General features: G+C 47.1%; 14 protein-coding genes, 1 long non-coding RNA gene, 6 other non-coding genes and 2 pseudogenes across 41 annotated transcripts; 11 read left to right on the forward strand and 12 right to left on the reverse strand.

Annotated features, from left to right (window-relative positions):
• Positions 1–3,463: 3,463 nt before the first annotated feature.
• On the reverse strand, positions 3,464–21,697 carry CCDC47 (coiled-coil domain containing 47). Of its 6 annotated transcripts, none has more exons than XM_032616927.1 (13): positions 21,481–21,668; positions 16,985–17,253; positions 16,408–16,515; positions 14,945–15,119; positions 13,412–13,533; positions 12,962–13,031; positions 10,718–10,818; positions 10,406–10,516; positions 9,617–9,702; positions 7,883–7,941; positions 7,261–7,370; positions 6,872–7,039; positions 3,464–4,700 (listed from the first exon to the last, which is right to left on the reverse strand). In XM_032616927.1, the coding sequence occupies exons 2-13, from the start codon at positions 17,246–17,248 to the stop codon at positions 4,620–4,622; spliced, it is 1,455 nt and encodes a 484-aa protein (XP_032472818.1). In that variant the 5' UTR covers positions 17,249–17,253; positions 21,481–21,668; the 3' UTR covers positions 3,464–4,619. The 6 variants fall into 6 exon arrangements, 1 of the variants encoding a protein (XP_032472818.1); XR_004347567.1 differs by lacking the exon at positions 3,464–4,700 and adding an exon at positions 5,076–6,426 and having other exon boundaries at positions 12,966–13,031; positions 21,481–21,689; XR_004347569.1 differs by lacking the exon at positions 3,464–4,700 and adding an exon at positions 5,138–6,426 and having other exon boundaries at positions 12,966–13,031; positions 21,532–21,695.
• TRNAG-UCC lies at positions 13,204–13,276 on the reverse strand. The gene has a single exon. It is a non-coding gene; the product is annotated as a tRNA-Gly (tRNA).
• A 174-nt stretch (positions 21,698–21,871) lies between the features above and the next one.
• On the forward strand, positions 21,872–75,902 carry DDX42 (DEAD-box helicase 42). 4 transcript variants are annotated; one of them, XM_032617145.1, is made up of 18 exons: positions 21,872–22,447; positions 32,677–32,910; positions 34,867–35,017; positions 54,329–54,390; positions 55,707–55,743; positions 56,570–56,719; positions 62,779–62,883; positions 64,315–64,434; positions 65,424–65,600; positions 66,148–66,276; positions 67,196–67,295; positions 67,887–67,934; positions 68,450–68,547; positions 69,494–69,770; positions 70,739–70,965; positions 72,536–72,646; positions 73,719–73,820; positions 74,309–75,902. In XM_032617145.1, the coding sequence occupies exons 2-18, from the start codon at positions 32,693–32,695 to the stop codon at positions 75,017–75,019; spliced, it is 2,823 nt and encodes a 940-aa protein (XP_032473036.1). In that variant the 5' UTR covers positions 21,872–22,447; positions 32,677–32,692; the 3' UTR covers positions 75,020–75,902. The 4 variants fall into 4 exon arrangements, with proteins under 4 accessions (XP_032473036.1, XP_032473037.1, XP_032473038.1 ...); XM_032617146.1 differs by having other exon boundaries at positions 22,249–22,436; XM_032617147.1 differs by lacking the exon at positions 65,424–65,600 and having other exon boundaries at positions 22,249–22,447.
• Positions 75,693–84,170, reverse strand: FTSJ3 (FtsJ RNA 2'-O-methyltransferase 3). The gene is made up of 21 exons (XM_032617149.1): positions 84,031–84,170; positions 83,254–83,616; positions 82,971–83,076; positions 82,134–82,180; positions 81,932–82,011; positions 81,413–81,512; positions 81,126–81,320; positions 80,930–81,045; positions 80,709–80,813; positions 80,525–80,625; positions 80,211–80,291; positions 79,985–80,119; positions 79,713–79,848; positions 78,364–78,542; positions 78,089–78,209; positions 77,742–78,007; positions 77,374–77,465; positions 77,182–77,281; positions 76,906–77,089; positions 76,720–76,814; positions 75,693–76,635 (listed from the first exon to the last, which is right to left on the reverse strand). The coding sequence occupies exons 2-21, from the start codon at positions 83,318–83,320 to the stop codon at positions 76,443–76,445; spliced, it is 2,499 nt and encodes an 832-aa protein (XP_032473040.1). The 5' UTR covers positions 83,321–83,616; positions 84,031–84,170; the 3' UTR covers positions 75,693–76,442.
• Positions 83,741–88,355, forward strand: PSMC5 (proteasome 26S subunit, ATPase 5). Of its 2 annotated transcripts, none has more exons than XM_032617155.1 (12): positions 83,741–83,901; positions 84,437–84,508; positions 85,897–85,966; positions 86,248–86,345; positions 86,518–86,574; positions 86,654–86,884; positions 87,173–87,299; positions 87,385–87,575; positions 87,676–87,774; positions 87,855–87,965; positions 88,058–88,144; positions 88,252–88,355. In XM_032617155.1, the coding sequence occupies exons 1-12, from the start codon at positions 83,878–83,880 to the stop codon at positions 88,303–88,305; spliced, it is 1,221 nt and encodes a 406-aa protein (XP_032473046.1). In that variant the 5' UTR covers positions 83,741–83,877; the 3' UTR covers positions 88,306–88,355. The 2 variants fall into 2 exon arrangements, with proteins under 2 accessions (XP_032473046.1, XP_032473047.1); XM_032617156.1 differs by lacking the exon at positions 83,741–83,901 and adding an exon at positions 84,061–84,271.
• Positions 88,356–88,408: 53 nt separating this feature from the next.
• On the reverse strand, positions 88,409–98,731 carry SMARCD2 (SWI/SNF related, matrix associated, actin dependent regulator of chromatin, subfamily d, member 2). Of its 4 annotated transcripts, XM_032617153.1 has the most exons (14): positions 98,203–98,319; positions 95,165–95,237; positions 93,080–93,264; positions 92,837–92,879; positions 92,558–92,680; positions 91,640–91,795; positions 91,131–91,226; positions 90,887–90,988; positions 90,574–90,735; positions 90,309–90,406; positions 89,998–90,133; positions 89,720–89,842; positions 89,483–89,584; positions 88,419–89,356 (listed from the first exon to the last, which is right to left on the reverse strand). In XM_032617153.1, the coding sequence occupies exons 3-14, from the start codon at positions 93,253–93,255 to the stop codon at positions 89,303–89,305; spliced, it is 1,371 nt and encodes a 456-aa protein (XP_032473044.1). In that variant the 5' UTR covers positions 93,256–93,264; positions 95,165–95,237; positions 98,203–98,319; the 3' UTR covers positions 88,419–89,302. The 4 variants fall into 4 exon arrangements, with proteins under 4 accessions (XP_032473041.1, XP_032473042.1, XP_032473044.1 ...); XM_032617151.1 differs by lacking the exon at positions 95,165–95,237 and having other exon boundaries at positions 88,414–89,356; positions 98,203–98,731; XM_032617152.1 differs by lacking the exons at positions 95,165–95,237; positions 98,203–98,319 and adding an exon at positions 94,091–94,114.
• Positions 98,732–113,142: 14,411 nt separating this feature from the next.
• LOC116745988 (intercellular adhesion molecule 5) lies at positions 113,143–118,657 on the forward strand. The gene is given in 9 exon segments (XM_032617154.1): positions 113,143–113,197; positions 114,534–114,568; positions 114,571–114,814; positions 115,687–116,007; positions 116,261–116,539; positions 117,075–117,107; positions 117,110–117,343; positions 118,011–118,253; positions 118,449–118,657. Coding segments are annotated over 9 exon segments (1,653 nt in total).
• Positions 118,658–131,086: 12,429 nt separating this feature from the next.
• Positions 131,087–132,855, reverse strand: LOC116745532 (somatotropin). Its single transcript, XM_032616296.1, has 5 exons — positions 132,787–132,855; positions 132,373–132,533; positions 132,053–132,169; positions 131,663–131,824; positions 131,087–131,387 (listed from the first exon to the last, which is right to left on the reverse strand). Exons 1-5 carry the CDS (start codon positions 132,794–132,796, stop codon positions 131,187–131,189), a joined length of 651 nt encoding a protein of 216 aa, XP_032472187.1. The 5' UTR covers positions 132,797–132,855; the 3' UTR covers positions 131,087–131,186.
• A 7,591-nt stretch (positions 132,856–140,446) lies between these two features.
• CD79B (CD79b molecule) lies at positions 140,447–143,997 on the reverse strand. 2 transcript variants are annotated; one of them, XM_032615006.1, is made up of 6 exons: positions 143,845–143,988; positions 143,162–143,212; positions 141,830–142,141; positions 141,492–141,610; positions 141,178–141,219; positions 140,447–141,056 (listed from the first exon to the last, which is right to left on the reverse strand). In XM_032615006.1, the coding sequence occupies exons 1-6, from the start codon at positions 143,909–143,911 to the stop codon at positions 140,958–140,960; spliced, it is 690 nt and encodes a 229-aa protein (XP_032470897.1). In that variant the 5' UTR covers positions 143,912–143,988; the 3' UTR covers positions 140,447–140,957. The 2 variants fall into 2 exon arrangements, with proteins under 2 accessions (XP_032470897.1, XP_032470896.1); XM_032615005.1 differs by having other exon boundaries at positions 140,450–141,056; positions 143,162–143,215; positions 143,845–143,997.
• Positions 143,998–149,890: 5,893 nt separating this feature from the next.
• SCN4A (sodium voltage-gated channel alpha subunit 4) lies at positions 149,891–176,948 on the reverse strand. Its single transcript, XM_032616361.1, has 24 exons — positions 176,676–176,948; positions 176,468–176,586; positions 176,251–176,340; positions 175,836–175,964; positions 175,275–175,366; positions 173,034–173,294; positions 172,172–172,235; positions 171,778–171,919; positions 170,771–170,980; positions 169,991–170,144; positions 167,937–168,175; positions 165,965–166,138; positions 164,738–165,094; positions 159,209–159,700; positions 157,414–157,546; positions 156,569–156,723; positions 155,911–156,084; positions 155,692–155,814; positions 154,136–154,414; positions 153,793–153,846; positions 153,448–153,585; positions 152,786–152,890; positions 151,920–152,190; positions 149,891–151,116 (listed from the first exon to the last, which is right to left on the reverse strand). Exons 1-24 carry the CDS (start codon positions 176,946–176,948, stop codon positions 149,891–149,893), a joined length of 5,454 nt encoding a protein of 1,817 aa, XP_032472252.1.
• Positions 176,949–197,911: 20,963 nt separating this feature from the next.
• Positions 197,912–203,590, forward strand: PRR29 (proline rich 29). The gene is made up of 5 exons (XM_032617496.1): positions 197,912–200,974; positions 201,266–201,341; positions 201,523–201,629; positions 202,470–202,521; positions 203,282–203,590. The coding sequence occupies exons 1-5, from the start codon at positions 200,660–200,662 to the stop codon at positions 203,554–203,556; spliced, it is 825 nt and encodes a 274-aa protein (XP_032473387.1). The 5' UTR covers positions 197,912–200,659; the 3' UTR covers positions 203,557–203,590.
• Positions 201,732–235,911, reverse strand: ICAM2 (intercellular adhesion molecule 2). Of its 4 annotated transcripts, none has more exons than XM_032616366.1 (5): positions 235,781–235,911; positions 209,343–209,446; positions 207,347–207,613; positions 205,896–206,216; positions 201,732–205,218 (listed from the first exon to the last, which is right to left on the reverse strand). In XM_032616366.1, the coding sequence occupies exons 2-5, from the start codon at positions 209,401–209,403 to the stop codon at positions 205,040–205,042; spliced, it is 828 nt and encodes a 275-aa protein (XP_032472257.1). In that variant the 5' UTR covers positions 209,404–209,446; positions 235,781–235,911; the 3' UTR covers positions 201,732–205,039. The 4 variants fall into 4 exon arrangements, with proteins under 4 accessions (XP_032472257.1, XP_032472255.1, XP_032472256.1 ...); XM_032616364.1 differs by lacking the exon at positions 235,781–235,911 and adding an exon at positions 218,388–218,516; XM_032616365.1 differs by lacking the exon at positions 235,781–235,911 and adding an exon at positions 217,490–217,838.
• On the reverse strand, positions 219,555–219,626 carry TRNAA-UGC. The gene has a single exon. It is a non-coding gene; the product is annotated as a tRNA-Ala (tRNA).
• TRNAD-GUC lies at positions 226,491–226,563 on the forward strand. Its single transcript has one exon. It is a non-coding gene; the product is annotated as a tRNA-Asp (tRNA).
• On the reverse strand, positions 230,736–314,599 carry ERN1 (endoplasmic reticulum to nucleus signaling 1). 2 transcript variants are annotated; one of them, XM_032616363.1, is made up of 23 exons: positions 314,372–314,599; positions 288,030–288,150; positions 274,692–274,732; positions 268,641–268,674; positions 267,503–267,575; positions 266,174–266,246; positions 263,918–264,040; positions 260,279–260,380; positions 259,222–259,483; positions 257,890–257,968; positions 256,408–256,573; positions 252,259–252,377; positions 249,416–249,607; positions 247,113–247,383; positions 246,267–246,357; positions 245,814–246,003; positions 244,641–244,740; positions 244,209–244,408; positions 240,566–240,713; positions 239,411–239,538; positions 237,683–237,806; positions 237,177–237,244; positions 230,736–236,579 (listed from the first exon to the last, which is right to left on the reverse strand). In XM_032616363.1, the coding sequence occupies exons 2-23, from the start codon at positions 288,044–288,046 to the stop codon at positions 236,370–236,372; spliced, it is 2,811 nt and encodes a 936-aa protein (XP_032472254.1). In that variant the 5' UTR covers positions 288,047–288,150; positions 314,372–314,599; the 3' UTR covers positions 230,736–236,369. The 2 variants fall into 2 exon arrangements, with proteins under 2 accessions (XP_032472254.1, XP_032472253.1); XM_032616362.1 differs by lacking the exon at positions 274,692–274,732.
• LOC116745558 lies at positions 279,099–279,375 on the forward strand (annotated as a pseudogene).
• A 3,851-nt stretch (positions 314,600–318,450) lies between the features above and the next one.
• On the reverse strand, positions 318,451–318,523 carry TRNAE-UUC. The gene has a single exon. It is a non-coding gene; the product is annotated as a tRNA-Glu (tRNA).
• Positions 318,524–329,987: 11,464 nt separating this feature from the next.
• On the forward strand, positions 329,988–330,383 carry LOC116746292. The gene is made up of 2 exons (XR_004347666.1): positions 329,988–330,059; positions 330,293–330,383. It is a non-coding gene; the product is annotated as an uncharacterized LOC116746292 (long non-coding RNA).
• LOC116746491 lies at positions 330,146–330,215 on the forward strand. The gene has a single exon (XR_004347748.1). It is a non-coding gene; the product is annotated as a small nucleolar RNA SNORD104 (small nucleolar RNA).
• A 28-nt stretch (positions 330,384–330,411) lies between the features above and the next one.
• Positions 330,412–330,548, forward strand: LOC116746508. The gene has a single exon (XR_004347764.1). It is a non-coding gene; the product is annotated as a small nucleolar RNA SNORA76 (small nucleolar RNA).
• Positions 330,549–331,804: 1,256 nt separating this feature from the next.
• On the reverse strand, positions 331,805–439,976 carry TEX2 (testis expressed 2). 4 transcript variants are annotated; one of them, XM_032616269.1, is made up of 12 exons: positions 439,860–439,976; positions 390,725–392,387; positions 373,574–373,774; positions 372,259–372,598; positions 370,756–371,003; positions 360,814–360,960; positions 355,994–356,093; positions 346,204–346,336; positions 339,432–339,557; positions 337,586–337,795; positions 335,172–335,292; positions 331,805–333,490 (listed from the first exon to the last, which is right to left on the reverse strand). In XM_032616269.1, exons 2-12 carry the CDS (start codon positions 392,360–392,362, stop codon positions 333,368–333,370), a joined length of 3,387 nt encoding a protein of 1,128 aa, XP_032472160.1. In that variant the 5' UTR covers positions 392,363–392,387; positions 439,860–439,976; the 3' UTR covers positions 331,805–333,367. The 4 variants fall into 4 exon arrangements, with proteins under 4 accessions (XP_032472160.1, XP_032472161.1, XP_032472162.1 ...); XM_032616270.1 differs by lacking the exon at positions 439,860–439,976 and adding an exon at positions 403,328–403,350; XM_032616271.1 differs by lacking the exons at positions 331,805–333,490; positions 335,172–335,292 and having other exon boundaries at positions 337,624–337,795; positions 346,256–346,336; positions 439,860–439,972.
• On the forward strand, positions 401,868–401,992 carry LOC116746538 (annotated as a pseudogene).
• LOC116746203 (basic proline-rich protein-like) lies at positions 438,834–441,940 on the forward strand. Its single transcript, XM_032617497.1, has 3 exons — positions 438,834–438,893; positions 439,445–440,134; positions 441,932–441,940. The coding sequence occupies exons 1-3, from the start codon at positions 438,834–438,836 to the stop codon at positions 441,938–441,940; spliced, it is 759 nt and encodes a 252-aa protein (XP_032473388.1).
• The last annotated feature ends 13,489 nt before the right edge of the window (positions 441,941–455,429 follow it).

Genomic DNA, 455,429 nt, shown 5'->3' on the forward strand with positions numbered 1-455,429 from the left:
ACTGAATTTTACACACATCCCTTTGCTCTTATCTAGTGCTTTAACATTCCAAAACAGTATCACTATTCTGTCATCAAATAAGATACTAGCTGCAAACTCGGTAAATGGACAAAGCAAGATAGTAGCAGAAATTGAAGTAAAATCCCTGCAATGTTTTTTTTTTTAATTACTGAATGTGTTTTTTTAAATAACTTTATTTTTGGCTGCGTTGGGTCTTCGATCCTGTGTGCAGCGAGGGGGGGCTATTCTTCATTGCAGTGCCTGGGCTTCTCACTGCGGTGGCTTCTCTTGTTGCGGAGCACAGGCTCTAGGCAGGTGGGCTCAGTAGTTGTTGCTCGTGGGTTCTAGAGCGCAGGCTCAGTAGTTGTGGCGCACGGGCTTAGTTGCTCCGCAGCATATGGGATCCTCCAGAACCAGGGATTGGACCTGCGTCCCCTGCATTGGCACGTGGATTCTTAACCACTGTGCCACCAGGGACGTCCCCTGCGATGTTCTCTTGAAAAGACCTTCTTCACATGTGGTCTTTGGAATCAAGAGTACTAGAGGAGTCAGTGCCTGAAAGATGCCAGACTTGATGCAGCCACCACAATGGGGAATTTAAACACGTAAGTACTTCTCATTTGTTCTGTCCAGCCCAGTAGCTATGTCATTTTCTAACTGGATGTCAGTTGGTCAAGGGGGCTAAGAGATCTCACCATCTTCAGGACTGCCCACAAAAGATATTTTGAGAAACTTTTGGCCTAGACTCTGTTTCAAGGAGCAAATTTCCTTACAAAAGGGCCTCCAAAATCCAGATAACTTAGAAAACTGGTGTAATGAAAGGTCAATTTTGAGTTTACAAACTCAGTTTCTCCTTGCTTTGCTTTTGACTTGAGTCACAGGATGTACAAACTCCCTATTCCTTTTCACTTCTGTATCATAATGGCTGGGACTCTCCAAGATTTCTGGAGCCTTCTGAAACTTGCTTGAAGCCTAGAGGAATGGAGATGGACTGAGGATCCTGGCTATTTTGTTTTAACTCTGAGTACCTGGAGTGCACTGCCCTCTTTAAGATACCACATAAATTAACTGTGAGAAAGGTAAAACTAATTGCCTAGAATACTCAAGTGAGAGCTAGAAATGCTTACAATGTGTAGTTTAACAAGTTGAGCAGGATTATTTAATTTATAGAGCATTTGATATGTCACAGCACTTTATACATGTTATCTAATATCCTCTGAAAAGGCATTTTAGAAAAGGCAGATGATGCCCACTTATAGATAAGGAAAGAGACTTGTTACAGCACTAGGACAGCACCTGGGTCCCTACCCACAAACCCAGGGCTCTTTCCTGAAGCAGAAAATAGCTTCAATTCTAGCTTTGCTACCACCTTGCTAAGTGATGCAGTTAACATGCAAGAAAAAGAGGCAAAAGAAAGCTATTTAAGCATTTAAGTTGGAAATGTGATAGGAAAGCAAAGTTGATACAACAAACAACCTAGGCGGATATGATATTATCTGATCTCCAAATAACTCCCATGGAACTAAATATTTTAAAAGGCCTGGGTATCTTTTACATAAATAAAAGTTACACTGTTTGGAAAAGCAAAATAGGTGAAATTAAAGAGGACAATTAATTTTAAAAGATGAAAATATAACCTAATAATAGCCATTAAGAGCAGTATAGTAGTAGACACAAAGTTCTCCCTTTCAGGGAAAAAAAAACAAAACAAAAAACTTTCTTCTGAAATTGGTATTATTTCTCAGTTCACAGAGCTGAGAAGATGGCATTCAACCTTGTGCAAAGATAAAAACATTACACTTTCTTTTCCAAATGCAAATAAATCTTTAGCCCATCACCAAACTCCAGAAACTGGGAAAATACTTTTCACTATTGTTTTAGTAGTGTGTAATAGAAGCCACTCTTACGGGTATAACTGTCTTCTCCCTCCTTACATGCGTTCAAATAATCAAAGCATGAATTTGAATTCATGGAGCCAGGAACAGTAAGGAAGAGACTCTGGGGTGATTAAGTACAGTATTTCATCCCTCACACCAAAACTAGATCCTTGTACAACACTGCTCTAAGTAATTTTCATGTTTCCAATTCCTATTGGATGGGTGGAATGAGGAAAGCCAATTAAGGTTTTCTTTGGTCTAAGTTCCATCTAAAGAAAAGAGTTTCACATCTGGTGCCTGACAAGGAAAGTTTCTATTATTAAGGAAACAGAATTGTAAACTATCCCCCCGCCACCCTGCCCCAATAATACCCTGTCAAGTTTTGCAGATAAAGTTAGAGAACTCTGGAAGGATCTGCTTGGTTTTCACTGAGAGAAAGAAAAGCAGAACAGAATAAAGCAAAAATACACCACTTGGAGAATAGGCCTAGATGATACATTTTTTGAAGTGCTACCATTTACAGGAGAATTTTACATATATTACCTCTTAGTGTTGACCTACATGTGAGGTAGGTAGAGAAAATAATTACTTCCCTTACTTTGTAGAAGGAAGATCAGAACAGAGACTCAAAGAGGTTAATGACCTGCCCAAAGTCAAAGGATTGGTAACTGGTTTTGCTGGCACTAAAGGCCAAGTCTTTATCTTCCAGTCCAGCACTTGTTGTGGTATTGCTAAGTGCCCAGGCAATGCAGACAATACTGGAGGACAAGACAGGTTTTCCAACGTGTGACAGTCAACAACATTCTTTCTCCTCTCTTTGTCCTCTCAGTCATAGGAGAGACAATGGTGTCTTAACTCTAGTGGGGGACTTTGGGGAGAAGCCCATCAATGACATAATGGGGCTCTAAAAATATAAAACATTAATTAACTAGTGGGAATTCCCTGGTGGTCCAGTGGTTAGGACTCCACACTTTCACTGCCAAGGGCTCGGGTTTGATCCCTCGTTGGGGAACCAAGATCCCGCAAGCCGTGCAGCACAGCCAAAAACAAAACAAAACACCAAAAACTGGTAACAACTATGGGCTTATACTCTTGTAGGGCAACCCCAGAAAAGTAAAGGCGGCACTCTGAGACTTTTGTCAATTAGTTTAATATATGTCCATAGGTAGTTCATACGAATGCTTAAATTACAAAATTAGCTGCCATGGTCCAAATGTGTGGGACTTTAAGAAAGCTTTTATTAATCAAAAGATAGCTAAGCATACCAACTTTGATTTCTAAAATGCAGGTTAAAGGTTTGTAAAACAAGGTTAATTCTAGAATTATATAGCATTAAGGTAATTTTGTTATTTTAATAACTTAATTTCATGAACTGTTAAAAAAAATATTACAATTGCATCTCCCAGTTTATACATTTCTGCATTAACCTAGAGAAAAACCCATGTGAAAAGTTTCCATGCAGTTACAAAGGCAGCAGCACATGCTGTTTTCACAGCAACTTGTTATTGCCTCAGAACACACCTGCACATAAAGCATCAACAAACAAAACCCACCCACCCCCTCCCACAAAAAACCCAACCCTTTCCCATCCCCAGCAAAAATTACCTGGTACAAGCAGTGACTTAAAAAATGCTTTCTTAGTAGGAAGCATTTATAAAATGCAGAGATCTGAACAAGCTAAATGCTTGTGCAGGTAGATGGGCCTCTCCCCCAAGAGTTCCTTCCTCAAGAGGCAGAAGGAACTCTCAATAGTCTAGGAAAGTTCATTTTTAAAAGTATGTTTATGCATATTCTTGGCTATTTCTTTGAAAGAATATACCCAGCCTCAACTGTGGAAGAGATAAAAGCAGAAGGAGAAGCAAAGGGATATGGCCATAACACAGAGAACAGAGCTTCTCCGTGAACATCCCATACGTTGCAGCGACCAAGAAGGAAAACTTTTGTGACTTCACATAGACCACTGATCTCATCTAGGTGAAGCAGTTAATTTTTCATGCATTTGTTACTCAAGAAAACATACAACCACTCAAAATACAGCATTCACATTGTCATTAGCTCATGGTATCAGGTAAGGAGGAAACCGTGCTCCTGTACTATCTATCCCTAGAATTTTCCACATACATGTAAGTATCCTAAAGCCTACAGATATCCTATCATACTGTCATCAGCACCTCCCACCTATAAACACATACTGAACTAGACTGTTGAGTCCCTGAAATCTCAACACCACATATAGTGTTCTAAATTTTATTTTTTTACAAGTTTAATGTAGACACAGAAGAGAACACCAAGCCATGTTTATTGTGCAATTCCAATAGTTATCTGTGGAATCTTGGTTTAGAGTCAGTCTTCATAGCCATTTCAACTGCCTAGTTTAAACAAAAAGCAACAATCTCATTATATATCTATAAATTTCATGATATTTCTTCAAATATCAAGCACTAAAAGTACTGATTCATGTTATAATTTTTAAGATGTTTTGAAACTACACAGATTTCATATATTATTCCTTTTATAAAATAATCAAAATAATTTGATTATCTGGAAGAAAATTACTGTAACAGAGTCCTTCCAATGTATCTATGACCTTTGTAAAACTCCAAACCAAAAACAGAACACATGATGAAATAAGGATTTCTCAGTCACTGGGAAACTTTAAGATAAGAAATGAACTGGTATTTTTTGTTTCCTGTGAATTAAGAGCTTACAGGTGGCATAAGGACTCAGATCTCTTGGATGACTTTACATGGCTTTCACTTTGATTTGTTTCATTTTCATTTGCTTCTTCTCCAATTTCTTTTGCTCACGCCTCAAGGCAGCTTCCTAGAGAGAAAGAGGGAATGCAAACTAAGATTTCAGTACTTGTTTAAAAAAAAGTCAAAACTAGAATACTGCCTATACTATTTAGGCTAGCACCACAAATAACATTCCAGAAGATAGTTTTAAGAATTGCTGGGGCTTCCCTGGTGGCGCAGTGGTTGAGAGTCCGCCTGCCGATGCAGGGGACGTGGGTTCATGCTCCGGTCCGGGAAGATCCCACATGCCGCAGAGCGGCTGGGCCTGTAAGCCGTGGCCACTGAGCCTGCACGTGCGCGTCCGGAGCCTGTGCTCCGCAACAGGAGAGGCCACAACAGTGAGAGGCCCGCGTACCGCAAAAAAAAAAAAAAAAAAAAAAAGAATATGGAAAGACACTTTCTTGAAAGATTGCTATATTTTTAATATAAAAAGTTTATAAGATGATCTACATTAAGAAATGAAATAAGTACACTGAATATACAGTTGAGGGACTAAATAAACTATATAGTATTAACAGTGGTTGGTTTTAGGGATGGGAACTGAAGGATTATGTTACATTGTTCTTACATGGTAGAATTAAGGTTAATTTTAATGTCTGTGTATATATTTCTCTATACTTTTCAAATTAAATATGTAACAAAACCAAACAAGGCTCTACCAGTAGTGGCAGGAAGGTCCAGATCATTGGTATAAATGAGCCATTCAAGCCAGAAATTCACTATAGGGTTTTTTGTGTTTTGTTTGGCTCCTTTCCCATTTAATTCACTGGATCTTTTTACAAGGTACCTAGGCCTAGATACTATAAAGTGGTGGTTCTAAAAAAAAATACATGGTTTACACCCACAAGCAACTTACAATCTGACTTAAGTTCTGGGCCCCTCTTTTACTTAAACCTACTATAGTTTCAAACTCTAGAAATAACTGGAGAACTTTTTTTTCCATAGAAAAATGAAAGGCATTATCTATTAATGAGTCCATGTAGATTCTTCCTGTATATCTGTTAAAAAGCCATTTATATTTATAAAGAAGATTGCATAAACACAGAGCTCTATTTTCAGGGGAAAAATACCCATCAACTAAACCAAACCAAACCAAACCAAACCAAAGATTGATGAGAAAGGATGAGAGGAGGGCTGTGGTACTCTGGGCACCTCACTCAACAGCATTAATGACTCTACCAGCAACTAAAGTGCCACACAGGGGCTCACTTTTTTTTTTCTTTTTTAAAAATTAATTTATTTATTTTTGGCTGTGTTGGGTCTTCGTTGCTGCGCGCGGACTTTCTCTAGTTGTGGGCACTGGGGGCTACTCTTTGTTGAGGTGCGCGGGCTTCTCATTGCGGTGGCTTCTCTTGTTGCAGAGCACGGGCTCTCGGCGCACAGGCTTCTAGTAGTTGTGGCGCACAGGCTGGGTTGCTCCGGGGCATGTGGGATCTTCCCGGACCAGGGCTCGAACCCATGTCCCCTGCACTGGCAGGCGGATTCTTAACCACTGCGCCACCAGGGAAGTCCAGGGGCTCACTTTTTCTTGGCAGCCTGCCTCCTCCACTTACAAGAATTTTCTTCAATCCTTGAGGTTATTCACATTAAAATTCACATTTCCCAGAACTTTGTTCTCCTCTTTTTTGATCAGCATTTACAAGGTTTAAAATTTTAGAGCTGGACTGCAGCATCTTACTTCACAAAACATGAGAACATGCTGATGTTTGAAACATAACGGACTACAGCCATAAAAAGCTCTTGAGTTTGAGATTCTAGTTATGTACAAAATAGAAAACAAAATACAAAGAAAAAATATTAGAATTCTCTAATTCTATAATCAAAATAAAATTTTTATAAAACAAGTTTATGTGGACCATAGGGCACATGTCCTGGCTTCTATTAAAATTCCAAATTTCTTTCTACCTTAGTATGTGTTTGGCTTGAAAGATGATAGTAGAACTTTCAAAAAGGGCCTACGCTGGGGGAACAGGATAATTCATATCATTCTCCAGGATTGAGGCTCAATCTAACATGGTTTGAACAGGAAGGATTATTCTTTTTTTTACAGTGCTATCAACTGTCCCAAGTGCTGAGAAAATGCTAAGCTTTTAGCCTGTGTACATTCCTACACAGAATTTCCTTAACAGCCAATATGGCACAAATAGGCATCCTTATAAATCTGAGTTCTACCCCAGTGATAAGAAAAGTTTGTCTTACCTCCAGCCTGCGCTGTTTCTCAGGATCTTCCTCATTCATGATTCGCTCCTTCTCTGCTCTTTTCTTCTCCTCACGCCGAGACTGGGCAGCTTCCTGTCTTTGCACATGCGTCAGCTTCAAGAAGTTCTCCTCCACTCGAGCTCGGTTCTTGTCTGCTTTTTGTTTGCCCTTTCCCCAGGAAACAAAGCAATTCATAAGAATTCCATTTCAATCCAAACAGATACAAAATCCCATTTAATATTCTTTCATAAAACCACTCCCATGTAGCACTTTTAAGTCAACTAGCAAAGATAAAATCACTGAAATAATCGAAAGCTGGGCCCCCTCCCCGCCGCCCCCTGGGGGGAAAAACATAATAAAAGGCTCCAACTTAAGGCTGCAGGTCTTACTTCTCTGTTGAGTCGAAACTTTTTGGCTTTATCAATAGAATAAATCACCATGTTCATCAGGGGTAGTAAAGCCTCCATATCCTTTGGGTAAGTGTTACCTGAGCCTGGCACTGGAAAACAAAACCATTTTCCTATTGAGTTAATGGCAGCATTCATACTTCTTGTATTAATTTTTTTTTCTTTTTGTATTAATAGGCTCCTTTCTCCAAATTTCTTAGGCAGCTAAAATACAGCAGAAAATAGAAATTAAAATATATAAAAGGATCTCTTACTGAAGAAACCAAAAAACCAATAAGCTGGCATGAGGTTTTTTTTTTAAAGATTTTCTTTTTGATGTGGACCATTTTTTTTAAGTCTTTACTGAATTAGTCACAATATTGAATCTGTTATTATGTTTTGGGTTTTTTGGCTGCAAGGCATGTGGGATATTAGCTCCCTGAACAGGGATCGAACCAGCACCCCCTGAATTGGAAAGCAAAGTCTTAACCACTGGACCGCCAGGGAAGTCCCTGGGGTTAGTTTTAATGTAGTTTTTTATAGCTATTGTTTAGAAAGAAACAATACTCTCCTTAAGATCATCTCACAGAAAACAAAGAACTCACACAGGACACAGAACACTCACCATTAAATGTAAACAACAGTGTCCTCTTAGTGTCAGGTAGCTTTAAAGGCTGACCTTCCCTGTCATAAAAGAAAGAGCTATTTAGAAGGAACGCAAGAGAGAGATACTTTCCATGCACATAAGTCACCCAATTCACTTAGATGAACAGATAACTGTGCAAATAATCAGCACAGTATTTGGCTTGGCATCCCCAAGTTAAATACAATCTCAGAGCCCGAAGGAGCTTTACAGATCATCTGGTCCACTCGTCTATCTGATGGATGCATTCCCAAGTATCTTTATCCTATCCTTCAACACATCCAGTGATGTCCCCTCCAGGCAGGATAATTCCATCTCACCTGGGGAGCCAGAAATGAGCCTGTATTTAAGTATGAGGCCCATATTTTAAATAACCTTTTTGTTTATTTTGATTTTTTTAGATGTTGGGGGTAGGAGTGTATTAATTAATTAATTTTTGCTGTGTTGGGTCTTCGTTTCTGTGCGAGGGCTTTCTCTAGTTGTGGCAAGTGGGGGCCACTCTTCATCGCGGTGCGCGGGCCTCTCACTATCGCCTATCGCGGCCTCTCTTGTTGCGGAGCACAGGCTCCAGACGCGCAGGCTCAGTAGTTGTGGCTCAGGCGCCTAGTTGCTCCACGGCATGTGGGATCCTCCCAGACCAGGGCTCGAACCCGTGTCCCCTGCATTAGCTGGCAGATTCTCAACCACTGCGCCACAAGGGAAGGCCTATTTTGATGGATTTTTTATGTTTTATTTCTAACTCTTAATCCATCTTCCTATGATGAAGGATCTTATTTTTGAGTCAGGCTCAGAATAAGTTGAGAAATATCTACTATAACATATATAATTTAGTTCTGACTCCTCAAAGAATCCTCTTGCAATCTTTGACTTTCAAAGACTTTCACCTCCCCACACACACAAAATGCTCCATGAATGCCGCAATGTGATACTTTGTCCCAAGTGTTATTACTGAGTTCAGCAAGGCAAGGATGATGCAACACCATCTAGAGGCATAAGTAATTTTGATTACCTTAGTGATTTTGACACAAAATTAAAATTTAAATTGGCTTTTAACTGTATTCAACTCCACAGTCCTTAGCCAAAAATTTAGGTCAGAACCAATTCTACACCAAGGGTAAACTTAAATATGCTCTCCTGCAACAGGATGTGAAATCAAACAGCAAATTCAAACCCTGAATATTTACATTCGAACAATATTACTATAAAGCCAGAAACTTTACGGGCATTAAGGGTGTCTGATAATACACTAGAAAGAATATAATCACTCAACCATTCAAAGTAGAAAGCCGGAAAATGCCATGAATTATAAAATGCATACACCTGCAATCAAACACAAATCAAACGTCACAGATTCACATCATAAATTAAAAAGGAAAAAAATCCCCAAAAAACAACCACCCTAGACTACAAAGGACAGAGACTACCAATTGTATTTTTCTTAGTATTAGCCATTCTGTTAGATTCTCAATTTACCTCACTGAGTGGGTGATGCATACATGCGGTGACACATGCAAACTGGGGAGGCTTATTTGATTGTCCCCCATAGGTTTTCAATTACCTTCACGATGCATGCAGTCAAAGCAAAGGAAAACTTGGATGCTGTCACCAACTTCCCTCACTCATTTGGGAAGGGAAATTGCAGAAGCACCTTGCAGGTGTTTCAACACAGAAAGCTAGTGAAGAAAACTGATTTCAATATTTTTATTTCATACGTACTCTTGCATAATTTTTGGACCAGAGAACTGGTCTGAAAAATGAACGGATTCAATCTTGTCAGCATAGTGTGTAAGAAAGTGAACCATCTGAAATAAGAAAAGAAAATTATTTTTTTAAAGTAGGTTTGATGCACTTCTCTTTTTTCATAGATATTCACTCTTTAATCCTCCTTACTTTTGCACGTCATGAAGGCTAAAGCTTAAAAAAAATTAAATTTAAATAAGGACTCTCCCTATGATGAAACTACTGCCCTTCTTTAGTCACACCAATGATCAAAATTGAGCAGCTGAAAATATATCTCAAAATAGTGTTCAAAATACGAGTGAAAGCATGAACATAAAATGTAAATAATTTTAGGAATTCTTCACAACCACATCACCCAGAACTTACATTTAGAACTGTCTTTGAGCTACCCTATATTTTATGATACTAAGATGTGCTGTTACCATACACAACCAATAGGAAAAAACAGCTCTTTATATACCCGTCTTCTACACAAACTGAAACTTTAACAAACGTACTAAAATGAATGGTGATAAGGATTAAAGTAGTAGTCCTTTTTCAAAAAACCTGAAAGCCATTGGCAATCCTAGGGACAATTTGTTCTTGATTTAGAGAGAATTTCTTGACTAATAAAACTGTCTTTTTGACAAGTGAATCTATTGTTTAAATAAAGTATTTTAATGGTTGTGTGGGAAAGGAAAATAAAATGAAGAATTTGTACAGTGTAACTTTCAGGGAGACTGCCCCGTAAATGGTCTACAAATGTATGTCTTCTATTGTATTTACCTTTGTATCCATCATTCCCTCTGTGACTTCTCCCATCTCTGACAGGATGGCCAAGGAGTCAGGCAGTCCATACTTCGCTCCAGACTTAGGTTTGTCACTACAAAACTCACTCTAGAGGAAGACGTAGTTGAAAGTAAAACATGATATTTTGTTATGCACAAGGATTGTTTTTTCTCAAGAGAATATGTACTGACCTATTTCAAAGTGACACAACTGTTCAAGTGATATAATTACTTTATGCTCTGAAGTCAAACATTTATGTAATAAAGAGGCACAGTTTCGACATATTATCTGAAAAAGAACCTGACATACCAGATCCTGCATCTCTTTCTGTAGTCGTACCAAGGCTTTCCGAGTACCAACAGCAAACACATAGGTATCCATGTCTTCATCATTCATGGTTACTTTTATTGCTTCAAAAAAAAACCAACAAAACTCACCTGTTAGGTTCTGTGATAGGCAGATTTCTAAGACAGCCCCCAATATGCCTGCCTGCTGGTGTATACATCCTCCCCTCGAATGTGAGCAAGACTTATGAATGTGATGGTATAATCATTACCATGATTATGCTGTGTTACATGGCAGATGGTCCCTAATCAGGTGACTTTGAGTTAATCAAAAGGGACACTATCCTGGGTGGACTGACCTAATCAAGTGAGTCCTCAAAAGGGACTGGACCCTACTTGAAGAAAGGGTGAAAGTGTGAAAGGGCTATGGGGTGGAGGGGAACCACGTGGCAAGGACCTGAGAATGGCCTCTAGGAGCTAAGAGCGGTTCCCAGCGACAACTAGCAGGAAAATAGGAACTTGCAACCACAGGGAACTGAATTCTGCCAACAGCCTAAATGACCCTATGAAGAGGGGCCCAAGCTCTAGAGGCATGGAAGCTCTGTGCACCGCCCCACCCCCATGCCTCTCTTCCATTTGGCTGTTCCTGAATTGGTAGCCTTTACAATAAACTGGTAAATGTAAGTAAAGTGTTTTCCTGAGTTCTCTGAGCTATTCTAGAAAATTATTGAATCTGAGGGGAGGGCTGTGGGAACTCTGGATTTATAGCTGGGCAGTCAGAAGTACGGTAGCCTGGGGCCTGCAACTGGCATCTGAAGTGTGGGCAATCTTGTGGGAATGAATGAGACCTTTAACTTGTGGGATCTGGCATTAACTCCAAGTAGATAGTATCAGAATTGAATTGAATTGTTGGACACCGAACTGGTATCTGGAGAATCAGAGAATTGGTTGTTGGTGTTGGAAACACCCCAGAGGCAGGTTAAACAGTTTTTAATACTCGACATTGGGCCAGAGAGATAAAGTTATAGCCTAAAGAGTCTGGTATGATAAAACGTGGCCCTATTTGTCTTATTAACTATATCTTTAAAAGTCTGGGTCAAAATTTACCAGTATATATGTGGAAGAAGGGAAATGTTAATGAAGGGAAATATAGCAAAGATCTGGCAAGATGTCAGCTGCTAAAGAAAAGGTTTTCTGCTCTTTTAAGCAGAACCCACATAAAAAGGCTTAAAAATATAAAAAACCCATATGTTTGTTGAGGCTGCTTTTCATTGCAGGGAAAAAAAACCCAAAACAGCAAAAAAGGTAAAAGGCTGGCTGGCTCAGAGGAAAAGAGAAGATTAAATCTACCTCAGGAAAGAACTGAAAATGATTAACACAACACTCTAAAAAATAATTTCTACAAAAAGATGGCTGAAGATGCAGCAAAACTTCCTCCTTTGAGTTTTAACTGAGGAGGCTCTAAAAATTCGTGGGTTAAATCATCAGTGGCCACATTAGAAAAATTAAAATAAATAAACAGGCTTCCAACTAACAGTAAGACCTTTAAAATAACAATTGAGTTTCAATCCAATAAAAAGTACCTAATTATATTACCAATATAGCACTTATTAACCAAATACTACTTTGTATTTTGATATATATGCATACATTTCTTGTTCTACTAGCTTATATAAAAGACTGTCTCATGTATTTTTGTTTCTTGCAGCAGTGGGAGTCAGCACAATTATTTATTGGAAGAATGAAGGGAGGGGGAATGTGGCATTTCTAATGAAGGACACAATTTTCAGATTAACATGTTAATTTAACAAAGGAAAGAAAGTATACCAAACAATAAGGTCTCCATATTGTGTTATGAACTCATTCAGCCCAAGATGTATTACTTGAGGCAAAAAATATTTGAAAAAAAAACCCCAGCCTACTGCCAAAGATAAAAGCAGATACCAAAAGCAGAGTCAGACGTGAGGGCAAACGGTCTGTGACAACTGTTTTTCCCTCCATCATCCAGGTTGATTCTGTTGATCTACCTGGTGACAGAGTATTACCTCTTTCCCCACAAAAAGCACATATGTCTCCTCACACCCACCTGCACCTCCACCCCCAGTTTCACACTGAGTGGAAGATGATCTGTCTAGATAGAAAAGGTTCCATTTTTTGGGCAAGGGACACAAGTTGTTAGAAAGTCCAAATATAATCCTGGCAAGAAATAGAACAAGCTCTAAGAAGTTAAGAATTCAATCTGTACAGAGAAAACCAGCAGGAAGAATACATACCACTTGATCACTCACTGGCCTCATCATCCGGGCCAGGACATTCAATAAGTCCTGTCTCTTGAGGAACTAAAAAACAAAAAAAAAGCCCAAGAGAACAATTGCAACTTCTGTTTGCTACAAGAGAAGACATTGGAGGGGGACTCAAATGCTTCATCAAATATACTCTACATTTGCCAGTCAGTAAAAAATGATTTTTATTTACTTATTTGGCCGTGCCGCGTGGCTTGCAGGATCTTAGTTCCCTGACCAGGGATCGAACCTGGGCCTCCTGCAGTGGAAGCGCAGAGTCTTAACCACTGGACCACCAGGGAATTCCCAAAAGATGATTTTTAGATCTCATTTTAAGTCAAACATGAAAAAAATGAGACACTGATCTTACAGGACTTGGGATCACACTGGAAAAAATGAAAGGAAGATATACACTGTACCAGAAATTCCCTACTTACCCTCAGCTGGATAAGCATCCCCTCACAGCACACTCGACCAGAACACCATAGGTTGTAAATGTGCTCATTCTCCTGGTTCAGCTTTCCTGTGCTGGTGGCTTCTTTGTTAGTTCCATCATCCCCTAGGGGTAAAACCATTAACATGATTCACTGGAAATGTTGGGGCCTAATCACCACACACTCTTCTACTCTGACCCCAAAATGACGGTACCTTTAGGTTAACAATACTTATCTATCTTATAGAACTCTCCTTTAGACATAGATTACAACAGATGGGCATTATTCTTTTTACTTTTAAAATGCTTTATTGTCGTCATTAAAAAATTATGGACTCTAGCATTACTTGTGTGTCCTTGTTAGTTAACGACATTCAGCTTGGAATATAAGTATCTCAAGAGTAGGTACAAAATGGAGCAAAGTCAGTCTAAATGTCTCTGCCAAAAGTTAAAAAAAAAACAAAACCTATGTAGTGAATTAAAAATACCATTAATACTAACTATTCAACACTCCCTCACTGTGTTTCCTTTCATTTAACTTTATCCAAGTTTGTTTTTCCTGCAGCAAAATGATAACAGTGGTATTAAGAGCTACAAAAAGCTCAAATTCCAATAATTTCCTCTCTTCATTTAATTCATTAATGTATAAAAAAATGTGTCCAACTTTACAAGGTAAAGCAGACTGACACACCAAATGAAAACACGCCAAGGGAAGTAGAAGGCATTAAAGGCTGCTTATTTTTTTCCTAATTTCCAGGTCAAAATACTGAAATAGTATATGGTACAGTGGACAGCATGGACTTTGGAAGCAGGTAGACTAGGTTCTAATATCATGGTTGCAGTTGAACAGCTTAGACAAATTTTAACACTTCTCCGGACTTCAGTTCCCTCCTTAGGAAAACAGAAACTATATCCAACTGACAGTATTGTTCTAAAGATTAAATAAGAAACAATGTATGCAAAGTACCTAGCACAACATAGTTAGTACACAGTCCTGCTAAAGGGCAGAAGAGATGGATACTTGCTTGCTATCAAAGGGAAACAAAGTGTTTAAAGCCAAACTGAAGTGAAGGTGTTTACCCCCTACACTACACCATTACAGGACTTCCTCTAAGGGGTCAGTGTACATCTTGTACATCTCTACAGTGGATCTGACACTAAAGTGCCTAAAACCTGAAGGAATTTTGAAGGACTTCTAATTTCTAAAAGATGAATTGAAAGCATTGATCAAGCTACCTAAAATGTCAAAATTCTTTGCTTTTGGCCAGATTTTTATCAACTTGTTTTGATAACACTGATTGTCTCATTCTATCTGAAGCTGTACAGCAAATGATTGATGAAAGGTGAGAAAATTATTTCATGAATGCAATTCATCCATTATGCAAAACCTAACAAAAAAGGGATCCTTGAGAGAAGGAAAAAAAGCAGCCTCTTCAGCAGTCCATGAAAGTAGTTAGATGCTTACACTGAGCAGAATAAGCAGTTCTTACCAGAAAGTTTTCAAACAGGTGGCTAGACTTGTATTAGCCTAACTTACCTACTAAGGTAAAGTTGCTCTCCAAAAGCTCCCTATGAGTGTTAAACCAGGCCTGAGCAAGGCGACTGTTTTTATTCTTCCCGATGATATAATTCATGATGTAGGCAAGCAGACCAGTCACCATTAAAATCTCTAGATAATAACTCTCCCAACTGTTCTGGAGGTGTGCAGGAACCTAAAGAAGAACAATCGTTCCATTTAATGTTGGCTGAGGCTGAAGGACGAAGTCTAACTCAAGGTATGAAGGAGAATGAGAAAACCCATAAACAGAAGTGGATTACGTTAGATAATTGTCACTGAATATGGTTATACTTTGAAAAATATGCCCATTTTGGTTTTCCAAGTCATCTTTCTTTTTTTTCAGTGTTACTTTTTTTTTTTAATGAAGGTTTTATTATTTATTTATTTATTTGGCTGCGTTGGGTCTTCATTGCTGCACGCGGGCTTTCTCTAGTTGCAGCGAGCAGGGGCTACTCTTTGTTGCAGTGCGCGGGCTTCTCATTGCATTGGCTTCTCTTGTTGCACAGCGTGGGCTCTAGGCATGCGGGCTTCAGTAGTTGTGGCACTTGGGCTCAGCAGTTGTGGCTCGCGGGCTCTAGAGCGCAGGCTCAGTAGTTGTGGCGCACGGGCAAAGTTGCTCCGCAGCACGTGGGATCCTCCTGGACCACGGATTGAACCCGTGTCCCCTGTGTTGGCAGGTGGATTCTTAACCACTGCACCACAAGGGAAGTCCTTCCAGGTCATCTTTGTAAAAGATTCTTTAAGGAAGTATGAGGATAATCAAATGGGATGAAACGCTGGAAAGCCCTCTGTATTCATCTTGATTCTGAGTCCCACCTCCCAAATAAACCCAACGTCTATCCTCCTCATTCCTTGGTAAATAAAACTAGGAAGGCTAAAATAAAAACATATGGGTTGTGGTACTTCCCTGGTGGCACAGTGGTTAAGAATCCGCCTGCCAATGCAGGGGATATGGGTTCAAGCCCTGGTTCGGGAAGATCCCACATGCCAAGGAGCAACTAAGCCCGTGTGCCACAACTACTGAGCCTGCGCTCTAGAGCGTGCGAGCCACAACTACTGAGCCCGTGTGCCGCAACTACTGAAGCCTGTGCGCCTAGAGCCTGTGCTCCATAACAAGGGAAGCCACCACAATGAGAAGTCTGTGCACTGCAATGAAGAGTAGCCCCCGCTCACCGCAACTAGAGAAAGCCTGCGCGCAGCAACAAAGACCCAATGCAGCCAAAAATAAAATAAATAAATAAATAAATTTATATAAAAAGAACCCAACAAAAGATACAGGTTGTTTTTCCGTGTGTCCACTGCATCAGAAGAACTGATGTCAAACTCTTTCATGGCTCCCACATTACAACAACACCAGCTACGTGTCACTAATTATATTTCTGAGATTAATGACAGCAAGATATTTTGTTGGTTAGTTTGGGATTCAAAACCTGTATACCTACATCAACAATTGTTATTGGGTCTTTATTTTTGCTAGAAGAAGTATCTGGTTTGTCTTCATAACCTTCAAATTCTTCATCATCATATGGTTCACTCTCGGTATCTCCCTCCTACGAAAATGAGGCACAATCTGTTTTCCCCCACTAACATCACCAGCAACTTTATCTCATTTTTATAGATAACATTTGTAAGGAAAAAAGAACATGAAAGCAGCAAGCACAGAACACAGAGATCTTACATATTTTAAACAAATGATGACCTCCCCCATGCATTGAACCCGGAGTTCTAAATGATACAACTCCCACCCACCCACATACCAATACATATCCACCCCCACTCCATCATCCTCCATCCAGGCTTTCCATAGAGGAGAAAAATACAATTCATTTTTTGTTGAATGTAAAAGGTGAGAACATACCACAAACATTTAGAAGAGCTCCACCTACTGAATAAAAATGAGCATACCAGAGGATAAAGGTCTCCTTAGACCTGGGCATTACTTTTAATGTCTGGGAAAAGTGCTAGTTACACATTGTCCCATCCTTCCACTTTCCCAAGAAATCAATAAAGAACCTTTACCTGGGTATCTGCATCTTCAAAATCTCCTTCTTGGCTTTCATCCTGCCCTTCCAACTCCACAGTAGTCTCGTCTTCATCATCTTCAGTGGTTATCACTCGTTGAGGAGATTCAGTAACAGAGTCTTCTGTGATATCCTCAAATTCAGCAAAGTCATTATCATCATACTCTACGATGTCTTCCTCATCCTCGAAATCATCAAACTTGGCTTCAGAGACACTCCCAAATATCAAAAGAACAACACAGAAAGCATGGAAGGCTTTCATTGCCCCTTAAAAATGAGTCAAACAAGACAAAAACAAAAACCCTAAGTGGACTGCCATTCTACACATACTGATCACATTTTGTAAACGGTTAAAAATTAAATCTAAGACTCTCCCACTTTTCTCTTATTTAATACTGTTCATTTCAGATAGCATTATATAAAGAATAATAAGTTGAGGTTCAAGAGGCCTGGGTTCTAGTCTGGACTCTCTCACTAGTTATCTGTAAAATCTTGTACTAGTCATTTAATTTCTTTAGGTTGGTTTCCATTTACACTGTGTATTCAGTATGCAGTTTTTGAACGCCTATAAAAAGCTTTATATAGAAACTGGGAGAGGGATAATGAAAGAAGAATGAGATGCAACTATCTGTTGGTTGTAATAAAAATAATACATGAATGGAAAAGCTATTCATTCTTAGATCAACTTTATGTGTGCACATCATCATCATCATCAAAGCACATGTTTAAGACACAAAGTGCTAGGCACTGTCCTAAAGACTTTACAAAAAGCAACTAATTTAATCCTCATGACGACCCTCTGAAGAAAGTGGTTTTATTAACATCCCCATTTCATAGATAAGGAAAATGAGGCACAGAAATGCTAAGTAATACAACCACCAAGTGACAGAGAACTATGTTCTGATGCCAGTTTTGCCTCCAGAATCCCTGCTATCATCCACTTCTCAGGCAGCATCTCCAATGTAAGCCAGTAGCAGTGATTTTGTTACTGATTTAAAGCAGCAATTTTTGCTAACACCACCTACTCAAGAACCACAGTATTATCCTAAATGGTCTCCTCTGCTCAACTCTCTCCCTACTCCCTACTTCTCACTAAAAACTACTGTTATCCTTCTAAAACATGACTTCTGTTACATAAGGATTCAATCACCAATGAAGGCTAACCAATTACCCAAAGAATAATATAAAACTCCTCTGGCTTTCATTGCTTTTCATAAAATGATCCTACCATATCAAATAAAATGTTCCCTCACTAAGCATATCACCATGTCGGATACTATGCCAAGAGAACCTAGCTTCAAGGACGTGAGTTACAGTATGACAGGGAAAATCTGAAACCGGTTAAACCATACATACATACAAAAAACAAACTTATTTTGTTTATTAAAAATTCTTATGAATGAAGTTAGAACCCAAGTTGTTTTAGAAGCAAATACACAACAAAAAGGTTTAGAAGGTCATACATACATCTACATATAAATAGTAGTTATTATGTATGATAGGATTATGGACATTTTGCCTTTATTTTTCTTTATATTGAATACTTTCCTAATTTTTCTATTATGTTCTTATAATAAAATGTTCTTTAAAAAATAAAATAAAAGGATAGTTCCTGCACTCAAGAAGAGGCAGTGCAGACTGAGGAACAGCTATAGCATAGAGGGCTGAAACAGCGCATTTTAGGAGTTTGGTATGATAGAACATTGGGTTTGTAGACCCAAATGGGGGAAATGAGGCTAAAAAGGCCAGCACAGGCCAGATCATGATGATCCTTATTTATTTATTTATTTGATCACCCTTATTTAAATACCACACTAAGAAGTTTGGATGATTAGAATCAACTAAAGGATTTAAGTAAGAGAGTGACACAATCAGATTTGCAATTTAACCCTGACAGCTCATACAGAGGGTGAATTAGAAAAGGGCACCTGAGGTGGGAAAAATAGGAAGTGGCTGAGATAATTAGATAAGAGATAAAACACAACTGAACTGGCAGTGGTATTGGGAATGAACAGGAAAACAGATTTGACAGGTATTAAGAATTATATTTGTCAGCATAAAGTGACTGAATATAAGGAATGTGGGGGAAGGAAGATCTGGGGTGATTCCAAGTTTTGCTTGATTAACAGCTGGACAAAGTCATCCTTGAAATAAAAATCATAAAGGAGCGAAAAAATTGGGGAAGGCAATAAATTAATTTAATACTTGTTGAAAAGTTTTAAGTGTTTTCAGCAGTATGTTAGATGATTAACATTTATCTCTTAATTTTCACAATATCCTAAAAGGTATTATAACCTATTTTACAAAGGGGAGGAAAGGAAGCATTTGAAGTATAAGCCTGGAGTTCAGGATACGTGCCTAAGCTGGAAATAGAGATGGTGTGAGAATGGAAGAGATCCCCAGGGAGTATTAAGAGTTAGGTTTAAAAAAAAAAGCACCAAAAAGTCTTGAAACAAATCATAACAGCTAAGAGTTGTGCATAATAGGGAGAACTGGAATGGGAAACTAAGGAGTGGTTAAAGAAAAAGAGACTTTGGTCACAGTGGTAGCACAGAAGTCAAAGGAGAAGCATATTTCTAAGAAGGAAACAGAGCTCGGTTTCAATTGCTGCAGAAAGTTTAAGTAAGATATGGACCAAAAATTTCCCAATGTTAATAAGGAAGTCATTATTGGCAACTGCAAGGAAGTGGTAAGTATGAAAGCCAGGATGCAGGGAGCTGAGTACTAACAGAGTGAATGGGTGGCAAAAGGAGTATGTATTGGGGTGGCCAAAAAGTTCGTTCGGCTTTAAGTTCAAAAAAGACACATTTTTCACTTTCATGAAGAACTTTATTGAACAACACATTCACTAACTGAAAGAACTTTCTGGCCAACCCAATACTGATCTCTCAAGGTGCTCTGGCATAGTGAATATTCTATATCTCATATTTACAACACCATAAATTCATAAAGGAAATTGGCTCAATATCAAAGGCTATTGCCCAATACCTTGCAACTCACGGCTGCTCAAAAAATGTTCTTAAAATTGGACAAAGCTCATAAATTTTGAAAGGCACCAATGATTTGAGAAATGCCACCAAGGATAGGCCAATATTATATCCTTTCCAATATTTGATCTTTGAGGTTAGCACCAGGGGACATTTTATGGGGAAACATAGCTGCCCTCTTGACAACAACCTCAAAGAGGCTTGCGATGTGTCTCCAAACACCCTTAGCTTCACAGTCAAAAGTGGAAGACATATGAAAAGGAGCACGTATGTTGGTGGAGTTAGGTTTTGGTTCAAAACATCAGCTCTACCATTCGCCAGCCATGTGACCTTGGGCTAATTACTTAAACCCCTGTTCCCCACATACAAAAAAGGGATAGTCATTCACTATTTGCCTCACAGGGCTGTAGTGGATATTACAAGAGATACGTGCTTGGCACATAGAAGGTACTCAATAAATGGCAGTTCCCATTACTTCCTTCCACTGTGCCTTATGAACGCCCTTTAAGGTGTAAAAATACTTCATTTTTAGTGTTTCTCTTTCAGATCTCAGTTTTAAACTTTTTCAAATAGAAGCAAATAAAGGTTAACACTGGCACAGTCAACTTGATTAACTCCCTGACAAAACGTCTGTCATTTCAAAGTGAATTTCCACTTAGAACGTTCACACCACAGAAGCACTTCTAAGTTAACTCAGCCCTGTAACAGAGCTCCTTTAAGGATATTTAGGTTAAAATTATCCAAGCCATCCGTGCCTTGGCCTTCCTTCCCAGAAGTCTGTCTGGTGCACCTGTCAACTCATTTCTCAAACGCACAACTCCCTGCCTGAGAGGCAGTCCTGAGACTCCTGGGGCAGGGCACCCCAGCACTAACAAGTCTGGTCTGATTTCTTCTGCTAGCTCACCTGGCAGTCTCAGCGATTGGGACTGGACTTAAAAACGGAAGAGGAATAAGTGCAGGAATCATTCCTTGTTGGCATTTTAGAGTAGGCCTTTCTGACAATGGCCAGACCCTGAGGCTTCTGGAGATCATGGAGACATTCCCGTCTCCTTACACATGTTGGATAAAAACATGTCATGTTAGAAACCTTCAGAGAAGAAGGACCACAGAGGTTGCTGCTTCTGTTAAGCCTGCGGGGTCTAGTCTTTCCCCAGCAAGGAGAATCAATTCTACGCTCCATTCTTCCTGCTGGCACGCTGTGGGCTTGCTCTAACTTTGCCCTGTGGTTGGCATTTGCTCACAGTTCTGGAAGTTCCCAAAAACCGTTAAAAGTCCACCCCAACCCGATCAGAACTCCCAACAAAAAACGGGCCTTGGGGTGGACAAAGTCTGGTTTGTTTTTAAGAAAGTCGGGAAAGGCGAGAAGGCGCGGGGACCGAGGCATGTCACCATAGGCTGGACTTACGGGATGGGGTGGGAAAAGGGACCTGGTTAGGCCACGCAAATCAGCGTCACCGCTCGGCCCAGCCCGACCCCACCGACTAGCGCGTCACGGCCCGCTCCCTACCTGTACCGAGTGCTAGAACCCGGCCCAGCGCTCCTGCGGCTGCCGCCTTACCCTGCCTGCCTCTCGGGCCGGCCACCGCCTGCCGGGTCACTGCGGTTTCACTGCCCTCAACGCCTCTAGGACAGCCTGACAAGGTAGCTCAGTCACGCCGCACCACTCTTCACGTAGCCTCCGCCAGCCGTTACGTAGAATGCGTGCGGCCCGTCCGCGCCTGCGCACGGCGCGGGGGCGGGACACAGCTCAGGGGGCCGAGCGAGACCTCCTCCTCCCCCGCCCAGCTGAGGCGACGTGTGGAAGCTGGGAGAGTTGCATAAGCCCGGCCCCTGGGCCGGAACTGCCCGCGCCTATCCCTGTGCTCTCCACTAGGGTTCAGTCAAGTTGTCATCACGCTGAACCCGTGCTCCGGATGCTAAAAGTCGCCATGCTCTACGGGACCACGTGGCCAGAGGCACGCGGGGAAATCTTGCCCAGGTCGCATTTGCAAAGGAGCGGACTTTAGAGGATAGACGATTTTATGTACATGTGGTTTCCACTCGAGCCTCTTTCTTGGGAGTTTTTGGCGGCTCCCAGTCAGTGCTACTTTCTTCACTTCCAGGCCCACTTCCTAAACGGGCCATGAACACACTTCATCCAGTAGTAGTGCCTGTTAGGTGTCTGAGGTGTCTGTGAGGCAGTCTGGAGCTTTAGGGCCAGGAGCCCGCGGCGCCTTCCGGGAGCCATAGATCAGGCTCCGCCCTTCGGCCCGCGCTCTGCACTGCGCATGTCCGGTTTTGTTCCCCTTCCTCGCGTCAGCTACGGGCCGAGAGGCGGCGGCGGCGGCGGCGGAGACGAAGAAGAAGAAGGGGGCGGAGAGCGAGGAGCGCGGTGGGACGGGGTCTGGACCGCTCGTACTTCGGGCCGTGGGATTCTCTCCGCGTCGGCGGTAGTAGTAGCTGCCTCTGCAGCCGCAGCAGCAGGTTTGTGCGAGGTGGGTCTGGACGCGGGGCCGTAACCCCTCGGGGGCACCGCAAGGCAACTGTGGGGCCTACCGAGGGCCAGGGAACCGCGGCCTCTCTTAACAAAGAGTCGTTGGAGCCTCGGGGAAGCCGAGGCGCAGGGGGCTGGGGAGTAGTAGGAGTGCGTGACTGAAACCTCGAGGGGCCCTTCCGAGCCTCGCCGTCCTCCCACGGCTCCCGCTTCTCCCGCAGCTCTTAACGAGGCCCAGTTGGCGGCGTTCCGGAGGCGGCGCTCTCCCGGCCGCCCGCCCTGCAAGGGAAGGGATTTGCAGGGTGCTGGGCTCCGGGTGAGGGATACCCGCGGGGAGGATTCTGACCCAAGCCAGCAGCAGTCAGCAGATGCTAGTCTCCAAGTCGGGGGACCTGATAGGGAAAAGTTGCCAAATCTGAGGACAGTAAAAGACATAGTCGGTAATCTTGGTGTAGCTTTGAGTACATCCGTGATTAGCATCACCATCGTAACACAAACTTTTTTGCGGCCTACTTAGGAGCCTATCTGATGTGGGTAAATAATTTATATGGACTTGCAAGCATACGCGCCAATAATATAAGGAAGAACAGTCGTACTAGTCGAGAGTTTGGGGGAATCATAGCTTCCTTATCACCTTAGTGGAAGCTTTGCCCCTCACTCCTTTGGTCAGTCATTCACATTCCTCTGGCTTCCCATACATATTGCTTTTTGTAAATGATCTTTGTATATCTATTGTCCCCTGTATACACACCCCCGAACTCCTAAAGAGCAGAGATTCTGCTTTAATTCACTTTAACTTTCCAGACCCAAGCCCAGTGGAAGGTGGGCTATAAGTCTTTCATACCAAAATTAATTTTTAGACTTTAAGCGGTGGAGGGAAAAAAATGTATGTTGTATTTTCCTGTACCCAGAAGTGGCATTATATGGCCTAATCTGCAATTTATTCACTCAAGAAATATTTTTGTTGATACCTTTTGTGTGCCTGTTCCCTACCACTGTTCGAGGTGTGTGACCCCGGCTTTCATGAAACTTACTTTCTAGTGAGGGAAAGAGAGACAGAAAACACATATATAAATTATACTGCATGTTAGAAGATAATTAATGCCTTAGGTAAAAAAATAAAGCTGCAAAGAGGGAAGGGGAGGTGTTGCATTTTGAAATAGCATGGTCAGGGAAGTATTTACATACAAGCTGATATTTAAACAGCTAGAAGGAGGTGAGGGAGTGACCCCAGCTAGTTTCTGGAGGAATGATCATTCCAGGCAGAGGGAACAGCAAGTATAAAGACCTTGCAAAGGACAATGCTGGCCTGTTAGAGGAACAGTTAGAAGACCAGCATGCTTGGAACACTGTGAGCAAAGGAGGGGGTGGTAGGAGATAAGGTCAGGGAAGAACTGGGGGGACGGGGGTGCGGGTGGGGGGAAGCACAGAACAACCAGGACCTTTTAGGCTGTTGTGAAGATTTCATTTTTCTTCTGCCTGAGATGGGAACTGTCTGAGGGTTTTGAGCAGAGAAGTGGTAAGAACTGACTTACATTGTAATAATTTAGTGTAATTTGTGGAAGAGTACAGTTCTTTATATTTTAGTTTTATCAAATCTTTACGTAATCAGCTCTTAGTTTCTTTAAGCCAGCAGAGAGAAGAGAGATGCTTTTAAAATAAGTGTAATCCAGCATTTACTTGTATTTGGCTTTAGAAGAATGTGTTGAAATTCTTGGGTTTTGAACAGATTCTTGTTAAAAGAACCGACAAATTTATAGTGTGAGTTGTTCTCAAGGCAGATTATTAGAGTGGATGGTGATCAGCTGTCACTAGAAATCTTTCTTCTCCCAAAACACAAGTGATAATGTAGTTTTATAATCAGTTGTTTTTAGTCCACTATTTTTTTTTTTTTTTTTGCGGTACGCGGGCCTCTCACTGTTGTGGCCTCTCCCATTGCGGGGCACAGGCTCCAGACGCACAGACTCAGCGGCCATGGCTCACGGGCCCAGCCGCTCCGCGGCATGTGGGATCTTCCCGGACCGGGGCACGAACCTGCGTCCCCTGCATTGGCAGGTAGACGCTCAACCACTGCGCCACCAGGGAAGCCCTAGTCCACTATTTTTAAAGTCATTTAGATCGTATCTTATTTGATTGTCCAAAACATAAACTCTCGCCAAATTATCTTCCTTATGTTCCAACTTTTTCTAACTCCCTAGACTGCTATTTCTAGCTTTCCTCCCTAGAATGTCTTCTTCCTTCACACTTCTCTACTCAGCTTACATCTTTCTGTATAAAAAACCCCATTTTCTGGGTTCTAGCTCTCTTATGAAGCCTGTCCCCATTTGTCAGCTCGTAGTGATCTCTGACATCTTCAGTGTCATGTGGCACTGATGTATGGAATCCCTGAGTTGAAAGAAACCTGAGAAGTCTAGCTTGATATTCTCCATTTACCAATGGAGAGATTGATTTTTGGAGAAAAAATAATGATCATAAACACGACAGCTAATACATATTGTGCACTATTTGGCAAGCTTTGTTCTAAGTGTATTTCTGTGTATGAATTCAGTTTTTCACACCAACCTTGTGAAGTAGGTGATAGTCTCACCATCTTACAGATGAAGAAGCTAAGGCCAAAGAATCTGAGTAACTTCCATGAGGTTCACATCAAGTTAGTGGCAAAGCCAGTGTTTAAACATAGTCAGCTTGGCTCCATAGTCTATAGTACTTTACCATGCTGTTATGATTTTCTGCTAAATCACAACATTTCAGAGCCTAAAACAGTACCAAGCAGGTATTTCAGCTGTCTTTAATTTTTCTCTTTAGCCAAGTTGTAAATTGCCTTGGGTCTCCTATATATTGAATAAACCTGAATAATGAGTGTATTCTCTGGAAAACAAAAGAGAAGAAAGTGAATAAGCCTGCTATTTTAGCCATAGAACTTGTAACATGGAGTTGGAGAGATAAAACAAGAACACAAATAGTTATGAATAGATGTTGGGTGTTTTAAGACTAGAAAGGGAGTTTGAGGAAGGAGATACCATTTCTCTTGGGGAATCATCTTCATGTCATAGTTCTAGAGTTGGTATTTGAGATAGGCTTTGAAGGATAGGACTATGGTAGGTATAGGATTTGGTGGGGAGGGAATACAGGTAGAGGGAAGAGCATTCACCAATGTGCATGTAAAGTAGTTCTTGCCACAATGGAGAGCCTCATTCCTGCCTGATTGAGCAACTGTGGAGAGCTGTTGAATTGAAGGGAGCGACAGGGTCAGAAATGTACGGCCGCGAGGTTTGGGGCCAGGGTCTGGAGGTACCTGGGAGAAGGTTTTGCGGAGCATCTGAGTGCTCATCTCCCTTGAGCGTGACTTTCCCTAGTTCCACTGTATTAACAAACACCTGCCGAAAAAAGATGGAAATTCATTTTCTCTTTTCACTATTTGTTTCTGACCCACTACACTTCATTTAATACTTTACCACATAGAGTCGCCTTTTATAGATTATGGGAAAGGAGAGGTGTTATCCCTCAGTACTGGGCACATAGCAAAAAGTGGCTATTGATCTATATAAAACAATGTTTGTTATTTCTAAGACCCGACTCAGGTGGTTCTCTTTAAAGCAAATGCTTATACATTTTGTTTATGGTTCTATCATACAGCTAATTCTTTTCAGGTTGGATGTCTTATTTTAAAAAGCACTATTTTTTAAAGAGAAAAAATGTAACTGAAATTTCACAAGTATGTTTGCATTTCAGATTAGAAACTGAGGTCTAGACAGCATCATTTTCTCATAAACTGGATAAAATAACAATCTAAAATACATCTGCAAGTGGAATTCTGATTCTTTGATTTTCAAGGTTTTTTTTAACTGGTAAAATACAAGTAAAAAAACTGAACCATTTTTTTTTTTTTTTTTTTTTTTTTTTGCGGTACGCGGGCCTCTCACTGTTGCGGCCTCTCCCGCTGCGGAGCACAGGCTCCGGACGCGCACGCTCAGCGGCCATGGCTCACGGGCCCAGCCGCTCCGCGGCATGTGGGATGTGGGATCTTCCCGGACCGGGGCACGAACCCGCGTCCCCTGCATCGGCAGGTGGACTCTCAACCTCTGCGCCACCAGGGAAGCCCAACTGAACCATTTTTAAGTGGGCAATTCACGGGCATTAAGTACATCCACATTGTTTTGCTACCATCACCACCATAGTGTCCACAGAACACTTTTCATCTTGTAAAACTGAAACCATCTCCCCATTAAGCAGTAACTCCCAATCCCCGGCAACCACCCTTCTATTTTCTGTCTCTGAATTTGCTACTTTAGGTACCTCATATAAGTGGAATCATACAGTATTTGTCCTTTTGTGACTGGCTTATTTCCTTAACATGTTGTCCTCAAGGCTCATCCATGTTGTAGCATGTGTCAGAATTGTCTCCCTTTTCAAGGCTGAATACTATTGCTATATATTTATCTCACCACATTTAGTTTACCCATCCATGGACACTTGGGTTGCTTCCACCTTTTGGCTGTGGTGAATAATGCTACTATGAACATGGGTGTACAAATGTCTGTCCCTGCTTTCAGTTCTTTTGGGTCTATACTCATAAGAGGAAATGCTGTATCATATGGTAGTTCTGTGGTTAATTTTTTGAGGAGCCACTGTACTGTTTTCCACAGCAGCTGAACCATTTTACATTCCTACCAGCAGTGTGCAAGGGTTCTGGTTTCTCCACATCCTTGCCAAGACTTGTTATTTTCTGTTGTGTAGGTTTCTTTTTTTAAAAAATTTATTTATTTATGGTTGCATTGGGTCTTCTTTGCTGCACGCGGACTTTCTCTAATTGTGGCGAGCGGGGGCTACTCTTCATTGTAGTGCACGGGTTTCTCATTGCAGTGGCTTCTCTTTGTTGCAGAGCACAGGCTCTAGGTGGCACGCGGGCTTCAGTAGTTGTGGTGCACGGGCTCAGTAATTGTGACTCACGGGCTCTAGAGCGCAGGCTCAATAGTTGTGGCGCATGGGCTTGGTTGCTCCGAGGCATGCGTGATCTTCCTGGACCAGGGCTTGAGCCTGTGTGCCCTGCATTGGCAGGTGGGTTCTTAACCACTGCGCCACCAGGGAAGCCCTTTTTTTTTTTTAATAGTAGCTATCCTAATGAGTATGAAGTGATACAGTTTTGATATGCATTTCCCAAATGATTAGTGATGTTGAGCATCTTTTCATATACTTATTGGCCATTTGTATATCTTTGGAGAAATGTCAAGTCCTTTGCCCATTTTTAAAATTGGATTGCTTTTGTTGCTGGTGGTTTTTTTTTTTTTTTTTTTTTTTGCGGTACGCGGGCCTCTCACTGTTGTGGCCTCTCCCGTTGCGGAGCAACAGGCTCCGGACGCGCAGGCTCAGTGGCCATGGCTCACGGGCCCAGCCGCTCCGCGGCATGTGGGATCCTCCCACACCGGGGCACGAACCCGTGTCCCCTGCATCGGCAGGCGGACTCTCAACCACTGCGCCACCAGGGAAGCCCTGGTGGTTGTTTTTAATGAAGTCTGTGAGCTTTACCTGGGTGTCAGAAGCCATGTGGTGATTTTTCACCTTTTCTGTCATCAATTTGAGAAGTGTTTATGGAGGCAGAGGTGAAGTTTCAGAGCTATTTGATATGAGTTTGCCAGCTTGTGGGAAGGATGTACCAGGCATATTGTAACCTGAGAGAAGGCCCAGGGTGTGTGTGTGTGTGTGTGTGTGTGTGTGTGTGTGAAGACCAAATAAAGGGAGCTTTGAGGAGACCCACGAATAGCAGGACTACAGTTAATTTTTTAATATCCTCACTATGTTTTGACTTTCTTATTAACTGTTTAATGGATGTCTCTTCTCCAAACAATGTTTGCTTAGAGATTGAAAATTAATTTTAATAGCCTCAATAGTTTAAGCAGAGGAGGGTTCATTTTTTTTTCTTTTTCTTTGAACATCATAAAACCAAATAGAGATTAGGTTGGCCATCTTGTGCTTCTTATATCAGCTACAGCCCCTCAAACCTCTGTTTGTCAAGGATCTGTAGCCATATACATGGACTAATAGTAGGAAAAACTGTTGTCAAGAAATTAAGAATTAGTGGTGCACTGAGGATGATCTGGCTTAGATTTAATCAGGACTGGTTGGCTGGATAGCAAGGTTTGTAATAACGGGAGATGATGGTTTTCACAAATACTGGGATGAATTCTGAAGAGCCTGAATGCATGATAGTTATTCATTCATCATAAAATTTTTTGAGTACTATATACACTAGGCACTAAGGATACTATGTTGGACAAAACAGGCAAAGTCTCTGCCCTCGTGGAGCTGACATTCTAGCCAGTGGGGTATAGATAGCACAGTTGTTTGGCCTTGCTAGAGGCAATTAATTAGGGAGCATGGGCAGTGTGACCTAGCTCACACTAGTGTAAGGCTTGGGGGCATTTAAGTGTTCTCAGTCTTTTGGCTGACCCAAATCTCCAAAGAGTTAAAGAAACACATATTTCTTCACGCATATTCTAAACGCATATTTTGCGTCTTATGTCTCTAAACCATTAAGCAACTCTCACTCCCCTAAAGTCACATTGCTTGCCTGTTTGTGGCAGAAGCTGAATTTTTAAAACGAAGTATTTGATTTATTTCGTTTGTAATTTGAACCCTTTATTATTTAGTAGGATTAATTTATGCCCATCCTTTTCTTCTATCCTCAGTCTAGGGGGAAGAGTTACTTACTCCTTATTAAAGGTTTTGATCTTGTCTCTTCAGGTCTCTGCAACACCTTGTTCCTATGATTTTTCCTGTCATCCTAAATCTTTAGTTTTTCTTTTTGTTGGCTTTTCCTCTTTAGCATATAAACATGCTTACATTTCTTCCTTAAACGAAATTCCTCTAGTTAACACCTCAGGCTCTCCTTCCTGTCATTGGTAAACAGCCTAGGAAGTAATCTGCATTCCTTGTGGCCTAGTCTTCATCCTCTACCACTTACCAATCATTCCTTAACCCTGCCCCCACTCCTTCAACGGAGGCTTCTTAGTTCTTATCTCACCTGTCGTTTTTTTAGTTTTTAACATTGGACATTTCTTTCTGCCTGTAAAACTTGTCTCACCATCTGTGTCACTTTCTCTGCTATCCTCCCTTCCTCTTCGTTCGTCCTCAAGTTTCCACGTGAGTTTCTCTTCCCCTGCCCATTCCTAAATCTTGACGTACACTATGATTGTCTCACCCCTTTTCTCACTCTCTGCTAGCTTATCTACATCAGTAACCTCAGATGCAAATGTCTCATATCAAATCTATAGCCCCATCACAGATCTCTCTCTGCAGTTACAGACCTTTCTAGCCAGCTGTCCTTAGCTCTCCCATAGGTACTGAACTGATCTCACTTTCTACCTGCTTCTCCATGCCTGGCTTTTCTAGGTTTCCATCTCTATTAATGGCACCACCATTCACCCAATCTGTAAAAGCCAGAAACTTCCAGAGTTATTCTAGACTCTCCCTTCCTCCTTAGCTCCTACGTCTAATTTGGTTACCCCAGTTGATTCTTCCTCATAGATACCTAAGTAAATAACTCAGATCTACAACCCCCCCTTCTCCTTCCTTATAGCCACTTCCTTAGTTGTTCAGTACCTTGTCACTTTGTATTTTTATAATAATGTCCCAACTGCTTTCCTTGTGTCCAACTTTTCCTGCTGTCTCTCATCTAATCATTCTAAAATACTGATCTGAAACATGTCCTTTTTTTTGCTTAAAATTATAACTGGCGGACTATAGTTTTGTATGGTGTGTTCTTAGCGTAGTATACTAAACTGTTCCCCTGGGCCCTGCTTGTCTTTCTGAACATGTGCCCTGCAATTTTCCCAAATGTCCTACAGAACTCTAGCTGCACTGCAATATTTCTAGTTCTCTGTGGTAGCACTTAACAGTGCCTTCTATCTAAAATTCTCTCTCCTGACACTTCTTCCCTGATATAATGCCTCTTCAGATTTAAAAAGTTAACGCCAGTGTCATCTCCAGAAAAACTGTGCCTTGTCCCCAATTCATCATAGGTTGGGTACCCTCCTCCTGGGCCGTCAATAAATGCACTTTGTGTAGTACCTCTATTAGAACACATCATTTTTTTTGTTTTAAGCTGGCTGAAACTACACTGTGAATTCCTTGAGAATGGGACTGTATCTTTCATCTATAAACGCCCAGCACCCAATGCATTGCCTGACCTTCCTCAGCAAGCTTTCGATAAACCATTGAAAGTCTTCCTGCTAGGAGATTGTTAATGTAATTCTTTCTTTTTTAAAATAAATTTATTTATTTTTGGCTGCGTTGAGTCTTCGTTGCTGCACACGGGCTTTCTCTAGTTGCGGTGAGCGGGGGCTACTCTTCGCTGCAGTGCACAGGCTTCTCATTGCGGTGGCTTCTCTTTGTTGCGGAGCACGGGCTCTAGGCACACGGGCTTCAGTTGTTGTGGCGCGTGGGCTTCAGTAGTTGTGGCTCACAGGCTTAGTTGCTCTGTGGTATGTGGGATCTTCCTGGACCAGGGCTCGAACCCGTGTCCCCTGCATTGGCAGGTGGATTCTTAACCGCTGCACCACCAGGGAAGTCCCTGTTAATGTAATTCTTAAAATCTACCAAGGGTGGTTTTTTTCCATCCTTCCTTTGCCTATGTTCTGATTTCAGTGGCTTATTTATTACTAGCCTCTTATTATGCATTATATACACTAGGAAAAAGGTTAAAATTCAGAATCCGTCGTTTTTGTTGCTTAGGAACAGCCCTTGGAAAGCCAGGCTCACAGATTGGTTAAACAATACTATCAAATGCTAAAATTTTCTGGCTTGTAAATACTCTTACCAAATCTCATCTCACTAGAATTATGTTGATTCCCCTTAAGGGATTCCTGAAGAAGGCAGGAGATGGTCTAAATTAAGTGTAAGTAAACTATTACTTATAAAGTGCTTATTCTAGCCATGAATAACTTTTATGCAAAGTCCAAAATGGGTAAAGACAGTCCCTACCTGGAATTAAGGGCAGAGGTTGACATGGCATAAATCAACTTTAATACGAAACAGACTGAACTAAGTGCTGTATAATAGTTAAAACAAAACCTATAGGTTATATATGGGGGAGGGGCATAGAACCAGAAAAGTAGAGCGTGTTGTTGCTGTTCCTGGTCCCTTTAACAATGCCACTGTAAAAAGCAGTTTTTGGAACTCTGTTCACATTGGCTTCAGAGTCTATTATAAACATTTAAAGTTTTCTTATTAATGGTGAACTTTAATACAAAGAAAAAAGTAAAAATCAAATAACTGCTATTAACATTTTGATAAGCAGCCCTCCAGCTATCTCTGTACATGTAAGACATGCTTTTACATTGAATCATACCACCCACCTTGTTTTATGCCCTTCTCATATTACTCGGTATATAATGGACACTTTTCTGTAAATGTAAAACTTCGAATGCACATTCCCGTTTGCTAAGCAATTGCATTTAAAAAAATTGATCCTAAGGAAATAAGAGTATGCACAAAGATATATGATATGTTTCACAACTTTAAAAAAACAGAAGAAGAGCAATGTATTTATTGACATTTAAAGATGTTCATGTATATCATACTGTGAAGAAATCAGTAACTAAAACAATTTGTACAGTATGGTTTCAGTTTTGATTTTAAATGGGGTGTGTTTGTGTATACACATATGCATAGAAAAAAAAGCAAAAGATATCAACGAAATTGCGTATCTGGGAGAGGAATTTCAGGTAATTTTATTTTGTTCCTTTTTGCGTTCTGAGTTTTCTGCTATTCTATAAAACGTAGGTAACTTGTGTCATTAAAAAAAGGTTTTTTGGAAGCAAGACTTATAAGAGATAAGGTGTTTTTAAACCCATTTGACCGGTGCTTAGGAAATTTCTTTGTAATCCTTAACAATAGGCAAACTGAATGAGATGTTAAACGAGCAGTCAAATCCTTTTGAAGGGTATGGTATTAAATACTGCATTCCTGTTCCGATTGAGATCCCAACAAAAGAAATAACAATTTCTTCGGTGTTTCAGAAAATGTGACCGTTTCATTGAGGTTAGCATATTGCATATCTGAAGTACAGAGTTAAATTTTTTAAATTGAAATATAGTTGATTAATAGTGTTGTGCCAATCTGTGCTGTACTGAAGTTAAAATTTTAATTGAGAGGCAAAGGTTGGAACTGACGTAAAAATCAGTGGGCTGTTTATAAAGTTAAACTTATGTAAGTGTCTCTTGTTCCTAACAGATCAGTCATTGACACCATGAACTGGAATAAAGGTGGCCCTGGCACTAAGAGGGGATTTGGCTTTGGAGGTTTCGCTATTAGTGCGGGAAAGAAGGAGGAACCAAAACTCCCACAGCAGTCCCATAGTGCCTTTGGGGCAACCAGCTCTTCTGGATTTGGAAAGTCGGCTCCACCACAGCTCCCTTCCTTCTACAAAATTGGTTCTAAACGGGCCAACTTTGATGAAGAAAACGCGTAAGTGGTAGTACCTGGCAATTTAGCAAAAGTTAGGCTTTGAGGTATTCATTCCATCAACAGAAATTGAAGCAAAGAAACCATTTGTTTCTCAAATAATAATATGACTTGTTAAAGTGGTTACCTCACTGGATTGCATTGTTCCTAACAAGTTAAATTGTTAAGTTTACTCATTCATAAGGAGTATACTTTTGTGGTCGTTCACTTTTGTTTGTTCCAAAAAGGATTTGAGGCCATTTAAACCTAAATGTGACTGAAGAGTTTTAAATAATTCACGTGGCTTTTGATGGTCTTTACTGAAGTTTTTTTTTTTTTTTTTTTTTTGCGGTACGCGGGCCTCTCACTGTTGTGGCCTCTCCCGTTGCGGAGCACAGGCTCCAGACGCGCAGGCTCAGCGGCCATGGCTCACGCGCCCAGCCGCTCCCCGGCATGTGGGATCTTCCCGGACCGGGGCACGAACCCGTGTCCCCTGCATCGGCAGGCGGACTCTCAACCACTGCGCCACCAGGGAAGCCCTGAAGTTTTTTGTTTACACCATACAAGTTGTTTTGGAAACACAGGCAGTTGTCAGAACGGGCAGAGGCATAGTTTGGCTCAACACCCAAGTCCTTAAAACTGTTACGTTTAATATCTTATAGTGGTAGGAAGATATCAGATTTTTGCCCACAGTTCTCAGGAAACATATTTACCAGTTACCTTTTTTAACTTGATGTCTAAGAAGGTGATTGTTAAAAAGCTGGGGCTTGAAAGTTTGAGCTGTAATTCCTTATAGATTATAACTTCTCTCTTTGCCAAGTCTGAAGAAATCTTGTATTGCTATTATTCCCAACCTGGTTGTGACACTGCTTGAGGGTTTTTTTTAGTTAAAAAAACCCTCAAGATCAGAGTTTTAAAGTACACAGCAGCATTTTAAAAAGTTGGTATGTTATTTAGCAATTAAATACAGAAGTAAGTGTTTAAGATTCAGCAAAGTCAAGGATCATTATTCTAGAGAACAGTTTACTGGCTCAGAGATAATTTTAAATGATACATTAATGAAACTACTATATAAATGAATATGCATTTATGTGTGTGTGCAGCACATAACAGTGGTTAGAGCTTTTAAAATGAAGACTTGAAAGGCTATAAAATTTTAGGCTGTAGTAGTGATTTCTTTAAACTAATATTTGGTTGTATTACTATTTCATTCTGAGGTAAGATCTAAACAATGTTTTTGTTTTGTTTTAGTTGATAGCTACATAGATATTCTTTTCTGGGATATTTGTTAAGAGAGAAAGTGATACTTTTTCCAGATGTTGAAATTCTTTTCTGAATTCTTACATAGTATGGTGAGGATTTTGGATTGAACATTTTTTTTTTAAGTATAGTTGATGTACAATGTTATATAAGTTTCAGGTGTACAACATAGTGATTCACAAATTTTAAAGTTTACACTCCATTTATAGTTATTATAAAGTATTGGCTATATTCCTGAACATTTATTTTTAATTTTAGAAGTTTTCTGTTGGTTCTCAGGAAACAGCCCAGAACTTCTGAAGAAAGTCTCTAGCCTTATGAATACATCTCAAAATATTTTTAAGGATTATGAAGAATAAACTAGCTTTACACTATTTCATACAAAGTAATTTTTTCCATGGCATACACTTTAATATTTGCTATATCTATTCAACAATGATACACTAAATTTGTACTGAAAACTTATCCCTTTTGAGAGAACTGGAAATGTGATTTTTAACAGACACTATTGAAATGGAGAATCTGCTGTGATTTTTTTTTTTTTTTGCAGTATTAGAATTTGGCATGTATTAAGTGATAATTTAATAATTAGGTCCTAAGCCAAAGGACCAAAATCTCTTAATTGTGACATATACTTTAATAAAAATTTGTGTTAAATGAAAGATTCACCTGACCCCAAATTAAACATTCACTCTACCAATCATGCATCTTAATTTTCAGATATTTTGAAGATGAGGAAGAAGATTCTAGCAATGTTGATTTACCTTACATTCCTGCTGAAAACTCACCTACCCGCCAGCAATTCCATTCCAAGCCAGTAGATTCTGACAGCGATGATGATCCCTTAGAGGCATTCATGGCTGAAGTGGAGGCAAGTATCAACTCTGTTATGTTAACATTTTCAGTGATTAGAAATAGATCAGATTAACCTAGTGCTTTAGTCCTCAGTCAGTTTGTTTCTTGGCCCTTTATTGGGAGAATTTTGCTTTTGTATTCTATAGTTTCTTAAATATGCTTCCACTGGCCCTGTAGCATTTTCAGAGATGATTCGTGCCTAGGAATTTGAACTGTAACCCTTGAACATAGTAGCTCAAGATTTGTGTGTTTGTTGTGTGTGTTTTGTTTTAATAATTCTTGGTATATTCTTGAATGAATAATATCTCATTCAATCTAGCATTTATTAAATAAATATGTAAGGTAATTAAACTTGCTAAAATTACAAATTCTGTACTTTTAATGTTTATTTCTTATTATCAACATTATCATCAACATTCATGACCTTGCTGTGGAAATTGAAACTTGTGACCTCTTCCTTCCTAAAACTCTTCTCACTAGGCTTTTGTGATTTTGTATTTTGTTCTTTTCTCCCATCTCCCTGACTTTGTTTATTTGCTATTTATTTATTTGCTATTTATTATGAAAAATTTCAAACACATACAAAAGTAGAGTAATAAAATGAGCCCCCTTCACCCTGCTTAACCAGTTAACAACTTGGCCAGTCTTTTGTTATCTAACAACTCCCACCCCTCTTTCAGATTATTTTAAAGTAAATCTCAGACATATCATTTCATCCATCAGTATTTCTGTATTTCTATAACTCTTAAAAAACATAGCTACCATATCATTGTACCAAAAAAATTCTTACATAGCCATCTGTTATCTGTCATTCTGTGATTCTCTTCATTTCTCAAATATGATTCTCCTACAGTTCGCTATATTGATTTGCTATTGTCACTCTTTATACATTCCTTAGTGACCTCATCCTCTTCTAAAACATAACTTCTATGTGAATAATTAATATCTTTAGTTCCATAGTCTCTCTTTGGTTTCAGCTCTGCTTTTCTAGAATCATATTGACCATTTTTACATGGGTGTAAAAATGGCACCTTAAACCCAATTCATCATATTTTCCTCCTCAGCCAGGTATTTCATCTTCTCTTAATGGCACCAAAATTCACACAATCACATTGGCTTTTTTTTTTTTCCCTTGGCCACGCCACTCAGCTTGCAGGATTTTAGTTCCCCGACCAGGGGTATCGAGCCCCGGCCTTCAGCAGTGAAAGTGCAGAGTCCTAATCACTGGACCGGCAGAGAATTGCCACATTGGTTTTAATTTCTTCCTTTAATTTGTCCCTCTTCTTTTCTTTTTTTTAAATTTTATTGAAGTATAGTTGATTTACAATGCTGTGTTAACTTCTTCTGTACAGCAAAGTGACTCAGTTACACGTATATATATTCTTTTTTTTATTCTTTTCCATTATGGTTTGTCATAGAATATTGAATATAGTTCCCTCTGCGATACAGTATGACCTTGTTGTTTATCCATCCTATATATAATAGTTTATCTCTGCTAATCCCAAACTCCCATTCCTTCCCTCCTTTCCTCCCCTCCCCCTTGACAACCACAAGTCTGTTCTCTATATCTGTGAGTCTATTTTCGTTTCGTACATATGTTGATTATTTGTGTCATAATTTATCAATAGATTCCATATGTAAGTAATATCATATTGTATTTGTCTTTCTCTTTCTGACTTACTTCACTTAGTATGATCATCTCTAGATCCATCCGTGTTGCTGCAAATGGCATTATTTCATTCCTTTTCATGGCCGAGTAATAATCCAGTGTGTGTGTGTGTGTGTGTGTGTGTGTGTGTGTGCGCTCTTACACACACACGCACACCACATCTTCTTTATCCATTCATCTGTCAATGGACATTTAGGTTGTTTCCATGTCTTGGCTATTGTAAATAGTGCTGCTATGAGCATAGGGGTGCATGTATCTTTTGAATTACGGTTTTGTCTGGATATATGCCCAGGAGTGGGATTGCTAGATCATATGGCAGCTCTATTTTTAATTTTCTGAGGAAACTGCATACTGTTTTTCCTAGTGGCTGCAACGATTTACATTCCCACCAACAACGTAAGAGGGTTCCCTTTTCTCCATACCCTCTCTAGCATTTATTATTTGTAGACTTTTTAATGATGTCCATTCTGACTGGTGTGAGGTGATACTTCATGGTAGTTTTGATTTGGATTTCTATAATGATTAGCGATGTTGAGCATGTTTTTATGTGCCTGTTGGCCATCTATATGTCTTCTTTGGAGAAATGTCTATTTAGGTCTTCCGCCCATTTTTCAATTGGGTTATTTGTTTTTTTCTTGTTGAGTTGTATGAGCTGTTTGTATATTTTGGAAATTAAGCCCTTGTCAGTCGCATCATTTGCAAATATTTTCTCCCAGTCCATAGGATGTCTTTTCGTTTTGTTTATGGTTTCCTTTGCTGTGCAAAAGCTTGTAAGTTTGATTAGGTCCCATTTGTTTGTTTTTGGTTTTATTTCTATTGCCTTGAAAGACTGACCTAAGAAAACATTGGTACCGTTTATGTCAGAATGTTTTGCCTGTGATCTTTTCTGGGAGTTTTATGGTGTCATATCTTATATTTAAGTCCTTAAGCCATTTTGAGTTTATTTTTGTGCATGGTGTGTTCTAACTTAATTGATTTACATGCAGCTGTCTAACTTTCCTCCCACCACTAGCTGAAGAGACTGTCTTTTTCCCATTTTATATTCTTGCCTCCTTTGTTGAAGATTAATGGACGGTAGGTAATGTGGAGTTTTCTCCTGGGTTCTCTATTCTGTTCCATTGATCTGTATGTCTGTTTTTGTGCCAGTACCACACTGTTTTGATTACTGTAGCTTTGTAGTGTTGTCTGAAGTCTGGGAGGGTTATGCCTTCTGCTTTGTTCTTTTTCCCCAGGATCGCTTTGGCAATTTTGAGTCTTTTATGGTTCTGTATTAATTTTAGCATTATTTTAGTTCTGTGAAAAATGTCATGGGTAATTTGACAGGGATCACATTAAATCTGTAGATTGCTTTGGGTAGTATTGCCTTTTTTTTTTTTTTTTTTTGCGGTACGCAGGCCTCTCACTGTTGTGGCCTCTCCCATAGCAGAGCACAGGCTCCGGACGCGCAGGCTCAGTGGCCATGGCTCACAGGCTCAGCCACTCCGTGGCATGTGGGATCTTCCCGGACCGGGGCACGAACCTATGTCCCCTGCATCAACAGGCAGACTCTCGACCACTGCGCCACCAGGGAAACCCTAGTATTGCCATTTTTAACATTATTAATTCTTCCAGTCCAAGAGCATGGGATATCTTTCCATTTCTTTGAATTATCTTTAATTTCCTTTATTCATTTTTGTAGTTTTCAGCATATAAGTCTTTCACCTCCTTGGTGAGGTTTATTCCTAAGTATTTTATTTTTTTTGCTGCCATTTTATTTTATTTATTTAAAAATATGTATATATTTTTTGGCCGCACTGCACAGTTTGCGGGATCTCAGTTCCCTGACCTGGGAGGATTGAACCCAGCCCACAGCAGTGAAAGCACTGAATCCTAACCACTAGACCACCCCTGGTGCAATTTGAAAAGGGATTGTTTGTTTACATTCCCTTTCTGTTATTTCCTTGTTGGTATAAAGAAATACAACCACTTCTTGTATGTTAATGTTGTATCCTGCTACCTTGCTTAATTCGTTTATCAGTTCTAGTAGTTTTTGTGTGGAGTCTTTCAGTTTTCTATATACAATATCATGTCATCTACGTATAATGACAATTTTACCTCTTCTCTACCAATTTGAATACCTTTTATTTTGTTTTCTTGTCTGATTGCAGTGGCTAGGACTTCCAATACTATGTTGAGGAGAAGTGGTGAGCATGGGCATTCTTGTTCCAGATTTTGGGGGGAAGGCTTTCATCTTTTCACCATTGAGTATTATATTGGCTGTGGGTTTGTCGTAAATAGCTTTTATTATGTTGAGATATGTTCCCTGTATACCCATTTTTGTAAGGGTTTTTATCATCAGTGGATGTTGAATTTTATCAAATCCATCTGTTGAGATGGTCATGTGGTTTTTGTCCTTCCTTTTGTTTTTGTGTGTTTGTTTTTCTTTCTCCAACACCGTAAGTTTATTTCTTGCTCATGTAAAAGCCAAACTGGGTGTTTCTAACCCGTGGGTGGTGCTCCTTCAAGCAACATTCAGGGCTCCTCCATCTTGTGGCTCTACTCTCTTCAACATATGATTCCAAGTGGCAGAAGGGGACTGAGCATCTGTCATTTCTTTTGTTGATGTGGTGTATCACATTGATTGGTTTGTGTATGTTGAACCATCCTTTTGATCCTGGGGTAAATCCAGCTTCGTTGTGGTATATGTCTTTTTTTACGTGTTGTTGGATTTGGTTTGCTAATATTTTGTTGAGAATTTTTTTGTATCTATATTCATCAAAGATATTGGCCTATAATTTTCTTTTTTGGTAGTGTCTTTGACTGGTTTTGGTATCAGGGTGATGGTTTCTTCATAGAATCTCTTTGGGAGTGTTCCTGCCTCTTCAGTCTTTTGGAAGAGTTTGAGAAGGATCGGTATAAGTTCTTCTTGGTATGTTTGATAGAATTCCCCAGTGAAGCCACCTGCTCCTGGACTTTTCTTTGTAGGGAGTTTTTTGATTACACATTCTATTTCATTTCTAGTGATTGGTCTGGTCAAGTTATATATTTCTTCTTGATTCAGTTTTGGTAGCCTGTATGTTTCTAGAAAGTTGTCCATTTCTTCTAGGTTATTGAATTTGTTGCCGTATAATATTCATAGTATTCTCTTATGGTTTTTTGTTATTTCTGTGGTATCAATTGTGATTTCTTCTCTTTCATTTCTTATTTTGTTTATCTGGGGTTTTCCCGTGTTTTGGGTTTTTTTTTTCTTTTCTTGGCTGCGCCACGCAGCTTGTGGAATCTTAGTTCCCTGACCAGGGATTGAACCCATGCCCTCGGCAGTGAAAGTGTGGAGTCCTAACTACTGGACCACTGGGGAATTCCCAAGGTTTGTCATTCTTGTTTACCCTTTCAAAGAACCAGCTCTTGGTTTTATTGATTTTTTTCTATTTTATTTTTAATCCCTATTTTATTTCCTCTCTTTTCCTGATCTTTATTATCTCCTTCCTTCTGCTGACTTTCTAGTTCATTGACATTTAAGGTAATTATTGATAAATATGTATTTATTGCCATTTTAAACCTTGTTTGCCCATTGATTTTATATATATTTTTTGTCCCTTTTTGTTTTGTTTTTCCTTTTGTGGTTTGATGATTTTCTTTTGTAGTATGCTTAATTATATTCTCTTCTTTTTGGTTTTTGTGAATTAGTTGTGTTTTTGATTTGTGGTTGCCCTGTTTTTCAAGTATGTTAACCCCTTCTTATATCTACTTGCTTTACACTGGTAGTCATATAGACCTAAACATACTCTAGAAAAAAAAAAGTCTACATTTTTATACTCTCCTCCCTCACATTTTATGATTTTGACGTCCTCTTTTGCATCTTCATGTTCATCCTTTTGCTGTTCATTGTGGTTATCATTCTCTGACAGAAATGTTTTGATTTTTTTTTTTAATCTTACTTAAGTGATTACTGGCTTAGTTAAGTGATTTACTTTACAATTTTGATTTTCTCTTTTCCTGTATATTCTTTTGTGTGTGTTTGATTTTTTTTTAACATCTTTATTGGAGTATAATTGCTTTACAATGTTGTGTTAGTTTCTGCTGTATAACAAAGTGAATCACCTATACATATATCCCCATATCCCCTCCCTCTTGCTACTCTATCCCACCCCTCTAGGTAGTCACAAAGCACCGAGCTGATCTCCCTGTGCTATGCGGCTGCTTCCCACTATCTGTTTTACATTTGGTATGGTATATATGTCCATGCCACTCTCTAACTTCGTTCCAGCTACCCTTCCCTCTCCCCTTCTCCTCGAGTCCATTCTTTTTTTTTTTTTTCTTTTTTTTTTGCTACACGGGCCTCTCCCATTGTGAAGCACAGGCTCAGCGGCCATGGCCCACAGGACTAGCCACTCTGCGGCATGTGGGATCTTCCCGGACTGGGGCATGAACCCGTGTCCCCTGCATCGGCAGGCGGACTCTCAACCACTGCGCCACCAGGGAAGCCCTCAAGTCCATTCTTTATGTCTGCATCTTTATTCCAGTCCTGTCCCTAGGTTGTTCAGAACCATTTTTTTTTAGATTCCATATATATGTGTTAGCATACGGTATTTGTTTTTCTCTTTCTGACTTACTTCACTCTGTATGACAGACCCTAGGTCCATCCACCTCACTACAAATAACGCAATTTCGTTTCTTTTTATGGCTAAGTAATATTACGTTGTATACATGTGCCACATCTTCTTTATCCATTCATCTGTCGATGGACACTTAGGTTGCTTCCATGTCCTGGCTATTGTAAATAGTGCTGCAGTGAACATTATGGTGCATGACTCTTTCTGAATTATGGTTTTCTCAGGGTACATGCCCAGTAGTGGGATTGGTAATTCTATTTTTAGTTTTTCAAGGAACCTCCATACTGTTCTCCACATCCTCTCCAGCATTTATTGTTTGTGGATTTTTTGATGATGGCCATTCTGACTGGTATGAGGAGATACGTCATTGTAGTTTTGATTTGCATTTCTCTAATGATTAGTGATGTTGAGCGTCCTTTCATGTGTTTGTTGGCAATCTGTATATCTTTGGAGAAATGTCTATTTAGGTCTTCTGCCCATTTTTGGATTGGATTGTTTGTTTTTTTGATGCTAAGCTGCATGAGCTGCTTGTATATTTTGGAGATTAATCCTTTGTCAGTTGCTTCGTTTGCAAATATTTTCTCCCATTCTGAGGGTTGTCTTTTCATCTTTTTTATGGTTTCCTTTGCTGTGCAAAAGCTTTTAAGTTTCATGAGGTCCCATTTGTTTATTTTTGTTTTTATTTCCCTTTCTCTAGGAGGTGGGTAAAAAGGATCTTGCTGTGATTTATATCACAGAGTGTTCTCCTTATGTTTTCCTCTAAGAGTTTTATAGGGTCTGGCCTTACATTTAGGTCCTTAATTCATTTTGAGTTTAATTTTGTGTATGGTGTTAGGGAGTGTTCTAATTTCATTCTGTTACATGTAGCTGTCCAGTTTTCCCTCTACCACTTATTGAAGAGGCTGTCTTTTCTCCATTGTATATTCTTGCCTCCTTTATCAAAGATAAGGTGACAGTATGTGTGTGGGTTTATCTCTGTGCTTTCTATCCTGTTCCATTGATCTGTATTTCTGTTTTTGTGCCAGTACCATACTTTCTTGATTACTGTAGCTTTGTAGTATAGTCGGAAGTCAGGGAGCCTGATTGCTCCAGCTCCATTTTTCTTTTTTAAGATTGCTTTGAGTATTTGGGGTCTTTTGTGTTCCCATACAAATTGTGCAATTTTTTGTTCTAATTCTGTGAAAAATGCCATTGGTAGTTTGATAGGGATTGCATTGAATCTGTAGATTGCTTTGGGTAGTATAGTCGTTTTCACAATGTTGATTCTTCCAGTCCAAGAACATGGTATATCTCTCCATCTGTTTGTATCATCTTTAATTTCTTTCATCAATGCCTTATAGTTTTCTGCATACAGGTCTTTTGTCTCTTTCGGTAGATTTATTCCTAGGTATTTTATTCTTTTTGTTGCAAAGGTAAATGGGAGTGTTTCCTTAATTTCTCTCTCAGATTTTTCATCACTAGTATATAGGAATACAACAGATTTCTGTGCATTAATTTTGTATCCTGCTACTTTACCAGATTCATTGATTAGCTTTAGTAGTTTTCTGGTAGCATTGTTAGGATTCTCTATGTGTAGTGTCATGTCATCTGTAAACAGTGACAGTTTTACTTCTTTTCTGATTTGGACTCCTTTTCTTTTTCTTCTCTGATTGCTGTGGCTAAAACTTCCAAAACTATGTTGAATAATAGTGGTGAGTGTGGGCAACCTTGTCTTCTTCCTGATCTTAGTGGAAATGATTTCAGTTTTTCACCATTGAGAACGATGTTGGCTGTGGGTTTGTCATATATGGCCTTTATTATGTTGAGGTATGTTCTCTCTATGCCTACTTTCTGGAGAGGTTTTATCGTAAATGGGTGTTGAATTTTGTCACAAGTTTTTTCTGCATCTATTGAGATGATCATACAGTTTTTGTCCTTCAGTTTGTTAATATGGTGTATCACATTGATTTGCATATATTGAAGAATCCTTTCATTCCTGGGATAAACCCCACTTGATCATGGTGTGTGATCCTTTTAATGTGCTGTTGGATTCTGTTTGCTAGTAGTTTGTTGAGGATTTTTGCATCTGTGTTCATCAGTGATATTGGCCTGTAGATTTTTTTGTGACATCTTTGTGTGGTTTTGGTATCAGTGATGTTGGCCTCGAAGAATGAGTTTGGGAGTGTTCCTCCCTCTGCTGTATTTTGGAAGAATTTGAGAAGGATAGGTGTTAGCTCTTCTCTAAATGTTTGATAGAATTCGCCTGTGAAGCCATCTGGTCCTGGGCTTTTGTTTGTTGGAAGATTTTTAATCACAGTTTCAATTTCAGTGCTTGTGATTGGTCTGTTTATATTTTCTGTTTCTTCCTGGTTCAGTCTTGGAAGGTTGTGCTTTTCTAAGAATTTGTCCATTTCTTCTAGGTTGTCCATTTTATTGGCATACAGTTGCTTGTAGTAATCTCTCATGATCCTCTGTATTTCTGCAGTGTCAGTTGTTACTTATGCTTTCTCTTTTCTAATTCTGTTGATTTGAGTCTTCTCTCTTTTTTTCTTGAGGAGTCTGGCTAATTAATGGTTTATCAATTTTGTTTTTCTTCTCAAAGAACCAGCTTTTAGTTTTATTGATTTTGCTACTGTTTCCTTCATTTCTTCTTCATTTATTTTTGATCTGATCTTTATGATTTCTTTCCTTCTGATAACTTTGGGGTCTTTTTTGTCTAATTGCTTTAGGTGTAATTAGGTTATTTGAGATTTTTTTTGTTTCTTGAGGTAGGACTGTATTGCTCTAAACTTCCCTCTTAGAACTGCTTTTGCTGCATCCCATAGGTTCTGGGTTGTTGTGTTTTCATTGTCATTTGTTTCTAGGTATTTTTTGATTTCCTCTTTGATTTCTTCAGTGATCTCTTGGTTATTTAGTAGTGTATTGTTTAGCCTCTATGTGTTTGTATTTTTTTACAGTTTTTTTTTCCTGTAATTGATATGTAGTCTCATAGCATTGTGGTTGGAAAAGATACTTGATACGATTTCAGTTTTCTTAAATTTACCAAGGCTTGATATATGACCCAAGATATGATCTATCCTGGAGAATGTTCCATGAGCACTTGAGAAGAAAGTGTATTCTGTTGTTTTTGGATGGAATGTCCTATAAATGTCAATTAAGTCCATCTTGTTTAATGTGTCATTTAAAGCTTGTGTTTCCTTATTTATTTTCATTTAGGATGATCTGTCCATTGGTGAAAGTGGGGTATTAAAGTCCCCTACTATTATTGTGTTACTGACAATTTCCCCTTTTATGGCTGTTTGCATTTGCCTTATTTATTGAGGTGCTCCTATGTTGGGTGCATAAATATTTACAATTGTTATATCTTCTTTTTGGATTGATCCCTTGATCGTTATGTAGTGTCTTTCTTTGTCTCTTGTAATAGTTTTTATTTTAAAGTCTATTTTGTCTGATATGAGAATTGCTACTCCAGCTGTCTTTTGATTTCCATTTGCATGGCATATCTTTTTCCATCCTCTCACTTTCAGTCTGTATGTGCCCCTAGGTCTGAAGTGGGTCTCTTATAGACAGCATGTATACGGGTCTTGTTTCTGTATCCATTCAACCAGTCTGTGTCTTTTGTTTGGAGCATTTAATCCATTTACATTTAAGGTAGTTATCGACATGTATGTTCCTATTACCATTTTCTTAGTTGTTTTGGGTATGTTGTTGTAGGCCTTTTCCTTCTCTTGTGTTTTCTGCCTAGAGAAGTTCATTTAGCATTTGTTGTAAAGCTGTTTTGGTGGTGCTGAATTCTCTTAGTTTTTGCTTGTCTGTAAAGGTTTTAATTTCTCTGTCGAATTTGAATGAGATCCTTGCCCGGTAGAGCAATCTTGGTTGTAGGTTTTTCCCTTTCATCACTTTAAATATATTTATTTTTATTTTTGGCTGCGTTGGGTCTTCGTTGCTGCACACAGGCTTTCTCTAGTTGCAGCGAGCAGGGGCTACTCTTCATTGCGGTGTGTGGGCTTCTCGTTGCGGTGGCTTCTCTTGCTGCGGAGCATGGGCTCTAGAGTGCAGGCTCAGTAGTTGTCGCTCATGGGCTTAGTTGCTCCGCGGCATGTGGGATCTTCCCAGACCAGGGCTTGAACCCGGGTCCCCTGCATTGGCAGGTGGATTCTTAACCACTGTGCCACCAGGGAAGCCCGTTTTCATCACTTTAAATATGTCCTGCCACTCCCTTCTGGCTTGCAGAGTTTCTGCTGAAAGGTCACCTGTTAACCTTATGGGGATTCTCTTGTATGTTATTTGTTGCTTTTCCCTTGCTGCTTTTAATGATTTTTCTTTGTATTTAATTTTTGATAGTTTGGTTAATATGTGTCTTGGCATGTTTCTCCTTGGATTTATCCTGTATGGGACTCCCTGCACTTCCTGGACTTGACTATTTCCTTTCCCGTATTAGGGAAGTTTTCACTATAGTCTCTTCAAATATTTTCTCAATCCTCTTCTTTTTCTCTTCTTCTTCTGGGACCCCTATAATTCAAATGTTGGTGAGTTTAATGTTGTCGCAGAAGTCTCTGAGACATAGACTGTCCTCAATTCTTTTTGTTCTTTTTTCTTTGTTCTGCTCTGTGATACTTTTTTCCACTATTTTATCCTCCAGGTCACTTATCTGTTCTTCTGCCTCAGTTATTCTGCTATTGATTCCTTCTAGAGAATTTTTAATTTCATTTATTGTGTTGTTGATCATTGTTTGTTTGCTCTTTAGTTCTTCTAGGTCCCTGTTAAACGTTTCTTGTATTTTCTCCATTCTGTTTCCAAGATTTTGGATCATCTTTACTATCATTACTCTGAATTCTTTTTCAGGTAGCCTGCCTATTTGTTTCCTCTTCATTTGTTTGGTCTGGTGGGTTTTTACTTTGCTCCTTCATCTGCTGCGTATTTCTCTGTCTTCTTATTTTGCTTAACTTTATGTGTTTGGGGTCTCCTTTTTGCGGGCTGCAGGTTCGTAGTTCTGTTGTTTTTGGTGTCTGCCCACAGTGGGTAAGGTTGGTTCAGTGGGTTGTGTAGACTTCCTGATGGAGGGGACTGATGCCTGTGTTCTGGTGGATGAGGCTGGATCTTGTCTTTATGGTGGGCAGGATCACGTCTGGTGGTTTGTTTTGGAGTATCTGTGAACTTATTATGATTTTAGGCAGCCTCTCTGTCAATGGGTGGGGTTGTGTTCCTGTCTTGCTAGTTGTTTGGCATAGGGTGTCCAGCACTGTAGCTTGCTGGTCGTTGAGTGAAGCTGGGTGTTGGTGTTGAGACGGAGATCTCTGGGAGAGCTCTCGCTGATTGATACTACGTGGGGCCAGGAGGTCTCTGGTGGTCCAATGTCCTGAACTCGGCTCTCCCACCTCAGAGGCTCAGGCCTGACATCCAGCCAGAGCACCAAGACCCTGTCAGCCACACAGCTCAGAAGAAAAGGGAGATTAAAAAAGAAAGAAAGATAAATAAAATAATATAAAGTTATTAAAATAAAAAATATTATTAAAATTTAAAAGTAATAAAAAAGAGAGCAACCAAACCAGTAAACAAGTCCACCAATTATAACAATCGCTAAAAACTATACTAAGATAAATATAAAAATCAGAAAGTGGTCAGTTTCATACAGCAAACCCCAAATCTACAGTTGCTCCCAAAATCCACCGCCTTAATTTTGGGATGATTCTTTGTTCAGGTATTCCAGAGATGCAGGGTATCTCAAGTTGATTGTGGGGTTTAATCTGCTGCTCCTGAGGCTGCACGAAGAAATTTCCCTTTCTCTCCTTTGTTCTCACAGCTTCTGGGGTTCAGCTGTGGATTTGGCCCTGCTTCTGCATGTAGGGTGCTCTCTGGCATCTGTTCTTTGCCCAGACAGGAGGGGGTTAAAGGAGTGGCTGATTAGGGGTCTCTGGCTCACTCGGGCCAAGGAGAGGGAGGGGTACGGATGCGGGGCGAGCCTGCGGTGTCAGAGGCCAGCGTGACGTTGCACCAGCCTGAGGCGCGCCGTGCGTTCTCCTGGGGAAGTTGTCCCTGGATCACGGGACCCTGGCAGTGGCGGGCTGCACAGGACCCTGGGAGGGGAGGTGTGGAGAGTGACCTGTGCTTGCACACAGGATTCTTGGTGGCTGCAGTAGCAGCCTTAGCGTCTCATGCCTGTCTCTGGTGTCCACGCTGATTGCCACGGCTCATGCCCATCTCTGGAGGTCATTTAGGCGGTGCTCTGAATCCTCTCTTCTCGCACACCCAGAAACAATTGCCTCTTGACTCTTAGGCAGGTCCAGACTTTTTCTCGGACTCTCTCCCGGTTAGCTGTGGCACACTAGCCCCCCTTCAGGCTGTGTTCACGCAGCCAATCCCAGTCCTCTCCCTGGGATCTGATGCCCCCACCTGCCCCGGCGGGTGAGCAGACAAGCCTCAGCTTGGTGAGTGCTGGTCGGCACCGATCCTCTGTGCAGGAATCTCTCTGCTTTGTCCTCTGCACCCCTGTTGCTGCAATCCCCTCTGTGGCTCCGAAGCTTCCCCGCCGTCACCCCCCCCCCCATCTCCACCAGTGAAGGGGCTTCCTAGTGTGTGGAAACTCTTCCTCCTTCACAGCTCCCTCCCAGAGGTGCAGGTCCTGTCCCTATTCTTTTGTCTCTGTTTTTTCTTTTTTCTTTTGCCCTACCCAGGTATGTGGGGAGTTTCTTGTTTTGGGGGAAGTCTGAGGTCTTCTGCCAGCATTCAGTAGGTGTTCTGTAGGAGTTGTTCCACATGTAGATGTATTTTTGATATATTTATGGGGAGGAAGGTGATCTCCACTTCTTACTCCTCCGCCATCTTGAAGGTCCTCCTCTTTTCTATAGATTCTTACTTTTCTATTAGGGAAGACCTTTCAATATTTCCATTAGTATAGGTTTAGTATTGCTGTATTCTTTCAGGTTTTGCTTGTCTGAGAAATTCTTTATCTCTCCTTCTATTCTAAATGATAACTTTGCTGGGTAGAGTGTCCTAGGTTGCAGATTTTTCCCTTGCAGGATGTTGAATGTAGCTTGCCTCTCCCTTCTGGCCTGAAACACTTCTGTAGAGAAATCAGCCAATAGCCTTATTGGGGTTCCCTTGTAATTAACTTTTTGTTTTTCTCTTGCTGCCTTTAGAATCCTCTCTTTAACTTTTGCCATTTTTATTATAACACATCTTGGTGTAGGTCTGTTTGGGTTTATCTTGTTTGCCACCCTCTGTGCTTCCTGTATCTGGATATGTTTCCTTCTTAAGGTTTGGGAATTTTTCAGCCATAATTTCTTCAAATAAATTTTCAATCCCCTTTTCTCTTTCTTCTCTTTCTAGGATCCCTGTTATGCATAGATTGGCACTCTGTATTATCCCATAGGTCTCTTATATTTCCTTCATTTTTTTTCGATTGGGTTTCTGTCTGCTCTTCTTACTGGGTGATTTCCATTATTCTATCTTCCAGATCACTTATTTGTTCTTCTGCATTATTCATTCTGCTGTTCAGAGCCTTTAGTTCAGCTTTCATCTCTTCTAATGAATTCTCTAATTTTTCTTGTCTCCTCATAGTTTTTAGTTCCTTTTTATAGTAATCTGCATTTCTGTCGATAGCCTTTCTTAGTTCCTTCAGTATTTTCATTATCTCCTTTTTGAACTTGGTGTCTGTTAGACTGAAGAAGTCTGTTGCATTGTTTGTTCTTTCATGGGAATTCTCTCGATCTTTTAATTGGAGTAGTTCCTCTGCTTCTTCACTTTAGTTATATTGCTTTTGCTGTATGAGTTTAGGAGAAACAATTATTTACTGTTGTCTTGGAGGGCTATTTTTATGTGGTATTGTCCCTGTGTAGCCTGTATGGGTTTAATAATTTTGGGTGTGAGGGCTGTTTTTAGTATGGATGTCTGCCATCTCTTTCCTCAGTGTATGCCGGCCGTTATCCCCTTGATAGGAGGTGTGACTGGTGGTGTGACCAGAGCCTGCATTGAGCGAGACTTCCTCTTTGCTCTCTGGTTGTCACCGTCCTGTCAGGGGCAGGGTCTGCTCCCTAGCTGTTGGAGTGGAAGCCCCCAGATCTGTTTCTGAGCTGCATTTCTGATCTGCAGTGTGAGGTAGGTGTGATTGGAGGGCTCCCACTGGGAGCGGAGCCACTGAGTATTCCTCCGCTGGAGCTGTTCATTTGTGAGTACCCTCTGCTGTGTCACCTTTCACCCATTGTGCGGGTTCACAGAGTACAGTGTTGTTGGTGTGGCCCCCGGCCCCACCTCAACCTTGGGTACACCAGCAGCAGGCCCTGGTATCTCTCCGGCGTTGTTTTTGCACGGTCAGCAGCGCAGATCCGCTGAAGTCAGGTCCCAGGACTGCAGTAGGTGTGCACCTGGACCTGCTGAGGGAGCTGTGGAGACAGTTCAGACCCTGGCCGGGCCCAGCCCCCACGTATACTGGTCCACAAAGCCCACAGCTGCTAAAGCCAGACCCATCACAGCCGCGGGAGCACCTGTGGTCTGTTTGGTTGTTCCACAGGCACTAAATTTACAAAGTTGGCAGCAGAGGTCTAAATCCGTGGTTCACGCAGCTGCTGGGAGATATTTCAGCTCTGCTCGTGAATCGCACAGCCCCTGGGGCTCATCTGTGGTTTCACCCACACCTCTGCATGTGGGCAACCCACTGGCGTTGCTCCTGGGGATGCCGAGGTGGCTGGGGCACACAAGCCTGTCCAGGTGGGAGGGGGCTAGGATGGCAGCTGTGGCTCGCAAGCCTGCCCAAGCAGTGGCCAGTGCCTGGGGAAGGAGGCCGCAATGGCAGCCCCACCCCTCCCTTCACATACCACTTAAGATTGGTGCTTTGGTTCTGTGGTGGCCCAGGCTTCTTCTGAAAACGCTACTACTGCTGTGCGCCCCGCTCCAGCCCCTTCAGGCTGTCTCCATACAGCCAGCAGCAGTCCTCCCGCCGGGTCTGTTCTCTAAACCCTGCATTCTAGCACCCTCCCCCCACCCCCATACCAGCAGACGAGCTTCTCATGCTCAGGCTCCCAGGGCGGTGGCACAGACCTACCGTGTAGGTCTCTCTCTGTCCTGCCTGCCACAAACTGGTTGTTGCACTCTCCTCTGAGCCTCTGAAGCTCCTTTTCTGTCCCAGCTAATCTCCCTGCTGGGGATGGGACTTCCCAGGGTATGGGAACTTCTCTCCTTCAGCTCCTTCCCAAGGGCGGGGATCCCGTACCACTTCCCCTTTTTTTTAATTTTTTTAAACTTTTCATTTATTTATTTATAAAATTAATTTTATTTATTTTGGCTGCGTTGGGTCTTCGTTGCTGCGCGCAGGCTTTCTCTAGTTGCGGTGAGCAGGGGCTACTCTTTGTTGTGGTGCTCAGGCTTCTCATTGCGGTGGCTTCTCTTGATACAGAGCACGGGCTCTAGGGCACATGGGCTTCAGTAGTTGTGGCACGTGGGCTCAGTAGTTGTGGCTCACAGGCTCTAGAGTGCAGGCTCAGTAGTTGTGGCTCACAGGCTTAGTTGCTCCGCAGCATGTGGCATCTTCCTGGACTAGGGATCCAACCCGTGTCCCCTGCATTGGCAGGCAGATTCTTAACCACTGCACCATCAAGGAAGTCCCTGTAGATATATTCTTGGTATATTTGTGGGAAGAGGTGAGTTCCATGTCCTGTTACTCCACGACCTTGATTCTTCCTTCTCTTCTTTTCTTTTCTTTTTTTTAACATTTATTGAAGTATAATTGCTTTACAATGATGTGTTAGTTTCTGCTGTATACCAAAGTGAATCAGCTATACATATACATATATTCCCGTATACCCTCCCTCTTGCGTCTCCCTCCCACTCTCCCTATCCCACCCCTCTAGGTGGTCACAAAGCATCGAGCTGATCTCCCTGTGCTATGCAACTGCTTCCCACTAGCTATCTGTTTTTCATTTGGTAGTGTATATATGTCCATGCCACTCTCTCTTTGTCCCAGTTTACCCTTCCCCCTCCCCATGTCCTCAAGTCAGTTCTTTACATCTGCGTCTTTATTCCTGTCCTGCCCCTAGGTTCTTCATAACCTGTTTTTTTTTTTTAGGTTCCATGTATATGTGTTAGCATACAATGTTTGTTTTTCTCTTTCTGACGTACTTCACTCTGTATGACAGACTCTGGGTCCATCCACCTCACTACAAATAACTCAGTTTCATTTCTTTTTATGGCTGAGTAATATTCCATTGTATATATGTGCCACATCTCCCTCTCTTCTAGCAGATGATCAGGCATGTTCATGACTTGCTTCATTTAATCCTCAGAATAACAAAGGAGAATAGGCAGGAAAACTATATATAAATATAATTTTTTAACTAATAAGAAAACTGAACCCTAAGATAATTCAGATTCATTCTCCAAATCACATTGGTACTGTGTGGCAGAGCTGGGACTCAAATCTAATTTGTCTTGCTTAGTAGTCCTGAGAGCTAGCTCTTGTCCAGTACGTAATGCTGCCTTCCTCTTGTCATATGCCAGGTTCTGTCAGTCTTTACAGTATCTCTTGCATCTGTTTCTTTCTATGTCCCCTATAGTCATCTTACCTTATACCTTCGTTAACTCTTGCCTGATCTAAATTCTCTCCCTGCTTTAGGCTCCCTGCTCTCCCGTCCATGTGGTGTTTACAGCTACAGAGTGATTTCCTGTCATGTGACTCCTCTTGCTCAAAAACTGTCACTTCATTGCTTATGAAGTGAAGTCCTTCTAGATTCCTCAGTTACTTGTTACCTAAAGTCTTCAGCCAGAATTCATCTCTCCTCTAAGGAAGTAGGGGAAAAAAAGAATCCAATATGGATGTGTTTTTGTTCGGCCTAAACATTGCTTTTCTAAAATATGAGCCAACATTTTTAAGATCAGGAGATTTTGTTGAAAAGATCAGACTCTTGAAAAGTGGAAAATCTGGCAAGACTAGGCCTGCATTCTTGTGTGGCAAAAAATAGGCTGTTGTTGAGGAAATAGCTGCCTGCTTTAGACAAGGCAGCCTTTTCCTACTTCACCCTCAGTCCCTATTGTCTTCTTGACACTGAGGCCATCGTTTAGAACCATTTACCATCACACTTGTGCTGTAATTTTCTTATAGTGGAGAAATATTTTTCTCAAGCTTGGGTCTCTTATCAAATATTAGAAAGTAAGACTCAGAGCTATGCGTTACAAGAAAAATTAGGGCATGCTTCTTTAGAATATTCCTACTTACTAAAGTGCAAGCAAAGCATGTCTGTGTCAAAAGAACAGAACTTTTCTTATCCTGGCTTACTTCATTCATTGTCACATTGGTACCCATTGAGTATTTTGAGTTTCCCACCTTTGATTTAGAACATCTTGAATTACTTTCCAAAGAATATATACATAAAAGGTAGCAGAGCCAGGATTCAGCTCCAAAGCCCATATTCTTTTTGCTATATCATTCAGTATCTGAGTTCTTGTAGCTTTGTGTATTTCTGTCATAATGATTAACCAAAACTACTCAGAACATACATGTGCTTTGCAACATGGTAGCAATTTAGTAAATAGAGTATGTTAAATGATTCTATCTAGAACTAAAGGCAATAAATAAATGGTTTGTCTTGTTTGAGATGTCTTATACATGTCTTTTTTTTCCCCCCCATCTTTTTGAGATATGGGCATTTCCCAAAGGGCTATGTGTCTCATTTCTTCAGATCCCTAGTGATGAATTAGAATAAAAATCAACTTTTGATTTTCTCTGTTTAAATTTAGATTTAATGTTTGGTAATGCAAGCTGGCATAGCCCTTTTTGAGTAGGAGTATCCAAGAATGGCCCAAGTTCACTTGCTTGGAATTTCAAGTAGTTGAAGCTGTTTGGAGGTTAAATCTTTCTGATATAGTATCATTCTTCTGGGTATTTTTTTGGTATAGTATCCAGAGGGATTTTGCTGATTTTAGGACAGAGATTGGATATTATCTGATCTTGGGGAGAGTGTTGTTGCCAAGGTATTGCATTAATCCGTGATCTCAGGTGTAAACAACTTTTCTAGTGTTTGAACTAGACGAAGATTGATTTTTAGCTAGTGTTTCAAAACAGATTTATGTAGGCTAAAAAATACGTTCTGTCAGTGTTTGTGGCCCTTTTCTTACGTTACATTGCATAGTCATCTTCACCCGTAGGCTTCACTATATCTTATGTGTAGCTCAGTCCCTTGAAAAATAGCGTTTATGTGTAATATTTCTTTTTAAAATAATTCTCCTTTATCAGGAACTTTTGATTAGATAGAACATCTGACTATGCCAGGTTATATATAGTGGCATTTTTTTACATCAGAGGAGTCAGAAAAACTCACGTTACTTTGTAACAAGAAACAGTTATGCAGAATGTGTTTTAACCTTGGGGAAAATTACTTAATTCTTCTGACCTTGATTTTCACATGTATAAAACAAAGAATTAATTTAGATCAATAATTATCAATTTGAGGTGTATAAGAATTGCCTATGGAAAATGGAAAAACTACATGCATTTAAGTCTAACCCAAAGGGTTCTGATGTAGTAGGTTTATTTAGATTAAAGTTTTTCAACCTCAGGATTATTGACATTTAGGGCTGGATAATTCTATGTTTTGTGGACTGTCCTGTGCATTGTAGGATGTTTAGCAGTATCTATGGCCTTTACTCACTAGATGTTAGTAACAATCCCCCACCCCAAGTTATGACAACCAGAAGTGTCTCCTGACATGGCCAGATGTCCATGGGGGACAAAATTACCCCAGGCTGAGAACCACCTTCCCAGAGCCAGATCTAGAAATCTGCACTTTTTACTAGCTCCATTGGTAATTATATCATTAACTCTTAAAAGTGATCAATCAAGAATTTTTGCTGATTTTTCCATGCATGGTATATTTGCAGATAAAAATTAAGCAATCCATGTACAGTCAAGTTTTTAGAACATGTGGGTATTTCTCTTTAAAAAATAATTGTCAAACAATTTGATTGCATCGAAATGCAGTTGTTAAAATGCATAGCTAAAACTGTGGTGGTGCTTGTTTGAATCTAAAAATTCTTTATAAAGAAATTTCCCTTTCAGTGTTTTTAGTTGGTGATTCCTTGCGGCCTTTTGTTTCATTAGGATCAAGCGGCTAGAGACATGAAGAGACTTGAAGAAAAGGACAAGGAAAGAAAAAACGTAAAGTAAGTTGTTTTCTTCTCCCTCAAAAAAGTTACATAAAAATTGCTACAGTATTGCAAAGCCTATACCCCCAAAGTTTATAGAGAAAAATTAAAATACACAAATGACTTAAAGTTATTTCTGTATCTTGAATAATATTTCTTATAGTAATTAAAAAGCATTCTTTTTGGTATTCAACTATAAATAGTTTTTAGTAAACACAAGAATGAGTTACAGAGAGAATCGAGAGAGCATCATTACTAAAGTTTGGGTTCATTTTTCAGTCTTGTCCCGTAACTGATATAAAATAGACTTATGAAAAAAAATAGACTTATGCCTGTGTGATTGATTTTAAGAAGTAATGGTGATTGTATACAAAAAACTATATTTTTAATAATAAAACCTAATTTATTTAAGGGGTGACATGCTTTAGCCACTAGTCAGAACTTGAAATACTTTATTTTCTAGGAAAGAGAATTCTCCTCGTCCCCTTGCTGAATATACTCTTCTTAAGGCTTTTTTACCAAGTACAGGGAGGCATGGTTGGACTTTTACCTCTACTTGGCAGTCAGTGCTCAGGCCCTCCCCAAGGTTCCTGTGCCATATGGAGGTTCAGCCCTCTCTTTGGCGTTTACTGTGTGCTGCATCCTCTTCCAGCTGCCCTTCACTGGCGGTGCTGCTTGCCTTAGGGATAGCAAGTGCTCTAGGTTAGGCAGAAAGTCTGATTAAAAAGAGATGCTTATGGGAACTAAGCAGCCATACTGTCCACAGCTCCTGAGAGATGCAAGTGGCGATGGTCCACTTCTCCATGTGAACTGTTTGGGAGTTTTAGTCCCAAATTTTAAAAAGAGTTGATGTAGTTTTTCTCTCTGTCCCCAAGGATTTTGGCTAAATGCAGTTACTCCAGGGCTAGAAACTCTGGGGCACATTAAGAAAGTTGTGACAGTCTTTTTAGCATGTACCAAATGCAGGGTTTTTTTTTTTTAATATAAAATGCTTTATATTAAACACTGTACTGTGTTTGTTGTATGGGGTTGACAAGGCTGGGGTCCTTGGGTATCTCTCTTCAAAAGTTTTTACTCCCTATGTTCTTGTTAGTATTTGATGTTTCTAGGGGTACCATATCATCCCATTCAAAAGAAATGCAAACTGTGGCTTATAGAGTGAAACCAGACGTGTATGATGGATGGATAGTTTACAGTGTGCTTATTGCTGCTTTGTTATTGTTAGTGTTGAGAGTTCCTGTGCTATATGGAATTCAACACTAATGTGCTATAAGTATGGAGCTGGGTATGTGGAACATTTGCAGGGAAGTTTGTTTCTCCGCTTGTTTTTCCAGGGGTATTCGAGATGACATTGAAGAGGAAGATGACCAAGTGAGTTCCTATGCAGTATTTCTTTTACTTTTACCCCACAAAGTCTGTACTGGGGACAAGCTAGAGCTTGCCTTCACTGAAATAGCCATTCCTGACGTTCAGCAGGGAATGTCATTTGACTTGCTGCTTTTCTGCGTGTGTGACCAGTTGGTAATATAAAGATTCATGTGACTTTCCCCCATGTTGAAGATGGAACTTTTGATCAACTATGATATCAAAAGCAAATATGAGCTTTATTCAGCTTTTTTTAATCCAAAATTAATGTTTCTTCTGATAAATCAAGGAGTAGAGTAGAGTGGGATCTACGGATGGACTCTAGCAACATCTAACCTCTACCTGTTTCTAAGAGTTCTGTTTGTGATTCTTGTGTTTCAAGATGGAACATTAATTAAATGACTGTCCTTTAGGGTTTTTATTCGTTAGTATTTTTTTTCCCCCATTCAGTTGTGGGATGGTGAGAAGGGAACCAGAGTGAGCCTTTCCCAGGTTTGTGACCCCTCTAATCAGTGTCACCTTCCAAACTTGGATTGTTAAAGCCACAGCATGTGTTCCACAGCTCTGGGCACCCCACCTGAGGAAGGCTGTGGAACAGACAGATATATGTCTTCTTTTAAGCAAGCTAAATCATTTTATGGTAGTAACCGTCTCATTCATTTCCTCTGATTGTCCCTCTGAATACTGCTATTGTTAATGGAATCATTGCTAGTAAGAGTCTTGGTAGGTATTTAAACTGTGCAGTTATCTGTACACTGTATGCACTAATTACAAGAGCAGAAATGTTCTCATTTATACTTGGGTATGATTATGTTCTTGTGCTTTCCTGCAGGAAGCTTATTTTCGGTACATGGCAGAGAATCCAACTGCTGGCGTGGTTCAGGAGGAAGAGGAAGATAATTTGGAATATGATAGTGATGGAAATCCAATTGCACCTTCCAAAAAAATCATTGATCCTCTTCCTCCCATTGATCATTCAGAGGTATGGTGTTTCTTGCTGAATTTGACTCTTCTTTCAAGCTGATACAGTTTTCTTTAGCTTTAATATTTAGGTTTTCCCAATCTCCTGATTCGTACTCCTTATTATGTCATGAGACTATTTCTTTGGACTCTTGTCATCTTTACCAAATGGTTGAGTCAGAAGGTGACTGAGTGGTTGAGACTTCGTAGCCTATACTGTTGAAGGTACAGCTGAGTCACTTGCTCACATTCAGTTTTTTTCAAACAATTGTACTTGTTTTCTGCACCATCACTTACCATCTTCATCTCACAGTGGGTCCGTGGGCCTGCATTTGCTTTTTTAAAAATTAATGAATTAATTATTTTTAAAAATTTATTATTTATTTTTAAAATAAATTTATTTTTGGCTGTGTTGGGTCTTTGTTGCTGTTTGCGGGCTTTCTCTAGTTGTGGACAGCGGGGGCTACTCTTCGTTGTGGTGCATGGGCTTCCCATTGCTGTAGCTTCTCTTGTTGCAGAGCATGGGCTCTAGGCGCGTGGGCTTCAGTAGTTGTGGCACACGGGCTCAGTAGTTATGGCTCACGAGCTCTAGGGCACAGGCTCAGTAGTTGTGGCGCACGGGCTTAGTTACTCTGCGGCATGTGGGATCTTCCCGGACCAGGGCTCGAACGTGTGTCCCCTGCATTGGCAGGTGGATTCTCAACCACTGCACGACCAGGGAAGCCCCTGCATTTGCTTTTTAATTGCTGCAAATCTTTAGTATTTTTCCTAGATCTGGAGCAGATGAGGAGTTGTTCCTTCAAAGTGGAACCAGGAATTACATGGCCCTTAAATCAGGAAAAGGAAATGAGGATATCAGTGTACTCACTTGTGGTGGGGGGGAAATCAGTATTTCATCCAGGTTAAATATCCGACTAGACCTTGCATAGATCTGGAGCAGTGGTTCTCAAAGTGTGGTCCAAGGAGTCCTAGAAGGATCTTTTCACGGAGTCTACAAAGTCAAAAGAATTTTCATAGTAATGCTGAGATCATTTACCTTTTTCACTGTGTCAGCATTTGCACCAGTGACTAAAAGCAATGCTGATTCATTAACATGAATCAAGATAGTAGCACCAGTTGCTTCTCCCTGCCAGATCATCACAGTCACACACCGCTCCCCCCAAAAAAACCCAAAACAGATACAAGCCAGTTTCACTTAACAGTATCCTTGATGAAACAGTAAAAAATATTTATTAAATCTTGACCTTTATGTTAACATGTCTTTTTATCCTGTGACAAAATGGGAAGGGCAAATCATTTCTATTGCATGCCAAAATATGACAGTTGTCTCAAGGAAAGGCACTTAGGTGTTCGAGTTGTGAGCTAAGCTAGATGCTCTTTTTTCATGGAACACCATTTTCACTTGAGAAAATGAATGAGACTTCAAGGAAAACAAAAGTGTCTATTGCCAATGATAGAAAATCAAGCTTTCAAGCAAAAATTAGAATTTGGGAAACATATTCACCATGGTGAGCTTGATAGCTTTCTAATACTTAAAGTCTGTTGATAATCAACCATGATATATATAGTTTTTAAATTATATAATGAAATGTTTTGGATGATCTGCAGACCATTTCAGTGAACCATTGTTTTCAAATGGCCAATACACGATGTTACAAAATCATGCGTGAGTAAAGGCTCCATTCAAAGTGCATGATAGACGGATGAATTGTAATGTAACAGAATGTAAAAGTTAGTTGATACAGTTTCAGATTACACAATGAAAATAATCTTTGAGAAATGTCAACTTGTCGAGGTTTAGTATAGTATTGAAGAAGAGTTAAAGTCCACAAGCATCTGAAAAGATTATTAATAAATACTCCTGTCCCTTTTCCAACTACATATCTTTGTGAGGACAGATTTCCTTGGCTTTAATCAAAACAACATTGCAACAGTTTGCAGTAGGAAATATTTTCTTAGTCAGACATTAGAATGATTTGCAAAAATGTAACGGAATGTTATAAAAAAATTACTTTTATTAAAGCATTTATGTTAAAGTGTGATGGGTTTGTTGTGGGTTTTTTTTAACATCTTAATTGGAGTATAATTGCTTTACAGTATTGTGTTAGTTTCTGCTGTATAACAAAGTGAATCAGCTATATGCATACATATATCCCCATATCCCCCTCCCTCTTGCATCTCCCTCCCACCCTCCTTATCCCAGCCCTCTAGTTGGTCGCAGAGCACCGAGCTGATCTCCCTGTGCTATGTGGCTGCTTCCCACTAGCTATCTATTTTACATTTGGTAGTGTATATATGTCAGTGCTACTCTCTCACTTCGTTCCAGCTTACCCTTCCCCCTCCCCTTGTCTTCAGGTCCATTCTCTGTGTCTGTGTCTTTATTCCTGTCCTGCCCCTAGGTTCATTAGAACCATTTTTTTTTTTTAGATTCCATATATATGTGTTAGCATATGGTATTTGTTTTTCTCTTTCTGACTTACTTCACTCTGTATGACAGACCCTAGGTCCATCCACCTCACTACAAATAACTCAATTTCGTTCCTTTTTATGGCTGAGTAATATTCCATTGTATATATATGCCACATCTTCTTTATCCATTCATCTGTTGATGGACACTTAGGTTGCTTCCATGTCCTGGCTATTGTAAATAGAGCTGCAGTGAACATTGTGGTACATGACTCTTTTTGAATTATGGTTATCTCAGGGTATATGCCCAGTAGTGGGATTGCTGGGTCATATGGTAGTTCTATATTTAGTTTTGTAAGGAACCTCCATACTGTTCTCCATAGTGGCTGCATCAATTTACATTCCCAACAGTGCAAGAGGGTTCCCTTTTTTCCACACCCTCTCCAGCATATATTGTTTGTAGATTTTTTCATGGTGGCCATTCTGACTGGTGTGAGGAGATATACCTCATTGTAGTTTTGATTTGCATTTCTCTAATGATTAGTGATGCTGAGCATCTTTTCATGTGTTTGTTGGCAATCTGTATATCTTCTTTGGAGAGATGTCTGTTTAGGTCTTCTGCCCATTTTTGGATTGGGTTGTTTGGTTTTTTTGATATTGAGCTGCTTGTAAATTTTGGAGATTAATCCTTTGTCCGTTGCTTCATTTGCAAATATTTTCTCCCATTCTGGGGTTGTCTTTTCATCTTTTTAAAATAAATTTATTTAATTATTTATTATTTTTGGCTGTGTTGGGTCTTCATTGCTGTGCGCGGGCTTTCTCTAGTTGTGGCCAGTGGGGGCTACTCTTCTTTGCTGTGTGCGGCTTCTCATTGTGGCTTCTCTTAGTTGCGGAACATGGGCTCTAGGCACGCGGGCTTCAGTAGTTGTGGCTTGCGGGCTCTAGAGCGCAGGCTCATTTGCAGTGCACCGTGTTGCTCCGCGGCGTGTGGGAATCTTCCTGGACCAGGGCTCGAACCCGTGTCCTGTGCATTGGCAGGCAGATTCTTAACCACTGTGCCACCAGGGAAGTCCCTTTTCATTTTCCTTTGCTGTGCAAAAGCTTTTAAGTTTCTTTAGGTCCCATTTGTTTTTGTTTTTATTTCCCTTTCTCTAGGAGGTGGGTCAAAAAAGGATCTTACTGTGATTTATGTCATAGAGTGTTCTCCCTGTGTTTTCCTCTAAGAGTTTTATAGTGTCTGCCCTTACATTTAAGTCTTTAATCCATTTTGAGTTTATTTTTGTGTATGGTGTTAAGAAGTGTTCTAATTTCATTCTTTTACGTGTAGCTGTCCAGTTTTCCCTGCACCACTTATTGAAGAGGCTGTCTTTTCTCCATTGTATCCTCTTGCCTCCTTTATCAAAGATAAGGTGACCTTATGTGCATGGGTTTATCTCTGGGCTTAATCGTGTACCATTGATCTATATTTCTGTTTTTGTGCCAGTACCATACTGTCTTGATAACTGTAGGTTTGTAGTGTAGTCTGAAGTCAGCCTGATTCCTCCAGCTCCGTTTTTCTTTCTCAAGATTGTTTTGGCTACTCGGGGTCTTTTGTGTTCCCATACAAATAGTGCACTTTTTTGTTCTAATTCTGTGAAAAATGCCATTGGTAGTTTGATAGGGATTGCATTGAATCTGTAGATTGCTTTGGGTAGTATAGTCATTTTCACAATGTTGATTCTTCCAATCCAGGAACATAGTATATCTCTCCATCTGTTTGTGTCATCATTAATTTCTTTCATCAGTGTCTTAGCTTTCTGCATACAGGTCTTTTGTCTTCCTAGGTAGGTTTATTCGTAGGTATTTTATTCTTTTTGTTGCAAAGGTAAATGGGAGTGTTTCCTTAATTTCTCTTTCAGATTTTTCATCGTTAGTGTATAGGACTGCAAGAGATTTTTGTGCATTAAATTTTGTATCCTGCTACTCAACCAAATTCATTGATTAGCTCTAGTAGTTATCTGGTGGCATCTTTAGGATTCTCTATGTATAGTATCATGTCATCTGCAAACAGTGGCAGTTTTACTTCTTCTTTTTCAATTTGGATTCCTTTTATTTCTTTTTCTTCTCTGATTGCTGTGGCTAAAACTTCCAAGACTATGTTGAATAATAGTGGTGAGTGTGGGCAACCTTGTCTTGTTCCTGATCTTAGAGGAAATGGTTTCCGTTTTTCACCATTGAGAACAATGTTGGCTGTGGGTTTGTCATATATGGCCTTTATTATGTTGAGGTAGGTTCCCAGGTTTGTTGTTACTTTAACATGAATTTTAAAATTTGTTTTAAGTTTAATACAGTAAATATCAGTAGATTTAACCTACATAAACAAAAGCTCATTGTGTTTCTGTTAAGTGTAAAGGGTACATGAGACTAAAAAGTTTGAGAACTACTGGTCTAGACTGGAGTATGGGTTATATTCAGCTTTTTAAATGTTTCCTTTGGCACAGCTGTTACCACATAAGGAGTTGGCATTTTTACATGTGGCAAGTTAAATATCTGAAACTGATCTAGGAGGATGCATGCATGATAAAGAGTGAAAAGCTAATAAGGAAAAGCTCAAATATTTGAAATATTCATTTAATAAAATATTTGAGATATTTGACAAAGTGGTCAAACTTCATTATCCTGCCTGGGATATCCCACAGTTGTCTTAATATAATGAGAAGTCTGCCAGGAGAGACCAGATATGAAGAAAGGATACCCCTTTCTTCACATTCTTCTTTTTTTTTCCTCTCTTCTGGGTTAAAAAAAAAAATGTGTGTGTGTAAAAAATTTACATATTTGTAAATTTTTGTGAACAAAGACAAAAATTCTTGCCCTCATGGACCTTCTGTTCTGGTAAGAGAAGAGAACTGAAGAAAAGGGCTTAGTGCAGCATTGTGGGGAGCATAACCAAAGGTCCTGTTAATAATAAAACTAAATTCTTTCTTTTTGTTGATAGTACCATAGAAAGATAATAAATTTTAGGCTGTATCTCGAGTTATGAAATTTTTGACCACCTATGAAAGGCTTAAGTTCTCCTTAAAGAATAAGTTTATTGTAGACATATCATGTCAGAAAGAGAATCATTTAGCCAGATTCACATGTGGTAATATGCTAGTGTTTTGTATTCTTAGTACAGTAAGCTATGAAAGATTAGCAGAAATGACTTCTTCCCTCTTTGGAACTGGAAATGCTTGGCCATACATTTCTTAAAAGTTATGTAAACAGTTCCATGTTTTTAAAAAGAATGGAACTCCCTCTAAAGGTAGAGCTTTCCCCAAAGGAAATATTAGAAATGTTTTTAAATGCCGAGATCTAGGTGAACAGCTTACTGCAAAACATATTTAAATGTTATATGATGGAATATCTGAGTCCTTTTTGGCATTAGAGATTCCCTAGTTTGCATCAAGGCTGTTCAAACCTGAGGTGTCCTAAAGAGTCTCTTTAGGAAATAGGTTGGTGTTTATTGAAAACAGGAACAAGAAAAAGTACTGGCTGTACTTTCGGGATTTGTGTCATGAATAAATGAATTCCTTTGTTCTCTCTAGCTGGTTATGGCTTTACTTGTATAATATTTGTGAAAGGTTATTTTGTATTAAAATCAAACTTACAGGATTGACTCTTGAATTCTAGACTAACTTTGAATAATTGGACCTGCAGATTGACTATCCACCATTTGAAAAAAATTTTTACAATGAACATGAAGAGATAACCAACCTCACCCCACAGCAGCTAATAGATCTCCGGCATAAGCTCAATCTTCGGGTAAGTCAGCCATTAAGGCAAATATTCATATTAATGTTAATTAGTGCAGGGTTAGTATTACTGCTTATCCAAACTGAAGTAATCTTGAATTTCTTTTCTAATAGTCCCTGAACTATCTTTGATAAAGTAATAATTAGATCCCTTGGGCTCTTGTGTCTTGATTTTGTTGTTTTAGTCTTATAGCTGTTTTAGGATAGGATTATTCATTCTTTCATGTGATACACATGAATACTATATGTATGTGTTCAGTCAACTTTGTGTGTTGTGTTGGAACAATAGGTCATGTGACCTGAAAACTAATCAGCAAGTATTTCTGCAGTGAGAACAGTATGCTAAGAACTGCGTTGGGTGGGCTAGAGATGAAGGCAAGGGGTTCCCATCTTCAGGAAGAGGAGACAAGATTAATAGATGTGGACAATATTGGAAGTTTTAGACTATTTCGAAATTAAGATACACTTGCTTCTCAAACTATATACAGCACGCATTTTTAATTAGAAGAAGAAATTAACAACTTTAAAAAATATGCATGTACTAATATCAGAATAGTAGTTTAAATTGTCCACTAAAAAGCTTTGGGTTGCACACTGACCACATTGTTTAGGGTGCTGCTAGATGTTAAGTGAAACACACAGATAATACAGTGATGTATGCTCTTGTGTGGACAACTTTCTGGCCTTACCAGTTGCTACATGATGTTTGAACTTGTGTTTTCTGAGGGTAGGTGGGTGGGAGGGTGTGTGTGTGTGTGTGTGTGTGTGTATACGTATGTACTTGTCTGTTTTCTAAGAAGTACCCCTTCAAAAAAACTTCTAAGTGAAATCCTGGTTGGAAATATCAGCATCACCTGAGAAACCTTGATGGAGGTGGAGCCCAGTTCTTCACCTGGGTGCAGTTCAAACAACGTTTGGCAGTGTCTGGATCATCACTAAGCGGGATGTTAGCTCTTCAGGCATCACTGAAATTGGAGACAGTAGACAATATCTTTGTAACTAGTGGGTATAGACGTGTCTGAATTTGGAGCTCATTTGCACTGTTTATTTCAAGAGTAAATTTTATTTTTTCTACCACCTGGTTAATAGTTATGCAAATGGAAGAAGTATATTAATGGCTTTTTCCAATTTACTGAACATCTTTTTATTTCTTATGAGAAAATTGATTTTGATTTAAGAGATTTCTAGGCCCTTAATCATTTAAAATGATATGACTATTATCTCAGGAACATTTATCTTGGAGTTTTTTATATGAGGTTTTAGACCTGTTATTATTTGAATTTTACCTTTTCAAACAGTGTAGGCTATTAGCTACAGACTTATATTTTCACTTCTTCATACTCCCAACTAAATGCTAGGTAGATACAGGCAAATATTCTTGAACTTCTAATGCTGTTTGTTTTGAAGTACAGTCATTCCTGCAAGTTGTCTTTATCTCTAGGTTTCTGGTGCTGCACCTCCTAGACCAGGAAGTAGTTTTGCTCATTTTGGGTTTGATGAGCAACTTATGCACCAGATTCGGAAATCTGAGTACACACAGCCCACTCCAATACAGTGCCAGGTAAGTAAAACATATTGAAAGAAAAATGAAGTAGAATGACATTGTGACTTTTTTTTTTAACAAGTTAAAGCAATGAAAGTTTAGTATAGAACTGTATTGACGTGGATAGAATTTTTGAAACGTTTAAAAATTAAAGAGCAAAAGTGAATTTTTTACCACTCTTAAGAAGTTGCTGGCTGTTCTCACCTTCTCAGGTGGACTGCATTCTGTCTATGGAATGTGTGTCTTTCTAAATAAACTGCTTTCACTTTACTATGGCTGGCTCTTGAATTCTTTCCTGTGCAAAGCCAAGGAAGGACCCTCACTTGGCAGCCTGTCCTAGGAACTTGCCTGCGACCTAGGACATGAGGTGGTCTTCTCCCCTCCGCACTTTTCCTTTGATTATAAAAATGTAGTCTGCTTAGTTCTTGGGGCAGAGCCCTCTTGCCTGCCCACTTGTGTCTTTCACAAGCATCCTATATTAATAAATCTACTTAACCTATTTTTTAAAAAAGTTGCTAAGGGGCTGGGAAATGTTCTTTTGTGTCTGATAAATGTCTTGAAAATATGATCTGAAGAAAATAGTTCATTAGGCCTAGACTGAACAAAATAAAATTTGTGCATAGAGAAGTTTAGCACTGTCGATTATGAGGATTCCTTTGTCCATGGCCTGAAAATTCTCATAACTGAAAGGAATAGCTTCTGTTTCTCATTAATATATGGATTTTATTCATTTCTATGCAGTTCAGTATGTGGATGAGACAGTCTCGACCTTCACAAGGGGGACAAATTTTTAAAAATTTTAGCAATGATAATATTTTCTACAGATCAAAAAGTTAATGGGAATTCCAGGTATTTCTTGTTATTCCATAGCCAGTATGCATAGCCCAGGACATTTTTGTTCCATTGGAAATAAATGTCATTAATAGTCATTTACCCTTCCACAGAATTTCCTTCAGCACATCTTTAAAATCGAAAGTTTGGAGTGGATTTTTTTTTTTTTTCTTTAGGGTGTACCTGTGGCATTAAGTGGTAGAGACATGATTGGTATTGCCAAAACAGGCAGTGGGAAAACTGCGGCCTTTATCTGGCCCATGTTGATTCATATAATGGACCAGAAAGAATTGGAACCAGGTGATGGACCAATTGCAGTGATTGTGTGTCCTACTAGGGAGCTTTGTCAGCAGGTATGTGCTTTGTGTAGAAGCCCCCCCTCCATATGTTAACTGGTAAGGGACTAGCCAGTCAAATGGGTAGAATTACCAGGAAACTTTTTTTTAATTGTAGTGAAATACACAAAATTTACTATTATAGCCATTTTTAAATGTACCGTTAAGTGGCATTAAGTACATTCACATTGTTGTGCTACCAGGAAACTTCTGGAAAATATTATGTGTTATAGATTTTCTGTATAACCAAATTAATGTGGGAACTGTATTATAAAGTTTTCCTCCTGGGTTAATTCATTCTGTTTGGTAGAAGGGCAGTACCAGGGTCGGGAAGAGAGGTGAAACAGAATAATCACAGCAAGATTTTAGATAGCCTGTTAAGATACGATAATGGCGCTCTGTTCATTTACTTTATAAGTAAAATTGTGTTTTTAAAGCATTTTCTAGCTTTTGATTTTCTATTGATACCGCATTCTGTGCGTTTTTCATAGCTCCCTTTTGGGTTATGACAGAGGTATCTGTTGTCACAGTTTGTTAATAATATGTCATTATGTCAACTTTGTAGATCCACGCAGAATGCAAGCGGTTTGGGAAAGCGTATAATCTCCGATCAGTGGCCGTGTATGGAGGAGGGAGCATGTGGGAGCAGGCCAAGGCCCTTCAGGAAGGGGCAGAGATTGTTGTCTGTACACCAGTAAGTATGTCTTGTGTTTAAATAGCTTATCAGCCTCTCTTGGTATGAAAAAAAATGGTTAGTTGTTGGAGGGCATTTCCCCTAAAATGTGGTAAAGCAGGGTTAAGAATACTCTGATGCAATGACAGCTGGTGGCTTTGGTTTAATTTTGATTGCTAGCCTAAAACAGCAGTCCAGTAAGATTCTCTCTGCTGTGAATTGCCCTCTGTAGCAAACAGTTTTTCTTATGCTCTCCTAGAAAAGGGATCCATGCTTACTGAGAGCACCAAGAATCAGAAAGTTGTTCAGGGTATGGTCAGAACTGCCTAGAAGATTGTAGTTTAAACATTAAAACCCATTAATAAGGCTTTAACTTAGGTAATTTCAGAATGCCTCACAAAAAATAGTTCTGACCATCTTTCCACAATTTAAATCAAAATTAACGTAAAGGAAGAATCCCGTTGCGTTTTCAGATTTTCTGTTCTTTTGGGCTCTGCAGTGCGTAAAGTCTGAGGCTGTCAGAGCAGTATCTATTACGGTCTAAGACTGGAGTATTAGCACTTTTGCCAGGAGTGGAACTCTAGAAAGTTCTTGTAAATGCCTTTAATTATACAATCGGCCCTCCACATCGGCAGGTTTCCCTGTGAGTTTCACCAACTAAGGATTGAAAATATTCGGGAAAAAAATTCCAAAAAGCAAAACTTGAATTTGCTGCGTGCTGGCAACTATTTACGTAGCATTTACGTTGCATTAGGTATTATAAGTAGAGATGGTTTAAAGGATACAGGAGGGTGTGTGTGGGTTGCATGTGCAAACACTCCTTCATTTTGTTTAAGGGACTTGAGCGTCCTCATGGGGGGTGAGTGTGGGTGATCCTGGAACCAGTGTCCAGCAGACACTGGGATGACTATGCTTACTATTCATTTTCTGGATCTCATAGGGTCGACTTATTGATCATGTGAAGAAGAAAGCTACCAACCTTCAAAGAGTCTCTTACCTTGTATTTGATGAAGCAGATCGAATGTTTGACATGGGATTTGGTATGCCTTGAATACCAGTTTCTTCTGTCCCCGTCCTCATGATACTAGTTTTTTCCATATCTTTCTAGACTTAATTTTTTCTCTGCACGAGAGAAGCTAAAAATACTCCTGGATAGGATTAGACCATAGAGATATTGCTAAGACATTAACTATTTTTAGGACCTTTTTCAGGAAAAGTATATAGGCTTAACTGGGTTGAGGACATTTGAAAGTACCTGTGAATATAAGGGGAATATCGTCTCTAGGCTTTATTTTTATTCATATGCCTTTGTGGAGGTCAAGGTCTGTGTTCTTAGGTAGGTGGATATCATATCATTCAAGGCCTTTTGCTTTCCTGTCCTCCTTGACTTAACCAGCTGTGTGAAAATTCTAAATAGCTATCTTTATGGATTGGATCATCCCTGGGCCCAGCCAATGGTGCTGGGGTAATTGTTTCTGAGTTTCATACTGAGTGATAGGTCTAGGAGTTCCAGAATTTCCTTAATTCTTATAATGTCTCATGTGAAGATTTTTACTAAAATGACTTTTCCCAGGCATCCCAAACTGTCATACAGAGGTATGATACTAATTTTACTGTTCTGCTTCTTCCAGAGTACCAGGTGCGATCCATAGCAAGTCATGTCCGTCCTGACAGACAGAGTACGTATGAAGCAGTTTCATTAAGCCATGTTTGTACTCAGAATAAACACTTGTTTATTTTATAAGCACTCACAGCTATGGCAGCAAAAATGATCACGTGTGTTCTAGTGAGGAACCATAAAGGGGAAGATAATGATGGGGACAGGACCTTAGAGATCATTAGATAGAACTTGCTCATTTTTATAGATGATGAAACCAAGGCTGAGGATTTAATTACTTGCCCCAATTCATAAAGTTTTATCACTGGCTAGAGGCAATACACAGTGCAGATATGCTGATTTGAAGTCAAGAGCCTTTTTCTGAACCATGCTGACAACCCCTGTCTTAACTGAAAATGCATAAAGTTAGAATAAGGGCAAGTTTTTTTTTTTCCTTAGTGAATTAATTTTTAAACTAAATTTAAAGTTCAGGTGGGTTTATTTTTTTAAAAACTGAGCAGTGTCAGTGGGAAGCTTAGTGGGTATTCAGAAAAGAAGTCATATTGTTTCTTTAACAGAATTTACTTTACCTTTTAGCTCTCTTATTCAGTGCAACTTTTCGGAAAAAGATTGAAAAACTGGCCAGAGACATCCTGATTGATCCTATTCGTGTGGTGCAGGGGGATATTGGAGAGGTAACCCTAAGCAGGGCTGGACAGGATCCCAGTGGGTTATTTCTCTTACTATGGTGACATGGAATTAATTTCTCACTATTGAGAAAAAAATGTTACGCATTTACAGATGAGGCAACATGTTTCAAATTTGCTTTAAAAACACCAGGGTTGGGGGAACAGGTGAATCGTGATTGGCAAAATGTTAATAATTGTTGAAGCTTGGTGATGGATACATGGGAGTTGATTTTGTTCATTTTACTCTTTTTGAATGTTAAAGTTTTTTCCGGAATAAAAGGTTTTTTTAAAAAAATATTTTTTGAGGGAAAAAACAGGTTTTGCCTGAAAGACTACTGGTCAGTTAGGATGGAACTGACATCATAAGTGATTGTGGGAGTAGGCCTGCACAGCATGGAGTGGGGAGATTTGAAAGGCCTGTTGAAAATGAGTTAAAGGTTTTTTTTCCTTACCTATAAATATGTCCTATGTGGAAAATTTCTCTGAATTGTGATTTGAAAATCAATTAAGGCTGCTTTGAGAATTCCTTAGTTTGCTTGGTGTATTTATTAAAGTTCTGTGCAGTTAGCTTTTTGACATTGTCTGCTTTTCATCACTGAGTGCCTTCTGTGTGCATGTATGAATTGTACTAGGAACAGTAAGTGGGAAGGACAGAAGAGGAGCTTACTCTATTAGGAATAATCTGAATAGGCATATTAGAGAAGTATTGAGCAAAGCACTGGGGCTTACAGATTATTAGGTATATGTACACGTCAGGGGAGGTGGAGAACACTGTGATTTGCTAAGGGATGTAAAATTTGAGCTACACTTGACTTGCTGAAGAAAGGCCCAAGGAGAAGAGGGATTATTCAAGGTTCTTCCAGGTGCAGGTAGAAAATGTGATGGCTGGTCCTAATTCACGTGCCCTGTGGCACAAATGTCGCAATTATCTTTTTCATTTATTTCTTTTCAGGCAAATGAAGATGTGACTCAGATTGTGGAGATTCTGCATTCTGGGCCTAGTAAATGGAACTGGCTCACCCGGCGTCTAGTGGAGTTCACCTCTTCAGGAAGTGTCCTCCTGTTTGTTACTAAAAAAGCCAATGCTGAAGAGCTAGCCAATAACCTTAAACAGGAGGGCCATAGTCTTGGCCTGCTCCATGGTGACATGGATCAGAGTGAAAGAAACAAGGTTATTTCAGACTTTAAGAAAAAGGACATCCCAGTCCTCGTGGCCACAGATGTTGCAGGTAGGGTATGAATTTCCCCAGTAACCATGCTATAAGGGTGCTCTGTCTTGCTATATAAGACCTTTAATATCTGAGGAGGCTGATTGAAGGCACTCTGCTGGCCTGACTGGCCACATCCTGTGGTGCAGCAGTTCAGAGCACAGTGATTACAGTCTGGAGCTCTGGGTACCACTTTTTTTTTTTTTTTTTGCGGTACATGGGCCCCTCACTGCTATGGCCCCTCCCGCCGCGGAGCACAGGCTCTGGACACGCAGGCTCAGCGGCCATGGCTCATGGGCCCAGCCGCTCTGCGGCACGTGGGATCCTCCCAGACCGGGGCACGAACCCGCGTCCCCTGCGTCGGCAGGCAGACCCTCAACCACTGCGCCACCAGGGAAGCCCATCACTTTTCATTTAATGTTCCTCTGAAAAAAAGAATCTCTGCAGTTGGAAGACACTTGGGGAAGAAATTGTTCACACAGTCACATCGTGGGCTATGCCCCTGTTGTGTGTCTGAATATAGTACGTATCTTACATTGATTATTTAGTTTGGCATACTTCACTCAAGATCAGAAAAAGTTTTGAAGTGTGATTTTTGAGTTTGTTCTGCTGAATTTTAATAGCTGCCCTTAAAAACTGGTATTTTCTCGCAGGAAGGAGATCACTTCTCAGCTTCAGGACACATTTGATGTTGGTTTTACTTTTTTTTTTTTTTTTTTTTTTACATATCTCTGGTTCAAGAGTGAGGCCACGGCAGGTTATTGATAGTAGAAGATAGATGTCCCTTACACACTAAGTTGACCCAGCATCATAGAATCTACGATAGTGGCATTTGTTCTAGAAGGGCAGCTTACATGCCTGTATCTCAGCACACCAAATCATGTACTTTGCTTAGATAAGAGGAATGTGGGTTCTTAGGTTAGCATTTGGGGACACTTTGGTGTTTTAGCTCCTGATAAAGAATAAAAGAATTTTGTTTTTTATATCAGCCCGTGGTCTGGACATTCCTTCAATTAAGACTGTCATTAACTATGATGTGGCCCGAGATATTGATACCCATACGCATAGGATTGGCCGAACAGGACGAGCGGGTGAGAAAGGCGTGGCCTATACCTTGCTGACACCCAAGGACAGCAATTTTGCCGGTGACCTTGTCCGGAACTTGGAAGGAGCCAATCAACATGTTTCCAAGGAACTCCTAGATCTGGCCATGCAGGTGAGGGGCTGGACACAACTTCAGGTTGCTCCAGGGTGTAAAACTAAGCGAAAAAATTTCAATATGCCAGAGGCAGATAACACAGAAACATGACAGTAAAGTTGGGCAGGCAGCACTTATGAAGTATAGATTGGTATTGTAGGACATTAAAACTCATCTGGTCTGTCCTGTCATCCTCTCCTTTCAGCAGCATTTATGTTGAAAAGCTATTCCTTTGTGCTAAAATCTGTCCCTGTGACATTTCTTTCTGCTTGCCCCATGTCACACTTGTGAGCAAATTTAATATCAGAGAAAGCTACTAGTCTCCTCACTGCCCTTTTCCCCAAACAGTTTTTTCTTTGGGGAGCTAAAAATGTATGATGTCTTTAAAAAAAAAATGTATTTCACTACTTCTCAGACCTAGATCTCAGACCTTTGACTACACTGCTTACCCATTTAAAACTGAGTGAGGCATTCTACTGATTAATTCAACCTTGAGTTGTCTTAATACACACAGTCCCCAAATTACAAATGGATTTGTAGAGACTGATAGTAGAGACTTACGTGTTTTTCAGATTCATAGGCCAGCCTACAGAACTGTTCACCCATAATGCAGTTGTACTGTGGTACTGCCTGTGCTTCCAGACCTGGGAGTAAAGGACCTGCATTGCAGGGGAGAGTAGAATCATCTTTCCTTTCCTTTCCCGGAGAGCCAGTCCTGAATTAAATACAAGATGTATTTTGTCTGTGGCGTTTTCCTACATCTCATTGTGCCTCAGGCTTTCTCTGCTCTCAGACTGATCAGCTTCCCTGATTAGCACCTTGCCCAGCCTGCCCTACCTTTCAAGTACTTTTTAATACATTTATTTTATTTTTGGCTGTGTTTGGTCTTCGTTGCTGTGCACGAGCTTTCTCTAGTTGCAGTGAACAGGGGCTACTCCTCGTTGTGGTGCGTGGGCTTCTCATTGCGGTGGCTTCTCTGTTGTGGAGCACGGGCTCTAGGCGCGCGGGCCTCAGTAGTTGTGGCTCGCGGGCTCTAGGGCGCAGGCTCAGTAGTTGTGGCACTTGGACTTAGTTGCTCTGCAGCATGTGGGATCTTCCTGGACCTAGGGCTCGAACCTGTGTCCCCTGCATTGGCAGGTGGATTCTTAACCACTGCGCCACCAGGGAAGCCCTCAGGTACTTTTTGAGTGTAACGTGATTGTCAGATAAAGCTCTAACCACCCCCAGAGATGTTATATATAGATTGTCTGAGAAATAGAGAATAAATTCACTTTCCTCAAGGAAGTTAGAAATGGCCAGAGTAACTACTCTGCATTTGAGGTGTATCTTAATCACTTCCTGGAGCCCCTGAAGGAAGGAAGGAGCAGTAAAAGGAAGCCTTAGATAAGGCTCCTGACAAATATGACGGATGAAGCTACCAAAAAGAAGCTAATCCGTGGTACCTATGAACAGTTCCTCCTTTGCTATAGATACCTTCGCAAAAGATGAAACACAAAGTTCTTCCCATTTAGTTTCCTTTTTGATCTCGTCCCGTTCCTCTGGGCGCCTCTTCCTCCCATGTCTTAACCTTGAATTGTGTTCAATGCAGAATGCCTGGTTTCGGAAATCCCGCTTCAAAGGAGGGAAAGGGAAAAAGCTGAACATTGGTGGAGGAGGCCTAGGCTACAGGGAGCGGCCTGGCCTCGGCTCTGAGAACACGGTGAGTCCTGGATGTTAGGATTATTCTTGTCTGAGAGCCTCTTAACGTGACTTTCTATTGAAGAAGCACCTGTGTGTCCTTGACTGACTCGGCGTGCTCAGGATACCAGTTTAGATTAGCAGTGGTTCTTAAACTGTGGTCCCTGGACCAGTAGCAAATGCAAACTCGTGCCCCACCCTAGACCTGGTGAATCCAGCTCCGGAGGTGGGGCCCAGCAGTCTGTCCACCAGCCCTCCAGCACTGGCCTAGAGCAGAGGGTCACTCTGTAAACTCCAGCTACAGCTTGTAACTAAACTCAGGAATGATTCCTACATTCTGGGAAATCGAACCAGAGATATGAGAGCTAGCTTTTCTCACAAAACAGTAACAGAAGCTCCCCCTGACTGGCTTTCTTAACTTTGTTTCCTGTCACTTTCTTAAGCCAAGGAAGAAAGCTGCCAGTCTCCATTTCTGCATCATCATAGTTAACTTGGTGTCTTTGTTACATAAAAAATCTGTCCCCATGTTACAGTGATGATGATGATGTGGATCAGGCAGATGATAGTGAGAACTGAACGTGTGCCAGGGCCAGCCCAGGCAGCCACACGTTAGCTCAGTCTCCACAGCCACTCAGAGTAAGTACAGAGGATAAAACTGAGGCACCCAAGCTTACACTGTGGTGAGTACTGAAGCTGAGATTTCAGACTCTTTAGGGTCTGGACTTGGAGCCTGAGCAGTCATGTATGTGCTGTACTGCCTTGTGGCCTTTTCAGCCTTAACATAATTTTTATATAATTACATAAACATGTTTATATTTGTGTCTGTAAATAATACCGAGTGATCAGCTTTGGGCATAATCTGACCTCATTTCTGACTATTAGGGTTAGTTCCCAGAAATAGAATTACTGGGTTGAAAGGCATAAGCATTTTTAAATGATTCATTACCGTGCCTTTTCTCACAAAGCCTAACTTTCTAAAACTTTCCCATTCCCATTTCAGCTCCCACTTCAGTTTTCAGTATATTGAGGCCCAGTCTGTGGCAGTGGGCTTTCCTACTTACTCTTCCATCCTCATGAGTGTGTTTATTTTTTAGGACCGAGGAAGTAACAACAATGTAATGAGCAATTATGAGGCCTACAAGCCCTCCACAGGAGCCATGGGAGATCGGCTGACGGCAATGAAAGCAGCTTTCCAGGTCAGTCTGAAATTAAGCATTTAGTTAAGAGCTTTCACTGGTAACTCTTGGGCAGTGATGAGGGGCCCTAGTCTTCCTGAGATGGTAGCTGGCCTCGTAGATTTGATGTTTGCTGGCTTTAGGTAGGGCCTTCTCCTGTTTTCAGTTTCGAATATCACCGTAACTGCAGCTTACCTAGAGCTGCAGGTGTAGCGGCTAGAGAAACCCCTCTTGCTGGTCATCTACTTCAGTCATGCTCAGGGCCCTCATCCTACAGCAGGATTGGTGTTCCCTCCCTGCCTTAACAGCCTTCAAGGCTCCAAGGCTCTTGTAATCTGGTTGAGAGTAATTGCCATTTTTTAGCTAAGACAAGTTTGATTCTGTGTCTCTTGTGAACTCTGAACCCATCATCCTTCTATACCTCCAGTTAGCTAGCTGGCATCCAGTTAACTAGCTGGGCCATCAAGTTTAACTTACTGTCTTACCCACTGTTGTTGTCTCTCTTTTAGTCACAGTACAAGAGTCACTTTGTTGCTGCCAGTTTAAGCAACCAGAAGGCTGGAAGCTCTGCTGCTGGGGCGAGTGGATGGACTAGTGCAGGGAGCTTGAATTCAGTTCCAACTAATTCAGCCCAACAGGGCCATAACAGTCCTGACAGCCCCATTGCCAGTGCCACCAAGGGCATCCCAGGCTTTGGCAGTACTGGGAACCTCAGCAGTGCCCCAGTGACCTATCCTTCTGCCGGAGCCCAGGGAGTCAACAACGCAGCTTCAGGGAATAACAGCCGAGAAGGGATTGGGGGTGGCAATGGGAAAAGAGAGAGATATACTGAGAACCGGGGTGGAAGCCGTCATAGTCACGGAGAGAGTGGGAATCGGCATGGCGATAGCCCACGTCATGGAGACGGTGGTCGCCATGGAGAGGGATACCGCTACCCAGAAAGCAGCAGCCGTCATGCTGATGGGCGCCGTCATGCTGATGGCCATCCTCATGGAGAGAACAGGCATGGAGGAGGTGGAGGCAGACATGGAGAGAGCCGAGGTGCAAGTGATGGTCGGAATGGTGAAAGCAGGAAAGAAATTTGTAATCGTGAAAGCAAGATGGACCCCAAGGTGGACAGCACCAAGATGGACAAGATGGACAGCAAGACAGATAAGACTACTGATGGCTTTGCTGTCCCCGAGCCACCCAAGCGCAAGAAAAGTCGATGGGACAGTTAGAGGGTATGTGCTGAAAGCGTGAAATCAATTGTCTTTTAATTTTATTTTTAGAAAGACTTTTGGTAACTAGGTGTCTCAGGGCTGGGTTGGGGCACAAGGTGTAAGGACCCCCTGCCCTTAGTGGATAGCTGGAGCTTGGAGACATTACCCCTTCATCTGGATAATTTCCCAGATGTTTTCTTGGGAAGCTGCTTTGGTCCTTAGAAGCAGTCAGAGTTGGGCAGCTTCTTTTGGCTCTGGGTGAGTGTCACGAAGGTCAGTTGAGGATACCTTGGAAGGAAGGGCCTTATAGGGCACAAAACTCACTCTAGGTTTATATGTAGTACATATTTTTTACTAAATGTCACCTTAAAAGCACCTACAAATAAAATTCTTTTTCTGTGGCTAGTCAGGCCCCATTTGAGACAGGCTTCTGCAGCCTAGTCCATGGAGGTGTTAGGGACGTGCAGCAAAGCGCTTCCCAAACATCTGCAGGTTAGGGGAGGGGTCTGATTCTAAGTGAGAGTTGATGCTCAGGTTTCCCAGCCAGGTTTGTGTCCAGTCCTGAGACATGAAGCAGCAGCCTGCCAGATCCAGAGTCCCTACAGCTGAGGGGGGAGAGAGGGTCCTGGAAACAGGACTGCTCTGGGTCTGAAGTGTTGCTAAATTTAAAAAACAAAAACCTGACAACAGCTTTTAAATTGTCTTCTCCTATTTCATTGTATTTTTTTTAACTTGCCATAATGGTAGGAAACTCTTTTGCTGAAATGATTTTGATGATTTTTGTTCTATCTTGTTTATAAAAGGAAAAGAATACACATATATCAATTTTGTGACTTTGTGAAGGTTTCTTTAAGATGTGCATTCCTTTCTGCTTGCTCTAGTAAATGTTTTACTACTGGGACCTGTGGATTGCTTGTCATTTCTACTTCACCATGAGTCGGGACATATTAAATATGATTTAGAACAGTGTACATGGTGTGAACACCCAGATGTTTTTTGAGTTATCAAGTTACCAGGAACTAAACTGTTGTCAGACATCTATCAATCACTCATCCTGGTTTTATTCAGATGATAATGGGGGAAGACTTGAAAGGCCCACTTGCCCAAGAATAGACTACAGTGAATGCCACTGCACCACTGAACTTCGCCTTAGGATCTAAAAATGGTGTGACTTCTCGCCCAGCACCACAGAAGGGTTGTGGGCTCTGACAGCACCGACAAGACATTTTAGCGGGGCTTTAACGGGAGCCCTTTCTTCCAGCCAGGAAGATGTCCCCCTCACTGCCCAGGGCCACCACGAGTTCAGGTACCTCAAATCTGTCTCTTCAGACGACTGCCGTGCAGACAAGGGTGGGTAGGGCTGGTACGAAGGAGGCCAGAAGCCGCACGGAATCGCTCCTCGTCCTTACAGTCAGTCCCTCAGAGGTTTTGGGGGCTCCGCTCACTTCCGCTTGTGCTTTTTCTTCTGCTCCTTCCGTTGCTGTGCTCTTTGGTCCTTCTTCATTCTTGAGTCCACCACCTTGAAGTGACCTCTGACCCCAGCTGGCCGGCCCACTTTGCGGCCCACACCTTTTTTGGCTACAACATAGGTGACTTGGCGTTTCTCCTTTCCAAGCCCAGCTTTCTTATAGAGACTGTAAATGGAAGACACAGGTTAGAGACTTTCCGCCACTCCTTCACCCCCGTGTACCTTTGTGGGTGACCCCCCTGCCCCTCACCTCCGAAGCTGTGCCGCTTTCTCCCGTTCTGAGATGTCCACTGTGTTGACCACAGCTTCTGCCTTCTTCTTGGTTTGCTCCAGCTTCCTCAGCATCTGTGTGTGGGCGGGGGAACCTCGGTCAGGTTGACTTCTTTTCCTACCCCTGCCCCACCCACCCAGAATCTCAGGCAGCCCCACTGCTTACCCTCCGTTTCTTCCTGGCCTTGGCCTCAGCCACTTTCTTGATGGGACGTGCATTGATTTCCCGCCAGCGTTTCCGGTAATGCTCCACCTCCTTCTTATCAATAGGCAGTTGTCGTATCCTGTGCTGCTTTTCCTCCTGCACAAACCAGTCTGGAAGCTCATCCTCATCCTCGTTAAATGTGTACCTTGGTGGAGAGGACACCAATCTAGGCTTTCAAAGAAATCATTCCTCCCCTCTTCCTCACCCCATCCCTTCTCGGGACTTTCTGCCCCCTACCGGCTGAAGGAGTCATCTATGAGGTCCCTCTTGGCTTTTTTGGAAGAAGCAATAATAGCACCTAGAGCAAGGCCTTCAGGGTCCAGTATCCGATGTTTCACTAGAGAGGGGAGAAGGAAGGAAGTCAAAGCTCAGTCCCCAACACTGACCCCTCCATGTTGCCTCCCATTCTAGTAGGTGCAGAGTTCTCGCCTGGGTCCTTGATAGGCACGACCTCAAACCCAACATCATCGTCATCTGACTTAGGCCCACGGCTTCGCTTCTTCCTGCCGCGTGGTTTCCAGCTGTGGGAGGGAGGAGGACCGTGCACGCATGTCCCACCGTTAGCCACACCACTCGGGCCCACTCCTACTCACCTCACCCCTGGTTCTTAGTTAAAAATGCTTGGGGAACTTCCAGAAATCTTGCCACCCAGGCTGTACTGCAGACCACTCAAGTTAGAATCATCAGCGTTTAAAGTTCTCTATCTGCAGTCAGAGCTGCAAACTGCCAATTACAGAGTACTGGTCACAATCACTGCTTCCTCTTCAGCTCTTCTCCCATCAGCTGCAACCACTCACCTCTCTTCACCCTCACTGCTACTGCTGTCACTGTCAGAACTGTCATCTCTCTCTTCCCCGCCAGGGCCAGTGGCAGCCTCTGTCCCTGAAGGAGCCTCTGCCCTCTCAGGGGCCTCATCCTGGCACGGGGGAGGTTTGTTCTCCATCTTCACACCGGAAGGCGGCGGTGGCAGCTGCTGCCCCTTGTGACGGCTCTCATACAACAGCTGGGCCTGGCTGATCTCCAGGGCCTCGTCGGCATCATCCCCAATCCCGCTGAAGCCATCCTGTGATGGGGAAATCGTCAGGCACCCTTTGCCCAGGGAATGCCAGTCCCTGTCTGTCTTGGGCCACCAGCCTCTGCTTACCTTTGAGAACCACAGGCTGGCCTGTTCTTCCTGCAGTAGTGCCTTTTCCTCCAATGGTACCAGCAATGGATTCTCTTCTTCTTCCTCCTCTTTACCATCTTGCACTTCAGCAAACCGTACACTGTAGACCCAAGGAAAGTGGGTGGAGGGTCAGTGCCCTGGAGGGCTTGCTGCTGCCCACACTCCAACTGGCAAGCCCTGCCACCAGCTCTGCTTCAGACTTGAGCTGAGGGTGCCCTGCAGACACCTCCCCACACCCCTCCCCCACTCCTTACCACTTTTGGTCCTTTAGACTCTGAGGTTCTCTGACTCCTGCCAGCTCCTCTGGATCCAGGTCACTATCCAGAGATGTATCATCCTCCTCAACATCTGATATGTAGATGTCATCTCTTGGCAGATCAGACAAAAACGTGTCTGCAGCACTCATGTCCCCCTGTGTTACCTCCTCTAACAACTGAGGTTTGACAGAGAAACAGAGGTCAGGCCGGGCACTAACAAGGTACATACTGCTATTTTCCTCCATATTCATCACCTTAGTTTATCCGCAGCAACACTAGAAAACACACTGTGTCAAGTACATAATATCTTCTTTTACAGACAGGGAAGTGATAGGATTAACCATTTAAAACATCCCACTCTAGGCCAGATCATTCAGCTGTGTCTTCTTCAGTGGTAGCAGAAACAGGTTTATGGAAAAGTACCCCACGGTCTAATTAGCGTCTGATTTTTAAATGTTCTAAAACACTGCTTTTTAAAAAATTACTTTCAGAAGGCACCTTATCACCAGCGAATAACATCTACAACTCTTGTTTCCACTGAATAAAGGAGCCCATGCCATATACATCTAACAGGAAGCACTGTTTCACTGATAAACCAGCTGTCAACTCCAAGATCTGTTTTCCTCGTGGCAACTATAGCTGCTATTTCTTGAATCACATACCAGGAATTACACCATCTTTTTTTTATTCCTTCCAAAAACGCTAGTAGGTAGGTCTATCATTTTCTTTTACAGGTGAGGAAACTGAGGGAGAGAGCACGTAAGTGGTAGTCTGCTCCAGGACCACTGTGCTCTACTGCCCCCTAAACAATACGAGCTGGTTACTACCTTCCCACATGAGAGCCACGAAAGCTCATTTTGTTTGTGATGCTGCTTTTACCAGGAAAAGCAGACTCCAGTATTCGGCAGAAAGCACCATCCAGCAGCCTGGTGCAGCAAGGTGCTAACTTGATCTCAGTGAACTGAAGAACGCTGTTCCCCTCTTGAGGGAAAGTTTCCTCCATCACACGTGCTCGTAACCCAGGCACCCTGGCTGCATCGCCTGTAACCTGAGCTTCCTGCAACGAGGGCCGCTTGGTTCTGATATTCTAGTTCTATAAGGATAAATCTACGCCACACTCACAAATCTCCCTACTTTCATTATTTTAGGGGTGTGTTCTTTCCTGGCCTTTGAGACACAAGGCTCTTGTTTTTTCCCAAGTCTCCCATATCACGTCATTTACGGGTGAAGACAGCAACCATGAGCCATGATCTTTCAGCACACTTACCAAAAAGACATCCAATGCCCCAACTCCAAATACCCAAACATCCTCCTGTCCCCTCAGCGGGCCCCAGACCCCGCCTCACCTGGTGACCCCGGATGGTGCGCAGGGAGAACATGCCAGTCTCCCCCTCGTCTGCGATGGAAACCCCGGGAAGATCCATCTTCAGCTCCACACGTTCCCGCTGCTTCCTCTGCTCACGCAGCAGCTTCTTTTTCTTCCTGAGGGTGTGGTTTGAGGAATTAAAGCTGCCCAGCTCTGAAGATATCCATCCGTGCCTTCACCCTCTCTCCCCATCTTCACCCACCGAGGGACTCTGCCTTGCGGTTCCCCAAGCTCCTCCCCAGCTCCCCTCACCTCTTTAACTCTGCCACCTCCTGGGCCTTCATCTCTGCCAGGGTCCGGTCCAGCTCCTCCTCCTCCGAGGGCTGCGGCCCCATCCCAGCTGCGGACTCCTCCTCTTCACCTTCCTCTTCCTCCCCTGAGCTGAGGCTGACAGAGTAGTTGCAGGAGTCGGTTATTTTCCCAGATGCTTCCCCTCAACACCCAGTCAACAACTGCCCTGGTTTAGCTCCCTCCTCACCTGATGTCCAGTGCCTTTGCTTGTTCTTTCAGCTTCTTGGCCACATACCGCCGAAGCTTCGTTCTCCAGTTCAGTAGGGCCCTGCCCCAGAAATACCATTCCTGACCTTGCTGTCTCCCTTTGGTCCTCACCTCCTCGTTTTGGGCCCATACCCCGAATTTCACGTTTGAGCCACAGAAGTCCTAAGGTTCAGGCCCCCGCCCCAAACCTCTAACACAGCAGCATCCTGTTCCCAGAGATCCAGCGTCACGTCCTTCAAGGGCTGTCCCCTGCCTTCGGGGCTCACGGCACCTATGCCCACCCCCAGTGCAAACCTGAGCTCCTTACGCCCCAGCACCCTGATATCCTGACAGCACGCCCGGATGTCCTCAGTGGTAGCTGGATGCCGTGCCAACTCTTCATCGTCTAGCGAGATCTGTTTGGGAGGAGGGAAAAGAGGGGAGATGTTCAGGCCATGTTTCTGGGGCTCCCTCGTACCCCTCGAGTCTGGGGACTCACTTCACTGGCTTTGGAAAGGAAGTCAACAGGGTTGGCAGCTCGGAGGAAGTCGGTGACTGAAGTTCGGTGATAGAGTGTGAGGTCACCCTCAGCATAGCCTTCAGCCTTAGGAAGGGAAATAATGAATGTTGAGCAGTCCCTTCTGGGGTGTCTGTAGGACTGAGCAGGCCCAACCTCCCGAGTCCCAGGACCTGAGGGTGGCCCCCACTCGCCAAACGCACCTTTGGCTTCTTCTTAGTCACCAATTCAGTAACAGTCTTGGCCTGAACTTCAACCTCCTTGAAGGCAAATTTGGGGTCAAAGAATTTACTGTCGACTTTGTCGGGAGCCAGGAATCCTAAGGTAATAGGATATATAAGAAAGTGTGCTTTGGTAGGTGGGAGACTAAATCAACAGAACAAGGGAAGTTATGCCCACCCTGGCAGACTACAAAGATCTCTGCAGATTCATGACGAGAGGCTTGGGGCTTGGTGGCCTGGACACGGCGGAAGAGCTGCTGGAAGATCCATAGTAAGGGCTGATAGTCACGGGAACGGAAGACCTTTGTGATGAAGCAGCCACCACGGCTCAGAAAATCACAAGCCAAACGCAGAGCCATCAGTGTCAAATGGGCTGTGGGGGGGAGACAGTTAGCTGAGGACCTCTGCAGCCGGAGAGAGCATGCCCACCTCCACCCTCAGCTCCATGCCCCCTGATCCCGGCACCTTGTGAGTAAGCATCATGGACCCAGCTAGCCCCGACATTGGGGGCCCCGTCATTGAGCACAACATCAACTTTCCAGGTTTTCAGCTCCTTCCTCAGGGCCTACAGAGAAGGAGAGAAACCACAGCAACAGAAATACAGAAATGGCTACGAATGGAGCCCTTCATTCAGCCCTCTGTTGAGTGCCCACCACGGCCAAATCCTGTGCCATGGACGGGGGGATACAACAATAGCAAAAATAACACGTTTGTTTTCGTGGAGCTTAGAGTCTACTAGTGAATTCGCTGGAAAGGATTTCACTGAAATCTCTGCACTTCCTCCAACTCCAAAGGCCTCTTTCCTGAATAAATAAAGGCTGGGCGGACACACAATATTATGGGCCTTGTTATATAGACAACATGCAGGCACTGCTCAAGGCATGGTTAACAGGAAAAACGTGCCTTTAGGGGATCAGGGTGGGAAGAGGAATGAATGTGGATGTCTACATATAAAGGGAACAGGAAAAGAGAAATTCCTATTACCTGCCTACAGCGTTCTGTTGTGATGTCCTCCTGGAGTGTCACCACATTGGGAAGAGGCTTGATTGGAACCAGATCCACTCCTAGAAGAAATTAGGGCAGAGTATTCCAAAAGGTTGTCTCAAGCAGGGAGAAAGGAAATGCAGAACACAGGGTCTCACACTCCCACCCCCTGGAACATCCAGGAGCACCACCTGTCACTCACCCACAATAAGGCTGGATACAGGCATAAACTTGGTGGCCACCTGCAGCCTATAAAAGAGAAGTAAAGATTAAAACACCTGGACTGTCCCTTCCCCTCCCTCGGCAATGTGATCTCTCATCCCCGGTGTTAGGGGTCCCTGCTAAGTGCAGTGGAAATGAGACAGGCTGTGACCTCGGACCCTTTGCTGCAATGCTTGCACCTGGACAAAACTCCTCGAGCAACAGAATACAAAGAAACTATAAGGGACTAAACACTGCATGCATACCCAGTTGGGGTGAATTATGGACAAGAAGACAAAAATTATGGACGCACACACAAAAAACACCACCCACTGTCACTTCTGAAGAGCTGGGAGCAAAAACAGGGTGTAGGCAGCAGGGCACTGCACATGCCCCCCAGCACTCAGCTCCACCAAAGGGGTGGGCAAACCCCCTAAGCTGCCCCTCAGGCCGGACCCCCGACACACCCCCACCTTCATGCTATATAAGGAACCAGCCAGCCCCCTCCTTGGGGAGCTGGCTAGCAAGGGAACCTGCTACTTGTTTTCGCTCCTCCCTGCTGCAGCAGGGTCCCCAAGAAAACCTTGCCTGAATTTCTTGTCTGGCCTCTAGTCAATTCCTATTGATTGGGGAAAACCAAGAACCCTGGTCGGTATCAGCCAATCATATCATAAGTACACGGTCCAAGTCTTTCCCCCTGCAGTTTACGTTCTGGGGAGTAGAGAAATCTGAGGTTGGTATTACTGTTTCCCTCCCACCCCAAATGCAACTCTCAATCATCCAGGGCTGGAATCCAGAACGCTTCCATAAGGAGCGTCAGGTGCCGGGTGTTACACACCATCCACCTGGTGCAGCGCACAGGTCCAGCAAGGCTCGGGCTTTCTGCAGAAATTGAAAGCGTCGATTCAGCTGGATCAGCTTGAAAGCAGAGCGGGAACGGTAACCTGGAGGCGGCGACAAAGTACTGTAGTAAGGCCCGTGAAGCGCTTTCCCAGCGGGATTTCTGCGGCCTTACGACCCACCACCCTTTCTACGGAAGAAAAACTCAATATTCGGAAAGGGGGCGAACCGACCAAGGTTGGTGGCACGCCCGCTCGCAGACGGCGCGAACCCTGACTCACCCGTCTCCTTTGCCAAGTGATAGAACTTGTCTCGCCGGCTCTTCCCGACTTTGCCCTTTTTGCCCATGGTGGAACGTGGGAGCGCCACTCAATACGGAGAGAAAGCAGAAATTGGGACGCCTCTTCCCGGAGCACTAGATTCCGCTCTTCGTTTCCCACTCGCCGTCGCACACACACTCGGAGCCTCAGCCCACACTACTCACCGCGACCCAGCACCATTTCTACCACCCGTGAAGCGGCACGTGTGGGTAGCAAACGTATTTCCGCTTCCGCTTGCGTCGCTCGCGTCCCCGGCTCCAAGTTTTCCGCCATTTTGAGCGTGGCCACAAAAATTTTCTGTCCCCAGGTTTTATACGTTGGAAGCTGGCACCAGGAGAAATGGTTACTTTAACCAAAACCGAATTTCTGGAGAGTAATATTTAGGAGTTCTGCTAACCCTTTTCAAAGCTCCTGATCTCGCGTACCGCCGCCCCTCCCCTCATGGCCCCTGCTTAAGTTACCGTGTGTCCTCACACCCCGCCCATTGACCCGGAACTGTTCTCTGCCTTGGTTTTCGGTCCCCAAGCCCCTGCTTCTGCGCCTGCGCGCCAAGGCGGCTCTGATGCCGGCCGCGGAAGAGGGAAGATGGCGCTTGACGGACCAGAGCAGGTATGGCGGCGGTGGTCGGGCGGGGACTGGGGCTGGATGCGAAACAGGTGTGATCCGAGGTGGGCAGCCGGTCGGGGCAAGAGGGTGGGGGGAGTGGGGGTGGGTGGGCCAGTCTAGACTGGGCCCTACCTGGGACCGGATCTGCTGTGTCAGCGCCGCCCCCGGCGGGTCAAGGCAGGGCCGGGAGTGGAAGACCCGGTGGAAGCCGAGTAAGTGAGAGGAGCGGTGGGAGCGGGAACCCATCCTTCTGCGAGTCGAGGGAGTCGGAGGACACGTCCTTCCTACTGGCTCCTCCTGTAGTAATAACACCTGGGGTTTGTGTAGCGTTCCCGGGTGTGTCGTCTCTTGATCCTCCTGAAAGTCTTAAGAGGTAGGCACCGTTCTCATTCTGTTTTAGTTTAGTCACGGGAAATGGTTCCGAAGAGATGAAGTGAGGGCTTAGAACCCAAATCTTAAATCTCCGAAATCCAAGCTGGAAGTAGCTTTATCCCTTGGATGTTTAACCTGCTGGTAACTAATTACACTGTGTCTTCAGATGGAGCTGGAAGAGGGGAAGGCAGGCAGTGGACTCCGCCAGTATTATCTGTCCAAGATTGAAGAACTCCAGGTGAGAACGGACTCCAAAGGTCCAGAGGGAGCTAGAAGGGGGATGAGGGATTGATGGAACGGATTTCTGCAAATCCATATAATTCCACTGGGGGCGCAGTGGAAGAAGTAACAAGCCAACGGTATAAAGTATATGAAGTTAACAGCCTCTTGTTCCTCTCAAGTCCCATCATTTTGAAGGTAGTATTCACAGTTCATTAAACATCTTTAAAAGTCAAATTTTAACGTAAAAGGTACCCCCAGCCAAAAGTCATTCTTCTTAGAAGAAGCCTGAATGAGAGGGTTTCTTATAAAAGAGAAGACATAGGATCAGAAGATGAGATTTATCAGAGGAAGGGTTGGGGCAGAGTGAGGGAAGACAGAATTGAGGAGTCTGGACAATGCTGATTCCGTAGGACTGAATGAAAAGGAACTGGACAACCCAGTGCTCTAGCCTAAACAGGGAGCAGGGACTACAGAAATAAGGAAAATAATGTCAGTTGGATGGAGGAGAGCCACAAGGAAAAATTCTGAACTCCAGGTACATTTGTAGGTATCATATTTGGTTTGTCACTTTTTTTTTAGAAGAGACTATGATATATATATATATTTTTTTAATTTATTTTTATTTTTGTCTGTGTTGGGTCTTCGTTGCTGCACGCGGGCTCTCTCGTTGCGGCGAGTGGGGCTACTCTTCGTTACGGTGCGCGGGCTTCTCATTGCGGTGGCTTCTCGTTGCGGAGCACGGGCTTCAGTAGTTGTGGCTCGCAGGCCGTTGAGCGCAGGCTCAGTAGTTGTGGCGCACAGGCTTAGCTGCTCCGTGGCATGTGGGATCCTCCCAGAGCAGGGCTCGAACCTGTGTCCCCTGCATTGGCAGGCGGATTCTTAACCACTGCGCCACCAAGGAAGTCCGGTTTGTCATTTTTGAAATGCATTACGTGTGCTTTCATTTGTTCCTCACGTTAGTCCTGAAAAGAGGCAGGATAGGTGATGCTTGCAGTTGGGTAACAGATCTAGACCTTTTACATAGCTTTCATTGGCTTTACCCAACTGTTATTGCCAGCAATGGGGCTAGAACTTAGGCTTCTGACTCAGAGGTCTTCCCACTCTACCATGTTACCAGTCTGCAGGAAACTGACTATGTGAGCCAGCTGTTAATTCTTCTCCACTATGGTTTGTTATTCCTGGACCAGTATTAGACAAGCAACCTTTTTTTCCTGTGGTTGTCCTACACTCCAGAGGGACTCTTGGAGGACAGGATAGGGTCGTTAGAATCATATTGGAGAATCTGAATGGAGAATGCAGGTGCCTTGTGCTCCTTCCTCGCTTAGCTCATATCAGCCTATGAGGGTTTCGGCCAAGATCTTAACCGCCTACCGTTTTCCACCCTTTGCTTCTTGTCCTCCACAGCTGATTGTGAATGATAAGAGCCAAAATCTCCGGAGGCTGCAGGCACAGAGGAATGAGCTTAATGCAAAAGGTGAGGGGGAAGGATGGGAAGGCTGTGTGTGGGCAGTTTGAAGTGAGTCTTTACATTGGTGGCTGTTGCTTTTCCCAGTCCAAGGTGATGCTCTGTTTACATGCACATCTCTCTCCTGAGCCCCATCGTAATCTCCTTAAAGACATGAACTTTGACTTTTTTTTTTTTGAGGCCTTCCCTTCAAAATTTTACAGCGGTGCTTAGTTCATGCATGTTGAATCAAGTCATAGGTGGGGGACACCAAAGAATCTGGGTGGCCATTGTGTCTGTTTCGCATCTAGTTCGCCTGTTGCGGGAAGAGCTACAGCTGCTGCAGGAACAGGGCTCCTATGTGGGGGAAGTAGTCCGGGCCATGGATAAGAAGAAAGTGTTGGTTAAGGTAAAGGCAACATGACCCCAGGGACCAGCCTGTTGCCCACTGCATTCCCATACCTTTGTGTGTAGTGAGGACACTGTTCTCACGTTACTGTAAGACTCATGTGTCTTCCTGGGCGAGGTCGGTGATTTGGTGGCTGTCGGGGGAGGAAGGTCATGAGCCGTTGTTTCTCTAGGTACATCCTGAGGGCAAGTTTGTCGTAGACGTAGATAAGAACATCGACATCAATGATGTGAGTGCAGCTGGGGAGGTGGGAGGTGGGGGGTCAGCTCTCACCACACCACTTCCTGAACCTCTCTCTCCTCACTCAGGTGACACCCAATTGCCGGGTGGCCCTCAGAAATGACAGCTACACTCTGCACAAGATCCTGCCCAACAAGGTAGACCCATTGGTGTCACTGATGATGGTGGAGAAGGTGCCAGATTCAACTTACGAGATGATTGGTGGCCTGGACAAGCAGATCAAGGAGATCAAAGAAGTGATTGAGCTGCCCGTTAAGCATCCTGAGCTCTTTGAAGCGCTGGGCATCGCACAGCCCAAGGTGAGCAGGGCTTCTGTGGGAGGACCGTGCTGCTACTGCACATGTCCTGCCCCCGGCTGCATAGACGGGAGCCTGCTCACGCTGGCCCTCCCCATGCCGAGGGGCTGGGGGAGAGATGCCACCAGGCCACCCAAGTGGTTTGGTTATAAGCTCCAGAAGGGGCCTTGACATTCACTTTTTTACCTCTAGCATCTAATACGGGATCTAGCACAGTGCACACACTCGATAAATGTTCATTGAATGAAACGTGGAGGCCAGCTTTTTGCCCTGAGTCCTGTTGTTCTCTAGGGAGTGCTGCTGTACGGACCCCCAGGCACTGGGAAGACACTGTTGGCCCGGGCTGTGGCTCATCATACAGACTGTACTTTCATTCGTGTCTCTGGCTCTGAATTGGTGCAGAAATTCATCGGGGAAGGTAACTGTGGCCAGAAACAAGAAAACTATAAGGCGGCGGGGGCTGGGGGGCCCATCAGCTTAACGCCAGCTTGGCCTCTGTGCAGGGGCAAGAATGGTGAGGGAACTGTTTGTCATGGCCCGAGAACACGCTCCATCTATCATTTTCATGGACGAAATCGACTCCATCGGCTCCTCCCGGCTGGAGGGAGGCTCCGGAGGGGACAGTGAAGTCCAGCGCACGATGCTGGAGCTGCTCAACCAGCTGGATGGCTTCGAGGCCACCAAGAACATCAAGGTGCAGTGGGGTCGGCTGTGGGAGGAGCTACGGGAAGGCCCCGGGTGAGGCTGCAGCCTCAGGAAGGGCTTAGCTGACGCCACCTGCTTTGTCTACTCAGGTCATCATGGCCACCAACAGGATTGACATCCTGGACTCAGCACTGCTCCGCCCAGGGCGCATTGACAGAAAAATTGAATTCCCACCCCCCAATGAGGAGGTTTGTGATGGGCAGCGCTGGCAGTGGCTCCGGCTGTGAGGGCAGGCCGTGGGCTCAGCCTTTTCCTCTCCCATCGCTAGGCCCGGCTGGACATTTTGAAGATCCATTCTCGGAAAATGAACCTGACCCGGGGGATCAACCTGAGAAAAATTGCTGAGCTCATGCCAGGAGCATCAGGGGCTGAAGTGAAGGTAATTGGAGGGCCCAAGGAAATGGGGGCAGCGGCAGGAAGCTCCAGGTTCCAGGGCACAGCCCCAGCGCCTGTCTTCCTTTCCCTGCTCAGGGCGTGTGCACTGAAGCCGGCATGTACGCACTGCGGGAGCGGCGAGTCCACGTCACCCAGGAGGACTTTGAGATGGCAGTAGCCAAGGTACGGGCCTCCGTCTTTCCGCCTTTGCTGATGGTGGCTCTGGAGCAGTGGGGATGGGGCACGTGTTCACCCAGTCTCTAACTTAAATGCTCGCTCTGTCTCTCCAGGTCATGCAAAAGGACAGTGAGAAAAACATGTCCATCAAGAAGCTGTGGAAGTGAGGCGGATGTCCTTTGTGTGGGTCCCTCAAATAAAGCTCTGCAGGACAAGACCTTGAGGATTTGAGTCTGTTAATGAGTGGCCGCACTGTTCAGTCACCAGGTCTGGGCACCACCAATAAACAAAGATTTATTTGGAAATTTCCAAACCTGCCAGAAGTGGCACTTGCCAAGCCCTAGGCCCACCCTCCTTAACAAGCTCCAAAGGACAATAGTCCTCGCCATCTCGCCCCTGCACCTACCCCTGCCCACACACACCCATGCCTCAGGCCACGCCAGAGAACTAGTGTGCCCTCCCTCTAGGAGGCATTACCCCCCGGGCCCAAGAGCTGGGGTGGCAGCCCTCTGGCCTCTCAGGAGATGATGGCGGCCAGAGCCGCTTGCATAGATTGAGAAAAGAAAATAAGGAAGGAGACACCAAGTAGGGCTCCCTGAAAAACCCCAGCTTACCCCTGTACAAAAAAAAGTGGCTCCCGCATAGAAAAACCTGCTCCACGAATAGTGCAAATACCCAAGAAAGGAAAAAAAACCAGCAGCAAGGCTGGGCTGGTAGGAATGGCAAAGAACTTTGGTTTGGAAAGGCTAGGAAGAGTGTGAGCTGTGCCCCTCTTCCTCGCCCAGCTCCCCAGAGCCAGCGCTGACACTCGCCCCAAGGGGGTCTGTAAACAAGCAAAGCCAGGGGCCTTTGGTTCTGAAAGGTCTCGGTTACCATGTCAAAGCACAGCCTCCAGGTCCTACTTGGGCCTGCCTGCAGGGGGCAGAGGAGGCCTCTGCTGTGAATTCAATTAAAGCCAACGTGTAAGTAATAAGGCTTTGGGACCAAGCAACAAGGAATCCTATCACTACACTTACGAAACTAAAGCTGGGGAGCAGAGGGTGACAGGAGACACCCCTCCCCCCCTCCTTATCCTACATGTCTGTGCCCCAGAGGGCGGTCCCCTTCCAGGCTGAGGAGGGGGTGGCTCCAGGGCTGGGAAGAAAGTAAGGGATCCCTGAGCAGTTAGGTCAGGCGGATTCCCAGCACCTGTTCCAGTTCCTGCCTTCGCTGCTGCACCTGGAGGAGGGAGAGACGGGTGGCTCAGGCCTGTCTGACCGCCCGCGCTTGTGAGCGGCTCGCCCTCCCCTCTGGTGTGCAGTCCCGCTCAACCACAGGCGGGCAGATGGGGCGCAGCCGCCTCACCTTGGCAAAGATGTGCCTCCCCACTGCTTCCTGGGCCCAGGGCTGGTGGTAGAAAGCAGCTCGTCTCTCCTCCTCAGGGTTCCCAATCACATCAGTGATGATCTGCAGAGAGCCAGGAGGAAAGCTGAAATTGATTCCCACCCCTGATCTACCTGCCCCCAGAACCGGAAGAATAGTGACGGGGGCACAACCACCCAGAGCTTAACATAGGATCAACCTCAGGAAAGAGGAGCATACCTTGAGGTCCCGGCGCTGGGAACGGAGCCATTCCTGGATGAAGTCCTGGGGGTCAGTGCTAAAACTGAGCATGAAGTCCCTCTGGGTCTTCAGCTGGTTGATGGACTCAATGGTCTCATGGATCTGGGAAAAGGGGTACATGTGTCAGACTGGCTGTTTCCAGCCCTAACCCCAGAGGACTCGGATCCCATCCCAAAGTGCCACATGTATGGAAATGCCTGAGAGCCTGCCTGGCCTCACTGTGGGCCCCAGAGGAGGCTGTGAGGGTAGGGGCCCACCTTGACATCAAGAGAGGCGATCTCCTGCTGATTGGTGGTGGAGGCCAGAAAATTGCTCATCTGGGCCTTAAGCGGGTCATCCACCTCCACATCAATGTCGTAACAGGCTGTCTTCTTCTGGTCGTTAGGGTCCACGCTACACACAGCACAGGGGAGGGAAAGCGTGAGCACACAGCTCCACCCCACCCACCTGGGCCAAACTGCACACGCTCGGGGAGCAGGAAACCAAACCTGCTGCTTCTCTCTGGCTTTAATTCAAGCCAAAGGTAAACTGCTCTTAGAGGAGCCTTCCTCCCCCTCTTCCCATTTACCTAATGACATGGTTGATAACAATGGGGTCTGGATGCTGCAGCAACCCGGCTAGCTTCATGGGAATCTCAGAGAAACGGAGTCGGCCACAACTGAAGATCTAGAGAGAGCACCAGAGGGTTGGTGATGCCTTTGTGGGCACACGGCGAAGTGGACCATCCCAGGGGCAGTGTGAAGAACGTGGTTGAGAACTAGCCCAGTGGGGCTCTGGAGCCGCAGGCAAGACAGGGACTGCGAGACTAGAGGGGGGACGGTGTCCCAGCTAACCTGGCGGAAGTACCGGTTGCAGTTGATGTACTCCCGCTCGTGGCCGTCCTGCAGCTGGTTGTGTTTGATGTAGAGCCACAGGGCCTGCATGATGGCAGCCCTCGTCTGTGTGTGCACCCCCAGCAGCCTCGCCAGTCGGGGGTCCAACTTGTACTGGGGAGGCTGGGATGGGCAGAGGGGAGTCAGAGAAGGGGTTCTTGTGAAAAAAAAAGAATAGGACAGGGACAGGGACAGGCTTTACAATAGGGACCTGCCCCAATGCCCCAGACGAGAGTCCCTGTGACCCCAAACATGGCCCGAGGGCACTTGTCACCTGATGATCCAGCATGAGCAGGAGGGTGCACTTGACGTTGAGGTCTCCGGGCCGTTTCACCTGGAAGCCATCTGTCTCCTGGGTGGTGGGCATCCGGTGCCACTGGCAGCGGGGAGGGGAGCAGAGCTCATCACCAAGGGGGTGGGCATGAACATACACACCTGGCCCTGCAAGGGGACTAAGGCCATTTCTCTGGCCACCTGGCACGTCACCCTGTGTTCCTGAACCCCAGGCCCACTCTCACCTCCACCAGGTGGTTGTCAGGCCCGTACAGTTCCTTGTCCAGCTCAATGACGAGGCTCTTAAAGAATGAAGAAAACTTCCTCTTCTGTTTACTAGGCTGGGGATGCAAAGGGGTGTGACATAGGGGTGCTGATGAGCGCTCAAGCCTAAGCTATACTAAGCCCCAAACAGAGGAATATTGTTTCAGCCCTGAAGCTCAGGGTACTGAAGATTCTTGGGCCCTGAAGGAAGCCGGGAAAAGTGAGAGACTTGAGACAGGGAAGGGGCTCTATGCAGCCCCACTGTCAGCCAATTAGAAAGGGGCACCCCTTCCTCAGGACACTTTACTGCCATCTGCAGGAAAACTGTTGTAATAACCACACAAATCTCCCACCTCGTACTGGCTCAGAGCTGTGCAAAGCATGAACTGTGAGCAGTGCCCTCTCCCTCATGCAGGACGTCCCCGGAAGTGCCCAAGTGTCTGGCCCACACAGGCCACCTCCCTTCCAGACACCTCCTTCCCCAACTCACATCATCCAGCAGTTTTCCCTCTACTCGGAGTTCCCAGGAAGCCACCTTGTCCCCTGCGGGGTTTCCCCCAGGGGTCCCTGCGGTTCCTGCACTATCACCTTCTGCCTTGCTGGGACTGAACGTATTAGAAATATAGATCCGCAGCTTTCGTTTTTGCTAAAGAGAGAAAAAAGACCGGTTAGCTAGAGGGGGACCAGTGTGTTGGAAAACACTGCTACCCAATCTTCCCATCTGAACTCATTCAACATCAATACAGAGCAGTGACTGTGGGCCAGGCCCCTGGTTAGGCACTGGGAATCAGGGGAGGAAATTTCAGTCCTGGCCTTCAAAGGACTCACAATTTCATAGGGGAGACAGATGCACTACCAAAAATTCCAACACAGGGGGATCAGTGGTGTGACAGGGGTACATAGGGGGTGCTATCAGGCAAACCAGAAGCCTCTGGCTCCTACTTTAAATGAAACTCAAACACCCATTATGGTCCCAGAATATCATCTCCTGGAAAGCCTTCACCATTCAAGAGGCTGTTCTAGATAAAGCTTCTCTAGGGATGGGGAAGAAGACAGGAACTACCCTCATCTACCCTGTAGTTTTGCCTTTCAAACTTCTGACCACGATCTACAATATTTACATTTTAAATCATGATCCAGGATCTACACACATAAATACATGAGATAAAAATGTCGTTAAGTCCTTTACTACTGTGAAGAATTATTATAATTTCTGCTATGTTATATTTCATTGAGAACGTGCTGGCCCCACCACACTAAATTGAGTTCATGCTCAATGGGCTGTATCCTACAATGTGAAAAATCCTGCTCTAGCCCATCACAGACCCTCGCTTGGCCCCTGGAAAACAAGGCCAGGGAGAGGCAGAGAAGCCTGGCAAGGCCCAGAAGTAGCCGGGGCTGCACACACCGTCAGAGGCTTTTTGATGGCCTCCTGGATCTCCATCCGCTTTCGAGCAATGGTCTGGTCCAGCTTCCGCTCAAAAGCCAAGAGATCCATGTACGCCTGAGACTCTGGGACAAGCTCCCGAATCTGGAGTAAGGGAGAAGGGGTTCATCAGCTTGTTTCAGCTGCAGCTCTGGTTCCTTCCTCCATTTCTCCCTCACCCCAGGGTTAGGGGAGACTCACTCCACCCTCAGCCAACCAGCCCTTGGGTGAGCCTCCTAGGCCTCCCCCCAACATACTCACTCGCTGAGGTAGAACTTTATCTGCCATCTTCCTCCTCTTTAACCTGGGAGGACAGAAACCCACTTAAGAGGTCAATGGTCCAACGTACCTCCCCCACTCGCCATCTACCTCTCCAGTCCCCAGGACCTTCCCCCAGGAGACCTGGGAGTCTTCCTCAATCATCGAAGCTCTTAGGACAGAAGGAAACCGTCTGTTACCACTAGAGCTGCACTAGATGGGGCGGGAGAAACAGGATGGTCTTACCCCCGGCGCTGGGCAGGCATCGGGGGCTGGGCCTGGGGCACAAGCAGGCGTTTTCGGAATGGGTCCATCATGGTGGGTGGCATGCCAGGTCGAAGTGGAGCAGCTGAGCCAAATGGGGAGCCGGCAGGGGGTCCCACCTGCAAGCCAGCCATGGGCATCCGGCTCCCTGGTGACATGCCAGGCCTCTGGGGGAAGTGAGCCAACGGAGATGCACAGGTCAGCGGTGGGGACCTATGGGGCCCGTAACCCATTCCCTCCATCCCTCTGCTCAGCCAGGTCCAGCCCTGAGCAGCACACGGCAGAGCCCGCAGAGCGCGGGCAGGAGTGCCAAGAACAAAGGGGAGCAAGCGCCTGAGAGCAGAAGTGTAAACCACACCTGCCCCGCCCCCTTCAACCGCCCTGGCAGCCGTGCCAGCGAATGAGGCCTGCAGAGCCCAGGGGTGGGAGGAGAATCCTGCCTGCAGAGAGAAGGGCCTGGGGGAGTTCTTCAGGGCCCATCGCCACTTCCAGCCACCTTCCAGCCCTAGCACACTATGCCCCTGCTCCCTGGGACCAGCCAGCTTCAAGGCACTCCTGAGGCTCTCAGATGGTCCCAGCAAGCACTCCCATCTGCTCCTTCCCCCAACTTGAGGGAGAAGCCTGGGGGCAGTATCGTGGCCAGGTGGCTGGGTGCAGTGTGAGAGGAGCAGGCTGACGGTCACAGCCGCAACACCCATCCCATCGCCAGCCTGGTGGTGTGACTAAGAGGAGAAAGGCAGTCCAACAGGCTGGCGAGCCCATCAGGCAGTGGAAGCCCAGGTGCGCAAGCCGCAGCGGGATGGCGTGGAGCCTGTCCCAGCCGGTGGGGGGCCTCAGGCGGAGTACAGAGACCATCTGGCTGCCATATGGCCCCTACTCACCACCCACAACTGGACCCTTCTCTCACCTCCCCACTGCCCAGCCCCCAACCCCTACGTCAGAAGACCCCGAAGGGGAAGCCGTGGCTCCTGTGGGAGAGAGAGCAGCTGGCACCTGGCCTCTGCGCGTGGTCCACGCACCGCCTGGAGGCTAGGGCTGGCTTGGCAATCCCAAACTGGAGAAGGGAGATAAGATTATCAGGGGATGCAAGGATCGAAGTCTTAGAATCAGCAGAGGAATCTGAATGAGAGGTGGCTTCTTTAGAAGCCTGCAGAAGGATTTCCCACCGAGGTCAGGCTCCCCAGCATCTCTGTGGAGCCCCTCAGGGAGTAACCCCCGCCCCTTCCCAGAGGCTGCTGCCTGCAAGGCCTGTTTGGCAGCTCTGCCTCGTACACACTGTCCCTGGCAGCTTCACAGGGCTGGCCCCAGGGCCCAGATTATGCAACCGCCAGGACCAGCCAACCAAGCCAGGCTGGGTGGGGAGTCACACCAAATCAAAGGACCCCCGCCCACCCCCCCAGCACCGGGAGATTCCTGCTCCACCTCTTCAGCCAGCACTCAACCCATGTTCTCTCCAAGGAGGGTCAGATTCTTGACCAGATGCAGAGACGGACAGAAACATGACCCAGAGTGTGTGTGTGTGGGGGGGGGGGGGGGGGAGGGGAAAGGAGTGAGGCGCGAAAGGAAGCGTTTGGGAGGGTGGAGTTCAACGTGGGGGGCTCTGTCTGGGACCTCTGGAGTCCTGCCACAAGTCTCTCCTCATCAGTAAGGGAGTCATCGGAGCTGTTGAGAGGCAGACAGCCTGCTTCTCTGCCTTAATAAGCCACAGCTAGAGATGACAGAAAAAACTCAGGGTGGCCACAGCTGAGAGCCCAGCCCCACGCACCCTAGATTCGAGTTTTCCCACCAGTGCCCGAGCTGAAGGGGAGGAACAAGTGAGGCGGGGGCCTGCAGAGTGGGAGCCAGGGCCTCTTCACTAGGGCGCCCACAAAACCTCCTGAGCAACACCCACCCCGCTGAGGCAGGTGCTCCCGGAACAGGAAGTCCCCAGACCAGGCGGCACAGGCAGGGCCTGGAAGAGGCCCCTCCCAGACGCTGCTCCAGACTCTTCCCGGGTGAGAGCCCCCAGCTCGCCCAGGGCCCCAGGCTTCTCCCGAGGGGGAAGGGGCCCAGGGAAAGGCTGCTTACAGTTCATGAAGTCCCAGCTCGGCCTGGCCAAGCTCCACACCTGGGCTCTGAAGCACCAGTAACTCCTTCTCTTCTAAAAAAACAACCCAAGAGTTAAAGAAAAGAACAGAGCCCCGAACGCTTGGGCTCCCTGAGCCCCTTCCTGCAGCAGGGCTAGCTAGGGAGGCCTGGCTCAGTGCCCTGAGCCTCAGGAGCGGGCAGTAACCTCCTCTCCCTCAGCCCGGCAGCAGCCCACGTCCTCAGCTGGACTCTGGCTCCACCACTGGGGACAGCAGGGGTGGGAGGCCAGGCCTGATGCTGCGCCTCCAGAGAGCACGCTCGCCCGGCTCGGCGCCTGGGGCCCTGGGGCTCCTGGTGGCTGGGCCTAAGGACCGAGGAGAAGAGCGTATACCCCTGCATACATGGAAAATATCCTGAACTCTCCGGCATGGAACCCAGCACTCTGTGCTTTTTGGGTTTTTTTTTTCATTTTTTGTTTTCTTTAAGCTCCTTAGTACACTGTGACACTATAAGAAGGTGGGTCGGCACTTCCCTTGTATCAATAGGCTCCCCTGGGCTTCCCTGGTGGCGCAGTGGTTGGGAGTCTGCCTGCCGATGCAGGGGACACGGGTTTGTGCCCTGGTCTGGGAGGATCCCGCGTGCCGCGGAGTGGCTGGGCCCGTGAGCCATGGCCACAGAGCCTGTGCTCTGCAACGGGAGAGGCCACAGCAGTGAGAGGCCCGCGTACGGCAAAAAAAAAAAAAAAAAGGCTCCCCTATTCGCCCCACTTGGGCCTGAGAGCCTTGCCCCTCCAGCTCACCGCAGGCACCCCAATAGAGAGGCACCCCCGCTCCTCAGATCTCAGATCCCTTCTCCCGGAAGTCACATAACTGGACTTGGAAAGAGGCCAAGCAGGATCCTCCTCAAACTCAGCCAAAGTGAACCGCCCCCGGCACCTACCTCTACTGCCGGCCCCCCCAACCCCGGCCCTGGGGAGAGGAGGAGGAGACCCTGAGCAGCTGGATGGCAAGCAGAGGCTCAGTGCCTTCCCCAAGGTCCCCACTCCTAGAAGCCTGGGCTACCCAGCCAGCCAGCTCAGCCTTGCCACCGGCCCAAGGCCACTCCCTACAAATCACTGTGGAATCCATCCTCTCAGGGGCTTTCCCAGGCCACATTTCCCATGGTCTGCAAGCTGAGGAAACTAGAGAGGCTCCTATCAGGTCCTTAGATCCTTCCCAGGCCAATGGTCCACAGGGAGGCTCCTCAGCTAACTCGCCCAAGAGCCAGAATGACAGATGCAGGGATCCCTCAGTGACACCCTGGCCCATGAATCCCCAAGGGGGAGAGCAAGATGGGAAAGATGAATCCCAGCTGGAGCCTTTGGGACCAGATCTGTCCCTGTCAATACTCAGACCTTAGTTTTCTTTACAGGGAGGATGGAGAATGAGGGGTAAGGAGGGAAAAATCACTGCCCCCAAATGAAGCATCTCTTTACAAAGTGAGGGCCCAGGGCTCCTGGGGGGATATGTGTACCCTACTCTATGAGGATCCATTTGGGGGACCTCTACCTGGGCAAGTGAGGTAGAGGAGACATGAAAATCTCCCAGCTGCCCTGAGAGATTAGCAAGAAGCCAGTGTCAAATGCTGGGGCACATGGATTGGGATATGGCATTGTTAGAACCTAAAGACTAATTAAAAATGGGGGGGGGGACTTCCCTGGTGGCGCAGTGGTTGGGAATCCGCCTGCCAATGCAAGGGACACGGGTTCAAGCCCTGGTCCGGGAGGATCCCACATGCCGCGGAGCAACTAAGCCCGTGCACCACAACTACTGAGCCCGCGTGCCACAACTACTGAAGCCTGCACTAGAGCCCATGCTCCGCAACAAGAGAAGCCAACGCAGTGAGAAGCCCGCGCACCGCAACGAAGAGTAGACCTCTCTCGCCACAACTAGAGAAAGCCTGCAAACAGCAATGAAGATGCAACACAGCCAAAAAAAAAAAAAAAAGTGATAGAGGGTGGCGGGAAAAAGGATTGGGCGCAATTCCCAAGCAGTTCTGGGGGCGACCAGAAACAATGAACTTGGGGACTGATAAGCCCCGCCCCCCCAGTGTCAGGCTGAGTTCCTCACACACTGACCCCAAGAACGAGTCTCTGCCTCTCAATGGCCTTTGAAGCTGCAACCCGAGAAGCCCCTCTGCAAAGCCAAAAAAGACAGAACCCTTTGAAACAACTCTCTGCAGGCTCCTCCAGCCGCAGACCAGCGGTGCTCAGTGGAGACTGAGACTCTCTGCTCCTCCAGACTGATCAACTCCTGGACACTATGACACCAGGCAGAAAGCCATAAATAAAGTCTGTCCAGAATGGGCTGGGCTTTCCTCCTTCCTCAGGCTTGTCCACCACCCTCTCTGGTCTAACCCAGAGTCATCCCTGTGTGAAGGCCCCTTGGCCTGACCCAGGAGTAGACTACCCCTGCACAGGCTGGAATCCCTTATCTTCTGCCTCCGGTGGCCGTGGGAAGCCAGGCCCTTCTTCCTCCTCCTTAGCAGCTGGGAGCCATCTCAGACACGCTAGAACTCTGCCAGTTCCCAAGTAGAAAAAAAAACAGAACAGACTTGGAGTAGGACCAAGACCAATGCAGGGTAACCTGCTTTCTCAGTGAGGGTCCTTTTCCAAAACTTTCTCATCACTTCCCAGGACCCCTTACCCGATAATCTACACTTACACTTCTCATCCCACCCGCCCACAACTCACTAGCTCCAACAACGCCTCCATCTCTCAGTTGCTCAGAATCCCTGTTCTAAGGAAGAACCCCGACCCTCCTAACTGCTTCAAACCCTACACCCCAGAGTAGCTCTTACCTTCTCCCCCAACTCCTCCACCACCACCTAGCCGAGCCTGAGGGTCCCTGGCCTTGCCCCCCACCGTGCCCCGTGAAATCCGCATGCAGAGCCCCTGTACCATCTGTCCAGGAGGCTGCCCCAGGGCCCTCACTCGAGGCCCCCTTCGCCCCCTGCCCCGGGCGTGCTAGCGGCGCCACCCGCCCATCCGCCCTCCTCACCTGGAACTGCGCCGCAGGGCCCGCGGGGCCCATGGGGCGGAAGGCGGCGGCCCCAGGGCCCCCCACGCCTCCAGCCGGCCCGGGCCCCCTGAGCGCCGGTCCGGGCAGCATGCCGGGTCCTGCTGGCGGAGGCGGAGCTCCCAGGGCCGCGGCAACGGCGCCGCCGCCAGGGCTCAGCGGAGGCAGCGGGAACCCGCCCGCGCCACGGCCCGACATCGCTCCGTCCCGTCCGGCGGTGTCTCGATCCGGACTCCGGGCTTCGCGCTGAGTTCGCTCCGCGCTCCGCGCTCCGCGCTCCGGGACTTTCCGCTCTAAATTCCGGGTTCTAGGGTTTGTTGATCCGGATTCCGGGATTTCCTAATCCAAGTCCGCGAGTTCCTCACAAACCCAGTTTGGGGCAGGGCCGATCCTGATTCTGGTCCTGCCCGGGAAATTCCGGATCCGGGATGTGCTACGGGCCCGCTTGCCTCCCCCGGCCTCCGGTTTGGCCGCCAGTGTCCAGTTACGCAGAGGCGGCAACTAACCCCCTGCCCCGCCTAATCCAGCCCACCACTAAGCCCCGCCTATACCCAGCCGCCCAGTGCGAGGATGCCTCCTCAAATCCCGCCCCTCGCGAGACCCGCCCCCAACAGGCACCACCCCTAACCGCCGGCCCCCCAGGAGCCCCGCCCACACCCCTTGGGCCGGCCCTCCATCGGAGGGGCGGGGGCGGAAGCTGCGCACGGAAAAGCGGGGCGGGGTCAGAGGTCAAAGGTCAGGAGGGCTTCTACAGTGAAAGAGTAGTTGCTGTTTTCTCCTTCGTGCAGCCGACTCACTGGGGTACACGGCCACGCTCCCTGAAAATACTTCTGAAAATACTTCTATCAGACATCCTTTCTACGTTTTCAGCATTAAAGACAACTTACAGCTGCCCTATCCAGCAGAACAGCTGCCAACTTGACTTTCTTTAAAAGCCCATCCTGGGGACTTCCCTGGGGGCGCAGTGATTAAGAATCTGCCCGCCAATGCAGGGGACACGGGTTCGAGCCCTGATCCGGGAAGATCCCACATGCCGCGAAGCAACTAAGCCCGTGCACCACAACTACTGAGCCTGCGCTGTAGAGCCCTCGTGCCACAAGTTCTGAGCCCATGTGCCACAACTACTGAAGCCTGTGCACCTGGAGCCCATGCTCCGCAACAAGAGAAGCCACCGCAATGAGAAGCCCGTGCACCGCAACAAAGAACAGCTCCTGCTCGCTGCAATTAGAGAAAGCCTGCGCGCAGCAACGAAGACCCAACACAGCCAAAAAAAAAAAAAAAAGCCCATCCGGGTGGCGCAGAGCTGCCAAGGGACTTGGCTGCCCCAGACCGGATCCAGCTGTGTGAAGGGCTGAATTGGCCAAGCGCCGAGTTCTTATCGCATATTTTGAATGTGCCTCTGCCTCACTTTAAGGAAGCCTAGTACTTTTACTCCACAGGAAATGTTTCTAGGCAAAGGAATTTTGCATTATGAGAAGCCTCCCTGAGTTAAATAAGATCCTTCTCCAGGATTTATAGCACTTTTCAAAAATTCAGTACCTTTTCAGAAATCAGCCCTGTGTCAGAGGTACTCAGAATAAAGTGCTTTAGCTGTGCCAGGTGTTCTGTGATTTTTCTCCCCATGATAGACCAGTGCTTCTTCAACTCTAAGGAGCATAAGAAACACCTGGGGCTTTTGTTTAAAATGCAGATTATGATCCAGTAGGCCTGGGTTCTGCGGTAGGGATCAAGATTCTGCATTCCTAACGAGCTCCCAAGCAATGCTCTTGTTACTCAGACTACACTTTTGACTATCCAAGATTGACTTCTTCATTATACAAATTCTCTGCTTTATGTTTTCATCCCCAACCAAGTCTTGCACCATAGCACCCCAGATCCTGTTTACAGTGCAACCCTTTTTAGTTAGTTCTGCTCATCTGTACTTCCTGGTATCTTTATCCTCCAGTGATAAACCCTGCTATTGCTGCTGCTGCTGCTGCTTTCCTGCCTCTTGGTCTTCTCAGAGATCCCTCTCCCCTTTCTCCCTAAAAGTGGGTTACCTGCCAGTCTGAAAACAGACCACTGGAGTTGTTCCAGTCATTGAATCAAGGCCCCTCCCCACCACTGCAAAGTGGGTAAAGAATTCTTGACAATGCAGTTAATGTCCATTTCAGGACTTTCAAGCTGCTAGAGCAACAGTAGTTCCAGAGGAAGTAGTAAGTGTGAATCTCCTGGGGAGCTATTCCAAAGTATCCCTGCCAAACCACCCCCCTACATACACACACACACACACACACAAACCATTGGCTCTCAGTGTTGCATTTAAAAAAAGACCTCCCAGGTAATTCTGACACAACCCTCCTTGTATGTGTAAACGAATGATCTTTAAGTGTAGTGAGATAAAATGATAAACAATGTCAGCAATGAGCTAATTGCAATGAAATAATATCCTCAAGGTGTTAGGGGGAAAACAGATACCTAAGACATGGTAGAGGTTAAAGAAGATTTCCTAGACAGCAGGCAGAGAAGAGCTAACATTTATTAAGCATTTACTACACATATTATCTCATTTAATCCTCACAATGCATATAAGGTAAATACTACTTTTACCTCTATCTTAGAAATCAAGGCAGAGAGATTCAGTTACTTGCCTGCTCTTACTATGATGGTGCTGGGATTCAAACCTGGTTCTGATCTGGCTTGAGAATCCACAATCCAGGCACTTACCCACTATATATGACTTCTTGTTGGTAACTGTTATTTCTCTATTACCTCTGGTCTGTTATTACTTGCAAAGAAACTGTTCAAACTGAAAAGCAAGTGCCACAGGGACTCAGAGGGAGGTTGATTGGTAGGGCCTGATTAATCAGAAAATGTTTCCTGGAGCACTCTGATCTGAAGAAGGAGATACAATTGGTGGTCACCCAGTAGACAAATGGATCTCTCACTTTGAGACAATTCAGAACCTTGTGAAAAGAGAGCACTAAGTTAACACTGAAGAAACGATAGAGATGTGGGGAGGGGAGGCCATTTCCACTGCCACCCTCGTAGGACCTAATGGTACAGCCAATTTACATGACTTGCAGTCATGGAGGCAGCATTCCCATGCCTTTGTTATTTCAACTTGTAATGCCTTTTTCTCTTCCTCCCTTCTTCCCTTGATACTTATTCTGCTCAGTGACCACTTTTCAGAATTTCATTCTGAGACCTTCTATGGTCTCAGAAGAGGGACTTTCCAATAACCTCTGGACCCTGTTGTATCTACAGATGCCCAGAGACTGAATGGAACTAAAGTATTTAATGTATTAAAGTGTTTAATAGTAAAGTATTTAATACAACCAGAGCCAAAGGGATAATCCCCAGCATGGGCTCTAATGTTCCTTGCCCAGCTGTCTGGTGGGCAAAATAGCCCCAAAAGAGTTCACAAGAGAAAGGCCCTTGGAGCAAGATGGCCCTAGAGCAAGCAGGCAAAGGATCACTCCTCAGTGTGGTGGCCCTCAGGAGGTTGGAATTACAGGAGAAACAATGTGGTAGTCAGGTCATGGTGGGAAAAATTTATCATGATGGCAGCATTCTGGGGCTGTACGAGGAGTCTGTCCCCGCTGGAGCGTCCAGGCAGCTGACGCATCCATCTCCCATGTGGATGTGGTGGGGAGGCAGGCCTGGGGCACTGCCCAGTCAGAGCAGCAAAAGGGCTGCATAGTAAAGCAGCAGATGCTGTATTTGCCATTTGAGAAGACTTTATTGAATACCTTCCATGTGCCAGTCCCTGACATATTCTAGCAAAGAAGATAAATGCATAAATAGATCATTTCTCCATGTGACAACTGCTAAGATAAAGGTATTCATAAGGTACCCTGGGAAAACAGAGGAGGCCTTTAGTGGGGGAAAGGGATTAGTAAAGACTTCTTGGAGGAGGTTATGCAAAAGAGGTTATGAATGAGTTAGCTAAAGAAAACAGTGTAAGACTCAAGGGCATGAAGCAGTACAGGGTGAAGAGAATCAGAATCAATTTTGCTGGATTATCAAGTGTAAGTCAGAAAGCTCCTCTTCTGTGTGCCCAATTGAGGTCATGGTTCTCAGTACACATATTTTCACAGTCAACACAGTCTAGCAGGTAAAACTCCTGAAGCACAGACTTCCAATAGTGGGAGCAGATACCAGGATTCAAGAAGTGGGCTTTAGGCCTACAGCCCAGGTGACACTCCTGTACTCTCTGGAGCCAAGGTCTGGGGCTTGATTCTACCATTTGTTCTCTCCCCATGCAAGGTAGAGGGTTATGATGCATTCAGAGACCTATGTGGCATTGTGGTCTCAGAGTCCTCTTCCTGGTCACTTCTCAGACCCTCCCAGAGGTGACCTCCTAGCTCTGGAATTTGGCCCCAAAGCTGCTGGTAGAATGGAAAAACAGACCACTAAAACAGAGGAAAGATAAGGGTCTCTCCTGGGATCTCTGACTTATCCTCACTCTTCTTCTGGTCCCTAAATGTGCTTGTCCTCTGACATTCTACCTTTAGCTCTTTTATACATGACCTACCCAGACATACTCATCTACTCCCATCCCTTCAATTACTGTCTATTTTCTGATGACCCTAAATCTCTAACTCCAACTCCCACCTCTCTCCTGACCTTCAGATCCATATCTCCAACTCCCTGCTAGATGCTCCCTAGGTCATTTAAACCCATCTGTCCAAAATCAGTATCTCATTGTCCTCCCTCTCGGTATCCTCCCCTGTATCTATCTTGATTAAGGGCATGAAAACATGGCGAAGGGCCAACGCTGCCTTGCTGAGACATTCAAACTGGTCTTGTAGGCAGTTGAGAGCCAAAGAAGGTGGAGTGACCCAAACAGATGCCCAGGGTGCCTGCAACCAAAAGCAAAGAGAATAGAGGAAGCCTTAAGGATCTTCATTCTTGAAATCATCTTCTCCTCTTCCCTCTTACTCCTGCTCAGTCTTAGTCACCAAGTTCTATTGGTTTTACCTCCTAAATCTCTCTTGGATCCACCCTACCCATCTTAGGTCAGGACCTCAGCACCTCTTCCATAACCTCCCTCTGCCATGGTTTCTCTGCTAATAGGCCATTCTACCCCATTCCCCCTGCCAATTTTATCTCAAGATAGCAAATCTGATCACATCTCTCCATTTTCTCATATTCGTGTGCCCTCCATCACCTTCACCAGTGGGCTTTAAACCCACTGTGGTCCTTTGGGTTTCTCAGAGCTCTTTGTGGAGAGCTGAGAATGAGGTGAGAGGGCAGAACTAGGAGTTCCTCCCTTGCTTGACCTCCCCGCACCCCACCTTCCATATCCCTGCTTCAGACAAGGAGCTCTACTGTTTTTTGCTTTTTATGTTGAGTGACCTTGCATGATTTCTTTGGCAGAAAGGGTTCCTAAAGGGTTTCTAAAATGTTAAAAGCCAATGGCTTCCAGAAGAGTCTATATCTAAACATGGCATAATTGGCTCTTTATTCTCTGTCCTCCTCCTACCTCTCTAGCTTTATTTTCCACCACCATCCCATGTATTCTACTATCAAGCCACACTGAACTTGCCCTTCCCTGAACATACCTTTCATGCTGTGGTTCTTCTGCCTATGCTGTCACTAGAATGTAAGCTCCTTTAAGGCTGGGACTTTGTTCGCTGCTGTGTCCCCACTGCCTGGAACTACACCTGGCACAAAGTTAAGTACTCAATACATATTTATTAAATGAGTAAGTGTTCTTCCCCAGTTCTCTGCTATGCAAAAGTCTGTTTATTCTTCAAGGCCAACTCAAATACCACTGCCTCTGGAATTTTCCGTGATTTCCTATCCCCACCCTCCAACTGCCATTGTCAATTTGTTGTTCTCTTTTCTGTTTTCCATAGCACCCAGTCTAAATCTGTGTAAGAGTACTCATCATATTGTGCTATGGCTTTTGTTTGGGGCTCTCCAACCACGCACCCCTGCAGTGTGAACTCCAGGACAGTGCACAAAAAAATGCCTGCACAGGAAATAACTCTGATAAAAGTTACCTCTGCTTCCTCACCCTAGAACTCTGTTCCAAGTTGGTCCCAATCAGGAGTTAACCCATCAGGGCAGAAGGTTAAAACCAGTTTAATCATAGTAGTTAACTTTGACTCCCAAATCTTTCTTGAGCTTTACACTCTCACTCTCTTGAACATGCTGACTTGTGACCTTCCACCTGGATTCCTGGATTTTTCTTTGTTTACTCCCTAGCTCAGATCTTATCCTCACCTTGACTCTGATGGGCTACCAAGGTTGATTCCCTTAGTACTAACTCCTGATGTTTAACCCATAATCTATACTCCCTTCTGATTCTGGTTAAGACTATACTGATCCTAACTAGCCATTTAGCCTCTATAAACAAGTTGCCCTGAGTTAGGCATTGCCAGCCCCACGAATAAAGAGCAGGTAAAGGAGAAAGAGAGTCTTGAGGGATCAGGGAGGCAGCAGATTTGGGGAGCCAAGAAACCAAGTATAAAAAGCAGTCAAATGAGAGATGCACCTTCAGAAGAGGACAGCTCTCCAGTTGGGGTTTCTCCGGCTTTTGTCAGGTTCAAACCTGCTGCCTCTATAAGCCAGTCCCACAATCATGAACCACCTGGGCCAAAGCAATTATCCATTTGAAGGAATGCCTTCTCCACTTCTCTAGGAAAGCACCATTCACATAAAGAAATGGGACAGCTGGAGCAAGCTTTATTTGCTAAAATTTCCATTCACTAAGTGACCATTTTATAAAATTACCAGAACTTTTAAAAAACTATTTTTACATGATATAGCTATTTTTATTACATGGAATTATATTAACAGCCTTAAAGATTTGAAGGTTAAAATTTTAATTGAAGAAATGAAATTAAGGCCTGATATGCCATTGAGGAACTGGAAAAAGGATAATAAAAATGTAAGCATATGACAAAATAGAAAATGACATAACAGTACCTGAAAAACAAATAAGCAGCTGAAAAAATCCTGCCAAGTATAAGTGCAGAAATTTTGATTTCTAACAAGGAGTGATTAGGATGTTGATCTGGTAGCACTTTACAGAAAGAGTTAACATAAATGAGCAAAACCATTCAAAGCCACAAAAGAGAAAGGAAGGCAGCTTAAAGGGGTTACTATGATAGAGCTTATGAACTAGCCTCAGATTTGATATGCATTAACCAGGAACATGAATTTGTAAAGGACCAAAAAGAAAAAAACAAACAAAAAACAGTGAACATGCTAAAAATCACGTAAAGCAACAGAAGCAACCACATCACAAATACATTTTGCTAGAAATAACATACTAAAGTGATATGCAAAGTTAGAAATTGGCAAAACAATTCCTGAAAATGGTAACATTCTATCATGAAACTGAAATTTGGTTACTGATACTGAAAAAAAAAATACTAAATATGAATGTTTAATATTTAATATTATTAAATATGAATATTTCTATGATTAAATATTTCTATAGACTTAAAAAACAGCTTTATTGAAATATGACTGACAGTCAACTACATGCTTGATAAATTTTGATATATACGCTATTTCCATAAAGTCTTTAAATTACTCTGACTTCAAATTAAATATTCCTGAAAATATTACCATGAAAATAAAATAAAAACCTGTCAATTAGAACTTCCCAGAAATCTCTGAAACCTTTTAAAACTAGCCCATAAAATAGTAATTGCTGGGAACTTTATGACGAGGTATGAGAAACATTTTTTTTGAAAAATGGTATTAGGGATCATCTCCATTTTGGCCTTTTGAGTTGTCTGGGGCTGGGATAAGTTGAGGGCATGTCTCTGACAAGCATAGTTCCTCCACTCTCTCCCACTGATAGAGGTTTTCAGGGGTGGGGTTGAGCTTGTTGCCTGGAAGCTTGTTGCCTGGAAGAGGGTAGTGGTAATGTCTTCTCTAGACAGATCCAAATTCTCATCCTCACCACTACCTTTGGGGACAAGGGATGGAGAAGCAGAAGGAAAATGAAAAGCAGTCAAAGGAGGTTGGTGTCACAAAGCTAAGAGTCCTCTGAGGGAGTTATGCCATGCCTCCCCTAAAGAAAATTAAGGTGTGAAATCACCACTCTTCACAGACTCTCAGCTCACTCAATTACTAAATATTTATTGAGTGCATACTATATGAGCCATTGTTCTAGGTGTTAAGGTGACAGCAATAAATAAGACACATGAAAATCATGCCCTCGTGACACTTAGATTCTAGAGAGAAAACAATAAACATAAACAAATAGAAATATACAGTGCTGTACCGGTAAATATTTACCAACCAGTTCTCAGAAAAACAAAATCAAACCCTGATTTGTAATCTCTGACAATTTCAGTGATATAAATACTTCCACCACTGTAGTAAACAATAATGGAAAAGAACATGAAAAAGAATATACATATATATATATGACTGAATCACTTTGCTGTATACCAGAAACTAACACAACATTGTAAATCAACTACACTTCAGCTAAATTTTTTTTAAAACTTCTACCATGGTCTTCAGGTAACCAACCTACATCATTAAATGCAGAGCTGGGAAGAGAACGGCTTGCCCATTCGAGTTGCTCCAGAACACCACTGGATATTTACCTTAAAGTCAGGTAGTGATAAGTGCTATAAAGAAAAACAAAGCCTGGCAGTTTTACAGAGTAGTCAGAAAAGGCCCTTCTGAGATTGGAAGAGGAAAATACAGATGCCCATTTACTGCACACTTATTTTTAGTGTCAGAAAACAATGGTAGGCACTTTCATATAAATAAACTAAATGCCATTCCTGTTGACAGATAAGAAAACTGTAAGTTACGTAAATTTCCCATAGTCTTAAAGCTAGTAGGACATTTTCGAGGGATTCATTGGCTTGCTTAGCCCCCAAGCTTCTATTCTATCCAACACTCTCCCTCAAACTGTCAGTATGGAAGGAGAGGAGGCAGTGGTACTAGGACACAAGACAGGCAGCTGGAAAAAAAAAAAAAAAAGGTTCTTAAGACTTATACTGGTCAGGACTTCCCTGGTGGTGCAGTGGTTAGGAAGCTGCCTGCCAATGCAGGGGACACGGGTTTGAGCCCTGATCCAGGAAGATCCCACATACCGCAGAGCAACTAAGCCCCTGCGCCATAACTGCTCAGCCCGCGTGCCTAGAGCCCATGTTTCGCAAGAAGAGAGGCCACCGCGATGAGAAGCCCACGCACCGAAACGAAGAGTGGCCCCTGGTCGCCGCAACTAGAGAAAGCCCACAGGCAGCAACTAAGACCAAACGCAGCCAAAAATAAATTAAAAAAAAAAAAAAAGACTTATACTGGTCACCAAAACTGTCAACATTAATAATTTCCCGGCCTGCCTCCCCCATACAAAGATTAGTGAGGCCTCTCCAAGTCTGTTTCCTCATTCACGAAATCGGGTTAAAAGGACTGCCTCCTCGCTGGAAAGGAGTTCTATTAAACGAGATAGTGGATGCACCTAATAACTGCCCTCCTAAAAAAAACCTCCCAAATCTTCAAATTTCACTTCACCAAGAAACTCAGCCCATGCCTCACGGTCAGACCAACGATTACGGGAGATCCAAAGCCGCAAAAAGGTGCCGATGTGAACGGCCCTATCTGGGCTCAGGGAAAGGTTTCTGAGACACGACCCTCGGGAGACGTTAGACGTGGAAGCTAAGGAAAAGGGACCCGGGGTGAAGAGAGGCAACAAAGGAGGATTTACAAGCTCACCTTAATTTTTATAGCTTATTGATAAGCCCTGGGCGGGAGCAAGGGCGCAGACACCTTTGGTAGGAAGTGAGGCCCGAACCGCTAGTTCCCTCAAGCGTGTTACTTCTATGTGGAGAGCGGGGTATAGAAACGGGGGGCGCGGCGCCGAAAAGACTTTTCAGACAGTGGCAAGGCGTGCCTCCGAACCCCTTTCCCAGCCCACCCAGGAAGAGCTTGGTGGAGTCCCAGCAGGATTTTGTGCGAGGGCCTAGCCGAAGTCCACAAACGAGCCTGCTCAGAGGGCCAAGGCGCGAAGGAGGCTGCGCGCGCAGCCCACTCCCGCGCGGGAGCCTCACGTGTTCAGGACGCACCACCAGACGAACAGGCAGGGGGGTGCCGACAACCCCTTGTTTTCCTTACAGAGCCATTATTTGCTACAACCACCATTTCCATTTTGTTTTCCCGTTTTTTTTTATGTAGTAGCCATTACCTTGAGTCAAATATGTGCTCTCTGCCAAGCAGGATACAGGCTTCCCTACTCTCATCTTCCCCGTTACCCCCTCCTGTCGTCCTAGCTTCCGGCCCGCCCCGCCTGTCTCAGCCAACTCTCGCTAAGCTCCTGCGTAGACGTCACGAGTTTCTAGGCAGATCAGGCAAATCCTCCGGCCAGGAGCGTCTTCGTGCGCCCCCGCCCGGCTGTGCCTACCAAACGGTCGGAGCGCGTGGCGGGCGCTTGAGAGCGAAGCGGGCGAGGCGAGGAGCGGCTGGGGCAGCAAGGAGCGGCCCTCAGTGAGAACTTGGGTCTTGTTTTCTTTGCTTAGATTCATGCTGGGGTCTTCTCCCAGCTTTCCTGTCAAATCTGTGGGGGTCTGGCCTCCTGGTGGGCTTCACCTCCTCACACTCTGGAATTTTTGAGGATCACTCATTGAAGTATTTCTCCCACATAGTTAAAAAATGTAAAATACCATCCACCTTTAAAAGGCTTCATGGCCTGTTGGGCTCAGAGCCACGTTGTGTACACACTGCACGGGAAACTCCTTCCGAGCCACAACTGACTGGGCTCTGTATCCGAGGGGTGGGCGCAGCCCCTCACTCAAATATTTGCAAATAATTTATCTAGTTCATTAATTCATTCGTTTATAGTCGTTGAACACCTACAGCCATTTTGGGTGCTTGGGATCCATCAGTGAAAAAGGCCCTGCCCTCACGCGGCTTACAGTCCAGGCCGGAAGTAGACCAGACTCCCAGGCCTGAGGGGTCAGGGGGAGTGTGGTAGAAGGTGGTGCTGCCGGGGGAAAAGAAAGCAGCAGCATCGACCGAGGGTGTGCTGGGATGCGGCCTGGGCACCCCGGGTTGAAAAGTGCTGCTTACAGTGGGCTTCGTTGAAAAGACACATTGAACTGGGTGAAAGAGTGTTCAGGAAGGAGGAAGCAAATTCCAGGCATAGCGAAGAGACAGTGTTCAAAGGGTGGGATGTGACTCAGGTCTGTGTAAGAAACTGCAAGAACCCCTGGGATGTAAATGGATGGTGAGCATCCCAAACTCTGACAGGAAGTCCAGTTTGGCTACACAGCCAAAGCCATCCAACAGCACATGCATGTTTGCCACCCTCCCCTCATTGCCCACCACTCTCCCTGCAACCCTTTAGTGGCTGGAGTACAGGCCTAGAATAGCCGACAGTTTAAACCTTTAATTTAGGGTATAGTCTACAGAGTGAGCAAAAGGGATTTCAAGATTTAAAAACTTTCCCATTAGGGATGCCGCTTTCTTTTTCATTAAGAAAATGAATATAAAATTTCATGTTTCAGGGCTTCCCTGGTGGCGCAGTGGTTGAGAGTCCGCCTGCCGATGCAGGGGACACGGGTTCGTGCCCCGGTCCGGGAAGATCCCACATGCCGCAGAGCGGCTGGGCCTGTGAGCCATGGCCGCTGAGCCTGCGCGTCCGGAGCCTGTGCTCCACAACGGGAGAGGCCACAGCTGTGAGAGGCCCGCGTACCGCAAAAAAAAAAAAAAAAATTTCATGTTTCAGTACCTGATCGTAACATGCCACAGGGAAAACGAGGATGAACTTCTCTAATTTTCTCAAATAAGCCTGGCCTGACCTCTTCTCCATATCACTTCATGCTTTAACAGACTTCTGCACATAATAGAAAATGCAGCTCAAAGGGGACCTTTCTGAGAGACCGTCTCAACTCCTTCAGAGAGAAGTAATGATTCCCTCCTCAATGCTCCCTGATCAATTTGCTTATCATTATCAGCAGCATCAAAGAACAGCACCATCACCATCATCACATTTATTGAAGACTTAGGTGCCAATAGTTGGACTGAACACTTGAATTAACTCATTTAATTCTCATTTTACTCCCTCTCAATATTTATGATAACATTCGGCACAGTATATTGTTATTTGTATTTACATTTGTCTTTCCCTCCAACTACCAGGAATTCCTATGTCATAGGATAAATCTTGGTAACTTCAACACCTTACTACAAGCCTGGCTCGATAATTGTTTGCTGAAAGAATGTATGAATATAAGTAGTCCCAATTGGGACTTTTGTACTCTTTTCAGCAGAGCTGTTGTTACTCAAAACACTTGTTTTGAAATGCCCTTCAGAGTCTGAGGTTACATTATTTAGAATCTCTTCACTGTTAGGAGGTCTTCCTTTGAAAGAGATGTAAGTTACTCAGAGCTAAGTTTGGGGAATAAGGTGACTGAGTAATATCACTTTTGTCCAAAGAATAATATTGGGTTGGCCAAAAGGTTCGTTGGTTTTTTTACCGTAAGATGGCTCTAGTAGCACTTAGTTGTCTTTAACTTCATTGGAAACAATTATGTTAGATTGTATGTGACAGCTGTCATATCAGTGTGCATTTAAAAAAAGACTTATCAAAGTTGGTGAATTTTTGTGTAGCCTTTTAGTATTGAAGATGGAAGAAAAAAGCAACATTTTTGGCATATTATGCTTTATTATTTCAAGAAAAGTAAAAACGCAACCGAAATGCAAGAAAAGATTTGTGCAGTGTATGGAGAACGTACTGAGACCGATTGAAAGTGTCAAAAGTGGTTTCCAAAGTGTCGTGCTGGAGATTTCTCGCTGGACGCTGCTCCATGGTCAGGTAGACCAGATGAAGTTGATAGCGATCAAATCGAGACATTAATTGAGAACAATCAACGTTAAACCATGCAGGAGATAGCCCACATACTCAAAATATCCAAATCAGGGTTGAAAATCATTTGCACCAGCTTGGTTATGTGAATCGCTTTGATGTTTGGGTTCCACATAAGTGAAAAAAACCTTCTTGACCATATTTATGCATGCAATTCTCTACTTAAACGTAATGAAAATGTTCTGTTTTTAAAACAAGTTGTGAGAGGAGATGAAAAGTGGATACTGTACGATAATGTGGAACAGAAGAGATCGTGGGGCAGGCGAAATGAACCACCACCAACCACACCAAAGTCCGGTCTTCATCTAAAGAAGGTGATGTTGTGTATACGGTGGGATTGGGAGGGAGTCCTCTATTATGAGCTCCTTCTGGAAAACCAAATGATTAATTCCATCCCAGTTAGACCAACTGAAAGCCGCACTCGACGAAAAGCGTCCAGAATTAGTCAACAGAAAATGCATAATCTTCCATCAGGATAAGGCAAGACTGCATGTTTCTTTGATGACCAGGCAAAAACCGTTACAGCTTGGCTGGGAAGTTCTGATTCATCTGCCATATTCACCAGACATTGCACCTTCGGATTTCTATTTATTTTGGTCTTTACAAAATTCTCTTAATTGAAGAAAATTCAATTCCCTGGAAGACTGTAAAAGGCACCTGGAACAGTTCTTTGCTCAAAAAGATAAAAAGTTTTGGGGAGATGGAATTATGAAGTTGCCTGAAAAATGGCAGAAAGTATTGGAACAAAAGGGTGAATACATTGTTCAACAAGGTTCTTGGTAAAAATGAAAAATGTGTCTTTTATTTTTACTTAAAAACCAAAGGTACTTTTTGGCCAATCCAACAGAATAGCTTAATAAAGAGACTGATATTTCTTATGTAGCTTAAAAGCCAGTTCTAAATCACTTCCCAAAAATGTTTTGAATAATAGTGTCATCACTGGATTAAATTTATAGCCTCCCAAAGTGATTGTTTTGAATGGTAGCATTTACTTGGGAGTGTAAATTTTGATATGCCTATTGTTTTATGCGTATATAAAAAAGACCAAAAAAAAAAAACAACCCTCTTTCAGACCAGCATACAAGTAAAGGTAGACTTGTACACAACCCAGTGTATGAAAATTAAAATGGAGAATTAGAGGATAGTCACTCATTTATGGAATATCCATAATATGCTAGGCACTGTGCTAGGTGCTGGAGATGCAAGATGATGAAAGTATTATCTCTTGTTCTTAAAGAATTCCTAGTACAGTAATGATTACATCATTAAAATAATGCACTGAGGTGAATTACATTTTAATATACATAGCTTCAGAAATCGTGTTTGGCATAAAGTGAGGTACAGATAATGTGTAATAAGTGAGGGATTATGAAGTGGGATAGGATTAGTCAAGAAAGTCCTTTCTTAGAAGAAATTTGCTTGAATGGGGTTTTGAAAGAAAAACTTGGTATGGATTGGCAGAGAAAAGAAGTGGACACTTAAGATTTAACTAAGCCAAAGTAGTAATCCAAATGTTGCTTGGTGAACCTGGAGGCAGATCAGAAAGAGATGGATTATCTTGAGGGATATTTCATAGAGGTCATGAAGAGAGAGTCCTGAAGAAATATTTCTCCCATAAGAGAACAGGACTTGAGTGAACATGTTTTCTAGATTCAGGGTCACTTTCCACTGGACTGCCAGATAAACACTGCCAAATTTCATCTCTCTAAACCTCACTTTTCATATGTCTATGCTAACAGCCATCTTCTATTGACTCAAACAGAGGCAAACATGTAAACAGGTAAGTGCAATACAAGCTTATATAGGAATCTCACTTACTTTCATAGCCCCTTCATTATTTCTCATATTTTCCTATGTCTTTTTGCTATGCACATAAACCAAACTGAAATAGATGCAAGAATTTCTTTTCGTACCTCCATACCACTGATACTCTTGCTACAATTTCTCCAGACCATGCAAGCTTTTAGGGAAGGAGCTAACTTTGAACAGTATCAAAGAAAGAATTTCCTATATCCTTTTTCTCTTTTTTTGTCACTTTCTCCAGCATTGCTGTCTCCTTTCTTCCTCTCCAGCTTTTGGCCCTTCTCATAAGGATGGAAATGCTACTGTTTGGTGTCTGGGCCCTGCTGGCCCTGATTCCTTGCCCAGGTGACGCTTTTTGGGAAAGTTTCTTTAGCTAGTATGTGCCAGGGCACAGGTCAATGAGAAAGAGGATAGAAAATCCTGAGTGGGGTGACACTTTTGTATTCACTCATCTGGACCCTTGGGAGAGAGTCCTATTTCTTGGATCTAGGACACAGAATCCTAGGTGTTTCTGGCTTGTAACTGGGAAAACCCACATTAAGGGACAGGATAATAGACCATCAGAAAAAACCCTCTCTAAGAAATATACCTTCTCTGCTTGGCTCCCTGCTGCCCCTGGACTGTCCTGTTCTGCTTTCGGGAATATTTTTACTTCTTTGTTGCCATCTTTTATGTCACGATGAGCTACAATAGGATCTCGATAGGACAGGGCCCATAGTGCAGTTGTGAAGAGCGAGTTCTCCAGATGGCAAGAAAGGAACTGGAGCCTTAGTGGGTAACATTGATGCAAGAGTTGTGTATTCCCAGAAAGGACTAGTATTTGGGAGATGAAGTAGATGGTAGACATGGAATAGCTAAAGGGGACCGGTAAGGGAAGTTTTCAGGACACTGTGCCCCTCATCTGTATCAGACATTTAAAACTTACCTGATGTCTCTCTCACTGTTCCTGAGAAGAGTTCCCTAACAGAGTAAACTCTTAAGCATCCAAAAACATCTATTGCCTTAGCACCAAAGCAAAATGGAATAGTCTCACTTTGAGAAGAAGAGGTGAAAAGTTCCATGGAAATGAGTGACCCTGGGAGTCACGTTTATACCAGTGGTTCCCATAATTTGGTGTGCACAAAGGTCACCAGGAGTGCTTGTTTTGTTCCCTTGAGTATTTCCAGGTCCTGCCTTCACAAATTCTTAATCATTCAGTCTGAGGTGGAGCTGGAATCTGCAATCTACAAGCATCCCAGCATAATTCTGGTGAAGGCAATTCTTAGACCAGAATTTGAGAAACACTGCTTTGAGGTATAAGTAACAAAGCTCTTTTTTTTCAGGGGTCTACTTACCCCATGAGGGCCCTCAGCAGCCAATTCTGGAAGTTTCCAAGATTTCTGGAAGTTTAGGAAGAGAATGGTTTCCTGGGCATGATTTTTAGCAACGCCATAGTTTCCATGGTGACACTATTAGAGAAATCGAGATCCCAAGAAAGATGATGAGAGGAGGGAATGGTGGTAGAGTCAGGATTCTAACTTGTTCCTTAAGGGTCTTTTTCTTGTCTGTCCCCTGTACCTTTTTATTCAGGGTAGGTTTCCTATTCTCTAACCTGTAACTAGATAGAATAGGCTCTGTATTTTCTTTCTTGGGTCTTGTGGTCCTCACCAGAGTCTTTGGCATATGTGGTTGACCTTTTCAGGGGCTGCAGAAGACCTATTTGAGGTTTCTGTTTGGCCACATCAGGCCCGCCACATCAGGCCCTTGTAAAGTATGGGCAGTCCCTAATGGTCAACTGCAGCACCACCTGTCCAGACCCGGGACCCAGTGGAATTGAGACCTTATTAAAGAAAACCCAGGTGGGCAAAGGGCCTCAGTGGAAGGAGTTTCTCCTGGAATATGTCACACAGAATTCCATCCTGCAGTGCTTCTTCTCTTGTGCAGGGATCCAAAAGGACATAAGCCTTGGCATCACTGTGTACCGTGAGTGGGGCTGAGGGCTGGGGAGGAAGGGAAGAGTGGGGGAACATGACTGTGCCTTCTTTAGGGAATAATTAGAAAGAGACTTATTTTAGGGGAGAGAATTGTGGCCCTTAATAAAGATTTCTGTCCTCCTGTAGGGATTCCAGAGCCAATTATTTCTCTTTCCCTTTGGTGTAGGCCTTTAAATTAGGAGCAGACCATAGAGCGCATCCAGACATCTGTGCTTTTGAGAATATGCTCAAATACAGGAGGCATTTGCTAATGATGCTAATTTATAAATTATCAAAAAAGTATAAAATCATTGTTGAATTATTTGTCACAAGTTTTTAGAATAAACAGGGATTAGGGAAAGCGGGGTCTTTGTAGGCTGGGGTAGCTGGAGAAGTCTCCACGGAAAAGGAGGCTCCTGAGCTTCATTCCTGCAAGTGGCTAAGTTTTGAAGTGATGGGAATGGGCGAGGAGCCTCTTTCAGGTAGGCAAATAGCATTGGCAAAGATGTAGCCATAAGAATAAGTGTGATCTCTGGGGTGTCAGAGCTTGGTTAGCTAGGGTGTCGTTTTCGTGTGACAGTAAGAAGCTCCTCAGAAGTTGCTCATGCCTCTGAAGCACCTCTGGTAAGAGAGAAAAGCTCTCCAGAATGGCAGCAACTATCAAAGCAGGGGGCCCCTCAACAGTTAACATTTCTTGGCTTTAGCCACCTTTGATGGGACGAAGAAGGCTAACTCATCTCATCTAGGGCAGAAAGCTGACACTGTTCATCAGATGGCTTAAGAGTAGTGGTCACCTTCTGTCACAGGCTTCCTGTCCTATACCATTTCTTTCTGGAGAGTTGAGTATCTTTCTCTCATCAAGCCCACCTTTTTGTCTTAAAGAGCCAGCAGAGCAAGTGATCATGGAGCTGCAGCCTGAATGGGTGGCTGTGGATGACGCCTTTACAGTGACATGCCACGTGCCCAGTGTCACACCCCTGGAAAACCCCACCCTTACCCTTCTCCAGGATAACCAAGAACTACATAGAAAGAATTTTAGGAGCTTGGCTGTGGCCTCCCAAAGAGCTGAGGTCACCATCAGTGTCAAAGCCCAAAGGGAGGATGACAGGTGCAATTTCTCTTGCCATGCAGAACTGGACCTGAGTTCACATGGTGGAGGGCTCTTTTGCAGCAGCTCAGCCATCAAGGCGCTCCGAATCTTTGGTGAGTCAGAGCCCAGGTGTGGAGGGAATCCTGGGGCTCAGTTTCCTCAGCTTACCTTGGCCTTTGGCCCTCATTTCCCATAGTGTTTAGGATGAGGGTGTAAGGGTAATTGAGCTCCACCTTTACTTGAGTTTTAAACTCACTGTGGGGGACAGAGAGCTTCTAGCCCCACTCCCTACATTGTGGGGTCCTATATGACATGTGATTTATCATGGCTTTTCTCCTTTCTTTCCTTTTCCTCATTTCTTGGCAGAATTCTCTCAGAGCCCCCAAATCTGGGTCTCTTCACTTCTGGAAGTTGGGATGGCAGAGACCATGAGCTGTGAGGTGGCTAGGGTGTTCCCAGCTGAAGAGGTAATGATCCACATGTTCCGGGGAGACCAGGAGCTTAGGTCCTTCCTCTCCTGGGAGGGAGACACAGTATGGGCCAATGCCAGTGTTCGGGCCATGGAGACTGGTGATCAGGAGCTGTCTTGCCTTGTATCTCTGGGTCCAATGGAACACAAAACAAGAGAGCCAGTGCATGTCTGTAGTAAGTGACCTGCCTCTTCCCTTCCCTTGACAGTTCTCTGCCATTGAAAATGTCCATAGTAAAGGCTTGGTGATTCAACTGCAAATTTCCCTACTAATCTTTGCTAGGTATACTCCAAAGTGAACATTAGTTTTCATCTTTCTCTAAGCGCAGGGATGCGCTGAGGCAGTAGTTCTATCTAGCCTTCACCCTGTTTCCTTAGGCCATAATACTTACAGAGTGATTCTGAATGCTTGAACTTATTCCTAGGAACAATGATTTGAAGTGAGGAGGAAATGTGTAAGATGGAAAGACATCTCGCTATCCTTGCAGCAGAGGCATAGCCAGACGTGTGCATGCGGCACTTGTTACAGGAGAAGCTCGCAAATTTCCACAGCATCTCGTCGCTCCCGCCAGTCAGCACAGAAGCAGTAATGGTATCCAGAGTCTTTCCCCTGCTCTCCGCCTGCCCGAGGGGTGCCACCAGCAGCAAGAGTACAGAGGTGGCTGTCAGTTTTGAGAAATATGTTTCATTCTCTTTTTCCTTTCTTTATAGGCTTCCCTCTGCCAATCCTGGAGGTAGAAGAATTATACCATTGGCAGGGACAGAAATTAACGTGACCTGCTCAGGGCATGTATTAACATCACCCAGCCCTACTTGTCGGCTTCAGGGAGCCCCAGATCTCCCTGCCCCTGGGGAGCCTGCCTGGCTTTTACTTACCGCCAGGGAGGAGGATGATGGCCGAAATTTCTCCTGTGAGGCCTCTTTGGAGGTCCAGGGTCCGTGGCTGAGCAAAACCACTGTGATCCAACTCCATGTCTTATGTGAGTAGAAGCCTGATCTTTCTTGTCAAAACAAGGATTATTAGTGTTCCATTTCCAGAGATCTTGGCCAGCAGCTTCATTATTAGAGTTGCCACATTTTTCTCATTTAAAAAAAAAAAGGAGAAAATAAAATTAAAGCTCTTCAAGCTTACCTTACCCCTAGGAAAGTGAGTAGGGAGAACCCTAGGGGGAAACCAGGAAGAGAAAAGAAAAAGTGGTCAAAGTGATCAGGCAGTATTAGTTGAGGGCCAAAGGCTGAGAACATAGGAGGTGATAGTTGGAGCCTATGCTGAGGAGGGAAATTTCCTCATAAAAACTTGTATTTTGAAAAGTAGAAAAATCGTTGTCTCTGGGTTCACCCCTACCCATGTTCTCACTCACTGAGAAGCAAAGATGGGAAGCAGGGACCCCAGGGCCATCATTGACAAAGCAGTTCAGATCATTTAGTCTCAATCCATTAAAATGCCCTGTGCTGCATCTCAGTCTCGTCCAAGGAGGAAAAAGAGTAGCTCAAAGCAGGGAACTGATGGTCCTCCCCTTGGGAAAGAAAGCTATTGGGTGGAGGAGACACAGCGTCTGGATTAGGGGAGGGACAGGGAGCCTAGCGTGATGGAGACAAGGGAATGTGGTGCCCTGAGCTGGCCCCTCTGGGGACCTGTTTTTCCAGACAAGCCACAATTAGAGGAATCTGGTTGCCCTGGCAACCAGACCTGGTTGGAAGGGATGGAGCAGATGCTTGCCTGTGTCCCAAAGGGAAACCCGACACCAATCTTGTTGTGTACCTGGAATGGAACGATCTTTGACCTTGAAGTGCCACAGAAGGCAACCCAGGACCACTCTAGAACCTACTGCTGCACAGCCACTAACCAGCTGGGCTCTGTCAGCAAAGACATTGCTGTCATTGTTCAAGGTGACTGCAGCTCCCCTGCTGCCAGACCCAGAATGGAAATCCCCCAGGGGTTGGGATTCTTAAACAAACATGGAAAGAAGAAAGATTTCGGTGGGCTGGGGAGGGTGAGACTGACAAATGGGCCTTGTGGGCTGGGGTGGGGCGATTCTCCTGCCCTCTATCACTCCCAATTCTCTGTCTTCTGTGCTTGGGCAGGACTGGATGAAGGAGTCAGTTCCACCATCTTTGTCATTATTATTGTCATCCTTGGAGTGGGCGTAATCATCATAGCACTGTATTTGAACTATCGGCCCCGCAAGATAGAGAGGAGGAACTTGCCCTATAGGCAGAAGGAGAAGAACAAAGAGGAGGAAAGCCAGTTTGCTGTTCAACAAGCAGAAAAGCACAATGCACAGAACTGTTAGTTAGAAACAGCTATTTGGTTGAAGGCACCCTCTACTACTGGGGTTTCCTGAGGGAGGGAGGAGGGAGTAGAAGAGAAAGGAAGAGACATTATCCTTTGTGTTCTATGGTCCCATAAAACAGTGTTTCAGGCCCTCATGTCCTGTGGATCCAATCCACCCACAAGCTCAACTCCTCTGAGTAGGAATTCAGTCTCAGTGTTAACTGGTGAGAGGGCCTCTTGCTCCTTGCTGTGTGATTTATCCGTCCACTCTCAGATTCAGAAAAGAAGATCCTGCCTGTGCCTTGTCACCCCCATTCCCACTGCCCTTTGCTCCCAAACATCAGACTGAAGAGATAGCCAGAAATATCTCTGAAATACAACTCATTTCTCATGGTTTCCTCATGACTAAGTGGGAACCAATTTCTTAGTCTGGGGACTGGAGTTTGAAGGGAGTCAATACCAAACAAAGGGCTAGGAGTCAGAACCCGAATCCCGCCTACACATTCCTGTGCTCCCCTAGCCTGGGGTTCTGGAATGCTGGCTCCCAGAGCTGAGCTTGATGACATCATTAAGGCTCAGTGTCTGGTTAGGCTTCAACTCACTAACCATCTATTGTGTGCCATAGAGGAGTATACAAATCATAAGAAATTCCACGCTGGGTCAGACAAGCAGCTTTTCTAGCCCAGTGTTCTGTCCCTGCAATGGAAGGTAGAGTTCTTCCATGAAATTGAGCTCCAAACATCTCTGAATTCCTTTTCATAATCCATTATAGAGTAAATCATCTGTGAGTTCACATTAAACATATTAATTTTTTTTTACCTGTACAAGCTCTTAGGTTAGAGTTCCAATGTTTATTCTCCTTTTACATAAAGAAGTATATATTTTTATATGTCTGCAAACTTCCCTTTAAGCTTCAGGAGGACTCCTCTTGTGACAATGTTCACTATATGATTGAGCTTCCTTCTCTGTTCTTTGGAAAGATTATATTCACCCCCTAGAGAAGACATGAAGAATTGTAAAACCAGGTCTCTTCTCCAAAATCAGTCATGTATGGGTCACTGAAATGTTGGAAATGATAAAAAGTAAAAGTGATTTTATGACCTCTGAAAGTATTTCTCTTCTGTGTCACTGCTGAAAGTTTTTATTAAGTCACATAGTTGCACTTTGAGAACAATCTCTATGAAAAGAATATCAAGTTGGTAGCATAACCAAACAGCCCAGGGCAGGTGGTGCGTTAGTTCAGGAAGCAGCCTTTCTGACTTGCCTTCAAAACTAAAGTCCAGACTTCCAGATACAGGTCCACAGCCTTCCAAATTGAAGACACCAGATAGAAAGGACACAGCATCAGGCATCAAAGTGAAAAAACTGTCTCATTCTTGCCAGACCTTTCCTGAGTCTGGGTTATGGATTAGCTATAAAATAATCCTTTGGTTTCAACACATACAAAGCAGCAGGGATACAATGGTGAACAAAATACTGTCCCTGCTGCTACAAGCTAGAGCATGTCAACAGGAAAGCACAACTGCACCTTAAATGCTATGAATGGGGAAGCACAGGCCCTTAGGAGAACACCTAACTCAGGATCAAGGAAGGCTTCCCGGCGGGAGCTTGGAAATACCCCGTTTGATTTTGCAAAACAGCAGCCCTCCAAAATGACCTTCTCTGCTTCAATTTTTCTACTAAATATACTAGCCACTGCTCTCTCATCATGTGAGTAATAGAAATTATTCACTTTTCTGAATTGAGCACTTGGGGAAATAAGTTAGAAAGAAGAGTATGGAGTTGCCTCATCTGGGAATCTTCAGTCATTTCAGTGTCTTGGGATCAGGTCTGTAGCTGTCTCATATCTGCAAACCCCACCTCATGGCCCCAGTGCTCTGTGGAACAGTGAATCCTAAACAGGAGGGAGGAAGGGGGTCATTCGGACTTCTTGGTCCACCGTGGAGACCCTGGAGGCTTAGCCTGATCCTGCCTTTGCTTCTCACTGCCACATGGTGTCACTGTTGACAGCATCCTACACAGTCCATCAAACCTTGCAGTACTACAAATCCAGGTTCCCGGGTGGGCTGCAAAGGATCTTCCAGGGAGGACAATCGGCTTCCCAGGGCTTGGTCCGGCTTCGGTGATGCCTTGCATGGATTTCCAGGGTTACAGTTCTTAGAGCTGGATACTTTGGATTAGCTGTCCTCCAAGGCTTCTCAGATTTGGGTAGGCTCTTGCCCTCGTAGATTTGGAACCTCTGCTTCCTTTCTCTCCCCAGGGATCCACACAACCAGGGGTCAGGTGGCCCCTCCTAGTCAATTCTTAAAGCACAAAGGATCTCATTACATCTTTTTTCCAGAATAATACAGCTGGCCACTGCTCACCCTTCTAAGGGTAGCTGCCTTCAGTGTCTCCTGGGGGCCCCACCCCCTAAAAGGTTTTGATCACACTCCTTTTCTGAAAATAGAGTAACCAGCTCACACTTAACAGCAGCTACCCTGATTATCTCCAGGTGAAGAGAGCAACGTTTAATACTCCAAAATTTAACCTCTTAGGAAAGTCAAGGTGACTTTCTTTTAGACCTGAGAAAACAAGAATCTTCAGTGAAGCTTCTTACTATAGGGATGATAATAACAGCATTTATCTATTACATAATTATATTTGAAAAGAAATGACATAGTACTGGTAAAAACACTAGCATAGTGTCATATACATGTATTTACAAGTATTAGTTTTTACTATATAATGCTGGTGGTAATCACACCCATAATAAACTGAAAGCAAGAGACAGAAATCTGAGCTCTACCCACCACCAGTCCCTCCCATCAGGAAACTTACACAAGCCTCTTAGATAGCCTCATCCACGAGAGGGCAGACAGCAGAAGCAAGAAGAACAACAATCCTGCAGCCTGTGGAACAAAAACCACATTCACAGAGACAGACAAGATGAAAAGGCAGAGGGCTCTGTACCAGATGAAGGAACAAGATAAAACCCCAGAAAAACAACTAAAGTGGAGATAGGCAACCTTCCAGAAAAAGAATTCAGAATAATGATAGTGAAGATGATTCAGGACCTCAGAAAAAGAATGGAGGCAAAGATTGAGAAGATGCAAGAAATGTTTAACAAAGACCTAGAAAGAAACAGAGATGAACAATACAAAAACTGAAATGAAAACTACATTAGAAGGAGTCAATAGCAGAATAACTGAGGCAGAAGAACAGATAAGTGACCTGGAAGACAGAATGGTGGAATTCAGTGCTGTGGAACAGAATAAAGAAAAAAGAATGAAAAGAAATGAAGACAGCCCAAGAGACCTCTGGAACAACATTAAACGCAACAACATTTGCATTATAGGGGTCCCAGAAGGAGAAGAGAGAGAGAAAGAACCAGAGAAAACATTTGAAGAGATTATAGTCGAAAACTTCCCTAACATGGGAAAGGAAATAGCCACCCAAGTCCAGGAAGCACAGAGAGTCCCATACAGGATAAACCCAAGGAGAAACACACCGAGACACACAGTAATCAAATTGGCAAAAATTAAAACCAAAGAAAAATTATTGAAAGCAGCAAGGGAAAAACGACAAATAACATACAAGGGAACTCCCATAAGGTTAACAGCTGATTTCTCAGCAGAAACTCTACAAGCCAAAAGCATGATATACTTAAAGTGATGAAAGGGGAGAACCTACAACCAAGATAACTTTACCCGGCAAGGATCTCATTCAGATTCAACGGAGAAATCAAAAGCTTAACAGACACTCAAAAGCTAAGAGAATTCAGCACCACCAAACCAGCTCTACAACAAATGCTAAAGGAACTTCTCTAAGTGCGAAACACAAGAGAAGAAAAGGGCCTACAAAAACAAACCCAAAACAATTAAGAAAATGGTCATAGGAACATACATATCAATAATTACCTTAAACGTGAATGGATTAAATGCTCCAACCAAAAGACACAGGCTTGCTGAATGGATACAAAAACATGACCCATCCATATGCTGTCTACAAGAGACCCACTTCAGACCTAGGGACACATACAGACTGAAAGTGAGGGGATGGAAAAAGATATTCCATGCAAATGGAAATCAAAAGAAAGATGGAGTAGCAATACTCATATCAGATAAAATAGACTTCAAAATAAAGAATGTTACAAGAGACAAGGAAGGACACTACATAATGATCAAGGGATCAATCCAAGAAGAAGATATAACAATTATAAATATATATGCACCCAACATAGGAGCACCTCAATACATAAGGCAACTGCTAACAGCTATAAAAGAGGAAATCGACAGTAACACAATAACAGTGGGGGACTTTAACACCTCACTTACACCAATGGACAGATCATCCAAAATGAAAATAAATAAGGAAACAGAAGCTTTAAATGACACAATAGACCAGATAGATTTAATTGATATTTATAGGACATTCCATCCAAAAATAGCAGATTACACTTTCTTCTCAAGTGCACATGGAACATTCTCCAGGATAGATCACAAATCAAGCCTCAGTAAATTTAAGAAAATTGAAATCATATCAAGCATCTTTTCTTTTCTTTTTTTAAAATAAATTTATTTATTTTATTTATTTACTTTTGGCTGCCTTGGGTCTTTGTTGCTGCACACAGCCCTTCTCTAGTTGCGGCAAGTGGGGACTACTCTTTGTTGTGGTGTGTGGGCTTCTCATTGCAGTGGCTTCTCTTGTTGCAGAGCACGGGCTCTAGGCACATGGGCTTCAGTAGTTGCGGCACGAGGGCTCAGTAGTTGTGGCTCTCAGGCTCTAGATCGCAGGCTCAGTAGTTGTGGTGCAAGGGCTTAGTTGCTCCGCGGCATGTGGGATCTTCCCGGACTAGGGCTCAAACCCGTGTCCCCTGCATTGGCAGGAGGATTCTTAACCACTGCGTCACCAGGGAAGCCCATCAAGCATCTTTTCTGACTACAATGCTATGAGATTAGAAATGAACTACAGGGAAAAAAACATAAAAAGCACAAACACATGGAGGCTAAGCAATACGTTACTAAATAACCAAGAGATCACTGAAGAAATCAAAGAGGAAATCAAAAAATACCTAGAGACAAATGACAATAAAAACACGATGATCCAAAACCTATGGCATGCAGCAAAAGCAGTTCTAAGAGGGAAGTTTATAGCTATACAAGCCTACCTCAAGAAACAAGAAAAATCTCAAATAAACAATCTAACCTTACACCTAAAGGAGCTAGAGAGAGAAGAACAAACAAAACCCAAAGTTAGCAGAAGGAAAGAAATCATAAAGATCAGAGCAGAAATAAATGAAATAGAAACAAAGAAAACAATAGCAAAGATCAATAAAACTAAAAGCTGGTTCTTTGAGAAGATAAACAAAATTGATAAACCATTAGCCAGACTCATCAAGAAAAAGAGGGAGAGGACTCAGATCAATAAAATTAGAAATGAAAAAGGAGAAGTTACAACAGATACAGCAGAAATACAAAGCATCCTAAGAGACTACTACAAGCAACTCTATGCCAACAAAATGGATAACCTGGAAGAAATGGACAAATTCTTAGAAAGGTATAACCTTCCAAGACTGAACCAGGAAGAAATAGAAAATATGAACAGACCAATCACAAGTAATGAAATTGAAACTGTGATTAAAAATCTTCCAACAAACAAAAGTCCAGGACCAGATGGCTTCACGGGTGAATTCTATCAAACATTTAGAGAAGAGCTAACACCCATCCTTCTCAAACTCTTCCAAAAAATTTCAGAGGAAGGAACACTCCCAAACTCTTTCTATGAGGCCACCATCACCCTGCTACCAAAACCAGACAAAGATACTACAAAAAAAGAAAATTACAGACCAATATCACTGATAAATATAGATGCAAAAATCCTCAACAAAATACTAGCAAACAGAGTCCAACAACACTTTAAAAGGATCATACACCATGATCAAGTGGGCTTTATCCCAAGGGTGCAAGGATTCTTCAATATGTGCAAATCAACCAATGTGATACACCATATTAACAAACTGAAGAATAAAAACCATATGATCATCTCAATAGATGCAGAAAAAGCTTTTGAAAAAATTCAACACCGATTTATGATAAAAACTCTCCAGAAAGTGAGCACAGAGGGAAACTACCTCAACATAATAAAGGCCATATATGACAAACCCACAGCAAACATCATCCTCAATGGTAAAAAACTGAATGCACTTCCTCGAAGATCAAGAACAAGACAAGGATGTCCACTCTCACCACTATTATTCAACATAGTTTTGGAGGTCCTAGCCACAGCAATCAGAGAAGAAAAAGAAATAAAAGGAATACAAATTGGAAAAGAAGAAGTAAAACTGTCACTGTTTGCAGGTGACATGATACTATACATAGAGAATCCTAAAGATGCCACCAGAAAACTACTAGAGCTAATCAATGAATTTGGTAAAGTTGCAGGATACAAAATTAACACACAGAAATCTCTTGCATTCCTATACACTAATGGTGAAAAATCTGAAAGAGAAATTAATGAAACACTCCCATTTACCACTGCAACAAAACGAATAAAATACCTAGGAATAAACCTACCTAGGGAGACGAAAGACCTGTATGCAGAAAACTATAAGACACTGATGAAAGAAATTAAAGATGATACCAACAGATGGAGAGATATACCATGTTCTTGGATTGGAAGACTCAATATTGTGAAAATGTCTATACTACCCAAAGCAATATACAGATTCAATGCAATCCCTGTCAAATTACCAATGGCATTTTTTATGGAACTAGAACAAAAAATCTTAAAATTTGTATGGAGACACAAAAGACCCTGAATAGCCAAAGCAGTCTTGAGGGAAAAAAACGGAGCTGGAGGAATCAGACTCCCTGACTTCAGACTATACTACAAAGCTACAGTAATCAAGACAATATGATACTGGCACAAAAACAGAAACATAGATCAATGGAACAAGATAGAAAGCCCAGAGATAAACCCATGCACCTATGGTCAACTAATCTATGAAAAGGAGGCAAGGATATGCAATGGAGGAAAGACAATCTCTTCAATAAGTGGTGCTGGGGAAACTGGACAGCTACATGTAAAAGAATGAAATTAGAACATTCCCTAACACCATACACAAAAATAAACTCAAAATGGATTCGAGACCTAAATGTAAGACCAGACAGTATAAAACTCTTAGAGGAAAACATAGGAAGAACACTCTTTGACATAAATCACAGCAAGATCTTTTTTGATCCACCTCCTAGAGGAATGGAAATAAAAACAAAAATAAACAAATGGGACCTAATGAGACTTCAAAGCTTTTGCACAGCAAAGGAAACCATAAACAAGACAAAAAGACAACCCTCAGAATGGGAGAAAATATTTGCAAACGAATCACCAGACAAAGGATTAATCTCCAAAATATATAAACAGCTCATGCAGCTCAATATTAAAGAAACAAACAACCCAATCCAAAAATGGGCAGAAGACCTAAACAGACATTTCTCCAAATAAGACATACAGATGGCCAAGAAGCACATGAAAAGCTGCTCAACATCACTAATTATTAGAGAAATGCAAATCAAAACTACAGTGAGGTATCGCCTCACACCCGTTAGAATGGGCATCATCAGAAAATCTACAAACAACAAATGCTGGAGAGGGTGTGGAGAAAAGGGAACCCTCTTGCACTGTTGGTGAGAATGTAAATTGATACAGCCACTATGGAGAACAGTATGGAGGGTCCTTAAAAAACTAAAAATAGAATTACCATATGATACAGCAATCCCACTACTGGACATATACCCAGAGAAAACCATAATTCAAAAAGACACATGCACCCCAATGTTCATTGCAGCACTATTTACAATAGCCAGGTCATGGAAGCAACCTAAATGCCCAACAACAGACGAATGGATAAAGAAGATGTGGTACATATATACAATGGAATATTACTCAGCCATAAAAAGGAACGAAAATGAGTCATTTGTTGAGACGTGGATGGATCTAGAGACTGTCATACAGAGTGAAGTAAGTCAGAAAGAGAAAAATGAATATCATATATTAACACATGTATGTGGAACCTAGAAAAATGGTACAGATGAACCGGTTTGCAGGGCAGAAGTTGAGACACAGATGTAGAGAACAAACGTATGGACACCAAGGGGAGAAAGCCGCAGGGGTGGAGTGGGGGGTATGGTGGTGTGCTGAATTGGGCAATTGGGATTGACATGTATACAATGATGTGTATAAAATTCAAAAAAAAACCCTAAAAAACAAACAAACAAACAAACAAACAAAAAAACCCCTAATACTAAAAAAAAAAAAAGAGTCAGAAATCCATGGCAACGACCGAGGGCCATCAAAAGTCATATACACCACTGATACTTCCTTTCTCTTTTTCCATTGTGTTCTTTCTTCCTCTTTTTCTATTCCATTTCCTTTTCCTTCCTCTACTTTCCCGTTTGTTTTTTTGTTGTTGTTGTTGTTCCCTAAGATTTGGGACTACTAGTAGGAGGACCAATTGTCCCAGTTTGCATTGAGCAGAGAGGTTCCTAAAACATGGGACTTTTGGCACTAAAATTGAGAAAGTCTCATGCAAACTGGCACGAACTGGTCACCCTAATACTGGTATCACTCCGAGTGTTTCTCAGCTTTGCCGGGGCCCGAATTAAAGAAGTCACAAAGCAGTATCATTTTTGCTTATCCCAGAAGCCCAGGTCCTGTAATTCTGAGGACTTGTGAAGCAAGGGCAAAGTGTAAGTCCTCTCAAATGTGTATAAAAGGACAAAACTCACTATATGTGTTTCAGCAATAATGATGGGAGGAATTCAGATTGATCATTTCAGGTTAAATTTAAAAGATTACATGGCATCAGAAAAACATTATTCCAAGGTGTCTAGGATTACTGGATCTCTGCCTGTTGAGCCCTTTCTTCTGCAAATCTCACTAATCTTAACCTTGGGGAAGATTTTTTCACTAGAAAATAATTTTTAAACATTTGAAATTATGCATTCAGATGTAATATACAACATGGTGACTATAGTTAACACTGTACTGCATATTTGAAAGTTGCTAAGAGAATAGATCTTAAAAGTTCTCATCACAAGAAAAAAATTTTTATAACTATGTATGCCGATGGATATTAACTAGACTTACTGAGATGCTCATTTCGCAATATATACAAATATCAAATCATTATGTTGTATACCTGAAACTAATGTTTTATGCCAATTATACCTCAATTTAAAAATTTAAATTGCAGTAAAATATTCGTAACAAAATTTACCACTTTAAACGCACAGTTCAATAATAACTACATTCACATTGTTGTGGGGCTTCCCTGGTGGCACAGTGGTTGAGAGTCTGCCTGCCGATGCAGGGGACACGGGTTCGTGCCCCGTTCCGGAAAGATCCCACATGCCGCGGAGTGGCTGGGCCTGTGAGCCATGGCCGCTGGGCCTGCGTGTCCGGAGCCTGTGCTCTGCAACGGGAGAGGCCACAACAGTGAGAGGCCCACGTACAGCAAAAAAAAACAAAAAACAAAAAAAAAGCCTACATTCACATTGTTGTGAATTACACAACAATTGTGTAATTCACAACAGAAACTCATTTTCATTTTGCAAAACTAAAAGTCTACCCGTTAAACAACTCCCCATTCCCCTTCCCCCCAGCCCCTGGTAACCAGCATTCTACTTTCTGTCTCTATGAATTTGACTACTCAAAGTACTTCACATGGGAGGAATCATCCAGTATTTGTCTTTTTGCTACTGGCTTATTAGAATTTTTTAAATTGACTGGTTAGAACTGGAAACAGAAAGTGTCGAAACTGGCCCAGGTCTCTCATCTCCTTTTGCCCCCTTTTACCAGTACAATACCTGTGGACACGTGCATTTCATCTTTGTGGTCCCAACTCAGTGATTCTCAGCCTTCTCACCTGGGGAGTTTTTTAAATTCTCTTGTCCGGATCCCATCCCAGATCCATTAAAGTCAGAATCTCAGGGCGTGAAGGCTACGGCAAACATCCCCGGCATTTCTAATTTACAGCCGAGTTTGCCATCCAACGCCTAACTGGAGAGCTGAAAGGGAGATTAACAGTTGGCAAATCAAAGAGTTTAGGGTAGATGGTCTTTAAGGTCTTTTTAAATTCAAAAATTTTGCAAAATCCACTAGCGTCTTCGTAATTCTCAACCAGCAGTGGTTGAGTTGATTCAGCTGCGCCCGCCCGGAAGGAGCTGAGTGGAAGCTCTCTGGAGTGTGGCTCCCTCTGCAGTCTACTGCTGGCATGACAACCCCACTTTAGAACCCTCTTATTAGTGGCTATAACACCCCTCTCTGCAGGCACCCCTCTCCTGCCACATTCATTCAACACGTACTTCTTAAGATGGCTCACTTTTCTTTCTTTTTTGCCACACCACACGCATGTGGAATCTTAGTTCCCCGACCAGGGATTGAACCCTTGTCCCCTGCAGTGGAAGCATGGAATCTTAACCGCTGGACCGCCAGGGAAGTCCCCTCACTTTCCTTTTAAAACACTTATTCAAGCCAATAGATAATAATATTTGTGCTTAATACATCAACTTCTAAAAGACCATGAGGTATGCAAATAATTCTAAGGTCAAATGAGGGATATTACAGGGACATTGATTTCAGCTGAATGTAAGAAATACTTTGCTGAAATCAAAGGGGTTTAATTACCTTGGGAAATAGTAATTCCCTTGACACCAGTGCTACACAAGTGAGTACCATCTGTGAGGGAGGCTATAGGGTAAGAATCCTAAATTAGAAGGAATTAGGATGACCTGTGAGGCCCTTCTAACTCCAAAACTCCATGATTTAAAAGTCAGACAAAAATGACCTAAGGCAGAGGAATGGTTTCTGAGTTAAGAAATGGAGCTCCAGGGTTCTGATTATTCCAACTTTCAACCACTCCCCAAGTTTACATTTACATTAGTTACTTGACGTAAAATATCCAAAATGAATACACGTGAGTCCCATTTTGAAGAAAATTCATTATGGCCTGTAAAACTTTGGGCTTTTCAGGAAGATTTATTGATTATTTGCATTGTGAAAGAATTATTGACTTTGTAAAATCATGTTTGGATGATAGAGTTACTTTGAGCTTCTAACTATTAATTTACAGATCACTAGTTACTTAGCCAAGGTGCTTGGGTGACTAAAAACTTAACTCTAAAGCTGCCCTTTTAAGTTCACTTGGAAATAAAACAGAAAGAAACATCTGAGGTGCCATTAGGAAAACAGAATGTGATTCGATAACAAGTACTTAAACATTCCCTTGGAAAACACAGACCACCCCACAATTCACTGCAAAACCAGCTGCAACTTCTCGAGTGCTGTACTGTGTCAATCGCTTCAGAAGCCTCACTTCGTCTAATCCTCACATACGCCTTGTAAGGCGACACACTATTATCTCCATTTTATCGGTGAGGAAGCTGGGTCTCAGGGAGGTTAAGTAATTTCTTCCCGAACATAAGTTTAAGTCCAAGTCTTTCTGATTCTTTCCCTTATACCAAGTTATCCCAATCCACTCCTCTAAGAACAAATTGTCCACTGACAGCTTGAAGACCACATGTGTTTGGGTTAACTTTTGCCCTTAAAGTGTTTTCAATAAGAACTAGTTGCCAATGTTTAAACGTTAGATTTTACATGAAAGGCTGGATGTCCTGTTTGTCTTGAAGAATCAGAAGGTCTGGCAGCACTGCTCCTGCAGTCTTGACAAGGCCGATGGGCCCCATCCTTAGCTGGGGCCTGAGTTCTTTAGGTTGCTCTGGCCCTCACCCCTCTGCGCTGTATCCCTCACAAGCAGGCTGAGAGCTAGTTGCTATTTCTACCTTTACATGCAGCCCTTATTACTTATGTATGTACCTACCTGGCACCTGTTGGCGCTGAATTTGCAACCCTCAATTTAGAATCTCTCTTCCACATCCCTTGCCCCAATTCAGATCCCAAATGTTCTGGTTCTGTTTGTCCCAAAGCCATTTTTGCATTGTTCCCATTTCCCAAGGGTAGTTGGGCTGAACGTGTATTCACCTTAAAATTTCTGCACACAGGTAGTTCTATGATTTCCTCACATGTGGGAGGCGTTTTCTGGACTTCCGTACTTAATAGCCTGTCTTGCTTTTATTTCTTCCCACCCTTGGGGGCTAGGTTTGGTCTTGTGGTTCTGGTGGGGGAGAGAGAAACGTCTCCAGGTACTTTGGGGGTGGGGTGAGGGGAGTGGTCCTGACCTATGAGTCCCCAGCAAACTGGGACTACGGACCTGGGGAATGGACTAGGTGTGTCACAGAGAGAAGGGGATGTGTCTGCTTCTTTCTAGCCCAGGAAGAACTGGGTCAATTATCGTTCAGCATCTGGGTTCCCATAGGGCCCAGAGGATCCCTGCAGTTTGTCTTCCCAACCCTCCCCTTGCTGTACTGCCCTGCTCCACCCCATAACAGAATGACACCTACTCAGACAATGTGATGCAACCTCGTTTTATTAGGAAAGGACGGTGGGCACTGGAGTGGCACTTTCCAGGGTCCGGGGAGGCACTGGGGAGGGGTAACAGAGATGCCTGGCAACTAGAAGGCACAGCTGCTCTCCACGAAGCGGCGACACTTCATGACCCGCAGGTACGTCTCAGCCTTGTGCAGGTCCTTCTTGAAGCAGGAGAGCAGCCCGTAGTTCTTGAGCAGGGCATCATCACTGCGCATGTTTGTGTCAAATTTGTCGTAGGTCTGCTTGAGGATCTGCCCAGCCCGGGGGCTGCCATCTTCCAGCTCCTGCAAAAGGGAGGGAGAGACAGACAGGGAGCCCTTGGGAGCGGCTGCCTCCCGTCCCCTCCATTTGCCACCCTCCCCTCCAGGCTTGGAGAAGGGTGTGGAGGGAGGACTCACAAGGGGAAACGGGGAGAAGATTTCTCCTGGGTCAAGGCTGGACTGCCACAGAGAGAGCAGGCACCTCTCTCCCCCAGCCCACGGGAGCCCCCCATCCCTCGGCTAAGCCAGGAGAGGGCGGGCATGGGCCCAGCCTGGGAGACCCACTACGCCATCCCCACCTGCATCAGGGCCTGGATGCCCTCCTCCAGGTCCTTCAGCTTCTCATAGACGCGGTCCGAGGTGCCAAACACCAGGCTGTTGGTGAAGACCCTGCTGAGGAACTGCACGGGCCCGAGCCACGACTGGATGAGCAGCAGCGAGAAGCGGAGCAGCTCCACGTCCTGCGGGCAGATGGGTGGGTGGTGGGCGGTGGGCGCCGTGAGGTAGGTGGCGGGGGCGGGGGAGGGGGGCAGCCGCGGGCCTCCCTCCGCCATCCGTCACCTTCCGCCACCAGCCACCACCCTGCACCTCCTCGGGGAGAAGACAGCCCAAGGCCCGATGCCGAGAGATGGAGCAGCCTTCTTAGGATGAGGGAGGCCCCTGCTCCTCGGTCCGCGATGGCCACTCACCGATCTCTGCTGGGCCTCGTCCTTGCCTGTGGGGGCCGGGATGGTCTCCGAGAAGCAGAAGGCAGCCTGGGTGTTCTGGATGGAGTATCTCTGTCCCTCCGGGATGTAGGCGCGCTCCTGGGAGAAGGAACACACGCTCGGGTCTAGGCTGCTGCGCGGTTCTCCTCACTGCTTTATTAGGAACCCCCCTCCGTTTATGACAGCATCTTCACTCTGATAAAATACCTCTGAACTCCTTAGTTTCCTCCCACTACGTGGAGGGGGCACGGATTCTGCCCTTCCTGCCTCCCGCCACTAGTACGCGTCCCTGGGGAGCTTACAAACTCTTTGTAGGTGTCAGCCGCCAGTTGGTGCAGGTGCTGGGCCCGGAGCACAGCGTTGGCAAACAGGCTGGACAAGGGCATGGCTGGGAAGGCGCCCACCTCCTGAGTCCAGGGCAGGCAGAGCAGGGCGAAAGCCAGGAGCATGGAGGTCCGAGGGCCTAGAGAGAGACAAGGAGGGCCGGAGAGGGAGGGGTCCAGAGAACTCGAGGCCTGGTTCCCCTGCCAGTCCTCCACCTTCCCTCCCCCCCGGGAAATGAGAACATTTCAAACCTGGTCACTTGTCTGGGGGTAGATATCTGTGCTCACATCCAGAAGCCCCAAAGCCTGAGGATAGTGCCCCCGTCCATCTGCAGGGCCCTCCCATCACCCTTCAGTACACACCGAGCCCGAGGGGATTTTAGGGGTGCTTACCTGCAGCCATCACAGCTGGTGAGCTGTCCACAGGACCCTGAGCTGTCTGGGGAGATGGGTCCTGGGGTCCTGGAATTGGTCCCTTGTGGGCCGTTTTTATACGCTGGCCTCTTCTCTCTCTCCCTCTGCCCCCACCTATTTTCTTTATACATTTATGCACAGGCCACCGGCGGGCCTGGGCTAATGGATAATTTAGAACCCCCACCCACTCATCCTGTTACCGCTCCTCCTCTGGGGTCATGTCCCCCAGGCTTGTCATCTTCCCCTCTCCACTGTCACCTGTCCCGAGGGCTGTACGCACAGAGTCTCAGCTTGAGAGACCACCCAATCCGTCCTCTTTTTAAGGGGGAGGTAGCAGAAGGGAGTAGCCCGAGTCCAGGCACACTGTGGCAGGGTGTCATTGTGGGGTTGTCCCCCAGGGTGAGGAGGGCCCAAGCTGGTCCCCTAAAGGGGGGCTATGTCAGGATGGATGTACCCTGAGAGCTATGTGGATGCTTCCTCACTCTCTACCTCTTTCCTCCTCCCTGAACAGCTCCCCTCCATCCACCAGAGAGAATGTGTGTTTGGGAGAAGGGGGCCAAGGATAGCAATAGATTCTGGGGTTCCTGGGCACAGGTTCCACCTTTGCCCCATCACCATCCTCCTGCCGCCTGATCCAGCCTGAGGTAGCTGGATGCAGGGCTAACCCTGACCGCTAGAGGGCTCCAGCCCCACACATTGCCCTCCCCTTTGCCGGAGCATAGGGACTCCCCCAGGTGGATAGGGCAAAGGACCAAAACTTGAGGCATTTTCCCTGCTCCTTGGATGTGCCACAGAGATCCCGGGAACAGACACTGCTTACAACTGCTTCCTCCCATAGCCCTGTCACCGTCAGTGAATCTCAAATTTGGAAGAGCCCTTGAGGACTTGAGTCCCACCCCCAGCACTGGAGCTCTGGGCACAGCACACAGAAAGATGCCCTCTCCAGTCATTGCAGTCTCCTCCCCGTCTTTCTTCTCCTCCTTTTAATATTTGTATAGAGCTTATCAGGTTGTGAAGAGCAAGCCCATGCAACCTCACATTAGACCCTCAGGACCATCTTGTGAAGGAAGTATTATCACCCCATTTTACAGAGGAGGAGACCAAGGCTCAGAGAGGCTTACTTACATGAGCTACCTCAGCCAAGGCAACAGATCTCCAAATCCTTGCTCTTCCCACGTTGCAGCATCCCAAGCCCTTTCTTCAAAGCGGACTGGGTGGACGCCACTCTGTTTTTTAACTTTTAAATCCCTCTGATCACAAGCGTCCTGCCCCTAATCACAAGAGTCCCTTTGCCTCACTTTGTCTTCCCTTAAGAGTCAGCTTGTTGTCCGTCATTTTCCAGGTGAGACTGGCCCAGAGACATGGGGTGCGTGGCGGAGACCACATAGCAGGGCAAGGCCAGGGTCAGGAAGGCTAGGGCTGCAGGCTTGCCCCCTCCTGGTGCCCAGAGTTGGGGCTATTTCAGCATCTGGAGGTCACCAGCGTCAAATAGTCCCCCAAGATAAGAGCAGGAAAGAACATATTGCCCTCCGTTTAAACCTTCCATCCCTTGAGTCTAAAAACATTTAGCACTTGACCCTGTGGGGAAACAAACGAACGAATGAGCAAAACTTTCTAGAGGTGGTTGCTTATAGTGTTGCCAACCAATGCTGAAAAGTCACACCCCCATGGTCCAGAACCTGAGTGCTTGTGCCTTGCCATCTCCCCCTTTAAGACCAGAAGATAGAGCTCTCTTCTCTCTCATCGCTCCTGAACCATCGCCCGACCATGCCCCTGATTCTTTATCTGCTACGGAGGGCACTGGGACCTGTGGGAATTGTCCCCAGGCATGACCATAGGAGGACTAGAAGGGAGTGTCATTAAAGAAACAGTCTCTGAGGAAGATGGGGACACAGGAAAGGTGAGGACACCCCTTTCCTCTCCTTCCAGAGCCACCAAAGGGGAGGAGCTGGGCAGGAAGTGGAGGAGGGTCTCTAAGCCCCACACAGCCGCCTGTGTCCTCCGCCACTTCTTCCTTCTAGGTCACCTGGGGGAAGGGACACTGAAGTGGAACCTCTCGTGACAGACTTCTAGCTAATACTGGGGGGACTAGTATGTGAACTGTGGACCACAGGAGAAGCTCAGGCCTCCCCTAGGACTGAGGGTACAGGAGCCCGACTTGGGGACCACTCGAGAGCCACACAAGGTGGGCACAGGTGAGGTGTGGCTGAGGCTCCCTGCCAGGCAGGTTACTGCCAAGAACAGGTGGGACCAGCCAGAGCAGGGGAGAGTCTCCTCTCAGCAACCCACTTCCGGTTGGCCCACAGGATTCTGGGGACCCCCGGGATACACCTTTATTAAAGGTGACCACGGTGGCAGCCATCGGACCCAAAGAGGGAAGAACTGGAGGATGGGGGGTGGATACTGGTGACCCTTCTCTCTAGTCTAGAAAAGGTCTTTTTCAGGGTCTTTAGTGATGGAGACACATACATAATTCATTGCTAGTAAAAGATAAACTTTGAATTAGACTTGGGATTTTTGTGCTCTTGCTAGGGAGTCACTCACCCCTCCTTGGGACACGACCTGGGGCCAGACCCTTGGCTTCTCCAGATTCAGAGGCTGCCCCACAATGGCCTCTGCATGGTGGCCAGTGAGGAGAGGCTGTGATCAGCATCTCCGGGGTCATCCTCAAAGGGTTCGGGATGAATCCCCCATTATCTTGGAATCCATGAATTTCAGTGTGTTTGGAAGCCCTTCGTATTTTCAGATTTGACCGTCTCTGGGGTTCTCTGTACCTATTGTGGAAATTCAAAGATCTACTCTTGATCCGAAAGTGGCCTCTTTCAGGCTTCAGGAGCACTTCTGAGGTTCAAGTCCACGCGTCTCGGGGCCATCTCATTGTTTAGAGTCGTGATTGCCCTGGTCTTAGGGAGAGCCACAGAGGGACTGGGGGCAGCCCTTTCCATTCTCCCCTGGTCACTTGAGGTCCATGCTTCCCACCTCTAGCTCTGTCCTGCTTTCCTTGAGGCCAGAGGTTGGGATTGCCCCCAGGATATGCTCCACTTTGTCTTTGATTCCAGCATGAGTCTGATGACCGCGTTGATCACAGCTCATTGGGTCAATGTTTTTAGAGAATATTATGTGGGGATTCCCAAGGGCTTCTCCAGGGGGAGGTGGAAAAGGAGACCAACATTTCTGAGTGCCTTCCATGTGCCAGGCACTGTATTGAGTGATGCGGAGAGGGTGAGGTGCATTCATACAAGGACATTCAGGCTCAAAGAGATAAGTAGTTTGCCAGGTGTCTCTCAGCTCCTAAAAGATGGCAGCCCAAGGCCCCAGTCTTCCCACCACAACGAGCTCTTTAGAATCCTCACGTAGGAAAGACAGTGGCGCCGCTGGGCGTGGAAGCGCTATCCTTACTGCAAAGCTAGCAGGGCCGGATCAAGTCCCCACTCAGAAGATGTTCAATGAAGCTTGGGGGGAATTGAATGCAAGGAGCTTCAGCCCAGAGTGAGGTCCACAGACACCAAGAAAAGAGGCAGTAAAAAAACAACTCGATGGAGCCCGATTTAATGAACCAAGTCGCATCATCCTTCCCATTTGTGTTGCACATTTCAGTGTACATCACGTTTTCACTTCCTTTATCTCATCGGACCCTTGAGTTTGCCAGAGGGCTCAAGCATGGAGGAAGGGCCTTGGAGGGCTCTGGGGTGGGGGGGCAGGATGGGGGCAGGCACTCCTGTGGGTTGATGGGGATGTTGTTTACAGTAGGTGAGGATCTCTGAACAATCTAGAAGAGCAAAACAACCTACATCATGGGACCTACTAAGCAATTTCCACGTGGGGGCTTATTCCCCAGGGAGACAAGCCCATTGATAAAGAAATATAATAATACCGGGGTGTGTCCAGCAGCTGTGGGAAGTCTGAGGTGCTTTCCTGATTGGTGCTGTCAGCTGGAAATAACTTCTGCCTCCTCCTACCTTATTCTGCGGTTGTTTGTGAACATCTTATTCCCCTTAAGGGAATGTAAGCTCTTTGAGGCTGGGTTCACGCCTTTCGTCTCTTCACTCATTCTCTTTTTCCTGCATTAACTGATTCAATAAGCAGTTGTTGTACCTTCCATGTGCCAGGTATTGTACCAGTTCATTATACCTACATGAACAAAGGACACAATCTTTTCTCTGCTGGAGTTTACAGTCTACAGGAGAGACAACAGCAAACAAATAAATACAGAATGATAAAATTTATACAGAAATTTCACATTGTGAAAACTACCATGAAAGAAATAGCTAAGGTATAGAGGTGAGAGCGTAGCTCTGGGGAGTGGGGGGACCTGGCAGCTGGCACCATCCCAGGCCTAGCAACTCACCAAGCATCTGCTAAGTGGGTTGAATGGATGCAAGGACAGTGCCAAGGAAAGAACTCAAATATTCCCCGCCCCCCGGCCAGAAATGGCAAGGCACCCCATCACTTGTCTCGATGTTCTCCTCGTAGTAGAATGAATTTAACATAACAAGTACAGAAAAAATGATAATACGGGCTCTTGCCACGAACAGCAATACATACCTGAACAAATTTAAATGCAAAAAGGAGACAGGGCGGCATGCATATGCTGAGGGTGAGCACACACAGATGTTCACACAGACCCACAACTTGCAGAACCTGAGCCCCAAACAGGACCTCACGAGGCATCTGGCCCGCCCACTCCTGCCATGTGAGAAAGTGGTCTTAGGGCCGAGAGAACGATGTCTTTTTTTTTTTTTTTAATTAATTTGATCTGTGCATTAGGATCTGTCTAAATGTGTTTAAACAAACTACACTCTGAATTCAGGGTTTCAGTTTTGTTAATTTTTGTTTTCTGTGGAGTCACCTAAGTTTCCAAGTAAAGGCTTTGGGGTGGGAGATGGCCGCTGAGGTGTCCCCAAGTGGCAGGTTTGTTGGTTTTGGGTTTTGTTTGTTCCTGAGTCAAGAGCAGTTCCCGGGGACACCGTAACTAGGTGCAGCCTGGAGAGCAGATACAAATCCAGAAATTTCACAGATGTGGGCTCTGAATCCAGCTGCTGAGGCTGCCTGCAGAGAGCAGAGCATGTGCAGACCAGAGTCCCTGGTCCCCCGGCTGGATGGCCTTTGAGGCCCTTTGCAGAAGATCCGGCCAGGCTGCACACCTGCTGGGGGTCCAGTGACACCCAAACAGCAGCAGCTTTCCGAGTTTTGTTTTGTTTTTCTCTAATCTCCAATTCTGCTGGAAAAACACCCAAACCCTTGGGTCAGAGCACCCCCGGCCTAGCAACACCTGCAGCCAGGGGGCCGGAAGTCAAGCTAGAACGGAGGAGGAACAAGCCTGTGCTTACCCCAGGCCCCGGGGGACAGGGCTGGATTCCCCCAGTGGGCAGCAGGGCATGTGCCCACCGAGGGCCCTCGGGGCTGCATTCTAAAGGAAGAGGGGCCCAGAGCTGGACTCCTGGAAGGATGGCCCAGTGACTCAATATCCTGGCCTGTCAGGAAGGAGTGGGGCCTTCAGGGCTTTGCGACTTGTGAACAAGGGAGATGGCAGAGCCGTCCCAGGATTTTCTCCCTATGGCTCTCCTCCTGCTCTGGCTCAGGGTCCTTCGAGGGAGGCAGCTGTGATGTAGTAGAAAGAATGCTGAGTTTGGAGTCAGAAGATCTGTGTGTGGCTTTGGGCCAATGATGGTAATCACCTCCCTGGGCCTCGATTTCCACATTTTTAAAGTTGGGATGCAGCTGTCCCCCTTCCAGGGTCACGGTGGGACAAGCTCATGTAAATGAATATGGAGGTGTTCAAGAAAATCTTACTGGCAGTTAAGAGATTCTCAATATATAAATATTTGGGGGACCCAGCAAAAGAGTCTGATTCACATTCTGTAACTTGGTTGTGGTGGTGGTTATACAAAGCTGTAAATCTAAAATTCATGCAAAGAAAACGAAGTCAATTTTACTGTAGGGTAATTTTCTAAAAACCAGCATCTGGTTCAGCTCCTTTGGATAAGATTTATGATTCCCGTTTTGTAGATAAAGCAACCGAGATCTGAGACGTTCATCGCCCCCCACCAGCATCACCCAGCTTTGTTTCCGCTGCCTGTCAGTTCTGGGGGCCAGGGACCCATAAGTTGGACATGGGGACACCGGTAGTGTAAGCCTCTAAGACAGAAGAACGGACCAGGGAGTGCTTCTACATCGTAACCATGAAGGCAGTGCCCTTGCGGGGTGAGTGTCTGGTGGTCGAGGCAGGCCTCCCTGCTCAGATGATTCTCTGCCAACAGTACTTCAAAGCATTAGAGAAGCTCAGTTATTCAAGGATATTAAGTTGTCTTTCAAAAAAGCCAAGGCCTCCCCACATTCAGGGCAGCCCCAAGCAGGGGGAAGACCCTGCTGTGCGGGGGGAGAAGTGAAGGCTCCGTCCCACCCCCAGCCGGCTGCCCAGGGTCCCTGGTGGAGGTCGAGGCCAGAATTAGCGCCACTATGCAAAGCAGCAGGAGAGGAAGGGCTGCAGCTCAGTGGAGACAGATGCCAAAACAAGCCAGTTTCCTCTGGCAGCCCGGACACCAGGGAGGGAGGAGGCCCGCCCCGGCTTGGCCCTGCCTGGCTCTGAGTGGGCACCGCTGAGCGACGCAGAGATGGACCTGAAACCCCAGGCTTGGGGGCCTTGGCCACCTGCCCCACCTGGAATGCCAGGGGGAGCTGCTCTCATTGGTCCCCCCATGCTGGCCTTGGTTCTCCAGTTAAACTGGCAGCTCCCTGAGGGCAGGGATTTCTCCCATCTGAATCCAGAGCATGCATGGCAAAGAGGTGTTCTGGGGTCCCCCCAAGGTCAACAGGAAGTGGAGCTCAGCCTGGCTCTGCACACAGAGGTTAATTTCACTTCAGCTCCCAGCCCTGAGCTGCTCTCTGTCGCTCCCGCAGCTGGCAGGTTGGGGACCATTTTGCCTCTGATTTTGTGCTGGGAAAGCCTGAAGGGGTTACCTAAGGATGCCCAGATTTCACCACCACAGAGCTTCCCACTTTAGGAATCTCTCTTGCATAGCTCTGGGTCAAATTTTTAAAAATATCCAGGCTTGGTAGGGGACAAGGGTGTGTGTGATGGAATCAGGGGAAACCCTGCCCTCAGGGAGCTTCTAATTTAACGAGAACAAGGCCGGTATGGGCAGCACAAGGTAGTAGCTACGCCAGAGCTGGAGAGGCCAGGGTCCAAACAGAGATTAGGCAGGGACTGGGCACTCTGGGAGGGCTTCCTGTAGGTGGAGGGCCTTAAAGGACAAGAGGATTGGGGCGGGTGGGGGAGGGCAAACTCTTCTAGGGCTAAGACCTCTGCCCTACAGAGCAGGACTCAAGTGCTGCTTGTCGGCTGAAGGGAATGCGGGGTGAGGGTATCCCCGCCGAGAAGAAGGGCCAGTCCATTCAGCCCTTCTCCACTGCTCGGGGCCCCACTAGGGTCAGAGAGCAGGGGAAGAACGGGAGACATGGCCACAGGTCCCAACTGGGCCGTCAGAGAGAAGCAGTGAGTGAGACCTGGAGAGGGCTCTGAGCCCCATGGCAGCCGTCCCTCCTCACACCCCATGGGTCCATGGGTGCCCAAAGATTTGCGCCCAAACAGGTACTCTCATCCACCCCATAACCATAGATGTCACAAGCCTGTGTGTCATTTCTCAAGACACATTGTTTATTCCGTGGGAGAAAGGGCTCAAGGCCAGCAGCCCCCTGGCGTGGGGGAGGGCAGGAGAGAGCAGGAGAGGATGGGAGAGGGATGAAGCTCTCGGTGGCCCAGCGGCAGCCACATGCGGGTGGGCCAGGGCCCTTCCCGGGCTCTACAGGAAGCCGGGCTGTTCTGAGTCCATTTGCAGGTTCCAGACAAGTCTCTGCCTTCCCCGTCCTGAATAGGGGATGGATCCCCGCATAGCACCCCCAGAAGGCTGGGTCCAGTCTAGCCCCAGAGAACTCCCTGCTCCAAATCACTGCCCTGTGGCCCTTCCGCTCCAGTCCCTTTGGCAAGAGATGGGGACCAAGGGCTGGAGGGGCAGGCGGACCTGGTGGGCCAGCTTTGGAGGCGGACAGGGGGTTCAGGGTAAAGGGGATGGGCTGGGAGCCGGGTGGCTCTGAAGCAGTCAGTGAGGGCCCAGCGGGCTATGCCCAGGGGCTTGGGGAGGGCCGGCCTCTCACTCCTGGCCTGGGTGTTCACCCACCGACCACTTCACCTCTCCTGTCCGCAGCGTCACTATATCCTCGTAAGTGGCTGTCTGGTCAATGTCCAGGCCCTGGGGACACAGAGCGGAGCTCAGGCCTTGGCCACTCCCTGAGCGCACACAGATGGGGCCTCTGAGCGCCCCCTCTGCCCCCCACGGCCCCGGGAGCTGCGGGGTCCACCCCACTCCTTACCTCATAGGTGTGATCTTCCTCCATCCCGGCCTTGCTGTCATCCTGGCGGGTGAGGGACGGAGAGCAGAGTGTTAGCTTCCCCCACCCCATCCACTGCTGGGCCAGGCTGGGGAGGGCCAGGGAGATTGGCCCGGGGTGAGGGGTCAGGGGCTAGGGGTCAGGGGTCAGGGGTGAGGCGCACTCTGCGAGAACAGCTGATGAATAAAGGAGTGATTGAATCGGTCAATCGACGGGCAGGCTCTGGGGCTGGGGAGATGGAGACCCTGCCCGTGTCCGGCCTGCCCCGTGGCTGCGTCCCCGGCCCCCAGGGTCACCTTGTCCAGCAGCAGGAAGACGGGCACGATGATGAACAGGATGATAAGCAGGGTCTGGATCATGATGATGCCATCTTTCAGCGTGTTCCGCCGCTTCAGCTGCGCCAAGGTGCTGAACCCTGGGGGGAGGTGGGGCGGGGGCGGTGAGGCTGGGGCCCCCCCTTTGGGCCTGCGCCCCTCAGGACCTGCTTCTCAGCGGCTCTCCCAGGTGCTCGAGGGCCACAGTCGCCGCCACGCTGTGGCCCCCCTACTGGTCCGGGCTGGGGTGGGGTGGGTGTGGACCGCTCCACGAGCACACCCGCTCTCCTCCCTGGCTGGGGGGCGGGCCCCACACGCACCCATGACCCGAAGCTCGGTGCCACAGCCGCGCTCTGTCCTCGGGGGACTCTGCGAGCACTCCTGCTTGCAGAAGTAGATGCCGTTGTCCGGAAACTGGATGTCTTGGATGATGAGTGTGGCCTCGGTGCTGTTGTGGGTCTGGAGGATGCGGCCCTTTTCGGGGAGAAATAACTTGGCCTCCGAGTCCGTCTCCTGCTTCCGGAGCCAGCTCACGTTGCCAGAGTCCCCCAGGTGGCACTTGATTTCCACCATGGAGCCCCGTTTCTTGGCCACGAAACGTGGGTGCTGCCAGATCCGGGAACACGAGCTTCCTGTGGGCGCCAAGGCTGGGATTAAAATCCCGCTCCTTCTTCTTGACCGTCGGCCCGAACTCAGGCCCTCAGCCGTGGGCCCCCGTCCTGGGCAGCACTGACCCCCGGCTCAGCCCCCTTGTCTGTCCTTGCTTCTCGGGATGTGGGTCAGACATGAGGCAGAGGTGTGAGAGAGCCAGAGCCACGTGAGAAGCCGCAGGCCAAGCCGCCGGACCCCGCCCCTTCCTGATGGCCCACCCTTCCCGCCTGATTTTCCTTTAGAAGGGCCTGGAACCTTCTGATTCCTTTCCACATCCATTACAGTAGCCCGATGCCGGCCTCACCCCATGAGGCCAGAAGGCCCATAGCACAGCCTCCGGCCTGGCCTGGTGCTCTCACCTCTCCCTGCCCTGGGCTACCCACACCAGCCCGAAATCCTCAGGGGCACCCCGCAAATCCTTAGCCTGGCAGTCAAGGCCTCCCACATCAATCCCCTGGCCATCTCTCCTCCTTCACCTCCCTCCCCCCTTCCGTGTGGACCTGCTCCTCTTTTTATTCCTAAGCCTTCTTTCTTCAGTTTGCCATGATGTCCCCGCCCACCTGCTCCAAGAAGCCTCCCTCCTGCCTGGCTCCCAGTCAGTGGTCCCCTAGGAACCCCTGCGACCTGTCGGGGTCCCTGAGGTTACGGTCTCCTGCCGGGGCTAAGCCCAACTCCCCAGCCAGGGAGAACGGGCCTGAGTCCTCAGTGGGGTTCCCACTAGCCCCCACTCCAGCCCTGGGCTTGGCGCTGCCCCAGATCACTGGGACTGGAGCACTGATGTTTAATGAGGATGACAGCGGAGGAGCGGGGACTGGAGGTACTTCAGAGCCAGGTCTTACAGAGGGAGGCCAACCCTAAGGAGGCCTGGGGATGGGAGTCCTGGGTGGGGAGACCCATGGGGCACAAGGGCACAAGGACAACCATGAGACAGCACACAGGACAGTGACCGGCTTTGGACACAGACATACTTGTCCCCAGAATGGGCGGGGGAAGTTGCTGACCTTTGGGATCCCGGTAGAGCGCATCTGTTTTGACCTCCAGCACCGTCTCACCTGCTGGGTGGGAGGAAGTGGGCGGGCCGGTCACTGGGACTTGGTTGTCCCACCCCTGCGTTCCCAGACCCACTTCCTCCCTGCCCAGGACATCAGCATCAAGACCCCTCAACTCTCCCCCAGCCCTGCTCTGGAGAGACTAGAGCAGGGTGGGGTCACCAGAAGATCCGGCTCCCAGCCCCCCTTCTGCCCTTGACCTTGAGCTGTGCCTGGATGAGACGGGAGGGAAGTTACAGCTGGAGGGCTCCACCGCCTTCCAGACCAGGGCACCACTTCTGGGACATGCTTGTCCCAGGTCTGCTTGGGGGCAGCTCTCCACTGCCCGCCCCCCACGCAGTGCCCTCCACGGCCTGGGGGTGAACCACACTCTTCTTTCTCTCTCCTGGGCCTAGGTCTTCTGCCGTCAGAGCCTCAGGCCCAGCTCAGCCTGACACCCTCCGGGCGGGAGAGGGGCTGGGGCCGCGGAGCCCTGAGCCATCAGCATGGCTGATACCCACAGACCTGGTCCCCAGGGCTGTCAGAGGGAGACAGGAGGCAGAAAAGTGTGAGAGACAGAAGGAGGAGGATGAGAGAGCAGGAGACAGAACCAGTGGAAACAGCGGAACCAGCAGGCCTCTCGGCTCAGGCCGTACCTGAAAGGAGCAGCAGCAGAGGCACCAACCAGCTGCTGAGCCCGGGACACAGCGCCGGCCCCGCCATGCTCACCCCTCCGTCTCCTGCCCCAAGCCCGTGACAGCGGAGGCTCCTGGGGGGAAAACGTGTAACTGCCCAGGCTGCAGCCTGTCTCCTCCCCGCCTCTTCCCCACCAGGCCCCTTCCTGCCATGCAAATTGGGACCCAGGGGAGGCACCAGCTCTCCGGGGACCCTGGGGGAGGGCAGGCTCTTTTGTCAGCTGTGCTGCTAAGGCTCAAGGGTCAGCCCAGCTCGGGCACTACAGCGGGGTCCGCGGTGGACGCCCCGGGTGGCGGCGGCCTCTGTGTCCCCACCCCATCCCCGTGCCCTGGGGCCCCCTAGCCTCCCACCTCACACTTAGCTGAATACACATGGGTCCTGTGGATGAACGCGAGTGTGGCCTCTCCACCCTGGACCAGCCTACACCCTGTGGGAAGAGGGGCACCCAGAAAGGATGAGGCAGGGGTGCTGGCGGGCAGCTATGGGCCCAGAGCACAGCCTCTTGGCTGGAGTGCAGGTGGCCATGTTGGGGGCTGATGGAGATTTGACCCTGGGGAGGAAAGGAACCACAGTTGTTCTTGAGCAAAAACAGGCCAAGAGTAACAGCCGCTTGGGAGATTTGGTCCAGGACCTGGCGAGAGGGCCCCTCCCTCACTTGGTGGGAGAGTTTTCTGGGAGCTGCCAGAGAAGGTGGACTTAGATGTTGACAGCTTAGAGAAAACCCACCACTCAGCAGTCAGGGGACTCTCAGGGCACTGAAGTGTTATCCACAGCTCCAGGGGTCTCGGGCAGAGGACAGGAGGCTAGTATGGGGGAGTCTTCAGGTTCTGAAACAAAAAGGATCTCTGGCTTTGTCTCACCAGTCAGCAGAGTGGTGGATGGAACCATAAGTCTAGGAGCTTGTCTAAGTTCAACTTTGTGCCCCTGCCCCTGGATCAGACACAACCTTCATCCCTTGGGGGCTCGGGGTGGGGGAGGTGCCCTTGTGCAGTGCACAACCTGCACAGCTGCACATGGCAGGCTTGCATCCCTCAGCCCCACAGCTGAGTCCACTCTTGAATTTTATGTTTTATGGAAGCTTCTTTACTCTCTCTTGGCCCCTCACTCTCTGTCTTCTTCCAACTGCCAGGAGGGGAAGGAAGATGCAAATCCTGTGTCCTCTGCCTACATATTCTCCTTACCACCTGCCAGTTTTCAAGCGGCCTGTGCTGCTGGCAGGTCTGTTTGGGTTCAGGGAGACATGGACCCACCTCCTAGGCCAGGGTTGGTGGTGAGGAAGACAGAGGTCTGGGTGCTGCCCCCTCAGTCCTGAGCATAAGCCTCACCTGGGATGGTGGGGTCCACCCCCCCACCCCCACCCCCAAGGAGTACGGGCCAGGACTGGAGCTATGGAAAGCGGGGACAGGAGGGTTAAGTTTCCCTCCAAGGAACAGCTCGTTCCTGGCAGTCCCAGATGTTCTTGTTGTTTCCAGATGTTCCAAATGAAAAAAAAAAAACAACACATTTCTCTGAAAAGGTGTCAGATGTTCAGTTCACAGAACAAACAGCCCAGGAATATAAACATCACCTGAGGTCAGCTTGGGGACCATGGGCCCCTGGTGGGGGAGGTTCGAGACTCCCCCAGAGGAATGGGGGAAAATCCAGGGGTCTCTTCCTTTAGCAAAGTACCCCCTGGTGATGGAAGCCTTGGTTAGCTTTGGGGCTAGCGTCCCCCAAAGTTGGGAGGAAGATGGAGAAGGCTTGGGATACACACGTGTGTGTGTGTGCATGTAGCTGCTGACACGGGTGTGCTCCCGGGCTGTGTGGTGTGGGGCTGCTCAGGAGCTGGTCCTGCGGCCCAGGGTGACTCTAGGGGGCATGGAGGTTGGGGACGCAGTAGGTGTCCTCCAAGCACACACCCATCTGCGTCTCCCGTGGGCAGGGATGCAGATGTGTCCTTTGGACTTCATTCCCATTCATGCCAGGAGTGGGTGGGGGCAATGGGGGCCCCACCGCCTGCAGGGTTATTTGTCACAGTTGGGGCCATGCTGTTCCCTCCCCAGTGACAACAGTACTGAGCTCTGTTCGGGGCTTGTGACGCCTTTTCTTTCCTGGAACAGGAGGCCTCGTAAGCCCACTCCTGCCTCTGCCCCCGGCTGCCCTGGGCTGTGCACCCCGACATCAGGCAGCCCTCACCCCACCTTTCCAGGAAGGCAGCATCAAAATAAGAGATGGGGTGTAGGGAGAAGGGACATGGAGCTTGAGGGTTTGGGGAACAAGAGGACAGGGACCCCCAGTAACCCTGGGAGGGTGGTGGGAGAGGACAGAACCTCAGTTTGGAAAGAAGGGCTCTGACCTCTGCCCCTCCCCCCAGCCCTCGCCTACTGACTCTACTTGGCTTGTTGTTACCAGGGGAGACCTGCAGGCTCAGAAGGATTCGGGTGTGGATCCTGACCCTGCAGGAGACCGGGAAGCCGCCTCAAGTCACCTGGGGCTTCTCAATGAAGGGTGGTCCTGCCCCACAAATGCTCCAGGACCATTGCCAAGGTCAAATGACCAATGGACACCTCTGGCATTCATGGGCCAGGGGGCAGTGAAGACCCTGCCGTGGGAGGGGCAGCCTCCCACACAGCAGAATTTCCTTGTCTCACATGTCAACTGCACCCCTGTTAAGCAACACCCGTGCTTAACCTTTCAGAGACCAAGTTTCCTCATTTGGGTAAAACAGAAATAATTGTAATAATATCTTCTTCGTAGGGCGGTCGTGAGCCTTGAAGGGACTCAGGTTCACCCTCAGGCAGGTGGTACGTATGACTGATAACTGGGGGAGGGTCTTGATTCTGAAATAGGAACTTTGGTTATCTATGTTTCTCACCCAGGATTTTGTCTTTTTTCTTTTACCATTCAAGGCTCAGGGGAAGGGTGGGTCAGGGCACCCTCAAGCTCTCCTGTCCTTGGGGCCAGAGAGGGACCCCGGGCGAGGTTTGGAGAACTTTCATGTGAGAAGGAGCCCCTCTCCGACCTCTGGGAGGGAGGTCAGCACCCTGGTGGGGGGCTCAGGGAGCCCTGCGGGGATGTCAGACCCCTCCCCTGCAGGCAAAGACAACCACACTGTGGGAAGGGGCTCAAGGACATGGCTGAGGGATGTCGGGGTGGCCTGGGGGTTCCCCTCCCCAGCCCCCAAGGGTGCCATGTAACCTCAGGACCCAGGAAAAGGGGATACAGAAATCCTGAAAGGGACGAATACTCACTAGTTTGGAGGAATACAGTCTTGGCTGTCAGAAAACAAAATTAAATCTGAAATTACATTTCATCCACTGGGATTGTGGCCTGAGCTCACTACATAACATTACTCTTTGTCGTAGGTCCATGGGACCCTGGGTTTTCTGGGGTCAGGGGTCAGAGGCAGCATCCTGGGGGAATTGTACCTCTGGGGAGAGGGAGGGGCCACACTGTGTACCCATAAGCACCTTAGGGCCTCTGAGGGGCAGGGAAGTTATGGGGGCTTCTGGAGAGGAGGCGCTGGGGACACGGGTCCCAACACCCGTTTCCTGGGTGCTGTCGTGGGCAGGGAGACGCAGTGTGGTGCTGTCTGTTAGGGGAGTGAAGGGAGCGGGGCACGACTCGACCTCATCTGGCCTCTGGGACTCCAGCTGTGAGGCTGGAGTCCCAGTCTCCTTCTGGAGGGGGCAGGAGACACGGCCAGACGGAGCCAGAGGAGGGAGCTGGGGCTTCCCCAATCCCTGGCAGCTCCCCAAGTCTTCCCCACTTGGCTCAATCCCCACCAGCCCTTCTTGCTGCCCTCAGCTCCCATCGATGTCCGCACGCAGAAGCACAGAAGGAGAGAGCCCACACGTCAGAGGCACCGGGGAGGTTTATTATAAGAACTGTACAAAGGGGCCTGTCTACTGGCCTGGCTTGGGCCTGTTCCCACCCGGACAAGGTGCAATGGGTGTGGGTCTGCAGGGGAGGAGGCTGCAGGCAGGGGGAGGCCTGGACCCCGCTCAGCCACGCTGGCTCTGCAATCTGCACACGGTCCCGTGGAGAGTTCAGTCCAGCAGGGGCCGAGGCTCTTGGGGCCTCACTAGTCAGAGCCCCAAGGAGGAGGGAAAGGCAGTGGGCGGAGTGCTGGTCAGAGAGGAGGCTGACCCCTACAGGATGAACTTCTGAAGAAAGAGCCAGAACTGCTGCAGGAAGAGATGGAAGGAGCAGGGGCCTCATTCCAGAGAGGACCCAGGCGGGGGCCGGGGAGCAGGGCTGGGCAGTGGGTGTGAGGAAGAGAAGTGGAGGAGGGCAGAAGAGTGGACTCATGGGGCTGAGAGAGAGGGATGCCCAGGCAGGGTGGTGAGGGGGCCGGCGAGCGCGGCAGACGGAAGGGAAGGCTCCGGCCTCCGGGCGAGCACAGACGTAAACACACACGCACACATGGACACACGCACACGCGTGCACGCACACTCACACACGCACACTCACACAGAGGTTGTTTTGGAGGCTTTGCTGCTTCCTGAGTTTTAATCAAACTGTTCACGAGAAACAAGAAAAAGAAGAGGAACTAAGGGCAACGGGGGACTCGATGTGCAAACCTTACCACCTGTGTTCACACTCACATACCCACAGCACAGGGACACTCACACAGACAGACCTACAGAGAAGACACACATACACACACACACACACACCCCAGCCAGACACTGCGGGGCACACTGACACACATGTACACAAATATACCCATACACACATGCGTATACAGGCTCTGAGGGACACGGTGGTTCACACACACACACACAAACAGAGCTATACACAGAGGTATAACGCTGGCACACAGGCACACACACACCGATGAGTAAATCCAGTGACCCCTAAGCCTGCGTCTCACCCCCTCCTCCGAGCTCAGCCTCTGTCTGTTCTTGGCAGCCGGCGGAGGACCGGCACCGCCATGCCCAGGCCAGCGGTGCCAGCAGAAGTGCCGCCTGGCTTTCCGGGCGGCAGGAAGTTGCAAGGTTGGGTCTGAGCCAGGTGAGCAGTGCCTGCCCCAGTGTGGAAATCTCGAACGTGGGCTCAGCTAGAACATTCTTAGGATCACTTTGAGGCGGGGAAAAGGATGAGGTGTGGTGGAGGATGGGGAGGAAACCTCTGGGGTTGGGGCGGCTGCCAGGAGCCCCAGGGGTGCTGATGCAGGAGGGAGGGAAGGAGGGAGGGAAGGGAACCTTCTTCCTGAGCACCAGGGTCCCCGACACCACCTGAGATCTGGGTGCTCCGGCCAAGAAAGCCCCCAGTGCAGCGATATGCTGGTGGGATCCAACCTGTGCTACCCATCCGTGCTTTCTAGAAAAAGACGATTCCCAAATGGAATCCTCCCTTCTGCTCTTCTCCCAGGGGCCAGCCAGGGAGCCAGGGGCCTGGGCAATGGACAAATCTGGAAAGGGTGTCAGGGGTCACACCGGCCCAATGAGTCAGGATCCAGTGGTCCATCAGGTTTGTGGAGCCATTTCTGGACCAGTGATGCTTTCCTTTTCCAGAGAATTCCTAAGCTGGCAGGTGATGCTGCACCCAGAGTCAGGGGAGGGCTGGCGGGCCCTGGGGTCAGGCGTCTGCTCTCACTGAAGTTAAGACTTCCTTGTCCTGGAGGGAGCTGGGGGGGCCTGAGCCACTTCCTGGGGAGAGGTCAGTGGCCCTTAAGACTCTGGTGGCAGGAGGGCGGCCAATCCTTCCATCACAGGCCGGCTCCTCCCCAAGTGGGGAGCAGAGATTCTGATGTTCCAACCTCCCCCGGGGCCATGGGGAGGGCAGCAGGGCCCCCGAGGAGGTGAGAGCAACTTGAAGGTGAAATCACGGAGGCAGCAGCCTCGGGCTCAGAGTGGAGACTTCAGGTACAATTCCCGCTTGCCATGGCCTGGCTGACAGCCCAGCACGGCCAAATCCTGTCCCCGACAGGGAGCTGGATCAGTCCCAGACGCAAAGCCCTAGCTCCCTCAGGGGCAGGCGCCACGGGGGAGCTTTGGGGCTGTGCCACCTCACCGCCACCTGCTAGACAAGAGACTCTTTGACCCCTGGGCGCACCGTCTGCCCCGGGGGTGGGGCGGGAGGGAGGGCTGTGTCTGTGGGTCTGATGGACAGGAGCCCCAGGGCAGGTCTGGGGTCCCATGTCGAGCCCCTCCACTCCCCCTTGCTCTGCAAACCGCTGTTCCCATTCTCAGGGCCATACATCTTGCTCATGGTGTCAGCAATCAGCCCCTCCTTCTCGGGTGCTGCGTCCCCGCTGCTGTCCCGATGGTGGCGGTACATGTAGGAAGCCTGCTTCACGGAGCGCTGCAGCAGGTGCCGGCGGTAGGCCCTCTGGATCTTGACAGCGCACACTTCCTCGTGCTTCCTCTTGAGGGTGGTTGTGATGGGCTCGTAGGAGACCTTGGATGGGTTGGCAGCCATGAACTTCTCCTCCATGGTCTCCTTGAGGGCATCCATCTCCCCAGAGTCTCCCAGGACCTCTTTGGTCAGGGCAAAGAGGATGTCCAGGCAGTGGATCTTGTCCCCTGGCACCATGGGCAGGTCCAGTGTGATGAGCTTGATCTTGTTGGGCTTGGCGAGCCTCAGCGGCTCCTGCAGGGTGTCCACGAAGTCGGAGAGGCGGCTGTAGTCGATGAACTGCGTGGCGTCGGGGTCAAACTTCTCCCACGTCTCGTAGAACATCTCGAAGTCATCCTCCCCGAGAGGCTCGCTGCTCTCCTCCGTGGCCACGTTGAAGTTCTCCAGGATGATGGCGATGTACATGTTGACCACGATGAGGAAGGAGATGATGATGTAGCTGCAGAAGAAGCAGATGCCGATGGAGGGGTTGCCGCAGTCGCCCCTGACGCTGGTGCCCGGGTTCTCCAGCGCGGGGTCACAGTCGGGGGGCCCGCTGTTGAGGATGGGGCTGAGAAGCCCGTCCCAGCCGGCTGACGTGGTGATCTCAAAGAGGCAGATGATACTGTTGCCGAAGGTCTCGAAGTTAAACATGTCGTCGATGCCCGACTCCTTCTTGACGTAAGCGAAGTTGGACATGCCGAAGATGGAGTAGATGAACATGACCAGGAAGAGGAGGAGGCCGATGTTGAAGAGGGCGGGCAGTGACATCATGAGAGCAAAGAGCAGCGTCCTGATGCCCTTGGCCCCTCGGATCAGCCGTAGGACGCGCCCGATCCGTGCCAGGCGGATGACACGGAACAGCGTGGGTGACACGAAGTATTTCTGGATCAGGTCAGAGAGTGCGAGGCCTGCAGGGAGGAAGCGGTGAGGACTGCTGCCCTCAGGGTGGGCGGCTGGGTCGGGGAGCAGGGGGCATGCGCGGCTCAGGGGGGCCCAGCCCGCTGGGCTCTTCCCCAGAAAGGAGCAGTAGAAGCTCACCGCTCAGAGAGCAGCCCGAATGGCCTGACCCATTAGGCTCTCCCAGGGGTCTTGGGGCCTGGGCTCCATCTTTGCCCTGACACAGCTGCATGGAGGTGGGACGTGTCAAAGCAAACGATGGTAGGCCTATCGCTAAGGCTGTTTGCAGATGCCATGGATGAGAGGGCGGGGGAGGACAGCTCTGGGTGTGTGACTTCAGGCATGTCACCTAATTGGTTTGTGACTCAGTTTCCTCGCCTGTAAAATGGAGGTGACAACAGTACCAGCCTCAGGCCATTTGTTGGGAACAATCAGTGAGCTAATGCCTGTGACGTGCGTAGCACAGTGTCAGGCAAATAGTATATGATTGATAAACGATAGCTAGTTACTATCACAATGACACACAGCTCTCCTGTGTGAAGGACACTGGAACCCTCTTATGTTTTTCTCGAAGCACACGGGCACCACTGGACAAGTAAATGTTTCCCAGGTGTGGTCATGCATGTGAAGGTGACAGGTTGCCTGGGAGCCCACTGTACGTGCTTTTGCGCATTAAGTGTAGACACCAGGTGCACACGCGTGTGTGTATGTGTGAGTGTGAGCACGGCAGGTGCGTGAGCAGGTCTGTGTGTGCACACGAGGATGGGAGCGCCGGGCCTCCCTGAATGACTCAGCCCAGCCCGGCCCTGCTCACCCACAATGGACAGGATGACGACCACAAAGTCGAAGATGTTCCAGCCGATGGTGAAGTAGTACTGGCGCAGGGCCAACATCTTGAGCGTGCACTCGCCCGTGAAGATGATGATGAAGACCATGTTGACGTTGTAGAGGATGTCCACTTTGAGCTGGCTCTGGTCATCCGTCTCCACCATCATGGTGACCATGTTGAGGCAGATGAGGATCATAATCGTGATGTCGAACGCCTGCTGCGTCACCAAGTCGTACACCATGCCCTGGATCTTGTTCTGCAGCAGGGATGCGAGCGCGGGGATGCACGCCGAGGGGTGTGGGGGGCAGTGGTCAGGGCAGGACGTGGACCGGCAGAAGATGCAGGAGGACACGACAGCATGACAGGGAGAGAGACAGAGAGAGAGGAGGTGTCAGGTCTTGTGGCAGAGTCGGCCAGGGCAGGGGCGGCGAGACCCCCCCATCAGAACAGGCCAATCTGTGGGGTCCGCGGGCATCCTTCCTCACTCTGGGACCCTTCCTCCCGTCAAGGTCCCCCAGCAGCCCCTCATCCTTCTCCTGAAGTCAGTGCTCACTGGGGGGCTTTCTGGACATCCTCTTCCTCCCCGTTCCAGGGGCCCTTGCCCCAGAGGCCACCAGCTGAAGAGCTGACTGGACACTGGGGAGCTGTGCAGGCCCAGGCAAAGGGTAAACCAATGACCGGAGTTCATCAGGCAGCTGCTGGCGCCCCTCCCGGCAGGTGGACCCAGCCTCATGCCAGGGACATAGCCTGGTGGGCAGAGCGCAGGCTGCATTTTGCCCCCTGCCTGCCGTGGCCCCCTTAGGCAGGAGCCTCATACAGGCTGCAGGGGGAGGGGCCCCGAAGGCTGGTACCTGGGGCCGGGGAATTGGCTTCTGAGGCTTCTTGGAGCCAAGCTTCTTCATGGCGTTATAGTATTTCTTCTGTTCCTCCGTCATGAAGAGGTCTTTCCCTCCAAAGTATAGTGGGATGGGGCCCGTAAGGTTGCGGTGGGGGGTGTCCTCCTTCTCACTTTCCAGGACCTCCCCCTTCTCACCTTCTCAGGCACCACCCTTAAAGCCACCCGCACCCCAGCAGGGGAGCCGGTGGGACCTGCCTGGAGCAGCCAGAGATGGGGGTCGAGGGAGGCAGGGGAAGGGGGACTCAGGGGCCCAGAGAAGGGAGGGGAGGGGACTGGGTGACCGACAGAGGCAAGGGGTCAGCGCAGCCTCACTGCCCGCTTTGGGCCACCTTCCATCAATGTCTCGTTGGGTCCTCAGAATGAGCCGGCATGGCAGGCGGCACAAACCTCACTCTGTACATAAGGAAACCAAGGTTCGAGGTGGCCACATCTCACTCGTCCAAGGTCGTCTGGTGGGATGTGAACCCAGCCTTGCTGAATCATGCCGCCAGCCAGCGAGAGCACAGCAGGTGCAGAGGCAGCATTTGTGAACATATGAAGGAAGGAGTGGACGGACGGAGGGAGGAGGGAGCCCGGGGAGGGGAGGGCCCGGGGAAGGTCGGGCTGGATACTTATCTTCTTCTTCTGCTGGTTGAAGTTGTCGATGATGACGCCAATGAAGAGGTTGAGGGTGAAGAAGGAGCCGAAGATGATGAAGATGACGAAATAGAGGTACATGTAGATGTTCACCTCGTACTGGGGCTGTTCCTCCTTCTGCAGGGGCCACAGGATGGGCTGGGCTGGGCTGGGTGGGCTGGGGGCACATGCTGCCTGCTCCCTGTTCCCCATCTCACCGTGGGCCCATCCACCCCCAGGCTGTGGGGTCTCGGGGGCTCCTGAGGAGGCAGCATGGGGTGGGGATGGATCTGAGTCCTCTCCCCTGGCTCACTCACCAGCCACATCTCGAGGACCCCCACTCACCTCCCGGGAGTCCACGGCTGCATACATGATGTCCATCCAGCCCTTGAAGGTGGCCTGAGAGAGTGTGGTTGGGTGTGAGGGGAGGGGGCTGCCCCCTGCTTCCATCATCCTTGAGTTTCCCTCCCTGCCCCTGCCTGGTCCTCCCCAGAGGCTGCCTGCCCTGAGCTCCCCTGGGGAGGCATCCAATGGAGACCGGAGAGGTATAGACACTACCTCTGGGTCCCACAGCCCTAGAAGCAGGGTGGGCGGCCCCCTAACAAGGGGCGGCAGGGCACTCAGGTACAATGAGAATGCGGGGGCACCTCCATCCCAGCCTCGGGCAGGGGCAGCGGGTCACACTCACCACCTGCAGGAGGGAGAGGTAGCCCAGACCCACGTTGTCGTAGTTGACCTTGACGTTGAGCCAGCGGACCTGGCCCGTGTGCATCAGGCTCTCGCACTCGGACTTGTTGTTGACCTCGGAGATGGCGAACCTCCCGGCGGTGGTGGTGTTCACGCAGTAGTAGAACTTGCCGGCAAACAGGTTGACGCCCATGATGCTGAAGATGAGCCAGAAGATCAGGCAGACAAGCAGCACGTTCATGATGGAGGGGATGGCGCCCAGGAGGGCATTCACCACCACCTGGGGGCCAGGGAGGGGGTCACGTCCAGATCCTCTCCCAGGCAGGCGGGGACACCCAGTCTCCTCTGGGAGAGGGTTCCCACCCACAGTAACCAGGGGACCAGGCACAGTTGGGCCTTGTTGCGCAGGGAAGGCTTCCTGGAGGAGGGCCCATCTGAGCCAGGCCTGGGGGAGAAGTCTGCTGGGCTTTACTTGGGGGCGGGGGGATGGTAAGCAAGGAGTAGGGGTAGTGGGTTGCCGGCCTGGTGGCTGAAGAGGGCTCTCCGCTTGGCTGGAGCCATCAGCCCAGAGTGGAGGCTGGGCTTCTCTGGAAGCAGCCCGGCCACGGGTCACCGGGTAGGAGACAAACACTCTTTCCTTGGCCCCCATAGGAAACTCAGTCCCCGTGACCTGTTCCCCTGCTCATCTTCTCACAGGATTAGAGACACAGACCCAGAAAAGAAGCCAACAGAGTCTTTGAAGCAGCAGGACCCTTGGGACTGGACTCCTGTGTACTGCCAGCGGTGGCCACCCAGGCCGACCCCATGATTTCAGGCTGAACTGAAGCTGAGAATTATCTGTTTTCAAGGAGAAACCGTTCCATGACCTCCAGACAAAGTGGGTGGCGCAAGCCCGGTGATGCCCAGGGGAGCTCCACTCCTGGCTGGGGCACCAACCAGCTGCCTGGTCACTTTCACTCTGGTGGGGAGGGGCCCCAGCTCCAGGGGTAGGACGGCCCGGTGCTGGCTGGCCTCCTGCATGACCAGGAGGGAGCCCCAGGCTCTGTGCACCGCTGACCTGCAATCAGCTGCTTCATGGAAGTTCGTCCCTCTAGCGTGGGTTTTGCTCCTAACAGACACCCCAACCCCCCACCCCCGCCCCTTGCCTGGGGAAGTCCCATTGGTCTTGCCCAAACCCTGTATTTACCTGTCACTTCCGCCCTCAAGGGCCTGAGGGAAGGGTGGGCAGGCTTGGAGTCCTGGGGGGCCCCAGTCTGAGGCTGGGGAGGGACACCTATAAACCCACAGACCTGCTTTCCTTCCTCTCCTCCTGCCTCGGTGCCCTCAGGCCCCTCCTGGGAGCTGCTACAGCCTCTGCTGCCCCCAGTGGTGGAAGAGATGAGCGAAGGAGGGGGCTGAGGGCGGGAATGGGCACTTGGGCTGGTGTGGGAGAATGCCTGGGGACCTCCAGACCTGGACCCCTGGTGGTGGCCGGAGTACAGACACCCCCAGCCCCCTTCCAAGCTGCGGCTGCTCCCCCAGTCCTTAGCCCTACTCAGAGTCCCCCTCGGCACCCACCCTCATGCCCTCGAATCGAGACAGTGCCCTCAGGGGACGCAGAGCCCTGAGTGTCCGCAGGGATTTGATGGGTCCCAGCTCCGAGTAGCCCAGCCAGTTGGCCACCAGGCTGATGATGGAGACCTGTAATGGGAGGGGAGGGTGGTCAGGGAGAGCAGGGCCTCAGCCACAAGGACCACCTGGGATCTGACTGCGGGGCCGGGGGTGGGGCAGACTCACATCCACGATGAGGAAGTCGAGCCAGCACCAGGCGTTGGTGAAGTACACCTTGAAGCCATAGGCCACCCACTTGAGCAGCATCTCCATGATGAAGATGTAGGTGAAGACCTTGTCTGCGTATTCCAGGATGGTCCGGATGACTCTCCGCTGCTCGATGTAGATGTCCTCGAAGGCCTGGGGGCACCAGCAGGGCGGGGTGGTCAGGGCCCAAAGGAGGCCAGGGCAGCAGCCACGTCCTGCTACCTACCTGCCTAAGGCTGCTGGTTCCCAGGGTTCTGGCACCGGGGCCAGGCGGGGGCAGACTCCCCGTGCCCATCATGCGGGTGAGCCAGTGAGTTCCCGGTGGGGAGAAGCCCCTCAGCTCCCCTTCCCCAGGCCTAATAACAGTAACCCTCACTGGTCTGTCGAGGGGTTCACCTTGACACATCCTGCCCTCCCAACCCCCAATTCCCAAGGCCTTCCCCACCTGATCCCCGGCTGGGACCTGTCAGCTAAGGATGCACAGGGATTCAGAGCCCATCTGTCTCTTTAAGAAAATTAACACAGTCCACAACACATCTGGAAGCACTGGTGAGTTCTTTAGGATTCTCTGGGTTCGGGGCTGCCCAGGTCTGGCCCCTGCCTCTGCCCAGTGCCCGGTCCCCAGGGCAGCGCCTACCAAGGCTCCACTGCTGAGCAGGATCATGAAGACGATGAAGGTCTCAAACCAGTTGTGCTCAACGATCTTGAAGCAGGCCCTGCGCAGGGTCCACCACATCTTCCCTCGGCCCTGGGAGATGTCCACGTAGAGGCAGGGAAAGCGCTGCACACAGGCTGGGGAGGGACGGCGGCAGGGGCACCGGTCACGGGCCTGGGGGCCACCTTAGGAGGCACAGTCCTGCCACCTTCCCAGGATCCGCCCCCACCCCCTACACACACACAACCGCATGCAGAGACATTCCAGAGCACAGGGGTGCAGGCAGCCAGCACAGGTTGTACAGCCGTCAGGCTGTCCCCATCCTCCCCCACCTCGCCCAGGCAGCCTTCACTCTGCCACAGCCCAGGCCCTCCGGGCAAAAATGTTCCCCAGGGGCGAGGCAGGCCTCTCTCTGGCGGCCGAAGCTGAGGAGGAGGACAGTCTTAGAGCAGCCACAGCTGAGCGCCTGCTTCGTGCGGTGCCGGCCACACTCGGGGCTCTGTGGGGATTCTGCACAGCAGCCCTCGGGCTGATGCTACTGTCACCTACCGTCGACACTGCAGGGGTCAGAGGCTCAGGGACTGGGAGGCATCCCCAGCTCTGACACCCCTTCCCAGCATTCTATTCTCCTGGGGTGCCTCAGGGCAGGGCAGGAGAGCATCAGAGGAAGAAGGCCCTGCCTGCTTTTGGTGATGCGTGTGTCCCCGAGATGTCCCCAAGGGGGCAATGGGCTGGGGCTACTGCCGGCCTCGGGCCCCTTACGGGGTCTGCCGGGCTGGGGGAGGCACCCAGGAGAGATGGGGTCACACACGCGGGCTGGCCCTCACCCTCGGTGAAGCACTCCTCAGGCTGCTCCCCCTCAGGGCTCTCCTCGGCCTGTTCCTCGGGGTCCTCCTCGGGGGGCTTGTAGTCGGCAGTGCTGCAGACGGAGGAGTTTCCGTCGAGGGGCTGCAGCGGCTTCTGCAGAGGCCACAGGGTCACGTGACCCCGGGCCCTCCCACAAGGTGGGGCGGGGGAGGTCAAGATGGGAGACCAGAAGGGAGAAGGGAAAGAGAGGGAGGAGCAGACTCATTCATTCATTCATTCAGCCCTGGATTATGCAGCCACCCCTGGGGCCTATGCAGAAGAACGACAGGCCTTGGTCCTGCCCTTGGAGTGGGACAGGGATGAGGCCCGGGGAAGGAAGGGGATGAGCATGGAGCAAAGTCCGAGCCTTCCTATCCTCGGGGTCTGTTTGGCTGAGAAATCCAAAAAGGATGGAAATTTTTCTGCAGCCAAAGCTCCAGCCTGGGGCCAAGGGAACCTAACTGGGAGTGGGTCGGGTGGGACGGCTGGTGCTCCAGCCTGGCCAGGCCTCTCCCACCTCCTCCCGGTGCTGCATCTAGGCCGGCCTCCTGCCCCCAGCCTCCACTCCTCAAGGGGCCCCCTTCATGGCTGGGGGTGAGGCCCTTGAAGAGGAAGATGGAGAGGGTAACCTGGAGGGGCAGGGGGCGGCTGTCAGGACAGTGGCCAGAAAACCAGGGAGGGCCTTGTGCCCAGTCGACAGAAAGGGAAACCGAGGCACCGGGCGTTAGGTTGGGCACGACACCCAATGAGCCACTTGCCCTGCCCGTGCACCCCAACTCTCACAGCCCCCCAGGAGCCGTACTTGTTTCCCCGTGAGAGTCCCCAGAGCCTTGGCCCCGGCTGCTGTCCAGCCCTCCTCCACCCGCTCTCCTCATAGCGAAGTTACTGCCACATTTCCCTGGGTATTTATAGCTTGGCAGGCGCTCAGCTCCCTGGTAAGTCAGTGTGCCACGTATTTGGGGGAAACAAGGAGTCAAGAGCTTTCAGGGCAAAGTTTATTCAGGCTCCGGTGCCAGCAGGGCCCTCGCCGATAGGGTTGGGACGGGCAGGGGGCCCCGCCCGAGCTGCAGGGTGGGCGAGGGGGCTCAGCCTGAGCTTCTGGGGGCGACCACCAGGGCCTCCCCCACCCTCGCAGGGGAGGGGAACCTCAACCCAGCAGCAGGGCCCCTGCATGGGGGAGAGGGGGTGTAGCGGCTCCAGCTCCCGGCTCTCCGTTCCCCTTGAACCCAACCCTACTGGGCCCCTGACCCCTCTCCTCAGCCCAGACCTGGCACTTTGGCCCACACTTGGAGGTTGGGACCAGCCCTCCAGGTGGGGTCTAAACAGAAACAGATGATAATGGCAAGGACTTGGCAGGAGCTTCAAACCCAGAGGGGGTTTAAGAGAGGCCTCTTGGATTCCGGCCCTGGAGCTAGGGTGCCTCAGGTGAGAACATGCTGTCTCAGAGCGCCACCTGCTGGGGAGAGGGGACCCAGGTGGAGTTGTGGGGCAGGGGTGAAGGGAATGGCCTAGGGTATTAGGACAGGCAGGGCATGCCATAATAATTGTATTAATAGTAATAACAGTCACCGTTCACAGAGAGCTGACTGTGCTTTGCACACAGCATCTCATCTAATGCTCACAGTAATACCACAAGGTAGGTACCATTACCCCATTTTATAGATGGAGAAACTGAGGCTTGGAGAGGATTTGTGCCATGTTCAAGGTCACACAAAAATGTAGAGTCATGTCTGTCTGACTCCCGATCCCTCGATCCAGGCTCTGCGACAGGCTCACCTTGCCGTCCTCAGGCTCCGAGAAGGTGTCCGTTTCCTCCTCTGTGGGCATCTCCAGGTCAGACTCCTCGGAGGCGATGGGCACGTGGATGGTCAGGTAGGGGTTGTTGATGAAGTTGAGGTGGTCCAGCTCAATGCTGCGGGGAGGGCCGTCAGCCAGGCCCATGTGGTTCAGGATATGATTGTCCTTCTTGAGGTCCTTGTTTTCATCCTCCTCGGGCGGTAGCTCCTTCTTCTCATCTTCTGAGACACTTTCCCCAGCCTCGCCGGCCTCGCCAGCCTCCCCAGTCCCCCCGAGGCTGAGCATGATAACCTTGGGGCTCAGGATCTTGCCATGCAGCAGCCCCACGAGGAAGGCTTTGGCGAAGCCGACACCCCACTTGATGCGCGTGACGGCGATCTGCAGGTTGTTCATCTCGCCATCCTCGTCCGAGGCCGCCAGGCTGTCGGCGCTGAAGGAGCTGAGCAGCAGGGCCAAGAAGAGGTTCAGGACCTGGGAAGCAGGGAGTGGGGGAGCCTGAGCTCAGCCTCTAGGCCCCTGAGGGTGCCACCTTCAGCCAGCACGAGGGGCCTCGGGTCTCCAGATCAGACCCACCTCATGGTGGGCTGTTAAGAGGACGCCACCTTACGGAACCCTCACAACTGCTTGTGAAGGTGAGAAGTGCTACTGTCACGCCCACTTTACAGATAGGGAAACTGAGTCTTACGCACATGATAGGACTCTGCTGACCAAGGCAGAGGCAGGGTTCGGGGAGGCCCACTGAGTGACAGGGACTCTTTCTATGACTCTGTCCTCCACCTCCACTGCCAGGGGATGTGGAACAAAAAACAGGACTCATGTCGCCAAGCTTCCAGGACTTCTTGGTAGGCTGAATCTTTTGAGCCTTCTTCTCTTGTCTGGTAAATGGGACTTTTTTTTTTTTGCGGTACGCGGGCCTCTCACTGTTGTGGCCTCTCCCGTTGCGGAGCACAGGCTCCGGACGCGCAGGCTCAGCGGCCATGGCTCACGGGCCCAGCCGCTCCACGGCATGTGGGATCTTCCTGGACCAGGGCACGAACCTGTGTCCCCTGCATCAGCAGGCAGACTCTCAACCACTGCGCCACCAGGGAAGCCCTAAATGGGACTTTTAATAGACCCTGTGCTCCCGATACCCAGATGCATGTCCCCTGTTGCTGTAGAAGGGGCATCTCACCTACCACTGTTCACTGCCTTTTCTTCCTTTGGGGTTCCCTGCTCCACCTGGTTCTCTTCTCTTAGCCCCACTGAAAGGGACTTCAGAGGCTACTGGTCTATCCCCGTCAATTTTATTTTCCAGTGGACAGACATTTACTGAGCCCCTCCCACTGTGTGTAGAATCAAGAGGTCTCAGTTTGCCCTCCGCCTAGAGACAGACACTTGATCAGACAAATACAATGCAGTGGGTATGCACAAGCAGAGACTGGGGGGCACGGGTTTTGAAACCACGCTGCTTGGCTTTGAACCCCAGTTTACTAGCTGTGTGTCCTGAGGCAAGTCCTATCACTGCTCTGTGCCTCAGTTTCCTCATCTGTACAATGGCGATGGTTCCAACACCTACCTCCTCACGTTGTTGTGAGGATTAAAAGGTCAATACAAGTAGAGCACACAGTAGGCACTCAAAACTTGTTGGCTGTTACGTGTGTGATAATAGAAGACTCTGCAAGGTACAGGGAGGAGTGTGATTAACTCTGAGGCCAGCTAAGCATTTTATGACTGAGGAAACTGAGTCCCAGAGAGGTGGAGTGACTTGCCTGAGGACAAACAGCACGGTCAGAATTAGAACCCGGTTTCCAATCATTGTACAACTTCAGAGGACATCCTTTATTTGGACTACAGTGTTCATGGACACCCCAGAGGCTACACAATGCAGTGGCCCTGACTTCCACCAGCTTACTCCCACCCCAGGGCAGTGAGGAGGAAGGTACAGCCTGGCTGGGGTGGGGGTCCTGTCTCCTGTCAGCCAGAGGCAGGTATTACTCTGGGGGTCTCAGGGTGGGGCTGTATGAGTGGACATGAGGAAGTAGGGCCAACTGTACCACACCATTTTCTACAGGACTTGAGTAGCCTCAGATTTTGGAATCTGCAGGGTGTCCTGGAACCGAGCCCCTGAGATACCAAGGGAGGACTGTAATGTGAATCTCCCACCCTTGGCCATCTTCTCCATGCATCTCACTGTCTGGCCTTCACCAGTGTCCTCCAAAGTCTTTTTGTCATTGTCTTAACTATCATGTTGACATAATATCTTTCAAATCTAGGGGCTTCCCTGGCGGCGCAGTGGTTGGGAGTCCGCCTGCCGATGCAGGGGCGCGGGTTCGTGCCCCGGTCCGGGAAGATCCCACATGCCGCGGAGCGGCTGGGCCCGTGGGCCGTGGCTGCTGGGCCTGCGTGTCTGGAGCCTGTGCTCTGCAACGGGAGAGGCCACAGCGGTGAGATGCCTGCGTAGGGCAAAAAAAAAAAAAAAATATATATATATATATATATATATATATATATATATATGCACATCCCTGGTGACGCAGTGGTTAAGAATCCGCCTGTCAATGCAGGGGACACAGTTTCGAGCCCTGGCCTGGGAAGATCCCACATGCCGTGGAGCAACTAAGCCCGTGCGCCACAACTACCGAGCCTGCGCTCTAGAGCCCACGAGTCACAACTACCAAAGCCCACATGCCTAGAGCCCGTGCTCCACAACAAGAGAAGTCACTGCAATGAGAAGCCCATACACCGCAATGAAGAGTATCTCCCGCTCGGCGCAACCAGAGAAAGCCTGCACACAGCAACCAAGACCCAACGCAGCCAAAAATAAAAATAAATAAAATTTTTTTTAAAATGTGGTCTTAAAAAATATATATATAGTATATTGTATATCTTCTCTCTGGGAGAATGTGCTGGGGGTATTTGTCTCCACTGCCATGCCTTCTAGCTACTTTTCTGCCTTTGCCCCCCCACCCAAATTTACTGGTTTTTCTTTCCCTCTTTGGCGGGAGGTGTCCAGTTGCCAGAAGCACATCTGAGATGGGAATTAGCTGCTCTCTGGGTCAGCAGGGTTTGCACACGGCTCCTGCCTGGGACAGAAATAGCTACCTCAGGCAAGGCATGGGGGGTGGGTTGGAGGGAAGGGGGACTGACAGCAAGTTCCCCTGGGGGGCTCTGAGGGGGGGGTTCCCCATGTCCTGGTCATTTCCTCTTCTTCACAGTAGCCCCGAGGAAGTGCCTGAGTGCCATGGACGCAGGGGACCTGGGTCCCCACACACCCTGGTGGGGTGCTCCGGTGCCCTCTGGCAGACACTTGCTTCCATGAGGCCTGGGAGGGTGGTGGGCAGGGACAGTGCCCAAGGAGCTGGCAGTGCCCCCCCCCTTGGTCACTCCGCTTCCTCTGAGCAAAGTGGGAGAGCCACAGAGCTGGGCCGGAGAAGGGCATCAGGGTGGGTAGGTGTGTGTGTCTGTGTGTGTGTGCACGCGTGTGCATGTGTGTGTGATGGGAGGGTGCGGGTGGCACACACCCAGAGGCAGTGCATTGCAGTGGTTCCAGACTCTGGGGCAAGACTGCTTGGGTTCAAATCCCGCACAGGTTACTAATCAACCTCCCTGAGACTTTGCTCGATAAAACGGCACGGCCCTCATAGGGGGTGGTGAGCATTAAGAGATCAATACCAGGAAAGTGCTCAGAATGCTGAAGAAACATGAGTAGCCATCAAGCTGCCATCGCTGGTACTGCTGATGCTAACCTCATCATTGGTACCATTGCTGCTGGTATCGACGCTATTGCTATTGGAGTTACACAGACCCAGGTTCTAGTCCAGGCTCCGTTTCACACTAGCTGTGTGGTTCTGGGCTGTGCCTCCTGGATGCACAGAGCCAACATTACCTGCCGTGCAGGGTCGTCAAGAGCATTAGGGATAATACACGTAAAGCCCCTGGCACAGGAACTGGCACGTGGCAGAGCCCAACCAGGAGTGTGATGCTGGTTGGTGATAGGTACTGTATCCGCCACTGCTCCCCCGACGCCTGTAACATTTGGACTCCCCTGGCCTCTTGGGCCAAGTGCTTTGCTAAGCACTTGACATGTGTCATGTAATCCTTACGACCACCCAGTGGAGTAGGTCACCACTCCCATCATCCCCATTTTCCAGTTGAGAAAAACTGAGGCCAGAGAGAAATAACTTGCTCAAGGTTTCCCAGTCATCAGGTGGCAAAGTAGGGGCCTGAAATGTTTTTGAGTTTACACACACACAGACAGAAACCCCCTGCAGACCCTTTTAGTCACCTCCAGGTCCTTAAACTTGCCCTCACAAACTTCTACTGAGAGCCTGCTCCCACGCACCCATCCCGAATCCTGCCCCAAAGTTCTGCTGGGACATCTGCCCTCACTCTCCATCTTCCCTCACTCTCCCCACTCCCTAAGACCCCCCTCCCAGGAGCCAACAGCCTGGGTTCTGCTGTCTGGCTGTCCCTAGGGGCTTGGGACCCCCTCCCACGGTCCCCTCCTCAGTCAAGGTGACATCCCCCACCGCCAGTCCGTCCCTGCCCCCCACAGGCCTTTGCGGAACATGGGGACGTGCGTCTTCCCACCCCCTGTTGCCCGGGGCAGAGTTGGCCACCACAGGGGGCAGCTGGGCACAGCTCTCCTCACAGGAGTGACCCCACCTCAAGAAGGGGAGGAGCAGAGTCGGCAGGGTGAGAGCAGATGCCTCCCCCGCCCCAGCCACAGAAATTCTGGTTAGCTGGCCATGGCCTCACACCCCGTTTCTCATGGGCCCCTGCACCTCCTTCCCTGCACCAGCCCCGCATACAGAAAGTGGCAGGATGGATGCAGCCCATGCCATCTCCAGATCCTCCCAATGTCCATGGCCTAGTTCCTGGGAACAGAGGGTGAGAGGGTAGGAGGACAAAAGGGCCAGGAGTTCCTGGTACCAACCCCACACTGTGCCTTCTTCGGTCACAGTCAATCCACCCGGCCACCCCCTGAGGGGCCTACCATTTTTCTTCCACGTGAAGTTAGAGAACTCAGCCAACCAGAGAGCAGTGATTCGTTCAAGGTCACATAGACAACGGAGGAGCCGGGACTGCAACATGGGTCAGTCTGACTCCAGTTATCATGTTACTTTACCCAAAACACTAGGTCTCAACAGTACTACTCGCAGTGTGGTCCCTGTACCAGAGGCAGTGACATCACCCAGAGCTCATTAGAAATGCCGGTTCCTGGGCCACGGCTCAGAGCTGCTGCATCTGACTCTGGGGCATGGGGCCAGGAATCTACGTTTTGAGAAACTCCCAGGTGATTCCTAAGCAGGTTAAAATTTGAGAGCCACTGAGTTAAACCATCTAAAACTGCCATTTGGGGCTGGGGTTAGGTAGAAAACAAGCATCGGCGGTGTCACACAGTGTAACCTCATGGGAAGAGGGCCCTTCAGCGACAGCCTGATTTAAAGGAAATAAAGGCATGGACCTTGTTGGACACTTGGATGTCCTGGGCGAGCGTGGGGGAGCCACCCAGCCGACCTCACTCACCACCAGGTTGCCGATGACCATGACCATGAGGAAGACGGTGAGGCACATGGCCTGGCCGGCCACCTCCATGCAGTCCCACATGGTCTCGATCCACTCCCCGCACAGGATGCGGAAGACGATGAGGAAGGAGTGGAAGAAGTCGTGCATGTGCCACCGGGGCAGGCTGCAGTCCGCGGCGATCTTGCACACGCACTCCTTGTAGCTCTTGCCGAACAGCTGCATGCCCACCACGGCGAAGATGAACACGATGATGGCCAGCACCAGCGTCAGGTTGCCCAGCGCCCCCACCGAGTTGCCAATGATCTTGATGAGCATGTTCAACGTTGGCCACGACTTGGCCAGCTTGAAGACCCGCAGCTGCCGGCCAGGGGGAGGGCAGGGGCCGGTGAGGCCTGGGGACCCCTGGCCCAGCCCCAAGAGAGCCCCATCCTTATAGGAGAAAGAGTAGTTCCCTGACCAGGGATTGAACCCAGGCCCTCCGCAGCGAGAGTGTAGAGTCCTAACCACTGGACCACCAGGGAATTCCCAGAAAGAACTCTTTTGAGCAGCTCAACTCCCACCCACTGAGGGATGCAAGGCCTCAGTTTACCTCTCTATGAAATGGGAATGCTCACATCCTACCACCTAATCCTCTTCGAGTGATCAAAAGAAAGAGTCCTTATCTCTTAAATATACAGGCTAAAGTATCTGCAAGTGAAATGAAATCTCGGGATTTGCTTTAAGATACTCCCCACAGAAAAATTGGGGGGACAGATAAAACAAGAACTATAGAATGTTGACAGCTGTTGGAGCTGGGTGAAAGGTACACAGAGGTGTGGCTCACCTTCTCTATACTTCTGTGGATGCATGAGAGGTCCCTATGGGGTAGTGGAAAGGATGCTAAGTCGGAGTCCCAATTCCACTACTGATGTACTTCCTGAGCCTCAGCTTCCAGCTCTGCAATATGGGTTGAAATCCCCACCCCACTGCCACCCAAGGTCACTTAGGAGTCAAGCCCAAATGTCAGCTCCTGGGCTGTCATTTTGGTCCCCCAGCAGCTCTGTGTGATAAGGGGGAGGGCACCTTTCTCCTTTTTTCCAGTAAGAAGGGTTCTAAGAGGCAGAGTGGTGACCAAAGGGCAGAGGGGGCCTTACTTCCAGCCCTCTGGCTTCCTGGCAGCTTCTCCTCCTTTCCCCCAGCCATCCTCACCACACCCTTCCCCAGCCCGGGTGCCAGGGCCTCACGCACCAGACGGAAGGAGCGGAGCACCGACAGCCCCTGCACGTTGGCCAGGCCCAGTTCCACCAGGCTGAGGGTGACGATGATACTGTCGAAGATGTTCCAGCCCTGCTGGAAGTACTCATAGGGGTCCATGGCGATGAGCTTCAGCACCATCTCTGCTGTGAAGATGCCCGTGAAGACCTGCAGGGTGGGGTGCAGCCCCCGTCACAGAGCCTCAGGGGCACAGGACCTCGGGAGTCTCCAACCCCACTCCCACCTCCAGGGCTCGAGGGGAGGGTGACAGAGTCCTGGGGGCGCAGGCAGAGGTACCCACGGCCCACAGGTGTGTGTACGTGAGTGAGCGAGGAGCGGAACGACCGTGCCACAGGGCAGCGTGGGAACCACTCAGACACCGGGGCCCGTCCATTCCTGGCCTTGTGACTGTTGGCCTGTCACGTGACTTCCTGGGGCCTCAGCCCATCATAATAATATTCAACACTCACAGAGCACGCTGTCGCTCACGTTATGACCTTATCGGTATCCCAGCCTCTGTGAGGTTCTGAGGAATACCGCGCTCATCCCAGAAATGAGAAATTGAGGCTCAGAGAGGTCAGCAGTAGGCTGCCGGTCACACTGCCCACATAGAAGCATGTCTCAAACCAGGTCTCGGGGCGCTTAGTCCGGTCTCCTATCCCTACACCCTACAGCCTCTCTACCCTGGTTGGCTGGGGTCCCAGGACCCAGAAAATCTTGGTGGCTTTGGAAGTCTAAGGCAGGGCCCCAAAGAGGATGAAGCAGAGGATCAGTGAGAAGCCAGAGCTGAGCCCCCAGAGCCCTGGACTTGTCTGAGAGCTGCAGAACCTCTAAAAGCTCCCTGGGCACGGTCCCCCTCCTGCCGGGCACCAGCTGCCCCAGGTCCACAGCCTGCCCGGGGAACACGCTGAGCCCCGCCCAGGAGCTGTCCCTGCCCGTAGCAGGTGCCCAGACAGCAGCAGAGCGTGGGCAGGGGGTGGGCAGGTGGCGGGCCGGGCCCATCACACACACCCCAGCAGCTGCACCGCGGGTCCAGAGCACACCCTTGCTCCTCCAGCCCGGCCTGGCCACGGCCGCCTCGGGCATCTCCGTGGGGTGGACGTGCCTGCCTCGCGGGCTGGGGAGTCCAGGGTCTGATTCCTGTGCCGCCCACCCAGTCCTCGTCCTGCCCCAGGCCCCAAATCTGACTCTTCCTGGGCTCCCCACGTCTCAGGAGAGGGGGAGCATCTTGCCTATTCGCCATCCTGGGAAGGTTGCAAAGGCAATTGGGAAGGGTGGGGCTGGACTGGAGAAGGAGGCAGCTTTTTCCCTTTGTCAGGCTCCACAGGGGCTGGCAACGAGGTGATAATGCTTCTAATGGGCAGGGATAAGCAGGGGGATCAGTGTGTGTCAACAATAGCAGGGCAGAAAGGGCTGGAGAGGGGAGCCGGCCTGGCCATGCCGGGGAAATGGCAGCCAGCGGGCAGCGGGGCTCAGGGCTGGGGGACTATGCCCTGGGGCCTCCAGGGTGAGCTGGGGCCTCTTGAGCCTGGGTGCCCATGGCCCTATACCCCCACTTCCAGGTCCCTTGGTCCCTCTTAGGCCCACAACAACCTCCGAAATTGGAGAGACTTGCCATCCAGCCACTCCCATACCTCTGTGCTCTCACTCCCCCATCTCTGCCTCCAGGGCATGGCCTGGACCCCAAAGCCCCTGAAATCCTGATCATAAGAGGTCAAGCACCTCATCCCCGTTCTATCTGCCCCCAAGTACCCTAAAACCCAAATTCCACGTCCCATGGATCACCACATGTACATCCCTGGTACATCAACTCATGCCCCCATATACCCATATGCTGGGAAAATAACCCCAGCCTGTCCCCTGATGCCCCCTAATCGTGCCCCATATTTCCACACAGCCCGTCGGGCCCTGTGGCCCCTCTCCTGTCCTGCACAGAAGGACAGCCTCTCCCTCGTTTGCTCCCTACCAGGTTGCCCACGTTGAGCACCCTGTCAAATTGCTCCGTCATGGGGTAATGCTCCATGGCCATGAAGAGGGTGTTGAGCACAATGCAGATGGTGATGCCCAGGTCCACGAAGGGGTCCATGACGATCAAGTGGACGATGTTCTTGAACCTCATCCACGGGGTGCAGCAGTTCCATATGAGCACTTTCTGGGAACACTTGTACCACCATGGTGGGCACTTCTGGTGGGCCTCTTCCAGCTCTGGGAGTAGGGTGGAAACAGATACCCGATGAGGATCCCCCCTCACGTGCTCCTTCCTCCACCTAGGTCTTTGGTCCCACCTTCCAAGCCCCGCCCCCTGGAGCATCACACCTCAAGCCCCGCCCCCTCAGGGAGGCCTACTCCAAGCCCCGCCTCTCAGTGGGTCACCCTCAAGATCCATCCCTCTAGACGCCGCCCACATGGCCCCACCCCTCAGTGCCCCGCCCCCCAACACGCTGTCTCTTAGCTGACCCTCAAAAAGCCACAGCCTCAGCAGCCTTACCCCTAGCTCCTCTCTCCCAGTGTTCTACTTCAGCTCTGCCTTCCTGGAGCTCCCCACCCCCCAACGCGATGGGGTGACTCCCATCCTCTGCCTATGGCCCAGGGCTGCGATCTCGGCTGGGGAGGGGCCCGAGGGCCCCCAGGGAGAGGCGGGAGGCCACTGCAGGGGGTTGGGTCCCAGTTCCACCTGCTGCTGGCCAGCACCACTCAGGAGCAAACCATGGTTCCCCCCAAGGGCTCTCCCTCTCACTGCCAGTATGCCGGCCCCTCCAGACTGTCCCCAGCCAGTCCTTCCTTTCCCACCAGGGTAGCTTTCTGGAAACATCCCCTGTTCTTGCCACTCCAGCTCTAAACCCCTGGAGCTCCATAAGGCCCATGGGTGACGCTGCTTCTCCTCCTGGTCTTCCAGGCCTCTGCTGCCCATGGGGGTTCTCAGCCTGGGCGTGCTCTCATTTAATTACCACCGGAAATGGATGAGGTAAGTATATTAGTGCCCCCACGTCATAGATGAGGAAAGAGGACTCCCAGGGCAACCCCATAGACACCTGGGTTTGAGTGCGTGATTGGGACACCCCAGAGTTTGGGGGCTGCTGAGCCGCACCCCCACCCAAGAATTAGTAAACCAGGCTGCAGATTCTGCTCTGGCAGCAACACCCCTACCCCCAACCCGGGTGCTACTGCAGGTGCCCCAAACTGTGTCTGAGGCCCCAAACTTCCCACCACAGTCCCAGCAAGGACGGCGTTGAGTGACCTCCTCGGCCAGCCCTGCCCAGCGTTCCCTGGGGCATTCTCTGGCAGGGCACACAGACACCTGGATGCCCATCACACAAGGTCAGCTGGGATGGGGCCCTCTAGAGGTTTGCAAAGTCCTCCAAGTCCTTCCTGGCACAAGGCGAGACACCTGGGGAGGGGCCCGATCCCTTCTATGTCAGATTTCCTTGCATCTCCCTCCCTTGCTTCCCTCTTTCCTCCTCCTCCCTCCCTCCCTCTCATCCATCCACACACCTATGTCTTTTCCCATTCATTAATCTTTCAGCCCACCCACCCAACCATCCATCCATCCATCCATCCGTCTGTATGTCTATCCACCCTCTCCTCGTTACCTAATCCTTGTGTCCCACTGAGGCCTGGGGGGCAGCACAGGGATTTGGGGGAGTCTGTGACTCTATCTGGGCAGAGGGACCTTTGATGTTTAACTTTTACCCAGAAGATATTTGAGGAACAGGATCTCCAGTTTCCGGAACATTGGGCCTTCCTGGTTCGTATTATTATCCTGTCCTTCCCCATTGCCTTGGCAGCCCCCAAGGCCTCCCGGAAGCCCCCAGTTCCCGCCACAGCCTGGCCTTGCAGCCAGAATTGGGCCAGGGTAAGCCAGGACTATATTTATCACAGCCATTTCTTCGATGCCAATATTAAGTTACTGTCCTGAAGCTGGGCCCAGCCAGGCCCTCCCGGCCCCCACCCCGGGAGCCCAAGTGGCCTGATGGACAGGACAGGTAGAGTAGGGTGGGTATGGGGATGCCAGGCACTCACCTTCCATAGCATCTGAGATGCCGCTGTCTGCGCTGCAGCTGGGTCTTGGGGGCCCCTTCTCCCCCGCCGATGTGTCCAGGCTGCCGTTGCAGTCTTTGCCGTGGGCTGGGTCCTCGTCTGCCTCCCTGCCTTCCAGCGCCTGAGCGGCCTTGGCCTGTGGACCAGCAAGGGTGATGGACATAAAGTCCATTGCTGAGCCATGGGGATGGACTAATGGACGCTCAGAGCTTCTTCCTGAGTCTTTCAGGCTGGGGGCCCCTCTTTTTGGCCTGCACCCAGCTTACTGTGGGCAGGGGCGGCAATCTCGGTGGTGGTGGGGTGACAGGGTAGGGACCAAAGTGACTGAGGACACACATCCTGAAGACCCTTCACTCTCTGAAGCCTTGACTGACCCTGCACTTCATGAGATGATGGGTAAATGTACAGCTGCTCCCTGGGGCCTCATCAGGACCCACCTCTCCCTCAGCCTGGACCTGTACGCTGCCCATAAAGAATCATAAAACCGTAGGAATTTGAGCTGGAAGGCTACGTCAGGTTTAACTACTCCAGATTCCTTGTTATATATGGGGAAACTGAGGCGCTGAGCTGAGAAATACTCTTTCTACTGCTTGCATGCCTCCCACCCCACCAAAGCTCCAGCCTGGGCCTTCTGTTCCCCGTCCTCTGCCTCGCAGGCCCTACCCCATGCCTCCCCCGACCCCCCTCAGCCTGCCCAGGAGCACCCAGGCTGAGGGGCAGGGAGATCCCTGGGTCCTTGGCCTCCTCTCCCTGAGTCCAGACCTTCCCCAGCTCTTCCTGCTGCTTTTTGAATTTCTCCAGCATCTGCTGAAACTCTTCTTCTTTCTCCTGATTCTCGGCCAAGGTGGCCTCGTTCTGCTCAGCGTATGCCATGGCCACCACCGCCAGGATCAGGTTGATGAGGTAGAAGGAGCCCAGGAAAATGATGACCACGAAGAAGATCATGTAGGTCTTGCCCGCTGCTCGAAGGGTCTGGGAGTGGGGGAGGGAGAGAAAGCGTCACATGGCACCCGCCTGCTTTCACCCACACCCATCTCCATACATCCATCGCCCAGATAGGTAAACAGAGAGGGTCCTTCACAGAGCCAGGCAGTTTGAGGGCTTTTGAGGCAAGGTATAGCCACCCTTGGCAGGCTAAGCCACATCCTGGGGTGCTTCAAAATATATACTCAGGACCCAGACCTTCCTGGTCTCCTGGCTCAGAAAGCCCAGAGGACCTCAGCCAGACATCTTGAGATCAGAGAACCAGGCTAAAAATTGGTGAACGTGGGCTTTGGGATCAGCTTGAGTCCTGGCTTTCCCATAGTGCCTGGCATCTAGTAAGAGCTCAGCAAATAGTAGCTATTATTATTATTATTATTATTACTAAATATTATTATTAACATCATCATGTTAGAAACATCACCAGGAACCAGCAGGCACTGTTGCTCCAGACCCAACCTGCCCACCTGCAAACAGTGGAAGGTAAATAATTGTGTATGGGCAGAGTTGGAGTCTAAGCTGCCCTACTGGTTACTGTGAGGCCTGGGAGTCTGTGCCCGGCTCAGATCTCAGCTCTTAAGGCAAATGAGGAAAAGGAAGAAGGGGCTGAGGCTCAGATCTGGGCACGTACCTAGCGTCAGAGGGCTCTGAGAACCCGTATGTAGGGGCATTTAGGGGGTACCATGGAGGGGACAGCCTTGTTAGGGGCCCCACCAAGCCTGGAGGAGGCCGTGGAGATGGAGGGAGGCAGCCATGGGGCTGAGGGGCAGGGCGGGGGGCCGCTGTACCAGCTGGAAGAGGTTCTCCCAATAGTCCTGTGTCATGAGGCGGAAGAGAGCCAGGAAGGCCCAGCTGAAGGTGTCATAGCTGGTGTAGCCATAGTTGGGGTTCCGTCCGGCCTTGATGCACTCATAACCCTCAGGGCAGCGCCTGGGGATAGGATGGGGGCTGGCTTTAGGGAGAAAGGAGAGCTCCAGCTGGGAGATAGATGGGGGATCCCAAGAGAAAACTATCCTTCTGTCTTGTCTGCATCCCCCAAAATGGAAAGTGTTCCCCCCATGCCCATGAATTTTCTTTAGGTTTCCATCCACCCCAGGTTCTCATCCCTAATCATCCCCCATCTTCTGACAACCCTGGAACATCTGCCCTCCACCCCCCCACCCCCCCACCAGTGTCACTCACCCAGCGTCGCTGCTGTTCCCACAGAGCAGGGCGTCATTGGAGCCTTCCAGGAAATAGAAGTTCCCTTTGGGAGTCAGAGGCCACAAAGGAAACATGTCACCACATGGACACTGTGGGCACAGTACCCACTGTGCACCTGTGGACACATCTGTGTGGACCACACGCACCAAATGGATGCTCTCTGGGTGCCCCTTCTCTCTCCTTTAAGGGCAGCTCCAAGTTCCAAGGTCTCTGGGTAGATACATTTTGCTGTCAGCTCAGTGCCTAGTGTGGGGTGCCGCAGGGGCACAGAGGGATACGGGGTGGGGGACATGCATGTGTGTAGATGGGGCTACCATGTGCCTGTGCAGGACCCTCAACTGAAGGGGGGGATGCGGCTAGAATCCAGGATGCCAGGTTGAAGAAGGGGTACCACTTTCTCAGCTGCCAGGAGGCACAGTGTGAAGTAATAGTGGCTTTGTGAGAATGTTGCCTGGTGCGTGTGAGGCTATGAAGTCTGGGGATGTGAATAGGATGCGGGGGCCTGGTGGTGGCCCTGCCAGGGTGCGAGTATGTGGTGTGATGGAGAACAAGGAGTACGTAGGTTAGGGACTATGCACTGCTGTTTTTTATAGCCAAAGTTTTAGGATTTTCAAAGCAATTTGGCATTTGTTGTCACACAAACCCTTTGAGAAAGGTATTGTTGTCTCCATCTTATAGGTAAAGATTCTGAGGGAGGAGGAGATGAAGTGACTTGTCAGAGGTTACCCCAGCTGGTAAGTGATGGATTGACACTCAGGTCTTCTCCATGCTCTTTGTCTCACAAGAGGCTGCCATCGGGGCTGGGAAAGACCCCACTGGCCTCCCGACCCTCCGTTCTTACCTTCGTCATTGATGTAGGCATCCCAGTCAAAGGTAGAGTTGCTGGCCCAGCTCTCCTGGCCATCCCAGGTGTCGTTGCCGTACCACGTGGTGTTGGTGTCATTGAAGGGCGGGGGCCAGCGCACACACTTCTGCCGCAGGTTTCCCATGAAGAGCTGCAGCCCCACCAGGGCAAAGACACTCAGGCAGAAGACGGTGAGTATCATCACATCTGACAGCTTTTTCACCGACTGGATCAGGGCTCCCACAATGGTCTTCAGCCCTGATCACAGGGAGGGTGAGAGTTGGGGCAGGGCAGGGGGTAACTCACCCACTCAGCCCCTCCAGGCCTCTGCCTACTCCACCTCCTTCAAGCCCTGACTTACTTGGGGCACTGCTTGCCCGAAGCCTTCCCAAATTAGCCCCATCCTTCTCTGGTTACAATCTCCATCTGGAGCCTTGAATGGCCACCGAATCTCAGCCACTAGACAAGGGACTACGAAGACTTCACAGTGTGTTGCCCCAACTCGGGGAGCGACACCCAGTCACACAGTGGAGCTTAATACATGTCGCTAAGTCAGCACTCCTGAAGTGTGTTCCTTAGAACGCTCATCTCGCAAGCTGTGCCCTTAACAAAAGGGGTTCAATCACGTTTGGGGAAGGCTGAGCTCTGGAGCGCCCTCTTGGAGGGTCCTTGTGTAGATTAGCCTATCAAAGGCTCAGAAAAGTCCTACAGGAACAAAAACTTTAATGCCACGTTTCACCTTATTTGACACAGAACCCTTTCTCTCTCTCTTTTTTTTTCTTTAATAAATTTATTTATTTTTGGCTCCATTGGGTCTTCGCTGCTACGCGCGGGCTTGCGGCCTTCTCACGGCGGCAGCTTCTCTTGTTGCGGAGCACGGGCTCTAGGTGCGCGGGCTTCAGTAGTTGTGGCTCGCAGACTGTAGAGCTCAGGCTCAGTAGTTGTGGCGCACGGGCTTCGTTGCTCCGTGGCATGTGGGATCTTCCCGGACCAGGGCACGAACTCGTGTCCCCTGCATTGGCAGGTGGATTCTCAACCACTGCGCCACCAGGGAAGCCCCCTTTCTCTTTTAGTGACTGTTAACACCCAAGGAACAGCAGGGTTCACTCTGAGAAGCTCTAGGCTGACTTTGCAATATCGCATTCCACTCCTCTGGACTGTCAAAGGCATAGCCAAATCGTATGGAATTCCAGGCTCAGATTCCATCGTTTATAGAAGAACCATAACTTCTTCTTTGGGCCTAATCAGTGTGTCTCTTGCTTCAGTATGAGTTTATTTCTTTTTCTTATCCTGGTATGAAAACAGATGCTCAGCAGCCTCCTTATAAAAGCCCTCTGAGCTCTGAGGATGCTGGAAGCATGGCACCGAGGGAAGGTATTGTGGCCTTGACTCAGGGGCCAACGTGCCGTGTGGCCTTCAGTAAGCTCTTCCCTCCCGGGGTCCCTCCTTCCTCAACTGCAATTCACGAGGGCTTTGGACTAGAGGAGAACTAACGTATTTTCTAGCACTATGACTTCACAATTTCCCCTCCTCCCAGAGTCTGTTCTCCATGCCTTTTCAGATCATCTTTCTCTCCTTTAATGAACCTTCTCCAGTTTCTCCACATGCTTTTTTGAGGGTCCGGATGATCCAGATTCTAGTTATTTCATGCTTCTTGATGCATTACTTTGGAATTGCCCTGGCCTGATTGCTCAGTGGGTATGTGGGGTGTTCATTATTGAGCCCACAGGGCTGGGACTTTCTATCACTGATTCTCTGTGTCTCTCTCAGGGGGAGGTCTCTGCTCTGCCCAGTCTGTTTATTTTATTGAATACACATACCCTGTGTCAGGCATTGTTCTAAGCACCTTATTGCTATCAAGGCTTTGAATTCTCATAACAACCGGATGAGTGGTACTGTTATTATCCACATTTCACAGATACGGAAATTGAGGCAGACAGGGAAGCCACTTACCCAAGGTCAAAATTAGGAAGTGGTGGAGGTGGGAATTGAACCCAGGCTCCAGAATCTGTGCTCTAACCACCTTGCTATGCTGCCTCTTAAAACTCATCCTCCCACCCGGGGCCCCTTCTCCTCTCTGGCCACAGGGGCCCCTCTGTGTCCAGGCTTTGGTGTGGGTCCTACACCACCTGGGAGGGCTATGACCCTGAGTCACAGAACTTGAGTGCCTGGTTCCAGGCCTGGGTGAGGGGGGAGGCCTGATGGCCTGGGCAGAGGGTCCCCGCTCCTCCCCAGTACCTGGGATGACTGTGATGGTTTTCAGGGCCCGCAGCACCCGGAAGGTTCTCAGGGCCGAGATGTTGCCCAAGTCCACAAACTCCGTCAGGTACCTGGGTGGGGAGGTTGGGGCGAGGGCTGTGTCAGAGCCGGGGGTGGGCGGTAGGGCAGAAGTCACAGGTTCTCCAGGCCCAGAAGGAGGATTCCCAAGGAATCCTTGTAGTTGGGGTTACCGTGGAGTTGCGGGGGGACAGGTCAGGCACAGCAAGTTTCCTTTCGGGGCCTGAGAGGTGGGGAAGACAGCGCAGCAGCTTTGCTGAGGAGTGGGGTTAGCAAGGGTAGCCCAGCTGTCCCGGGTGGGGACCCGTGGGACTAGGGCTCAGGGCTTCTGTGTGTGGTCATATGTGCTATGTGTAGGGGCACCGGGACAGACTCCCAGCCAGACCCCGGGAATGGCAGCTCCTAGAACTGTGCAGCCCGCTATCTGCAAGCTGGACCCACAGCCCTGCGGTCCACCCTCTGAGGCCTGGCCCCCTCCCCTCCCCCTCATCAGCCTCAGGACGCCCTCGGGGCCCTGCTCACGCCATCATGATGACGCTGAAGTCCAGCCAGTTCCAGGGGTCCCGGAGGAATGTGAAGTCTTCGATGCAAAAGCCTCGGGCCAGGATCTTGATGAGGGACTCAAAGGTGTAGATCCCCGTGAAGGTGTACCTGGCAGGGAGAGGGCCGGCCAGGGCCAGCCATGTCACGCCGGGGCCGGGGTGTGGGTGGCAGTGATGGACCTCCTGGGAAGGAGGGCACAGAAGTGACATATGCCACCCAGGGGCTGAGGACATTGGTGAGAGTGACAGTGTGTGCCATTCCGGGGACTTAAGGTGTTTGTGGATGGGGGGGGCAGTGACAGTGTTTGTCTCCCTGGAAGACAAGAGCAGCTTCACTCTGGGCATCCTCGGAGTGCACACCCAGGACCGGGGGGCCGGGGGAGGGGGAGACTTACTCCACATGCTTAGACCAGGAAGGCGGGTCGCTCATGGTCATGAACACGCAGTTGGTCAAGATGGTGACCATGATGAACATGCTGAACAGCGTTGGGGGGAGAGTCAAGGAAAGTGAGGGAGCAGGTGGGAGGGGAGGTGGAAAGAGGGCCTCCCGCCCACCCCCGAGCCCTCCCTGCCTTTCCCCGCCCCTGCGCCCGCCCCACTCGGGCAGGATATGAGTGGATGAGCACCTTGATGGCGCAGCGTCTGAGGGTGCTAAAGGGGCTCAGCACGTAGAGAGCAGGTGTGGCAGAGAAGCGGAAGATGGCCTTGCCCTTGTTGAGCACGATGAAGGTCTGCGGCGGGGAGAGAGCTGTGAGGCCTGGGACAGGCAGACAGCTTGACAGTGGACAGACGGGTGGAGGGAAGCCTCCCAGGCCCGGACCTTCTTGTCACTGTAGTAGGGATCCAGTTCCTCCAGGGGGATGCCAATGACCTCCGGTGGGGGGTCCCCATAGATAAGGGGCAGGCTCTTGCCAGCCTCCAGGTCACTGCACGGCTTCTGCTCGGGCTCCTCAATCTCCATCTGCTTGTTCCGCTGCTGCCGGGCCTCCTCCTCCATCACCCGCCGTTCTATGGCTGCCTGGGACTCCCGGGTGAAGGGGCGCAGGCTCTCAGGGCCCAGAGGCACCACCGTGGGCAGAGATGAGGTGGCCATCCTCGCATCCTGGGCTCAGGGGCCAGCAGGGCGGCAGGCAGCTGGGACGGCTGCAGCGTGCAGCCCCCGGGGTGCTGGGCGGCCACCCCGCCCTGGGCCTGCTGTCCGCTACTCACCTCCGGCCTGACCAGGGGCCGGGGCGGGGAGGTCGGCGTGCAGGCCCTTTGGGGGCTGGGGGATGTGCCTGCCGGGCCCAGGTGCTGCTGCACAGGTGCTGGACACAAGAGCATCACCCCCAAGCCCCGCACCACACTCTCCCCAGCAAGGGCTCGGCTGCACTCTGGACTGACAGCAAGCCAACCAGATCCTCTTCCGCCTTCGAGACTTGGGGCCAATGCCCCAGTGCCTTCAACCGCCTCCTGGTCCCAAGTTCTGGGGACTGTGTGGCTTCAGCCTATGGGGACAGAGAAAACCACAGCTGGCTATGCCCATGTGACCTCTATCCAGCAGTGAGGCAGAAAGGAATCAGATGTGAAATGTGAGGGTGGATTGAGGATGGGCCGAGGTGAGAGGCCTGATGGGGTCAGCCTAAAGCAGGAATGGCAAATGGATTACATCTTGAGGGCTGACTTGGATCAGCTGCTATTGGCTGCATTGGAGATGTGGGCAGACTATCAAGATTGCAGCCTGAAAAAAAAAAAAAAAAAAAAGATTGCAGCCAGACTCAGTGCAAAAAGACTGCTGTGATTGATTAGTGATGTCTGCCAGGGGCATGAGAAAGGAGAATGTGGTACACCTGCCTGTACTCACCGTATCTGGCCTGGAGGGAAGAGAAAAGGAAGATGTGGGAATGTGGAGTGCCCTGTCCTGAGCTTTGGGGAGGTGTGATGTTGGTCGGGGAGAGGGAAGAAGGAAGGTTCCCGGGCACTGCCAAGGATCCCACCAGCTCCCTCCCCCAGGACCCATGGGACCTAACCCATGGGCAGGCAGGGGGAGCTGGAGTGGGAAAATGCAGGGTGTGTGTGGGGGGGTCATGTCAGGAGAGCCTGAGGATGCTAACGTGGAAGAGAAGGACACACAGGAAAGCTCCTGGAGACAAGGAGACGGACAGTTTCAATGGTGGGGGCAGGGCTAGAGCTCCCAGGGACTGCTTTTGGCTGGTGGTCCCTGTATGAACTGGGCTGATAGAGGGGTCCCCACCAGGAGCTGCAGAGGCCTGTGAGAGCTGCGCAGCCCTCCTGAGCCTGTTCCCTGTGGAAGCAAGGTGGTAGGTCACTTATGGCAAAGGCCCTGGGGAACGACCCGCATCAGCAGGCGGGCACAGGGACACCACAGCAGCCTGGTCACACACACAGCCATCACTAGGCCCGCACGGACAGATGCCCCGGAACCACCCCTCCACCAAAGGGCCTCAGACAGAGCCCCCAGAGACACCCCGGGCTACACCGGAGGGTAGCCCTGTCACAGCGGGCCCAGAAGCCTGAGCAGTGCCCCTGCCCTGGCCAGTGCAGGCACTTCCTCAGACTTGGTCAACAGGTGGGGAGGGCGGCCCAGGGAGTGGCCGGAGCCATTGGGCAGAGCTGGCCACGCCCCCTGCCTGGCTGCCCAGCTGCTCCCTCCCGGGGAGTCGTGTTTCCACGGGGATGACTCTGCTCATTCCTGCTGACCCCGTCCCTCAGCTGCTCGTTGGCCCCACTGTGTGCGTGGGAGTGTGTGTGCACGAACACACACGTGTACACACGAGCGCAGACACACGAGAGCACACGCCCAGCCTGAAACCACCCCTCACGCTGACCTCACAGTTGCACCTACCACTTGCCACATACCTTTGCTGCTTCTTCCCCACCACTGGCCTCACGTACATGCCCAAACAGAAGACACTGACGTGCCAGGCGGCCCTGGCGGGACCACGGCCACTCGGCGGCCTCCCAGTTCACTTGCCCCGCTTGGCAACAATCCTCTGGCCTGATGCTGCCCCCTCTCTCCCTCGCAGGCGCCCAAGTGGCACCACAGATCACCAGAGATGAACAGTCTGGCTCGGGCCCCAGCACCCATGGAAACTGCGCTCACCAGAGGCACCAGAGGCCCCGATCAGTCAGACCCAGTGGTTTCTGTGCAGCCGACCCTCCCTCGCACATCTCACGGCCACGGCCTCTCTTCTCAGGAGGAGAGCGTGGCCTCCCCGTCTGGCCACTCTCTCTACATCTGCTCTGTGAGCCCCCTCCTTCCTGCCCCTGGAAGACGCTGCTTCTCCAGGGCCTGGTCTGCAGCCCTGTTTGCCTTTCACGGCAGGCACCTCTCCCGTGCCCTCCTCTGCCACGGGAATAACCACCATCCGCCTCCTTTCCGTGGTTTCTGTTCCCACTTCCCTGACGGCCCCAGACCCGTCAAGTCACGGCTCCCCTTCACGTGCAGCCACAACATTGGCAGCTCTCAGGTCAATGGTGATTCACGCCCTCCTTGTGCGATTATCTGTGGTCTGTCTCCCCCCACCAGACTCCTCACAGGCCTGGGCTTGGGGTCACCCCTGAACCAGTGCCTGGCACATTGGCATGGGAGCACCAGATGGCACAGCCAGCCTGGCACCTCCTCCTGCTGGCCCCCAGCGGGCCTCCAATGGACTCCTCATCTCTCCCTTTGAAATCTGCACTTCACTGTAAATTCCTCTCCTCCTACCCTCTTCACCAGCCCTGAAGCGACTTCACATCTGGATGTCTTGTTATGTGAGTGGGTAAATGCCCTCCTTGGCTAGGCCAGTTGAGGCAATGGTTTTGGTTGCTGGTGGCTGAAAGCACCCTGGTGGCACATCTGGTCAGTTCCCAAGCCATGCTGAGGCTCCTTCCCAGCACCCACATGTCTCTCCATCCTCCAGGCTACTGCTGCTTCGTCACCCCTCACCTGCTCTATTCAAATAGCCTCCCACCTGCATCCCTACCTCCTGCCTGGTTCCCCTCCAAGCCACCATCCCCATTTCTAAAATCACAAATCTGATCATGTCACCTTCTGCTTAATCCTTCGGTGGCTTCCCACTGCTTAATAATGTGTCCACACTCCTCCACGTGGGTCCCAAGGCCCTGCACGATCCGATCCCTGCCTCATGGCCCATCACTTCACCACATACACCCACCCTCTGGCCATGCTACCTCCATTTCCACAAAAGGGCCAAACTGTTTTCCACCGAAGCCCATGCCTTTGCTTATGGTCTGCTTGCCTCTTGGAGCACTCCTTCTTTTTGGCATCCCGGAGAGCTTTAATTCGTCCTTCCAGACTCAACCTACACAAGAACCACCACCTCCAGGAAGCCCTCCCTGGGCACCCTGGCTGAGCGGATTGCTCCTTTGTACCACCAGTGTGCCTAACAGTGGATAAAAGGTTATCAGATGAATGAATGGATGAGAGGACCCTTCCACCTTAGCCCGTTTCTCCTTTGAGCCCACCCTGAACTTAAATCATAACCAGAAACTGGATCTCTGATATCGCCACTCACACATTCCCCTCCCCCACCTCCTACTGCTTAGCTCAAGGGCCCTGTTGTGTAATCCTTGGGCTTCTTCTTACACTCAGTCCTTGACCCTGAGATTTCTCCCTCTCCGTCAGCCCCTCAGACTTCACCTCCCTCCTCTTCCAGCCTCCGTTACCAGATCCATCATCATAATCCCTCCCTCGAAAATACGCTTAACTGCAGCCTTCTCTCTCCTTCCACCCCCCTCACCTGGGGAAACCTCAGCCTGCCTGGCCTGGCTGTGCTCTTCCTGAGGCAGCCCTGAGCTGCTGGATGCTGTTGCAGCCAAGGCAGGACTTCGCTGGGTTCACGCTGTCTCTGTGGTTATAAACTCCGGGTTTGCCCTCAGTGCCACCCTCTAAGTGTAGGTTTCTCTGTGAGTCTCGCTTTTCCACTTTTTGAGAACAACTATTTCGTGCCTTCTCTTCTTTCCTCAACACCCCCATAGTCTTCCCCATGATGCTCCCAGCTGGTGACTCTGTCTCAGTCTTCACTGAGAAAACAGGATCCGTCACACACAAACCAACAGAACTATCCCCACTGCCCGCCCCTTCCTCCTCTGTCCTGATAACAAAAGAAGACTCAAGACCAGGACTTCCACTTGGTCTCAGGCCCCTGACCCCGCCTGCCTTCCTGAGGACCTCCTTCTCTACTTACCTTCTCTCTCTCCCACCACCAGCCCCTCCCCTTCTATGACCAGGTGCTGCCATCTTCAGAATTATGGCAGTGGTGACAAAAACCACCCTCCCGGCCCCATGCCTCCCTTCACGCTTACTCTAATTTTCTGTTCCTCTTCATGGACACACTTCTTGGAAAGTGTCTACACCAGCTGTTTTTCCTTACCTTTGCTCCCTCTCCAACCCATTCCAACCTGGCGTACATTCCCCCCACTCCATGGAAGTGGCTTTTGTCAAGTCACTAGCACCCTCCCTGCTGCCAAGTCTGCTGAACACGTTTCTGTCTTCACTTCCCTCAACCTCATAGAAACATTCAATCCAGTTGGCTGCAGTCCCCTTCTGGACAGGCTCTCTCCTCTCAGCCTCCACGACAGCTCACCCATAGTTTACCTCCTGCCTCTCCGGCTGTTCCTTCTCAATCTCAGGGCTCTGTCTGGGTCTGGGTGGCATCATTCCTATGACTGTAAGTAGTGTTATAGGAGTATGTTAAACCCCTCCTCTGAACTCCAGACCGATATATTTAACTGGCTACTGGACCCCACCATGTGGATAGCTAACAGGCATCCAATCGACAGCATCTGGAATGAAACATTTGTCAAGGACCTATCATATAGCACAGGAAACTGTGCTCAATATTATGTAACAACCTAAATAGGAAAAGAATTTGAAAAAGAATAGATGCATGTATATGTATAACTGAATCACTTTGCTGTACACCTGAAACTAACACAACATTGTTAATCAACTATACTCCAATATAAAATAAAAAGTAAAAAATAAAAGAAATATATTCTCAAAAAGCAAACAACCCAATCAAAAAATGGGCAGAAGATCTAAACAGACATTTCTCCAAAGAAGACACACAGATGGCCAACAGGTACATGAAAAAGTGCACCACATCGCTAATTATTAGAGAAATGCAAATCAAAATGACAAAGAAGTCTCACCTTACTCTGGTCAGAATGGCCATCATCAAAAAGTCTACAGATAATAAATGCTGGAGAGAGTGTGAGGAAAAAGGAACCCTCCTACACTGTTGGTGGGAATGTAAATTGGTACAACTATTATGGAGAACAGGCTCTGCTCCCATAAAGGGTTACAGCCAACTATGAAGCTTGAGGACACAGTCCACCCAAGACCGCTCTCATTTCTGATATCAGTTGCAAGGTCAGGGGTCCTCAATACCACTGTCTTACCCACCGTCTTCCTCAATCCAGGAAATGGTACCACCATCCAGCCAAGTCCAAATTTGCTCAAGTCAAAAACGGAGGTGTCGGGCTTCCCTGGTAGCCCAGTGGTTAAGAATCCGCCTGCCCGTGCAGGGGACACGGGTTCGAGCCCTGATCCAGGAAGATCCCACAGGCCACGGAGCAACTACGCCAGTGCGCCACAACTACTGAGTCTGCGCTCTGGAGGCCGCGAGCCACAACTGCTGAGCCCACGTGCCACAACTACTGAAGCCCGCATGCCTAGAGCCTGTGCTCTGCAACAAGAGAAGCCATCATAATGAGAAGCCTGTGCACCGCAATGAAGAGTAGCCCCTGCTCGCCACAACTAGAGAAAGCCCGCTCGCAGCAACGAAGACCCAACGCAGTGAAAAATAAAATAAATAAAATAAATTTATTTTCAAAAAGGAGGTGTCTTTGTGAATTCTCCTTTCCCCTCACCTCTACATTCAGCCTGTCCAAAGTTCTGTTAATACCATCTCCAAAACATACCTAACCTCTCCTTTTTCCCCTGGTCCATTTCACAACAATTTCTTACAATAGCTACCAGCTTTTGCCCCTGGCCTCTCCAAACCAGTTCGAGGAAGCAGCAGGTGCTGTTTTAAAAACAAGAAACTAGGGACTTCCCTGGTGGCACACTGGTTAAGAATCCACCTGCCAATGCAGGAGACACGGGTTCCAGCCCTGATCAGGGAAGATCCCACATTCCGTGGAGCAACTAAGCCCGTGTGCCACAACTACTGAAGCCTGTGCGCTTAGAGCCTGTGCTCCGCAGCAAGAAAAGCCCTCGTTTGACATAACTAGAGAAAACCCACGCACAGCAATGAAGACCCAATGCAGCCATAAGTAAATAAAATAAAAATAAAAACAAGAAACTCATCATGTTGTTTCTCCTGCTTAAATTTCTCTAGTCACATCCTGTTGCACTTAGAATAAAACCTAAGGCCCTGGTGATCCAGTCCCGATCTACCTCTTCGCCTCTGTCTGCTGATCTGGCCTCCTGGCCTCCTTCCAGCTCCTTGACCACCAGAATCATGCCTGCCTTTGGGCCTTTGCTCTCCCTGGAGCTCTTGTCTCCCCGCTCTTCACATGGTCTAGGCTCTAATGTCCTAGACATTACTCCCCGGTCTAGGCTCTAATGTCCCTTCTCCAAGAGGATTTCTCCTCCTCAACTCTCTATTACAGTCCCTTGTATTTTCCTTGACATCATTTATCATAGTTTGTAATCGCTTGTCTATTGGCCTAATTCATTCTTCTGTCTCCTCCACCAGACGGAAATGCCAAGAGAGCAGGAACCATGTCTTGTCTAGGTCACCATGGCCAATCCCAGTGCTGAGCACACAGCAGACACTCAGTGAGTGGATGAGGCCTTGGATACAGATCTTTCTGGGAATAGAATGGGTTCTGATACATTTCACCCATTCATTCATTCATCCACCCATCCACCCATCCATTCATTCTGTTCATAAGTCAGAACCTGAGCTAGCCCTGAGTAGGTAACAAAGATGCATCTGCTGGGCATCCTGCCTTCCAACAGCTGATAGCTGGGGAGAGGGTGGACATGGGCACACGAAGCTATGGTACAAGGAAAAAGAATTGCCCTCCCTAAAGAAGGGAGTTGATTGTGCTGTGGGAGTTCAGGTGGATGAGTGGTGACTTCCAGGCTGGGGGCAGGAAAGATGTGTCTTTTCAGTTGGGTCTCAAAGGATCAGTAAGTTGTGAGCACAGGGAAATGGAGAGGAAGGACACTCCAGGGAAAGGGAACAGCCCGAGCAAAGGCAGATTCAGGACACAGGGAACTACACTGTGTCAGTCTTTGGGGGGCATGGAATCTGTTTAGGGTTTTGGGGGAGGTGGGTTGGGCAGCTAGGACAGAGTCTTGAAGACCATGTCTGGGGGTCTGGATTTCATCCTGCAGCTTTGGAGAGCCCCACCCAGGGGTGGTGGGCCTGGGTGGGGCCACATTGGCCAGCATGTATATGCTTCCTGCTCACCCTTACAATGTGTCTAGAATAGAGGGACAAACTGTGTTGTTTGCAGTGGCACCAGTGGAAAATGAAAGGACATCTGGGGTGTATGCATGGTGACTTTCTGGCAGAGACAAGCACTGATAATGCCCCATGTAACTGGCTGGGTGACTTGCTGGCAGATCTCCACGTGGCCCCTCAAGTTACAACCCAGAGTAAAGAGAGCCACGTGACAGCTTGACCCCTCCTTCCACCAGCCACAGGTCAGTCTCTGGCCTCCACCCCAGCCTGTTCCTGAGATGTGGTGGCTGAGGGCCTGAGGGAACCTCTTCCCACTGAATTTAAGAATGTTAGATACAAATAACAAATGCTGGAGAGGGTGTGGAGAAAAGAGAACCCTCCTACACTGTTGGTGGGAATGTAAGTTGGTGTAGTCACTATGGAAAACAGTATGGAGGTTCCTCAGAAAACTAAAAATAGAACTACCATATGATCCAGCAATCCCACTCCTGGGCATATACCCAGACAAAACTATAATTCAAAAAGATATTGATACATGCACCCTTACGTTCATAGCAGCACTATTCACAATAGCCAAGACATGGAAACAACTTAAATGTCCATCAACAGATGAATGGATAAAGAAGATGTGGTATATATATATAATGGAATACTATTCAGCCATAAAAAAGAATGAAATGATGCCATTTGCAGCAACATGGATGCAACTAGAGATTATCACACTAATTGAAGTACGTCAGAAAGAGAAAGACAAATACGATATGATATCACTTATATGTGGACTCTAAAGTATGGCACAAATGAACCTATCTACAAAATAAAAAAAGACTCACAGTCATAGAGAACAGACTTGTGGTTGCCAAGAGGGAGGGGAGGAGGGAGAGGGATGGACTGGGAGTCTGGGGTTAGTAGATGCAAACTATTACATTTATTTTTATTTTATTTTATTTTATTTATTTAGGCTGCACCGGGTCTTTGTTGCTGCATGCAGGATCTTTAGTTGTGGCACGCAGTCTTCTTAGTTGCGGCATGTGGGCTTCTTAGTTGCAGCACGTTTGCGGGATCTAGTTCCCCGACCAGGGATCGAACCTGGGCCTCCTGCATTGGGAGCGTGGAGTCCTACTCACTGGACCACCAGGGAAGTCCCCAAACTACTACATTTAGGATGGATAAACAACAAGGTCCTACTGTATTAGCACAGGGAACTATGTCCAGTCTCCTGGGATAAACCGGAAAAGAACATAAAAAAAGAATGTCTATATGTGTATAACTGAGTCACTTTGCTGTACAGCAGAGATTGCCACAACATTGTAAATCAACTACACTTCAATAAAAAAACAGAGAATAGGGCTTCCCTGGTGGCGCGGTGGTTGAGAGTCTGCCTGCTGATGCAGGGGATACGGGTTCGTGTCCCGGTCCGGGAGGATCCCGCGTGCCGCGGAGCGGCTGGGCTTGTGAGCCGTGGCCGCTGAGCCTGCGCGTCCGGAGCCTGTGCTCCGCAACGGGAGAGGCCACAACAGTGAGAGGCCCGCGTACAGCAAAAAAACAAACAAACAGAGAATAAAAGAATGTTAGCGTTGCAAGGACCCAAGAGATCGAGTCCAACACCCTCATTTTATAGATGAGGAAACTAAGGCCCAGAGAAGAGTAGTGACTCCCCCAGATCACACATTTATTCATTCAACAAACATCTCCTGAGCATCTGTTCTATGCCGGGCTCTGTTTTGGGAGCCAGGGATACAGGAGTAGCAAAGTCCCTGTCCTCACTGAGCTTGCATTCCCGAGAGAGGAGGCAGATAATAAATAGGGAAGCAAATAAGATAATTTTAGAGAATGATAAATGAAAAGTTGAGCCAGGACTAAAACACTGCTCCCTGGGTGCCAGGGCCCATTTAGTAAGTGAGAAGCTCCATCGGAAACTGCGTCAAAACGGAAGTTTGGGCAGAAGTGGTGGGTAAAGTCTTGGGGGCCTAGAGGCAAGGGGTGGGAAAGGAAGCGTCTGGAGTCAGGGAGCCAGGCTGGGGCCAGCTGTCCACAGGCAGGGAGCCGAGGGGGAGGACACTGGAGGGTGAGGCGGCTCTTCTCTGGAGCAGGTCCAGCCCTGCATTGTCTCCCTCTGTGAGGCTGCCAGATCGGAACACCCAATTCCAGATATAGTCTGACCACAGAGACAGGCCTTTTTTCCTTGGCCTAGACGCCCATTGAATTCATTGATCCCAAGATGGCATTTACTTTTTCAGCAGCCCACTTACAAGGTGACTCTACAGTCACCCCTGGAGCTTTTCGTCATGAGCTATGGCCATATTAGATCTTCCCTGTCCTATAATTGTGCAGTTGATTTTTCTCTCTTAAATACAGGTGGACCTCAACAAAATATTAGCAAATCAAACCCAAGAGTATATGAAAAGAACTATACAACCAAATGGGATTTATCCCAGGTATGCAAGGCAGGTTCAATATTAGAAATCACTTAATGTTAATCTGTCACATCAACAGGCTGAAGAAAAATCATCTGATCATATCAATGAATGCAGAAAAAGGATTTGACAAAATCCAACCCATTCATGATAAAAACTCTCAGCAAACTAGGAATAGAGGGGAACTTCCTCAACCTGATAGAGAACATTTAAAAAGATCCTATAGCTAACATAGTACCTGACGGTGAGAAACTAGAAGTTTTCCCACTAAGTTCAGAAAAAAGGCAAGGATGTTGCCTCTCTCCACTCCTTTTCAATATCATACTGGAAGTCCTAGCTAATGCAATAAGACAATAAAAGAAAAGAAAACGTATACAGATTGGGAAGGAAGAAACGAAATTGTCTTCGTTCACAGATGACATGATTGCCTTTGTACAAAGTCCAAAAGAGTCAACCAAAAAATCCCCTCCTGGAACTAGTAACGATCATAGCTAGGAGGCAAGGTTAATATAAATCCAGGTGTAGGATTTTCCATCTACTTCTACTTAAATTCCCCTCATTCATTGCACCTCTTCACCTGCAGTCTTTTGTGAAGGTTTGTTGAATCTTGATTCTGCCTCTCCGTTCAAGGCCAGTCCCTCACAGCTGAGTGTCTGTGATCCAGATTGTCCCAAATTATTGGCCAAACAAGGCTCAGGACAGACGCCCCACCACCACCACCTCTTGCCACTATATGCTTCTAGAACCTTCTCTCCCTGGGACACCAAGCTTTCAGGGAAGGTCCTTCAACCCACCTAGCTGCACTTCATTGGCTTGAAACCCTCCCCTGCCTTCCCCTCCCACTACCCCCCAACCCCAGGAGCCTCAGCCATGCCCCGCCAGCCTGAGATATAAAAGCTGCTGTGAGAAACTCCCAGAAGATTGAGAATGGATGTGACCTTCCCCTCACAGCCTTCCCGTTCACTCTAGGGCACATGCCCCAGGATGCAGAGATGGTGGATAGCTTGCTGGCCTTGCTCAGGCTCCAGTCACCATCCCTCTTGCCAACCAAGCATACCCTTCCTCTCCGGTAAAGCTGCAGTCCAGGCTCAGGCTGTTTTTCTCTGTGGATTAGGAGCAAAATTACCCAGAGCTGCAGCCAGCCAGTGGCGGCCCCTCCTCAAGCTTCACCTGCAGTGAGGGCTCAGACTCAGAACTTTCTGAGAGACGGAAACAGATCAAACTTTTTCTGTCCTGGCCAAGGATAGCACCGTACATCCTGGTGGCCTACTTCCCAGCTTCCTGCATTTCCACTGTGGCCCAGCTCCAAGAATGCAAAATGGAGCCCTATGTCTCCCTAGTTGTAAATCTCAAGTCACAGCTTTTTCTAAGCTGGGACAGGCTGAAGGGTAGGCATGGGAAGGGGGTAGCTGTGTTGTTTCTCTCCCAGTACTTAGGACCCCGGCCTTGGCAGGCCAGGGGCCTGGAGGAGGTCACCCCAGGTGGCCCTCCCCTCCTGGTCTAACACTCTCTGCAGAGGAAATCTGCTCCAAGAGGTCTTGGAGGGCAGCCTGGAGCCCAGTGCAGAAACCTCCGGGCACTCAGGAACTCTGAGAGTTCTGGAGACCATCAGGGTCACACGGCGGGGGTGGGGGTGGGGTACCCTGCGCAAGGGCTGGGCTGGTGCTGACTGCATTTTCCAGGTGGGGTTCACTGGGTCAAAACAAGCCTCCTTTTTTCAGGCACCTGATTCAACCAGCCTGATGATCTGTCCTCCCTATGGGGAAAGAATGCGTGATTGTAGAGGCCACATTTATTTTGCCCTTACTGTATGGCAAGGTTAGCTTCCTGTTCAGGGTATTTTGTCTGCCCCTCTCCCCTCAATCATCTCTGGCTCTGCCAATCCCCAAAGGCTCTCTAAGAACATCCTCTAGTTTTTCCACAGCCTGCCTCCTCCGCCCAAAGCTGACTCTTTTCCTCCACCCAGAGCGCTTCTGGTCAGCTAGGGGCCTGATGAAATAAAAACCCACAAATGGGCTGTGTTGGGTTTTGTGAACCGCGCCCCTTCCCGCTAAACCCTCCCAGCTCATCAGTCGGCCCTGGAAGCCTTTTCTCCCCAGAAGCAAAGGCCAGAGAGTGGGTTTCTCCTCCCAAGACTGAGCCTTAAATCAAAGGAGTTTATCTCATCTCAAGATGTAGAATTCCAGGCCTCGGTCAGCGTCAGCTCAGGAAAGAGTCTATTTGGAGCGGGGGGGTGTTGGTTCCTCTGTTCCCCAAACCTCAGTGCATTCGCCTGTCATCCCGATGTGTGTGGGCCCGAGAGGTGAAGGCGTAAGAATTATTTCTTGATGCCGCAGTCGTCTGTATGTTCATTGGATGTTTACCGCGTGCCAGGCACCACTCCAACTGCTTTGCATTCATCATCCCAGCTAACAAGTGGCAGAGCCAGGATTCGAATGCAGCTCTCTGATGCCAAATCCACATGCCTCTTACTACGGCCTCCCTCTCGCCCGCCCAGTGGGGAATAGGGCTGGGCATGGCTGCCCTCCCCCAGCACGGGACACGCCCAGGTTGAGGTCCCATCCAGTTGCCCGCTGGGCTGGCCTGATCCTCACCTGTCTGTCCTCTTCAAAGGACAGACCAGAGTCCTTGGGCCAAGTCCCTGAAAGGCATGGGCTGTGGTGGGCGTCTGGCAGGCCTTGGCAGGCCCAGGGCTCAGGCTTCCTGGGGCCTCGTGTTGGGAGTTGTGAGTGGTGGGGACTAGAGGTCCCCACCTGCAGTTTGGTAAAGAGCCTTTGTTGAGGTTTGGTTTTTCACTTGCACCAATCGACCCTCATATACCCCCCAACCCCTCTGCAGCTCACTCCTACACACACACACACACACACACACACACACACACACACACACACACACACACTCTCTCCCTCACTCTTGCTTCTATGAGTCATTTCCCAGCTGCTCCAAGGGGTGGGGAGGCTGATTAGTTCCACCCAGGCCTGGGGCTTCCTGCCCTCCGCTGGCTTGGCTCTTTCGAAGGTACCTCAAACATGGTGACCAGGGCTCTATGGATGCTCCCCTCCAACTTGTGTACACACCCCCTCGTATACACACATTTCTAGGCCCACTTCACCCACCCTCAGGCAGACCCACCCCCTGCCCGCAGGGCTGCTTCCCCTCACCCTGCCTGCTTCTACGTAAGATCTCCCCCTGGAGCTGCCGGCCTCTGTTGGCTTCTCTCTACCACGCACCCTCCCCACTCCCAGACCATGGCTGACAGGCCTTTTTCCTGCCTGAGGTCCACCCAGAGGGCAAGAAGAGGACCGTTCAAAACTGATCCTGAGCCTGGAGAATTCCAAGGCCGACTTCGCTCCCCATTCCCTCCATCAATCTCTAACCATTTGGGTAGGGTGAGTTTTGAGCCCTTCCCACTCGGGCCTCAGGCCCCTGTCGGGCCCTGGGAGTTGCACAAGGCGGTAGGATGAGCGGACTGCAGGACCCAAGCCTATAACCTGAAACCCCCAAAGGGGGTTGATGAAAGGCTGATGGACTCTCCCGCCCCGCAGCCAGCTTGGCTTTGCCACTCGCTCCGAGAACTTTGTTCAACCCCAGAAACTGCTCCAGTGATGTTTTCTCACCAACTACCCTGGTGGAAGATCCTTCTCCAAAATTAGGCCAATCAAGAACTTAAAAAGCCTCAAAAAAGACGAGTCACTTGCAGCTCTTACTAAAATGTGAGCCCGGGGTGGGGGGCTCTGCTTAGTGCTTTCACAGCCCTTAAGGCAACATTTGCAAACCACAGACCCTTATAAAATGGGCTCTGCTGTCCATATGATAAAAGGATCTCCCAATAGGAAATCCGCGCCCCCCTCCCAGCTATGCAGGGTACCCAGAGCTGGATAGGGTTTTCCTACCTTCTGTCCTGCTTCCCCACCTTATAGCTCCTTCTCCCCTTCTGTCACCGCCCCCGCCCCCGCCAAGGAGACATTTATTTCAGAGGCACAGCCTGCTAACAAGCATAAAAATGAATTACTAGTTAACACTTAAGTGCTTGCCAAGCACTGTCCTGGGCACCTCACATGTCAAGAGCTCATGTAATCCTTACCGTGATCCTATTGTTATCACTCCATTTGACAGATGAGGAAACGGAGGCACAGAGAAGGTAAGGAAGTTGCCAAGTGTTATTTATGTAGTAAACTGAGGCTGGAAGCCCTGCTCTCGAAAGAGACCTTGGCTTTTAACCACTAAGGTATCATCACCCCAGTCTAAACTGGACGGTGACCTTGTAGCACCTGTGGGGCAGGGGAGGTGTAGACAGGCACCTGGTTTCACAAACCAGTTCAGAAGCAGTGGGGTCTGGTAACTCTTGTGGTTTTGCACTGTCCGTTTATGCTAGGGCTCCTGGCAGAGGACAGGGAGGCCTTGGTGGGGGGCAGCCCGTCCTTTGAGGGGCACAGCAGCTTCCCTGCCACCCCCGCTTCCTGTGGGCTCCTCGAGCCCCTCCCATTCCTCCTGCTGCCTCATCCCCCCCCCCCCACACACACACAAGGGCTGTTGACTGAAAACTGCAGGGACTAAAAATAGCCACTGCTGATGGGGCAGAATGGGGGCCAGAGCACACGGAAGGCCCGGGTAGGGGTGGTGGAGGTGGACGGACCCTGCGATTCCCCAGCCCCATGAGCACCTTCTGATGGAGCCCTGGGGAGCCCAGGCCTGTTTCTGCCACTGCAGAGCTGGAGACCCCTAGGGCTGCCCGCGGGAACCCACTGCTCCCTGTGTCCCAGGAGCGAACTCTGCCCCATGACCCAGCCCTGCACCGGCGTGAGTTCCTTCCCAGTGAGCGGGGGCCTTGGCCGCTGTGGACAGAGCCCTGGCCCCTCATCAGCCGTGTGACCTGGGTGACAGGACCTGCTGAGCCTGAGCCTTCCCTGTAAAAGGAGTCAAGGGACAGAAGGTTTGTGTAACCTGGACTGGGGTTGTTGACCTCCTTCCCCTTCCCTGCTCTCTGAGGCCCCTGGGCTCAGATATTTTATTTCTCTTCCATGCATCTCTCTTCTGTCACCTGGAGAGAGAGAGCCTTCCCACTCCTCTCTGTAAGGTCCAATCCCTTCTCTCCTCTCTAGCTCTGCCTCTCCCAGGAGCCTTCTCTAAACCCCACCCGTCCCTGCCATTACACTTTTCTCTGTTCTGGTGGCCAGAGTTGCCCCCAAAGGCAGGGACTTCGTCAGGACTACCCCCAACATCTGGCCAGGAGTTCAATGCCTTTGGCTTCAACCTCAGGGCTTCCCCGTGGTCTGGGTCTGGGGTCGGGGCAGGGAAGCCGGCTGGGCAGACCTTGACACTCAGGCCAGCTTAGAGCTGGAGGTGACCTTGAGTCCTGAGCTCCCACCCTGTACAGGTGCCCAACCAGAAATGTCAAGGAAGGCCAGGCTGGGATGGGACCACCTAGGAAGGACCCCTAAGCACCTTTCCCAAACCCTGTGAAAATCCCAGCCAATCCGTTGAGAGATGCCTGGGATGGAGATGCGGGTGGACCCTTGGGTTATGTCTGGGCCCCTGCGTCGTCCTGCACAGGTGACAAGCCTCCAAATACTAGTGCAATGGCCACAGCTGTCCACACCGCTGGCCACGGGCAGGGCACTGGGGATGACCCTGGGAAAATCTGGAGGGTCCTGAGAGAACCAGCCCTCTGTGCCCCCAACCCCAGCCCCGGGTTGGGTTCAGTCAATGCCACCCGTGGGGTCACAGCTGAGTGACAACAGTGCTCACCCGTGGCTCCGCCCCACTTCTCTGTCAGCCCCCTCCCCTCTCCAGACTAGCCAGACACCCAAACTTGTCTCTAGCTACTCTCCCCCAGCTGGTTCATGCTCAGGGGCTGAATTAAACAGCCTTCAAGGATCCCTTGGGCTCTAACCTTCGGGGCTCTGGGGTGACTGATTTCTGGGCAGGCCCCCGCGGCAGGCGGTGTGGATGGGAGGGGGACCTGTCTAGTCTCTACTTGGAGGGCTGCCTCCCCACAGTGGGGTGCCACGAGCTCTCATCATGACCTGGCCCCCTGCCCTGACCCCATGCACTGAGCAGGGTGAGGGGCAGCAGGACACAGTACTTAACTGGGTGGAGTGGGAAGGGGCTCAGGCCCTCCCTCCCCCATCAGTGCATTCTTGGAAAGCCTTGAGCAGACCCCCCGGCCCCCGTCCGAGCCTTCTAGACGGGGCATCCCAAATCTTTTGAACAAATTCCCCTGACACACACACACACACACACCCCTGAAAGCACACCTCCCTCCAGCCCCACACGCCGCCAAAATACCTTCTCTGTCTCTGCTGGGCCCATTTGGCCTTCTCCGCTAGCCACTGCCCGCCCTCCCTCCCAGTGTCTGGGCTCCCTGCTCTGCCTGCAGGGAGCGGGCAGGGGGCTGCACTCTGCCCTGGCACCGTACCCCTGCCCCCTCACCCCGGCCCTGAGGCTCCTTCTGAGTCCCCCAGAGCCCCCTCGGTGCGGTGGCCCCCCTCACACCAGACTGTCTGGCTCCCTGTTCCCACACCCCCTCCACCACGAGGGGCTTCTCCAGGAAACGAGCCCGAGGGCGCCCCGGGCGGGGAGAGGCCGGGGCGGGGGGCGGAGGGCAGAGTCCGGCTGGCCTCGTAGCCTGAGATGTGTCCTCTGCTGGCATCTCGCAGATTCCTGTCTCAGCAGAGCAAAGGAGCCGCCCGCCCCCCCCCCCCCCGCCCCCGCCGCCCCGGCATCCTGCTCCCCTCCCCCCGCACCCCTGCCTTCTAGGCCACCGCACCCGGGCCCAGCAAGTCGCTGTTCTGGCTCTTTCACCCTCCTCTCCTGAAGACACCAGCCCAGTCTCTGTCCCTCGGGTCACTCCAAGGAGTCGAGCCTTAACCCCTGGGCCACTGGTGACCAGGGTGAGGACCCCTGCTGAGGGCAGGGACGGCACCCGGGCAGGGGCACAGGGAGCAGGTGACCGGGCAGCGAGAGGCAAGCGTGGGGACTGAGGGTCACGGCCCGAGGAGCTTGGGCAGGGACAGCCTCGGAGCAGGGCCCGGTGTGGGCAGGAGGACAGCGGTGCCCGGAGCAAAGTGGTGACTTCCTCGGAGCCAGGCCGGGCTGGGGGCCAGGGTGCCCGGCCCCTACGGGTGGCCTGCCCTCGGGGCGCCCGGCCCGGGCGGGGCGTGGAGGGGCGCAGTACTCACTGTTGGACGGGAGCGGAGTGCTCGCTGCCGAGCGCGGAGCGGCGTGCCCACCTCGGGCTGGGGCTGGGACTCTGGGGGACTTGGCCGGGGGGCCGGGCCGGCGGGGACAGCTGCTGCCGCTGATGTCACAGGGTCATGAGTGAAACCTGAGGACTGGGCCAATCTTCAGGTGGGAGCCTGGGCCGCGCTTCCCTCACGGGGGTGTGCTAGGCCCGGCCGGGACCGCCTGGGCCGGGGGCCCCGCTGACCCGGAGTGGGACGCACGCGGCACGCTCGCCCACCCACACGCACACGCACGCGCACGCTCACTGGGGCACGCGTCTGAGCCCGCACACGCGGTTCTCTCCCTCCCTTGACGTACTAACGCAGGCTCATTCTCACACGTGAATCTCCTTTCACGCTCGTTCCCAGAAGCACTCCCGGGAGACAGGCTGGCTAGCACACTCACACACTCTGCACACTCATGGCTGCGCTCCCCCGTCACACTCACACACGCTCAGCCATACATGTAAACCACCACCACCCTTCATACAGTCACACAAACGCTTCCACTGCGTGTCACACCCATTCACACACAGGCCTGCGGCTCACACGTACAGACTCGCTCCCACGCTCACGTCAGGCTCGTGCACGTGTGTATTATTACACGCATATAGCCATACGCGCTCTCCTGCCCAGATGAGCACAGATGCCGCGTATCACAGACATTATACTTGTATCAAGTGTGTACACACACCAGTCACGCCCATGCATTCTTGCATTTCATGCTTGTTACTTGCATCCATGCGGTTGTCTGTGCCCATGTAACATGCTTCCATTCACACGTACACAGGGCCACCTATATGTACCTATGGTCACTAGATTTTTATCAAGTAGATGCCTACCTATATACCCACACCCACATCTCACACACACACTCCCATCCCCCCACACACACAGCTGTTCAGCTGTACCACACAGCAGTCTTGAGGGTCATTTCTCCACCACCACTCCCCCACCCCTCTGGCTAGACATCTGTCCCTCAGAGGCTGGGGAAGGGGGTGTGGTAGGGGGAGAGATGAGGTTATTTAGTCCCCCTCCCCCACCTTCCACTCTGGGACTGGGGTGACCCCTAGTGGAGGTGTTGAGAAATGACCCATCTCTGCTCGCTCACCAGCGCCTGCCCCTGCCCGGCAGACGAGAGAATCCCTGGGTGAATCCAGAGTAACTGTCCCCCAAAGATTCCCCCAGTCTCCCATACCCATCACTGCCACCATCTTTTCTGGCAGCCAGAGCTCTGTCTGAGCCGAGCCCAGCCCGGAGTGACCTCTGAGAGGGGCACAGGGAAGCCCTGGGGAGTGGTCACCCTCCATCCTGGGAGTGGGCCCGATGGCGCCTCTCCTGCCAGTAGCTCTCTGTGGATCCAGCCTCAGCATTGTCGAGCCCTTCCTTGTGGGCCAGGCCTGGCTGTGGTCTGAGAAGTTCCTGCTGTGCCCGGACTTCGCCCATCTCCACCCAGTGAATCACTTACACCCTCAGAGGCATGTCTTCTAGACCAAAGTGGGAGCCTTGGTGTTTTCTCTGCAAGGTTCTTTATCCTGCTTTGCTCACTGACCTGACAGACATTTTCCACATAGTTGTATTGCTAATGTAATCCAGTGTCTGCTGGCCCCTGTCTCTTCTTTGCTTCTTCTGGCATTCAGAGAAAAGCAAGCCTTTTATCTCATATCCTTCCCAAGTTGTCTCCCTAAAGCTGTTCCCCAGGGTCCCTCTCATCACTCCCAGCCCTGCTGCAGCTCCAGTTTGCTTTGCTGCTGGCTGTAAGGTCGGATCTTAACAAACGGCACCGCGAAACAGAGGAAAGCTTCAAGTGAGCTTTATTAGGGAGCGCTCCCGGGCGAGGTTCACTGGTCCGAGAGAAAGGGGCCAGAGAAGTCGCACCCGGGCGAGGGTTGGGCAAGATTTTATAGGGGAAGAAGGGAAAGGGGTGTGGTGAATCTGGGACGGCGCAGGGTATTCCTTATTTGGTGGTCTTCTCGGGTATCCTGGGGGACCGTTAGTCCCGCCCCTCGAAAGGCGGGAAGGCTGGACTGGGTTCAAAGTCCCCAGGTCAGTTCCTGGAACTGGGTGGTCCGGAGAATTTCGGTCTGATGCAACCTGTGAATCTGATTGTGTTCCCCTGCCTCGGGCCAGTTGGCCTTACACTGGCCACTGTCTGGAATTCCTGGTCAGTGTTCCCTGGATAGCACACGGCTCCCTGTCTGTGGGCACTGGAGGGGAGACGGTGGGATGCAGCTGTCATTCCCAATTATGGCTCTGCCCTTTCAGTCACTGCCTTGCCCCTGCCCAAAGCTCTATGGAGTAAGACTTTCTTTAATGAGGAATTGAAGTTATTGAAGGGAATTATAGTATATGAGGGGGCAGGGCTGCTGCATTTGGTTGTATGAGTTGTGCACTGCACAATTCTGGGCACCAATCCCATTTGCAGTCATTGTAGATTAGTATATTTAAGATGATAATTTTCTAGCAGAGGGTAGCAAATTATCTAGAGGAAGGGGCTAATTTTTCTAATTTGCACAAGGTGCCATTTGGATTAAGGATGGGGATGATGGGAAAACAAAAGCTGTGTGTTAAATACGACTTTTAACCACAACCCGAGTGGAATGAATATCTCTCTCTTGATAATGATATTCCTCCTTGCTTTGGGGAACTGCTTCCCTACTCCAAATCTGTGATTCTGGTGGGGCTCCTGATTACAGGACAGCCACCTTGCCCCAGCCATGGAGATGGCCATTGTCACCTAGGTCTGGCCAATCCTCTTGGCCACAGTGGTTGGTCCAAAAGCTGGATATGTGACTCAAGTGGGGCCAATCATTGTCCTTCCTGGGGATTTCTATGTATTGATTCAAAAGAAAGATCATCTCTCTCTCTGTGGGATTCTCTAAGTTTGTCTAGAGTAACTGAAGTACATCTGAAGGTGCCTGCTGTGTGTCTCCCATGAGTGGAAAAGTCTGTCTGTAGGAAGAGGGAACACCATGCAGAGAGGGGGAGATGAAGGAGAGGGAGAGAAGGATGGAGAGAGAGAGACCTGAAGACACCTGAGTCAGTTAAACTATAAACCAACTCCATCACTGTCCTCCCTTCCCCCAAAAGTCCCTTTTCTTTAAGCTGGTTTAGGTTGAATATTGGTCACCCACAAGCCAAAGAATCCTGCAAAATAAAATCACATTTCAGAAAATCTCATCCTGACCCACAGGAATTGGCCTGTCCCAGCCCCACCCGCTGGCCTGAGCAGTCAGTTTCTTCCCTGAGTCATTCAGTCCAGGGTGACTTTCTGGGAGCTTCAGCCAGGAGGGGAGGGTTCTGGACTCCATCCCATAGCTCCATTCTGATGGGGTGGGACCTTGAAACTGGGTCCCCACCACAGGGCATCCCATTGGTGTGATCTATGTGTTTATAAGTCCCCAAAGTACCACCAGGGGCCTTTTGGATAAAACTCCACACACACATCTCACAAGGATAACCATGATTTGTAGAAACAGTATAGTCAGAGCCTCCAAGCAGAAAAATGGAATTTCTTTATTGTTATAATTTCAAGGATTCTCCCCACAAATCCAGTTAGTCATGAAATTCTGCAAAGCAGTATTTAGCGCCTCTCTTTCAACCCTCATATTCTAACTCCTTCCAATTTGTGCCTTTTTAGGAAATGGGTCAAAAAAAAGAGACTGCTACTGGGTCAGTCTCTCTCTGCTCAGCACTTCCTCATCTGTACCACACAGACATTTCCCCTGAATTCTTTTTTTTTTTTTTTTTAACTACTTATTTATTTGGCTGTGCTGGCTCTTAGTTGCAGCAAGCAGGATCTTTCGTTGTGTCATGTGGGATCTTTTAGTTGAATCTTTAGTTGTGGCATGCAGGTTCTTAGTTGTGGCATGCGGGCTCTAGTTCCCTGACCAGGGATCGAACCCAGGCTCCCTGCACTGGGAGCGTGGAGTCTTAACCGCTGGACCACCAGGGAAGTCCCTCCCCTTGAATTCTTAGAAGGACACTTTTCTCTGCATTTCCATCTAAGGAGGAGAGGAGGGAGCCCTTTTTCCCCTTCCATGGTTTTTAATGCCTGCAAACTCTTCCTTGGAGTGAATTACTTCCATTTACATAACCATTTCCCTATTATGGGACATTGGGTAACGTTCAGCTTTCAACTCTTAAAAGTAACACTGGAACGAACACATACGAGTAGAAATCTTTTCCCATGTCTAGTTTATTTCCAGGAATAGATTTACCAAGGCAACAGGGAGGATTTTCGGTACATATTGTTTTGGGACACTAAAACAAACAAAAAACCCAAAACAAAAAATTGAAGATGCAAATGAGTCCCCACTGAGAAGAATGGAAAGAGATTAGGTGGAGTGTTCAACACCCCAAAGAAAATAATAGTAGGCAGGACAAGTAGCCAGAAAGGCACCTCCTCCACTGTTGGACTGAAGCTAGATCTGTAAGCAAAATAGCGCTGCCAGATAAGTGTGTGGTTTTCCCATTATTCAAAGGACAAATGCTTCAATTTCCTTTGACACCTCTAATTGGGTACCAGGTAGTTTTTATCTCAACCCTGCCTTCCAAAATACAAGTAAGTCTCATGTAAGATTAACATGCAATCTTATATCTGAGTTATTGAAATGATCACCTCTTCCTGCCTCTTTTCTACAGCCACCTCCAGCCTGCTCTGAGCTTCCTTTACAGGGAAGGAAGGTGGCCTCTTTGCTGGCCTCCCTGCCTCCAGCTTTGCCTCAGTTCAATCCATGGACCATTATACTCCCAGGCGAATGTACTTCAATGTCGACTTTGGTATTTCATGTCATTGAACACAAATTTATCAGAGAGCTGCTAGAATAGCTTTTCCCAGGAGTTAGCAGCAGCCTGGGCAGCAGAAATGGTGAAAGTGGGAGACTGGTGTCTTAAGTTTGGATTCCCCCAAAAGTAGAGCCTGAGACAAGGATTTGGCAGCAAGAAGTTTATTTGGCAGGAGATCCCAGGAAGCACTGTGAAGGTGTGGAGAAGAAGTGGGGAGGCTGGCGGGTATGGGCAGCCCTGACAGCTTCTCTATAATTGCCCCTCTCTCTCCCTCCCTCCTTCCCTCCTTCCCTCTCTTTCTCCCCCGCCCCCCAGAGATGCATATAAATACATATAATTTTTAAGACAAAAATAAGATGTTACTATGCTTTCTGATTGTTTTGCTTGGCTCTCTTGGACATCATTCCACATCAGCAGATTTGTTCTATACCAAAATTGTCAATGGTGGAATAGTATTCCATTGGGAGGACACATCCCATCAGACATTTGTTCTTTCTAATTCTGGTTGACATAAACAAAGATATGACAACCAAGATAAATCTTTCCAAAATGTGGCTGTGCACACATCGTCCCCTTATTTCTCTCCTGCTCAAAACCCACCAAGAGCTTCCCAGTACCCACATGGCAAAGCCTCACTTCTATAACTTGGCCTTTGAGTCTGTCCTGTGTCTGCCTGGAACTTCCCTCGGCCCAGATCCCCTACCCTAGCCAGGCAGTTTGAGCCACTGGATCTCTACAGGCCCTGTCCATTCCCGCATCTGCACCTTTGCTCTGGCTGTGTTCCCAGCCTGGGCTGCCCTCTCCCTCTCACACTGCTTGGCCCCATCCCAAGGATCTCTACCTCCTTCAGAACTCCACCCTTCAGTGACCGAGTTTTCTCTTTCTCATGATCCCTTCTTGTATGGTTCACTCAGAGGGCACTTTGCACAGTCTTGCATCTTTGCTCTCCTTTCAGGGGAGTTTTTCACTTCCCCAACAACGCTGGAACCAGCGAGGATACACTATTGTGTCTACAGTGCTCAGAAGGGCACCTCGCACACACAGGCACCTCCTGGGTCAAAGTTTGCTGATGGTGAGCATAAGGGTTGGTTTCATCTTTCTCCCTGGAATGAGGGTGGAGATGGAAAGACGTGCCTCTGTGTCCTTCCCGCTCACTGCGGGCCTGTGACCATGGTGCCCGATCTCAGCTTGATGACGGCTGTCAAGGCCATAAGACCCACGGGGACAGCTAATGCCCACAGTCCCCATCTCCTGGAGACAGGGGTGAAGGTACAAAGGAGGAGGTGGGAATCGTCTTTCTGGCTCTAGACACCAGGACTTCTGGGAAGGGGAGCTGAACAGGAGTGGAGGGTGGGGGAAGGCAACTCTGGGGTGCTAATCCCAGCTTCCTGTCTGGATTTTCTTCGACGGCTGCTCAGGGCCTATCTTAGGATGGTCACAGCTGCCGAAATAGATCTCTCCCTTCACCTGTTCTTAAGCAAAGAAGACCTCGATAACTTCCTGTTGAAAGAACGCAAGCGTTGGTAATTTTTCCGGGATGAAGGGCACTGATGTTAAACTCCCCAGACTTTGCCACCTCTTTGGAGCAGTGGCTCCCCTTGACCAGGAACCAGGGAGCAAACAGGGGCCAGCCTTTTCCGTGAACTTGGTTGGCGTTTCCTTCCTTGGTGGCCTCCAGAAACCACTCTTGGCCCGCAGGACAGCCCTCTGATTCAGAGCGACAGGGAGCAAATCCTTTGCCCTCCTCACTCACCAGCCCCTTGCCCCCAAGCCTGCTCCAACAGAATTCTCTACTCCTAACTCATCACCCTAGTCCGTTGGGCACTGGGCCCCAAAAACCAAGTGTCCGAGTTGGGGCGGGCCTCCCCAGCCACTCACGCATTCACTCAACAAACTCGGCCCCCCAGGCTCCGTGCCGGGGATGCCCAAGGGTGCGAGGTACAGCGAGGGATGAGCCGCGATGCCCAGGCAGCCACGGCGCGGGGGTTTGGATGCGGACATCTGGGAGAGAGTTGGGCCTCCGGGGGTGGGGGTGAGGGTCCTCGGGACCCGTCGTCCCTAGAGGTGGAGAGAGAAGAGCAGGAGGCGGCGACAAAGGGCGAACGCCCCAGGCACCGGAACGCTGGCGGGACCTGCGCATGCGTAGGAGGAGACTTTGGCGTCGCCCAGTGTCGTCAAGGTAACCCTGATCCGCAGCAGCTGGCCATGGCCTCGGGGACTGGAGGGAGCTGGGGTCATCACCCAGCACAGACTGCAGCCCCGACGGTGAAGGCTGAGTCGGGGACCAGAGCCTGCCTTTACCTGGAAGGCCTTGGGGGCAGGGTGGAGCGGTGGGCTGACTTGGGGAGCTGTCCCTGGAGGGTCCGAACCCTGGAGGAGTGGGGGTGGGTGAGGAGAGCGACCCCAGCCAGAGAGGAAGAGACTTGACAGGGAGGCCATGGGGACGCGGAGGGGAGAAGCTCCTGCGAGGTTAGGGAAGCGACTCAACGGCGTGGGGAGCGAGGGGGTCCCCATCCCTTCCCCACCTAGTCTGACTGAGTCTCCCCCTCCCCCCAGCCCTGGGTGACCATTCCGCAGCCCCTCCTGTGGGCCATCCCACCTCCGTCCCCACGGCCGGGCCGCGTGAAGGAAGGTGAGACTCCGGGATCTCCCCACTTTGTACCCCACTCTGCCCGGCACATTCTCTGGGCGTCCCTGCTGCACCCCTCCTTCCCCCGCCCTCCCCCGCGAAGCTGGAGTTGGGGAAAAGGCCCTGGGGTCGGGGCAAGAGCAGGGGGGTTCCGGCGCGGGCCTGCTGAACTCCCGTCCCCCAGGCCTGCTGGAGCTGATGCTGCTGCAGAACGCGCAGGCGCACCAGCTGCTTCTGAGCGGCCAGGTGGCCGCGGCGCTCAACCAGGGGCTTGCCTGCTCCGGCCCGCAGGTGCGTGGGCTGGAGGTGGCGGAGTGGGGGTGGGCTACCAGGGCTGCCCACCTGCAGGGCCAGAGGCGGGCATCCATTTAGGGTTCCCCCCGCCTTGAGAAAAAGGATCAGGCAACAGGGGAGCCAGAAGCCAGCCCTCATCTATCTGGCTAGGTCTGTTTGGCATCCGTTATGTGCCGGGGCCCCGTGTCAGCCTCCATGGAGTGGAGGTAGCGGGCCCCCAAATCCAGACCACTCAGGTCTTGTTTTCCAGGTTTCCCTGCAGTGACTCCCCCATTGGACTGCAGACCCAGGAGGGCAGGCACCATCGTACCCTGGGCCTGCAGTGTGCCTGATACTTATTAGGGGTTCAGTGGCTATTTGTTGAACAAGTGAATGAATAAATGAATGACTATGAATACAAGGCAACTTTGGCTGTGACTGCCACAGAGTGTGAGGGCCACCTGGTTGGGGCATGGGGAGCATCTCCTTGGAGGGGCAAGTGGCCTTAGAACCAGCCCTTGAAAGCCAGGCAGGATTCTGATGTTTGGAGGAGGTGAGGGGTGTGTCCACCATCTAGGTGGGCAGGGGCAGAATCAGGAGACAGAATGGAGGAAACCCTGTGTATATGTGGGGGGGGGGAGGGGGGAGGGGATGGGTGCATGGGAGGGGAGGAGCTCTAAGGCTGAGCCTTATTCAGCCAGCAGTGGGCAGCCTGAGAGGTCTGGAGGGGTGACAGCCGGGTGGTGAGAGGATGCCTGTCAGCTTGGAGGGAGCGGACAGAGATTCACGGAGGGGCCGGTCAGAGGAGTCGAGGCAGAGGGAGACCCTGAGGAGCTGCTGCCACCCCTTCACCCCCAGGCCCTCAGGGGGCCCTTGGGAGGAGCGCCCTACCTCAACAAGTGGGGCACAAGTGGGTCCAGGGACTGGGGCTTGAGACAGGCTGGGACCTGGGACCCTTGGCTGCAGTGCTGCAGTGCTTGCACCTGGACAAACGTCTCTTCGAGCCGCAGAATACAAAGGAAATGAGACTAAAAATAATGGCACGCATGCGCAGGTGGGGCAATTATGAACAATAAGATACAAAAAGGCCACCAATCAGCTGCCATTTCTGAGGTGCAGAAGTAGGGTACTGAGCATGATTCCTGCACACAGCACCACCAAGAGGGTGGGCGGGCCACCTAAGCCTCCCCTCCCGCCCAGCCCACCGATCAGTCCCGCCCCTCTCCCCATTTAAGGAACCAGCCCACTCTCCTTGGGGAGCGAGCGGGGGCACCTCTCTTGTTCTCACTGCCTCCTGCAGCGTGAGTCCCAGTGAATTCCCAGCCTGAATTCCTTGGCTGGCTTCTTATCAATTTCTATTGATGAAAGAGTCCAAGAACCCTGTCCGTAACCCTGTATCCTAGGCAAGGGGCAGCTTGCTGGACTCCTGGCCCCAGCTCTGGAGTCATACCTGGATTCCTCCAGTCCCTGCTTGGCCTTATTAGCTGGGTGACCTTAGAAAAGTTACTTAACCTCCAAGCCTCAGTTTTTCCCATCCGCAAAATAAGGAATAAATGTCTCCAAAGAGCCTTGCTTGTGTGTAGTAAATGCCCAAAAAACAGTAGCTATTTTGTGCTGGGTATCTGGAGAAATAATTTAGAGGAATGGAGGAGTGGTGGCAGGGAGAGCGTGATCCTGTATCATCTCCCCTCCCCTCTTGTACAATCCCCAGGTCTACCTGGAGGGTCAACAGGAGGCAGCGTATGAAGAGGAGGAGGAGACCGAAGCCCAGGAGGAGGGGCCTTTGGTGTTCCACCACCACTACCTGCCCTGCCTGATGCCTGCTCTGGGCCCCCTGCTCTCCTGGCCGGCCCCTCTCCTTTCCCCTCCCCTACCTCAGCCCTGCTTGCAGCACTTGGCCAGGGTTCAGCACTACCCTTCTACCTCTGGGAAAAGGGGGACGTAAGTGAGGCCAGGGGGCTGGGTGCTGCCTGGGCCCTGCCCTGGGGCTGGGCTGGAAGAGCTGGCCAGGGGTCAGGCTGGAGTGGGGAAACTTGTGGGTGAAATTCCAGAGGCTAGCCTGGGGCCTCTGACGGGGCTCTTTCTTTTCTCTCCCTGTCCCAGGAGAGCCGTGCCCCCGCCTCCACCCCCCAGCGCCACAGGGACTGTGGGTGTGGATGTACCCCCAGCTTCAGGTAGGGACCAGGTGGGTGGGCAGTGGGGCCCAGGCCTGGCGGTGGATCAGAAGGCCAGGAAGGCCATGCGCCCTGTGGGGCTGAGGGCCCCTACTGTCATGGCCGCAGACAACCGGCCTATCCTGTTCCAGTTTCCTCCTTGGGCTCCACTGAGGCAGGAGGGAGTCACGATGAGGGTGCTGTCTCCCCCCAGACTACTATGATGCCGAGAGCCTACCGTGAGGACAGACATCAGCCCCAGGACCCATGCCAGCTTCATCGCAGAGCTGGAAATAGCCCTGGAGCCCCTGTGTGCCCCACTAGTGCTTTTCTAACCCTGAACCTATGCCTGGCAGCCCTTCTTACCCCCTCAGCCCCAACTAGGCCCTCTCCCCGAGGTCAGTCAGTCCCCTCTCTACCCCACGGAGACCTTGCACCAGCCTGATCTCTGCTTCAGGGTGAGAGCCCCTTAGAGCAGTGTCCAGGCCCTGGCGGTCACATAACAGCCCAACCCTGTCCCAGTGATTGCTGCCTGGGCTGGCAGAGGCCTGGGAACCAGAGCCCTCCCTCGACCTCCACTCCCTCACCCCCCACCCGAGGGATGGCCAGCGCTGCGGCGTCTCGGGTTGGCCCAACCACCGAGCAGGAGGTAAGAGGCGAGGACAGCTTTTGTTGTCCGTGGCTCTCTGCAGGCCCAGAGTGATGGGGGAGGCCTGGCTGAGGAGATCCTGAAGCTGAGCCCTTGGGGCCCCCATGCTTACCCCTGGAAGCTGGCTCTGTTGACAGAAAGTAAAGGTCAGAGCCATGCCCTGTTCTGACACAGAGGGCCTGCGGTCCCAGAGGGCCACGTGGGAACAGAGTGTCTCTCTGCCCCTCTGGGCCATGGTGCATCTCCCCACCCACCCTCAGTAGGAATGAGTCGCTCAGTGTCCGATGAGGGTGGGCGTCTGGTGCCTGGGCTGGTCAGCATGGAGGTGCCCCAGGGCCTGGGCTCCCCGGGGCTCTGGAAGTCCCCCGTGAAGGAGAGGGTGGAGGGAGGCTGAGGGGACATTTGGAGACCGAAGTCCAGCCGGGCCTGGTGGCTCCCCTTCCTGACCATTCCCAGGAGGAGGCACAGGGTTAAGTCCAGGTGTTTGTATTCAGACTAGGAAAGGGAGGGTCCCTGACATCCTCTGCTGCTTGTCATGGTCCTTCAGCCAGGGCTGAACCACAGCCCTAAGGAGCCATGCTGAGTCCCAGTGGCCGCCGTGCTGGTGGCCACGCCACTCGCGTAGGCTATGCCCGGTAGGCCCACCTCAGCCTCCTCCAGGCAGCTTGCACCCCGTAGGTACCTGTCCGCCTCTGATGCCACTGCTGCCCAAAGACAAAGCACAGCAGGACAGATGTCACAAACAAGAAGAGTAGCACTGACACGACCGTGATGATGGCCACCACCTGGCTGTCTTGTGCGGGCTCTGGGGAGGGAGAGGGCAGTGGTCTTAGAAGTCCTCTGGCCCCAGGTACCAGGGCCAGAGGGGGAGTAGAGGTCCATCCATCACCCACCCACCCACCCCTCGTCATTCTGCAGTCACCCTGTGTTGCAGAGGTGAGTGGCAACTGGTATATCAACTAGAGGGAAGGGGGGCCGGGGTCCAGGCCACCAGCTGGGCCTCTGTGAGACCGTAAGGGCGGATGTCCCCCTGCCGCCAGCTCCTGGCACCAGCGCGTGGTTGCTGGACACCACAGCCTGGACAGTGGCGTGGTCCAGGCCGAGCCCCTCCTTGGGCAGAGCTGAGGGAGCTTCTACCAAACTCTCAGAAGACGGAGAACATCTAGGTCATCTAGAGCCACAGAACAGCAGGGCTCCAGGGGATCTTAAGGGTCAGTCAGGCTACATTTGTCATTGCAGAGAGGGGCCAAGGCCAGAGAGAGGAGCTTGACTTGGTTAAGGTCACCCAGCTTGTTAATGGCCAAGCAGCTAGCTGGGGTCCAAGCTGGCAACTTGGAGAGAGCTCCAGGGAACTCCTGGGATCAAGCTCCTGGGTGCCTCCCCATGAGCTGGCAGAGAGTGGGGCCAGAGGCGTTTTCCTCCCACGAGGGGCTGAAAGTGAATGCCCTCTCCTTCCCTCCTCCTCCGGGGGCTCCCCCTCACCATAGACGTCGAGCGCCTGGGGATCTGAGACGCTGTGAACGAGGTCCCCGCCGCGAGAGCGCAGGTCCATCTCGGCCCGGCAGGAGAAGTTGCGGCGGTCGTCTTCCCTGTGAGCCGTGGTGTTGTGGGTGACCATGGCCTCTTGGGGGGAAAGTGTTGTCCCCACAAAGGTCTGGCTGTATACGATCTCACTGCCATGGAGCAGGGTGACAGTGAGACCTTCGAGGGGTGCCACAGAGGGCACCCTGCACTGGATGGTGAATGATCTCCCTACAGCCACTAAAGTGGGCCATAACTTCAGCAGCACTTGCTTTGGAGGGTCTGAAGGAAAGAAGGAAGCAAGGTCTGGTCAGGATGGGGGTGCAGTTCCAGCAGGCTCCACCCAGCCAGGACCATCCCCATCACCACAGTGTTCTCAGGAAGTGGGCTGGGGCCTGGCTGCTCTAAAGTGTAAAAAGAGGAAGGAGGAAGCAGTTCAGGGTGAAGGATGTACTGGGTGCTTGTTTTATGGACATGAATTCTGGAATGGACAAGAATGGAGGTAGCCTGGTGTCTACAAAGAAAAGGTCCAGAATCTGTATAGTCAACTAGAAAGATATAAAAGTTTTAGACCTGTCTCCTTCCTCTCCAAAAATTAAATACAAATTTCAAAAATTAAATGGTTGGATAATTATGCTGAGAGAGACTTAGAAGGGAGTACTCATTGGAACTGGATCATGAGTTGTGAGATTCTTCACTTCAGAGGTGGAGGCCGGAGTCAGACCTGCCTTGGTTCTTCAGGATCGGGTTCTGAGCTACCTCTAGCCCTTAGCTATTAAACTCGGTGGTACCCTGGGTTCCTTTTTGAACCAGAATGCCTTGCCCCCATTACCCCAGGATAATATGTTAGATACAGGACATCTTTCTATTCATCTGATCCACTGATGACAGTTTCGAGCGATACCCTTGGTGCCAAGCTGTTGAGAGAATCCCAGTCTATCCAAGGTCTCCATGGCCTCTGGGCAGGTATGTGTGTGATGGTCACACATTTGCCAAGGGCCCTCAGGGGGAGATAAAACCACGCCTCAGCCTTCTCTCCGGGAGGCCAGTGGGCTACTGCAGAGTGTACCAGCCCACCTGATGGGGCCCCCACTGCTTGTCATGGGGTGCAGGGTGTTCGGGTGATGGGGTGCTACCAAGCTAGGAGGAGACTGTAGCACGGCATGGGAAACAGCTTTTAGATTTGTCTAAACCTTGCTTGAATTGTCCTCCTCTGAGCAAACCTCAAAACCAGGGTTGCCAACAGGCTCAAGGAGGCCAGGAGAGGGTGTGAGAAGATTCTGAGCCCAGGAGCCCAGGGAAGTGGGGGCCATAACGAGAGCACCCAGCAGCAGTAACAGAGCAGCTCTGCGTGCGTTCGGTAGACACAGGCCCTGGCCTAGGGGAGCAGGGCCCCGCGGTGCCGCACTCACGGAACACACTGATGTTCAGACTCGTGGACTCCTGCTTCCCGGAGCAGGTGAAATGGCAAATGACATCTGTGTCCTGGGAGATGTTGAAGACCTCATACAGCTTCCACTGACCCTGTTCCTCCAGGAGAGTCTTGTGTAGGGTGGTCTCCAGACCACCGGTGTTGGGCTGGGTACAGGTGGTACTACAGTTAATCACCCGAGACTCCCCGGACTCCACCATCAGCTGCTCTGGCCACATGCGTACCTCGAACGCCTCCTCGCCAGACCCTGGAAGACCAGAAACACTAGGCAGGAGAAGTCCCTGCTGCCCTGCCCAGTGGAGCTGCCCGCAGCGGGCAGTCTGATAAGGGGTAGAGGTCCCCTCTGCTCCTCTCCCCTTGTTCAGACCTTATCGCCTTGGGTCTAGACCACAGAGACTGTGACCCCCCTGCAGCTGTCTCCCTGCCTCTGGTTGCTGTTCCTCCCGCTCGTTGCCTCCAGGTTAGTCTTTCTCATGCACGTCTTCTATCTCCATGGAGAGGGATCTTATTTGACTTACGAGGCCCAGCCCAAATGTCCCCTCCTTCACGAAGGCCTCTCTGAAATGGAGGTGGACTGTGTCCTCTGAGCCCCCATGGCCATGGGTTCGACTCTTCCCTCCCTCCTTTCCTCTCTTCTTTGCAAATCCTTTTTGAACACCGGCTGTGTGCCAGGCACTGTTCTAGGCTCTGGGGATCCAGCAGGGACCAAAGCAGACCAAACCCTGCCCTTGCGGCACTCACATTGCAGCGAAGGAGACAGACAATAATAAAAAGTGAACTAGCCAGCTTGTCAGTTGGTGGTAAATGCCTAGGAAAGGAAATAGGGAGTGGGGTGGGGTTGCCGTGTTAAACAGTGCAGTCAGCACAGGCCTCACAGAAACACCGACATTTGAGCAAAGAATGAAGGAGGTCGGGGTGGTGGTGGTGGGGAGCCCGGCAGGCAGGTATCTGGGGGGAGGGAACCACCATCGCAGAGACCCTGGGTGGGGAGGAGACCAGATGGCTGGAGCTCAGCGAGGAGGAAGGAGGGGGAGGCGAGGTCAGGAAGGTAATGGGACCACCTTGCAAATGACTCATATTCATGCTGACTCTCCCTTGGACATTCTGGAGCTTCTAGGAGGCAAGGCCCAGATTTCGCATGTTTCCCTTTGTACTCAGCACAATACCCTGTGTGTGGCGCAGAGCCAAGAAGTGTTTCAGGCAGGAAGCATTTCAGGCCTTCCGCGCTCACCTCCCACTCGGTGAAGACCAGAAGGTCCTTGATCCCAGCCAGCTGGGCCCGTCCTGTGTCCTGTGCTCCTGCCACACCCATAGACCCCCCCACTTAGCCCTCAGCTAGTGGCATATAATGAAGGGGCAAAAGAGGGGCTTTGCAGGGAGAGAGAGCTGGATTTGAAACCTGAGTTTGCCAGGTACCAGCTGTGTGGCCTTGGGCAAAGTGCTTTCTCTCTCTGAGCCCCAGTTTCTCCATCTGTCAAATGGGCTAGTAATCCCTTTCCTGCAGGGTTGTCGTGAAAGCACCTGGCAGGTTGTCCAAAACAGAGTGCTCAGCACACGGAGGCATTTTCCTTCATGGTCCCCTGGACCTCCTGGAAGGGGCTTCGTTTTCACTTTCATGGTCGCCACAAGGTGATGCCCTCTGCTGCCCTCTGCTGACCCCTGGGCCACCTCTGAAGACTAGCTGGGGCGTGCCCTCACCTGCCCTTGAACCCCAGCCTCCCTTCACCTCTCCATCTAGTCTCCACAGCCTGCCACATCCATACACCATGAAGTTATGGGGTCTGGTTCCCAAAAGGCCAGGACCCCTAACCGCTGCCCAGGGTCATGGGGAAGCCAGGCTGGCACGGCATCCTGTACCCGTGGCGGACGGCCTCTGTGTTCAAAGCCTCAGCGACTTCAGGACCGGGACCCCCTTCCCTGCCTGAAGGGGAGGGGGTCCTGGCTGGCACGCGCCCCGTCAGGAACCCCAGGCTCACCTGTACAGCAGAGCAGGGCGAGGAAGGCCGAGAGCAGTCCCCAGCCATCAAAAGGGGACATCTCGAGTGGCGTCCACGGCTCACAGGGAACAGCCGAGAGCCGCCTGGAGAGAGAGGGAGGGAGGAGGTCAGGGAGTGGGGGCCTGGAGCCGCAGCCGGAACCCCCAGCCTTCTGTGAGCTGATGACCACATTTCCTCTCGTTATCTGAGTGGTCTTGGGGAGGCCACGTGGAAGGCCGGCTCCCAGGGTCCCAGGTCTGTAAGAAGTCAAGCAGAGGAAGCTGGGAAGCAGCTGATAAGCCAGGCAGATGGGGGGAGCGCCGGGGGCACACGTGTGTGTGAGTGACGTGTGTGCACACGGGATTCCCGTGCGCCGTGTGTACACATAGGACAGCGCTGCCTACAAGCCTCAGATCTGGGGAGCCCCAAATCCCACAGGACACACTGTGGGAGTCCCCTCTGTGTAGGGATTTTCCATGTTGGAAATAGGGTTTGGGAGGCAATAGATGGATGTTCACCTCCTTCCTCTGCCCCCTACCCTCCCCTGTCCCTGGGCACTTTCTTCTCTTTTTTTTCTCAGCTAAACGTGATTTCAGATTACTAAGAGAAGGAGGAAGGAAAAGGAAACTAGCATTTAACTGACACCTATTCTTTTCTAGGGACTAAGTTAAGGTTTTAAGACACTATCTCATTTAATTATCACACCAAATCTACAAATTTTGATTGTGCATCTGAGGAAATTGGGGCTCAGGTGAATTAGGTGATAGAACTGAGGTGAGAATTTAGGAATGATGAGTAGTTGGTTGGATGATCAGTGGTTGTCAGGGATTGAAGGGAGGGAGGGATGAACAGGCAGAGCACAGAGGACCTTTAGGACAGGGAAACTGCTCTGTATGATACTACAGTGGTACATGTGTGTCATTATACATCTGTCCAAACCCATAGAGTGTACAACACCAAGCGTGAACCCTAATGTAAACTATGGACTGTGGGCGATAATGACGTGTCCAGTCATGACAAATGTCCCACTCTGGTCGGGGGGTGGGGGGGCGTTGGTCATGGGGGAGGCTGTGTGTGCGTGGGGACAGGAGGTTTGTGGGAAATCTCTACCTTCCCCTAAGTTTTGCTGTGAACCTAAAACTGCTCTTAGGAAAAAAAAAAGTCTAAAAAAAAAAAAAAAAAAAAAAAAAGCAGCTCAAACACACTACCTTGAAGGCAACCTTCTGGGTTAGAGTTCTTACCGACTATGCATTGTTGTTGAAAATGCAGGCTCTTAAACTCAGTTCTTAGCAGGGTTTAGTGGAAGTCATATACTCAGTCATTCCTAAATTCTCATCTCAGATTCAATTTTAAAACTATTTAAACAGAAAACCCAGTTCCACATTGTTTACAAGACACATGTAATGATTAAGAGTATGGAATGGTTGAAAGTCAAAGAATGGAAAAAGATATACCAGGCAAAAGCTAACCAAAAGAAAGCCAGAAAAGGTCTATTCATATCAGACAAAGAGGACTTTTAAGACAAAAATATTGATATTTATTAGGGATAGAGTGAGTACCTAGATTAAAGGGTCAATTCATCAGGAAATTATAATAGTTCTAAACTTGTAAGCACTTAGTTTGAAGGAATTACAAAGAGATAAAACCATCATCATAGCAAGAAATTTTAATACAATGTCTCTCAATTATGAATAATGAAGCAGACAAAAAAATCAATAAATGAATGGAAGAGCTGAAACATACAATGTAAAAGCCTGATCTGCACCTATAGAGAATACAAATTCATCAAAAAGATAAGTTTTAAGACCCCTATATATTTGGTAATTTAAAAACATACTCATCCATGGGTCAAAGAAAAAATCATAAATGACACATTTTAAAATTCTTAGATTTGAGTGATAATGAAAATATCATAGATTGCAATTTGTTGGATGCATCAAAAGTGGTACTTAAAGGGAAATTTACAGTCTTGAATGCTTGTATTAGAAAAGTGTATGAAATAAGTATCCAATTTAAGTAAGAAGTCAAGAAGCTGTAAAAAGAACAACAAAGTAAACCCAAAAGTAAACTCAGAAGAGAATAATAAAGAACAGAAATCAATAAAATAGAAAACAAAGATATAGTAGACAGGATCAATAAAACCAAAAGTTAGTTCCTTGAAAAAACCAGTAGAACAGGCAAATCTCTGCTGAAATTTACTTATAAACAAAGGAAAGCACAAATAAACATTATTAGGAATAAAAATAACTACATAACTACAAGATTAAAAAGAAGACTGTACAAATGAACAATCTAACCTTACAGCTAAAGGAACTAGAAAAAGAAGAACAAAACCCAAAGTTAATAGAAGGTAAGAAATAATAAAGATCAGAGTAGAAATAAATGAAATAGAGACTAAAAGCAAACAAACAAACAAAAAACAATAGGAAAGATCAGTGAAACTAAGAGCTTGTTCTTCAAAAAGATAAACAAAATTGATAAACCTTTAGCCAAACTCATCAGAACCAAAACAGAAGTTACAAAAACACCACAGACATAAAAAGGGTCATAAAAGATTACTGTGAACAATTATAAACCAATACAATGGACAACCTAGAAGAAATGGATAAATTCCTAGAAACGTTCAATCTCCCAAGACTGAATCAGGAAGAAATAGAAAATATGAACAGACTTATTACCAGTAATGTAACTGAACCAGTAATAATAATTTTTAAAATCCCAATAAAAAAAGCCATAAAATTCCTAGAAGAAAACATAGGCGGCATGCTCTTTGGCATTGGTCTTAGCAATAATTTTTGGATATGTCTCCTCAGGCAAGGGAAGCAAAAATAAACAAATACATCAGACTAAAAAGCTTTTTGCACAATGAAGGAAACTATCAACAAAACAAAAAGGCAGCCTGCTAAATGGGAGAAGATACTTGCAGATGTTATATCCAATTAGGGGTTAATAGCCAAAATATACAAAGAATCATACAACTCAACATAAAAAAAAAAAACCCTATTAAAAAATGGGCAGAGGGGACTTCCCTGGTGGTCCAGTGGTTGAGACTCCACACTCCCAATGCAGGGGGCCCAGGTTCAATCCCTGATCAGGGAACTAGATCCCACATGCCACAACTAAAGATCCTGCATGCCGCAACTGTGACCTGGCGCAACCAAATAAATTAATTAATTAAAAAAAAATGGGCAGAGAACCTGAAGAGACATTTTTCCAAAGAAGATATACAGATGGCCAACAGACATGAAAAGATGCTCAACATCACTAATCATCAGGGAAATGCAAATCAAAAACACAATGAGATATCACCTCACACCTGTCAGAATGGCTGTCATCAAAAAGACAACAAATAGGGCTTCCCTGGTGGCGCAGTGGTTAGGAATCTGCCTGCCAACATAGGGGACACGGGTTCAAGCCCTGGTCTGGGAAGATCCCACATGCCACAGAGCAACTAAGCCTGTGCGCCACAACTACTGAGCCCACGTGCCACCACTACCGCAGCCCGCGCGCCTAGAGCCCATGCTTGGCAACGAGAAGCCACCGCAATGAGAAGCCCACACACCGCGACAAAAAGTAGCCCCCGTTCGTTGCAACTAGAGAAAGCCTGTGCGCAGCAATGAAGACCCAACGCAGCCAAAAATAATAAAATAAAATTGTTTAAAAAAAAAAAAAAAAGACAACAAATAAAAAGCACTGGCAAGGATATGGAGAAAAGGGAACTCTTGTGTACTGTTGGTGGTGTTCACTGATAGATGCGTGGATAAAGATGTGGTTGGTATATCTATACAATGGAGTATTATTCAGCCATAAAAAATGAAATCTTGCCATTAGCAACAACATGGATGGATCTGGAGGGTATTATGCTAAATGAAGTGAGTCAGACAGAGAAAGACAAATACTGTATGATCTCACTTATACGTGGAATCTAAAAAAAAACCAAATGGAAACTCCCTGGCAGTCCAGTGGTTAGGGTTCTGAGCTTTCACTGCCGAGGGTGTGGGTTCAGTCCCTGGTCGGGGAACTAAGATCCTGCAAGCTGCGTGGCATGGCAAATAAAAAACAAAAATTACATCAACATAATAAAGGCCATATATGACAAACCCACAGCAAGCATCGTACTCAATGGTGAGAAACTGAAAGCATTTCCACTAGGATCAGGAACAAGACAAGGACGTCCACTCTTGCAACTCTTATTCAACATAGTTTTGGAAGTCCTAGCCACAGCAATCAGAGAAGAAAAGAAATAAAGGGAATACAAATTGGAAAAGAAGAAGTAAAACTGTCACTCTTTGCAGATGACATGATACTATACATAGAAAATCCTAAAGATGCCACCAGAAAACTACTAGAACTAATCAATGAGTTTGGTAAGGTTGCAGGATACAAAATTAATGAACAGAAATCTCTGGCATTCCTATACACCAACAAAGAAATATCAGAAAGAGAAATTAAGGAAACACTCCCATTTACCACTGCAACAAAAAGAATAAAATACCTAGGAATAAACTTGCCTAAGGAGGCGAAACACTTATACTCAGAAAACTATAAAACACTGATGAAAGAAATCAAAGATGACATAAACAGATGGAGAAATATACCATGTTCTTGGATTGGAAGAATCAATATTGTGAAAATGACTATACTACACAAAGCAATCTACAGATTCAATGCAATCCCTTTCAAACTACCAATGGCATTCTTCACAGAATTAGAACAAAAAATCTTAAAATTTGTATGGAAACACAAAAGACCCCGAATAGCCAAAACAATCTTGAGAAAGAAAAACGGAGTTGGAGGAATCAGACTCCCTGACTCCAAACTATACCACAAAGCTACAGGAATCAAGACAGTATGGTACTGGCACAAAAACAGAAATATAGATCAATGGTACAGGATAGAATGCGCAGAGATAAACCCACACACCTATGGGCACCTAATTTACGACAAAGGAGGCAAGAACATACAATGGAGAAAAAACAGCCTCTTCAATAAGTGGTGCTGGGAAAACTGGACAGCTACATGTAAAAGAATGAAATTAGAACACTACTTAACACTCTACATAAAAATAAACTCCAAATGGATTAAAGACTTAAATGTAAGACCAGACACTGTAAAACTTTTAAAGGAAAACATAGGAAAGACACTCTTTGACATAAACCACAAGATCTTTTTTGACCCACCTCCTAGAGGAACAGAAATAAAAACAAAAATAAACAAATGGGACTTAATTAAACTTAAAAAGTTTTGCTTTTAAGCAAAAAGCAAAGGAAACCATAAACAAGACAAAAAGACAACTCTCAGAATGGGAGAAAATATTTGCAAATGAAACAACAGACAAAGGATTAATCTCCAAAATATACAAACAGCTCATAGAGCTCAATATCAAAAGCACAAACAATCCAGTTAAAAAATGGGCAGAAGACCTAAATAGACATTTCACTGAGGAAGACATACAGATGGCCAAGAGGCACATGAAAAGATGCTCTACATCACTAATTATTAGAGCAATGCAAATCAAAACTACAATGAGGTATCACCTCACGCCGGTCAGAACGGCCATTATCAAAAAAGCTAAAAACAATAAATACTGGAAAGGGTGGGGTGAAAAGGGAACCCTCCTACACTGTTGGTGGGAATGTAAATTGATACAACCACTATGCAAAACAGTATGGAGGTTCCTTAAAAAACTTAAAATAGAACTACCATATGACCCAGCAATCCCACTACTGGGCATATACCCTGAGAAAACCATAATTCAGAAAGAGACATGCACCACAGTGTTCATTGCAGCATTATTTACAATAGCCAGGACATGGATCCAACCTAGATGTCCATCAACAGATGAATGGATGAAGAAGATGTGGCACATATATACAATGGAATATTACTCAGCCATACAAAGAAACGAAACTGAGTTATTTGTAGTGAGGTGGATGGACCTAGAGTCTGTCATACAGAGTGAAGTAAGTCAGAAGGAGAAAAACAAATACTGTATGGTAATGCATATATATGGAATCTAAAAAAATGGTACTGATGAACCTAGTTGCAGGGCAGGAATAAAGAGGTAGACATAGAGAATGGACTTGATGACATGGGGTGGGAGGGCGAAGCTGGGGTGAAGTGAGAGTAGCATCGACATATATACGCTACCGAATATAAAATAGTTGGCTGGTGGGAAGCAGCAGCATAGCACAAGGAGATCAGCTTGGTGCTCTGCGACCACCTGGAGGGGTGGGATAGGGAGGATGGGAGGGAGGCTCAAAAGGGAGGGGATATGGGGACATGTGTGTGCATATGGCTGATTCACTTCGTTGTGCAACAGAAACTAACATGGTATTGTGAAGCAATTATACTCCAATAAAGATCTATTAAAAAATTTAAAAATAAAATAAAAAACAAAACAAATAAAACCAGACAAAAAACAGGCTCATAGATACAGAGAACAAATGGGTGGTTACCAGAGAGAAAGGGGTGGAGAGGGGTACAAAATAGGTGAATGGGATTAAGAGGTACAAAACTCCAGTTATAAAATGAGCCACAGGGATATAACACACACTACAAGGAATATGGCCAATAATATTGTAATAACTCCATATGGGGACAGATGATTAACAGACTTATCGTGATTATTTCATAATGTATGCAAATGCCAAACCACTACGTAGAACACCTGAAGCTTACATAATATTGTACATTATACTTCAATTTAAAAAATTAAAATAATGTTATCTTATAATTCAAAAAAGAAGAAGCCTATACAAATTCATAGAAACAGGGCTTCCCTGGTGGCACAGCGGTTGAGAGTCCGCCTGCCGATGCAGGGGACACGTTCGTGCCCTGGTCCGGGAAGATCCCACATGCCGTGGAGCGGCTGGGCCCGTGAGCCATGGCCGCTGAGCCTGCGCGTCCAGAGCCTGTGCTCCGTACCACAAAAAAAAAAGAAAAAAAAAAAATTCATAGAAACAAAGTAGGACTGTGGTTGCCAGGGCCTGGGGGCAGGGGGAAATGGTGAGTTGTTTGTTTAATGGGTATAGAGTTTCAGTTTTGCAAGATAAAAAGTTTTTGAGATTTGTTGCAAAACACTGTAAATGTAACACAACCATCTTTAAAACAGTACATTTAAAACCAGTTAAATGGTGAATTTTATGTTATGTGTATTTTACCATAATTGAAAATTTTATTAATACAACATTATAAATCAACTATACTTCAATAAAGTTAAAATTAAAAAGACTATAAATCATTTATGTCAAGAAATATGAAACAAAGTAGACCAAATCTTAGAAAAAATAGAACTTACCTAACTTGATTTAAGAAGAAATAAAAAGCCTGAATGGTTCTACAGCTATTAAAGAAATTAAATCCATGCCACAGCTAGAGGAAGCCCGCACACCACAAAGTAGAGCCCACGAGCCACAACGAAAGATCCCACGTGCCGCAACGCATGCCGCAACGCATGCTGCAACTAAGCCCCGATGCAGCCAAATAAATAAATAAATAAATATATTTTTTTAAAAAGATGTAATCTTGCCATTTTTGACAACATGGATGGACCTTGGGGGCATTACGCTAAGTGAAATAAGTCAGATGGAAAAAGACAAATACCATATGATTTAATTCATATGTAGAATATTAAAAACAAACTAAAAACAAAATTAAATCCATAATTTGAAATCTTCCCACAAAGGAAATACCAAGTCTAGATAGTGTTCCAGAAGTTTAAGTAGAGATAATTCTAATTTTATAAAAACTCTTTCTGAGAATGCAAGTCGCAGGAACACACTCTTAACTCTTTCTATGAGGCCAGTGTAACCTTAATACCAAAATGAGACAAGAATAGGATGAAAAAGGAAAATTAGAAGCCAGTCTCACTCATGAATATAAATGCAACAGTAAAAAAATACAAACAAACCAAATCTAGCAGTATATTAAAAATACTAGACATCATATCCAAGTTGGGCTTATCTCAGCTATGCAAAGGTAGTCTAACAACAGAAGAGAAATCTACATATGTCATTTATTATTGTTGGTAATAGTAAACTTCGGTGCTCTATGTCACATTACTTTTGGCCTCCTCTGACATCCACTGTATTTACAGCACATAATTTCCTGCAAGCTTAGACTCACCTTATGCTCTAGTGTCTCACCTCAAGCTTATATCATGTCGCTTTTTGCGTTTTGCCTCAGGGTCTTCTTCAACGGCTTTAGGAGTCACTTATTTGCCTGCTAGTGTTTCCCAGAAGCATAGAAGAGTTAAGTTCTCTAAGATGAAACCCTTTCATCCCTAAGATGAAACAGGAGCTGGTGGATACATGCTCCAGTCTCCTTCTTTTGGGGAAGGCAATTCTGGGCAGCATCCTGTAGACTTATCAGAGGTCCCCACAGATTTGAACTTCCTTTGCCTACAGCTGCAACAGCAACTATGCATCGTTAATTGGCTTTTTCTCCTTCCCTGTTTCAGTCTCTTTGCTCCTTCACTCCCTGCTTCCTGGCATCACCTCTCAAATAATCTACCCGAACTGAGGTCCTTGTTCCAGGCTGTATTTTTGAAGGAGCCCAAACTAAAAACTTACATTAATAGATTTAAGAAGAAAAAAAAACTATGATCATCTTAGTAGATCTAGAAAAAAAAATGATATTCAACATCTTTCATGACAAAAGCTCTTAGCAAACTAGAAGGAAACTTCCTGGATGGCCGGGCCCACGTGGCCCATGGCAGGGAGGCAGCCCCACAACTCTAAGTTGGTTGTGTGGTTGACAGAGCAGGGGAGGGAAGAGAAAGGACAAAAACAGGAAACAACCGCGAAAACCATAGGCCCACAATGGACCGAGAGAGACGCAGACGTGAGCTCCGCAGAGCAGGGACCGTCTGACTGCAGGGAGCTCTGTGTGTCTCCAGCCTCTGGGCTTGAGGGAGGCCGAGGAGGGGTGGGGAGGCCCAGGGAGGGGAAAGGACAAGAACTCAAGTCTTGATTGACAATCCATCCCAAGCCCTTTCCACTCTGCCACGAGGGAAACGAGGAGGAGCAAGGAATGTGAACTTACCTGTCATCTGCTAAAGGGCGTGGCTGCGACGGGGAAGGAGGGTGGCCAGGGGTCCAGCTTCCAGATGCCGCTTGTGGCAGGGCTGCCACCCGTTCAGCAAGTATAATCAGGCTTTGGCCCAAACTCCCCTCTCAGGAGTCACGTGCTTCCTGTCCCAGCTGTGACTCCAGACTAACCTCGCTTTCAGTCCGTTACCTCTTGTTTTAAACTGTTAAAATATACACCCTGTAAAATTGACCATTTTAACCATCTTTAGTGTCCAGCTCTGTGGCATTAAGTCCACTCACACTGCTGTGTAGCTATCACCACCACCACCCCTCTCCAGAACCACCGTCCCTCACCTTCATCCCAAACTGAAACCCCTCTCTTTTCAGCACTGACTCCCCCTCCCCCCAGCCCCTGGCAGCCACTGTTCTACTTTCTGTTTCTCAGCTGGACTGCTCTAGGGACCTCACACGAGTGGAATCACACGGTATTTGTCTTTTTGTGACTGGCTTATTTCACTGGGCATGATGTCCTCAAGGCTCATCCATGTCATAGCATGTGTTAGAATTCCCTTCCTCGGGGCTTCCCTGGTGGCGCAGTGGTTAAGAATCTGCCTGCCAGCGCAGGGGACACGGGTTCGAGCCCTGGTCCGGGAAGATCCCACATGCCGCGGAGCAGCTAAGCCCGTGCACCACAACTACTGAGCTTGTGCTCTAGAGCCCGCGAGCCACAACTAATGACGCCTGTGTGCCTAGAGCCCGTGCTCCGCAACAAGAGAAGCCACTGCAATGAGAAGCCCGCACACCGCAACGAACAGTAGCCCCCACTCATCGCAACTAGAGAAAGCCCGCGTGCAGCAACGAAGACCCAACGCAGCCAAAAATAAATAAATAAATTTATGAAAAACAATTTCCTTCCTTTTAAAGGCTGAATAACACCACCTTGTACGAATACACTCCATTTTGTTTATCCAGTTATCAGTCAACAGACACGTGGGATGCTTCCTCCTTTTGGCTCTTGTGAATAATTCTGCTGTGATCATGGGTCTACAAACATGCCTTTGAGTCCCTGCTTTGAGGCAACTCAAACTCTTGGAGGCAAATATCCAGAATTGGAATTGCTGGATCATATGGTAGTTCTACGTTGAATTTTTTTTTTTTCTTTTGGCTTGCAGGATCTTAGTTCCCCGACCAGGGATTGAACCTGGGCCACGGCAGTGCAAGTGCCAAGTCCTAACCACGGGACCACCAGGGAAGTCCCTCTCCAGTCTCTCTTCTGATGTGTGGTTTCTGCACTCCTGGGAGCCTTTGATGAATGAGACAGTTCCAGGATGAGTTGCCCTCTGAACCCCTGCAGGAGGCTTGTCAACATCACAGAGCTGGGTCTTCCTTGTATTTGACGTGCCCTGCCACCAAAAACATCTTCTTAACAACCAAGAACTATCGTGTTCTCAGATCTTTTCACACCGGCCACCTCGCCTAGCAATTTACAAACTTACCCTGGCAGAGTAGCTTCATACCAATAGGCAAAAAGTATCAAAGCTGGGAGCACAGGTGGGTGCTGGGCTCACCCACAAGCAGAGGTCTTGCTCCCACAGCTCCACCCCTCATAACTACCACTGAAACTCCCGGCTCAGCAAAAACACAAATTAGATCACGTCAGAGACCAACAGGACAGTCGAGGCCACGAACGCTGAAGGTCTGCTGGCTTTGAAGCGACCCCTCTTGGTACGTTTGTGCCTTGATTTCTTCATGGAAGTTCTTTTGAAATATTCCTGTCATACTGCTGGTCAAACAAAGCCAACGTAGAACGCTGGGTGGGGACGTCATGGCAAGGCTTTGAGGGGCCCTTGTGACTTTACAGTTTGGATAGCATCTGTCGTAGACACAAATTAGGGTGCGTGTCTCATTCATCTTTTCCCCAGGAGTTATGTCTGGACTTATCTTTTTTTCAGGGGAAGCCCTCCTTTCTCTATTTTTGACAGGTTTTCTGGGGCACTTCTGTCTTCCTACTTCATCCCACCTTCCTGGTCAAATGATTTCCGAGGTTGGCATAATGGTACCCAACCTTCAGGTCTTCCCTTGATTTTGTTTTGTTTTTTTGCGGTACACGGGCCTCTCACTGTTGTGGCCTCTCCCGTTGCGGAGCACAGGCTCCGGACGCGCAGACTCAGCGGCCATGGCTCGCAGGCCCAGCCTCTCCGCGGCACGTGGGATCTTCCCGGACCGGGGCACGAACCCGCGTCCCCTGCATCGGCAGGGGGACTCTAAACCACTGCGCCACCAGGGAAGCCCTGACAACAGCATTTTAATTCTTAGTTGTTGAAAGCCAAACTGCAGAGCAATGAGGAAAATATGAATACAAATGTGTACGTAGTTCACCGCAGATTGCTGTGCCTGACGCACTGCTCCTTCACAATTCAGACTTCGGGGTTTTTTAAATAAAGAAATGAATACATTTTATTAGAACTTGTTATAAATATTTTTATTCTCAGAGCTGAAATGCTAAGCCATTATTTAAATTTTATCTCCATTTTTAAATAAGTTATCTATTCTATACGTATTAGTGTATATATGTCAATCCCAATCTCAGACTTTGTTTTGTCAGAGATAGCATCTCGCTGCACTTGGGCACTCCTCGGTCCAGGGGAGTAGAGAGATAACCGCCTGGAAAGAGATTGTGGGTGCTTGAGGCCACGTGGCAGGAGCCCCGACAGAGCCCCCCAGCAGCTCACTTGGCATCAGGTCCCATAACCACTAATCAGAGCTGGGTCTGTAATAACCTGGAGCGGGGGGTTGGGGGGAGGCCCGTGAGACCTCCCTGCTGGCTAAGCACATCCTGCCTTTGGAGATGGGGGCACAAAGAGTGAAAGGGCCCAGGAAGTGGGCTTGAGCCTGGACTCCCAGTGGATCTCACTGACCAGTCCCCTGTCCGAGGGCTGTAGACCCAGTAGTCACCATCACCATTTCTGACTCTGCTAAAATACAGGGCACCCAGTTAAATAAAAAATTTCAGATAAGTAATTTTTAGTATGTCTCAAATATTGTACATTGCAAGGGTTACATACTGCGTGTGTACAGACGTACACATGTATACGTATGTATGTGTATATGTTGGTTTCCTAAGCTCTCCAGGTGATTCCAATGTGCACAGTGCTGGGAACCAGCAGTTAGGGTGGAAGAGCAGACAGCTGGGTGAGATCTCACACAGGAACCTGGGGGCGGCACGGAGGTGTGGACCGCTTTGGTGTTGGGGATGACAGGGGTTAGAGGGCAGGGGGCACAGAGGGCACACGAGGGGCAGTAGACACCAGCAAACCCCCGACACTCAGTGTGCGGGAGGGAAACACTGGCGGGGGGGGGGGTCCATCTTCAGAAGGGAAGGTGTTGTCTTTCATGTTACAAACAGTGTTATACTCCCCCTGGACGCCGAAGCCTGATAGAAGCCGGGCTGTGAAGCCCCCGAAGCTCTTTCCACTAGGGCAGGGTTCCCATTCTTGACAGCAGAGCAGAACCACCTATGCAGCTTTTCGCAGTGCAGCTTCTGGGTCCACCCCAGAACCGTCCAACTATAACCCCATGTGCCCGCTTTAAAAGCTATACAGGGACTTCCCTCTTGGTCCAGTGGTTAAGGCTCTGCGTTTCCAATGCAGGGGGCGTGGGTTCGATCCCTGGTCGGGGAACTGAGATCCCACATGCTGCGTGGTGTAGCAAAAGAAAAAAAAAAAGCTACAGATAGTTCTGCTGCATCATTTGGGCCAGTACCCCCTCCTCAACTCCCCTCTCCTCCTCTACCCATTTTGTGGCTTCTGAGCAAATCACTTTTCACGTCTGTTTATATCCTTCCCTTCTCTGCTAAGTTTCTGGTGCCTTCCCCTTTGAACCACCAAGAACAGGTACAAAAAATGTTAATTAGACTTAAGCTAGTGGCTTGGTTTTATGAGAGACATGTTTCACAGCAAATGTCCTCAAACTTTAGCTTATATCAGCATCACTGCAGGGCCCCAGCCCCAGAGATTTTCTTCAGGGTGAGGCTTGAGAATTTGCATTCCTGACAAGTTCCCAGGTGATGCTGCTGGTTCTGGTCCTGGGACCACACTGTTTTTGTAAGAATGAAAAGGTGTTCTCAATTTAAATAAAGTCAAGGTAATCACAACTACAAGTAGAAACTAGAGATTTGGAGTAGAAATGCTGGCCAGGGCCACGGAAGGCCAGTGCTTCCTAGAGCAGGCCGTAGGCTCACTGGCCTGTAGACTGAATGACGGAGATTGCGGGGTCAGTCTAGCAGAGTGGAGTTACAAGGAACCGTGCATGAATCTCTGCTCAGCCCATGCTGGCTGTGTGACCTTGGGCAAGTTGCTTAACTTCTCTGAGCTTCAGTTTGCTCATCTGTAAAATGGGGTCGTTTTTCTTATGTATGCATACTACGCATGGTAATTGAGTAGGCATTCAGCAGCAAGAGATTCAAGTCCAGGCCATTGGGATCTCACAACCAAGCTCTAAGGCCCTCTCGCCCACCTCACAGCCCCCTTCAAAGGCTTTTATAATGATTTACAAAACATTGGGTCAGAGCCTGGCACACGGTGAGCACTCAACCAAGATTGTGGTGGTTGTTACAGCTGGTGCCTGGACACGTACTTTTCTCTGTCCTTATAGGCTATGCTCAAGGACAGCCTAGTACGTGGCTTGACTACTGCATGGGTCTACAGAGTGTCAGATCCCAAGATCACCCCCATACAGGGAGGGGCCCGACATATGATGTTATGTTATACAGGTTACGTTTAGTCCTCGAGTGAGAAAAGCTTGTGAATATGTATTACTTAGAAACCTACTGGCTCATGAAGGACTTGAGTTGTTTATAAAGCCAGGCCCTCTGGTCTTCTTTTTGGAGCCCAGCCCCCCCGTCATGGGAAGCCACCCTGCAGAGTGGGAAGGAGGAGCCAGTAGCCGTGGCAGGTGACCTGCTGAACTAAGATGCTGGGGTGCCAGGAGGAACAGTGACTGCATATGACGCCATCTAGTGCCCACAGTGAGCAAGTGTCCTGCCACCCAGTCTAAAATGTCTGACCATTAGATCAGCTGTAAGTGATATTCCTCTACAATCACAGGGAGGTCTGAAATGAGCTGGGATCCTGAGAGAATATTTTTAAAGGGGGTGATCTATGTAGATGCAGCAAGTTTACCCATAAACATCAAACAGCCAAAGAGCTGAGGGAGGGCAAGCCTGAGAGGGTCTCTCATAGTAGGGAGAGAACCTTCTCTCTGGAAAGCATGGATGTCAGGGTAGCCAGCTGCCCTTTTCTTCCTTTAACCGTAACTACAAGGGGGAGAATAAACTGAGATGCTTTACTAGGAACTCAGATGGGAAACTGAACGCTTTCCTTAGGAAATATGCCAAAGACAGGTCCTTGGCTTGTTAGAGAGAGCAAAGGCAAAAATCCAAGAGACATACTCTTGTTTTTTTACTGTGAGGCTGTTTTCTTTTGGGGACTGAGTATTAGCTTAAAAAATATTTGAGTATAGTCAAAGATCACTTTTAAAAAATCAATTACAGGGCTTCCCTGGTGGCGCAGTGGTTGAGAGTCTGCCTGCCCATGCAGGGCACACAGGTTCGCGCCCTGGTCCGGGAAGATCCCACATGACGCGGAGCGGCTGGGCCCGTGAGCCATGGCTGCTGAGCCTGCGCGTCCGGAGCCTGTGCTCCGCAACGGGAGAGGCCACAGCAGTGAGAGGCCCACGTACCGCAAAAAAAACAAAAAAAAAAAGAAAGAAAAATCAATTAGAGCACAGGGAACTATATTCAATATTTTGTAATAACCTATTAGGGAAAAGAATCTGATAAAGAATATATATGTATATATACATAAATATGTATATATACAAATATATACATATATATATAAAACTGAATCACTGATGTACACCTGAAACAAAAAAGATATTGTAAATCAACTATACTTCAATTAAAAAATTTTTAGTTAAAAAAATCAATTAGATATTACCAGGTGTTTATGGTTTTTAACCATTAGAGTATGTGTCCAGGGTCAGGGGTGACAGCCATGGGGTCTGGGCCCAGTGGCAGCAATGGGACCTTGTTGGGCTAGTTCAGGGGCTTGAACCTGGCCTCCCTTTCCCCCAGCTCTGGGTAAGCTCTGCAGCTGTAATGAGGCCATCCAGCCACAGTCAGGTGCTGTCACAACAGAGAACCACCTCGGTTCCTCTTGTAAATAAAAGGGCTTCAGGCATTGGTGGGGTCAAGGGCCCAGCAACCTCGTGGGGCTTCTGAGCCACTTCCCATAATGATCCAATCAGAACCAGAGGGTGAGTTAATCCACCCACGTGCAGAGTCCTGGGCCTCCTCAGGTATAAGCTGCTGGGTTCCCACCAGCTCCTGAACTTTCACCCATTTCCAGATCAGTGCTCCCCTTCCCTCAAAGTCTCCCCATTTGGCCCCTGAAATGTGTTTTACTGGAGAGAAATTTGCCCACATCCCACCCTTGCACAGACCCTCCCTTTGTTTTCTTGCCCTGACTGGAGCCGGGCCCCCTGTAAGGATGCCTCTTCCCCCATTCCTCGTATCTCGGGGCTGGGCGGGCATTGGGTACTGGCTGGCCCCACATGGCTTCAGCGTTCTGGAAGCAAGCCCTCCCTCATGTGCCAGTTCTGCATCTCAAGGCCATTTCCCCTACCTGGAGTTCATAGCCGTTCCTCCTACCTGGGGTTCATGGAGGACGTTGGCTCTTCCTGTTTCCCCCTACCTCCCCCACCCCTGACTCCTGCTGTCACCCTGGGCAACCACTGTGTCTACCAGAAGGCCCACCTGAGCACCAACATCTGCTTCATTCCTCAACTGCAAGTCTTTACCTCCATCCTACCACCCACCCCTTCAGTCACATCTTACTTTGTCACCATGCAATACTGCTTCCCTCCATATTCTTCACCTCCAGAATCTTCTCCGACCACATCCCTGTCTTCCTCCATCAGTCTGGACCCCAAGGCCAACCACTCTCCCATCCACGCCCTCAGTGTCCCCTCTTTGCTCCTGCTGTGCCCATATGGTATCCCCCATCCCCAAACAGACAAGGTTTCCTCTGCAGGCTGCAGCTCTAGCCAAGGTTGCCTCCACCTACAGTTATGCATGAGTGAGATGTAGCTAAGGAGGGCAGATTTACCCAATGGAACCAGAGAGAGGCTTCAACTTGGAGACTCAGGGAAGGAGGGTGGAGGTTGGGAGTGACATGTGGGAACTGGATTTAACCAGAAGTTGGTTCATAGAACATTTGACCCTTCCTCCCTACCCCTGATGTAGAGGGGCAGACAGCAGTAGCCAATCCTGAGGCCAACGATGAGAAGATTCTTCTCCAAAGACACTTAAGAACCCCAGAGCAAAGACCTCTGCAAGCTGGCATTTAAGGGTGCCCATATGGTTACCTAAAAACAGAGCTCATCAGTTGACAAGGTCTACCCACCAACATGGGGCCTCAATCACCTTTTCATGGCCTCATTTTTAAGTGTGTGTAACCTATCAAGGATCACCAGACCTTTAAGAAAGTCTGCAACTTGGGAAAGATCAAGATAAACAAAAATGATCTCAAAGGATACACAGATAATACAGGGAACTGAAAAACACACACAAAAAGTCTATTTGTTTTACTCAAATACTAATTTCCCCGTAAGAAAGGGACAGGGATCAAGAACCCTTGGAGATTAAAAATGATTGCTGAGGGACTTCCCTGGTGGTTAAGAATCCACCTGCCAACGCAGGGGACACGGGTTCGAGCCCTGGTCGGGGAAGATCCCACATGCCGCAGAGCACCTAAGCCCGCATGCCACAACTACTGAGCCCGCATGCCACAACTACTGAGCCCGTGCTCTAGAGCCCACGAGCCACAACTACTGAGCCTGCGTGCCACAACTACTGAAGCCCGTGTGCCTAGATCCCGTGCTCTGTAACGAGAAGCCACTGCAATGAGAAGCCCTTGCACTGCAACAAAGAGTAGCCCCCGCTTGCCGCAACTAGAGAAAGCCCGCACACAGCAACAAAGACCCAACGCAGCCAAAAATAAATAAATAAATAGATTAAAACTCTTATTAAAAAAAAAAAGATGGCTGAGGGATTTCCCTGGTGGTCCAGTGGTTAGGACTCGGTGCTGTCACTGCCGTGGCCCTGGGTTCAATCCCTGGTCGGGGAATGAAGATCCCGCAATCTGGGGGGTCGTTAAAAAAAAAAAAAAAAGGATTGTTGAAACTAACAAAAGCGTCACAGAAAACTTGGAAAATTTCCAAGAGGCACAAAAATCAACAAATGGAATATAAGAAATAAAAGATAAGTGACATGGAGGGTTAAACCCAGAGTCCCAACATTCTACTGTTAAAAGTTCCAGAAAATAAAAACAGAGAAAATGGAGGGGAGACGACTGTTTAAAAAATACAGAAGCACGTTTTTCTTAGGGGAAGCACACAAGCCTTTAGGTTAAAAGGGCTCCCCCCGTACCCCGCACCCAGACTTCAGTGCAAACAAGCATCAGGAGACCGTTGCAAAGGTTTCCATGGATCACACCCTGCTGACACGGCAGGGGGCTGGGGGTGGGTCCTGGGGGGTCCCTGACTGAGGCCTCGGCCTCATTCTTTCAAACCAGGTGAGCCGGCACTCCGCCCCTGCTTCAGTAAGACAACTCACCCCGCCGTGGAACTGGATGACCAGCTACCTCTCAGTCCCCGGCACTGGCTTGTGGAAACCAGGATTTTTTAAAAAAGTATATCCAATATCATTCAAATTGGAACCTTAAAACTGATATATATTCATTTTTAACAGGTGAAAGTCACACCACAGCATTAAAGATGATCATCTTGTGAAACTTCTTTCTATAATAAGCATCACCGGGAGGTTAAAGAATGCAGAGACCCTGGCTTGTTGAAGCAGGATAGGGCCTGGGCATGTGTATGTTTACCAAGTTCCTCAGACCATGGCTCTGATACCGTCCAAGTTTGAAAACCACCGGCTTACCTAAAAACGTTTGAACAGTTGAAAAACGACACTGGGCTTTGTCAAGATCTGGTTACAGCAAATCCAACATAAGAGGGCTTCCTTTTCAACCAACACTTTCTCCACTCTCTGCCTGCCCTCCCAGCCCCTGTGACAGCCACCAGCCACCTGGAGTGACACACCATGGCTCACAGGCTGCCAGGGGAAGAGCAGCTTTGCTAAGCAACAGCTGTGGTTTTATTGTGTTTTTCAGCATTGTGGTTTTATTGTGCTTTTCCTGTTTCTTCCTTCTGCAGCACGAGAGAAAGAAGGTGGGCTTCTGAGCCTCCCAGAACGGAAGTCAGACCTCAACTCCACACTTCGTGGGGCCGAGGGTAAGTTACCCACCTTCTGACCCTTTGTCCCCCCTTTGCTCCCCCTAAAATTGTTCTGGGTGCTGAGGAGAAGGTATCTCCTCTCCATCTTTACCCTCCACCCCCTCCCTTCCAACCTGGCCATCCCAGCCCCTGGGAAAAGACCACAACAAACCCTGCAGCCTTGTGCCAAGGAAGGGCAGTGGGGGATGCGCTCTTCCCTGCCCCACCCACCTCCCCTAGTTGCGTTCAGCCTACATCGCATCAGGTGTTGCCCCAGCACGGTAACCATCCAGGTAAGCCAGTCCAGGTAACCATCAGGGCCAAACATGTTATTTGTTGGTGGGGAAAGTCAGAGCAGCAGGTAGAGAATCCCTCTTCTCCGCGCCCTTGCGTCATCTGAGAGCACCAGCTTTCGATCCTGCTAAAGGCAGACAGTCCAGCATCGGCCTCACATTTCCTGGGCATATGTAGTGGCCTTTTCCCTGGACCTGTACCTACTGTCTGAGTCAGGAGGGCTCAGCTCAGCCGCGGTGATGAACCCAGACATTTCTGTGGCCGAGTGCAAGGGTTTCTTGTTTCGCTGATGAGAAGTCTGTTCTGAGTCAGGTGACTCTGTGATTCATGTGGCTTCCGTTTTGTGCCTCCATGATGGCCCATCACTGAGTCGAACGGAGAGCACTGGAGTGTCGTGCTGGCTCTTAAATGGACCAGTGGCCGGAATTAGTCACATGTCCTAAGCTAACTTCAAGGGGAGTCTGGGACTGCTGTCTTCCTGGGTATCCGGAAAGAGGAAAATAAGATCTGATGAAAATATAGCATTATTTCTGTCACTCCAAACACCCCTCCTTTTCTTTTCTTTTTTTTTTTTTTAATTAAAGGTAAAAATTGGAGATAAGGGTATCTTCCCTCTAGGAGAATATCCCGTTAGCGTGTAAAAGGCCTCTGAATGGTATTACAGAGAATAGGGAATCTATTTAATTCAGCATTTCCTGAACTTATTTGGTCATTGAGCCCTTTTTTTCTAAGTTTAATCTCCGTTGGAACTAGTATTCTAAGCTACAAGCTTTGGGAAATTGTCCTCGATGCGTCAGCTGTGGCCCTTGGTTCTCTCACCTGGTACCAGCCACCTCTCGGTGCACCTCGTCTGGAGCAGGGGACGCCCCTGGAGAATCCTGGAGCATGGCTACCCCACCCCACCCCACCCCATCGTGAACAGTTCTTTCTGGGCGCTTCCCCTCCCCACTTCCTGTGATTCACATCCACTGTGCAGCCCTTTTCCAGGAACTCATAAAAGGGAGGGGTGGGCCTCAGGCACAGATGCTTATTTGGAAGAGACCCGAGTTCAACCTCTGACCCAAAGAAGAAATCCCCTCGTCTGTTCAGGGTGAGGCCCTTCCCCTCTGTCGGATTCCTCCACTCGCTCACTTGCAATCCTCCTTTGGCCCTGCTGGGCGGCTCAAGCTGTTAGGCAGCTCTCTCTCCGGGAGCCGGGATCTGCTGTCGGGGACCCTGCTCCCCCTCTTCCAGCTCAGACTCCCTGGAGCAAGACAACAAAGCCTGCTCATCACACGACAGACATCCGAGCGCCCACCAGCTGCCCCCACGTCTCTCTCGGCCAAACTCCTGTGTCTTCAAATGTCTGTGACAGGGACTTCCCTGTCGGTCCAGAGGTTAAGACTTCGCCTTCCAATGCAGGGGGTGCGGGTTCGATTACTGGTAGGGGAACTAAGCTCCCACATGCCTCGGGGCCAAAAAACGAAAACATTTAAAAAAACAAAAAACAAACAGAAGCAATACTCTTAACAAATTCAATAAAGACTTGAAAATGGTCCACGTCAAAAAAATCTTTAAAAAAAAAAAAGTCCGCAACAGTTTCCAGGCCCCTCACGGCCTGCCCTCCACCCCCAGCCCCATCATCAATGGCAAGGTCTGACGCATTTCCCATCACCTTTCTTTGGGCTCAGCATTCCGGTTTCCCGATATCTTCTGGACTCCTAACTGGGTCATGTATCGTCTTGGTGATTAGTTACTCTTTCTAGCTGTGCGTTGCCTGCTAGCAAACTTGCTGTGGCTTCTGTGGCTCTGAGGCGGGCTGGGCAGGGGAAGGTGGATTTGGAGAGGCTCAGGGAGGAGGGGGCAGGGAAGAGTACTTATTGGGCTCACCTGCCAGCCCTCTCAGAGGCCAAGTTTATTTACACAGTTGCTCTCTTGCCCGCCCTGCCCCTCCTGTTTCAGGAAACTTCCCCCGGGAACCTCTGCTGTCTTCCAACATGGTTTCCCAGGGGCTGCTATGGTCTCACCAGCCCTGCTCCTCTGCCCACAATTCATTGGCCCAGACACGGGCTCATGACCTGATTTATGGCCTTGGCGAAGGGTCTAGGCAGCCTCTCACCAAAGTGAAGGATGTTAAATGTTCTTTGTTTTGATGATATTAAACCGCATGAGCCGTTTGTAAATTTTGGAGACTAATCCCTTGTTGGTCGCATCATTTTCAAGTATTTTCTCCCAATCTGTGGGTTGTCGTTTCGTTTTGTTTATGGTTTCCTTTGCTGTGCAAAAGCTTTTCAGTTTCATTAGGTCCCATCTGTTTATTTTTGTTTTTATCTAGTATCTCCCAGAGTAATGGACTGAAAAAGATCTTGCTGTGATTTATGTCAGGGAGTGTTCTGCCCATGTTTTCCTCTGTGAGTTTTACAGTATCTGGCCTTACATTTAGGTCTTCAATCCATTTTGAGCTTGTTTTTTGTGTATGGTGTTAAAGAATGCTCTAATTTCATTTAAATGTTCTTGATCTTGGGGAAATACTGGTCTGCAGGGAGAAGAGAGTGAGGCCCACCAGCCACTGGGGCACAGACGCCCCAGTGCAGTGCCCAGCCCTGCGGGAAGGGCAAGCAGGCTGGGCTGTGATGTTGGCTCTTACGGTCTCGTGAAGCTATGGCATGGGTCTAGCACACACGAGAGAGATGGGACAAACATAGAAAGATAGTCAAACAGGTGCATTCACTGATGGAATACAGTTGGGTATATCTGCACATATATTTAATAACAAAAACACTCAGAAAAAAAAATCCTCTTCCCAGCCCTACCCTGACTCAGCATGAAAGCGACACACCCTACCTCAGTGCCCTGAGACTGTGGCCCTGGCCTGACCACCTGCTGGCCTCCCTCCTGAGGGCCCACACCTCTCCCTGTTCTCAGCGGCAGCTGAGGGTGCTACCAGCCAGTCCAGGACACGATCCCAGCCCTGGCTTAACAGCTCTGCGGGGAACCCAAGCAACAGGAAGCAGCCAGCAGGTGCCAACAGGGTCTTGAAGCCCCGCGTGCTCCCTTGGATTTGGCTGCATCCAAGGACCAGTGCTTTGGACAGAGGGTGTGTCCATGGCTCTCAGGTGCACTCCTGGTGCCCACTGGGTGGGGGTGGGGAATGGGGGGATGGGACGCTGGTTGGCAGACCAGAGGGAGCCAGCCTCCACGCAGAGCCTCTGCTACGCTGTCCTGGGGCTGGTGGGCCCTCGGGGTCCTCCTGTGAGCAGCTCCTTCCTGGTGGTGCAAGAGAAAGCAGAGCCTCCTCTGATTTCACCAGAGCGGATGGGGTAAGAGAAGGTGAAAGCATGTTGCCAGGATCCTAAAATCCAACAGACGGGCTGCTGAGCTCATTCCTTGGCGTCTGGGCAGATGTCTTATGTGCTTCTGACACGCACAGGTCGTGGCTTTCCCGTAGCTGTGCTGGCTGAGTTACCTTCCTGGTGTTTTTCCCCTTGTGGATTTCCTGGTCCTATAACCTATTTACACCTGCCCCAAACCCTGCCTCATCAGGAGGCATGTCTGTCCCAACATGGCCACCTTCCGGGAATTCAGCCCAAATCAATACTTTGGGGGACTTCCTGCAGTGTTTCAAGGAAGCTTTGCCCACAGAAACTAAGGAGGACTCTCCAGCCCCCAGACCCTGCCATGAACACCAGCAAGTAAACAAACACACCTCTCCCGTCCATCCTCCCACCCGCTAAGCCCACTGCTCCAGCTCCACCAGCCAGACTCCTACCCAGGAAGACAGCCAAGAACGACCCCTGGTCTGAGAGTGGTGGTCAAGTCTCTAAGAAGATGGAGCTGGCTTCCAAATCTAAAACTACTTTTATTTGTGGTTGGTTCAACATAAGGTGCCATTATCAATCAGCAGAATTATAAAACTGTACGGGAGGTACAAAAATAGGCCGTTTAACTTAGATACCCTCACGTCATCCAGCTTTAAAAATACACATAAAAACTGTACAACCTGGCAGTTTATAAAATACAAAGCTAAAAAGAGGATTTTAGGTTCCACAGAGGATTGTATCACACAATTAACACAGACCCATCCAACAATTAACTGTCCACAGAGAAGACACAATGGCACAGAATTAAAAAAAAAAAAAAAATCACTTAAAAATTAACATTTTTACCCCAACCAAATTATTTATCCTTTAATGACAAAACTACTATAAGGCGTCCATCCTGTGGAAGGATACAGTATAACTTTTCTGTTTCCAGTTTTAAAATGGTCAGGGGTGTTGTCCAAAGCAAATCTGATGTGCTTTAAGCAAGTGCAATTGTCACTGGATACACTTCAGAGTAAAAATTAAATAAATATAAATAGGTTAAATAAATAGGTCATTGCAAAAAGAACACTACCTAAGGTTTGCATCTGAGAATGCTGCAGAGTTGACCGGTAATGCTTTCTAGGTAAGCGGGGACTCCCCCGTCACAGCTTCTGGGACACTGAAAAGGAATACTGTACCCGCCAGACACTCAACAGCACGGGGTGAGGCGGGTGGGGTGGGGACTTTGGCTGGAAGTGTTGGTTAAGGCTGCTCTAGGGGGGAGGCTCATCGCAGATGCTGTCTTTGTGGTTTTCCAATGAATACAGAGAGGATTTAAGTGTCGATAAAAAAATCAGAACCTGTTACTCGTGGAAATCACTGTTTCATAAAGAAAACCAAGTACAAGGAAGAGTAGACACTTTGGTTTAAAGGATACTGGGTCCAACACTGGAAGGCGGAATTCTGGCTCATCTGTACAGGACACCTGGCAACTTTCTTCCAGGCAAGGCCAACGCGCCAGAGCAGTTAACTGAAACAACTACTCCGGGATGGTGAAGGGTGGCCAAGGAAAAGAAACACTGGAAAATACGAGGAAGAGGGATTTCAGAAGCTAAATGAGCAGAGAGAAAGCTAAAGAGAATTTAAAGAGGCTCCTTACAGGTGTGCTGTGCTCTGTCTTCCAGCACAGAAGGCTGTGAAAACGGAACCAGCCCACCTTCCTGGAGGACTTCAAGGCTGAGGATCCGATGAACAGAGATGCACAATGAGAACAGTCCCGGGAAATCCAAGCCTGGCCACAGTCTAACTTCAGAGAAGAAAGTGGCCAAGAGGACAAAGCCCTGCAACCCAAAGGCCCCCCCACACCTTCGAGGTCAGATCAACCACCAGTTCATCTCTTTCACCGCGGTGATAAATGAATCGCGTTCACACAAAACCTCCCCCAAAGCATCAGGGCGAGCTCTGATAAGGACCCTTCTTCTCCAGTTGGTGGGAAGGAAGCACTTTGCTGGACCCACTAACCTGTGGCTCTTCCACTGAAATACACGTAATGGGTCGGAATAACGTCTCCCTGGGAAGAGCCTATGACGACTCTTGCACTGAGTGAGGGGGAGATGGGAGGGGACCTTTGCATCTGGGATTTTATACATCAGCCACCAGGTGGTTTAGTGACTTATCATGTAACACCAATGATTCCCAAGAGTGCAGACGCTCTGGTGCCCAGTGACAGGTGGAGCTCTCTAAAAATTGAAGTTAAAAGGACTCAATAAGCAACATGAGAATTCTGGCAGGTGTGCCAAAGACAGATTCGATACAAAGGTCAACACAAGATTTAAATAGATTATGGTGTCCTTGGGATCCCTAACAGATGCAAATAAATTCTGTCTTAAAGATGAAGATGGTGTACTTGTAAAAAGTCAAACAGCCTTCAAAGAATCGTACTAAAGATCAAACAGCTCAGCAGTGACAGGACACGCGGCAGGTGCAGAACCCTCTTTTCGAGAAAGGAAGACACCTTCCCGCTGCGCCGAGCACAACAGGAAACCAGAATTCTAGGGACCAGGATGGGATAAACCAGATGGTGCCCACAAGAGACCTTTTCAAGCGGCCTGGAGGACTGACGGGTGACTGGGTTCCCAAAGGTGATGGAGAGAAGATGGACAGAAGGCAATCTGACCCCGGATCTGATGGGTGAAAACCCCAAACACACGCCCTTCCCCACGCCCGCATCTTCTTTGCAGCACTGATATTTACTCACTGCCGTCTATCACTGGCTCATATGAAAGCCAAGGTTTTGCCTATTTTGTTCACCTGTGTCCCTAGCATGCGATATCCTGCCCAGCTCATACAGTAAGTGCTCAAATAAAATACACTGAATAAATGAGTTTGAGAAAGTTGGGTAGTTAAAAACTAGTATTGCAAGCAGAAAAGGAATTTTAAAAAAAGCTGTCCTGGAGGCAAGCTGGGCCAAAATAGAGAGATGACATAAACCCTGGGCTGCTGTGAATGACCTGGCTACTCCCCAGAGAGAACATTCAGCAGCGACCACGAGGCAAGGCAGCTGCCTCGCCAACAGCCCCCCCCGCCACTGCCCCCAACACAGGAAGCTGACGGTCCTTAAAATCGCTCATGGCACCTTCTCCACTTCGTACTGTCTCACCATCAGGCCCGGCGGCAAAGCGACCTGCAGAGCTGCCACAGGACAGCGCGGGAGGGCGCTGGCTCAGGAGCATCAGAGCGGGGAGAAGAAAACCGTCCGGCTGTGTTCCTGAAAAACGGATGGCGTGGTACAAGACACCACGATGCTGACCAAGGATGCCGGGGTCCCCAGGTCTAAATGAGGTAACTGATGAGGTTTAAAGATGTAGGATAATATTAAAAGGAGAAAAGAAAAAAAGTGACATTAGGCATTAGGAAAGGAAGGGAACTGAATTCTCTAAAGGCAGAATGAGCGCTTTTGATGAGTGGCCCTCATTCAAATTCACCACCAGAAAACGTCTTACAAGGAGAAGAAACAGCGATTTCTCTGTTAGTTAGTAAAACTAGACAGTAACATTCTTCCTCCTGAGAGGAGTCTCTGGGTTCACTAGGACCGAACTGCAACGATCCATTCCCCTGGCTGGAGAAAGCACACGCAAAACGCTTCCTTACGTGGTACCCTGACTGCATTTAACCTCTAAGGCTCTCGGTAGAGAAAAGACAGAGAAGTTTTTGACTAAAACTAAAGTTAAAAATTATATTAATTTTAGGGGGAAAAAACCCCATGGTATTGACATAATTTAGAGAATATTACTTTCATACATGTATATAGTGTTGCTATAACGTTTTACTCTTCAGCATTAGAGAATGTTCAACATATGAACACTCTTTCTGGAAGGGATGGGACTTTGGGTACCTTACAAAATAGAAGATGTATTCTATATCTTGCATTACTTCCTCACAAGCTTCAAGTTAAGTTCAGCTCACGCTAACGTAGCATTCTACAGTATGATCAAAATATAAAGCTATTAAAATCTGCCAAGAGAAACATAAAAGCCTGCCCGAAAGTGTGTGGTGACCCTGGCCTTGGCCCTCTAACCCCTGGCCCGTCCTGCCAGCCCCAGGGACAGAGCAGCCTCATCACCTACCTGCTGGCCAGGGCTCTCCCCGGGTGGCCATGAGTGTCCCATTTGGCCTGCTCCCCTCTGGTCCCAAAGGCCTGTCCCTGCCTGGGTTGGAGCTGCTTTCCTTCATAGCCAGGGGACTTATCACCTCCTGCCCCCAAATGCTCCTAAACATCCCCAAGCACCCCAGGGCACGACTCCACCAAAGCCCACCATTCAGGTCACCGGTGCCCTGGGCCACAGCTGTCTCAGAACGCAGCATCCTCTTTGTTTCTGAGAGACCCGCAGACACAGACTCACCTTCCAGAGTTCCAGGCTGGCTTCTCCCCACACCGTGTCCCCACCCTCAAGGCTCTCGCCACCCCCGAGGAAACACTGGTTACAGTGACCTGGGAACCTGTGGGCGCGTCTGTGATCAGTGAGGCATCTCCGATCCCTGGGGATGGCGCCCTCTGAAGGTCCTCCTCCTCCTGGGCACCCTCTCCTCCGGAGCCCTGCTTCTAGGGGAGGCTGCACTTAGTGCACCTCGGCCCGGCTGGTCCAAGAGAGAGATGCTCCCGGTCCCAGCACGTAGGCACCACTGAGGGTTCCCTCAGCTCTCTTCCTTAAGGGCCCACACAGTGGCATCTCACAGGAAGTTTTAAAAGAAACGGAAGTCTGAAGCGAGTTCATCCAGGAGAAGGCAGAGGGTGCTGCTCCCCTCTGCCTCTGGGAATGGCCCTCCTTCGCAGCCGTCCCCCGACGGTCAAGCTTTCACGGCCAATGTCTTCCCAGCTCCCTCGTGGGTCGGGAGGGGGGGCGGGGTCACGCCTCCCACTTCCCGGGGTCAGCATCCTCCCCTGCCGGCTGCAGAGCAGGCAGCTCGAGGCACTTGGCTTTGCAGCCTGGTCTCCCTGCTCGGCAGGAGACGCCAGGCTGTGGCTTGTAGAGACCAGGCCCTTGGTCCCAGCGGGGCCGCCGGCACGGAGGCCGCCTTGCTCAGAGGGCGTCTGGAGTCACTGGGGGCCGGGGCTCGGGGGGCTCGTGGTAGTAGGGCTGGAAGGGCCTCTCGCGGCGGCACAGCTCCATGGCACGGTAGGTGTGGGAGAGGAGGTGGGGGAAGCGCGAGGTGAAGTAGCGCACGAAGCCGTCGGGAAGGGGGCCTAGCGTCTCCCGCACCTCCTCAGGCAGCTCCCGGTAGTGGTGCTTCTGTAGACGGGAGGGGGCGACACAGACCCACGGTCAGCAGAGAGGAGCCCGCGGGACCCGGCAAGACCCCCGCTCAAGAAACACCGACCGTTAGGCCGCGTAAAGGAACCACCCACCAGCTGCTGGCGCCGCTTCCCCTCCTTCCGGGGAGGCCTCGGAGCCGAGCGAGGCCTGCGCGGGGAGGGCGGGGCGAGGCCTGCGCGGGGAGGGCGGGGAGGGCGGGGAGGGCGGGGAGGGCGGGGAGGGCGGGGAGGGCGGGGAGGGCGGGGCCCGCCCCGGGGCGGGAAGGGCCCGCGTCAGAAGGAGTTTATCTGTGCACATCCAGGCACCGAACAAGTCAGCAAAGGATGCAGCACCCGGGAGCCCGCTTCTAGCAGAGGCTGCACTGTGACCTGTATCCCCGCCTCAACATCCCTGGAGAGAAAGTTCATTCAGGGGAAGAAGCAGCCTCTAGTGTTTCCTGTGCAGCCAAGGCCTCCCAGCCTCTGTGAGGTCCTCATCCAGAGGGGCTGGAGGACCTCCAGAGAAGGGATATGAATGAGCAGGGGGGGCTGCGCTGCGGCCCCGCCCGGACCGCCGTGTGCTCATAGCCCTCACCTTATTTCTCATGGCCCGGAGGAGATCTCGGACAGAGCCGCCTTTATAGGTTCTGAATTTACGCAGATCTAGGAAAAAAACAAGGAAGGCAATGTAACAGACAAACAGATATCGAAAGAAAACAATTCCTGGGGCTCCTGGGGATCAAGCAATCGGACCAAATCATGACCTAACTCCATTCTTGTCACTGACAGGCGCACTTCCCCAGACTGAACCCCAGGGCGGCAGTGTTAGTCTGAATTCCACCTCCCTTTCTCACCTGCGATCAGAAATGACCGCCGAGGGCATGACACCTGTCACTGACCTGTCACTCTGAGAGACAACTGGGACACACGTCAGAGCAATGGTGTGACCTGTATCCAAACCACAGGAAACCTCAATCCCAGAAGCAGTATTTGGAGCCCCAAACGGCCTGGAGTTGCCGTTTCCACGTCTGCTTCACAGAAACAGCTGCTGTTTTTGCACCGCTTCCACCAACACTGACCCCGGGGGCACCGTGAGGTCACCTGTCTGGAGGGGGACAGTGATGTTCTCCCTCCAGTCCATCTTCACCACAGCCCGCCCGCCGCGCTCCAGCTGCTTCACTATCGGGCCGTCTAGGGACTCCTTCTCTATCCGGTCACTCACGTCCTGGGAGGGAGACAGGGCAACAGGTAACAGTGTGCAGAGGCTCTGAGAGCCAGAGGACGGACACTCTGAGTGCCGGGACGGCCACCCCTGCCTGAGCCTCAGCCCAGAGCCGGGCAGCAAGCGTCCTGCCTTCTCCCCTGTCCATCACCTCTTCCCCAGGAGCAGCCCCGTCTGCCACTCGCTGTGGAGAGGCCGACACGGACCATCTCCACCTCAGACCTGCAGTGCCTCGCCCGTGTTTCACACATACATGCCACACAGGGCCACGTGTGCAATCCGTATTCATCGATGAACCAAAAAAAAAAAAAAAGGTCCATTTTGATTCTCAACCTGTGACTTTTGTGTACCCACTGGAACAGGACATGCTCAGAGCCATGACTGATGCAGGCTTGTCACTCCTCATTCAAACACTTAGGAAAGACAGACGAAGCCAAGACTTCTTTCAGAGGAAAAAAGCTGGTGACAAGAGTGTGGGCTCTGGAGGCCCCGGCCCTGCATCTAAATCCTGCTCGAGGTCCGAGGTATGCACCTGAGCACGGGCCTCTCTGAGCCCCGGCCAGTGAGACAGGTCCACCAAGCAGCCTCATGGGGCTCACGGGCCCAGCCACTCTGCAGCACGTGGGATCTTCCCGGACCAGGGCACGAACCCGCATCCCCCGCATTGGCAGGCGGACTCTCAACCACTGCGCCACCAGGGAAGCCCTGGCTTTTCTTTCTTTGATGAAGATGAAGTCAGACTGGCTGACCGTCTAACTTGCAGTTGCAGGAAGAAAGCCTTGGTGGGGGGGGATTGATGGTCAACTCGGGTACACGGGGGGCACATGGTGCTGAGCTGCAAAGTTGGTACAGCTAGTGACGCGGACGGAAGCTGGGGGTATTCGCAAGACACGTGACTTGGAGATACTGAGAGTTTACATCCTAACCCTGGTGGGGTGAAGGTCCCTTTGTGTGAGCTTCATTCCTGCTCTATATCTTGTGATCATCAAAGTGACCTGGATAGGGACCTCCCTGGTGGTCCAGTGGCTAAGACTCTGCGCTCCCAATGCAGGAGGCCCGGGTTCGATCCCTGGTCGGGGAACTAGATCCCACATGCATGCCGGAACTAAGAGTTCACATGCCGCAACTAAAGAACCCACATGCTAAGACTAGGGAACCCGCGTGCCAAACTAAGCCCTGGTGCAGCCAAATAAATAAATAAATAAAAAGGACATTAATCAAAAAATGTTAATAATATTTAAAAAAAACACACATACAACAAAGTGACCTGGCTAGTGTGAAGGTCCCTGGAAGACACCTGACCTCAGACGTAATGTTATCGCACACTTAGAGTACAGTATAGTGTAAACATGAATTCTTATATGCACCGGGAAACCAAAACGTTCATGTGGCTCACGTTATTGCGATATCTGCTTTATCAGGGTGGTCTGGAGCCAAACCCGGTCTGCCCGTATGGAGAAAATATATTAAAATGTCAACTGTGGTTATCTCTCGGTTATGGAATTACGGGGTCATTTGTTTTATTCTTTGTCCTTTGCTGTAGTTTCTGGAAAAAAAACTGGAAAGGTTACATGAAAATTTTTGATAAAGGAAACAAATGTCTCCACCTGGAAGAACTGGAGCTGCTTTTCTAGGCTCCAGAAGAACGGGTGTTTCAGCACATGCTTCGCTGACGGGCGCTTCTGAGGATCCATTGCAATCATCTTCTCTATTAACTCCCGGGCAATAACGTCTTCTACAAAGGAGGAAAATAAACATGTGACTCGTTATTACCAAAAACCCTGACAGTCTGCATGCCCTGTGACTCAAGGTTCTACGGACAGGAACTCAATCCAATAACATAAGAGCTTGCACAAGACTTCAGCTAAGGAGTCCTCACTGCGCGGTTAGTGAAAAAGAGTGATTGGAAATGCTTGATATCAGAGGCTCGGGTGACACCATTGTGCCTCCATGCGCTGGACTGCGGGCCACCAGGATGACGTGCTGGCTGAATGCGGACGGACGCAGAGAGAGTCAAGATGAAGTTTAAAAACGAGCGTGCTGCAAAATACTATGCACTATTTAACCCCATTTTTATAAAAATATGCATACATGTCTAGATAGATGATCAGAATAATAGATACAAAGGTATTAGTAGCAGTCATTCATCACTGTATAATGGGATTCTAGCCTTTATGCTAATCTGTTTTGTCTCCAGGGAATAAGGAAAATTAATCCATGGGCAAAACAGTGAGATGGTTTAAATTCTTTCAAAAGGCAACAGTGGGGTGTCACGGGCCAATTATAATGCGGGAAACCCTGAAGTCAGGCAGGAAGACTTGTCACCTGCGTGCCTGGAGAGCGAGGACCCAGCCCGTCTGTCCTCAGCCCAGGCCGCACGCGCTGACCACTGGCCCACACACGAGAGCCCAGTGTATGCAGCATGGCCTTTCCGTCTCCCCAGACGTCAGGGCAGGAAGGGACCTCAGATTATTTAACCCTCAAGAGTCACAAGCTGGAAAACAGAGGTCCCCCAAGGGGGCCTTACCCAGGTCACACAGGTCATCGGGTGACCTGAAGGAACCTGGGAGCTGCTTGGCTTTAGAAGGTGGCGCTTCGAGGACACCCTACCCAGCCCTCCACCAGCTCTGGACCCAGTCGTCAGTTCACTGAGGCCCACAGGGCGAGCAGCTGGAAAGAAGGGCCTCTGGGGAGTCAGAGCCGGCCCCACCCCCACCTGCAGGGGCCGCTCCCGAGGGCCCCCAGCTCTGCCACCCGCTCACCGTGCTTCTCAGGGTGCAGGCAGTCCAGGCTGCAGGCGCCCAGGAGGATGTTGGCCTGCCGCTGCAGGGACTTGCCAAAAGGGTGGCTGCCCTCAGATATCACGTAGTAAAAGACGCAGCCCGCAGAGAAGATGTCCACCGTGTAGGTCTGAAAAGAAACTCGGGGCATCAGAGGGCTTCAGGGGAGAATTCTCATTCTAAGTCAGCAGCAGAGGAGGGGGTGTTGCTGCTGATTCTTCCACCTAGAAGGTGCCTTAGGAGAGCCGGCTGAAAGTTCTGATGGCCTCAGAGCGGTGCTGGGTGCCCCGCAGGTCCCACACGAGTGCTGGAGGTCCCAGTGGAGAACTGGGCTCTGGACCCAATGCCTGTGATGCCTGCTGGCTCTGCCACTGGCCCTCGGAAGCCCCTTGGCCACTCTGCGCCTCAGCATCCATGACCATGAAACGAGGATGACCCCATGGGGCTGTTGTGAAGATTAGACGCACACGTTAAGTGTGGAAACGGTGGCTCAAACCAGTGTTCGGCCCACAGGACGCTCTCTCCCTGCGGGTAGTTATTCCTCACCCAACCAGCATGCAACTCCTCGTGGGCAGGAATTTCTGTGCGTTTGCTTCCCTGTTGTACCCCCAGGGACTTCCAAGGTGCCCACATATGACAGGTCTTAACACTGGGTTAATAAATGAAATAAAACCAGTTTTTGGTGGGAATACCTTGGTGGTCCAGTGGTTAGGACTTCGCACTTTCACTGCCGAGGGCGCGGGTTTGATCCCTGGTCAGGGAACTAAGATCCCGCAAGCCACGTGGCGTGGCCAAAAAAAAAAAAAAGAGTTTTTGGTTCAAAAACAGTCCCAGAGAACATATGTATATGTATAACTGATTCACTTTGTTATACAGCAGAAACTAACACACCATTGTAAAGCAATTATACCCCAATAGAGATGTTAAAAAATAAATAAATAAAATAAAATAGACAAAAAAAAACCCCAAAACAGTCCCAGAAAAAGATTAGTTAACAAATTTCCAGTGAGCTCACTTTGATGTTATCTAATAACACGTCTCACTTATCCCGTGAAACCATTCCATGCCTACAGATGAAATGTGTGTGTATGACGCCTAGCATGTCTACATGGGGTGTTACACTGGGATGGCTCCCAAGCACGGCGTGTGTCCCTCACGTCAGACCCCACCACTCGGATTCTCCACCAGACAACGTGAGGCTCTAGCGAGAGAAAGCCAGGAGCTCGTCACCTTCCTCACGGGAGAAAACATACCCTTCACAAGAGCCCTGTGAGGTGAGCAGAGCGAATGTCACCATCCCCAGATGAAGACACGGACAGAAAGGCTCAATGACAAGCCCAGGGTCACTGCTGGATAGCGACAAACCAGGACAAGATGCAGGTCTTATTCCTGAGCCCAGTCATCTTTGTTCTACTTCACCAGAATGTTCCTTAGGTGGGTGACAGATTCAGGACAGGAGGAACAAGTCCACCACCACTGAAGCGCTCACCTACTGACTGTGTCGTTAATGCTCTCCGTGTTCTGTTTTCTGCAGCCCAGGCTGCCTGACTCCCCAGCATCCTTACCACTCATGCTGCCCCCTGGGGGCTTGCGTCCCACATGCTGGGCCCCTCTGCCCCCAACTCTATGGGCTCATCTCTAGGCTCAGTTATGTTCTTTCCCAAACTCATTTCTGCCACTTGTCCTTGTAGTTTAAATACTCCATAAGCTGATAGAATACACGGGCCGCCAAGTTTGAGGTAAGCTGAATCTTTGGAAAGACTCAATGCGAGGGAGTTGCTACAAAAACTGCTGTGGAATTAGATGTGGGAGACTCAACTGTAAGCGACAGGACATAAATAGCTGAAAGCTGGGATTCTGCTTCCAAATCGCTTAGGAGGCGTCTGAAATGTCTGAGTCTCGATCGAGAAGTCACCGAAGGCATGTGAATGTGCTGCCCGCAAGCGAGGAAACGAACAAGTCCATTCAGTTGGACCCAAGTCAAAAAAAAGATCTCGTCTTACATCAAAGACTTCCTTAAAGAGTCACATTACTTACTTTAAGTTAAAATAAAATGTTTAAGGTGTGTATGTATTTCCTTATGCTTTTTCATCGTAACTGACCTTTTTGATTAACTGACCAGCTGCGGTCCCCAGTGAGTAGGATAAGAGGCTCCACTGAATCTAATCTATTTTAGGATGGCTGATCCCATCCAGGTCTGGTCGGGGAGCGCCAGATAATCCTCCAATGTCTTGCTGGGCTAGAAAGCAAGGTGCTCAGACACGACTGGGCTCTCAGCAAAAGGATGCAGGAGCCAGCGCGAAGGGGCTCCTGTTGGCCAAACTGGAACAATTTGAGTACCAAAAGGAATAGGAACAAAAACAAACAAAAATGAATAAGGACTACAATGGACTATACTGCTATTTTTTAAAAATCCATGAGTCCACAGAGAGAGAGAGAGAAAAGGAATATAAATAAAGTTCTTCTTTACAGAAAAATGTCAGCTAATAAATGTAGACTTTCTACTGAATGCAGTGATTCAGGCAAGGATTGCCCATGGATGCTGAACCATCAGGTGAGTGACTGTTGGTAATGCGATATTCACGCTCTGCCAGAGCATCGCCCCACACAAAGGGGAGATGCCAGTGTCACCGCCTGCACCAGCTGCTTCAACTTGGCATCACCATTAGGGATGCAGTAATGGTACAACCCGACTGGGACTGTTCTTACCAAAAACACTTAACTTGAATCTAGTCAAGCCCTTAGACCTATGTCTAGTTCACAGGAATACAAGGAACAGGCAAGTTAAATACCACCAAGAGGAAATGAGTGAGCGAATCCCGAGTGAGGCATTCCACAGAGAAGTGCCCCGGCTCTGCAAAGAGCCACCGTCGTGGGACAAGAAAGCTGGGAGAACTGTGTAGAGGAAAGGAGATAGTTGAAGCGCCATGTAACATACACACCTAACTGGGTCCTGCTTTACAGAAACCAGCTCTATAAGAGACATTTGGTGAACAACTGGGGAAACTTGGATATGCATTGAACACTAGGTATCAGTGGAAACAGTATTAACGGCTGAGGCGTGAGCACGGGTAGGTGGCCAGAAGGTAGAATGTACCTGTCCTTGGGAGACGTGTGCTGAGTTGTTTAAGGTAAAGGGCTGGGAGGCCTGCCACTCGTATTCGAATGGTTGCAGGAACAGACAGAAAGTGAAAAATACGGACGAATGTTGAATCTGGGTAGAGGTACAGAGGTATTCACTGCTCTCAATTTTCTGTATGTCTAAAAATTCTCAAAATAGAAAGCTGGAAAAACAAAAACAAATTAAAAACAGAATGAAAACTGGAAGTTTGCTCACCTTACGCAAGTCCTGATTTTCCAGTTGCCCAAAATAGGGGGGGAAAGGATTGGAAGAGTACGGGGGAAAAAAACAGACAACTGCCTACATTCACCCCTTTCATTCCTCTGGACAGGAGACAGTGTTAGAGTGCCGGCAGAGTGCTGCTGGGGGAGAAGCTCTCCGCTACAGAAATGTCCCTCTCTGGCAGTGAGCGCTCCAGCCCACCCCCCTGGGCCTGGAGGCTCTGAATCCCCCGGGAACAAGAGGCTGCTTCCGCAGTTTTCACAGAGCCACGCCTACACTCACGGGGTTCTCCTTGCAGTCTTCGCTCAGCATCTCCGGGGCGATCCAGCCTTCTGTGCCGGGCACCCCTGAGCGGCGGCTGAAGCTGTGTCTGCCCACCGCCAGCTTCTTACAGAGGCCGAAGTCGGAGATCATGGCCTTGATCCTGCCGTGTGCGCTGGGCATGGAGAGGAGGATGTTGTGTGGCTTCAGGTCTCTGTGAACTAACACAAAACTCCAGGTTAGTCCCGTGCTTGGACTCCTTCTGCGATGGGGATGGGCCCTCCTCAGATTCTCAACAGACCCGCTGCTGCCTGTAAAGGTTCTGGCTCTCAAATGTGTTAAGTCTTCTCTTTCTTCAACAACAGGGTCCCGGTGAGGCAGCAAAGAGCTTCGACAGAGGCAAGGCCCACCTGAGCAAGTTGTCCCCCCGCCTGATAAGGGGAGGCTTCTCACCGATGTTGAGGGAGTGCAGGTGGGCCAGGCCCGAGGTGGTCTGCTGCAGCAAGGTGATGGGCTCCAGGCCGAGGTGGGCAAAGTCTTTCTGCTCCACGTACTGCAAGAGACACGAAGGCTGGGTCACGGCACAGCACCCTCAGGACTTCGCTCCTCAGCATACCTTCTCTCTCTCTCTTTTTTTTTTTTTTTTTTTTTTTTTTGCGGTACGCGGGCCTCTCACTGTTGTGGCCTCTCCCGTTGCAGAGCACAGGCTCCGGACACTCAGGCCCAGTGGCGATGGCCCACGGGCCTAGCCACTGCGCAGCATGTGGGATCCTCCTGGACCGGGGCACGAACCCGTGTCCCCTACATCGGCAGGCGGACTCTCAACCACTGCGCCAGCAGGGAAGCCCTCTCTCTCTTTTTTTAAGTGATTCAATTTTATTTAGAAAAATTCGGCCCGAAGGTTTTTGCTTTAATAAACATTTGGTATTGGGTCAGCTCGTTTTCTTTGATCATATTTTAACAAACAAATGGGAAGTTTTACTGACAATATTCTCCGTTCAAATCCGTATTTTCCAGCAGACTTTCTTTTCCCCTGAAAGACTGACTTAAAACAAGCAAACAAACAAAGCTCCAGCTTACTAGTTTATAATGAGATGACAAGAGGGTAAGAAACCCAAGTTCATTGCCTCCTACAGGTAAGCCTGCAATGAAGCCAAATGATACTGAAATATCACAGTTGCACAGCCTGGAAACTGCGCAAAAGGGGTTCAATGGATTATCTTAATGACTCAAGTCATCAACTAGCATCCCCCTAGCCCACACCAGCCCTGACCGGCGATGGGAGGAAGGATCGACCAGGTTTCCTGGAGGCCAAGAGGGAGAGAGGTACCAACTGCAAAAGCACAGACTGCCCCGGGCAGCCAAGGGGACCACACAACTAAATCTGGGGAGAGGGAAGTGCTCTACATTTCCACTGTTGGCGGTTAAAATGGGTACATACCCTTGTCAGCATGCATCAAGCCATACATTGAAAACGAATACGTTGTATTGTAACCTCAATAAAGTTACTAAAAAGAAATTTAAAAAATAAGTAAACTGGCAGTCCCTAAAACTGCACCCGAGCTGCCGGGAGAAGGGAGCCGACCGTGGCGCTGGCAGAGCCGTCGGTGACCTGGGGCCACCCACCTCCTGCAGGGTGGCCGCGCACAGCTCGATGGCGATGTACTGGAACTGCCGGTCCCTCTCGGTGCAGAAGTAACGGATCACGTTTGGGTGCTCGTCTGACTCTCGCAGCAGCTGGACCTCACGGTCTGCGAAACTAAAACACTCGGGGAGGATCCTCTTGACGGCCACGTCGCGGTTGTCAAACATGCCACTGCAGGACGAGGAGCGGGGTTGGCTGTGGAAACGCCAGGAGAACCCTGGGCCTGCGGGACTCCTTCCACCTGATGCAGCGTCTGCCTCGAAGGCCTCACAGCCTGGGGGGCCCTGACCAACTGCCCGGGGGCCCCGCGGCCATCACTTCCCTCTGTGGGGAACTCTTCCATCTGGTCACTGTGATGACCCCACTGTGCCCCTGGAGCCGATGGGAGCTTGCACGTGAGGTGGTGAAGGCTCAGGGCTCTCCAGGCCACTCACCGGTACACAATTGTGCCCTCGGCTCCGTGGCCCAGGACGTCCTTCGGACAGAATGAGATTTTCCCAACTATCACCATGCTGGTTTCCTCATCTGGGACAGAACAGAAAAAAGGACAAACATAACCTAACAACCTTGAGGCTACAGGGGCTACAAGCTTCCTGAGCTCAGACTGAGGGGCCCTGGAGAGCAGGAGCTGCTGGGCCCCCTCCCCAGTCACGCCCAGGGCCGACTCCTCGCCTGCCCCTGCCCCTGCTCTCTGTTCCAGCTTTTACTTTCACTACTGTGAGGACAGAAGCCTGAAGACAGGACTTCTCTACAGATCCACCCAAAGGTCTGCACCGGAAACATGCAGGTAGTGCCGGGGGATGCGTGAGATGGAGAGACCAGTAGCAGAGTGTCCAGCCTGAGACTCAGGACTCTGAGGTCTTCTGCACTGGTTCCACATCAATCCCCTCAGACTATCGGCCCTGACCACCGGCCTGAGCCCCCCTCCCGCATGAAAGCAGACCAACAGCTGCACCTTTGCACGTGGCCACCGGCCGGCCTCAGGGGTGCTCTCGAACCAGAGGGCCAGTGCACCTCTGGTCAGCAGCGACTCTCAGCCCTCTGTGCAGCAAGATGGAGGGAGGGCCACGGTGGCTCCCTCTGCGGGGCAGAGGCCTCGGGATGGGTCAGAAGCCCCGCCCCCGGAGTGGGGGGGGGAGGGGAGGTGAGACCTCGGTGAACCCTTGGGAACAGCACTTCGTAATCCCGTGGAGACCCCCAGGAAGGGCATGGGGCTTTACGGTCCTCAGGTCGTGCTCCCGCGAGAGAGAAGGCGGCACCAAAATGGCAACTCGCTTTACCCTCGTCATCCTGCTCCGGGAAGGGGCCGGTGGCGGCCCTGGAGGTGGAGCCGCTGGAGTAGAGCGAGTGGTTGGAGACTCTGGGGGACGTGCTGGGGCTGCTGGTGGCCGAGCTCTCCGAGTACTGTCCGCACGAGTCCAGGAGGTCGGTGTCCTGGGCTGCGACGTCTCCAGGTGGGTGGAAGGGCAGTTGCTGCTGTTGCAGGAGCTGGATCTTCTCCAGTTCCTTCTGAAACCGCTGGTGCTGGAGCTGCCGCTGCTGACGTCTGCTCTGGGAAGAGAAACCCACACCCCGGCCAGTGCAGCCCGGCGCCCAGCGCGCAAGCGGGCGGGACGGGGCAGGCTCCTGCGGCGGAGGAAGAGGGGACGTTTGAGGTGACCCCACGGGGCAGGATGAGACCAGTGAGAAGGCCGCGGGGGGGGCAGAGCGATCGGAGCTCTTCCTGCCAGTTAGACTTCCCAGTACAGCCCATCCCCCAGCTGGAGGGGCCCTTCAGGGGCAGCAGAGGAGGGATTCCACTGGAGGTGGAGGGCTGGGCCAGATGGAGGGGGTTCCAGTCAACTCTACAATTCTGGGACTTTTATGAAAGTGTGGGGGACTTCCCTGGCGGTCAAGTGGTTAGGACTCCACACTTTCACTGCCGAGGGTGCGGGTTCAACCCCTGGTCGGGGAGCTAAGACCCTGCATGCCCCAAGGTGTGGCCAAAAAAAAAAAAAATCCACAAAAGTCTGGGAGTTGTTGGAAGAGTGAAACCAAACAGGAAGAATGGGTACCAGGTGGCTGAGAGTGTGGTGGACACAGGGAAGACCCAGGCCTGCTGTCTACCATGGCCGTGCACATGACAGAGGTTGGTGCACAGATCACCAGCAGTGCAGAGGCGGGGACGCCACTGGGGCTCGGGGTCACCTGGCCATCTGCCCACAGCTGCACAGCCAGGATGTGGCAGAGCGGGGCTGAAACACAGGGAGCCTGGCCGAGGTCCCACTCCCATTTCATCATGCTGCCTTCCCCACACCCCACACTCTTCTCATTTAGTCTGTACAATTCATTCCATCATACTTTGAAGTGGCAGCGACCTGTGATTATTAATTACTACCCCATGCGTGGGAAGGTGGCTGCAGGGATGGGTGTATAGCCAACACCCGCCTGGGAGTTTTCTAGAGATCTCCCTCTCTTTCTTTCAACTTGGGTTGTAATCCTGGAAATTCCATCTACTAGCTGAGTTACCTTGGGAAAGTTATTTAACTTCCCAGAGTCAAGTTTCTTTATTTGTGGGTAGGGGATAGATAAGAATAAGAACTGGGTGAGGCTAAAAAAAAAAAAAACAATGCAGGTGGACACATTTTGACAAATGGAAAATGCCACAAAGGGCTTGTCATCCTCATTCCTCCACGGGGATGTGAGCTTTTGGAGCACTTGTGTTCTGAGGTGGTAAGGTTTCAATGCTCCAAGCATCTTGATGAAAGAATGTTTCTCCAGGGAATTCCCTGGTGGTGCGGTGGCTAGGACTCTGTGCTCTCACTGCCGAGGACCCAGGTTCAATCCCTGGTCGGGGAACTAAGATACTGTTAGCTTTAGCTGTGTGGTGAGGCAAAAAAAGAAAGAAAGAAAGAAAGACTATTCCTCCAGAATATTTTATCCAACCCACAACCTACTCAACTATGTAATTTTAGCCACTTATTTCCAACTAGAAAGTTGAAGGAATAACCGTGCTGCCTTTCTCACTCTATCTGATGTCTCTAACAGGCAGGTTTCTTTTTTTTTTTTAAGATTTTTAAAATTTTTAATGTGGACCATTTTTAAAGTCTTTATTGAATTTGTTACTATATTGCTTTTGTTTTATGTTTCGGTTTTTTTGGCTGTGAGGCATATGGGATCTTAGCTCCCTGACCATGGATCAAACCCTCACCCCCTGCACTGGAAGGCAAAGTCTTAACCACTGGACCGCCAGGGAAGTCCCTAAACAGACGGTTTTTAAGGGAGGAAAGTTTAATAACAGATTTTCATGTATTATGCATAGTCTTAAAAAAAGAAAATACAGTTTTTAAAATGATTTGCAAGCAAGGTTTCCAAATCAGTTTTTACAGTCAAACTATAAGATGTAGGTACAAAACTGTCCTTTCCTGAGAAGTGAGTGTCTCTTTAATTACAATGTTTTTGAAGATAAGCCAATATTGACTTTTAAGTGGGAAAAGAAATGTATTTGCTTCTTTGCCGCCTTTGTCTGGACCTCACTAACATCGGGTGATGGGCAAAGGTTCAGAAACACGTGGGAGGGGAAAGGGAAGGAGTGGAGCTTTACCAGGGGGTAGGTGATGATGAAGGCCACCCAGCCGATGAGCAGGAAGGTGCTCAGGATGATGGTGGCCATGTCCTTGAGCATGGAGTCCACGGGGGCCTCGGGCCTGGGTGGGACATGAGCGAACTTCTCTTCCACATCTGAAGAAACTGTGGTGGGTGCGTTTTCTGAAGTCTGGTCAACCAGGTCGATAACCTGGCAAGGGAGAGAGTGGCGACATCACTGCAAAATTTCTAGTCAGATACAAATGAGCCAAACAACAAAGAGAGGCAATGACTATTTACGAGTCATTTACCATGACTATTTACGAGGGATGACTATGCTGTGAAACATGCTGGACTTTTTTAAAGCCCACCCAAAGACCACAAAACCAGATAATTGTTGCCTTTTTCAAAGCAACTGCCTTGGGAGGCTATGCACTCTTGCAGTGATAGTATCATTACTCAAAAACGGTTTTTAGAGAAACACTTCTGAAAGTGCCTTCAGATACTATATTCTTTTGAAAATCCTTATTAAAGGCAAAAACATCCTTTCATGGTAGATCTGATGTTTGGGGGAACTCTGAAATCATAGGTAACAAGTCTGGCGGAAGGTTGGTAGTCAATTTGGTAACAGCATTTCACATTAAAAAGGAAAACCGCACACACACACACACACACACACACACATGCGCGCACACACAGCTATAAAGTAATAAAGCAACTTTCTTATGTTGTTTGTAAACTTTCAGTGCAACTCCAAACACAAAATCACATATTCAAACAGTCCACTATTTTTCAAAGTTTTTAAAAAGCATCAGAACCCTCTGTTAGAGCCCAAAATTAACTCAGGTAAAGTGGAGCTTCTGCCGAAGCGCCTCAGAATCTCTAGGGCTTCAAGAAAAATGCATTGATTTGTTCTCAAACATCTACTGTTCCAGGTGTGCCATTATCACTTGCCTGGTGAAATGGACACACAGCCTCCTTGGCATCCCACACGCTCACAAATTCTCACCGCCCAGACTAACGCAGTGCCCTGCCTCCCTCTCCTGCAGCCCCTCCCACAGGGCGTGGCGGGGGGGGGGGGGCTCCCGTGGCTGGTGGCAGCTGAGGAATGTTTGCTGAGCACGTGACCAGAGACAACACTCATTTAGTTACATTTGCTCACGTGTGTTTGTTTTAAAAAGTTAGTCTTATTACCAGATAAATGCACCTCAGAGTATTTTCACGGACTTTTAAAGGATTAAACGATTAAACAGGAAAATCTCAACTACAGCCATCTCTGGGTGTTCGGTTACGGGTATTGTTTAATTTTCTTCTTTAAACTTTTATTATCTTCTAAGTGTTCAATAACAAATATGCTTGGCTTTAATCAGATCAAAATCAGATCAAGATTTTAGGGCGCCAGTGCTATCTCCAACCTGGCTCCCTCCAGAGATGAGGGACAACTCAGCGCACCCGGGAATCTTAAACATCCATGTGATTTTCTTCTCCTTTCTCTCTGGATAAAATCTAAATCTCTAATGCGAATCTGACGCCATCACAGCCCTCACATCAGCCAGCCGCTCCCCTGCTCCTCTGACCCTGCCCACGGCCCCTTCTCAGGCCGGGACCACACAGCAGGGCTGCAGGAGCCGCCAAGCCCGAATGGCCGGACCCCCAGCCCGGCTCCCACAGCCACCCTCCAGCCTCCCCACCTGCTCCGTGCCCCAGAAGGCTGCCCACCTGGGCAAAGCGATGGGCTCCCTGCCCCCAGTTTCCGGCAAGGACACCAGCAGATGAAACAGAGCTGGAGTTCTGTGGGGCTGCCGCGCGTCTCATCTGAAGCTCCAGGTTCCTGGTCTGGGGCCCGATCCACTCCCTCCCCACACGCTTCAGGCCCAAGTACGCTCCGAGAACCCCAGAACTGCCCACAGTGTGAACGAAAACTCCCCTCGAATCATGCTAGCCTGGCTGGCCGTCTGCCTCCAGCTGAGACCCTGACAGCAGGCTGTCTCCCGGGGCTCAGGAGGGCGGCCTGGGCCAGGGCCTCCCCGCTACTCCACACCCATTCTGTGGGTGCCCTGGGTCCCCGCCAAGCAGGCCACTTTCAACAGGCCATGCCTGGCTTCAGAAAACCTCAGTCTCCCCACCTGCTCTCTTTGTCAGCTCTTCGCTTGCTGCCTGGCTTGGAATACGGTTCCTCTGTAGCTGTGTGATCCCATCCCCTGCCCCCCATTCCCCACTGGACATCCTTGGATGCAGTCAGGCTGTCTCCTCAGCCCCAGAGCTGGACATGCAGGGTTAGCCCCACTCCAGGCCTTTACCTCTCTCTGCATGCTCCCCTCCAGTGCCCCCTGCCTCTCCCACAGCCTCCCGGAAGCCCCCTTCCTCCCTATCAGTCCTCAGCACTTTGTTTGCTGTGGATTCCCGTGTACCACTCTCCCCTCCTGAGTGGACTGCAGGCTCTAAAGGCAGGACAGGGCTTCCCTGGTGGTCAGTGGTTAAGAATCCATCTGCCAATGCAGGGGACACAGGTTCGAGCCCTGGTCCGGGAAGATCCCACGTGCCATGGAGCAACGAAGCCCGTGCGCCACAACTACTGAGCCTGCGCTCTAGAGCCCGCGAGCCACAACTACTGAAGCCTGCATGCCTAGAGCCCGTGCTCCACAACAAGAGAAGCCACCGCAATGAGAAGCCCGCACACCGCAACGAAGAGTAGCCCCCGCTCGCCGCAACTAGAGAAAGCCCGCGCGCAGCAACAAAGACCCAACGCAGCCAAAAATAAATAAATAAATAATAAATAAATTTATAAAGGCAGGACAAATGCCTTATCCCCCAGCACCTGACACGAGGGGCCACCAATTGACTGTCCACTTCCCCACTCACCTCCTCAAAGCTCTTTTTCTCTGAGTCAGCAGGAATCACATTTTCCCGGTGTTTGGGCAGATTGTTGGGGAATCGCTCCAGCATCTTGGTAGATGCAGACAGTGGGGTCTCGTGGTGTCCTGTGAGAGGAAGCACAACCTCTCATGAGAACGGTTTCTCCACACAGTGGTTACGCTTGACCCACTAAGCTTAAGCAACCTTCATTCCCCAGTGAGGGGCCCACGATGCAGACGCTCACATTTGTAAAGTGAGAGAGAGCGGGAGGCAGTGACAAGAGAAATTCCGTCAAGACAGAACTTTTATTCCTCAATGGCATTAGTGCAGTATTCTGAATCTCACAACAAGGAGCAAAGAAGTGTCCTTGTCACGAGAGGGATCGGGATGTCCAGGACACGTTCAGAGCAAGGCTCGTGTGGATAATCCCTAATCAAGGCCGTACACTGTGAGGCACTATGAAGCTTCATCAAAAGCTCAAGGAGGGGCTTCCCTGGTGGCACAGTGGTTAAGAATCTGCCTGCCAATGCCGGGGACACGGGTTCAAGCCCTGGTCCGGGAAGATCCCACGTGCCGCGGGGAAACTAAGCCTGTGTGCCACAACGACTGAGTCCTCATGCCACAACTACTGAAGTCCATGTGCCTAGAGCCCGTGCTCCACAAGAGAAGCCACCGCAGTGAGAAACCCGTGCACCGCAACGAAGAGTAGCCCATGCTCACTGCAACTAGAGAAAGCCTGCATGCAGCAACAAAGACCCAACGCAGCCAAAAATAAATAAATAAAATAAATTTATCAAAAAAGATATTGCCCCCCCCCAAAAAAAAGCTCAAGGAGTTGTCCCTTCAACGCTGACCCCTGTCACATCACTCCACTAAGGGTACCAAGTCCCCATCTTGGTGTTTAAATCGCACAGGTGGAGTTCTATTCCCACTACCTAAACACGAGCTTCCCTCCTGGGAAGTGAATTATTCAGAAGACAGCACGTTTGCTGGATGGATTGGGGATCCCGGGTCCCTGTTTGTTCCTTCACCGTTCCCCACACAACTATTTCAAGGCTGCCTAGCAGTCATTCATTACACGTTTATTGAGCATCTGCTGTGTGCGAGGGACAGAGCTAAATAAAATAAAAGCAACGATATTTGATACGGCTGGACGATCTCTTTAGTTCTGAAGTTAAACGACTCCACACACCGCCCAGAAGAGCCAGTCACTCTCTCAAGCTGGGCTCTCGGCACCCTGACTGCTTTCTTCTCTGTTCTCTCACAGCAATCAGATCTCCCCTCAATTCCAGTCTCACCTCTGTCCTCTGTTCTCCCAAACCTATCAAAGATCGTATGGTATGTATTTCCAAGACAAAAACAAACAAGAACTAGTCCGAGCTACATACATTTCTCATCTGGAGAAAGCCCCCTGAACTCTCTCTCTCTGGGTCAGTTCTCTATCTGTACCATAACACTGTTCGCTAACGGAAGCCTAAATTTGTTTTGAGCCACCACCAAGTTCCCCTTGTCTTCCAAGGAATGCTGAGACGGCGGGATATCCTGAACTGGTTGCCCGCTTCACACCTCTGAATCGCACTTGCTGGTGGGGCCCAGGGATCTGACCAGGAGTCTCTCCAGGTACCTCTGAAGCTCACTAACAGGAGACTATCTCGCTAAGAGCAATGAGGGGTCCCCTCCACACACCACCTTGCACTGCAGCGCCTGCTGCTCTAAGAGCTCCAAGTCCCACCCCTTGGCAGGGCACCTCCCAACACACTGCACCAGAAGGGGTTAGCCCGAATCCCCTCTTCGTCCTGTAGTCTTTGTAAGCAGGCCTCCCCTGTAGTGGGGCCTTTAGCAATATCTTGGAGCGCACCCTGAACCGGCTGTGCTATAAATGTAATCATGAGCTCCTGAAACACTTCTGTACAAACAGAACCTGGTCTTAGTGATGTATCTATCACCATCCAATAATGTCCAGGCTCCAGAGCTGAAAGCACAGGCCCTGCCGTGAACCTCCTGGATCAGGAGCTCCAGGGGTCATGCCTGTCTATCTGACGTAGGTCCCAGGTGGAGCCAAGAGCACCCCAGGTTAGGGCCACTGCTCTGGGGTAACCCACAGATCACACCACTCAAGCCTGGAGAACTCGTCTTATTTTCAAGATTAAGGCGAATGTGAGGATATCCTTAATGTCGTCCACAATCACCAAATCAGAGGACATATCCTTTTACCCGTGGCCCTCAGTCTACACAAAATTATCACTCAGTCCCACTACCTTACTTAGAAATGACCAGCTTTGAAGTTTCTCAAAAGGGCTTTCCGAACTGTGGGGTACATCCCTAATTACTTCTTTATACCTTGTCGGGTTTCTCAGTTTTCTTACTTGGAAAACCTTTCCATTTTAAAAGGATTTCATTTCGGGACTTCCCTGGCAAATGAGTGGTTAAGACTCTGCGCTTCCACTGCAGGGGGCACAGGTTCAGTTCCTGGTTGGGGAACGAAAGATCCTGCATGCCGCAAGGTGCAGCCAAAATAAATAAATAAAATAAAAGGATATCATTTTGCAACTGAGCCATGAAGCTTTTTTCTGGATTTTTTTTGGTCTCACACATTTCCTTAGTTTCCAAAATTTTTTCACTTCTTAATCACTGGTAGACAATGTATCCCTTAACTGCTTTGTAAAACTAAGCGGCCCTGTGATTTTAATGGCCTCTGCCCATCAGTTCTTTTTTTCCTCCACTTTGGGCCCATTCACCCACACTTTCCGAACTAATTCTGTTCAAAAAAGGGTAGAAGTATTTTGTTACCTCCTCTGCCCATTATTTGGTAAAAATAATAACCAGAAGAAAAACAGCTGTAAGGAGTCAGGATGAACAAAAGACAACAAGGCCTGGACGACTACAAAGCAATCGATCGGGGCTCCAGGACATCCAGTTTCCTTCCTCCCTGTGATGCCCAGTTACACACCCCCATCCAGATGCCACCGCCTGGCTGCCTCCTGGCCCTAGTCTCCCAGGCGGCTCCACACCCCTTTCCCGGCGCCCCCAGGCCTGACCTCTCTCTGCCCTGGTCCTAGTCGACACGAGCGCCGAGCAACCACCAAGCACCATGGAACACCACCGAGCACCACCGCACCGGGAGAGAATGGGGAGGACAAAGCTCATTAGCGCCTGCGTGCTCCAGCAGCACCTCGGGGCTGCATCCCCACCTCTCCCCACCTCTGGCGCTGGGAGACGGCAGAATTGGGGAGGGGGCTGCCGCACTGGAAAGGCAAATCCGGTCAAGAAAACTCCGTCCTGCTCTAATTACTGGGGACACTTGCCAGACACACAGCTCCTGTCACCTCTGCCTGCATCGGTCACACTCGCTGCCTTCCGGTGTCGTCTCAACTTCTTATCACTGATGGTGGCAGAAACGGAAGAGAAGGAAAAAGGGACCACCCCAGGGGACTTCCCTGCTGGTCCAGTGGATAAGACTCCACACACCCAACGCAGGGGGCACAGGTTCAATCCCTGGTCAGGGAACCAGATCCCACATGCATGCCGCAACTAAGAGTTCACATGCCACAACTAAGATCCCACGTGCCGAAAGTAAGACCCAGCACAGCCAAATAAATAAATAAATATTTAAAAAAAAAAAGGGACCACCCCACACACCCGGGACTTCTGCACCCAAGTCCAGCCTCCAACCCTTCACCACCCTCAATCCGTCCTGGGTCTTCCACCCTTTCCTTCCCCAGCCCCTCCTGCCCACGCCCACACCAACTCCCAAGTGACTCCTTCCACAGAAACTGCCTGTTTTCTTAACTCTACGTGGATATACCAAGGGTGCTGACCTTGCACAGGGTCACTGTGAGAAATAAGGAAATATGCTAGAATGCTGACTGCTAGTGCCCGGCACGCCCCAGACATCCAACATGTGTCAGGTCACTGCACAAAGTTTACACTATTTAGTACTGGAGTTTTGGTACATTAGACAAATGATTTTTGAGAACTGACTTGGTAACACAGCTAGCCTGTTTATTTTCCTTGGGGGTGAAATATTCCAAGGTCTGAAAGACCAACTTGGACATGAACTGAGCACAGAGCTGAGGACTGTTAACTAGCAATGTCGGCTCTTGGCCACCAGGAGGCAGCACGGCGGCACCACGGCCACGAGGAGCCAGCTCTTACCGATGAGCAGCCAGTAGTTGTGCAGGTAGTTGAGCTTGCTCTTCCCCTTGAGCCCAGGGTCGAACTTCAGGTCCGTGCTGGGTGTGATCACACACTCCCCTTTGTCCCCGATGGTGACACCGTCGGTCTGGGGTCCTTCCAGCAAAGGAAGGGTGCTGCCTCGGGGCTGGGAAGACAGACTGGAGTGAGGCTGGGGGCGCCCATGTGGACAGCAGTGTGCCTGCAACTGTCCTAAGCACGCGGTCCTACTGTGGGGCTGGTCAGGAAGGCAGAGCAGGACTCCAAGGCCCCAAGACTGGGCAGGAGCAGCCCCTCCCTCAGGACGTGACAACGCTGAACTGAAAATTCGGGGTACTTCCCTGGTGGTCCAGTGGTTAACACTCTGAGCTCCCAATGCAGGGGGCTTAGGTTCGATCCCTGGTCAGGGAACTAGATCTCGCATGCTGAAACTAAGACCTGGCACAGCCAAATAAATAAATAAATATTTTAAAAAATAAATACATAAATAAAATAAAATTCCGATGTCTCTTATTTATGTATTTATTTTGGCCACACCGCGCAGCACGCAGGATCTTAGTTTCCCGACCAGGGATTGAACCTGTGCCCCTTGCAGTGGAAGTGCGGAGTCCTAACCACTGGACCACCAGGGAAGTCCCTCGGACGTCTTTTTAAACGTGGACATCTCTTTAAATGTGGGAACTGGGAATCAGGAAGGGTGTGTGTGGAATTCCAAGAGGCTACTGTGAGAAGCAGATATAAGTGAAGGAGTTACACATGATCCAAGTGACCAGGGTGGGAAAGCTCCAGCCATGAGCCCGGTGCTGGCTCGGGCACCGCTGGACCCAGGCAGGCGCTGCCCTTACACGGGAGCAGAGGACTGACTCACTGTGAAGACAGGAGATGCCAACCAATCAGTTCAAACGTCATAAGGACCAAAATGGCGGCCGGGACTGTGATGCCTCAGACACTCAGAGACTGAGCGCCTGAGGCAACCTGGCGAGGTCCCAGGAGGCTGGACCGGTCATGAAAGGATGGACAGGATTTGAAGAGGAAAAAAGGAACACGGGAGAGCATCTGAGGTGTGAGGCGCAGCCTGAACAAGGGAACTCTCGGAACTCAGGGAGAGGATGGACAGTGCAGCCCCACAGGGACACTAGCCGTGTGGCAGTGGATGGGTGTTGCGGGGCTGGCTGAGGGGAGCGTGAACCCCAGCTGGGGAGTCTAGACTTGAACCTGAAAGCCAAGGGGAGTAACCGGGGCTTCCTAGGCTTAGGAGGCTGCTTTAGTCAGGTGCATCTCTTCTCATGAGGTACTGACAGACGTGGTACACGTAGGAACTGTTTCTGAGGGTGTTAAGATCTGCATCCTGCATCCTCAGCTCACAGGATGTTCATATGTAATTCATTCGTTCGTTGCTAAAATGGCACAGGACTGTTTCGGAGGCTGCATTTATGAGCCCCCCGCCCCACACAGTGGACTCACCACAACGGCGACCCCCTCGTGTACCATTGAGGGGGAAGCGTAGAGGCTGGTAGAGTATTTCCCCACATACAGGGTGGGCCTAGGAGACAAACAGATACATGCATTCCACTGTCATTGAATTTCTGGACCCCACAAAAGGGGGCTCTTTGGAGAGAAGAATCACAGCCCCGAATCCCACTCCTAGGAGGAAGCACATTAACCCCTGAGGCTCTCTGGGCCATGGGGGTGTAAAGACAGGGTACTGCCCTGGGAACCAGGATAGCGGGACTGCGGGGCCCGCTGTCACTGATGCCTTCGAAGCGTGCACAGGCCACCTGCCTGCCAGCCGGGGTTTCCTCATCTGCAAATGGCGGGGCTGCGCTAGCTCACTCCCGCGACAGCCTGAGGAAAGGACCATGAGCAACGATCACCCGGGAGAGACTGGAGGCTTGTAACCATGGCACAGCCTCCAAGACGGCCCGACCAGGGTGCTTTGATAACTGAGCTGCCACCAGAATCCCCACTGTAGTGTCTTGTGGTTCCTAAAGATTCTAGAGGTTTTACAGAAGCCCTGAGAGCGTCAACTGCTCTTAACCAGGGGACGCACAGGAAATCCCAAACCCGGCGAGACTTCCAGCGGGTTCCTGGTAGGGGCTTCGAGGAGGGGAGGGGATCTGGCTTTGTCCGTGGTTGTCAACGCGAGGCTGCACATCCAGACCCTGCTGGTTACTATCAGTAGCCAGTCTGGGCTGGGTCACCTGCTGAATTCTCTAAACCTCTCTCTGCAAACCACCTTACATTTGAACGGTGCCGTAAATTCAGAGAACATTTCACACTCACCCGATCTCCTCCACGGCTCGGCAAAGTGGGCAGCTGAGGCCCAGCAAGGCTAAGTGACCGAGTTACAGGCTATTCACAGGTGGGGATGGAGAACACGAGCCTGCTGAGTCTTAGACACACCCCCTAACACTTTGGTCTTGATTTTTAAAGCAAACACGACTTACAGTAAATTTTTAGAAAATAACAGAGAGTTAAAAAATAAATACGTCTCTCATATTCCCACCACCTGAGATAGATCCAGATTGTACTACAGGTAGACAAGGCAGTCTCTCTCCTATTCCCACCCATAATTTTAATTTATTTACTATTGGAGAATCTGAAGCATCCAGGGGTGTCCAGTTCTTAGATTCTGAGGTTTCAGAACAAGCCGTTCTTGCCTCTTTATGTTCCTCACGGCTTCAGGGACGCCGGCCCCGAGCCCCGGTCCTCAGGTCACGGTACGGCTCACCGCTGCTACAGCACCAGAACACCAGGGCCACAGCCGCCCCCTTCTGCCCTGAGTCCCCGACTCACATCAGCTTGCTCTTGGCCTCCGTCTCCTTGGGGAACGGGTACTTCCACTTGGTGATGCGCCCCACCTCCCCCGACATGAAGGTCAGGTAGCGCAGGGTCTCCACGGCGACGTTGATGTGCACCACCTTCCGCAGGCCCTCCCGCTGCCAGATGTAAAAAGCCACCACGGGGGAAGCGTAGTTTTGGATCCACAGGACGTCCCCAGATTCGCTGTCCACGGTCACCACCAGCCCATCGCCATTGGACACAAAGTGGGACATTTCTGTACAGATCAGATAAACATAGCGTGTCGAGTCTCACCAGCTTGTGACCACATCCTCCACTCCCCTGGCAAGCTGCAGCCACTCAGCTAGAGGAAACAAGCCTTCTGGAGTGTTCTCAGATCGCCTCCAGACAGCTCCGCTGGCTTCCAGCGAACTCTCTCAGGCCCTACGATAGCAAGACACTGAGAGCTGCCGGGTTTATAAATATAAGACAGGGTCACTCTCTCACGTGGTAATGTTCTTTCTTCACTTGGTAATAGCATTCGATTCAATTAGTGGGATTCAACTGCTGAGAAGAAAGGAAGCAATGGAGAGCCTATGAATCTGGCATCTGACAGCAATCATTTCAAACTACCGAGCAAGCTGAAAGTCCGGGCTGACCACTGCCACGGCCCACGTGTGACCGCAGAGGAGGTCTGTCAGATTTTCGGGTACCAGTGTTAAGATGGGAAAACTGGCTTTTATGTCACAAGCTGATGTTTAATTCTGCTTCTGCTGCCCATGGGCTTGTAGTTACTTCCTTCTGGGACACGGAGGGACTCAACAAAGTGTGCCCTCCCTCCTCTCGGGCTAAACTCGCCACCATTTTATCTGGGTTCCCTCCACACTTCTCGCCCAGGCCCCTGCCTTCAACACTGACTACTGAAGTATTTACTACGAGTTCATGGAAGTCCAGAACCTGGTGACCAAGAGTGTCTAAAAAGAAAATGCAGCTTTCTGGAGCCCTCGTTTCCCCACAGGTCACAAATACCCGCCCGACCTCACCAAGCCACCGAGGTGCTGGGGGAACTTACTATATTCCACGTCGTCCTCGGGCAGCGCAGCTGCGTAGTCGAAGTAGGTGGCGTTCCACCGGAGCTCGCGGGTTTTGGTGTCGTACATGGTGATGGTGTACTCTGGGGAACACACACCAGCCCGTTACCTGGAGGGGCCACGGCACCTGCGGGGGTGCTGACCTCATCTAAATTATAACAGACGAATCCTCCCTAAATGGTGTGTAAGAAAACCCAGGCCATCCATGTGGAGAGAGACGGGCCACGTGGAGGAAGACTGGAGTCCCAGACGCAGGAGCGAACCTGGCTGACAGCAGGTGGAGCACAGGCAGGCCGCCCACGCTGTGCCCTTGAACTCGAGACTCACAGGATCACGAGCGATGTCTTGGTGTTGTTTTAAGCCACTTAAGTTTTCGGGTGGTTTATTATACAGTATAGCAATAGACAGCTGAGATTAGAAATTGTTACCCAGATGTGGGATGGTGCCGTAACAAAAACCTATAACGTGTAGCATTGACCTTGGGACCGGGTGGCAGATGGAGGCTAGAAGAGCAGTAAGGAAACTGCTGCTGGAAGCTGAAAACGATGGTCCAGGTTAGGTAGTGGCGACACAATTAGTAGAAGTACTTCTTGCAGTAACTTGGAAAACAGAAGGAAAGTACCTAATAAACTCGTGGATCTGTCTAAGGAGATTTCCAGGCGGAATGCAGAACCCACCAAGTGGTTTCTCTTAACTGCGTATGGGACGATGCAAGGCAGATAAGCTAAAGAAGAAACCATTCAGTTCTCAAGCTGAATCTAGAGGAACTATACAGGGTCCAGGACTGATGCCCTAGCTGGAAAAGATTCTCAATGTGAAAAATGGCCTTAGGGCAAAGATCAGGTTCAGGTGCTACCAATAAAAAATGGCTCTGGGGTCAAGATCAAATCAAAGATGAGGCTGTAAGGCCCTCCTTTGAGGCCTCAGAAAGATTTAAGGTGGTCCTACATAGACCCTCTGCTAGGTAAGAGGGTTCTAAGAACCGTGAGAGTGCTGTCCCATACCTCAAAGTAGAGAGATTTGTGGGTATGGCTTTATATCTAATGGAGTAGACTATAATTTGACACATGGGAAGCCCACGAAGATTTTTAAGGGAGTGATACCAGCATGGACCCAAAAAAACAGAGACAGTCAAAAATGGGGGAAAAAAAAAAGTCCTCTTTATCCCCAACTTTCAATGGACAAGGAACAGATTGAGAAAGCTACAAAACCCTCACTGTTTCTTAAGGAAAAGAAAGGACTTCTCAGAGGGAAGGACCAGGCTGCTGAGAACAATGTATTGGGGAACCAATTCCAGAGGGCAAGAGTGGGCCCTAATCAAGGAATCTTCCCTGCCTTCAGAGTAGGGGAACCTGAAAACATGTGCCCGGCTGGATTCCAGAGTCACTAAGCACCAGTGACGGCTGTGTGTCTATCCTTCCCTCCCTTGTTGAAGGGGAGTATCCAGTGCAACTCTCCTATCTGTGTCTATGTGGGAGGGGAGATAATGTGTCTCCTTTGATTCACAGGTCTCCAGATCAGAAGCCTTGCCCACTTCCAAACCAGATACAGATCACAAGCTGCTGGATTTTGAGCCCCATGCTGTGGCTGGACTTGGGGAGTCTTGGGAAGGGGTGAGTATATTCTGCATGTAGGAGGGTTGTGAATTATTGCAACCAGAGGGAAGCCTGTGGTGGAAGGTCTGAAAAGATCACCACCATCAATGCTCCCCCATCCCTGTACTTTACGTGACAGTCTTCCCACTGTGAGGCTGAGTCTGTTTCCCTACCTCTTGGTTCTGGGCTGGCCCCGTGACTTGCTTTGACCAACAGGCTGCAGTGGAAGTGAAATTCCAGGACTTCTGAGCCCAGACCTTAGAGGTATTGTAACGTCCACTTTTTTTTTTTGGCCGTGCCTCACCGCTTATGAGATCTTAGTTCCCAGACCAGGGATTGAACCCAGGCCCTCAGCAGTGAAAGCGCAGAGTCCTAACCACTGGACCGCCAGGGAATTCCTGCAACGTCCACTTTTACTCAAGAGGAGAACCCAGCTGCCATGTAAAGAAGTCCAGGCTATCTGCATGGAGCTGAACCAAGGTCCCAGACATCTGAGTGAGCCCAGCCAATAGCCTGTGGAGTGGAGGCCATCCATCCCTGCTGAGCCCATGGACTTGTGAGCAGTAAAATGTTGGTGTTGGAAGCCGCTAAGTTAGGGTGGTCTGTTATGCAGAGACAGATAATGGAAACAACAGATAGCATTACACGCACACACACACACACACACACACACACACACACACACGCCACCGGACGCCAGAGAATAGCCCGATTCCCTCAGACACCGCAATTCTACCTGAGAACCAAGCAATGTTTATTCCTGGGTGAAGGTGGGACCACTGTAAGGCTTTACTTGATGGACACAGTAAACCAACCAACAAACCCTAAGTGGCCACTACAGTTGGAATACTTGATAGTTATGGGGGTTGGGGGTGAGTGGAGAGTCCTGCAGTTTCACAGAGACCCTCCCCTGTGATTACAGGAGAGCTCAGCCAGCCTCTAGGGCCCAAGATTATTAGTCTCACTCATTTTTAGAAAAGCACTGTTTTCCACAGCACCTGAAGGAAGGTTCTCTCTTTTTTTTAAGGCCTTGGCTACCTGAATGCTTAGACCTAAGTTTAGTGCTCAGTTGTAATGACTGCATCTTAGGTTTTGGGTATAATCTTTCCATTCTAAATGTTTTCTTGCTTGCTTCCCCTTTTAGCTCTATTTTAGCCGTCCATGCCACAGTTTTTATGGAGTAGTGGTATAGGTCAGGGGCTGCACACGTGAAATGAGTAAGGCAGATCCCTGGAGGAAAAGGCCCCCACCCATTCACTCGCTGCAGCCTCTGAACACCTGCTACGTGCCAGCAACACGCCAGGTGTGGAGACTCGGCAGGCGAACAAAACCAAGTCCTGCCCTCAGGAAGCCGACAGTCTAGCAGGGGAGGCAGGAAATACGCACATATGATTTAGAAACATGTAGTGATGAGTGTTGAGAAGGAAGGGGCTCTGGAGGGAGGAGGTGGGAAGTGGTGCCAAGGAGGAGGGCGCTGCCGATGCCTGGAAAGGGCCACCGATGGGCGGTGTGAACGGCTGTGCGTGCCGAGCACGGAGAGCCGTGGTCCCCGGGCAGTGGGGGAGCTGCGAGGCGGGGAAAGGCTTCACGGAGAGGGAGCCTTCTGAGCAGCGCTGGGAAGGAAGAATGGACGCCGGCCACACAGGCAAGAACGTGTGTACCTGGTAGAGACGGACCCCACTACTCCAAGTTTAAAAAAATAGCACCGCTTATTCTGGGACCTGCTTGGAAATGTTTAAGTGAGGGAAATGCGGCGGGGGAAGAGGCAAAAGAGGTAGCGGAGGCATCAAGGGGGCTTTGCGGGCTACAGTGCAGTTTAGACTGGAACCCTCAGGCACCGGGGAGCCAGCGGGCTGGGGGGCGGCTCTTATAAAGGGGAATGACATGGTAAATCTGTGTGTGGACTAGACAGTTCTGGCCAGCTTCTAGAGAATGAAGCCCGGAGGCAGAGACCCACGGGGAGGCTACTTCAGGTCCTTTTTTTGCAGACAGGCAGGTTGTACATGACAAAAGGTTCCTTCTTACCTGTTCGCCCAAGATACAGAAGAGAGGTTGATGGGCAGAGACTATCCGCAAAGGCCGATGACAAAGTCTGCTGTTTCTCCCCGGTCAGGAGGTCAATGACGTACCAGATGTCCTGCTTTTTACCTGCAAGGTCACAAGGATACACTGCGATTTACACTCGCCCAGTGTGGAAAAAAAAACATCCTTGCCAAACTAGCAGCCCACGATGTTCTCTGCACTGACGGACAGGCCTGAAATTCTTATGATGTCAAACACATTTCTCTGTTGCTCCAAGGGTGGCAAGGTTAGTGGTAATGTGGAGATAATAAAACTTCTTGGACCACTGGGTCTTATAACAACTTAATAACCTAGTCATGGTATAAAAGTTTCTCCAGGCCTAATAATGTAATAACTCACAGATTTTATTGCTCTGATGAGTGGCTTTAAATATGAAAAATCTGGCCTGGAAAGGCAATCCTTTTCCCATAGACTAGGATCTATATAAATCCAGAAATGTACCCAGGGGTTTGTCTCCCTGGTAACCATCATTCATATATCTCAATGTCCCTACTAATGAGCCCTCATGTAAAGAGGATCTACAGTTACTGTTTGTAACTCTAATTAGCTGGTACCTGTGACTGGGCAGTAGAGTTGGTGGCAACCTGGTGCTAATGAGGCCAAAGTTATCTCGACCGTGACCCCAGCCAGTAAGTGACTCCCCAGCCACACGCTATACTCCTCCCCTCATTCAGCTGATTAAAAGTTATAAACAGGTGGACAGCATAGCCAAACAACACGATGAGGAAAGCTCAAAGCATATGTATCAATACCTATGGTTATATACACCAGACCATCCTAGTAAGTTCCTGAGAAAGCTGCTTTATAAATACAGGATATTATTACCACGGCGATTTCAAGATAAATACAGCTCCCACCTGAAGGTCAATGCCTTCACCGTGATGCGCACGTCTCTGTTTTGTAAGGCTTGCTTTGTAAGACAAGCCTTGTCTCTTGCGTCTTCCTACCTTATTAGCCAAGTTTCCTATTTCAAGGGACTCTTGGAAGCACAGTACCAAGATGCCAGGAAGATCACAGGGCATCAGAAATTGCTAAAGCTACACTTAGTTCTAACAGAGGTAGCACACGTCCGAAACTTGTCTGTGGATCGCAACTTCCCGTTCTCAAAGACAAATCTTAATATGAAAAAGATCTGAAGACAGAGAGAAAACATCACCAAACAGCTGTGACCAGGATCCCTTTCCATCTGGCTTGGCACCCTTCGGGTTACTTCAAGGACCATCACAGCCTGCATAACTCAGCTACCACTTTAGTGGATGGATCGGCCAACTGCCACAACTTTAAATGCACCCTAAGTGATGAACTGCTGGTCAGAGCTGGAAGACCAGGCAGAAAACAGTGACACAGAGGGTGAGAAGATGTTCAGAGGGGCCCGGGGCATGGCCCAGAAGACAGAGGAAGCCTGTGCCGATCACTTCCTCTGAATCCCCAGGCTGGGGGCTTCCTCATTCTGAAGGTGTGCAAGGAAGCAAGAGCCCCGGTCTCCTTAGACAAAAACTTAAAATCCAGCTTGGGCCTGCGCTCGAGGCCCACAAACACACATAAAGCTCCCGAGGCATGAATAGGCAATAAGCACTCTAAGTTCCTCAGAGAGAAAGCTGCTTTATAAATACAGGATATTATTACTACTACGCTTTCAAGACAAACACAGCTCTCATTTGTGTTACAAATGCATTTTTATTGACATTTTGGCAGTAACATGGTAAAAGAAAAGTAGCTGATCTGATGCTTTGAAGATGTGACCCCTGTAGGTATGAAGGCAGCTTATCTAAGCAAGCTGTTATGTGCTGTTTTTAATCCAATATTCTGATAGCAGGAAATACTAAGAAAGCCCTATAATTAATAGGCAGAGCCTGGCTTCCCTTTCTTGGCTCAGAGGATGGTATTCACTTTAAATTTCATCCAGTTGCTTCTGGGTACGTTGCAAGTTGCAATCTGTAAATCGCAAGGGTAGGTCAACACAGCAGCTAAAAGCTTGTTAAATGAGTAACCTAATGGTGTCAAGTCTGCTCCCAAGTGGGGGGAACCCTTTCTTAATAGGTCAGCTGATCCTGGCGTGAACCAGCACAACAGAGGCAAGAAAGACCTTTCCCAGAAGGGCCAGTGGGGGAGTGACTCTACACCTCTCTCTCAGACACGCCACTTTCCCAGATTCTGGGGTTCATTTCCAAAAGGGATCAAAGTTTCAGGAACCCTTACCCATGTAGAGAATTCCATCCGAACTCCGGCACGGGGATGCCTGCACCAACTCTGGGATCGTAAAGGGAAGTTTCTTAAAAAAAAAAAAAAGGAAAAGAGAAAAAAAAAGTTAACCAAGTCTTGTGCAATTATTACAATTTCACTGCACAGTTTCTGTTACCCAATTCTGCTAAAAGGGAGGAGCACTGTTGATGGTAGATGGGAGTTTTCCTAACTGGAAACCAGGGAGAAGGGGCACCCCAGGCTCCCCTATCCACTTTGGACAAGCCCTCAGCTCCCAGGTTCTGGGCATTATGAACAAGAATTCTTTTACTTGACAAGCCCCTCAAAGTCTCTTGTCCAGAGCGCTCCTGGGGATGACACCAATCTTTGAAATTCTAAGGGGGGCGGGCAGGAAGAATTGTCCTGTCTTGGAAAATTGTCCCAGAGCTGGCTTGACTGACTAGAAAATGCTCCTCAGAGAGGGAGTGAGCCATGAGACTATTCTGAAGAGAAGCAGCCTCGGTGCCCAGCTGAAGCCTCGAGGGAAAGGAGAAGTCATCACTCATGGGCAACACAGGAGTTTGAGGCAGGAAAAGAAGTTCTGGTGTTTTCTCTAGCAAATAATTCTCTACTGAAAAACAGAAGAGAATTGGGTCTTTTGGTATTAAAAGGAAGTTATGGTAGGTGCCAGGAAAAGAAACTCAGAGCAATCCACATGTTTCAACTGCATTTCATCATAAAACCGATTCTTCTGAGTCTACAGCTGACATCTGACAAGTTCTTTTGGTTAACGTTTGTTTCAGAATACTTTATTTTTGGAACATTCTGTGTTCTTGAAACCGTTCCACAGATACCTGCTTCTACGATGCTGTCACCTTTCTCTCCAAGAAAGCAAAGATTTCTCTTGAGCTTTAGTAAACAGAACTTTAAATAACCAATAATGTGGATTTCCCCATCATCCCGATGTTTAAACTAAGCCTTAGCAAAGGAAAAATGCCACGGAGAGGCAGTAATGACTGGGTTTCCCCCAGATGTTTCTGAGGGTCAGAAAGTCGTTGCAAGGTTTCCAGTCTGGAGCCTGGTGGTGTCTGCTGAGTACCTCCTGAGTGCTGGCTGAGCCATGAGAACCTGCTGGTCCAGATCAACGTTTCTGAACTCTGAGCTGTACATTTAAAAGCTCACTGAGGAAGCTGTGAAAAGATACTGATGCCCAGGCCCCAATCCAGACCACCTGATTCAGAATCCCCAGAAATTTTTTTTTAAGCTCTCAGGTGATCTCAACGCACAGCTAAATTGAAGGTCAGTGGTCTAGAGCCTTCGGAGTAGAAAGCAGCTAAATACACTCACCGTCAGGCCTTCATTATTCTTGCCCCCAAGCGTATACAGGCTGCCATCGTTGGGATCTGGGAGGAATGCAGGCCTAGAAGTTAAGCAATAAGTATCCGTGAAAGATTATAGACCAGGGCACAGAGTAAAATACCAAAGCCATGCAAAGCCATGATTGGTGAGGTGGGGGGAGTGGGGTGTGTGTGTGTGTGTGTGTGTGTGTGTGTAAAACAATTCCATCCACTGCTCTTTCATTTTACCCGCAGATAATAAAATATCCTTCTGGTGCTCTATACTATACTAGAGTGAAAGAAAAGCAACCTACAAAGGAAAACCAGTACAAAACCACAGAAGACTAAATCATCATTCCGTCAAAGCGTCCTGGATGAAGGTAAAGTAAGTGAAAAGGACCCAGCAAGTCTGCTTTTCAGTTTCCCAGTCAGCTGCATATAGAACTTCAACAATTAATATTTAACAGCATGGCATGGTACGTAAACAGGGAGAACAAATCTGCCTTTGGTGTTCCACAAACATTCATTTTTTGGAGGCAGTAAAAGCAGACTCTGAAAGCTTGACATGAGAAAGAACCTGCCAAGGGGATGGGTCAAGGTTTCATCAGTAGCTTCCCAGGAAGCAGGTTCAAGGTGCTCTTTTGTAAAGTTAACCTGCTAACGACAGAACTACGATGCAGTCACTCAGAAACCCCTTGCTGAATCTTTCCTCTAATGCGTTTATAGCATCATTTGAGGCTCTTGGAGGTGCTATCCAACTTTTACTCCAAAACACACACTCTAGTAGCAGGTCACGTTCCTGTCTCCTCTCCACGGTTAAGCACAGTGAAGAGGGAGAGATCTAAAGACCCCTGGGCCCTCCTGAGGACTTGGGAAGCTTAAGATCAAAACTCGACTTAAGTTACATCTCAAATAAGCCTTTTTAATACCATTGCCTTCCCACCCCGCCTCCCAGGGAACTGACCATCCTCTCCCCAACACAAGCTTCTTTCTTTCAAAGCACCTGTAAGACTTCCTATGTCTCAGTCACTCTCATTCTACCTTAAATTTATGCATACGTGTACTCCAGCAACTAGCTTCGTAAACACTGATTGAATAAAATAGAAAATGAATTAAAGGGAAGTGCTGCAGCAAATCAGAAAACTTACTCTTCCACGTGTGTTGGAACCTGCAGGACTGGATCTGTGCAAAAGAACAACAACAAAGGCATCGTCAGACAGACTCTAAAATATCAAGATTCCTAGAGTTCCCAGGACTAGCTCACAAGACGGACCGATAGATTTATCTACATAACGTACGTGAAGGCACTTTAGAAAACTCACACACAGAAACACAAATGTAAGCTCTTACAACTGTCGCCGAGATTAGAGAGAGGCCTGAGAGCAGAAGGGAACTGCTGTCAGGAAACGTGCCTCTAACTTGGGGGACGGGCGTAGAAGGAAACACTGGTGACAACCCGCAGTGGACAGTGGGTCACAATGTCACTATCTGACACGTCAAGGACTTCTAAAACCTAAATCATCCCTTGGTCAGATGCCTGTCCTGCTGCTAGATACTCCCACTGGGAAAAGCAAAACTGTGACTTAAGAAGCAATTTGGCTGTTGATGAGAATTTGACTGGATGGTAAATGGTAAGTACACGCCTTTGGGGCAGGAATATGACAATTATAGAGCCGTGAGTGTTCATTCTTCTTGATTCCCTTCGATCCATTAATTCCATTTCTAGAAAATCTAGTTTTAAAACAACACAAAACGTGGAAAATGCTTTCAGTACAAAGATCCTCACAGCAGCATCACAAATGACCTAACTATTTAGTGATATGGTTAAATTATGGACTGTCCACTTGGTAGAAAATTAAGACTTCTGAAAGGGCTTATAAAGTTTAAAAAACTGTATAAATCTTTATACTGTTATGTTCAGGAGAAAAGATAACACTGTACCTAGAGTATTAATGCAGCTGAGGAGAAAAACCTTCAATATGCATTAAAAAAAAAAAAACTACATGGAAAGGCCAAAAAAAAGAGTGGGAACTGTAAGTTATCTTTGTTGGAAATAGAAATGACTCCCCCACCTTTTCTATATTGCCCCAAATTTCTAATAAAGTAGGCATTCCTTTTGAAATCAGAAAAAAAGTTTTTTCTCCAAGTCAGTTTTAATATTTGCAATAGTCTAAGTGGCAGAATTTCTCCCTCCCTAGATTCTCCTGGGCACAAATCAAGAGGATGCTCCCGGTTCCATGGGGTGGATGGAGGTGGGAGAGAGAGGCCACTGACACTGCTGTAACAGAGCTAAATCCCCAGGCACAAGACCGCACAGCAATGAGGCATTTCCAGCCATCAAGACCCCACAGGCTATAGGCCACGCTGCCCACAAGTTCAAAGCTGGGGGCGAGGACGGCAAATACTGTGATATGATTTTGGACACCGGCTCTGCCGATGGTGACAGGCAGCTGTCTAATTCCCTGGGTCAGCCTGGATTCTCAGATGAAGGAAAACTCTTTCAAGCCTTATCAGCTGTTGATTTTGCTTTACAAGCCCGGCTCTGACACAAAGGCATATGGGTGTTCACAACAACAGAAGCGCAGGCACCACGTGTGGTCTGTGGGCAGCGAACAAACAATTCATTAAAACCAAAAGCATTTCGGGAAACAGGAGGAACTTTCAGTCAGAAAGCACATGTTTATTGTTCCCACTAATCACCTCTCGGTATACTCTCACAAACAGACTGATGCAAGAGACAGGAAACGAGGGCACACAGCACTCACCCTACTGAAACAGTCAGGGAGCAATTATAACCCAGCTCCTCCAGCGCAGCCCAGAAGCCGTGCACGCCAGGGACAGCAAGAAGGCATATTCCAAAGCAAACACAGCAGGCAAGAGGGCGTCGGTTTTGCTCACTTCAGCCACTTAAAGGTATCGCAGATCAACCCAGATGAGGAGGACACTACCGAATCCCAGCCATTCACCAGAAACAAGCCGTGGAGACCAACGGGATTTCGACTCCTGTTCCTGAGCTTATCTTTGCTGGACAGTGTTTGCTCACTCTCAGGGTCTCGTCCTCTGGCGCAGACTTTCCTGGTTTTCTAGAGCTTATTCACTGCTCACCTGACACGGAGGCCTCAGGTCCCAAAGTGTGCCCTGCACCAGAAAGGTTCCAGTTAAGACACAGGCCACCAGTGGAAGCCAGAGAAGGATGGGTAGACACCTACATGGGTGTTGAAGAGCCATGCTTCCTCCTAGGCTTAAGGGGACATGAACTCCAGCAGGGGTACCTTCTCATCCATTCATAATATAGGGCCCCTGGAATAAACATCAGCCGAGCTGCAGGCCACGTCACAGCATGACTGTTAACACAGCTCCGATACAGGCCAGCAAATGCGTAACTGTGACCTATTCCACTCATGTCTTTCCCTTAAAGAATCATTTGAACCTGAACTTTGCTTTAAAATACTACAGGAAAAAAGAAACATCATATGGGAAGGGGGCAGATAAGACAAAAAACGGCAGCCTGTTGACAAATGTTCAACGATAGAATTGACAACACTGGCCTGTCCTTTTACTCTTCTCTCTACATATGCTTGAAATTTTCCATAACAGAAAAGGTTAAAAGATAAAAATATTTGAAAAGCCAGCAAAAGGCACCATCTGAAAACGTGCACTGAAAGCCTAACACGAAAAAGGAGTTGTTTTGGATTTAATAATGAGAACTGGTATCAGGCAAGATTCTTGCTCTTAAAAAAAAAAAAAAAAATCACCCATGTGAAAAGGAACAGTGGCCTAACCCTAAGGCTATAAACAAACACTGGTACAAAATAAGCCTCTCTACCTATAGGGGACTGATAAGGATAAAAGCCATCTCACAAAGCTGCTTTACTTTCAGAAGGAATAAAAAAAAAGGGTTACTTTACAAGTATAAAAATGGGTGTTATTCAAGGTAAAGGTAAAGATATCAGAAGAGGAAAATAAAGCTGAAATCAGTATTTGGTCTCCAAGATTAAGACAGAAACAGATCTGCCCACTGCTCCCCTGGGAGCAGCTATTGTACTCGGTTCCCCTCCAGGGTCCATCCAGCTCAGACCTGAAACGGCACAACCTTTACTCTTGGAGAAACCTGGGTGAGGTCAGGTGACACTCAGGGCTCCTGTTTTGTGCGGATCGAATCCTCCTTTTCAATCTGAGGCAGAAATGACTTAAAATAAATGTAAACATCCTGTATCTACAAAAGAAGTGAGTTTTCGTCTTTCCAAGAATACCTTTCTCGCCTTCATCCTCGATCCCATCCTCTCTCAAACCTCACACCTTCTCCCTCTGCGCTGGACCCCAACCGCACTCTTCACTCTGCTCCCTTCTTGAGCTCTCAGTCCATCAGCAACAACAGCTCTACCCTTCACCCCGCGGGCTATCCCACGTGCCTGCTGCCCCAGCCCACGGGCTTCATCCCTCCCCTCCTTGAGACTCTCCACCTCCTGGCCTCTGTGGCCCTTGCACTGCACTGATTTTTCACTCACCTCTCCCTCTCTCTCTCTCCCACCCACTCCTCTCCCCTCTCCTCCCCACTCCCTACTCCAACAGGGAGGAACTTTTCTAGGTTCTCCCCTCAGTTCTCTCCGAGAGAACATCCACCTCTGTAGCTTCAACCATAACCACAGTGGGGAAATTCTAGGTCTCCATCTCTCGAGCTCTTCTTTCTGGACTGACTGGACATTTCCACTATCTCCTGCCAGCACCTTGACCACCACTTGTCCAAATCACACCCTCCATCTTTCTCTCCAGACTGGTCTGACTACCCGATTTTGTTAACGCCATTCTCCTAGAAGGCGGGCAAGCCTCAAACCGTTCTGTTGACGCTCATTTCTCCGCCAGCACCTGCCATCAGAAGCCAAACTCCGTGGTCTATTCCATTATCCTGTTTCCTACTCACAGCATCCCTTCAGCATCATTGGAACCCCTTGTCTTTCAAGCGCTCCCTTTTCTCCTAGTCTGTGTGCCCTTTGGGATCAGAAAGACCTATGCTTAAATCTTACTCTGCCAAATCTCTCTGAGCCTCAACTTCCTCATCAGTGAAGAGAAAAAAAGAAAGAGAGATAATAACACCAAACCCATGCAGCATCTCCGTGTGGACTAAAGAAGGTTAAATATGTGTTAAGACTGTAAGTCAGTGCCTTGAGAGAGAAGAGTGATCCTTCTAAAGACGCAAATCAGATTATGCTTCCCTGCCACTCACAATCCTTTGATGGGTCCCATCTCACTCAGTAGAGGCCAATGTTCACACAGTGGCCTACAAATCCCACACAATCCCACCCTCCCACACCCACCCTGGCACTCTCCGATTATCTCCTCCTCACTCTATTCTGGTGAGGAGGAATGCTGGAATGCCATGCTGGAATACAGGGTATTCCTCGAGTACTGCCAAGCCTGCCCCTGCCTCGGGGCCTTTGCATTTACTGTTCCCTGTGCCGAGGTCTTCGATCAGATGTCACCATCTCAGAGAGGTCTTCCACGACCATCTCCTACCCCCCAGGATTTCCTACCCCTCTTCCCTGCTTAATTTTTCTCCATGACACTGACCACCTCCAAAGTACTGTGTATTTTGCTTATTTTTTTAACGTCTGACTCGGGCCACTGGAAGATCCAAGGGGGCTGGGATTTATCTTTCGCTGCCTGCTATACCCTCAACATCTAAAACAGTGCCTGGCGCACAGGAGCTGCTCGGTATATTTACTGAATGGGGCAATCGATAAATGTTAGTTTCCTTCCCACTTCCACTCCGGCCCTGCCTGGATATCCATTGCTGATCACTTCTGCAATCCAGCAGCTATGCTCCATCAACCCTCAACCCAGAATCCACCTAGCAATCCCCTTTCTTCTGCCCAGGCTTCTGGGCACTGCCGAAGAAAACACTATAATCACGTGTGTGATACCAAACTACATGTATGGCCAGCTGGGCCCCATGTCATAGGAGATATGTTTATCTATTTCCTGGTTGGCCTCTGTTCCCCGTTCCTCACAGCTGGTGTTTCAGACCTTCACCCCTTGCCTCAAGGCTCTTTCCTCTCCGCACATGACTCCCCTCTGTGGCACAGGGGAAGTGAGGGGGGCAGAGCGGGTTCTCAGAAACTCCCTACCCCTCACCCTCCAGGTTTGCCCAACCCCACCCTTCCCTTCACATCTCTATAAAGGGACGTTTTCACCTTCATGTTCACAGATATTTCACACTCACACATCTAAAGCCCCCAGACGGTATCCTGTCTCCAAGGATCTTCAAATCCTTCTGGCTAACTCCTTCCCCTCTGCCTACAAACACGCCAAACCTCTGGGGTCCCCTTGCCTCCTTTGTACGTGCTCCCCGTGCTCTCCTAAAGGCATCCACTTTAAGTGTACAGTTTGATGAGTCTTTTTTTGGCCATGCTGCACGGCTTGTGGGATTTTAGTTCCCCGACCAGTAATCGAACCTGGGCCCTCGGCAGTGAGGGCACAGAGTCCTAACTACTGGACCACCAGGGAATTCCCTCGATGAGTCTTGAAAAACATGCACATCCACGTAGCTACCCTCACGATCAAGATACAGGATATTTCCATCACCCTGAAACATCTTCCCTAATTCCCTTAGATTCAATACCCTAACCCCCACCCCAGACACCACTGACAGATCCGTTATGTTTGTTCTAAAATTTCACAAATGGAATTCATACAGGAGGTTCTCTTTTCTGTCTGGCTTCTTTCTCTCTGCATCATGTTTCTAAAATTCACCCAGAATGCTGAGTGTATCAGTTTGTTCTTTTTTTGGTGCTGAATAGTACTCCACTGTATGGGCGTACCATCAGTTGTTTATCTGTGGATGGATGTTTGGGTTATTTCCAATTTGGGGCTGGAAAAACGTGAATAAAGCTGCTAGGAACATTTGTGTACACGTCTTTGGACCTGTATTTTCATCTCTCTTGGGAAAATACCTGGGAGTAGAATGACTGAGCCATACTGTTTACATCTGACTTGACGAGACCTCCAAAGGGGCCGTACGATTTTGCATTCCCGCCAGCAATGTGTACGTTGTCTAGAGTTTTTTATCTTTAAAAAAAATTTTTTAACACACAAACATCAATTGATAAACACGTTGACATCAAAATTAAAAACACATGATCATATACAGTTCTTAAAAAAATACTTAGATGTAAATCAAACAAAAGAGAGACAAGACTTACATGTTGAAAACTTCAAAATGCTGATGAGAGAAATAAAAGATCTAAAATGCAGAGACATACCATGTTCAGAGTATAGAAGATTCAACATAGAAAAGATACCAAACTGATATACAAGTATAATACAATTCCTACCAAAATTCCAGAAAGATTTTTTTTCAAACATCTTTATTGGAGTATGATCGCTTTACAATGGTGTATTAGTTTCTGCTGTATAACAAAGTGAATCAGCTATACATATACATATATCCCCATATCTCCTCCCTCTTACCCTCCCTAACCCACCCCTCTAGGTGGTCACAAAGCACCGAGCTGATCTCCCTGTGCTATGCGGCTGCTTCCCACTACCTATCTGTTTTACATTTGGTAGTGTATATGTGTCCATGACACTCTCTTCGTCCATCCCAGTTTACCCTTCCCAGTCCCCGTGTCCTCAAGTCCATTCTCTACGTCTGCGTCTTTATTTCCGTCCTGCCCCTAGGTTCTTCAGAACCACTTTTTTTTTTTGCCTATAGTTTTAAAAATGTTGATTCCTAGGTCTTTCTCCCAGGAAGTTGATTCTGTAGGTAGAGCCAGGGAATGTGAATTTTTAACACATGTGAGGTAATTCTGACGCTGAGCCATACTGGGAAACTAATGCTCCGGATCCTCTGTTTCACCCTCTCACTTTCCATACCTTTCTCAAGGCACTGCTCTCTGGCCCCTACCCTCAGGATAAGGTCAAAACTGCCAGTGTCAAGTTCCAGTGGCTGAGTCTAATAAACACTGACAAATCCTTCTCCCACGTGACATCTGGCAACATTCTCCAGTAGAGCCCCTGACCCAGTCCCACTTCCAACTGCTTACGGAGTCTCTCAGCCCCAGAACCCGTCATCCATCCTGAACCTGCTCCTCCTTTTGCATACCCCAGATCGGTTCGTTGACCCCACTTCCACCCGGTCACACAATCTGGAACCTCTGAGTTCTCCTGACTCCCCCCACCTTCTCTTAATTCTAACCCTCTCCCATTCAATTAGATCCTGAGTTTTATAAGATTAGACCCACCAAACGTTTCTCAAAAATCTATGTCCTCATTTTCCTCTCCTTCACCAAAATGTGGCAGTCACCACTTCCCACTGGCTCTACAGCAGCTTCCTAACCAAGCTCCCTGTCTCGGATCTCTGCCCTTCAGACATGCACTCCACCCACCGCCCGAGGGCTGACAAAGGCAAATCTTTTCTTGTCTTTCCTCCACATAAAATCCTACAACGGCTCCCCTCTGCCGACTGAATACCTTCCATCTCTGTGGCTCAGGTCAGAGGTTCCCAAACTTTCTGGGTTCACAGCACCCTTAGTGTCTCGGTAATTTCTTCACAAGGCCCGAGGCCAAAAGAAATATCTAACGGTTCCATTTATTCAGTGGTTAGGTCCAAACGACTTAAGTATTTAGGGCCTCGCAACTTAGAGGCCACGTGGAAAAAAATAATACTACACATAAACTGAAAGAGAAATGTTTATTTCATTCTTAACTATAATTACTCACTAGTGGGGTGTGTGTACCTGTTGGGCGCTGCACATATTCCAAATCTTATACTCTTGTTAGACACAGCCACTCTCATTACCATGCCATGTTGATTTTCATGTGGTATTTGAGTTGTATCACAGTGACAGCCCAAAACTCAGCTGTGCAAAGACACATCCTTGAAAGGCAAGTAGCGCGATCTAATACTGAAAGTACTAACTACCTCAGGCGTGGTGTTTGACACTGTGGAGCGCTGCTGTATTTCTCTTAAAAGTTTAAAACTAGCTGCAGTGCCTCGAGAGCTTGCTGGGGCTCCCAGGGCCCCTCAGCACACAAAGGAACCACAGGCCTTAGGCATTCAAGGCTCTGTAAAACCTGGGCCCAATTCTTCTTCATCACATCTCTTCCCCAAACTCAGCCCATGCTGTCATGTCAGTCTCTGTGCTCACCATGACCTGCCGCAACTCCATCCATCTACCTCTGCTTGTCCTTCAAGTGCCCCTTTCTCCAGGAAATCAGAAACTGAACGCCTACTGCACTTGGTATGTTCTCTTTTTCTTTTGGCTGCCAAGCCGCTTTGTGGGATCTCAGTTCCCCGACCAGGGATCAAACCTGGGCCTCCTGCAGGGGAAGTGTGGAGTCCTAACTACTGGACCGCCAGGGAATTAATTCCCTTGGTAAGTTCTTATGATGCACTTACCACATTTCTCAGGTGACAGGCACTTAATTGCATGTGGCCTCTCTGGTTCTCAAAAATCTGGGGGCTGGATTGAATTTTAAGCACTTTGTAGGGCAGGGACTATCTATTTTGTTTCTTGTGAAATACACACAGGCAAGTGCCTGGGGCTTATGACAGTTCAGTGAATAATCACAGCGTGAACTCCTGTGTAACTGCTGCCCGGGTCTTTGCTCCCCTCATACTTAGCAGGTAATCCTGTCTGCAGAATGAAAGGAAGTCGATAATTTAAGATATCCAATACTGCACGTGGGATACAATCATTCTGATAAGTTTATCCTAACGAGAAGGACTTTTCCACACAGAAACCTACATGATAAAAGCTAAAAAGAACTGCCCAGGTGTAGCTCTGTTTGTTCACTCACATTTAAAAATTACTTAAATTTATGGGAAAAAAAGATACGGCATTTGCTTCAAAATGATGGAGGAGGGGGAGGGGGACGTCATGTGTGGACCATCACTGAAGCTGGGTGGCTGGGTGCATGCGGCTTTCTTCCTATTCTCTTTACTTTTGTGTGTGTTGAAGTTTTTCTAAAATGAAAAAAAAATTTTAAGAAGAGAAGCTAAAAAAAAAAAAAGAAGCTATTTAAGGAATACCTTTGCAGGGGGTTGAAAAGAGAGGCCTGTTCTTCCTGCCCGCCCTCAGCTGTAGTATAAATCTTGAGAGCCTGATCCTACAATGTCACAGGGTTGGAAGAGAGAAGAGAAACCCAGGGGACGAGCAAGAAGGACCCGGTCAGCACTGTTTCAGGCTTCCCTAAACACAGAAAAATGCCTCTGATGAAGTCAACCACAATTTAAATAATTGTCTCAAAGCGCAATTTGGGACCGACAGCCCCTCTCTGGAGGAGACTGGGCAGACTTACTTTCACGTAGGAAGGGGTAAGATCGCTTTGATTACAGAAGCTGCCAGAACAGGCTGCCCATCTGACTGGAGCTCAAGGAGCCCTACGAGGTCATTCTCTGCCCTTCCCTAGATGAGCATCGATATTTCTGGAACACACTGCTCCTCCGGAGGAATCTAGATGGGCACTGGCTTTACCGCTCTGCTCCTCCTAACCTCTTCTTTCTAAAGCACAACCGCCCAGCTGGCCCCGACACACCTGGCATTTAAAACCAGCTCCCTCCCTGACTGGGAGGCCTCTCCAGGTACGAGTAAGATGTCGTGACACAGCTAGAAACTCTGCAAACCAGATCCTTCTAAGTGCACCTCCAGCAGCGACCAGAAATGTTTTGGGTTGGCCCTCCTGAAAGGTATTTAAGGACCAAAAGACCACAAATGAAGTCCCAACTGCTTTTATGCTCCCTTTAAGCATCCCCGTACGCCAAATATTTGAGAGGCTCGTTCCTTCTGCGAGCAAAACAAGAAAGGTGGTTGCATGGTAGGGGGTGAGACCTTGGAGAAGAAAGGGGTGGAAACTTTGGGAGGTGGTGTGGTGGGCACTAAGGAGGGAGCAGCTGGAGGCTTCTGAGAAGAAGAGAAACGTGGTACAAGTCTCTGAAGGAAGGTGAGACAGGCAGGCACCAGGGGACACAGTAGATGAGACAGAGAAGAAGAAGCAATCACAAGGGTAGTGAGGAAAGCAATGCCATAACCCCAGTAAGAAGGTCTGAGCCAGTGGGGGCAGGGGAGGGTGGGCAGGGAGGGTGGTGGTCAGGAACCAAACAGGAGGGGAAGAAGAATGTCAACAGGACTTTGTCCTGATCAGAAAAATGAAGTGCAGGAAAGGAATGAGTTAAAGAGGACATGGAGATTTTGACCCTAGCTGATGGTGAAACTAGATCGGTTAGTCTGAAGGCAAAAGCTGCCACTTCCTCAAGAAAATGCTTAAGGGTCGAATACTGTTTTCTTATAAAATTTATTGGTAGAAACAAGGCCATTCACACGCACACACACACACACACACACACACACACACACACACCCTTAACTCAAAACTTAAGTCTCCCCAATATGGTTCATGCACTCAAGTGAACCAATCAGGGAATCCTCATTTCCTCCCTCCAGAGGGAAGGAACTTTGGTTACCTGCGCCTTGAACTCCCCTTAAAGTTGTTAGGTCCAAGTTGAAAGGTGGCAAGTCTCAAATGTTCCTCGAAGTTCAGCTTTCTTGAGGACAGCATTTTAAAATAAGACATCTAGCTCTCTGGGCTTGGACCTAGGTTATGGCGACATGGCTAAAAGCACCAAGAAGGTCAGAATCGTGGGTAAATATGGGACCCCTTACGGGGCCTCCCCCAGGAAAATGGTAAAGAAAATTGAAATCAGCCAGCACGCCAAGTACACTTGTTCCTTCCGTGGCAAAACCAAGATGAAGAGACGAGCTGTGGGCATTTGGCACTGTGGTTCCTGCATGAAAACGGTAGCTGGCGGTGCCTGGACCTACAATACCACCTGCCATCACAGTAAGGTCTGTCATCAGAAGACTGAAGGAATTGAAGGACCAGTAGAAGCGCCACCATTTGAAATGTTGCTAGCCTATGATGCATAGGTTAATTTATGTAACAAAAATAAATAAAATAAAATGGACATCTAATCAGAAGTTCCTAAAATCCCATCAGAACTGGGGGAAGATACTATGAGTTTTCTTGCAGGGTAATCTCTGTAAGTCACCAAATGTCATGTGTGACAAAGACGATCCTGTGGAAATACCAACGTCATCTGAAAAACCACCCTAACCAAAGGCTGTCGAACTCTATGGTCTTACTCATCCTCACCTCAGCAGAAGTAACTCAGACCTAAAAAAGCACACTGCATGCTATAACCAGCTGTGAAGGAATTAAAACTCTAACCAAGCGTGAAGGAGGATAAGACCATTTAATGCTTGGGACTAGGCCCCAGTGCCTCTCAGGATGTCACTAACTTCACAGAATTCATTCTTGAGCCATGGGAGTGTTCATCCAAAGATGAGCAAGAGAACAGTAACTAAGTCCCAGCCCAAACTGGCCTTTTATTGTGTGCTTCAACATTCACAACCGTATTCCGATGCATTGCAAGCAATGCTGCAGAGAACACCCGCTGGAGCTGAAACCTTGCTACTGTGTGTGATGACTGCTATCTATAAGGCCCTCCGGGCGGTGAGACGTATTATTCTGAAGCAAATCCCAGGTGTGTGGGAGGGACGTGAATGGGGGTACAGAGAGACGAGACTGGGTACCAGCTGGAGCTTACTGAAGCTGAGTAATGGGCACAAGAGGTTTCATTATATAATTATCTCGATGTTTGTATATGTTTAGAATCGTTTGTGATAAAATATGAAACACAAAAAAGAGAAAGAGAGAAAATACTTTTTCAAGAGACTCAAACGCAGAGACAGGCCTCCCTCACAGCCCCTCTCGAAAACTTAATTTTCAGTCCTCTGAAACAATGGAGAACAAATAAACACCTTTTTTGTGCTTAAGCAATGAGGGAGAAAGGTAGTGATGCATATCTTAAGCCTAGAAAATTCCTTAAGAGAAAACAGAACTACTAATGAAAAGTCATCCCTTTCACAACCTCCCCTTCTCATGTTTCCCTCACACCTCTGAGGGCACATCTTGGACTCTTCAGGGGAACGTGCGCATCGCCTGAAGGACAGGACAGAAAACCAACTGCAGAAAGTCACAACAAGCCATGTGCAACTCAAGATCAGGAACTGGAACCTTCCATGGCAGTACATCCTGAGGAGGCAAAGCCCAGCTTCACCTGTTTCTCCGGGTTACCTGGGACCTGAGTCAGTGCTGGGTGTCTCAGAAGTTTACTAGAGCATCCCTCGCTGTCCAGAGACCCCACCCTCAAGGAATCAGAAGTCCAGTAGGAAGACAAATGTAAAAAAAATTCACAGCAAACAGCAAGTGTCATAAGAGAGGCTTCAGTGAAGTGCCCCCGGAGCTCGATGAGGGAGGCTCTCACCCCGCAGGAGTCCAGGAGGTAAGATGTGAAGGGGGTCTTAATGGATAAACAGCGGCCTTCCCAACACTGCAGGCTGCTGGCAGGGAAGGGACATAAGCAAAGGCCCGATGTCTCCGAGACCTGGAGAGGATATCGTGGCTGCAACAAGCAGCTGAGGCTGGAGAGGGGGGTGAGAGCCCGGCTGGGAAGGGCCTTGCACATGTGCTAAGGAGCTCAGACTCCACCCCGGGGTCCAGTGCTTCGCAAACTAACTGTGGTGAAGGGCCAGCTGTTGAAAATTCCAACCCACCATGGATGAGGCTAACGCTCCCTTTTTGTACTTCTCGTGGACAAGGAACAGGGGTGGGAAGACCACACACGGAGTAGCACTGCTCCAGACAACACCAAGCGCATTTCAGCAGGGGGTGCAGCACGGTCCAAGTAATCTTTCTAGAGGGTATGTCCAAGGGCTGCGTGCTGGGTGAATGGGAGCATAAGGCAGGCAGCAGGGATGGCGGTCAGGAAACTGTTACGTGGATCCAGGAGGTGGATGTCGAGAGCGGGGCTGAGACACTGGCAAGGGGGACAGGGAGAAGTAGTCAGATCTGGGAGACCCTTCCTGAGTCCAGGGGACAGGACATGGTGACCAAGGGACAGAGCATCACTCTTTTCTAGCCTGGGTGCACCATGACTGTCAGCACAAGTAGGAATTATGAAAAGAGGCACATGGTTTTAGAAAGTCATGTGGGAAGATTTTCTTCAAGTTTCAAATAACTAATTTTGTTTTAATCCTTCCCTCATAAGAAATCTCCAATATTAACCATTCAGGGGACATCTCAGGAGTCTAGACCTGTCTGGTTGGGAGAGCAGCATATTTTTATAGTTAGCAAAGAATGGTTCTAAATTAGACCCAGTCCGGGACTTCCCTGGCCGTCCAGTGGTTAAGATTCCGCGTTTCCAATGCAGGGGTCGCGGGTTTGATCCCTGGTCAGGGAACTAAGATCCCACATGCCACGCGACGCAGCCAAAAAAATAAGTAAGTAAATAACTAACTAAACAAATTAGGCCCAGTCCTCCATACCTACTATTACTGGAAAGGAGATTGAAGGAAATGGGAGTGGGGTTGCTACAGAATAAGCCGCAATTTGATGAAGATTTGAGAGTCAAACTTAGCATTAACTAGTATTCCAAGGGGAGTGTAAGAAGCCCTAAACTGGCCGCGGCAATACCGAAGAAAGTCCTTTAACTCCACCAAGCCAAGGCAAGCTTTGTAAAATGAATCTAACACAAAACATGACAGCAACATTCTCAGTTTGTATTTGGGCTGGGAGTGCAGCAATGAAACACACTCAGCCATGTTCACTGGTGACATTTCAGAGACAGACAGTTACAAAATCACAGCTTACAAGGATCACACCTAAGGTAAAATGCCAGGACTCAAATTAGTTTCTGAAAACAAATAAAACTCATTTTCTGTACTAAGTGTAGTCTGCTGCTGTGGTGTGAGAAATCTCCATTTCTGGGAACAGCGACACATGTTTGGTTGAGGAACAAAAGCACCTGCCAAAACCACTCTGTAGAAAGAAAAAAAACACTCCCAGTCTGTTGGCCCCTGAAAAAAGTAAACAGTTAGGAAACCATGAAGTGGAATAACAGGTATATATTCTACAGAACCCTAGTTTGATGACTTAAAGGGGTCTGTTAGCATCGGCAAGTTTCTTCCATTTGAGTTTGACTCCCCACTGCCACTCAGGGCCAAGCCCATGTCCTCCCTTGCCTGGACCAGTGCAGTAGCCTCCACCTGGCCCTGTCAGTTCAGCCTCAACACAGCACCTGCTGATCCTGTAAAGTAGAGGCCAGGTGTCTTAGCCCAGGCTGCCATAACAAAATACCATGGCCTGGGTGGCTTCAACAACAGACATTTATTTCTCACAGCTCTGGAGGCTACAAGTCCAAGATCAGGGTGTCGGCATGGCTGAGTTATGGTGAGAGCCCTCTTCCTGGCTTGCAGACAGCTGTCTTCTCACTGTGTCCTCATGTGGTGGAGGGAGAGTGAGCTCTGGTCTCTTCTTCTTCTTATAAGGGCACTGATCTCATTATGGGGGCACCACCCTCATGACCTCATCTAAACTCAATCACCTCCCAAAGGCTCCACCTCCAAATACCATCACATTGAGGGGGGTTAAGGCTTCAACATATGAATGTGAGGAGGACACAAACATTCAGTCCATAACACCAGGGTATATCACTCTTCTGCTCAGATTCCTCCAATGGCTTTGAAAAAAACAACATCCTTAACACCCGCTACCAGGCCCTATAGCTGTGGTCTCCTTGGGGAGGGCACTGCTCGACAGGCAGTGCTCAGGACATCTGTGAGGGCATTTCTTGGTGGTCTCAGAGACTGGGCCCTCCTGGTGGAGACCAGGAATCCTAGGTAGCCCTGCAGAGCTGAAAACTGCCCCATATCTGCAGGCTGTTCTTATGTCCTGCCAGACACTCACGTGGGCCAAAAACCTTTAATAATTACCTGGGTGTACAACCTACACGGCTTTATATAGGAGCACAAAAGCACTTTTTGCACAAGTTTACACAATGAATCTTCTCAAAATGTGACTACTGTATAAATCAAGTAGGGATGTACTTCTTTTGTTTGGAATATTATGAGAATCGTTCACCATCTTGGTAATCCGGCCACCATCCTAGTCTGCATTTTTCTTAGTCGGTGTTAACAGGCACAACATTCAATCACAGGGGGAGTGTCGGTATGTATCAGTATGTGTCTGAGCCTTTACATGTTAAATTACATACATGTAATTAAAAACTACTTTCTTATTATTTCAGATTACCAGTTGGGTAATATATTTCTTTTTAAAACTGTGTGCATATGTAGGTTATTGTCTATAAATTGTGGTCCAGGCAGTGGTGGGGACAATAAATATTCTGAGGGGACAGGTAGGCCGGGGGAGGGACAAATTAGGAGTATGGGATTAATAGATACAAACTACTATACATAAAATAGATAAGCAACAAGGATATACTGTATAGCACAGGGAATTATACCCAGTATCTTATAATAACCTATAGTGGAATATAATCTGCAAATACACCTGAAACTAACACAACACTGTAAGTCAACTGTACTTCATATACACACACACACACACACACACACACACACACACACATTGAGGGAGCACTGCACCCCTAACATGACTGGCCTCCCAGTTCCTCCCTTACTTCTCTCCTTCCTCTCCTCACTGTATTCCAGCCACTCCTACTTCTCTGCCCTTCTTCTCCCTGCCAACCGCACCCACCTTTGCCCCCCAAAACCCATGCCTTCTGCCTAAAGACTCCCCTGCCCCCTAGGGTTCTTGCTCAATGGCACCTTCTCAGTGGGGGTCCCAGTTTTAAACTGCATCCCCGCCCACCCCACCTCAGCCCAGCTACCTGGCACTCCCTGTTCCACTTCCCTGCTTTCCTTTCCTCCATAGCTCTTATCACCACTATGTACTTTTGTTTTAAAACATCTTTATTGGAGTATAACTGCTTTACAATGGTGTGTTAGCTTCTGCTGCATAACAAAATGAACCAGCTGTACGTATACATATATCCCCATATCTCCTCCCTCTTGCTTTGTCTCCCTCCCACCCTCTCTCCCTATCCTACCCCTCTAGGTGGTCACAAAGCACCAAGCTGATCTCCCTGTGCTATGCGGCTGCTTCCCACTAGCTATCTGACATTTGGTAGTGTATATATGTCCATGCCACTCTCTCACTTCGTCCCAGCTTACCCTTCCCCCTCCCCTTGTCCTCAAGTCCATTCTCTGTCTACGTCTTTACTCCTGTCTTGCCCCTAGGTTCTTCAGAACCTTTTTTTTTAAGATTCCATACATATGTGTTAGCATACAGTATCTGTTTTTCTCTTTCTGACTTACTTCACTCTGTATGACAGACTCTAGGTCCATCCACCTCACTACAAATAACTCAATTTTGTTCCTTTTTACAGCTGAGTAATATTCCATTGTATATATGGGCCACATCTTCTTTCTCCATTCACCTGTAGATGGACACTTAGGTTGCTTCCATGTCCTGGCTATTGTAAATAGTGCAGCAGTGAACATTGTGGTACATGACTTTTTGAATTATGATTTTCTCGGGGTATATGCCCAGCAGTGGGATTGCTGGGTCATATGGTAGTTCTATATTTAGTTTTATAAGGAACCTCCATACTGTTCTCCATAGTGGCTGCATCAATTTACATTCCCACCAACAGTGCAAGAAGGTTCCCTTTTTTCCACACCCTCCCTAGCATTTATTTGTAGATCTCTTGATGATGGCCATTCTGACCAGTGTGAGGTGATACCTCATTGTAGTTTTGATTTGCATTTCTCTAATGATCAGTGATGTTGAGCATCCTTTCATGTGTTTATTGGCAATCTGTGTATCTTCTTTGGAAAAATGTCTATTTAGGTCTTCTGCCCATTTTTGGATTGGGTCGTTTGTTTTCTTTATATTGAGCTGCATGAGCTGCTTGTATATTTTGGAGATTAATCCTTTGTCAGTTACCACTATGTACTTTATCTCTGTATCTGTTCGCCCCATAGAATGAAGGCTCTATGAGGGCAAGTATTTTGCTGTATCCTCAGGGTCTACAACAGTATCTGGATATCTTTATAATCTACTTACGTATTAATGGTTTAGAAATACCAATTTTGAAATCTTCAGTTATAATTGCAAGATTAAAATTAAATTGAACACTCAGGGTCTCTATATATGTTACCATCTTTAATCTTTGTATAGAAATAGAGACAGAGTGGCTACCCGGGGCTGAATTTAGCTAAAATAAGCCAATTTATTCTCAGAAAAACAGTGAGACTTAGAACATATTGAAATTTCACTGAATTGAATTTCATTACTTGAAATTACTAGGCCTTAATCGGCTTTCTCTAATTCTGCCTTTAAGTGTCTTTTATCTCCTCCTTGCTCTGCCTACCTAACCAGTTGCTGGATTCTCCTGATTCTATTGCTGGCACGCCTCTCATCCTCCCCACCTCTTCCCTTCCCGCTGCCCCTCTTTCTCAGGTCTGTCTCACGTCTCTAGTCACCCCATGCACTGCTGCTGGATTAATCTGGAAGCAGAGCACCTGCTGAGTCACTCCCCTGCTCAGCCGCGTCAATGGCTCCCAACTTCCTGTTCACTCAAGTACAAATGGCTCAGAGCTACCACAGGGCTCAGTATTCCCCCTGCCTCCCTCCCTCCACCTCCATCCCTAAGCTCCTCCCAAACCGGACCAGTGCCCACACCCCAGACCTGGTGCCTCCTTTGCTCCTTGCCAGGCCTCACTCCTGACTGAAAGTCAATGTATCCACCAAGGCTCAGCTCCAATGCTTGGAGCCTTTCCTGCCCCCGCAGCTGGACACGGGCTCACAGCAGTTCCTAGCACTCTCTTTGGCGGTTACAAGGCTGCTCCCGGTTGAAATTCTATGTACTTGTCATTTCTCCCTCCCGACTATGGGCTCCCTGAGGGCAGGGGCTGTCTTTCTTTTTTGTGCCCCATACAGTATCTTTCACAGACTAAGTTCTCTAAACATGTGTTAAATTTAAAAGGAGGCAAATTCTTTAAGCTCTAAGTTACAGAACAGAACAGATTGATTTTTAAAAACAATTTCTAAAATTTATTTGGTTGCATTAGGTCTTAGCTGAGGCAGGAGGGCTCCTTAGTTGTGGCAGGTGAACTCTTAGTTGTGGCATGCATGTGGGATCTAGTTCCCAGACCAGGAATCGAACCCGGGCTCCCTGCACTGGGAGCAAGCAGTCTTAACCACTACGCCACCAGGGAAGTCCCCAGATTAATTCTTATGTTTGGCTAAGTAACAAACGAGGCAGGACACAGTTTTGTTGGACAGAGCAGAGGCTACTTGCAGAAATTAAGACCTGGAGATCAATTTAAAACAATACATGTAGGGGAAAGCAAAACAGAAGAATGAAGTGGCTTGGGGGCAAAAATGCCCTGCCTGGGAATACTGAAACTGACGGAACAGCCCTACCATTTAACAGTGAAAATGTTTATCTCAATCCTTTTGTGACTTGTTGATTTTCATCTCTGGACAAAGTCAGAAATTCTGAAATATAAAGAACTCTGCATAAACACGAGGAGAAAGAGCACAGATAATATTCTGGGAGACTGTAAGGCACTGCCAAAACTGGGCTCTCCCATTTTCTTGTGGCCCCTCACTTCTGAGAGACCTGGTCCTTTCCGTCACTTAAAGTCCTTGCTGATCCAAGCAGGCCCAGCAGGTGAGGGAGGGCAGTCTGTGGTACCCCAGCTGCCAGCATCTATGGATGGTAACGTTTGCTGCTGAATTGACAAGATGATGTGTGACCTTCTGATATACACCAATATTTTTCCATGTAAAATACTGTTTTGGAACATTTTATTAATGAAGGGAAAACACTTGTTGTGCTCATGAGAATAATGAGTCACAGATTAGTGACGAAAGAGAACATACCGGTCAGACCTGAATTTAGGGACAAAGGAGAATTACGACAGGACTGAATAATAGAGATGGCTCTGAAGCCCCCAATCCTGGGATTTGCCTGGCTTTTATCAGGGAGGATTAGTTTGGGAATTGAATACAATTTCCCAGCTGTTGGGACTCCACGCTGCCAACCATCACCAGGAAGACAAGATCATAAAATGGAAGCACGGTAGATTAAATGAGAGACAAGCTTAGTCCTCTACTTCCCCTGATGTAAAGAGCCAATAAAGTGACTAACTTGGATGAATGTCAAATCTCACAGCCCTCAGTTATTTCAGCCTCTATAAAAACAAATCAGTAATTTGAGGTTAGAGAAGATACCTTCTTGTAGTTATGATTACAAGATTCTAATCAGTAGAACTCAAAAAAAATTTAAAGCAGCATGTCTTCCTAAAGACCAACTAGCCAGAACTATTAATAGAAAAGCCTAGAGCCATTTAGACATGAAATCCAGATAGAAGCAAAATAAGAAGAAGAAGAAGAAAGATATAGCTTGTCTCAACGGATACACTTAGCGGATAGTCACAACTCAAGCTGTAAACACACCCTTTGAGTGCAACCCCTCCCTTCTCCTTGACTCCATTAACCTTTTTAATTTTATTAAATAATGTATAACTGTTTTTCTTTTTCTGGAATGTTTCCTTGGAAGCAGCTGAGCAAATGTCCATGTTACCCAAGGACTAAATCTAAATTACCTTCTTTCAAAGTCCATTTGATTGAGCCTGTCCTCTTGCTGACAGCATGCAAACTTCCGTCCAGGGTTGATACAAACAACAAGGTTTCAGGAAGTGTCACAGTGCTGGGACTTCCAAAAATCTGCAATGAGAGGTAGAAGAATCTACGTGGTCAATATGAGTCCTCACCTTGGGCATGTACAATCACAGACAGGCCCCTCCCTTACCCCAAAAGTTATCCTTCTAAAATCCACCACCTTACAGATGAAGAAACCGAGGCTGGCGAGCCTAAGTTCCCATCAAGGTTTGCTGCTGAACTGACAAGACGGACAACATCTTGGACAACAGCTGGGTCAGAACTAGAACCAGGGTGCCTTATTCTATCTGAACAGCAATCCTTCCTGCACACGGGCTTATGACCTAACACGTCAGGGATGGGGATTCTGAAAGAATCCAAGGCCAGCCTCCATTGAAACAGAGAAAGTATGCTCAGCTTTCAAACTGACTTCCTTCTCTTGGTTATACTTTACCTTCTAAAACCTGGTTATCTTGCAAGACTCCATCTTGCAAGAACGCCAGCACACCTACACACACCCACACGCACTTAACGAAATTTTAAAAGGCAGGGAATTGGGGGGAAATATTTAAAGCAAAATAGGAAAAACAGTTCTCATAAACTCATAAAGAGTTTATATAATAATAAAACATCAAGATTTTGAGAGAGACATGTTATAAAAGACAATGTATAAAAAACATAATCCAAATTATTCTTTACTTATAATCAAAATATAATTTAAATCAAAATGTTCTTATGCTTAATGAATTAAAAAATATATTTTACAGAAAACGGCCAAAGGTAGTGAAATTCACTTTCTCATCCATCGTTGACTGGCAATGAAAATGATAAGTTAGCGCAACCTTCTGGAAAGCATAAAAGTACTCATATTTCTCATCCTGTAGTTCCACTTCTACATCCTAAAGAAATAACTCTGGATGTGGAAAAAGCTCTTTGCACAACGTTACTCATTACAGCCCATTTAAAAACACAAAAAACAGGAAAGACCTCAATTTTTTTTTTTTAAGACCTGAACTTCTAAATGGTTGAAACAAATTATGACAAAGTCAATGGAATATTATGTAATTATTAAAATAGCACTTGAAGGAATCTATAATATAGAAAAATGCCTGCATATGTTATCATGTGAAAAATATAGAATCCAAAATTTAATGTGCACTGTGGTTATAATTATACTGGACAGATTTTTTTTTTTTGCCTGCCCGTCCTCTAGCTTTGCTAGGAATAGTACACTCATCCACATGGTTTCCATGGGAGCAGCTGTGCGTGTGTGTGTGTGTGTGCGTGTACACACACATGAGCAGGTGATAGCTGGTACGGTTTCCTAGGACAACACCCTTTTGAGGTCTGGGCCCACTCAGCAATGCTACATTGTAATGAGATTTTCTCTTTCTTTGTCACTATACTGTCCCACCAATCAGCTGGTTCCTGTAGGTCTTGAATTAAAAATAGGTCAAGGTGGGGCTTCCCTGGTGGCGCAGTGGTTGGGAGTCCGCCTGCTGATGCAGGGGACACGGGTTCATGCCCCGGTCCGGGAAGATCCCACATGCCGCGCAGCGGCTGGGCCCGTGAGCCATGGCCGCTGAGCCTGTGCGTCCGGAGCCTGTGCTCCTCAACGGGAGAGGCCACAGCAGTGAGAGGCCCGCTTACCGCAAAAAAAAAAAAAAAAAAAAAAAATAGGTCAATGCAACTTGCTTACACTGCGACAGTTTGAATTTTGTTACAAATGCTATTTTTAAAATATAGGACTATGGCTGGCTTTTAGCACAGAACATAGAGACTGGAGGGTTACTTCTGCATGGAAGCCTGATCCCAAAATACCTGGTCACTCTTGGTAAAAGCCAGGATGACACTAGTTAATCCTTCAAAAGGGAAAGTTCAATTAATGGCTCTCTCCAGGGCAGCCTGAGGTGGCAGGACAAACACTCCAGTCCTTGCATTCCTTTTGCAAAGTGGAAACCCCCTGACAAGGGGGCAAAGCCGCTGCCAGAACTTCCTCTCACCTCTTGCACGTGTCTGGCCTAGAGGGGAAGAAGCTCCGCCCTCCACTTTGCCCAGGGCCAGGGCTCCTCACCTGGAATGAGGGAAACAACAGCAAGCCTTACCCCTACCCGCTGAGTCTACTCTCCATGTAAAGCCTTAAGGATGAAGAAGAAGAGTCTGCTTTTAACGTCACCTTTGCAACGAGGAAATCAGTCTCAGTACAACCTGGCTAGGAAAACGGAAGCCCCAAGGGTAGCATCTGCCCTAGGCAGAATCCAAAGGTCTTATACACCAACTATTTCGGGGGTTTTAAAAGTATTTTCGTTCACAGGGTCTTGATGGTGACAAGCCTCATCTGGACCTGCTCATACCTGAACCAGAGGAACACACATCACCCGGAGCACCTGGCCTGGAGAACAGTGACCCTATGACGATCACTGAGGACTGGAGCCAAAGGGGACTTGGAGCGGTGGGCAGGCTGCCTCTCACTGAGAAAGGGGAATGGTCTGCAGCTTGATGTGGGGCACCGCATGAAGTCAGGTGGGGGCAGTGGAAGACTGAATAAATGAAAAGGGAAGATGTATGCATATCTGGGTGCCAACAGGTGGAAATCCCCTCCACCTGTCACATAGTTAGCCTAGGAACAACCATTTTTAAGGTCTTGGGAATCACACCAGAATTGGGTTGAACAATCTGGGTGGCTGAAGCACTAAGCGATTAAACTTGGGAGATTTCTGCGGATACGTTTTCCGCCATGTGGAAAAAGCTGGATGAGAGGGAGGAAGGGAGGAAGAAAGGGAAAGAAAGGGGGGAGGGAGGGGAGAAAGAGAGAGAAAGAAAGGAAGGAAGGAAGAAAGAAAGAGAGAGAGAGAGAGAGAGAGAAGGAGGGAGGGAGGGAGGGAGGAAGGAAGAGGCCTGAGAAGAAACATGGCTCAAAGGCTGGGAGAGGGGCCCTGGCCTCCACTGCTCCTCAGGCCTGGCCAAGCTCCTGTCCTTGGGCCCATGGACACCTAATCCTTGCAATCAATTCCCCTCTTAAACTCATTGGAACTAGGTTTCTGTCCCTTGAGACTGAAACAGTCCTAACCACCCCCACCACCACACACACACACAGCTATTTTTTAATATATCGACAGAAAAAAAAAGATGAAAATATTGTAAAATTAAAGCCATAGTTTTTCTCCTCTATTTTCTAAATTTTCTATAATATGATCATGTAATATGCAATGAAGTTTTCATAAAATATAAAGGAGATGGACAAGTTAGCAGGTGGAAGACAAGCTGGGATTTAAAGGAGCTTCAGCGAGCCCCTAAGTTCCAGAAGCACTTTCCACCTCAGGATATTAGGCAACCTGATCACCTTTGATCATTGTTATCCACCAAACAAGGGACGAAAGTTTAGAAACACAGAGGTCTCCCAGTCAGAGAGTGTGTGTCCAGAATAGAAAAGTTCTGCTGTTATTAAAGCCTACAGTACAACTATAATTAACTAAATGCCTCCAATACATCTTATCACAGTACTGATATTATTAAAAGGGGCCAATAGTTACTAAAACATATCAGCGCTGCTCCACTACCAGTGTGGAAACAAAAGCCACCTGCCTTGTTTGAGCATCTTGGAAACCACAGGAAGAGCAATTGTCTATGGTTGGTTGGTGACTCGAAATAAAACACTAATCACATAACTAATACAGTCTTCTAAAAAATCTCAAAAAGACCAGGTTTGGCTAGGAGTTGAATTTAGCAACTGAGAGCGCTGAATGAATCACAATGTCCGCAGTCACGTCACAAACCCTATCAACCCGACAGATTTTTCTCTTCTTTGAAGGTCTTGACATTTTCAAATTAGAACGAGCCACTCTGAACAGCGTTATTCTCTCATCAGGCAAATTAATATTACAAAATTTCTGCCTTTTTCCCCCAGCGTTTTTTAAAGCATGAAAATGTTTGCTTTCAGATATAGCTGCTATAACTCACGTGACTTCAATAAGCTTCTAGATGCAATGTGCGATATTGAGCACAGCTGAGAACTATTTGTACCTAAACATCTAAAAACACTGCTTCACAATAATGACCTTGCATATCACCTTCACCCTGTCGGTGCTCCCTTTCCCCTGCAATGGATGAATTAGCAGCAGGCCCTAGAGTTAGGCAAACTAGTTTCCAGAGAGCCTGAAAGCAGAAAGAAAAGGCTGATCCTGCAGATCTGTTTCAAGTTGATTACCTGGAATCTGACTCATTTTTCAAACAAGTGGGTTATACACTCCTGGCTTCGACAGTGACTTCTAAAAAAGTAATTGCAGTGACATTGTAGAGGTAAGTGGCAGGGAATCTAGTCCAGCCTAAAACGAGACATCCATTAGCTAACTGGTCCTCATGGAAGTCTGGCCACATACGTCCTCTCACACGAGGTGACCCTGACATAACAATTCTGGAAATGCCCCGTCTGAGGACCATGGAGCCTGGCAATTCGGACCAGATGATGCCAGGGAAGTGGGTGTCTGTAAAACCAGCTTATTTCACTTATGTTGATTCCGTGGTAAAAACAGTCCTCACTGCTGCCCTGCTCAGCCAGAACTCCCTCCCGTGAAAACATAATTCCGGGGCTGGATCCTCAGGTTCAATGTTCTGATTATGAAGCAAGATTTCCCAAAGTCCAGCAGATACACCACTGCATAAAATGCACCACTTGCTCTGCATTTCCCACAAAGACATGAAAGCAGCTACCAACTGCTCATACAGAGACGATTAAAAGGTAGTAGTCGCCGACAATTTCATTCTCTAATATTCTAAACTCAGCTAATTGTCAGTTGCTCCTGCATTAATGACCTCAACTGCTTGTATTTCAGGTAAGAAAAAAAGTCTTCTAAAACAAGTTCTGAGATAACTTTGTTTAGAAAAAAGTCTTCAGTAAAGAGCACTATGGACACAAGGGACAGATATGTGTTTAGGTAGCACAAAAACAAATGAAACAAGCCTCTAACACAAACCCACCAATTTCTGAACTAGTACTTGGGGTGGGTCAGGCCAGAGGTGGCTCACCACCAGCAGCTGCAGGAGAAGAGTCAGCAAGGCCGGGGCTCGGTTCCAGCTGCCAGGCTATCACTGAAGCGGCTGCTCCCTTGCACCCACCCTCTGGCACCTGAGGAAGAACAGCAGGAAGCAGGCTGCATGCTGCTCTAAGAGTCAGAACACAGGGCAGCCCTGTGCTCCCCATCAAGGTTTCCCAAAAGGCTGCATTTTCCAAAGAAACATTGGAATTCTTAAATTTCAGATAGGTATTTCAAGAACCAGCCCACAGGTTAACGGACTACCTAATAACAAGGGTCAGAAATAAGATTAATAAACTTTGCACAGACCTTTCATCTCAGAGTCAGGGGGAAAAAGTGGGCCACGCACACACATGTCTCATATCCAGCTTTCCAAAGTGATCTACACTTGATGAGTACCGCAGTATCGTTTCTATTTCCCAAACTAGTGTGTTCTACCCCCACACAAAAGCTGTGCACACACAGAGAAGACCCACACTGTGAACAAGAGAGCCATGCACTTCTCAGGTGGTGTGCAAACTGATCGGGTCTAACCCAAGTGTCCATCTCCAAAAGCTCAATTTATATGGCAGCACTAGCAGAGTAGACGTAAAAACAGTAAACATGATTAGAATAAAAATCTTTCCCGGGAAATTTCTCCCTTTCTTACCTCCATTCCAACAGACCAAAACATTTATAATAATACTAGAATACGAAAATCTGGCTAATAACAAAATGACATATGTATTTTTTCTTTTAGGAGTACCACACTGATTTCCAGGATTAGCTGAGAGGCTGGGGGTTTTGGGGTTGTTGGTGTTTTGTTTTATTTTTTTTAACTAATCTTTCTTCAGTGTTCATTGGATTATGCAATGTTATATTGCATAAGCCTCACTTCAGTTTTATTTACTTAAGCTTAAGAAAACCATTCCTCCAAACTATAAATGCCATACTCGTGTAAGTCTAGCATGGATATTAGCATGTTTCCAATAGAAGATCCTTACACAACGTAGTGTGCACCTAAATCCCTGGAACCTACAACCTGCCACCAACAACCAGCCTGCCTTGTGCAGTGCGGGGCTCCCTGCCCCAGCTCAAAGCCACCGGACAGCGGGTCACAGAGGTAAAGCGAAAGTAAGGGGACTTCTGGTTGGTTGATGAATACACATGATGGTATCATAGGTAAGACTTAAAACAGGTACGCAAGTGAGGGAAGGATTACATCAGAAAGATTTCCAAGCTATTTTGTTTTGCTACTTAGGACACGCAAAATCTTGAAAACAATTAAAATTGCATGTCACGAAATGTAGAGTAATAAATTGCAAGTGGATTAGAATGTGCTAGGGAATCAGAGCTTATAATTATTAACCTTAGCAATAATGCTCAGAGGTGAGAAGGGCATTCACTGCCGGGGGACGTACCAATGGCAAAGGACCTTAAAGGGGGAGAGAAAGTAAGACTGCACATGTGCGTGTGTGCACGTGGTGAGGGAGGTTTCTGATGGATACGAAAGCAGAGGTGAGGGCTAATGGCAAATAGACTGGATCCTTCTGCTGGCTATAATCAGCTCAAAGCCGCAGGATGGGTGAGCTGATTTTGAGAGGTATGGGTAAGACACTTCCTGGCGTGCCATAACGGATGCCAGTCCTAAAGGGCTTCTCTCCAAAAATAAAAAAAAGGAAACCTCTGCAATTCAGCACGAAGTTCCTCAAAATAGTATTACGTAACACAGTCCCTCGGGAGGCACTAAACGACATTCAGAAAAAGGACATCTGTGTCTACAATTCTATTTGCAGCCATATCATCTACTTCAGGCTATAAACTCCAGCAAAACCTGGCCATTTGCAATTCTGGTTGCATCACAAAACTACCAAGCATTCTAACGTCATGTGGCCACATGGTAGAAGACTGCGCTCAATGATGGCCAAAAAACTACCAAGAATTCACCAAAGCAGGGTCAGATTGAAACCCGTACCCAGTAAATGCCAGCACACACCCATTACATAATGGGCCCTTGTTGAAAAATACAGCCTACATGAGTATACGCCTCTTCATGACCAGGACAGCGGGCTAAACTAGCAGCTCCCAAAGGCCTTCCTTTGAAGGTATCTTAGGTAAAGGCCTGATTAGACAAAGATTTTTATTCTAATCAAACCCTGCTCCCCACTCCCCGTCTCATTTACACGCCTGATCCAAGAGTAAAGCACTCCGCTCCAAACGTGGAGATTTCTGTATAGTCATCTGTACAGAGTGACACAGAAACCTCATTGGGTTTATCCCAATTCAGTAGACTAAAGATTAAGAACAGAATTAAAACACTGGTGATATTAAGAGACTTAATTGTGTCTACGTCTTAACGATTTCAATCTATTACAAAATCATTCCAAATCCTGTTACACTTTGTTTACCTGTGTGTAGGTCAGCAATAATCTATCAACCATATAGTTCCTTTTAATCAGCCCATCGGCTGCTGTGTTTCCTGATACTAGGTCAATAAAGGTAACCATGACATTTGCTTTGGATGGGAGTCAGGTATCTGGTTGGGATGCAGTAAAGGTCAGGGCCTAACTGAACAGCACTGTGTGGTTTCCAAACTAAGCAACTGAGAGAGTTAAACTAGTATTTGTGGCAATTCTTGCATGTGGTGTAATCCACCACCACCCAAGACAGCTAACAATTCTTCAGTGGTTCAGGCTACTCCTTTAATGGGTCTGATAAAAGGTTCCTCAAACAGTCCACTTTATTCCTGAGAGCAAAGGTATGCTAATTTCACAACAGGTGAAGATACCTTCCCCAACTGGTTCTGGGGCCCCAGGCTAAGAGTCTAAGTTCAAGCAGCTGGCAGTTCCATTTGTCTTCACAGTCTCTCTGCCATCAACTTGTATCGACACCAAGGGAGGAGGAAATACACTTGGGCATGAAAGGCGCTACAGGAGACCTTTCACCACAAGGAACCAAGCCCTCGTTCTTAGGGTGGCATCAAATCCCTAAGGTCCTCAAGCATTTTATTTTATTATTATTATTTTTTTAATTTTTAAATTTATTTATTTATTTATTTATGGCTGTGTTGGGTCTTCGTTTCTGCGCAAGGGCTTTCTCCATTTGCGGCAAGTGGGGGCCACTCTTCATTGCGGTGCGCGGGCCTCTCACTATCGCGGCCTCTCTTGTCGCGGAGCACAGGCTCCAGACACACAGGCTCAGTAATCGTGGCTCACGGGCCTAGTTGCTCCGTGGCATGTGGGATCTTCCCGGACCAGGGCTCGAACCCGTGTCCCCTGCATTGGCAGGCAGACTCTCAACCACTGCGCCACCAGGGAAGCCCCCTCAAGCATTTTATAATATTAAAACTAAAACCCAGGGACTTCCCTGGTGGCACAGTGGTTAAGAATCCGCCTGCCAATGCAGGGGACACGGGTTCGAGCCCTGGTCCGGGAAGATCCCACATGCTGCGGAGCAGCTAAGCCTGTGAGTCACAACTACTGAGCCTGCGCTCTAGAACCCATGAGCCACAACTACTGAGCCTGTATGTCACAACTACTGAAGCCCATGGGTCTAGAGCCCGTGCTCCACAACAAGAGAAGCCACCACAATAAGAAGCCCGTGCACAGCAACGAGGGGTAGCCCCTGCTCACCACAACTAGAGAAAGCCTGTGTGCAGCAATGAAGATCCAACACAGCCAAAAATAAAATAAATAAATTAATTAATAATAATTAAAAAAAACTAAACCCCAAGGTTTCACCATCATTTAGTGGTTGAATTTTTTTTTTTTTTTGGGCCATGCCATGCAGCAAGTGGGATCTTAGTTCCCTGACCAGGGATTGAACCTGTGACCCCTGCAGTAGAGGCATGGAGTCTTAACCACTGGACCATCAGGGAAGCCCTGAGGTTGCGATTTAGAATGCACGTCTTGCCACTATTATTTTGTTGTCTTCATTGCAGGGAAACAGCAGCAATTCAGGCCTTGTAAAAACTGAGAAACCTATTAGGCTCACTTACCTTAATGGAGTAGCATCATAAACAAACTAAACTAATAAAGGTCTAACTTAGACGTAAATTCATAAAGGGACTACCTGCCTTACAAAAAGCCAGATTTGATCCATTTGAGCATGTATATTCAACTGCAGTTAAACCTATTATTAGGAAGTCTTCATACAAAAACCCCAAGGGGGAGAAAAAAAGACTCAATTAGATACCAAATTTTTCAGTCCTGATAATAGCAACTAATCTGAAACTGTCAATTTTGCTCTTTACACTTGGTGAGAGATTTCTTTTGGGGGGATGGGGAATGGAAGGGGTTGAGTAGAAAGTGGATAAATGCTCTAGTTAAATAAAAATTATCTACAAACAACTGTATTTGTGACATAATTGCCACCTATGCTTGCCAGATGCTGCCGAGCTTTATAATGGGAGTCAAACACTATGAAATACGGTTGAAGTTGAGCTACCTGGCCAGACTGACTCACCCTAGCCAGAATCCCCACTGTCTGAAGCACATCTGAAGATTACCCACTGCCCTGCTGGCCCAGTCCACCACGCCACCTGCCCCAGATCAAACAGGAAGGGCTGTTTACAGCTTCTGGGATACGTAACTTCAGAGATGAAAATAACTGAAGATCACCTTACCCAAACCTCTCAGTTCACAGAGGAGGAAGTCAAGGTCCAGAGAGGTGAAGTGACTATCCCAAGGCACCACGGACACTTAACTTTAGACACAGGACTGGAGCCACGGTCTCCGCTTCCCCTTCTGGACCTCTGCCCACTACACCACACTATAATTTCACTGCTTTAAATCATGGTTCTCTGAGAAACATAAGCTTCAATTACTTGAGGCCTGGAGCTCAACCCTGCTGAGCTATCCTGCGGGGGCAGATGGAGATCACACTCTCCTCTGATATGGGGGTAGGATCTTTTGGATGAGACACCAAATTGGTAATTTGTAGATTCTACATAGACACCCAATATGCCAAAAGGCACTGCGAATTATACAGGGTGGGGTCTTTAAAAAAATGCTCTGGATAAAAATTCCTGAGATCTCACTGTAGATCTAAGTGGGCGGGGATAACATCACAGAAAGTCAAAGGTCACAGACTTAGCCACCATAAAAAAAAATTCCTGCAATACATTTATCCAGCCCAGTTCTAGAGGCTTAAAAAAAGTGCTCTTTGATGATGATGATGATACAGTGGCCACTGCCCACTCCTTTGATGAAGCGAGTCATTCTTTTCATGCCAGTGCCAAGGAAACGCACATTACTGATTAGCATGGGACAACTCCTTTGAACAGCAAGGACCATTTTAATGACATACATACACCAATGAGCCTCACGCAGTGAGCTGTGACTGCTTCACTTAGCAGGAATAAGATGCTCGAAAAAAAAGAAGGAAATATGGGTCTGATTATTGACTTTTTCATGGGAAAGAAAATCTTATAAACAACAAGATCCTACTGTATAGCACAGGGAACTATACTCAATATCCTGTGATAAACCATAATGGAAAAGAATATGAAAAAAGTATATATATAACTGAATCACTCTGCTGTACAGTAGAAACTAACATAATATCGTAAATCAACTATACTTCAATAAAATAAATTTTGAATAAATAAATAATAAAAAATAAAATCTCATGCCACAGGATTTCCATAATCTCAGCATAGGTTTCCTTATTTTTTTAATAAATTTATTTATTTTTGGCTGCATTGGGTCTTCACTGCTGCACACAGGCTTTCTCTAGTTGCAGCGAGCAGGGTCTACTCTTTGCTGCAGTCTTCTCATTGCGGTGGCTTCTCTCGTTGCGGAGCACAGGCTCCAGACACGCAGGCTTCAGCAGTTGTGACGCACGTGCTTAGTTGCTCTGCGGCATGTGGGATCTTCCCGGACCAGGGCTCGAACCCGTGTCCCCCGCATTGGCAGGCGGATTCTTAACCACTGCACCACCAGGGAAGTCCCTCAGCATAGGTTTCTATTTTCCAAGCTCCTCTGAGAGGCAAATGTAAACATCTCAATGCAACTTTCACACACTTGGACAGAGACAGGAAAGCGTCAGAAACTGCTTGGAAGACTGTTGGCACAACCAAACCTATGGAGTTGTGGTGTGAAAACTGAGGACTGAGAAAGTGGCTGAGATGGAAGGATGCTGCTTCCTCCAGCTCATCAAGGGTAGGAGGGAAACAGGAGCAGGAAAGAATTACCAGCAAGGAGATACCACGCCTTTGGGTTCAAGGAAGAATCCCTTCCAGACACCAAGGAGGACAGAACTCCCTCTGGAGAAAGGAAAAACGGCTGTCCAGGGCCAGGAGAGGGGAGGGGACAGGCTTCAACAGGACATGCCCTACCGCCAACAGGCTCCATTCTCTCAGGGACCTCTCTTCATAAAGTCGCCGTCCCTGTCAGTCTTCTGCCTCATCTGGAGGTCACCCAATCTCAATGCCAACTTCTCCAGGCCAGAAGACTGGCTTCCGTGGGTATCTGAACTGTGGGGCAAGATGGCTAAGCTTCCATTTTTTTTTTTTTGAAAACTAAGGAACAGCAATATCCCTTTGAATGCTTGGAAAGAAAAATAAATATTAAGAATGTCAAAGACAAGAGTTATGTAAATATTAGGGAAGATCATTTCATTAAAAAAATTGGTGCTGGCCAAAGATACCATCAGAAAGTAAACAAAACTCAAAACCTGATTATCCACTCTGCCCCAGACCTCAACTGTTCCCCATCTCTGACTCTGGTGGGCAGACAGGGGCCATGTAAGAGCTGGTGCTGACCATCTAGAATAATTAACACAAGGTTAAAATAGGTTTGGCTTGTGGTGCTTAAGAAGGAAGAAGAGTATAACTGCTGAAAGGGTTTTCACCAAATGGTACTACGTTACAAGTTCTAGGACTGTATTTGAATTACCTGGAAACTCACTTACGTAGTAGCCCTCATTTTCTGAAGATGCTGAACAATTCAACATATATTTGTTAAGCTTCATTTTTAGTGCCTGGGCAATGCAATGTGGCTGCTAGAAGGGCAGTCACGTACCTCCCTGTGCCTTGGTTTTCTCACCTGTAAAATGGGGGACAACAACAATACCGACTTCAAAAGAGTGCTGAGTTAATATGCGTAATGAGTTAATATATGTAAAGCTCTTAGTGTACAGTGAGCATCACGTAAGTGTCCGTTCTTGTGATGCTGATTAATCGAGGGCTGTGTAAGACCCTAGGATCTAATCACAACAGTGATCTGATTCTTGCCCTCTTGGAGCTTATACTCTAATAAGGGATCACAGCAGTAAAAATGTCACACAAACAGAATAGCAAATTGCAGTAAGTGCTATGAAAGAGACCATAAGAGAATAAAAGGAGAAGCCAATCTGGTCTCATGTGAGGGGGTGTGGATCACAGTGTCAACGGTTTTTCTGAAGGAGTAACATCTGAGTTAAGATCTACAGGAATGGGAGAAGGAAGGGAAGAATTTCCTGGGCAGAGGAAACAGCCTATGTGAAAGCCCTGAGACTGAAAATAATTTGCTGTGTTCGAGGACCTATCAGACCAGTGCTGCTGGAGAGAGAAAGCAGAGCGGGGAATGGGACAAGGAGGGGCTGGGGAAGCAGACAGAAGGCCGAGTGTGTGTGGAATTCCCTGGCGGTCCAGTGGTTAGGACTTCGTGCTTCCACTACAGGGGACACAGGTTCGCTCCCCGGTCAGGGAACTAAGATACTGAAAGCCGCACCATGTGGCAAAAAAAAAAAAAAAAAAAGAAGGCCGAGTGTGTACTTGTATGGAGTGGGCCACAAAATCCATGTTTTATTTGTTTCCCATGCAGCTCACAGAAAGAGCAGGAGGGCATGCTGTTCATACAGGTGTAAAAGCAGATCCAGAGGGAAAAACGCTCCTCGAAGCCGAGGCGTTAGATATACCAGTCTGTGTTCACACCCCAGGTGAGTCTTTTCTGGTGTTTTCATTGATACTAACGTCAGACTAGTGTTGCTTAGCCGGTTTACAGCTGAACAGGAGCATAACACGCTGACACTTCGTGGGGGAGTTTAACAATGCTGGGTTGTTTTTTTTTTTGCGGTACACGGGCCTCTCACTGTTGTGGCCTCTCCCGTCACGGAGCACAGGCTCCGGACGCACAGGCTCAGTGGCCATGGCTCACGGGCCTAACCGCTCCACGGCATGTGGGATCTTCCTGGACCGGGGCACGAACCCGTGTCCCCTGCGTCTCAACCACTGTGCCACCAGGGAGGCCCAACAATGCTGGTTTTGTGGTGAAATGTGGCCTACAGAACAACCTCCAACGCAAGGTCTCTTGCTTTCGAGACCCCTACTCTGAGCGACTTCTCTGTCCAGACACCACGCACGGGATCACAAAGTCCCCTCGGAAGGAGTGAAGCAGGCCCCCTCCTCTCTTTTTCCTCTCTGGGGGGCTCCCTCTCTGCAGTACCTGCAGTCACTTCCAGGGCTAGTTTTGCTACAGGCGGCAGAAATCCAGTGGGCACTAACCTCAGGGATCAACGTTTAGTCCCGGATCACAGGCTCACGTTCCTCAGGCAGGTTGGCAAGGACATGCAGTATTTATCAGTCTCTTCCAGGCACTCCCTGGTTCACACTTCTTCCTGTTGACTGACTCTTCTACATCCAACTAACTTGCTGGTTCACCTATTTCAACCCCACCCCACACTGGACTCTTTTCTCCTACAGATACACAGAAAGAAGGGTCCTGTTTTGCATGAGGTGCTGGAGCCTCAAGGCCTATAAGACTCCTGCCTTCAAGGAGTTTACCATCTAGCAGAGAAACAGCGTAATACCAGGGGAAAGACGGCAGGTTCCATGACTGTGCCTTCCAGAAGCTGACCTGGCAGCAAGCCCGGGCCGTGCCCAGAGAAGTTCCTTAAGATTCTGAGCCCGCACTTCCCTGCTCAGGCCTTCTGCTCACTCCTTGGCCTATCCTATGTTCATGCAACCCCAAAACCTGCTAATCATCCTTTAAACTCCAAGTTAAGGGAATTCTCTGGAGGTCCAGTGGTTAGGACTCTGTGCTTTCACCGTTGAGGGCGCGGGTTTGTTCCCTGGTTGGTGAACTAAAAATCCCACATGCTGCGTGGCACTGCCAAAAAAAAAAACAAACAAACTTAGACTCCAAGTAAAAAAACCCCAAGGTATCCCCACGAGCCTGGCACATGCTCAACAGATGTTTTTTGGACCAGGGAAGCTGAAAGACAATGAGACAGGCCACAGGAATATGTGTCCTGGTTTGGGCTCTGAGCAAGTCATTAAACTTCTCTGGGCATCAGCTTCTGATTCTATAAAGTAAGAAGACTGGGTTAGGGACTTCCCTGGTGGCACAGTGGTGAAGAATCCGCCTGCCAGTGCAGGGGACATGGGTTCGAGCCCTGGTCCAGGAAGATGCCACATGCCGCGGAGCAGCTAAGCCCGTGCGCCACAACTACTGAGCCTGCGCTCTAGAGCCCGTGAGCCACGACTACTGAGCCCACGTGCCACAGCTACTGAAGCCCGTGCGCCTAGAAGCCCGTGCTCTACAACAAGAGAAGCCACTGCGATGAGAAGCCCGGGCACCGCAACAAAGAGTAGCCCACGCTCGCCGCAACTAGAGAACGCTGGTGCGTAGCAATGAAGACCCAATGCAGCCAAAAATATATAAATAAATAAATTTATTAAAAAAAAAAAAGAAGACTGGGTTGGATGTGCCCTGTAGCTCAGAGGCATGACGATCCATGGCTTAGCAGGCCCTCACCTCTCCTCACGCTTTACTGTTGATTCTTCCGGCCCCCAACCAATCAAAGCATGCTCAAAACCCACATGAGAATGAGAGTTTAGAAGTCTTGATGCCTTTGAACACAGTCATGCCTGATCCTGGTCTTTCAACATCCCAGTGTTCCCACTTATCTTTAACTATTGCAACACTGGAAATTAGTAATAATCTGATTCACTTTAAGGTTCAGGGTGGGGGAAAAGAAACACCATAGAAATCGACTAATGTTATTCAGGAGGACGTGGGTGACTCTCAAGTACATGTACTTGCCATAGACTCTAAAGCCAACCACCTCCTAAACCAAAAGGGAGATCTCTGTTCTTCTCCAAACCACAAATTGGGTAAGTGATTGAACTCCTCCCACCCCACCCCCCTCACCAAAAGCCCCAGAGACTTCCAAATACTGAACCGTCAGATAAGGATGACATAGGGTTGGTTTTAGAAGCAGCTGTGGTTTGGTCCCCCGTTCGAGTACCAAAACTACAGATAAACTTGTTCTTAACCTCTCTGTGTAAAGAAAACCGTTTTCTTCTTCGCAAAACCAGACCACAGCAAGTGGAAAATGAACTCTAACAGAATGACTGGATGGGGTCACTGGATTGTTCAGAGGGAGGTGGTGCCTTCGAGGTCAGATTCCCTAAACCTGGCTTTATGCCTTTCTTGCAGTATTTGAATTTATCTGGAGATCTTATAAATACTTCCACAATAGAAAAAAACTATTTAATTTTGTTTGTAAAAATTATATATATATATATATATATATATATATATATATATATGTATATAAGTACTTCCCTGGTAGTCCAGTGGTTAAGAATCTGCCTTGCAATACAGGGGACGCGGGTTTGATACCTGGTCGGGGAACTAAGATCCCACAAGCCGTGTGGGGCGGCCAAAGAAAGAGGCTGACTTCAAAGGGTGACCTTCCAATTCTACGGACCTTTGTCAACATGGTTCCAGCGGAGTTTAGATCTGGTCCAGTCCAGTACACATGAGTTTTAGAAGTGAGTTTCCTCTTTTTTGTAAACCAGCTCTTAGGATTCTTTGAGTCATAACCGAGGTGCAGCGGCTGAGACGGGGACCGGCCGTCTCCTGCAGGGCTTTCTGCGGTGCGGCCTTCCAACGGTGCACCTGCAGTAAAAACCCTTCAGGCTGTGAGGCCAGGGACCGTCCAGATACCCAGGTCTCACACAGAAAGGGGAAGGAGAGCATCACAAGCTGGACCCTCCGGCGACCTGCTTCCAACGTACATATTCTCATCCTGATAAGAAATCCCCTTTTTGTTTATATGCTTCGTTCTTGTACTTTAACTGTCCAACTTACTCCTTCCACAAATTTCTCCCATACCCACTCCCCTTAGCTACTTCACTCTGGCTAGAGAAGGCTCTTTGCAAACTTGAAGGATGATTTGACCCACCAGGGTATGTGAAGGAACCTGGAAAAAGTATTGTTTGGATTCCTTAGGCCTCCTAATGCATGGAGAAGGCAAAAATAATAAATAAGCATAAGTGGAACTTTAAATAATTCCAAACATCTTATAATTCAGTAACTAAGTGTATTTGAATTTAAGGTCAGTTATCAGTTAAGGCTGATTTTTTTAAAAAGCAAATTCAGTAGTTAGTACTCAAAAACACATATATATCCATCTGTCTGGAATTACTTGTTCTTTAAAAGTTGGGCAACATAGTATACTAGAAGACACATAATGCTAGGTTCTCTATTTCTAGTTCTGCCACTAACTAGAAGAATGTATCCGTCCTAACTTCTCCAGAAAAAAAGCCAAAGGCTGGCTCTGGTTTCGTCCAGGGCTCTGTGACATCACAGGGCACAAGTGGACACAATGGCTGTGTCCAGGACAAAGGAATAGGACTTACTTGATGGCCTCAACCTGGCTGCATGTTAGAAACACCTGGGGTTTAAAAAAATTTTTTTCTCTTTTAAAGAAAGGATGCCGACCTCCACTCCTAGAGATTCTGATTTCATTCAGCTGAGGTGGGACCTTGGCATAGGGTATTTTAAAAGGTCCCCAGGTGACTCAGTCAGCCGGGGTGGAGAAGCACCGCCTCAAGTAACACATTCCCGGTTGCAGCTGTGGCCTCCCAGACAGGTGTTTCTCTCTCTACTGGAGGCCCCTCAGGAATCACGGGTCATTTGCTTTAAGAGGAAGGAGATCTGACTTAGTTTGGTCAACAAAGTCCTCTGACCCAACCGGAGATCAATGACAATGTCAGGTTCGAGGGATCTGACGGCACTATTTGTTCAGATAATGTACGAAAAAAATCCGGTTTCCATGACAAACATTCCCGCAGCCTGGACAAACAATGATTCCCTCATCTGAAATAGAGAGGGAAAATAATCCACTGAGGGAAGGGGTGGTTTTGAATGATAATTATAAATTAGTCTACTAACTAGGGAAATCATGTTGAATACAGAAGAGGACAACCCTGGATCAAGGTTCATTTTCTAATAGTGAAACATCAGGCTGAGTACAAAATGAAGCTGACTCGGAATAATCACAGACCATTTCTCTCCTGGGGTTTGGCGGTGGGAAAATTAATCTCATGATTGATATGAGGAGCCTATCAAGAGAGCACCACACACTGGGGGTCATGTCCACCCAAGCAAGTATCCTGGAAACCCTCTCATTGTGTAGAAAGAAACGCTGTTGATAAGATCTCACTAAAGAATACAGATTACAGCTAAAGCAACATTTTCCTTATCCTCCCGCAAATCCACAGCCCACGTCGCCTGATGATAAAAGAGCTCCTTGTCTTATTGGTCTTCAAGAGCCTCAAAGAGAAATTCAATCAATACTAGCTGAGTGCCCACTACAGGGGGTACGACCGACTCACCCGTGCTAAATGCCAGAGAGGATGCAAAGGTAAGCAAAACACAGTCCCTGCCCTCTAGGACAAACCAGCAAGAAAAGTGCATCATCCCCATGCAGGGCACTTTCCTGGCCTCCTTCTCTCTCCCTCACTACCCTCTCCTGAGACCCACCTGAGCTAACTGAGGTCCCTCTATTGTGGCCCAAGGGCCAAGGCTACTCTCTCTCCTGTCATCATATACCCACTTCCTGGTGCCAGCACTTGGTGGGAGGTGGGGCCTCTGCAAAGGCGAACACCCCAGACCCGGCCTGATCATTAAAGAGTTCTACCTTTTCAGGATCCCTTGCCGAAGGCTGTTGACTGCAGTATGGAAAAGAAACTTTGGTTAAAGGCTTCGAAGACATGAACTTTCGGTTTTACTATTCCAGAAACATTTCGGGGCAAGATCTTACTGAAAAACATGCACCTGCTTGGATATTATTAGACCTCAAGCAAAGAAAAGAGCTTAAACTGAGAACTTGGTGTAAGGGCCTCTTAACCTGCATTCTCCCCTTGACTGCCGGATTCAGTTGATATCCCTGATGGAGATGCTCAGGGTAAAGCAGTATTTCCATCCCAAATCTGCATCTTTCTCTGACTGAAACAAAGGGTAAGAGGCTGCGACTCTCCTGGAAGGAACAATGCTCGTCTGAGCATTTCCCCAAGCTTACAGGAAAGCCTACTTCCTTCTCTTCTGGTCCTTCTCTAGATCCCATCTCTCCCTGTAACATGGCTTGGCCACCGCCTCAGGTGTGACTCGGGTATCTGGACTTATTCGTTCTAACAGATGTACCAGGACATAAGCACTGCAGGGGCTGCTCTTCAAAGGGAAGCGGAAGGATCAGATTCAGGGCTCAGTTCTGCCACTGGTGCATGACCATGGACAGGTCACCGGCCCTGTCTGGCCTCAGCTTCCTCATGTGTGTGCTCTGGGAACACAGCAGAGCAGTGACTGTTCAACTTGGGAGGGCAGGGTGATGCCTGAGTGAGGGTGGTACGTGCCCCAAAATACCACCTTTGAAGGTTCTAACCTGCTCGCACTGTGGTCATGCATCCCATTCCTTACGTGGGGGTGGGGTGGGGCAAATATTAAGACTTATTGGTCTAAACTAGCAAGATCCCTTCTAAAAGTCTAACGTACTCTGACGGGAAGCTAAACATTTATCCATACATGTTCCCACTGCTCACAATACATCTGGAATGTTTTGGAAATTACCTTCAAAGAACATACTTTTGAATCCTCTAAGTGGTAGAAAGTCTCTCACTGGTTTTTAGAAGCAACCAAGAATCCAAGTGTCCTCGATAAATTGTGCAATCAAGCTGGGTAATAACAGTATTGATGAAGACTTCAGTGTGGACCACGTCAAAGTTATATTCAAGCAGAGACCAGAAGGAATTGTGTAAGGATAATAGGCTTAATAGTAAATATTTGCCTTTTTAGGGCTCTTTTTTTCATTTTAAAGTTGAATTATTAAGTGAAGTTTAAAAAAAAGTTAAAAAAAAAAAAGACTAATTTGTCTGACATGAACATTGACCCTGAAGGGGTTATTATTTTGAAAGAGACAACATTCTTTTGGATGAGTAAGTCCAGGTACGTTTGTGGGAAAAACAAAACAAGACGCCAACAAATATTTTACTTTATTGTCAAGTGGTATGTTCATTTTGCTAGGAAAAACAGCTTTATGGACAAGCTATATGTTTTAAGAACTATGGCTTCCAAAAGAGACAAACAATGCATCAACTTTTGATTTATGAACAGTCTTGAGTCAAAATTTTAAATGGCCTCATAACCAACTATCAAAAGAATCTTGGGAATTCCCTGGCAGTCCAGTGGTCAGGACTCAGTGCTTTCACTGCCGTGGTCCAGGTTCAGCCCCTGGTCAGGGAACTAAGATCCTGCAACCTGCGTGGCACGGCCAAAATAATAATAATAATAATAATCTTTTCTGCAGGGGGTGGGCTACCCTTAAAACCAAACACAGAATTATCCCAAGGTATTTCAGAGTGCTCATGGGAGCCACATCTGCTAGAAAGCTGATCTGAAACCACTGCAGACCAAAGGACCCTGCATGCAAACAAGCTATTAACAAATCAGAATAAAACATTTTCTCAATAGCTTTTAGGTACATAGGGTGTCATAAAGAAACTGTTGTGGTTTTTCAGGTCTTCAAAATATAAGCAAAATAAAACCTAAACATTCCATTTTCAGACTTAAAATCCACCCTGCTAAAAGAAAACAGCTTACTTTAAAGTGGCTATCATGAAACCAATTTAAGGTTAGTTCTGTGCTTTTTAAAACATCTAATATTGCTTGGGGGCTGGAGGAGGGGACTGTAAAAGAGTACATATGACAAGCAAATTCCAGTTCTAGGAATTTATCCCAAGGAAATAATTAAGCAGTTAAGATGGGCTCAAGAGTTTAGCAGTAAGGTTTATCACAATTGTTTATAGTAATGAAAATTAAAAACAGCCTCAATATTTAAATGGTTGAATGGTCAAATTACAGTATACTCTTTCACGGAAGTATCACACAACCAGTGAGAATAATGTTGTAGAATTAAATTTACTGACACAGAAAGATCCATGTTATAGTCCAGTCTGGGGAAGAAAAACATTATCTCTGCAAATATGTGCACATAAAAATTGTCTAGAAGGACATATATCAAGATATGAGGGCTTCCCTGGTGGCTCAGCGGTTAAGAATCCACCTGCCAATGCAGGGGACACGGGTTTGAGCCCTGGTCGGGGAAGATCCCACATGCCGCGGAGCAACTAAGCCCTTGTGCCACAACTACTGAGCCTGTGCTCTAGCGCCCGTGTTCTGCAACAAGAGAAGCCACCGCAATAAGAAGCCCGCTCGCCGCAATGAAGAGTAGCCCCCCATCGCCACAACTAGAGAAAGCCCGCGCGCAGCAACGAAGACCCAACGCAGCCAAGAATAAAAAAAAAAAAAAAAAAAAGATATGAGTAGACTAGTCATCAGAGAAATGCAAACCAAAACTAAGGAGTTACAACTTCACCACCACTAGGATAACTATAATAAAAAAGACAGATAATATCAAGTGTTGGGCATCTTTATGTCAGAGCTAAGATTTATATGTTAGACTGTTACAAGACAATAAAACTAACTTGACTTTAAAAATATATATATCAAGTGTTGGGGAGGATGCAGAGAAATTGGAACCCTCCTACACTGCAGGTGGGAATGTAAAATAGTGCAGCTGCTTTGGAAAACAGTTTGCTAGTTCCTCAGAAGGTTAGACAGAGGGTTACCGCATGACCCAGAAATCCCACTCTTGGGTATATACCCAAGAAAAATGAAAATCCATGGCCATTCAAAAATCTGTACCCAAATGTTCACAGCAGCATTATTCATAACAGCCAAAAAGGGGAAACTCTAATGTCCATCAAATGAAGAACGGATGAACAAAATGTGGTATATCCACATAATGGAATATTTATTCATCAATAAAAAGGAACAAAGCACCGATACAGGCTACAACATGGATGAACCTTGAAAACATTACGCTAAGTGAAAGAAGCCAGACACGGAAGACCACATGTAGCATGATTCCATTTATATGTAATGTCCAGAACAGGCAAATCTACAGAGACAAATGTAGATCAGTGGTTACCAGGGGCTGGGAGGTTTGTGGGAAATGGGGAGTGACAGCTAATGGGTATGGAGCTTCTTTTGGGGATGACGAAAATATCATAAAATTGATAGTGGTGGTGGTTGCACAATTCTGTGAATATACTAAAAGTCATTGAACTGTATATTTTAAATGGGTGAATTGTATGCTATGTGAATTATAGCTCAATAAAGCTGTTAAAATGTTAATAGAGGTAATGTTTGGGTAATAGAATTATAGATATGTTGTGCGTTTTAAAAAAATTTAGACCATCTATGCTTTCTTTTTTCTTTATTACGACAAATATGATAATACTCTGAGAGATTTATTTTCAAATCTTCCCATGTTATCATACAGAAAGCACCAAACACACAAAAGATTTGAAGAAAAAGAAATCACCTTTCTTATAATAGTGGAAAAATTGGAAAGAACCCATATGACCCCAGTAGGGTGATCACCAGGCAAAGCATGGCTTATTACCACATCAACCCTGCTCAGCTAGGACCCCAGTCCCTAACCTGGGGCTGGGCACAGAAGGCTCAAATGCTTTCTGAGTGGATGATGGTTTACTAAGGTGCTACTGAAAGTGACAAATGCAATGGTGCACTCAGAACATTTCCTAACAGGTCACAGGAGACATTCTGTGAAAAAAAAAAAAAACGGAACGAAAATACAGAACACAGGGACTTCCCTAGTGGCGCAGTGGTTAAGAATCCGCCTGCCAATGCAGGGGACATGGGTTCGAGCCCTAGCCCGGGAAGATCCCATGTGCCGCGCAGCAACTAAGCCCCCGTGCACCACAACTACTGAGCCCGTGAGCCACAGCTACTGAGCCCACGTACCACAACTACTGAAGCCTGCGTGCCACAACTACTGAAGCCCACCGCGCCTAGAGCCCGGGCTCCACAACAAGAGAAGCCACCGCAGTGAGAAGCCTGCGTGCAGCAACAAAGAGTAGCCCCCGCTCCCCGCAACTGGAGAAAGCCCGCACACAGCAACGAGGACCCAACACAGACAAAAAATTTTTTTAAATAAATAATTAAATAAATAAAATATATACAGAACACATTTTTACACTGTTCGACTTGCTGTGCCTTTGTGCATGAAGATCATAAGATAATCAGAAGTGATGCAGAGACTGTGTAAAAGGAACTTAAAATTTTTAAAAGTCATGTAAGCAAGGACCTTGGGATTTTTTGTTTGTTTTTGTATGGTATCTAGTGGGGGGGGCGCATTTTAAGTTCTACTTTTCCCAGTCTGTATGTGGTCTGGTGCACTCACTCATTTAAATATCTCTGAGCATGTGTTGCTCTGAGGCAGCAAAGTCTGAAACCAAACATGGGAAATAGGTAAAGATAAAGATAGGGAAAAAAAAATCCCCAGCCCCTGGGAAATATAGCCAACCAGCATGTTTATTATTCACAGACTATGATTCACTGTCCCTATTTTTTAAGCCAGCCTCATACTCTAATCATAGTGCTAGGTTACAGGCCCCGAGTTATGCGTGCATAATAAAAACAGAATCCATCAAAATGATACATTAGGCTTTTCTCCCCTATATCATCTCTTTAGGGAGAACATCTGATCATTATAAAACATACACAATATTAAGCCTAAGGATTACTGTGGATTCCCCAAACCAAAGAGGTTTCCAATGAAAATGAAATAGTTATCCAATGATTCTTCAACCTGAAGAATGGAGACGCCACCGGAGGCATGCAAATAACTATAACCCCCAGGCCCATGCAGATGGCACTGTTCTGTTCAGACATGAAGAAACCTTTACATAGCTCACTGGTTTTATATTCGGGAATATGGTCTTTACATAGCTCACTGGTTTTATATTCGGGAATACCGTCGAACGTTCTCAAGAATCACTCTCATACACGTTTTCTCTTGTGCTCTTAGAAGCCACATGACTGCGGAGAGCCTCCTGGGCAGGCAAGTTAATGAAACAAAACAAACTCACGTGCACAACTACAGTCTAATTTCAGGATCAGCAGTCCTGAGAACACGAGCTTCATGAAACACCCTCCTCACTCTCCTCGTGGCAGCAGTATTAATACTCGATACCTCCTATGAGGATAATTCATGCAGGTGATAACTATCAGAATAAATGATAAGCAAGGCCATTTCTAGTTAAGACTCATGTCTCCGTGTGTTTTTGTGCACACGTGATCTACAATTCTCCGTGAAGTTGTTTATCCCCCTCTAAAACCAAAACATCGGCCGAATAAAAGAAATCACATATCCTCTCGCTGAAGAAAGTACCCTGCCTCACCTGCCACAGATCTCTTTGGTACTTGAGAGAAGTGACACCCAAACACTGTACAATGAGGACCACAGGCCAGCAATGATGCAACACAAACCAACATCAGGCACAAGATCCAGGTCTAGGAAGGAGGCGAAAAACTCACTGACTGAAAAAGCACCTTCTGGATTAAAAAAAGACACAGCCCTGAGTGCTTAGTAACACCGATATAACTGCATTTTGGATCCGGTAGCCTGGAGTCTCAGCTTGCAGGTGAGTCAATGTCTGGCTCAGACACACACTGAGGGAAAATCACAATACTGCCTCCTCTGCACTAGTTACTTCATCAGTCAAAAAGAAACAGCATCAAAAAACATTCCTTGCTCAGGCATAGTATAACATTGAAAAATGATGACTTAGAGTAAAAAACACCTTTGGGGGGTGGCAAGGAGAATTTACATTACCTATGATGAGCCAGATCCCTTCACACCTGTTAGTGTGTTAGCTGTCCCCATTTCACAGATCAGGAAACAGAGTCTCTAAGACTCTGAGGGCACAGCTACCAAGGGACCAGAAAGAACTCAGGTTTGTCTGATTTTACAGCCAGTACATTCTGCACAACATCACTGCTGACTAGTTTAACTGCAAACTCGGCAATGCATTTCATTTAGAATTTTAAAATAATACTTCCCACTATGTTTGGGGATCGAAGTTTCTACTGGTAGGTAATTCTGGGAATGAAATTCTGACCTTTGCCCTTAAAAGCAGTTACACTAAAACATAACCTTTTGATAAAGGTTGGACTCTTTTACCATGAACTCTGAAAAGTTTGGATTTCTAAACACAATTTGGAAATATTTACATGAACCGAAACTATAGTCCCAACTAAGGCTAAATAGTTATTTTTGGTTCTTTAGCCAAAGTTGTTCAATAACTAAAACACTAGACTCCAGTGACAGAATAGCACACGAAGAGATGTGGCAAAGAAAACAATATGCACAAGGCTCTGATGATATGAAATGACTGATTTCCATTTCATACATTTTGGTCACTCTCTTTACACTCTTATTTGTGGACAGATGCCAGGCAGCAGTTAACCAATCCAAGATGAAATGTTCAAGTTCAAAACCTGACCCCAGTTTTGAAAGTGGATTTTTAAAAAATTCAATCAGAAGGAAAACTTAACTGACATGAGTTTTACTGTGAAGTGTGTACAAATTTTCCTTTGAAAAAAACCCCAGGATTTCCCTGGTGGCACAGTGGTTAAGAATCCGCCTGCCAATGGAGGGGACACAGGTTTGAGCCCTGGTCCAGGAAAATCCCACATGCCGCGGAGTAACTAAGCCCATGCGCCACAACTACTGAGCTTGCACTCTAGAGCCCACGAGCCAGAACTACTGAGCCCACGTGCCACAACTACTGAAGCCCAGGCGCCTAGAGCCCGTGCTCTGCAATAAAGAGAAGCCACCCCAATGAGAAGCCTGTGCACTGCAACAAGGAGTAGCCCCCGATCGCTGCAACTAGAGAGAGCCCGGGCGCAGGAGCAAAGACCCAAAGCAGCCAAAAATAAATTAATAAATTAATTTAAATAAATAACTAAATAACCCTGAATTTGAAAAAGGTGGCCTCGTATTACTTCAGCTGTTTCCAAATTCTTGTTACCCCAAGAGCACGGACTATTATTTACCTAAAATGCATAACCTCCAAAGAGTTCATGCTGTGGCACTCAGGTATACACATGTCAATTCTCCACCTGGACACCTGGTACCTGATACACCATATTAAAAAGTACACAGTGGAGGTCATTAAACAGAACCTGCTCCAATGCACCATACCCACATCCCGAACAATTCGTTTTCTTTCTTTCTTTTTTTTTTTTTTTTTTAAAAAAACCACTCACTAATTTAGGTTCTTCCAACCAGAAGGGGAAAAAAAGCCAAGTCTGTCCACAAAATGTCCTCCCAGCCACGGTGCCCGAATCCACAGTCTGAGTGAAGGCCTGAAAGTTAAATAAATGTAAACCAGTCTCTTCTCTCCAGAAAAAGATGAAAAGACTTTTTGGACAGCCCCACGGTGTTCTCCCGTGAGGAGACAGTCTTTCGTTTAAAGTTTCGAAGCGGCTTCACTGCCGTCCCATATGGGGTCTTGAAAACAAGAGTACCATTCCCACCGCTTAACCTGCTTAACGATGTCTTGCTGCCCGAAAGGAAGCCCGCTGTCTCCAATGCCAAGAAACCTGCAAGGCAGGTAAGCGGAATCAAGCTCTAGGGTAAGAACGCTTACCCACTTCCAGTGGCATTCGTTTCCCAAAGTTCTCGCATTTTGAAAAGTTCAAGCTAAGATTACAAACGCAAGACATTCCCTTCCCCTTGGTTACAGGGCCCTTTCTGCCCTTCCTCCGCGGCCACCGCCAGGCCGAGTTGGCGCCCACCGGCGGGAAGGGTCCGGCAGGTGGGGCGGCCTCCCAAGGGCCCGGGGCCTTCTGGAGACCTCAAGGTGCCTCTAGAACGACACAAAGTTGCGCCGGACAGCACACGGCCGGGTAGGCGCTGCTCGTGACAGCCGCGCTGGCCCGCGAGGCCCCTGGGTGGCGGACGCCTCGGCGGGGCCGGCCGTGGCCGCCACTCCGGCCGGTCAGGAGGCCGCCACTCCCCGCCAGGCGCCGTCTCCGCCCGGGCGCACGGAGCCTGGGGCCGCCGCCGCCGCGCTCCCGGCTCGGACCCCGGCCCGTCCCGCGCCGTTCCCCACCCCAACCTTCCCGGTCACTCACCCGGGGGCTGGGCAGCAGCAACGCCAGCAGCAGCAGCTGCAGTCGGGCAGGCATGGCGAGGACTCGGCCCTGGCTCTTGACCGGTCCGGCCGGCTCCAGGGGGGCGGTGCGGGCGTGCAGAGGACGGGGCGGGGGCGCCGCGACAACAGTGCGGCGTCGGCCGGGACTCCGCAGACGCAGAGCTATCTAGGCGGTGGTGGCACCCCCATTCCCGGCCCTATAAGTGCCGGGCGCCGGCGCTTCTTCCGGTCGGGGCGGGGCAGGAGGCGGGGCCGGCCTAGGGGCGGGTCTGGGATTGGGCGGGGCCCAGGCTTGGGGGCGGGCTGGGGTTGGCCTGGGCGGGGCTGTCGCTGGAGGGGCGGGGTTATAGGCGGTGGCAAAGGCAGCTTGGGCCTCCGGCTGGCCTTGAGTGCCCCGGCCGCGGCGGCAGGAGAAGAGCACCAGGCTTCTGCGTCGGGCATCTAGGGACGCTGAGTGATCGAGGCAAAGAGCTTGCCTGAGGGCAAGGGGAGACCGGCAACCCCGCCACACGGGCGCATTCCCTGCCCCAGGCGGTCCCAGTGATCCCGCTGAGAGATCCGCTGCGTCAGACTTGATCAGGAAAGGCCAGGAGACAGCCGGTGCCGAGTGTCCAGAGTCCCCGCTCCGTCTTCCCGCCGTGGTGGGATCGTCAGCGACCTCCGGAATGAGGGTCGGCAGCTGGCAGGGGATTCCTGAAACCCGGCGCTTCTGCCCTGCGCGCGGCTATTGCCGAGTTCGCAGCCCTGGGGTCCTCCAGCTGCGCCTCAGTTAGTCCAAACGTCCCTTTCTTTGTCCTCAGGAATTCCCCTCAAATCATGTCCACAGCCAACAGTTCCCTTTGGAATAACCACGGCCAAATCATTCGCCAAAAATTACAAGCAAAGAAGGAAACCATTTCAGCTGCTGGTGTCATGTGTATTTACGTGGCATTTGTAGATGTGACCTCGTGAAGCTTGACATGTGTCCCAACTCACTGGAGGGAGTGGGTTTGTTGAGGACTCATACAAGGTCCTTTTGAAGGTTGTGGGCTATTAACCTGATGTAAAGAGCCCCGCAGCTCTTTGGTCACTGTCTCATGCTGCCCTCCACTTTGATGGAAGCCTCTCTCCAGAGGACATTTGTAACAAGACAGAATAAACTAAGGTTCAGAGCACAACATTTCCATATTCTAGGAGAAAAGGAAAAGAAGGATGGCAGCTTCTCTAATTTTTTTTAAATTAATTAATTTTATTTTTGGCTGCCTTGGGTCTTTGTCGCAGCCCGCACGCTTTCTCTAGTTGTGGTGAGCAGGGGCTACTCTTCGTTGCAGTGCGCGGGCTTCTCATTGCAGTGGCTTCTCTTGCTGCGGGAGCACGGACTCTAGGCACATGGGCTTCAGTAGTTGTGGCTCGCAGGCTCTAAAGCACAGGCTCAGTGGTTGTGGCCCACGGGCTTAGTTGCTCCACGGCATGTAGGATCTTCCTGGCCCAGGGCTCCAACCCGGGTGCCCTGCATTGACAGGTGGATTCTTAACCACTGCACCACCAGGGAAGCCCTCTAATTTTTCTTGACTTGCTCGTATGACAGCCTAAGATTTTTCAGGGTTTGGGGGAAAGGAGTAAGCAATGCTAGAGAAATAAAGAAGTAGGGACTGTATTCAATATCTTGTAATCACCTATAAGGGAAAAGAATCTGAAAAAGTATATATATATATATGAATCACTTTCTGTACACCTGAAACTAACACAACATTGTAAAATCAACTATACTTCAATAAAAAATAATATAATTAAAAAAAAAAAAGTAGTGGGAGACTGACCAGATGTCTGACCTGGGTGCATGTGAGTCAATCCTATCCCACTAGAGCAGACAGAAATGCTCATGGTAAACCAAATCCCATCAACAAAGTTCCCCATTCCCAACCTCATATGCCTGAATCACAGTCAAGGGACTAAACCCTTGCTGGAGAATCCAACACACCAGTTTAAGAGTAGGACAAATCTTGGCAACTGTGAAAGCAGTAGACACATTTTGAAAAGTGTTATCTGCATGTATAAATGCAAACGGAGAGGTCTGAGATTGGCGAGGGATGTGCAGAAACACAAGCTCCATCACTCCTGACCAGTGTGGCCAGGTGTCCAGGGAGGCGCCCACAGAAAGTGGGAGGAGCTCTTTAATGATTATCTGTCCGGCATGCAAGCTGACAACAGGATCTATAAGACCACAGGGTTGAATTAAAAGAGAAGCCTGATCAGAAAATGCTTTCACATGCCTTCTCTGGTGCTTTTTCTCCGACAGAGTGACTCTAGGAGGGGAACTTTCTGTGCTGGAACTCTGGCAGCCCTTTTACAATTCAAAATGTCACTGTGACCCTGTAAGCACAGCAGATAAAACACAAAGGGGAATGCTTACCTCAATCTGACTCATAAATCAATTTTAAAGATCCAATAAAGAAAAAAAAATCCGTTCCAAGGAGACTGGACCAGGTAGGTATATTTATCTTGTACTCATCTGGACCAAATCTCCAGGCCATAACTGCACTGTTACAGGTTCTCAGAATTTCTTATGCACCAGTTAGGTTACTCTTATGCTTAATCAGACAGGCACATGTCTTGTGCCTGTCTCCATTTGATTAGCAACTCACACAAGGGTTTTATTTACGGCAGCATTGCCCACAATCTTGTTCCATAGTCAAGTATTGTTTTAGACAGCTTTTTGCTTTTGATAAAGCAAAAGCTGGCATTGCTGATAAATACAGACAGAAATGGAAATATTTTTGCCGGGTGCCTTTGAAGTGGACCTGCCCATAGAAAAGGACTGAAAATGACCTTTCTGGAAGTTGTTTTAAATAACATCCACTAAACAAGGCAAAGGTCATGGTTTTAGTGTAAAGATAAGCCCTCTTTTTCCACCAAGGTTAAAATATATGTTCAGCAAAGACTGGCCCAGGCAGGACCTGACTATGTCAATAGAGGGGAGGGAGTGGTGGGAGAAAGTAAGCTAAAATCTTATCTTCACTTCTCTAAATCAGTGGCTCCCAAACTTGAAGAGTTTTTTTTTTAAAATAGATTCCCAACACCTTTTTCTGCCCTCTTCCCCCTACTGATTCTGAATCTCCTGGGGGTGGAGACTGTGTTTTCCAGTTTCCGCAGGTGATAGGGGCAGCCAAGGTCCTGGAATCCGGCTCACTCATAACGTCCAGTGTAATCCCTGTGGCCCTTAATCCCTTTTCTTTATTTTAGCAAATGTCGCCCTCTAGTGGAAGTTATGATCCAGCCTTCAAATGTTTGTGCCTGTCTCAATTCTGTTTGAAACCCTTCAAAATTTCACTTAGAAATGATTATGAAGTTGGTTTGCAGATAGCTATTTAGCGAGAGAGTAGTTTCCTTTGAAGGAGACTTGAAAGGAAAAGCTGGTAAAACCAGAAAGGGAGGTCATGGTTGAAAACTTCAGTACCATCTCAAAGGAACAGTGTCTTTACCAGGCTAAATCCACTTTGACTATTTTGAGTGATCTCCACGCTGCCGCTGCTCCCAAACAGACTTGAACTTACAGCACATGTTGAGGGGTAGTTAAGGGATAAATAAAACAATGAAGCAAGAGTTTCTGGTAGCAAGCTAAATGTTTATCTCTTTCATGTCCTAATTTTTTAAGGGAAATTCTTTAAAAGCCACTGTCACTGTGAGCAGTTTGGTTCTTAGGTAAATAGAACCTTGGTTCTTCCTGTTCCAGGATGACTGGATTTGAAGAGATTGTGCCACTCACTCCGGAGAACTTCTCTTTACCACAGAATCCAATCTACTGTACACTTTTTTGCTACCGCAAAGATGATTCTCATCACAGTTAACATTGGTTGGCTGTGGGCTATTGTTTGGAAATGGGCAAACACATGTTTTATAGGACCAGCTCATGCTATCTGCACAGCAGTTCAATGAGGTAGTGTTCTTAGCCCCATTTTACAGATGATACATTGGAATCTTAAAAGATTAACAGCCAGGTGGGTAACACATAGCTAGTAAGCAGCACAACATGGATTTTTTTTTTTTTTTGGCTGTACCGCACATCACATGGGATCTTAGTTCCCCGAGCAGGGATTGAACCTGGGTCCACAGCAGTGAAAGTGCTGAGTCCTAACCACTGGACCACCAGGGAATTCCCAGCACAACCTGGATTAGAACTCAGCTGTCAAAAAAAAAAAAAAAAAAAAAAGAACTCAGCTGTCTACATAACCTCGGAGTTCACTGAGACAACCACAGATGCTGCAGCCTGTTCCACCATCGCTGGTTGTTATCCTTGCCCCACCCCCAGCGTAGTGACAAGGTACCATTCTGTGGCCCGTAAATGTGGTTAGGCAGGAGCCCAGACTGCCTTGTCCCTGGAATACTATTAACAAACAGAAGTTTGTACAAATATTTGGTGATAAGGGGCATTGCCTCAAATAACATGTAAGTCTCCTGATCTCACCTGGGGGTTGATTGTGCAAAAGCACAACTCACAAAAGGCACCGACCAGCCACCTGGGAGAGAAGAGTGAGCTTTCCCCTGGGGTTTCTGCCCTGGGAGGGAGCTCAGTCTGATGCTGATTATTTGTTCACTTGCCTCTGAGCTGTTGTATTTTACACCCATTTGTGCTGAGTCTATATGCCACCATGGTGAAGTGTCCATAGTGGTACCAGTGTATCGTATATTAATATTCTCAAAGGGCCAGCTCAGTGCCAATGTGGAAACGGCCATCCTCTCAGAGTACCTCTTCTTCCTCACTGGTCAGTCCCTCCTAATCCCCTGGGATCCAGCTTATTTCAACAGAACTCTCTGGAAACTTCTCTCAAGCAGCTCATGTTCTTCCTCCTGCAAAATCCCAGTGGTCTTGCTTTATCTTTTTTACCCTGGGCCTCTCTTCAGTTCACGTATGTTTTTGTTTGGTTGGTTTTTGGGTTGTTTTGGCCGTGCCGTCTGACGTGTGGGATCTTAGTTCCCGGACCAGGAATTGAACCCGAGGCCTCGGCAGTGAGAGTGCAGAGTCCTAACCACTGGACTGCCAGGGAATTCCCTCAGGTATGTTAACAGTTCTTTTTTCTTGAACTTTTCCTCCTTGGATAGTACCATTTTCTGGCTTTCCTCCTGTCTCTCTGCTCTTTTTCCTCCTTGCAGACTGTGTTTCTTAAGGTTCAAGATATATACCTTACCTGTTCTCTCTCTCTCCTTTCTACAAGAGCTCATTCACAGACATAACCAAATTTTATTTTTTTAAATTTTTTAAAAAATATTTTTTCGTTTTAAAAAAATTTTATTTGTTTATTTTTTGGCTGTGTTGGGTCTTCATTGCTGAGCGCCGGCTTTCTCTAGTTGCGGTGAGCAGGGGCTACTCTTCGTTGTGGTGCGCGGGCTTCTCATTGCGGTGGCTTCTCTTGTTGTGGAGCACAGGCTCTAGGCGTGCGGGCTTCAGTAGTTGCGGCTTGCAGGCTCAGTAGTTGTAGTGCACGGGCTTAGTTGCTCCATGGCATGTGGGATCTTCCCAGGGATCGAACCTGTGTCCCCTGCATTGGCAGGCAGATTCTTAACCACTGCGTCACCAGGGAAGTCCATAACCAAATTTTACAGTAGAAAGAAACTTTAGCTATAATTTTGTCACCTTCATTTTGCAGATGACCTCATCTTTGTCCTCGGACGGTTACCACTCATTCATTCATTTATTCATTCACTCTTTTAACAAATACCATCAAGGGCTTCTAAGTTCAAAGGATTGGTACCATGAAGGAATATCACAGTTTGCAAGTTGGTAAAGGTGATAGGACTTGCACAACGTACAAGGCCAACTGTGAAAAGTGCAAGAAGGTGAGAATAAACTCAGAAACAGAACTATGTTCTGTGTTCAAGAGAGAGATGGGTCTGGTAGAAGGAAGGAGGTGGGATGGACAGAGCAGGGAGGGCTTCATGGAAGAAGTGGTATCTGGGCTAGGCCTTTTGTCAGATTTGATACGGGAAAGGAACAGTCTAGGGGGACAGGAGGACCCGAACAAAAGCCTGGAGAAGGGAAAGGACTGTGTGGCTTCATGGAAGCCCCAGCTGCCTCATTAGTGAGCTCGTGTGCTTGCTTCGACAGCACATACACTAAAAACAAGTGAGCTCGTGCTCGACTTCTACCCAGAGGAGCAGTGGGAGATGAGGCAGGGCAGGCAGGATGGGCCGGTGGGTGGGGGCGTTAATGTCAGGCTGGGCTTTCTTAGCAAGCCAGCAGAGTGAGATGGGACTGAAGGTACGCTTCGGGGGGAGAGTTCGGGCAAAAGACAGACATTTGAGAGACATCAGGAGCCGGTTAACAAGGGTTATTTGGGCCTTAATCTAGAGCAAGAAAAGGAAGGGGGGGACCAGGGCTGATACAAGAGACCTTGCCAAAGCAGGATGGAAAATATTTGACTGGTGCAGTTAAACAAACAAGAAGACTCAGAAGAAGGAATTCAACGTTATCAAGTGTTTACCATGTTCAAGGGACCGTATTACCAAACTGAACTTGGGTCCACTTGCCTGCCTCAAAGCAAAGCCAATTCACTGACACCAGGTTGTGATGAAGGAAAGCATAGTGTTTATTTGCAGCTCGCCAAACAAGGAGTATGGGAGTGGCTCATGCTCAAAACTCCCTGTTATTGGCTTTCAGGGATGGGTTTTTAAGGCAACACTTGGGGTGAGGGCTTCAGGGTGCATGACTTTCTTCTGATTGGTTGGTGGTGAGGTAATAGGGTGATGTTTCAGGAATCTTAATCATCAACCTTCTGATTTCAACCAGTTTGGGGTCTACCTGCTTTTGCTCAGCTTATAGTCACCATCCTCCACTTGGGTGGGCGGTCTAATTTCCTGCAGAACTCAAAGATATGTGTGTCAGATCATTACATACCTCCCCTGAGGAGGAACTAGGACTCTGTTTTACTGCTGAACTGTTGTCATTACTTTTCCTGTTTAACTGATTTTCCTTTGTTTCTGCATTCCTTCACTTCCCTAATTCCCAGGTCCTGCTCAGTTTCAGCTGTTCTCACCATGGAGGGAGCAAGTGAACAGGAATTAGGGCCCGCCTTGGAAAAAGGGCAGATATGCTAGGTGGTACTGGCTCTGCCCTAGTGGGCACCTACCCTGGTGAGGCCAATCATTCTACTCTACTGTGGTAGCTAAGTTTCCAAAGATGGCCCCAAACAATACTTTCCCTCCTTATAAGCCATGCTGCTCTTCCCATCAAAAGTAAGAGCTATTTCCCTTCCCTTTGAATCTGGACTGTCCCCGTGACTGGTTTTGACCGTAAGTGACATTCTGAGACCTCCCAGCCCAAGTTTAAAAGGGAAGGCAACTTCCATTTCCTTCCTCTTGGAATCTAGCTGCCATCTTGGGAGATGCCCAAGCCACACTCAGGCCACATGGAGGAGAATGGAGTTGCTTTAATCAACAGCTCCCAGCTGCCAGCCATCTAGGTGAGCCATTTTGGATGTTTCAGCCCAATCAGGCCCCAGGGTGACCACATGGAACAGAAGTCCCTCTCGGCTGAGACCGTAAGCAGAGAGGGGAGGGGGTCTCCAGAGAAAGAGAACCAGGCATGGCCTTCTTTTTTTTTTTTTTTTAAACATCTTTATTGGGGTATAATTGCTTTACAATGGTGTGTTAGTTTCTGCTTTATAACAAAGTGAATCAGCTATACATATACATATGTTCCCATGTCTTCCCTCTTGCGTCTCCCTCCCTCCCACTCTCCCCATCCCACCCTTCCAGGCTGTCACAAAGCACCGAGCTAATATCCCTGTGCCTCAGGCATGGCCTTCTTGACATAAGAGAAGCCATTACTGGCCTAAGCTATTTTGTGATCTTCTAAGCCTGGCCACAATGCTTGTCCTTGAACAGGTCTCAGTAATTAAAGATCTTAAGGCAAGTGAGGGAACGCAGGAGCAAAGGAAACACAGTCAAGAAAAAATAGTTCAGTGATAAAACAGCGTCCTAGTTCCTCCTCAATGGATATACGTAACAATCTGGTATGGTCTTTTGAGTTGTTCTACAGGAATTTAGGCCCCCACCCAGGTGGAGGATGGCTAAGACCCCAGACTGGTCTGAACCTAAGGAATGATATTAACTTTTTCTGACCTTTGTGCCTTCAGTCAACTAAAGCTTGGACTCTGTTTAACTTTGCCCCAATTCTGTGCTTAATTCTCCTCTACTCAAGGCCCTTCATGAATATGCACACACTGCCCCAGCCTCTTCATGAATATGCATATACCCTTAGCTTAAAATCTCCCCAGTTTTGCTGCTTGGGGAGACACTGCTTTGCGAAATTTCCCCGGCGTTCTCCTTACTTGCTGCAAGTAATAAATCCTTCCTTCTCCCAGTCTTTGGCTTGGTTGTGTCTTTTGGCTTGACACCTACCAAGAGGCAAACCCTGTTTTCAGTTAACAAGGCTAGTTAACTCACAGATCTGTGAGAGATAATAAAAATGGCTGTTGTTTTAAACCACTAAGTTATGTAGTGGTTTGTTGTGCAGTAGTAGTTAACCAAAACAGCTGCCCGTCTGACCAACTTTACTTAACCCATGGGTAGGCTTGTATCCAATCTGGCCCCAACTAGAGGCACGAAAAGAGACTCGTTTCCTTTTTACTGGCAAGGCCGGGAGGTGTGAGGCCCAGGAGCTGCCTCCATCGTGTAAAGAAAGCCAACACAAAAGAAAAAAGTTGACAAGTAAAGAGAAGCACAGATGCAGTCAAGGAGCCCTGGACAAGCTTAAGTTCTGATTCTAGTTGGCTTGACATCAGCCTGCACAGCTCTTCTTCCCCTATTTAAACAAACCTTCCCCTATTTATCCCAGCTAGTTTGAGTTGGGTTTCCATCACTTACAACCAATAATCCCTGATTAAAGTGCTAGCTCAACATTTCTAAGAGGACTAAATCAACAATATACATGACTACACCTGGCCCATGACCTACACTAAAGACATCATTTCACACTCACCATATTGGCAAACATAAAAGGTGTGACAATATCAAGAGCTGGTGAGGGTGGAGGCCAATGTGGTAGTGCAGATTAGAGCCTCCACTTTGGAAAATAAGTTGCTATTACCTGCAAAGTCGGAAACATGGGCTTACCTAGCAGTTGTGCTTCTATGTGCATACCCCAAAGGATCTTTTGCACACACACGAGAATATTCAGAGCAGCTTTGTTTGTCATACTAAAAACTGGAAGATATTTTAAACATCTAACCCAAAGAGGAGAGATGTATAAACTGCAGTGTAACTGTGTACTGGGATGCTACACAGTAGTGAAACGGGTCGCATTCCTACAATTCCTGGTTGCATTACATACAACATGAAGGTCACCAATATTAAGCAATAAAAAGAGCAAGTCACAGAAGAATATATACAGTATATTCTATTTCTATAAAGCTCAAAGTCAGGCAAAACTAAATAATAAACAAATATATGAAGCGGGGCTTCCCTGCTGGCACAGTGGTTGAGAGTCCGCCTGCCGATGCAGGGGACACGGGTTCGTGCCCCGGTCTGGGAAGATCCCACATGCTGCAGAGTGGCTGGGACTGTGAGCCATGGTCGCTAAGCCTGCGCGTCCGAAGCCTGTGCTCCACAACGGAAGAGGCCACGACAGTGAGAGGCCCACATACTGAAAAAAAAAAATAAATAAAATATATATATATATATATATATATATATATATGAAGCAAAAGTCTAAAAAAACCAAAAACCAGACAAACTCAAAATTCAGGACAGTGGTTTTCTCTGAGAGGGAGAAGTAGTCAGAAGGGGCCGAAAGTGAGCTTCAAAGTTACTGATGATGTCATTTCTCTTAAACTAAGTGGTAACTGAATGTTCAATTTATTAATATCTCCAAATCACACATATACTTTTATGTACTCTCTGTATTCAGAGATACTTCAAAATCAAAATTTAAATGAATTTTTAAAAATTGAAGTATAGTTGATTGATGATGTTGTGTTGGCTTCAGGTATACAGCATAATGATTTGGGATTTTTTTTGCAGATTATATTCCATTATGGGTTATTACAAGATACTAAGTATAATTCCTTGTGATAGGCAGTAAATTCTTTTTTTTTTTAAGCACCCTTCTTTACATTCATGTATTCATTTTTTTAAATTTTGGATATAATTTTATAGCAGTAAACTCAGTAAAGACATTTTCAGAGGTCAGTGAAAAAAGGTAAAATCGTTCATATATGAGGCATAAAATCACGTGTTAATGTAAATTGACACAATGTGTGGTACTGTGACAATAGACAGGACTGTGAAATAGAATAAAATTAAAAGTACAGCCCGGGGCTTCCCTGGCGGCGCAGTGGTTGAGAGTCCGCCTGCCATTGCAGGGGACGCGGGTTCGTGACCCGGTCCGCGAGTATCCCACATGCCGTGGAGCGTCTGGGCCCGTGAGCCATGGCCGCTGAGCCTGCGCGTCCGGAGCCTGTGCTCCGCAACGGGAGAGGCCACGACAGTGAGAGGCCCGCATACTGGAAAAAAAAAAAAAAAAAAAGTAGAGCCCGAATAATGTGGAACCCTAGTACATGATAAAAGTGGCATCTCAAACCACTGTTTCAAAAATGGGCTTTTAAAAAATTAATTAAATTAATTAATTTTTGGATGTGTTGCTGCACCTGGGCTTGCTTTAGTTGAGGCGAGCAGGGGCTGCTCTTCATTGTAGTGTGCTGGCTTCTCTTGTTGCAGAGCACGGGCTGTAGGTGCGCAGGCTTCAGTAGTTGTGGCACGCAGGCTCAGTAGTTGTGGCTCACTGGCTCTAGAGCACAGGCTCAGCAGTTGTGGCGTACAGGTTTAGTTGCTCCGCGGCATGTGGGATCTTCCCGGACCAGGGCTTGAACTCGTGTCCCCTGCATTGGCAGGCTCGTGTCCCCTGCATTGGCAGGCAGATTCTCAGCCACTCCAAACTCCGGAACTCCACACTCCGGAGGCCCTCCTTTCCACATGCTGCCTCTCCCCTTCCCTCATTCATTTATTTTTATTTATTTATTTTTTGGCTGTGTTGGGTCTTCATTGCTGCACACAGGCTCTTCTCTACTTGTGGCGAGCAGGGGCTACTCTGTTGTGGTTTGCGGGCTTCTCATTGTGATGGCTTCTCTTGTCCCCAAGCACAGGTTCTAGGTGCACGGGCTTCAGTAGTTGCAGCACGCGGGCTCAGTAGCTGTGGCGCAGGGGCTTGGTTGCTCCACACCGTGTGGGATCTTCCTGGATCAGGGATCAAACCCATGTCCCCTGCATTGGCAGGTGGATTCTTAACCACTGTGCCACCAGGGAAGTCCCTAGGCAGTAAATTCTTGTTGCTTTTCTATTTTATGTATACTAAGTTTGTATCTGTTAATTCCATACTCCTAATTTGTCTCTCTCCCCTTTGATAACCATAAATTTATCTTCTGTGTCTTTGAGTCTGTTTCTGTATATACATTCATTTGTATTATTTTTTAGAGTCCACATATAAGTGATATCATTTTGTCTTTCTCTGACTTATTTCACTAAGCATAATATTCCTTAGTTCCATCCACACTGCCACAAATGGCAATTTCATTCCTTTTTATGGCTGAGTAATATTCCACTGTGTGTATGTATATATGTATGTATGTATGTGTATATATATATATATATATATGTATATATATACCACAGCTTCCTAAACCATTTGTCTGTTGATGGGCACTTGGGTTGTTTCCATGTCTTGGCTATTGTAAATTGTGCTGCTATGAACAATGGGGTGCATGTATCTTTAAATAAGTTTTTTAAAGGCAAATATTGTCACATTGGGATAAACACTATCATCCAACCATATGCCTCATACAAAGGACACAGTAAGAATAAAATAACATGGAAAGGTTAGAAATAAACGGATGGGCAAACTTATATTAGAAAAACGAAAAAAAGACAAGTAATAATGCTAATGTGAGATAAATTAGAACTCAAGGCAAAAGACATAAATAACCTAGTTATTTTATACAGATATGTGTAATCCACAATGGAAATATTAGCCACAAACCATAATGAGAATAAATAGCATAGCCTCAAAATGTACAAACAAATAACAATAGAAATAATCATGGAAAATGATGGAAGCATATTTTTTATTTTAATTTTTTGTTTAAAATTTTTATACAATAAAATTAAATCTTTTGGGTGAACAGTTCTGAGTTTTTGTTTTTTTTAAAAAATTTTATTTTATTTATTTATTTTTGGCTGTGTTGGGTCTTCGTTGCTGTGCTTGGGCTTTCTCTAGTTGTGGCGAGTGGGGGTTACTCTTCGTTGCAGTGTGTGGGCTTCTCATTGTAGTGGCTTCTCTTGTTGTGGAGCATGGGCTCTAGGCGTGCGGGCTTCAGTAGTTGTGACACGGGGGCTCAGTACTTGTGGCTCGCGGGCTCTAGAGCGCAGGCTCAGTACTTGTGGCGCACAGGCTTAGTTGCTCCGCGGCATGTGGGATCTTCCCGGACCAGGGCTCGAACACGTGTCCTCTGCATTGGCAGGCGGATTCTTAACCACTGAGCCACCAGGGAAGCCCCAGTTCTGAGTTTTGACAAACGCATAAAGTCCTGTAACCACCAACACAATCAAGATACAGAAAAAATCTATCACCCTCAAAAATGCCTTTGTGCTGCCTTTGTAGCCAAATGCTCCACACATCCCCAATCTCTTGGGAGTTCTTTGATCTGTTCTCCATCTTTATCGTTTTGTCTTTTCTATAATGTCATATAAATGGAATTATAGCATCTTTTGAGTCTGGCTCCTTTCCCACCGCATAACACCTCTGAGATTCTTCCATGTGTGACATGTGTTGATAGTTCATTCTATTTTTGGCAATATTTTATGGCCAAGTAGCATTTAGTTGTAAGGATGTACCTCAGTTGCTTACCACTTACCCACTGAAGTGCTTTTGAGTGACTGCAGTTTTAGGGGATTATGAAAATGGTTGTACTATTTTGCATTCCCACACAGTAATGAAGAAAAGTTCTTGCTGCTTTGCAGCCCTGCCTGCATTTGGTATTTGAAGCATGATCTTAACACTTCACTATTAATCAATGAGAATACATACACTCCCAATCAAGTATAAAATACAGAGAGATTTGGACAACATAATTACAGCTAAGATTGAATTAATAATTTTAAAAAATTAATTAATTAATTTTTGGCTGCATTGGGTCTTTGTTGCTGTGCGTGGGCTTTCTTTTTTCTAGTTGCGGCGAGCAGGGGCTACTCTTCATTGTGGTGCGCAGGCCTCTCATTGCGGTGGCTTCTCTTGTTGCGGAGCACAGGCTCTAGGCGCGCAGGCTTCATTAGTTGTGGCACGTGGGCTCAGTAGTTGTGGCTCACGGATTCTAGAGCGCAGGCTCAGTAGTTGTGGCGCACGGGCTTAGTTGCTCTGCGGCATGTGGGAACTTCCTGGGCTAGGGCTCGAACCCATGTCCCCTGCATTGGCAGGCAGATTCTTAACCACTGCGCCACCAGGGAAGCCCCAAATTAATCGATATTTCATGTCATTATCTGTACATGATAGTGAAAACATCTCTACTTCAAGAATCTGTGGAACATTTATAAAAGGAGATCATATTCTAGGCTACAAAGAACACTTTAATTCATTTCCCAATGTAGAAACCGTATGACAGTATAATAAATGTTGACTTAAAAACAAATGTTTGGGACTTCCCTGGTGGCCCAGTGGTTAAGAATCCACCTTCCAATGCAGGGGTGACAGGATTGATCCCTGGTCGGGGAAGTAAGATCCCACATGCCGTGGGGCAACTGAACCCGGGTGCGCCACGACTAGAGAGAAGCACTCGTGCTGCAACGAAGATCCGGCATGCCGCAACTAAGACCCAACGCAGCCAAATAAATAAATAAACATTTTAAGAAAATGTTTCAGCAGCAATAGAAATAATCATTGTAGGTACTTCACTGGTGGTCCAGTGGTTAAGACTCTGTGCTCCCAATGCAGGGGGCCCGGGTTCAATCCCTGGCCAGGGAACTAGATCCCACGTGCCACAGCTAAAAGAGCCTGCATGCTACAACTGAAAGATCCCACGTGCTGCAACTAAGACCCGGTGCAGCCAAATAAATAAATAAATATTTTTTAAAAAATGTTGTCTGCCACTCCAGTTCTACAAGGAAATCAAGCCATTAGTCACTAAAGTCACCCACTGAGAGTGGGCCTATGGGGATTTCAGGATGGAGAAAAACAGGAAGCATTCTGTACTTTGGACACTGCCCCTAGATAGTTAAGATACATATCTAAGGAAAATTTTCCACATCTCCTAGATTCTTGCATCTTCCCATACGTAGAAAAGCACTAAAATCGTTAACTTGAGATGTCTGTTCTTTGTGATTAGCAGTAATCTTTGATGTTCGACTAGATGTTTTTTCCCCAGCAAAAAAATTCATATATGGCCTGGCTCCTCCCTTACCTCTTGGGAACACTTTCTCATAGCTCTCCTACTGTCTCCTGGGCTACAGTCCTCAGTAAGACGCTGAATAAACTCAACTCACAGCTCTTACATTGTGTGTTTTGGTTTTTCTTAAAGTCAACATCACATAGACGTTACAAAACACTTGCCAAAATAACTACTGTTTTGGATCAAAGAGGAATTTTAAAATTTAACTAAAGACTATGTAGCAAATAATGAAAATAAGAGTCCTATTCAACTACAAACTCAGGCTGAAATGCTTTCATTATTACCAAAAAACAATAAACTTTCCTTATTAAGTTAGGAGGAAAAAAGGAAAAGAATTCCCAAGGAAAACATATAAAGGAAGTAAAGATAACCAGATATTGTGCCCGTGTGTCTTCTGTTCCCTCTTCCAGTAAATCAAACCCAGAGAGAAGGGACATATTGACCACTTGTGAATACGCCTGGCTCACAGTTTGAGCTCAATACCTAGAAGTACTCTCAGCTTTCCCAATGTTAGATCTTCTCTCTTTTGGGCTTCCAGTGTAGGCTGTTTATAGCTCTATTTTAGCATTTATTAAAGTATTGCAATCCATAAGTCTTCCACGTCACACCAGTCCTTTAAAAACATATTTGTTTACCACACAGAATGTGCCAGGTGACTGACATTAACTTATTTAAGCCTCGTACAACACTTTTTTTTTTCCTATTTTTCAGAAACTGAGGCTCAGAAAAGCTAAGTGATCAAGGTCACAGGGCTAATTCATCACAAAGTCAGGATTTGGTTGCACATCAGTCTACTTTCAAACACAAGGTCTTTCTACCGGAACAGGTTACTTTAAATTCAGGGACAAGACTAGTTTGTCACCTCAGCTCCTAGCCTAGCTCCTGGCACAGAATATTAAACAGGTTAGGCATTACTTGCGCCCTGCCGTTTGTAAGGTTTCGTTTTGTGTAGTATGGAGAAACGCACACTACTCACAGGCCGACGACCTACGCCGCGCAAAAAATCAGAAGAATTTAGGACACCGCGCGACTCTTTGTCTTTCCTTGACGCCCATCTTTACGGCTGGCGTGTAACCGCTCTATACTCTGGATGACTCAGTGAGCAGGGCCAATCATTAGGCCACTTTACAGGCACGTGGCTGGATGTTTGACTTGCTATTGGTTAATGGCGGTAAAGCCCGCCCAACCACCTCCGGTCTGCTTCTTTAAGTAGAAGCCCGGGTAGTTCTCCTTCCTTTCAACGACTGTGAAGTGGTGAAGGTGAGGTGGGGTGGGGTGTGTCCTGGGCTGGGGCAGGTCTGTTCCCTCTTTCGGGGCCTGGGAACTGGGTGGAGGGTGGGCGGCTGGCGGTGATGACATGCGAATCAAAGCACGTGTTAGACTGCTGACGCGGGTGATGCGAACTGGAGTCTGAGCCGGGCCGCTGAGGCGTGAGGGTGGGAAACGGGTTTGCGGGTATACCACCTCCTCACCCACCGCTCTCGTTCTTGCAGGTCTCGGCTAGGAGAAGGACGTCGGATCTCATTGTCCTCTCTGCTTTTCGACCCTCCCCCGAAGCCCCTCAATAAAATGGCTTGATGTCAGCGACGGTGTCCATTTTGTTTGTCGCGATGCGCTGCCTTTGAGCCCCCGCCGCGCCTGCGCGTGGCGCCGGGGGTCAGGCTGCGGCGCCAGAGCAGCATGCGCTTGCGCATAACTGGGGCCGTCTTGCCCCCGCGGCGGCGGCCCTTTTAACCGCGAGCTACACTGCGGCACTGGGCTGCCGGGGTGGGGGGCTGGGGAAGGCGTCGGAGGTCCTGCAGTCTCTGCTTATTCGTGTGCCTGTCCTGTGAGTCCGAGTGGTCTCTCCGTGGAAATCAGTGAGACGGGCAGGTTCATGTAACCGCGGCGGGGAGGGTGTCTGCAGGGAGGGGAGATGAGAATCCGGATGTGGCCTTGAACCGCTTGAGTGAAGGCTGTAGTGCACTTGACACGAACTGGTTACCGGTCCTGAGTTGCATAGGCTGAACTCGTCTGGCTGAGGTGTGTTCGCGGACCACGTAGAAAAACCGCCGTTTAGGGTCAACTGCTTATGCCCCAGATAGCTTGAACAGCTCACAATAACGGTTTTGTGCATTGCGGGGCACAACATAGGCACCTAAATAAATGCACAATCACTCCTTCGTAATCCACATCCTAGGTGATAACGATCCCTCCTGGATTTAGGTGTAACGTGCATTATTTCTGAGTACAAAGCAGCACGTGTTGAAGGGCAGGTATGCACAAGTGCCATGTCTAGCCCCTCTGGTACTTAATGGAGGGGGCCCCAAGTTAGCAGGGTTAGTAAGCAGTTGGTGTAAACTCTAGCTCGGAAGCAGAGTTTTTTTTTTTTTTTGCGGTACATGGGCCTCTCACTGTATTGGCCTCTCCCGTCGCGGAGCGCAGGTTCAGCGGCCATGGCTCACGGGCCTAACCGTTCCTCGGCATGTGGGATCCTCCCGGGCCGGGGCACGAACCTGTGTCCCCTGCATTGGCAGGTGGACTCTCAACCACTGCGCCATCAGGGAAGCCCCAGAAGCAGGACTTTAAAAAATACGAATTGAGGGCTTCCCTGGTGGCGCAGTGGTTGAGAGTCCGCCTGCCGATGCAGGGGACGCGGGTTCGTGCCCCGGTCCGGGAGGATCCCATATGCCGCGGAACGGCTGGGCCCGTGAGCCATGGCCGCTGAGCCTGCGCGTCCGGAGCCTGTGCTCCACAACGGGAGAGGCCACAGCAGTGAGAGGCCCGCGTAACGCTAAAAAAGAAAAAAAAAAAAAAAAAAAAAAAATACGAATTGAGGATAATTAGCGCCTTCCTTGTATCAGGGTGTGGTCTACTTTGGATCCTCCAACAGGACGGGTCCAGTGATGGACCAAGAAACAAGCTGCTACTGGCAGCTGAGGGCCCAGGTTTATTCTGTACCACAGTTTATTCTGTTCCTATTATCTAAGCAGGATCAAGTAGAAATGACTTAGATGCTTATCTAGTATTTGACATGAGACATTTATTTTGTGAAACAATGCAAGCGATTGTAAATCCCCACATACTATTTGATTAAGTGCAATAGGGTACAGTCATGTGTAATCTCTACACAATAGTGCATCTAGTCCTTTGCCTTTAATTATTGCACAAAAATTATAAGACCAGCGAACAAGACATGCGCACTGACAGGCAAATTGGCCTACACAATGAGAAATCAGAACAGTACACTGACTGGAATGGTCCGATAATTTAAGTCAAATGTTTTAATGGTACAATTAAAGTAATCAAATAAGGGTTCAAATATGTTTTTTTCAATATATTAATTTCTTTAAAGTCCCGTTCAGGCAAGGTGCTGTTGCTGTTTAAAAAACCACTATTAGCTTTGTCCACAGATGTAAGTTGTCAAAAGTTAACCCAAGGTAAGTTTGATGTTGAATGCAGCTTTAAACAATTAAAAAATTGTACTGAGTGTACTTCTCAAAGCAAATTACACAGTTTGAGAGAGCCCCGAAACCTGTAAACTAAATGTTCTGACACAAACGCACAAAATAAAGTTGGCAACGTTAAATGTCACGGTAATTTTGAGATCTGTAGTGTTTGTAGTGTTTGATGCTGAGCAAACATCAGCATCGTCTTGACTCAGATGATAGAGAGCAGTCTCCGGTTTTGGCCGTCAGAAAAGGAAACTGCCCACAAAACATCCCAAACCAATCAGGTTAACAAAGCATTTAAGATCCCTATTTAAAGCTTCCCAGAGCTCACAGCAAGTGCCAGGTGGAAGGACGGTGGCTCTGGCTTTCTGGCCCCACCCGAGTCCAGTCATTAGGTTTGTTTGATATTTCCACATATGCTCAAGTCTCAGGAAAACATTTGGGATTAGTCAGAAACCAGGTGATTGTACCTCCTTGGTAAAAGGTGTGGGATGGTTTGATCTCATGGCTTTGCCTAATGGTCACATAAATCCCACAGTTCCCGCCCCAGTTGATAGTGTGTTAAGAGTGTATGTTCTATGGCTACTTGCTTCCAAAACGCACAATTGATAAGAAGAGTAAGTTGCTATGCATATCTTTTTATCACCAAAGAAATAGTTGACAAAATTCCACTCCCCACCCTCCACATGTGTAACCACACTGACGTTCTCTTGGTGTGGAGGGCTGCGTCACACAAACTGTAAAAGTGAGAAAACATTCCACTGCACTGGCTGCCTGAGAAAAAGCTTTGGAGGCATCGAGGAGGCAAGGGGAAGCCTTCCAGCTGTGCAGCTTCGCTCTTAACGTGCTCTTTTGCTGCCACAAAAACTGGTAGACTTAGAAAAGCCATGGTGGGGGTCACCTGTAATCTCTGGATCCACCGTGACAATCCTTCCAGTTTTCCTTTGCTGAGTCAAAGCTTTGCAGGAGGCAATCTGGACCCCATTCACTGGACACCTCCCAGTGGGATGGGCATCGGCAGGCAGAGGGCAGAAGCTGTGACACGAGGAAAGGCCAGTGCTACAGCCCAGATGGCAGCCGAGAACCCCACACCTTGAGCTTCATCTCATAATACTGGGAACACCAGGTCTGCACCCATCACAATTGATCAGCAGCCTCCACCAGTGGGTCTTTCAGGAGGCTGGAAGTGGAGCGAGGATCCATGGCTGAGTGCATGATAGGGATATAAACGTCGTCCATGTTTGGCATGACAAAAACTTTCTGTAGAAAGAAGGAACAGGCATGTGGAAGAATGCTCTTTTCTCAGAGTTGCCCTAGTGTGTTCCGATAATTTTAGGCTTTAGACTAGTTTTTAAAATACATATGAAACAACTTTTCCTACACATTCCAAACTAATTCCTCTATGATATTGAGAAAGCGTTGAGGTATCACACCAGTGCACGAACACGAGAACCCAGTAAGTTCTGAGGAAGAAGCAGCCTTTGATTTCATGCACATATAATAAAATGACTCATGAATTGATAAATAACATTAAGAGAATTAAGAGCATAAGCTGCTCATAGTATTTCCAAATTACTATATCCAGAACACATATTCCAACACACATAAGCCAACTTATCCATTTAAATCCTAGCAACAAAAATGTAAGCTAATTTTTTGTTTTTTCAAACCAGAACTAGTTAAAGCTACGTATGAAAGAAATCCTACTATAGTGAACACCCAAAGGATAATGAGTGATTGACAGTAATGGTGCTTTGCCTATCTGTTTATAAACTTACTTTATGTAAGTGAATTTTGGCAATGTATCCAACTTCAACAATGCTTTCTTCCAAAGCAAAACCAAAAACAGGTGGCCATGGGAGAATGCAAGCAGTTACCCTTCAACTTCCCAACTTGCCTCAAAAATACCATGCACCAAAGTTTGCCCCCTAAAAGAGATGACCCTAATATCCCAATACCCCTAAAAGAGATGACCCACCCAAATTCCTAATGCAGGATCTAGGGAGATAAGAAAAAGGAAAAGAACTGAAGGCATGAGATTGTCTTTCCCCTAATTAGGTTCAAAGTACTTTTCCTTTTGGAGATAAGATTAAGCTTTCCATAGACTGGTTTTTAGTTATATTTAACCTATAGCTTTTAAATAATAAAAAATATATAATTTTAAAGGCAATAACTCAAAATATACTACTGCAAAAATAATACCGGTATTCTTCAAAAGCTGAAATTTACTATAAAGTAAATAGTCTGTTAATCCGTAAAACCTTAATAGACAACTATGCCTCAAAAACCTGATAAAAATTTGATAGAAACAGCTCATTCCAGGGCCTCAGCTACACTGCTATTTCCCTTGGTGGCAGAATGCAGAAGACAGGCTTAGAGAATGAGCTCTGGCTTAGTCAACTCCAGAAGATCTCTAGACTACCCTAGAAGATCCACAGGGGAGGGACAGGCCTGAATCATCTTTGGACTTCCAGGGTAGGTGGTAGCTACACGCGGAATGTTTGTTGCAACAAACAAACAATTTTTTTGTTGAAAACAAACCAAGCAAGATGGGTACCACACAAGGGCAGGAACCACCACAGCCCGGGTGCTACTAGCTGGCCAATTCCAGGCCCCACCTGGGGAAAAGTCCAAAGATAGCCCCAGCAGATGGACGGCTCGCCAGGCCTACTGGTACAAGACAGTCATTTTGCTCTTTGACCCCTACCTTTTGAGTTTCCTCTAAAGACTACTTCATAGGCTTCTGTGGATGAGTTTCAGAGTTTTTGAAACTGAACCTGAAACTTTATGCCTATTTGATCATATGTGTACTTTCCTGGGGTCCATAGCTTTCACCAGATTTTCCAAGGAGGATCCTGACCCACATGAAGTTCAGAACCTCTGTTCTACCCAGAGCTTTTAGAGCCTCAGCATGAAACACTAGATGACACTGCAGGTGTACCTGAAACTCTTGCTCCAGTTTCTTCTCTATCCAGTCTGTCACATGAACTAAAGTCACTTCTCTCTCTCCAAGTTTTGGCCGAGCTTTCAGCTCGATATGTGGTGGCTTCCGGAAACCATACCTTTTAAAGACGAGTAATAACCACATTTAGAATCAAAGAAAAGAAGCGGACAGTACCAAGAACAAACATTCCTCATTTACACAAGGCTTTATCACTACTTAAATGTTCTCTTCTTCCGAAAATCCCTTCTAAAAAACACTTCAGTGTAGCAAGTATGAATTGTGAACTCCCTGTGTCCCTGGACCCAGGGCCGTGATGATCTGAGAACAGTTGTGACAAACTAAGAAAGCCAGGAAATGCCACTGGAAAAGTCCATGACCTGGGCATTGTTTCTTGTTTTTGTTTTTCCTAAAATGGAAAGGATCTTCTTTGTTTCCATTTTTATGAAAGTAGGATATGTCTGTTACAAAATCCAAAATATACAAGTGTATAAAGCAGAAAATAAAAGACATTCTCTCTCTGAGTCTCATAACCAAGATAGGACCACTGAGAGAAGTGGGATCAATTTTCCCCACACTCCTAACATGCATACGTAAATAGAAACGTTCTATAACCTGCTTTTTCATTCCACACTCCACACCATAATTATGGCTTCTCAGTGGAGCAGACTGGCACTCAGAATTGTTGGTAAGGTATCCAGTCAAGAGACTGTGTGCTATCAAACTAAAAACTTCAACCCATCATGGACCAATGTTTTAAAGAATCCAGGCACACCTCGGAGATACCGTGGGCTCAGTTCCAGATTACCACAATAAAGCTAATTACTGCAATAAGGTGAGTCACGTGAATTTCTGGTTTCCCGGTGCATATAAAAGTTATATTTACACTATTCTGTAGTCAATTAGGTGTGCAAAACAATGTACGTATCTCAATTGAAAAACACTTTATTGCTAAAAAAATGCTAACCATCATCTGACAATGCAGGGTTGCCACTAACCTCCAATTTGGAAAAAACACAGTATCAGCAAGTACAAGAAAGCAAAGCATAGTAAGATGAGGTCTGCCTGTACAATAAAAATAGCAAATTGCTATAAATGTTTCTAAACACTCTCAATATCTATACGTATCTTTGTGGATTAATAACAGTTCAGCACTCGAGCATGCACTGCGTGGCACTAGCCTAGAGGTCTCTAATTGTAACTCCCATTGAGCAGTGGCATTTGTAACTCCTAAGTCAAAGCTTGGAAGAGGAAGAAACGTATCAACTCTTACTATTTTAAAAAAATTTGTTATTAGGCTTGGAAAAATGTACAGTAAGTTACTTATTAACTGGTTATTTTTGGATGGTAAGGTTACAGGCTTTTTTTTTTCTGTTTTCTTCATGTTCTTCCAGTGAAAACATTACTTTTTAAAAATAAAATCTAAAATGGTATTTTAAAGCTTTTACTGGGAAACACCAATATCATCATTAAATGATCAGTCAATTAAAAAATCCTTTTGTGATCATTCCTACAAGCCCTTCTGAACACTAAGGCTGTGTACCAGCATGCTGGTTTCACTCTATAACAGAACAGAGCTATCTTTTTCACACAACTGTAGTGTATGGTACAAAGAGGTCTTTTATGCAATCCCTGTATACCCTTATGCACATTTGAATGTCAATTTAAAATTGAGATTTATAGATAGTGATTTTCTTCAGCTGGGCCCTTGAAAAATTTATTTCAGTGATTCTCAATCCTAGCTTAGTCCCCCCAACCGCTGAATCCTGGGGGCTGGGCTGGGCATAGCTTTAACAAGTCACCCAGGTGACTGTGATATGCAGGTGGAGTTAAGACCCACTGGTTCAGTCAAATGACAACTCTCTGGGTAGACCTTCTACCACAGTTACCAAGCACACGTGCTCCTGCCTCCTTAACATCCAAATCTGACCTGGGGAAGTCTTCCCTAACCGCCCAGGACTCTGCTGGATGTGTGATCCCCATCTGTAAGGTGGGCATAATGATGGCCCTGTCTCCGCCGGATGCTGTGAGGACTGGCCAGGTGAAGCAGTTACACCCCAGGCTAGGCAGAGAATAAGAGGTCTACAAATGATAGCTGTTCTCACTGGTGGAAAGGGTTGGCTTGAGAGAGGAGGAAGACCAAGAATAGAAACAGCTCATCCCATAAACTTCACCAATAACCTTAACTCTTCCTACCGTGTGAAGATGAGTCTTTATATGTGAATTAACCACTCACAGTAGAAGACAGAATCAGATTTACAACTAATGTTAAGGTTCCATGAAAAACGTTTGAAAGTGCTTCTTCCCAGGAGAAGGTACCTTCCATAATTTCAAGGATCAGCAATTTTTATGGGATTTTTATGGTCATGCAAGAAGGGGAATCACTGGCTGGCCCCGAGGGGCCCTCTACGCACCATATTCGGTCAGTCGGGGGAGGTGGAATGTTGACCGCCAAGGTTCCTCTACATTCTTGTACTTCTACAGTTAGCAGCAGTGGTGTATTGGAGACTTCTTCAATCTTCTTTTTAATGAACTCTGTCTCCGTTGCTTTTTGGAAATATTTTGACTTGGTAATTTTATCAACAAACCTCATAATCTTACTTGTTCGGTGACCTCCAACATACCTTTAAATGAGGGACACAGACGGGTGTTAGTATAGATTTTGTTCCTTCACAAACAACTTGGTGGCTCTGTGTTCACCTGACTTTAGACCTGAGTTTCTCAACTGCAGCACCACTGACACGGTGGACTGGGCGATTCTTTGTTGTGGATGTTGCCAGACGTTTAACAGCATCCCTGGCCTCAGCCTACTGGATGTCAATAGCACGTTCCCCCACATATATGACAATAAAAAATGTCTTTGGACATGGCTAAATGTCCCTGGCGGGGGGAACAAAATAACCCCCAGGTGAGAACTACTACTTTATTTATTTTTAAATTTAATTTAATTTATTTATTTTTGGCTGCGCTGCATGGCATGCAGGATCTTAGTTCCCCGACCAGGGATCGAACCTGTGCCCCTGCAGTGGAAGCGCAGGGTCCTAACCCCTGGACCACCAGGGAAGTCCAGAGAACTACAACTTTAGACAAGGTGCAGACATCAGATAGAGCCTGAGTCTTAACAATGGCGAGTCAGACCAAGTTCTCACAGTGCAACCAGGGAAGGCATCTCACCTGCTCTCCTTTATAACCTTCAAATACTGAATATAAATCCAGTGTCCTCTGAGCAAAATATCACCATCTCTACATAGCAAATAAGAAATCAGGCTGCATTAACAGGGCCACAAAACACAGTAAAACATCTGCCTTTTAGATGGTGTCACAGCAACTCTGAGCAGCAACGACTTGTCAAAGGGCTCAGGAGCATCTAAAGAAAAAAGCTGCATCCAGCTGATACGCTAGCAGCCCAGGAAAGCAAGCTTTCCTGTATCAGGTCATATCTACCTAAGACTGCCCTAAGAAGAGAGGATATTTGCTCTTAAAATCCTCCACAGTTCCAGAGTGTCAAGAATACTATGGGTATATGTGTAGGCAAAAGCAATTATTCTTAAGAAGGTCAGGTGGGGAGAGTTTAAATAATGCACACAAACTTTAGTCCCAATTCCTCAAACATCTAGATTCCCTTTTCATCTCCTGTAGGATTTCAAAAGTGAACAGGTTGATATTTTCTTACAAATGCTTCTGAATCACCTGGTTTCTTTATCATTTTAGTTTCTTCACTCACTTTAAATAATTAAAAGATCCTTACAGAGAGGCAGCCTAGGCACTTTCATCATTCAGCAGTCCAAGTAACAGGCAAAGGGAGCCACCAAAATGTAGTTCATGATCCAAAAGATCAGCTAAGTGACCCACGTTTTCAAAATTCACCGAAGAAATCACCTGAATGTTTCAACATTGTAGAAACTAAAAGCTCAACAGCAAGTGTGACCCGTCAGAAGGGAAGTAATGTTCCCTATCCACACCAGGGGGAGCTGTTGTGTAATCTGTGCCCCTTGTGATAAACACGCCCTTCAATTCTCTGTTATTTATTCCAACGGCCCAAGAAAATCATTTTCTTCTGGACCCTCTTAATTAGGGAAAGCTATTCAGGTCTTTTGCTTTGGGGCATGAAATTTTATCCCACTGGCTTTTAGTTATTAATGCAAAAATCATTCACTCAAAGTGAAGGAGGAAGTAAGATCAGAGAGGAAAAGACAATAAAAGCTCACTGCCAACTTGCAGCCCTGACCCCTGAAGACCCCAGAAGCTGGATCCACTCACCCTTCAGCCCCTGGGAGAAGCGGTTTGTCTCCTGCGCCAGGCTCTGGTGCGTCATCTTCGTCAGAGGAGCCAGCACTGGAGGACTCCTCGTCGCTGTCGGCCAGACAGAAGGCCCTGGGCCTGCAACTGATCAGGGCAGAGTCACCACGGCAGCTGGCCCAGCGCCAGGCTCCACCGCCACCACTGCTACCGCGTCATCACTCTCCCCCACCCAGCCCAGACAGAAGAGGCCCAATCCAAGAGTCCTCGGATTGGCCTGGTGCCCCTGGAGACCCTTCAGTGCCAAGTCCCCGGCAGGACCGCAGAGGACTTGGGCCTGAAGGGCTGGATTCTGCGCATGCGTCAGAAAGACAGGTGATGGGAGTGTGATGCAGTCCACACAAAATGCAGTGATCTTGTCAACAGTGCAGCGCAGCCAATGGGAGGGTGAGTGGAAAGAACGATGGTTGCACGGGGGAGGGGACAGCTCATGTTGGTGCCATGACCACCTCACAGATGACGGGGATGTTCAGGCAAGTCCCCTGACTCTGGCTGAGTTCAACAACTATGCTTTTTGGCTTAGTTTCCTCCTGTTAGTTTTGGCTCAAGACTCCTTCCTAGTGAAATTACGTATCCTAGCCCACACCTGCCCCAGCTCCTGAAGGTCACAGAAAAAGCCAACAACCAACAAATCTCAAGGGACTCTAGGAAGCAACTGACATGAGAACCCAGGAACTTTTCAAGAAAAGTACTAATTTAAAACCGTATTTTAGGGCTTCCCTGGTGACGCAGTGGTTAAGAATCCACCTGCCAATGCAGAGGACACAGATTTGAGCCCTGGTCTGGGAAGATCCCACATGCCGCAGAGCAGCTAAGCCCGTACGCCACAACTACTGAGCCTGTGCTCTAGAGCCTGCAAGCCACAACTACTGAAGCCTGCCCACCTAGAGCCTATGCTCCGCAACAAGAGAAGCCACCGCAATGAGAAGCCCGCGCCCCGCAAAGAAGAGTAGCCCCTGCTTGCCACAACTAGGGAAAGTCCATGCACAGCAACAAAGACCCAGTGCAGCCAAAGATAAATAAATTTATATTTAAAAAAACCACATTTTTTAAATGAAGTAATAAAAAACTTCACCAAAGAGCAATGTCCCTCGTTAATCTTTCCAGGGTAGAGCCTCAGTTTCCACTGGGTCACTGGCAGCAGCCAGTGATCAAGGTTCCCCTGTGAGGGCCCTGGGGGTTCCTGGCCAAGCTTGGGCCCCAAAGAAGGCAGCTCCCTCCCTGGATGGTGGCTTTGCTTCAGAGAGGCAGAAAGCAGGGCCCATCCCGGAGGCTCAGAGACTTAATGGGGACAGAATGAACATAATTAAGCTACCAAATGGTCACTAAGCAGAGCGTAGGCCTCGTATTTTTTTTTTTTTTTGGTTGCATTGGGTCTCAGTTGCGGCTCACAGGCTTCTTAGTTGTGGCACGTGGGGGCCTTGTATTTTTGATAAGGAGAAAAATCACCAGGACAGGGGAAGGCAGCGCAGCTTAGGTCCCATCTTCCTGCGGGTGTAACCCTTTGGGGTTTTCCTTGGGCCACCAGAAGCCCACGGGGGCAGTCATCTCCTGGCCAACAAGGGCCAAGGGCACCCAAGGGCAGAGCACACCCACCAGTGTGGACTTGAAGGCCCAGCAGAGGCCCCAGCACTGGGAAGAGGGCACTGAAATCTCCGCCCTGAAACAGGAGCCCGGCTGTAAGAGGACCGAGCACAAATGTCCTCCCTGGCAGGACACCCGGATCCTCCTTGATCCTGGCCCTGAAACATTAGAGCCAGCGCTCTAGCCAACAGGCTTGAGTACAGCGTTAAAGGGAAACTCCCTCTGCAGACACAAAGGCCTCTTGTCCCTGGCCACGGGGACAGCACCCGACTCCTCCTCCTTCTGTCAGAAGCCGGGCTAGTCCAGGAAATGCTCACATGTGTGTGCTGGTCACAAAAACATCTCAGTGCTTTCCAGGGTTAGGCAGCCCTCACAGAGCTCTGCTTTTATACAGAAGTAAAGTAAGATTCCCAAGAAAGCCTGCACTGGGTCTTGGGATGAAGAAAGTCAGGGAGCTAAGTCCCCAAAGATAACACGACCATCTCAGAAACCTATCTTACTTCTCCATCAGTAAAACGACTGTGCCCCCTGGCTCAGACCCCGTGCTGCCAGGTAAGGAAGGTACAGAGCACAAAAGGCTGCCTCAGCATCCTGGACCACAGTGAGACCTGCAGAACCACTGTCCCCTTCTGTCCCCACTGGTATTTGTCATCTGGCAGCCTCCAGACCTGGGGCAGAAGATGCCAAAGGCTGAGCACTGCAGTGAGCTCTCGGGTTCCTGAATTAATCCTCCACAGGACAGAGAACAGGACAAATTTTGTGGCTTGAAGTTAATCATTTAGACAATGCTCTGTCAGTTAAAACAGATCAGATGACATGAAATTCTGACTGTGACCAAATGGTACCTCTCCTCTCAGCATAGGGGGCTGTACTATGCAGCACCTAATACTTACTAATTAAAAGTGTAAATATTTGGCAGATATTCAAGTTTTATAACCGAACATGCATTTTGTGATCTCAACCCTATGATGAATTTCAGAGAAAGACACCCTGCACATTCTTATATAAGATGTGCTAGAATGCAATAAGCCTACTTTTTTAAACACACCTTAGAATTTGAGATAAGTGTAATATCCTTTCAAGAGTCACCTTAAAGGGCCTTCCCTTTAATAAATAAAGGGCTTATTCCAGTTTTGCTGTCTCTGCTAAAAATCTTTTTGGAAATGCGCTTGCAGTCGGACACATAAGAAAAAGTGCGATATTTTATCACTGATACTCTCTGTCTTGAACCAAACATTTAATTTCTTAGTCTCATAATCACCATCACCTCTGAACAACGTCTAGCAATTTCTCAAAGATCCAATCCATCTAGAAAGTAGGAAGATTTGCTGTCACTCAGAATACTTAAAGGAATGTCACAGACTCCGAAGGCAACTCTAAAAAGCAGCTCCAAAAAATGCTTTAAGTGAAGGGTGCATAATTAGATTAAACAGTCCAGTGAGGACCGCTTGGAGGGGGACCACGCTCACGAGAGTGCATTCGTTTCCTTTAACAGAAGTCGGGCCCATGTATCTGCCACACACACGTGCACGTACACCCACAGAGCTAGACTGAGTCACGGCGTGGGTGACAAGCACTGGGCTCCCAGAATATCAGGGCCTCGGGGCGGGGTGGTGGACCCGGGTACACGGGGACTAGCGGCCCAATACCGGGGTCGGGGTGGGAGGCCCACGCGGGGTGGTGGACCCGGGTACACGGGGACTAGCGGCCCAATACAGGGGTCCGGGTGGGGGGCCCACGCGGGGTGGTGGACCCGGGTACACCGGGGACTAGCGGCCCAATACAGGGGTCCGGGTGGGGGGCCCACGCGGGGTGGTGGACCCGGGTACACCGGGGACTAGCGGCCCAATACAGGGGTCCGGGTGGGGGGCCCACGCGGGGTGGTGGACCCGGGTACACCGGGGACTAGCGGCCCAATACAGGGGTCCGGGTGGGGGGCCCACGCGGGGTGGTGGACCCGGGTACACCGGGGACTAGCGGCCCAATACAGGGGTCCGGGTGGGGGGCCCACGCGGGGTGGTGGACCCGGGTACACCGGGGACTAGCGGCCCAATACAGCGGTCGGGGTGGGGGGCCCACGCGGGGTGGTGGACCCGGGTACACCGGGGACTAGCGGCCCAATACAGGGGTCGGGGTGGGGGGCCCACGCGGGGTGGTGGACCCGGGTACACAGGGACTAGCGGCCCAATACAGGGGTCCGGGTGGGGGGGCCCACGCAGGGACTTGCACGCCAGCCCAGGCTGCCGTGGTAGAGCACGCACGGGCCAAGGGCCTTCCAGGAAACGCCCGCCCCGATGTGCATTTAAAGAGCAGCCAACGAGCAGCACATTCCCCTTCCTGACTCGCTTAGGTCCCCTTCAGGCCAATTCCTAAAGTTCAGACTGCCCAGCTCACTACCTGAATTCCATTTTGAGTGTCTATCGCCCCAAAGTCACTGTAACTACAAGGTGTAACAAGAAGACTATTCGGGAAATACAAAGACTCAAGGAAAAATGTCTGCAAATATAAAGGGTACCCACATTTCAAAGGGAAAGGCCTTCACTAGAGTGAAGCGACACAGACTTCAGTTTCTTACCACCAGCCTCAGGGTCCTTATAAACTTTCTACAGTAAGCAGGACTTCCCACAGGCTGAGCAGCACCTCCTCAGGTACTCCCCACGGCACAGTCATTTGCACACTTGAAGGGGGACAGACAAAAGCAGCGAGACAAAGCAGAGACCCTGCCAGAGCAAGGGGACAAGCCCTTGCCCAGAAGTGAGGCCCTGGACAGGCAGCCACGGGCTAAAGGGAGGGCCTGGAGGAGAGGGCTGCTGTGGACCCACCACTCACACATGCTGCTCTAGGAGAGGCTTCCTCAAGGAAACCAAAGATCACACGCTCAGTAACAGCCACAGGTGCAGGGACTCTGCCTCTCCTCTGGCATTCAGCCTCAGGGCGATTCCATAGCTCCTGACTGAGGAGGAGAAGTGATGCTAGAATCACTTCTGGGATCAGGCTCTTAGCTATGGATGGGCTTTTGAGAGGCTCTCGAAGGTCCCAGAAATTGTGAGCCAAATGGTGCATGTGTAGGCATTCTCTGGGGGAAGGATCCAGAGCTCTCAGATTCCCAAGGGGGTCCTTTATGCAAAAAAGGGTTAAGGGTTCATTTATCCAGGCGTTTTCCTCCCAAGTGCTTTGAGATTGTATTTTTCCTTGCTTTTAAAATTAAATGACAGCCAATTACACATCAACATAAAATTTAACACCCTCACAGGAAGCAGCAAAACATTTTATACCAGACTCTACTGGAAAAAAATGGTGCTTTAGATATATATTATAAATTAAATATAATACCATTATATTCCTAACACAGAGGACTTTTTTCATGCAGTCTAGAGAAGCACTGCTTGCTCAGAAACGTGTCTGTCCTCCAATCAGCTGAGTTTATGAACTTGAAATTGTGCCAAGAGAGCTGCATGAATAACAGTGAACATGGAATGCCTCAGTGGCAACGACCTCAGGGACCTGGCTGTGGTGGGGCCCTACCTGCTCCCAAGACCCCTCTTTCCAATGGAGTCCCAGCAGCCCTGGGCCAGCACAGGGCTGTTTCCAGAAAGGGCTCCCTGCACAGATGCTCCTGACCGAAGTCTGCTCTGTCCCGCTCCCGGTTAGTTAGAGCTCATTTTCAAGACTGCTTCTGCCTAAGGTGCTTGGTTTTACTGGCAGCTGGTTCTGCAACTTTGCCGTCCCAAGGCTGGCCTGATGGCGCTCAGCTGGCCATGGCGTCGGGGTCGGGGCAGCTGGGGACAGAAGCTGAGTCTGACTAGAGGGCTAGATCAGGACCCCGGCAATACGAATCAAGGAAGTCTGTACGGCTCTCCCCCCAGGAAAGCCTCTTAAATGCTCCTGATCTCAATCCACTCAGGTCTACAAACGGTGCCTTTATGTTGGGGAACATGATGAAAGGACAAGCTTCCTCGCGGTGTCACATGGGTCCGAATGAGACTCAGCACTGATGGGGTATGAAATGCTACACGGAGGGCTGATCAACACCACTCACCAGAAAACACAATCCACAGATTGCCGAATCCAAACACATTTTAACAAAACAGTAGAAAAGTGAAAGGAAAATAGCACAGATACAGGTTAGACTGCATACAGCAGGTGAAATTCTCCAAAAATTAAAATATGAACATTTTCATTAAGTCACCTGGACAACTCGGAATCACCTTAGTGAAAGAACGTTCTCAAATGTATGATCCAACTCCCCCATCTACTGTGCTTTCACCACAAGTATGAATACAAGCATCAGGTCAGCATCATAATAAAGCAAACATCTAAGAGCCTGTGTCTTATATTTATATTTAGATGCTGAGAAGGTGCTCCTTGTGGCATTTTCCGATCATTATACTGCTAATTCCATGCAAAGGGGCTGGAGATGTGAGAAGCAGACTCCAATCAGCATTTTTAGTTTGGTAAAAACAATAATATCATTTAAATATGTAGTCTGAAGCAGTCATTTTTAAGGTGTGTGGGAATGTGAAAGTTCCAGCTTATCCATTCTAGGCATCTAAGAAAAAGAATCAGCTTCATTAACTATCTCACAAATTGGAAATATTTACTAAATTAGACAAACTCGGCAACAGATGCAGTATCCTCTACAAAGAGAGGAGTTTACTTAGAAAATAGATATTGTATTATTTAGGGGAAAGGCGTCTCCAAACACTTTAGGAGCACCCTCTTGGCTACAAGATCAATCGTCTAATTATAAATAACTCTGACGCTGTGATTAAAGCAGGCAGCCGCCTGAAGCGCCTCAGCCTGGCCCACACAGTGCTGTGTGTGGCTGCAAAGCTGAAGGAGGAACCTGCCGGGTGATGCTTCTCTTCACAAAGCATCTCATTGTGCAGCCTGCCTGGCTGGTCTGAGTCAGGGATGCTTTCCAGGTAATCGACACTGTACGCTCCGCTGGCAACACCAAGGCCTACGGCACTGAGTCTGCAGGGGGTGAAACCAGGAAACTATTCCCTGAAATCCTCCGGGGCCAGGAAGCACTTACATGAAGCTCGCGCTCAACATTGGGGCTATACACATTAAAGCTGCTTCTCAAGGGCTTGAGGAAGGAGGTGGTTCCCCAGGGTTGGGTTAGTAAATTCATATAGCCCCTTACCCTTCTTTGCCAATTTCTCCAACCTTCAGGGCTTCAACAAGAGGCTCTTTACCTAGTTTGGTCAAATTCATTTTGGTCTCAAGAGTCATCAGAAAGGACCCGTTGTAGGACATTTCCAAATCGATCCAGAGTCCTGGAGAAATGGTGAAAGAACAGAAGGTTTTTTCACCGCCCCGGAAAAACATGACTATAAGTGACAGATTAAAATTTTAAATTTATATTTTAAAGTATCTAAGTAGGTATCACATTGAAAGTCTATATATATTGCCTGTACTACCAATGCATGCAAGAAGAGACTGTGAAAAGAAAAGTTTCTGGAAACAGTTCAAGCATCTGGCAAATTGCCAGTATTTCAACATCCGTTAAAATGGTCACAGTGAGCTCAGGGTCCCGTCCTCTGGGTTCTTCTCACTTTGGGTAAGAAACACTCCCAGCAGGAGGACATGGCTTGTGCCAGGGCAAAGCCAGGACGAGGTCTGCGTTGTCCCAGCTGGTTAGAGGCAGAAGAGAGGTGCAGAGACTTCACAGCAAGCTGGGCTCTTTAAAGACACAAGTGAGAACCACTGTCTTTCTTAAAATTATCTATTGTTTGGGGGTGGGGGAGGGGAGGGGCACAGAAAATGGTTCAGGTGTAGCTTGGTATGATAAGGATGGTGACAAAACCTTTTAGAACCCTCTTCTTTCTGGAAATTGCGTAGGAATGGAATCAAAAGAATTCGTGTTCAAGCCCCAGGATTATCTAGATAAAGCTGGGTAACCACTTTGTACCTTAGTTGAAAAACCTGTTCCTTAATGACGCAGATGTAGAGAATGGACTTGAGGACACGGGGAGGGGGAAGGGTAAGCTGGGGCGAAGTGAGAGAGTGGCATGGACATATACACGTGACCAAATGTAAAACAGATAGCTAGTGGGAAGCAGCCGCATAGCACAGGGAGATCAGCTCGGTGCTTTGTGACCCCCTAGATGGGTGGGATAGGGAGGGAGGGAGGGAGATGCAAGAGGGAGGAGATATGGGGATATATGTATATGTATAGCTGATTCACTTTTTTATAAAGCAGAAACTAACACACCATTGTAAAGCAATTATACTCCAATAAAGACGTTAAAAAAGAAAACAAAAAACCACCTGTTCCTTAGAAAAGACACTCATGTCAACGAGAGCATAGAGCATATCTTAGAGGCTTTTGGCTTTGCGGAATTTCACTGGGAAGGTCCACCAAGCAGAAGTGGCCACTGACCATAAGTCTAAAATGCAAATAGGGGTCAGTCATCTCACAACCTTTTCTACCCCAGGGTCCTATGATTCAGCAGGTGGGACAGACTATGCTGTGACTTTACCGAGTCCAAGCTCTGTAACACCTCATGGACTTCCCATCAAAACATGGTCCTCACATGCACCCCAGTGTTCATTGCAGCACTATTTACAATAGCCAGGTCATGGAAGCAACCTAAATGCCCATCAACAGACGAATGGATAAAGAAGATGTGGTACATATATACAATGGAATATTACTCAGCCATAAAAAGGAACGAAATTGGGTCATTTGTTGAGATGTGGATGGATCTAGAGACTGTCATGGAGTGAAGTAAGTCAGAAAGAGAAAAACGAGTATTGTATATTAACACATGTATGTGGAACCTAGAAAAATGGTACAGATGAACCGGTTTGCAGGGCAGAAGTTGAGACACAGATGTAGAGAACAAACGTACGGACACCAAGGGGGGAAAGCGTGGGTGTGTATGTGTGATGAATTGGGAGATTGGGATTGACATGTATAGACTGATGTGTATAAAATTGATGACTAATAAGAATCTGCTATATAAAAAAAATTAATTAAAAAAAAAAACAGATCTGCTAGCTGGCTTGTGGGTACTAACAGTATATTCAACAAGTGTAACTTTTTTAAAATGCAAAAAGAATAAATCAATAATACAGTAAAAAAAAACACACATGGTCCTTCAAGTGGGTGTTTAAATGTAAATAAAGTTTTATAGATCCTCATAAGACAAATGACAATATCTAAAAGGAAGCAGGAAATTAATCTAAAACCACTGTTCACACACAGCCGCATTTTCAAACAATTACTGTAAATAACTTATCCCCTGTTTGGCCACCACCTCAGATAATTGCTTTAACTTCAGTAAGCGCTATTGGTGTAACTCCTCACTAAAGGCAGAATAATTTCCATTTTGCTTTCACCAAATTCTTTTTATCATAATTGAAGATAACTATTTTCTGTGAATGACCTGGTTTAATTAAGTGATATGCAGATCAGTTGTGAATGTCTTCTTTGCAGCAACACACAAAACTGCTTTATTTCTTGCTTACATTAAACATTTAAAAATCATTAATTAGCTTGCTCTTCACAGGCAGTGTTACTGGAAATAAAGGGCACATCTGCTTTAATAAAGACATTTAGTCATTAATCACTTCCAGTAGAAAGGGAATTAGGGCAAAAGGCTTGATATTAGTAGATTTTAAACTCAGTATAAATGGAACATCAATAAAGAAGATATTTCTTCTTGTATATCGCCAGCTTTATTTAACTTGAGAATCAATAGACTCAAACTACCTGGTTGCGGTATGTATTCAGACATAATCATTTCCTTTGAAAATCCCAGTCAGGTTTCCAATAAATATTACTAGTAAGTATTTGCCTTCGAAGGTTGTCATATTAAAGGCACCAGAATTTTACTTGTTATAATAAAGTGGAAGGTTCTGTTTGTCTGTTTTTTAAATGAGGGGATATGGACACAGGTTTGGTAAACAGCTGGCCCACACCCCAGTCATCGGGACATTCTACTCAATGACGTGTGGTCCAGCCCCCCTGTTGGGAGCTGAGGCTGGGAAGAGGGAAAAGCACTGGAGTCCAGTCACGTGGACCGGGGCTTGAATTCCCCTGGAAGTTTCTCAATGTCTAGGCACCGGCCTCCTCATCTGTACAGGGGAGGCCACACGGCTTGTACAGCCTGGCTCTTGGTGCATCCTGGCAGGGCTCTCCCCTTTCACATCCATCACCAGCCACTTCCTTCTTCTAACCACTCTGGGCTACAGCCTAGCTTGCTGCTGTTGCCATAGCAGATGGGGACCAGACCAGAGGAGGACACGGGGCCAGAGGGAAGAGGCTGCACTGGGCAGCCAGAGAGCCCTGTCCAGACTGGGGAGCGGGCAAGGCGAGGACATCTGACCAAGCTCCTGCGTAGGGGATGAAGCCTGTTTCTTGTTTCATTGTAGATGTTCCATGAGGCCCACACACAGGGCCTTGCTCAGCCCCCGTTCTCAGTGTAGATATGAAGGAGTCAAGAATGGCTTGAGAATCTTTAAATACAGATATAAACTGCAAACATTCAAACAAGATATCTTAATATGACGTGCTTGCATTCAGATGAGGGTAAGATGACAATTTTAACATTAGGTGCAAAGAAAAACACGCTTCTGTGACAATGATTCAGTGGCAAAAAGCTCCCTGAAAACCTTGGAGTGCACGTAACGAGAGCCGAAACCACGTGGTTACATAAAGGGTGAGTCAGGAGCTCCCACCTTGCAGGACTGAAAGACGAAATCAGCAGTTACTAGAAAGGCTGTCTTCTCAATGAGGACAAATGTAGCAACACTGTGAAGTGGGGACAGACACTGTGCTCTGAGTGGCACCCTAACCCTAACGAGCTGCATGTCCCTCACCTGGGTGAGTGCGGGAACAGAGCTTTTTCTTCTGGGCTCTTGACAAAGGTTAAGACTTGCTTGTGAGGCATTTCATTTAAAATGTTGCTTCCTGTAACCATCTGGTCTTGGTAGTGATCAAGGACAAAAACCAGAAGTTAAGGAGCAAGGCAATTTTTTAAATCTTTAAATACACGTAAGGCAGCCAGTCCTGAGAGGTTCTCTGGAAAGGGCATGAACACAAAGGGTCTTGTCTTAGTCTTCTTAGGCTGCTGTAACAAAATACCACAAACTGCGTGGTTGAAACACGGACATTTATTTGGCACAGTTCTGGAGGTTGCAAGTCCAAGATCAAGGTGCTGGCCGATTCATTCTTGGTGAGGGCTCTGTTCCTGGCCTGCAGACAACCGCCTCCTCCCGTGTCCTCATGTGGCACAGCGAGCGAGCTATCTCTCTGGTCTCTCTTCTCATGAGGGCACTAATCCCACCATGACCTCATCTAAACTTAATCACCCCAAAGGCCCCGTCTCTAAATACCATCACACTGCAGGTTAGTGACTCAACATATGAATTTGGGGGGAACACATTCAGTCCGTTAACAATCTCCACCACATGAGGGGTCTTCACATTGTGAGGCTGTCCAGTGGCGAAGGGTGGCACCTGATTACCAACAAGTCCCTAAAAAACCGGCCCTTCACTGGCTACAAGGGAAACACAACTAACAATGAACATGACAAACTTCAGTCAGTCTTCACACAAGGACTTGAGGAGCTCGGAGGGCTGTTTTTCTGTTTCTCTTCAGCCTCGTGAGGGAAGGATCAGTTACCACCACCGCTACTCAGACTGTGGCAAAAGCTACTGCTCGCTCTACCTCAAAATGTTTATTTAGTTCTTAACGCAAGCTATCAGAGCTCAAGACACTGAAGTGAATCCCTGTCCTTGGGAAGTTTATGCCTGAAGAAGAGTAACGATGGCCTGGACCACCTGGTGCAGAGCAGACCTAGATGCCAGCAGAGATAGTACACATGCCCTGGTATGTGTCACCAGAGATGAGTAGAACAGAGGTTCTTCCGCCTTCTCCCTGGTAGTTGATTTAATAGACTCCATGGCCTCAGGAGCAGTCCTACCGTGCTCGAATAAATCTAGTACTTTCACTCAGCAGTTCACTGTCGTATTTACTATTAAAATAGCTAAAAAGCCTCAGTCTCACTGGAACAGGTTTAATGGGGCAGGGGTTGCTCAGGAGGAGGTAAGAGGCCCTAAAGCCTTGCTCACAGGGTCTGGCTCATGTTACCTGCTCCTCCACTATCCCTGTATCCATAACTGATGGCTGATTTTCACTCTGAAAGCCAACATTTGGCATCCAAAAAACAAAAGCTCTTAAAATGGAAGATTTAATAATATAGTGATTTTACCAAGAACAGATGTTTGAGTTATTCAGCTCTTAGACGACCACATTAGTGACCGTTTCGTTCCTGGCAAACAGACTGGTGCCATATTGCTCACTCAGATACTGCAGAAAACTAGTATTCCTTGTAATTGGATGTGTCCTTTAGGACAGATGTCATTTTTGGTTTTGTCTACCTGTAACCGTTCTTGGAAACAGCTCCGCCTTTCAAGGTCAACACAGTCCCAAATCAGAGTCTCTCCTCCCCACCCCAACCCAAGTTCCACAAATGAGTATTTTTTTTCCCTTTCCCACAAAAGGCATATTTTCCTTATGCAACACAGATCTGGTCAGAGAGTATATGTGCCATTCTTCTCAGTGCTGAGCCCCACAGTCTGGCCCTGTCACCGTGACCGACCTCAGGCAGCTGCCCTCTTGATGAGGGTGTAGCCAGAGGAACAGGCAGCTCGCAGGCTGCCCCTGGTTCCACTTTTCTGCAATACTCCGCTGGCAGAGTAGCTTCGGTCCCAGCACTGAACAAAGGCACCAGGCACCACAGATCAAGGTCTGGAAGACAAATGTAGATGATGGACCTGCCAGACACAACTACAGGCATCTCTGAAGACAGACCAGCTTCCTCTTCCTGTGGGACATGGTCATCTTTCCACAGAATCCAAGCCCTTTGGTGGAAACGCGGGTTGTTAATCGGGTATCTTGAAACAGGGCAAAAACGGTGCCACGCTGCACTCTGTCCACGTGGATGCTCAATGACGATCTGCAGACAAACTCCGCGTAGCAAAAGCCCTGAAGACTAAATTAACTAACCTGAACCTGAGAGGTCCCAGTCCACAGCCTTGGCTCATTCTGACACTGCTGACACCCCTGCAGGCACTGCTCTGAGGTCACTGGTCCCAGGCATGGAAGAGAAAAACCTGGCTGACAGACGAGGGTTCCCACCAAACCCCTTCGGGAAGATTTGACTAATCAAGCTTGGCAGCAGCAGCAGCAGCAACGAAGACCGATGGCTTCCCGCGTGTCACGTGTGCTCTCTGAGTGCTGACATGAAGCGTTTAGTCTCCTCCACAAGCACAGGGGAGAGGCTACTGCCATCATCACTCCGTGGATGAGAAGCTCAAGGTGTTGAGTGCTTAGAAACCTCCCCAAGGCCTTGCTGCTGCATAATAAAGGAGCAGGGGCCAGACGCGGGTGGCCTGGCCCAGAGCTGGTACGCACGGCAAGCCTCTGGCTCTGGCCTAGAAGCTGCAGAGCAGCATGGAAAAGCGAGGCTGCTGAGTGATCTCTGGCACATCACGCCCTGTCTGGGCTTTGGCTTATGCATCTAAACACAGCAGGGTCCTGCTAGGGAACCTCTGATTGCCTTCCCAAGTCTAAACAGTCAATCTGCCCAATTCTTTAAGGGTTTGAAAAAGGAGCTATACATTTTTAATTAATTTTTTTAAATTAATTTTTATCCATAAGAAAAACGATTAGGAGAGAATGTACCAAGAATGTACCAAATGTAGCAGAATGGTCATCCTGGCTATCTCTGAATGGTGGAACGATGGGTAATGTTTCTCTTTTTTCCTTTTCTAAATATTCGAGTTTGCCCCACAATGAGTAGTTGTTGAATGAACGAAGGAGCAAACATTACCCTAACAGAGTTAATAAAACAACTGGAAAGGGCTTGGCCTGGTGGCCCCCCGAGGACAGGCCCCGGGGACAGCAGCCTGGGGTGGGGATGAGGAGTTGGGGGGAGGCCCCGCTCTGTAGGGAAGGAAGGAGACCACCCCCCACCCCACGGTGAGGTGTGTGTGGAGCGGGCAGGGGTCAGAGACAGGAGGTGCACAGCCAGTTTCTGAGGTTCAGATCCTCTCCACCTTCTGGCCACGGTTCTGGTCCCGGGAACGGTGGTCCTTTCCCCTTATCCACTGCACTAGAACCTGGCTGTGTGTCTGGAAGCAGGAATGGCCTTTTCCCTTCATCTGTTCTGGGAGGACCTGCCGGCCTCAAGCTGTAGGATGGGTCAACTGAACACCTCAGCCACTCACATTCTAAACTCTCCAAGAGCGGCAGCAGCGAAGGCAGCGATAATGTTGGTGAAAATAACAACAGTAACACTTAGAGCTTGTTTGGCACCTGATGTTTTCCGAGTGCCTTTCATGTATTAACTCACTTAAGCCACCAAGTGGGTGCCATCAGTCTCCCCCCGCCGAGAGAGGAGTGAGTTAGGTGACGAGGTTAAGGATTTGCCCAAGGACAAGGAGCTGTGAGCCCGGCGGTGCGGCCTCAGAGCTGGAGCTCAGAACCGCCGCTCTGGGCTGCCTCAAGAAGAGCATCCTGGGGCTGGAGCGATCCAGCAGCTCTGGCCCAAATATCCCTCCCAAGCCATGTGCCTTCAACAAACAAGCACAAGTTAGGAAATATTACCAAAAATAAGGGTGTGGGGTGTGTAGGGGGATCCCCTGGGAGGCGCCCCCTCCTGAAAGCAGTCAAAGCCCCCTTCACCCTAGGGGGCAGTTCCCTGAAAGGTGAACTCTGCTTTTCAGAGTCAGTTTTAACACGTCACTCCTGATTTTCATTCCCCCCAAAGGAAAGGTTTCTCTTAGAGCAATGGAATCCAAGATGCATTGTCCCTTCATGTTCATTTCTGTTATACCATCACATGTAGCCTTGGCAGACTTGGAAAAACCTAATTTGATCAAACTTTTAAAACCCACAGGCTTTATGTCTTTATCATTCCTTTCTTTAGTAACATTTCTTCCCTTGTTACATAAAGCAGGCAGATCTCTAGAACTTGCCCTGAAAGGAGTTAAGTAAGCCTCAAATGGATTAAAAACTGGCAAAAGCTTTGATCTATATAATAAAACGTCTTGATGCAGCTCTGGCTCCAGAGGAATGGGAAAGAGACTTGAGACTTAGGCATTTAGTGAATTTCACTCAAAGCCTTACAAAGCTGCCCTGGGAGGCTGCAGAGTTCACAGCCACAGGGACACTTCTTAGATGCTGCAAAGCCCAGCTATGGCCCTGCTCCCCTCTCATTGGAAATTTCTACTAGTTCAACAAAGGACAGTTCTGAGATAAGAGGCTGCTAATGCATTAGAAAAAAAGCATGCACACGTATTATTACCTTCTTTAAGCCTGACTCTCAGGAGGCTTATGTTACCTGATCATTTACCAGCTCGTTACAAGTCAGTTCCTAAAGAGGCAAAGAGCAAAGGGCAACCTAGAGCCCCCCAGAGCCAGAGGGAGCCAGGCAGCCCTGGAATGCCGTCGGGGCGAAGATCCTAGCTCTGCACCTTACACATAGATAATGCAGCTGTTTAAATTTCACATGTGGTTGAAAGAACTCTAGCTAGACCATTCGCAAAGAATCTTTTCTAGTTTTACTCTTAGTGAACCAGAAATTCACTAAACCTAGGAGCACTCAGATTCATCAAAGTGTAGACACAATTGAGTGGTCACAGGTGATTTCGACGTGCTATTAGGTGGACTTCTGGGTTTGCAAATAATTCTCTGGTCTATCTTTCTCTGAAATCGATGGGATGCTAAAGACCTGGAAATATGGACTTCACTGTTAGCTGAAATAGTGCTAGAGAGATTTGTTAGAGCCGCTAGTTGTAGCGCTAAAAAAAAACAAAACTCTCTGTATTTACATCAAATGTATACAACACAGAACTTGATTTCACTAAATATGTTCAAGAGCCACCTGATATAGCCATACAGAGACAAAAGTAGATGCTATAGTCTATCAATCTTACAAAATATTTACTTCAAAACAAATACCACTCTCTTGAAAAGTTGTAATTATTTTCTCCCTTACTTTGTTCCTGAGCCTTTTGGGGAAGAATGTAAATCCAGTTTAAGTGGAAAGAGGCTCACTTGGAGAGGGATATTCTAGAAAAAAAGTTGAATGCTTCCATGACAGGGAGGTTTTTCCCTTTCTGCTCATGGAGTATTCTTGCCTACCTAATTCATTCTTCTTTTCACCAGACTCCTGGGTACTAAATTTTCTGTCAAGGTGCCACAAAATACACATAGATCTTTACATCATAATTGTATTTAAACTCTCCACACATTTTAATCACCTTCTCACATGCACACATACACAAGTAGGCATAAATAATGTGTCTGTAACATGTCTTAAAAACCAAATCAGAGAACTTCCCTCCAGCAGAGAGCCTTTACTCTCAAAATACTGCCCAACAATATAAGTCTTCATTTTTCAAACACTTACTGAGTGCCTACTTGGAGTGGAAAGGAACAGAAAGAATAAAACATGAAGCTCAAAGAATCTGCATCCTAGAGGTTAAGGCAAGGCAAAGATGTCACTACTTATGAGGAGGGGCGGCTCCCAGTAAGAATCCAGGGAGGGGCACATGCAGACGAGAAGCCACGAGGGGTAAGTGGGCCTGAAATGCAGCCACTGCCTCTCACCGTGGCAAGGGCTGTGACCATGCGGGGCCAGGCCCCCCATTAACTGGCATGTGGGCATCTTTGGGCTGGAGGAGGACCTGTAAGGATCCAGAAGACCAGAAGGGCTTGGAGCGGGAGTCCTGATCTACTCCCCACCGGTTTCAGGCTGTGGACCGTTAAGCAACAGGAGACACACAACATCAAATATGGTTAAAATGCCCCCCAACTCCCTCCAAACACAAAGCCTTGGTATTCAATCTGCAGTGACGGCAACATTCTAACGCTCATATAAATGCTCCACTCCTTTCTGGAGTCGGTTAAGAGTTACCTTGGTGATCAACGTAAGGCTTGAAGGCCTGGAGGATTTTTGGCACGGCTACTCCCATGTCGAGCTCCGTCAGAGTTAGCTCATTCATGAAGTAGGGGAGCTGGAGGACAGAAGGAAACAACCAAGGAGACTCGTTAGGAACCTGGTAAATGCCAGAAGTCAACATACTCTCAAAGAGAACAATGGTCAAGGTTTTGGGGACACATTTATTCAACCAAATTTATCGAGCATGACACCACATACTAGGCAGCATACTACAGACAGAGCCGCGGACAAGAGAGGCAAGGTCCTTGCTCTCGCGGGGCTTATGATGAAGAGGCAGGAACAGACAGATAAGCAGACAAATAACCTGTAACTGCAGAGCGTGACCGGGTGCTACAGAGAAGATGAGGTGGGTAACGGGGCAGAGGGAGGCTGAACCGTCTTGGATAAGGAGGTCAGCGAAGGCTTCCCTTAGGGTGGCGTGTGGTCAGAGACCAGACTGTGGAGAAGGAACAAGCCATGCTGGTCAGGTTAATAATGCCCAGAGTTGGCTGAAGGCTGGGAAAATTGGCCTCTTTTAGACTACTAGTGAGGAGTTAGGAAATCACTACAACATTTCCTGTAGGCCAACTCACAACATGTACTAAAATCCTTGGGAAAAAAAAAAATCACATCCCTTGACCCTGTGCTGGATATTTTCCCTTTGCCCCTCTGGGATCGAATTCCTCACTACATCCCAAGAGGCTGGTCTGCGGGAAACCGCATCGATGGACTCTTGCCCTCTCCTCTGGCTTCTGGTCGGGCTTGGCCAGTGGAACACACCAGTGGGCAGGGGGCGGGGAGGTACACGGAGAGGAGAACTGTCAGGCATTTGTCCCCTCCCTCTACTGAAGGCCACAGCTCCTGTCAGACAGGCAGCCCCCTCCACCTAGACACCCTGCCCGAGTCTGGGTTAACCGCTCCCCAGCGCTCCAGCCCTGGGGTGCGGCACTATGCCTTGCGGTTTCTCTACATCGGCCCACACCTTCATAAATCCTTTCCCAGCTTGCTGCACTGAATGTGCCATATGTTTTCCGCTGGGACCCCCAACTAACACAGCTGTCAGTAGGAATTTACTCTAAATGAATTAACGTAAGAGTGCTGGTATCATGCTTAGAAATTCCTACTTCACCTCAAGAGCAGAGAATTAATTGACCTATGTTTCCTTGACCTGGATTTATGTATATACATTAAAAACAATCTTTAGTCCAGTCCTAATTTTAATGTAAGATGTAAACTAGGAATCCACCTTAATTTTTTTCCCAGTGGCTAGTCAGGTGTCTTAACCTATTTTTTTTTAAAAAACCAAATCTTTCCCTACTGACCTGCAAAGCCACCTTTCATTATGGGATTCCCATTGCACTGGAATCTGTACTGAGCACTGTTTCCTACTGGTATCAAAGTGGTTTTGTTACTGTAGCTTTAAAATACATTTTTAAATCTGGCAAGTCCCTCTCTTTTCTTTTCCCCCAGAATTTTCTTATTCTCATAAGGACTGCTCCAGTTGAACATTAGAATAATTTTGTAAAATTTAGAATGTAAAAGTTAAAAAAATTGAACATATGCTGAACATTTCCCATAAAATGAGAAGCATCTATAGCCAGACATGAATTTAGTGCCTATTTTGGCTGGACCTCTTCAGCTGTCTCTCTGCGGAGAAACTTAGACACTTTTAGGATTCACCAGTCAGGGAATTTCATCTCTGATTTTCTGTGGGGAATGGAGGTGTTAATTTAAAGAGGATATGATGTCTGAGATGGACAAAATGTGACTAGAGACAGTATTCAAATGTGCCTTTTGAATTGGTGGTTGCTTTATTTGGAAAACCTTTTCCAAAGCATTAATGTTACGTGGTGGTTGGCCTCCCAATCAGCCTACAGAATGATACTTGGTCAAAAATGTAGCCAAAATCTTGCACCCTTGCCCCTGTCCCTTTTTGTCTATTGTTGTCATCCTAATGCCCAGTGCTTCTGAGGCACGCCAGGTTTCTGTGGGAACAGGAGTGGACACTGAGCCAGGGAAGTGCACGCAGAGAACATGGGGCCCCTCCTGGCGCCCCGTCCAGCCTCCCTCCCCACCCCATCCTGCTCCCTGGAGTCCCCAAGAGGGCAGAGGCAGGGCCTGAGATGGAGGAGGGAACTGAAGGAAGCGGGGATGAGAAACACTTGGCAGGGGTGGGATGGGCACTAATCACCAGGAAGCAGGATGGGGAGGGGAGGTCAGCAGGGCATTTCCTACTTATTCACCTGAGCACCCAACTCCAAGATTCCGCAACATTTCTAACCAACCCCCTCACTCCCTCCTTGCTCAGATTTCTGATGTGAATCAAAACTCAGGACCAGGCCCTAGAGCTGCTTCCTTCCTGCCCTGTCGGGTTGGGGGGAGGCAAGGAAAGGTCACGCCCCCTCCTGCTCTTTTCAACCAGAGACTCTCTTCTTCCCACCCTAAGGGCACCACAGTGAGATAGGAACCCACTGAGTGTTCTTTACCCTCCTGGGTAAACCCAGCTGGGGACTGGGCGTTCTCCAGGTTGGTGGGGGTTGAGTTAGAAGCCGTTGCAATAAGAGCAGCATTTGCTGACATGGGCAGAGGCCATAACTACTGAGGGCTCCAAGGTGGTGCCGGAGCAGCCGGCCAAGGCCCAGGGTGTACTTGCTGTGGAGGCAGAAACTCAGCTTATTTTAAACCTATCACCGGGCACCAGATACACACATGGGGCTGCTCTTCCACAATGTGAGCTATTTATCACAGGTGAGGGTGACAATCACTGCAGCCAGCAAAGCACCCTCCATATGTCAGGCCCTCAAGGAGACCAGGAGACGGGGGGACCTTTGTCACAGGGGCAGCTCAGGCTCCTCCAGCCATTCTGGTTCTTGACTGGCCGTTAACCAATACTCACTACTATATTTCTACTGTATTTAAGGAACAGCCCTTCCAGGGATACCTGGATATTTGGTGATAGTACGTGTTCTCTTGGCAGGGGTGATGGCAGGTTCAGAATGGGGGTAATCTCCCACTGCCCTCCCGTTTATTCCATCACCAGGGTCCCCTCTGGTCTGCAGGGCACCTCCCAGGACAGCAGCTCAGGTCGGGGTGGAGGGTGGGAGGCCCTGAGGCTGCCAGTGGGGGGAGTACAGCCCCCGCCTCTGAACTGCTGGCATTGCTGGATGGGGACCACTTTCCCCACCCTAACCCCCTAGCACTTCTGACCTCAAAGCACAGACGAGAGTTTATATCTGTACCCTGCAGAAGTCCACAGGGTCAGCGAAGGGAGAAGATGAAAAGGAAAGACCTTCGTCAACCTCCTCTGGGTTGAGGGAGCCCACGGTTCTCAATCCGGGATGGAGGTTGGCCCCGAGGACTCCCAGCGCCAGAGAGAAGCCCTCCGACACCCACTCTGAGAGTCAGTACTGGAACGTGTGTAGCGGCGAGAGCGGTGTCCCTCTGCAGCTCAGGCGTGCCCTGTTTTGTCGCCAGGACCCAGAGCCCTCCTGCTCAGGGAAGCACCCATAACAGTCTCTGGGAAGACAGCAGCACCAGCCCTACCCGTGCGCCCTCAACCCCGGGAGCTGGAGCCCTCCGTCATTTCCCAAAAAGAGGAGGAGGTTGAGCGAGCTCCAGGGTGGCTGCTGGCCTCTCCTCTCCAAACACTGCTTCCTGCTCCCGCTGCAGAGCGCTCAACCCTCACTCGCCTGAAGAACACAAACACGCTGACCCTTGTCAACAGAGCCCTCCCAACACCTGCCGTTCCAGCTGAGGAGGCCCCGCCTCTTCATCAGGGCCTGGGGAAGGGGTGACAGCGGCCTGACTGTGCCAGGAAAGGCTCTGCTCATGACCCAAAGGCACGACAGGAATCAAATCGAAGCTCCTCCATGCCCACATTTTCTTCCAACATAATTTTATCGTGACTCACCGTCTCCTAACCTGGAGTCCTTAAACTCTCTGAAATCATGGGCAAAATTTTGTGTCACAGGGCATTTTTCTAAGGAAAGGGTCCATATGTTTCTGCTTCTCAAAGGTATCTATGACCCAAAAGATCCACTGACTTAAGCTGCTGACTGTGTAAGCTCTCCGTGAAGATCTGGGGACCAAAGTGACTCTTCCTTGGTTGGGTCTTCAATGGATCAAAAACTTACTTCTAAGTAACCTAAATAAGGTCTCTTAGCTGGCAAAGGTGGTACTAAATGAGTCACTTAGTGGCAATTGTGAAGAATACTTAGGCAAGTTTAAACTCACTTCCAAGTGGGCCTACATCAGCACCGGGACTGTTTCTTCAGCAAAGAGAGAGCCCAAAATAAAATACCATCTGGCCAGAAGTAAAGGTCAAATGCAGACACATTTAGAGTGCAATGGTAGCTTTCCCAGCTTTGAGAGGGAGCTGGGAAAGAGGTCTTAAGTAGTCTGGCATTTTCCTCAGAGCACATGCTGTGTGGCCAAGATTGTGGGCTGTCGGCCATACAATTTAAGTTTATTACTAACTTAAAGATAACACAATTCTATATAACCAACCAGCTGCAACAGCTCCCACTTTCCCAAACCAAATTCTGGATTCTCACCCAGAGTGAATGACAATGAGGGCAACAGAAGGGGAAAAAATAAACAGGAACATTCACTACATCCCCAGAGGCAGTTAGTCGTATGGTCAAGGTCAGAGCCCAGATGTGTTATTTGATAAGAACTTACTACTCCCATTTGTTATACGTTTTAAACCAAATGATTTTTCACTTAGGATATAATGTACAAAACTTCTAGAAATTAAGACGTGATGAATCGGAAGCCTCTTGGGTGGAAAACAATACCTTTATTTTGCTGAGTTTCATTTGGATTTTCTTAGACACCAGATCAGACCAGTACTTCTCTCCTAAGAAGTCCCAAAACATTCTTCCAAGCAAGGCATTCACCCAGGCTTCCTGTTCTTCCTCCTCAGAGGGTGGAACCTCTGGCAACTGGTAAAAGAAAAAGGACCAGAATTAACTAGAAAGCAACTGGAGAGCAAGCCAGGGGCTTATTTTTATAATGTCACTGAAGGTCCCTCCCTCTAGAGAAGGGGGACCGGCCACGTGAGTTGTATTTCTTCCCTATAAATGACAAGTCCCACGTTGTATCAGTGAAAGAAAAGGAGAAACAAAAGCCACCATCACAGATAAAAACTCTTTGTCTATATTCTTCTTCTACCAGTCTCTTGTGAACCAGCTAATATTTCATACAATTAGCTCAGCCGTATTACTCTACCCCTCCCTCCCCTCAAATTAGCTTGGTACCATCATTCTAAGTCAATGACACATCTGATCAAACGTCTGCCTCTCTTTCTTCTAGCTAAGGCTCCCAGGACATGTAACCGTCGAGCTGGTCTCACCAGGCAGCCCCAGAGTTTCTCAGTGCCCAGGACTCTCACATTTCAGCCTGACTCTTGGGAGGTCATGATTCTCCTGGGCGAGGGGCAGAGAGTGCTTAGAAATACTGGTGTCTGGGTCTTGTATCCAGCAATACTGATTTAAGTGGGTATGAGGATTTTTGGAAACTCTCTCACTGATGTAATGAACAGGTGAGGTTGAGACCCACAGCCCTGGATTAGAGAGAGGAATTCTGTGAAACTCCTACAGCTGTTCTCACCCATCTCAGCCCCGTGAAACACCTGGGCTTCAGCTCCACTTGATACAATCCACCTGAAACATCTGTTTGTGGCCAGTGTGCAAGGTGGGAAAAGAGCAAACCCTGTTAGCCTCCAATTTCCAAGGCTAAGAACTGGACCATGGATTCTTGCCTGGAGAGGGCCAGGGTCGGGGTAAAGCAGAAGGGAGAAGCAGCCGTGACACCCACGGACGGTGTGGTAGTGCAGGCAACGCTTGGTGGTGTCCACTGACCCCACGCCAGGCTCTATGATAAGGTTCCTTCTCAGGTTCCCTCATTTACATCTCACAATACCCCGGAAAGACAGAACTTTTACTTCTATTTTAGGCAGGAGCAAACAGACTGGGAACTGTTCAGCACCCTGCCCAAGGCCCCTGATTCATCAGCACAAGCCTGACTCACAGCCTCCTCCCTGTCTCCCACCTGCTGTGTCCGGTGGGAGGAAGGGGCGTGACGGCCCGGGGGTGACAGACATATCCTTGTGCCGAGGTCTCTAATTAGGTGATAGCCTTATAGAAACAATTCACCTTGGAAAGCAAAGACTAAAAGAACGAGAAATGCAGGAATCTGTGGATTGCTCACCCTTTCTCTTCCCTCTACGGTTTGTACAAATGCATCTGCCCTGCCCTCATGGCTGCCTGCAGCCATCACCTACACCAGACGCCTCACGTCTCCGTGCTCCAGCGTGGGCTCACACCGGTGATGTCTGTCTTGCGCAGCCGTGACCACGCCCCCACAGAGCTGTGTCCTAAGCCGGGGACAGAGTACACGGGTGGCCTGGTGCTTGTGGATTTGACACTTAGAGATCTGATGACCTGTGAGTGTCCTAAAGGCCTGTGGCAGGGACCTATGTGTGATTTTTCTGAAGCCTGGAGTCCTTGGGGTCTGACTCAGTTGAACTGGTCACTGAGCTTGTGCAGGGCCTGGAGGGCTGCCCAGCACCCACCTGTCCTCCACTCTCATCAGGGCTTGTGCCGTCTCTCGCTTTGGGGGCCTGGGGGTTCACCTGCATTTCTCAGTCTAATGTTATTGCATATAAGCAGGGATATCCTATGTTCTAGGAGTCCTTCAAATTGGGGTATTTTCAAAGTTCTCCCTTATAAATGTCGGCGAGTCTCATTAAAAAAAAAAAAGTTAAACTCTGGTTTAAAAAATAATACATGTTGGTCACTGCATTTCAGAAGACATGGCTCTAGCTGCCTTGTGTGAATGGCTGTAGGGTCCCCTCTCTGTGCTCTTCTGGTGCTGTAAAGGCTTCTGATATTAACCGAGGCATCTCTACCACCAGGTTCTGGATGGTCGAGTGGAAGCCTGTGCCCAGCGAGCACTTAGTCATGCCTCAGGCTGTACGTGGTTTTTGGAATCGCTTTTCTCTCTGCCTGAACATCTGCACCCCACCCCAAGGGGATCTGGTCTAGCTTTTCTGAGGTTACAGTCTTTGAGTCACATCAGATTATCTATGCAGACTTCTGAGTAAACACTCACCCAAGGACAATACCCTCCTCCCCCAGGGATCCGGGCAGTGCCAAGAGGCTGCCCACGCAGGGCAGTGCACGTCTCACTCAGATCTGTAGGCTGCACAAGAGAAGAGATTACTTTTTCCCTTCTCATGTGGGAGAGTTGACTCTACTAACCTTTCCTTACAAACCTAGTTATTCACAGGAAACAGGTTTAACAACACAAAATAGCATGAAACAAAGGCTATTTCACAACTTTTGTCCAAGCCAAAGGCATATGATGTGGAAACAAATTTCTGAAATAACTGACAAGGAGGTTGTTTTTTCTTTTCAACTGTTCCTTTTTCTAATGCAGGCTTCTCTCCACAGACTCACTGGGAACAAAGAAAAATCCATGAGCAGCAGAACACTGACAATGCATCAAAGCAGCTTTATGAACAAAATCTGGATTCAACAGGCTGCTAGGAAGAACTCATTTCCAATGGAAGTCATACAAATTTAAGACCATCAACAATAAATGTGCACACATTTCCTAATGCTGCTGTTTGGCTGCAGGAAGGAATGTGAGAAGCAGATTCACTTTACCATTTCAATTAAAGATGTACATTTAGAAAGGGTACGTTTCTAAAAATGGCTTCCAAAATAAAGTTTAGAGAGTTCAATGGCCTGAAGCTAAAGCAAGACTATTGTAACTGTCTGAGTAGCTCTTGGGAGATATTTTATTAAAAACCAACCTGTAAAAAGAAAATAGTACAGATTTACTTTTTGTGGTGTAACTTTTCCTATTACAAATAGCCAGGCAATCAGCCCAGCTTTTTAAGGGCAAAGGCAGCTTGGTGGCTTTGCTGCTAAGGTCTGGTCGCACACTATCTGATGTCATGAGGGCTTCACAAAGGGCTGCCTGGCCCAGGAGAGGGCACAGCGGAAGACCCTCCTGGTTAGCTGTTTCCCCAATTACAAAAAACAAGCATGTTTACTAGAGAAAACACCCATAATCTCATTATCCAGATATACTTATTTAAAACATTTTAACTATATTTCAGTCTGTTTTCAATGTGTGTATATATATATATATATATATAGTTTAAGAATACATAACTTTAAAAAATAAGCATAACTAACATGGTTTTGTATCCTTTTTAAAAAACAGATTTATTGAGATATAATTCACATACCATACAATTCACCCATTTAAAAAGCATCATCAGTGGTATTGGTATATTCAGAGTGTGAGGGCATCACCACAATCAATTTTAGAATATCTTCATCACCCCCAAAGAAACCCTGTATCCACGAGTGGTCATTCCCCATTCCTCCCAGCTCCATCCCCACCAGCCCAAGGCAACTAACGACATATCTGTCGCAGTGAATCTGCCTATTCTGGACATTTCACATAAATGGAATCACATAATATGTGTTCCTTTGTGGCTGACTTCTTGCATAATGTTTTCAAGGTCATCCATGCTGTAGCATGTATCAGTACATCATTCCTTTTTATTATGGAATAATATTCTATTACGTGTATGTACCACACTTTGTCCATTCTTCAACTGAGGGATATTTGAGTTGTTTTCCACTTCTTGCTATTGTGAATAACACTGCTATGAACAGTTGTGTACAAGTTTTTGTGTGGACCTAGATTTTCATTCATTTCTCTTGGATATACACATAGGAGTGGAACTCCTGGATCATAAACCTCTATGTTTAACTTTCTGAGGAACCACCAACTGCTTTCCACAGCAGCTGCATCATTTTACATTCTCACTGTTACAAGGGTTCCGGTTTCTCCACATCCTCACGAATCATTGTTATTATCTGTCTTTTTTATTCTAGCCATCCTAGTGGTTTGGACGTGGCATTGCATTATAGTTTTGATTTGCATTTCCCTGATGGCTAATGACTGAATATCTTTTCATACTCTTACTGGCCAGTTGTATATCTTCTTTGCAGAAATATCTATCCAGATCCTTTGCCCATTTCTTAATTGGGTTATTTACCTTTTATTATTGAATTACAGGAGTCCTTTATATATTCTGGGTACAAAACCCTTAGACATATGATTTGCAAGCTCTGTGGGTTGTCTTTTCATGTTCTTGATAGTACTGTTTGCACACAAAAGTTTGTAATTTTGATGAAGTCCAATTTACCTATTTTTTCTTTGGTTGTGTGTATTTTTGGTATCTTATCTTAGAAGTCTTTACACCTAGCCCCAATTCACAGAGATTTACTCCTATATTTTATTTGAAGAGTTTCATAGTTTTAGCTCTTGCCTTAAGGTCCATGATCCATTTTGAGTTAATTTTTGTATACGGTGTGAGGGAGGGGTCTGACCTCATTCTTTTGCATGTGGATGTCCAGTTGCCCCAGCACTATTTGTTGAAAAGACTATTCTTTCCCCCACTGAACTGTCTTGGCACTCTTGTCTGTAATCTTCCTAAAATTTATTTTTAAATTGGATATATGGCTTTATATTTTTTACTTATTGTATGATAAACACTTTGCAATTCTACTTTTAAATGTTTAAAAAGCTGACTCTGAACTTGGAAAGGGGAAGCCTTGGGAAACCATTCTGCCAATTAAGATTTCCTGGTTTCTGTTTGATTCCTGTTTGCTTTGTTGAGTTCTTATCTCCTGATAACACCAAACAGGATGTAGTATCTTATGATCCAGTTTGTAGGTAACAAGATAATTAGTGGAACTAGCAATAATGGAGACAGGACTCTCCAAACCTGGGGCAACCTACATGACCTTTAAGTATTCCTGAAAACCTTGCATTGAAAAGGAGCGTGGCAGTGCCTGATGTGATCTGAACACCAGAGCCTCACACTTGGTGAACAAGCACAGCACTGCCTCACCAATGGTCCTCCCTCCCAGGCAGGCTGCTTCAGGGCATAAGGAACTAGTAGCCTCCCTGGCCTCACACCTTTGAGTAAATCCACAGGCTGCCGGTGGGGTCTCCCTTCCTGAGGTACCAACACTAGGGGTAATACTATCCCACCTTTAGACATTTCTTAAAAGAGTTTCTTCATTTTCTTAATTGCTGTTTATATCTTCTCCACCTCAGCAAGATGATCAAGCTCTGGGTCTCCTCAGCCAGCCTCATGGTCTCACTATTCTAGAGGTGAAGCTGCCTGAGAAGAGAGAAAATGGCGCCAAGATCACAGGGGTTTGGAGACTTCAGAGGCTGGTACAGTCTGTGTTTGTGAGATAAAGCGGAGTCACAGGGCTCAGCGACCGATCACTAAACATCGGGAGAACCAGGCCCTTCCTCCAAAAGAGCAGTATTTTATAATTCAAATGTTGAGCTCCAAAGTGATTTCAGAATCCCCCAAACTTGTTTTTAATTATTATGGGTAAGAATAACTACCAGAAGTGTTCTAGCATTGTTTAATACAAACCTAGTCTATGTCTACTAATTATCACCGGCTGTTTTTAACATTGGTTTGGCTCCTAAGCACCAGTGGCCCTACTCACCTCCTGACCCAGTTTAGCACTGGGCCATGTGTGAGAAAGGAGGCTGAGTGTGTGGAAGGCGCCGTTAGACCTGGAGCCCTCAGGGTGAGAGATGCTTTGAACGTGGCCTGTAAGAAGCAGCAGCAGGGTGGGGCAAAGGCTGGTGCTGTGTCCTAAGCTCCTTGTATAGAAGAGGAGGGGGCATGCTACCCTGGGTAAGCGTCTGGGTGGTGCCGACACTGATGAAGTGACAGTGTAACTTGAAGAGGTGTCAAAGGTTCCTTTGTGTCTCTGAGCCCTTTCAGTTCCTCTTGGATTCGTGACAGCAGAGGCAATATGAACCCAAAGAAATAACCTGGTCGTCTTTGGCAGGAAGGATGAGCACTAATGACCACGTCCAAAAGGTTCACATTTGGCAAAATTGTGGGGAAACAGGCATTCTTATTACCAGTGGGAATGAACACTGATGCAACCCTTATGGAGAGGCATTTGGCAATATCTAACAAAACTACATGTGAGTTTACATTCTGACATTCTCGTAAGACATCACCTTGAAGATATACCCGCAACAACACAAAAATACACATATACAAGGTTGTTCATTGCAGCACTGTTTGTAATTGCAAAATATTACAAACCACACATACGCCCATATAAGAGAATGAATATACTATGGAACATTCACACAATGGAGTCAGTCTTTGCAGTTGCTGAAAAACAAGAGGAAGGGGAGATAGCTAAGAACTGATGTGGAGTGATTTCCAGAATGTACTGGTAAGTGAAAAAAGCGTGCAAAAGAGTATCCATGGTGTGCCACCCTTTGAGTAAGACAGGAGGGGAAATGAACCCAGAGAGGATGAGCCAGAGACTAATGAGACCGGTTCACTACTGGGGTGGGGGTGGGGGGATGGCATGGATGAATAGAAGGAAAAGGGCAGGGGAGACGGCACTTTTCTGAATATGTCTTTGTACAGTTTTGGTTTTTGGAACCATGTTAATGCTTCACAGGAACAGAAAAGAAAAGAAAATTAAAGAGGGGGTGGGGGAAGGTCCTCATTTGCTCAAATTACAGAATTAAAGAGAAATAAAACTAGTAAAGAACTATCTCCACTGAAAAGGAAAGCATGAAAAGTAATAAAAAGAGCATAGGAATAAATACTGTAGCAGACCTTATTTCTCAAAAATGGTGCAATGATACTTCCCATCCCAGATGCTCTTCTAAGAATTTGCTACTCCCTCAGCTCAGCAGAGGTGGAATCTATGCCCCTCTCCTTGAAGCTGGGAGGGCTTTTTGACTACTTTGACTAATGGAGCAGGAAGGAAGTGACATTACTTTACTTCTGAGATTAGGTCATAAAAAGCCCACCTGGCTCTTTCTCTAGGGACACTTGTGCTTGAAACCCAGTCACCACACTGAAGGAAGCCCAGGCCACATGGGGAAGAACCAAGGCCCACAGCCCCCAGCCCTAGCTGAGCTCCCAGCCACCACCCAGCAACTACTTGCCAGCCATGCAAGTGCCATCTTGGAAGCAGGTCCTCCAGCCCCCCGTCCAGCCTCCCCAGCTGACACTGCGTGGAACAGAGAGAAGGTTTTACTGCTAGGCCCAGTCAAATTACAAATCTGTGAGCAAAATAAATCACTGTTATTGTTTTAAGCCATCCCATTTGGGGCTATTTGTTACACAGCAATAGATAACTAAAACATACACCTATACCTTATTCATGACTGTCTCTACTACCAGACCACTCCTGAGAGCCAGGACGCGGCCCACACATGCTTCAGGCAGGCCAAGTGGACATGGGAGCCCAGCGCTAAAGCTCACGCACTTGCTTCAAAAGCCCCTCTTTCAAAGACAGTTGCCTGTGTTCACACAATTCTGGCTCTCTGGTTACCTAGCCCATGCAGATTAGAACCATTAGATTAGGGGTAGGGGTGGGAGATGAGGATAAGCACTCAAGGAAAGGCAACTAGAAGGACACACACTAACACCAGCCAACAGACAAGTGACAGAAAATGCTGCAGTCTGTGGTCTGGGATGGTTCAGACGGGGGTGAAAGGCCTGACCTCGATAGCCCTGCAGGACAACAGGCCTGAATTTCCATGTGTTGTATTAAGTCTTTAAATCACCAGGAAAAAGATTAAATCATCCCTGCCTGCTCTGCCTAAGGGGGACAGGAAGCGCAATGTGGTTTTTAAAGACTTTAATCAGACTTAACTTAGAAGATGAAAAGAAGGTTCTGGTGTTTAAAGGGGTTAAGTGCTAAGTACCTGGAAAAAAGGTTTGTACCAGAGACACCCCCACCCCACCCCAGCGACAGCAGCGCAAGGTTGAGGGGTCAGGCTCTGTGCCAGCAGGACCTCCCAGGCCCTCCTGGGGCTTCCACAGACCCCAGTGATTACACGATACAACAGGCACATGTAACACATACTGAGGAAGCGATGTTCTAAAACTTTTGTTTTTTTAATTTACAGAACTCTTTTTTAAAAAGCAAGCATTTATTTATTAGATCCTTTTCTTACATCACACAATTCTCCTCCTGATTTTCTTGAGTCTAATGAGAATCCAGACAGCTGACAGGCCAGGCAGAAAGGGAATTAGGGGGAGTGGGACTCACTGTTGGTAAACAGGACATTTCCAGAGCAGTTTTCTATTACCCCGCTCTAGCTTAGAGGGAAGTCTACTTCCCACGCTAGCTGGTAACTTAGGTCAGAGGGGGAGGCGGTGGGTCAGAGGCCAGCAAAGGCATATGGTCTTTTTTGGCCCTGACAAAGTAGGCTGGGTGAAGGTTCTGGGGCCTCTTCCACACTGAAGAGGGTCAACAGAATGACTAAAGCCTGAAAGCACAAAGAGGATGGTACCAAATGCTTCCCGTTAACAGAAATACAGTCACTATAAGAGGTTAAACACTTTAGTAACTGAACATGGAAGAAACAGGCTTCGTGCTCCACGGGCGGGAGGCTGTGCCTCAGAACCTGAGGGGGCGTAGCGGCTGGAGGCCTCAGGTCAAGCACAGTCTGAGAATGACCCACCAAGACGGCAGTCCTGGCAGCCAAAGGGCCTCGGAGTCTCAGAGCAGGTTTTGTGCACTCCATCAATTAGCAACTGTGACATTAAGCTACTTCTGTGAAGTTTGGTTTCTCCATCTATAATATGGAGAGAATACCACCTGGTTTGCAAGACTGTTCAAGGGATCAGAGTAATTCTATTACAGTGTCTTACAGACTCTGACATATGGCAGCTTATATTAGTCATCTTATCACAAATGATCTTGAGTCAATGTCCAGCTTGTTACATTTTGCAAATAATGCATATGGTAAACCTTCAAAAGCCCTAGACAGAGCTGAGGAGTCTGAGAATTTGAGTATACAATGGTTGTTAAGGAATTAGATCTCTATTGCTAATGATTCTGTGAATTTCCCTACTGATGGCCCAGTTGCTCAGGTCAAAAGCTAGGGGTAATCTCTGACTCCTTTGGTTCTCCCCATCCCACATGGAACTCATCTGCAAATCCAGCCAGCTCCCCTCCAACAGTATCCCCAAGGCCGCCGCTTCTCACCACCTGCTATCAGCCTAGCCCCTTCCTCCTGCTGCCCCTTCTCCAGTCTCCACGGAGAGCCACATGACTTTTTACACTCAAGTCAGATCAACATCAGCCCCTGCTCAAAACCCTCCCAGGGCCTCCCATGACCTCATCGGATGAGGAATTGATCCGACGAGGCCCTGCCTCTGTCCCTTGCTCACTGTCACCTACACTGACCTCACCACAGTTCCTTGAATACTCCAACCACAGGCCTGCTTCAGGGCCTTTGTACTTTCTGGTCCCTGCACCTGGAATGCTCCTCTCACACAGATCGCCAGGGCTCACTCTCTCACTTTGGTCAGGTCTCTGCCCAAATGTCACGTCCTCAAAGAGGCTGTCCTCGACCCCAATCTAAAACAGCAGTTCTGGCCACTTTCCATCCTCCCTTATTTGTCTTTATTTTCATGCTTATTGGCACCTGATGTTTGCTGTTTGCTGCTTGCTGTCTCCGTGACTAGAGTCCAAGCTCCCTAAAGAGCACAGCCCTCATCTGTCTGGTTCAGCACTGTGTCCTCAATGCCTAGAACAGGGCCTGGTACAAAAGAGGCGCTCAAAGGGCTTATGTATGAGGAAACAAATCTAAGAGCAAAAAAGCTACCCCCAGGCAGCCAGCTTTACCTTCTTCCCAGCTGTGGGGCTGCTCTCCGCACTCTGCGCTGGGCTCCTTTGGGGGCTTCGGTTTTCTTGGGGGACACACCTGGCCATGTACACCCTGTAGTCCAGAAGCATCTTCTGCCGTACACTGCCCGCTAGCTCCTTCTGCTTCGGCTGGGGCATGATCTCCTCCACGCTGCCCTTGCTGCTGCTGCGGCTGTGGGTCAGATGCCCCGAGGGACTGTTGTGTCTGCTGTGTGATGGCAAAACCCCTGGAGCAAAGAAGTGATGGCTGTTAACACAGATGAGGAAAACGACGGCAAAGGAAATGGAACACAGAGCAAACTCCACTGGGTACAGTTGAAAAGCAGCTAAAATGCTATAAATGACTATTTAAAATATACATATTTATTTCCCACCCTGAAAGACACCTTCCATTGTAATGATAGATAACTTTTTAGAACAGTTTTTATTCTTCTTGAAGACAATTCAGAGGAATGGGAGCCATGATACATATCTGGTAGGTACCTTTTTCTTTTTTTCTGGTGCTCTCTTGGGGTCAGATGAAGGACTGACACAGCCCAAGGGGCACACAGAAAGTGGGCAGAAAGCTAACTGGAATTGCCATAAGCTGTGGATGGACAAACATCTTTCATTCATTCATTCAACACATTTTTCATCGAGCACTTTCTCTGGGCCAACTCCACATTAAAAAGAAAGATAAGACATACACAGTCCCTGCCCTTGAACTCGGGCACCTAGGCAAATAAAGCACAATTTTCTGTAATAAGCACCGTGCTGAAAAGGACTTTCAGGGCAGAAGGGACAGGGTGAGTCCCTCTGCCCAAGAGCTGAGAGGCGCTTCCTCCAGCAGTGACTTTCACAGACAGTGACCTCTGGACTGCCCCTTGAAGAAACAGTTGGCATTTTCCCGGCCTAGGTGGGGGAAGAGCATTCCAGGTAGAGGGAACAGCATACGCAAAAAGCAATGACAGGGCACAGTATGTCTGGAGGACGGTGAGAGATTCAGTGCTGTTCCAAGCAAAGTACATGGGACAGAGGGACAGGAAATGAGCAGAGGGGCGGGGTAATCGATGGCAGAAGCAGTGAGTCAGGAGGCCAAGGATTCTGTGCTTCGATGGCAATCTCAGGCGTGGAGGCCATGTTGAAGGCCAGGAGCTTGAGAGCATAAGCTGCCTTCTCACTGGCCTTCTTATTATAACTAGGGTTCTCCTTCTGCTGCTTCTCTCAGAGGAGCCACAGTACATAAACATAAATATTGATATAATCTCTAAGGAACCAGCAAAGGCAAAAACAATACATCTGCAAATGGTTCCATCACTGGTTAAATGATTCAGTACAAAGTATTGCAGTGAGCAGCCTAGAAGGCAAATAATCCATGAATACACCTTAGGTGGCAGACAGTCATCAATTCACGGTGGTCTTCCTCTCTTCCTACCCGGGACTCTCTCTTGATTCTCCCACGGGCCCTTTAAAAATACATAAGCATTTAGCACACGTCATTACCTGGTTTACTTCCAGAGACACCAGGTGGCTTCCTGGTTTCCAACTTCAGCTTAGATGCCAGAATAAATCTCCTAAACCACTCCTCTTTTTCTCGGCCAGTTCTCCCAAAGAGATAGAGTATCTGATCTCGCTGGCCAGATCGTGTTCCCTCCTGAGGGTGGGTTGGCTTCTTAGGGTCCTCGCCTCCCAACTCCCTCTCAGCTGGTGGCTTTTCTTCAGAAGTCTCTTTATCAGTCTGGGCCTTAGACATAAAGTCATCTTGTCGACCAAGCTCGATACAAATGGGGTACTTTTTATTCCAGATTCGCTTTCGAGCCAAACTTTTAGGCACAAGATAAATCTACAGAGAAAGGGAAAGGATTTACACTCTAAATTAAGAATTGGCTACATGGTGCATTACTACTATGCAGAGCACAGATGCAAACTTCATAGTATTTTTGACTAAAATGATGAACGTGAAAGAATTACCACCTGTCCATAACGTGACTTCAGAAACTAGAATTTTTAGAAATGACTTATCTTTCAAAATAATTCCAGAAAGTAGATATTCAAGAATTTCGCATGAGTTACAAATATCTACGATTTTCAGGTAACAGTAGCAGAATAATTATTTAATGGATTATCATCAACTAAGTTTGGATATCGACTGAGTTTAATGACCCTGGGCCAAACCTAAGCTGGGGGGAAAAAGAAGAATTTATTAAATTAGATCTTGATGGGAAGCTCAAGTTTATCAACCACAAGTTAAGAATAAATTCGTCAAAAAACTATTTTAAATAATTCTGCCATTTTGGAGAAACTCAAAGATCACTCACAAGATTTACAAGAAAAGAGAACCTATAGCTTTTTGGAATAACAAATAATTTACATTTCTCAAAAGCAGAAGGATACTTTATCAAAATGTGGTTATTTTGCATAATTTTCCATAATTTTCACATTTACAGAGCTTGCGTTAGTTATTAGCCTAGCACCACCACACGTGGCTTTTGTTTGACCAAAAAAACTAACTCTCAGCGTCAGAAGAGTGTATGATGCCTTTGCTTCTCAGAGTGTGGGCTGTGGACCAGCAGCATGGATATCACCTGGGAGCTCATAAACATGCAGACTCCCAGGCCCTGCTCATAGCTGCTGAATCAGATTCTGTACTTTGAAAGACGCTCAGGTGATTCATATTCACGTTAATGTTTGAGAGGCACTGCTCTAAATTACACTAATACTTTAAACACACAACCTGTTAAGGGGAAAAATTACAGTAAAGCGTCCAAGATTCCAAATGCTTTTCATTCATCTAAGCTTCCAAATTAGTTGGGCTCACCTTGCTGTCGGACAGGTCGTAGATTTTCTGGCTGACGTAGGTCACCTCTGGCTTTGTTTCATTGTAGCTTGCCCTCCTGGATATATTTTTATTGGGCTTTGAAAGCCTTACGGTCCCACCCTCAAGTCGAACAAAGACTGAATGTGTCAAAGTCGCATGGTAAGTTTCTGGATCATAGTTGTAAATCTCATTCATCCATCCCTGATGGAGAAAAACTTCCTTTAGTAAAATCAGAATAAACAGACACCTGATTCAGTATGAAAATGATGACCACTCTGGTATTCAGGGCACTGAAACCAAACTTGACTACGATGCCAGTATTAACTTACTGATGACAAGAGGTTGCTGAGACAAGTCTCTGAGCTTGAAGGATAATTGTGCTGAGGGGTGATTTGGTATGTTTTTGTTAACTAAAAACCTGGATTTAGGGGGAGAATGACAATGTCCATTTTCCTAAATAATTAAAGCTTTTGTTTCTTTTCTTTAAAGCTGAAAGGCAAATCAGGAAACTCAAAAGTTTAGTTCATGTAAATAGAAGAAGTTGTCTCAGCCTGACCTCCTCTGGGGACTAGTAATCCCACCCAGTCTGGCCTTCTTAATTAATCAGACACAGCCCACCTGCAAACAATCTTTGACATTTCACAGACCATATTAACTCATGTTACCATACCACTCCCCATTTCTATCTCAGTGAAATCACATAGTAAAGCAGATGATCGAGACTCAGGCATTAAATAAATCACAGATATGATCAATGGTATGTCAAAATTCAAAGATATATAGTAACTTAAATGTTTAAGAATTATATGTTAATTAATATGTTTAAGAATCAACGTATGAGTACAGAGAGCAAACATGTTGAAGGTATGAACAACACACAACCCTTACACACAACAGAACAGTGCTAAAGCTAGTCTCATAGCTGTAATCAGTATTCATCATTTAACACTCTGCCAGCCCCACGGTACTTTTTCAGATGACATGGGTGGTCCAGATCTCTTTAAAAGAAGTTCTCTAGGGAATTTTAATTACTGTGTTCCCACTCCCCTCACTTTATGTCTTTGAAATGAGCAGAGAAATGCTGAAGATCACTACAGTAGAGTTGGGATTGTCATTCTTCTCAAAGAATAGCCATTTCCATGGTGAGTATTTGAGCCTCACACTAAAATCTTGAATTAAGAGCCTCGGCAAGTGAGGGATGCTCAAAATTCTCTTTTATTCATTCATCCATTCAGCCAAACATGCAGTGAATCTTTCTATGTGCCAAGCAGTGTGTCAGGAGTTGATACAAAGATTTTAAAAAGAATAGCATTTTCTCCACACCCTCTCCAGCATTCATTGTTTGTAGATTTTTTTGATGATGGCCATTCAGACCGGTGTGAGGTGATACCTCACTGTAGTTTTGATTTGCGTTTCTCTAATGATTACTGATGTTGAGTATGGAGGTTCCTTAAAAAACTAAAAATAGAACTACCATATGACCCAGCAATCCCACTACTGGGCATATATCCGGAGAAAACCATAATTCAAAAAGAGACATGTACCACAACGTTCACTGCAGCACTATTAACAATAGCCAGGACATGGAAGTAACCTAAGTGTCCATCAACAGATGAATGGATAAAGATGTGGCACATATATACAATGGAATATTACTCAACCATAAAAAGAAACGAAATTGAGTTATTTGTAGTGTGGTGGATGGACCTTGAGTCTGTCATATAGAGTGAAGTAAGTCAGAAAGAGAAAAACAAATACCGTATGCTAACACATATATATGGAACCTAAAAAAAAAAAAAAAAGGTTCTGATGAACCTAGGGACAGGACAGGAATAAAGACGCAGATGTAGAGGATGGACCTGAGGTCATGGGGAGGGGGAAGGATAAGCTGGGATGAAGTGAGAGAGTGGCATGGACATATATACACTATCAAATGTAAAACAGGTAGCTAGTGGGAAGCAGCTGCATAGCACAGGGAGATCAGCTCGGTGCTCTGTGACCACCTAGAGGGGTGGGATAGGGAGGGTGGGAGGGAGATGCAAGAGGGAGGGAATATGTATACATATAGCTGATACACTTTGTTATATAGCAGAAACTAACACAACATTGTGAAGCAATTATACTCCAGTAAAGACGTTTAAAAACAACAACAACAACAACATTCTTGACCCAAGGGTACTCCCAGAACAGTAGAGAAGAACTGGTCTTCATTTCACCATCCTATGACCCCACTAGAGTAACTATTTTTAAAAAGTCCTCACAAAGAATATCCTGAGTGTGTTATTGGAAATAAAAACAGACAAACATGCTTCTTTATCATTGGGGGTATGTGTGTGTGTGTGTGTGTGTGTGTGTGAAATTTATGAGCCAATTATATGGATTTATACACCTCAGTAGATCTTTTGCATGAGCTAGGAATATCTCACCCTCTTCCCAATGAGTCATTGCATCTATTAAAAAATGTTGGGGCTTCCCTGGTGGCGCAGTGGTTGAGAGTCCGCCTGCCGATGCAGGGGACGCGGGTTCGTGCCCCGGTCTGGGAGGATCCCACATGCCGCGGAGCGGCTGGGCCCATGAGCAAAAAAAAAAAAAAAAAAAAATGTTGGATGAGTGAGCAGTGGCCATGGGAAGAGAGTGTAATCTAGGTGTTTGTAAAGAAACAGCAATGATCAAAGCAATGAAGCAAAAAAGGGGACAAGCGATACAGAGCACAGTGAGGCCTGAAGTGGACTGAACTGTTGGAGCATCAGTTTGGGTGGGCTTATTTTGCTAAGTATAGAACTAAGCATGATTTTTGGTTCACAATTTTTGTCTTTTTCTTTAGTCTGTTATTATGGTGAAGTACGTTCATTGATTTTTGAATGTTGAACAGTTCGCATTCTTGGGAAGATTATGCATGGGTCATGACATGCTGAAGCTGGACTATACCAGCTCATGAGAGCTGATTCTACACATCTTTTCCCAACTCCACATTCAGTGACCTTATGTTGGTAACTTGCAACTGGCCACGGTGGGAGATTTACACCATGGAAATCAGTACAAAGAGGGCTCCCCCCACCAACCGGAGAGCCAGTTTACCAGCACAACACTATTATTATCCTTTATATACACTGCTGAATTTGGTTCGCTAGTGCTTTGTTCATTTGTCCAAGTGCATGAAGGAAGTTGGTCTATAGTCTTTTTGCAGTATCTTTTGGTATTATTATCTAGCCTCATAAAATGAGCTGGGAAGTGTTCCTTCTATTTTCTGGAGGAGTTTGTGTAGAATTAATATTTCTTCCTTAAAGGTTTGGTAAATTCGCCATGGAAGCCATGTGGGTCCGGAGTTTTCTTTGTAGAAAGGTTTTAAACTATGAATTCAATTTCTTTAGTTACTATTGGACTATTCAGGTTATCTAGTTCTTCTTGAGTGGGCTTTGATAGTTTATCTTATAAGGAAATTTGTCTGTTTCATCTAAGTTATCCAGCTTCTGGGCATAATGTTTTTTGTAATATTTCCCTATTATTCTTTTAATGTCTGTAGAGTCTGTAGTGATGTCCTTTCTTTCAGTCCTGATATTGGTAACATTTCTTCTTTTCTAATATAATCATTTATTGCTATTAATTTATCTCTAAGCACCGCATCAGCTGCAATTTTTGATTTGCTGTATTTTCAATTTTATTCAATTGAAAATATTTTCTACTTTCCCTTGTGACTATCTTTGGACCCATGGCTAATCAGAAGTATGTTTAATTTCCAAATATTTGCGAATTTTCCAGACATCTTTTGGTTATTGTTTTCTAGTTTACTTCCATTATAGTCAGAGAACTTGCTTTGTATAATTTCAGTTCTTTTCAACTTGTTAAGGTTTGTTTTATGGCCCAGAATATCGTCTATCTGGGGAATGTTCCATGTACACTAAAAAAAAATATGCATTCTGCTGTTGTTGGGTAGAGTTTTCTATAAATGTATTTATTTGTCTTTTTAAACACAAGCATTTTTCGCTAAACATCTCCTGACATATAATCCACAGTTCTCTTTTTATCCAATTTGGTTGCAGAAAATACTTTCTTACATATAACAGGTTTACTAGGCTTAAAGTTCTAAAGGCAACTAGATTAATAGAGAACTTGCAGCAGATCTGATTTTTCTAGGCTGCTTCAGAGCCATGCTCAAGGCCAGGTTGAGTTTACATGCAGTGCTACTAAAACCAAGAAGAATCCATGGAGGGAGGGAAGGAGGGACTGGTGCTTAAGAAGTTCTAACGGTCAAGGAATAACTATGAAATTAAAATAGCAACTTGCTATCAGTGTCCTTTATAAGCCATTTGGCCATATGGTCCCCACCTGGGATTGCTCTTTTGAGTCATTTCACTCTGAATGTATACCTCCTGGCTAAAGCAGAGGCTACTTGAGGATACAGAATATGTGTGATACATTTGTGGGTCCATCACAACATCTTAGCTGAGATGCTCACCCTTTATTTAAAGACTTTTGAATTATGACAATCATAATTTGATATGACAAACATTTCTGCAATAATATCTCCATATAAAATATTTTTCATTAGTTCCCAGCTATGTTAGATTATAGTAGACATATAAAAAAGGCAATAGAACTAACACGGTTCTGGAATTTTCGACAAAATTCCCAACATTACAGTTATCATCCAGTCACCATCAGACTAGAAAGGCTGAAGGGAAAAAAAGACAAGCTTTATACTATGAAGTTACTCTTAAATAATAAGACAGCCTCTGAGAAACAGAGTAATTTTTAGAGAATTCCCCCTTTTCGAAACTCCTGCGACTGGACAGATTATTTGATTTATGAATTAAGAGAAATTTAGGAATAAAAGATTGTTTCTACCCAATTGCTTTCATTTTTTCTTTCCTAAGTCAGAAAACGCAGAATTATTCAGGGAAGCACTCACTATCCAATGGAAATACAACATGAGCCATAAATGTGCATCATGAAAATATGTAGTTTTAAATTGTCTAGTAGCCACACTAAAAAAGAAAAAAGCAGGTGAAATTAATTTTAACAATGTATTTTATTTAACCCAATATATCCAAATTATCATTTCAACATGTAATAAATATTAAAAATTATTAATAAGATTTTACATTCTTTGTTTTGTACTGTCTTCAAAATCCATTATGTATTTTACACTTAGAGCACATCTCAGTTCAAACTAGCTACACTTCCCTGCTCAACGGCCAAATGTGGCTGGTGTCTACTCTACTAGACAGCCCATGCCCAATTCTTGGGTTCCAGCTTTTCAGACCTAGACACTGGGCTCAACCAGGATGGTCAAAACCCTCCTCTTTCCTTACTGACACTTCCATACATGCAGGTTTATGCAGTGTTAGTAGGTGCTTTACCTAATTGAATGAGAAGATAATCTAAACCTGTCTCCAGGTGAAACATTCTATTTTAGAAATTCAAAACCCCTTTAAAAAGCTAACATCAAATATTAAAAACTCAGGAATAAGAACAAAAGTAATCTAGGTAAAAGGCTAAAGTTTTTAAAACTCTTATAGTTCTATAAGATCATTAAAAGATACTCAACTTGTGAACAAACTTACATAACACTTTTAGCTTATTCCTTTGATTTTTAGTAGAAAAAAGACAAGACACAGGCACGCGTGTTGGGACACAAGCCCTGCATCAGCTCATCCGTTTACAGGCTTGCTCAGGTGAAGAGCCATCACTCTGCACTAGTCTAAGAAACAGCTGCTCAGTTTTTGTTCCTCATCAAATTCTCACATCTGGTTAACAAGAGCAACTGTTTCCAAGTGCTTCAGGGACTGGTTTTTAGCCACAAAGCCAGGCTCTTGACCCAGCAGCCTGAGCTACCACCTGAGCCCTCTACAGAGTTCTCACTGGGCCACAGCCTGTGTCCGCCCACGTGGCCACAGTTCTGAGATGAGATGTGGCTGTCCTTCTTTGCTGACAGCTCTGACAGGGACAGGTCACCCTCTACCACGGACCAAGCTGCAAGAACACTAGAACACTAGCCTGATTCCCAGGAATATGGAGAAGAGTTTCAAGTCCTCCACAGCTCAAAACCACAGGACCCTGCCTGCCCCACTGGAGGAGACAGTGGTGAGAGGCAGGGGTAGGCCTAGGAAGAGAATCCAGGAGCTGCTTTTCCTTGGGAAAGCCCGAGCAGGCAAACTCCCTTCTTCAAGCTGGGATTGGAGCTGGCTTGACCCTCCTCCTCCCAACCCCCATCCTTTCACAATCACCTGTGGCTGAGCTCTAAACACAAAGGCACCTGTGGGTTCTCCTTCCCTTTTATCTTCACATTTCCTCCTTCCTGCGGTACCGTGTGAAAAATCTATCAGAGGCTAAAGTCCACAGCTGCCAAAACCAAATAAATACAACTCACAAATCAGGATTTGAACTGCACATCTATTGTGAACAATCATTTGTTAGCTTCAGTGAGACTGGATCCTTGATCTTACTTGATTACATGAAGGGCTGCTGGTCCAAACACAGGCACTGAAGCCAACCCACATCCATTAGCAGAACAGCAAAGAGTCTGAAACAATTGGGTTCCAATCCTGGCTTGACTACTTACCGCCTAGTTGGATGATGCTTAGCCTGAGACCCTTGGTTTTCTCACCTGTAAAAGGGTCCTGCACACCTTACTTCCCAACTTCATGCATCCCTGGTCCCCACCTCCCACTCTGCTCAAGCCATAATGACTTTCTCCACGATAACAGCACCTTGTTGAGGTACAGTCTGCATATAGAAAAGGAACAAATCTTATGCATATGATTTTTTAAATACCGATATTAATATTCGTTATAATAGCTGGCATTTAAGCTCACATTATGATCCTGGCTCTCACATGCATTATCTCCTTTACTTCTGCCAATTCCCTAAGAATTTGCAGGTGAGGAAAGCGGTGAGCGAGGTTAAGAGATTTGCTTAGACAGGGGTTAAAAAAGTGGTCTGTGGAGTGGCAAATCTGGGACTTAAACCAAGTCTGCCTGACTACGAGGTCCAGGCTCCTACCCCACTTCCACAGCACAGCCCCACCTTTAGTCTGGCTAACTCCTGGTCATCCCTCAGGTCATGGCAAAGATGACGCTTCTCCTCGGAAGCTTCCCTGATTACCTAGGCTCAGTTCTCTGTTACCTTCCTCCTATCACTGTATTCATTAACTGCCTGGTTTGCTTAACTACAAACTCAAGACAATCACAGTTGTAACAAATGTTTGTCAACTGAATACATAAATGTAGCCTAATTCAGAGGGTGGCTGTGAGGATTAAATAAAATCTGTAAAGCACAAGTAAGTAGGACAGACTGGTGTGCTCATCACAGCCTGTAGGGATAGTTGTGGCTGCACAGGTGGAGAGAAGGAATGAGTTGAGATCCTACTAAGCACAGGGAACTGTAGGGCTTATTTGAAATAGAAGACGTGGTCCCTGTTCCTGAAGAGAAACACCAAATTATTATCGCACCAAAGAGCACAGAACAGGGACTGCCCTGGTGGTGCAGCCGTTAAGAATCTGCCTGCCAACACAGGGGACACAGGTTCGAGCCCTGGTCCCGGAAGATCCCACATGCCGCGGAGCAACTAAGCCCATGTGCCACAACTACTGAGCATGCGCTCTAGAGCTCGCGAGCCACAATGACTGAGACTGTGCTCTAGAGCCCCCAAGCCACAACTACTGCGCCTGCATGCTACAACTACTGAGCCTGTGCACCACAACTACTGAAGCCTGCACGCCTAGAGCCCGTGCTCTGCAACAAAGAGAAGCCACTGCAATGAGAAACCCGCGCACCGCAACGAAGAGTAGCCCCTGCTCGCCGCAACTAGAGAAAGCCCTAACACAGCCAAAAATAAATAAAATTAAAAAAAAAGGAGCACAGAACAAGAAAGGAAGTAACCTCAGAAAGACAACGAAGAGTAAAAATTGTTAAAGCTTTTCAGGACAGAAACTGAATTAGCCACTTCTTATCTATAGAGGAGAGGGCAGTGTTGTGACTAGAGCCCAGGTGTCCTGACTCCCACGTAGGGTTCTTTCTGGAACATTACAAGCTTTGATAGGAAACCCGGAGAGAATCACGAGAGCTGCTGCTTAACCCACATTGTCAGGCATCCAGGATGCAGACTGGCCACTGGGAGGCTCAGGCCAACAGGTGGCCAGGCACGACTGCTTTCCGAGTTCCCTGTTCTGCCCCCTAATGCACCCCTACTGACTCAAATCCAGGTTGCCCTTGCAGGAAGCAATTACCCAGTGCAAACCCTGATTGCCTTTTTTTTTTTTGTGGCCCATGCAGCGTGTGGGATCATAGTCCCCCGACCAGGGATCCAACCTGCAGCTCCTGTAGCAGAAGCATGGAATCTTAACCACTGGATCACCAGGGAAGTCCCCTGACTGCCTTTGGATACTACCAATCAGCTAAATTTTACCTGGGGCTTGACCTACTCCCTGGGTTAAGCTGCACATGGAATTTCCACACCTAAGCGACCAAATATCCAATCCTGTGAGCAGTGCAGCAACTCCAAGGTCTTCATCGTGTTCCCCAAATAGTGACCAACTGTCCACTGCGCAGCTGTTCTAAAAGTCTTCACCCTGAATTCCTTACCAAGTAAGATCTTTCTCCAACTTTGTTTCGTTATGTGGGTGGGTCTAAAGAGGTACAGATACAGTTAGCAACTCATTCCATTTCAACAACTCAACTAAAGAACTCAGAGATGCTCTCAACCCACACTAGAGCGTCTCAGACAAGCCTTGTTTCTTTCTGACGCTGGAACTGTCAAAACAGAGACAGTGCCCGCCGCTGGGGGACAATGACCGCAGTCAGCTGGGCTGCAGCTGTCTGGCCCACAGACTGGTCCTGTGATCCCAGTTGTAAAAGGTCAGGGGTTTCTCTTCAATTCTCCGCTGGATTTAGAAGCCATGTCTGGCTGAAAGTACAAACCACAATCTATAAAGGGACTCGTTTAATACTTGGAAAGATTAAAAGCTACAATTAACCTTTTGCAAAATAATAAAGTCTGGAAGAATTATTATTGTGCTCACTTTCAGTTACAGTGCCAGTCAGGAGGTCAAGGCCAATGCTCTCTTCGTCAGCTTGATGCTGAGGTGACCAAAGAAATGTGCCATCCCTCTGGCCTGAGGACGCAATGGGGATTTCTCTATCTTCAGTGTGTGGGGTGCCTGGGCTGACACCCTCCTGTCACGTGGTTGTGCTGGCCTCAAGGCCCCTGCCACTCAGATCCCCTGCATCATTCCTTCATCTACTCTATCAGGGAAGGAGCAAATCCTAAACATAAGAACAGAGCCAGGACCCAAGGTCCCTTGCCGCTGAAAAACATCTCTGAAAAATCACACAAAAGTGTGATTATTTTTCGTTTGTCTCCCAAACTAAAACATAAGCAGGGCTTTCTCTTTGCCAGGCTCAAACCCTTTTTGATGTGTTAATGGTTTAGAACTGGAGTCATCAGTCAAAACATAATATCACAGATCATGGACTTAGAGAATACGGCAGGAACAGTCTACTAAACTTTACAGAACTTTAGATGCTAATTTGACTTTACCCATGAAAGACAGACCTACAGACAGAACTCACACTATGAATGATAGCCTCAAGCAAATAGTCAACATTCAAAATAAATGCTGATTGAAGACAGTATCTTAAAAAAAAAAGTACATTAAAGGAGGGAAGCGCCAGCATCAATACTATCCACATCCTCCAACTGCCTGCTTCAAGGTCACCTTCACAGTAGTGTCACCAGACACACTGGAGTCAGGGCTTAAGCCACAGTCTCTGCCTGGGAAAATGGCCTTTATCCTAGTTTTTCCTATCCTTTAGGGCAGCACCTTGTAAATTCAGGTATGTGACTTGGCAGACAGTGGTAGAGGTAGGAGATAACAAGCATGTAAATTAGACAGAAAAACAACATCATATCAGATGAACCAATAAAATAATCAAGGTCTGAGTTATGTGAATACACGATAAACATTAAATCACATTAACAAGTGTTGAAATTATAAAATAGATCAGCAAGCAAATAAATTAGTAGATCAGCTTTAGATCACATATCCTGTCAGTTAAATTTTTTTGAGTATATACTCAGAATGTAGACATTTACTTATAAATTATATACATGTTCTAATATAATACAGCTTTTATAAAAATTAAAAATAGAAATAAAGAGCAAAAAATGAAATAATTAGCCTTTTCACTATTAGTTTTGGCTTTCTGACAGCTTTGTACTATCTTCAGCTGACACATCAAGGCTCAATATATATACTTAGGGTGAGGCTCACTGTTAATGATAATGGATGTAAATCCGTATTTCAAACAGTCTTCTTGATAATTTCCAAGGATTTTGACCAAAGGTCAACATATGGTCATCTGTATGTTAAATATTAGCAAGGCTTTTTTACGTTCTTATAGATAAAAAGAGTAAAAATATATACAAAAAGAAACTTTAATATTTTCTTCTTGGATCGTGCCTTCAGCAACCCATTTTGGAGACCACTGAAAGGAGAAACAGAATGAATCAGAGTTCACAAGAGCCTCTGGGGCATCAACATGACAACATGCTCATGCCCTGGGGCCATCCTGCTTACAATCTCCTTGTCTTTGGGGGATGGCAAAGGAAAGGCTAATTATTGCACAATAAGAACAATCTTCGATGGATTTTGTATCTTCTTTATATATTACATATAAAATTTAGAAGTGAAATGGTATATAGCATTGATATTTTTTCATGATTAATACTTTACTTTTCAAAAAAAACATGATTTGAGAAATCTCAGACCCACAATGCTCACAGCCTCTCTCTTCACTCCACAGATGACACCTGGAACAAAGCCAGAAAGGATGGTCCTCCAATAGCTAGCTGGAATTCAGGATGCATTTTCCCAAGGAAATGATGCTACAAAACTGCAGTTAGCTATAGGTGGACCAGAATTACGGTTCAGCCATGCCATAAGTTAATAGGTTAAGAGGAAAACTGGCAAAATGTTGATAATTGTTGAAGCTGAGTATTGGATACATGGGGATTCATTATACTCTTCTCTCTACTTTTGTATATACTTGAAATCCCCTACAATAAAACATTAAAAAATAAAAGATGAAAAAAATCATGCTGGGGCCACCTGACATCCTTACCATTGCTCCTGTGTAATTCAGGAAGCATTTTCCCCACAGTTGCTTCTCCAACCAACTCAAAACATGGGGTACCTGCTTGCAAGTGAGAGTGTCTGCAATGAAACACTGCACCCGACAAACTCCCCTAAGCAACAAGGGGCACTGGGAAATAGCCATGATTATAAATGCCAAACACAGAAACTTAAGTGACCCATTAGAGGGGCAGGATATTTTCAGTTAAGTACAGCATGGAAAGAAATACTTTTTTTTATTTCTTGTACTCATTGTATTAAGGATTATAAGACACCAAAAAAGAGCAACCTTTTTTGGCTGTATGCAGTGAGTCTCTTTTGGCTGTATATAATGAGGCTGTTTTTGCCTTAAAGTTTGCTCACTCTAATTTCTGAAAAGAAAGAATTGCATGAAATTGAGATTAAACTTACAATTTAGAATTTCTTCTCAAAACTGATAATGTTCTCCCTAAAAAGTATTCTTTTATATGTCAAAACCACAGCCTGTATTTAGGGAATGCAATTATTATAAAAACCTATCCCTCTTATTAAATATGTAAATATGACATGACCTAAGGAAAAAAGGTTCTCCAAAATTAATTTGTTAGTTTTGCAATGGTGTAAATGTAATATTAGTCAACCTTCTAGGCCATATCTTTCAAAAAGAGACACATCATCACTCCTGAAACCAACACCCTACTGCTGTGTTCTGCAGGTGGTTTATAAGTCTGAGATAAAGAATTTACTCATGAATGTAATTCACAACTACATGTCATACACTCAAACATAAACCCAAGAACCTTTTGAAATCTTCAGGAAGTTTCTCATTATAGACATGTGGAAACTTAGTGTGCAAGAACGGCACTGAATTAAATACAATCGTGCCTCAGCATCCAAGGGGGCCTGGTTCCAAGACCCCCGCAGATACCAAAATCCACAGATGCTCAAGTCCCTCATATAAAATGGTGTAGTATTTGCATAAAAACTACGCACAGCCCTCCCCCATATACTTTATTATTTTTTGAATATTTACTTATTTAGGCTGCGCCAGGCCTTAGTTGCAGCACATGGGATCTTCGTTGCAGTATGCAGGCTCTTACTTTAGGCATGCGTGCGGGATCTAGTTCCCCAACTAGGGAGCAAACCCGGGCCCCCTGCATTGACAGCATGCAGTCTGCCCACTGGACCAGTGAAGTGCCCCCACCCCATATACTTTAAATCATCTCTAGATTACTTATAACACCTAAGACAGGGTAAATGCTATGTAAATGGTTGTAAATACAATGTAAACGCTATGCAAATAGTTGCCAGCATGCAGCAAATTCAAGTTGTGCTTTTTGAAACTTCCTGGAATTTTTTTCCAAATATTTTTGATCCCCAGTTGGTTGAGTATGGGGACAGGGAACCTGAGGATATGGAGACTGACTGTATGTATACTCCTGGTCATGCGACAAGTACATTCTTGGAAAAGAAAGAGCATCCAACTTGCTTAAGAACACTCAGCAAGGCAAACATCCCAAGTGCAACATGCTGACTCTAAATGCCTCATTCTCCCATTCTTTCCCAGGGCCCCTAGTTCAGGGTATCTAGCTAGTCACCCAAAGTAAAACCCCGGAAGGTTACCACCTAGGGGTGTTGCTCACAATGCCGCCCCTGGACTCAGTGGCACAAACAAGGCCCCGCCAGGAGCTAACTTACCCAGACCCCCATGCTGTAAGTCCCATTAGCTTCTCCTAACATTTTGGTCTTCCCCCGGCTTTCATGCATTCACATGTCACTTTATTATGAATGCAGGTGGTGACATCTTTCTCCTAACTGCTGCTTCGTATTAGCTATGAATTCCCATCATTAAGAACAAGCAGGCTTTGGAGAAGGTTCTGAGAGTTATTCTGTGGACTTTGTGACAGCTCTTTGGCCTCACAGAGGCTTCGACAGCTTCTATTCCAGACAGTAGAGCTGCTGATTGGTGGGGTTACTGGGGAGGTGGTAGGGTACCATGAGGCCTAACCAACCCCACAGCAGTCTTTGAGAAGAGTTACTACTTGGCTGCAAAGCAGTCTTTTTGGCTCACCAGCCCACACACTCATCACTGCTGCAGTGTCATTTGTAAACACAAATGTCTGCAGTATGGATGGAATAATAAAATCACCTGGATAAAGTACAGAAAAGCTTTACTTTTCTCCTCCCGTTTCCTTGTCATGTGAAGGCACATCAAAAAAAACAAAACAAAACTGCAATGCTCCTTGAATTGTTTATGAAGCCAATAAAGGAACCAGACTCTCAGTCCAGGCTGCAAGGACTGCCGAGGCCCACCGATGAGAACTTACATTGTTCAGAGGTTTAAAATCACATGGTCTCCTAAAACAGTCCCGAGCACCAAGCTCCCCGCCTGACTGGTTCATGGGCTTCCAGATGTAGTCTACTTAGGGCAGGAAGTATGCAGGATCAAGGGGCTAGGCCTCTGTACTAGAGAGTTTTATCACAGAGTGAGGTTTTATAGCCTCCTATATCAGTGAATGTTTAAAAATTTTTCCATACCTGCCCTCAAGAATTGCATCATATCCTTTATAAAAAAACAACTAAATAGCATCAGATGCACAGAAAATAACTCAAACCAGCTGACGAATCCCTGGAATCAAGCCATATTCAAAAAATGACTCTTTCAACTCCCCCCAGAAACAGGTTCACAGAACCGTTTTATAAAGAAACCAAGGCCCGGGACTTCCCTGGTGGTGCAGTGGTTTAAGAATCCGCCTGCCAATGCAGGAGACATAGGTTCGAGCCCTGGTCTGGGAAGATCCCACATGCCGTGGAGCAACAAAGCCCGTGTGCCACAACTACTGAATCTGTGCTCTAGAGCCCGTGAGCCACAACTACTGAGCCCGCATGCCACAACTACTGAAGCCCATGCGCCTAGACCCCATGCTCCACAATAAGAGAAGCCACTGCAATGAGAAGCCTGCGTACCACAATAAAGAGCAGCCCCCTGCTCGCCGTGACTAGAGAAAAGCCCACGTGCAGCAACGAAGACCCAATGCAGCCAAAGATAAATAAATTTATTTAAAAAAGAAACAAAAAACCACATTTATCCCAGGCATCAAGGGTGAAACACCTTCCTTAAAAAAAAAAAGAAAGAAAGAAAGAAAGGAAAGAGTCAGTCCTGCATGGCTCCCCTACTCACTAGCTACGTGACCCTGGGCAAGTAACTTCCCTCTCTGTGCCTTCATGTCCTCATGAGCACACAACTTAACTGAAAAGGGTTGTGATGAGGATTAAATGAGATAATATACCCAACACTCAGCCCTCTGTCGGTGCTCAGCATCGTAGTGCTGCCTTTACTGTTTCAATGATCAAATCAAAACAACCACACTGTGCTATAACTTTGTCATCCTCTGTGTAGGTAGTAAGTTCCTGATTAATCAGTAGACTACTTAGTAAATTGGACTCAGCATTAAAGATTGACTGGATTAAAAGTAAAATCTTCCCAAGACAATTATGAGCTCAAACCAGTTTAAACTGAATACTGCAGTCAGTCATTAGGCACTGGAGTTAATGTAAGTACCATTTTTCTTTGCTAAAGTTAGCGCTAACTTCCTTAGAGGGCATGTAATTCAGGTAGTCACTGCACCACCCTATCAAAAAAGTTTAGCAACCATGCATAATGAGTCACTTTTGCTCCACTTCTTATATTAATGCTAAGCTTAAGTGTGCCATAGCCTCAAGATTCAGCACCAGCTTCTCTTAAAAAAGAAACAGTCTCATAACGTATTGCCATGTGAAAGGGAAAAAAAAAAAGACTAAACTGCAAAACACAGGCATATCTCATTTTATTGCGTTTCCCTTTACTAAGCTTCATTGATGTTGTATTTCTTGCAAATTGAACGTTTGTGGCAACCCGGAATTGTCAGGTGATGGTTAACATTTTTTAGCAATAACTTTAAAAAAAAATTTATTTTACTGAAGTATAGTTTATTTACAATATTGTGTAGCAATGAAGTATTTTTAAATTAAGATATATACACTGTTTTTTTTAGACTGAATGCTATTGCACATTTAACAGAGGACAGTATAGTGTAAACATAACTTTTATATGCACTGGGAAACCAAAAATTCGTGTGACTCCCTTACTGCAATATTTTGCTTTATTGTGGTGCTCTGGAACCAAACCTGCAATATCTCTGAGATATGCCTGTATATATGATCCTATTAAATCAAAACAAAAAGAGTGCATGAGTGTGAATGTGTGTGATATATGTACTCATACATGCAGAAATGTAGGAAAAAACAAGGATATATACCAAATATATATTTACATATATGTATATATTATATATTAACTATAATTCCTTCCCACTAGTGTGATAAAGAATATCTTTTTCCTTTGGGTTTTCTGTGGTTTTTTAAACATTGATAGTGCATTTTTTTTTAAATAAGGAAAAAAGGTTATGAAATTAAAAAAAAAAATAAGACAAACAGTATTTTGGACCCTGAGAGTTCTTCCCCTTGTTTTGTTGCGGGGTTTTTGTTTTCGTTTTTGTGTTGTAATAAATAGAGATCATGGTGCCATTTTTTGAGCACTCATTTGAACAGAGAGGAGGACAAACCTATTAACAGAGAAACCAAACAAGCTTTGAATTATAAAAAAATTATCAAAATAACAAGTGTTGGCAAAGATGTGGAGAAACTGGAATCCTTGTACACTATTGGTGGGAATGTAAAATGGTACAGCCACTGTGGAAAATAGTACGGCAGTTCCTCAAAATATCAAAATTAGAATTACCATATGATCCAGCAATTTCACTTTTGGGTACATACCCCAAAGAATTGAAAGCAGGGTCTTGAAAACCTGTTTATACACCCACGTTCATAGCAGCATTACTCACAATAGCAAAAATGTGGAAACAACCCAGTGTCCACCAACAGATGAATGGATAAGCAAAATGTAGTAAGTATAGACATACAATGGAATATTATTCAGCCTTAAAAAAGGAACAAAATTCTGCAATATGCTACAACAGGTAAGAACCTTGTGGACATTATTCCAAGTGAAACAAGCCAGTCACAAAAAGACAAATACTGTGTGATTCCACTAATATGACACACTTAGAGTATTCAAAATAAAAAAAACAGAAAGTAAAACGGTGGTTACCAGGAGCCAGGCAGAACGGAAAATAGGGAGTTATTGTTTAGTGGGTTTAGAGTTTCAGTTTTACAAGCTGGATGGTAGTGATGACTGTACAACAATGTGAATGAATATTAAATATAAAACCGCTGAACTGTACACTTAAAAATGGTTAAGATGGTAAATTCTGTTAGGTGTATTTTACCAAAATTAAAATATATATATACAAAGAAGTGTGTATGTGCCTATGACTTATGACCTATACAAGCTACAGCTGTACTTCTATATGGTGTATACTGTGAAACACACAACAACCAGAAACTTTTTAAATATGCAGAAATAAACACAAATGGAAGTTCTAGTAGTTTCTTTCTGCACCCTAGTGGTTTGCCTCGGCCGCCCCTCAGGAGGCCCAAATCCTGAGATCTGATATGCACGGGAAAGTGATGCCTCCTTCTAGAGCCCAGACCCCACTGTGTGCAGGGCAAAGAGTAGTGCCAGCAGTGGCCCACCCCTGACGTTAGTCTGCTTTCTCTTCCTCTGTCCCTTCTCTTGCATTCCAGGAGTATTTAACCCTGCTCCGAGATCTCAAGAATATTTAATCCTAACAGACTTAGCTATAATGAATCCTGAGCAAGTAGCAAATCCCTGGCAAATTTAGAGAGAGACTGGAATGGAAACTGGATGGAAATGCTACTCTCCAGAGCCATGGAGAGCCTTGAAAAACCACATGGTGAACTGGCAAAACCTGAACTAGAATGAGGTTTACCAAACAAGTCTCTTGGGTGCCTGGAGAATGAACAGATCCCAAAGTCTTAAAAACACTGCTTGGGCAAAAACCTGTGACAATGAACTAAAAGAATAAAGTCAGATCTAAAATGAGGCTGGATGCCAGCCAGCTACTGCGGAGAGGCTTACCTTCAGTATCTCAGGTTCTTTGATATCCAGAGACCTTGGGTTCCAGTGTTGTAGATTTTTATGTAATCTGTGATATTTATGAGCACTTGGTGGTGTAAAAAACCAAATCATGCAAACTGCAGTCATGAATCCAAGGCCAATGCCCAGAAAGAGTCCACTCACGTACTGGGGGAGGGGGAGGATGAGGTACGCATAGACACACATGACAAAGAAGCCCAGAGTCTTCACGGGCAATTCGGGGTGCTGCATGGCCGAGTCCACCTCGTGGTCACGGTCCAGAGCCGTGCCATCGTCCGCCAGCACCTCTGGCTTGAGAGGGACTTCTGAGAGCCTCTCAGCTTTACTCTCTCCCTCCGTTTCCAAATCAAAGTCCTCAGTGTACAGTTCGCAAAACTCTTCATCCTCTTTGCTCACCAAGGCAGACAGAGAGCACCTCTCAAGAACCAGAGAGCCGGTCTTCAGGCCTACCTCCTTCAGACTGCTCCCCTGAGAACTCTTCGGTTCTGCCTCTCTCACAGGGTCCTCGGAGGACTGGGGATGGTCACTCCTGGGGACGCCAGGGTCGCTCCCCAAGCCCTCGCCCTCGGAGTCACACTCCTCCTCCTTGATGCTGTAGTTGTTATTGCTTTCCAAGTGACCGTTCAGGCTGGACAGATTGGAGAGCTCTGAAGCACTTGAAGATAAGGCTTTGGGCCTATGGCTGCCACTTTCTTCCCCTATAATTTTACTAAAAAGCTGAAAAGGGTCATATATGACTTCGGAAAGGCGTCGCTTAGTGTCTTCGATTTTCGCCTCCATTTCGGGCACTTTAAAAAAGGAGCGTGTATCGGAAGGCGACGTCAGAGGGGAAGAGGGTGCAGTTTTGGAATCTCCACCTGTGTTTCGTGGCTGCGTGAACTGCTTGAACAGGTGTAAATTCAGCTTGGAGTCGGGTGGCTTGTACGACACGTTATCTGACTCTTGCCTGGAGGTGTCGGTGGACAGAGACTTGACTAACGTCTTCATCAAGTGCCGGTGCCGTGGCGGGTGGGGGGATTCTTTTGGCTCCACCTCGGTCGACAGGGACTTCACGAGGCTCATGAAGGGCTTTGCGCTGGAAAGGGTGGAGGACGAGGCACTGGAAGGGAGGATGGGAGACCTGGAAGGCGAGGAGAGCGGGGAGGAAGAACTGGTTTTCTGCTCAGAAAGGGACGACACGCTGGGAGAGCTAGCTAAGGGCCCCGACGAAGACAAGCCCGGGGACAGAGCCAATGGCACCGTGCTTAATACTTGTGCTGCTGCAGGAGGGGGCTCCAGCAGCTTTGCAGTGTTCTCGGAGACGGGCAAGATGGCAGGGGACACGGACAGTCCGTCTGCCAGGATGAGCTGGGCGCCAGGGCCAGCGGGGTCATGGCCACCCTGGGGTTCAAGATACAGGTCTTCCTTGGCTTCGAGCCCCGTTACAATGCTTTGGTCGTCCAGCCCCTCCTCCAGGTACTCCCTGAACTCCTCCTCCTCTTCCTCCTCCTCCTCCCCGGATGCCGAGAAGTGGATGGCGATAGTGTCTCGGGACACGGACCTCTGCACGTGCACTCTGGGGGTTGACGGTTTTGGCATGTCAATGGTTTTTTCGGCATGGCGACCATTCAGACTTGTCATCGCCGGCTTCACAAGGGCTCAGGCTCTGTGAAAACAGCGAGAAAACCAGGAGTCAGAAAGCGGTTTCTCCACGGGACACGCTGGTGTGTGTGGACAGGAATGCACGTGAAGCTCACTTCTAAATGGTGATTATGCTTTTACTTGGCAGATGGCCACTGTTTTTACTTGAGCAGGTTTAATGGTTTGATTTTCATCAGATAAATTCCAGTTAGGCATTCTCTTTTATGAGCAAACTACAAACCAGTGTTATAAACCCCGTACAATCTGTTTTCCTTCACAACATCTAACTCATCATTTCCTCCCTCTTAACTGGCTCATTTCTATCAGTAATTCTATATTGCAAGGCCTCAAAGACCTGCACAACAGTTGCTACCAGTATTACTTCAGAAGTCCAACAGGCTAAAATGCAGCATCCTGGCGATTTTGAGGATCTTGGAATAAAAATTTCACCAGTGGTTTTCCAGCTATAAAAAGCTAATCCTGGAGGGTTACTGCTTTCATTGCAATTTTCACAGCAATCCTAACAATTCTTTTGCGTCTCCCACCAGTGCTCATATATCTTGCCACTGCATATAAGGAGCAAAGTATCCAAGGGTGGTAAGGGAAATCTGTAAACTAACTGCTGTGATCTGTCAGCTTCTTTATTCCCCAAATGGTAGGTACCCTAAGGCCAGAGTATTTAGGCATCCATGAAGACATGGCCATTTTCTGAGGCTTCAAGATAAAGCAAACTTGTATTTTAAACTGAATCCAAGAATCAAAGGGCAGGAAAATGAAGTCTCAATGCTGCAACCCACCACCAACTGAGAACTCTGCTAAGAGCTAGGGCAAGAGACATGCAGGCTCTGCTTTCTGCCCTTCAGGAGCTTAGTTGCTGTAGCGAAAACAGACACCTGAAAAGCTGGGCAGAAAAACAAAAGAAGCCAAGCGCACCCTGTGACACCCAGTGCATTACATCTCCCCCTATTCACTTACGGCCCATTTATTGGGAACAAGGCATCATGACAGGTCCTACAAGAGGGAAATGAACACAATCTGGAAAGAAACCCCGTCAAAGGAGCTAAAACGCACTTGAGGAGTGACCTTCAGGCGTTCTGAGGAGGGTGAGAGCAGCGTGGACGGTAGGACACCCGCTCGCTCTTTTAAACTGAGGGGTAGGTTGTGGTTAAATGGGTGTGATTAGAAAGAAGGGACAAAGCCATGAAGATGAGCACAGGCATGGTGTGTCCTGACACATGGGTCTATTCTCCATGTCCAGGATGGAGGGTGGGTGTTGGGGAGCCGGGGGAGACCACCAGTACGAGAGAGGCATCATGCGAGAGAGGAAAGAGCAGCCTTGGGACCAGGAAATAGGGCTTCTGATACTTGCTCCTTTTCCAGCTGATTCTGTGGGACCTTGAACAAGCCAAGACCTCTACGGGTCTCAGAATCTTCATCTGTTAAATGAGGCACCAAGAGTCCTTTCCAAATCTAAAACCCTACGTTTATGTTTACAGGTGATAGTACACAACCCAATATGATATACGCACACAAGTAATCTGCCATAGACAATCAACATTATGTTGCTTGCTTCTTTTTTTTCTTTTCTTTTTAAAAATACTTATTTATTTATTTATTTATTTGGCTGTGCTGGGTCTTAGTTGCGGCACGCAGGATCTTCGTAGCAGCATGCGGGATCTTTAGTTGCAGCATGTGGGACCTAGTTCCCTGACCAGGGCTCGAACCCGGGGCCCCTGCATTGGGAGTGCAGAGTCTTAGCCACTGGACCACCAGCGAAGTCCCTTGCTTGTTTCTTTAATTTGAAAAACTCCTATAGTTAAAGTCTTCCACCAAATACTCATGTTCAAAATGCTAGCAACTGATACTACCAACAAGAGAAAAGGTAAACCTGTGTGTGTGTTGAGGGGATTGGTGGAGGGGCGGAACCTGGGGCAGGTGGGCAAGAAAAACTATTTCCTAGAAACAGGAAATAACCCAGTGATGACAAGAATTACAGTTCAAGGGCCCAGTCACAACAAGGACACACAAAAGGACACATCTGAAACAACACATTTCAGTATCAATACTTGAGAGAAATTACTTTCATAAAAATTTTTCAACAGAGTTTTGCCCAAGCTCATTCATGACCCTCAGGCTCTCCTATCCCCATTGGATCCAAGAAAAGGGAGTGATCTCTATCAATCAGACAAAGCAATTTAAATCCAGGAGCTGGCAGCAAGCTAGAAAGACACAGCCTTGGGTCCAGGACAATCCTTCCCTGTTATCTCAAAGCCAACAGGTTTGTTGGCTTAGTGAGAAGAAAAATACCAAATGCAACACACATTTTTCATTTAACTGTCACCTACTTTTATAAGGGTAATTTAAAAAGAAAATTACAGAGGTAATTTTAAAAGTTTGGTACCTGATAATTCTCAACAGGCTGAAAAATCAGCTTTATTTAAATTGCTTTAATAACATAAAGGATGATCTGAAAGGCTCTGCTGCTCTGAGGCTGCTTCACTGGTAGCAAAAGTGATTGTAGGCACAGGTGCACATACAGGGAGCATGACTGGGGGGCCGAACAGTGTGAGTCGTCCTCTGAGGAGCAAGGCAAGAGTGCAGAGGCTCTTTTATAGTTGAGGGTGGGATGGCCTGGGAGTCCACAGGCAAAGTCAGGCCCAGTCCAGGGCCACAGGGCCAAACAGCAGTGTGTCCAGGAGCCTGTGGTCTCAGCACCTGCCCAGGAAGGGCCATCAGGGGCCCATCTGCCCAAACCTCCAACACATAGTCGGGCCCCCTTGGCTTGCCGGTTAAAGGGACCTCTGCTGATCTCTGACTAGACTGTCTTAAGGTCTTGTTGGGCTGCACCCTGCAGGCCTACAGCCCTGTGCTCGCCCCGCTTCAAGACAGAAGAAAGACCCTGGAGGCAGCTACGGAGACATCAACGGTTTAACGGATGGGGAAGCTTATATATCTGAAGCAAGGTTCTGAAGGAACACCCCACCTGGGTGGTGGACGGTGGGCAGGACATGGCAGCAGCCTTCACTCACAGGGGCAACGGAAGACGGCCAGTTATAGGGGGAACTTACATCAGGTTTGCTCATTGGTTACCAGGGAAACTAGCAGTGGAGCATGCCCCTCACCGCCCTTTTCATAAGAACAATGACTAACTGAGGCCTGGGGCAAGCATGCAGGAAGGTCAGTCATGTAAGTAGAGTGTGGGTGAAGCAGGCACAGGTCGGGCTGGGGACCTACGGAGAGCAAGAGAACAGCCATCTTGAGTGGCCTGACCGCAGAGGTCTGTGTCAGCCAACTGGGCCTGAGCTGGGCCCCATAGAGAGCTAGGTGCCAGGCAGCCAGCCAGAGTAGGTAGTCTGGCTCACCATGGCTAATGTCTTTCTCCAGGGCTCAGGCAGTGCCTTCAGAGGTTTAGAGTAACCTCCCTCAAATCCATGCTGACCGAAGTCTAGCTCCACCTCACTAGTTTTACACTAAAACATGCCATGTGAGGCTAGAGCAGCACTACTACTTTTTAAATATAAGAAAATCTTAGGGCCCTGTTTGCTTATCTGCAAATGAGGGGGTTAGACCAGATAAACAAAGACTGCTTCTAGGACTCAAACTGCTGGATAACTGTGTGTCCTGGAACTCGAGTCCCTGGTTTGGGTTCTAGACAAACCATCAAGTGGCCACTCCTTCCTCCTCCTGGGGAGTCCTCCAAGCATCCTCCTCTCCATCCTTCAATAGCTGGCGGCTGGGGCCAGTAAAACCGACCCTCCCACAGTCACAGCACTGCAGGACAGCCAAGGTCAAGAGGAAAAGTACCTGACTGTCGCCCAGGAACTTTACGTGGTTGGTCCAAGAACACAGCACTGAATGAGGAGGGGACGGGGAGACGGTTAGACACGGGCTTTTTTTTTTTTTTTTTGCAGTACGCAGGCCTCTCACTGTTGTGGCCTCTCCCGTTGCGGAGCACAGGCTCCGGATGCGCAGGCTCAGCGGCCATGGCTCACAGGCCCAGCCGCTCCACAGCATGTGGGATCTTCCCGGACCAGGGCACGAACCCGTGTCCCCTGCATCAGCAGGCGGACTCTCAACCACTGCGCCACCAGGGAAGCCCTAGACACAGGCTTTTGACACTCATGTCCTGATGCCTTTGCCACCACAGCAATCTGCCTCCTCAAGCATGTCATGGACACTCATTATGATTGCTTGTCCTGGCCTTGGTACCTGCCTTCCGTGCTCTGGCATGAACAGCTCTACCAGGAACTAAAAGCTGAGTTCTCAACAGCTGGCATGTGATTAGCAGGATTAGGAAATAAGAATTCGTTATCCACCTGTCAAGCTAGCATCATAAAAAGGTAGCCTCCTGCCCTCTGCTATCTCAATTCAATTATAAACAGGCTCAAAAAAAAAGGGACAATCTTATCTCAAGCCCTCAGGAATTGAAATGTCAAAAAAGGTCATTTCTCACCCAGCAGGTCTCCTTCCAAAGCCACCAGCACAAGACCGTGGGTTTTAACACTGATTTTGAGTCTTGTGAGGGGAGGGCCTATAGCTCACATTGTCATATAGGATGATTTTCCGCCAGAGATATGTTTAAACAAAAGTCTGATTTGGTCATGAGCAAATAGGTGCTAAAGATTAACCCCGTCCAGCCCCATAATGGATGGGGTGGCAGAGGCAACATTGACAAACTGAAGCCAGAGGTCTGGTGTCTGGGAAAACAGGCTCCATCATCAGGTCCACCACTCTACTGAAAACAACTAACAATGAAATCCATATTTTTTAAAAAATCTGAAAAGCACTGAGGCTTCAACAACTGAGTAAGGAACCACCAGGCCAAAAGGAATTAAGAACCCCAGAGGGATGAGCCCTACAGAAGGCGCTCTTGCCCTCAAAACATTGGATGATTCTGGCAAATTGGAACCTTCATTTTATCGATCTCCTGAGCAGAAATCAAAGTTAAGGGCTGGCTGAGATGGAGCCGTAATTGGAGGCTGTTCCACAATGAGCTGGAATGCCAAAGGGCTACATCTATCTACCTGGTAGTAGATGAATCAGAAGCAAAACAGCCCTCACTTAGATCTGAGAGCTTCGAGGACATTAAGCTAAGTGAAGTAAGCCAGTTACAAAAAAAATGAATACTGTATGATTCCACTTATGTGAGCTAGCTAAAGTAGTCAAATTCAAATAAACAGAAAGTAGGATGGCAGTTACCAGGGGCTGGGGGTAGTAGGAAATAGGGAGTTGTTTTTTAATGGAGATACAGTTAGGGTTTTGTATGATGAAAAAGGTCTGTAGACTGGTTGCAGAACAATGTGAACATACTTAACACTACTGAGTTGCACACTTAAAAACAGAATGGTAAATTTTATGTTATGTATAATTTACCTTAATTAAAAAATTAAAAAAAATTTTCACCATTCAAAACTTTAGAATGAAATAACGTAATATTTTGAACTACTTATCATGCTCACTAAAACAATTTCTATTCAAAAAGCTCATACTGTTCTTTAGTGTTTATAGCACCATGTGGTTATGTTCTAAGACAATACTGTAAATGCAAATGTATTCATTTATGCTCCCATACTTTTGGGGGGTGGGGGGAAGCTATTTGGAGCCAAACGCTCTCCAAACCTTAGCCTTAGTCAGGTATGTTTCAAGGAAGCAGCATATCTCAAACAGTTCTGGTGATGGGTCTTGATGAAAGTCTTCACTATAACTCTCCATTAAAGTTACTATGCCTTGTAAAAATGTTCGTAGCTCTCATTAAGATTGAGAAAGCCTCTAATAAGGAAGAAGAAATCAAAAAATAGCTAGAAACAAATGACAACGAAAACACAACAACCCAAAACCTATGGGACACAGCAAAAGCAGCTCTAAGGGGGAAGTTTATAGCAATTCAATCTCACCTCAAGAAACAAGAAAAATCTCAAATAAACAATCTAACCTTACACCTAAAGCAACCAGAGAAAGAAGAACAAATAAAACCCAAAGTCAGTAGAAGGGAAAAAAATCATAAAGATCGGAGCAGAAATAAATGAAATAGAAACAAAGAAAACAGTAGCAAAGATCAATAAAATTAAAAGTTGGTTCTTTGAGAAGATAAACAAAATTGATAAACCTTTAGCCACTCATCAAGAAAAAAAGGGAGAAATGAAAAAGGAGAAATCACAACTGACACCGCAGAAATATAAAGGATTATAAGAGACTACTACAAATAACAATATGCCAATAAAATGGACAACCACGAAGAAATGGACAAATTCTTGGAAAGGTACAATTTTCCAAGACTCAACCAGGAAGAATTAGAAAATATAAACAGATCTATCACAAGTAATGAAATTGAAACTAATTAAAAATTTTCCAGCAAACAAAAGTCCAAGACCCGATGGCTTCACAGGGTGAATTCTATCAAACATTTAGAGAAGAGCTAACACCTATCCTTCTCAAACTATTCCAAAAAAATTGCAGAGGGAGGAACATTCCCAAATTCGTTCTATGAGGCCACCATCACTCTGATACCAAAACCAGACAAAGATATCACAAAAAAAGAAAATTACAGACCAACATCACTGATGAACATAGATGCAAAAATCCTCAACAAAATACTAGCAAACAGAATCCAACAACACATTAAAAAGATCATACATGATCAACAAGTGGGATTTATCCCAGGAATGCAAGGATTCTTCAATATACACAAATCAATCAACATAATACACCATATTAACAAATTAAGGAATGAAAACCATATGATCATCTCAGTAGATGCAGAAAAAGCTTTTGACAAAACTCAACACCCATTTATGATAAAAACTCCCCAGTAAATGGGCACAGAGTGAACCTACCTCAACATAATAAAGGCCATATATGACAAACCCACACCAAACATCACTCTCAATGGTGAACAACTGAAAGTACTCCCACTAAGATCAGGAACAAGACACAGATGTCCACTCTCACCACTATTGTTCAATATAGTTTTGGAAGTCCTAGCCATGGCAATCAGAGAAGAAAAAGAAATAAAAGGAATACAAATTGGAAAAGAAGAAGTAAAACTGTCACTGTTTGCAGAAAAACCTAAAGATGCCACCAGAAAACTACTAGAACTAATCAATGAATTTGGTAAGGTTGCAAGATACAAAATTAATGCACAGAAATCTCTGGCATTCCTATACACTAACAATGAAAAATCAGAAAGAGAAATTAAGGAAACAATCAGATTTACTGTCACAACAAAAAGAATAAAATATCTAGGAATAACCCTACCTAAGGAGGCAAAAGGCTTGTACTCAGAAAACTATAAAACACCGATGAAAGAAATCAAAGATGACATAAACAGATGGAGAAATATACCATGTTCTTGGATTGGAAGAATCAACACTGTGCAAATGACTCTACTACCCAAAGCAATCTACAGATTCAATGCAATCTCTATCAAACTACCAATGGCGTTCTTCACAGAATTAGAACAAAAAATGTTACAATTTGTATGGAAACACAAAAGACCCCGAATAGCCAAAGAAGTCTTGAGAAAGAAAAATGGAGCTGGAGGAATCAGGCTCCCCGACTTCAAACTATACTACAAATCTACAGTAATCAAGACAGTATGGTACTGGCACAGTAACAGAAATATAGATCAATGGTACAGGACAGAAAGCCCAGAGATAAACCCACGCACATATGGTCACCTAATTTATGACAAAGGAGGCAAGGATATACAATGGAGAAAGACAGCCTCTTCAATAAGTTGCCTGCTGGGAAAACTGGACAGCTACATGTAAAAGAATGAAGTTAGAACACTATCTAACACCATACACAAAAATAAACTCCAAATGGATTAAAGACCTAAATGTAAGACTGGACACTATAAAACTCTTAGAGGAAAACATAGGAAAAACACTCTTTGACATAAACCACAGCAAGATCTTTTTTGACCCACCTCATCAGAGTAATGAAAATAAAAACAAACAACTGGGACCTAATTAAACTTAAAAGCTTTTGCACAGCAAAGGAAACCATAAAGACAAAAAGACAACCCTCAGAATGGGACAAAATTTTTGTAAACGAAGCAACAAAGGATTAATCTCCAAAATACATGAACAGCTCATGGAGCTCAACATCAAAAAAACAAACAACCCAATTAAAAAACAGGCAGAAGACCTAAACAGACATTTCACCAACAAAGACATACAGATGGCCAAGAGGCACATGAAAAGATGCTCAACATCACTATTAGAGAAATGCAAATCAAAACTATAGTGAGGTATCACCTCACACCAGTCAGAATGGCCATCATCAATAATAATAAATGCTGGAGAGGGTGTGGAGAAAAGGGAACACTCTTGCACTATTGGTGGGAATGTAAACTGATACAGCCACTATGGAGAACAGTATGAGGTTCCTTAAAGAACTAAAAATAGAGCTACCATACAACCCAGCAGTCCCACTACTGGGCATATATCCTGAGAAAACCATAATTCAAAAAGAGTCATGTAACACAATCTTCATTGCAGCACTATTTATAACAGCCAGGACATGGACTAAGTATCCATCGACAGATGAATGGATAAAGAAGATGTGGCACATATATACAATGGAATACTACTCAGCCATAAAAAGAAATGAAACTGAGTTATTTGTAGTGAAGTGGATGGACCTAGAGTCTGTCATACAGAGTGAAGTAAGTCAGAAAGAGAAAAACAACTATTGTATATTAATGCATATGTGTGTAATCTAGAAAAACGGTACAGAAGAACCTATTTGCAGGGCAGGAATAGAGACACAGACGTAGAGAACGGACATGTGGACACAGGAGGGGAAGGTGGGACGAACTGGGAGATTAGGTTTGAGATAAATACCCTCCATGTGTAAAATAGATAGCTAGTGGGAACTTGCTGTACAGCACAGGGAGCTCAGCTCGGTGCTCTGTGATGACCTAGATGGGTGGGATGGAGGGGGGGTCCAAGAGAGAGGGGATATATGTATACATATAGCTGATTCACTTCATTGTACAGCAGAAACTAACACAACATTGTAAAGCAATTACACTCCAATTAAAAAAAATTTTTTAAGTAACAAAATAAATAAACAAAACTCAATCACAGAATATTCCAACAGAAAGGGAAGCTCAGATATCGCCTAGTCCTAAGTGAATAAATCAAATAATTTGAAAGTGGAAAAAAAAAAGAGAGAAAGTCTCTAATAAGGGTTCCTCTCCCCAGCATTGATGCAGGATTCTATTCTATCCAGTCTAAAAATAAGGAACAAATCAATGGCTCCCATCTAATCTGAACTCATAAAAAACAAAAGGCCTCAACAGGAAGCCAGTAGCCAGCTTCCCTCCCTATCATGAACTCCAGGAACCTATCAACCTCAGTGGAGTCAGGGTTAGAATACCAAACATCCATGAAATTTATTTTATTTCTAGTCACTCAAAAAGGTTATCATCATTAATTAGTCCATGAAAAACCAATCAACAATAAATCAGACTGTACAATGAAAAATGAAGAGCTATCCATACTCGTGCTTCTCTTCATAATCGAATGAATATTTTGCCTTTTACTAAAGATTCATGTAGGGAGGGAAAAAAAATTAAGAGCTATTTCAAGACTCAATGTTGGCATTTATTAGCTCAGATATAATAACCTCTCTGAATCTGATAGGTTTGTTTTTTGTGAGTTTTTTGGACTAATTTTCTAATAATAACTGCCCTTCCTACCTCTAGCTGTATTTGAAATAATTCAATCTCAGGGTCCTACAGAGACATAAAAAGAGAAAAGAGTTCCTTTCAGGCCACTCATTTATCAGCAACTCCTCTTCTTGGTCCTTCTACATTAGAACAAATAGTAATGTGGCCCTTATCATTATTATTATCAACATTATTATTATTAATTTCTAACTCATATACTAGATTAGAGGAAGTGCTGAAGGAAGGAGAAAGAGGAGGGAAGCAAGCAACTTTGACTGAAAATTAAACGTGTCTCCAGATGTAAAGCACAGTAATACTGCATCTTAAGAGGCAAGCCTGGTTTGGAAGGAACATGTCTCATTTCTCAGGAGCACCCCTACTCCTTCAAAATCAATGTGAAAATTCTTCATCTTTGTAAAATTTGGCCTGTTAGATATTTGCTGTCTCTGAACAAGCTTGCACTTGGACATCTGATGTATGGGCACCATCTGCTAGCATGGGCTGTGTCGGTCAATAGTCTTAATTCAAAAACATCTCTTGGCAGCGGAAAAGAGTCAAGCTGCATTGTATTGCAGAGGATATCTTAACATCTCTTATCTGTGCAGTTTTTAATAGCATTTGGCTTCATGAAAAGTAGAGAAGGGCCTCAAGGCTCATTTTTTCCACCTTGATGCTGCAGAGGAAATGGTGAATCTGGTCGGAAACAACCATAGTAGGAAGTTCTGATTTAGCCTAAAAATCTCAAGTACATCTTAATAGCCATCCCTTGATTCATTTAAAGTCAATGAAGCATATGAGAATTGCCAGCAGCCATTCTAATCTGTTAATACTCCACCTCACAAATAAAAATCAATATTGACATTGTAGATAATGAGCTAGTGCTAGGCTTAGTTTCATTTAAAAAGAGAAAAGGAGAAGAAAGTACTCTACTACCAGCACAGGCAAGCCTCCCAAGGCACTTAGACCTTGACTGGTAGAAACTCAGAACTCCTTTCCCATTAGTTATTAGGTTCCCAGACCCCCATTCAAAGTCTCTTCCAGCGCAGCAAAACAACACAAGGTTTATACTACTAGTACACAAGAGCTTCACCCTCTGCAGCCACTGCATGGACTTTTACCTGCCATGAGGAGGGCCCACCTGGGAAGAGGGCCACATCCCTGAAGGAAAAAGGTGTTCAAAAGCATCAATATGATTAGAATTTTGCTTTATAGATTGCTATAATAATCGATGGTTCCAGTAATGAAATCCAAATACAGTTCACAGTAACTCATTCAAAACCAGGTCATACCTTCAGCACAACCACACGAGGCCTATGGAGGTTTATAAAAGATAACGCTGATGCCATCCACGAGGGGCCAGGGTGGGTCTCAAGGAGACAGCAGATGGATGTCGCATGATGACATCTATATGAAAGTTCAAAACAAAACAAGACAACCCTAAAGTAATGAAAACTCAGGATAGGTATGCCCAAATCAGGTGGTGCTAATAGAGTAAAGAGGTCTGGGAAATTTTTTTTAAGCAGAAAAGCCATGTATGTGACTTAACGAGGAAGAAACGTGAACAAAATAATATGGCGGACATGAAATATCAGCACAAGGAAAGGCACCGAGATGGAAACGAGTCAATCAAGACAGAACAAGAGTCACTAAAGATTAGGTTAGCTGCAGCTGAAGGGCTGTACTGGGGGGGCATGGGAGAAAGATTAATATTGGAGTTTGGAGGCATGGAATCAATTGTTCAAAGACTCTGAAGGCTAAGTGTCTGGATTTATATTTAAATCTTAGGAAACAGAACCACTGTAGGTTCTTGAGAAGTTTGAAACCTGGGTGTAAACAGTTTTGTTCAGGTGAGTGAGTACTTGGAACCTGGGAGACTGTCATGCTGAAAATCCAGAAGGAGGATGAGCAGAGGGTAGTGGCTGGGGTCACAAAATAGCACATTTCAAAAGCTCGTGGGGTCAAAGGTTAACAAGGGGTGAATCTGAGAAAGAGTAAATGCTGTTCCTTATTCAGTTTTCATTTTTGCAACCATTGATTGACTGATTGATTGACTGATTGCCATGCTGCTCGGCTTGCAGGATTTTACTTCCCTAACCAGGCACTGAACTGAGGCCCTAGTGAAAGCGTGGAGTCCTAACCACTGGACTGCCAGGGGATTCCCATAACCATTTTAAAGTTTGAGATTATTTCCAAATTAAAAACACCATCAACAACAAAGCAGTTTCCTAACCACTATTTGGCTTTGGGTCTGTTGTCATATATTGCCCCCTCCCACCTCCCACCTACCCTTCCAGTCAGAGTTGTCAAATTCAGTTACGGGAGGAAGCCAAAGTTTTACTACTCCTTGAATTAAACTTTATTTTGAAATAATTATAGACTCTCAGGAAGTTGCATAAGAGAGGTCCTGTGTACATTTCACCAATCACTCCTTAAATTTTAAAGTCAAACTTCCTTTTTTTTTTTTTTTTATGTTTTTTTGGCCATGCCGTGAGGCATTCAGGATGTTAGTTCCCCGACTAGGCATCGGACCCAAGCCCCCTGCAGTGGAAATGCAGAGTCTTAACCACTGGACTGCCAGGGAAGTCCCTTAAAGCCAAACTTTAAAGTCAAATTCCAAATGGTTAGGAAGTCAAGTTTTAACCACAGACCACCAATTCATCCCTGTAAGAAAAACGTATTCCAATAGGCAGACTGAAACTTCCACTTATAAGGACTTTCTAATAGTCTTGCTTAAGGTCTTCAATGGTCAACTTTAGGAAGACATCTTCTATAGATACTTCCCAAGTACATGAACAGGCAATTCATCCAAAAGTTCAAATGGCCAATAACAAACAAAAGAGCTCAACTGACTAAATACAACAAAGAATTATGAAACACATCAATGAGACAATATTGGTCATCAAATTCCATCATTAAAATATAACATATGATGCTGTCAAGGGCATGTGGAGACAAACCCTCTATTGCAGACAAACCCTCTATTATGTTGGCACATAATTAGCAAAAACTTTTCTGAAACCAATTCTGCAGTAACTATTAAGTACCTCAATAATGTTCATACCTATACACACACCAGGCAAAAAGGGCTGGGGGGCATTAATGCTAGTTTTCTCCATATAACAGGCTTATCAGTCATTTTTACTTTCTACTTTTTAGGTATTTCCAAATTCTACGAATTAGGTATTTCCAAATACTTCTGTAATCTGGGGGAAATAATTATATGTAAGTGTATGTCAATTTTAAAAATAAAATAATTATCTTCAGAATATCAAATTGTACCCACACCTTACCCATGAGAAAACTAAGACACAGAAAGATTCATTTTTATAAAATGAGTCACACCGTATGTATGTTGTAATCTGTTTTTATACTCAAGATAACACAGTGAAGTAATCCAGCATCTGGGTATCAGCAAGGCCTTTGGCTTCAGTTCTACCAACTTGGTGGGAGTCTGACCCTCAGGCAAATTATTTACCCTAACCAAGCCTCCCTTTCTCCATCTGTAAAATGGGAATGGCAAAAGACGGTTCAGAAGATTAAATAAAACAATTTAGGTAAAGCACTGAGCATGGTCCCTGGTACAGAGCAAGCATTTACTAAATGTTAACTGTACTTGTAAGTACTTCCTCAAGTCAGCAAAGATTCTTTCACGCATGAATTTAAATAGCTTTATAAAATGAATATTCTATAATGTAACCATTTCAACACAGGATACTAGGAATTTTTTGCTATTACAAACAATGCTGTAATACATTATGATGCTATACATAACCTTTGACTGTCTCTCTTATTATTTCCTTAATAATTATTTTTAGAAGTGGAATTACAGGGTTGAATAAGCATATATAAATTTTCACTTCAATTTAAAAAAAAACACACTTTCAAGCTCATTGTAAAAAACTTCAAAAACAGATGTATGGAGAGGAAAAGTGAAAATTTCTCCTGCTATACCCAAAATCAACTGTTTAGGATGTATCCTCTGTCCTTCTGTATGCATTTATATACACACAAACACACAAAGCTGTTTTTGTTTTTAGTCTTAAATGTAACCATACTATGCATATTGCTTTGTTGTTTGTTTTTCACTTATTATTTCCTGGACCCCTTCCTATGCCAATACATACAAATCTACAGGCATACACACTTCTTCTACCTAGTACAGATATACCATCATCCACTTAACCATTCTTTTACTGATAGAAATTTGAGTTTTTTCCAGTTTTCACACTAGAAAAATGCTGCCTTGAAAAGCTCTCTATATAGATCTTGTGTACAGAGCAAGTCTTTTATAAAGTGCCCACCCTGAACCCTTGTCAAGAATAAACATTATTTTTAATTATTGTCCATCTGATGGGTGGGGAAAAGGCATCTCAATGCTTTGATATCATTTCATGTTTTTTTCCACCATCTGTTTCTCTTCTATTCACTGGCCATTCATGTTTCTTGCCCAAGGGTTTTTCTTATTCACTTTATGTATCATGAACACTTCGTCTACTGAATGTGCTGAAAATATTTTTCCCCATCTCCGACTTTTTACCATTATGGGTTTTTTTTTTTAAACATACAAAGTTTTATATTTTTAGGTGTTGAATCTCTCAATCTTTTTCTTTATAGTTGCTGGGTTTTTACTTCCTGAGGAAGCCTTCCTCATTCTATCAGCCTAAAAGCATTACTCTCTGAAATCATTTTAGAAAACACTGACAGTAACATATGTAACACACATAATGTTCTCTGTTCCCTATACAAGAATCAAACATTTAACTTTGGAAAAACTGACTTGATATGGACAATCATATTTTCTAGCTATAATAAATAGTAAAGTATTTGAACTTTTCCCCCTCCAAATCATACTAGTAAACTAGAAAACCTAGTTTACATATCTGAATCCACTCTTATCTATTAACCATTCAGCTTCTCCATGTGCAAAAAGTATTTTGGATTAATTCTTCATAAATTGAAAAAATTCTCTGAGAACTTAAAGAAAAAAGTAGGCTTTCTTTTTCAGTGAGAAACAATACTTTTCATACATGCATCAGTAGACTTAACCTTGATATAGGGCAGTGAAATCTGATTAAATGTATACTTAATGTCAGAATTTTATTTACAGGTAAGGAATCTGAGGCCCAAAGAAGACAATTTTTAAAAAATCAAGTTGGAGAAGTCTATGTGTATAAGTGTGTGTAGGGCAGAACAGTGGGAGTGAGAGAAAGGAAGTGATGGGGAAGAGGTGAGAGAAGGGGCATGAAGGAGGGCTTCCCAGAGGCGGTGTGTGCGCTGGCCCTTGGAGATTTGACAAGCTGACTGCAGAGACCCAGGGTGGAGAGTACATTCCAAGTGAAGGACAGAGCATGAGTAAAGGGAAGGAGGCAAGAAACCCAAGGCCACATTCAATACCTGCAAGAAGGCCTAGAGATACCAGGTTCCTGGCAGAGGTCCCAGATGGCCATCTGTCCACACTGTGGTTCCCTCTGAAGAGAACCACTTGCCCACAGGTCCCATGGGTGAGATTTCCCCCATCCCACTCCACCACCACTGAGGATTGTGACAGGGAAGGACCTGGAGAGCAGCCCCGTGATATGACCCAGCCCCAAAGTCCCACCCAAGTGTGAGATTTTGACAACTGTTCAGTTGGTAGTGGAATCAGTCACTAAAACACAAACCAAGGGAAGCCATGAGGCAGCAGGGGCAGGAGCTCCAAGGAGGACCAAGACCCTCAAATGACAGTGACAGGGCTCACCCACTTCACCTCTCCTAACCTTGGGTTCTTTCATTGTAAAGGGGGAGGAGGTCCTCCATTGTCTTCAAGGAATTTTCCAGAAAGCTCTAAATTCTATAATTCTGTGAGTCCTACTTAGAGTCCTACTTTTCCATTCTGCACCAGAGATATTCTTGGCAAGTGCTCAAGTCAAGCAAAGGAAACAGAGTACACTTGAACTAATGTGCCTAAGGCAATTAAGTCAAAATATTTTTCTGATAATATTGTAACAGTTCATCCCACATTAACAAACACTTCTAGACCTTCTGGACTTGTCTTGCTTAGCCCAGCTGTAGAAACATCCTTTACCTCTAGTTAAAGGTGGAGAGTGGGCTGAGTCAGCTAAGAATGAGATGCAAATTATCAGCACTTGCAAGTGACATGGCAACAGATGACATTTGTCCATCCGACTTCCGCCAGACTCTACAAGAGGGCTGCCTCTGCCCTGGCTGTGATAAGGACAGGCTCTCTACCCCAACGCTTCCTTCGTTCTTACTCTGCACAAACATCCCTCCAAGCACAACCTCTTGGCTTCACCCTCTCGTGGATTCACACCACACCTGCTCCACATTCCCACCGCCCTCACTGCTACAGCACCCTGCAGAGCCCCCCAGGGACAGAACTCCCTGCCCTCTCACAAAAAAACATCTGCCTCCTACTCTGCCTGGCTTTTTTTTTTTTTTTTTTTTTTTTTTTTTAATGGAGAGGAGATCATGGTAAGAGAAGGGCTGGCCTGTTTTCAAGACCAAACCATCATCTGTACCACCCTCTCTAAGTCATTAGCACTGCTATCTACTGCCTGCGAGATATCCGAGACATCCGAGATATCCGTACACGGGCGTGAGCCACTCCCACTGCCAGGGATCTTCGTCCCAGCCAGGGAGGGTATGGGGGGAGAGGGTTGGGTACAGGTTGCTGTAGACCCCAGCCAGGAGGTGGCTGTAGCATGCAGACCTGGTCCATGTCCTTGCTGTTTCCAGGAAATTCCTGAATTAGCATACTGACTTCCTAGTCAGATTCCCCACTGGTGTGATTCTAGGCCTTGTCTCTTATCTAGGCCTCCAATTTTGTCTCCCTCCTTTCTCCCTCTAAGCACATGGCCTTGCCTCTATTCACCAGGAAGGTGGTATGAGTTGCTATCTTGTCTCCCATATCCATCTATATATACCAATCACTATTCTCATTCTTTGGCTAGAAATTCTTCTACCCATTCCTCTCTATTCTCCACCCACACACAGACTCTATCCAGGTCCAAAGAGGTCCACTTCTAAACCCAAGAGACCCATCTCATTCCTGCCCACCCCATCCTGACCCCACTCACTCCCTCTCATCCATCAAGGGACCTCTGCTCTCCCAACCACCAAGGCCCCAACCAAAAGAGTCTTCTGACACTCTCTTCTTGATCCTCCAAACCTCTTTAGTTGTCCAAGCCCTGTTGACTCACACCTCACACCTCAGCATTTCTTTCTGACTTTACCCCTTGCCCTCGTCTCCAGCCCACATGGCATTCTGCTGCCAGACGAGCCTTCTTTAAATACTACTCTCATCATGTCACCATTTTGCTCAAAAACCTACCATGTTCTTGTGTCTCATCTAATCTCCTCGGCCTTCAGGGCCCAATACAACCCAGCCCCTCTATCTACTCACCCTCATTTTCAGTTACGCTAAAGTGTTCCCAATATTCTGGCTGGGTGTGATGAGCTACTGGCTCATGTGAAAACCATCCTCCTTCCCACCTCCCTGTACTGAAAATGCCTTACCTGCTCTCCTCTGCCTTTGTCAAATCCTAGCATCCTCCATGAAGGCAGTGACGCTTGAACTGAACCCCAGGCCTTCCTTCTAGACAACTCCAGCCCCTCGGGTGACCTACAATATTTACACCACACAAATAACCAAAGGAAGTAAATCCTCAACCAAGAGTAGACTGAGTTCCCAAAGTTCATCAGTAAGTCAACTGTCTGAAATTCAAACTCCATTTATCCTGAAGGAAAATAAATGGGAAATAGGTTCCTAGGCTCACAAAACTTATGCAATCCACAATGTAACAGCTATGGTACAAGTGTACTTTTCCAACTACACAGAACCACTCTTTATAACACACTCAAAAGAAAAACATTCTGATTTCAGTTAATGTCAGGACCCTAGAATGAGGGCCACACTCCAGAAAAAGACAATTCTAGAGACTAGGAAGCCAAAGGCCCAGGGGGTAAATCCAGACACTTTTCACCCATCTGCCCCAATCAGACTTCTAGAGTCTGAACTCCAGTTTCCAATCCAGCCCATGGACGTGAGTCTGCTTTAATTCACGTGTAAAATTTTCTCATTCAACAGAAGCAAGCCCCTGGAAAAGTGCGGAGGAATTGGGTCTGCCTGTTCCCAGACTCACAGGAGCCCAGGTAGCAGTCACAGGAAACACCCCTTCTCGGGACAGTTCCAGGCTGCAGAGAGAATGCTGCAATGACTTCCAAGCATTGCCACAGAGAAAGGCATCAGGGAGAACATGGGAAATTCTTTACTGTGCCCAGAGAATGGAGCAGGTCACACAGGTCTAATTTTAGCACACATAGGATTTGGTGCCCACTCTCCAGTGGGGACTAGGTTCTAGGGTCAGGGGAAAAAGCTATCTATAGCCAAAATGACCCTTGAGAATCTCCTGAGTCTCCCACAAAGTACTGTACACATGCTTCAGGCGACCTCATGTAGTCATTGTTGTACCCATTCAAGTTTCAGAAACTTCAAGGCTGACTAAAGGATGGAACTAAAGGAAAGGCTGAACGTGGGCTGGCCTTTCACATCACTCTGCCCCCACGAAGACTAGCAAATCCCTAATGTGGACGGGACCTTCTCCGGGGCTCCTGCTTGCTTGCAGCCTTTGCTTTATCTTGTTTTAATATTAAGCCTCTGTGACTCTAGTACACATTAACAAATGTATCTGTTGTGAGGATTAAGGTGGAAGGTGGTTAGTTTTCTGAAGTGAGCTGAGAACTGGACGGGCCCCATGGTGCACAGAAAAACCTGGTTGAGAACTCTGGCACTGAAGAGACCCAGCTTCGGATCACAGGTCCACTGCTTACTGGCGTGTGACTGTGGACAAGTCACTGCAAAAAGCCTCTTTTTTCCTCATATATAAGTAAAATGGAGATAATAGTGCCTACCTCACAGGGGCTGCTGGGAAGGTTAAGAAAGAACATTCAGTATATGTAAGTTATTATTCCCAGCATCCACAGCAGGCATGAGCATATCTTTTGTACCCATGCAGACTTGGCCAGAGCTGACCCCACCAGCCATGTTACCAAGGATCAAACAGATAGCGTGTCTCTACCTTCTCGAATCGCTTGAACTAGACTGTCCCGTCTGATCTCAGGTTTAGTTCAGGCAGCTGTGACCATTAAGAATGACAAACATAGGGGCAAAGTAGAAAAATGGGAAGGCCTATACGTTTTAATACAAAATGAAAAAGCAGACTTTGGGATTATGTGCATACGTCAAACACAACTACGCAAAAAGTACATACAATCAACAGGATCCCAGGAGGCTACAGAGACTAATAGTTGGTGCTTCACTGTAAATTATCTTTGCTTTTAGTGCAAAGCTTTTAAAAGGATCATTTTTAAAATGAGGGCACTGAATGAGATCTGCAGTTTTACTAGCCTTTGTTTCTGTCTCTTCCCCAGGCTGGCAAGAGTCTAACAAACGATGTTTAACAGTAGTTGATTGACTCTGTGTACTATTTTTCCATTCCAATGCTGATCCAAATTTTAGCCAACAATCCACATTTACAAAGGGTTCATAATAACATTATGAAAACAAATCACTGCCACAGGTGTGATAATGATAAGCACAGCTAAGTAAACAAGAAACAATTAGTTGCTCAATTTATCAAAAATATGAGGCACTCATATTCAAGGTCAATCTCATTCTAAAGGAATTAAGCATGCTCAGCTTGGGGAGTGAGACCTGATACCAGCTCTAGTAACAATGTCTAGAGTTAGACCAATCCTGTCTCAGAAATTCCTATTATGTCATCCACAGCCAATCAGAACTTGGAATCCGCAGGCAACCATACAGACTTGCAATTCCCAACAAAAGCAAGGAAACTTGATGTTTTGGGTAGCTTTGGTGTCCTTATCCTGGGTTAAGGTATAGTTTCTGTTAAGCCTTTTGAAATGCCGGAAACAGTCCCCTGGCTCCCGTGGGTTCCTTTGCAGATGCGGTTGGAACCATCAGGCTCAGTCAGCTCCAGGCAGCAGACTGTGGTGGGACAACTGATCGGCCAGCCCTAAGTGCCTGCTTAATCCTAGCTCTCAAAGGGCAGATGCATCTTGGGATTGGGCAGAGGGGAGCTATGCCAGAAAACCCTAAGAAACATCTGCACACAGATGACTCAGCCACCCCTCCCCATCTCGGGGCTCATCATGACTGAGGAGGGATTGGAAGACATATATTGATAATTTGAAAACACTGCCCTATGTATGTGCACGCACCCCCCACACACACACACCCCAATGCCTACCACAGAATTGAGACTCACGGGTCTAAATCAACTTGCAATATCAGGAATGCATTACACTTATTTAAATACACACACACACACACACACACACAGAAAAAGGTGATGGATTCACCAGGAGCTCAGTAGGAGACACAGTACCAGCTATTCCCGGGCACCAGTAACTAGTTATTAACTAGAAGGCATCACCTGAGAGGCAAATTGCTTTGTAAGAGGCTACTGCTCTGTACCTACAGGAAAAAAAAGGCCCATCTCCATCAAGGCTAATCAGTCAACGACTTCAGATATTTTAAATGAGGAATCAGAGGTGGGCCACCGCTTCCACAGGCACAGGACACAATCGGACTGAGTTCTGCTCCTGATCTTTGATACGCCTGCCTTCACTGTTTGCCCCTTGAGCTGCGGCCTCATCTCCTGCGGCTGGTCCTAACCACCCCCACCCCCACCGCTCTGCCAGCCCAGACCCTGTAGCCAGGGCCTCCAGAGCTGCCCATTCCCGAAAGTCTGTTTCATTGCTGTCTCAAGGCCCAAAACAGAATAGAAGGCAGAAATGAAAGGCAAGTAGAATAAAAAAGAAACTTGGATGCACAAAGTAACAAGAGAAAAAGCTGTTTCTCGGACAATCAAGGAAAATAAGCACAAGTAGCATTTCATAACCAGAAATACGTACGAGTGCACAGCATGAAACCAAACTGTCTAATCTCCAAACTGTCTAATCTAATTCTGGAGGCACTATAAACTTGATGGCCGTACGGGGGTTCCATTTGACGTTTCAAAGAATCAAAGGTTGTAAAGTTGTGATCTTGATATTTTTCTATTCACAGGTCCAATAACTGCCTAACAGCAGTGTCCTGCCCTTTCCCAGATGATTAGTGCTGAGTTTGTTGTTGGGTTTTCTTCTTCCAGCTTATGTGGGTCCTCAGAGAGTACTCTCTGCTAAAGCAAAATGCCAAAACAGGAGCAGAACTTTCTGGCCATCTGTGTGCAATTAGGATCCCATAAAAATCCCACTCAGATAACTCAACACCTAAAAGTGCACTACCTGGGCCAGGTGAGGCTCACCGGAAAGAGCGCCAGTTCAGAAGAAGCCTCGCCGGGTCTGGATTTTCTGATCTGTCAAATGAGGGTCATGATGGTGAAACAACAGCCCTCAGGTTGTTGGGAGGAAGAATAAATAGCATAGCACTTCATAAACTGTAAAGTTTGGGCACCTGACAGCATAGCAGTGTTGTTATAATTAACCACATTGCTCTCTCCCCCTGGATACAATGGAGTAAAGTATACCAAGGTACTATCACTACTTGTTCTCAAAAGAACCTATCTGTTTGGCCGATATTCTATGTAAATAAAGATGTATCATGGTTATTCTTTTCTTGAGAAAATATAGGGTTTTTTTTTTTCCTCCAAAAACTTTATGATAGCCATTTAAATTTCCGTGGCAAAGAACACCATTTATGTACTGAACAGTATGTGCCCCAGTCAACTAAAAAGCAGCAGGAGTTATTTCTGGGAGGGAGGAGGGCCAAGGGTCATGGAGATCCAAGAGAGACACGGACCTGAATCAGTAACAACAGTTAAATTTTACGTGGCTCTAAGTGCTGTACCAACAATATCTCATTTAAGGCTGACAACCCTCTGAGATAGATACTATTATTATTTCCTCACTTTACAGGTGAAGAAAAAGACCGAAAGTGGTCTAGGCAACTTACCAAGGTAACAAAGCTACTCACTAGCAGAGCTACACTGCCTCGTTCAGCTATTTCCATAGACAAATCAATCTCGAGTCAACAGAAGCTTTCTACAGACGCTCTGTGCTTCGAGAAAGTGTTCCATCCTTTTGACATTTACTGAGCACTGGCTACAGGCCAAGCCAAAGACCTTCACCCTATCTGTCCAGGGGTGCATCAATTCCAGGGTGGACCTTGTGTCTAAAGACAACTCAGGAAAGCACTGAAAAGTGCTTAAAAAAAACACTGTAGTAATGCACAGAATGGGCTATAAAATACTTTATTCTATTGTTATAGGTTCCTCAAAACCTGCTTGGGATAACAATCAATTCATTAAGGACATATGCTCCATGGTGGGAAGACTTTCCTGTGGTATAATAAACTACAGTTTACAGCAGAAAGCAATCCAGCAGGCCTACATCAGCCCCCAGCCCTACCTATCCTATCCCACTCCTCTAATTCATTTCTCTGTATAAGTAAATGTTCTATTACATACATGCAATAGATCATAAAACCCCCAAATACTGCATACGCATTTTTGTGTGCTATGGGAACATATTTCCACCTTTAGGGAAGTTGGTTACAATTAGCTGGGACTTCACTGAGACACTAGGAGAGGCTACAGCAGGTGCAGGCTCCCTACGAGGCTCCATCTGTAGCAAATGTTCAATCCACACCACTGATCAGCTGGTGACTTTACTGATGTCTCTGTCTTCCCTTTTATACTGGCTGTCTCAGGCAGTTGCTAACCACAGATTTTCCCAATGTAAACTACTCCACGAAATGTTCATCTTAAGTGTCTCAAGGTACTACCATACAGAAATTAACTTCAAAAATAACACCTAGTTAAAAACAAACTCTTATTTTCCTCTCAATTTATTAGGTATATAAAACAAGCATTTGGAGTTGATTGTAGATCTCTTAATTTCACAATTTATGTACTGTTACAGCTTTGTTTGCACAAACATTTTAATTTAAGCCAAACTTTTCTAGTTGGACACATGGAATTTAAGCCCTGAGAGCAGAGACCATGATTTAGCATTCAGTACTCGTCCTTTGTAACCTGCCTTACAATTCACAAAGCAGCACAGTACTCGAGCAGACCTCAGGGAGCTTACAGAGGTGGCAGGGAGAGACAATCAAATCATCAATGAAAGAATGAAAGAGCAGACCACAGCCAGCAGGGAGATCTGCTCAGTCTGAGCATCAGTCATGGAAGGGTCCCTAGCGCAAGTGGGATCACGCTGACAACTCAAGGATGAGTCAGGTGGCTAAGGGGTGGTAGCGTGGGGCAATCCGGAGGAGAGAATGGCATGAGCATGAACCCGAGGCAGAAGCACGGCCTAATGGAGGAGCCCTAGGAAGCCCCTTGGATGTGAGTATAGTGTATACAGCATGAAACTGCAGAGGTGGGCAGACCAAGTTATGCAGGGCTTTGAAGGCCACACTGAGGAACTGGTCTTTATCCCAAGAGTGGCGAGGAACAACTGAACGGTTATTGTATGTGGTCTGGAGGCAGGTATGGAGGTCATCAGATGTATATTTTGAAAAGCTCACTCTGGCTAAAGTGTGAAAGCAGACTTAAAAGAGGCAAGAAGGGGTTCAGGGAGGTCATTTAGACTCTTACAACATTTTAGGTGAGAGACAACGTTAGCCCAGACAAGAGAGGTGGCTTTGAAAACGCAAGGAGGGACTTGAGAGAGTTAGAAGATGAAATGCATGGGACTCAGCAGGTGGGAAACAGAGTGAGGAAGAAGATGCTCTTAAGGACGAGCCTTAGGCTTTGGGCTTACAAGACCTCAGGCTCACAAGAAGGATAGTGGTCAGTGGTCCCATTCACCAAGTATGGGAATAAGAGGAGGACTGGGTTTAGGAGGAATGTAGTAGGTTCAATTTGGGACGTCTTAAAGTCAGACACTTGCTGACCTCCAAGAGTTGATGTCAGAAAGGTGTTGAAAGCTCTGGTTTAGTAACTGATACTATTACGTATCTACCCAGATGGGAGACTAACGGTCCCTTATAAATAACCTAAAACCAGTAGAAAGAGCTTGGATAATGAAGTATTTTCTTAAAGTCATGAACTTCTAACAATACTGTGCAAGCAACATATGAAACAAAACCATCTCAGAAATGTCAGCATAAGTTCTGCTTTTGGGAATATGCCTTTCAACAGAAATTTAATTCCACTTACTACTCTACACAAAAAATTCTTCAAATTTTGGCATCCTAATTTAAACTAGGCAACAAACAAGAAACTTCAAAACGGAGAAGGAAAAGTAACTATTCCCTAAAATGAACAATGAGGGGTCTTTGCATTACCCAAACAGCTCATTTAGTGTGCACTAATTCACCCAAAGTTTTGAGTTAAGAGTAAGAAAAGAGAATTAACTTTTACTGAAGATTTATATCTCAGACACTTCAAGACACTCTTCATTTAATCTTCATGGCCCTATGAGGCAGGAATGGTGTTCCCATTTTCCAAATGAGTAAACTGAGATGAAGAAGTTGAGAAACTTACCTAAGGCATCGTAACTAGTAACGGCAGAAATGCCAATCAAACAAGTCTAGTCAAGTCCCTTTACCAAGGTCCAAGACCAGGAAAGGGAAGAAGCAGCTATTTCCTTGATGCCAATCCTCTGCTGTGGAGGTCAAATGTTGGGATGTTTAGTTTGAAAAGTTGTTTTTTTTTTTTTTTAAAATCATCACCTGCCATTCAGTAACTACATTCTTAGCCTTAAGATAACTTTAATTTTTAAAAATAAATCTATTTATTTTTGGCCGCGTTGGGTCTTCATTGCTGCGTGTGGGCTTTTCTCTGGTTGCGGCAAGCAGGGGCTACTCTTCATTGCGGTGCACAGGCTTCTTATTGCGGTGGCTTCTCTTGTTGGGGAGCACGGGCTCTAGGCGCGAGGGCTTCGGTACTTGTGGCCCACGGGCTCAGTAGTTGTGGCGCACAGGCTTAGTTGCTCCACAGCATGTGGGATCTTCTCAGACCAGGGCTCGAACCCATGTCCCCTGCATTGGCAGGCAGATTCTTAACCACTGCGCCACCAAAGAAGCCCGATAACCTTAATTTTTAAAGAGTTGTCTTTGTCAATTCAATCCTCTCTGCTTCAGCTTCTTAAAAAGAGTTTTACTTGGTAAGACATATAAATCTCACCCGAAAAGGCTTTGTAAGGTTTAGTTATAACTGCTTATAAAATTCGGATCAAGATGTAAACTCAAATCTCAAAAAACCAAATGTTTGTTTTCCATCAAATGTCTACTATATGTTTCCAGCCAAAATCCATTGAAACTATGGTGAATAAGCCACCCCTAACTTATAAAACAATTTTACAAAAACCACTTATTCTTAAGCCAAACTCAGAACTTATCTCCCTAAAGAAATAATGCTATAAGGTAAGTTCCTTGCCAGGCCACAAAAGCTTAACAACTCAAATGGTCAACCAAGAATTCTATGCATGCTAACAGGAAATATTACATAGTCCTTACAAATGACAAGTATGTACACTATATAGAAATGGGCAATATGCAAATAGAATCATGATAAATGAGGGGAAAAATAAAAACTAGTAAGTACACAGATTACACAATGTTTAAAAGTGTAAATGTGGGCTTCCCTGGTGGCACAGTGGTTGAGAGTCCGCCTGCCGATGCAGGTGACACGGGTTCGTGCCCCTGTCCGGGAAGATCCCACATGCCGCGGAGCGGCTGGGCTCGTGAGCCATGGCCGCTGAGCCTGCGCGTCCGGAGCCTGTGCTCCGCAACGGGAGAGGCCACGGCTGTGAGAGGCCCGCATACCGCAAAAAAAAAAAAAAAAAAAAAAGAAAAGTGTAAATGTATGTTTGATATGCTGGAGTGGGATACAGTTTAATTTTCTTTTATGAAGATGTAGATACACACACACATACACACAGATACACACACATCCACATATACACACACACATATACACACACACATTATGTATGTATGTGTGCATATGGAAGTATAGGTATGTACATATATGTGTGTATGTATCTGTGTGTATAAAGCTCTTCGTCACTAAATGTTTTAAAGTCTATTAACCCTCCAGGCACCTGAGATAGCAGCTCTTCTCAACTTGGCACTGCCCGCCCACAGCCCGGCTCACGACACCCTGCCTGGCACAGACTCAGGTGGGCCACTGGCTCAGATGCTGGGCAAAGTGACTAAGGCAACACTGAGGGCGGAGCTGGAGTTACAAAAGGAAGAAGGGAGCAAGGGGCAGGTGGCCTCAGGCAGGTGAGGCAGGCACCAGGTAGGGCGGAAAGAGCATGAGTTTCCGACTCAGAAAGACTGGGTGCAAACCCTAGCTCGGCCCCTCACCAACTGTGTGACCTCAAGCAAGGTACATGATCTTTCTGAGCTTCAGTTTTTCTTCTACAAAATGGGAAAAATAAAGTCTATTTTTCCCATCGCATCTGTGTGAGGGTCAAAGGGATTCTACACTAGCTCCTGTACAGGCTTCTCCTCACATGGCTAGAACCCTTCCTTTCTTTCTTTCTTTTTTTTTTTTTTAACATCTTTATTGGGGTATAATTGCTTTACAAGGGTGTGTTAGTTTCTGCTTTATAACAAAGTGAATCAGTTATACATATATGAACCCTCCCTTTCTTGACCAGTTTAGAGTCAGTTTCCTCGTCTGCCAAGTGGCGACAGTAACAACAGGATATCTGAGGACTAAAGGAAGGTCTATGGCAATGGACCTGTCAATTGCAGCCCTATACAAACACCGGTTATCAATGTATCCTGGGACTATGGGGTAACAGGAATAACTGTAGGGTTCATTGACATGTCACGTGTGAAAAAATGTTTTGAATGGAGGCAGCAGCATGATAAGACCAGTAACCTGTCACCATAAAAAATTATTCCAGTATTATTGACTATATTCCTTATGTTGTATATTACATTCCCATGACTTATTTATTTTATAACTGAAGTTTGTACCACTTAATCCTCTTCACCTATTTTGTCCAACCCACAACCCTCTTCCCCTCTGGCAACCATTAGTTTGTCCTCTCTATCTATTTCTGTTTTGTTTTGTTTGATTTTTTTAGATTCCACATAAAAGTGGGATCATACGGTGTTTGTCTTTCTCTGACTTACTTCACTCAGCATAATACTCTCTAGGTACAGCTGTGTTGTTGCAAATGGCAAAATTTCATTCTCTCTTATGGCTGAATAATATTCCACTGTATACTATAACACATCTCTATCCATTCACCTATCTATGGACACTTAGGTTGTTTCCATACCTTGGCCATTGTAATAATGCTGCAGTGAACGTAGGGATGCATGTTATCTTTTTGAATTATCTTTCTGAATTAGTGTTTTTGGTTTTCTTAAGGTAAATACCCAGAAGTGAAATTGCTGTATCATATGTAGTTCTATTTGTAATTTTTTGAGGAACCTCCCATACTGTTTTCCACAGTGGCTGCACCAATCTACATTCCCAACAACAGGGCACAAGGGTTTCCTTTTCTCTACATCCTTGCCAACACTTGTTATTTTTTGTCTTTTTGATGATAAGTCATTCTGACAGGTGTGAGGTGATAGTTCATTGTGGTTTTGATTTGCATTTCCCTGATTAGTGATATTGACATCTTTTCATGTGTCTGTTGGCCATTTGTATGTCTTCATGGGAGAAATGTCTATTTACGTCCTCTGCCCATTTTTTAATCAGATTGTTTTTTAATATTAAGTTAATTATAATTTGGATATTAACCCCTTATCAAATATATCACTTGCAAACATCTTCTCCCATTCAGTAGGCTGCCTCTTCACTTTGTTGATGGTTTCCCTCACTGTGCAAAATCTATAGATTCCATGCAATCACTCTCAAAATACCAATGGCATTTTTCACTGAACTAGAACAAAAAGTCCTAAAATTTGTATGGAACCACAGAAGACCCCGAATACCCAAAGCAATCTTGAGAAAGAAGAACAAAGCTGGAGGTATCACATTCCCTGATGTCAAACTAAACTACAAAACTATAATAATCAAAACAGTATGGTACGGGCACAAAAACAGACATATAGATCAATGGAACAGAACAGAAAGCTCAGAAATAAACTCACACTTATATGGTCAATTACTCTACGACAGAGAAGGCAAGAGTATACAGTGGGGAAAAGATAGCCTCTTCAATAAATGGTGTTGGGAAATCTGGACAACTACATGCAGAAGACTGAAACTGGGCCATTTTCTTACACCATCTACAAAAATAAGCTCAAAATGGATTAAAGACTTAAATGTAAGACCTGAAACCATAAAACTCCTAGAAGAAAACATAGGCAACACACTTTGACATCAGTCTTTTAGATCTGTCTCCCTAGGTGAGGGCAACAAAAACAAAAATAAACAAATGGGCTCATGCATTTTAAAGACCACTGGGCACACATAACATCAGAAAGCTAGATTCAGTGGCAGAGCTTGAAGCCAACGGGAGAGCAAGCAGGGAGATGCTCAGTCTGCTTTGAACCTCAGCCAAGAGGCAACTTCATCTCTCCTCCTGTTCTTGTCACAGGAAAACTGACAGTAAGAAAAAGAGGGCACTAAACCAGATAAGGCCAGATCATACTCTCCAAAGGTCACTGACACCAAAGTCCTGACTCTTCAAAAGGTCCTTCAAATTAATCAGTCAAAATCTCTGCAAAGAAGTCTCACTGAATTCCATGGGCTCAAAGACAACTGTTATTCCCCCAAATTTGTTGCAGTAAAAATAATGGCAGGACTCAGCTCAAACGCTTCCTCCTCAGAAAGACCTTCTTGGCCACCTTCTCCTAAAAGAACAGTCTCCCCATCCCCTTATTCTCTTTATTTTTCAGAACGCTGTGTTATATGGCTACTTACTTGTTTGCTCCACAGAATATATCTCTAGGTGGGCAGAAACATAGTTTATTCGCTGCTGTGTCCCCAGTTTTGTACAGAGTCAGCACTTAAAACATTTACTGGTTGAATGAATGAGTAAACACTGCATATAACACCTAAGTAACCTGTTTATGTCCTTTTCAGAAAATTCCATATAGTACAGAAGATAAATCAATTATATCATTTACAATTGAGTATCTTTTTAGAAATTGGGCATCAGGTTTTAGCTCCTGAATGTAACATATTACAACACTGTTGCCATGAGCAAGTGAGATCTAACTTAAAACCCAGATCATCTCTACTGAGTAATACCTTTCCCAGGAATACAGGCCTTCCTAGCTGAGGACTGCAGGCATGGTCCCTCTCCTGTCACAGGACCACTCTGTACAATGTTGTTTCTGCTCGGAAAACGCATTTCTTTTAGGAAACTGAAATTCTAATCTGGATGCTGTGTCAAAGATAAGGATCCTTCAGGAAAAGGGGGAATACTGAGTGGTGGTGAGTTCTTAGACCTTGATGGCATAAATAAAGGCTCCTCTGCAAGTCACCATCCACCAGGGGTTCAGAAGTGGAAATCAAAGAGCTGTTGCCACCAGCAGGACTGCAGACCTGTGGCTTCAGGGCCTGCCTTTGTGTCAGAATCACCCCACTCCCAGCTTGTCTCATACGGGAGGGCTGTTGGGAAGTGCAGCAAAGGATATGAAAGCAGGACACAAATCCAATATATGCAGTTTTCTCAAGGTACTTTCTTAAAAACATATTCTCAAATGGGAGAATTCTGAAATCATGTTATGCCATAATAAATCAGGCAATGCCTCCTTTAAAACTAATCTAACAAGTGATTTACTTAACAAATTAACTTCAAGTTCTACAAACCCACTGGGTCAAAGGCTATATCAGTCTTTTCACTCTAAGGGAAAACACATATAAATTAACCAGGGGAAATAAATGCAGATTTGGCTGCTTTTCCACATAACAAAACTGCCCTTAGACAAAAAGAACCTTCTCCCCAAATCCCCTAATGGAAAATACTGGGCCCCAGCTCTGGAGGGGAGCAGGGAGCTGCACCTTCCAGAAGCACTACTCTCAGATCGCATGACTTTCTCAGAATGAGGCCTGGCTGCAGGTTCCAGCCCTGCTCAAACTTACTGTCCAACAACCCACAAGGTACATTTTCAAGCAAGAGCCTGAACCCTCCAATGAAAAATTGTGTAACAGCAGCAAACTCCTTTCTAAAATTCTCTCCAAAAACTTGCATCTTATTGTAAACCAAGGGTTCTTATGTCTACATGCAATATTGATCTGTGTGTACATGTGTGGTTTTCTAGAGAGACCTCATAGTGTTCAGAGGCTCAAAAGGGGTGTATGTCAAAGGAAGTTAGAACACCACTCTTTTAAAGGGTGGTGAAACTTTTTCCTTTGGATTATTTTGGGGAAACCAAAGTTTCTCAGAGCCGCCTCTGGTTTCTATCAAGCTGGGAACTGTCTGGTGTCAAACACTTTTTCCCAGGAGGAATCCGAGGAATCCGGAGGACCAGCTGCCACACTCCTCTTGTGGGTGCAGATCCCTCACATTCCCGGGGTTCCCAACGACAGCCTGCAGGACCTCACTGTTAATGCAGCCTCTGAGATCAAGACAGCAAGTCAGCGAGGTCTCCACTCAGGATGCTGATTCTTGAATTTGCTTTGGACTCTTGGATGTTGGCATTTTTCACTGCAAGGCTGTGACACTTCATAATAACTGTTTTTTCTCAGTAACACATTATTTTATCCAGCTTCCTAAGAAAGATCAAAATTAATGTTGAGTCTTCAATGCTTCAGGACATCACTCAAGATGCAGGGCACATCTCCATAGAAACTTTCCTCCTGGGCAAGTTTTTTCTTCAACTGAGCGTTTCTACATCAAAAACTAACCCTGGGGCTTCCCTGGTGGTGCAGTGGTTGAGGGTCTGCCTGCTGATGTGGGGGACGCGGGATCCTGCCCCGGTCCGGGAGGATCCCACGTGTCGCGGAGCGGCTGGGCCCATGGGCCATGGCTGCTGGGCCTGAGCGTCTGGAGCCTGTGCTCCGCAGCGGCAGAGGCTGCAGCGGTGAGGGGCCCGCGTACCGCAAAAAAAAAAAAAAAAAAAAAGTAACCCTGAAGTCACTGTCCCACTGATCTCTGGCTCCCTCAACATACTGTGTCCTAGACATTTAAAAATTTTCAACATCCTGTAAGAATTAATACTTGTACATTCCCCCTTCTATTTATAAAAATTATTTTTTATTTTTGTTTTAACAAACTTGCTCTCTATGAGCTTTTTCTAACATGGAAACTTAAATATCATATAAATTTAAATATCCTACAGATTACATGAACTCTCCACTCCTACCAGCCCTGGCTGCTGGACCCGCTGTGATCACACATTCTTTGTTCCTATAAGCCAGGGAAGAAAGTGACCTTGTTACTCTCAAATATCACTCTCATTTCAAGTCCACCCGGTTACCACTGTTCTTTCACATATATGGCAATTTTTGGTCTTTCTTCCAAAATGTGGCCAAAGGTACAATAAAAGGCTGAAAATGCCTATTTTCTGCTTGCTCTCCCGGACTACTACATCTCCCTCTACCATTTTTCTAAACCAAAAGGTACCATTGTATTTGGAAAATAATAAATTTTAGAAAAAGGTACCTTTACGCTCTTATTTCCAGAATGACTACATGCACAGAAGGAGAAATTACAATCTGCTGAGAAAACTTCAAAATAATTTCTAATTCTGTTTGCCATAATTTGACAATTCTATCTTAAGAGTCTAGAAAAGATACCATTGTGAGATGTGTCAAAGACATTATCCTAATTGAAATCTATATAAATGGAATATTCAGTTCCTTTTCAAGCCACATAAAAGCACATACAGACCAGAGATCCTTCCTATTAAATCAAGGGGGGTGGGATGCCTGTAAAGTACATGTCACCAAAGTAGTAAATATTTTAGCCTCAAAATACCTCAGCCATTTATCATGGTATATGTAAGCGCTGGTCTAGAGAGCTTCACATGCTGACATACAAATGAAATATTGAACAGTGCTCCTTTTTAAAAAATCGAAGTCAGGAAAAGCAGACGTGTTCTATTCATCTAGCTGGTTTTCACTCCCAAGTTTTTGTTTTCCACACGTTTTATTGTTTTCTTTAAATACACTAGACCTTTCACTTCTCTGTGTTCATGGAAAAGAAAAGTGCAATGGATAATCCCAAACAATTGATTTGGGAATGCACTGCATTTTTTGGTAGCTCTCCATTAACATGGGTCTGTGTCAGAGGAGGAGGGATGTAAACCGACTAGAGTCACAGGCACAATGGGGAGAAGGAAAGCCAGCTGAAGGCTTAGAGACTGGCAAGAAATAATCCACCCTCGGGAAACTGAAAGCCAAGGCCATAACTTCCTCTGTATTTAAAATCCAGAGTGCTGACTCTTCATTAATTTTAGATGAATTTCACAGTAGGTTTTTTGTAATTCCCAACAGCTTGCATTACTAGCTCATGAGGTGGCTCTATCAATTAAGAGATCTGGTTTCCTGGGCAGAGCCTCCGGATCACATGCCCACCTTCACGCGAAGGTGTTGTGCTGCCAAAGGGCTCATGAATCCTCAGAAGTAGCAGAAGCCCCTCCTCCAAAACCCTGTTCAGGGCCAGATCCCTGAGCCCCCAGAACACTGTGGGAGAAATTCCGAGAGGGGAAGAAACAAACTACCAAAGGTAGAAGATGACCATCTTTGACTGTAATTTAAATTTGACAGGGTTCTGTTATAATAATGCACACCTGTCACCAGTGTTGTCTTATATATTGGCCTGCCCCTAGAAGAATGGTCTTTCTGAAAGCAACACCTTCTGTCTTTTCTGCCTCTGGCAAAATTGGAATAAGGAATATAAAACAGAATCTTACTTTCATGAGCAGAGCTCACAACATAGGATACACATGAGGTCCACAAGGAAAGAAGGGAGCCAGTGACGGTGATGCCAGATGTGGGTTCCTGACCAGTCAGAGGCTGCAAGAGCAGATCGCTGGACTTCCAGGCTAGAAACGGTGAGCTGAGACCCCAAGGCACTCCCCGGAGGGGCAGAGTCACAGGGTTGCAAGGACCAGATTCCCAGTCCTCTTTCTACTTCAGGGTCCCCTTTCTGGTGGCAGACAAGAATTACCAGACGTGGGCTTCCCTGGTGGCACAGTGGTTGGGAGTCCGCCTGCTGATGCAGGGGACGCAGGTTCGTGCCCCGGTCCAGGAGGATCCCACGTGCCGCGGAGTGGCTGGGCCCGTGAGCCATGGCCGCTGAGCCTGCGCGTCTGGAGCCTGTGCTCCGCAACGGGAGAGGCCACAACAGTGAGAGGCCCGCGTACCGCAAGAAAAAAATAAAATAAAATAATTACCAGACTTAACAGAAAGCCCATGAGAGGGTACAGATTAACTTAGAATGCATTAAGGAAAAAAAATGGAGGAGGAGGAGGAGGAGAAGATGGTATAAAAGAGATAAACCCAAGAAAAATGAAAAGAGAAGCCCTGTGAGAACTTGGGTGGGGGGGCAGGGGGCGACTGGGTCATTGATCAAAAGAAACTGACTAAGGAAACCAAGGAGAAAATATCATGGTGCAAGATACCTGGCTCAGAGGACAAGTTTATCCAGTGCTCTCCCACAAAGGATATCTTAGGAATTTGAGGAGGGGCAAGAGGCCAGTAGTGAGGAAAGAGAATCTCAGGGGTCCAGGGATAGAGAGCCTGGCATGATGACTGGTGAGGAGAAGCCAGGCTTGCACACATGGGCTCCCACCAGCTAGGACCCTGCAGCCCTTGTTCTAGGTTCTCCCCCTACTGTGAATCAGTCCCTCCATTCTAAAAAGCTGGCTTCAGAGCTTTTTAGACAAGACATAAAGAAACTTTAGAGCTGGAGTTCTTCTGTAACTTAGCCTGATGAACATCAAAGACCCCACCCCACTGCCACCACTGTCACTGCCACTGCAGCCAAATGCACATACACAAATACCCACAAGATTTCACATTCAATTTGCGGGAAGACAAAGACTTCTCCCTTCGCCTGCCCAAAGTTAAAAACCCTGACTCAAAGAACTCACTGCATTGTTTTGAGTAAGAGGGTGGTGTTTTGATCCACACCCCTTTGGATGGTGGGTGCGTGGGCTGTAGGCAGTCCGGACAGGGCAGGAGACAGAGAGCAGGGTCAGGTCCTGCTCTAGGAAGATGACAGTCATCTAGGGCCTCCCAAAGCTTCGCCAGGATTTTTACTCCTGGAACCAAGACGTTAATGAGAAAATAGCTGGTTACTTTCTAGACACTCCACAAATAACCAAAAAATCGAAAAAACAAACGAAAATTCCAAAACATAAAAGTGCTTACGTAAGTTAAAAAAGAAAGAAAAACTGGCATGTTGACTTATAAACTATTAACCCAGGAGAAAGGAATCTAACTAACCACTTTATAATTAAGAATTTATCATGTTTAATGTTATTCAAATACCTGCTTTAAGATTCTTCAAAGGCCTTCCTTAAAAGGAATGGCAAAGTGGGTAAGGACTTCCTTTAAGAGATTCACAGAAGACTGACTCTCACTTCAAGAGTCTGGACCTGCTCACTGACAGTCCCCAGGCACAGCCACTGTCTTCTAAGCAGTGTCATCTGCTGAATGATCAAGGGATCACTGGAGAGCCAGCCCATATTAACTCACTATGGGGATAACCTATTTGACGAGACCTTTCTCAAGCCTCAAAGAATCTGGTTTGAAATCATCACGGTGGTTGGATGAGGGGTTCCAAAGCCAGTTTCCAGGCTTCCTGCTCGTCTGGCAGGGCCACTCAGTCCCTTAGCAACAGCATCACACCACTGAGAGATACTGATGTAAGCCCTACAACCACAGGCAGGAAAAGGAACCGACAAGGCTGAACCACGTACCTGCCCCTGCCTCATCACTGCAAAAACAAGAAACCAAAGCCTCTCATTCCCATTTTAAATACCAATTTGGTCACCTGTATAAAAGAACTCCTAAAACGGAAAAAATGTGGCCAAAAAACACTCCTTTCTTCCTTAGCTTGAGCACCCATCTCACTCAACACTAACCAATCAACAGTGCCCACCTGCTCTGTGCTTACTTAGCATGGAGGTGGGTAAGAGGCCAGGGGACCCCACTGCAGTGCTTGGGAGGAGCCCAGGAGGAGCAGGGTAGCATTTCTGGGGAGGGAAATGGAAGTTACCAGGCCAACTCTGACAGATAACACAAAATGTCAAAAATTCTTATCAGGCCCAGTAGAGCAAGGTTTCAGAAAACAGTTAAGTCTGCAATTTCTGCAAGATTTCTTCTAAGCTGCGGGTCAAAATGTATATACTTTAAACATGTATTACATTTTAATTTTTGAGATTAACACTCTGGCATTATAAATTCAAATAGTTGGAAGAACCTCTTGACCATCTGCCCCAGAAAACCCTGGGCCCTGTACTTGTTACCTGTGCTGTCAAAACAACTCATCACCTAATCCAGAAACTCAAATTGTGTTTTTTCCTTCCATGAGATTTTCGTACCACAGATCAGACCTCATGAAATAACATTCACCGCAGGCTATTAAGCTTCTGCCTACGCCCCTGTTGGTCACAGTCAAGCCTGAAGACAAAAGCTCGGCTGACCCAATGAGTTTGGTCTCTGGCTTGGAGCATGATCAACAGTCATTTCTATTGGGAGTTTTAGCCTTAAAAAAAAAAATTAATGTTCCTGCTTTACTATCAGGATCGAATATCACTCATCATCTCCCCACAGACATTAGCCTACCTTGGGAAATTAAAACAAAAGCAACTCCTTTCCCCTGGGTTTTCTACTACTCTTGACTTATTTTCCGCTTCGATCTTGCCTGTGAGCTTAGCCAGAGCCGGCAGCTCCGCCTTCCCCTAGGACAGCTCCCTTCAGACTTCCTAGCACAGGCACTGGAGTTTCTGCTCCTAACTCTGTGGGGTGGGGCTGGACAGTAGGATGGGAAACCAAGCAGAGGCCACATCAAAGTAGTCACTGCCATGGGCTAATGCTCCAGAGGTCATTTGTAACAAGCATCTGGATATTAAGTACACAACAATGTCTCCAGTTCCAGCTCAGGTGAGAAGGAGGTCCGTCATTTTTATCAAAGGAAGCAACAAAATAAAGTAGGAGATGCTCACCCCAGTGACCGCAGGGTGAAGAGCAGGCGCTGTGGAGCCCGCCTCCCCTGAACCAAGCTCTCTGCCTGTTGCTGGCTGCAGCCACAGGCCCCCTTGTACTCTGCATGGCTTTACCCCATCCTCAACGTCAACCGGCTCTTCCTTATTTGTCATCATTAGGTCCAAGCAGGACCCCCACCCCCACCCCGCACACACCCACTTCCCTCTACCTGCTCTCAGAGGTAAAATTATCAGCAAGGTAGAATCTACCACATGGTCCACTTTGCATGGAATTCACCTTAACAAACATCTGCTTGGTCTACTACACCTGCCAGGGGCGAGGGTCTCCTGTTTTAAAATCTGTCTATGAAGAAAAATCATTGCCCCTCAATCTGGCAGGCAGAGTCCTAAGGTGAAATAACCTGCCCTCTGCTCCTTCCATCATAATTGAAACACTTCCCGTCAGCCTTCCATGATCAGGGCACACACAGTGAATCTCTCATAGGGTTTTCTTTTGGAGCCAGGTATACCCACACTACTTTGCTCTATTCTAACCCTCCCTCCGCCAGGTCATATTTACTTGGCTGTGCTGTTAAGGTTTCCAGGGCACGGAGCCATCACCTGCACACCCTCCGACAGGGGCATTCTCAACCAGCTCTGCTGCTAGCTCCCACTTGGAGTTCCTAGGCTCCACTTCGGTGTCGACACTGCTGCTAAGTCACCCAGGTCTCTGAGGTCTCTGGTTCTGCAATTTTCCTGTCTCCTTAATATTCAGCTTAAAGCCTTCTTTTTTTTTGCGTTACGCGGGCCTCTCACTGTTGTGGCCTCTCCCGTTGCGGAGCGCAGGCTCCGGACATGCAGGCTCAGCGGCCATGGCTCACAGGCTCAACCGCTCCATGGCATGTGGGATCTTCCCAGACCGGGGCATGAACCCGTGTCCCATGCATCGGCAGGCGGACTCTCAACCACTGCGCCACCAGGGAAGCCCAATCAGCTTAAAGCCTTCTTAACCAGGTTTGCAAGTCTCCCAGAAAACATCACTCTGGCCTCCATGAAATACCTCCCCTCTGGTTATCAGAGGCTCTGGTCTAGGGAACCAGACCCTTCCTTCCAAAAATAAAAACAAAAACAAAAACAAAAAAACGTGTTGCCTAGGAAACCAGCTAGAGACATCCCATATCAGTTTTCTCTTTCAGAATCACAAGTTGTAGAAGAAATTTAACCACTGTCTCAGCCAAGTCCTTCCATTTCCTATTCAGAAATTCAAAGTTTCTGGTGAAGACCCAGGTTTCTCCTACGAGTCCCTCCCACATGACAGGAGGATCTGATGAGCACCAGCAGAGTCCTCCCCTCAGCTAGAAGTCGGCTCAGGAAGAGGGCAAGTCTCACCTGCTGCAGGGCCAGGTCTACACACAGCTGCCTCCATTCTTCCCAATAGCTGTAAGTCTCTTCCCCGCCAAGGCACAACTAGAATTCCCTCCCACTGCAAATATGAACAGGGCAGAATCCTGACTCTCTAGAAAGAGAGGAAGACTACTACATCCCTGAGACTTCCCTGGTGGCGCAGTGGTTAAGAATCCGCCTGCCAATGCAGGGGACACAGGTTCGATCCCTGGTCCGGGAAGATCCCACATGCTGAGGAGCAACTAAGCCCATGCACCACAACTACTGAGCCTGCACTCTAGAGCCTGCGAGCCACAACTACTGGGCCCGTGTGCCGCAACTACTGAGCCCATGCGCTCTAGGGCCCGTGCTCCACAACAAGAGAAGCCACCACAATAAGAAGCCTGCGCACCGCAAAGAGTAGCCCCTGCTCGCCACAACTAGAGAAAGCCCACGCAGAGTAGCAAAGACCCAATGCAGCCAAACATAAGCAAAATTTTTAAAAAAAGACTACTACATCCCTGACTGTGGGCTGCATATGGAAGACTCTAACCCTGAGGTCTCAAATTGGAGACCCGTGCTACTAAGGACACACACTCAGTGAGGGTGATGCCTCCTGAGGGCTGGGATAGGAAGCCAGACAGGAGGGCCACCCTTGCAACTTCACAGGCAAATGCCTTTCAAGTCTGTGACAAGGGCACAGACATACTTCTCTTGTAAGACAGTGCTAAGCCCACTGGACAGCTCCAACAATAGATTCCCAAAGACTCTCCCCTGACCCCCACCCCGGCCAGTTCCCTTCCCAGGTTATTCTACTCTAAAAACTATTCAATCCTTCCAATAAATCCAAGTTTTTTTTGCGGTACACGGGCCTCTCACTGTTGTGGCCTCACCGGTTGCGGAGCACAGGCTCCGGACGCGCAGGCTCAGCGGCCATGGATCACGGGCCCAGCCGCTCCGCGGCCTGTGGGATCTTCCCAGACTGGGGCACGAACCCGTGTCCCCTGCATCGGCAGGTGGACTCTCAACCACTGCGCCACCAGGGAAGCCCTAAATCCAAGTTTTAAAGAGCATTCTTCAAGTTCCTCCTTGTTCCCAATGTGCTTGCATTCACTCACTCATTCATTCATTCACCCAGTAACCATTTAAGAAGCTTGTGCAATGGGTCAGATACTGAGCTAGGCACAGGGTATATAAGAATGAGCAAAATCGACAAGGTCCCTGCCCTCCTGGAGGAAGGGGAAAAGCAGATGTCTCCTAAAGAATATGTCACAACAACAGTGAGAAGTGCTGTAAAGGACAAAAGAGAAAAGGGGAGCGAGGTGAGGGGTCAGAGCTGTTTCCTGAAGAGGGAGCAGCAAGGTGGCTCAGTTCCTGAAAGGCAGAGCTCCCTTCCAGCTGGGAGTGGAAGGGTGCCTAGACTATAATAAACCAGGGGGAGAGAGGCACAGGCCCAGGCTGAAGCAGGAGGCAGGAGTGGCTGGATCACGCAGCACTTTTCAGACCAGGTTCAGAATGTGGCTCTTATCCTGGGAGCAACTGGAAGCCTTCCTAGGGTTTTGAGCAAGGACATGGCATGATTATATTGGGAATTTTTTTTTTTTAAGAAGATGTTGGGGGTAGGAGTTTATTAATTAATTAATTTATTTTTGCTGTGTTGCGTCTTCGTTTCTGTGCGAGGGCTATCTCTAGTTGTGGCAAGTGGGGGCCACTCTTCATCGTGGTGCGCGGGCCTCTCACTATCGTGGCCTCTCGTTGCGGAGCACAGGCTCCAGACGCGCAGGCTCAGTAGTTGTGGCTCACGGGCCTAGTTGCTCCGCGGCATGTGGGATCCTCCCAGACCAGGGCTCGAACCCGTGTCCCCTGCATTAGCAGGCAGATTCTCAACCACTGCGCCACCAGGGAAGCCCGGGAATTCTTAAGACACCACTCTGGCTGCAGAGGGGTGAAGAGATTAGAAAGGAGAGGAAGCAGCTGTGGGGAGAGGAGGGAGGCAGCTGCTGCAGTCTTCGAAGCCAAAAGATGGTAGTTTAGACTAGAGTGGTGGCAGTGAAGTTGGCGAGAAAGAGAACCATTCAAGAGACGTTTAAAAGATGAAAATAACAGCACTTGGTAACGGATGAGATAAAAGCCAGCTTACATTTGCAGTGAAGACAAATGTCAACTACCTCCAGGAGAAAGTACTGGCTGTATATACTCTGCAGCTCACTGGTATTACACATACTTCCTTTGGCAACTATTTTTCAAATTTCTAGACAAATTTAAAGCTCTTCTTATTTGCTCTTAAACCTATTCTTAAAAACCGTCATCCATTTTTGAAACACATTTATTGAGCATCTACTATGTGCTGGGGATAGAAAGGTGATCAAGATAGCCAGGCCCTTGGCATGTCTCCTCTGAGCCTCTAATCCCCCCTGGCAATGAATGCAACTCCCAAGGCTGAGGTCACTCTACCTCCAGAAACCTTCACATGAGTCACTCAACAGACTCCCATCTACCTCTGAGAGACCCTCCACAATGCAACAGCAGCACAAGCAGGGAGATTCACTCCTTATTTCATAAGATCTGAGCCCCAGGAGACATCCCGCATCAAATCTAACTTCTCCAGGTGTCTGAGCTGCCAAAACCTTGCTCTTACAGGAAGACAATGAACCCCAAGAAGCAGTTCTTCCTTCTACATAATCAAACTCCTTTTCTCTACAACGTACTGAGTTTGGGACCTACATGTGAACTGTGCTGTTCCATTTGATGCCCAAATTAGTTTGTGCTGGATTTTATCCTACCATAGAGATTGAACAGTGTAGCTCCAGGGTTTACAAAACCATCAATTTGGCCACATAGAGCTATTTAACTGAAAATTAACTAAAATTAAAACTTCAGTTTCTCAGTTGCACTAGCCACCTTTCAAGTATTTGATAGTCACATGCGGCTAGTGGCCACCATATTGACGGCACAGATGTAGAGGTGCTGCTACAGGGTTCTTTGCTGTTTGATTTGAATTTCCCCTTAAAAAAAAAATACACAAAAGTTTAACATATGGAGACTTTCAACATATTAACTGTGTTCCCCTCGATTTTATAAGTGAATGCTATAATCTGAATTTAAGTTAACATGAACCACAAAAATAGTGCTTTTTAGTTAGTTTCATAGTTAGGGCTTTGTGTATATTTTATTTGCCAGGAATGTTGAAGATAAAACCTTGTGATTCCTTGTGAGGAAGAAAGGGACCATGATTTTACAAGCCAATGTGGACAGAGACTGTTTTACTCTTTTTACATATACCCTACACATTGTCCAATATAGTTGATATTCTCAGTAAATACACAGATTAATTGGTAATCTAATTTTGTGCCTACTTTTCATAATCAAGTCTATAAGGGGCTTGCAAGAAATGTTCATTTCAGATTTGGAATTTCAACTACTAACACCAGTCCTGTAATGATGCAACATGCAGGAGTTTTTTCTCTCGAACCATATCTACCATGTGATTTTATATCCCAAAGATACATTTATATTGTGACAGAAAATCCGCCAACAATGCTTCATATGTGAAACTATCTCGGAACAAGATTAGCAAAATGTTACTGAAACTGAGTGACAGAAACACGAAGCTCGTTATGTTATTCTTTCCTTTAGTGTATTCAAAATCTTTTTTCCTGAATAATAGATCTTTTTTAAAAAAAGGACTAATGCAATTATATACAAATTCAATCGGTTCTAACAAATATTCTGTAGGGTAATTATAAACTTTGATATGGCTGGGTTCATAGTATTTTACCAAACCTCCCAAGCCAGGTCAAGAACTAACAAAGCCAGTGACTTGTTTTATGAAATTCTCCTCCTGTGTGACCGGAGGTGGGATGGTTATGAGAAAGCACCACACCATGTCCCTTCAGGTGGGTTTTTCTTTCAGCAACTCGGAGCCATCATGCTTGATCACCTGATAATAAGGCCACTGGCCTCTGCCTCCTCTTATCAGAAAAAAAAGACTAAAAATCCACTTCCCACAGCCCAACACTAAAGCAGACACCTGCAGACAGAGGAACAATGCTTCCGGTCCACCCTGACTTCAAGGTGAGCCCTGCACCCACCGCCCAGGTGCCGGCTGACGGTTAGCACGTTACAGGCTGTCCCACACTGAGCCACAGTAAGATGCCTCCAGCGGACTCCAGTGGACGTGCACAGGAGCCACTTCAGTCCTACCTACTGCCCTGTGGTTTGCACACAGAATGATGGGAAATGTGGACCCAGAACAGAAGCTCATCCCCTCCAGGCCAAGTTCCCCACCGCCTGTGAGTCAGCAAACCCTTGTAAGAAATTCCTAAGGTGCCTCAAGCAGTGTCTGGCTCTGAGCCCCAGCCCCTCCCCTCTGCTCTGTGATGCACCTGCCTCTCCCATCTTCATCCCCTCCTCTCAGGCCCTCCTCCCCTGAAGCCAGACTTGCCACACACTGCTCCCTCCCTTGAGGTGCTCTTCCCAACACTCCCAGTTGCTGGCCTCCCTCCCTTTATTCTTTCTCAGGGCCTGTTCTTTTTCCTCAGAGGAAGGAGACTTCGCGCTTACCACAATTTAATATATATAATGCACACGTCTGCTGACTTGTTTATTGTCTAGACTACGTAATGTGCTATGTGTCGGCAGGGAACACATCTGTTTTGCTCCCCATTGGATTTCCAATGCCAAGCACAATGCTTGGCTCCAGCAGACGCACAGATACTTGTTTAATGAGTGATAATCACAGTTCAGTCAGTCCTTTCAGCGGAAAGATTTTTAAATTTTATATTTCAAGCCCCACATGATATACAGAACCATCTTGAGGAACACTGCTTAAAAAACAACATTAGGTGTAAGAAAGGACTTAAAATTGAGTAAGAGAACTGGCCAGCTTATGTCAGCTTTAAGTAACAAACGTGAAATGAAACTCTCATGAAATGCCTATTGTGATTCTGAAAGGTTATTTGCGGGAGCAATCCAAGGGGTGGGTTTAAATCTCAAATCCTAAATAAGGTGGTGACTGAAGAGGGCTCCTCTTGCCCAGTTCCATTCTCAACTGTTAGGATAAGCCAGGAGGGGCTCAGTGTGTTAGTTCCAATCATCGTCTTGGGGGTAAAGCCCTTAGAACCAATCTTCCAAGCAAACCCAACAGACAAAGGTTACCTCGTTGTTTCAAAGCCCACCCTGTTCCCCACCCCACCAGCTTCCTCACAGAAAGGTCAGATTCTTCTCTCAACAGTCCCACCTGTGCTCACAGTGACCTGGCCTGTGGTTTTGTTCACCAAAGAAAAACCAAAGAGGACTTAAGTCTTCTGCAACTCCCATAGAGTTCATCCTTAGGTTTAACAAAGTTCTCCCAATACGCAGCAGATGTTCTGAATGAGAACTCAGAATTTAAACAGGGGTCAGTACACAATAAAAGACTAGGAATGCATGACCCCAAAGCAGAGGAAAATCTCACTTTTTAAACTGGTAAAACTTCCAGGGCACATGGCTTCAGAAGATTCCAAAATGAGGCAGGGTGCATCTGAAACAACCACAGAACTCATATTGGGGAGCAACATAAGCTTGAGTTCTAGTCCCAGCTATAAGCCCTTGTCCTTGCTGTGTGATCTTGAACAAGTTACTTAACTTCTCTGAACCTCAGTTACCTCATCTTAAAATAAGATTGACACTAGTCTCTACTACTCATAGGATGAGGTTTAAAAGTAGGAACGGTGCGCACAGTAATTCTCCATAAATGATGGTTACTCATATGGTTATCACCTACCCGTTCTTTTCTCTTTACAAAAGCGCTAGCACAAACATCGACCTGAGACTTCAGACTCATTTCCTTTCAACCATTTAATTTCTCAGATCCTTAGATTCATAAACTCACATAATCTATGACACTGTATTGGAGTGAGTGTGGGGGAGGAGACTAAGAAATCAAGTCCTCATTTTGGAAGAGACCCTCAAGATCCAGAATAGGGAAATGATGTGCCCAAGACACACATAATAACAGGATAAACCCCCAGGACTGGAAACAGGTCTCTTAATACCAACTGCAGTGCTCTCTCTAGCTCACTCAGAAACCCAGGGTTTCTGTGATTTCATGACCTCCTATCATCCCTCTGATGAATGGCACCTCACAGACACTTCACACAATGCAATTAAGCATTACAAGGAGTTTGGCAAGAGGCAACATGGAATCTTGCATAGAACCTTGAGGTGCTTTAAAATTCACGTATAAGAGTATTCACATCAGCCTACATTTCCAAACTTCTTATAACAATAGTTATTTTTTTATTTTTATTTTTTTTGTGGTACGCGGGCCTCTCACTGCTGCGGCCTCTCCCATTGCGGAGCACAGGCTCTGGACGCGCAGGCCCAGCGTCCATGGCTCACGGGCCCAGCCGCTCTCCGGTACGTGGGATCCTCCCGGACCGGGGCACGAACCTGCGTCCCCTGCATTGGCAGGTGGACTCTCAACCACTGCGCCAGCAGGGAAGCCCACGATAGTTATTTTTAACTTGGGATTTAAAGTTGACAAAGAACTCAATGAACAGGCAGGACAAAGGGAGCTGTCTGTCCACGGCTGGTTAGCTCCTGAAGTCAATGCTTCTCACGCGGACAAGAGTCAGCCAAAGGACAGAGCTTCACGCAAACTGAAAAACGTTCCTCCAGCCCACAGACCATGGATTACTGCCTGGGCTCCAAGTGGCAAATCTTACGAGATGCTCCCTAGCTTTTCCCCAGAGCCACCTACCAGTTAACCATACGTTCTGTCATCCGACAGGAGCAACTGTTACTGGGTGCTCACGCTGTGCCAGACACACGAGTGACTTCATGTAATCCTCACAACTACCGATAAAGAATGTACTACCGTGGTTCATATGACCTAGAACCCCACTGACTATGACACCATTATTTTACGTACGAAAAAGGGAGTTACTGCCAACTACAACTTAAGACCTCATAGATTATAAGATACTTTTCAGAAATGTTAAGATGAGACAAACTGTACTGTCTTAGCATTGTTGAAATGTGAATATTGTCCCACTTACAGATAAAGAAACTGAGGTACACAGAGAGAGAAAATAATTGCCCAAAGTCACGGAGCTGATAAGTGGAAGCATTGGGATACATACCTGGTAAGTCTGGTCAACTTTTCATGGCAGTAAACTCAGATTTCTTGAGAGCCACATGAATTACCCAAAAACACACCGGGCAGAGAGGCAGGACACGATGGTGCTAACTCTTGTTCCACCATGAGCACATTAACTGCGGCAATTCTCTGGACTTCTCTGAACCTGACCTTTCATGTGTCCAAGAAGGCACTGTGCTAGACTATAATAAACGGCCATCCTTCTTCTGGGAAAAGCAATGTGGTACCATGGAAAAAGCACATTTGGAATCAGAAAGTCATAGACTGAAATTCTTGTTCCAGAGAATTCCCTGGCGGTCCACTGGTTAGGATTCTGTGCTTTCACTGCCGAGGGCCTGGGTTTAATCCCTGGTGGGGGAACTAAGATCCCGCAAGCCGTGTGGTACGGCCAAAAAAATAAAATCTTGTTCCACTATCTAACCAGCTTATTGCCCTGGGAAATTTACTGAACTGCTCTGAGCCTGTTTCCTCTCCTGTAAATTGAGGCTACCAGCATCTAGCTCACTTAGAGGGCTGCTCAAGGACGGGAAAGGATATATATACAAACAGAGAAAGCAGCACATGGCAGAGCTGGAATTCAACAAATGCTCTTTTCTATACTAGCCACCTTCTGCTTTGGGACAGAATCAAGGAACAAACAATTCCCTGTGACCTCAGCAATTCCCAAGTGGGACACTCAGGAGAGAATAAGGATTAGACAGGAGAAAGCAGACCCTGAGGGACACTCAGGCAAAGAAAATGAACTGGAAGCACCTGGAGGACAGGGACAGCTGATGAACTTCCAAACGTCTCAATAAACTAACTGACAGGGGAAAGGGAAAAAAAGAGACAACTTAACACTATCAAAAGACACTGGTCAATAGATATGAGGATGAAGAGATACCAAACCTGACACAGAAAACCAGTCTTGGAAGATTCAGTTTGATACCAAAAGTGATCTACAGCAGGAAGAATTTCCCCATTGTTCTGTTTTGTTCTTACTTAATATTCTGTGCATTTCTCCCCTTTCTTTCTTCAAGAGCTTCAGAAAATCCTCAGAAGAGCTTTGACTCGGAGGGAAGGTGAATCATATGGATGTAGAAACAAATTCTTGACCTGTTTCTTTCTCCATCATACCCATAATGCCTCAAAGTTTCTGGCACACAGCCAACTCTCAACAAAAATTAGTTGAGTGAATATTTTTTGACTACATGTCATTTCACTTGTTCACAAAACATCCTATATATTTATTCTACCTAAAAGCCTAATAATCTTTCCTACTTCTTTTCCAGAAGCATTCTAAAACCATAATCTCTAATACACAAACGATACACTTGGCGAAAGCTATTTCTCCAGTCCTCTCACACGATGACATTCTACCCGCTCTTCAAACCTCCAACAAGGTCCAGCCCCCTCAGCCCCACCAAACCCCTGCACTTTCTCTTCCCCCTCCTCTGTCCAGCCCTCGGGTGCCTTGGCAGTTGTCTCAATTACCACCATCATCTGAACTGAATCAGTTTGTTAATCTCCTTCCTCTCAGGCACAGCACCTTTCCTGGAGATAAATCTGCAGGCAAGTCAAGTTCACCCACAGTCCTCCATACACCCCCTACCCATCCCCATCCCAGCCTTCCCTGACACTCCCAGAGAGGCCCAGTGGGGAAAAAAAAAAAAGGCAAAAATCCCACCCTACCCCCATCACCTCAGGAGGCTGCTTGTTTTCCATAAGTTTAGACCAATCACCAACTTTTAGAAGAATTTCAAAGAATACTGAAATGATTTAACGGTTGGGTAAGAGCTGATAGAAATGGCACTTTTGCTCTTTCAATACCTCCTAGGAGATAAGCTTCACTGTGTCACTGAGCTCTAAACTCACAAACCTAGACTCCTGGGAATTCCCTGGCAGTCTAGTGGTTAGGACTCTGTGCATTCACTGCCCAGGGCCCTGGTTCCATCCCTGGTCTAGTAACTAAGATCTCACAAGCTGTGCATCGAAAAAGAAAAACCCACAAAAACCTAGATTCTGCAAACACTCCCTATCCCAGAGTTCAAGGATCATTTGCCCCTCCGTTTTTCCTTGTTGGTTTCCATATAAAAGTCACTCATTGTTTCCCTTCCAGCTTACATCAGGCTCCTGAAAGGACTCCTTTAAATCCTTTGATGAAAACCATCAAAACATGCGAAAGGCTGGTTCTTTTCAATTCCTGTGCAGAGGAGCCCTGGTGTCAAGAGCTAGAACTTCGAACATGAATATGGCACCACCCCTGTCTTCATGGAGCCCACGCTTTTCCTCCAACTCTGAAAAAGTATGCCCTCCCTGGGAAGCGTCGATTAAGACGTAGTGACAAAGTACTTCACAGCTTTGGAGGAAGAGCGAGCGAGGGTGGAAACAGACTTTGCCCTTACATTGGCTGCCGTGTAACCATAACAACAGATGGTTTAAGTAACCATCAACCCACCTAGGGGCTAAGTTTTCCAAAAACCATTTTCAAAAGGGGAAAACTCCCCTGCACCGACTCCCGCGTCAGCCGTGCATTCTGGGCAGCGTGCGAGGCGGAGCTGAAGCCGACGGTTCAGTCCATCCCCGGTCCCACCGCTTCATTCGTGTGCTCCCCGGCAGCACAACCTCCGCCGTCACACCCGAGCTCTGGGGCACGGCACCTGGCATTAGGCCTCAGCCCAATGTCACTTGTTAACCTTCCAAACCCCCGGCTTTCGGGACGCCGCCGCCTCAGGTCTAAGGCACGCAAACCACCCACTGCCACCCACGATTTCCAGAAGCTAGAGAAAAACAACCCGAGGCGCAGAGAGCCTCTAAAATATCCGCGTAAAAGTAACTGCGGTTCTCGACTTCCAGGCATTTCGCAACGTGAGCGCTGGGGGCGGCAGGAACCCGGGGCCCCATTCACAAAATTACAAGCTGTTTTCCCTTAGTTTGCTTGTGGACGGTCCTCCCCGGACGGGGCCAAACCCGGAGCCCGTGGACCGCAGGCTGCGGGGACCGGCCGGAGGGCACCTCCGGCGGGGTCAAGCCCACACCGCCCCACACTGCCCCAAAGGAAAGAAGGGTGCGCCCGGGGGCGTCGCGGGTAGGCGCCCCTGTCAACTCAACCTAGACCGTGACAGCGGGGCGGGGCCCTGTGGGGGCCGGACCCCCGCGCCCCGCCGCACCAACGGCCGCCGGCCCCCGACCGTACCCCGGAACCTGAGGAGCCTGAGCCTTCTCGGCGGGCGTTCCCCCCACCGCCCCACCCGGCCCCGGGAGCGCTCACCCCGGATCCACTGGCTGCCTCATTGTACTGCGCCGGCGCCCGTGCTCCACGGCCGCCGCAGCTCCCGCTACGGCTCGGGATCGGGCCACAGTCCTGCCGCCAGCCCGCCCCCGGGCCACCGGCCGCCCCGCCCCGCCGGCGGACCCGCCCCGCACCCGCGGCCGCCGCCGCCAACCAGAGGGCGGCGGGGGCGGAACAGGCCGCGCGCCAGGCCCGGCCAATCCAGCTCTCTACAAGTGCGCCGAGGAGCGGCGGCGGAAATGGCCGGGCGATTGGTCAGGTCTGTTAAAGGGGCCGCCGCCCATGGGGCTGGGGAGAGGGGCGGCGGCGGGGTTACCAGGGAGAGAGCCTGGTGTGGGAGAGGTAGGAGCTTCTCTTCTCTCCCAGCCTGGCAGCAGCGCTCTCCCCAGCGCTTTGCATATTAATTTCCTCTTCCTGCAGCCTTGCAACAAGTGGAGACAGAACCTACCTCTGTCAGAAGGAGAAACTGAGTCTCCGAGAACCAAGGGTCTCCCGCTTGACAAATTAACTCAGGTTTGGGTTTAGAGGGCAGTCAGGCAAATCTGTTCCCGTCCAATCCCAGAAATTGGCTTACAAAGACACATTCTCAACCTCACCCTGGAGGATCTTTTTAAACATATTTAATAGACATTCCGTGTGTCTGGAATGGGACTGGGGAAAGTATGCATTTTTCAACGCCCCTCCCTTGAGGCGATTCTGCTGTGGGTGGTACAAGAGCCACACTCAGGCACGTATTTCAAGTCGATCATTGTAATGAAATCCAAATTCAACTGCCAAAAATAAAGAGAAACTTTTTTTTTTTAATCCTCAAAATCAGTAATACGGTTGGGAGACTTGCTAGTTGGGCTGGACGTCACCTACTGAGAAACTCAGAACAGTTGCCTGAGTGGGTCATGCTGAGATCTGAGTTTGAAGGGCCCTGGGCTGGGATGAAGCAACAAGCCAGTCTTGTTTTCTGACTGGTGAGACAATGCTTAAATACTTCAACGGCAAACACACCCTTCCTCGTTGCTATCACCAGGCCCAGTCATAACCCCAGGAGGGTGCCTTGCCCTTCTGGAGCTTGGTTCCAAAGACATCAAGCCCTGCCCACCCTCCCAGATACATTCCTGTCCCCATCCCTGTGTCCCAGACACACATCTGACCCAGAAGTCACTGCCTCGACTTGAAAGTCAGACCCTTCCACCTAGACCCGTCCTATGAGGAGAAAACTGACTCCAAAGAACAACCGTTTTTGTCGTTGTTGTTGTTTTGCTGTGATATCTGATAGGTGCTGTGTTTGCCAGGAACAGCTCGACACACACATTCATCAGCCTCATCAGGATTAAGTCTCTGGGTTGCAGATATCACTGCCTGGGATCACCATTTGCTTCACTTGGCCTTCCCAAAGGAAGAAGAATTCTTGTCTTAAATGGAGAGGGTTCCGGTCGTGGATATCTGGAAATGTGCAACAAAGGCAGTTAGCACTAGAGAAACAGCCCAAAGCTTGTCTCGGCCACCTCTTAAAACCTCCACCTGGGCTGGGGGTGGGATGGGGAGTGAAGTGGGGTGCCTGGAGCTGCACCACCGCAAGGGTCCCCGGAAGCTGGCAGTGTGCATCTCAGAGTGCCCCCCAACCCTCCTTGCCTGGGCCAAGCCCTATATAAATATTAGATTAATTCATACAGTGTCAACCTTACCTGGAGGCCAATAAGATCTAGCACGCACCCTTAGAAGACTTTCTTTCTGAAAAGTGAGGAATTTGGATGCTTTGAAAAATAAACATATAATAACATAATAATATTAACACGTCCTACCTTTAAGAGGTTTCTCTGGGCAAGACACTTCGTCAAGATCTTTGCACATATTAATTCATTGAAACCTTACAAGAACCCTGTGTGGTAGGTATGGTTGTTATTTTCTCCATTTTACGGATGCAGAAGCTGAAGCTCATGGAGGATTGGTAATGTGTCCAAGATCACAAGACTAGCTCAAGAGAGAGCCGCATTCATGACCTCCTACCTGCCTGCTCCAGTGCCTGCCTAAATGCCCGTCCTTGCTGCCGGAAACAGGATGGCTAACTTCAAAAGGCAAAGGAAGCAAATATCACTGATCTTCACCAAAAGACAGCTCAATATAGCAGCACTGCCTTGGAGTTTAAGTTCCATTGCTCTAACTTACCACCTGCTTGATCTTGAACAAGACATATCATTAAATCTTTTGAGCTTCTGAGTGCTTGTCTATAAAATGGGATAATAACAAATTCTGCCTCCTGGGGCTGGCATGAAAACCAAATCAAATAAATATACATAAATACATATGTACTTTGAACTTACAAATGAAAAGAGTGATTTTAGAGCTTAGAGTCTGTGACTCAGTATAGTGACCAATGACAAAGGCCAGGGATTGTGATGCTAAATTTAGATATCAAACAAGATTCCTTACTTTCTCCCCCAAATAGCTGATCTATAGGTACAATATGTACAAAGTGAACTAAATCTTTTCTACCTATAGAAGTCATAGAAATTCAAACCCAAGTTATTACTCTGGCATCTGCTTCCCTCCCCCGCAACCATCACCCAAGTCTCTCTCTCAACCCAGGCTCCAGCTTAAGCCTACAGGTTCCAGTATACTTGATTATTCCCAATTATGGCATTTCAAGTTAATTCTTATTTTCTCATGAAACTTAAACTGGAAAAAAAAAAAAAAAGGCTGTACGATTTTTTACTTCCATTTTTTTTTTTTCGGCCACACTACCCAGCATGTGGGATCTTAGTTCCCCGACTGGGGATCAAACTTGTGCCCCCTGCGCTGGGAACATGGAGTCTTTACCACTGTACCACCAGGGAAGTCCCTGCTTCAATTTTTTGACATTGCATTGCACTCTTGGCAGGAGAAATGGTTATGAAGTACACTAAAACAAAAAGTTGATCCACTCATACATCTAAAAAAAAAGGGTTAGGGGTCCATTGTGCCACAAGCTGCTCTTTAACGAGCAATCACTGAGAGCTCAGTAAGTACCAGGTGTTGTGCTGAGTACTGGGGATGGAAATGAAGACAGTATTTGTGTAAAAAAAAAAAAGTGCATAAAGATGGCCTTTTAGCACTAGATCTAACAGAGAAAGACTGACAAATTGATAGACCATTATAGGCTTCCGCAACGTTAAGCACAGGAGCTATGGCACACAGAATAGGCATTTATAATTGCTGGGGAACCCCATAGTGTTTTAGGGGTGACCAGATGAAGGCTACTAAGAAGAGAAACCAGGGCTTCCCTTGTGGCACAGTGGTTAAGAATCCACCTGCCAATGCAGGGGACACGAGTTCGAGCCCTGGTCCCAGAAGGTCCCACATGCTGTAGAGCAACTAAGCCCATGCACCACAACTACTGAGCTTGCGCTCTAGAGCCTGTGAGCCACCGGGCCCGCGTGCCACAATGACTGAAACCCACACGCCGAGAGCCTGTGCTTTGCAACAAGAGAAGCCACCGCAATGAGAAGCCCATGCACTGCAACAAAGACCCAACACAGCCAATAAGTAAATAAATAAATAAAATAAAATACATCTACTTAAAAAAAAAAAGAGGAGAAACCAGAGAGGTGATTTAAAAAAAACAAAAACAAACAAACAAAAAATAACAAGTAAGTATGTTGTCACCAAGGAGAAGAGATTGGAGATGGAGGGAGCAACATATGCCTTAGAAGGGTCAAGTTGGGAGAGATCTGAACAGTGCACCTTGGGATTTGGAAATTAGAAGGTTACTGAGGCCATTGACAAAAGCAGTGTAGGTGGGGCTGGAGATGCAGAGTCTCCCTAGAGTTGGGCTGAGGAGAAGAGCTAAGACACCAGAATGAAGAGGCCGGGCAGGAGAGGACAGGGTCGCCAGGAAGCCCACGGGGACAGGGGAGCTGCCCCTGGGGAGGAAGAGGGTTTGCTCTTCCACTTAAGCTGGTTGCAGACAAGAATGGGTGTGGGTGCAGATTCATTCATAGATGGAGGGCAGGAAGTTAAGGAAATTCCTGCTTGCTGGCTTCTATTATTTTAGCTCTAAAGTGAGAGGCGAAGTCATCTCTTGAGAGTGGGTGGGAGGTAGTAACAGGGGCTTTGAGGGAAACAGTGAAGAACTGGAAAAGCCACTGAGAGGAATGAAGGAGGGAGCTGCCAGATGGAGAGGGAGAATTCTGGGCAGCCCTGAGGGCCCATGCATTTGAGGCATTCCCAGGATCGGAGCTGGATGGATGGTTATGTGGGGCTCAGCAGCCGGGCCCAGGTGTGGAGAATCTAGAGTCAAGAATTTACAGGGTCAGGAACAGGAGAAATACAAAACAGTGCAGGTTACTGACAACAGGGGGGGTTGAAGTGATGGATCTCGTGTTCTAAGTTGGATGGAGATAGAAGGAAATCCAAGGGGGTGTGGAGCTGCCCCAGAGGAAATCTGTGGGGCAGGAGAGATGGGAAGAACCAGACTTTGTGTCGATTTGGAGTGGGATGGGTTAGGCGAGGTTTTCACAGACGAACTATTCTGAGTGATGACAAGGTCAGGTGCGGCCATACAGCTGGAGTTTCTAAAGACACTCGACTCCTGGATTTTCCCTCCTCTGGTTCCTTATGGAGAATGATCGCTTTCTGTTCACTCTGCACCACCACTGGGCTGACTTTCTGAGATGACGGAGCTGGGAAGAGCATCCTTCTCTCGTTTGGCTTTCCTTCTAAAATAAAAACCTGGGAATTCCCTGGCGGCCCAGTGGTCAGGACTCAGCGCTTTCACTGCCAGGGCCTGGGTTTAATCCCTGGTCAGGGAACTAAGATCCCACAAGCCACACAGCATGGCCAAAAAAAACCTGTTAATGAACAGAGGGACTCCCACCATCGTCATGGAGACATGAGCATTTGTGGGAAGGGATACTGGAGGGAAGTCTTCCAGGGCTTTAGAAATGCCTCACCCGGGGCTTCCCTGGTGGTGCAGTGGTTGAGAATCTGCCTGCCAATGCAGGGGACACGGGTTCGAGCCCTGGTCTGGGAAGATCCCACATGCCGCGGAGCAACTAGGCCCGTGAGCCACAACTATTGAGCCTGCACGTCTGGAGCCTGCACGTCTGGAGCCTGTGCTCCGCAACAAGAGAGGTCGCGACAGTGAGAGGCCCGCGCACCGCGATGAAGAGTGGCCCCCGCTCACCACAACTAGAGAAAGCCCTTGCGCAGAAACGAAGACCCAACACAGCCAAAAATAAATAAATTTATAAAAAAAAAAAAAAAGAAATGCCTCACGCAGTGGGTTGATACACCTGTGAATAATTCCCGGCCACCAAGGAGCAGCCAACAGCCAGCTGATGTCGGTTATTTACTTTGCTAATTAGCATGTGAGACCTGAGGTTATTAAATATAAATGTCTCAAAGCTCTGTCATTCCGAGGGAGGGCCACTGGCAGAATGGTGGCTTCTAATTGATGTGGAGCAGAGCCAGAGTGAACTTCTAGGAAGAAAGACTGACATTTGCCTCCCTTTCCCTGCTGACTCTCTGCCTTGCCTCTCAGGGCGCTCCCGGTGCTCTCCACGCAGAGAATGAATCCACTGTACAGCAGTCACTCCCTCACTTTCCCTCTAACCTTGACATCACCCGCCATCCTCGCGGCCTTCCAGCCACCGGGCCCTCTACTCCACTTCGGCACAGGAGATTCAATCTCTGGCTTGCCCAGAATCTCCCTGGAGCACAATTTTAACTCCAGGGATGGAAGGTCAGCAGTGTAGCCAACAGGTCCTGGCCCCAGCCCTGTACCATGTCTCCTTAAGTAGCAGAAGTGGGAGGGCTCAGCTGGCCTTTTTTTTTTTTGGCCACTCGGCTTGTGGAATCTCAGCTCCCCAAACAGGGATTGAACCCAGGCCACAGCAGTGAAAGCCTGGAATCCTAACCACCAGACCACCAGGAAACTCCCTCAGCTGGCCTTTTAATGACGTATACATCCACCTAAACATACGGGAAGGTTGTTTGTTTGTTTTAATCTTGAAAACATGATTTACATACCCTGATATAGAGTAGCTAGAAGTCAGTGGGAAATGTCCACTTCCAATCAGGTGGTTAAACAGAATTAGAGATGAAAAGCGTGAAATTGCTAGCCTTAGCCACGTCCACGTGGTTACAGTACTCAGCACCTATGCGATTCAGAAGACAAAGATGGTCTATATCTGGGTGAGAGCTTAGGCAAAGAAAATGTTTGAATCTGTTTTGGCCAGGGTTCCCCAAACGCAGAACTTGAGACAAAGCTCACATGTGAATACATTGCTGGGGAATGTGAGCCCAGGGAGCATACCTGAGGCTCAGGAACCAAAGCAAGGATAGAGGCAGAGGCGTTTGATAATGCCTTATTGGGGTGACCATGTTCCAGGCTGCTCGATTTGGAGAGACTGAGAAGCCCTAAGAAAAATATCTCAGGACCCACCTTCTAGGTTGGGGGAGAGAGAGGGAGAATTTTATCCAATGGTTTCTGCCCCCATTGGTGAAAAGCTCTGCACGGGGGCCTGCACCCTGCTTCCAGGATGCACTGGCCTGGCACTGAGTGGGCATCAACCGAGATACCCTGGGTGGGGTGTGAGGTACCGGCTGTGAGCCAGAGGCAAGATACTGTCAGATTGTACCTGCTGGAAGCTGGTAGGAGCAGTCACAGAACTGACCACTCCAGCAGTGGCTGAAGATCTCCAGTGGGACCCAGAGGTTTCTGATACAAAGTCCATTTTCAAAAAGAGGAACGTAGCACTGTCCAAAAAAACCTGCCATCTTAAGTTTGGCTTTAGGGATATAAGATTTCAAATGTCTTTTTATAATGTTCTCTTTAGGGAAGCAGCATTAGTCTAGTGACTTTGGGGTCATTTGGACATGGGTTCAGGTTTTGCCTCTGTCATTCCTGAGCCATGTGACTTTGGATAAGATACTGAACTTCCCTGAACTCCTGTTTCCTCATCTGTAAATTGGAGATATCCACATCATATGTTGTTGTAAAGATTAAGTGTATGCATAAATGCTTAGTATAGCATCTTTATATAATAGGTGCCCAATTAATGGAAGCTATTGTTTTTTTACTCTAGGGAAAATTCCTGGCCATGGAGTGTAATGCATACAGGAAGACAATCGGGTGATATGCTTACGCTTCAAAAATAGAAGTGAAAGAAGCTATCACATGGCTGCAGGCAACCAAAAATGTCTAATACTTTAAAACAACTGAATAGCTTTTATCTACAGTGACTACATATCTTGGAGTTTCCAGGAAAGCATCAATTTCAAGTGTTCTCTCATGTTGTCCCAGTACAAAAACTCCTATTTGAGAGGCAGTCACCTTGAGCTTGGACCAGAAAACAGCATTATAGATATATCCCATCAGGAAGGGGGAACATCAGCCCTCTAGTTTCCTTTGCTCCCCATGCTCCTGGAGTGCAAGCAACACAGCTCTTCTTTCCAAGAAGGTTCTTCTTCCCACAGCTCAGCTGAGGGGCCCCAGCTCTGTTTGCACAGGTGAGCTAATTAACAGCCACTGCCTTTCAGAAGAACCAGAAGCACAATGACTGCCACACAGCAGAGGAGGAACCAAAATCCACAGGTGGAGGGCTCCTTCCCCACCCGCCAACCCCCCAGCACCCCTCTCTCCCACTGCACCTGTGTGATCCACCACAGCAGGAAATGGTTTGGGTTTTTCCATGATGAAAGTGATAGAAGCTCAGTGTAGAGTATGAAAAAAACACAGAAACCTAGAAGAAGGAAGAAAAAAAACACCACACATTTTCTTATCACCTATTAACAATTGTCAACATTTTGTTTGTATTTCCTCCTGTTCTTTTTTAAAGCATAGTTTGTTTTACATAGCTGTCATTTTACAGTAGATACAATTTTGTATCCTTTATTTAAAAGTTAACATGGTAACATAACGAGGAGCAGTACAGGATAAGGGAAAGAAGGGCTTGGCTTGGGGTCAGAAGAGTCTGAGTATTCATCTCAGCTCTGCCACTTATTCACTATGACTTCGGGCATGTGATTGGTCTTTTCTGAGCCTCAGGTTTGTCATCTGCATAATGAAGATGACAGACACATCCATTCTCTGTCACTAGTTTTCTGTGTGGTCCTAGACTATAGGACCTAAACCATGGTCTAGATTGTAAGTTCTATGAGCACAAAGCCCTTCTGACTAAACCCCTAGAGCCTGGATTTGGTGGACTAAAGATGGCTACAAACTCTTCTTGGTCATTCCCGCCATCCAGAGGTAGAGTTTATTCCTCCACTTCCTGGAATCTTGGGCTGGCCTCGTATGGTAGCCAGCCTCCAAGATGGTCCCAGTGATCCTCACTTCCTGGTCGTTCATGCCCTTTCATAGTCTCCTCCCACTGTGAACCAGGGCTTGCCTGTGTGATAAAAAGAGTATGGCAGAAGTGATGAGGTCTGACATCTGAGGATACTCAGATCATCATCAGTATAATGAGGATACTCAAGCAGCCTGTGGAGAGGCCTGTGTACAGAAGAACTGAGTCCTCCTGCTAACAGAAAGCCCCAGTTTTCCAACTATATGACTGAGCCACCTTGGAGCTGAGCCCTCCAGTCCCAATCAAGCCTTCAGATGAGTACAGCTCTGGATGACATTTTGACTGCAATCTCATGTGATGACCCAAGTCAGAACATCCCACAAAGCTTCTGCGTGACTCCTGACTAATCCAGAAGCTGTGAGAGAGGAATATTTATCATCATTTTAAACCACTAAGTTTTGGGATTATTTGTTATGCAGCGTAGATAACCAATACACTCTAGGACTGAATTTGACCCACAGAATGCAGCAGAATTGGGATTCTGAGACTTCTGAGCTCAGGCCTTAAGAAGACTGAGAGGACTGACAGCTTCCACTTCCTGGCTCTTGGAAATCAGTCACCTGCTTTGAGAAGACCAAGCCACTTGGAGAAGCCAGAAAGAAGAGAACAGAAAAAAAGAAGAAGCAGCGGGGTTAGGGGCGGGGGGGCGGGAAGGGAGGGGGAAGAGTAGTAGAAGGCGAAGAAAAGAACTGAGGGATGCCGGATGAAATGCCCAGCTACTCTCCAAGCACCAACTGCTATCACTGTGAATAAGCCTCTCAGAAGGTCCAGCTGAGTCTCACCCCAGATGACCACAGCCTCAGCCATCATCGTACAGGGCAAAGAACCACACAGCTGTGCCCAGTCAACCCACAGAAATGGGAGAATAAAATGACTGTTGTTCTAAGCCTCTGGGTCTTGGGGTGATGTCCTGTGCAGCAATATGTAACCAAAACACTGGCCCAGCCTCTGGCACGTAACTGGCTCTTGAGAAATGTCTGGGGAAGACACGGACAACCCTTGTTGGGCTTCCATTGCCTCTTCTATAAAATCACAGAGGTCAGGCCATTCCACACCTTACCCATTGCGAGTTGCTATCTCTCTATTGTTTTGTGGCTGCTCACCTGGCTGCCTGCCACACGGCCTCACTTTACTCTTGTAGGAAGACTCCAGTGTCAGTGGCATTGCTGTCCGTCACCCCCACGCTGGCTCCTCCTTCTTTCTTTCTGTGGCACACATACCCCGGGCCCTCACGATGCTCTCCTGGTGATTTCAATCATGGGGCTGTATAACTTGCCAAGAAGAGATTAGCACAGGCCCTTCACCTTACAGGCAGCACCGGCTCAATTCAGCCAGAGGAAACTGGAAACTCTCCTATCAGGTCCCTGGAGCACACTGGCAAAGAATGGAGCAAGCACGGACATCACTTTCCATTGACCCTTCCTCAAAGGCCAAGTCCTACCATTGCCTTGGGCTAGAAAATGACTGACCTCTTTCACGGTATCCAGGGCCCCACTAAGCCTCCTCAAATAGACACCAAGTCTCTGCTTCTGAGAACTAGCACTCAACTTCTGGTTTACTAGGTTCCCTGGTTTGCCACAGAGGCTCCGTGATTTCATTAGCAGTGCTTACAGCTATTTGGGGTGGTAGATCTCTATCACTGCCATAAAAAAAAATAAAAAATTAAAAGGGCTGGAGAAATCAAGAAGTTAGCCTGAGGTCCAAAACAAACCCTGCTTACTGGTGGAATTGGCATTGCCTCCCTCCCATTTTTCCAATCACCTATCGCACCCTCCTACTCCTACCTTGACTCTCACGGTCCTCTGAGCAATCACAGTGTGACCAATTTAAATAATTATTCAGAAGAGCAATTGCCCCTTCCTGACTATAAGTCATCCCTCTATCATTGGTATCATCGTTATAATTAGTAAGGCCTCTCACTAAGCTGTGAAGGCATCTGTCCTGGGCTTTAGAAAGTCACCCAGTTTCTGGAGACTGGGAGGGACCATGATGTTACTCATCCATCCAGATGGAAAATACTGATTGAACATCTACTGTCTCCTGGTGCTCGGAAAGGTGCACAGAATTCAGGAGCTTGCTGTCCAGGGCCGAGCGCGTTCCTCTGCTTTGTGCAAGTTATGGTGAATGTCACATCCCCAGGCCCAGATCACGCTATAGTTTTCGTACATTTCAGAGAAGAGGAGAAAACGCAGGGCTCTCGCTATTCTCCAGCCTTACCCAACTGCCTGCTTGGTCTCTCGTGAATGCCCGATCATCATCCCATGTTAAAAGTCCTCAAAAGGCAGGGACATATATCCACTACCAAACGTAAAACACATAGCTAGTGGGGAGCAGCCGCATAGCACAGGGAGATCAGCTCGGTGCTTTGTGACCACCTAGAGGGGTGGGATAGGGAGGGTGGGAGGGAGGGAGACGCAAGAGGGGGGAGATATGGGAACCTATGTATATGTATAACTGATTCACTTTGTTATAAAGCAGAAACTAACACACCATTGTAAAGCAATTATACTCCAATAAAGATGTAAAAAAAAAAAAAAAGTCCTCAAAAGGAGCTCTTGGTCTCCGCCCACCCCCATCATAGTCAATGGCACCATGGCCCACCCAGTCACTTGCTGAAGTCAAGAACATCCAGAACAATGAGTTGGGGCAGGGGGAGGGATAAATTGGGAGATTGGGATTAACATATACACACGACTATATATAAAATAGATAACTAATAAGGACCTACTGTATAGGACAGGGAAATCAATACTCTGTACTGACCTATATAGAAAAAGAATGTAAAAAAGAGTGGAGGGGGCTTCCCTGGTGGCGCAGTGGTTAAGAATCGCCTGCCAATGCAGGGGACATGGGTTCGAGCCCTGGTCTGGGAAGATCTCACATACTGTGGAGCAACTAAGCCTGTGCACCACAACTACTGAGCCTGCATTCTAGAGCCTATGCTCTGCAACAAGAGAAGTCACCGCAATGAGAAGCCCGCACACCGCAAAGAAGAGTGGCCCCTGCTCGCCACAACTAGAGAAAGCCTGCATGCAGCAGTGAAGACCCAACACAGCCATTAATTAATTAATTAAAAAAAATTATTTAAAAAAAAAAAAAAGAGTGGAGGGACTTCCCTGGTGGTGCAGTGGTTAAAAATCCGCCTGCCAATGCAGGGAACACAGGTTCGAGCCCTGGTCTGGGAAGATCCCACATGCCACAGAGCAACTAACCCCGTGTGCCACAACTACTGAGCCTGCACTCTAGAGCCCGTGAGCCACAACTACTGAGCCCGCCTGCCACAGCTACTGAAGCCCGTGCTCCGCAACAAGAGAAGCCACCACAATGAGAAGCCCACGCACCACAATGAAGAGTAGCCCCCGCTCACCGCAACTAGAGAAAGCCTGCGTGCAGTAACAAAGACCCACCACAGCCAAAAATAAAATAGATAAATTAATTAATTATATTAAAAAAAGAGTGGATATATGTATATGTATAACTGATTCACTTTGTGAGTAACACTGTGTTAGTTTCTGCATGTTATAAATCAACTATACTCCAATAAAAATAATAATAATAAAAAACAATGAATTATCTGGGATTTCATCCTTTCCAGCTCACATCCAATCCAACTTCTCAAGAGTTCTCCTCTTCCTCTCCCAGCATCCTCTTTAAGCTGCTCCCCCAGCGTCTTCCATCTCCACTGCTCCCCTGAAACTGCTCTTGTCAAATCATTGATGACCTCCACTCTGCCAAGCCCAGGAGTCATTCCTCTGACCTACTTGACCCTTACTTAACCCTTTTCAAAGCATCTATTGACCACCTCCCTACTCATCCAATCCTCGTTCCCTTAGTCTGGTCTCTCATATTCCCTCGAAGCCATGGTGGGATGGAGACAGCAAGCTTTGCCAACCAGGTCACATGTTTCTTTCTTTTTTTAAAAATTAATTAATTAATTAATTTATTTATTTGTTTTTCGCTGCATTGGGTCTTCATTGTTGGGTCTTCGTTGCTGCGCCTGGGCTTTCTCTAGTTGCGGTGTGCGGGGGCTACTCTTCATTGTGGTGCGTGGGCTTCTCATTGCGGTGGCTTCTCTTGTTGCAGAGCTTGAGCTCTAGGCACGTGGGCTTCAGTAGTTGTGGCACGTGGGCTCAGTAGTTGTGGCTCATGGGCTTAGCTGCTCTGCAGCATGTGGGATCTTCCCGGACCAGGGCTCAAACCCATGTCCTGTATTTGCAGGCAGATTCTCAACCACTGCGCCACCAGGGAAGTCCCAGGTCACATGTTTCTGATGGCCTGTTTCTTGTCCAACAGGTCAGACTTCAGGCAGGACCTCGATGTGTCCATGGGTGCCGGGAAATGTCATAGTGGGGAGCTGGCCAGGGCAGGCCGTGGGATGTCACCAAACAATGTCTCCATAAGCCTGTTCTCTTCGTCTTTTACACAGAGCTGGAAATGGAAAACCTAACATTTTTTTTCTTTTTTAATTAATTAATTAATTTTTGGCTGTGTTGGGTCTTCATTGCTGTGCGCGGGCTTTATCTAGTTGCGGCGAGCAGGGGCTACTACTCGGTAAGCAGGAGCTACTCTTCGTTGTGGTGCATGGGCTTCTCATTGCGGTGGCTTCTCTTGTGGAGCACGGGCTCTAGGCGTGTGAGCTTCAGTAGTTGCGGCATGCAGGCTCAGCAGTTGTGGCTCATGGGCTTAGTTGCTCCACGGCGTGTGGGATCTTCCTGCACCAGGGCTTGAACCCAGGTCCCCTGCATTGGCAGGCAGATTCTTAAACACTGTGCCACCAGGGATGTCCCAAACTTAACATGTTGATACGGGAGATTGATAAGATTGCTGTGTTCACCCCCTCCCAACCCCTATCTCAGTTTCCATTACTGCTGTTACAGTGTTGTTTGGGCAACAGAGGAAAGTTGATTAACCCAAAATAAAATGCCTGATAAGAAGATTTGGCCCTCACATGTGGATGGAGTTCCCGGGGGTGGTGTCAACGGTGGGCAGCAATCCATGAACGTGACAGCTGGGTCTAGCTGGTATCACTCAAGGCTCCCCTGAAGCTGTGATGGTATCTCAGTGACCTTTTCAAGAGCTTGGCTATAGCATTCATGTATCTGCTATAATTCTGGTTAACGTTTATGCTGACAGAGTGCCCAGGGAACAACATGGAACCTCCTTGCCTTTCCTCCCTTTTTGGAGATAAATCCCAACCTTTTTCATCAACATCCACCTCCTTCTTCTCAAACCTCTTCACTTTTACCAGACTCTTCCTTTTCTTTCTTTCTTTTCTTTTTTTATTTTATTTGGCTGTACCACATAGCTTGCAAGATCTTAGTTCTCTGACCAGGGATCAAACCCGCACCCTCGGCAGTGAAAGCTCGAAGTCCTAACCACTGGTCTGCCATGGAATTCCTCAGACTCTTCCTTCTCTAAAGATGAAACTGAGTCCTGTCACCTTGGAAACCCATTTCCTTTGGCCTTGGGTTGTAAATAAGAGTGGCCTAGATCCCTCTGGTCCTGAGTATCTCCTTTGCGACACTTATCCAAAGGGGGGATTCAAGTAATTATTAGCATCTCCTCTGCCGGACGGTGAGCTCTAGGAGGGCTGGGTTGGAATCTTGTCTCTCCCTCCTTCTGCAAGACCAGGCCCATCACAGGTCCTCAATAAACACTCATTGCTGAAGAAGTGACGTCCAGTAAGAGACAGTGAAGAGTCCTCCCTGGACCTGTTGGACCCGGGGAAACACCTCTCAGCTCTTCTCTGCACATGGCTCTTACAGACACGTGCTCTATTCAGCAGAATTCAGAAAGAATTCTGCCTCCAGCCTTGCTACCAGAAGGAAAGACGGAAGAAAGTTCCTGCCTGCCAAGTTGGGATATTTTTAGACTAGAAGCCGCCGGGATGAGCTGGGAGTTCTTGTCTCGCTCCATGGTGGTGTGGCGACCTCATTTCCTTCTCTGCCTCAGAAGTTTTGAAAGAACAGAGCAGCATCAGGAAAAAAAAAAAGAGGTAGAAACCCTCTAGTCTGGATACTTAGGATGGAGTTTCCAAAGCCTGGAGAAATGTACAAAAATCCTTCCTATATATGGTGGGGGGCAGGGTGGTGGCTGCAAAGACTACATCTAACATCCACTGAACTTAATAAAACTCTGCAGTCTTGCTATTTGCTTAACGGAGTGCACTCCACCTGCCTTAAAAGATTTTATTTCCTAAATCACATGCAATATATAAGGATAGCTAGAAGCTCCTGTTTCTATGGCCAAGTCAGTGGGGAAAAAAGGGGAGAGGGAGTGCTAAATTTTGCTTTTTCTTAAAGACTTAAAAAAAAAGAATATCCAGGGTTTTTAATAAAATTTATATTTCTAATTACTCATATAGTAAAAGCTGAAGACATCTGATATTTACTAAGCACCTATTTCATCATTTTTTTCTTGCTTTTTTTTTTCTTTTGGCTGCACCTCGCAGCTTGTGGGATCTTAGTTTCCCAACCAGGGATTGAACCTGGGCCCTCAGCAGTGGGAGTGCAGAGTCCTAACCACTGGACTGCCAGGAAATTCCCATCTTGCTTTATTTAAAATCTAGATATAATTGACATATAACATATTAGTTTCAGGTGTACAACATAACGATTCTATATTTGTATATATCGCAAAACGATCACCACAATAAGTCTAGTTAACATCCATCACCACACATTATTAGAAAATTTTTTCTTCCTGTGATGAGAACTTTTAAGATCTATTCTCTTGTCTGCCTGCCGATGCAGGGGACACGGGTTCGTGCCCTGGTCCGGGAAGATCCCATGTGCCGCGGAGCGGCTGGGCCCGTGAGCCATGGCCGCTGAGCCTGCACGTCCGGAGCCTGTGCACCGCAACGGGAGAGGCCACAACTGTGAGAGGCCCGCGTACCGCAAAAAAAAAAAAAAAAAAAAAAGATCTATTCTCTTAGTAACTTTCAAATGTACAATACAGTATTATGAACTACAGTCACCGTGCTGTACATTACATCCCTGGGACTTAGGTATTTTACAACGAGAAGTTTGTGCCTCTGACACCTTCACCCATTTCACCCACCCCTACCTTTATCTCTGGCAACCACCAATCTGTTCTCTGTATCTCTGAGTTTGGTTTTTGTTTTTTGATTTTTTTGATTCCATATATTAAGGAGTCTTGAAGACTGAAAAACCAAGATCTATGGCTGGGGCACCATGCTGTTCCCAGTCTTTCCTCAATCTCCTTGTTT

Source organism: Phocoena sinus, chromosome 20 (assembly GCF_008692025.1).
Source record: "Phocoena sinus isolate mPhoSin1 chromosome 20, mPhoSin1.pri, whole genome shotgun sequence".
Taxonomy (NCBI): Eukaryota; Metazoa; Chordata; class Mammalia; order Artiodactyla; family Phocoenidae; genus Phocoena; species Phocoena sinus.

Excerpts from the sequence above, each read along its gene's own strand:
- ERN1 (XM_032616362.1), bottom strand. The coding sequence starts at position 314,425 with ATGCCTGCCCGACTGCAGCTGCTGCTGCTGGCGTTGCTGCTGCCCAGC. Across the intron at positions 264,041-266,173 it reads GGATGGAATTCTCTACATGG|GTAAAAAGCAGGACATCTGG; the intron begins GTAAGGGTTCCT and ends GTGACCTTGCAG. Across the intron at positions 260,381-263,917 it reads TCTGTATCTTGGGCGAACAG|AGTACACCATCACCATGTAC; the intron begins GTAAGAAGGAAC and ends TGTGTTCCCCAG.
- LOC116745532 (XM_032616296.1), bottom strand. Across the intron at positions 131,825-132,052 it reads ACGAGGCCCAGCAGAGATCG|GACGTGGAGCTGCTCCGCTT; the intron begins GTGAGTGGCCAT and ends ATCTGCCCGCAG. Across the intron at positions 131,388-131,662 it reads GCATCCAGGCCCTGATGCAG|GAGCTGGAAGATGGCAGCCC; the intron begins GTGGGGATGGCG and ends TCCCTTTTGCAG.
- DDX42 (XM_032617145.1), top strand. The coding sequence starts at position 32,693 with ATGAACTGGAATAAAGGTGGCCCTGGCACTAAGAGGGGATTTGGCTTT. Across the intron at positions 62,884-64,314 it reads GGCATAAGCTCAATCTTCGG|GTTTCTGGTGCTGCACCTCC; the intron begins GTAAGTCAGCCA and ends CTTTATCTCTAG. Across the intron at positions 69,771-70,738 it reads CGTGGCCACAGATGTTGCAG|CCCGTGGTCTGGACATTCCT; the intron begins GTAGGGTATGAA and ends TTTTTATATCAG.
- CD79B (XM_032615005.1), bottom strand. The coding sequence starts at position 143,911 with ATGGCGGGGCCGGCGCTGTGTCCCGGGCTCAGCAGCTGGTTGGTGCCT. Across the intron at positions 141,611-141,829 it reads CACCGAGCTTCGGGTCATGG|GGTTCAGCACCTTGGCGCAG; the intron begins GTGCGTGTGGGG and ends ACCTCCCCCCAG. Across the intron at positions 141,220-141,491 it reads TCTTCCTGCTGCTGGACAAG|GATGACAGCAAGGCCGGGAT; the intron begins GTGACCCTGGGG and ends CTCACCCGCCAG.
- CCDC47 (XM_032616927.1), bottom strand. The coding sequence starts at position 17,248 with ATGAAAGCCTTCCATGCTTTCTGTGTTGTTCTTTTGATATTTGGGAGT. Across the intron at positions 9,703-10,405 it reads AGGGAATGATGGATACAAAG|ATGGTTCACTTTCTTACACA; the intron begins GTAAATACAATA and ends TTCTTATTTCAG. Across the intron at positions 7,040-7,260 it reads AGTTTCGACTCAACAGAGAA|GGCAAACAAAAAGCAGACAA; the intron begins GTAAGACCTGCA and ends TCCTGGGGAAAG.
- LOC116746203 (XM_032617497.1), top strand. The coding sequence starts at position 438,834 with ATGAATATGGCACCACCCCTGTCTTCATGGAGCCCACGCTTTTCCTCC. Across the intron at positions 438,894-439,444 it reads TTTCCTCCAACTCTGAAAAA|GCATTTCGCAACGTGAGCGC; the intron begins GTATGCCCTCCC and ends CTCGACTTCCAG.
- SCN4A (XM_032616361.1), bottom strand. The coding sequence starts at position 176,948 with ATGGCCACCTCATCTCTGCCCACGGTGGTGCCTCTGGGCCCTGAGAGC. Across the intron at positions 175,965-176,250 it reads TCCTGGTCTAAGCATGTGGA|GTACACCTTCACGGGGATCT; the intron begins GTAAGTCTCCCC and ends TCTCCCTGCCAG. Across the intron at positions 175,367-175,835 it reads TTCAGCGTCATCATGATGGC|GTACCTGACGGAGTTTGTGG; the intron begins GTGAGCAGGGCC and ends CTCCCCACCCAG.
- ICAM2 (XM_032616366.1), bottom strand. The coding sequence starts at position 209,403 with ATGTCCCCTTTTGATGGCTGGGGACTGCTCTCGGCCTTCCTCGCCCTG. Across the intron at positions 206,217-207,346 it reads TCTGAACATCAGTGTGTTCC|ACCCTCCAAAGCAAGTGCTG; the intron begins GTGAGTGCGGCA and ends TCTTTCCTTCAG. Across the intron at positions 205,219-205,895 it reads CCAGGCGCTCGACGTCTATG|AGCCCGCACAAGACAGCCAG; the intron begins GTGAGGGGGAGC and ends CTCCCTCCCCAG.
- PRR29 (XM_032617496.1), top strand. The coding sequence starts at position 200,660 with ATGAGCCGCGATGCCCAGGCAGCCACGGCGCGGGGGTTTGGATGCGGA. Across the intron at positions 200,975-201,265 it reads CACAGACTGCAGCCCCGACG|CCCTGGGTGACCATTCCGCA; the intron begins GTGAAGGCTGAG and ends CCCTCCCCCCAG. Across the intron at positions 201,630-202,469 it reads TTGCCTGCTCCGGCCCGCAG|GCCCTCAGGGGGCCCTTGGG; the intron begins GTGCGTGGGCTG and ends CTTCACCCCCAG.
- SMARCD2 (XM_032617150.1), bottom strand. The coding sequence starts at position 93,795 with ATGGGTGTTGCGGCTGTGACCGTCAGCCTGCTCCTCTCACACTGCACC. Across the intron at positions 91,796-92,557 it reads CCATCAAAAAGCCTCTGACG|CAAAAACGAAAGCTGCGGAT; the intron begins GTGTGTGCAGCC and ends TTCTCTCTTTAG. Across the intron at positions 91,227-91,639 it reads AGGGAAAACTGCTGGATGAT|CCTAGTAAACAGAAGAGGAA; the intron begins GTGAGTTGGGGA and ends TTGCATCCCCAG.
- TEX2 (XM_032616269.1), bottom strand. The coding sequence starts at position 392,362 with ATGACAAGTCTGAATGGTCGCCATGCCGAAAAAACCATTGACATGCCA. Across the intron at positions 373,775-390,724 it reads AAGAACCTGAGATACTGAAG|GGATGGATGAATGAGATTTA; the intron begins GTAAGCCTCTCC and ends TTTCTCCATCAG. Across the intron at positions 360,961-370,755 it reads GCCCCACAGCTGGGAAGAAG|TTGCCAGAGGTTCCACCCTC; the intron begins GTAAAGCTGGCT and ends TTCTTTTACCAG.
- FTSJ3 (XM_032617149.1), bottom strand. The coding sequence starts at position 83,320 with ATGGGCAAAAAGGGCAAAGTCGGGAAGAGCCGGCGAGACAAGTTCTAT. Across the intron at positions 77,282-77,373 it reads CGTGCCTATCAAGGACCCAG|TGAAACATCGGATACTGGAC; the intron begins GCGAGAACTCTG and ends TCCCCTCTCTAG. Across the intron at positions 76,636-76,719 it reads AAAGCGGCACAGCTTCGGAG|TCTCTATAAGAAAGCTGGGC; the intron begins GTGAGGGGCAGG and ends TTCCATTTACAG.
- PSMC5 (XM_032617155.1), top strand. The coding sequence starts at position 83,878 with ATGGCGCTTGACGGACCAGAGCAG. Across the intron at positions 87,775-87,854 it reads TCCCACCCCCCAATGAGGAG|GCCCGGCTGGACATTTTGAA; the intron begins GTTTGTGATGGG and ends TCCCATCGCTAG. Across the intron at positions 87,966-88,057 it reads CATCAGGGGCTGAAGTGAAG|GGCGTGTGCACTGAAGCCGG; the intron begins GTAATTGGAGGG and ends TTCCCTGCTCAG.